This window comes from Cyprinus carpio, chromosome A7 (assembly GCF_018340385.1).
Source record: "Cyprinus carpio isolate SPL01 chromosome A7, ASM1834038v1, whole genome shotgun sequence".
NCBI classification, from domain to species: Eukaryota; Metazoa; Chordata; class Actinopteri; order Cypriniformes; family Cyprinidae; genus Cyprinus; species Cyprinus carpio.
Window position 1 is genome coordinate 34754910 of NC_056578.1, and position 519913 is coordinate 35274822.

General features: G+C 38.1%; 9 protein-coding genes and 3 long non-coding RNA genes across 17 annotated transcripts; 5 read left to right on the plus strand and 7 right to left on the minus strand.

Annotated features, from left to right (window-relative positions):
- Positions 1–49533: 49533 nt before the first annotated feature.
- Positions 49534–51015, plus strand: LOC122145681. The gene is made up of 4 exons (XR_006160503.1): positions 49534–49888; positions 49969–50086; positions 50433–50561; positions 50802–51015. It is a non-coding gene; the product is annotated as an uncharacterized LOC122145681 (long non-coding RNA).
- Positions 51016–52906: 1891 nt separating this feature from the next.
- Positions 52907–57605, plus strand: LOC122145794 (polycystic kidney disease protein 1-like 2). The gene is made up of 6 exons (XM_042761387.1): positions 52907–53002; positions 53125–53303; positions 54315–54449; positions 55059–55261; positions 57303–57516; positions 57596–57605. Exons 1-6 carry the CDS (start codon positions 52907–52909, stop codon positions 57603–57605), a joined length of 837 nt encoding a protein of 278 aa, XP_042617321.1.
- Positions 57606–62523, plus strand: LOC122145680 (polycystic kidney disease protein 1-like 2). The gene is made up of 5 exons (XM_042760933.1): positions 57606–57731; positions 59632–59827; positions 60134–60350; positions 61305–61389; positions 61499–62523. Exons 1-5 carry the CDS (start codon positions 57641–57643, stop codon positions 61543–61545), a joined length of 636 nt encoding a protein of 211 aa, XP_042616867.1. The 5' UTR covers positions 57606–57640; the 3' UTR covers positions 61546–62523.
- A 10048-nt stretch (positions 62524–72571) lies between these two features.
- On the minus strand, positions 72572–78704 carry LOC109093507 (IST1 homolog). Of its 2 annotated transcripts, none has more exons than XM_042760935.1 (10): positions 78575–78704; positions 77641–77737; positions 77362–77542; positions 77196–77283; positions 77023–77106; positions 75908–76018; positions 75646–75819; positions 75432–75542; positions 74096–74105; positions 72572–74005 (listed from the first exon to the last, which is right to left on the minus strand). In XM_042760935.1, exons 2-10 carry the CDS (start codon positions 77726–77728, stop codon positions 73839–73841), a joined length of 1014 nt encoding a protein of 337 aa, XP_042616869.1. In that variant the 5' UTR covers positions 77729–77737; positions 78575–78704; the 3' UTR covers positions 72572–73838. The 2 variants fall into 2 exon arrangements, with proteins under 2 accessions (XP_042616869.1, XP_042616868.1); XM_042760934.1 differs by having other exon boundaries at positions 74096–74144.
- A 4303-nt stretch (positions 78705–83007) lies between these two features.
- Positions 83008–107396, minus strand: LOC109092883 (putative solute carrier family 22 member 31). Its single transcript, XM_042760937.1, has 9 exons — positions 106881–107396; positions 105472–105575; positions 104954–105108; positions 101520–101688; positions 100992–101137; positions 93259–93367; positions 91602–91816; positions 85479–85590; positions 83008–84256 (listed from the first exon to the last, which is right to left on the minus strand). Exons 1-9 carry the CDS (start codon positions 107358–107360, stop codon positions 83824–83826), a joined length of 1923 nt encoding a protein of 640 aa, XP_042616871.1. The 5' UTR covers positions 107361–107396; the 3' UTR covers positions 83008–83823.
- Positions 107397–114911: 7515 nt separating this feature from the next.
- Positions 114912–116471, plus strand: LOC122145682. The gene is made up of 2 exons (XR_006160504.1): positions 114912–115232; positions 116291–116471. It is a non-coding gene; the product is annotated as an uncharacterized LOC122145682 (long non-coding RNA).
- A 530-nt stretch (positions 116472–117001) lies between these two features.
- On the minus strand, positions 117002–246579 carry LOC109092881 (ankyrin repeat domain-containing protein 11-like). Of its 3 annotated transcripts, none has more exons than XM_042760939.1 (13): positions 246184–246579; positions 204361–204432; positions 139089–139234; positions 137086–137224; positions 128807–128980; positions 127308–127508; positions 127017–127159; positions 126783–126930; positions 119660–126681; positions 119242–119340; positions 118725–118868; positions 118533–118625; positions 117002–118365 (listed from the first exon to the last, which is right to left on the minus strand). In XM_042760939.1, exons 3-13 carry the CDS (start codon positions 139173–139175, stop codon positions 118180–118182), a joined length of 8436 nt encoding a protein of 2811 aa, XP_042616873.1. In that variant the 5' UTR covers positions 139176–139234; positions 204361–204432; positions 246184–246579; the 3' UTR covers positions 117002–118179. The 3 variants fall into 3 exon arrangements, with proteins under 3 accessions (XP_042616873.1, XP_042616872.1, XP_042616874.1); XM_042760938.1 differs by having other exon boundaries at positions 119660–126684; XM_042760940.1 differs by lacking the exons at positions 137086–137224; positions 139089–139234; positions 204361–204432; positions 246184–246579 and adding an exon at positions 136790–137027 and having other exon boundaries at positions 119660–126684.
- A 68-nt stretch (positions 246580–246647) lies between these two features.
- On the plus strand, positions 246648–257438 carry LOC109092880 (paraplegin-like). 3 transcript variants are annotated; one of them, XM_042760942.1, is made up of 17 exons: positions 246648–246778; positions 248432–248531; positions 248663–248746; positions 249810–250051; positions 250155–250294; positions 250408–250510; positions 250609–250734; positions 251806–251968; positions 252060–252233; positions 252679–252803; positions 253552–253654; positions 253743–253853; positions 253970–254085; positions 254640–254796; positions 255261–255424; positions 255573–255650; positions 256599–257438. In XM_042760942.1, exons 4-17 carry the CDS (start codon positions 249842–249844, stop codon positions 256812–256814), a joined length of 1986 nt encoding a protein of 661 aa, XP_042616876.1. In that variant the 5' UTR covers positions 246648–246778; positions 248432–248531; positions 248663–248746; positions 249810–249841; the 3' UTR covers positions 256815–257438. The 3 variants fall into 3 exon arrangements, with proteins under 3 accessions (XP_042616876.1, XP_042616877.1, XP_042616875.1); XM_042760943.1 differs by having other exon boundaries at positions 246668–246806; XM_042760941.1 differs by lacking the exon at positions 246648–246778 and adding an exon at positions 247561–248201.
- A 1146-nt stretch (positions 257439–258584) lies between these two features.
- Positions 258585–276469, minus strand: LOC109093500 (cadherin-15-like). The gene is made up of 14 exons (XM_042760944.1): positions 276203–276469; positions 267102–267266; positions 266581–266736; positions 266059–266203; positions 265214–265395; positions 264978–265106; positions 264703–264882; positions 264334–264572; positions 262398–262540; positions 262024–262257; positions 261438–261677; positions 261162–261307; positions 259883–260077; positions 258585–259344 (listed from the first exon to the last, which is right to left on the minus strand). Exons 1-14 carry the CDS (start codon positions 276251–276253, stop codon positions 259144–259146), a joined length of 2406 nt encoding a protein of 801 aa, XP_042616878.1. The 5' UTR covers positions 276254–276469; the 3' UTR covers positions 258585–259143.
- A 193204-nt stretch (positions 276470–469673) lies between these two features.
- LOC122145795 lies at positions 469674–473634 on the minus strand. Its single transcript, XM_042761388.1, has 3 exons — positions 472611–473634; positions 469865–471942; positions 469674–469713 (listed from the first exon to the last, which is right to left on the minus strand). Exons 1-2 carry the CDS (start codon positions 473632–473634, stop codon positions 470201–470203), a joined length of 2766 nt encoding a protein of 921 aa, XP_042617322.1. The 3' UTR covers positions 469674–469713; positions 469865–470200.
- Positions 473635–475976: 2342 nt separating this feature from the next.
- Positions 475977–476215, minus strand: LOC122145476. Its single transcript, XR_006160360.1, has 2 exons — positions 476167–476215; positions 475977–476016 (listed from the first exon to the last, which is right to left on the minus strand). It is a non-coding gene; the product is annotated as an uncharacterized LOC122145476 (long non-coding RNA).
- Positions 476216–482888: 6673 nt separating this feature from the next.
- LOC122145683 lies at positions 482889–486611 on the minus strand (the record flags this gene model as incomplete). The annotated part of the gene is made up of 3 exons (XM_042760946.1): positions 486561–486611; positions 483630–484427; positions 482889–483551 (listed from the first exon to the last, which is right to left on the minus strand). Coding segments are annotated over exons 2-3 (1287 nt in total), but the record flags the coding sequence as incomplete, so codon positions are not given.
- Between the last annotated feature and the right edge of the window lie 33302 nt (positions 486612–519913).

Here is a 519913-nt window from a genome sequence, read left to right on the forward strand (position 1 = left end):
AATACTCCTCTGAGGTTTTCCACCCGTTCTCCACGAAACTCGGTGAACATGATCTCAAGACATTGCGGATGAAAAATTGCCAGGGGATTTTTGATATCTCGAACGGTTTGTCCGTGGCGAGGCGTTGAAAATAGGGCAAAAAATGAGAAACAGGAAATGTCTAATAAGATCCACATACATTTTCTGATTTAGATCAAACTTCATCGGATTGTTTGATGTATGATGCCGATCGCATAGATGTGACTATTAGGAGTCAAAGTTATAGTGCCACCAACTGGCAGCGGGAAGTGTGTCATTTTCAAAATGCTTTGAATTCAGCATCTTATTTTCACTCGATTTGTTTCAAACTTCATCAGAATAATGACAAAACACGGCCGATGTAAATCTGTTGTGGGGATATTGATATCTAATATAGTGTTGCCATGGCAACGTGTCAAATCTTGAATATTCTGTTCTAGTGATTTTGAGGCAGATAAAATGCTTAGAATTACATGAAACTCAAAAACACATATCAGTATTAATGATAGTTAGACAATGGCAAAAGCACATGAAAGGGTGTGGAGGAGGCACTCTATAGCGCCACCTTTTGTCAAAAGTGGGGGGGTTAGTTTTAGCTACAGACACCAAACTTGGTATATATATTGTTCTTATCAAGACGGACAACTTTCTAATTTACAGTCATTAGCTGTGACCTACAGGAAGTCGGCTATTTTGGTTTAAATGTTGATTTTTGGATAAATATGGCTGTGAATTAATGCATACACCGCAGAGGAGAATTACACTATAAACACCGAACTTTTTCTACATGAGGAACAAAACATTGAGGAAATTAAATTCGGAATGGATTTTGGATAGCTTGAATGGTTTTGTCGTGGTGATTTTTTGAAATAACAGTAAAAAGGGAAACTTTAATTGTCTTGTATTTTTAAATTGCAGCTTACAAACACTTCAAAACCATTTTTCATACAGAGAACATATCATTCTGAGGAAATATGCATAGTTTCACGATTTTACAACACTGTATGGAATAACAGAAAATTAAAAAACTGTCAGACATCTGATCTCACTCTGAGGCCACTCTCTCTGTGTGAGGGAGGGGAGGGGGAGGGGGGGTTAGCTGACAGAGAGAGAGAGAGAGAGAGACAGAGAGAGAGTTAACATCTCTTTTATCACCAGGAAAAAAAAAAAAAAAAACATTAATTGTGTGTTGTTGTTGTTGTTGTTGTTTTTTTCATTATTACAGCTTAAGAAATCTCTTAGGCCTTATCCTTTTCTGTCAGTTTTAGGGACCAAATAAAAACCTAGTACAATTTGTAGGGCTCAGACAGCATGATTTTATATTATTAGGTTAAAAATTATGTTAATTGCAACATAAAAAGATAAAAAAAACGTGGACTTTACAAATGCTTATAGATCAATAAAATCATTAAAAATGCTTTTTCGCCGAGTGCATAATAATTAGTCACGTTGATATTCTGGTGATATTTTTTTCCAAGCACATTTTACCAATTCCAAATCACATCAATCTTAATAAATACTATACATTTGTTATTTAATCATTTATGAGTGATATATAATTGTCCTTGAAGGCTGGAAGTGAAAAACTCCTTATATTCAGGAGTGCTGAATTATTAGGCATGTTTTCTTGTCATGCATTGTTCATAGAGCTCATTGTAGCGGTGCCTCAGTTGTTGAAATAGATTTGTTATACATTATACAGGTTTACACGTACTCCGTTTGCAGTGCGTATACAGTATGTGTATGCGGTGCAGAAGCAGCAGCGAGAGCGCGTTATTGTAACACGAAAGAACATTAAAATAATGCGCAAGCGCGAATCTATCCGCTCGCACGCAGATTTTCTTTGCTTTGTCACCAAACCAGACACGCGTGCTCAGATACATGCTCTAGCCTGGAGAAAATGCGCGCACTTAAAACGCGTCTCCTCTCGCTCAAACTGTGTCTTGTGAACTCACAACTCTCACTGTGCTCATGTGCTAGATATTCATTCTTTTCGCACCTTTTTATTTCTATCCTTTTCTGTTCACATCTTTTACCGTGTGCAGTTTGAAGGCTCTGATCCATTAACATGGGCTCGGAAAAAAATACGCGTCACAGACAGAGCTTGTAAACCTGGCCTTACGTAGGCATTTGCCCAGTCTGTCCTGTTCTCGCGCTCCATTTAGGCGCCCTTCATTCTGACTGGTTCAGATAGCAACACCAAACGTGCAGTGTGTAATACCAATCATGGCCACCACCAGATGGAGCTATAGGATTACTTTTAAATAATTTTTGTTGAAACGTGTCTAGAGCATTTAAATCATTTATAAAAATCTTTCAAAAAAATATGTATTCTTAAAAGCTAATGAATTTTACTGGTAATATAATTTTATATAATCATTTCACAAATGTTTATAGATCATTAAAAGGCTTTTAACAATGGTTATAGATCATGAAGTGTTGGCAACAATTTATAATAAGCTCTTTTTGGTTTACATTAGTTAATGCAATGACTAACATGAACTAACAATGAACAATCTGTTTTTCAGATCTTTTATTAATCTTTTTTTATGTTAGTTAATCCTATCATTAAAAATATTAATGTTCATGTTATTTCACAGTACATAAATTAATCTTAAAATAAAACTGTAAATAAAAATATTATTAGTAAATAATGTATTAAAATATTTTTAACTAAGCTTTAATTTAATTAATAAATATAATTTTATGTTAAATAATATAGTCTTTAACATTAGTACAAGCTAAGTATGAACAAAATATTTTTACTGCATTTGTTTGTGTTAGTAATTTTTAGTTAGTAAATTAATATGTTAAATCATGGTATAGTAACTGATGTACATTAACTATAAATTTTAATTAATAATGTAGTAATCCATTTTGAACATAATATTAACTAAGATCCATAAATGCTATATAAATGATGTACATGTTAACTTATATAATGTTAAAAACTAAATCCTTATTGAAAAGTGTTACAATAATAATAATAATAATAATTTATTTGTGTGTGTGTGTGTGTGTGTGTGTGTGTGTAAGTGAGTGAGTGTGTGAGAAAGACAGAGAGAGAGACTCACATTAATAAATGTCATACAGTTGTTGTTAATGTAATTTAATATAATTAATGTTAATAACTGAAACCTTATTGGAAGTGTTACTCAAGTTTTATATATTGTGTTGTGTGTGTCTCTTGATGGTTTGGATTAACCCTTTTATTGCTGTATCCCTTAAATCCAAACTGCTAAATTAAGTGTGCCCAATCTTGTTCCTGGTGATCGACTGTCCTGCAAAATTCAGCTCCAACTCTAATCAGTTACACCTACCTTTAATTTTCAAGCGATCCTGAAGACCTTAATTAGTTGTTTCAGGTGTGTTTGATTAGGGTTGGAGATAAACTTTGCAGGACAGTCGATCGCCATTTACAGGGTTGGACACCCCTGTGCTAGAGGGTTATTGTGTATGTCTCCACTGGGCACAGTTTTCCTGATGGCACCGGGGTGGCGTTTGCGCTGACGGCTCGGGCCCGCCAATCGCTGCTTGCAGCTATATTTCTTCTTATATTTGATAGGAGGAAAATTTCATAGTGCAGAATTTACGTACAGGTGAGAGGGACATTAAATGTTTATTAGCTTTAATGTTTTTGTTTGTGTGTTTGTTTGTTTGTTTGTTTGTTTTGTTTTTAATTGCATTTCAATGACTAATTGTAGCATACTTAAATGTCACATTGACAGCCAAAAAAACAACAACAAACAAACAAACAAAAAAATGTATGGGGATACAGAGCACAGTTCCTGTCTCAGATGGCAGTTGTTGTACTAAAAAGGTACAACCTTAAATGAATTTAACAGTCATTGCAATTCACATTTCCCTCTGGCATACACATTATTTCACATGGGAGATTAATATGGAAGATAAAGCATAAATTATAATAAATAACTTGTGCTCTATATTTCATGTCTTCCGAGGTCATATGATATATTTGTGCTATGAACAGATGGAAATTTAAGTCGTTATTTACTCAAACCTAATCTGGCCTGGTTCATTTCCTAATTATTTAACAACATACATTTAAGTATGAGTAATATTATTTAATAATATGTGTGTACTTTAGGGATAGGAATAGTGTTTTTTAGAACAGTCTAAACAGTCTTAGCAGTCTCAGAGAGAGAGAGAGAGAGAATCATTTAATAGTAACTGAGTCACCTAATATTTTGGCTGCTGTGAATATAAGAGTGCTGTTTACTCTTGTCACTAAGGTCACATGGTGACCCTGAAGTTCTGTAAAGCTGACAGGAACATGGTTTAGGCTCTTATGTGTGTGTTTACTCCCTCCCAACTACAAATATGTAAATCAGTTAATTGGAAACACTGCTGTTGGCAAGGAGACAGCGAAGGATGGTTTGAGATGCAGCCAGAAGTGTTTTAAAAAATAAATAAAAATAGAGCGTTTTCCCACTTGCTTTACCTTTTTTGGCCTAGATTACATGGAAATATATTATGTTAAAATAATAATGTACAAATCACCTGTGGCCTTGAAATGCCTTTCTATTTTTGGTGACAGTGGTAACGTCATACAGTAAAATTGCTCATGGGGTGAAAATCGCCCAGTCACACACATAGACTTTTTGTTGAGTCTTGTTCTTTTCAGTGGTACAAAAATAAACATCTTTAAAATAAAAAAGAGCTCGAGTCAGATTCCTTTATTCTGGAAACTAAGAGGGCAGGATTCAAAGTGTGTTATATTCATCAAAAATTCATTTTCAGGGAAAAGGGAGGTATAATTTTGTCTGCTGTGCTGCTATGTGAAGGATGGCTCAAGCTGGATCTAGGTGAATCACATTAATACATGTCTAGGTCATATTTGACCCAAACATCAAAAGCAAAGAACATGAGATAATAAAATCTGCCTTAATAAATCGCATTATATTTTAGGACCAATCTAATTATTTTTTTTTTTTTAATTATTTTTTTGCACTGTGATATAATTCTGACAAATAGATTAATAGCATATACTAAGTAAAAGATGAGCAGGGTTGAAAAATCTGCAGTTGTCCTACAAAATGGGGCTACTCTTAAACATTTAAAATAACAACAGAAAAAGTGATAATCACGATTATTTTGCTCGAAGTTTTAATCCCGATTAATAATCATGGTTATTCTTTTAGTTTATAACTTTTATTCACTTCTGTTTTTATTGCACTTTACAGCTATATATATATATATATATATATATATATATATATATATATATATATATATATATATATATATATATATATATATATATATAGCTGTAAACATAAACAGAAGATAAGTACTATAACGTACTGTATTGAGGCTTCTGACAATGTTTTTTTTTAAACTCTAAAAATAAAACTGCCTCTTTTAAATGGTAATAACAAATTTCAAATGGTAATAAAAAAATCTAATTAGAATAAAACAGCAAATGTGAAAAAACGGAAACTATTAATTTTTTTACTGCCCTATGATATGCCAACAAGTACGTATTTATGCATACATCTTACAGATTTTTGGCTAAAAACACAAGCCTGTCAACTTGATCTGGCTTAAGGGAAGATCGCAATCAAGTAACTACATTTCCGGCAGTACTAAAAGCCCTCTCTGAAGGAGAGCTTGTGGCTGGTATGCACAAGAAATTCTTTGCCACTTTTGAAAGCCTTGGATAGACCCTTTCATTTTCCTTCCACCATTTTAGTGGGTCCCCCTCACTATCCAGGTTGCATGACTGTAAGTAAGACTGCAGCTCACAGGCTACACTGGGCTCCTGGTTGTTAGTTGGCAAGGCTTGTTCAGCAGTTTTAAAGTAGCTTCCTAAACTCATCTTTTTCATTGGAGCGCTTCCAGCTTCAGCATCCTCAGGGTTTTCTTGTGCTGGTTCTGGGGGTGGCACCTAAACACAAAAAAAGACAATAAGAACTAATTGTAAGGAGTCACAAATCACTATATAAATCTCAGTGCAACTCTTTTTTAATTACCATCATTGCCACAGTCTGCATCTCAGCTTTCAGATTAGCTTGTATTGATGTTTTTTGTCTTCAGCGGTGTATCTCATCTTAAAACGTGGATCCACAGTAGATGCCATGTCCAACAGAGCCTGGATATGTGGGTCACTGTATTTTTCATTTAGGTACTCCAGGATTTTAGACTTCATTGCTCTTGACAGGTCAGTGTCATCATCCTTAACTTTCAAGATTGAGGAGTTGAAAAGATGAAGAACTGGCTTTACAAATGACATACTGACGTACTTTTTGCCAGACAGTGCATCTGTAAAGTTAACTAGAGGGTGCAGGGATTTGTTGATCGCCTCTAGTACATACATGTCCTGCCATGTTGGGATAAGATGCTGAGACATCTTGTCAGAAGACAGGACATGTGCAATGGCCTTTTGCTGCTCGATGACTCTCTCTATCATGGCCTGACGTGATCCCCACCTCGTTGGACACTCTGTTTTCAGTGAGTGCTCGGGAAGCTTCAGCTCCTTTTGTGCTGCTAAAAACTCCCTCTTACACTTCCAGCTGTAGGAGAAGGTGCTCACCAACCTCTTGCAAAGTCCCACAGCCTGGTCAATTCTTGGATCCTTCATGGCATTCTCTACAGAAAAAAACATTATCAGAATAAAATTATGAAGCCAAGGCATAAGAAGACTTTTTGTTTATTGTGGAACTTTTAATCAAAAATAAATCTTTGTTTTTTTTTTCATAATTATGTAGTACACATACATAAGACTATTATTAACTATTTATTAGTAAACACTGACTTATTCTAAATCTATGAGCGCTCATACACACATGCATGTACATACATTCACATTTAATGGTATTTGACCAGTCAAATATAGCTTGTTTTTCTTTAGCTTTTATAAATCTCTGTAATTTGATTATTTGTCAAAATAAATAAGATGGTTATACTTTATGACTCTAGGTGTCACTGTAATATCAGAAAAATTAATAAAGGCATTTTTAAAATTGTCAAATAGTTTTACTATATCAGGAAAAAAAAAAAAAAAATTAACAACTTACCGATGGATAAATGCAGTCTATGACCAAAGCAGTGTAGCCTCGTCCAGTTATTCACAGATGCTGCCCTAATTATATTAGCTGCGTTGTCAGTTGTAATGCATATGAGTTTCCTCCTAAAAAAACTCCATGCAGAAATCGCTTCTTTGAGGCCCGCTGCAACACACTCTGCCGTATGGTCTTGTGGAAAAAACGACGTCTGCAAAAGCTTGCTTTTCATCTCAAACTCGCTGTCAATGAAATGAACAGTCAAGCTCAAATAGGGTTCCGCTGTTGTACTTGACCATAAGTCGGTTGTGGCAGCAAAATATTCAATTCTGCAAATTTCTCTTTCTTTTTCCAGTCACCATTTCGCATACAGCAAGGGCAGCGCAACTTTAGAAAAATGGTTGCGTGAGGGGATGTTATATCTTTTGTCAAGTGTGGCAGTCATTTTTTTAAAACCCTCACTTCTCACGGTATTTATTGGACACATATCCTTGGCTAAATGATCGGCTTTGTTATTTCCTTGTGCCTTTGCGAGCAAGGCGAATATGGTATTGCATTGAACAATGTCCCTGATATTGTTGTCTGTGTCGTGGATGGCCGGGGATTTTTTGTGGTTGCGGCTTGTGTCTTCAGCCTTTGAAATTCCTGATATTGTACTTTGTGGTGGCTTTTAAGGTGGTTAATGAGGTTTGTTGTGTTAAACGTGGAATGTTTGGACGGAACAGGAGCACAGTTTGCACAAGACTCGTACCTGATCAACATCACATTCATCGAAACCGAAATAGTTCCAAACAATGGAGTATGACCCCTTTTTGGGAACTAACTAACGTACTTCTGCACCTTCCTGTTGCTGTTCTGGCATTGTTTGTTCAAGCCGAATGACTGTAAATCTCGTGATGTCAACTTCTACCATAAGAGAGAGCGCGCTTGCAATCTACACGTTGTCACGTCAGACTTGTGACACAGTCTATCATCCATTCCATACACTCCGCCCATAAGAATATCAAACAGTTTGTTTGATTTTAAACCGTTTGTTTTGTGCTTGGTCTTTACACATTAATATCACAACGATTTTTATCAATTGATTGTGAGGCACAAATATCGTTATCACAATAAAAATACGATTAATCGTGCAGCCCTACTAAAAGCAAACTTTAGAACCATAGTTGACCAAAGTATCCCTTTATAAGGGAAACAGGTCAATTTAGCTCAAAGGGAATCATTTAAGATTTTAAAGGGAATTTGAACAGAATCACTGTTTCACGGCTGATCACTGAAACGGCCAGCGATTCACTGAACAAGCCATTAAACATCAAATCTGCGCTGGATATTAATATCCAAAGTATAGTGAAAACACTATTAATTAGCACAGTAACAAGATCGGCAGTTTAAGACATTAACTTGTAAGCACAAAACACAAGATACTTCTCTTTTCAATATGAATAAGGCTTTATTAGATAAATCTAAGACATATAAACTAATCTAACACATAAGCACACGCACTCACACATTCACACAAGTTGCAGGAGGATAGAAAGTTAGGGAGGAATGAGTTTAAGAGAATGAAAATGTGGAATCCCAAGTTTACAGCAATATGTGAAATTGCATAGACATGAACAACCATTAATCACTTAATTAACCCTCGCATTGAGTTCCTCAATGAGGTTAAAATTATATTAGATTCACCAGTACAGATCAGAGTCTGGAGGTATGTTACTTGTGATGCCTGTGTAACGGGGTTCCCTTAGTTGTCGCTGAAAAGGGGGTTTTCCGAGGTTGCTGATTGGCTGGAAGTCTTGGGAAGCCCGTGGTTGGGTGTAGGCTGACGATGCGGAGTTGTGGGCTGGTTGAAGTTGAACGGGCACTCGAGGTCAGACTCGGAGACACGGCGTTACAAAACTTAACTCAGAACATGAAACTCTCAAACGGAAAAGAAAAGAAACTAAAATAAAAGAACAGAAGTAAAGTTTGACGAGACTAGGTGGTGTTTCTTCTCATCGGGGCTAAGTAGCAGCAGGCGTGCAGGCCGAAGCACGCTGGAACGGCGCTCGAAGAACGCTAAAAGTGATGACATAGCATGACTAAAAGCAAAAGCTAAAAAGCAGGCTAAAAGCCGGCATGACTGATAGCAAAAGCTAAACGCAAGCTAAAAGCTAAAAGCTAAAATGCAAAGGCTAAAAGCTAAAAGCTAAAAGCAAAATTTGATGGTGTCCTGAGTATTTAAACTCAAATTTAAACTCAAATGTTGTCTTGACCAATTAGATACTGTCTTTTCTCGGGGTGTTGCGATGTTTGTCCCACCCATTCATAAATCATACGTTATCTTATCAAGCATGTTGTCCGGATTTTCCCGCTCTTGCAGGGTATAATTTGGACATGATTCCTATAACAAGAATATGATACATTTGACAAATAACTGATGGTCAGAAACGTTTCAAGCAAGAAGATTCGAACACACACATACTAAACATGAATATGATCCCTTAGTATCTTATAGAGTTATTTAAAAAGACATACACAATAAGTGATTAGAAACATTATAATCAAATGTGTGGGTTACATGTATGATATGGAGTTAAGCAATGGACTGATATCCATTTTGAAGTCTTTTTTGAGTTCATTTTGGTGCATATATGCATTGGAGGGCATTATCTGTGCCATTCTGTGGTGTAAGGATATGTCCTGTGAAGACCAGAGAGGTTAACAGGTCTCCTTAGGAATTTCAGTCTGGTTTCCTTCGAGGTGGGGGAAGTCAATCCAAAGAGCTTGTGATCATGATTACTATCATGGGTTTACATGTGATGGTATCGCTGTGCATCTCTTTGATTACTTGCCCCAAATTTGACAATCTCTTCTTCGAATTGAAATTGTCAATAATTGTTCTAATGGTGTTAATGTTGAAAGCTGTTCTGTGAAAGAGCTGGTTGGTTATCTAGCTTCAGACTGTGGTGCTAGGAGTTGATTTACACCATCCTGTTGCCTTTCCGAGGAATTTGGCTTCTCTTGTTTCAACCATGCTCACGATCGAATCTTTAATTTGTCTGGTTCAGGCCTGATACGCTACACCTTACAAAAAAGTACTGGGATTAGTTTCACTATAAAATATAACTGCTATTAGATCTTGATTAGCTTCTTAAAGTCTGTTTTATTATGATTGAAACTGAAGTCAATCTAAACACAGACTTGACCCTCTTTGTATCATTTATGGGGTAGTTGTGTGTAAAATGAAAATTTGATGTTTATCTGCTTACTCCCAGGGCCTCCAAAATGTAGGTGACTTTGTTTCTTCAGTAGAACACAAACAGAGATTTTTAACTCAAACCGTTGCAGTCTGTCAATCATATAATGTAAGTGGATGGGAATCATGGCTTTGAGAGTAAAAAAAAAAAAACATACACAAACAAAACCAAATTAAACACTGCGGCTCGTGATGATACATTGATGTGTAAGGACACAAAATGATCGGTCTGTGCAAGAAACTGAACAGTATTTATTTACCTCTGGTTTTCACCGCAATGCTTGAACTAGTCCTGAGCACATTTGCGTCTTCTTCCTGCTTTACGGAGGATCACAGACTTATAAGTGCATTACCAGCACCTATCTCTCAAATGGACCATTGACACTCCTAATTGAGCTTGTAGATAGCGTGCAAATGATGTAAAAAATGGTCAGAGGAGAATTGGGTGTTTCTCCTTCCCCTCCCTTCCTTCCAGTTTCCTTGCTAAATAATTCCACCCTTGTAGCAGAGAAGACTGAACTGGTCTGAAGACTGAATTTTAAAAAGCTACAAGAATACTTTTTGTGTGTAAAGAAAACAAAAATAACGACGTTATTAAACAATTTCTTCTCTTCTGGTCAGTCTCTGGTCATATTTGCAACGTCTCTGGGCAGCTATTTCGTGCATCCAAAAAATAAGTTACTATGTAAATGAATGGAGGACTCCTGAAATCTAAAAAATTGCTTGATGAACACAATTAATTCACCGTATTTTTCGGACTATAAGTCGCTTCTAAGTATAAGTCGCATCAGTCCAAAAATATGTCATGACGAGGAAAACAACATTTATAAGTTGCACTGGACTATAAGTCGCATTTATTTAGAACCAAGAACCAAGAGAAAACATTACCGTCTACAGCTGCGAGAGGGCGATCTATGCTGCTCAGTGCTCCTGTAGCCTACCCCTGAAAACATTAACTGAAAACAACTGAAAACTGTTAACTGAAATATTAACTTAATTTATTTAACAAAATCCAAGACCAAGAACAGATATTGGTAATCTGGAAAGGCAAGTTATTCAGATAACGGTACACAATAATACACAGAACAACAGGCTGAATAGATGCCCGGTATGTTAACATAACACATTAACAGTTAACTACACAATAGCATAAAGAACATACCGGGAGGCTGAATAGGCTAAACTTAACATAACAAGCCAGCAAGACCAACAGTTTCTAGTAACGTTAAGCAAGTTCACCAAGCTCCCGCGATCTTATTCCACTTCACTGAATCCGTTGAATTCTTCATCCTCTGTGTCGCTTCTGAACTACTCTGCCAACTCCGGAGGAAGATGAAGCGCTGTCTCCTCTTCTGCGGGGCTGTCGTCAGACTCCGCATCAGTTCGAGTTATTCTGGCCTTTCTGAATTCCGACAGGATGGTTTTGGTTGTCAGTCTGTGCTGTGTCAATCTGAAGTCCATGCTGTGTCAATCCATCCAAGGACTTGCTGGAAAGTTGCATGGCGCATTCTCCCAGTTGCCGTGGAGCTGTGCTCTCCATCCACCATCCACTCCTACTACAGGCGATGCAAGACTGCCTTAAAGCTCTGGTTCACTGAGATGTCGAGTGGCTGGAGTACTTTGGTTAAGCCTCCAGGCATGATGACAGGTATGGAGTTGCAAGCTTTTATTTTATCTTTGAATTGTGGTGTTATGTGCGCTCACATACTGTCCATCACAAGCAGGGCTTTGCGTGTTTTAAAGAAGCCATCAGGACGCTTAGTGTAGCACTTTGTAAGACAAATGTTAATAATTTCTTGATTCATCCACCCTTTCTCATTCACGGCCACGACGGTGGGGGGAGATTCGTCTTTGGGCATGGTTTTCCGTTTGAAAATGACCATCGGTGGCAATTTCAATCCATCTCCACAACATGCCAGCACCACTGTAAAGTGTGATTTCTCATGACCAGTTGTCACTATATTCACACTTTTCTGCCCTTTCTCTGCAACACTTCGGCCCATGGGGCGATGGGAATGACCCCTACGCAAAAAAAATGACACGCTGTATTCAGTAACCTGCTTTTCAACGAACTCACGGAAACTGTCGACCTTAGCTTGGAAGTCTACTGGCAGATTCTGACACAACGTTGTCAATGCTCATGCTCATGAAGCCCCCAGCAAAATCATTTATATTCATCTCCTTGGCAACTACCAGGGCGTGGAGACATAAATGCACCGTTGACAAGCCTCTCCCGGCAGCGTGTTCAAGCACCCATCTGTGGACTCGTTCCTCCAGCTCTGGCCATCTTGCTTTCAGCCCACGATTAGCTTTTTTTGTTTTCTTCATTAGAGTTAGAGTAACCTCTGTTTTACGCCAGTCCCTCACAAGTTTCTCACTCACTCCAAACTTTCTTTCTGCTGCTCGATTACCGTTTTTGGCTGCATATTTTACTACCTGCAGTTTGTAATCTGCAGAATAGGATTTTCTTTTGGGGGGCATTTTGTTTGCATTCAGTCTTTCTCAGTTGTCTTTAAGTTAATATTTAAGTTAACAGTTTTCAGTTGTTTTCAGTTAATGTTTTCAGGGGTAGGCTACAGGAGCACTGAGCAGCATAGAGCACCCTCTCGCAGCTGTAGACAGTAATGTTTTCTCTTGGTTCATTTCTCTTGGTTCATGTCAAATTAATTTTGATAAATAAGTCGCACCTGACTATAAGTCGCAGGACCAGCCAAACTATGAAAAGAAGTGCGACTTATAGTCCGGAAAATACGGTACATCTTTCAAATCAGCAACAAAATCTGAAATGAACTGCCCCATAAAAACAGCAAGAATTAAATTTAATATGCCCTAGATCTGAAAGGAAAACCACACTTTGAAGCAGAATAAAACAGGAGAATTTGCTCCAGGCTCTCAGATCCCTATCCCCAGCTACCTCTGTCTCGCCATCCCAGAACCCAGATAAGGTTGCAAAAGGAGTTTGCGGAGATGTTGTCTACCTTTCCCAGTCACACCAACCACATACAACATACAATAGTTTTGATGCCTAAAACTGATGGCTCATTGCGGTTCTGTGTTTAAACAAACCAAATGTAGTGTCAACATTCTTTGTGTATCAATGCCCCTAGGATGACGTTTTGCTTGATTGTTTGGCTGCAGCTAGCTTTTACTTAAGACTGACACCAATATGTGATGCTTTCTTTTGTATATTTTCTAGCAGCTTTTGGACTGGATACTCCAACCACAAACTGCCACTGCCTATCTTGTTGGTATAGTCAATGCAGGGGTTGTGACTCTGGAAGTGTACAACCTGACAGGTGGAAGTTTGGTACCAGGGCTTCCACTTGGGTCACGGGTCGGTCCACAAATTGATAAGACTGCAGACATTTGCAGCTGGCAGTTTGACTAATCTCATTTAAAAATAGTGCACCGGACCTGGTCAATGATTCAATCCCCCTTTCACGAAGACGGTCACTTGCAACAGACACACCCTTCGTTCCTGAATGAATCAGCCATTCGAACGAATCAATTTAAATGAATGATTCAGTAAGAAAATCAATATACTGTACATTATTGTAGGTCCTCTATGCCCCGCCTCTCTCAAACACGTTGTTTTCTACAAAGTCCCTCCTTCGGACAAGCGCAGTCTGCTCTGATTGGCCAACTGCACACACACACACAACGCGCAAAACTCTGCATTTGAACAGTCAATAGCAAATTCTTTAATAACATAAAGTACTTACAGTAGCTGATACTGGTGGATGAAGGGCCCCACAAGAGGTAAAGCCCAGTGTTAATGCGGCCCTGTGTGTAAGTGCTACTGAGGAGGAAGAGGAGGAAGACTGGAGATTTACGGCTCAGTGTAGGAGAATTTATTTATTTATTTAAATGTTTTAAATTTTAATTAAATCTATTGACACAAAAATAGATAAAGTGCTATAAAAGAAACATTTAATAGTTTCTTTTGGATGTTTTCTTTCCACTAGTCCGAAAAAAAAAAAAAAAACACTATGAAAAACCAAAAAGTCCGAAATCTCAAACTTGACAGGTGCATGAGAAAATGTGTTTTTGTCTGCAGTGTCTACCCTTAAAAGTCTTAATAAATCATGATGGGGAGTTGTCTGAAACCTCAGGCTTCCATCTGGGAACCCTTTGACCCTCTCAGATCTGTTTGTGGACTCTGTGCAGGTCCATGTGAATCACACATTTCACCCATGAGAAAGCAGGCCTGCCGAGTGCCTCAGGCAAAGTATTGGCCAATAAATAACTCAGGACTCAGGCCTAGGTAACAGGTCCAGTCACTCTCATTTATTACTCTGAAGTTTAGTTGCAATTATCAAAGAACCTGACAGCATGATGAAGTGAAGTGAATTGAGCCTTTAATGCGAAATAACACCTCATATTTAAGGTAGTGTCTTTTTTTTTTTTTTTTGGTCCACTTGGTTCATTTTAAATATACTTACAGTATACTGACCTTGTGGAGCTCAATAGTTCAACTCTGTTTACACAACTGTACTTCAGATTCAAATCAATACCCATAAAGCCATGAGAGAGGAGTAGTGAATGGCAGTAAATCAATGCAACTGATGCAATAAATAATGTGACAAAGCTAACATGACACATGTACATCTTACTACACACATCCATTAAAGATATACTGTACTTTTTTAACAGTCGCAAGTACTCTCAGATGCAGTGAATGTTCCTAAATGGTCAACAGTAACCTCAGATTTTTTTTTTATCCACCTACAAATGGCACCTTTTCCTAAAAATATTTTTAATGTACCTGCTGAACTTTGAGAGGACAATGACAGAAATGAGGGTGGAGGTTTTTTCTGTTGTCCATTCTGAGAAAAAAAAAAAACATTTAACTGCATTCTTAAAAAAAGTCTAATATATATATATAACATATAGAATTACTTAGAGGTGTTGATATAACGTAATAAAGAGGGAACATCTCGGTTACGTATGGTAACCCTCGTTCCATGAAGGAGCGGAACGGAGACGTCACGTCAGTGACCGATGAATTGGGATATCGCTTCGATGCAACAGCGTGAGTATAATAAGGCAGAAGGTGCAATGCATACCAGGTTTTCGCTGAAGAGCCGAGCTGGTGACCCAGCAGCACAGCGGTGGTAAAGCAACCATGGTGACGGGACGTGACATCTCTGTTCCCTCCTTCAGGGAATGAGGGTTACCATATGTAACCGAGAAATTCCCTTTCAGTCAGTCACTCTCGACACCACGTTGGTGACTGACGAATTGGGATCCCTACCAAAGCGCCATGGGTGCTGCCCCTTCCAGTGCCCTGTGCGAGCCGCCTGCGCCCCATTTGGTGAGGGCCGGGGCTCGGCACAAGAAGTTCCACTCACCATTGTCAAAGCACCACCTCACTGGGTGAGATTGAATAACACTGGGGAAAACGTACCCATTCCACTAGGAACAGGGATTGGGAGCGAAAGCCCCATCCTTCCCGAAGGAATTTTCAGAAGCAAATACACATAAAGCTTCCTTTTAGGTGTATATGGAGAAATTGGAGATGATTGAAACCCTCTTGGGAAGGCAGAAGTCTGTCGGGGAAACACAGGCTCTAAGGCTATACCGTGGACTATACACATATGAGTACCGCTTAGGTCTCAATATGGAGCCCAGGCTTCCACTGTTCTCACGGATTCATCATGAAGGCCCAGCACCGGACATTCCGCCACGTCTGGCTGCCGAGGGTGATGGAGGATCTCAACAGGGTCTACAGTACGGACACTCTGGAGCAATTTTAGCAAGCCGACACTAACCGGGGCCTCTCGGTGCCACTACCCATTTGAGGTGAGAACAAAGGAGGATACCGGCTCTACACGAAGGCAATAGAATCTAGCGAACGTGATAGGGGTCGCCCAGCCCGCAGCTCTACAAATATCTGTCAGCGAGGTGCCACGAGCCAGTGCCCAGGAAGATGCAACACTCCTAGTTGAGTGAGCGCGCAACCTGAACGGGCAGGGCACACCCTGTGCCTGATAAGCCAGGGTGATGGCATCCACAATCCAGTGGGCCATCCTCTGCTTAGAGATGGCATTCCCCTTCTGCCGGCCTCTGTGACAGACAAAGAGCTGGTCTGAGGTCCTGAAGCTTTGTGTCTGGTCAACATAGCATCTCAGTGCTCGGACAGGACAGAGCAAACCCAGGGCTGGATCTGCCTCCTCCAGGGGCAGTGCTTGCAGGTTCACCACTTGGTCTTTAAGGGTGTAGTAGTGGTAACCTTGGGCACGTAGCCGGGCCGGGGCCTCAGGATTACCTGGGAGTCATCCAGCACCGGCCCAAACTCTAGGCACAAATCGTCAACCGAAAATGTGTGCAGGTCCCCTACCCTCTTGATGAAGGCCAGTACAAGCAGGAGCAGAGTTTTCAATGAAAGAAACTTTAGCTTAACTGAATGCAAAGGCTCGAATGGACCCTGCTATAGTGCTTTTAGCACTAGAGTCAGGTCCCAAGAGGGTATAGAGGGAGGGTGGGAAGGATTTAACCTCCTGGCCCCTCTAAGGAACCTGATGATGAGGTCATGCTTACCTCAAGATTTCCCATTCACTGGGTCATGGTACGCAGCAATAGCAGCAACCTGGACTTTGAGGGTGGAGGGAGACAGCCTTCGCTCCAGCCCTTGCTGCAGAAAGGCAAGCATGACCACAATCGGGCATCTTGAGGGGTCTTTTTTTTGCGAGAAGAACACCACTCGACGAACAGGTTTCCACTTCAATACGTAAGCGTGTCTCGTAGACAGTGCTCTCGCCAAAAGTGATGGTGTTCCTCGTCCTCCCGGACTTTGCACAGTGTCTGTTGTGTGAAGGCTCACGGGGGAAATGCATATTTGCTTGAAACAGCTCGTCGGCTGCAGGCCCGGAATGTGAACAGTTACAAAGTGACCTCAGAACATTCCCATTCCAACTACAAAGGAGGAGGGGTGGCAGGTGAGTTGCGACATGCGACGGGAGCACAGAGCACCTTGTCGTTGGTGAGGGTTTGGCGACAGGCCAATGTACACGGTGCCGCACTTCCACACCACACCTCGGACTCGGCCATAAACCCAGTGCTGGTGCGGTCTCATATGTAACAGGTCGAGTGGTGTAAGTGCCACTGTGGCTCCCATATGTCCCAGGAGTCTCTGATAAAAGTTTCAGTGTGTGAGACCGCTGTCCTGCCCTTTACCGTATTCACGCAGGCTATTGAGCAAGAGTACGGACCGCGCACGTTCCTCGTGAGGGCGTCTGCTCTCTGTTTCGGACCGAATCCAACTCCATACCAAGAAAAGAGGATCCGTCATCAGGGAGAGTTTGCTCAATTCTCAGTAACCTGAAGGCCCCAGACTGTCTGAGGTGCCGGATCACCAGGCCCCTGTGCTCGCACAACTGATCCTGAGACTGTGCAAGTGATTAAGCCAATCATCTAGATAGTTGAGGATGCGAACACCTAGCTCTCTGAGGGGAATGAGCGCTGCCTCCGCGACTTTCATGAAGACATGGGGAGACAGGGACAGCCTGAAGGGGAGGACCATGTACTGATATGCCTGTCCTTTCGAACGCAAACTGCAGAAAGGGTCTGTGGCTCGAAAGGGTAAACACATGAGAGTACACATCCTTCAGGTCAATCGCTGCAAACCAATCTCCCGGACGGGACACACCCAAAGATGCGTTTTTCTGCGTCAACATCCTTGAATGGTAGACGACGAAGGGAGGTTCAAAACTCACAGATCCAAGATTGGCCGTAACCCACCGCCTTTCTTGGGTACAATGAAGTAAGGGCTGTAAAACCCCGACCTCATATTGTCTGGAGGGACCGCAGGTCTATCGCGTCCTTCGCCAGGAGGACTGCAATCTCTGCCCGCAGAACAGGGGCATTGGCCGCTTTCACTGTAGTGAAGCGGATACGGGTGAACTGAATCGCATAGCCGAGGCTGATGGTCCACAGAAGCCAGTGAGACAGGCTGGGTAGTGCTAACCAGGTGCCTAGAAACTGTACAAGCTGGAACAGCGTAACCACAGCCATACCCGCAGTGGGGCAGCGAGGTGGAACACAGGGACCCAACTCTGGCAGTTTGTGAGCGGGCCTTAGAGGAGTGTGTTTGTGGGTTGCAAGGCTCAGCTGGTTCCACAGTGTTTGGCAGAGGATGCAGTGAGTAGGGCCTTTGTTGACCCTCTCGAACCACCTGCTGCTGCCATCTGGCAAAGGAGGAGGATGAGTGAGGTCCGGTGCTTGGCCCATCCACAACTCATCCATGTCCTCCTGGGACCCAGAGATAGAAAAAAACACTCTTTCGTTGAGATTTCCGCCAGATTCTCCACCTGAGGTGCCTTCACCATACCCCAAAAAGCAGCTACCTCTCTCTGGGTTGCCTGTCCTGGGGCCTCTTGCTCTTCCGCTCACCACCAGGTTAAAAGGGGGCCAGGACAGGTCTACGGCGCCACTTGATGGAGGCTGCTGAGGATTGTGGTGCAGGAGCAGGGGTGGATGCAGGGGGGCGCGCCCTCCGGTGACGAGCAGGCTGGGGCGCTGCGGCCAGTGACGGGTGGAGGGGGGGCAGCAGCTGCCTGCCAGGCAGGAGAAGGTCAGACCGCCTCAGTCTGATCCCGTGCAGCCGAGAACTGCTGGGCCAGGTTCTCGGCCGTAAGGTTGCGCGAAAGAGGCCGGTCTGGACATCTTTGTCAGCGTCCCTCATATCAACCAGACACAGCCAGAGATGGCGTTCCTTGGACCACTGCAGTCGTGTGAACGATATGATACCTCTTCATTCACTGCTACGAATTGATGGCGGTCATATAAGTACGATTGTAAACCATGCTAATGCACTTCCATTAATGCCAACAAAGTGTTCTAGTCTATGCAAAAGAATAGTGTGGTCAATAGTGTCGAACGCAGCACTAAGATCCAATAGCACTAATAGAGAAATACAACCACGATCAAATGATAAGAGCAGGTCATTTGTAACTAAGGAGAGCAGTCTCAGTACTACAACTGCTCAGTACTGGGGGCAGCTGTGGCCTAATGGTTAGAGATTTGGACTTGTAACCAGAAGGTTGCAGGTTTGAGTCTTGGTGCTGGCAGGAGTTGTAGGTGGGAGGGAGTGAATGAACAGCACTCTCTTCCACCCTCAATACCCATGGCTGAAGTGAACCCGCAGTTGCTCCCCAGGCGCTGGATATAGCTGCCCACTGCTCCGGGTGTGTGTTCACGGTGTGTTCACTTCTCACTGCTGTTTGTGTGCACTTGGATGGGTTAAATGCAGAGCACCAATTCCGAGTATGGGTTACCATACTTGGCAAATGTCACGACTTTCACTTTCACTATGATACGGTCTAAATCCTGACTGGAAATCCTCACAGATGCCATTTTTCTCTAAGAAGGAATATAATTGTGAGGATACTACCTTTTCTAGTATCTTGGACAGAAAAGGGAGATTCGAGATCGGTCTATAATTAACTAGTTCTTTGGGGTCAAGTGTTTGTTTTTTTGATGAGAGGCTTAAGAGAGCTTAACAGCCAGTTTGAAGGTTTTGGGGACATATCCTAATGAGGAATTAATAATAGTCAGAATAGGATCTATGACTTCTGGAAGCACCTCTTTTAGGAGCTTAGATGGAATAGGGTCTAACATACATGTTGTTGGTTTAGATGATTTAACAAGTTTATACAATTCTGCTGATGCTGATCCTAATGCATCTTTTTCATTATCAACATGGATATTAAAATCACCAACAATTAAAACTTTATCTGCAGCCAGCACTAACTCGGATGTAAAATCAGCAAACTCTTTAACCCTCTGAAGTTGATTAACGCGTATACGCGTTATGAGGCATTTTCTCCTGATAACCCCGAAAAGAACTTAAATTACACTTTCAGTTTTGATCGTACAGATAAGAGCAATACATCAATCGAATCTGTAAATGGTCTAATTTTTTTGGTATACAGACATAATAACAACAAAACTTTGTGCATTTATAAAATAAAGATAACAAACAAGGTGTGCTGTCTGCAGCCTTTGTCTGCGCTGATCTTCATTTACAAACGCGTCATTAAAATGAACTGTAACTCAATGAATACTCAACGAAGAGACATGGGAGACATATCTATAGAAAGTCTGACATGTCTACTTTTAAACTAAACAAGTGTTGCCTAAAACAAATATTCTGTGATAAAGTAATCCATATGAAAACAACGCGATGTCAGTTTTTCACGTCTCCCTTCATTATCTTCTAATGTGACCACGCCCACGCGCTGAACGCGCTATTCAGATTCTAATGTTTCACTGAAGCGCGCGGCTTGAATACGCCCACACAACAGAAGACAACGCAGCGAGATTGTTCTTCAAGTTTTTTTTTATATTACTGTTTGCTTCACGATGAGAGGAATAAGACATAATTCACCCCAAAAAGATGTGATGTGGTTGAGGATTTGAGATTTGGATTTTCTCAGAAAAAAAAGAATGAAGCACTTTATTCAGCAGACATCCTAAACATGAGTTAAGTCTCTTTTTATTCATTTATATACTTGTACTAGTTTTCACATAACGTGTAAACATTTTACTAGTTAGACTTTTTCCAAAGACTTTTTCCAAACTATAATTCCTGGCTAAATGTATAATCAAGTGAAATATTATGAAGTTTCAATAACAATTTACACTACTATACCATTCAAAGCTTGATGTAAATAATATAAATGTAACAAATAAATCTATCTGTAACAAATGTAACAAACAATGCTATTCTTTCAATTTATCCCCCCTAAAAAAACCCTAAAAAAACCCTAAAAAACCTGAAAAACCTGAAAAAAATATTCTCAGCTCTTTTCAACATTAATAATAATAATAATAATAATAATGATAATAATAACAATAAATGTTTTTTTGTAGAAAAAAGATTGTTAAAAGGATTTCTGAAGGATTGTGTGACTGGAGTAATGATGCAAATACTTCAGTTTGAAAGTCAGCTTTGATTGTTCCTAATAAACTGTTTAACTGCACTCACAAGTGAATATTAAATTATGTTGTGGGATAATTAAATATATTCTAAATAAACTACAAACATAAAATTATGTACATTTATTTTGTCCTCACATTCTTTCTTGTAACTCTTCCCCTCTCAGTCACACACCTGACTGAAAGGCTCATTATGCAGCTCATTATGCAGGCCTTTGTCTTCTCAGGTGTGAATCACAATGATATTCATGATAGTTGACGCCTACTCGCATATTCAATTCAATTCAATTCAAGTTTATTTGTATAGCGCTTTTTACGATACAGATCATTGCAAAGCAACTTTACAGAAAATTAAGTTTCTACAATATTTAGTAGTAGCTTATCAGTGGTGACTGTCAGTTTATTAACACTATTAACAGCAATTATGCAATCAAACTTAGAGCAAAATGTGGTAGTTCTGTATGTTGTCTCTGGGTTAGCATCATCTGAGGTCCTCTGAGGGGTTGGCATCATCTCTTCTCAGGTGTTCTGGATCCAGACTGGAGCTTGTGTAAATCCTAGTTACCAGAGCAAAACAGAGAAACAAATAGAGACATAATTAGCGTAGCTGCTGTTCCAGCCAAGTAAAATTAATTAGTTTAACCCAAGTTAAGGAATAATAATGCGCATTTGATCAGATATAACTGCAGTCCAAAATTATGAGATGCATTATTTGAATGCTTGGCCATATGACTTTTACCAACAAAAAGTGTCTTAGAAAATTTAAATCAATATATTGTTTTCTGTAAGTGAGCAAACAAGATGATTTTTACATAATTTAGAAAGAAAAATTCTAGGCTACAAGCTCCAGTTCTCACAATTCCCGGGAACCAATGTTCTGTATGTGTTTTATTGCCTTATTCAAGTGATTTAACATTTTTAGTTTTTCAATAACCACGCATAACATTTTTTTTTTCTCAAAAACACAATCATGTACATACATGCTGCTCACATATTATTATAGCCCAGTTTGTGCTGATTACAGTGAGATTACACTTTAGCCATTTAGATATTTAGAAGAAACTGAAAAAAGCACAAATGTCAGGGCATGACAAAACTTCTCCAGGCCCCAAAAATACCCTTAGACTCCAGAGGGTTAATAAAGTCTGTATGGTGCCCTGGTGGCCTGTATACAGTAGCCAGCACAAACATCACAGGGGATTTATCATTAGTGGTGTTTAGACCCACGACTATGCCGCCTCACAGTCACCAAGTTACCCTGATGCAAAGGCCCTGTTACCGGAACCGAACAATGTACAGGACTCCCTGAGCTAGACGCATCCAAAGCCATATCTAGAGCCCTCACATTCTTACTGTCCTCAATTAAAGTTTGGATGTGTGTCTCTAATTCTGAAATCTTCTCTGTCAGCCTAACTATTTCCCTGCATTTATCACATGTGAATCCCTCATCACCGACACAGATAGATAAACTATACATGTGGCAAGCAGTGCAAATAAAAATAGCAGGAGAAGCCATTACTCACCGTGCTTGATGAAAGATTCTTACCACAGTTGTTTGATGAACTTGTGAAAAACCAGAGAGAGAGAGAGTAGCGAGAGAGAGGAGATGAGGAAAGAAAACAGCGATGGGCACAAATGGAAATGCTAATGACAAGCTAACGAGTGCTAACACGATGCAGTTGCACTGCACTCACGGATTTAAAATAAAAGTGAACGATCAAATTAATCAGATTAGATTGATAGATAATATCAGAAATATGTTGGGAATTAAGTTATATTTTATCGCTTTAAACAACAGAGAGTGATAGTAATATAAAGATTCTACAGAAAAACAAAGCTACACGGAGCTACAATCACAAAACATCAGCAAGGCAAGCAGGAAGCAGGAATAGCACTGTCAAACAGCGACACCCACCGGGGGCTCGCCGAATACCCTTTCGCTGCCCCGCCGTCGAGAGTGGTGAGGGAGGAGGAGCCTACCGGATGGTTTCTGGCAGTAAAAGGTGCCATCCACGACCTGGTGGGTCATGCACTTCTGGGACGAAAGGCACCAGAAAGGCGAGCCCCCCTGAGAAACCAATCATCCAGCCTCGAGGGCTCGGGATGCGGTGGAGGTTTCCACTCGAGTCCTACCCTCTCGACGGCCTGGGAAAGCATAGCTGTCATTTCCGGATCCAATTCAGGCTTTGCCACCGTCCCAGAGGGTGGCAGCGTGGCCGAATTTTCATCAGACAGCTCTCCCTCCGATTCAACATCTGGTCGGGGGGAGGTTCACTGGATACCACTGGTACGCTCTTTAAAGAGGGCCCTGCGCTTTCGGTGGCTTGCTCTGCTGGATCAGAGATGCAAGAGGAGTGATGGTCCCCAGAGAATTGGTTCCCAGCGGGGTTTGCCACCACTGTAATCCTCAAACCACCCACACTACTGCTGGAAATGGTTCTCGTCTGTTGGCCGACGGAATGCGGTAACGGCAATGGGACTCCGCCCCCCTGAAGGTAGAGGAGTCTGGTTTGCAGCTCCGAGATGGTCATCTTCCTGCAGTGGGAACTTGACTCATCCACGAAGCCCACAATAATTTTAAAAACATTATTGACCCACTCCATTCATGAACTACTTCAGCTCAGTGACATTTGTAGGCTTTTGAGCATGAACTGCTCATTTCAGACCCTGCCACAGAATATTAGTCTGGATTTTAACTACACCATTCCAAAGCTTACATCTGTGGTAAACTACCTTGTATGCCTACATAATTTCCTTGATGTCATGAGTTTTGATATAGCTCCCTCTGTGTCAGTTCAAGGCCTCCAGGTCATGAGGCAGCAAAATATTCTCAAGAGAGTCATACTGTTTTTACAGAGTATATAAGAAATGGATGTTACTTGTAATTTCATGTATACAGCTTTGAAAATCTGAAAATAAAATACAAATTATAATTAAAGCTGCAGTCGGTAACTTTTGGGGCTCGTGTCTGGCAGAAGAACATTGTAGCCGGAGCTACTTCTCTCCAATATAAACAAAATCCACCACTCCTGGCTCTTCTGGTCCAATAAGCGCACGGCTGTGCCACAGTGTTGTTTTGTGTTGAAAATGTAAAAAATATATATAATGAGCAAGTACATCATTAATCCATTTTCCAAACCGTGTTTTTGTCTTATTCTGAATCACTACAGTACACCTATAATAAGTGTTTATATTCGGACTATTTTAGTCTGGTTGGTGTTGGCAATGCTGCAGAGTAACACAGTACCTGCGTGACTCGCCATAGATGTAAACAGAGATAAGTAGCTCCCGCTACAATGTTCTTCCGCCAGACGTGAGCCCCAAAAGTTACCGACTGCAGCTTTAAAAGTATTATGCCATTATAAACATAGCCATTTTTATTGCATTTTTTTATTTTTATCATCGTTTGGTCAATGTCACTTTTGTACCAAGACACCAGTTGTATCACTTTGTTTAAAGCGAATTGTAATGCCTTGTTCAATGGGCTACAAAGAGTATAGGATTTAGCTTGGTCTGCCTGATAGGCGTAGAACATATAAAAGTTTCAAAACAACATTTGCTTTAACTGGAAATATAAGCACCAGTACATTTTTATTTACACTGGCACTGCTTACTATGGTAGTCATCTTAACTTAGTTGCATGAATGTAGTATCTCGCAAAAACAGAATATCCACTGAAATTGACCAAGGCCATTTTCACTCAATTATGATCTATTAATTTCACAAACAAGAGTTTCAAACAAAAGAGGGACTGAGATAAAAATAGATAGTATTCTGATAGTCATGTGATTAGTCATTGGTGAGCCCCATGAGGTAATCCAATGTAAAAAAAAAAAAAAAGAAAGCAAGCAAGAAAAAAAAAGACGACTAATGATATGCTTTGAATCCTTGTCCCATATGAGTGTTTGAAAATTGAAAACATTTAAGTTACAGTTAAATTTAACTGTATGTCACAATGAGGTTGAGAGTTTCTGTCATGGTTTTAGAAAAGGCAAATCATAAAACTCATCTTTTGGAAATCATGTATATCAAAAGTTCAGAAATGTAATGAAATCAAATGCATTACCACTGTGATTAGTTTACATTTTATATATAAATCTTAAGCAGTGCACGTTTATTCAAATTCATATATTTCTTTAACTCTGATGCATAAAATATCAGATATTTAAGCCACTCGTGTTTGCAGCCTTTTTTCAAATTCATTTACGTCACCATAGCATGTCTTAAATGCAATACATTTTTATCGAAGGAGTTCCAGTCTTGTAAATGAATGATTCCAAAACGATGCTTAAATGAAAATGTGGAATGAGACCATTAACGTGCAACAGTAAATGCAGAAAGTTAAGCATTATGAGGGGCCAAACTCTCTTACAACACATCACATTTGAAGGGAGCCTTCCTTTTAGTTCTGTGGTTTTACAGTTTTCTCTGTTACTCTATGATCAGCACCTACCGCCTCTGCTACACTTGTAAAACCTTGTGCCCTAAAAAAGGAAACAAAACAAGAACAAAAGTATTTAATACCTTTATGTTTCTTAATACCTAGAAAAAACATTGGTATGCTCACTTTAAAAGAATATACAGTTCTATTTTGATCTTGTTGACTACAGGCAGGCCCTGGTATACTAAAGCAGTGTAGAGCTGCACCAGAGAGGCTCCTGCACGAATCTTATCCAGGGCATCCTGTCCGCTGGCCACTCCAACAAATCCAACAATGGGTAACTTCCCTACAAACTCAAATAAAAGCTTATTTTCTTATTAACCAAATTAATTTTGTATATTTCAATTGATCAGTCCAAATAACAAATACAAATGAAATGTGTAAAGATAAAAAGAAGGCTTTGGATTTCAACATTTAAGTGTACCTCGCGCCAATGTGCACATCTCTCATACTGTTTGAGTGGACAGCTCTTTCAGAGGCTGACCACTGAGACCCCCTATTTCATGTTTTTTTTAGCATCTTTTAGAGTGTCTGGCCTAAAAACAGTGGTGTTGGTAACCATTAAACCATCATCACAGAACTGAAAAAACACACACAAAAAGTAATTTCCAGTAACTTACCTTTCTTCTAAATGGATCAACCACAAAATTTCCACATAATATGTTTAACCTGTGAAGACTAACCTCCATGATGACCTCAGCAATGTCTTGCTTGTCCTGTGTAGAAAGATCTGGAGCAATCTTCACCAGCACAGGAGGTCGGTTCTCACTCCTCAAAGAATCCCACTCTTTAAGAACCTGAATAACCACCAACACCAAATGATGGAGTGAAAAAGAAAATATAAAGCTGATTAACTCTGAGGACATCAACTCATTCTTGTCAGGGACCAATCAAGCTCAGCCCCATCCACCACACAGAGATCACTCTCTCCAGAGTACTAATCACCTGCACCTGTTTTACATCAACTGGTTCATCAACCAACACATAAAATTCCCTCAGTAACTCCAGTTGTTGTCAAGCCTCCAACAGGAACTGACCTTAAACCGTTGTCTCCTGAGTCTCTGATTCCTCTGAGAAATCCTGATGTAACGTACTTACCTGAGTATCACTAAACTTTATGTAACTGTTCTGATGTCTCCAGATCTGTTTCCTGATGTCCGCGATCCCGTGTTCTCCTGAGCTCTCTAAGGTTCCGTCCAAGTCGATTGCTGCCGGTCACATCTGAGAGAGAGAGAAAGAGATTAAGAGATCTGAGACTGTGTGGTTGCAACATTCCTGACGTTATTGGGATTACCTGCTGTTAGTTCCGCACGGAGTGATCTTCCCAGCATCTACTCTTGAATTCACTGAATACTCACCTTGCAGTCTATTCATTTAGAAAAAATAAAGTTGTGTTTGAACTCACTTACCTTGATCTCCTTGCTTGTATCCTGACAGAAGGCTTGACCATAGAAAAGGAGGAGAAACTTCAGTGCTATGAATCCTACACCGCCCGCAACTGCAGCTGTGAATCCCTCGCCACCCACAGCCAGTGCTTCCACACTGGTTTGCTTCACTAACCCCACGTCACGAACAGCGCCATTCTCCGGCCGGGCAGAGGATTGCAACTGATTTCTGTTACAGTGTTCACTTGCCCTTGATAACAGAAAAATCTAAAGTTTCTTTCATTATCCAGCAGTTATCTGGTGCGGCATTAAGATGGGCTGAAACATTGTGGATGCAGGAAACTACAGTCACATCCTCAGTACAGGATTTTATAAGTCACTTCAAAGAAGTTTTTGGACGTCCTGTAGAAGATTCAACGGTTAGTGATAAACTGTTACAATTACGCCAAGGTAAAAGATCAGTATCAGAATATTCCCTGGAATTCCGAACCTTAGCGGCTGCAAGTGGGTGGGACGAAAAGGCTCTACTTTCTGTCTATCGACGTGGTTTAAATCCTGCACTTCGCCTCCAACTCGCAATTTATGATGATGCCATCGGACTTGAGAAATTTATACGACAAACCCTCCGTGTGCACCAAAGATCTCAAGGGTGTTATCAAGAGGTACAACAAACAGCTGTCGTACCTCATAAGAATTCATTTGAAGTCCCCTCAGAGACGACAATAGAGAAGATGCAAGTTGACACACATAGAATGTCTCAAGCTGAGCGGGTTCGACGTTGAGAATTAAAATTATGCCTATATTGTGGAGGGGATGGTCATTTTCTACGTTCATGCCCTCCGAGACCCCCCGGATGCTTGTGAGTTCTGTTCTCACATCCCGTTCAGTAACAGCTCCATTAACAATACCAGTGACCTTAAAGTCTATGAATTTCCATGTTTCTGTAACAGCCATCGTGGACTCCGGTTCAGCAGGGGATTTCATTTCTGGAGACCTCTGCAAGAAGCTCCAGCTCCAGAAATCCAACACCTCCAAGCCATACTCAATCCATGCCGTAACGGGGGAAATCATCAACAAGGGGTACGTGACTTCTCAGATTAAGCCAATCATATTATGTGCTGAAGACACCCACCATGAACCCTTTGACCCGTTTGTTCTTGAAAATAGTCAGGCTGATATTATCCTCGGTTGCCCATGGCTCATACGACATCAACCCTCCATTGATTGGAAGTCTGACAAGATACTGAAATGTGGTTGTCAATGCTCTTCGACTGACATTAAATTCCCAGTCCCGTTCAGTGCCAACCCACCAGAGTTGATTCCAGTGAGCTCGACATCCATTGAAAGCCCCACAGAAAACCTGTCAGTGTCAATCCCCTCTTGTTACTCGTTGTTCACTGACGTGTTCAATCCTGTAGCAGCCCCCAAGGTGCCTCCACATCGAGCTTGGGACTGTACAATTGACTTGATTCCAGGGGAATCCATCACAAAGGGTCGAATTTACTCCTTGTCCATTCCCGAACAAGAAGCCATGCAAAGATATGTCAAAGAAGCCCTACAACAGGGTTATATCCAATCCTCCACATCACCTGCTGCCGCCAGTTTCTTCTTCGTCCTTAAGAAAGATGGAGGTTTACGCCCATGTATAGATTACAGAGCACTGAATAAAATCACAGTCAAATTCAGTTATCCGCTCCCGTTGGTCCCATCTGCTCTTGAACAACTCCGAGAGGCCAAGATATTTACCAAGCTTGATCTAAGAAGTGCGTATAATCTCATTAGGATACGAGAAGGGGATGAGTGGAAGACAGCGTTCATCACCCCCGCAGGGCACTACGAATATCTCGTTATGCCGTATGGACTTGTCAATGCCCCTTCAGTATTCCAAAGCATTATGGGTGAAGTATTCCGAGACTTCCTGAATCACTTTGTAATAGTCTATATTGATGACATCCTAATCTTCTCAAGAGATCCAGTAGAACATCAACACCACGTCTCCCTAGTACTCCAACGACTCAGAGAATTCTCTTTGTTCCTGAAGGCAGAAAAGTGTACATTCCATCAAACTTCTGTTGAGTTTCTGGGGTATAATCTCAGTGAGAGGAGTTGAGATGGATGACCGTAAGACCAAAGCCATCACTTCCTGGCCCACTCCGCAATCTGTAAAGGAGTTACAACGATTCCTTGGGTTCGCCAATTTTTACCGGAGATTCATTAACCAGTATAGCATGCTAACCGATCCTCTGACCTCTCTCCTAAAAGGGAAAGCCAAAGACTCTTCTATGGAACTCTGATGCGGAACACGCCTTTCAGTCTCTTAATACACCATTCACCACAGCTCCTTTGTCGATTGCTACCGGTCACATCTGAGAGAGAGAAAAAGAGATTAAGAGATCTGAGACTGTGTGGTTGCAACATTCCTGACGTTATTGGGCTTACCTGCTGTTAGTTCCGCACCGAGTGATCTTCCCAGCATCTACTCTTGAATTCACTGAATACTCACCTTGCACTCTATTCACTTAGAAAAAATAAAGTTGTGTTTGAACTCACTTACCTCGATCTCCTTGCTTGTATCCTGACAGTTCTGGTCATTCATTTGTTTCAATGCAAGATTCAACCTGTATTTGGCAATACAGATTTCACTGGTTTTATTCTTATTGTAGTGCAGAGATATCATGAAAATGATATAGGAGTCATTGAACTGCTGTATATAAATATAATAAAAACTTTCAACAGCAATTGCTTTTATTTATTTATTTGCTTGGTTACTGCTATGACTTCATGTTCTGTGAACTTTGAGACCATGCCAAGGTTTGGCTGGTTAGCTATCACAGATACCCATCAACCTAACTAGTCTTCTACCACGCTACAACCCATCACGCTCCCTAAGGTCACAAAACGCTGGACTTTTGATAGTACCTAGGATAGCAAAGTCCACTAAAGGAGGTAGAGCTTTTTCGCATTTTGCTCCCAAACTCTGGAATAGCCTTCCTGATAATGTTCGGGGTTCAGACACACTTCCTCTGTTTAAATCTAGATTAAAAACACACCTCTTTGGCCAAGCATTCAAATGATGCATCTCATAATTTTGGACTGCAGTTATATCTGATCAAATGCGCATTATTATTCTTTAACTTGGGTTAAACTAATTAATTTTTGTTTGGCTGGAACAGCAGCTAGGCTAATTATGTCTCTATTTGTTTCTCTGTTTTGCCACGGGATTTACATCCCGTGGTAACTAGGATTTACACAAGCTCCAGTCTGGATCCAGAACACCTGAGAAGAGATGATGCCAACCCCTCAGATGACCTCAGATGATGCTAACCCAGAGACAACATACAGAACTACCACATTTTGCTATAAGTTTGATTGCATAATTGCTGTTAATAGTGTTAATCGTCTGTTTGTTTACGTCTTTTATTGATTTTTCTGAACATTTCTGCCGTATACACATAAACTGACAGTCACCACTGATAAGCTACTACTAAATATTGTAGAAACTTAATTTTCTGTAAAGTTGCTTTGCAATGATCTGTATCGTAAAAAGCGCTATACAAATAAACTTGAATTGAATTGAATTGAATTGAATTATTGGCATCTTTCTTTATTGATAACCATTCAGAAGTAGCCATGTATTTTCACAAAATAAAATTATTTTCAAGCACCATTTGAAAAGATTTCATGATATTATAGCAGATTACTTCATATACCATCATGGTATAATGTACGAAAGAGATTCTTTTGGTTACTTGACACATCTATGTAAACATTATACTGAGAGAAATGGACAGAATGGCAGAAAGTAAACGCAGTTTGGTGTGGTGCTACTTTTCACTTGTAGAAAAATATAAAGCAAGATGCAATGATATATGATACATAGTATTCTAGTTTATTTTATTCATATTTATGTTAAAATGTATTTTCACTATATTTCTGTAAAATAAAACATAATTTTTCACCTGTTGGTACCGAGATTTTTTATTTAATTGTGCCCATATTTGCTTTTGTGCTACATAATGTCCAGTAAGTGTCATGTAAATGTGGTCTGTCTTTAAATGTAATGATTTTTTTAAAAATTGAACATTATTTTGAATAATCACATACCCATTTAAGAAATAAATGGTAAGGTGTTGTTATAATTGTATCAAAACGTATCGGTATTGTATCTGTATAATTTTTATTTTTTTGGTATTGCCCATCCCAAGTAAAATATGCCTTCAGCACTGGAAAGATGAACTACCTTGTCCAGAAGTGGCGCAGTTCTTCCTTGCCCTGTAGGTCTCGAAGGCCAGGAGTGATGGGGCTGCTAACATTCAATACTAGGAAGTCAGCGAGAGGGCCCAGTGTCCGCACTCCCTCCACATAATCTAATACCGCATCTGTAGAAAGCTTGTTCTTCGCAAGATTGACGCCAAGAGGTTTACCTGCTGATATTGTATATTTATAATGTTACAGGGCAGTAGGACTTTTCCTGGCACAGCTGAACAGATGTATTCAAATAAGAAGGAAAAAGCACTGAATGTCTTTGTTATTTCCAAGGCATTAAGGTAAATTATGTTATGTAAAGATATGTTCACAATCTTGAGAAAAAAATTAAAATAAGTAATGGAAACTTATCCTCAGTTCCCCACATAAATCTGCTGCCTTCATGGTAAACGTGACAAAAAGGAGGACGTTTTGTGTCTACTATTTACCTTTTGTTAGTTCTGACTGCACATGCTTTCTGGCTTTCAACCTTTCTTGCACTGAAGTCAGGACACAACTATTGAACCCATATCTGAAATACATAAACCACACTACAGGTATAACATATTAATTATTAGTGAAATATTTACACTATAAAAAAGTATTTGACATTTACAAAAGAAGTACCATACTACTACCATGGTTTATGGACACAGCGGGATGGCAGATGGTATTTATTGCAGTATCATGTAAATACCATCATACTTAGGTTTGATAATCATGACAAAACCATGGCATTTCCATCTGACAACTTTACTGTGCCATGGTACTACTACAGTATTTATGTATCAACTATTAAATATCAGGTAAGTGAATTAGATGACCAAAGATAGATTATTACAATTTCTGAAGAGTCACTAAGGTTTTCTGGATGGTTGCCAAAGTTTTCAAGGCAGTTGAGTATTGATCCCTTTCAAATGGCAAGCAGGATTTGGCATTCAAAACCTGCAACATGGACAAACGCCACTCATTTACTTCATCCGGAGGTACTCCACCCTCGTTTGAATGCCTGTGAAGAACCTGTAAACAACACTGGCTGACGATATTGGTGTGTGACTGATATCAATTATATTTTTATTGTTTAATGTTAACGTCAGCTAATTCAACAGACCAAAGACATTCTTTTCGTTATTCACTTATAAAACAGAAAACTTTGTCCAGCCAGAAATTCAGATTAAGTTGAAGGAGTTTCATTGGACTGATAACAACTAAAGCTACACTGAAGCAAAGTGCATGACTGAATGCTTAACTGGAAACTTCCTTCCTGGCTCGTCTGCACCTCATTTGCATATTCTCGATGGTGAAAATAAACATTGTTTGTGTGACTGAGAGATGCTAATACAATCTAACTCAAAATTATGCAATCTTTCACCAACTTTTAATAGTTAAAATGTTTAGTTCCTTTTAAGAAGAAAAGAAAATAAAAGAAAAGAAAAAAGAAAAGAAAAGAAAAGAAAGTGCATGACTGAATGCTAAACTGGAAGCTTCCTTCCTGGCTCGTCTGCACCTAATTTGCATATTCTCCATGGTGAAAATAAACATTGTTTGTGTGACTGAGAGATGCTAATACCATCCAACTCAAAATTAAGCAATCTCTCACCAACTTTTAATAGATAAAATGTTTAGTTCCTTTTAAGAAAAGAAAAGAAAAGAAAAGAAAAGAAAAGAACAGAACAGAACAGAAAAGAAAAGAAAAGAAAAGAAAAGAAAAGAAAAGAAAAGAAAAGAAAAAGAAAAAAGAAAAGAACACCCCTCTGAACACCCCACTTTTTTTTTCTTAATGATCCCCAAGACAATACATGGAAAGATGGCAAAATTTAAATTTAATAAACCTATAATTAATAAAAACAGAGAAAATGTCATCAATATCAGAAAAAATTAGTAAATTAGCCAATATTTGTTTAAATAAAGGGTCAAAGAAAGTAGTACACCCTAAATTAAATTCAACAAACATGCCATATTCTAGTACTTAATCTTCCATAACTTTAAATTGTTATATATAAAGTATATATAGTAGCATACAGAGTATATTACCCTGACCCTTCCAAATTGTCACATCTGTCCTGTTTAACTCATGGAGGATGACTTTCTTAAATGCCCTGGTCTTTAAGTAAGGAACAATTATTTTGCTTATTCTACGGTTACCACACCTCAAGACATCTATCAGGTAATATATTTAAAAGGATACGTCCGGGTTTTGTACTTAAATCGCTATTGTGAGTAGGATTATTTCTTCTGCATCTCATGCAACGCTTCTTTTGCTGGTTCCAAAACGTAATTTTATGGCTGGCAATGGAGGCTTGAGCCATTGATAGAATTCTAATGCAGTTATTAATGAAGTTATTAGAAAGAGAGTGAGAGAGACACACAGAGAAAGAGAGAGAGAGGGAGAGAGAGAGAGAGGGAGAGTGAGAGAGAGAGAGAGAGAGAGAGAGAGAGAGAAATATTTAAATATTTAAAAATTTACAGAATTATTTAAAAATTTAAAAAACATTAAAATGTAAATCACATCACATTTATACAAAATGTGAAAAGTAAATTTCATTTTCCATAACAGAACACAATGCCCCTCTATGACACCATATATTTTCAAACACTTCTAAACAGTTTGTAGCTTTATAAATATAAAAATCAATTAGTAGTCTAGATTTAACCATAGCTGCAAACATCATAACAACATTATAATCATCTTTTTGTTCAATTTTTTTCTTTCTTTCTTTTTCTTTAAACAGATTTCTATAAAAAACAGGAAGCTTCGATGTAGGCCTGGGCGATATGGAGCAAAAAATATATCTTGATATATTTTGCTATCTCAATATACGATATATATCTCGATATCTTTACAGGAAAAATAACCCCCCCAAAAACTACTGCAAAAACAAATATGCCAAATATTACATGTTAAGGGGCCTATGAAACATTTTATTTTTTTCTTCACCATATGTTTTATTGTTACCTAATTCTGTGTTTAAGCAAGTGTAATTATTTAAATGCATAAAAACAACCTAATTTGTTAATTTTTTTTCTTAAAATAGCCTTATGTGAAATGTTTTTTCCCCTCTGAAATTCTGTGTATTCACATTTTTCTGGTTATCAAATGAAGGCATAAAACATTCATTTAATTTATCTTTTAATTATTGAAAATTAAGCAAACTTTATTTTTTGGTAAACAGAGGGGATTTACTATTAAAAATAATACATGGAAGAAATGTTGTGTGATTATTCCTTAAATAATGTTTGTTTCATTTTAATATTAGTAGTAGTAGTAGTAGGCTATGTACATGCTGCTGAACAATAGGCTAGTAATAGATTTCTGGCAAATACTTTTATTTTGACGGGTTTACCGTTACAGTTCTGTGTATGTGAGATGTGATATGACGCTAGTTTTACTGAAATCAAATGGTCAGATGCTCCTGAAGTGACTCTCAGTGCAGTTCTGGAGATGTTGTTCGTGTGTTTGCGTCCTCATTTAGTGAGAAGACAGACGCTGAAATCACCGCGAGCGTCACGCACGCTTCAGTCTGTGTAATAAAATGAAGAAGCGCTTCTGCGCCATTCATAAACACAGACACGCATAACATACAGGATTCATATTTTAATAGACTTTTCCGGCTTAATATTTACATATATTAGTCCATATCGTGATTTGATGTGAGTGCAATGACCTACTTTTGATTAATTCATTTAAAATTTGACAAATTCCGTGACATTCCACCTTAAACTGTATATTCCGTTTTTATGACTGGATTCCGCGATTCCGTCCGCGTTTTCTGCATCGCGGAAATCATAGGGCTCTACAGTAGACATCTGCCTGCTGTTCGCCCGACGCCTTAAAACCGAGGTATCTCCATATAATGGAGCCAGTTATCCTTTTTTATACTAGTTCTGCAGCCTCAGGCCTGGTTGCGGACGACGCCATATTCAACGCGAGGGGAGGGGGAACAAAATCAAGGAGGCGGGGGCGAGCACAGCACAGAGAAGACAAACAAGCAAAGTGGCGGAATCAGAATTAAATATAAACAATATATAGATATATACGATATGTCAAAATCCATATCGTGTTTAAAAAATATCTCGATATATTTTAAATATCGAGATATCGCCCACCCCTACTTCAATGTATTGATTCTTTTTGGATCCATCAAAAATAAATGTTTACCTAAACAGAGTTCATCAACGGATTTAAGTATAGCACAGGCCACTGACTTCCAAGCCAAGTTCTCTGAACTGGTAAACAATCGTTGTATGAATTGTAGTCGAAAAGCCGCAGTCCTGCTTTGCCATGTATAAGTCCTTGACCCCCTTATTCTTTTTTTAAATACAGAATGTTGTGTGGTATCCAGTGTAACTTGTCCCAAAAGAAGTCCAATAAAACAGACTGGATTTTTCCAAGTAAATAAGTGGGTGGATCAATGCAAGCCATCCAGTGCCACAAAGAGGAAGCCACCAAATTATTAATAACCAAAATACGTCCTCTGTATGATACATTTGGTACAATCCATTTGCATTTTTCAAGTCGGCTCTTAAGCTTTTCAACAGTTCCCATCCAATTCTTTTGAACTACCGTTTCATTACCTAAATATACTGTTATATACTGAGTATACTGTTGACAAAAAATCTTGATCTGAGTTTTGCCAAAATCCCACCAACTCTGCAGAGAAGAAAAAGAAAACTTTTCATTTCTAAAATTTTCCCCAAAAAATGCAAAAGTCTCTTTAAAAAAAGCATCATTCATCAGAGCAGTGTTAAAGTGCCAATACGCACTCCTTGGTGACACAGAATTAAGGAAAACACTGCACATCACTAAACTGTGGTCTGAAAAACCAACTGGATATATTTTACAACTCTTAAAAACACTTTGATGGTGTTTGAAACTACAAAATCTATCCAGTCTTGCTAAAGACAACAGATTTTCATGTGCATGAGGCCATGTATATTGCCTTAAATTTCCATTTAAACTTCTCCAGACATCAGATAGGTAATTTCTTTCAATTATTTCACAAAGCCGCTTGCGAGAAGGCATATGCGGTTCTATATGATTGCGATCAATATTTTGCTCAACACAATTAAAATCCCCACCAAGAAATAAATATTCTTCGCTATTACATTTATCTAGAGTTGAGCATAAAATATCTAAAAAAGCTGCTCTCTCTATTTGTAAAGTGGGGGCATATACACAAATAAACACCAGAACATATTTTTCAAAAAGGGCTTGAATTTTCAAAAGTCTGCCCTTCACTATTTCCTCCATTTTATAAGAGCATGGGGTAAAGTTATTTGCAAACAAGATGGCAACTCCTCCACTACGTGAAGTTTTATGACTTAGAAATATATGACCATTCCATTCTTTTATCCAATCTGTAACATTTTTATCATCACTGTGTGTTTCTTGTAAAAAAAGAACATCAAATTGTTTCCGTCTCATTGTTTCATACACTTGCATTCTCTTTACATCATCTCTAGCTCCGTTCACATTTAAAGATGCTATATGGATATCTGCCATGTGCAAAGAAAAAAGGAAACAAAAAAAATTAAACCATACAGAAACACACAGCTGCTCAAGATAAAAGAGTTAAGCCATTTTGTCATCATTATTATTTAACTGATTTTGTATTTTTGAAACAAATTTTTTCAGTCGATATACTTCTTTATCCAGAAAACAACCTTCACTCATTAGATTCTTAGTGCTTTCTGCAAACCGTTTCAAATCTGGGAAAAAGTCAGCAATCTGTACCCCTCTCTGATTTTTTGTCACTTTTAAAAACTTCTTAAATTTCTTCAGCACTGTAATCATTACATTTCCATTCACTTTGTGAGCAACTTGAAGCACCAGAATCAGGCAATTCACTTTCACTTTCAAAATTATCTGTATCATTCTTCTGCTCTTTTCTTGCTTGTTTCGATTCTTCTTCTCTGTTTTTCTTTTTCCTTTTTAGAGGAGTTTTGAAGACATCTTGATCCATGTCTACTTCACACAAATATACATTGTCAGATAAAGACTCAATATCAGATGAACAATTCAGTGAACTATTTTGTGTGCCCATCAATTCTATTCTTGCCCTTGACACTCAGTACTGAATTCACAGGTACTGGCACAGATGTTCCAGCAGCGTTTTCCGCGTCTTGCACCACCCTCTCATCTATCGTATCTTCCCTTGTACGTGTACCCCCATTTTCTGGACAGGCACGAGCCAAATGGCCAGTTTTTTCACATCCGAAACACTTCATTATATCAGTAGATACATAGACAGTATAGTCAAAATCATCAAATCTGAATTTCAGATTTAAATTCAGTTCTGTTCTGTTCTCACTCAAAATCATGTAAGTGAATCTTCTAAAAGACACCACATGTTTGATCAATTCAGATTTACTCCCGATCGCAATCTTTTTCACTGGAGCAACCAACTTTCCGAAACGCGATAATTCCTTAATCAAAGCTTCATCTTTAATAAAAGGGGGACGTTTGACAAAATAACTTTTCTTGCAGGAGTTGAAAGAGAAAGTACAGGTGTAAAAAGGCCACGAATTACAATTTCTCTTTCCACGACATTATTAGCATTATCTACAGTGTTCAAAAAACAAACAACTGCATTGCTCATCCTTGACGCTACTAGAATACTCTTGTGTCCAACAACCTCTCCGATTGCCAAGATACAATCTTCTACACTTGCAGCGGCCACCACTTTAACCCTGTGGCGCCGCGTTAATGAACCAACCGAGTCAACACCTTGGGCCGCCATGCCCTCGGTGATACATAAGCAATCAACGGTAAAAAAAAATGCTATTTTGTTTTATCAACTCAATGCAGATTAAAACACCAGAAATAGCGATATTCAACCAAGAAAAGAAAGCCACAGCGGGCAAAAAAAACTAAACTCACTCAAACTCACCACACGCTCTCCACACTCACTCAACCATCGCCCACGCATGTGCACGAAAGAGAGAGAGAGAGAGAGAGAGAGAGAGAGAGAGAGAGCTTGTGTGAATTAGGCTACCTCTGTCATGTTTGTTAGTCCTGTGTGCTGTATGGGTACTGTATGCTAATTTCCGTTATTACAGTTAACTATGCAAAGTGATATGGAACTGTAATGTGGTCAAGATAGCTGTCTGGAACTATTTTCGCGTGCGTTTCCCTGAAAATAATTGCACACCTCAGAACGTTTGTCAGCCAATCAGATTCAAGCATTCAATGGCCCTGTGGTATAATGAGGAGTGTTGCTCACCTGCCTCTACAAATTTCAGTTGGTTGAAATATTGTCCACAGTTTTTCACCATGGGAGGATATAGTCATTGTCAGGCTGAAAAAAATGGCAAACTATGCAGGGAATGAGAAGAGAATAATAATAATATTAATAAACTTTATTTTTTAAAGCGCCTTTAAGGCAACTTCATAAAGCGCTGTACACAACAAGCAATACAAAGCTCAAACAATAAAAGTAACATCAACAATCAAATGCTAATTTAAAAAAATAAGTCTTAAGTCTACCTTTAAAAATGTCGTAGCCCTGTGCATCCCTAAGATCAGGAGGCAGAGAATTCCAAAGAACAGGAGCATATGAAGAAAAGGCCCTGTCAACCATAGATCGTAAGCGTGTTTGAGGAACAACCAACAAGTTGGATTGTGAAGAACGCAGTCTCCGAGTTGGGGTATAGGAAGGCATCATAATTTTAAAATCTACTCTGAATCGGACTGGAAGCCAGTGTAAGGACTCCAAAACTGGAGTGATGTGATTGCATACCCTGGACACAGTCAATATCCTAGCGGCCGAGTTTTGTACATATTGTAGTTTGTTAAGTGTGGATTTAGAGACTCCGGCTAGAAGGGCGTTACAGTAATCTATCCTAGAGATGACAAAGGAATTATTAGCTTTTCAGCTACTGAGAGATTTAGCATAGGGCGTAATCTAGCTATATTTCTGAGGTGAAAAAAGGATGATTTAACTGTACTCTGGACAAAAGAATCAAATGAAAGCCTGGTATCAAAAATAACTCCAAGATTCCTCACTTTAGCTTGAGTAGCCAAAACAGAGCCATCAATAGTCAAGGATAAGGAACCAGGTTTTGAAATTTGATGACGGGAACCAATAAGCATAACTTCAGTTTTACCACTATTCAGACACAAAAAATTTGTACTCATCCATTCCTTTATCTCAGAAACACAGCCGGACAGAAAATCAACATCAAGATGTTCACCAGACTTTGAGTGTATATAAATCTGCGTATCATCAGCATAAAAGTGATAATGGAGGCCAAGCGATCGCAACAACTGTCCAAGTGGTGCCAGATAAATATTTTTTATGATCAACATTTTTATTCAGATTTATTCACTTTCAGAAACAAATCACAGTTCACGGTTCAGAAGAACTATGCACAAACAGATGCCATGAAGCAGTCCACTTGTACAGAAAAAGAGGAAGAAAAATAAAAGTGATGGTGATAAAAGTCAGAAAAGCATAGTAGGGATGTCAACTTTTCAGCCTTTCTAGCAACATCTCCCAGATAAATATTAAAAAGTAGAGGGCCCAGGACTGAGCCCTGAGGAACCCCAGTAAAAACAGGGCTAATCTCAGACCTGAAACCGCCCATGGAAACGAACTGTGAACAGTTACTAAAATAAGATTTAAACCACTTCAAAGCTGTCCCCGACACACCAAAATCTTGTTCAAGGCGGGCGAGTAATAGACTATGATCTACAGTATCAAAAGCTGCTCTTAAATCAAGAAGGATGAGAATGGAAATTACCCCAGAGTCAGAAGCCATCAACAAATCATTGGTAACTCTGACCAAAGCCATTTCAGTACTGTGGAATTTACGAAAACCTGATTGAAGAGGATCAAACAGGTTATTAATTGCAAGATGGTGACGTAGATGAAAGGCAACAACACGCTCAAGTATTTTTGCCATGAACGGAAGGTTGGAGATAGGTCGAAAATTATTAAAATCCTCCAGAGTTTTATTTTCTTTTTTTGGTACTGGGGTTACAGCAGCAATCTTTAATGCTGCTGGAACCTCCCCCATCTGCAATGAATTATTCATAATACTAAGGACAATAGGGCTCAAAACATCGAAGCAAGATTTAAATAAACTTGAGGGAATGGGATCAAGCAAGCAAGTGGTAGATTTCATGCTTGATACCTCCCTCTTGAGACCCTCAGAATCCAGATGTGGAAAATTAGTGAGAGGAAAACCAGTAAACCCAGACGAACAGAGAAGTGAGACAGTGGGAGCAGATGCAACAGAAATTTGATTGCGAACACTATCAATTTTAGATGTAAAAAATTTAAGAAAAGAATCACACTTGCCACACTTCCATGCCCACCTCAGGACTCGGCCATAAAGCCAGTGCTGGAGGTGTCACCGAGTGGTGTAAGTGCCGCTGCAGCTGCCATATGCCCCAGGAGCCTCTGAAAAAGTTTCAGTGGGACCACTGTCCTGCCCTTGAACGTATTTAAGCAGGCTAGCACCGACCGCGCACATTCCCCTGTATGGCGCGCTGCCTGTTTGACCGAATCCAACTCCATACTGAGAAAAGAGATCCTCTGTGCCGGGGAGAATTTGCTCTTTTCCCAGTCGACCCGAAGGCCCAACAGGCTGCGGTGCCGGAGCACCAGGTCCCTGTGCTCGCACAACCGATCCCAAGACTGTGCTAATATAAGCCAATCGTCTAGATAGTTGAGGATGCGAACACCCTGCTCTCTGAGGGGAACAAGAGCAGCCTCCGCGACTTTCATGAAGACACGGGGAGACAGGGACAGCCTGAAGGGCAGGACCTTGTACTGATATGCCTGCCTTCTTGAACGGTAGCCGATGAAGGGCCCGGTTCAAAACTCGCAGATCTGCCGTCCATCTTTGAAGGCTCGGGATGTGGTTGATTTTACCACTCGAGCCCTACCCTCTTGGCTGCCCGGGAAAGCATAGCTGTCACCTTTGGATCCGATTCATACATTGCCACCGTCCCGGAGGGCTGCAGCACAGCCGAATCTTCCTCAAAGAGCTCTCCCACCAATGCAGCGATCGACATCCAGTCGTTGGGAGGAGCAACAAAGGATACCGCTGGTATGCTCTATGAAGAGGGTCCAGCGCATACCTTTGGCCATTCAACTGGATCGGAGTGCTAGAGGAGCTGTGGGCCCTCAAGGGTTGGTTCCCTGAAGAGTTTGCCACTGCTATGATCCTCAGAACCACCCGTGCCACTGCCGGAAATAGTAGTGCCTGTCGGCCGCCAGAATAAGCATTAAATCACTGCAGTGGCAGCGACAACGGAGCAATACTACTTCAAATATGTTAGAAACATTATTTTTCTTTGAGATAGAAGCACAATGTTAAAAAATAAAAATTATTACAACAGCAAAAACATCATACTAACCTAACTAATGTAAATAAAAGTTCTCAAGCTTAGAAGGTAAGTAAACAGTCTAATTGCTAATTACAAGCGAATGGGCAAAATATGTTAATAAAAAAAAAAGACATAAACAGTAGTTGTTGTTATTGTTGTTGTTTTTTCCTCAGGTAGGTCTGTGAAGTATTGTACTGCACCTTTTTGAATCAATGCCACATAGAATTAAGGCAGTTCTGAAGGCGAAAGGGGGTCAAACACAGTATTAGTATGGTGTTCCTAAAAAACATCCAGTATGCAGCAGTCCTGTGGGCGAAAATGCCTTGTTGATGCTAGAGGTCAGAGAAGAATGAGCCGACTGATTCAAGCTGATAGAAGAGCAACTTTGACTGAAATAACCACTCGTTACAACCGAGGTATGCAGCAAAGCATTTGTGAAGCCACAACACGCACAACCTTGAGGCGGATGGGCTACAACAGCAGAAGACCCCACCGGGTACCACTCATCTCCACTACAAATAGGAAAAAGAGGCTACAATTTGCACGAGCTCACCAAAATTGGACAGTTGAAGACTGGAAAAATGTTGCCTGGTGTGATGAGTCTCGATTTCTGTTGAGACATTCAGATGGTAGAGTCAGAATTTGGCGTAAACGGAATGAGAACATGGATCCATCATGCCTTGTTACCACTGTGCAGGCCGGATGGTGTAATGGTGTGGGGGATGTTTTCTTGGCACACTTTAGGCCCCTTAGTGCCAATTGGGCATCGTTTAAATGCCACGGCCTACCTGAGCATTGTTTCTGACCATGTCCATCCCTTTATGACCACCATGTACCCATCCTCTGATGGCTACTTCCAGCAGGATAATTCACCATGTCACAAAGCTCGAATCATTTCAAATTGGTTTCTTGAACATGACAATGAGTTCACTGTACTAAAAATGGCCCCCACGGTCACCAGATCTCAACCCAATAGAGCATCTTTTGGATGTGGTGGAACGGGAGCTTCGTGTCCTGGATGTGCATCCCACAAATCTCCATCAACTGGAAGATGCTATCCTATCAATATGGGACAACATTTCTAAAGAATGCTTTCAGCACCTTGTTGAATCAATGCCACGTAGAATTAAGGCAGTTATGAAGGCGAAAGGGGGTCAAACACAGTATTAGTATGGTGTTCCTAATAATCCTTTTGGTGAGTGTATATATATATATATATATATATATATATATATATATATATATATATATATATATATATATATATATATAAATAATTTTTTTTTTTTTTTTTTTTTTTTATCATGTCTGTGAGGCATGTAGGCTATTCGCTGAGTTCTGTTTTGTGAAGCGCTCCTGTTCAAGATGAGATGACAGAAAGCACATCATGTTTGTTTTCTTTATTTTATAAAAGCGCCAATCTTTTTTTTTTTTTTTTTTTTTTTTAGTGCACACAAATAAAAGTAGACACTTTACAATTACAAATGATGCATTGCTCTTACCTTTATGAGCAAAAATGATGGCGTATCCACTGAAAAAAATGCAAGTGATCCCGCTGGCAACTCCATGTCCTGCAAAGCGCGCTTTAGCTTGCACTCTCTGCACAAACTATTAGATATAGCGCACATTTATCTAGGTTTAACATTTAAACATGCTTGAACTGTTTTAGATCTATAGATTTTATTTTAGGCAAGTCATGATGATTTGAGAAGGCTAAATTGATCAAACATAGGCTCACTGTCTGACACTGGCTGTTTGGTCATTACTTTAGAAAAGCAAAACTTATATTTAATGAACAAAAATGCTCCAAACGTCCTCTTAATTAACTTAAAAAAAAAAAAAAATATATATATATATATATATATATATATATATATATATATATATATATATATATATATATATATATATATATATATATATCACTTTGCCATTACCTACAAAACTGAACTATTTTAATAGCTGGAACAGTAGTATAAGCTGTTTAGGGAGAAGGGGAAAAAAGACGGGCTCAGGCCGGTAATTCTGATAAGCTGTCGGACAAAGGCCGGGCTAGGGCCTGAGCATCTCAGCTTTAAATTTAAGGCCCGTGCAGGGCTCTAGGCTGGTCTGCCTCCATGGTCCAACAGTGCTCGTCAATGTCAAAATGATCGAGATGGCCAATGAAATCAAAGAATGCTGGTCTTATTGTCACTGTCACAATGCAACTAGAGTTCGTGGAAAGATGTAGTACTGTATTAGAAAACTGTTGTACAATAGAAATGTTCAGCGACCGACAGTAATAGACTATTTAGTAATGCAAACTACTCAACTTTTTATGAAATTTCGCTGTTTTGAATTGAAAATATGCGATCATGATTCATATAGCCTAAATCATAAATTAATGTGGCAAGAGACGTTTGCATTTTCGACTATAGACATAGCCTACGAATAAGAGTGAATGTGTACATTTTAAAATAAAATATTATTTTCAGATAAAATTTTCAGATGTAAATTGATAACTACTTCATATGAAGAGTTCAGATGCAAAAGCCTCTGAGTGCCATTTGAAATTTTCTTCTTAAATTAGCATTTTTATCAGGCTCAGATTGCGTAGGTTCAGTAATTTCACTTTAATGGCAATGAATAGTTTATTTTCTTTCCCATTACAGTAAAATAACTGAACATAAACATAGGAGCCTGAGAAAATAATAATTTTGGAAGAAAATATTGGATGGCACTTAGAGGCTTTTGCATCTGAACTCTTCATATATAACTACAAACCTAGAACTTATTTTAGCATTCTTATTTACTTATTTAATTGCTTTATTATTATTATTATTATTTTTATTACTATTATTATTATTATTATTATTATTATTATTATTATTATTATTATTATTATTATTATTATTGTTAATGTTATTATAATCCAGTAGATCCTTATGAGCATGTCCGTGAGCACAGCATAACAATCGATCTGATGCGTGTTAAAGTTGTGTTCGTTACTATAGCAACCCCCCATCCCCCCCATCCTCACACACCCACACACACAAAAATGTAGAGGGCCTCGCACGTCAACTTCACGCACTTCGGAGGGACCTTCGTGCATTTCAGAGGCCTGGCCTTCGAAGTCTGTGGATTCCAAAGTGTGCACTCTCAGCTTTGGGAGACAGCTAGTGTGTGGATTTACTTATGGATTTATTAAACACTGAACCATCATCTTCCTTGTCATGCATGGTTTACAACCATTTGTGACAAGTATAGGCTCCCACAGAAATAGCCTACTACAGACATTTAATAAAGTAATACATGTAAAAATAAAACACTGCGCAATCTTCACTGTGCATTAAATATAAATGAGTTATTCAGTCAAGAGCAGTGAGTGATTTATTCTGTTGTTTAATTTAATGACCAACATAAAAAAAAAGTTTAATAAAATGTTTAATAAAAACATTGTAAGTTAGTAATTAAAGCTTTTGTTTCCACTATATTCAAAGCGCAAAAATTATATATAGAAAGAAAGCAAAGAACATTCACATTATCAAAGAACATTAGCCTATTACTGACTTCAGTCTATCTAACTTAATTCTGCATTCGCTCGCTCTTTCTGTGAGCACGCTTCGGGGGTGTGCTCACAGAAACCCATCTTGGACTTGGTTGCACTCAGAAACAATTTTTGAGCCTGCTTTCTCTTCTGTCTCTCCTGCTCTTTTTGCCCCATGTATTCAGCCATGTATAGTAATACAGACAAGAACAATGAACTCTTTTCTTTTTCCTGTTTTGAAGCTATCAATTTTGTCAAAGCTCTTAAAAAAGTTGTGCAGTTACAATTGATCCTGTTTTTAAATGCAGCTAACTTATAAGAACCTTTTCAATCTGGTTTCACTGCTTCTCATTGTACAGAGTCTGTCTTGCTTAAGTGTTCAATGACATTTTGCTTGCAGTTGATGCAAAAAAAATAAAAAATGCTCTATTTATACTATTTGATCTTACAGCTGCCTTTGATACTGTGGATCATAATGTTCTTTCTGGCATTTAGAACATTTGTTTGGTATCAGGAGAACAGCTTTACGATTGTTCAGGAGGTCCTTTTCTGTAGAGTTAGGTGAGTTCTCTTCATCATCTGCTCCTATTATCAGTGGAGTACCTCAGGGACCTATTCTGGGCCCGCTTCTTTTTAACTTCTATGCAGTATGCATCCTCTGGGGGATATTATAAGGAAGCACAATGTTTCATTTCATTTATAAGCTGATGATACACAGTTGTATATGCCACTAAAAGCTCGCAATTTCATTCAACAATTGTTGGAATGTATTTCAGATATTAAGAATTGGTTACCAAAAACTTTCTGGAACTTAATGAGGATAAATCTGAAATAATTGTTTTTAGTCCCCCAAAATTGAGGTCGGGTTTCATTAAGTAGCTGGGCAATCATTTTCCCTCAATTTCCTCCCAGGTTAGGAACCTTGGTGTTATCCTGGACTATGAATTATGTTTATCCAAACAAATCAATTCTGCTGTTAAGAACAAATTCTGTTTTTATCAACTGCGGGTCATTTCCAAACTTAAACCATTTTTGTCTTTTCAAGATCTGGAGAAGGTTATTCGTGCTTTTATTACCTCACATCTAGATTACTGTAATTCACTGTATTTGGGTCTTCCTCAGTCATTGCTTGCACGCCTCCAGAAGGTACAAAATGCAGCTGCAAGGCTGCTGACCAGGGCAAAGAAATATGACCATGTCCCAGTCCATTTTAGAATTCAGTTTAAGATTTTGTTTTTTGTTTTTAAAACTCTTAACGATTAAGCTCCATCTTATCTCAAAGACCTTCTTACCCCTCAGTCATCTGTCAGACTTTTAAGATCTTCTGACGGGGCTCTTTTATCTGTCCCTCATTCCTGCTTAAAAACTAAGGGTGACAGAGCCTTTTCTGTTACTGTCCCCATCTGTGGAACCAACTGCCTCTGGACATCCGCCTTGCATATTCTATTACCATTTTTAAATTAAGGTTGAAAATGTATCTATACACCTAAACATTTTAAACTCACTTTTACTTCTGTTTTATTGTTGTCTTGTTTGGTCTTACTCTGTTTTAACCTAGTTTTATATTGTTCTTTACTTTGGATAGCTTTGCTGCTCTATAAATAAAATTTACTTACTCTTTTCCATCATCACTGCACAAGATTTTGTGACAAAATATCTTAATTTCACAAAACTGTGATCATGGATAAGAATGTATTGGAGGCTTTTGGAATAGAGAGTTTTGTTTTAAAGTTAGACTTTGCATGTATTTGAGTGCCTGCTCCCATTTCCTTAATGAAGTTAGTTCACATTCACTGTTTTTACAAAGTGAGATTTCAGATTTGCCTAAGATATACGTAGGCACACTGTTTTTTAGTCTGCACAGACTTTCCTAGACTGAAAGTTGCTTTTGAGCTGTTATAAGTCATGGCTATCTCAAAGCAAGTGGTTGTTTATTGTTGGATTTCAGTCATTTTGATGCCGCTTACAACTTGTAAGGATAAATCAGAAGAAAGTGGACATCAGGAATATGATTATGGAAGGAGAATTCTGGAAATTCATGAGGGAAAAGCATATGAATTTGTTCAGGAACTCATGCCATGGGCTGAAGCCCAAGAGAGCTGTGAAAAACTTGGGGGACATCTTCTGAGGGACTTGAATTTTGATATTAAGGAGCTCCTACAAACCCAGTCCACAGAAACTGGACCGTGGTGGGTCAGTCAGGAATTGATGTATAAAAATTCATTCAGTGGTGAGTAAAGTTCACAGTTTACCACCTGTAGATACTCTGTACTTCTTTGCCCTTACTATATAACAAGGGAAGTCAAATCTGCGCCTAAAATAGAAAGTGCTGATAGATTTATAAGTTAAATATAACAAGCTACATCTTGTCTCATGATAACTTTTGTTTTAAATTTTGGGTAACATTTTAGGGACAATTTAGGGACCAATTCTCACTATTAAGTAGTTGCTTATTAGCATGCATATTACTAGGCTGTTTATTAGTTCTTATAAAGCACTTATTCTGCATGACCATATTTAACATCCCTTAATCCTAGCCCATACCTAAACTTAATAACTACCTTACTTAATATTTATAAGCAGCAAATTAGGGATTTATTGGGGCAAAAGTCATAGTTAATAGTTAGTTAACAGTGAGAACAAAGTGTTTATTAGGAAAACCTATTATGAAATCTCAAAAATATCTTTCATCTCCAAAGAACCATATAGTGATACAACTCAAGATCACTATACAAATGTCTTTGCTGATAAGGAGGTTTAAGGAACCATTGAAGAACCTTTATTTTTACCTTAAGATGGCAATGAAATAAATTACACTATATAATTCATAGAGATTTCATATATATATGTTTGGGTGTGTTTACAGGATTTGAACCTGTCTCTTATTCCCCTGTTAAAAATGATGGCAAAGATGTGAATAAAGATCACTTTGCTTGCACCTATATGGTCAAAGATCCATTTCAGCTGGTGACCACACCCAACTGCAGTATGAGCTTTAGCTCCCTCTGCACGCGAGGTAAAGAAACAAATCACCTCTCCTCAACACAAACATAACATAAAATAACATTGTTTGATGATGTGAATCAGAATAACTGGATAGCACAATAATAAGATACATATTTTCTTTGAAATAAACAGAATGTAATGTTATGCCATTACAGATTTAAATACACATCTGACATCAAGTGAAGCAAACAAAAGGAGCCGCAGAAGTTTAACTGACACATTGTCTTCAATGACAAACTATATAGGAAATACTTCTATGTTTTTGATGGTTGGTGAAGTTATTCAATTGTAAAAGAATTTGGGCCTATGTTTTATTTGAGTAAGGTGGCCATATCCAGATCTATTTTATGATAGCAGGCCTCAAAAAATAAAAGGGAAAAAGAAAAGTAAAAGAAAAAGCTTAGGATAAGGACATGAAAAAGGTAAAAGCAAAAAGAATCAATTTTATTGTAGAAATTAGTAAAATACAAAACCATCTGTAAACTTGCTTAAAATGGCTCATTACATACCACGATGAACTGATTTATGACTGTAAAGAAGTTAGCTGCTTGATAATTTTATAAGAGACTGGACCACAATCAAACACTGTGTAAATAATATCATTAAATTAAAAAATAATGGCATAAAAATGTCATATAACATTCACAAGAGTTGACATACAAAATAAATTACATTCTCAATAACAATTCATGGACTCATGAGATAATTTTAACCCTTCTTGTCAATCTTGCAGAAAGCCAAAACAATGTTGAAGGATTTGGAGACAACGGCAGAAGAACTATCAAAGGAAAATAAGGTTATTCATACATTATATTATAAAGCATAAATTATTGATACATTACATTATTGTATATAGTATTTAATAATCAGTCTAAAGTGTATCTTTTTTTTTTCTGTTGGTCCAGCATATCCGATTTGTATTAGCCTGTAAGATTTTGAGTAATAATAATACTATTTTTCATTAAACATTTCTTTCTTTCTTTCTTTCTTTCTTTCTTTCTTTCTAAAAATAAATACCATTTAAAAAATATAAAAAAAAATATTTACTAAGTTTTTAATTTGCAATATCCTCATTTGTGCAAGCCAGCAAGTCTGCCAGCCATTAATGCATGTACATTATCAAAGTAAATGTAGTGACAACCCAGCATTGGTCCAATAGGGCAAAGAAAAGTTGGCTTGGCTTAAAACAGTCTCACACAGGTCCCATGCAGGTCATCATACCATCCTTATTGTTGACCCCTGCGTAACACCAATAAAAATATTCTCATTGCTTCACAATCTTTAAACCACATATTCCATTTGTTTTGATCATAACACATTGATGAATCAATGTAAATTGTTTTCTTTCACTTTTTACTTGGATAGGTCAAATATTTGCAAAACATATATGATCACGTTCTAAAGAGCAGTGGTTTGATTGGAGGCCAGCTTGATGAAATTTTGAACAGCACTGCGGCCATACTTTTGTATTCACAAGAGTGTGAACCTGACAACATGGATGATGTAAGTCAAGTTATCATTGGATCAAATGATTTTGAGGCTGATTATGTCTCTCTAGACAGATGAATGTTTTACATTGTTATAGCTTTTCATCTGTGAATATTTATTTTATCTTTTTTTATCAAACAGCTTGAGGAACTCATCACTCTTGCTGGCCACATTTATGGGAGAGCACTAACTGTTGATGGTAACATTGTCAAGGAAATTCCAACAGGCACCATTTATGTCACCAGGTCATTATTAGCTGAATGATTGCTGGCCTATGTTATCATATGCAATGGATCATATCTGATATACAGCTGTGTCTCCATAGGCAAGATTCAAGCACCCTTGGTGGAAAAACTGTTGGCTCAAAGGATGGAGGATTTTGCCAACTTCCAACTCTTTCTGCAATGACAAATCAACTGCCCACTGGGAATATCAATGTCCAGGTTTGCTAATATGGCATTCACTGATGTATCAAAGTCCTAATTTTTAACCCAAGTCATAAAATCAGCTACATCATTCTTTTCAGAATATAAATCTTTATTTATACAGTAGTCAGTCTAAAAGTTAAATTAATCTAATTGACTTTCTTAATATAGTACATAGGTCTGGTCTTATTGTTCACTGATTCATCAGTGCACATTTTTCCAAAGAGAAGTCTGACTTGTGCAAGCAGTTTTATTATTTTTTAACCCCTCCCCTGTCATATATAGATAATTTGCAGTCATTTCAGACCATTTACAATCATTTCACAGTCATGGTTTGACGATGATAAAAATGTTATTATTACAGCTCTTCCAATTTATAGAGAATCCAGTGGAATTAAAGTCCAACGAAAGCATCACCGGAACAACTTTCAGCTTATCTTTGCAGAATGAAAACTCTTCAATCAAATTCAAAAATCTTGCAGAGAACATTGAGGTGAAATCATTTTGCAACATATTAGCTGGAGAACTATATTAAACTATCTTCATCAATTTTAAGTATGTGAACATTGAACAGTAAAGCATTTGACTTGGTCTATGAGATTTATAAGACATTAGTCTCTGTAAAGCTGCTTTGAAACAATATCTATTGTGATAAGTGATTAAAAAGTTTAATTGAATTAAGCAATTAAATTAAATTGCATTGCAAGTAGTAACGATGCTTCCCTCTGTACAGATATATCTACCTCGACCTGAAGCTTCTGAGCCTGAAGTTGTGGATATAGTCTGGAAACCAGGGTTTACTGTCACCTCATCATTCAACATCTCAGACGCAAATGTGACTGTGGTTGTTACAGCAATCCCAAATCAAAATACAACTCTGAGTTTTACTTTGCACCCACCAGAAGCGGCAAATACCACCTATTTGAATCAAAGCACTAATATTACCTACAAAGGTAAAGTTTGGAAAATAATTCAATAAAATGAATAGTTCACATGTATTATTAACATTAGTAAGAGATAAAGACTTAATCGTCATGAGATAAACCTTTCCCACGCATTATTTGTGCAACAGACAATTATCGCTGGCTGATCACCCCTGAAATGAGAAGGGGAGTTGAGGGGACCTGGAAGGTGGCAGTATTACCAGCTGGTCAATCCTCAAGTAAAACGATGACCTTTAAAGTGTCAGTTTTTGTAACCAAGTGCCTGTTTTGGGACACCGAACTTGAAGCCTGGAGTAGAGAGGGCTGCATGGTAATACTCTATAATGGTTGTTCATTTATTATGTACATTTAATATACAGTCTTTTCATAATGTTTATGATATCATGTCTTTCCAAAGGTTGGTCCCAATACAATGCCGAACCTAACTCACTGTTTGTGCAACCACACAACATTCTTTGGGAGCTCCTTCTTTGTGATGCCCAACCAAGTTGACTTGTCCCAGACAGCAGCTTTGTTTGCCACAGTAAAAGAGAACTATATAGTGGTGGTATTACTTAGCTGCTTCTTTGCTCTCTTCCTGGTGGTTATAATGTGGGCCTGGTATGCAGACCGCAAAGCTCTCAGAACGGTACAGTTTACTCACGTTTACTTTTTTACTTAACACACTCATGTGGCTTGTTGAGGAGAGAGGTGCTATGACCCAACCTACATTTTTTTTTTGCCTAATAAAACAGCTGACAAAATCCCAATTACATTCAAGGAGTGATGAAGCCATATTTGGAGATCAGGACCTGCATTTACAAAAAACTTTCTTAAACGTTAAGAAAGTCCTTAAGATAAAGATGTTCTTATTCTAGAAAATGTTAAGAAAATGGCAGTTAAGGAGAATAGAGAAGAATTCTGAAGAAAGTTTTGTAAATCTGGCCCAAGAATATGAAGATTTTTATTTTTTTCCTAATTGAGCTAACAAGTTAAATCACATTCACCTTTTATTTAAAACAGCCACTGAAGTGCATTTCCAAGTAAAATGTAATGGTCATTTGATCTTGTGAAGAGAAGTCTCTTCAGTCACAACAGCACATGGTCTTTAAAGGGATACTCCACCCCAAACTGAAAATTTTGTTATTAATCACTTACCCCTATGTCGTTCCAAACCTGTAAAAGCTTTATTCATCTTTGGAACACAATTTAAGATTTCTTAAGATCTACGGTTGAGCCATTGATGGCAGATGGACTATTCTGACGATGTCTTACAGTACATACTTTTCTGGACCTTGACAGTGTTATTTACTTGCCAGTTAATGGGGCAGTCACAAGCCTCCCGGTTTTCATCCAAAATATCTTAAATTGTGTTCCGAAGACGAACAAAGCTTTTACAGGTTTGGAACGGCATGTGGGTAAGTGATTAATGACAAAAATTTTATTTTGTGGTGGAGTATCCCTTTAACTTAAAACCATTATGCTTTATTAAAGTCATAATCATCCTTGAAGATGAACTAGACTTAATTAGACTAGATGGTAAAATCAGCTATAGGTTAAAGGTTTCAGGATATTGGTATCAGTTTAATGTGGTGTGTCCTAGAGCACTACATATTAGGACATTAATAAATATGTCATTAAATAGATTGCTTTGGTTTGTGCATCAAAATTATTAATGTTTGGTTATTGTGTCTTCATTTCATTAGTCAGTTTTAAAAGCTAAGAGAAAAACAACACTTTTAGATAAATGTCAATGCTTTTTTACTTTCACCAAAGTATGATTTTATCTAAAGATGTTGACACAACAGAATTTCAATGCTAAACTGATTCCACTGCATCCATTGCCATTGATACACCAAGATCCTTGATACACATGTGTTGTAATGTGGTAAAATACCTGTGTTCACAGCGTAAGATGACTCTGTTGGAGAACAACCATCCATGTGCCATGTACAACTACCTTGTGAATGTGCAAACAGGCCACAGAAGAGGGGCTGGCACCACTGCGAAGGTGATACGCCCTGCGTCTATGTGCTTGTCTTCACTGGCCTGTATTTCTCAACTTTAAATACTTTTCAGTGATACTCATTGATATGTTTAGAAGCTGCTTAATTCAAGTCTTTTCTTTGTCAGGTAATGGTGACCCTCCAATGCACAGAAGGGCAAAGCGAACCTTACAATTTGTCTGACCCTGAGAAGCCAGTGTTTGAGAGGGGAGGGGTGGATGTGTTCCTGCTCAGTATGCCCTTCTGTCTTGGAGAACTGCAGAACATTGACATATCACATGACAACTCAGGTGGAAGCCCTGACTGGTGGGTGTCTGCATGTCCCAGCTTTTGCATGCTTTTTCGTATTTTTGCATAGCAAGGCAGATACAGAGTACACTTAAAAATGAAGTGAGTATTTTGTGTTGCATACTATTCCTTTTGTATTTTATATAATCTTATTTAACTTCACAAGCAAACAAACACAAATGAAATACAATAAAACATATATTTAAATAAAAATAAAAACATTTAAACACAATAATACTTTGAATGAAATGCCAAACATCAGAGTTTGTGACGTGATAGCTCTTGAAAATCAGAGTTTGTGACATGAAAGTTATTCTTATTCTTTATCTCTAATGTAGCTGCTGATCAAAGAACCTTCTGGTTTCATCAAATTAGGTCCAAATGCTAATTTCACGTTCAAAATCCATCCTTAATCTATGGCAGAGGTGTCCATCCTGCTCCTCTAGGGCCACAGTCTGTCAGCTTAAAGCTCCAATTCTAATCAAATACAACTGGACCAACTAATAAAATTCTTTAAAATTACTGGATACATCTAGGCCAATGTCTGCTAGACTTTGTCCCTTCAGGAGCAGGATTGGACACCCCTTATCTGTGAAAGTGAAAGTGAAAGTGAAAGTGAAAGTGACGTGACATACAGCCAAGTATGGTGACCCATACTCAGAATTCGTGCTCTGCATTTAACCCATCCAAAGTGCACACACACAGCAGTGAACACACACACACACACACACACCGTGAACTCACACCCGGAGCAGTGGGCAGCCATTTATGCTGCAGCGCCCGGGGAGCAGTTGGGGGTTCAGTGCCTTGCTCAAGGGCACCTCAGTCATGGTATTGAAGGTGGTGAGAGCGCTGTGCATTCACTCCCCCCACCTACAATTCCTGCCGGTACAAGACTCAGACTCACAACCTTTGGATAGTGAGTCCAACCCTCTAACCATTAGGCCACTTCCCCAGTGATGCATAAAAGAAATATGCCTATGAATGAATTAGGTTGCACACGTCTCACATCACAAAATGTTCCATCAGGTACTTGGACAGAATCACGGTGCAGGATTTACAGACGCACGAGGTCACATACTTTCTGTGCTCCACCTGGCTGAGAGGTGAAACATGCAGGAGGAACTTCAACTCAGCCAAGACGAATGAAATTGCAAGCTTTGGGTAAAAACTTTAACTTACATATTCATAGATACTACATCTAATTATTAAACTTTCATATATTTAATTCTATATTATACTATTTTCCAGATTTCAGATTAAGGTCATAAAAATTATGAAATAGCATTAAGGGAAGAATGGGAATCATATAGCAATCATCAAATCAAATGAATCAAACTATTTTATATTTTAACTTCTTCAAAGCAACCACTCTTTGTCTAGATTATTACTCAGTGCACTCTAGACATTAAGTCCAGGACATTCTGGACATTAGTTCAAGAATAATTGTTGTATAATTGATATTATTGTTTGGCTTCATTAAGAAATATTTTCTTTGTTGGAAAAAATTAATTGGCCACATTTGGTTCTGAAATGTATTAAAGTATTAAATTCTTGTTTATTGAACTGTTGCATAAAAGCAATAACACACTTGCAATTGTGATATTGTAGTAAATAGCAGCACTGTATTTAGTACAACATTCTCTATAAGCCTTTAAGACAATGAGAAACAATCAGTCTTTAGAGTAGTAATGTACATTTTAAAGTATTGCAGTTTTAAAGTAAGTAATAATTTTGGATACATGTACCTTCCCTACCAAAACCCCATCCCAGCAATATCTTCCAGACCCGGACATCTTCTGGTTTTCGGGACGAGCACATCTGGGTGTCAGTTGTCGACCCTCCACGGCGCAGTCCTTTCACACGTGTTCAGAGAGTGTCATGCTGCATGTCTCTGCTGCTCTGCACCATGGCCATTAACATCATGTTCTGGAACCTTCCTGTTGATGAAGAGTCGCCTGTCCTTCTAAAGATAGGTTAGAAAACTTACCTGCAGCATTTTTCATTTTCGAAAGTTATGTAATGCACAAATGTGCACAAATGCCTCACTCTCAACACTACTCGGGTACTTTTATGCAGTGCATCCTGTTTGAGAATGTCATGCTTAGAGGAAGCATGACTTATTCAGTTGCTTATTAATTTATGTCCATTACACATACAGTCATGGCCAAAAATATCGGCACCCTTGGTAAATATGATCAAAGAATGCTGTGAAAATTAATCTGCATTGTTAATCCTTTTAAACTTTTATTTAAAAAAAAAATCACAAAAATCTAACCTTTCATTGGATAATAAGAATTTAAAATATCATTATGAAATTAATGTTTTTCTCAAAAACACGTTGGACACAATTATTGGCACCCCTAGAAATTCTTATGAGTAAAATATCTCAGAAGTATATTCCCATTCATATTCACAATTTTGAGCACTCCAGGGTGATTAAGAACATGAAATTATCCATCCAAGGCTTCCTGTTTCACAGAAATATGAATATGAGGGAAAACAAAGCCTAAATTCCCTTAATCATCCATCACAATGAGAAAAACCAAAGAATATATTTCTGATGTGCAGCAAAAGATAATTGAGCTTCACAAATTAGTGAAGTGGCTTTAAGAAAAGAGCTAGAGCAGTGAAAATTCCCATTTCCACCATCAGGGCAATAATTAAGAATTACCAATCAACAGAAAATGTTATAAATCTGCCTGGAAGAGGACGTGTGTCTATATCGTCCTAATGCACAGTGAGTAGGAGGGTTTGAGTGGCTAAAGACTCTCCAAGGACCACAGCTGGAGAATTGCAGAAAAAAGTTGAGTCTCAGGGTCAGAAAACCTTTAAAAAAAATTGTCAAACAACACCTACATCACCACATGTTGTTTGGGAGGGTTTCAGGAAAAATTCTACTAGCTCATCCAAAAACAAACTCCAGCATATTCAGTTATCAGACACGGCTGGAACTTCAAACGGGACTGGCTTCTATGGTCAGATGAAACTAAAAAATTTGCTTTTTAGCAGCAAACAATCAAGATGGGTTTTGGTGAACACAGGGATAAAAAGTACCCAATGTGTACAATGAAATATACTGCTGTATATATTGATGTTGTGGGCCTATATTTCTGCTGGAGGTCCTGGACATCTTGTTTAGACACATGGCATCATGGATTTTATCAAATACCAACAGATAAAAAAATCACTAAGTGACTGACTCTTATAATGGGCCATGTTTGGATCTTCCAACCGTACAATAATCCAAACACAAACCTCAAAAACAACACAAAAATGGGTCACTGAGCTCAAAACAAAGCTTCTGCTATGGCCATTCCAGTCCTCTGACCTGAACCCTATAGAAAATGAGTGTGGTGAACTGAAGAGGAGAAGCACCAACATGGAGCTGGGAATCTAAAGGGTCTGGAGTGATTCTGGATGAAGGAATGGTCTCTGATCTCTTGTCAGGTGATCTCTAACCTCATCAGGCATTATAGGAGAACATTTAGAGCTGTTTCAAAAAGTATTGAATAAAAGGGTGCCGTTAATTGTGGCCAATGTGTATTTGAGAAAAACATTTATTTCATATTTCCCACTATTTTTAATTCTTTTTATCCAATGAAAGGTTAGATTTTTGTGATTTTCTTTTAAATAAATGATCAAAAGGATTAACATTGCAGATTAATTTTCACAGCCTTCTTTGATCATATTTACAAAGGGTGCCGATATTTTTGGCCATGACTGTAAGCATTATATATTATATAAAAAATAATGCATTATAACATCAGTTAGTTAATTGATTCAACCAAGAATGGAAATTTTGTCACTATCACCCTAACATTGTTCCAGACCTGTACGAATTTCTTTCTTCTGTTGAACACAAAAGAAACAAATTTTTGAACAATGTAGGTGACTAAAGAGTTGTTGGTAGCCATTGACTTCCATAGTGACAGAATTCAAATTTTTGGGTGAACTGTCCCTTTAATAATAATTACTTTTATAAATGTACATAAAATATTTTCTTGGATATTACAGGCTCTTTTGAACTGAAATGGCAGGAGTTCATGGTAGCCATAGAGAGCGGCCTTTTCATGTTCCCCATCAACATCCTGATCATAACTATCTTCAGACACATCAAACCACGCATTCTCCCTAACAAAGACAAGGCTGGCACCTCCAAGAAAACAACATCAGCTGCTGCTGTGTCTATGAACACTATCATAAAGGTTCTTGCACAAGTAGTTCTGAAGCATAATAAATGCTTTCTCCAATAATACTTGGCATAATGGTATATTAATTATAAGTGAATGTTCTGTTCCTGCTCTTAGGAAACCATAGGACTGTTAAATCATCTGAGCAAAAGCCCGAAAAACATGCTAGCTGCCAAAGAGATAGGGCCTGAGACCAGTGAGGACCTCTTCTGGGCCCTGAATAAAGTGTATGACGTCCTTCAGATTATGCAAGGTTCCTTGATCAGTATTACATACATTTCATTTGTATGTGTTCTTAATATTTAGCATTCTGTCAACATTATTTACTGTTGATACATTACATAAATCAGTGTTATTTTCGTATCATCAAGATACTACAGAAGAGGATTAGGGCCAAGCAATAATAAAAAAATAAAACCATCTCGAGATTAAAGTCATTATATTGCGAGATTAAACTCGTTAAATTTCAAGAAAAAAAAGTCAAAATACAATCTTGAGAATGAACTCATTAAATTTCGAGAATAAAGTCGTTGTGTTTCGAGAAAAGACTCGTTAAATTTCGAGAAAAAAAGTCGAAATACAATCTTGAGAATAAACTCATTAAATTTAGAGAATAAAGTCGTTGTGTTTCGAGAAAAAAACTCGTTAAATTTCGAGAAAAATAGTCGAAATAATCGTGAGAATAAACTCATTTAATTTCGAGAATAAAGTCGTTGTGTTTCGAGAAAAAAAGTCGAAATGAAATGTAGAGAATAACGCATTCGATCAGTGTTCATTGCATAGCCTATAGAGGACATGGCAGAGTTGGATCACTTAGTCAAGCTATATTTTAGACTTTCTTTGAGTAACAAAGAAATACTATCAACTTTAGCTAATTATGACACAATAATAATTAGCACACGAACTTTAAAGAGAATTTGCAAGCGGCAAGGTCTTTTTAGAAGAAAAAATCAGTCCAATTTGCGCGATGTAGGCTACTCCCTTTTGTCCAACATGAAATGACAACCAGAGGACAAATGCAAGGTTATCGCTGGCTTCACCCAAATGCACTCTGGCACTTGGACAGCTATGATAAATTAAAACCTTACGGCATTGCCATTAATGGCGTGTAATGTAATGAGTTTATTCTCAAGATTGTATTTTGACTTTTTTTCTCGAAATTTAACGAGTTTTTTTCTCGAAACACAACGACTTTATTCTCGATATTTAATGAGTTTATTCTCAAGATTGTATTTCGACTTTTTTCTCGAAATTTAACGAGTTTAATCTCGAAACACAACGACTTTATTCTCGATATTTAATGAGTTTATTCTCAAGATTGTATTTCGACTTTTTTTTCTCGAAATTTAATGAGTTTAATCTCGCAATATAATGACTTTAATCTCGAGATGGTTTTATTTTTTTATTATTGCTTGGCCCTAATCCTCTTCCGTAAGATACCATTACAGTTTTAATTCATATTTTTAATTAGTTTTTATTTTATATTTTAAATTTTAATGTTTTAGTAATTTGGTTGTGTCCATTTTTATTAGTTTTTATTTTTTTAATTATAAAAAAATATAGTTTTTATATATTTTTATTTCCGTTTTAGTTTTAAATGAAAATAAGGACTAACTAAAATAAATCTATTTATTTTAATCTAAATCTAAATTTTTTCCCATTACATTTCAGTTAAAGTTTATTTTATTTCAAGTAATTTTGCAAAATCAAGGACCGCAATGAAAATAAGTTTCCCTCAATAAATTTTTTTCTTATGAATATTTAGTAAGGTAGTTGTTAAGTTTAGGTATTGGGTCTGGTTAAGGGATCTAGAATATGGTCATGCAGAATAAGATATTAATATGTTCCTCATAAGTACTAATAAACAGCCAATATGCTAGTAATATGCATGCTAATAAGTTAATAGTGAGAATTTGTCTTTAAAATAAAGTTTTAAGATATATTTATGTTAATAGGTTTATATTGAATTTGTGTTATGTTATGTATAGTTTAACCTTTTCACTCTTAATGTATGCAGCTCTGGAAAGACATATTATTCTGTAATATCATGTGACATAATGCTTAATATTAAGTCATCCTTCATCAGAAATATTTTAAAATGTTTTTTTATTGTACAAAGACTCATCATAGCTCTGTTGTGTGTTCTCTTTCAGTGGAAAATGTTGGTGATCCTCACTGGTCGTATTGCAGCCGCTTTGTGTTCTATTCACTGAGCCACATTTCTAACCTGCTGGAGCATGTGGAAGAAAAGGGCTTTTTCCTTGATGAGGATCTTCGGCAGGCACAGGGGACAGTCATTGTTCTGCTGAAGAAGGCTGAAATGGCGACTCTCCGGCACGCTTCCCAAAGGTCAGGACCGTCAGCTCTTCAGCTACTCTTGTAAATGTATTAAAAATGATTCCTTTTCACAGGAAACAAAAGGCCCATATTCTTTCTCTTTAATCTCACATTCTTTCTGATCGACTACTAGTCCATAATTCACTATCAGTATCAATTCAACACATGAACTGTTTAATTGCTTTTAACCTTAGAGCTGGTTCTTTAATAATAATAATAATAATAATAATAATAATAATAAGCAGATGTTCTTGTTAGCTGAAATGCAAGAATTCTGCTTCTACTATTAAAACAGATTTGTTGTTTTTGTTGGTCCAGCCCACCATCTGTGCAAGTAGAGAAGAAGAAACAGGGTTGGTGGTTGCCTTGGTGGTTTCTTTTTATTGGTTGGTTCCTACTTTTTGCCATGAGTGGTTTTTCCACCTTCTTTACCCTGCTTTATGGCTTCCAGTACGGAAGGGAGTCTTCCATACAGTGGGTCATCACTCTTACATTATCTCTTGTCCAAAGCATCTTCATCTTGCAGCCCCTTAAGGTAAGAACCAGTGGGATCTTCTGAGAAGCAGGAGACTTAAAGGAATAGCTCACCCAAAAATAACAAATGTCTGTCATTCTTTCCTACCAAAGCTTAAAAACGTATTATGTTAGGTTTGGCATCAAGCATTAAGCATTTATGGTCAACTAGAATATAATTCAGTGTTGCTGCTGTTGAAGCTTGTATGTCATGCATTTAAATATATTTGTATTAACACTTTACACATTATGTGTAGAATTTAGCACATTTAAAGTATATTGATCATCTTTAAATGGTGTAATGTTGAATAACACATTTCAGTTAAAAATTATAATCAAGCACTTTTCATATGCTTCAGTATGTTAGCAAAGTAAAAAAAGTGTACTTCTTTAAAACACACACACACACACACACACACAAAGAAAACATAATGCACTTTAAAGTAAAACTTTTGACAGTATTAAAAAAGTGCACTTTTTAATAGTATGTAAAGAAACAGTCATGAAAGTGTATCTCTCTTTACATACACCTAAGTGGCCTTTAATTTTATATAATAAAACGTATTATTCATTGTGATGAATATTATCTGCTAGTAAAATCTACTTTTAAGATTTGAAGTACACTATAAGTGCACATTCAATAGAATTAGGTGCACTTCTTTTTTAACAGGGGTCTGCTTTTATTGCTTGAAAAAGAGCAGCTTGAAAAATCTTCAGAATTTCTCATGTTTGTTTTCTCAGAAGAAAGGAAGTCATACAGGTGTAATATGACATGTAAGTTAGTAATGATTGCTAGTAAATAAATAACGTGTTCTATCTTAATTAATGAGAATGAATGAGACGATACGTTTTTATTTTTGGGTGAACTATTCAATTCTTGGACAACAGTTTTCTCTTTTTTTAATCTCACTGATATCTACGAGAAACAACTGATTTCTCATGTGTGATTTCTCTTCGTAACTGTTACGGATGACAGGTGATATTTGTGGCAATCTTTTTTGCCATGATCCTGAGGCCAGTAGCTGTGGAGAACAATGAGGAGGTTGAACTGCTCCTGCAGGGTGAGTACATGCACACTAAAAAACAAAATCACTTTTTTTCTGCCAATATCAGAACAGTGTTACCCAACATAAAAGGTTTTCTTATAAATGCTTTATTGCCATTGTACAGAGCAAAAGAAAAAATGTGAGGAATACGCTGGGAGGTCAATATCCTGATTACATCTCACCACAGACTCAAACTGTAACGGAAGATGCTTGATTTGAGAAGTCACCAAACTCACCCAATTTTATTCTAGATTTTGGTGTTGGGAACAGAGCATGTTATTTTCATGTCCATGTTCATGTCTCTTGCAGATTATAATATTATAATCTATCATTTTTGTAGGCAGACTTTATTTTTCATGTTAATATTGGAGTAACAATTCTTGTGTACAGAACTTTGTATAAAAATCTAGCAAAATATATTGTCTAAGTTGTTTAGTCTATACTGTCACAATAATAATGGTGTATTTAACACACACAAGTTTTCTTTACTTTTTGTTTTTCTGATCAAATCTAATAGATGATGCCAATAATGACACTTGAAAATAACATCTGTCAGCTGTCATACTGTGATTCACAAACGTACAAAACTTTTATTTGAAATTGAAATTATGGACTGACAATACATGAACATATCTACATTTTGTTGGACAGTATGATTTTAGGCTTGGCCATTTTTGCTTAAATTAGCTACTAAAGGAGCAGATTCTTATACCACTCAAATTTTGGTAATTGTTCGATAAATAGTAAGCCTGTGTGTCTGCTGTAATTGTTGGGCTTTGCTTACTGTCATCTCAATATGAGGGATAATAGCTCAGTGTCAATGTTGAAACGATATTACATTTTTAAAAGACATTGATTATTCACTATTATGTCTCATTTTAATCCATGTAATGTATAAATACTCTATAAAATGTATTTTAGTATACCTTCAATAAATAACTTATTTTCCAGTGCATTACAGTGTATCAGTCAAAATACATTTGATATTTGATGCAATTAAGATCAACATAGTAGTGCAGTTTTCAAATATACACTACTGTATATTGACTTGATGGTTTTGAGAGAAGTCTCTTATGCTCACTAGGGATGCATTTTTGTAAAATCAAAAAATACCTTGTGAATAACAGGAGTTATAGCTGACAATGCTTCCCCCACCTTCATGTCAGCACCGTAGACTGTATAAAAACAGGTCAGCACACTATTATTAGGAAGGTGTGTCATTGCCTTACTTGTGCATCCACTCATCTCAGCTGCAGCCATCACTGTGTTCTCTCATTGTGCCCTGCTTCAGGCCACATCTGTTAGCAGTCACATGCAGACGCTCTCTCACTATACCTGGCCCCTGAAATCTCCTCTGGGTCTGTATGTTTATACTTCACATAGGTGAGATCCTGAAGGAACGCTCACAGGCAGAGGGTTTGTGTCCCGTGTCGCTACCTCCGTACACCTCATCCACCCAAACCAGAATGAGAGAGCATGAACTGTCCAAACTGCTCAAAATCTAGCATGTGAATGAATTGCCAAAATGCTGACCTTTGTGCTAGATGAAAAAGTTTATGTGCCAAAACAACCCATGTCCCTCACAGTACCTCAGATGAGAATATTTAGTAAGGCTTGTGTGAATTGTTAAATAATGTTCTTGCAATATAATTCATATATAAAAACATTGCAATGTAATATCTAAAATGTACATCAAAGGATTAGTTCACCCAAAAATAAAAGTGTTGTACATTTGTTCATTACACGTTACACGTGTGTGTGTGTGTGTATATATGTATATATATATATATATATATATATATATATATATATATATATATATATATATTGGAGAGATTTCACAAATACACCTATGTATGTGTGTGTGTGTGTGTATATATATATATATATATATATTATGTAAAATGTGTATTTGTAAGATCTAATGTGGTAACACCCGAAATTTAAAATCATGGTTCAAAATCTAGACCAGCAAAATGATTTTTTACATTTTTTTTAAACATCATGTGAGCTGTACTGATCAAAACGGTTAGATGTTTTGTTTTCATTGTGACAGTCAACCCTGGAAATATTTCTAATATACAATTTTCTTTTTTGTTCTAAACTGGCAACTGACTGTCAGTTTTGTATTGCTTAATGCTATTGTGCAGCTTTTTCAACACCAGGTATAAGTTTATTGAGAAAAGTAAATTCCTTTTGCATGAATCTATGTTTAGAAGTTGTGAAGAGTTAGCTAGACAGTTTCACTGAGAATTAACTCACCAGTTATGAACAAGCCCTGTGCATTTAGTCATCTGCAATTTGTAGAAAATTGTACTTACACATTTGCACACACGGCAAAACAAGTACGATTTGCCTAAATTGATAAAAATCCAAATCTGGTGTGAACAATAAACTGTGTTTCTAGAGACCTTTTTGTTTCAAGGAACATTATTTTGTGTATTTGGAGTAACAGAATATGTTGACATGCTTTAATGTTCAAAAAACACATAATTTTTTCAAATACTGTACATTGTTGTTGGTCCTCTATGCCCCGCCTCTCTCCAACGCATCGATTTCTACAAAGTCCCGCCTTCGACAATCGCAGTCTGCTCTGATTGGCCAACTGACCCAGCAGTGTGATTGGCCGAACACCGCAAGCACTCGTCGGAAATGTAACGCTCCTTTCCATAATCGCAGCTTCATCTTTAAAAATAAACGTAAAGACAGTTAATAATGTCCTTAGTTTTACCATCAGTTCAAGTCCGAAAGTGTAACAGAGTCGAGTGACAGACGCAGTGATGAAGCTCGTATGTGTTTGCAGTCAGTTTTGGGGAGTAACTAGTTACATGTAACGGCGTTACGTAATTTAATTACAAAACAAATGTAACTGTAATCAGTTACAGTTACTAAGAAAAAAATGAGTAATTAAAATTACAGTTACTTATGAAAATTTTAACGATTTCAAAGGAGATAACATTTGATTATTTACACACATCCACTACAGATTTAATTGATTTCTTTCCCAAATTGCACTGAGACATAAGGCCCTATAATTTACACGGAAAACACAGACTGGTTCAGAATCCAGTCATAAAAACGGAATTCCTGTAGCCTAATAACGCGGACGGAATATCCCCACTGATCTATAATATAGAACATATTCATATATAGATCAGTGAATATGCCACATTTTGGACGAATACATCAAAAATAGGTCAGTACACTTGAATCAAAGCATGATATGGTCTAGTGTCTTTGAATATTAAGCCGCAAAAGACAATATATGAATACAGCACATTCTGCGTGTCTTTGGAAATCAGGGGCGGACTGGACATCGGGGAGAACCAGGACAATTCCCGGTGGCCTGGCAGCCGATTTGGCCCGCTATTTTAATATAATCATTCTATAATTGCATTCCGAATGTACTGAAGCGATTATTTCCGAATCCGCCATTCGATAATTAAATCTCTAATAAATCATGAATCGGTTAGTGGTGACTGGCAATGCTTGGGCTCGCGCACAATCCGCGCCTTTGCCAAACGGTTTGGATCAGACTCAGAGTAATCAATGCAAGGGAGAGAATGAGTGGACTGTGGAAGCGCACAGGTGGAGCAGATAAGCAAAACTACTGTTCAGGGTTTCAAGTGCATCTGTAAAGATGCTATTGTAGTTTTGTCTTTGTTTACTAAGTTAAGCAGCTGCAGCAACACATTGCTCATCAGTCATCACTCAAAATACTGTATAAAGGAAATCATTATCTATTCTAATTTTACAGTAGTAATTTAGCTGAAAAATAATCAGATTTTATTATAGGTTTAGGAGGAGCTACGACAGACAACAACACAACCCTTACGAAAATTAACGTTTTAATATTTTACTATAAATCCGGAGACAATGGTTATTATTGTTTAACCATGGTAACCACTAATTAAAGATTAATTTACAAAATAATTTATTTAAAAATAAATATAAATGGTAATCCATTTGCAAAAAAAAAAAAAAAAAAAAAACATGGTTAATGTACTTTTATATAATAAAAACATGGTTAATGTACTAACTAGTGATGTACTAATTTTGACATGTAGGCAATTTAGAAAGTATAGTTTTGTTAAATCTTGAGTATTAAAGTCATGAGAGAAATAGATATCAGGGAAAAATAAAGAGAATGAAAAAAAAATGGAAGTGAAGGTCCAGTTCAGGAGAGAACTTTTAATTATTTTGCATGTCCCCAAACTAAAGATTTAAACATTTTTTTATGTCAGGTTCATACAAAAAATAGTGTTGTCCATGAATTTGTTTGTATGAGTTTGAGATTTACTGGTCTGAATTTTTTTCCCTGTCCGCCCCGTTTGGAAATTAATTGCAAAGACATGCGGTTTCATTTACTACATATAGACCTACTGAAGCTAGCAGTGTTTTCAGCCTCTGCCGCCTCAATATATGAGTACATGAACACATAAACATAATCAGAGTCACTTCATGAGCATTTTATTTATTTTGAGAAAACTATCTTCATATCATATACAAAGAGACAGCAATGTTTCAAAACGACACCAATGTTTCAGGAGTTTAGTACACATGCTTATTAGATAACTGTATTTGAGTTGATGTATATGCTTTTATTTATTATTAATTAACTATTTTTTTCCCCAAACCATTGTTAGATGCAGTGTTTCCTATAATTATGCAAAGATTTGGTTTCAAAAACAGTATCAGTAAACTATTTCTTATGATTTTAAATCTGCACTGAACTTCAGATCAATCTCATTAAAGTAAAAGGCAGTACTAAAGTCTGACAGTGTTGAACACTACTGTAAGGTTAACCCTGCTTGGTGTAAATGTTTGAAGATGATTAACAGTTGTAAATAAACATTCATTAGAAATTTTGAAAAAGTAATCGAAAAGTAATCAAAAGTAATCAGTTACGTTACTTTAATAAAGTAACTGAAAAAGTTACACTACTATTACATTTTAAATAGGGTAACTTGCAGAGGTGGAAAGTAACGAATTACATTTACTCACGTTACTGTAATTGAGTAGCTTTTTTGTGTACTTCTACTTTTTAAAGTAATTTTTAAAATCTGTAATTTTACTTTTACTTAAATATATTTTGTTTGAAGTATTGTACTTCGCTACATTTTAAAACACATTAATTACTGAGTTAAAAAAAAAAAAATTGCTCCCTGGAAACTACTGCAGTAAATAATGGGCAGGAGGGAAACTGGCACTAAAAATCACAAGAAAGATGCAGACGGACAAAACAGGCGTTAGTGGTGCAGACACAGCTGAAAACGAAACCCCGTCATATTCTGAAGTTGAACTCGAAGGAAATGAAGTGAAGCCCTGGCCATATTTATGCTTTATTATGCAGTGTAAGCTGTGCTTACCTAGGGAGACCAAACTAGCAGCTTATAAAATCTTGACAAGACATCAACCCTTCGCAAGCATGTAGAGGTAAGCTAAATAATTGAATCATTGCATTGGTGGTTAAAATGAAGCTTTGACATTTTAGCAAGAGGTTTTGCACAAATTAGCCAAAAAGACACTGGTGCAGAGTGTGCGATATAAATTGTCTGCGATAATATCGTAATTGTTGTTTTAATGATGTGCACGCACATTTATAGTGCGTTCTTTCACTGTGTGATTCAGTCTTGTAAAATGCATTTAGAATGATCACAAAATTGAAGATATAATGGAAGGAAATTTACATATTTATATCATTTCATATAGTAAATCAAAATCACACAAAGAATGCCATCTTTTCCTCCAAAAATCATGATGATTATTATATATATTATATATATATATATATATATATATATATATATATATATATATATATATATATATATATATATATATATAGTGACGCGTGTCCCGAAGCCTCATCAGCGTCGCCCTGGAAACACACGAGGAACACCTGGAAACCTCGTCACAGGCTGATCGATCACGGCCGCCGACAATCAAGCAGCGGCTACATAAGCCGCTGCCACCTACACACAAGTGAGTGATCACTCCAGAAGACTGGATGCTAATGCGGTTTTCATTGTTCCCCTATAGAGAGCCTGTGACCGATCAGCACCCCACGCATGGACACGCCGCACTTGGAACACTGCCACTATCAGCGCACCAACCAGCGAGCACTCCCGCACTTCCTTCTTCCTGTCATCAGTTTATCAATAAAACCACCCTCCGGGGCCTTTCTTTTTGCACTCCTCGCTGTCGTGTGATTCTTCACCCCGTTACACTGGTGGAGAATGCGGGCAGAAGCGCGAGGAATCACCGACAGCCGCCCTTACCCTAATTTTTTTTTATTGTTTTTTTTTTCCTTCTCCCTCTCTTTGTGCAGGCGGACGCTCCTCCCCCTCATCATGGAGGGGAAAGAGGTCCAGCCAGGCCCCCACCCGGTCCCACACTTCATTGTCAGGAAAGGCCTGCTCTACTGTGTCGCACTGCGGAGGGGGGAGGAAAAAACCTTGCTAGTGGTGCCACGGACGAAGGCAGAGACGGTGATGGAACTGGCCCACTCACATCCCATGGCCGGCCACTTCGGAGCCCAGAACACCATCCAATGGATCCGTGACCGCTTCCACTGGCCCGGCCTGGACGCCGAGGTGAAGCGGTTCTGCCAGGCATGCCCGACCTGTCAACAAATGTTGCCACAGACACCTCCCCCGAGTCCGCTAATTCCGCTGCCCATCATTGAGGTGCGCTTTGAGCGGATCGTGATGGATCTAGTGGGCCCGCTGCCCGGGGACACGAGCACATCCTGGTGATCATCAATTATGCCACCCGGTACCCTGAGGCAATTCCCCTGCGTAAGGGCCACCGCCAAGGCCAGCTGTTCCTCCTCTGTAGCCGAGTCGGCATCCCAGCTGAGATTCTGACTGACCAGGGAACCCCCTTCATGTCCTGATGGCGGACCTCTGCCGGCTCCTCAAGGTGAAACAACTCCGGACCATGGTCTACCACCCCCAGACGGAAGGCTTGGTCGAACGTTTTAACCAGACCCTCAAACAAATGCTGAGACATGTGGCAGCTGAAGACAGACATGATTGGAACCAAATGCTGCCCTACATCCTCTTCGGCATCCGAGAGGTCCCGCAAGCTTCCACGGGTTTCACCCCCTTTGAGCTCCTGTTCGGGTGGCAGCCCCGGGGCCTCTTGGATGCTCCTGTTCGGGCGGCAGCCCCGAGGCCTCTTGGCCCAACAACGCCACTATAACCGGGGGGCCCAGCCACGGGAGTTCCAGCCGGGAGACCACGTCCTGGTCCCCAATCCGGCCTGCAAATTCTTGGCCACCTGGCAGGGGCTGTACACCGTGACCGAGAAGGTGGGCCCGGTCACCTACAGGGTGCGTCAACCTGGCCGAAGACGGGAAAGCCAACTATACCATATAAACTTGTTGAAAAAGTTGATTGGGTCCAGGGCCCAACTCTTCGCCCTCGCCGCCTCCTCTCCCGTGGTTGTTGACATTGAGCCCCAACTGTTGGCCGCCCAGAAGACGGAGCTGCAGCACCTGGTCGGTCAGTTCTCTGATGTGTTCTTCCCCCTTCCCGGGTGGACCAACGTCGTGCAACACGACATCCCAACACCACCAGGGCTCATCATAAGGCAGCGGCCCTATCGTGTCCCGGAGGCTCGGCGACACGCCATCGAGGAGGAAGTCAAGGAGAGGTTAGGGGTAATCGAACCATCCCGGAGCCCCTGGTCCAGCACCATCATCTTGGTTCCGAAGCCAGATGGCACCCTCCGGTTCTGCAATGACTACCGCCGCCTAAATGAGATCTCGGAGTTCGACGGCTATCCAATGCCCAGGGTGGACGAACTCCTCGACCGGCTCGGGAGGGCCCGGTATATTTCCACCCTCGACCTGACCAAGGGGTACTGGCAAGTCGGACTCACCTAGGAGGCCAAGCCCAAGACCACCTTCTCCACCCCAAGTGGCCACTGGCAATACCGGACCCTCCTGTTCAGCTTGCATGGGGCTCCCGCGATCCTTCAAGCTCATGATGGACATCCTCCTGCAGCCCCATCAAGCCTATGCCGCCTCCTACCTGGATGACATCGTCGTCCACTCCGAGCGGTGGGAGGACCATCTGGAATGTCTCCGGAGGGTGCTGGGAGAGCTTCGGAAGGCTGGACTGGATGCCAACCCCCGGAAGTGTCATCTCGCCCGTACCGAGGCCAAGTATCTGGGGTTTCAGGTGGGACGCGGCCTGATTAAACCCCAGGAGAAGGTGACGGCGATCCTCTCCGCGCCACGTCCCACCTCCAAGATTCAAGTTCGGGATTTTCTGGGGTTGGCAGGGTATTACCGCTGTTTTATCCCTAACTTCTCCTCCTTAGCAGCCCCCCTGACAGACTTGACCAGAAAGGGGCAGCCGGAGAAGCCACCCTGGGGCCCCGCAGAGGAGGAGGCGTTTTGACGGATCAAGGCCGCGCTCACGTCGGAGCCAGTCCTATGGGCATTTAACTGCCCCATCTGTTACAGACAGATGCCTCGGACACTGGATTGGAGGACGTCCTCTCCCAGGTACAGGACGGCGAGGAACATCCAGTGATCTACATCAGCCGAAAGCTGATCCCCGCGGAACAACGCTATGCCACTGTGGAGAGGGAGGCGTTGGCCGTCAAGTGGGCAGTCCTGGAGCTAAGGTATTATCTGCTGGGAAGAAAGTTTACCCTGATTACTGACCATGCCCCCCTACAGTGGATGGCCCGGGCGAAAGATAGCAATGCCTTGGTAACTCGGTGGTTCCTAGAACTCCAGGACTTCCACTTCAGCGTACAATATCGAGCTGGGACAGCCAACGCCAACGCCAACGCCGACGGGCTCTCCAGGATTTGGTCAGCTTTCGTTAGTCTGTCAGGGCACACTCCCCACGCACCCCCAATCTCCCCATTGTACAAGAGGACCAGGGCAACGCTTGGGGGGGGGCGGTGACGTGTGTCCCGAAACCTCATCACAGTTGCCCTGGAAACATACGAGGAACACCTGGAAACCTCATCACAGGCTGATCAGTCACGGCCGCCGACAATCAAGGATTGATTAGACCACATAAGCCGCCGCCACCTACACACAAGTGAGTGATCACTCCAGAAGACTGGATGCTAACCCTGTTTTCATTGTTCCCCTATAGAGAGCCCGTGACCGATCAGCACCCCACGCCGCACTTGGAACACTGCCACTATCAGCGCACCAGCCAGCGAGCACTCCCGCACTTCCTTCTTCCTGTCACCAGTTTATCAATAAAACCACCCTCCGGGGCCTTTCGTTTTGCACTCCTCGTTGTCGTGTGATTCTTCACCCCGTTACAATATATATTCTTTTTTTTTATGTCAGTAAACAAGTTAATTAAGAGACTTGCGTTTTAGACACCATATTGCCTGTTTTTGCTCTATTTCTACAACAAAAAATAATTCCAAACACAGTCACCAAAGCACAGTTTTGCGTCTCTAAGCAACATGACAGTGTTTCATTCCTGAATGAATCAACCGTTTAAATGATTCGGTTCAATCGCAATTTTTTAATAATTAATTTCTTATAATTTCAAATGAGTATTCAACATTTTATGTCTTGTATATCAAAACATTATTCATGCATTTGTAACTGCAGGTTAAATGCATTCTTGTCCTGCACTAAACAGTGTGTAAATACATCTAAATGCCACTTACGATGAAGCTTCTGCATTTCCTCTGCATTGAAAAGATGAGTTTGTTGAAACTGATTTGCCTGGTAACAACCCAAATGTCTTATTATTCTAAATAACTGATTCCTTTAATTAAAAACAACTAGTTTGAGTTTAATAGGCCTAACCCGGGGTGTCAAACTCAGTTCCTGGAGGGCCGTAGCCCTGCAGAGTTTAGTTCTAACCCTGCTCTAGCACACATATCATGTAGTTTTCAAATAAGCCTAAATGATTAGATTAGCTGGATCAGGTGTGTTTAATTAAGGTTATATCTAAACTGTGCAGGACTGTGGCCCTCCGTGGACTGGGTTTATGAGTTTTTGGCCTTTGGCATTTTTGGTTTTTGGTTTTAAATTTTATACTTTTTTATTTTTTAGTTTTTTAGATTTTTAGACTGGTACTTTTACTTGTACTTAAGTATTTTGTACATTACAAAATTTCATTAATGTAATGGTACTTTTACTAGACTTTACTTTTGTACTCTTTCCACCTCTGGTAACTTGTAATCTGTAACCTATTACATTTCCAAAGTAACCTTCATAACACTGTTTGCAGTACATAAAACACAGACGTTAAGACAGCTGATTCCACTGTGTGACCGTCCCGCGCTCTCTCTCTTTCAATTTCAATTTAGGTGTGCTTTATTGGCATGACAAAAACTGTACATTTGTATTGCCAAAGCAGTTGCAGCTGGGCTGCTTACAAACAGTGCACATATGTATTAACAAGCACTCCCTCTCTCACACACACATCGCACGTGCGCGCACGCACACACAGGATGCGCAAAACTCCGCATTTGAACAGTTAATAGCAAATACTTAAACTAATAACAAAACATACTTACAGTAGCTAATACAGAAGCACCATATTGTCTTAGCAAAGTCTGAATTACCTCCTCTCTTAGGTTCACAAAACGGTCGTCCAGTTGCTGTTGTGTTGTAAGTAATCTTAAAGCATCCTAAATGCATCTACTTTCGGAAGGCCAAATAAAGTGCATTTGCCTGGATACACACAGCATCTCCCTGACATGGCTGCTTCAAAGCTAACTGCGGTTACTGAAACCACACCTTTTTCTTTGCGTGAACATTTGGGCGGCATTACACAAATATTTCCACATATTGATGTAGATATGTGGGGGCGTGTTTGAATGAGCTGTTTTAGGGGGGCATTGCTGAGTCTTAACTTTGATAAAGAATATCTCTTTCGATTTGAGACTTTAGTCTTTGCAACTTTACAGATCTTCTTCATGCACCAAGAACTTGTAACACTCCACAGAGAAAGGAAAAATTGAAATCGCATCATATGACCCCTTTAACTGTATTACTTCACCCTCTAGAGGTTACAAAGTGTAAAAGCCGACAGAGCATCATTATATTCCGAGTACAGCCAAAACATAATAAAAATTGCTGTATTCATTAATGGAAAAACTTGTTACAGCAGTCTAACAAAACTCATGTTGTGGTATGAAAAAATCTTAAGATTACTTATTCAATGAATCATTATTTGGATGAGAAGTAAAAGGGTTATGAGCAAATAGACTTTATTACATGGCATCAGATATGTTTTGAAAGCAAGCTAAAATCAGTATCAAACCTACAGAACCTAAACATTGGCAGATTTGTATTTGGTTTAGTTGAGGGAGAAATCAAAAGTTAGTGTTATAAAGTCAAGTGGAAAGCAGCCAAACCAACGCTTTCAAAACTTGAAACAATGACACTTTAAACAGTCTATTCTTACAACAAATATGTAAATGATCTATGGTAAAAATCCCCTACCAAAGAAAAAAAAATAGCATGTAAATACTTATTCAAATGTGGAGTTCATGGTACAAGCTGTCAGGAAATTCACATTTCCCAAAGACAGGTTTGGAACAACAAGGCCACAGCTTGAGACGTGGAAACTAAGGCAATTTCAGTTCAGAAACACACAGACAAGATTAGAAACAGGAGTGTTATCAGCTGTAGACAAAATACAAAGGCTTTCCTTTTGAGTCAAATTAAGATGGCTGCTGGGTAAAACTATAATCTAGAAAGGAAATGCCTAACTTCAGGACAGAGAGACCGTTCATTAAATGTGAGGCTGAAATAAAGCAATCTCTTCAATTCGGCGCTCAGGTCACCAGAAACAAGCAACCTTTGGTGTTCATTTAAGGACACTAGAGCACCGTCTATATGCATTCTGTCAGTAACAAAAAGCTGAGTCACGTTGCACAAACATCATGATCCAATAACAACCCATGGCATCATACAGTCTTTTGCAGGTTCATAGCCATTCAAAAGAATTCATTGCACAACTCTGGGTGTAAATAATGGCGACAGGTTATACCTGCTTTTTCCTAAAGGAGTCGGAGAGGTTTCTGATCTGCTGGGGAAAAACTGAAGACACTGCTCTCTAAAAAGGGGGAAAGTTAACAACCATGACAGAATTATAATCTAATCTTTAATATAAATAATCAATAGATTTCTCATACACGTTGCAGAGATTACACTACAGATGATTAACTAGTTTTAGCTGTCAGCAAGGCCCTCTAAGCAAAGTGCTCATTCAAAGGGTAGGCGATTTGTCAACAGTCCATGTTATGTAAAAGTCTAAAATGAGTGTATAAATTTCTGCCACTGCCATTCACAAGTGTCTATACAGCATCTGATCCTTCATTGTGTTAAGTAACAAATGTTATAATACACCTCCACCAGAAGACCTGTGAGTATGTGAATATGGACAGGGTACATTGAATCATTCTTGTGTGGCAGCTGAGACAGATGTTCTGACTCCCAGATGTGCTTTTGGTAATTAGGTCTTCTTCTTGAGCTCTTCAAAGCGGCGTGACAGGTCGTCAAAGTCAATGTCGTCAGATGCGTTGGCGTTCCCGCCGAAGGAGGAGGCTGGGAGTGTGTCAGGAACAGATGGAAGTTCAGGAAGGGTAGAGTTGTCATAGATCTGACCAGACGGGGCTGGGCCTGGAGAGAAAACAGAGTTTTTAGAAAGAAAAATATCATAACGCAAGCGATTCAAAAAATAATTATATCATATTAGGACAGCGCACATACCTGGGATGACCTGGGAAGGATTAGAGGGTTTGACAGAAAACTCATCGATCTTAAAAAACACATGAAAACATGTTAACAGCTTCTCATAAATACATGGCAACTACTGCAAATAATCAATACTGCTATATTAATACGGTGAAGGATTAGAATTATGAGCCATGCACTGTGAGTTAGAACAGACCCCCGTAGTGAGTCAATGCAGTGAATATGTGGACACCTGGGGCCTCGTTTATAATGGCGTGGAAAGAACGATCCTAAACGTGAAAGTACAACCATTTCCAAAGACATCCATACACACAAAGAACTTTTGTGTGTTTTTAGACATTTGCTAAATGCATCACACTTTTTAAATCGCAGTTTACGTTAAATTCAAATGCAATATGAACAAGTACATCAACTCAATCTACAGAACACCCACAAATATCCCTATATGGTTCAGAAAGTTTTTTAAGGAAATTATATACAATAAATGAATTAACTGCAGTGACGCAATTGTCAAAAAGCAGCTGCTAATTTGCACATATAATATTATTAATGCATATTGTGATTGTCTATGTATCTTAACATTTTTAAACAATACTTGATTATCATTTACTGATACATATTTTATATATATATATATATACCTTTATAAATCAGAGTTCGCTTCTCAGTTTTGATATAGGATGAAATCAATGGAATTTAGGATTAAATCTGATCGTATTGTGCGTTTTATAAATGAGGCCCCTGTTTCCATGCACAGTAAAGGATTTGCTGGGGTAAATTCTTCAAGGTGAATGTCACAAAAAGCAAATTCAAAAGAAAATATATTGTATATTTGTATAAAGACAATGAAACTTTTTAGGTGATATTATTTTCATAACAATTAACATTTTCACCTCATTTTAACTACTTATAATATTAATTTCTTACTGGTCCAAACAAAAGGCTTTATTTTTTTTTTTAGGCAAAATACTTCGTTTTTTTTTTCATTTTGCCGGATGTTTTCTTGACAAACCACGTGAGATTCACCTTTTTAATATATCTTTATGTGTACATTCTTTTTTCATATGACTCAAATTCAGCATATGGCTACTTAAATACTTAAAAGAATTTCCCCCCAAAAATCCCCAAAAGACATACACATGATGCAAGAGAGATCAGAATGTAGTGTTTTCGATCCTTTGCAGTCTATAGCACATGCCTGTGGAGGCTCCCTATGTGAGATCAGAAGACTGACAACATAGCAGGACTAATACAGCATGTGAACTGGAATAAACTACTCTTCCCTGCAAGGTGGAAAGGTCGTCTCCGTCTGCCTGGAAGGGTTGGAGGGGTGGTGATCACTTGCACTTACAGATTCATAGGTGGGTGGGCAGCTGGGAAGCTGTGGGGGTTGCCCTCCTCTCACTGGAGGCTGGAAGTTGCTAAAGCCATCATAGGTGCCAACAGGACCATTAAAGGGCTCCTGTAGGGGGAAAAATTATTTTAAACGGATTTCACAGCTAGACAGACAATCAGACTTTTTAGATTGGTCAAATGCAAAGAGGTTAATTAGAGCTTGGTCTTACAGCTCCTTTGGGCGGTGGGTAGTTGAAAGCTGTGGGCATGGGCATTGGCATGGGCATAGGCATGCCTACAGCGGGAGCAGTAAACCCTCCTCCACCCCCTCCGCCAGCTCCTGGCTTCTTGAAGTCACTGTTTACATCAATCAGATCTGCCTCTTCACCCATAGATACCTCTGGCTGTGAATGATAAAGATTAGGAGAGTCTGAAACAAATGCTGCTTGTAGAGATGATGAAGTCGAAGAGGAAGAGAAAATGGATTCCTACCCGAACCATGGCATCAGGTTCATAGGGAACGTTGTAGTTTTTGGCAATCTCAATGAGGTAACGCTCCACCAAAATCTTGGGAGGGGCCTCCACGCTCAGTTTGTGCATAAGCTACAGAGACAAGGTTCAATATTGAACATGATATACGAATATGATATTTTGAATTTGGCTTGGCTCCTCAATCAATGTAAAGGACCGTTTACACCAGGGGCGTCAAACTCAATTCCTGGAGGGCCGGAGCCCAGCGGAGTTTTGTTCCAACCCTGCTCCAACACACATGTAGTTTTCAAATAAGCCTAAAGGTCTTGATTAATTAGATCAGGTGTGTTTAATTAAGGTTGAATCTAAACTCTTCAGGGCTCCGGACCTCCAGAAATTGAGTTTGACACCCCTGGTTTGAATACCAAGGATGGTAACTATAATTAATAATTTTTTCAAATACAAATTCTTCATGAATAAGAAAGTCCACACCACAAATATAACAATAACGACACAAAGGAAAGACAGTGTTGGAATCACTTAAAAGAACAATTTTATTTTCTAGCTAATGGATGATAAAAACACTGAAAGCCAATCAGAATCCACCTGCGCATTTAATGTGGTAGACGACACGTAAATTAACAGAACGTTATCATTCACTGGTGTGGACGCTAGTACAGTTAAAGTTATCGTTCTTGGTGCGAACAGGCCTTAAGGCTAGGGAATGTTATAAAAGTTGTATCTCTGAATGTTTAAGGCTTGGATAAACTACATGACTTTTAAAATCTAGGCATCATACACTTGCAGACTTTGTAAATGGTTAAAGAGAAAAACGAATGAGGATCACACACTACGAGTTTCAACTAGCGTTGACTCCTCTAAAAAGAGTGAATCAGTGCAAAAAAAAAAAACTTGCAAAAATCATGAAGTGTATTCCAGCCTTCAAAAAGTAACAGGACACCTCTCCTTATAAAGCAGTATGATGTGATGTAGATCAGGTGTGCTGTTACATGTCAGACAGGAGCTTTGAAAATGCCCTAATCCATGCATAAGCAATAGTTATTGCAATGTTTGCCCAAACACACATTACTACGAGTTCACTTTATGCCCACTACCTCTAACATGTTTCATCATACCCTATCATTCACTGTTCCGATCTGGTTTGTCCTACATAGCTTTCCATACTCTTTGCTGTATTTGGCACACAGCTGATCTGAAACCTGTTAAAGTGAGGAAAAAAAGACATGAATGATCCATACTAGAACAACACCCCAGAAACAGATTAAAGACAAACACATATGATACCCACAATCTTCAGTTCTGCCACTTCTGATTGCAGTCGAGGGGCAGCCCAGATGAGTGTGGATACTGCTTCTTGCAGGCCAGGGTCCAGTTCTCTGAAAAGAAGATTAAAAATTACATGAGCAAAAAATCCACTTTTTAAAAATAAGAATAAAAAAAAAATGGTTACTCACTTCATGGACTGTATTAAGCCAAAGCGGGTGAGCAGCAAATCACAATATAACTCCAGGATCTCCATGGCCTCCACCAAATAATCCTCCCTGATGATGTGCTCGACTCTGATTCTCGCACGCTCATCTTTGCCTGCTGACAAGTAGTCTGCGATCTCCTTACGAGCCTTCTGGGCTAATTCAGCTAAATCAGATCAAACGAGTTCAATTTAGTTAAATCAACGAAAGTTTAGAAAATCCAAAACTTTAAAATATGACAAACTTGTAGACAACCAAACTTACTTTTCTTCTTCTCAAGAAGTTTGAGGCGGTTTATGACCAGCCTGAGATTGACACGAAGTCTCTCGGATTTAAACCCTCCACCAAGCATGATGGAGCTCTGTGGAGAAATGTCAAGAGCCAAAGATCAGGTAAAAGGGGTGGAAAAGACTCAAAGTGGAGGTCAAAACAGTGTCCCGGGTATCTCACATGTTATTAAAGCTTCAGTGCAAGCATATACAGAGATCTGGATTTGAGATATGTCTCCTGTTTGGTGAGTGACGTCATTACCATATCATGACAACAGCACAATTCAGCTATTAGGAACCTAAGTTAACCACTTTAGGTAAGTTTAAAAACCAGGAACCAAAGAAAAACTGTGTAAATTATAACATGCGTCCCTTATGTCAGAAAAAGCAGTGGGAGTACTATGGTAACGTTATCTGATCAAAATACCGTGGTTCTGTTACACATACTAAGAACTACAAAAAATATCACAGTACATGTCCAGAAATATGGTAATAATCAGGCATATTTTTGTCGGTTACACTCTTATCTATTTAGAAATAGTGGTTTATTTGTTAATGCGATTTTCTTACATATGCTGCCTGCTGACTGTGTTAGTGTGAGTCACAACAGTTAGCCAAAACAAGAGTTAAAGACATAAAACAGAGAAATAGAGAATTAGCCTACAAGCAGTCACTGGTCATTACTTATATAGATCGATTCGATGCATCTATACTGATCTTTACTGAACGTACAAATTTTTCTTGAAACCGTTTTCGTATTGTCAGAAATCTGACTGTTCAAAGCAGGAAGAGACTCGATTAGCGGCTAGTGGAGCTAATTCACGAAAGTAAACAAAACCCTCAAGAACCTACAGATGTTGACAGATAGTCAAAACATCGTGGATATCTCCTAAATACAGTACAAAACTTAGAATAAATATCATATTTACATGTGAGTTCCTCTTCAGACGCTGGGAAAGAGTCGGTTTCGGTTAGAATTGTTGGGCGACTGCTGCTCAGTTAGCATTCACTTCCGCATTGGACGTGACTTCATTGATGACGCTACAAGTCACATGGTCGCCGGTGGAAAACTCGCTTTTGAGGGGAAACCCCCGTCACCAGGGCGGACAGATCACATGTTTTTAATGATGTCATGTTCGTGATATTACATGACAAGATCGTCTAGAATGGATAGCCAAGTTGGCAAGAAATGTCTGAGCTCACTAGTCATTACCTTTAAAATAGGACAAATAATTGGTCAGAATAGACTGAGGCTGTTGTGCTGAAAACAATAGTGAGACAATGCATTTTTATTTATGTTTGTATGTAAAATGAAGGGAACACTTAAATCACACATTGGATCTTGATGAATAAAATATTCAAGTTGAAAATCTCCTGTAATGTAAGTCCTTGATAATAAAATGAGGTGACAGTGGTCAATGGAAACCAAAATCATCAACCCAGAGAGGCCTGGAGTCAGTGTGTAGTGTGTGAATCTGCCGACACACTACCCACAGGTCACAGGACATTGTCCTGCACCAGCAGGAACCCAGGGCCCACTGCACCAGCAAAAGGTCTGACAATGGCTCTGAGGATTTCAGCAATAGCCTCCAAGAATATTCCTTCCCACACCATCACATCATTGAAAATATAAACATTTTTCTTTAGGCGTTATCTGACAACTTGCTATGATACTCATTAGACAAAATATCTACAGGTCCTTCTCAAAAAATTAGCATATTGTGATAAAAGTTCATTATTTTCCATAATGTAATGATAAAAATTAAACTTTCATATATTTTAGATTCATTGCACACCAACTGAGATATTTCAGGTCTTTTATTGTTTTAATACTGATAATTTTGGCATACAGCTCATGAAAACCCAAAATTCCTATCTCAAAAAATTAGCATATCATGAAAACGTTCTCTAAACGAGCTATTAACCTAATCATCTGAATCAACTAATTAACTCTAAACACCTTCAAAAGATTCCTGAGGCTTTTAAAAACTCCCAGCCTGGTTCATTACTCAAAACCGCAATCATGGGTAAGACTGCCGACCTGACTGCTGTCCAGAAGGCCATCATTGACACCCTCAAGCGAGAGGGTAAGACACAGAAAGAAATTTCTGAACGAATAGGTTGTTCCCAGAGTGCTGTATCAAGGCACCTCAGTGGGAAGTCTGTGGGAAGGAAAAAGTGTGGCAAAAAAACGCTGCACAACGAGAAGAGGTGACCGGATCCTGAGGAAGATTGTGGAGAAGGACCGATTCCAGACCTTGGGGGACCTGCGGAAGCAGTGGACTGAGTCTGGAGTAGAAAACATCCAGAGCCACCGTGCACAGGCGTGTGCTTTTGAACCAGAAACAGCGGCAGAAGCGCCTGACCTGGGCTACAGAGAAGCAGCACTGGACTGTTGCTCAGTGGTCCAAAGTACTTTTTTCGGATGGAAGCAAATTTTGCATGTCATTCGGAAATCAAGGTGCCAGAGTCTGGAGCAAGACTGGGGAGAAGGAAATGCCAAAATGCCTGAAGTCCAGTGTCAAGTACCCACAGTCAGTGATGGTCTGGGGTGCCATGTCAGCTGCTGGTGTTGGTCCACTGTGTTTTATCAAGGGCAGGGTCAATGGAGCTAGCTATCAGGAGATTTTGGAGCACTTCATGCTTCCATCTGCTGAAAAGCTTTATGGAGATGAAGATTTAGTTTTTTCAGCACGACCTGGCACCTGCTCACAGTGCCAAAACCACTGGTAAATGGTTTACTGACCATGGTATTACTGTGCTCAATTGGCCTGCCAACTCTCCTGACCTGAACCCCATAGAGAATCTGTGGGATATTGTGAAGAGAAAGTTGAGAGATGCAAGACCCAACACTCTGGATGAGCTTAAGGCAGCGAACGAAGCATCCTGGGCCTCCATAACACCTCAGCAGTGCCACAGGCTGATTGCCTCCATGCCACGCCGCATTGAAGCAGTCATTTCTGCAAAAGGATTCCCGGCCAAGTATTGAGTGCATAACTGAACATAATTATTTGAAGGTTGACTTTTTTTGTATTAAAAACACTTTTCTTTTATTGGTCGGATGAAATATGCTAATTTTTTGAGATAGGAATTTTGGGTTTTCATGAGCTGTATGCCAAAATCATCAGTATTAAAACAATAAAAGACCTGAAATATTTCAGTTGGTGTGCAATGAATCTAAAATATATGAAAGTTTAATTTTTATCATTACATTATGGAAAATTATGAACTTTTATCACAATATGCTAATTTTTTGAGAAGGACCTGTATTTAACCAGAGGAGAGGTGTAAACATGGACACATCTCACTGCTGCCACCATTTGGAGAAAGTGAGAACCAGCTGCCATTAAAAGACTTCAGATGGAAGAATCCAAATGTTATAGTGTGAATCTACTTAAATATTCCTAGTAGGTATTGGGATTTTTATTTAACTAAAATACTATGTGCATGTTTTGAAGTTAATGCAATAGCAATCTCATTAATATCAAAATAACAATTATTTTATATAGTATAGTACCATAATTTGTTGTTTTACTTAATGCAGCTTGGAGCCCGAAGACTGTATTAAAGAGGCTAGTTTTCTGTTTGTAGGCCATACAAGACAAGCAGCTAAGTGCTAACCCAGCCCCACAGCCATCGTCATTGGTCAACTTCATCACGCAGTCACCTGTCAAAGTTCAGACTTCTGAAAAATCTTGGATGTATCTGATGGCTCCAACCAGTATTGTTATCTATCAGCAGTGCTGGGTAGATTACCTACAAATTGTGGACTTCAGGAGAAACCCCCCTGCACTCCCCCCACTCACCATCATGAACAGCACTGTGGCTGTAGTGGAGTCATTCAGATTCCTGGGCACCACCATCTCTCAGGACCTGAAGTGGGACAATCACATTGACTCCATTGTTAAAAAGGCCCAACAAAGGTTGTACTTCCTTCGCCAGCTGAGGAAGTTTAACCTGCCACAGGAGCTGCTGAAACAGTTCTACTCAGCCGTCATTGAGTCTGTTCTGTGCACTTCAATAAGTGTCTGGTTCAGCTACAAAATCAGACATCAGAAGACTACAGAGAACGGTTCGGACTGCTGAAAGAATTATTGGTTCTCCCCTGCCCACCCTTCAAGAACTGTATACATCCAGAGTGAGGAAAAGGGCTCAGAAAATCACTCTGGATCCCTCACATCCAAGTTACCCCCTTTTTGAACTTTTGCCATCTGGCCGGCGCTTCAGAGCCGCAAATACCAGGACAGCCAGGCACAAGAACAGTTTCTTCCCCCCAGGCAATCTAACTCATGAACAGTTAAATGTTCCCCACTTATGCAAAAAATGTGCAATAACCTTCTATTTATTTGTTACCCCTCCATCCAAGTACATCTCTGCATCTTACTCTATTCTATTCCATTGTCATCTATAGCACAACTGTTCATACAATTTATTTATTTGCAATTTGTTTTTTGGTGTGTTGTTGTTGTCTCTGTGTACTGGAAGCTTATGTCACTAAAACAAGTTCCTTATGCGTAAGCATACTTGGCAATAAAGCTCTTTCTGATTCGGATTCTGAAATTGTACTACATTACTGATTGTAAAATTACATGATGAAAACTATTAACGTAATCGATTACACATTTTAGGTTATGTATTCTGACTACTTTTAGATTACTTTTAACTTATCTGAAATCTTGTTCATTAGACATAAACGGTATTATTTTGTAACAGATTGATATAAAATATCAAAAGAAAGAAAATAAATTCCATTCTTTATCAAAAGTTAATGTTATGTCCGGGTTTGAGAAGGAACTGTAGGGGGTTTGTGAGTTGATGAAATGCTAATAGGCTACTTAACTAAATAATAAAATTGTAAAACGAAAGAAAAAATATATATATTTTTATTTTTACTGGCATATTAATGTGACCATTACCTGACATCAGAGAAATGTGAACATCATTAAATTAATGGTGAAATTATTTAAATATAAACTCAGGGGGTACTTCAAATATTTAATATTAGACATCTAAGGGGTTTGTCTGACCTAAAAAACAAAAAAAAAAATGCAACACAGTGTAAACCCGATACACTATACTGCTAAAAAAAAAAATACCTAATAAAATATTGCACTGTGAGAGTTGTGCCAAATGAATTCCCACATCTCATGTGGTAAACAATACCACATGAGATGTTCACTTTGTCACATGAACAACACATGACAAAGATTTCACAACCCCACTGTCAGACTTTTCAATTCTATTATTAAAAAGCAAAGACAAAGTATGCAAATGCAGCAGCTCTCCAGAAACACCCAATGTCCAAATTTGCTCACTTGTTTTCATTCAAATATTAGCTCCAGAATCAAAAATACAAGGGGTATTGCTTCAACTTGGTACAATATACAGTTTATTTTAATTTCAAACATTCAATAGAAATAGGATGGAAAAAGCAAAAACAATGACAAAAACAGTTCCCTTGCTTTGCCAGGTTTGGTTCAGTTGTAGCTCTGACTGACATGGGAAAAACACGCACACATACACACACACACACACACACACACACACAACATGACATTTTAATAAAACAGTTGACAAATAGGAATGTGATGCGACAAAACTCTACACACGGAGGAAATGAGATGAGCTACCATTACACAGAAACAAATCACATTCCAACATTCTAAACAGTAGACTTTTCCCTAGTGATTCTGGCGTCATTGAGTGCTATTCAGTCCACTCTGAGGAAATACAACTATGATAGAGTGGATGTTTTAGCACCCCTCAGTGAATCACCAGTCAGTGATGTTAAGTAAGTTTTTATGTTTTAGTCACAAGACTACACTAATGAGAAGCATGAGATGCACCCACTAAGTGGACATGCATGGCTATTAGTCGGTATGGTACTAAACCTTAAACTTCATTCAAACATAAAGGAGTGACATGATGTTTAAGCATATAAACTATGGACAGAGTCTCCCAGCAACATCTGTGCATAGATTTGAAGTTCCCAAACAATACAAAATAAAAGTACAAAGTCACAAAAAAACTAAACACTTTACCATTCATCAACCAAATACTGAACATACTCCACATTTTAAGCACCAAGACGACATCTTCCCTGGGAAAAGACGCAGTGACCAAATTGCTCATGCTATGAGATGAGGTCCTGCGTGTCTAAAACAGCTTTGGTGAAATGCTAGGATGAGTCCTCATTGGCGTCTGGAACAGTGCCATTACTGGACAGTAGAGGTGCTTGTGGCGAAATGGAGATCTTGTAAGGCAGAGCATCTTTGGTGAGCATCTTCTTGGTGGCAGTGACGAGACGGGAGTAACTGTCCCGGTTGTACTCGGAGCTCTGCGGCTGCATGCGCAGTAAGGGTGGGTTGTCCTGGCTGATATGTGAGAGGAAGAGAGGAGGACGTCGTTGCCGCTCTCCATCTTTAAGCGAGTCTGGCAGAGGTTTGTGTTTGGTCTCTGGCAGCAGCATGATGCACAGGACAGAGAGAACGGCGAAGGAGGCAAAGATCACGTGATGGAGGAAATAACCGCCGTTATTCTGGAGCTCCATTAGAGAAGATGCAGCCATTCCCACACAGCCTGCAGCCATGATCAGACCCAGTGTACCACCACTGAGGGAGACACACAGTTAACAACACTCAAACTACAATCTGTTAATACAGTGCATGAATGGTAAACTCATGGTAGAATTATGTTTTTTTTTTTTTTTTTTGAAAGAAGTCATATCAAGGGTGGATTTATTTAAACAACAGTAATATGATAATAATAATAATAATAATAATAATAATAATAATAATAATAATAATAATAATAATAATAATGTAGTAATTATTAAAAAAAAAAAAATCAGGATTCTTTGAAAGGAATGTTTATTTGAAATAGAAACATTTTGTAACATAAATATAAATGTCTTTACTGTCACTTTTGATCAATTAAATGTGTCCTTGCAGAATACAGCTATTCATTTCTTTTTTTTCTTACTTGCACCCAAACCTTTGAATAGTAGTTTATCACGGTTTCCACAAAAAAAAAAAAAATTTTTTTTTTCAACAGTTTTTTGACCACCAAATCAGCATATTAGAATGATTGCTGAAGGATCCTGTGACACTGAAGACAGCAGTAATGCTGCTGTATATTTAGTTTTGCCAAAGGAATAAATTACATTTTTAAATCTTTTTTAAAATAGAATATTTTAAATTGTAATGGCATTTCACAATACACTAAATGCAGCCTTTGTGAACATAATATTTTCAAAAACATAAAAAAAAAAAAAAAAAAAACTTAATTATTCCAAACTTTTGACTGGCAGTGCAGGTTTTATAATTTTTTTTCTTTAATTGTAAAGCTTTAACATTTTATTTAAAACTGCTAAAAGAATCTACTCTCTACTCTCTGTATTTGTTTTGTACTATGTTTTTTGTGTTATTTACAACACTTATTTTTTATTTGGAGTTTACACACCAAAACCAGTTTTATAAAATGGATAATTCTGGTCCTTGATTATGATTGGCTGAGCTGCATTCGAGGTGTTGTAAAATACTCCTTATACCCATGACCTCATTACATTAGTTTTACTAGTCTGTGTTGCCGGTTTCAGTTGCTACCAAGCAAAGTCTGTGTTTAGTTTGAGCAAACTCTTATATATAAATAATATATTAATAATAAAGAACGTTTAAAAGTGAGTGTTGTGAACCCAATCTCAACTGGGTTGGTTTTGTTTGGTTTTGTGAACTCCAAACCTACTCTGAGACTCAAGAGTTCATTCAGCTAGCTTTGTGTAACAGGCCACAGATGTATGTAGTAACCATTTTATAGAGTGGAGATTGAGATTACCGGACAACAGTTGGCATGACTTCACTGCCAAAGAACACACTGAGCATGGCCAAAGCCTGAGACGAGAGGAGACCCACTACAGACAGAACCAGAACAAGCCCTCCGTGCAGGTCTGAAAGAAGATGGTTGAAACAGAGTCAGCTGTCATTCGGTAAAACAAAAACAAACCAAAAACCATAGCACAGATTAAATCGCAACTCTGCATATGATATGAAGGCTTTTAGAATTTTCACCCATTCTGGGATTGTCTATTCTTTAAAGCAGTCTACAGTAGGTGGACATCCAAAACGTCGTTTCTACCGCCGCTCGTACCGCCGCCGCGGCTTCTGCAAAGTGCATTTGCAGCTTTTGACCGCTGAGTGGCGCTTTAATCACAAGTTTTCAAACAAGCGCATGAAAGCACATTTTCGCAAATAGACGACAGCTTTGCCTCACCGAAGTGTTATATTTGATTGCAGTCGGGGGAAAATGAAAGAAAAAATATTTAATATTCACAGATGAAAGTTTAGTCCTTATGAAGATATGTGCGTTTCTTAGAACGAATTCAAGCAGGATAAATGTCAAGCCTATGAGCCTGTGCTTATTTTTTCTCTACACCATATTTTAGATTAGACACATTTAAATAGTGTGCAGTATTATTTATATAATATGAATTATGTGTTATATTATTAAAAAGAAAATGTGGTTTACTTTGCATCGGAGCATTAATAGTGGTAGCCTATTGTGAGCTAGGCTTGCGTGTTTTATAAATTATTTTCTTTATTTTAGTAAAACAAAAGGCACTGTATAATTTCGCTCCCATTATTTAGGCCTAATTAAAACAAGAAACGAATAAATTAAACCTGCACGATTTAACTAAATCATTGCAACTCTAAAGAATGGATGGATTAATAAAACGTCCTCACTTATCAACAAAGTGCACACGATGTAAAAAATAAAAAATAAAAAATAAAGAGCTTTACTAATTGACAACTTCAGTGATTTTAAATGGAGTCTTCTTTGCTTGCTTTCATATAATTTAAGTAAAGTAAAAATAAATAAATAAAATAAATAAATAAATTGCAGCCGCATTTAAATGCAGGTTTGTATAATATTCCGTAAAATATCAGTGCAAGATTTGCTCTGCATGATGCTGAGTGCACGCAGCATTTATTCTTATTTGTCTACATATTTTATCTTCATTACAAATCTTGTTTGGTTTTATTTTGGATAATTGCATGTAAAAAATTATTTACTTTGTAATGCATATGCAAAATGTGAATTATTATTTATATTCAAGTGTTTGTGCAAAAATTATTAATGCATGACAGGGAGGCGCCCTCTCGATCACGTAATTTTTTTTCCTAATAATGAAATAACTGAAAATTGTGGCGTCTCACATACATGAGAAATATATCTACAGAAAGCTTGAAATGTCTTTTAAACGAATCAATTCAAAACGAAAGCATTATGTAATCTGTGAAGGTTGTATTTCTGTTTAAAGGCGCGTCCATGTGGAGAGAGTCAGCACTGTGAATTTCATCTTGCAGCCGACAAGATAACACTTGTTTATTAATAAATAATTTAAAATGTCTCCTTTTTCATAATTATTAGGCTACTTCTGCCTGTGCTTTGTGACGAACTTAATGCATGTTCTTGAGCGTGGAATATATTAAGGCTGGATTATAGTTGTAAATTTAATATAAACTTGCGATTAGTTGAAATAATGACAAATGAACGACTAGTAAGTAGAAAAATCTTACGTGGGAAGCAGACCTATTAAATACCCTCTAGACATCTCTGTTAAAGTTTTTAAAGAATTTTATACGCGTTTGCATAAATTCTTCCTTCAGAACGGTCTGTAATGGAGAGATGCCTTAACACTGATTTTTCCTCTGAAACACAAAAACGAAAATTGAAATAAAATAAATATTTTGTTTTGAGAATGATTGGGCTCAAGCCTCCCCCGTGCGTTTGAGACACGCTGCCGAGCAGAGTAAGAGCGGAGCGGAGTGATTCTGACTGAAGAGGAGCGGATTTTTTAAAAGTCAGGAGCGTCGTGGTTTTCACTCGCTCCAGCACCGCTCCATCACGAATACAATTCATGCCAACAGCCCGTAACATATAACTGCATATTTAGCAAGAATTCACATGATATACATATTTAGCTATATCTTGATATAATCTCTCCGATCAGAAGACTATAATGACGGCAATAGTCGAGTGGGATGTTACAGGCTAGTTCTCAAGGAGTTTGTCTTTATTTTACTGATTATTTTCGGGTTAAAGCATGATTTAAACAGATACAGCACATTCACACATAATCGCTGTCGCAATAATGCATTCAAACAAATGTAATCTTACAGTAGGCTACTTCATCTGTATCTGATTTTGAATGAGCAGAAATCTGTAACAAATGCATCGATCTGTAGATAAAGTAACTGACGAAAATGTAAACTGTTATTTTCATCACAAACAAAATTTGCACAGCAGAAAGAAGCAGCAATTATACCTTTTAATGCTGACAATTTTATTAGTTTGGAGTTTGGTAGGACAAAAAGTTTGCACACAATAGCCTAATCCCCTTTGAAATTCTCCTGTAATTTTATTTATTTATTTATTTTTATTTTATTTTTTTAAGCTATTATGAACATAACATTTCAACTTTAGCCACGGAGTGAAGGCGGAGCAGTGTTTCTGGTATCAATGAACGCAGGAGCTTAGTGATTAGAGGGGAAATTGTTGCTGCTCCACTCCGCTCACATAGGCCTACTGTACTGCCGAGTGAGAGAGATGTTTTTGCCCTATATGAACAAGGCCGTCCGGTGTAGACACGGTTAGACAGTGTCTGCTATATTTACAAATAATTGATATAAGAAATAAAAATAAATACATAACCTAAACCAGCGGCATAACGAGATAAAAATATAGACTAGAAAACTGATTTAGGCCTACACTTGGTCTGTCCTCCGTCCATGACACTGACTCACTGCGGAGCTGGCAGTTTTAATCTGAACAGCTCTTAACGCCGAGTGGATGGCATGATGGGATAGTATTAAAAAAATAATATATTTTTATATTAAAACTTGTTTTGAACAATTTCTTTGTCATTTGAATATTGATTTTAAGTAGGGAGGGGAAAAAAAATCGATTTAAATTGTAAATCGGATTTTTTTTGTGAAAAAAATCGGGGATTTTTTTAGGCCATATGTCTATCGCCCAGCCCTAATGCAACAGTTTTTTTTTTTTTTTTTTAAGTTAAAGCAACTTCCTCTGAAATTAAGTTATAATAACTAATAAACTTTATTGCGCTATACAGTAGTCAACATTTGAAGTGATCAAACCTTTCTTTAAAGTTGTCCTAAAACCTGTTCTGCAAGTTTGAAACCCTCATAAGACTGTCCATATGAAAGAGCAAGATATTCACACCTTTATCTCGACCCCCACAAGCTATACAGAACTACCCCCAGCCCCCTCCAGCTGAACTGAATTCGGTCTGTTTGTTGGTTGTGAGAAACGCTGTGTTGTCATGTTACTGGGTTGAAACATGCCTGTACTCACAGCAGCCCTTCTCTTTTTATTCATTATTTTCCCGCAGCCTATATTATTATTTTCACTAGACCAAAATAATAACAAATTATCAATTGATAATTAATCATTATTTTTGCCAAAATCATTGTTATTTGTGAACGTAGGCGTTTGCGGAAGGCTTTAAGACCAGGCGGAATCCTCCGTAAGCTGCTCCCGCTTCACAGCGCGTGGGACTCGCGCAAACTGACCCAACATTTAGCAATGCAGGAAAACATTCAGTCTGCCTGAAGGAAGATGTATTTCATTGAGCTAATGCTGTTAAATAGAGAGTTAAAAAAAAAACAAGTGTAGGCTATCCTTAAACTTGGAGCTCATTATATTGAAGTACAAATCCAAACACCAGAAGCAACCTACACTCTCAGTGTTCTTTCACTGAAAAGTATGCATTTTATTTATTTATTCACAGGCTATATGGTTGAAATAGTAATATTTTAGTTGAAAAACTTTAAGTGCCATTGTTTAAAAAAATGCATCAAATGTTTCATAGACCTTCAGTTGTCATGCTTTAAAATCCCATGCCATTTGTAATTTCACTGTATTTTAACCTCCTAAATTACTACCCCAACTCTATAATGGTAAAATTTATTCAAACCGATGGCATTTTTAATGACATTATTTATTTTTATTTTTAGAATAGGCTAATTGTAACATAAATGGATGAATCAAAACAAATATAACTTTTTAACTGCAGGCAGATATAGGCCTATATTATTGTACATTACAAATATTTGGATCCCTTATTTTATTAAAGAATAAATACTTATTTTCTTCAAGAATAAACATTATAAATAAAATAATTAAAGAAAGAACCTCTATTAGCCCTTATTTGTAGGTTGTAGGAGATATGCGAGCGATTCATAGATTTAAAAAAGAAAAAAGTGGGTGCTTGGTTTCAGAAAACGAATACAGCTTGTAAAAAAATGCTATGATGAAAAAGTCATGCTAACTTATTAATTCATAGAAATAATTTAATTCAAAAAAATTTTTTTTTTTCGAGATTCAACTTGAATTTCAATACTATTAAACTGACTTTAAAATCTCAAGGAGTTTATAAGTTGAAACGGTAAAATGTCACAGTGCATGCTAGCCTAAATGAACTTGTATCTTGTATAGTATCCGAAGACTTGAGTGCATGTTAGCATAAAACTAACAATTTAATTTTATTTTTTTTTTTAAATAAACAATTCCTGTATAAAATGTGACAGCAACCTTTATATCAAACATTTTGAAATCGTCCACAGCTGAGCAACGCAGGAGGCAGATCTGAAGTTATGTTTGTTTGTTCACGAAGTGAATGTGATGCACAAAGTCATTTTTAGATGCAATGGAAAAATAAAGCTGGATAAAAACATTCACGAAAACCCGCTAAAAAATAAATTACATTTGTGAGAGTTGCATTTTATTACATTCAGAAATAATAACGGCAGGCCTAATAATGCTATAGGCTAATGTACCAACAGGATATTTTTAGTTCCCTTCACTTTACAACAAATCCTTTAAGTTAAAAAAAAAAAAATCAGAACAGAACAAGAATTACAAATATATAATTCTAATGGATAAATATAATTGCAGCAGGCTATATAATAATATAGGCTTATAAACAACAACAAAAATAATAATAATTAAAATAATATAAAGCTATACATTATGTTGGGCTTATCTCTCTCATTCGGGACAAATCCAAACATGTTGCCCATTTGAAGCTAAACTCTTATTCATTAGGTAAAATAGGCTTTGGATTTCACACGTGTTTCAGTATCGACGAAAAAAAAAAATCATAATTAGCAAAATTATGCCAAAGTGGCTCGCTGCTCGCGCCGCATGGCTCGGTGAACGACTGCTGTTTCCAATGAATATGTGCGCGTGAGGCACCAGCGCGATCAAAGTCACAATTCACAATTATTGGTCACACAGTAAAGGCATAATTCAAAAATGCAAAAGTGTTAGCAGTTTAAAAAATCAAGAATAATAACAGAGTTAATAAGAATTATTTGTAAATGCTGGACCGTTCTCATTTCGCTCTGCAAATGGAACCTGAAGATTATTATTATTATTATTATTATTTTTAAACCAAGAATGAACCGAAATGAAAACATTTTAATCCATATATACGGATTAAAATGTTTTCATTTTGGTTCATTCTTGGTATAAGTATATATATATAAAATGACTGTTTAAAAACAATAGCATGCATAAGAGCCTTTGTATAAAGTTTTTATTTTTATTTTTTTGATGAGTAGACTGTAGCCTAAGACTATCCTATTTTTAATGGCTTTTAAGGATGTTTATAATGTATATTATAATGTTATTGTTGTTTAACGTCTTCCTTTCATTTTACAATTACATTCAGTTCGCAACCCGTCCCTTTGCGCCACCTGGCGGTAGTTTTGCGAATGATTTTCACACGCGACTGAATTGCAGTTAACGCCGCGGCCCTGCGGCGGCGGTACGCGCGGCGGCATTACCCATTTTGGTTGTCTACCATCTGTAGTTTCACTACCTAACTTTTGGAACAGCACTTGGTCATTTTGTTAAGCTTGAAGAGGAGCTTACATTGTGTGAGAGCCAGCAGCAGCAGTGAAGACAGACCCGTGACAATAGCTGCCAGCAGCAGCATCCCTCTGCGGCCAAAGCGGTCCACAGACACACACAGGAAGACGCAGGCCAGAGCTCCAGTCAGCACACGCAGAAAATAGCTGAAGTAGAAGTGTGGAGAGTAGATATGCAGGTTTCGTGTGAAGCAGTACTGGATTCCTGTGCCAATGAAACTGAGGGACGGCAAGGAGAACATGTTACTTAAATCAAAATTAAATGATGACACTTTACACAGAGGTTCCATTACTTCACTTTAGTTAACTGACAATGAGCAATACATTTGTTACAGGATTCATTAATCTACGTTAACATTAGATAATAAAAACAACTGTTCACTGTTAGTTAATTTTAGCTCAGGTTCATTAAGTAATAATGAGTAATAATAATAAACAGATACAATTTTTTATTTGAATAATGTATTAGTAAATGCTGAAATTAAATTCAAACAAGTTTTATAAATGCTCTTTAAAAGATGAATAAAGATGAATAAATCACAGTATTTTGTTTATTTATTGTTAGAAGTATACCCACTTGCATAGTATTTTTATAAAATACAAGATAAGCAGGGTTTGCAAAATTTAATAATGCCCGGACAGGCATTCCTCAGATTTTGGTAGCCCAAAATTAATTTAACTAGCCCAAAAAAAAAAAAAACAACAAAAAAAAAACATACTGAACTTCACTGTGGACAAATCAGCATGATCAAAAACTTCAGTGATTGTATTTTTTTCTTCATATAACAAGTGAAGAGTGTAGGATCACAACGGATCACAAATCTCACGGTTTGGATCATATTACGGGTTTTGAGTCACAGATCGGATCATTTTTTTGCTGAGCAAAAAAATAAAATAAAATAATAATAATAATAATAATATATATATATATATATATATATATATATATATATATATATATATATATATATATATATATATATATATATATATATATATATATATATATATTTAAAGAACACTTTAAGTTCTTCTATTCCACAGCAAAAACTAGAAGTATAAATCATAAAGGTCAAACATTACTAAAGACAAGTGAACCATCAGTAATAAAATAAGGACAAAAACAAATTACAAGCATAGATAAAATATAACAAAGCTACAAATAACGTAAGGTCTAACATTTGTTTTCAGGAACAGAAATGTAATAATTAAGTGTAAAATAACAGTATAAATTAATATAGATTAATCTTTGTTAAAGTTGTGTTTTGTTCTTTATTTAGCATTAGTAACACAGACAGCAGCAGGCATTTAATTACTCAAGGAACAGATTTTATTTCACTATTGAAGACAGTTGTCAGGCGGGGTGGTGATGCATTTTGGAAGCTCAGCTGGAAAACACAATTGCCTCGCGACATTGGGCTAATGATTTTGCAAGCCTAGATTAGAGTTAGCATTTCCCAGATAGGTTTCTGAAAATGTGCTTGGATGATGCATTCAGAAGATTTTTGAGGAGTTGTGATGCTTTTTAGGCTAATACTCTACCCATAAAGGATGAGATTTCCAAAGTGGTTATTAATTTTGCAAACGTAAACTTGTAGTTTTTCTGCAAAAGTGTAGAAGTTTGTGACTGGCTTGCAGCAACATTTTCTACTGTAACTTACAGAGTAAAGCCCAAGATGAGGCAGTTCTTCCAGATGACTCTGGTGTGACGCAACTCTACAACATGATGATACTCTGGCTGGATGTCTTCAGGGAATACCTCATCTATCTCTACAGAAAGAGAGAGAGAGAGTGTAAAGTAAAGGGTTAAAGAGTGAAGAGTTGGTCGATTTCTGAGAGACTTTGCCAAGAACACCTGACCAGCACATTCCAACAAATATTCTCTAGGAGGGACAGGCTCAATTCCTTCAGTTTAAACACCCTAAATGGGTCTATTCACTATCCATGATGGGCCTTGATTTGCTGTAATGCAATTCAGTCAGTGAGCTGGGATTGCATTGCATAAAGAAAAAAAAAAATTCACAAGAAACAACAGCAGTCTTGTCATGGAACCAACGCTAACCTCATGTGCTAGATGCTTCCTTTCATTTGATCCTGTGAAAAGTATAATCACACCATGACGGCTCTACGGATTGATTAGACAGCATTTGATTAGCTAAGCCATAAATATCTCTGACCATTCTGCACACACAACTTTGGGTTTCTTTCAGTTTATTTTTTTTAAGTCATTATTTTTAATACTTTTTCATTCTAACGTAACTCATTTGGTCAGACAAATGCTTAAAAAAAGTGTGCATCTGTTTACCGAGTCTACTCTATGGGTCTGTCCCAATACCCACACTTGCAGTCTTGGCCACTTAAAAGAGCATGAATGTGACTGGAACTAAATGCACAAGACTGTTCCATGTCTGATAAATTCAAAAGCTCATTGCCCTCAATGCACACTAAATCCACATTACCTCTAATAGTGCTTCTGAGCAGTACTTGAGGTTAAGAGTTTGCCATTATTCATCATATTCAGAAACATGTCACTGTTATTTAGTATCATCGGTATACAATGGTATACATTTTGTTCTGACAATAATTTTAGTAAAAGGTTTAATAATTTTGTTGCGTTTTTGTCTTTTTTTATATTTCTATATACTGCAGTTTTTTTAGTTTTTTTTTTTTAGTTTATTAAGTATTAGTTATTTTGTTTAGCACAAGTTAAAATAAAAAAAGAAATGTTGCCTTTAGAACTCTCTGAAATAAAATAAGGTTTTTTTAGAGGTTTAAATGCGTAGTGCTGAAAGCCAAATTTATTGTTATTATTATTCCACCCTAAAACTGATTGTGCAGACCAAAGTGTTAGGCCTAGAGACTTGAAACTTTGCCAGATTGTAGATCTCAGTTTGGGGAGAGGTTGACAGAGTATGGCACAGATCGGCCAAACGGTGGTGTTACAGTGCTAAAAACAAAAAAAATTAAAATCTCATTTTTGGCCATAAATCCGGAACTATTTGGTGTAGACCAGCGATTCTCAATTCCAGTTCTCGCAACCCCCAGCTGTCCACATTTTGTACGTTTCTCCTATCACTTAAGACATTTGTTCTATTTGAACGTAAGTGCCCTGCAAAGTGGACATAACAGGATATTCCGCCATGATTCCAGTTCGAAAAAATTTTTTTTACTAATTGTCATTAGTTAAATATAATCGTAAAGATTTATGCTCGTATGTGACAGTATAATCGTAAAGATTTATGCTCGTATGTGACAGTATAATCGTAAAGATTTATGCTCGTATGTGACAGTATGTGACAGTATAATCGTAAAGATTTATGCTCGTATGTGACAGTATAATCGTAAAGATGTATGCTCGTATGTGACAGTATAATCTTAAAGATTTATGCTCGTATGTGACAGTATGTGACAGTATAATCGTAAAGATTTATGCTCGTATGTGACAGTATAATCGTAAAGATGTATGCTCGTATGTGACAGTATAATCTTAAAGATTTATGCTCGTATGTGACAGTATAATCGTAAAGATTTATGCTCGTACGTGACAGACAGATTACGTTTCAAATTGTTGCCATAATGGGCGTGCTAATGTTGTTTTCCTCGGAGAAACGGGCTCCTGTAATGCATTGCTAATGTTAGCATACGTCCATGTGAGCTAACGTTATGTTACTTTGCACAAACATGCATAACTTTGTTCGACTGTCATGAATATATGAAATGTCCATTGACATCAAGTACAAGTTAGCCAAGCATAGATGAATCTTACCTGTCCAGGAGAAAATTAGCAACGTTGGCGTCTGTGTTCAAATTCTTCTCCGTTTTCAGCCGTCTCCATCTTTCAAAAGCATCTCCAATACAAATTCTAGTTTTATTTCGGACTTTGTCACGACTAATTTCTGAATTATAACGAGGTCTTTTTGATTTAGTAACATTAGACATTTTTATCCGACTGGAGTTAGGGTAGGTTACAGCAAAGCTGGCAACACGGATCCCGAAACACTACTGACTTCGTGATTGGTAGATAGGTGGAGGGAGGCGCGTCAGGCCAAAACACAAAATGACAACATCAACATCAGTTGAGGGCTGCAAGTCCACTTTTTAAATGACAATATCCTGGCCGGACTACTGTTGTCAGTGATATAAGTATTTGAAATGAACATGATTTCTTAATGTCTAGTGACACATCAGGGCCATTTTATGATTAATTGAAATAGATTTCTTACATACAGCTCCTTTAAGAGATAATTAGCAAAAAATTCACATGCTCTGTCTTTCAATAAAATGTGCAACACTTTACGTTTTACAAATTATATTTATATAATATATATATATTAAGGTTCTATGCTTTTAGGCTCTAGGCCAACTGGAAATGAATGGCTGACACTAAAACACATCAATGATGGAGAATATACTCACAGACATGCACACACAAATGAAATGGTTAAAATATTAGATTAATAGTCATAAAGCATGCTTTCACACACATACTCATGCAAACACATTTTGTTGCAGATATAGATATTTGAAATACATGATAGGAAACAAAATGCTTACTGCAAGTCTTCTCGTTTTAACAATTTATATATAATTTTCAGGTTTCACTGTATTCATAATGTGGCATAATTGTAAAAACTGATATGTCTTTATAAATGAAGTTGGTAAACTTTGACTTAATGTGAGTTTAAATGTTATGATGATATTATAAAGTCTTAATGTAAATCCAAAATTAAAACCTTAGAAAATAACTATATTAGTGAGTAGAATGAGCCAATGAGTGGTCCTTTGCTGTCATCTAGTGGTCATAATTACAATTTCAGGGCTTTACCATATAACTATAGCATTTAAACTTTATAACTATTACGGTGTCATTTTTTTAAAATCCAGTCCCCATAAAATTGTGCATGCTTGTTTAGAATCATAAGATGCATGAGTTTACATAGTTTTGTGAAGTTTTGCATTTTCTTTGAGCATTTATAGGTTTTTAGGTACACTAGATTAATGCCATAGTATTAATGACCCTGTTATAGCTGTGCAAATGCAGAAAGTCAACATTTTTTGATGATTATTGACCTAGACAGTCCACAGAATTGTACTGCACTGATTTTATTGATTTGGAGTCAAAATCCTAGGACTACTACAAAAGTAGGTCCGATCTCCATGAAACTTTGCATGGATGTTTAGAATCATATGTCGCATGTGCTCACTGAGTTTCGTGAAGTATTGAGTTTTTATTTAGGATATCGGCTTTTGGGTATATCTGGCCACACTTCTTTTCTAAATGACCCTGTTATAGCTATCCAAAGGGAATAGTTCAACATTTAAAAAAAAAAAAAAAAAAATATTGATATAGAAAGGCCAGAAAATTGCACTGCAGTGGTTTTTTTTTCTTCTTTTTTTTTCTTTTTTTGAGTGAGTGAGTGAAAAACTTAGGACTAGTTCACAAAAGGAGGTTTTTCACACAATCATGAATATTTAATGAACGATTTGATTGACAGCAGTGGTCCTTAAGGCAAATTGGTTCATCATTAGGACAGATCTATCAAATTATATGAATATTGATTACAGATTCATAAAACTCAATAGCGCCAACTAGTGGTCCATTTCTTTCAAAAATCTTACATTTTTTGGGACATGAGTGGAACATGCCCACCGAGTTTCATTCCAATCAGCCTCCGTTAACTTTGTCTAATAGGTGCTCAAACTTCATTGGTTGATGGCGACCATGTTTTTCGAGGTATGTGAATGCCCTCAAAAGACCCTCCTGGCACTTTTGTCAAAGACTAACAGTTGCATAGTTAGAGCCATTTTCATGTTTTTACATTTTATAGCACCATCTAGTGGCCAATTACCACAGTTTTTACTGTGACCTCAGATTAAGCTTATACATATGTGTACCACGTTTGGTGAAAAAAAAAAAATAAAAAAATAAAAAAATATTTCGCAATTTGTCCTTGAGTTATAGCCATTTTTGTAAAAGTGGCTTCACCCCTTTGAACGTTTTGGCACCCCTTAGTGGCCTAGGCAAAAAAATAAAAAATAAAAAAAACTGCACTTGTTCGCAAAAGTAGGTTTTGGACAAATTTCGAAATGGTTGCATACCAGAAATGAAATCTGAGATAGACATTTTGTTTGGCTTGAGCGAAGGATTCCAATGATATAAAGTCTACTTGAGTCTACACCAGTGGTTCTCAATTCCAGTCCTCGCGACCCCCTGCACTGCAAATTTGTTGTCTCTCTTCGTTAACACACATGATTCAGATAATCAGCTTGTTAGAAGTGAGCTTCGTGCATGAATTGTGTTCCCATTGACATGGTCTCTACACATCATTCATTGCTCCCTACTCCCTGAGCAGGGGAAATCTGTTGAAGTTTACCTCACTTCGGAACATTCATTCACGGATTTGCGCTACGCAACGTCTTCATACACTGACAAGTGTGACATCATATACCTCTGTAAATAAATACAATTTAAATTCACGTCTCGCACACTTCAATGCACTTTGAATGGAACATACAGGTCCTTCTCAAAAAATTAGCATATTGTGAAAACATTATTTTCCATAATGTAATGATAAAAATTAAACTTTCATATATTTTAGATTCATTGCACACCAACTGAAATATTTCAGGTCTTTTATTGTTTTAATACTGATGATTTTGGCATACAGCTCATAAAAAACCCAAAATTCCTATCTCAAAAAATTAGCATATCATGAAAAGGTTCTCTAAACGAGCTATTAACCTAATCATCTGAATCAACTAATTAACTCTAAACACCTGCAAAAGATTCCTGAGGCTTTTAAAAACTCCCAGCCTGGTTCATTACTCAAAACCGCAATCATGGGTAAGACTGCCGACCTGACTGCTGTCCAGAAGGCCATCATTGACACCCTCAAGCGAGAGGGTAAGACACATAAAGAAATTTCTGAACGAATAGGCTGTTCCCAGAGAGCTGTATCAAGGCACCTCAGTGGGAAGTCTGTGGGAAGGAAAAAGTGTGGCAAAAAACGCTGCACAACGAGAAGAGGTGACCGGACCGTGAGGAAGATTGTGGAGAAGGACCGATTCCAGACCTTGGGGGACCTGCGGAAGCAGTGGACTGAGTCTGGAGTAGAAACATCCAGAGCCACCGTGCACAGGCGTGTGCTTTTGAACCAGAAACAGCGGCAGAAGCGCCTGACCTGGGCTACAGAGAAGCAGCACTGGACTGTTGCTCAGTGGTCCAAAGTACTTTTTTTTCGGATGAAAGCAAATTTTGCATGTCATTCGGAAATCAAGGTGCCAGAGTCTGGAGGAAGACTGGGGAGAAGGAAATGCCAAAATGCCTGAAGTCCAGTGTCAAGTACCCACAGTCAGTGATGGTCTGGGGTGCCATGTCAGCTGCTGGTGTTGGTCCACTGTGTTTTATCAAGGGCAGGGTCAATGCAGCTAGCTATCAGGAGATTTTAGAGCACTTCATGCTTCCATCTGCTGAAAAGCTTTATGGAGATGAAGATTTCGTTTTTCAGCACGACCTGGCACCTGCTCACAGTGCCAAAACCACTGGTAAATGGTTTACTGACCATGGTATTACTGTGCTCAATTGGCCTGCCAACTCTCCTGACCTGAACCCCATAGACAATCTGTGGGATATTGTGAAGAGAAAGTTGAGAGACGCAAGACCCAACACTCTGGATGAGCTTAAGGCCGCTATCGAAGCATCCTGGGCCTCCATAACACCTCAGCAGAGCCACAGGCTGATTGCCTCCATGCCACGCCGCATTGAAGCAGTCATTTTCTGCAAAAGGATTCCCGACCAAGTATTGAGTGCATAACTGAACATAATTATTTGAAGGTTGACTTTTTTTGTATTAAAAACACTTTTCTTTTATTGGTCGGATGTAATATGCTAATTTTTTGAGATAGGAATTTTGGGTTTTCATGAGCTGTATGCCAAAATCAGCAGTATTAAAACAATAAAAGACCTGAAATATTTCAGTTGGTGTGCAATAAATCTAAAATATATGAAAGTTTAATTTTTATTATTACATTATGGAAAATAATGAACTTTTTTCACAATATGCTAATTTTTTGAGAAGGACCTGTATTGTTTGGTGTTGAGGCCAAATAATTAAATTGTGAGTGAATTACCAAATACTGTGTTGTACCAAATACCTTCCACTTCTTAATAACAGACTTCTCTGTGCTTCTACGCATTTATAAAGCCTTTGAATTTTTTTTGTATCAATCTCCTCACTTGTGCCTGTTCACAACTTTATCCTGGAGATCTTTTGGCTGTGCCTTGCCACCCATAGTGGATTGTTTGCTTCGGTGGCACTACCAAGGACTGAAATGCTTCAGGAAAGCTCTTTTCATGCTGAGATAATCAAAATGACCACTGATCACAGTTGAAAGTGAAAGTCATGACATTTGCCAAGTATGGTAACCCATACTCGGAATTGGTGCTCTGCATTTAACCCATCCAAGTGTACACACACAGCAGTGAGAAGTGAACACACCGTGAACACACACCTGGAGCAGTGGGCAGCTATATATCCAGCGCCCGGGGAGCAACTGGGGGTGCAATGCCTTGCTCAAGGGCACTTCAGCCATGGGTATTGAGGGTGTAAGAGAGCGCTGTTCATTCACTCCCTCCCACCCACAACTCCTACCAGCACCGAGACTCGAACCTGCAACCTTCGGGTTACAAGTCCAATTCTCTAACCATTAGGCCACAGCTGCCCCTCTTTGAAAGTCAAATAGCTGTGTGTGCCTTTGAGAAGATGAGTAGCTACACCTGATTCAGTTCACAAATCATTTTTAGGAGGGGGGTGATCCTTTTTCCAACTCAGTGATACTGTTTTTAAATTTATTTATTTTTTCTGACATGTTAATGTTATATCTTTCACTTGGATGTTATAAGCTGCTCTGAGTAAATACAGCTGGATAAAACAAAAACGGTGTCCATCTTCATTTCAAATTGCAAAGCAACAAAATATAATAATTTTAAAGGGGGGTGATTCTTTTCTATTCCCACTGTAGGGACTACTGAACACAGATTGAGAAATTTATTTAAGTGCAAAGTATTGAAAGTCAAAAGGTGTAAATAAGTTTCTGTATAAACATAACTGTGTTGTAAGCGTGTCCCATTGGGTAATCAAAAGTTCTATACACACTTGCAGGCTTCAAGCCCACTTGGGCCAAATACAGGAATATAGAAAATCGTGTGGGTATTAGGACAGGCCAGCTGAATCTCGGGATATGTATATACAGTATACAAGAATATTTAAATTATATTTCTATTTAAAACCCACACAACATGAGAATATAAATTTTTTTGTAAATAATTAAAACTTCTACTGATTGAAGCTCTTTTTAGATTAGTAGCTGATGTGTGTAAGGCTGAGATTCTTACCTGACAGCAGTGTTTCGGCAGGGTAGAGCTCATCACTAACACACATGCCATTTCGTGCTGAAAAAGACTGGAGACACTTCTTTGCTTGAGAAATCTGAGATGTAGCTATGAGCCAACGAGGAGATTCTGGAAACACTGAAGCACAGCTGTTGGCACATTCGCAACACACACACACACACACACACACACACACACACGTTACATACAATCACATTATTAGAGGTACTTGGTCTTAAATAATTAATCTGTCTTAATGTTGGTAATCTTATGGGCCTGCAGTAAATACTATAATGGCTGTTTGTGTAAAATACACTAAATGTTCTGTAAAGGCTTACTCATATTTACATCTTAGATGTCATGATTCATGAGGGAAGAGTAATTTTATCATAGGGTGCACCTTACTCTGAAATTAGCAGCTATCCAGCGGATCTAATCCAAATTTTGTAGTTGATTGGATTGTGTGCAAAGGATTGTGGGTGACTGGAGAGCATGAAGGATACACTTGATGACAGCTTTTATCTCACTCACCACCAATAAGAAAGTAATAGCAGCAGGGGCAGTGTGGCAACAGCCTGAAGTACAGGCCAATCCCGACAAAGCACAGCAAGCCCTGGCAACAAAAGCTCTGCAAACACTGCAAAGAAGCCACTGACCATGGACACCATGAGTCTGTGAGGCGGGTCACACCATTCCAGTCCTGAACCATGTAGAGAAAAAAAAGAAAAATGAGGTTTTGTGACAAAATTGTGAAAGTTAATGTTTGAATTTAATTTCAATTAAGTAAAAAGTTTTGAGAGGTATGTCAAAGGAAGTATTAAAGATAATTATTGGTGAGAATAACCTTTACTCTGGAAAAAAGTCAGTCTCTTCCTACAAACTCCTACACAACAGGAAGTCCTTGTGTCCCCTGTCCAATTATTGTTCATAAAGTCTTGCAGCACAAAAGATCACTGAAACTACTCTTCACTCTTTCGAATCGTGGTCCATCTTTTGTCATCATTGTCCATCCTGGTTCAGTTTCCATAAAATAAAATATTTTAAAACTAATTTAGGAAGTAAATTACATTCACTCTCTCTCTCACTCTCACTCTCTCTCACACACGCACACACACACACACACACACACACACATTTTTTTTTCTTATGATCTTAAATCTTTTGAAATAACAATAAATATATCAATTGGGCATATATTCCCTACTGGAATAATTGAGATTTTTTTTTTATGTTGTTGAAGTATCTTATGCTCATCAAGGCTGCATTTATTTTATCAAAAATATGGTAGAAACAGTCATATTGTGAAATATTATTAATATTTAAAATAACCATTTAAAAATATAATTTATTTCTGGCAAAGCTGAATTTCCAGCAGCCATTACTCTAGTCTCACATCATCCTTTAGAAATCATTCTTATATGCTGATTTGGTGCTCACGGATTATCATTTATTACTGTTGCTGAGTTATTGATAATGTTTCTTAATATTATCAATGTTGAAAAGTGTTTTTGCTGCTAAATATTTTTGTAGAAACCATGCTACATTTTTAGGATTCTTGAGGTATAGAAAGTTTAATAAACAACATTTATTGGGAAAATAAATCTCTTGTAACATTATAGTTGTCTTTACTGTCACTTTTGATCAATTTAATGCATGCTTAATAAATAATTAGTATTCTGGTTAGTGTATCACAATTTCCACAAAAATATTAAGGAGCAAAATTGTTTTCAACATTCATAGTAATAAGACATGTTTCTTAAGAAGCAAATCAGCTTATTAGAATAATTTCTGAAGGCTCATGTTACACCGAAGACTTTCATAATGGCTGGTGAAAACTCAGCTTTGCATCACGGGAATAAATTACAATATAAAACATTAAATCAGAAAACTGCTCTTTTAAATTATTATATTATTTCACAATATTACAGTTTTTACTGTATTTTTGTTCAAATAAATGCTGGCTTGGTGAGCATTTTGGCTGGTAGTGTACACATTTCTTTATTAAAACTAAATAAAGTGAAGGAAAAGCATCAAGTGACCAGTACACATGGAAAGTCTTTCAACAATATGGACAATAGTTATAATAAAGAATGAGTAGGTGTGCCTTGACATTTCACTGGTAGAATATACAGTACAAGCAGAAAATGTTAAATACTTCGAGAGATAGATTGTGTGCCTGTGTTTACATCCAGCTTCCTCTGATTCCTCATTACACCCAGTACCACCCACACTCACCCCCGAGAGCACACTAAAGGGGCTTGCGTGTTGGAAAATATGCTCTGGCTAACCGTCAACACGCACATAAACCCTCACGTAACAATCAAAGGAAGTGCGTGACAAGAATGCGGACCTCTTCACAATGGAAAGAACAGAAGATCCTGTCCGTTCTTCAGAATACTTCATGCCAACCCTCTCACTTGTGCTATCACTAATAAGACAAAAACAAAGAAAAAAGGGACAGTAGACAAAATGCCCTGTGAACTTTCCTCAACTGATTACACAGAAAAGAGGGTTCTGAGGTTTTGAACAGCCCATTCGCGAGAAATAAATGGAATGCTGTGCACTGCTGTTCCTTGTCAATCGCTTCACCCCTTGTCAAATGTTCAACCCCATGGAACATTCCAGAAAGGCTCCTTTTGCTATTCGAAACATCAAGCAATATCTAAGACACTCCTTATCAAAATGCTCTTTTTTTAGCAAGTCTGAAGGGTGTATCTCACAAAAAAAACTTTCTGGAACATGATTATAAATAAACACTCTAGTCAAATGTTTACACAACGTCTTTGAAGTGCCCCTGTTTTGCAATTTTGAATATTGCCTTGCATGCAGTGTGTAACGTAGCAGTATGTGAACGCAAACAATCTGCAATGTTGTAAAGCTGAAAGTGCATGATAAATAAAGTTATTGTCTCCCAAAAGAAAGAATCGACTCTGAAAAGCCTAAATGAGTCTTTAGTAATTTGAATCCCACTTCCATGATGGCTACACATCACGGGGGAACACATTTGCATAATGGTCGTCCATGTTCTACGTCGGCCAGCGGCGAAAAACTTGACCTGCTCTCAAACACATCATTTTACTGACGACTGCTTCTCTAATCTCAGGGAGTTCAATGTGGGATTCACAAAACGCTTGCTCTTGAGAGATGGCTCAGTACAGTTTATTTGGACCAGCTGGCTCCACTGAATCACAACCTGTAAGTATGATTAATAATTGATGTTTATATTTTCTATCGAGCATTCCAAATACGGAACTATGGCACTGGGCGTATCGTTTCTGACATGTGCTGTACACGGTAGACCATAGGAGGGGTTTAGAGAGACCGAATCTTTGAACTGCTTCGAACGAATAATCTGAGAATCATTGGAAAATGGTTTTATTTTTTTTATTTTTCAAATAAATTACACTGTCAAGGTCCAGAAAAGTATGAAAAGCGAAGAAAACAAAAATAACAAGATCATACGCTGTCTGCGTTCAGCTCATATTCTCCAATATGGTGCTACGGTGATGCAGAGAGACACAGAGGAGAGGAATTGTTGAATAAAGTCATTATTTTTGTTTTCTTCATGTACAAAAAGTATTCTCGTCGCTTCATAACGTTATGGTTGAACCACTGATGCCAGATGGAGTATTCTGACGATGCTTTTCATACTTTTCTGGACCTTGACAGTGTAATTTACTTGGCAGTCTATGGGACAGTCACAAGCCTCCCGGTTTTCATCCAAAATATTTTAAATTGTGCTCTGAAGATGAACAAAGCTTTTACGGGTTTGGAACGACATGGGGGTATGTGATTAATAACAAAATTTTCATTTTGGGGTGGAGTATCCCTTAAAGATGGCTCAAAAACTTGTATAGGTTCTGGGTTCAGTAACTTGTATAACTACTTCTGTAATATTCCTTCAAAACCAGACAATTATATCAGTCATATACTTAAAAAGAGGTCAAATGATGGAGAGTACTTGCGTGCAATGTAAGATGACAAAAACACTCCAGCTAATGTTGAGCCTTGGCAGAGTCGAAGAAATGGGAATGTAGAAGGACTGTTAGAAAGACAAGCCATGATTCCCAACAGACCAGAAAGAACCACTGACAGCAGCAGAGCACACCGACGACCCAACCTGAGACAACGCACAAACACACAGAACATCAGCATTTCTGACATGCTCAAGCAAGAGCAGTTCATAACATTTATCTGAAATGATCAAGACAACAATTTGGGCAAGTTCTGTTTGTCAAACGTTAGTGGAAAGTTGTAGTTATTCTGCTGGGACACCTGTGAACTTGAGAAGAACTGACTTCATTCATTTGCTAACTATAACCCTAAAGTAGTTTAAAAGTAAATGAATTGCAAAAACCTTCTGAAAGATCTAGCATCATTGATTTGTTTAATACTTTGCATCTAATGCAAAGTAGATTGTACATTTTAAGTACATGTTTATCACATTTAGAAATCACACCACAGGGAATTTAGGAAAACTCACCAATCACACATAGTGCCAAGGAGTATATAGCCCAAAGTCCAGCCTGTCATAAAACAAATGTGCTGGAGTGGAATCTTCCAGTAGTTGGCACATACCAAGTCCCACTGTCAACAAACAGAGGAAAGAGACACACTATCATTAAGACTGCCTTATAAAAATAACACGGGGGGAACTCTGCGAACGGGCATGGTCTGTTTTTTTTGTTGTTGTTTTTTTTTTTTTTCACCATGGTAGTATGGTAAAGATGTTTTCGGAAAATTGTAGCTGGTTTGTAGCTAATTCAAGGTCGTTTTCCAGCCCAAGATACTCTACCAGGTCAAAGTCATCTATCAGTTCTACCAGGTCACTGACACTATCTAGTCTAGCATGGGCCAGCTAATGACTATAAACAACCACAACAAATAAATAAATAAATAAAAGCATGTAAAACCAGCTTTAAGATGTTTGAGTTGGATATTACAGTACAGTAATCTACAGTACACAGACTAAAAATATGTTTCAATCTTTCAGAGTGCATACCATCATGTATCACTATGCTGATGTTAATCAAATGTATTTGAAAACTGAAATCAATTTTCTTGCTAACACAAAATACCCATAAAATCTGAAGAGGGCTGATTATATGCAAATGCTGTTTTCTTCCCTATTATATAATCAACTCTTATTATTACATTACAGCTAATGTGAAGCCATGCTACTCTAGTTTTACAACCTTCTTCTGCCTTGTTCTGCTTATAGATGGATCTTCCTAAAAACAAATCCATTCAGATTTCACAGAACACAGATTTTTTTTATTTTTTTTTTATAAAAGGAAACATATGGCTAGTCAAGGCCAAGCTCCAGCTATGAACCTCCTGTGGAACAGGAACCCAACAAAGCAGTTCACAGCTGTTCCCTGTGCTTTTAATGATGGGATGGGGGTCTCAGCATTTTCTAATTCTTGTATAAATATTACATGCAGTTTTCTGATTGCATGACCTCATTGTAATGTAATCTTAATCACAAAATTCTTAACATATGGATAGTAGTCAAAGCTAATTTAGATGGATCAGCCTGACTTGTAGTTGGCTCATACAACGTACAATACATGTCATAATTATTTACATTTAGAACGGTTGATGAATGAAATGAAATATGCTGTGTATACAATAGTATATTAATCTTTTATCAGCTCTATCATAAACTGTCACTTTTGCGTACTTCCCTAAAATTAAAACTCAATAAATTAATAATCATACCAATTAAAGCATAAAACGTGCAAACTTCGTATAACGAAGAAAATTTAGCATTGGTAAAAGAAGACAAGATAAGTAATTCAACACTCGACTTATTTGAAACACATCAGCGATCTCAAACAAGTCGTGTCATATTTGAGTGAAATGTTTGCATTGCTGTGTTTGCATTCTAACCTCGGTCACTAAATTGTTCTGGAGTCCCGCGGGTTTGCCGTACTCCCATCCTCTAGTGCACGGCACCACGTCTCTCGGCACGCTCTCCGTGTAGTTGCTCATATTCAGCGGGTACTTGTAAAGTTCGCAGTGACTGAACCCAGAGCCCTTCAGCCACGGGACGGTGAGGTTGAGGGTCGCGTGCCTGGAGAGGTTTCCGAGAAGAGAAGACGGTGGTAGTAACGCCAGATCAGGTTTGCAGTGGTAAGACTCGGGAATGAGCGTGAAGAAAACATCGCTGAAGAGATTCAACGAAACCGCAAAGTTTGGAAACCAGCTGAAAAGCGTTATGATCCTGTTGTATCGCCCATATCCACCAATCTGAGGGTAGATTTTCGTTTCAAACTCCATAATTAGAGTCCTTATCGACGGAAACGGCTGTTTCTCACAGACATTGCACCTGAAGTGCTGGGAATTGAACTGACGGAGAGCTGTCCACATGCACGGACTGATTAGTCAAGTAGCACAGGGAAGTTCGAATCGTTTTAGCCAATCGGCTCATTCGGACGATTCATGTAAACGAAGTTGTTCATAGATCCGATTCACTGATTCTTTTGAGTTATCGCCCAAAAGTGTTCTTAGAAGAACCCCCTGCGCAATATTGTGTTTCCTTTATTAGGGAAATCTGTTTACAGGGTTTCTGCAGGATTTTAAAGCTCAAATTGAAGACTTTTTAAGACCTGCACAAATGAATACTATATAAGCAGGGAAGGACAGTATCTATGGTAATATTAAACTGTAAAATGATTGTAAAAAGCATGATTTACAGTTTAGATACAGGTCTTCACAAAAACAACACGTTTAATTATCATGACCTTCACATCTCAGGCTTTACACTATGGTATAGTTAAACAGTGGTAACCACAAATTAAACCTGGTTTTGCTACACTAACCAGGGCTGGAAATGGATGGGGGACGCAGGGGACGGAGTCCGGGAAGTGAATTTCGAGCTCCAGCTCCAACTGGTTAGATTTTTTGGGCAAATGAAAGGGATTTCTATGTTTTATTCATTCAATAGTCTACGTACATAAACATAGCGCAATATGTAATAATAATAATTTCTGAAATAATCTTTTTGAGCAGTCACTTCATTCCTGAATGAATCAGCTGTTTGAACGAATCGACTGAATGAATGATTCAGTGACAAAGACAGACTTGCTGCCACCTATTTAAATAATTTCATATTTCTATATTCAGAACTTATTTTAAAACGCTCATCACATAAAATTATGCATTTAAATGCTTTCATGCCACCTCTGAGCCTCATTTAACAGTCTGTAAATATGCATGCTACTTTTGTGTTCTTGTGTGGCAAAAAAAAAAAAAGATTTTCTTTTTTATATTGATTTAATTTGATTGGTAACTTCCTGACTGTGTCTTATTCGCTAATAGAATGTACTGGAATAATAATAATAATAATAATAATAAAAAGTTTATAAATATAGACAAGTTTATAAATATAATAACACAGGGTGCCTTTGATCTTGATGCCTAAAAAAACAAATGGTTTAAAGGAAACATTAAATAAGTTTAATGTTATACAAACCCGATTCCAAAAAAGTTGGGACACTGTACAAATTGTGAATAAAAACAGAATGCAATGATGTGGAAGTTTCAAATTTCAATATTTTCTTCAGAATACAACATAGATGACATATCTAATGTTTAAACTGAGAAAATGTATTATTTTAAGGGGAAAATAAGTTGATTTTAAATTTCATGACATCAACACATCTCAAAAAAGTTGGGACAAGGCCATGTTTACCACTGTGTGGCATCCCCTCTTCTTTTTATAACAGTCTGCAAACATCTGGGGACTGAGGAGACAAGTTGCTCAAGTTTAGGTATAGGAATGTTGTCCCATTCTTGTCTAATACAGGCTTCTAGTTGCTCAACTGTCTTAGGTCTTCTTTGTCGCATCTTCCTCTTTATGATGCGCCAAATGTTTTCTATGGGTGAATGATCTGGACTGCAGGCTGGCCATTTCAGTACCCGGATCCTTCTTCTACGCAACCATGATGTTGTAATTGATGCAGTATGTGGTCTGGCATTGTCATTTTGATACATGTAAAGTCTTCCCTGAAAGAGGCTACGTCTGGACGGGAGCATATGTTGGTCTAGAACTTGGATATACCTTTCAGCATTGATGGTGCCTTTCCAGATGTGTAAGCTGCCCATGCCACACGCAACCCCATACCATCAGAGCAATGGCGCGGGAAGGGGGGTGCTTTTATAAAAATAAAAAAATAAAAAACAGACATAACAATGTGTTTAATGTGGGATTAAGATATAGTGTATAAGATATAAACTAATGATTAATTATTTTAATATTTCGTTGATAAAAGACTAACCTAGCCTCCTCAGGAATGCTTCCGTCACCTCACACTTGTTTGGTCATGGCTAGCAATAAGCAGCAGAAACGTATTTCGGACTTTTTTTCGGGTAACACAGTTAAGAAAAGTAAAAATAGTGATGGGAATTCTTCTCAAACAAAGGATGTCAACAATAACGTCGATGAAACGGCGACTGAACCCTCGCCAAAGACTGACACTCTGTGTCGCTGCAAAGACGATGCGGACTCGCCATGAACGCCAGAGAGAAATGCACATTTCATATGGATTAGGCCTACATATTCAGAGAGTAGCCTATTTCTTTTCGTTTTGAATATTTTCGTTTAAAAGTAGACATTTTTAAGCTTTCTATAATAGATAGCCTATATTTCTCAAAACTGTCTGTGAGGCACAAGCTGAGTTTCTGCGCCCTCCAGTTTACGTGCAATACAAGTGATGTGCCGGCACCGTATTACATTGTCTGCTAATATATTTGCTTGTTTATTAAATACAGACAATGGGTTGATAAAATATTGATCAAAATTAAGATACAATTTATACAAAACGAAAATCTTTTTTTAAACAGAGTCTTTCTACAAAACAAAACTCTATAAAGTGGTCAAAATCATGTCTTACCCACTCTATGTCTCATAGGCTATTGCGCATGATGTATCATATCTTTCTCATGCTGCATGCTCACTTTCATAATGAACATTGATTAAATAAATAAAAAAATTACATTAGCCTATAATATTTAAACAAATATGAAACCAAATATGTTTTCTTTAATGGCTACAACATATAGCCTAAACAGTAGAGATATTTTTTTTTTAATTATTTTTTTATTTATTTATTTTTATTAAACATCAAAGTACAAGTACATCAAGTACAATTTTTGTGTATAAAACAGTAACAATCACGCCAGGGGATAAGACTAGTAGAGAAATTTAATGTCGTCAGTCACAACATAATGACGTCACATATTTTCCAACCCAGCCCTCAGCACCCAGGTCTCTTATTGCTACCTGTCCCAACTTTTTTGGAATGTGTAGCTCTCATGAAATCCAAAATGAGCCAATATTTGGCATGACATTTCAAAATGTCTCACTTTCAACATTTGATATGTTATCTATATTCTATTGTGAATAAAATATAACTTTATGAGATTTGTTATGAGATTCCTTTTTTACTCACGATTTGTACAGTGTCCCAACTTTTTTGGAATCGGGTTTGTAGATTATAACGGTAATATAATTAAATAAATCTGAAAGGTCGTCTAATTTTACTCCATCTTAGTATTCCTCCAGTGAATTTTGGCCTTTTCCACTACTTAGACTAACCATAGTTTAACCATTTTTTTTTTTTTTTTTTTTTTTTTAGTAAAACTATGGTTATACAAATCAATATGCTAAAAAATATTATGGTTACTACACTTTTACTATAGTAAAACCATGGTTAATTTTAGTAAGGAAAAGCTATCAGTTATGTAAACAACTATTATCAATCAACTATTAATTAAATATATTTTACTGTCTTAATTGTTTACATTTTTATAATGCCACCAGTTCAAACTTACATGTTTGCAGCATAAAAACAGGTAGATTTTCCCATTGGTCCGATCAAAAACAGCAGTTCTACCAGCAGGGGGCGCGTTTGAAGCAGCAGAAATACTGCGGTTTCCCCGGTTACAGCCGAACACAAAGCAAAGAAGCGCTGGACTTTGAAACTTGCAGGATCATGTTTATTTAATAAATTCATAGCCTTTTGAAATTTAATCATCACATCCAGCCATATCACAATTCTTGTCCCCAAATTTAAGACCTCTTGAAATCATAATTAAAGGTGCTGTATGTAAGATTTTGACTCTGCTAAAGCATAACATACCATAATATGTTTGCAGATATTTAAGAAACATGCTAAGTTAACATATCTGAAAAACAATGCTACAGTCAGTTATTCTCCTTTGAAAATGTGCGTTCCTGCCCGGAATGTTGGTGTTTGTTTTGGTTTGTAAAACCCGCCCACTGCCAGTTTACCCAATTGTATTTCGGGACCCCGGGTTGCCAGTTGGCGGAAAACACAGCATATTTCATTTCGTTCATCGTCAAGTGCGCTCGTTCCTGTTTGTGCCGTCAATCTGGCAACCTGCGGGTGCTTCAAGTCTGAGGAGGAGGGGCCAAGTGAAAAAACCCTGTCCAATATTTTGAATTTGGACTGCAATACCTAGTTCAACCACTCGGTGTCAATCCTACATACAGCACCTTTAAGGATTCTGGAGTTGTTGTTATATGAAAATTGTACTTACGCATCTGAAAATCGCCAAAACCGGAAGTGACTTCGCAATGACAGTTTGGACGCTGAGGGAATTGTAAATGTTTATTTATACTCGTATAACGGACCGCAGCCATACAATTATGAGCCTGCTATGCGGCCAAGAGAGCAGGGCCAGGATTATTCTAATAATAATTCATTAATTGTGCCATTGATCCTGGTGACCACGAACTCGAATACGAACAACTTTGCTAAAAGGCCTTTATGTCCGCGCAGAGATGCTATTCATTCCTTTCACTTCGCAATAATTTAAAAGAAAAACGACATCAACACAGAGAGAACATACAAACTCCACACAGATGTGTTTTATTCACAATAAGCTACAGGATATGTAGAAAACTGATACTAGGCTACAATGACTTTTAAAAGTCATTCTAAAATAGGAACCAAAGCAATTCTCTATTAGTCCTATAGATTCAGTTTTCTATGTATTCTGTAGCTTATTGTGAATAATAATAATAATAATAATAATAATAAAGCATCCGTGTGGAGTTTGTTCTCTTTGTGTTAATGTTGTTTTTCTTGTGAAAGGAATTATCATTGAATGAACAGCCTTTTTTGGCGCAAACACAAAGGCCCCTCAGTAAAGTTGTTGGTATTCGAGTTTGTGGTCACCAGGATCAATGGCACGGATAAACATGAATTATTATTAGAATAATGCTGGCCTGTCCCTGCTTTCTTGGCCGTAAAGCAGGCTCATAATTGTATGGCTGTGGTATGTTATAAGAGTATGAATAAACAATCACAATACCCTCAGCGTCCGAACTGTCATTGCGATCCATTGTTTAAATTGACCTCACACACTCCCGTTACGGCACTTCCGGTTTCGGTGATTTTTTTTTTTTTTTGAGATGCGGAAGTAAAATTTTTACACAAATGACTCCAGAAGCCTAAAGTAGCGCATTTAAAAGTATATTTTTAACAAAATCTAGTTCCTACATGGTTTTTCTTTATATTGACTCACTGAGTCTCTAACCTGCAATGTGCACTATTAGTTATGGATTATACCTTGCGGTTATCAAACATATTAACACTATTCATTATTAATAATGTTACAATGGACATGCATCAGCAATTTAAAACTTAAAATGTTTATGTTTCTAAATCCTGTCCTCCAAAATTATTAATATTTTAATAGCTGTTCAGTGAACATGGAAACACACACAGGCAGACATACATTGGGGGGCTGTATAAAAGGCCTACACTTGATTTGTTGCACATTGTACTTCTAATGTGATACAATTCATTATTTAATCAATTGCATTTACTAATTCACGAAATATCATTAATTTTGGTTTATCACTTTTTGTTTCTTTTTCCATTTTTGTATTTACTAATTTTATTTAATATTTTACAAAAAAACTAAAAAAAACTATCTTTTCAAATAAGCGTCAATAAAAAGGTTCCAAATGTGGCAACATACCTCATTTAATGAAATGAACACTCTCAGTGGAGTGCTGTGTTGAATAAAATGACATTTGGTATCATTTGTATGGCAAAAATAATCCTCAAGTGTCGTGACATTAAGCATCTTCATCCTACAAGAATGGCTGAATACAACTAAGCATTTGAGAAAAAAAATTGGTTCCCTCTTGTGGCAGATGGGTCATATTGAAGCTCACAAAAAGAAACAACAGAAGCCAAGTCATTTCAAAAATTTATTTACGAACATAATCTCTGAGGAACAACAGCAGTTCTCGCGCTCTCTGTACATGCAAGTGTAGAAAATAACAATTTTTATTTATTTTTTATTTTTATTTTCTCGATTTTTGAATTGCAGGATATCAACACAGCTAAAGGTGAAAGTACTGGATCTTTGACAGCACTGACGATAGCATCAACAAACCCCTCCCTCCCATAGCTGCTCCAACAATATGTACACAATTGAACTACATTGTACAAAAAAAAAAAAAAAAAAACCTTGTTACATCAGCGGCAGCGAGCGTGACGCGTCTCGTTGCTGTTAGAACCTCACATTCTACCCAAGTTTAGACTAGTACAAAGAGGAGGGTGCAAAACGTCCTGGAATATTATTTACAGTTATGTACAACGTCTCGTTTACGCATTACAAGAGGAAAATTTACACAGCGGAGACCTTCAACTCAAACATACCACAGGTGTCAGAAAGATAATAAATAGGTTTTTCCTCACTATTTATGAAGAGTTCAACATATTAGAGAAGTTCAGTTCCATTTCAAGAATCATCTGTTAGATTTGTGGATACTGAGAAAAACATTTTTTTAAAAAACAAGGCTTGAAATTGTGGCTCAACACCTAATCTATTCTATCTATAAATGGAATAATCAGTAATCGGTGTACTTAGTAGAGGTAATGTGTTGCAGACAGAGGTCAGTGAGTCAACAGGCAAGCATGTGTAAGATTTCTGTTGTCCAATCTCATGGTCAGTTAGTCCCAATACAGTATATTTAGAGTGAGTATTAAACACAAGTTTAATGTAAATTATGGCTTATGAGTGCTAAAAAAGTATAGCCCAAACAGAATTCAGGTTATACTTTCTATCAAATCACAATTTCAAGCCTTTTAAAATTGATTCAGTGGTGGGAACCCCAAAAAAGCTCTCACCAGGTCAAAGGACAGTGGAAATATTCACATATCATCTTGTAAACAGTATGTATACAGGGGCTTAGTCATGATACATAAACCATTTGATTAACAAATCACTATTTCGGTTCTGTGGGGGGAAAATTGCACCTAATAACACCAAAAGCATTTATCTGAAATCAAGGGTTTTTGTTAGAAACCACACACAAAAGAAAGCACTAAAAGTGAACATAATCTGAACAGAAAGCTATTCATATTGTGCTCTCAGAAGAATCTGTTTGTAGACATTTTGGTTTGCACTGCACAGTACTCACAAAATACCAGGACAAGAGTCATCCAAAACAATTACCTGTGGAACTAGTGACACCTGTTGCACCCAGACTCAATGCACACACACAGAAATGCTTCATGGGGGATTTTCACAGACTCTCAACCACACATGAAAGAAAGAAATGGGGGGGGGGGGGTAAATAAAAATCCTAGCCTGGATGGTTAAGCAAACATCACACAACCTCACACTGAAGTACAGGCAGGTAATGAGAAAGGGTAAAATATCAAAACATATTTCAAGTCCCAAAAAAAATCTAATTAGAAAAAAAAAACAAAAAACAAAATACTCACTAGTCCCCTCTGTATTTACTGACGAATTTAAACATCTAAATGTACTGTAAAGTTTATTCAGATGGTAACGGACAAAATAAAGTCAGAATAATTGATATTGGTGCATTAAAAAAAAAAATAATAATGTGAGAGGACATTCACAAGGAAGTTGAATATGGAAAAACAGTCAGAAAGCCCATGTATATGAATAGTAAACCCAAGAACGGAGGTGTGTGTATGTTTTGTTCTGCCATATTGATCTGTAAAAGTCCATATCAGTATGTTTCTAATAACAGAGGGTGCACACTTCCAAGTGTCACGCAATAAAAGTCACCTTTAGAAGACAAATTAAAAACTGTTTTGGGACTGAGTGAAGAAATGCAAAACATTTGTCTGATGCAATGATGCTTTTCTTTCTATTTGCAGATAAGAACATTAAAAAAACAGCAACAACAGAAAAGCAGGAATGAACCTACATATTTTTAAACAGGTAGATTCCTGCCAACCTTGGAAAAATTTTTTGAGTACCATCAGCGTGGGGGTGGGGGGGGTGGGGGGGTGGGTGTTTACAGTTTACTGTTTTTTACTGTTTACCTTAACTGTTTAGTTATTTTTTGCTATTTAGTGGTTTTTATGCCATTAAAAAAAAAGAGAAAAACTACAGCACACTTTAATTAAAACTTCAGTACACTTCTGTATAGGGCTGGGCGATATGAGCAAAAATTCATATCTCTGTATTTTTTGGCTGATCTGCGGTATACGGTAGCCTATATATCTCGGTATTTTGTATTTGGATTAAACAAATAAAGTGAATGTAAGCATGTAGGCATATAGCTATTATGTGCAAAAACGGGTTAAAATCACATTACACTGTAACATTGCAATCTAAAAACAACAACAACAAAAAATTTAAAGCAGAAGACTAAAATTCTACGTCATATTTAATGTCCAACTACAAATATTTCAGCAAAATGTATATTTTAGTCAAGAGTTATTGCGCTCCTATTTCATTGAGCTCTGTCTGATTGGCGTGCATGCGCGCTGCGGCGCTCGTTCTAAATGAAGTCTGTGGAGATTAGCGGAGAATCGCTAAAGCTGAAGCTCATGCACTTCTGACAGCAAAATGGAAATATTTCCATTGGTTTTTAACATTTACAGATGCAGAATATACCTGTGAAATGCAAGTTATGCATGAAGGAAAACAGCACATCTCAAACACATTAAACAGCGCGTCTCTGTCACCCTCACACAGCCTTTCTGTCAGAGCATCTGACGTGGCGCGCGCGAACCCCTTTGTACGGAAACCATAAACTATAGGCTTCTAGGAGAGAAATAAAAACTCAGGAATTATTTAAATGCAAAACAAACAAAAGACGCTATGATTGGTTTAACTCGTCATCATTTTCTGATGCTTGTTTTGAATACTGCGCGTGGACAGGGCCGTCACTAGATTTTTGTGTAGTTTAGGGCGACAAATCGTACCAGCATACTTTGAGGTCAAAATGCGTAGCCGCTACGCAAAATGCGTACAGGTTGGCAGGTCTGCAGGTGACGGGGCGATATTTTATTCTGATTTCCCAAACTCCTAACTGCTAAGATCTTTAAGAACGGTTGTATAGTGCTGAAGAGAGGCTATGTGTGGGGTATTAAAAGAAACTTGCAGTTTCGTGTCTTAAAAAAATAATGTAACATGATCAGAGGGCATGACACACACACACACACACACACACACACACACACACACACAAAACAAACTCCCATGATTATAATTGTACAATGTGTAATTGAAGTCAAATATGTACTACACCGTTCATGGTGTGGTTTAATATTTAGACAGACCCAATCCCAAATATCCTACCTATGACTTGTGCAGCTTTAGAAGAAATCAGAGACGTTAACTGTATAAAGGCATTTTCTTGGTTTATACTTTTTAAAGATATATACTTGTGTAATAAAATGATGAATAATATACCTCTACTATTCTTTAAATAAATCCATAATCACTCTGCTACATGTGAAAACTATGGTCCTGGCCCTGACAGAGTAATCAGGAGAATTGGGGTTTCCTAATGACGGTGGTGATGAAGATCTAGATTTACTTTGACTAGCCTTGGACAGAAACCTTGAGGACCGCTGCATGGAAGTCTTGAAAATACTGACGATGCGTACACCTTTTGGTGGGGGATGGTGTGTTTGTTTGGTGGGGGATGTTGGGATGAGGGGGAAGTGCTGCCCGAAAGTGAACTGTACATACAATGATAACTTTTATTCATTTATTTTTTTACACTTAACTGAGTGATGTTACAGTACATAAGTTATTTACAACTGTGCAGTAATGTGTGGCAAAATAAATTATCTAGAAGGCAGCGAGAATACATTGGTTAATGATTATAAAAACTGTACATCATTTACGGAATACTTTTTTTTTTTTTTCAGTTTTGTATTTTTTTCCATTAAACTAATGTTGGCTCTGTAGTGTTTCAAGTCACTTCCTCAGAAAGGGAACAATGAAATGCCCGAGTAAAGAAAGACATAAACCAAAAACAAACATTTAAAAAAAAAAAAAAAAAAAAGAAAAGAAAGGAAAGGAAAGGAAAAACTATTATCTTGTAAGTCCTTGTCTCGTGATTTGTGATAGCAACATTTGCTCTTTCTTTAGTCTTTTTCCTTATGCAGGCATGTCAGACCTGGCTTAGGGACCATCCATCCACGCATCTGATCCAACATTTGGGACCAAATGCACTGTTATCATCATGTGAGGGCACTCTAGGTCTCAGGCCCTGTGTGGATGCCCTAAAATTGAACGCAGTTTCTCCTTCCTGCTCTGTCACTGAGCTGATGCCTCCTGCATGCAGCTTCCTGCCCTGAATGTGGGGCTGCATGGGGTGCTGTACAGCAGGAAAGCCACTCTCTCCACTGCTGTAGGCATTATGGACTCAAACAGGTTGAGGGTTTGTTAGCACTCCTGTCGCACTCTCGTGTCTTTTTGACCATGTTCGCTGTTCTGTGTCCACCACTGTGCCGTCTGTCCCCTTGTTCTGGAGCACACAGGTGGACGAACCTGTCTCAAGCTCCATGTCTGTTGTTACTTAGTATGGGATGGGACAGAGAAAAATTCTGTCCCATATGCTCGCCCAAAGAACCCAAGACCGGAGGGACAAGGTTCAAAACAATTTTGCTTTTAAGATCCCAAACAAAACCATAAAAACTTGAGGATAAAAGTGCAAGTTGTGTTTTTTTCTCCCGTAAAAAGACGGTTCCCCCTCGGGCAGAAAAGCATGAGTTTTGTCATTTACCTTTTTTCTATATAATATATATTTTCTCTCCTCAAAGAAATCTCCTCAAACCAGCTAGCCCTTACCGAACTTTGTTTGATGTCTCTTTGATAGATGAATAATATTAGACCGAACTCTCAAGAGTCTCAATGTGTGTCTGTGTCACGCAGGCAACAGTACAAAGTCATCGTTGACGTCGACCATTGGCACATAGAAGGAGGGGACCTCGTTCACACACAGAGATTTGTGTCCAGCAGGGTCCAACTCCTGTACCTTGAGTTGCCACTCCATTCTCTGCACTGCATTCAGAGCGGCGGCCTCATGCTGCTGCCGCATTAGCAAACATGTCTGTCAGAAGATGATGATTAGAATTAGACTTTGGAAAATATTTACAGTACTTGCACATTTTAGGCTTAAAAGTCATTAATTTAACCAAAGGTAAAAATACATGGAACTTCTCTCAGGTCCATTAAACACATGTGGGTCTATGAGAGATGCAAAAGGAAACTCCTCACCTTCATGCGGTCGTACTTATCATCCACATCTTGAATCCAGGAGATAAACTGCCGAGCATTGAAGCGATCTCTCACAGACTTGTTTTCATCCCCCTGAAGAACAAGATTTGTTACAAATGTAATTAAATCTTCACTGAAAGGCTTTTTAACATCTTTGATGTATTAACAATAGTAGTTAAAATGAGTACTCACCTGGCTTTCTGATGGCATGTTGTAGACTTCTGAATCCAGCAGCATTGTGCAAGCACTGAAAGGAACGGCCTGATTTGCGATCGTTCTTGCTGCTCTACAATGAACTCGCAGCACTTCTTGCTCACAAGATACAATCAGCTTCTCCTGTAAGGAGGCATACAATCAGAGCGAGACTGGACATCCAACTGATCCAGTGGTATCTTATGAGCATTCATCTAATAACCAAGGGACAAAGCTGGTAAACAGTGTTAAAACGATCAAGGTCTTCAAGTCACAGTAAGAACATTAGAAGAAAATGAAATGGGGAGCCTGATCGTACTGCAATATGCTTGGTTAGTTGAAATGTATATTGCAGATAAGATGCTATTCTATTACACAAAGCCTTTGATGATTCATCAAAGGATTTTTGCCCTGTGATCACTGCATTCTAACAGGGTGACTTCTGAAATGATGCACAGAGGGGAGAAAACAGACAGAGAAAACAGAGAAAGACTAAAGCCAAAGAGTAAACGTTTACCCTCTCGATGCTGTGCTGCAGTCTTAATTTTCCTCTCACTGCCTCTTGTTGTCTGAACAGCTCCTTCAGGGGCTCCGACAAAGATGGGGGTGGAGCAATCTAAGAAAGTAGGGAAAATTTTCACGTCTTTTTCTGGAAAACTCTGAATTTGAATGACTAATGTTCAGCAGGACATCCCTGTAGCTTTATGAAAACACATTAATGGAGATAAAATACTGTGTCCTAACCAATAATGGCCAAAAATCTTGCTCCATATAATGCATTAAACATCAAATATGTTCTGATTGTGGCTGTATAGTGTTGTACACCATATTCACTTTGAGCATGGACAAAAAGTTAATTGTCAGTATAATCATACTCCTGGTTAGAACACAGTTAAGAGTCTTTATGCACAGAGTACATACACACAGAATCTTACCACAGGAATATGAAGCTTGCTCAAAGGCTTGCCATCAAGTAGATAGGAGCCTGTGTACGTAACATACTCGGCGTAACACTGGGGAGCTTGAGGTGTTATGTAACACAAAATCTTCCGCTTTTCCTCAATTTTCTTGCGGATCTGAAGGTACTCAAAATAGGGGTTGGAACGGTCACTGTGGTATGGCTCTATTTCATCCAATTTGATGGCATTCACAATGACTGCCAGTGTCTGCTGGATCATCTCCCGAGTCTGCTTCATGGCTGTGTTCACAAGCTGAACCTGCACTTGTTGCTGGCCTGATTTTGAAAATTTCCTCTTGCGTGGATGTTGGGACTGGTTGTCGTCATCCTCAACAGGCCTGCCTTTTGTTTTGGTGATTAGTGCAGGTGTGGACGTTTGAGCTGTGGTTGAGCTGATGGGCTCTTTCTCCTTTTCTACAGTGACACAAGAGGTGGTCACACTTGTGGTGACTGATGAGGAGGATACTGAACAGGTGATGCTTGATGAGCTTAGCGCTGCACTTTGCTTGTTCTGATTGGCCAGCATCTGAGCCTTTTTCCGGGTCATCCTCTGAGGTATTTCCTCAATTTTCTTGGGTGCATCAGACACTGGTATGGTCACTGACAACTTGGCGGTTGTTTCAAGAGCCTCTGATACTTGAGTGCTGCTAGGCACTGAGACAGTTGGAACCTGAACAGAAGGATGAGGGCTACATGAGGGACCCAAAGCTACCACAGGATTTTGTCCTAATAAAAGTGGTTTTGTGCTGGCTGGTAGATCCAAATGTTGCACCATAACTGATGGCATCATGGTATCTGGGGTTGCTTCTTTTTGCCTGTATTCAGGGTCCTTTTCATTTTCAGTAGAAAACAAGTTAACATTGTTTTCATTTACATCTTCAAATGTTCTGCTCTCTTCTGGAATTGTTTCTTCCATGGGAGGAACATCTGGGATGTTCTGAGGCTCTGGCTCCAACTCACACTGTGGTCTATAGCCATTGTCACTTATTGGAGGAACCAAATCCTGACCAGATTCAGTCGGAGGTACAACTACAGGAGAACAAGGAGCTTTGGACAAACTTGGCAGGTCAGCATCCATTATTTCATTTTCACTTGTCTCAATGACCGGAGGTCTTGTCTGAGAAGGTGGATGCTTACTCTCTGCAATCTCTGGGGCTGTTATATCAGGGTCCTGCATCTCCTTCTCTGGAAAAGGAAGGTCTGGTATAGAGAAGGGACCCATGTCATCCATTTCATCAGCTGCACTTGAGAATGGATCCACCCATGAAACAACTGGTTCTTGGCTGATTGGCGGAGCTACTGACAAGTTGTTCTCTGAAGCATAGGTGGGAGACTCTGGTCTATCGTCTTTCATCATACATGAGGGCTCTAGGTCCATCGGATCTTCGTCAGGATTTGGTTTGCAATCAGTGAAGAAAGTTTCTAGTCGAGATGATTCAGACTCCAATGCCTCTGTTACAGGTCTTTCTGGTGATTGAATGTCTTCCACTGTGTCTTTATGGACCTCATAATGAGAGTCAGATATTTGTGATGGACAGTATGCTGTAGAATAAGTAGTGTAAGGTGGTGTCACAGGCATTACACTTGGAATATGCTGCATATCACAATCTGAGTGTGAATAGGGACTGCTAATCTTTGAGACAGCTGCCTCAACCTCTCTGTAACTCTCATGAGGTGATTTCATGAGCTCTTCTGAATTCCACCCTAAGGACTGATCACATGAGTTGTCCATGTAGTTGTCTTGCAGATGGGCTGGTATTATGGGAAGTACATCAGGATCTCTTCTATCTGGACATTCAAGCCAAGCCTTTTTGTCCAATTCCTCAATCCCAAGTGAATAAGTGGGGTCGTTTCTGGACTGGATGGCCTCATCTGCAGCGTGAAGATCTTCTCTGGCATCCTCAACAAAATCATCATCTTCCTCCTCATCATCTTCTTGCTCTTCAACAACAGGAGGCAAGTAGTCACTCCCACTAACAGGGTGGGCTGGTGTTAGACCAGGTCCACTTTGGTGTGGCTCTGAAAGATCATCAATATCCATGGGAGGCAGGGCAGCAGGTGCTGGAGTTGGGGGAGCAGCTATATCCAGACAAGGCTCCTGGGGATCGGGTCTATGGACTGGAGTTGAGGGTGTCATAAGATAGCTGTTAAAGACACTTCCTGAGTGTTCACTGCCATCGTTGATGCAATTTACAGTAGATGCTTCATCTGGTGCGCTATCATGTTGCGATGGGTCAGGCATGGGAGACATCATGCCGATAGGTGATAAACAAAATGTAGAGGAAATGCAATTAAGTCTGTCAGCTGCCATCTTGTCCTCAGTAAGTTGTGAGGCTGAAGACTCAAATGCTGTGCCTTCTGGTATATGTTGCTGTCTTAACTTGTCTGCCTCTACTTTGAACTCAATTTCAAGTGGTCTTCTGACATCAGAGGTGACAGACGGACTCACAAGGGGTAACTGCATGTTCTTTGCTGGTGTTATGCATGCTTCCTCCTGGACGATACTTGAGTTAGAATATCTATCAAAGAACGAAGGAGAGCAGGCATTCATGGACATGGTTGTGGCCGAGGAATTCTGACACTCAAGATTCTCAAACATGATATCAGGATAGTCCTCAGCACTGCAGGATGGAGTGCGTGGCGTTTGCATGACTTCCTCATAGCTTGGACATGAGATTACAGATGTTGGGGTGGGGACACCTGTTGGTCTGTTCTGGTCAGGTCGTGGAGATGCAGGGAGACTTTCCTTCATTTGGTGGCCAGTGAGCCAGTCTTTCGAGTTCTGACTCTCAATAGGTTGTGGTTTTCTATCAGGGGACATCATTTGGGTTGAAAGGCCAATATCTTTTAGCTTTTTCTCTTTCAAAGCAGTTTCCACTGAAGCAGATTTTTTGGAGAGTTCACTGCGGTTCTTCTTCAGTTCTTCATTTGACTTAGTTTTATCTTTAAATTTTGGGTCGCCTGATCGATGCCTCAGTTTTTCCATCTGTTTCATTCTCTCTTTGTGTTTCTTATGGCGCTCTTCAATTTCCTGATCTTTTAAACTAAGCATTTTGCCAAAACTTGTTAGCCTAAAATCACCATCAACCAAAAGCTTTTCGCGAGGGCGGTTGTCCTTTCTAGCGGTCTCTTTTGACAGGCTGATTTTGTCGTTCTCATCTTTGACCTTTGCCTTGATATCTGCTCTATCTTTATCCATGATATCTTTAATTCTCTCCTTATTTTTCCCATCAAATTTGGAACTGTCTTCTTTAGATTTCTCTTTAAGACTTGTGACTTGAGTGTTTTCCTTCAATCCAGATTTTTGTTCCTCTTTTGAGTGCCTGAAGGAGCCAAAACCATCTGAATATTTATGTTTTTCTTCTTTCACTTTTTCCTTGTGTTTCTCTTTCTTCTTTTTGTCTTTTATCTTCTCACTGTTCATGACACAATTTGTCTTGTCCTTTTTGGACATCTCCTTCTCAAATTCCAGAGTTTTTTCCAAGTCATCCTCACCATCAGCTTTGGAACCATATGGAAAAGTGTAAGGGTCAGCTTCCAAAGGCATGGGCTCTTTGTCAAAGGGCAAGCTTTCTCTGCGGCCATAGGATTCTCTGATCTCCTCTGACTTATCTTTTTTCTCGCCCTTTTCTTTCTTGACTTTCTCCTTGTCTTTGTCATGACTCTTTTTGGATGATGAGGATGATGAATGTCTATGCCTCTCTCTCTCTCGGAACCTGTCCTGTGGATTAGAAATGGGTACTGACTCTCTTCTCTCCTCTGATATGTCAGGTATGCTGATGTTGGAGGAATCATAGAAGCTGCTTAGAACAGGCTCATGACCTCTGTCTGTGAAACTGTCTGATGAAATTTCACTATTTCTATCATTGGAATCTTCTTTATAATCATTCATAGCCTCCTCTTCAAGTTTCTCCAACAAGGATTTCTCATTTTCACATTTTGAAAATTTTCGTTCTTTTGAGTGCTCTGTCTTGTCTTTGTATTTATTTTTGCACTTTTCTTCACTGATGTCTCTCCTGTCAAGAAGTTTCTGCTTGCTTTTCTTGTCTTGATTTGAATCCACAGATGCTCTGTCCTTACGTTCCTTATGTTTTGTGTCTGTTGAATCTTTGTCCTTTTTATCTTTGTGTTTTTCCATGGAGGCTTTCCTCTCTTTTCCAGCATCAAATGCTGCCTTCTCTTTTTTCTTATCTTTATGTTCCTTCTCTTTTTGTTTTTCTGTGGAATGTGTTTTGCCCTCAGAGTATTTCTTATGTTTATCTGTTTGGAAATTATCTGTTTCATCTCTGTCAGGTGTGGAATCTTTCCTGTGTGAATCTGACAGTCCAAGAGAGTCACTTAATTTCGCAACACCCCCATTATAATTGTCATCTTCATCCTCACTCTCATCTGTAAAAATATCTGCAATTGTATACCATGTCTTCTCTCTCACCTTTTCAGGTTTTCGCTCTTCTTTTTTAAACTCCAAGAAATCTTTTTCTCTGTCAGCATGTTTGTCCTGGGATGTCTTTTCTTTTTTATCTTTATTCTGTTCAGATGACATCTTCCTTTCTTTTTCTTTGCTATGAGAATCTTTATGCTTTTCTTTAACCCCATCTCGCTTGTCTTTGGAGGCCCTTTCTGGATCTTTCTCTTTCATTGATCTATCAATTGAGTTTTTCTCAGGTTTGTCCTTTTCCTGGTCCAAATTTCTGTCCTTAGGCTTGTCCTTGTGTTTTTCTCCTTTGGACTTCTCTTTCTTTTCCACACTATCAGTTTTCTTCTCCCTTTCCTTTCCAGAGTGGTTCCTCTCCCTGGGGTCAGACTTGCAAGTGTTTTCATTTTCTGGTTTGTCTTTAAAGAAGGCCTCACTCCCACAGTCATCTCTCAAAGATTCTTGTTTTGTTTTGGAGTCTTTCCTTTCTTTAGTAAACTCATAGGAGTCTTTTCTGTCTCTGCTGCCATCCACAGAATCCTTCTCTTTCTTCTCTTTGACACCCTCTGCTGATTCTTTTCGTTTCTTCTCCTTTTCCAGTGACTGACCAGAATTTAACTTTTGTTTGTCGGTCCAGTCTTTTTTCTTTTCAGCATTCTTTTCAGAGGACTCCTTGTCTTTCTTCTTTGACACAGTTTCCTTTTCAGGACGTTTTTCTCCATGATCTTGCTTTTTATCTTTGACCTTATTTTCCTTTTTTCTGTCCCTGCTTTCTTCCTTGACTGTTTCTACGATTAACTTGACCGCATTATTTGCTTTGTATTCTTTTACAGGGGCATCCCAGCTATCATCTCCATAAAGTGAGCTGTCAGAAGACATGTCTGACTGCCACCGATCATGCGGGTCATCTGACGCACTCATCTTGGTGTCCTCTAGTAGGTGATTTTTTAAGTCATAATCTTCATAATCAGGTTCTTCTTTGATGTTTTTATCTCTCTTAGACTTTTCCTTTTCTTCTTTTATGCTTTTCTCAGATTTAAAATGTTTGTCATCTTTTTGGTCATTCTTTTTGTCAATTTTAAGAGACTTATCCTTAGACTTTTTCTTTTTGTCATCTTTATGGGGTTTCTGCTTCTCCTCTTTTGCCTTGTCTTTGTCTTTTATGCTTCTCTCCTTCTCAGACTTCAAAGGTTTGTCCCTCTCCTCTTTGCTCACCTTTTCCTTGCTGGACTCCTTTGTCTTTTTTGACCTCTCTTCCTTGATCACCCTTTGAGTTTCTTTCCCTGGCCAGTCCTTATCTTCTGGTTTACCTTTAGACAGTCTGTCCTCCTTCTTAAAATGATCTTTCTCATGTTTGGAAAGTTTGACCCTATTTTCAGAAGGTGACTCTGTCTCAACAATTAACGACTTCAGCCGCGTATCGTCAAAGTCAAAAGAAAAGCTCTTGACAAACTTTTCATTCATGTCTTGACTCAACACGACGCTTGGAGCCTTATCTTTTTCCTTACTTTTGTGTTTGTGTTTCGCTTTGTGTTTCTTTAACACTTTTCCATCTTTGTCTGTTTTAGAAATGGTCCCATCTGTGTTCGAGTTCTTGTAAAACTCAGAGTTCTTTTTGTCTACCACATTGGCATGTGTGTTGTTTTTCTTTCTGTTATCTTGCACTTTCTTTTTCACCTGTTTCACAGATTCAATGCTGGAGTCGGCAGAAGAGTAGTCTGACTCGCTGGAAAGCCTTGTTCTGACTGAGTCCGAGAGGGAACTGACATCAGACCACGTTGGAGAGGACACAGTCTTCCAGCCATCTGTCCTCCACTGCTTTGGGTGCTGCTCTGCCAGAGACTGTGTGAGTTTCTGAGAGCCCAGACTCCCATGCGTGGAGGATGAATTCGAGATAGACAGAGAACTAAAAACAGAGGGTTCTTTGAGGCTCAAGGTAGAAGAGTCCTTTACACAATTTGCACTCTGCATGGATCCTTTATCATCCTCGCTCTCCAAGTCCCCAATCTCAGAATCTGAAGTGCAAAACTTGTCGTTCACTTTACCAAAGCGCACCTCTTTACTAACATTATTTTTTGTCTCCTTCTTCCTCTTCTTCTTGACTTTACTTTTGTCTTTTTGCTGCTTGGAGCTCAGTGACGTCGAGTCCCGGCTCTTGACATTGGTCTGAGGTGCTGTTTGCCTTGGCGTGGTCGTGGGTGTGAAACACAACGTCCTGTCATCCTCGTCCGAGCTATTGCTGTCCGACAGGATCCTGCGCACAGCCTTCTTTGGTGTTAGCGAGTTGCTTTTGGAATAGGTTTTAACCTCCATCTTGGGTATGGAGATAAAGTTGTTTGTCTTGCTGATGGGATCCTTGCGGAACTCTTTCTTGAGCAGATGCTTGTCGTCCACAGGTGGGACACGCTCCTCCTCGTCATCCTCATCAAACTCGTACTCATCCTTGACAGGAGTGGTGGTGGATTTGGGTGGGTCCATGCCCTTCCCTTTTAATTTCAAGCCCTTCTCAAACTCTGAGTCTGTATTATTGCCATCAACAGAGCTGGATGGGGCAAATGATGGAGCATCTTCCTCTTCAGAAGAATCTGCTGAAACACACAAGAATTCTTAGCATTAACATAAGGTACACATTTCCTGTTAAGGCAATTTCTGGAATTATTCACACAAGAACTGCATGATAACACACCTGAGGAACTCTCCTCACTGGAGGTGTAAGTGCCTTTTCCCAGCAACAGATTAAGCATTGTTTGCGAATTTGCCACTTTTAATGGAGTCTCTCCTCTTCTGTTGCTTTGACAAGGATCTCCTCCATATCGTAACAGCAGCTTCACAACCTATAAAACCAGAATATGGTTGTCAATGCCAATTTTAAAATTTTAAAATAAACCTTAACTTGGAATGTCTGTTCTGAGGTACTTACTTTGAGATGGCCATTGTTAGACGCATCATGTAGAGGCGTGTCATCATCCAGGCCCTTGGTGTTAACCTCAGCCCCGGCTGCCAGCAGCTGCTTGGCCACATCATAATACCCTCTGTTACACGCCTCATGCAGTGCAGTCCAGCCTAAAATAAAGAGCATTTCACTTTTAAATGTTTGCTCATCACCATTTTATCCAGACTAAGATAGTAATCACTTAATTTCCCATTTAATATAAACAGAATGTTACAATACTAAGGTGGAAGTCAGGTGATTTGTGATGTCTGCCTTTACCTGCAAAGTCTTTTACATTCACATCAGCCCCCTCATTGATCAGCTCCTTTATCCGGCGTGCCTCCCCACGTATGGCTGCCCGGTGCAGCCGCGTCTCACCCCTCTCATTCCGCTTGTTAACTTTGTCTTTGGTTTTTGAGGCAGAGTTTGGTGTTCCCTTCTGACCCAGACTTGACTGCGACTGATGCTTTGGTGTGGTGTCTGAACAAAAATATCAGTATTAACAGCAATTAGTTATGGAAATGGTTCTCAACCAGGGGGCTAGGGCACTCTTCAGGGTCTCAGCGACATTCCAAGGTGGTCACAAGATAGCATGGTAACTTCTTGGTAATTTCTATAATAAAAATAATTATGCTTATTGTAAGTATAAATGGTTCTAAAAATCCTTATCCAGTAATCACGAACAACTAGAAAAAAATCAAGTCAATTTGTTGGTGAAAAAGAGTATGGTTCCTAAAACCCCTCAGTTCTTCAGTTCCAAGCTTTGTAATCATTATACCTGAAGTATAAGAGGAAACATATTAACCTACATGGGGTAGGGGGAGGGGCTTCAAATACCCTCTTCAACAATGGAGGGCCTTGGAGCCAAAAAGGTTGAGAACCCGCTGACTTAGTATGAGCAAATGACTGAGTCCTGTTTGCTCTGACCTCAAGGTGGCAGTCTTACACAACAAACATGGCAAATGACACCTCCTGCCTGCGTTACACCTTTTGATTAAATTACACAACTTTAACAGAATTTCACATCTTGGAATTGTATGATATTGTCAATAACAAAATTAAAGCCCACTGAATCAACAAACTATTTAGTTTGTAAACAAGGTCATTTATTATTGACCACAGGAAAGACAGAGCTACATATAGCTACATATAGACACTTACATTCAGAACAACCTAAAGAGTGTGCACAATAATAGCTGGCATAAAAAAGTGCTCTGCAGTGGTGGGGTTAGGGGCGTTTGCTGTAGTCTTTTGTTTTGGAAAATAAATCTGGTGAACTATTCGAAGAGAAAGAGCTAAATTTGAGTAATGTAATAGAGACATGCATACTTGAGAAGTAATAAACTTTATAGAAAAAAAACAAACAGTCTAGCTCAGAAAACAAACTGTCAATAGACCTTTGAAATAAATGTAACAATCCAAGGTTTTATTTTTCCCAAGCTCCAACATTAAAATGCAAAACCACCCGAGACAATTCAATCAAGTCTGAATCTGAACAATTCATATTGAAACAGTAGAACCAAGTGTCTTGATGCTCTATCAACAGTCCTGGAGGGCTGATGAACAACAGTGGATTTAGACTGCAGAGGTTCATTTCACTGAAGTAATGGGAATTGATGAGGGTTATCTTGTTTAATTGAATTCTAATTAAGTGCTGTGGTGTGTGTTTAAATGAAGAACAGCATGAAAGTGCAGCAGGGACCATGGAAGCTACTGAAACCACTGGGCCCCCTCCTGCTCACGGCCCCGGAGACGTGCTACCCATGACAAATATGCACCTGGACTGTTTACGGACTCCTCCGCTGTCATCTGCATGAGAAGAGCCACCTGCTGCCGCTCTGAGAGGGGGTACCCGGCCCGGATCCCTGGCATGCCCATCCCAAATGGCAGGCCTGACTTCCTGGTGTTAGTGGGCTCTTTTTTAATCCGCTTCCGCTCTGGACCTTGTTTTTCTGTGGAGGAGAAAATGGGCATATTAATCCACAAACCAGCCTTATACACACTTGCGAACAGACACAATATCCTCTAATACTCAGTTTCATGACCTTTGCATTCCACCTAAGTAAGCTATCACAAGGTATTATGCATTCCCATGTATGCAATCTTTAGTAGCCTGAAGGTCAAGTGAAACCTTGGGTGAATTCCCAGCCACTTGGCCCATGTGTAAGCCTGTTGGTGGCAGCAGCCATAGTGTGAGATTACCCAAAAGCCACATGGGGAGGGAGGGGTCCTTCGTTGCCATTCTAGCATGTGTATACGTGTGTGTTTCTTTAAGGCTATGACTTAGCAGCCTATCACAGATTACAAAATGGCCGGTGTTCACATTTCAGTGTGTCTGAAGCAAGGTCACTGCTGAGTTTGGACAAAAGCAGCTGCTCTTCACAGAAACACCCATCTATTATTCTCAGTATGTCAGTGTCAACATATCTGCCTTACAATACAGTCGTCTAGTTCTTTATAGTCGTCTCACCCGTGTTATCGACTTACAGTAGGAGAGCCATCTTTGTGTTTGCCAGTTTCCACTGTATGACCCACAAGCTTCCAACTGTACAAACATGCCTAAAATGTCACACACACATTCCTGTGCCATTAACACAAATAAAAAACCCAATGTACAACATCCTGTCACCTAGATTTTTGCTCTTGTTTAATCTATGGAAGATTTTCAAGCCAGCTTGTTGTTCCCAACATAGTGATTTGCTCAAGGCCACAAGCATAATTTATAGGGAGAGGAAGTCAGACACAAATGCTTCCAGTAACTAAGATCTTTCCAGGAATTATTCTTCACGGTTTTGGGGTGATGACTATTTGCTAACACCTGCAAACACTCATGTGTTATGTACCCCCAACCTCTTGAACACACACAGTTGCCATATAGTCACATTCCTGTGATTCAAACCTTGAAGAGCATGAACAGCAGCAGTCTAAACATGTTTACAACAGGGGCGGATGAAGGTAGCTAATGCAGTGCTTGCACTTTTTGTCTTCTAAAAGACAAATAGATTCAGCTGAGGTAATCACACTGCTACAGCATTACAGAAGTATTCGGATGGATTAATCTGTCCCAATTTGTTGTACTTTAATTAAATTGTATTTGTGTCTGCAAAATGTTTACTTATTATATGCAGTAATCATTTTCTATTTTTCAATCAAGTAACAACTTGAAAACCAAAAAATGCAAGATTCATAAATTTATTTTATGTGTGTTATAAGTGTTTTATATGTTGTTAATACACTGCAGATATAGTGAGGTTCAAACATATTTACCGTACATTTCTACTGTCACACAGTATATACTGTCATATAGCTTATGACAATGTTTAAAAAAAAAAAAAAAAAAGTGTATATATATATATATATATATATATATATGTATATATATATATATATATATATATATATATACACACACACACACTAGGGATGGGCGATATCTTATCGTTTGCGATATACCGGTAAAAATTTTCCCCACGATAAGAATTAGTCTTCCCGCGATAATAATGATAAAATCTAGTTGTTGACATATTTCTGTGTGTGACTGTGTGGAGTGGTGTGAAGGAAGGCGAGCATGAAATTGAGCAGCTCCTTCTACAATCTGGAACAGGTTTGGATAACACTGTACAGTGCGACAAAAATCGGTCTTAGCCTTGAATAAATGTACTACAGTAGCACGTGTGGAATACAGTTTTACATGTGTATGAGTCGTTTACAAACCTGTTGTCCAACAAAGATATTATTAATTGACGTGCTTTTTCTCCATATTAACTTCATAACATAGTCAAGTGTTTGAAATAAATTATTTTTGAGATCAGATGTGCTTTCGTATCAGAATAAGGCAGAAATTATACTAATTATAGCATTATATACAGTGATAAAGGCTATGTCGATTACCATTGCATTATAAATACACTTTACAAATACCCAAGATTGCTTGAAGAACACAGACCATGTATTTTGTGCAATCGCATGTTTATTGTATTCAGGTTTCCTCAGTAAAGATTTCTCTATCTGCATTTTATTCAGCTACAGCGATCACTGGATACCTCTGTTCATATTAGTGATTTCCTGGAGCATTACTTCTACTATGCATATGTGGAGTTTCTGCGCAAGGGCGGCCTCCGGCTTCCAGTACTGCTCACAACACCCTATTTTGGGTAAAAATAGGAAATATAATACTTTTCTTTAAAAAAAAAATAAAATAAAAATAAAACAGGATTCCCTAAATTATCATCATTGATATCGTTATCGCAATAAATATCAGAAATTATCATGATACATTTTAAAGCCCATATCGCCCATCCCTAATACACACACACACACAAACCCGATTCCAAAAAATTTGGGACACTGTACAAATTGTGAGTAAAAAAGGAATGGAATAATTTACAAATCTCATAAACGTATATTTTATTCACAATAGAATATAGATAACATATCAAATGTTGAAAGTGAGACATTTTGAAATGTCTTGCCAAATATTGTCTCATTTTGGATTTCATGAGAGCTACACATTCCAAAACATTCCAAGTTGCGACAAGTAGCAATAAGAGGCCGGAAAAGTTAAATGTACATATAAGGAACAGCTGGAGGACCAATTTACAACTTAGGTCAATTGGCAACATGATTGGGTATAAAAAGAGCCTCTCAGAGTGGCAGTGTCTCTCAGAAGTCAAGATGGGCAGAGGATCACCAATTCCCCCAATGCTGCGGCAAAAAATTGTGGAGCAGTATCAAAAAGGAGTTTCTCAGAGAAAAATTGCAAATAGTTTGAAGTTATCATCATCTACAATGCATAATATCATCCAAATATTCAGAGAATCTGGAACAATCTCTGTGCGTAAGGGTCAAGGCCGGAAAACCATACTGGATGCCCGTGATCTTCGGGCCCTTAGACGGCACTGCATCACATACAGGAATGCTTGTGTAATGGAAACCACAATATGGGCTCAGGAATACTTCCAGAAAACATTGCTGGTGAACACAATCCACCGTGCCATTCGCCGTTGCCGGCTAAAACTCTATAGGTCAAAAAAGAAGCCATATTTAAACATGATCCAGAAGCGCAGGCATTTTCTCTGGGCCAAGGCTCATTTAAAATGGACTGTGGCAAAGTGGAAAACTGTTCTGTGGTCAGACGAATCAAAATTTGAAGTTCTTTTTGGAAAACTGGGACGCCATGTCATCCGGACTTAAAGGGACAAGGACAACCCAAGTTGTTATCAGCGCTCAGTTCAGAAGCCTGCATCTCTGATGGTATGGGGTTGCATGAGTGCATGTGGCATGGGCAGCTTACACATCTGGAAAGGCACCATCAATGCTGAAAGGTATATCCAAGTTCTAGAACAACATATGCTCCCGTCCAGACGTAGCCTCTTTCAGGGAAGACCTTGCATGTATCAAAATGACAATGCCAGACCACATACTGCATCAATTACAACATCTTGGCTCCGTAGAAGAAGGATCCGTGTACTGAAATGGCCAGCCTGCAGTCCAGATCTTTCACCCATAGAAAACATTTGGCGCATTATAAAGAGGAAGATGCGAAAAAGAAGACCTAAGACAGTTGAGCAACTCGAAGCCTGTATTAGACAAGAATGGGACAACATTCCTATTCCTAAACTTGAGCAACTTGTCTCCTCGGTCCCTAGATGTTTGGAGACTGTTATAAAAAAAAGAGGGGATGCTACACAGTGGTAAACATGGCCTTGTCCCAACTTTTTTGAGATTGTGTTGATGCCATGAAATTTAAAATCAACTTATTTTTCCCTTAAAATTATACATTTTCTCAGTTTAAACATTTGATACGTCATCTGTGTTGTATTCTGAATAAAATATTGAAATTTGAAACTTCCACATCATTGCATTCTGTTTTTATTCACAATTTGTACAGTGTCCCAACTATATATATAGCCAGACTCACTAAATAAACAATATAAATAATGAAATAACATTTCACAACTGTTTACACAACAATTGTGTGACATCTGTCATTGAGAGTGATCGGTTGTTGTTGCACTGAATTATCAACACTGAGCGTTGCAATTAAAGCACTTGTGAAAAAATGCAGGTTTTAAAACAGGCCCCTTTAGAGAGCAGGGTGGGGGGAGTCTGTTGCTCCAAATCATTAGTTAGTATTTAAAAACACTTAGAAACAGTGTATTATCATACAACACAGAAGAGGTTAACAGACCAGTTTCACAGAGGCAGATACACTAAGAGCACAAATCACCAATATAAAACTTTTTTTTTTTTAATTAAAGTTGCCTTCTTTCTGTAAAGGAAGTTATAGTTATTCTTTTTTTTTATAAACAACCCAAACAAGAAGAGCTGGTTAGATGTGAGGTTTGTATGTCTTTAAAATGTTCAGAATGATCTAATCTTATCAGCTCAAAATGTGCAAATGACCAGAGCCCAGCAGTTCATACTGATCAGTCCTCAGTTTGACTAGTGTAGTTTTTCTTGTTATTATGTGAGTGAGCTGCTTACTGTGTGTCCTCTGAGACTTATGGCTGAAGGAAATCTAGGCCAGGGACTGAGGGTTACAGGGGCAACAGCCTAATAGACGAGGGAAATTTCCAGTGGTAAACGTGCAAGTATATGAAACATGTTGTTGACAGTGTGGTTTATTACTGACAAGTCAAGATTCAAGAGCCCTCTGACAAAATCAAATTACTTAGAAAAGAAAGTAAAACTAGCACATCTCTTTACTCATCTCTGTACATCATTCATCTCTGGAGCACACACAATGCAAGATGAGCTATGCACTGAAGTTTAAGACTTATAGTTAAGGTTTTGTACAAAATAGCAATATTAATAATGGCAATATTAACAGTGATGCCTGCCTTAGGAAGCACCCCTCATAAGATCCCAACATTACACATGGATCCCCAGTCAATCACCAAAACTATAAGGCAGAAACTCTCTGCGAGCTGCCCAGAGAAAACAGGAAATGAAGGCAGAAGAGACAGGAAGTGCCCGCAGGATGTTGTGTCAATACTTTATGCACAGCAGATGAAAGGACAGTATGGGGGAGGGGGGTTAAAAAGAGTGAGGGGATCGGTTTCATCAGCCACAATGATGAAGTCAGTCATCCACAGAGCACTTGAGGGTTCTTCTCAGAGAAAATGTAGAATGTTAATGCATCAGACTACTTTATCCGAGCTTCTCAAACACAGAACACAGAGGCAGTGTGAACGCAGTCCACGCTTCACCTCTTCAGAATGCAAGGGCAGCAGTACCAGTGGGAGATGTGTTAACAAAACCCAGGCAAAACAGACGCCGACAAAATTCAGGCACCACCAGATCTCATATATATATATATATGGTGAAATCACAATAGTGAATAATTCATAAGAGCGCTGCATGACAGAAAATGAAATACTACAAAAACATTCCTCCCTCCAGGAATATAAGTAATGCTCCATGGCTTGGTCTTATAAAGGCCAAAAACCATCACTAGTCCGATCTTTTAGACAGCAGCGAATCTCTTCTCTCTGCCTACAGGAAGCAGACATGTTCTAAATGTGAGTGTGTATTAGCCAGAGCCCAATTGTTTGTGCAAGTGTACCAGTGCACATGCCCGCCAGCGTTAGAAAGGCGTGGGCAGCAGTGGAGCAGCAAATATTACTGTCTCTTATCAGCCAACCCACTCCCTTCACCCTTATCCACAGCATTCTCCCTCCACAGCTCATGTCCACCGTCTGCTATAGCCCATGTTCCCAAAGTTCTCCAACCATTCAGTGTTTATCCCCAAAAAGCACCTCATAAGCTATTCAGTGTTTGTAATGTCCTCTGGAAATGCATTGTTATTATTTGCTAAATACATCGCTACAAGTGAAGGCTGTTCAAAGCAGTTGCACTACATAATGCAGCACTACGTAATGTCTGCGGCCTGAGAAAGCACAGCAGAGGCAATGAGCAAACACAGGAGATGGAGGCAGGAAGACAGTGAGATGGAGAGAAAGAACCGTGGAAGTATCCTGGAGTGCTCTTGGGCCTTGTGGGTTGCTCCTGCACTAGATCTAAGAGGCACAGACGATCTCTGCCATCTCCCTGAGTGCAGAATGCACCGAGATCCCATGAGAGAGATGCAGAGAGGGAGACATAAAAATATCAGCTAGATAAATGATGCATTTCAAATGGAATCTTCCAGAAAATGGAGGACAGGAAACACCCTCAGTGACACAATGAATCTGGCTCCATCTTACCTCGGCTTCAGCTTTGATACACAGTTACACGCAATATAAGCAATATAACTCTTTACTTGCCATGCCAGGAACATGATAACTGTTGGCTATTTTTAGCCACATTTTTGTGTCAACAATTTTACGACAAACAATACTGAGACATTAGTTTTTCCCCAATTCAAACACTTTTTTTTTTTGCATGCCAGGTGTTATGCATACATAGAATAAAATGATTAAAACAAACATTTTAGGTTTAAGTTTTCAATTAATGCAAATGAAAAACTAAGTTTTGTTGTTTTGAAAACAAACAAAACATCCTAGATTTATAATCATATCAGTTATTGGTCATAAAACAATTAACAGATTATTAGTATACTCATGCTATTCTTAGGTTTGCTTTCTGTGAGGAATCAACTCAAACTTATTACAGCCTAATAACCAACACTCTGTCTCCATCTGCACCATCATTTAAGGCTAGGCGATACTTCAAAATAGCGATTTTGTGACATCTTTTCTGACGATATATAATTATGGAATAATTGCAATACTGTTAAAAGTTGAGCTTAGAGACAGTAAGCCAATTTCATTCATGTTTCACACTGCTTTCAAACACCCCTTTACAGATGTACCCCCCCACACACCTACCCACATCAATTATCGCCAAAATTTGGAAATATATAAAGAACTTCCTATACAACTTCCTTTTCATTTCATCCCTGCCAAGACTGGGTTGATAATGGCTTCCATAGCAACTGCTAACGCTTCATAATTAAAAAGCTCCCATTGCAGTAAAACCTTAAAACGTGTGTCCAACTTTCAGTAGCAGCCGAAAGGGTGTTTGTGTGAGCTCGTTGTGGTAATGGAATGAAGATCTAACTTGTCCTGTACTGGAATCCTTCCAACTGGGGGAGGAGACCACGGAGAGAGCAGCTCAACTACATCAAAAAGTCCCAGTAAGGGTGCATGAGGTGGAGCACAGCCAATAGTTGGATGGATTCCATTAGGGACAGACAATGATGCAGCATAAAAACATGCAACAAAACCCTAACTACCTTCACAGAGACTGTAGCTGCCATTGTATGGGCCTAAAAGTGAGGATTTAAATCTCTGATGAAAAACTGAATTTCAAAATTGAAGAAATATTCAATGGATTAGTTATTAATAGATAAACCAATGCAAAAGCAGTACTTCAGTGTTTAGAGCAAAATAAGTGTTGGAAATGGACAGAGAAAGAGAGACCAACACAGAGACAGGCCAATCAAAGCATGAATGTGACCACACCCCCTATTAGCATTACAATGAGCACTTCAGGCATTGTCTGATGAGAGAGAAAATGGGCAAGATTTCACGCCTTACAGCCACGTCTCAAAAGAGAGGGGGGTTCTGCCAACGGCTTGCTAAAAGGTTACAGAGAGGCTTGCGCCTCGACTGCAAAAATATGCAGAAATTACAGCCATACAACAAACCACACAACTTGAAATACATTCAAACCACCAACCCTAACCCTACACAAGCTAAAAACACAACAACAAATGGGAAAAAATAGCCAAATTGCAACATAAATGTGCAGCTTACCGTAAACTCCCACATTCAGTTAGGATCAAATGAAGTACTTGAACAAAAATGATAATGATTCAGGCTGATCTACATCAAAATATCCCTATAAATAAAACAAAGTATGATATCTCACTCTTCTCAGCATGTCATATCCAACAAATTTCCAATTACTGGACAAATGGTTTCTCCTTCAGCATGTCTGTCATTGCAGGCCACATTACTGAAGAAAAACATCAACAGTAGCCTACACACAAACACTCACACACTTCCTGTTACCCAGAATTCTGTGCTATGAGCTGGCCCCACCCCCTTACCCGAGTCAGAATCTTTCTGATCCCCATTGGCTCCGACGGTGAAGGGCAGCTTCCTCTTAGGAGCTTTCTCTTTCATCTCTTTGACACCATCGCTGTGGTCCAATTTAGGAGTCTTGTTTGACGAGCCTTTGTCTTTATCCTAGGGGAACATGGGAAATAGTTTAAGTTTAGTAGGAAACAGCATAACAGAACCTCCAACGATTCAGCTCAGAGTAAGGGACAAATATTGCTGTCACAAAGAAATATAGAAGATACAACTGCATAAGCTTTATACATTATAGCGTACATCATTATTGAATATATATGGCTAATATGGACTTGTTTTCCAGGGGGACTGCAACATTTTTTGGGAGACTCCAAGAGATTGCAAAGTAAAGAGCATACTTAAAGGGCATTTTCATCCAAGTTGTTCATTATGAGACATTTCTGCATTTTAAAGTTGGACACTTACCATATAATAATTTATATGATTATTATTATCATCATTTATAATAATCATAATTTGAATATATAGATAATTGTATATTTATGGACATAATATTCTTTGCAGCACATTTAATTAACATCTAAAACAAGAAAAATGGCACAATTTAAGTGCTGGGACAAAGGAATATCACAATATGTGTCCATGAAAAATGTCCTGAAGTTACTTTAAGCAAAACATGAGATATTCTATGTAAAACATGTGTCCCCACAAAGGAAGAGAAATTGAGATTTTAACCTGATCTCTTCATAAAAACATAAATGGATGTAGAAATAATAGGACTCCATACATGCACATAAGTAAAAGGCTGACTGTTGGGAGAGGAAGTGGGACTGGAGCAGCTGGGGCTGTGTCTGCTACTGGCAATGCTAATGAAGGCTAATTAAAGAGCTCTTAGTGCCGTGATAAAGCTAAAGCTGAATGCAGCGTAGAGACGTTTCTACTGCGAGAGCCTCTCCACCCAGCCCGCCTCCCCCTCTGTCATGAGACTATGATGTCATCCACGTGCAAACACACACAAGCACAAGGACAATATCTGCCCCTAAGAACTGAGCTCAAAGAGATATGAAAACACAGTGAGCCAGAGACAACGATGAGAGCAGGATTTCTTATAGCACGTAGAGCAACCAAAGCTAAATCAAGTAAAAACTCTTTTGCTGCATTTCTCTAAAACCATCTGTGTGAGCAGCCCTGTTTACTTGCTGGTCTCCTAGCAATGCTTTCACTCTTCCTCGGACGCTCACGTGCTCGCTCCCTTCCACTCGCAGAGTCTGATGCAATACTGCACAGAATGATGTACATACACACACCATCTGGGTCATAAACTCTTCACTAACTCTGGCTTATCTTGCACCAAAACACTGACCCACAGATTCAAAAACGTATGAAGAGAAAACAGCATCAAATGCCTCTTTATTTATATATTGTTTTTCTACAGTTCCAGACTGAATTTCTACTGTGTTTTCACCCTTAACACAGCAGAAGACAGTCTTCTATGACCGTATATTTAGTGCTGTTTGATGGTTTTGCTTTTGCTGTTTTTGGATTTACAAATCCTAGGATCGAGGACAATGAATCTCATTAATTAGCATGTTTAAGTCAAGTCTCTTAACTAAAGATTGCCATATTCTCACAGCTTTGTGATCTTAGGGTATAAGGTGTTGTGTTTTAAGCACCTTGTTCATCTTACGAAAGAAAAAAAAAAAACAGTTACAAAAATGTTTTATGAAAACATCACATAGACATCAGAGTGATGTACTATTAGTATAGCATGATTAGTAAGGATCAACTATTGACTGTGATTCTTACTTAAATATTTAAATTGTACAAAAACAAATAAAATATTCCCATTCTTAATAATGTTGAAATAAGCAATGCAGTGTGCAATGATGTATGTAGCTCTAAAGAAAATATTTAGGATATAAACTATCCAATGGGTCATACTTAACAGCTGAGAAAGGCTACAGGCAGTTATATCAGCAGAGTGTGTGCACATTTATATAAAATCAGTTTTCCTCACCTTCTTCCCACCCTGCTTTTCCACCATGTCGGTGTTGGATGGGAAGTCCTCCAGCTGGGGGGTTTTAGAACCCCCACCCTTGGGCATCGTTCAGCTATTGCCACGACAAACCTCATTCACGCTTCCATCGCATCGTCATCGACCGTCTGTGAGACAGAGAGAGGGAAGGACACATTAGTACTTTACTGTCAATCTCCATTAAAACTTTTTACTTAGCAAACAAAATTCTATATTTTTTCCCCCCATTTTTGTTCAACTGGTCATTTTCAAAGTCCTTTAAAGCAACAGATCTTCAAAATCAAACAGCACATGCGTACTGATCTCCTCAGAACAAGAAGTTTGAGTTGCTTATAACGTGCATTTGAAAAAGTAACACACACCAAACATCTTCCCTTGTAATGACCTGTAACAAGAAGCGTTTCTAAACCTGCTGTCCAACAAGAGAGAACAAGTTTTATACCACAACATCAATGGAGTGTTAAAATATATATATTTTTTGTGATCTGATGTGACTTCTTACCACAGAATGAAAATATATTCTATACTGCAATAAAGGACATGTAGATTAGCAGTGGATCATAAATATACTTAATTATTATGAAAATACCCAAGATGGCTTAAAGAACACATAAACCATATATTGTTGCAGTCGAGTGTTTATTGTCTTCATGTTTCATCATTCAAGACATTTCTACCTTCTTTTTATTCAGTTACAGTGATAGCTGGATGCTTTTATCCATATTAGGGATTTCCTAGAACAAATGGAGTTCTATTACGAACAGTGATGACAGCATTCCCCAGATTTGGAATTAGGGCATGTAAAAAACATTTCCATTTACGTACAGAAACTCAATAGATCTTCTTGTTAAATTGATACAGGGATTTTAACATAAAAATGACACATGAAAGTGAATAAATTACAGCACAAATATTACTTAAGCTTAAACAAAATTTCATTTTATTGACAGCCCTACTGGCAAAAAAAAACTAAAATTTGTGAGCTAGACCTGTTCATCTGATAACTCTAATCTGCAATAACTAATAACTGTTAAGCAACCTAAATGACACATTCAATATAGGCTATGTTTTAAATGCAACACAGTTCAAGAATCTGGACCATTCCTCAGAATGCATTTGATCCAGTCAAGCAAGACAACAATTACAAACACCAGCAGAGATTTTAATGTTGTCTGGCTTTGATGGCATTTCCATAAACCCCAGGTATTTGTAAATTTAAGCAACTCTTTAAAATACCAACAGAATTCAGTATATTTATTAGAGATGCACCGATTGTCTGGCCAGTGATCAGAGTCGGACGATTTTTTGCATGACCGGCTTGGATCAGTGACAGGCCAGTCAGTCTCACATCTTGCCGATTCTGAGCTGATCCAGCGGTGCCGGCAATGAAGTCACAGCCATGCGCACACTCACAGTCACACGTAAACATGTTGTTTCGCATGAGAATCATTCAAATTTTAATTGCATTCAGTGTAAACAGTGACTGATAATGTATTTATGTCGTGCCAGATGAGGCTTGCACAGCCTGAGTGAGTGTGTGAGAGAGAGAGCACACACAAAGTAACTCTCAGAAATTTACAGATGCATACTGCAGTAGAAAGATATTTACAAAATATGATTTAGGTAAGCAACATTATATGGCAATGATATTTCCCCGAATATCAATATCAACACGATTGCAATGTGACACTGATTTTATTCAATAGTTTTTCAATAAACAAAGTTAAAATTAAGTGACTTAGATTTAAGACAAACTATTGACTGTTTTTGCTCAATTTCACTGATGAAAATAGACGAAAAATTCAGATCAAAGCCACAGCAGAACTGTTGTGTGTCTCTGAGCAACACACAGCAGTGTTTTGTTACTGAATGAATCCATGTTTTAGAACGAATCGAGTGAGTCAGAGATTCAGTGGCCCATTCATAAGGACAGTCACTTGCCTCATTTCTGAATGAATCAGCCATTTGAATAAATAGGGTGAATGAATGAATAAATAACTCACTCATTAAAACAGACATTTGCCACCACCTACTGGTGGTTTATTTTTTTCTACATTTATTTGTATGTTTAAAAAAATATGTAAAACATTAATTTTTTTATTGTTTTTGGATTTTGAATTTTGAATTCTTTTTTGGTTTATGGGATTTATGATTCTTTATGTGTAAATGCATCTAATACCACTTCAGATGCAGCTTCTGTTTCCTCAGCAGTGGAAAGATAGAGTTTGTTAATACTAATTTCATTTGAATGGTAAGAACTCTACAGTTTCTTATTTCTTAATGGAATTCATTAAAACAATGTAAGAATTTGATGTGAAAGATGACACAAGGTTAGGGGTAAAAAAGGCCATTTACAAACACAGCAGGAAATGACATCTGTTTTGTTACATACAGCAGCTCATTTCAAGTTAACCATTTTTTCCTCTTTCCAGTCACAGAGCACTTTATTTTGAGGGTTGTTTAAGTGAGAGAAAATCTGTAACTTAGTCCAGACTGGGGGAATTGTAATGTTTAATAATTTATTTTATTATGTAAATATTTTTTTCTTTGATTTTTTGTATTTTTGTTTGTACATTTTGTCAAGTTCAGTTTACAACTTTTCTATTGTTTACATCACACAATACAAAAATCTAGCTCTGCATGGTGATTCTGAAGCTAGAAAACAAAACAGCAACCTGTAGACTGTCACATATACAGAGATCAGAGCTACCAGCAAAATGATAAGATGAAGATATAAAAACATTACAGTGTCTTAGTGCGGAGTGTGCAAGTGCACTGCAATTCATTAGTACTGCAGGGTTGAGATGGCTGCTGCAAGAGATTAGAAGGGGAAAAAATCTATTCATTATAGTATCGCAAACTTACTGGACAGACAACCGATAGAGATACAATAAAAGATTTCACATCAAGACTTTGACAATGGTATGCTATTTAGAATAAATGTTTTGGGGTTTAATCTCTGTAAGAATGCAGAGTCATTTTTTCCCCTCATATGGGAGCCATTTTTATGCTGAACATTCCCACAGAACGACTGTAGATTCAAAACGCCCTGTCTCAATTTAAATAAAGTATGTGTGTTCACTTTGGAGACAAACTATATTATAAAATGCATGTCGTTCTTAAGTGACATCATATAAAAGCCTTTTGCACAGCAATCCGTTGTACTGCAGGTCTTACTAACCAAAATATGCATTGCATCACACCCAAATGTTATGAAAGTGCAAAAGACAAGTGACTTAATCACCCTCAACAGAGATCTAGTGAAATGTAACCAAGATTTGTACAGGAAACTCCACCCTTGAACAAATATTTGTGTATGCTGAACATCAAGGCTTAACGTGAGGGCAGTTGTACACTATAATCATCCCTCCATAATGCATGTTTTAGTTTTGTGTGACGTGCAAGGCTGCCCATTGCTTTCTCTTCCCCTGGAAAACTGGCACTCACCACAACTCTGGCGCCACAGCCATCTTTCTCCAGCCCTCCTATTCAAAGACAGCTATTTATATCTCTATCTAACCTAGTGCACGCGCATGCAGACAGACAGTAATACTGCTCTTCTGTTATTCAGGCATGTCTCCCACACCCCATCCTCACCGAAAGGTCAGGTTCTATTGTGGATAAACAAATGTGGTGTGGAACTGACACACAAACGCAGACATGCTTGTACCCTTAAAGTAGGTCGATGCATGTTCTAGAACAATACAGGCCCAAACAGGTCTGCTTTAAGATCAAAGCAACCACAGGCCATTCAACTATGTCTATATGTTAACTGTGAGATTCCACAATTCTACTGGCTGGAGGGAATAGGCAACAAATCTCCAAAAACAAAATTTAGTCAATAAAATCCACTCTGAATGCAAATAGAGAGCATACACATGAACAGAGCATAATATGGTGTAATGCATCTATTTGTGGAATGTGCATTTGTGTGCACCCTGCTTCTGAACTTGTGTGTGTTCCGCAAGCGTTACTGCAGGAAAGGAAATGCGCACACACACACATTCAGGAATGGCACCAAGAGAAGAAACACAATAACATCCATTCCAGAAACACGCCTCATTTCCTCTGCTTTCCACCCCAATCAAAAGCTGCTGCGCATCTGCCATCAGTGTGGGTGCTTGTGTCAGACAAAGCAGTTTTTTTTTTTTTTTTTTTCCTGCAGCCAGCTGTAATTCATCACATATGAGGTCTACTTTTAGCACTGTACTCTACTGTAGCTGGAGCAGACAGCACAAGGCCCAGGCTTACTGACATCTCCCTGCATCCGTTTCCTGCAGCACAACCAGACAACAGCAGTGAGTGCAAGTTTGTACATATTCCCTGCAGGGGTCTAGCACACTCCTGGTCCCTGGCAGACTGTGCAAGAACTTTCACCAAAGCAAATCTCCATTTTAGAGACTGTATAGTGTGGAAAAAGCTGACATCATGTCCTAACCATGCACGGCAACAAGCGGCATCTCTTACATGTGGATTAGACTATGTCTACTATATCTACTTATAACTGGGTTCCACATGACATTTTGTTGTATAGGTTCAACTGTGAAATTTCTTATATTAGACCTGCAAACATCTGCAAAGCTAATGGTAGTGTTGCTACTTTGTTTTTTTATTTTTCAATGAAACGCAGTCAAAGGTCTGGAATGTATTGTATGTAGGAATGCACAATATTATCAGAATCATCCGATAAAGGCTTCAAATGTAAACATCAGCCGATTTGAACAAATTTATGCCGATATGCCTTGCCGATAAGACAAATCGCTCACATGTGCTTAGGGTGTGCTAGCGATAAATCACATCAGCAGTGTGGTCACATTCTTGAAGCAAACTTTTGCCTGAAAAGTGATTACATCCACTGTTTTTGATCACCACATTTAATTTGAGAAAGTATGTACAGAATGACACATCCAGTGTGCCAGTGTGCGATAGAAAAAAACTGGAACAAGCGTGTGCAGCAGCAGCAACAACAGCCTCCCCCGGGGTTCTAATGACTGTCTGCTAAGGCCTTTTATTTATTTAGGGGGCGCTGTTGGCCTACTTGTAATAAAATGAAAAGTAAAAAACACAAATAACATTAAGATACTTGTGTTAGAATCTATAGCTTACATGAATGAAAAAAAAATACAAAAACAAACAGGACTCTTGTAAATTTAATAATTTACTACATAAAGATTTATTCATTAATATGTGATATATACGAAAAGATTTTTAGAATTTTTACAGCTCTTTTGCTTCAGACCAGGGGCGTCCAAACTCAGTCCTGGAGGGCCTCCAACTTGCCTCAGCAGACCTGCATGGAAGTTTCTAGCGTGCCTAGAACCTTGATTAGCTGGTTCAGGTGTGTTTAATTGGGGTTGGAGCTGAACTGTGCAGGACAGTGGCCCTCCAGGAACAGGATTGGACACCCCTGCTTTAGACCATCTATTAATGTTAAATCCACACATAAAATGTTAAGGTTTCCACTGCATCTTGTCTTTTTGCTCAAAACTAACCAAAATTAAAAATAATTTCTGCATAGGAGAGACTTGGTATCATTTCAGATCAAAAGGAAATGTATATCGGTATTGGAAATCTGCCAATATTTTGTATTGTGGATCCCTAATATATACTTTAGTACCAATCTGACAAAAACAATAACCAGTCTGCAGTGTCAGAAGTTGCAGTATCTGGCAGCTTTAAGCACACAATTGTGATTTACAAAGAATTGTGTTACTGAGTACTGAAATTATGCTATTAACAACAACTCCAGTCTTTATTGAGCGTGATCACAGGCTTCACATACAGGTTCAACCGGTTGCATTTTTCAGGCTAGCTGATGTTCAGATAGACAGGCCTTGTTAGTGGATGGCTGGCTCTGGGTCATGGGATTAATCTGGGAGGAATGTAGGCCTCTCAGTTTGCTGAGGCTGACCCAGGGTCAGCCGACTAGTGCTTAGACAGCTTCCTCCTGCCTGCTGACAGTGCAGTCCTGCCTTTGCTTAGCCAGGAACATAAAGCTCCCTCTAATCTCCCGCTTCCACCGGCCCCGATGGCCCCTGTCACAAGCACATGTGCATCCTACACAGATTTGGATAGGAAAACAGAATAGCATGACTGTTGTCTCAGGGAAAGCAAAATGATGGAAAAAAAATAATCTAATAAAATAAAGAAAAACAAGAATTGATTTGCTGCATGACACAAAAACAGTATCACCAGATCTAAAGGAGTTGCCAGGAAAAACTAAATGCAAAGCAGGTATGCTGTCCGTTTATACGTTTAAACAAGTCAGTATTCCTTCATGTGTAAGATGGGGCTTTGCTGTGTCATGTCAGACCTGCAGAGTATGTGAACCTGCTCTGATGTGCCACATTACTAGGGCTGGGTTGAAATGATTGATTTTAATCTATTCTCATTTTGATGAACCAAAATAGATTCTTAAAAAACAAATACCAGACAGTGAATTTATTTTAGTTTGAAAAAAACTTTGCTAAACATAATTTGGAATGCACCTTCCATCCAAGAAATTGCAATAAACATTTTGACATGAAACTAAGTCTAAGTCTAAATGGTCGATTTTATTACAAAACTCAAACAAATACAGTTTTGGCAAACTTTAAGACATAAAACAATTTATTGAAATGTATCAATCAGTTTTTCAACCATGGAACGGCATCAGTAAAACAGCTTGCAAACAATGTCATGTAACGTTACATTCATCTCAGAAAAGGCATTCAATGACCATAGCTCAATAGTCAGCTAGAAAATTTAACCAGAGAAGCATTTTACTAAATATAGACTATATTTTAATATTCATTTTATTTTTACTTAACCTGTTCTTAATTATACAATGTATGTTTGAATAAATCTGTCATGAAAACAAGTTATTACAGCCACCATTTTAAATGTTTATATTTTACCAATGAATTGGAGTAGGAAACAATTATATCATTACCAAGTTATTATTATAAAACCTGCCTTGCGTGCAATTTATGTTTGTGTACAAATCAGTTTTAATTTTATAGTAATAAACCAACTGAATGTGAGGCATCAGTGCATAGTTGAGATATTTTTTCCTTTAAGCAAAACGGATATGTACTTGATACATCCTAATGAACAGACATAGAATCAAATTAAATCAAGATTGGAAATGAAAAGAAATCCCAAGCTTGTGAAATGTGTTAATGCCCAGCCCTACACTTTCTAGGTATTTTATGTCAGCAGAGGTAATAGCATATGGTCAAAGTATATCCAGCCATTTCTTCTTGGCATAACCTATAAACTGTCAGCACAGTTGGTGAGACACCATGAATAAATGACTTTCAGCTCTCAACAAATATTTCTCCATTCATCAATCAATAGGACCTCTCCTCTCCCCTTCTTTGCTGTAGCAATCCTCTCTCTGCGGTCAAACCAGGGCCATCACAGTGTGTTGCCCCTGGAAGCCCTGAGTCCAGTTCTTCCTTATTTCTCATACAATCACTGCTGCACAGTATGACTATTATGGGCTGCTTTGGAAACTCTGCCTCCTGCTGAGATGAAAGGGCCCACAACCCCCTAGCTCGGCACCATGGTAGCATAGGGCGCAGTCATCACGTCCACTGGTATTTAGTGCAGCTGTCTCTCAGTGAAAAAGAACCATTGCATTGAGTCAACGTGGAAATGAGTGTGTGTTTTCATGTACATCACATCAGCTCAGGACTCTTTCACCACGTCTACAGTGGAGTCACAACAGCTTGAGGCTGTCCACACTCAAAGCGTCCTCATCTCAGAAATATTCACAAACCACAGACCAATCAGCTGTAAGCCTGACCTCAGCAAAAGTATACTGAAAATACAAGAATTAACAATAAAAATAATCTAGAAGTTTTGAAGCATATGATGTGCAAACGTGACTGATTTCATTCGACGGATATAATCTGGTTGCATCAGGAACATGGAGATGTGTGGGGTATAACGAGGGCCATGATGGAGGCTTGATGGTTCCCAGGTGTTGCTGAGAGCAGCTTAATGAACAGAGCTCCGATACGTGGCATGCTCGCTCTCTGCTGTGCTACTGTAACAGCCTATTTACATTTCATATAAGAGCGGCCGCGGCGGCGAGCCCTGTTTGGTGTGCAAATAGAACACTGGAGAGGCCAGCCGGGCCCACTGCCGTTTCCAGGCAACAGCGGGATGGGGTTGGCTGAGCAGCCCCTGACCCACACCAATTCATTTGATTAGAGGCTTTTGTGTTGAGAGGAAAGAAGACAAACAAGTGGAGGAGAGAGGCGGCAGGCCTTGCTTTTCTTCCTGCAGTCACCCATTATTATTCCACAGTGATGTTAGGAAGCCGTATATGTATGCATTCATGCTGAAGTTTTTCTGTAAAAAAAAAAAAAGCAGAGAGGGAGAGGAGAGAGAGAGAGAGAGAGAGAGAGAGAGAGAGAGAGAGAGAGACAGACAGACAGAGAGAGAGAGAGAGAGAGAGAGAGAGAGAGAGAGAGAGAGAGAGAGAGAGAGAGAGATGGCACTGCTGTATCGGGAGGAGTGCTGAAGGAATAGCAGTGATATTCTGGGAATGTTTAGTTGCTAATGAGTAGGCCCAAATGGAAGCTGTGCCTGCAGAAATGCAATGAACTTACAGCTCAGTAGATTTCCACAGAATTCAAAAACCTCTGCTCCTTGCATATAAATTTTTTTCTTATAATTGCATTTTGAACAAAATTTATAAATAAAAGGTTGTATTCACAAAGGCTAATTTGATAATGCTTCCTTTACCAATAATAGTAACTTAAGCACTGATTAACACATTTTACCACATTGCATATTAAAGAGTACATCATCCTTTTCATCATTAGCCCCCGCCCCCCAAAAAGCCATGCATCACGGCTGTAAACAATTATTTGTTACTTGCTATAACTAGTCAGAAATAATTGGTATTGGGATAAAGGATGTTCTCACAGACATGGACTAAAACCACAAAACTCCAATTTTGGTCTTCAAATGCATTTCAAAGAGTTGCACAGATTTTCCACCACAATCAGCATGGAAAATGTGAGAAAAGTGCATAGATTCCATGTGTGGTAAAATTGAGGCAACTTTGAATCACTACTACTCAAGCTTTGCTGCAATGAACGCCGCTCGCTCATTTTTGACAGCGAGGTGAAAGTGTAATCCGTTTTCAAAAAAAACAACAAAAAAAACAGCAACTCTGACTCATCACTCTCCCTCTTTCCGGACATGTTATTCTCTAACTAGAGACATGGCTTTATCTCTGTCTCTATCGCTTTACTCCTCCTCCTCTGTTTCACATGCAGAAATATATCCAACTATCTCAGAGAAAACCAGAGAAATGGGAAAGATCATAGCGTACCAGCTGACACACATATATACATGATATGCACACATGTCCTGTTGCCTAGCAACGCATGAACGGGGCACGTGTTTCTGAGAAAAGCGAGAGAAACAGGGAGGATGGTGTGGTGAGGAGGTGGACTGGAGTGCTAATGAACATGTGTGGACATATACGCACGTGCGGAAAACCATTCTTAACCTTTTGCAAGAACAAGCTTCCCAATAAATGTGCCATCTAAAATTCTGCTCACACCTGGTGTTCACAACATCAGTTATGTGATCCGAGAGAGAATGCAGATTACACCTGGTATTATGTGCCTCAAATGCATCCAGTGACTACTTGCGTACATAATTCATTCAAAGAAGGGTCAGAGTATTTTTATGACTAGTGTTACACAGTACTGATGGTACATTGTACCCAAGCCACAATACCCCTAATTATTATTTTTTTTTTAAATGGTATTATAATAAATAATGTCTTCACATAAACATAGTAGTATTTTTCCCCACCCAAAGTTTAAATATAAGTATTTAATAATACATTTAAATTGAATAATAACAATGACTCATCCTTGTAGTTCTCCTTTTGGTATTCTATTGAATTGAACGTTAGAGATTTTTGGGTTAACAAAATAAACCATTCGTACTAAGATTCTCAATAGTTTCATAAGAAATTACAGAAATGTTGACAACCATATTGGGGACGCTGTTATGTTTGAGAGCATTTGTTTGGAGGGCCATAGTGATGTGTTGGTAAATCAAGAAAACATCACAGCACGAGCTGATTGTTAGAGTTATAACATTCCTCCCCAATGATTTTCAAGGCAAATGCCTGTAGCGGCTTATGTAAGCATTTTGCACATTAACTAGTGATTTTTATATGCCTGCTTGTAGGTTAATCCTACAGTGACTCTACAGTCGCCATGTTGTGGAAAAACCTAGAAACCAATCATGAAGGCCCTCATCTCAGGAAATGAAAAAAAGAAAAAACAAACCTGAACACACACAGTCCACAGTTACGCTCAGCCAAACCACTTTCCCCTAAAGACTTATTGCAAAACATGAATGGTTTTTATCACTTAAGCCTGGCTGCAAAACCAAAACAACAAACAATGAGCATGTTTACAATGTCTGTCTAAATGCTTTTAAATGAGTGATGCGTCTATGAGAATTCTTATCCAATCAGAGAAGCTCTCAATTTGATTGATCAGTGTTATAGTCTGATGCTGAATTCTGTTGGGATTTCCCTCACCTACCAAATTTGCTAATCAAACAATGAGCAAAATCTTGCTATAGCAGTGGCGGAAGGGCCACAAGCAGTGATCAGAAAATGTAAAAACCTACATAATGAAAAATGTGAGCACTCTTTCCTCCAGTGAGAGAGCAGATGGAGAGATAAGAGAGGAAGAGGATGGAACTGAATGCATAATCTGGATCCTCATGTTGACAAGAAGGCTGCAGTAGGATTAAGATTCACACTAGCCCTCATGCGCACATAAAGAGACCTGTACAAGGCCAACAAGCCAGCTACAAAACGCTCAAGTTAATGAAGCCATTTGTTTACTTCCCTCCTGCCAGCATATATACTCAGGGTCTAAAATGATCTTTTCATCACACCTGCCAATGTTGAGAGAATTGAGAAAATGTCCATTAAGGTTGACACAATACCAAAGTTTCAGTCAATACCAATACACATAAAGTTTACAATTCTCTAAATAAGGTTACATTTTTATGCAATTAATAGTTCCATTGAAATCTCTAATGTAAAAAAAAAGGAAAAAAAGATTTTAATAATTAAAATTAAATGAAAACAAATTGCAAGTATTTTTATGCAAATAAGCTTACGCACAACCATATTAGCTATTATCTGTTTTTCTTTTTTGTTGCTAATATAGAAGTTTATATATAGGGGAAATAATGGGGAACAATTTAATGCAATTCCAACATAATGATTGAATTTGAGTGAAACAAGTGTAGAATTAGTTAACTTTCTCTAAACCTTGTAGACTTTTCTATTTCAGTTACCATGCACATACTTAGTGACTGGCAAGGCATGCTATTCCAGCAGGACACTTTTGTGTGCCCAAAAGCACAACACAACAGCGACAAAACAAATGCAAGCCCTGCCAGAGCAGCCATGCAGCACCACAGCCCCTGCCAAACCAAATCATGCCACAGTAGCTCTCAGGAGTATGTGAGGGTGGGCGGGACGGATTCAGCATGTTTCATTCAGAGTACTGCACTTAAGATTCTACAAAATCAGTCTAGATCTAAATATTTATTTTATTGCAAAAAAAATCTTTATTTCATTTCAACAGGAAAAATAACTATGGCCTATGCCATAGCACACAATAAAATTAATTCAAGTGAAGAAACACATATAAAGGTCAATGGCTATGTTCACACTGCAAGCCTTAGTGCAGGCGTTCTCAACCAGGAAGCCCACAGCAAACTTCCAAGGGAGATTCAATGATTTAAAATAATAATAATACTAATAATAATTAAAAAAAAAACAATTCCATATTAAGTTTCTAATTTTAATACTCACTTAACAACTGGATATATGAGGTGTCTAAGTGTAATTTTATATCTGGAAAAGTTGTCAGGGCTTAATGCTAACAATTATTATTTTCTTTTCTTTTTTTTACTGGCCTGATTGGGCCAGTTGTTCAAAATTTTACCTACCCTGTCAGCATTTTCACTGGCCCTGCCAAAATTGAAAATACATTTCAGTTAAAATCAGTTACATTTAACAATTCTCAATTTCACAGCAAACGCTACTAGTCTAACAAATATAAAATTCAAAGATTATTAAAGAAAAGTGAACACATGGTAAATGAGAGCAAATGAACAAATTACAAGCAATAGCACATAATAAATAAATAGAACAAAGAATGATGCTTTAGATTTTTTTTTAGCAGTGACATATCCGTCAACTGTCCCAAACATCTTTCATGCTGGCCCTGGGCCATCGGGCAGTCCTTATCGTCGAGCCCTGGTCATGTAAACTAATAAAATCTTTTGGACATTTTTATAGTTATGCCACTTTACAGGGTAGATATTATCTGAGCATTTCTAAAAATCCTTGTCCTTACTCCTCCAGTATATTTTTAAAAAATGTGAAAAGTCACGGGGCCTTAAAATTTTTGTTGTTGACAGTTGGGCCCTTGCAGTCAAATAGGTTGAGAACCACTGCCTTGGTGCTAAATTATGATGTATTACTAAGATTTTTTGCTTAATGATTGTTTGGGCTAACTTGGAAACACCATAGAAAGCTGATGCCCTTGGTTAACTGGGATGCTACTGCATTAACATGACTCAAAAGCTTATTAAGGACTACCAAAACCTTGACCTTGATTTGTCACATCTCCTGGTGGAAAAAAAGGAATGGAAACCAAAAGACGTCCAGGCGAGAGTTGTTCAACTGAAAGCTGCTAGATGGGATAACTGCAGGGCACATAAGAGAGGCAGCAGAGAGCCCACAGGTGTCAAGAGCGCCTTGTCATCTGTACCCTGAGGCTGGGCCCCAGGCACCACAGTCACACTTCAACACAAAGACTACCAAACAACCAATCACTTGAGCACTGCAGTCTAAACATACACACACATCCTTTATCTAACACTGCAGGCCCTCTGAATCGAAAGGTTGTAAGGAGGACTGCGTTGCCATGCACTTAAGCTAACAGTCACATGACTTCATGAGGAACAGATTGACTAGTCAAACAGCAGGGACAACTATTAAGCTACTTAGTGTGTTAACAATAGCAGCCAGACTGTCAGTATGCTAAAAGCCTTTTGGGGACTTTATAATTTCTAAAATTAACCCATTCAGAAAGCTGTTTTTAGTTTGCCTTCAACAACTTCTAGACCATTACTGAGAAAACTAAATAGGGTTGCAGGATTTGGCTCAACAACCCTCTACAATGCGACTAAATCACTCGCATTAGCCACTGACTAATACATTCTTAGATTTTACTCACCAGTGTGTGATTTGGAGGGTAAATATAAGTTTATCACTGATATATTTTAACTTGAACACTCCGAGCACTTCAGAATTTCACTCTCTGTCAAGCTATTTTTCAATTAATCTCAATGGATGCACAGTGCACCTATATTTGACTAGAGGTTGACCGATATTGGATTTTGCCGATACCGATAGCTAGGTTGGACCACATTTGCCGATAGTTTTTAAAATGGATACTGAAAAAAAAAGAAGAAGAAAAAAAAAAAAAAAAAAACTAAAATAGTGCTTTATTTACCAAAAAAAGTAGTAGTAATAATAATAATAACAGTAATAGTAATAGTAAATGTTGAAATATAATATAATAGGGCCCTATGAAAACTTAATTTTTTTCCTAAATTCCATTTTATTTTTTTCCAAATTCTGTTATTTAATTTTTCTGGATTCTGTTTTTTCCATTTTAATTTTACTCCACTCCACTCCAAGTCTAATTAAATAAAATCATGAAACTTACACATTTTCAAATCAGTTTAATAAAAGTTTAACATAAATTACATGATTAGGGCCCTATGAAATGTTTTAGTTTTTCTCACCATATTTTTTTATTGTTACCAAAGTCTGTTTTAACATGTCTAATTATTTGAACGCATAAAACTTTTATTTATTTTTTCTTAAAGAAGCCTAATGATTTTTCCCCTCAAAAATTCTGTGTATTTACATTTTTCAAGGCATGAAACAAATTTTATTTGTCTTTTAATTACTTAAAATTAAGCAAATTTTTAAACTTTTTTTTGGCAAACAAAGGGGATTTACTATTAAAATTAAAACATGGAAGAAATGTTGTGTGATTATTTCTTAAAAAATAATGCTTGTTTCATTTTAGTAGTAGTAGTAGTAGGCTATGTACATTCTACTGAACAATAGACTTCAAAACCGGACTTTTATTGTGACGGGTTGCAAAATAAAGGAATACCTTTACAATTCTGTGCATGTGATATGATGCTTTTACTCAAATCAACAAAAGGTCAAATGCTCATGAAGTGACTCTCAGAGCAGTTCTGGAGATGTTCTTCATGTGTTTTCGTCCTCATTTAGTGAGACAGCAGACGCTGAAATCACCGCGAGCGTCACGCGCGCTAAACAGTGAATTCAGTTTTTATGAATGGATTCCGCGAATCCGTCCGCATTATCTGCATCGCGGAAAACATAGGGCCCTGCAATTAAACCAGCACAATGTATACTCTCGCACTTTAACTGCTTCTATTATTGAGCACTTAATGATTGTCTAATCAAAATAATAGAGTATAGGAGAACTCACCGGTATCACACACATCCGGATGTGTCACGTTCAGCTCGAGCAGCGGTCTAAAACTGTTTATTTATTCACCAAACGGACACAAGTTTACTTCAAGAGTGAACAATGAGACATAGATAAGTTCAGTGTTTAAAAAACGGAGCAAACGGAAAGAGCGATCTATATTATAGCTCTATAAATGAAGCATACAGACTTTATTAGAGCCACAGAAAGACAAACGTTTCGGTGGGAATGCTCAATATACAATTCATTATGTACATTAACAACAATTCGGGGCGAATATAATGTAATTTATTGGGAATTTTTTGTGGATAGAGATATGAGGCGGTTTAGGATTTTCTGTCTGAAGTTTCTCGCTCTGTTCAGCATGCAGCGTCATGTGTCTAAACAAACAGCACGTGCTGTCAGTGATTTCAGCCACTAGAGGCCACTCTCACACTGTATAATGAAAACAGAGCTTTCTCAGCCGCTCCAGCAACGGACCCAACCCGGGAAACTATCAGCAGCTCCAGCAAGGGAAGAAATGCGGAAAACTATCGGCATGGATTTTTGCCGATAACCGATTGTTCCAGCAAACAACTATCAGTGCCGATTAATCGGCAAAACCGATAAATCGGTCGACCTCTATATTTGACGCACCATAAACTCTAATGTGAATGGGGCATGACCCGCCGTTGCTTTGCTGAGAGCACCGTTTCTCACACACATGCAAAGAAAGAGCGAGAGAGAGTGAGAGACTCTTACATACCATGCAGAACTGAAGTGCTACATTTAAACAATATTCTTTGTTGCATTTTCCTGTCAAAATGAAGTTCATTTGGAATTCTTCAGCTTTAAGAACAACCATAAGATATTGCCGATTTCTTTGTAAGTGGGTGGAGCTAATGCGCAAATGGCAATCTCATTGGCTGGCGCTCACCTATTGTCACCCGTTTCGATTTCAGCAAATCAGTTCGAGCAAATGCATGATTAATAATCATGAACCAAGCAGCTCATTAATCCTTAGTACATTTTATATTGTCATCAGTATAGGGCTGAACGATATATCGTTATTGTATCTATATCTAGATATGAACTTTCAAGATATTACTATCGAAAAAAGCAACGATATAGACGATATAGATTTCCCCTCTCCGCGCGCTCGCCCTGCATACAACTCTGGCAGTCACAACAAACATCAGTTTTACGAGCGCCCTTGAATGCACCGCTAAAGCCAGCGCGCACACCACACTACCAGGGACGTGGGAACTATATTGTGAGGGGGGGGGCGTTTCCATGGTGACGCGTCATTGCTTGTCACGTGACACTGCAGCAGCAACAGCGCTGAATGAATGATGAACTTTCTTTGTCATTTTTCCTTTTTTATTCAGAATATTCACAAATGTGTTAGCTATGGCATGAAATATCTGATATTCCGATTGTCAAATACATGCAAGTGGAAGTATATTGTTGTTTAAACACCTTTATAACGATCGCGTTAGTTGAGCTGTATGCGCGATGGGCGGCGCCGTGTTAGTTTGTGCTGCAGAAGACGCAGTTCAGAGAATCGGATCTGTTGGATTTACAACCTCTATGTTTACAACACGTGAATTCATCCACTTCTCCCGAAATACTTAAAAGTAAGTGGCTGGTGAACTGGGAATAGAATAGAGTAAACATTGAAGTTACTTACACAATGTGTATCTGATATGAATAAAACGTGTCAAATTATAATGGAAAGGATTATTATTACCTCTTCCATAGACATCAGTGTGTATTTTACAAACTCTAAATGTATTGTTTTTTTAGTACTTATGTGAATTTATATGTTTGTAACCTAAAACAAACAGTATGTGGTTGAAAACACTGAAAAGTTGTGATATATGACAGCTCTGAGCGCGCCTGTCTCTGGCTAAATTGAACATTTGAATTTAGCAGTTGATCATGTGATGCACTTTATCGTACGCTCCAGGGACCAGCCTAGACTGATTACACCTATGTGATCGTACGTGCAAAAGGCTTAAAAACAATACATTTTCTGACACAAAATTTTGAAATGTAGGCTTAAATCAAACACATTTTAATTCAGATTCTGTATATAGAGGGGGGCGGCCGTATTGTATCGATATCAAGATATCTGGCATGAAAATCGAGATATGAAATTTTGTCCATATCGTTCAGCCCTACATCAGTAGTAGAATTTTTTTTCTTTCTTTTTTTACAGAACACTGACTGACCTACAATATCTTAAGCACCACCAAAAGTCCTAAGTTCTAATTCAGTTATAATGAAAAATATGCATTCATACATGGTTACTAAGTTTTAATTCTAATTACTAAAGTTCTATCATTAAATAATGCGTGATTATCATATAATATTATAATGCCTGACTGACTGATGTTAAGAGTGTACTTTCAGATGTTTAAAAAGATTCATTGTCAAAAGACATTGTGTTCCGAAGATGAACGAAGCTTTTATGGGTTTGAAACGACATGGGGGGTAAGTGATTAATGACAAAATTTAAATTGTGGGGTGGAGTATCCCTTTAAGTTAAAATACTGTGTGTGAAATAAAATAATGTGTTAAATGTGTTTCCGCATTCAGGAAAAAGGTGGATATAGACCCAAAAAAAATCTATAACGGAACAACAATAATACCTGTAATAAACTCCTGATTCATTTTGGGGTCAGCAGTTGCTGGGTAAGTGCTGAAGTGTTTGTGGCCCCTAGCTAACAGAGGGCAGTTCGCGGAGATGCCAGAAAAGTAGGTATAAACAGTGGTTGGTTGGTGGGTGGAACCTCATCCCAGAGTGGGGAAAAAAATGCACATGCAGCGAAAATGGCAGAGCAAACACCACCCTTTATTCCAGAGCACCCCTGATGAAGTCTCTTTGGTAGGGGCACAGAATGGCAGGAATTACTGCACAGGGCGGGTGCTGATGGGTACGGTTCAGACATACTATGGAGTGGAAACTGGACCTGAGCAGTGGCATGAATTAAATATCAGGGAGGGGGATGTCAAAAAAATCTCACATTTAGTGGGGTGGGGTGGTTTCTATTGTAATGTTTTTGTTTTGTCATACCGAGATATGGAGCATTTGTGTGTGTGTGTGCTGAACTACACGAACAAGCCTGAAACACGTCAAAACATTCAGTCCAGTCATAACCTTCTTAAAGGGTATGTTAAGAATGACAAACAACTCTATAAATACCTGCACTATTGTTGTAAAACACAGAATGGATAGTGTATGCAGAATACACATTTTCTGACTGCACAGAATCCCTAGTATTTCAGATAGTGCTACATTTGCCAAAATTTGCACATTTACTTTTAAACAATTATTTAAGAAAAGTCAATATTAAATGAATTAAGAGGAGTTAACTTTTTTATTATCAATATTGTTTGAATAAATTTAACGAAATAAGGCGTGAATGCACAATATTGTTTGAAAGCAGCTGCCTATCAGTTAAACAGTAATGTCAGATACAAAATATGACAAGACTATATTAAAATGCCAAATGATCGTATTTGCAGACACCACAAGTTGAATCAAAATGGACATAGTACTGTTCTACAAACTAAAAAAAAAAAAAAAAAAAAAAAAAAAAAAATGTTGTGTGTGTCTATTGTGTGTGTGTTGTTATAGTGTTGTGAGAGGGGAATTTTGTGTGTTTTTAGAGCACTGTGTAAAGATGTGGAGATGTTCTTAATGCTAATCAATATTCTCATTAGGCAAAAGTAGAGCTGCACCAATTAGCGGTTTTGGATTTTGAATTCGTAACACCAGTATGTTTAATCAATGCATACCTGGCTAGAGATCTGGAGGGTAAAAAAACACAGAGGCTTTCGTAATACGATTACAACTTTTTCTGTTGTAGTTGTTCTGTCCTCAATAAAGCCAAAAATGATGCATGAAAAGAAAACTGTTTTTGCTATTTAATATACATGTGAAGGGGATCAAATCAGAGTGACTGCAGTGCTGTCTGTGGCTGGTTAGGACAACAATCAAGCTTTCCCTTTTATGTTAGGCCATGGACACATACTACATTATCAACTAGTTTATGAATTGTAGTAGGGGTGCAACGATACCATTTTTTCAGAACCGATCCGATACCGAAAATTCGGAGTATCTGCAGATACCGATTCAATCCTATACCAGTGCAGTTTTTTAAATCAATGTAGAATTTCTATACGTCTCTGTGTTGACCTGATCATCACTCTTTTGTGTTAAACACAATCTGCTACATATAGACAACCTAATTTTAATTAAAAAAAAATAACTGAAAAAAAAATATAAGCACAATCTATGACAAAAATACTAATATAAACTAGGTTAGTGGATCACGGGTGCACAATAATTTTATAAAATCTAGTGAAATTTTATTTACAAAAGTAAATACATTTATATAGAAATATAAAAGACGTTTCTTTTAAATGTATAGCACAGTAATAAAGGCAGCAACATGTGATAGATAGGACAGAACAAGAAAGGCTATTAATAATCTTTGATTGCGCAAAAAAGTATTAAAATACTAAAGGTGCCAATACAGAGCGGCAAAGAGCTCTTATGCCCATCCCGTGCTCAAAATGATGAGCTTGAAACAACACGGAGTCACAGTGTGCAGGCTGCACAGCCCTCCGAGTCTCCATGGAGAAGTTAGTACAAAACATAAGCTCTGCTTGTTTTCATCTTCAGTTCTCTCTTCACAACAGTTCAGTCAGTGTACTCTTTGAGTAAATGAATTACTCAAGGATATTGGTTTATTTCGACTCAGAGGGAGTGTCAGCCACGTTAAAAAAGTTTATAACTTTGCTTACTGGCTTACTTACGATTCAGTCCGATTTGGTGAGCTGGTTCAACCGGTTCACTAAGAAGAACCGGTTAAATCGAACGATTTGTTTGCGAACCGGACATCACTAGTACAAAGGGAAGAGATATTGATACGTAGTGTATTAAATCTGTGCGTTAGTTTATTGAGCCTTTTCTTTTAACAGTTTTAAACCTCAGTTACTGTGTGCTCTTGAAGAGGGTTTCATCGTTTTGACTGTAGTAACCGAACACGACACGTAGTTTGATTTCTGAATGTAGGATGACAGACAGCAGCACCGGAAAGAAAAGTTTGTGAACTTGAATTTAATGACTTAAATATTCATCTGTACATCACACTGAACTATGGAACAGCTTCAGAAGTACACTTGAAATATAGTGCACAAAAACTTTTTGGTGCTTTATCATGTTTTTGTGCCTTTCGTGGGGCTCAACAATAACACAGAATAGTATACGCACAATATCGGATTTGGATCGGTCTCGTCTGACCGATACCCGATCCGCAGAAAATGCCAGTATCGGAGTGGATACCGTTCCTGAGTATCGGATCGATGCATCCCTAAATTGTAGTAAACACATTCTGAAAACCCACTGGGTACAAATAAAGGCAGAGAGCAGTTGTTAAGATGACTTACGGTGAAGGATGAGGTGACCTGTTCTAATCCTTCAGCTTAGGTTCATGGGTACTTGTTTTTATCAGCTGGAACACATTTCCCAGGCAGCCAGAGTGCAGCATGGTGCAGAGATGAGCGTGACATGCTGTGGAGTAAACATCTCTAAATGGGGACAAGTGATGGCTGCTATAAAAGCCCTTTACTGGGCCTCTCTCTCCCTCTCGGCAAATGGCGACAGGCCTGAGTGCTTCCAAGAGGCTCCACTAAGACTTCGTCACCCTCTTTAATTTACAGCAAGAGTTTACAGAGTTTGTTGCTCTGCTGTTTAGCTTTGAATAAGCTCTGCTGAGGCCAAGAACATTTCCCAAGCTTCTGTGTGTGTGTTGTAGCATTACGTTGTTCATCCATGTCCAGAAGAGAAGTTTATCCAGGTTATGCACTAGTCTGCAATAGGGGTGGGACAAAATATTGATAGGGCAATATGTTGTTGTCCTTCTTAGTGCGATACGAGAATAGATATGCTAGCGCCAAATAATGATATTTGAATTAATAAAATAAGGCACTCTAAATAGATTTCCCTGCTCCCAGTGCTGCTACTTCATGGCTCCTCAAGGTGGCGCTCAACACATGAATGAGGGAAATGTGAACATAACATTCTGACAACGTCAATTCGTTAGAAGAAACCAATGCATTTCGTTCCTCTGAGCCACAGGAACGATTGTTGATGCTTAATCCAACCTCTTGTCCAGATTGGTTCAAACTGTCCCATATTCAACCAATAAACATAGGTTTTGGACTTTTGAACCACTATTTAGGATTTTTCATTGTAAATTTGAACAAATACAAAGTGAAAGTAAAGTCACGCGTGCATGAAAACAAACACAAAATAACATATTTGCATGAGAGAACTCTTTGAAAAAGCACAGACTACACATGACTGAGTACTCTGACATAAATCAAACCAAAAGGATGCATAGCAGTGCATAGCGGATAAAGCACTGGAATTTATGGAATTTATGTCTTTGCATTCGGGGTCGTAAGATTATCGTAGTGGTCGATTGTTTGTGGGGATGTTTATCGTTTTTGTTGTTATGGGTTTTTGTTGTTTTCGGAATCGGTTTTTTTATAAAACGATTTTATTTTGAAATGCGCAATCTGGCACTGATCCAGCCACCTCAGTCGGAGCGCACCGCTCTGTGGCCTAGACTAAGCCCCGCCCATCGTCCGTCTGATTTGTTGGGAGTCACGAGCCTGGCCAATCAATACGGCTGGCGCGGCTGGAAAATGTTCCGCTCTCACACAGAAAGCACAGGACAGGAGCTGCTTCAGTGATCATCATCACACATCAATAAGTTATCTCTCGAAGGTAAGAATGCAGTAAACGTTCCTGAAGTTGCAATAAATCACTACACTGAAGTTGCAAAACACCTAAATATAATCGATTTATGATGACAAGCCCCGTTCAGTTATTATACTGTGAATTCCCGATCAATGTCCGTCATTGCAGTGATATGCTTTAACGGATCATCACATCAGTGCTGAGATAGTGAAACTAAAACCTACTTCTCTCACCATTCGGCCAACTTAACATTGTATTGTGAATAGATTTTCGGCCAACTTGAATTATCTAAAGTATAGTGTTTTTTTTTTTTTTGTTGTTTTTTTTTTTTGTGTTGTTAGCGTAGGTTCCGTTGGGGATCTTAGTTTAAGTTAGGTGTGCATATTTGGAAAAATATTGCTTTATTCTAACATGATTGCAAAATAATTTATCATACAGATTCAGAATTACCATTATGCAATTTTGAAGAGCTGAAAGGGCATTAAGCGCGAGCTCTGACGCCCTGACGCGACGCGAGCTCCCTATTCCTGATTTAGTTATCTCCGCGGCCGCGCTCTCTCATTTCACTAATAACCAGGGTGCGGTTTGCCGGGGGGGATGGGGGGATTCCCCTTCTGGTCTATGCATCCCTGCCTCTGCTGAATAACTTTTATCCCCGGTGGGGATAAAAACATCATGCAAACCCGCTCTGACGTCCAGATCTGAATCAAATGATTCGCGATCCGCGATCCGATTGAAGCGCATCGAAACAGTGAATCATTTTGCGACGCAATGGTTTAACTGATTCGGAGTTTCAAAAAGCTCCGTTGTGTTCTTTGCTCGCTTTCTTGATGTAATTTGTTGTTTTGAATAACCGTGGACATTAAATCATTACAATTAATAGGCCTAACGTAGGCTTACAATGTTTTTATTAAACTGAGATCACACTAAATACAATTTCCGTCGTATTAAAAACATTTCAAAAATCTTTCAAAAGCATCCCCCCTCTGTTTATTTCACAAATCGCACCCTGCTAATAACCCTATGCTAATAACGTAAATTGTCAATAATCTCACATTGCACGTTTCTGGATGACGCTGTCCTGTATACTTCCTAGTTTGTATCGCCGTGATAAACAGTCTAAAAAAAAAAAAAACCCCTATTACAATATGGGTTGTGTGTGATTTTAATGCAATTCTGGGTTGCAAATAAAATGCTAAATATAACACAAACACACACACACACACACACACACATACATATATATATATATATATATATATATATATATATATATATATAGAGAGAGAGAGAGAGAGAGAGAGAGAGAGAGATTATATTTATTTTCCATTATTTGTTCATTTGTTGCTGTTTAAATTTGCTTTAAGTTTTACTTAGTTTACAGAATGCTGCTGATGGATGCTCCCAGCACTTTTTATGTTGTTATTATTAATATTAATGTTGTTATTATGAACAGTTCTCAGAATTAAAGATGTGTTAAAATAATTTAAAGAAAGTCTTTGTCAGAGGCCTTTTTATTCTTAATTTTGACATTAATTTGCATTTTTACACTAGACACATATCGGTTCAAAATATCGGTTATCGGTCTCCTTGATCTGTAATAATCGGTATCGGCATCGGCCCTGAAAAATGCATATCAGTCGATCCCTAATTTGCGTCGCTAGGCGATGTCCCGGTAAAATAGATTGACACACATTACAGATCATTTATATTATGTATATTATGTACATTTTTATATAGTTTGTAAAGATCATTTTCACATTTTTTTTGTTGCAGTCTTTATATTTATCTCTCATTTTGTGTGTAGTTTGTGAATCATTTGCATTGTTTGTATTTTTGTTGCAGAAGACAATTTGTGCAACTGTTTTCACTAAATAGCTGCACGCTTTATCTCTATCTCTCCTATCTCTCAAACAGACCATTGACACTTCCAATCGATAGCGTGTCAATGGTCCATTTGAGAGATAGGTGGCAGTAATGAACTTTTAAGTCTGCAAGAAGAAGAAGAAGATGATGACGCCTTCTGTGCAGGTTGCCTAGAGGAGGAGCTCAGTACAGTTCAGACAGTCAGGCATTGCAGTGCATCAAAAAAAATAATAATAATTAGTTATAAATACTGTTCAGTTTCTTGCACAGATCGATCATTTTGTGTCTTTACACATCAATGTATCTTCACGAGCCACAGGGTTTAATTTGGTTTTGTTTGGCTATGTTTTTTTTTTTTTTTTTTTTTTATTGTATGTTTTAGCCGTAATTCCCATCCACTCAGATTATAACAGTGATAGACTTCAACAGTTTGTGTAAAAAATCTCAGTTTGTGTTCTACTGAAGAAACAAAAGCCCCTTTCACACTGCACGTTCGACCCGGAAAATTGCAGGAACATTGCCAGATCAACTTCTGTGTGAACGCAAACACGTCCCAGGATTGATTCCTCGATCGATCCCGGGTTGGGGACCTAGTAACATTGCTGGGTTCAGTCCCGGAACGAGCTCCGTGTGAAGCCAGAACCAATGCCGTGTCGTAGTGATGACGCACGTTATTGTGCGACTCTTTTACCTGGTGTTTTGAAGGCAGATCAACGTTTACGACAAAAAAAATAGGTGCAAACTGTAATGAAGCAGAGATCAAGTAGCTCCTCACTATCCGCGCTGAAGCTGAGATCGTTCGCCAGCTTAAGGGAAAGTTAACGTGCCTAGCGTTTTTGACTCGTGCATTACACTTCACATCCTGATGTCACGTGTCTTCACGGCACCTTTACGGGTTGTGTGTGAACGCACACACATATTCCCAGGAAATCACTGGCAGTGTGAAAGGGGCAAAATCTAGTGACCCAGGAACAATTGTATTTTCCGGAATCGCAGTGTAAAAGGGCTAAAAGTCACCTACATCTTGGATGCCCTGGGGGAAAGCAGATAAACATCAAATTTTCATTTTTGGGTGAACTATCCCTTTAACATTTACACAGGCATTTTTTTTTTTCATAGTTAGACAGACATCCTGTTGTATTATTATAGGATTGTCTAGCAATATATTGATTATCGCAGAATTGCTGTATCATAATCATTATCGGTATTCTGAGCCATGTATCATGTCTCGTATCGTATCATGAGGTACCATGTGATTCCCACCCCTAGTCTGAACAAGTAATGTTAAAACAATCTGCTTATTATGTGACCACCCTTTCATAATTCAGTGCATTTCCCAGGCACCAATGTAATGACCTCTGGCAGAAACTGACCAAGAGCTCCAATTATTCAAGAAAACTGCTGAACACCACAAAACCTATAACTTGTCAAAAATTTTAAAGAAAGAAAGAAAGAAAGAAAGAAAGAAAGAAAGAAAGAAAGAAAGAAAGAAAGAAAGAAAGAAAGAAAGATGCAGTGTTTCTTGTTTTACCAGGTTTCTGGCAGATGGATGGAGTGTCATTTTCTTGTAACAATGACTACTTTGTCTTTAAGCCTGGTTATGTAGAGGCAAGCTAAGGCCTCCTAAGAAGAAGGGGTGACAGTTAATTGAAAAAGGCCAGGTGATGAAATCTTACTAGGGTAAGCCACCTATACTCAAAGTGCAGGGTTTCCCATACATTGACTTATTTGTTGTGGCCACCCACAATATCAACACTGACCGAAAAAAATAGATTTTCCAAAATGCTTTGACTTCGTAGAATAAACATGAGGTCTGCAGGGTTCAAAGTCAAAACGCAGCACAGCCGTTTTTATGTGAATGTAACTTTTTTGAAGGGAACTTATTGTCTTCAGAAAAGTTTTGATGTCATTTTAATTGAATCTTTCCTATAATGCCCAATAAAGCAGCGTTCATGAGCGCAACATTGTTTTGTGTACAGCCTTTACTAGGGCTGTGCGATATGGACAAAAAAAACCTATCACGATTTTTTGATAAATTTTGAGATTTTTAGATTTTAAATCACGATTTTGACACACACAGACATGCTTTACAGTCATAAATGCATTCAGTATAAATTTGAAACATATTTCCAACAGAAAACCAATGAGAGCTTTATCAAAAAGTTGTAACATGCCCCTAGAACAGACATAAGTCAAAATAATCACGAAGTAAAGATGTCAAACAAAATGTCTAGACTTATGGCAAAAAAATAAAAATAAATAAAATAACATAAAACCCGTGTCCAGGGCTTTTTTTTTTTGCCATGCATTGGTCATAGAGCTCATTGTAGCAGTGTCTCAGGTGCTGAAATATATTTATTGCCCAAGGCTCAAACGTACTCCGTCTGCAGTGTGTATACAGTATGTGTGTGCGGTTCAGAAGCAGCAGCGAGAGCGCATTATTGTAATGCGAAAGCACATTAAAATAATGCGCGAGCGCGAATCTCTCCGCTCGCACGCAGATTTCTTTGTTTTGACACAAAACCAGACACGCTTGCTCAGATACAGGCTGCTCACGCCCGGAGAGAGTGCGCGCACTTAAAACATGTCTCCTCTCACTCACTCACAACTCTCTCTATCCTCATGCGCTAGATATTCATTCTTTTCGCACCTTTCGATTTCTAACCTTTTCTGTTCACATCTTTTACCGCGTGCAGTGTGAAGCTCTGATCCATTAACATGGGCTCTGAAAAAATACGCATCACAGACAGAGTGTGTGAACCTGGAGTTAGGCATATGCCCAGTCTGTTCTGTTCTCGCGCTCCACTTAATGCGCTGCATTCTGATTGGATCGGACAGCATACTGCAGGAGGTCGGGACCACGGAAAATCGTGCTATAAAGCGATTTAGAAATCGCGCACGCTCAAATCGTGATTTTATTACGATTTCGATTAATTGCACAGCCCTAGCCGTTACCAGGCAAACCACAATTTCTGCCACTCATAAAGCGCCTCCTGCTGGCAGAGAATGAATTTGCACTTTCAATAAGCCTGTCTGCTGTTTTATATTTACATTATATACATATATATTTCCCCCAGGGGAAGTGCCGCCACACATACTGTAGATTGTGAGTCTGTGGGAAACACTGAAGTGATATGCAATAGGTTAATATTAAAACTTTAATCATAATAATCAAAACATACCAATTATTCAGAACATAACATGATCATCAAATTAAGTGCTTCAATACAGAGCTACACAGCAAACAAAAAAACATTGCACTGCTACTTAAATGACATGATGTACAATATAGCATCACAGTATAAATAAAATAAGCATGATGTGATTACCTGTGTAAGACATGCTGATATCCAAAATGTAGGGCTGGGCGATTTTCCCGATTTAATTGATTAATTAGAATTTAATGTTTTGTCGCAATTTTATTTTTTAGAAATTGTGGAATCGTGATTTTGAATAGAAATATTACCAAATGTTAGAATTAGACACTTTGACAATATGCCGGCGATAACAGTTAGGAGAAAAGAACGATCCAACCGCATGTTGGCACACGTGATTAACCGCTCATGTGTGATGTGCTCTGTGAAGGACCATAAATTTAGTGCTAGGCATCATTCACACAGCACTTTTGTTTTGACAAAGATGCGACGCAGGCAGTGAAACAGGTAAAACATGCAAGAAGATGGGAGTGAACTTTTAACTTGAGTGTAGTGTTTTTAGAATGCCGTTTCATGCATGATGCGTTTTTTTGATAATGAACTACCTTGACGGTTGAGATTTTCTATAATAATTTTCCTCGTAATATTCCTGAACACAATATGTATAAGACAGGTTTGTACAGTATGTAGTTGTAGTTTTTTGCATCTTTTCTGCATTAACATCATGTTGACAACTTCATGTGTGCTGCACTTGGAATATAATTTTAACTAGAGGGTTAATAAAGAAAAAGTAACCTGAACCATGTTGTAGGCTAGTTACATTTTCAAGTTGACTAGTTTAAAAAAAAAAAAAAAAAAAAAAAAAAAAAAAAAAAAAAAAAAAATCTGTGTTAATTTCAGGTAATTCCGTTTTAATGACTGAATTCAGCGATTCAAATCATGTCTTCCGCATTGCAGAACTGATGGTGCCCTACTAAAGTAAACACACAGTAGGTTTGCATAATGTCAACTAAACACAAACTATGACATTTAACTGAAAAGGGACAAGATTTGACATGTTAGCTGATCCTCAGCAACAACTGCTTTTTCAAAGACAATGCAGACACAGAGCAAACAACATGCGTCAGTTGTGAAGACTCATGTGCAACTGTTTTTTTACATTAAGCCAAGTAAATAAGAGCCAGGCATGGCTAAAGTGGGTTTGTTCTATAATGCGATCTCAGGGTGCATCAAAGCCATTCAACACCTTCAGACATTAGAATCAAGCAGATGCATGCAATTTAGGCAATTAAGGCCCCGACATACTTTAAGCAAAATCAAAGAACGTAGTTTGAACCGGAAAAGTTTGTTCTGGCTGCAAAACACCTTCGTACTACCATTGGTCTGTGATGGTGATGTCATTGTAGGTGTGCACATCTTTCATGCGGAACTCTTCTCTGGGTTAATTTCATCTGTTGAGTCCTTGGAGGAGAGATGTCCTAAGACAAAAACTTTAGCGCAGTGGAGAGCCGCTTTATAATAGCAAATTAAGTTTTGTATTTGATGAAATGAGACACTGACACTGTATTTCATGTTTAATACTGCTGCTTGCTTTTAAGCTATATATTGAATAAAGTGTCATGTAAATACACATGACGTGACTTTATGGGAGTGCTAATTTGCAGAGCTCGTGCAAGCACACCCATGTTGCTATGAACAGATGCTTTTTTATAAAAATGCTTGCTGTTCTCTTCATTTTTGTTGTGTTTATTTAGTGACTGAGAGGAAAGCACACAGCAAATATTTACATATTTAAACATCCCTTTCATCAGAGTGGGCAGCATTGGGATGTTCGGAGGTACAGTATACCACTGCTCATGTATTTCTAACTTTGTTTTACCCCTAAATGAAGAACGAAAAAGAACTTCATTTTGAGTATATCGTGGCTTTTAAGGCTTGTCCCATCCATCTAACCAACCCAGCCACATCACAACCGAGGCTAGCAGAGCTCCAGCTCAAATAAGCCTCTGTTCAGGGCTCCCTGACCAGCTCTCTAATCCATAAGCATTTTCCCCTGCTGGCAGCAAGACCACACTTTACACCAGGCAGAAAGCCTTACGCAGCAGTGCTTCCATGGCTCACACTGCTCCGTTCCAACATTCTCCTTCTCCCTCTCGGTTTGGAATTTCCTTTAGACAGCCCATTGCAAACAGCCCACACTTTGTGGAAAAACTTGCAGCTATAAAACATTTTAAGATGAAGTGGGAGCACAATATCCCCCCAGAAAAAAGGCAGGAGGGAGTTGTTGTTTCAGTAGCATGTGTACAGCATACAGGTTTCCAAAATTTCTGTTTGGTCCTGTGAGTGCTAGGACAGACTGGTATCAAATGCATGCAATATGATATCAACGAGCACTGAATTAGATGGGCAGCCCAGCATCACCATCAGGTAGGCCTGATGAGAGAATAATGGAGGAGCCAGAGGGACAGCCAAACAGTTTCTTTACCAGGCCAGATTGCATGCATTAGTGTACTTGTGAAAAGCCGGGTGGTGTAAAGAGAACCCTTGGTCTTACAGAAGGAACAGCAGGGACATGGAAGCAACAATAGACAGTGACTCTACTCATGAATACATGAAGTGCACTGAGCTTTGGGAGTGGAGAAAGATGACTGCGTATGTGTGCTAACTCCAGTTGCATGTTGTTCCATTTTGAGTCTCCCTGCAGATTGTCTTGCAAACGCTGCTATTTATTATTCTGGTTCAGTTGCACGATAACCTTACTCCCAAATGGATCCTTTCCATTCTGGAGAGAGGTTGTAATCTTGGGATATCTGTGGTGAAAGGGTAGCTGGGATATAAGTGTCTGTCTTCTAATTGCCCCGTGGCTGTGTGCTGAAGTGACTCATAAGAATCTCTCACACTGACAAACAAGCGGACTCTTTCTGTTGTACCCACACGTACCGACATGCTTGTAAACATTCTCCAAAGTAGGTCACAGTTTGCTGTTCTTAAACCGTCTCCCTAATTCCTGCCTCTGACAGCAGTCGCCCACTCCTCTTTCCCCAAAACCGGCCCCTCTGACCAGGGCCCCATCTCCCACACACAAGCACGCACACACATTCCCGCTACAGAGAGTAGGATTGCATAACAGAGAAAGGGCAGTGAGGGGCCCCACTGAGTTTTAGGGGACAATAGCAGAGTCAGGGCGCCTCTCTCCATGAGCAGAAGGTCTCTTTCACATGCAGATCCTCAGCCGTGTGTGGAGAATGAACTGAGCTGGCTTCCCACACTCGGACCAATCAGCCCTCCACATGCAACAAATAAGAGGAGTTTGGAATCAAAATAGTTACAAACAATTACAAAGCATTTTAAACAGTCCTACAGACAAAACAGGACTGACCCCCAGGTAGGCAATTATTGAGGACAATGTAAAATTGCTTGATATATTGACCTTATTGGTATTGGCCATCCATATTTTTAAAGCACTTCAGTCTGATTAAGTTGACACTGGAATGAGATCATTTAGTTTATGTAATTCAAAAAGTACAATTTCACTGGACACTAAACAGTTTTCCATCTGTTATTGTTTCACCTGAACATATGAAGTGGCAACAGTTTTTGTTTACAGGACAGAACAATATAGATATTCGCCATTATATTGGTCATAAAAATATAGGTATGCACAAATTCTGTTAGTCTGCATGGTAAAACTTATCAACTACCAATATCACTTTTTATGCTACAAAATAACAGATTATGAAAAAAATTGATTTTCATTTTGAGATTTAATAAATTGTATTGAACAGTGTTAAATCAAAAAAAGAAGTGTCAGGTGATAGCAGAGTTAACCTAAATGTAATGCACAATTATAAAACATCCCATATTAGCAAGATAAATATAACTAGATAAGTAAAATAAAAAAAGAATATGGACCAAAACAGATATGGAATTTGGATGTATTGTGCATCACCTTAATAATCATTAGTTATCAGGGTCAGTCCTGGCTTTACACAAATGCTCATTATGAAACTGCAGATGCCTCCCTGCAGCAACCAATATCCTAAGCTGCTGTTACACTATTTGGTAATAGTGTAACAGCAGCTTAGGATACATGTTTGTTTAGAAATGCACTTAGCAAACAGGAGTCTTAAAAAGTTGTAGCTTTGGGGAATCTAAAAGCAACACAAAGTCTTTTAATAACACAACATTCCTCATCAGGAACATCATGATATTAGTTTAAGTGAAAAAGAGTGAAAGTGACGTGACATGTAGCCAAGTATTGTGTTCCATACTCTTAATTTGTGCTCTGCATTTAACCCATCCAAGTGTACACACACAGCAGTGAGTAATGAACACACACCCGGAGCAGTGGGCCATCATTTTTGCAGCGGGGCCCAGGGAGCAGTTGGTGTGTTTGGTGCATTGCTCAAGGGTCTCATATCTCAGTCGTGGTATGAAGGTGGAAGAGAGCACTGTACATTCACTGATTCTTATCAGCCCAATTCTGCAAAACCAATATCCTCCATACCAACTCCACTCCTCAGAGAGCTAACGAAAGGTATTGGAAGGGTGACGTTATGTTTAAAGACTGTGAATGAGGTTTGGTTTTGATAGTGAGGTGATTAAGATGACGCATTGCCATTAAGCACTCTCTGTGAAATCAGTGCCAGGAGCTTTAGGTTTAGTTGCTCCAATTCCTCAATTGAACCACAGATGACTGGATCCCTCTTCAAAATTTCAAAGAGATGTGTGCCATATCATAAGAAGGCACTAAGAATGAGTCGTACCATATTAAATTTATAAAAACATCTCTGGGAGGACACAGGCTGTGGTATATCATATGAGCATGCTCTTTTTGTCTCCCATAAATTTGAGGAGCTGCTGAGTGCAGAAATCCGTGAGTATGTGAAGCGCAAAAAATGAGTCATGGTGACCTACATAGGCAATGTATGGAAGAGAGGCTGAAGCTTCTGCATATTTAATTATTTACCAAGTCAGATTCTGTACCTTTCTGAGAGGTGAAAAAACAAGCAAGAAAAGAGAGAGAGAGAACTAGCAAACAACATTTCAAGCCGTCAGGCAAAAGAAGTGTTTGCAGAGGCGGCCATTAAGGAGGCTTCTTAAATGACGGGGTCCTCGACTCACTTCAGCACAACAAATCAGCTAATCAGAGAATAAATATCTGTGACTTGAATACAGTGCTCTCATCTCTTCCCCATCACTGCTTTATTACTCTTCACCTTACATAAACTCCACAGAAAGCTCACACCAGTGCCTGCATCCACAAACATTGAGCACAATAGTAAGAAGACATACTTGCATACTCATGATGACCTACTGCATAAGACAAAATATGCAGTATACAACCCAACTACAGGAGATATGGCATCTAAGAAAAAAAAAGTACTTCAACAAGATTAGATTTTTGAATTTGAAACACATATTCATAGTTTTCCAAGAGATTCTTTGAACAGATATTCATATTTTTTTCTAATCAATTTCTAATATTGTATTTACTGCTAATGCCCTGTGTCTCAAAAAAGCATTATATTTCTTGGTTAACAGTTAGCTATACTGTAGTTCGTAACAAAGACACAATTTGCACCCATTTACAGGAGTAGTTCACTTCCAGAATAAAAAAATTCCTGATAATTTACTCACCCCAATGTCATCAGAGAGGTTCATGTCTTTCTGTCTTCAGTCGCAAAGAAATTAAGGTTTTTGAGGAAAACATTCCAGGATTTTTCTCCATATAATGGACTTCAATGGGAACCAACAGGCTGAAGGTCCAAATTGCAGTTTCAGAGCAGCTTCAAAGGGCTCTACACTGTACCAGATGAGGAATAAGTGTCTTATCTAGTGAAACGCTACCTTATTTATAAAAAAAAAAAAAAAAAAAAAAAAAAAAAAATTATATACTTTTTAACCACAAATGCACTAGCTCGACCTCCTGCATTACGCAGTCATGTTCGAAAGGTCACGAGTGACGTAGGCGGAAGCACCGACCCAGTGTTTACAAAGCGAACACGCAAAGAAAGTCAAACCCTCTTTAGAAAAAAAAGGTAAAACAAAGATGTCGGACGGATTTTGAAGTTGGAGGAGAAAATGAGATGGAGTTTTTCGCCCTACACTACCTTTCTGAACCGGAGTACACAGACGAACAACTAACCACATTTGACCTTTCCAAACGAGGTTACGTAATACAAGAAGACAATCATGGACAAGCAGAGCAAGAGCAAGAGCAAGAGCAAGATGAGCACTCGTGGTTACATTTTTTTTTTTAAGAAAAAGGCCAATGGTTTGGCTAGATAAGACCCTTATTCCTCGACTGGGACTGTGTAGAGCCCTTTGAAGCTGCACTGAAACTGCAATTATTTAAATGCAATTTTAAATCTGTTATTTAACAATGCTATTCTGCATCCTGTAAGTTATGTGCTGAGGAAAACATGTATCAAATGCTTTAAACAGCACTCTTATCTGTCAAGTAGACTACCTGACAGGACAAGCCGCCTTAAACTGTATGATTATTTATTAGTTAGAAGTGCTTAATACATATATTTTTCATATTACTTTTGCCATGCACTCTTCCCGCAATAGCTCACTGTGTGTCCTGGTTATACATATGCATTTTGTCCATAAAAATGCATTAGTCGCTATTGTAAAGTGACTTGACCAGCACAGCACACAAATGCGATTAACCTGGATAATCAAATCTGTTGTTATTTTCATTATCGACAAGAATCAATTTTATTGGTCAGTTGTTGAAGTCCAGATTACCATTAAATTCTACTACTACTAAATAATGATGGTTCTGCCTATTCATTATGGGGCATTTAAACAGAAAAATGACATAGTATCTTGGTAAAAAAAATAATAGCCAATCTCTGTTATAATATTGTATGCCATTCAAACACAGCAGTGTCAGTTTAAAATGTTTAAAACGCATGTTTTAAGTGGTATAAAGCAACACATTATGCAGCAGTGCCATTCAGCTCATGGCCCTTGTGTTCATTAGTGTGAGGCTAGCTTGCTGTCTAATGTACCTTCAAGGCTGGCTGTACTGAAGTGTTTCTCATGCAGAGCGAGGGCAACTACATTCCATCTTTAATCAATAAGCTCTGCAGAGGTCTTCAGCTCCCTTTGAAGCAGAGGCCTGGATCTGGTTTCCTAATCATCCCCACCCCTTTTCATTTCCAATACAATGAAGCTGTTTTTGCATACTACATATAAGAGCAGAGTAGCAGCTTACAGAGATACAACAGAGAATGCATTTTCAGGCAGAAGCCAAAGAGAAAGTGGCAGGCAGGGTTTCTATTCATTATCTCTCTAAATTACATCACATTAGAAAAAAACTGACACAAAACCTAGTCTTCAAATGTCTCACTTTGACACAGACCCTCTGCTAATGGCACTACGGCTTACTGTCAGTGCAGACCAAAGTTTTCCAATCACACAGCCAGAGGAGCATTACTGAGACCAGAAGGCACTTTATGGAAAGGCAAGAACAGGCTAGAGCAAGCTAAAATGTATTTAAATGTTTAACCTTGCTTTCTTTTTCTGGGAGAAGAAAGTATAGAAAACAGAAAAGCAGCACATTGATCAGGCAAGAGGTGAGCACTAAAAAAAACCCCATCATGAGCAACAACTCCTCACAGCACACATTGATGGTCTTACCACAGACAAACCTCCTCACAACCTGCTCGGCCTCAGGTGTGCTACAGACCAGAGTAATTAGCTTGATTTACATTACTCTCCATTCTGTCTGGATTAAAGTGTGCAAGCACACTCCGCATTTCTGATTTTGAGATAAGTCTTATTAAAGTAGAGTTTGCAAAGATTATTGTCAGTAAGCATTAGATAACAAAGGTTATCTAAAAATGTAAAAATGCATAAGATAAATGCATATACATTTGTTTTTTAATATGGATATATATCCAAAGTATTAAAAGTTTAAAACTCTCGTCCAATACCATTTGCTCAACTTACATGAAAGATAAAATGTGCAGGTTGTTTAGAGGGTGAATGGACAGGTGCACTCTTTTGACTTGGACCAGTAAGCAACCATGTAGAAGCCACATAGCAATGCACTTAAAACCACTCAGAACACCTAAAACAGATGTACCCAAACTTTTTATTATTAAGGGTAAATAAAAAATAAAAAGCCGAAAATAAATGCTGCATTATATCCAACTATACAATTTTTTCTTAAACATTTCTCTTAATTTGAATTCAAAAATAACTGACATGGTCCTGGTTTGGGCATAAATGACCTAAATAAAACACACAGAATGCACCTGCATAACAGCACCATTGGCCTGCACCACTATTTTCTTTTGAAAATCTAGAATTTGATTCACTGCATAGATTATTTGACAACTTTGTAGCAATCCACACTAAATTTACTGGTATAAAAAACAATAATGGTCAAAGTGGTCAAACTATATCATGTACATCATCAGCCTTATCAAAGGGTGTCAGCATCAGAGTTGAGGGTAATTCTGGCCAGTATTTTCTGAGCTTGTGGTTGGTAGTAATACGGCAATGCAGACAGCAAACTCAGTATGTCTGCTTTCAATCAGAGCTGCTCTTAAAGCAAACAACAGCAGACCAGAGAAGGCCATCTACTTCATCTCTGTCTGCGAGGCTACCTCCCGGAGGAACTCGACAAGACTCATTACGCTCAATCAGCAGTGCCCCCGCTTCATAAGAAGCTCTTACTATATGACCGCCTGAGTCCTCATTTAACCTACAAGACGAGACTCCATTCAACATGATCCGTATCGGGCTGATTCCAGCAAGGAGCAGTGGGCCATTCTGGATATGAAATTCAATATATAGTATAGATGACTGCTGAAGCGGCCCACTGTGACTGGACAGATAGAATAGTGCTTGTGTGTATGTTGCAGACATCGTGAATTATTGATGACAAATACAGCAGCCAGGGCTATGAAGCCCTAATGTACAGAACATCCATATAAAGTGAAGCATATAGCGTTACACATTACATCACTCAGCAACCTCCCGCCTCCACTCACTCACCCCATCTGCAGCACACATCCACTGGGATGCATTTTTAATCAAAGACTGGGCATCAAATAGGCCCAGTGATAAATGTCCATATGAATCCTGATCCCAAGATGGAAAACAAAATCTGATTAACACCGCTCTATAAATGCAGAATTCATAAAATTAATAAATAAATAAGAAACTTTTGCAAACTGTTTGTAACTGGCTGGTAATACTAACATGCATTTTTAAAAGTTGGACAAGAACAACCAGAAACTTCAACTTCTCTCAAATGACATATGCAGGAGTTCTGTCTGCCTAAAACCCGGGCCTCCACAATCAACTGCAAACCTGCATTTAATTTTGAGTACAACACCTACATCTAAATCCAATCAACAACTGTCGGACAAAACATTTTTTTTTATTTTTTTTTGATAATCCATTACACTTAGCTGTACATCAATATGGAAGACAGTAGAAGCTTCAAGACATTTCACTTAGAAAAGCGGCATATTTGCTGGATGCATTACGTGCCTTAGCATAATATTCAGTGTTTGGGGTTTTTGACTACAAGAGTGTGCATTACCTTCAAGAACCTCATAAACAGCTTGGACCATTTTGGATCTCTATGCCAGTACATACTTGATTAATGATACAGTGCAGGAAAGTATTTAAGTCAAACATGCACAAAGATCTTGCTTAATAAAGGTGCAGGTGTGCTATCAATTAAAAAAAAAATCCTTCCAAACAATAATATTTACATGCTTTCACAAGTTATTCTAAAATGCATACTTTATGTCCAACAAGTTTTTACAAAACATGTTAAGACTGTGCACAGAGAAATAAAATGCCTGGCTCATGTTTTTTTTTTTTTAGAAGAAAAGCCAGTAAGTTCATATAAGAAGAGAGAAAAGCAGTGAAAGAAAGCGTGCAGATCAAGAAATTGAATGGAATAGGATAGAAAAGGAGTGGGATGTCTTCTGTGCACGTCAGCGTTGAAGGCCACTGATTTCTATGAGCTTTTCAGCTATGTGATAAAACAGCTTCTCTATAGCAAATAAACACAACAACTGCAATGTTACAAAGATGAGCATAAGCACAAAGCTGCGTGTTTGTGAGGCCTAGCGTATTTCTCGCACACATGGTAAGAAAGTACATTCATGCTGCAAGTATTAAACCATGACCTTCACATGGACCTCAAATCAGTATATATATATATATATACACATAATGGTGCAATTTTTAAATAATGAAATTGAAATGGTATTACACAAAGATTTCTCTTTGCTTGAGATTAAGCATCTTAATCAGGGTTTTTAAACTGTTTGACTGAATAATCCATTATCTGGACATCACCAAACCTTTTGATGATATACATGCCCAACGTGCAGGATTCATGCACACGATAAGCTGCAGTTTGGGTTTTAGAGTATTCAGAGTGTGTTCAGTATCGTCACTGCTGCTGCCTGTGAAGCCTGTGCCACCAGTCCTCCCTCCCTCTCCTCCTCCCTCCCACCGCCAGCCTGCCGCTTCCCCTCCCCCTCACTGCGGCAGCGCAGATGGTAGCTCAGTGACCTCGTCATTCCTGCCTCCTTGTTTTGATCCTGCAGTCCTGATTGTTCAGGCTAATCCCACACTCCCTGAGTCCTTGGCTGAGCGCCAGCACTGTTATTAAGCACACAAAGGCTTTTCATTCCTGCTACCGTCACTGCCGCTGCTGTTTCTTTCTCTCTTTTTAGCCATTTCTCTTTCATTCTCTCCTGTTTGGTCTCCATGGCCAGGCCAGTTTTTACCTCTACAGCTGTGCCCAGATCCAGTTCAGGGGAGTGGCCTCCATCTCTCTCTGTGCTGTTAATTACTAGATTTTTGGTGAAAGGATATTCCCTTATGCTGATAGAACAAAAACAATCTCAGACTGGTGTCACTGTGCTGTAAACTCTATAAACAAGGGGTTTTCAACTGGTTTCACATCAAGTGGGTGACTCATTGCTGTAGAAGACTTTTTTAGAATTTGTTTACAAATGTAAACAAAAATTATACATGAAATGAATACTTTCATTAACTGCACAGGTCCAACAATATGCATAATTATTCAAATGAAAATTAACAATTATGAAAAAGCACAAACAGAAAGTGTTGAGAAGTGTCTGTGTGTGTCCTGCAGTTCTAGAAAACACTCCCCCAACAAGCTGCGCCTTCTACTAGAAGTTACGCCTCCGGCAAAGAAAAAGTAGTTTAGTGGATGAAAATCTTTGAGAACATTTGAGCCTATTTTGTTTTAAGTATGAAATGTACAAAACTAGGGAAATCAAACAGGATGGGTTCCACTATCTGTGATCTATGGAATATAATGGTTATCACTAGGTGGGCTAGCAAAGTGCAAAAAAAAAAAAAAAAAAAACCAGTGAAACAGAAGAAGAGCATTACTAACAACAACAACATCAGTGGTTCCTGTAGGAAGGGCTATAATGACATTCCCTAGTTGCCAGTTTCATTGTAGGGGGCAAAATTGCAGGGGCATGGTTTGTAGTACAATGCTGGATTCACTTGGATTTACCAGCCCAACACATAGAACTAATACTGGGCCAAACACTGTATTACTATTAGCCACACTGCTAATTGATAGATGAAGAGAGAGAGAGAGAGAGAGAGAGAGAGAGAGAGAGAGAGAGAGAGAGAGAGAGAGAGAGAGAGAGAGAGAGAGAGGAGAGAGAGAGCGTGAGTTAGAGAGAGAGTTATATTGATTGAGAGAAAAATTATAGTTTTGTTGGGATTTAGAGTTTTAGAGAGAGAGGGATGGTTTTTTATTTCATTTCAAAAGTTGGCAAGTCTTTTGCATGTGCAAACTCTTTGGGAGATACATTATTATTTCATTCAGCAGTATCCTTCCCCTCCTGTCCCAATCAGGGAAAAAAATAACTGTGACTAATATTTGGTCACAACTCCCCACTGCTATTAAACTCAAGGATGCAGTGACGGCAAAATTGAGCAATCTGATAAATATGTTATGATGAAGTGATCTTTAAACAGGCCAATTTAAGCTTACTTTTATTTATTTTATTTTTTTTACAGTTTTGCCTCTTTTTTTGTAGCATCTGTATCTGATAGGGGTGTAACGATATGCGTACCGTGTACCGAACGGTTCCCGGGCAAATTCCAAATGGAAGTGATCATCCCTGTCCCCTTGGAGTGGGGACTTTGGAGTGAGCAGGGCACGTTCATGCCATTATGTAGTCATTTGGAATGCACTTGGCAAAAGGAGCGATGTCATTTCCTCATTATCTTCAGCTGGGATGTTCCTGTGACAACGCTGCACGGTGTCCGTCAGCAGATGACGCTGTTTTAATGTCATAAATGACTTTTTATTGTTGTTAGCATAACTGTTGCAAATAAACATTTTTTTTTTATTTTAAAAAAGTTTTTCAAATATGCTATATAATATATAAAAAATTATATATATATATAATTTTTTTTTTTTTTTGATGGTGTCCATCAGCGAATCTGCTGACGGACGCCATGCATCGTTGTCACAGGAACATCCCAGCTGAAGATAATGAGGAAATGACATCGCTCCTTTTGCCAAGTGCATTCCAAATGACTACATAATGGCATGCACGTGCCCTGCTCACTCCAAAGTCCCCACTCCAAGGGGACAGGGATGATCACTTCCATTTGGAATTTGCCCGGGAACCGTTCGGTACACGGTACGCGTATCGTTACACCCTTAGTATCTGATGAACTAAATAAAATCAGACACCAAAACATTACAACATAAAACAGTATTTTTTTTTAAACAGAATATAATTGCCAAAAAAGGCCATGATTATCAACTTCCAAAATCAGCCAAATTACAGCATTATTACAGACATGATTGTGCATGTATCGACTCTGTAGAGCACCCTCACTCTTACTCATCCTTCATTTTAAGACAATTTGAAGATCTCTAAACCTGCGGACATTCAGGCATGTTGCTAAGCAACCTACTCACGCTACACTGCAGGGGAACATGTGATGGACGTAACAGCGGATCTGGCAGCACAAGTTCAAACCAGGGAAACTTGATATAGTATTCACATGATTTTCTTTTCATAGTTAAAGCTTTAAATTGACTAAGGGGAAGGTTCACAGGATAAAGCAGAATGTATTTTTAATTATTATAGCAGCTGGCCATCTACTTCCTGAGGTACAGGAAGGGCAAAGGACAATTAGCTGGTAAAGAGTGACATCAATTGCCATGGAGATGCTTCTCTGGTCAAAAACAGTCAGACTTCTTTTTTCCTTCTTGAGCCAAAAAATAAATAAAACAATAAAAAAACAAACAAAAAAAAAAACCTTACTACATATGGAAGTGTAAATGGTAATGGCAGTGTTTTGGAGCTGAATAAGAACATGAGAGAGACTGTGAGAACGGGATACAGTTGAGACATCAGAGGACTGACAGGAGATGAGGGGCAATGTGTTCTATTCATCACATGCCATAAAATCAACACGACCTCACACCTTTACAACACCAACACTCACTCACACAATCACCAAAGCCTTTGAATATATCTTGAACACTTTTGGCCTAGAAACAGTGCTTCCAAAGCATTAAACACCACCATATCTAATCTACTAACCTCTAACCAGTTTTAATACCTTGAATAATTCTGTAATAAACTGAGTCACAACCAACAATTCTTTAAAATAAACATGAACTGCTATTTTCAACCCATTTTAATTCTATGTCAGTTTTGAGTGTAACAGGAAAATGGGTGGGACTTTATTCATTCGGAATGGGTTGGTTTGTGAAAAACAGGAGTTCCACACCAGAATGTAACCAGAGCTGAATGCAAGTTTGTTAAGAGTTTTTTCTTTGAAACATCACACACTGCTGGTAGGTAAAAAACAGAATTTGAGAAGATTTTTCTTCACCTTGTGCTTGAGAGCTTCACTGCATTTCACATGTGACAATAAAAGCAAGTAAAAATGTCTTATTAGTAAAGCTTCAATTCAATCGCATACATTCACTGCAATGTCCACCTTTGTTCAAAAACCAAACATTACCATTTACTCTTTCTCCCTTTCATGCTCCATTCTAGCAAACATACACAGTTTCCCCTAACTCCCTTTCAAACACAAACAGTAACAACAGAAAGTTGCTGGTTACCAACACTTGCCAAATCTTTAAATAAACTTGTGGTTGAGGAATAGGGCATCAACTTTAAGAACTTGAGGTAAAAACTGGACTCGACTGTCAAGAAACTTTAGGAAGGCCAAAGATAGCACTAAACTCTTACAAAAGGACTGTGTGGCCTTAAAGTAGAGGATGGTGGAGTTGTAGGGGAAAACTCTCCAAAGAGTGCTCATGTGTGCGTGAAAGCTGAACTAGATGGGGCAGGACAGACCTCACACCTGCTCCAGTAACAGCTGCTCTCCATGTCTCTGACACTCCCTGTCCTTTGCTCTCGGCTCCACTTCCCTCAGCATTGCCCAACACCTGCAACCACCCAGCACCTCGTCGCCTGCCTGCTGTTGCCTTCTGCATAGGTGTCAGGGCACTGTACACACACACACTCACAAAGCCAGCAAACCACACAACATGACAAGCTCAAATATCTAAGCAGATAAATAATGTATAAATAAAATGGCTCAACCATGAAAATAGCTGTGGGTAAAGAATGGACAGAACTTTAAGTTGTTATTTGATGAAAATCTTTGCTGAAGTTCTCATATCTCTTTCATAGTCAATTAAAAAATGGAAACTTATTTCTCCATAATTGTTCTCAAGACATTGTGAAACCATTGCTGCTTGACGTCACCTCGCATAATGTATGAGATGCCACATTATATAGTGCACAAGTGAAAACAAGATTAGAGAGGTGATGGGATGGAGGAGTCTCACGGAATAACAATTTTTTTAAACTCCACCAAAAGCGCTCAAACTTCCAGCTAATTATGGGCCACCCTTCCACTAGACACACAAAACTGAGCTGAGAGTACTACTATCAGAGCAGCCAGAATGTTTAGTGATGAAGACACAAAGCCAGGGGAGAGTTTAACTTTGCAAATGACAGGCATTCAAACTGTTAACAGCTTTGCATGGGGCCAGATTCTGAGCATACCTAGTAATCTGCCTAGGCAAGAGCTGTCAGGTCAAAGTGATCCAAATGATGTATAGGTGTGAGCATAGTGAGCTTTAGACCCGGCCCCTGTGCTGGGTTACAGCACCTGTGTGCTCCCGTCCTTGACCTTGAGGAAGACGTGGGGCCTGTTATTGCATCAGTCTGGAGTTAACAACATGTTTGCTAGCTCTCCATAGTCCTTACAAATTGTTCAGAAAAGGCAGTGACATCCTCTTAAACACGTGCAAATTGCTTAATATTACAACATACAGCAAAAAGAGGTAGCACTATGTAAAATCCTGCCCAAAACATGCCTAGATTCTCAGCTTGTCCAAACATGCCAGGTTGAAGTTCAGCCATGGTTAGGAAACTGGTACTCTGAGAACAGATGTTGATTCATTTTGGGCATATATAATTGGCTACGTTCACACTGCAGGGCTTAATGCTCAATTCCGATTTTTTGAAAAAAAAAATAGATTTTTTTGCAAGGCCGTTCACATTTTCAATTAAATGTGACCTTTTGTGATCTCCTGTGTGAACGTGAAATGACCCAGAAGTGACCCGCATGCGCAGAAGAGTACTCAACGGCCAACGACGTCACTCGTTGTTTGCGGAAGTAGCTAACGTTTAAACATGGATGTCAACAACAGTGTAGGCAACAGCGGAGCTCTTTTTGCAATAGTAAAGTTATTTTCCCAACGGAGCCAGCACAATTACAATCTTCTCGTTTTAAGAAGAAAATTAAAAAGGAGGAGAGGAGAGCAAGGTTTTTGGCCATGACGTTTTGTGGAGCAGTGTTAGCAACGTCGGTACAGAGAAACGTGTGGGTGCGGAGTTGCAGCCAGGAGTGTTGGGATACTGATGTGAATGGCTTCTATCTTCTCGTTCCCGCCTACTTCAACGCAGAATTATGACGTTTGTAGCGTATCAATGACGTACGGGTCGGATAGATGTGGCCTGGCCGTTCAGATGGAGGTCGCATTTCAAAAGATCGGATACGTATCGGATTCAGGACCACATACCCAAGTGGCCTGGGTCACATTTGAAAAGATCGGATCTGTGTCGTTCAGACTGTCATGAAAAGATCAGATACAGGTCGCATAGAGGCAAAAAAATCGGAATTGGGTCGTTTCAGCCTGCAGTGTGAACGTAGCCGATTCATGTTGGGCATATATTATTCATGTTGGGCATATATTATTGTTGCTGATTCTACTTCTTTTGCACTGACTGATGACCATAACATAAAAAAGGGAAAAAACAAATTAAAATTCTCCTCAAAAATTTGGCCTGCAGATTTTGTCTATTTTGCCATAGCATCTGCATTGATTCTAGCTGACTAGACATCTTTTAACCTCTGTGGTTTTGCCGCCTCCTGTGTCCACACACTCTAAATTCCATCCTGGAGATTCAAGCAGCTCTCTACCTCTCTGCCAGACCATGACATCACTCCTCCAAAGCTGCTCTATATTTAGCTGCTCACCCCCCATTAAGCCTCACAACTCTAGGCTTGGCTCCCTCCTCCCACTCCTTACGTTCTCTTTCCCTCAGATGGCTCATCCCTCACCGAGAGATGAAGGGGAGGGGAAAAGATTTGGTGAGTTGAAAGAGGAGAAAAGGGGGAGGAAGTACAGAAGAAGATAGAGGGGAGGTGATTGAGACGGCATGAGCTATGGCACCATAAATAAAAGGCAACCACCATAAACTGGCTAGCCTCTGCAACGCTCCCAACCTCCCCTCTGTGCTCTCACGCAATTTCATCAGTCTGCCTAGCCACATGAATGCAGCTTGGCATTGCAACGCCTGCCCAATCATTGCCTTCCCAACCAAGGAACAAGATGTGGAGGGGTGGAGCAAAAATGTAAAACTGGCATTTGAAAATCCTCCTGGCACAGAATAACATCCTGGCCCGTGTAGCAATTTATTCACAATCACCTTGCTGCTGAAGTCAAAGCTTGGTGTGTGGAGGCGGCGGCACCAGAGACAGTTAGGCCAAAATTGCCACACTCGACGTCCGTGCACAGACAGGCTTTTTACATCCGTTCCTCCCTGTTCCAGCCAGATGAAGCAAGGTTTTGCAGGTCTAAGCAAAACATCTGGTGAAAGGTTTAGAAATGGTCGTTCTTCAAACTCTTGGAAAACTAGAGATGTAGACGCAAGCCCTGGACAAGAAATCTCCAGTCTCACCGGCAGCATTCAGTGTTTTGTCCTAGCAGTCTAGAGCACTGGCCAAATCAAACTTGTGAAGCACTGGGCATATACTTAGCAGTTGCTGATGGAAAGTCTGAAAGCCTTGCCAGAGGAAAGTGTGATGGTCTGGTCTGTTTTATAATGTAACATTGTTTGGGCCACAGACAGAGCTGTAGTTTTTGGGTTCATACAGAAATGTCAAAGGTTGATTATAGTGTCACCATATCCTGACCATCTTTTAGGTCACATCTACTATAACAACACATCAAAAAATATATGCATGTATGTATGTTTTATATATATATATATATAAATAAATAAAAGTCTCTGTAGGTTTTGTGTGGAAGGCACAAAACCAACTGAACAGCACTGTTTTGTTTGTCCAGTAGTTCTCTGAGGCCCCATGACGTGGCGTAATACGCAAGGCCTGAAGTGCTGTGCCTTTGCCATGGATTTGGCAGAGGCCGAAAAAGAGGAGGAGGGTGGCTGGGGTCTTACTAAAGGTCACAGAGCTGGAAAATCTCAACTGGACGTGTCTGTGGAGCTGGAAATCTAATATGGAGCAGACAGACGTGGCTTTTTATTTCCCCTGACCACAGCGCTCCAACGTACAGCAGCAGGAAAGACAGGAGCTTGTACAAGTAGCCACTTCAGCAGCACACTGATCATGGTGTCAGTGAAAGGACAGTAGAGATAGGCTATATGAAAGGATACAGTGTCTACTCAATTTCATCAAGACTTACCCCACACAACTAGCAAGACTAGGAATGTTTTTCAAATTTTCAGTTTAAAAGGTGCTTTTTTTGGTGTGACAAGTTTTTTTTAATTTGTATTAAAACAACAACAAAAAACACGCAATTAAAATTGAAAAATTAGAAAACTGCAAAACAAAGAGAAGTGATTAATTTACAAATTATTATTATAATAAAATATGGAAGAGCAATAATGAATTGTGCTGGAGACACATACTGTGCTGATAGAACCCAACTGTCTGCACATTCCCCTAGTCTTTCACAGAATGAAATCAAACTAATTCTAACCAGCATTCTAACCAGAATGTAATTCCATATTATTCCCTCTGTATTTCCATTTAATCATAAGCTTAAGAAGTGTTAGGGTGCTTTCACACCTGGCCCGTTGTTTCAGGAACCTGGCACGTTTCCCCCCTTGGCTCGGTTCATTTGTGCATATCGTCGCTGCCCGATGAAACTCACGTATGTCCAAAACAGTTACTTTTCAGGAAGTGAAAAAAAACACTGTATTTCAAAAGCAGTTGAATGTAGCGTTGTCATACTTGGTACGGCATCTTTACATGTAACCATATTCTTGCCAGTGTAATGATATAATCCACATTTGACCAAAATTGAGTTTAAATGGACATACGTGCATATTTTTACAGTAACGGTGGTCGATACGCGTTCTTCCGATCATTAATTAGAATGGCCAAGTCGCGTTTCATATTGACAGATGAATAAGCTCAGTTTATTAAATAGCCTACGTCTTAGTTTATTAAATATATAATAAACTTGAGAACAGTTGTCAAAAACAAACGTTTGCTGATACTTTACCTGACAGTGTTATTCGGCTATCCAGTGCTGCGCTTCGATGAAACGAGACCGGCGAGATGCTTCCACAGGGCGGGAGATACTCTGCGTGATTGACAGCTTTGACACCAAATGGATATACGTGAAAATCAGATGACATGATTTCACAACTTTTCATTGGCCATTTAGATATTTAAAGCATACTGTATACGGAAATGAACCTGGACATTCAATCCGTCGAAAAATCTCAAAATCGGCAAAATGGACATACGTGGTTTTCATCGGACAGCGACGATATGTGAACATGGCAACTGCACTCTGAAGAATAAAAAGCAACATTGTTATAATTTTAATCCCTCTTTCGGAACAATGCAATCGATCTACAGGTGTGAAAGCACCCTCAGGTTGCTATATTAGTTTGTGTTTGTCTCAGTACGGGCAGTTGAGCAGTATATCGGGCTCATCTCATTCCCAGTCACGTAATGTGCTGATGCTTACTTCTCTGCCCCCATGCAAATTGTGTAGTCCAACGGCCTGTTGTCAAGGCAACTGCAAGTGGCCAGCCCCATGGCATGTGAATGTACAAAACCCTTCGTATTTTCAAAATAGCTACTAGGGATGATTTCAAGTGTTCAACAGTAAACAAGTGTGTTGTTTCACCAACGATTAGACATGTGAAATGCTTAGCAGAATATCCTATTTCATATTTTGCTACACAGCCTAACTGCGGAATCTGAGCAATATAAATAGTCACAGTGAATAAATCATTTTTATTTTTGGGTAATGTATGCTGTCTCATCACTTAGGATACTTAATTTTGCAGGCAGATAACTGCAAAATTACCAGCACTGCCACTGATTAAAACCGGTACGATTCTTAGCAAATTTAAGCAAAATAAATTAGGCAATCTGTGAATATCCTTGCTCTTAGGTAGCACAAGATGCATTAGGAGCACAACACATCTGCTGAAAGCAGCAGTCACGGTTAAAACAGGCACACTGTAACCATGAAAAAATAGAAGTAGAAGCAGAAGCTAGCAAACTCAAGACCATGCTAACCAAGAATGAGGTTTGTTTACTTCACAACTGAGTCCTTTAAATATATTTTAGCAAAAAATACTAAGCCAAAAGCAACAGTATGCTGCCAAGGATTAGAAGAGGGGAAGCTAGTTTATGAAACAGAACAAACTCTGAGTGCAAAAGACCAACTATGTAAAAGATAATCAAGCTTACGTCTTTATAGAAATAGCTTGAACATGCTGACCTGCTCATAGCACATCAAAACTACTGAACCCACACTAAACAGACATCAGTCAAACTATTGGAATGAAGTCTGGTCAACTTTGCTGTTTGTTCTAGTAAAGAATTGCTCAAACAGAAGAAACTGTCTGATGAACACAAACACACAGTTTGGTCTCTTTTATGTGCATTTGTGATGTGGGTTAACAAATAGTTGATGCTGCAGTAAAAGACTGTGCCAGATTGGGAATAGCATTACAGAAAACAAATAACTGATTTATAAGATTGCACAGATAAAAATAAAGATCAAAGATTTGATGCGGTCTGCTGGTGATCACTAGGGATGCACTGATCCAACACCGGGATCAGTACCATCACCGATACAGACATTTTTTGCACCACTGTGTATTGGACAGAAGGGACAAATCCAAAAGCATTTCATAATAGGGCTCCAGACTGTGACTAAAACGGCCACATCTGCAAACAAAAATATTGATTTGCGAGTAATATTTTTGCTTAGATCACCACTGGCAACTAGGACAGCACAGTATATCAAAATTATCGAAATATCGCAAATATAAATATATGCGATATGCATATTGCTATGGCATGCGATATCTGAATTATTTTAATAGGCTACTTTAAAGCAATGTGAAAAGTCAAAGTTTTAGGTCAACATATAGCAGAGAATAGACTGGTTACCCAACTGTTACTTAAATGACTTGCTTGATGCTAAAAAGAGTTAAGTGCAATAAGTTGCAGAAAACAACTTGCTGTCTGGCACACACCTGTAACAAGGTGCGGAAAAAAAACTGAAGCGATCACGCTGTCCAAGAGGCAGCTTGGTGGTTTCTTCTGCACCTTATTACACTTGAACAGTCAAATACATACACAGTTATGTCAAAATGCCTGTCTTCTTGACAAGTATTCATGTAAACACAGTTGGTTTTGGTTATGTCTTAAGTAGGGCTACATAATTAATTGAAATCTAATTGAAATTATCATTAAATCATCTGGTTTACTACTGTCTTACTCTCTCTCTTCATCATACACCCTCTCCTTTGCATCGTGCCCTCTCACGCTAATAATATTATTGATCTTCTACCTATTCACATCACACCCAGCCTGTATTATATTCAAACCCTCCCATTTCAATTCCCCAGGCAGCTCCTCTAGAAGAGCAAGCAGCATTTTTAACCCATCAGACATGGCACGATGATGGAAGATGATCTGATAGATGCGTGTTGAAGGCCCAGTGCGGTTTAGAGTACGGTAGGAGGCAGGGGCTGCATGTTGGTGTGGGCAGGGTCAGCTCTCTCAATATGCAGCACGCGTTTCTGGCTGAGTGGAAATATTCATGATGCAAGCTCATGTCTTTCAGTCGACAGGCACTTTCAGCCTGATCAGCACTGTAGCTCTGAGAGCACAAGAAGCTCTGGCAATGCCAGAGACGCCCAGATTAGACTGCCATTTCACTTTAGCTGATATAGGTAAAGAGCAGTGAGAGGATGACAGGGGAAGAAAGACTGAAAGAGAGAGCAAAAGAGGAACATCAGCTTCAGGAAAGGAGGTACAAGGATAATATACAATGAAGTATAAGAGAAAACTGATGGATAAAAGAGTAAGGGACAGAGACAGTGACGGCAGAGGAATAAGAGGGCGAATTTATTTTCGACCGGCTCGCAGTTAATCATTACATCCCTAGTTTTTAGATGTTAAATTAAACTTTAAAACGGGAACAGAAAAGGGCTGGTGGGAAATGTCATTGTTGCATTAAGAACTGTTCACATCAACGACCATAACTATATTTATAAGAACACACCACAACTATAACATTAATACAGAAAAACAATCAGAATGACTGCGATTTGAAAGGAAGGTAAGTGACTTATTATGCAAATTGACGGCTGTGAATATGTATCCTGATCTACCTGGAAATCAGGATGACAGTACATAGACATGCTGATAAGGCAGAAGTGTCAAATTAGTCATGGTTTTAATCCATGGGCTTTAACATGCTTGGTTATTCACTGGATTTGCATTTTTGAATCTCAAGACCTTACTCCAGCTGACCAGAGACCGGAAAAGACATAATGGAAGGAGCGAGCGAGCGAGAGAGCGAGAGAGCGAGAGAGAGAGAGAGAGAGAGAGAGAGAGAGAGAGAGAAGAGAGAGAGAGAGAGAGAGAGAGAGAGAGAGAGAGAGAGAGAGAGAGAGAGAGAGAGAGAGAGAGAGAGAGAGAGTCAGTGGGGGTGAGAGAGAGAAAACCAAGTAATAAATCTGGCTGATGCAATCTAATGGAACATTATATTAGGACAGGCTCAGTGCTCAGTAAATAATGGAGTTCTTACAGTCAGAGAGATAATGTGCCCACCCTGGGGACAGAGAGAGAGAGACCGAGATGGAAAGGGGGAGACAAACAGAAAGAAACACTGTTAGGGATGATCACTGCCCTGTCATTGCATTGGTGATGGAGCCACGTCACTCTCGCTATACAGGTGACACGGGCCTAAAAGATGAGACTGGACTTTAGTGCTGAGAGGTCAGTCAAAACTTGGGCAAAGAGAAACAATGTACTGTATTGTGAACAGCTGAAAACTTGACAAGAGAATAACTTTTAACTCAAATGGCAACCACCTGCAATACTCTTGCATTGTTGCTGTGTTTTGCACTAACAATCATAATATAAATTAAAATTAATTGAAAAAAAAAAACAGCTAGACATAAATACATTATATGTTGTCATCACTGAATTATTGTAAACATTTACTGAGTGGTTTAAATAGAAAGTTAAAACTATCATGGCATACAGCTATGCAGTGATTACAGAAAGTGTAATTAGACAGGAAACCAAGATATCTCTTCTGGAATAAAGGAGAGAGTGAGGATGGAAGAGAGGAAGAGAGAATGAAAGAAATACGATGATCGCCATGCTATTTCAGTTCAGAAATAAGCTATAAGTGACATGGGTGCTGTGACTCACTCACAGAGTGCCTTGATGACAAAAACAGACGGATGTGGCACTCTCTGAACCTAGTTCATGGTGAAATGGCAGGAACAACACATTCTTTTCAGACCAAAAAGGCTGAGATCAAGAGCTTGACAGCAACAAACCATTTCTTCAACCCTGAAGATTATTTCAGAGTATAACTGAGTACCTAAAATCCACCCATTTAAAAATGAACTCAATTTGATCTAGTGTTCCACCAATGCCCTAGTATGACCAACAAATATACAAGACAGCACATAATGTAGTCAAAGCATTAAACAGCAATCCACTCAATGGGTATTATTGGTTGGGTTTTTCTGACTGCTCCTGGCACTGAGTCCATTTAAAACAAGAACTGGTCAAGGGTAGTAAACCCCTTCCAAGTCTGACACTGCAGGGGTCTGGCAAACTCTGCTATAGAATGGCAGACAATTTAATCTGTGAAGTAAACCATGTATAAGGAAAGCTTTCAATGTTAGTCCATTGCAAACAGGTTCAACAGTCACTGACCCTGCTTATTTTAACTTGATTTGTAGTCCAGTTCTTCAAAACTTCATCTGTCATAAAAACCAGCGAGACTCATCTATATTTTGCTTCTTACAGATTCTTTTTAGTGACCTAGTAACAAGAGTGTTATCACGTTTACACTATGGCAATTAAAAAAAAATTTTCCTAGCTAAACATCAGGTTCAACTGGGCTAATGTTGTTTGAAAATATTGTTTCAATGCATGCAACAGTCACTGACCATTTCTCTAAAACATTTTTGCATCTCTTTGATCTGGGGGGGGGGCATTGTAGGTCAACTGGCAATAAGCTCCATTTTATTTATAACCAAGCGATTCTTGCTTTCATTTGCTTGGGGTGTGTTCATTTTGTAGCCTGTTGGCAACTGCTCATTCAGTCCTGGGTGCAATTTGAGGCCAAGCAACAGCTGTTACTCTCACATCTGGGCCTGAAAAGACCCTTGGCAGTTTCTTCCTCTGGCCAGTAAACAATACAATAGGATTTAGGTAGGGTGTAAAGCTCCTTGTCTATCATTGAGAAGTCAGAGGACCCAGCGAGAGGTCATGGAAAAGGCCACTTGTGTTCTAAAAGGTTGCCTGAGTGAAATTACAACTAGAGCTGCACAAAAGCAGTACGGAGAGAGCTGCCATGCACTCCCAGCAGAGCAGTGAACAGAGCAGGAGGGGTGAGCAATGTGACATTGGCCAACCCCTGGATCTCCTTTCAGGACAAAGGTCAGGCCGCTGGGCCCATAATACACAGAGCTCCCTTTCATAGCCCAGCAGCGCACAAAGAAGAAAGCCTGAAAAGAGCCGAAACCCGTCTCTTTCTTGACACCCATCTAATTTAGTTATTTTTTCCAGGCTCTCTTCTACTCCTCTCAGTGATGTGACCAGGCTTCAGGGACGTCCCACGAGCAGAGGGGAAAACTGCCACGTACTGAGTCCAAACATAATCTTTACATAAATTTTTTAGATCTCTTCTGCACTGCTATGCAGCTGAATAAAAGTGCAGATTACCAACATGTTATAAAAAGATGTTCATACTAACAATACTTTTATCACTGGAGTCCTTCAAATTGCACTGTTGGTTGCTAGCAGGTATTTGAAATAGAAATGCAGTATTAAAATGTTTTAGGTAGTTTAATCACATGAACTTTACTTTCTGCACTCCGATTTGTATAGTATTGCATCACTGTATTTGCATGAACTCAAATGGCCCCACTGCCAACAGTGATTGTCATTTGCTGGTCAAACTCAACGCTCATTGACAACAAATAACTAACAGACCAATCAAGAGCAAGACACTTCACTGCTATACTGATGGCATTTCCTCTAATCAACTGATAAAATCAACTCATCAATAACAGAAAACTATGCACTTCCTTAAAGTCTGGCACTAGCGAAACAAGTTGACCCAGTTTAACCAAAAGGTGAGAATAAATATGAGCACCAACTTGCCAATACGGTTAGAACACACAAGAACATTTACGAAGGAATCTTGCTGAAATCAGAATGAGTCTCATTCAGTCATTGTTTAGGGGAAGGTTTAGACCCTCTGCTATCCAATACCCTGAGTCCATACATTGTCCCCTAAAATAGGAGATTTGCTCAGAAACATACAACAATTAAAAATGGTGCTGGTGAAATGACAATCAAAAAGTACAATTGTCTTTACAAGTCATGAATGGCTACAAAAACCATATCAACAGAACTAGTAGTAAAAGAAATCCTTTGAGTCAAACTGGAATATCATCTAATGCCACCCAACCTCTTAATTTTAACAGTGTTACACACAGATACACACAGGCTGTGCCAGTTTAAGTCATCTGACCAAGATGGCTGCCTGCCAAACAATATTCCAGGGTGTGGCACGTCTGCACACACAAAAACCAGACCAAAACAAGCCTCTACTGAAGTTTTCATGATATAAGGTGAGGGGAAAAGTGGGGAGGGAGCAAACAGACAAGGGGAGCGTTCTGGACTTCCTCTTTTGGAGGAGGCCATATGTCCTTCTGCCAGCCTGCCACCCATTAGAGATCTCAACAGTTCACGTGAACTACGGACAGGCTAGAAGGAAGCAGGGAGGCTGAGTAAGATGGTGGACTAAGCTTGCTAAGCTGGACAGATGGGGCATGCATGGCGTGAGAAGGGTTAAGTCTGAGGAGGCCCCATCTGCCGCCTCGTCTGTTGTGCAGGCTGGCCCCTGCTCGGCTCCAGCAGAGAGAATGGCCACAAAGTCGAACTGTGACTTCTTTCCATCTCTGAGCAGCTGATTACCCACAGATGCCCAGAATAAAAATTATTTTCTCTGACGGACATATATAAAGGGTGGGACGGTTCGAGAAAAAAAATTTAACCGTTCGGTTCTCCACACATGGTTTGGCACGCGCTAGGATCACGGTTTAAGTTAAATCTGACAACGCATTCTGTAATATTTCTTATAAATAAAATGAAAGAGAAAAAAAAAAAAAGCAGGGTTTGGCTAATGTATGTTTCTGTTGATGGATGCGCATTCTGGCTTCCCAGTACATTACAACAACAGCGATGAGAAAGAAAAAAAAAAAAAAAAAAAAACCTGTGGACAAACCATTCACTCTTGTTCAATGTGAATGCTATATGCTGGAATATGAGTAGTCATTTATTTTCTTTATCACCCGGGTGCACAGGAGAGAACAGCACACGTTGATTTCTGTGTTGACACTAAACTCATTTAAGTTTTACCAGTATAAACTTTTAAGAGCCAGAGGATGCGAGCTTGCGCGAGCAGTGAGAAGATTTGTGCATGCATTCATCAGAAAGACGCAAATGCGCAAATATTAAGCTCTCTCTGAAGTATTGTGTCTGAATGGACAAATTCACACAAAAGTTATGTCAAAATGTCCGTCTTGGTAAGTATCCTATAGCAGACATAGCCAGCGGGACATACTGGATCAGTGCACTGGATCAGTGCATTCTCTTAAAGTGACAGTCTTAATATTAATCGAACAGCAACAACAAATAAATCATTTACTGCATTTGATTGGATAGCTTTTGTGATTTGGATAAAGATTCATCTTTAATTCATAGTCAAATATGCAATGCTGTATTAAATTTGATTATTTTCATTCAATTTCTGTACCTAAAAACTAATGTTAGACCTACCTAAAAAAAGTATTTTATTTGTATCTTTACTCTTTGCATTTATTTGTGCTGCTGCTTGTAGTTAGATCAAATATTCATATTTTCTTTAGTTTTATTCGAAAGTATAGTTTTTCCATAAACACCGCAAATACGAACCATACCGAAACCGTGATTCTAAAACCGTGAAAAAGTTGAACCGTTCCACCCCTTATATATATATATATATACACACACACACACAGTGCTTCCCACAGGTTTGAAATCTGCTTGCCGTGGTTGCCGGGTGGAAAATCCTCCTATTACCCATGGCACAAAAATAGTCTACTACATGTGACAAATAATAAATAATGTGTAATTTTTTTTTAACAATATTTAAATTAATTTAAATTCATTTTAATTACATAGGCTTCTATTACATTTAATTACATACTAATATTATGCATTATATGCATTGTAAATTATGCAAAATTACAGCATTTAAATGTTAGAGTTCTCCTTAATTTGTCATATAGTGTCTCTCTCAGCGAATGGGACACAGATTTTACTAATACTAGTAAAATCTATATATTGAATAATATATGTCAAATAATGTTCTTAGTCTATCCTGTGGGGAAGCATCCCAGCCAGAAACTACAATAGTTTACTATGAATGAAATGGAAATTAAATTAAATACAATTAATTGTGTAACCAAAATACCAATAATGCCCAGAAAAAACAACCAACCAACCAAACCAACCAAAAACTTAACGTGTGACTTTTAATCATAAACAAGCCCGAAATACACTGGGACTCTTATTTTGAAATGTCTATGGTATTGAGGGCTGATCCTTCAGATGAGAGAGAAAATATGCATTCTTACAACCGTCTAAAACATATTATATAAAGGTCATAAAGTAGACACTGTCATAATTCATCAACTCGAGTTGATAAGCAATTGCTTGGCATAAATGTGGTGCTTTATAACATGTTTGTGATTTTGTGGGGCTTAACGATAACACAGAATAGTATAAGCACAATACCGGATTTGGATCCGATCAATCAGTCCACCTTTACATGTAAGTTCAACGAAATGTTTCTTTAAGAACGGCATTTCATACAAAGGCAAAGAAGGTGAAGTGGTAAGTCTGATCACATAAATAGGGTATTAAAAAGTGTAAAAAAATAAATAAAAAAAAAATTAAAAAAAATTATTTAATAAACACGTGCCATACCAGCATCACAAACACAGCAGTCGTCACCCAGAAATGATCAAATATAGCTTATTAAAGATTCTTTCTGGCAGCCGCCAAAATATTTTTAATGCAGGAAAATCCTTGAATTAGACATGTTCTGTTTGAAATTAAAGGACCAAAAAGTAAACACAATTACAGCAACATTCACTATGTTCCTTAAATTTTATATAGCTAGCCAAAAGTGGAAATTAGGAATGCAAAAATACAGTTAGCCCATAGTTCAATCTGGCCTCATTCTGTGATAAGAGGCCACATCAGATCTCAAAAGGAATTTTTTTTCAAACATTCGACTGATGTTCCAGAGTAAAAACATGTTATAATTAGGGATGTGACCGACAACTAATTTGACGATGTTTAAACGGAAGTTTTGTATCCGACTAGGCGACTAGCGGAATTCATTGAGGCACAAATCCCTCAATGAATTCCGCTAAAAATAGGTCACAATTATGCCGTACTCTTGCTTCGCGTTATAATCATTTAATTTTAGGCGGTTGTTAAAAAGGAAAAAAAAGAGAGAAAAAAATAGAAGAGAACACACTCAACGTCAGCCAATGCTTATTTATTAAAATCAGCTGAGGAAATGCAGAACAATGAAAAATCAATCAATAGCCTGGCAGAATTCTTCATCTTCATATAACGTTAGCCAACATATTAAAACACAAGACAAAAACAATAGGGAATTTTATCAAGGAATAGCATTAAAAGCTGTCTTTGGCTAGTCGCTAAGCTAGACGGCTACATGCCTGTAATGAATATGATTACGCATTGCTCCAGTAGAGTTATTGTAAGCCAATTTGACATTACACAGTTCACACAAAACTTTTCAGTTTCCTTCTAATTCAAAAAAATCCCACACCTTGCTCGTCTTTCGCGTGGTCACTTTTGAGCTCGCCACAACTGACACAAAGAAAACTCATGCGAGGAATGAGGTAAAAATGTAGTTTATGTCCCAAAACACTTAAAAATAATGTATTATTTTTCAAACGTTTTATTTTAACTTATTTAAAATGTTTTAAATGTAACAATGGGAATTTGATAGAAACATAAAATTATGGTAATTTTAATGATAATCAAGTTTTTTTTTTTCCTGTCATGTAATCGACTATGGTTTTCAGTGCCGACTAGTAGGAGCTGTACCGTTTAGTCGACTAGGCCCGCACATCCCTAGATATAATGTCCTCTTTTGTTGGACAACAGGTTTAGAAGCACTTCTCATTACAAGTCATTACAAGGGAAGATGTCTGGTGTGTGCTGCTTTTTCAAATGCACGTTATAAGTGAGGAGGCATTTCCTCATCTCAGCACATAGACTCATGTACACACAAGCAGCCAATTCGGAGAGAAATAAAATGCACAGAAAATTATTTAATACAAAAAATGAAAAAAAAAAAAAAAAACATTCAATACTATATTGAGAACTGTGGCATCCCTAGTGGAAATATTGTGAATATTCAACATAAATCACTGAGCCCTACTCAGTACAAGGGCTGCACATTTCAATGCAGACCAGGAAAGGAAAGAACTGAAAGCCACAATTGCAATTCCAAACATAAATTCTTCTCCACAAGTTCGGGCTCATTCTGTGCTGGTTCTGTCCATTCAGCTGGCAGGAATCAAAGTCAGACACTGGGAGGGGCACACACACAAACATGGCTGCTGTCACTGCAAGCCCTGTGATATGAAGAACACCTGGATCCGGAGGAGCTCGAACCTTCTCTAGAGTCAAAACATAAGCAAGCACAGTTCTTTCAGTCAGACTCAAGTGAGGTTATGAGCATACACACAAACATTCCCACCTGCTTTAAGAATGCTCTCAGCTTTAAAACAACCAATAGCATAATACATCTCATCTTCTCGATAAAGAAAACTTTACACTATACGGAGACCAAACAAAATGTAGATTAGATGAACAACAGGGCTTATTCACCAAATGCTTCCTTGACTTCTAACCTTTCATCTGCTGCAGTGGTGAAACACAACAGATTGTGTGAACGATTTGCAGTAACAAAGAAATCGGAAGTGATTCATTTTCAACAAAAGTTGGCAATTCGAGAGGACACTGACTACTGACAATGCACAAAGTTGAGGCAGTGACTAGGATTAGTAGTGCAGACAGGGAGCTCATGTGATCCACCCCAATTCAATAGGAAAACATACCAGCCAGCAACCAACCATACAGACAACGTTATGAGATTAAATAAGTCAGTGTGAAAATCTAATTTTGAATTATTCATCCGAAAACTAGCAAAATTCCACAACATTCAGCATTATATAGTAAAAATACATATATTTTTTCAGGACTGGATTCCACGATGTTTTTCACATCACAGAAATCAAAAGGCCATAATGTATGCAAAAACACAAACCAAAATGCATGTCCAACACATTGCACGTAGTCCTATTGTACATAAAGTTTTCCATGGAAAGAACGCATAACATCTGCTACAGCATCCTTTGTGGCAACGCAAAGTGTTTTTGTGTTGCTTTATGAATTGTGGTGTCAACAGACTGTTTAGCAAAGTGTTTGCGTTCATATTCTAGCACTGATTATGTTCCAGGCCAAGGCTAATGCCAGTTAGTGAGGACAATGGCATAGCTCTGGCCATGAGCTTTGATAGAACAGACGTGAAACTGAAAGCCATATGCAGATTCAAAAAAAATTGACAATATTTACACAACATGACACTGGACATTTGAAGAAACAAGCAGCTTCTCACACCCAATTTCTTGTTTTCACATGGAAATATCACAGTGAACAAAAAGGTCAACGCCTCTAATAAGAGAAGAGAAAAAAATGCATGCACACTGAGGGGTTGTGAACAAGGACACTCCATCTCAAGAGTGCTGTTGGCCTGAGACTAGATGAGGGACACATGACAGCAAGGTCACTGAGCACTGTGCTGAGAAAAAGGACTGCATGACCAGCCCTAGCAGACGGGGATGGATCCTGCTCCTGGTGCCATTACAAGCCAACTGAAAATAGCTATCAGCTCTTTCATTGGATTTCAGATATTTGTACAAAATGTTAACCACACTTCTTCCTCAAACCACAGCCTGTCTAACCTAAACAATGAAAAAACAAAGTCATTATGGTCAGATGCTGGAGAACAAGCCTTCATTTCTGGTCTGCATCCACGGAGCTGCTTCTAAAATAGGTGCTCTGCAATTACAGCTCTCAAATAAGGTGTGAGAAGTCACTGCCTGCCATTTAGAAAAACACCCAGTCTTACATTAAATACTACAAGTTAGTTTTAAGTTGGGAACAGTTATGCTTCCTTGGACCAAAGCGGGCCAGCTGGGGCTGGAGGAGTGGTTATGAACAAAGGCGGAGGTTCTCCGCGTCTGGAGAACATCAGCGCTGCTGATCTTTTCAGAAAGTTAACAGCAAACACCAGCATTAAAGACTTTTACAATAATTTTAGCTCAAAACTCACTTTCAGACAGCAGAGAGTGTTTGAAATAACTTCTGTTTGAGATCCGATGTGGATTATGATCACCATACAAGGCAGAAATATTTACAAGCATCACAGAAGACTATGCATGCTATCCATTAGTAAATATGGTAAATAGCCTACGACCGCTTGAAGAAATCAGACGTCAGCTTCTCATTCAGACTATCACAATCATGTATTTTATCATTTTATCTGTCTCATCTCGAGACTTTAGCTCATAAAAAATATCATAATAATTGTTTGTGTTCAGGAGCTCAGGTCATTTTTTTGATGGAAAGAATATAGAAATTATCATTCTTTCTAAACGTAATGTATATTGTGACTACACAAAAACAGAAACAGACTCGACTATGTGTCCCTCTCTTTTGTGAAATAACGGTTCATACCACTTTATTTCTGTGAGTAATTTTTAATTGTGATAAATTAATTCATTATGATCAATGTATCACTTTTTATTGTAAAAAGTCAATGCTTTTCGATTTAAATCTTTAACAAAACATACAAACAAATTGACACTTTTATCATGTTCGTTTTGTGATTGCGCTAGTTCCAGTGACTTACTTATTAGTTTTCTAATAACTTCTCTTTGTTGGTGAAATGATGGGGTTGCGTGACGTTGCTCCAGAGATCCGTGTAAAGGGCGGGTTTTAGTGAAGCGTTGCGGAGCTTCTGGTCCTATGGTGGAAACTCATAGTGATTTTGGGCTCAGCGCTACAGGTCCGAGGCTATTCAGGGCTCCAAACAAAAAAATCGAGTAAGGAGCCATTGGCTCCTATAAGAAAAAAACTTAGGAGCCAAATAATTTTTTAGGTGCCACAGAATAAACGTGTTTTATTTATTTTACGATTATTATTATTTATTTATTTACATTTCAATCATACTGTCATGTGTTTATGTCTCATCTTTTCTTGACTTTATCAGCATTTTAATCCATCTTGTAGATGACCTGGGAACTAAGGTTCACTTAAAGTGGGAACTAAATGTCTTTTCCAGCTTGAAATCTACAGTCACTGAGGCGCTAAAGCGACCGCGCCTGCCCCATTAAGGAGCGCCAAAACTGTATTGTTTGAATTTCGTTATGAATTCTGAATAATTTTAAAGCTGGTACTTTTTATTAAAAAGTGACAAAGCACAGAGCTTTTTGCGATTATTGGACGGCAGTTGCACTTCAAATAATGAAGTTCACGCATTAAAAGAACACAGACCAAGATCTTGTTTACAAGAAGCCATATTAGTAATTATTATAAACGAGAATTGTTAACGATGTTGCCAATATCCACACAGCTGACAGCTTTACCTGTTCTAGTTTGTTTAAGTTGTGCACGAAACAGACGCTGTATTTTCTGCACTTTCCCTTCTTACGTCTCCATCATTTCTCTCTCGCTGCACAGCGGAGCTGCGTTTATCAGACTGTGTGTGTCAGCACTGATGTGTGGCAGAGATGAGGACTTTTTGAAACTCTCTTTTTCCACTAAAACTTTGATGCGCATCATCTCAGTTTAATACGTGAACATAACAAAATATTTGATCGCAAAACAATTAGGAAAAAAGGCGTTACATTCAAATTTTTAAGTTATAACATGTAAATATATACCCATAGCAATAACACTCGTGCTGGTTCCGGCTGAATGCCTGAAGAGCCGCGCCGACTCTACAAAACACTTCTGGCTGACAAAACTTTTTTAGCAGTTAAATCCTGAGGAGCTTTCGGCGGGTAGTCGCCAGTGGTGACCTCAGCAAAAACATCACTCGCAAATTAATATTTATGGTCGCAAATGCGACTGTTTTAGTCGCAGTTTGGAGCCCTCCTATTAGGCCCACCCGGCCCATTTAAAGCACTGGCTCGCACTGGCCCAACAGTGGTAAAGCTGCTATTCACAAGAATTTGGTTATGATCCTGTTGCATAATTTTTTTTCCCCAAACCAGTCTCACTCTCAGAAATAAAGGTACAACAACTGTCACTGGGGCGGTACCTTTTCAAGAGGTACATATTTGTACCTAAAGGTTCCATTTTGGTAACTTAAGGGTACAATATTAGTACTTAAAGTAGACATACAGAAGTGTACCTTTTGAAAAGGTACCGCCCCAGTGACAGCTGCTTTACCTTTATTTCTGATTCTCCATGGATTCTAAAGATTTAACTGGTTATGTCAATCACAGCACTGATTGCTGACATAACTGTTAAACAAATACTAACCCCTAACAGTATAGATTCACTAGCACATCCTAACAGATAGCATGAATCTTCTGTAAACAAAACAAAAAAATTCAGACCTCATGGATTGAATTCATGGATTCATGGAAATCAGCAGAGGGGTGGGATCTGTGCTTAAGCGGTTAGGTGAAAAAAAATCATGCTATCCTGTTTGGAGTGTTAAACCTGTTAGTACAGAGGTGAAAGGCATCAAGCACATTCTATAAGCAAAATGACTGGTTGAAATATTCAGTGGATTTGACTGATCTCAACCATAGCAGACAACTAGTTTTGATGTCAATAAGTGTGTGAAGTGTGTGAAGAAATCCAGACTCTAATGCAGGTTATTCAAGCGCTGTCAATCATAAATGTGAGGGCAGTCATGAAATGGGGTTCACAACCTATATTACTCATGCAAACAGTGGATTTCAAATTGAAAACAATATTACATTGACAAGTAATGTTGGGCAGGACTTCATAAAAAAACTGGTTTGTAATCAGTTTCATACTACTACTACTACTACTACTACTACTACTACTACTACTAATAATAATAATAATAATAATAATAATAATAATAATAATAAAATAATAACAATGAGTGAGAAAATATCTGAACTTAGTCCAGATAAGGGGAATTGTAATATTTAGTAATTTCTTCTATTATGTAAACAAAAATTTTGCATTGAAAAAAAAGGACGATTTTTGTTTGTATATGATGTCTATTAGGCTACAGTTCTTAGAAAGAAAATCTAAATCGGCAGGTCACACTTACAAATAACTCAGCAATCCAAATCGGCCAAGAAAACTGCAATCGTTGCATTTCCAGCAACAACATTTTAACAGCACAGAGACCATGATTCAAGACTGAGGGGCATGGCATGTAGGGAGAGAAAAAGAAATACAAGGAAGCAGGGGGAAAACCAAAACGTCACTGAGGAATGAAAAGGAGGGGGTGTGGAGAGCACGAGTGCATATATACAAGCTCAGATTTATGCTTGCATGATTGTTCTTTTATTTTCTCTCAAGAAAAAAAATGACCTGCAATAGAAACACTGACATGCAAGCTTTTATTAACAGAGCAAATGTAACTTCAGCTGACCCAAGCAATTTTGATTTGTTATGACAAATGATTATTGGGAACAGTTCATTTAAAGGGACAGTTCACCCCAAATAAAAATACTGTCATCATTTACTAACCCTCAAGTTGTTTCCACCCTGTATAAGTTGTTTTCTTCTTCATAAAACAAAAAGAAGATATTTTGGAGAAAAAAAAAAAAATAGAATAAGAAAACAATATATGGTGCCCACTGACTGCTATAGCATTTTTTCCATACTATGGAAGTCAATGGGGACCACACATTCTTCAAAATATCTTATTTTATGTTCAACAGGAAAAAAAAGAAACTCATACTGGTTTGGAATGACCTGAGTGTGAGAAAATGAAGAGAGAATTTACATATTTGGGTGAACTATACCTTTAACTGCTATCTCTCTGGAAATACCACATGTGCAAAACTTAAAACCTCTGCTCCACAGTCAGCTTTGTGGAGACCCAGCAGCTGACATTTCATACACTTCCTATATTAGCAAAGAGACAGGGACTTCCTCCATTGTACTGACACAGTAAAGATAAAACACATTACATTAACAAAGAATCCAATTACTGCTCACAGATTGAGTTGAAAGGGCGTCTATGTAAAACAACGCAAAATCTCTGCAGTTCTCAGTGTTCTTTAATCACCGTGCCGGAGCCCCATACAGCTGAACCAGCATGCTAAAATCATGACTGCCCTGAGGCACCATGGGAGGGCTCTTTGGCTCAGATTAGAACATAAAACTCTAATTTGTTCCATTGGGTTTTGTAGTTCATTGGGCCTCTTGTCTGTCAAGTGGGCTTAGTATTTATTTGATGCTGTGTAAATGCATAACACAGCAACATGGTCTGATGCTCAAGACCTTTGGCGGCTCAACTAGGCCTGAGGGAAACACCTAAAATGTCATTTTCTTTTAAGGGCTGCACCACAAAAACAAGGTGTCTTGTGAAGACACAACTACGGAACTCAAATCCTAAGTCACAGAGTATCAACAAACCAGGTGTTTGCAAGAAAAAAAAATTAGGGAGCTTGAGACAAATGCCATCTAGTTTAGTTTTTTATCTTAAGATTAGACCAAGGACAAAAACATAGGCTAAGCAACTCTGTTTGACATACCAAAAATCACAACCTTCACTGTCCCAACCACAGCACTCAGATGATTTGTTCCTCATCTTAACTTCCCGAGAACCATGAGACACCCATCATCATGGGTCTCAGAGAGTTTCTGTTCTCCATCAGTGTGGGACACAAGCAGAAGGACAAACACTGGCTCTATAGTCTTGGCAGTACATCACTCTGGATACGAGTGTCTCTTCATTTACTAAATTGACATGTCTGTTCCTTTGCCAAAAGAGATGGGAGATGAGTGATGAGGCAAGTGAAGGTTTAGAAGAGAAGGGTTTAGAGCTGCACTTCCTTGCACATAAGTGCTACATGTAACCCGGAGGAAGTGGACCACACCTTCAACCACAAACAAACTAAAGCACTGAACTTAAGCTCTGAAATGTTCTCACTGTGTCTTGATTTAAACTGAGTGTATTACAGTGCTGAGGTGACAGTGAGAGACTGAAAATTAAATGAGCTGCACCATAACCAATCAGAAACCAGATCAATAGGCAGCAGCGCTCCAGACAAAAACACAAAAACAAAAAAAATTCTCTAAGAGCCCCTGGCTCCTATAACAACCAAAATTAGATGCCTTTTTTTTTTGTCCACAGAATGGAGTACTAACAAATAATTTTGAGATTAATGAGACTCATACTGCCACTTATAACTAAACCATAAAATACTTTCAAACTTTTCCACCTTAAAGGTGCAGTCACATTAGCAAAAATCTGTGTGCAAAATAGTCCAATTACAACGGTGCCGATATGCATGAAACATCACTTTCAAATCAAGCAGCTTTCAACTGGAGTGCAGTTGAACTGCAGTGAATTTGTGTGACCATCTTGAATATTAGTGCACACAAATCTCCTAATCACACAGATTCTTATTACATGTACAAACACTGTTAATGCTTAAATGTGTTGTTCTAAGCAAAATAAAAAGTCGCTACTTTCCCATCATTATGTGAATTGCATGTGTGTCAATACACCAAGCACAGCAACCAGCTGCATGTGTTACAGGCACACTTATACAGCAAGACTTCTCATTTCTGCTGTCCTGGCTCATTAGCACCATAATGGACGGGCTTGAAACAACTCAATCAGAAAAAGGACATTGCCCAACATTCAGAGAAAGCCCCACTGCCCCTGAAGCATAGTTTAAAAATCCCAGTCCCAACCCAAAGTTGTCTTTCACAGGAAGTGACTGATTGCTGCTCTAATCTCTGTGCTCACATCCGAGCATGATGCCATTGTGTACGTTAATGATGCAAGTTTTCTGCTCTCTCACCACAGAGCTTGGCCTGTTCGAAGCACACAGACTCTTTCAATACCACATTAACATGTGGGCCGCCGAGAGGGGAAGGAGTAACTTAGGAACAAAGCCTCTATAGTTGTCTCAAGCCTGGCTATGAGAGTTATGTAATTTGACTGGCAAGGCTGCATTTCCCCACTGGAGTACTGCAGACAAATCTCACCAAGGGATGGAGCTGCACTTGAAAGCAGCGAGAACAAGAAAAACACACTTGTAATGAGCAGAGGGCTTCCTTTCATCTGTGGCCTTGCCAAACACCGCCCCTCTTGCAGTCAGCAGATAATGCTGCAAATATGATCAGATCTTTGGTAGGTGGTGCGCAAGGTTCAAGTGGAATTGGAGGTAGAGAGGGCTAAAGCAAGTGCATTTGCTAACCATCAGCATGGCGGTGGATTTAGAGTGGTTAAAAATAAAATCTGATTCTGATTTACTGCTCGGTGTGCCTGGAAACCATGTGACTGGCATCACATGAGGAGAAGTGGAAGGGGTTTGGGGGGCAAGAAAACACACACAGTGCGCTGCCGGCATAATGAGCTTTGTGATCAGTCTCCTTGGTTTCCACTGACGGTAAGCAGATATAGTCTGATTTCAGAGGTAAACATCTAAAGACCTCTGAGCGCCAGAGCTCCACAGGGACAACAACAAAAAACTGGAGGAAATTATCAGCATTTCAGAGTGTAAAAAAAGGCACTTGACTGATATATATATATCTTTAGCACTCTGCTAGCCTGTATGCCGAGAGAAAACAGCATTCACAACTGTAGCAATATGATGCTAAATACAAAACTTCATGGAATAGTTAACTCAATAGTTAAAATCTGTTCTAAACCCTGCCTTTCTTTAGTGAAACACAAAAGGAGATAAACAGAATGTTTTGTAAGTCTTATGAAAACATCTGACAGAGAAAGTCTGAGGAAAAGAACAAGAATCAATGTTATTCATTAATGCTAAGTGAAAAGATGTCAGATCACCTTGTGATGAAATGTCCAATTTACCCCTTTAGAAAATAATTACTTAAATTTCAACAAAAAGTTATAATACTATCATTCACACTGTATGGAAAACAGCTGCCTAAAATCAAATTATGTGCCCCATGGAGGAAGGCCTTGATTTGAAAGGTGAGCAAGTGATAACAGAATTTAGATTTTTGGGTGAACTATTCTTAAGCATTTCTCAGTACATAACACCACATTATCTGTTCTACTAGTTTGGGTCTGCTTGTTTCCATAGGGGAAAGACTGTCATAGGCTGCCACTGCTTAATGTTGAAGAAGCATGGTCACATGAGCTGCGTGCTGGAGTGGGGCTCTAGATTAGAGAAAGCGAGTTCTCTGCAAGCAGTGATCCATTTTCACAACAGCCTTTATGCACACATATACACAGAGGAGGCAAAATCCACACTCAAAAACAAAAACCCTTAACAAAACAGGCAGCAGACAGGGCCCAGGCATGCAGTAAGCCTAGCTCTTAATGCACACATTCCAGAGCTGAGCCGTCCACCTGCCTGTTGGTACTAGTAGGGGTGCCAACAAACTCAATGGCATCACATTCACAAATAAAAGCTACATGTTCAAACATACATACTCTATTTAACACAAGCAAGAAACACAAGTGCCTAGTCACTATTATCAAACCGGCAAATAATTTACTATATCTAAAGAACACAAACATCCAGCTGCAGTCAGACAGACATTGCAGCCTCAGTTACGCTTCCTCAGTGTTTCAAAATCCAACCGTCGCACCAAAAACGAGGAACTAGCCGCTAACAGTCAAACATTCAGTACAAGCTGCAAAAGAAAGAAAGAAAGAAGGGATTTACCGATTCCATGGCCGTCTTCAGATGGGAAAGGTTAAAATCCAGCTAAAATGTGGCTGTGAAGTCCAAGGAATCCTGTGGAAACAAAATGAAAGACAGATTAATCTCCTGAATACTGATGTTTCACCTTTCAAACATGAACCGAGTCATTTCCTCAATGCAGATTCCTTTATTTCAGCACACAGAATGTGAAAGGCCAGACTAGACAAGAAAAAAAACACAAAGAGGATTCACCCATTGTGTTTTTTGGTCCATTTATTAGGAATGGGTTAATCTCAATTTCTGGGACAGCTGGTGTGCTGGGACACGATGGGCACATTCCTATGTTGCTGTCACGCTATACCACAAGCTCACTGCAACAGTTTCATGACAGCTGCAACAAGAGTGGTATTCAAGGCTTGACAGAAGGTCTGCACAATTAATCGAATTTCTAATCGCAATTACAATTATGGATGCCACAATTACGTAATCGTACAAAGCGGCAATAAATCGTTCAAAGTCAACTTCTGTTATTCTGCTCACTTAAGATATGTTTTTTTTTTCTACATATTATCTTAAGGGGTTTTCCATTGTTTTAGTTTCAGTATAACATTATAATACCATTCATATTTTCACTTTTTTTTTATATCTATAATTTAAAGAAACCAATCTGAGGCTTGAGGCTTGATAATATAGAAAAACACTAAAGGCTTTTCAGTTAGAGTGTTTTCAGCTTGTTTATTTTCATAAAAAAATACAGCATGCAGTTGCATCAAACCATGGTATAAACATCATTCAATGTAAATTGTGATAATCGTAATTAATAAATCGCAATTACAATTTCAAGGGAATAATCGATAATTATGATTTTTGTCAATCGTGCAGCCCTACTTAACAGCAATGTCTACTGTACTCTTACTAGGGCTGGGCGATATGGCAAAAAATGGTAAAAAAAAATTAAAAATAAAAAATAACATTTCATTTTGTTATGTTAATTTAATGATGAAATGAAAATAGAATAGAATTTGTTTTCATGTTTTTAAATTTTACTGCACTGTTTTCCATTGTTTTTTTTTTAAGTAAACATGCAATTAACTGACATCTTTGACCGTTGCACTCATGTCTTGCATCTTTTGCAGTTTCTCAAACGACACAGCATTCTGAAAACAGGGTGCTCAAGTTAAAAAAAATTAATAATATTGCTTCCCCCCTATTCCACAGCATCTCGTGTTTTTAAATGCAAAACGCATTCTGTGTAAATAGCCTCTTTCGGCTATCAATATGCTCTATGTTGTGGCCCTTCATAAAGCATGCTCACATGTGAGTGGTTAATCAGGTACACTATCATACGGAGCCCCTCTGGTCCCACTTTGTCAAAAAAAAAAAAAAAAAAACTTATCTTGTGGCCTCAAGATACTAACTCGTGGCCTCAAGATAAGTAACTCGTGGCCTCAAGATAAGTAACTCCTGGCCTCAAGATACTAACTCGTGGCCTCAAGCTAAGTAACTCGTGGCCTCAAGCTAAGTAACTCGTGGCCTCAAGCTAAGTAACTCGTGGCCTCAAGCTAAGTAACTCGTGGCCTCAAGCTAAGTAACTCGTGGCCTCAAGATAAGTAACTCGTGGCCTCAAGATAAGTAACTCGTGGCCTCAAGATACGTAACTCGTGGCCTCAAGATACTAACTCGTGGCCTCAAGATACTAACTCGTGGCCTCAAGATAAGTAACTCGTGGCCTCAAGATAAGTAACTCGTGCCTCAAGATAAGTAACTCGTGGCCTCAAGATACTAACTCGTGGTCTCAAGATACTAACTCGTAGCCTCAAGATAGTGAAGTGTCTGACACATGGACCCTTTGTTATTAAACTGGACCCTGTACTGTAGTGCAATGTAATACTTTACATTCTGTGCAATATTCTCTGTTTTAATATTCAGTGTAATATAGTTTGCTGCAGTTCTGCTTCTATTTATTTACTAGTACTGTTCATCACAATCAATTCAATTCTGTTAATACAGTAATGTAAATCTTGTAGGCTGCATATCCATAGTCCTTTATAATTCTTCTTCATATTTTATAGCATATATTTGGGTCAGTGACGTTTTAGAATTTCAAAACAGTAAAAAAATAAAAATGAAAAGACAAATTAAATCTAGCATTTTTTGTGTAAATCTATGTGTATATTTTTTTGTTTTTATAAGTGCCCTTTATAAAAAATAACAATATATGACATTTTAATGTGTTTCTTTGTATACATTCCTTGAAAATGTCATACGGTAAAACGAAGTGATTTTTAGAAATAAATTAATATTGATATTCATGACACGGTTAAATACAACCAAGAATGTAATAGTTGATCTGTAAGTATTCTATAACAAGTTGCAAAATATAAACACCTACACCACAAATACTACATATTTTGTTTTTTAACGACTACAGCATGTCATCTATGGACATTTGTTCTATTTTTTTGCTAGAAATTAGTCAAAAATGCCTTGAAGTTATGTATATATATATATCATACTAGCTCTCCTCCATTATTTTCATGAACCATGTAAACAAACAAAGTATTTATTTTTATTTCTTTTAAAATTCAATGTTTTACCATATGACATATTTTGTTTTACTGTATGACATAGTACAATTTCAATGTTTCATTGCATTTTTAATATGATAAATTGATGTAGGCCAATTCAGAATGAATGTTTCCTCTGCCGTTGCCTGCGTGTACACGTAAATTTATTGATATTTATTCATAAATGTACATACAAACAGTGTTGGGGGTAACGCATTACAAGTAACGTGAGTTACGTAATCAGATTACTTTTCTAAATTTATTTTTCAAGTTAAGTATTAATTTTTAGTTTTGATTTTTATTTTTGAGTTAATTTTTTGAGTTTGTTTTGCCAGTTACTTTGTTTCCCATGTATTGACTGACAGCTCTCGTGCTGCCATGTTGAGAGAAATCGTGCAGAGCGTTGTGTGTGAATATGAAGTTACTGTAGTTCTAGACTAAACATGAACATGCATTCACCTGCACAAAAACAGATTCAGTATTCCTCAAAATGAATAAAAACAGTCAAATGCAAACTCAGAATATTATACAAATCTGCAATAATTAAATATGTTAAATAAGACAAATATCATTTATGTATTTAATCCCATTTTATTAACCAATGTCTTTGTTACTGACTTTCGATGATCCAATTCAACCATACTAATTAGAAAAAATGACACATTTGTGTTTAATTTTTGTCATTGCTGAATAGTGTTGAAGTTTCTTTTCCTGCGTCATATTTTTCATGCAATTTGTTTGAGCATCGCCCTCTACTGTACAGATGTGAATTTACATTTCCTTCAGCCTGAGGCGTATTAATTTCACTTTTGGTGTGAAAGGGCTTTTACATTTATAAAAGAAGAACTTTTTATATTAAAAACGAACAAGCGAGCCCTGGCCAGATTTAAAAAGTAACTCAAAAGTAAAGGAACACATTACTTACCATACAAAGTAACTAAGTAACGTAATTAGTTGCTTTTTTAAGGAGTAACGCAATATCGTAATGTATTACTTTTAAAAAGTAACTTTCCCCAACACTGCATACAAATACACAAACATTCATTTATATATATATATATGTATATTTACACACACACACACGCATACACACACACACACACACACACACACACACACACACACACACACACACATGAATAATATATCTATATATATGAAAGCCACTTTCCAGAAACATTGTGATGCTGACTTCAACTCAGTTCTATAGATAAGATACTGCCTATACTGACAAAACTGGCACATCCTGACATTACTGACATCATATACTCTCACAGTTATACCTTTCCCTCCTCTTAGCTAGGTTCTCCTCTCTAGCTGCAGGATCTGCCCTTTGCTTTGCACGGAAACGTGCACCCCTCTACTTACTAGAAAGAGGCATCTGTAATAATGTGAAAAAATGCTTGAAATAGGCAGAAATATATTATATATGTTAATATTAATTCATAGTAGTTGTACAAAACTATATATGTGATAAAACAATTAAGACATAACTAAATAATTCAGTTAAATGCTCTGTGTCATATGGTATAACAACATGTCATACGGTAAAATCGTTTGTCCGTATGACATTTTTTGTTTGCCCTTATGACAGTTTCATGCTTTGTCATTTATAACAGGCAGTTGCTTGGCCACCTCTTTCCACCGTTACACTTTACCTTGACCTTTTAACTTTATATTTCACCTGTAAATCAATATTTTTTCAAATTTTAAATGTATTAAACCCTTTTTTGACGTTTGACCCTATGACACCCAAATCTGTGACACATGGTAACACACTTGGAAAAGGTGAAATTACCTGAAATTTGGGAGCAAAATCTTAAACTTACCTTCAACTTGGCTGGTCTTCAGGGGTCCTCTGAGTGATGTCAACACATGTCACATGACTTAAGTCATTAATATTCAGTTCCAAAATGGCTTCCAAACTTTGTTTTACCATATGACATAGGGAAAATGTGTCTTTGCGGAACAATTTGTTTTAGATACTAATGACATTTCTTAAAGGTCTGTCTTACTGATACTTTAATATGCTTATCTTAAGACTTGAAAAAATATGCCAAATGAAAAATTTTATCATTTTTAAATATTTTTAATCATTTTAAATGCAATTGTCTTAAATAACTTTAAGTGAATTCCGTTTGACCGTATGACGTTTGACCACATTAATAGTCTAAAAGTTACCTATTTTTGAATTTTTCACACAATTATGAACAGTGAGGAGGACAAATGATGTGAGATTAAAGCATATATATAATTTTAAACCTATTTTATATAAATATATAATATTTATTGCTCCTGGAAGTCCAAATCAGTGCGGCACGTCACTGACCCATTTATACTTTTTACATGTATATGGGCTACTTGTTTATTTACCAACTTCTATTATTATTTATATTCCTTTAAATGTCTTGATGTGCACATCAACTGTGACACAAGAATTGTCCCCCAAATTATCAATATCAATAAAGATCAATAAAGTATTTCTGATTTTGATTTTAAGTTAGCCTATAGTAGTGTGCAGACTGGTTCATTAATTATTGAAGTGTTTCACATTTTGGAAAAGCATGTCCGTGTAGCCTACTATAAAACGTCAGCAGAGGGCGTTCTAGGCTTAGGTCATGGTACCTCTGTTTGGCTGTATGTATTTATGTGTATTTCCCGGTATTTCCCAGCCAGTACTTATGACGTTACAGTACTTGCAAAGTATGAATTAATAGGATCTTGCCAGGACGTTTCCAGTTTTAATATATAAAAGTTGGTGTTTTGAGGTGTAAACAATCGTCGCCTGCATGGCAGATAGTTGTTGTGCGATTGGATGCACACTTGGATGCATTTTGTCAGCGTTTGTTGCCCGCCAGGGATCCATGGTAGTCACGTGACTGCAAAGTATGAAATTGCGTGGTTACATACGTAACCGAGACAAAATTGTCAGGCGTCTATGTCATCTGAGGAGATTTACGTTACAAAGATTAACCGAGTGTTGTATTATGTATCATTGCAATTACTTGGTTTTGTTTAACCTCAGAAACATATGCTATAAAATATGAAGAAGAATTATAAAAGGACTATGGATATGCAGCCTACAAGATTTACATTACTGTATTAACAGAATTGAATTGATTGTGATGAACAGTACTAGTAAATAAATCGAAGCAGAACTGCAGCAAACTATATTACACTGAATATTAAAACAGAGAATATTGCACAGAATGTGAAGTTTTACATTGCACTACAGTACAGGGTACTACAGTACAGGGAAACTTCACTATCTTGAGGCCACGAGTTACTTATCTTGAGGCCACGAGTTACTTATCTTGAGGCCACGAGTTAGTATCTTGAGGCTACGAGTTAGTATCTTGAGGCCACGAGTTAGTATCTTGAGGCCACGAGTTAGTATCTTGAGGCCACGAGTTACTTATCTTGAGGCCACGAGAGGCCACGAGTTAGTATCTTGAGGCCACGAGTTACTTATCTTGAGGCCACGAGTTAGTATCTTGAGGCCACGAGTTAGTATCTTGAGGCCACGAGTTAGTATCTTGAGGCCACAAGATAAGTTTTTTTTTTTTTTTGCCAAAGTGGGACCAGAGGGGCTCCGTACTATCATGTTGTATGCTCTAAAATAAAATATAAAAACATCTTAAGCTTGTGTTATCCACAGACCTCATTCCAGGCATTTCACCTATTGACTTTGAGACAATAAAACCATAAGTGCTAAAATGCTAACTCGTTCCAGTGCTTTGGCCTACAAATATACACCATCCCTGCAGCACTCTAACCCTCATTCTACCATTCTGCCAAAAATAAAACAACAAATAAAAACAGAAAAGATTTAGAACATCAACCATAATGTCATAAAATAAATCGTGAGAAAACTCATAAGACCTCCTTCAATGTAAGCTTACAGGGTTATTTTGCATATTTTATCAACTGGCAGGCAAAAAATTCAAGCTAGATCACTTCGAAAAACATCAGCACACCACTTTTCAACAATCTACACAATTAGAAGTACCATCATTTGTAGAACAAATATGCAAAACACGTTACGCATCTTCAAAAAGATACTAATGGCACTTTTCCACTGCACGGTACGGCTCGGCACTGCAGTTTAGTACCACTTTAAATTGGGTGGAATTACAGACATGTAGTTATAGTTGCGCCGCCTCTACTGCCGTGACCTCCTGAAAACCTTTTTTAAGTCCACATCGTCCGATCAAGCTCTCGCTGGATCCGCTCCTCGGCTATCAACGAGAGGAACGTCTGTACTTCCTCAACAGACCAAGAAACAGCCATTATTTTGTTGTTGCGCTCATTCAAAAGCGTTGCGTTCATTCAAAGGTGCGCTCATTCAAAAAAAGTTGCGTTCCATCCTCGCTGGCTTTGCCGAATTTAATCTAGAGGGTCTAGTGTTTCATGGTGCAAGTTCAATGACGCAGGTAGTGACCATTCTCTCCAGCCAATCAGTAGTCAGCAGGGTTTACACATCACATTTTGGTTATGGTACAGCTAGCTTGAAACCTCAGCTAAGGTGGTACTGAAAAAAGTACCAGGTACTGTAAACACTGGAAAACCCCCCAAAAGCAAGCCGTGCCGTGTCGTACCATACCATGCAGTGTAAAAGCGGCATAAATTTGATCAGCTGACTAGAGTATAGAACTGAGTGTCAAAGGCCCCCTCCGGTCACTCCATATTAAGGGCAGTCCTCACTCAGATGGGGTGTCTGGGAGGATCAGAACCCTGAGGATTCTCCCAGCAGGAATGTGCCAGATCGGATTAATCCTGAGTGGAGAGAACTCCCTCTTAATGGGGCTTCAAAATGAGACTGTAATCTTACCAAGAAAATCCTCAGAATAACGAGAACAAGAGTAGCTCAGCTGCCTGCTCATACACAAATCAACTAGCCATTGTTAAACCCACCATAAGCATCTGGCTTGAAAGACCACCAGGGTATAAGAAGATATGCTTAAGTCATTTAGAACATATAAAACCTTTGCAAAGAAATTGCAAAGAAAGAAGTCACTTAACTGAAGTGTTTGACAAAACCAGTTTGAGATCAGGTAGAACAGAAGTAGTCCTTTATATTTTAAGCTTCCCAGACCAGTTTACTGTGTTCATTAGATGGTAGTGGTGAGACTTTCTCTCTCTCTCTCTCTCTCTCTCTCTCTCTCTCAATCTCTCCTGTCCTGTTGTTCGAGTCATGCTCTGTTGACCCTAAAAGGAAACTCTAGGACTGAGGGAGGCTAAAGGCCTTTAAATCACCAGTCAAATGGGCTGTTTATTAGTGCAGGTGAAAGAGAATGCTTTCACAATTCTTTCTAGCAAAGGAAAGAAACGTTACAGCAGAGGATGGACCTGCCAAGCTTGCCACATCCTGACCATCAGGCTATGAACACTATATCAAAACAGGCAAAACAAGGAGACCCAGTTAAAGATCAACAGGTTTAACGCATACAGGAAAGAAATAATAAAATAAAATCAACCTAAGCTTTAAAATATGTTAAAGCAAGGCTCCAGACAAAAACAAATAAAATAAAAGTTGATTAAGGAGCCATTGGCTCCTACAACAAACAAAATTAGGCGCCAAATTATTTTTTAAGTGCCACAGAATAAACATTTCAGTCATGCTGTCATGTGTTTATGTCTCATCTTTTTTAGTCTTTATCAGAATTTTAATCCATCTTGTAGATGTCCAGGGAACTAAGGTTCACTTCAAATGGGAATTAAACATCTTTTCCAACTTGAGAATTATATTCAGTCAAAGAATTGTTTATTACACAGAATCTGTGCCGATATCACATACACTAATTATGTCGGCATCACTTGGCCCTTGAGTGTAGTTTGGGCTCCTCCGCAAAGCATCCTATAAATGTTGTCATGTGTCTTGCACACATACAGTCTGTTTTTCTTCATAAGTAAAATGCAATTATATAGGAGGTATTGAATATTTTTAGCTCCTTGCATTCTTATGTAGACAACAGGTTAAGTAAAAATATGAATATGCAATATAGTGTATCATTTCTTCTTTTTTTTTTCTAGCTGACTAAAGAGCTTATGGATGCTGAATGGTTATTCTGAGGTAAATGATTGTTATGTGCCATTGTTTACAAACATTAGGCTACTCGTTTTCCACAGTTTGAAATACTGAATGAGCAATTACGACACATTCCAGTAAATTGTACTGTAAGTTATCGTATAATATACCTTTTGATGTCCATGCATGTTTATTTCATACTACAGTAGTAAAGAGAAAGATAGGTTCACATGTCGCTTCAACTAAGGCACTAAAGCGATCGCTCATGCCGCTTTAAGGAGCCTGAAAACAGTATTGATTGTATGAATTTCATTATGAATTTGGCAGCATTGTAAAGCTGATGCTTTGCTTATTAAAAGGCAACAGAGCACAAAGCTTATTGTGATTACTGGACAGGAAGTGTGCTAGAAATAATATGAAATTCACACATGAACAAAACAGCATATAGACTAAAGACCTTGATAAGAAGCCATATTAATCGCAAAACAATCAGGAAAACAAGCATTAAATGCAAGTTTTTAAAATCATAATATGTAAATTTATGTAGTTGCCAGTGGCGATCTCACTTAACTCGCAAATTAATATTATTTATATCCTTTTTATCAATTTTAGGCATTAGGGCTGGGCAAAAAAAAATAGATTTTTCAATTAATCTTTTTTTTAAATGACGTCGATTCGATATCAATTCTCAAAAGCCGCGAATCGACTTTTACCGGTATTTATTTCAGGCAATTCGATCTGTGACAATGAACACGATATTACCTAATTGTCAGTGAACTACGGCTCTGTGTAGTAAATGCCGCTCCTTCTGAAAGCAAGTGATGAAGATTTACTACTATATACATATACATGCATGACAATCGCATGTGATTAATTGCACAGCCCTAATTCAGTCTGGATACATAATGCTATGAAATGGTCACTTTTCACAATTCAAACAACTCCAGAAGGGTAAAACCAAGTCACACTTAAAAAAAATAAATAAAAAAATAAATAAAATAAAATAAATATATTCATTTTTGAAAGACTTTTCGCTTGGTCATTTGCTCTTTAAATGGCACTTAAACACCTGAAGACAAAAAAATTAATAACATTTTGTCTTCAGGTGTTTAAGTGCCATTTAAAGAGCAAATGACCAAGCGAAAAGTCTTTTAAAAATGAAGTACTCTGATCAGTAAGGGCAAATCTACTGCATTACAAATAAATTACAAAGAATACCTTAATATGAAAAATAAAGAAATAAAAAATATGGGTTCAGATGAGATTTCCAAGCATCACTTCTTAGCCCGTCAACACACCCATCATCTCCTGCAAAACCAACCTCAATGAGCTTTAGAAAACTGATCTAAGCCTGTAAAGAGTAAGGCAAAGTCCATTCATTTTCAAACTGGATAATATTCATTCACATTACCTTAACAACCAAGTATGACCCTCACAACAACCAGTCATTTGACCAAATATCATGAAATATCAAAAAATAAATAAGTAAATTTATTAATAGCTCTATTTGTGTAATACAATAATTTTTAATGTATTAGAGCAAACAAACGTGAGATGATGTCATGAGAACTGGGGGGGGGGGGGGCTGCTGCAGAGAGAGAGGTGAGGGAAACCACTGTTCTGAGGTGCTCTAGTCCATTAGTAGTTCTGATGCAAATGGCTGGCAGAGGGCCTCAAAGCACACATCTGAACAGATAAACACATGGAAACATCAACAGCAATCAAACTCAAGATCACCAAAACCATTCCCACATGCTATGGAGTCAGTGGCTCTACAGAGAATGCATTTCCTGCACTCGAAGCCGCAATGCATGTCTGATGTACTTTGGAGATTAAATGTCCTCTGAGAAAAGGACAAAAATCGTCCCCACATCACGTTACATGAAAAGCACTTCAACCACAAGCATTTCATGCAAGGATAGTCAACAACTGAAGCTACACATAGGCACAGAACTAGGCAAGAAGGGAGCGGTTTTATATACGCCAATGCTAGAACAGCTGCATGGATGAAAGGAAAAAAAAGTTGCTTTGGTCCAGGTTGTTGTTGTGGGTCCGTGGCCGGGCCTGTGGCTTTTGTGAGCACGTAGACCTATATGGGGCAATGGGCATTGTGGAATTAAGGTGGAGACGAGTGCTTTAATGCAAGCCTGAGGGCACAGCCATCCTTTATCCCACCTCTCTTCTGTTTGCAGCCCGTTCTTTCTGTGCTGTTCCCCAGGGGATCGGATTACAGGAAGCGCCACCATTTCCACAATTCAGTCAGCTCCATTTATGTGGGAAATCAGGCCGCGGGAGCTCCCCTCCCCCGCCCTATGCCACAAAGTGCCTCTCTTATCTCACTACATGTCTGACTGCGGCCATGATGCCCTGTCTGAATACTGAAGACAAAGCAGAATGCTCACAATCGCTGGGGACCTGTGGACAGTAGTGGACACAGAAGTTATGAGGGAAAAAAATACACAAGCATGCTTTGCACACCCAGCTTATTCAAGGAAACTGGGAGCTAAAGATGTGCACAAGGCTTCTCTAGTGTCTCCCATCTGCGTTTGAAAGCAGACATTCATAACAATGGTTTGATGATACCGAAAGCAGAGTATGGTGTCAAATATCAGCAACAGCAGTTTATTGTAATATCTTAGCTAGGCAAATTAAATTCAGCTATCCTATCTGTCCCATGCACCTTCAGAGGAACCTGACACTATCTTCTTAGCAGCAAGAGGAAGAGCCAGAGACTGTGAAAAGCCATGTAATACAGTAGCAAAAGCTGATCTCTGCTCCTCTTCGAAGACATCTACATTATTGATAAGCTTAGCTTCTGTAGGAACCACTCCATGTCCCATCCAATGGCATTATCAGGCCAATGAAACTGAGACACCATTCCACCACAATACTAGCTCCATTAGTATAGTAGGATGTAGTAGGATGTTAAGCGGTCCTCCTGAGTCTGGCTAAAGGCAGCAACTTTTGAAAACTCATATGGCTATAAGCACAGAGAATCAAATTAGATTTTTTCTGGTCAAAGTTTCCACCTTGTGAAGGTATTGATGTAAACAGTTTGCTTGTCTGAAGTGAATGCAGGGGATAAATATGAAAACGTTAAGGATAATTAAAAAAAGTTTATCATGTTTTTAAGTCTTGTCAGTTTAAATGTACAACTGGTTTTAAACTTTAAGCACAATAAGATGTATACTACAATAAGAAAAGAAGTCCAAGGGGATTCACACATTGTCAGAAAGACGATTTCTGTACCTGCCAACCTTGGAAAGAATTGAGTACCATCAGTGCGAAGGGAAAGGACACAGTGTTTGTTTGTTTGTCTGTCTGTCTGTGTGTGTGGTGGGGGGGGGTACATATATTATATGGCTAATAGGGCTGGGTTGTGACAAATTTCACAATCCGATTCGATTATCCTTCACAAGCTTGCGATTTAATTCGATTCAGATTTCGATTCGATCTGATTCAACACTGATTATTTTGGATATATATTAGGTACAGCAAATGACAAATTTTCTCAAGGAAAAACTAAATCTCTCAACTAATGCTGTAAATTATACCTGAGAGTCAATAACATGGAAGTTAAAATTTGTTGATTTGTATACAAACACTTAAAATATACTCAAAGTTTTGGTAACATTAAAGTTATAATACTAACTTTAACTTTAAATTACATAATTATATTTCTACTCCAATTCGTTTTTTGAAATATAAACATTTAAATGGTGGTTGTCACAAATACTTGACGGATTTATTCAAACAAATTAAATATCAAAGAAGTTTCAAAGAGTTTTTTTTTAGCTGACTAATGAGTTCATGGTTACCGAATACGTTTTTCTGTGGTAAATATGACGTAATGTGGCAGATTGTTTACAAGCTATTGTCATATTTCTCCGTTTAAAACACTGATTGAGCGATTAGATGAGACAGGATAGAAATTTCAGTAAGTTGCAGGCTACTCTTTCTTTTAACATACCTTCGGATGTTCATTCATGTTTATTTCATGCTGTAACTGCTATTACAGCAAGGTTGTTTTTTGTTGTTGGACAACAGGTTTAGAAACGCTTCTTATTACAAGGGAAGATGTTCAGCACATGTTGCTTTCTCAAATATACGTAACAAGGCACGTTTTTCATCTCAGCACGCAGATTCATGGGCACATAAACAGAGTCAGTTTGGAGAGAAGTAAAATGCATGGAAATGATTTAAATGAAAAAAAAAAAAAACTAAATGACTACTCTACTGTCCTTGCTTAAGAAATCAGTTGGGCAGGTATGTCTTATTATCATGAAATATCATTCAATGTAATTATTCATAGTATCGTGAGATTTGGGTCATTACGATCATGTGTTTCTACATTTGCCTTAATTTTTATTTATTTATTTATTTATTTATTTTGTGGTGGGGCATATCATGAAATTTCACTGGTATCTTCTACAGAAATTGTTAGCACCTTATTTTGCCATTATTATACATTACATAACCTCTTATTGTCATAACAGTATGTTATGCATAATCACAAGCAACTAACCCTAAACCAAACCCTAACCATATAGTAAGTACCTGCTGTTAATTAATATACTCCGGAGTCAGCACTTAATTCTATAACTTCACTGTAATAAGGACACAAAATAAAGTGAAACCCAGGTATAATTTTGGTATAATGCAACTCTGACCTTGCAGCCAAATTAACAAATATCAGCATACAAACACAAGTGTTTCTGTATGGAAAAAAGACAAAAATGGTTTTTGACTTGGTCGAGCTCAGGGAGAGGGGGGATGGGGATGGCCCAACATGAGCAGATTAGTCCATCTGGCATATACATACAGCTCAGCTCTGCTCCAGCCTACACGGCTGCAAACGTGCCAAACTATGAGAAGAGAAATTACAAAACAAAAGACACTGAAGAGGCAAAGAATCAGTGATAATGAACCATGAAGAGTGTATGGATAAAATATAAAATGTGTGATATGACAAAACTGCAGAAGAGGCAGCTCAGTGAATTGAGAATCTGCACCATTCCTGACACAGTTTCCAGTGCCATTTCTACAGCACAGTGCTCAGCTGAAATACTTTCCTGTTGTCAAGGCAACAGTTTCTCTGGACCAGATAAAAAAATAAATAAATAAAAACTAGAAATTTAAATATTCAGCCTAATATTGTTATTTATCTTCGATGCCTAGAAAAAAAATATAAAAACTGGATTTCTGACTTCTTGTGTAACCTTAATTTAACAGTCAAGCATTTACTTTCCTGACAATAGCCCTAGTTTGGGTTTTGATTTACTGTCACCATGGTAATTGTGCACAATGACTGTACATTCTTCCTGTGGAAAGGCAATTCAAGGTCTGAAAGCTAACTTGTTAATGTGTCTGCAAGGTTTATCACTCTATGCATTCTATTGCAGCAGGCCAGAAAAAAAAGTGATAGACAGTAATGAACCAAGCAAAGCTCATCTCCAGTCAAGGTAAGCATCTAATAACCCAGCTCTTACAATGAAGTAAGGCAATGCCATCAAGGATAAATTTTATGTATACAAAACACTGTGGTCATGTACAAAGGCAGCTACTTTCCATAATCAAATTCAGCAATCCTACTTTTGATTGCAATGTATTAAAAGGGTTTCATTGAAGCAATGAGGCACAAAAAATTACACTGGAAGTATCTGAATCAGGGATGGAAATAAGCACCCGCCACCAGCCAAATGCGGGTGATTTTGTGTTGTGGCGGGTAAACTCGCTACACCTACCGGCCACCGTGGCGGGTAAATAAAAATAGCATACTGTTTCACCTGGCCGGTGGACGAAAAGGTAATTTCCATCCCTGGTGTGTGTACAATACGCAATAAAGTATAATATGATCCGAAGCAGCTCTGTGGAGAAAGGCGGTGTAAACTGGGCTCGAAACAGCGGCGTTGTTCCCAGTACAGTGTTTGCAGCTGAAGTTAGTGCCGCTGGCGGAGTGATATATTTGTTGGTTATTTACAGTACGTTTTATAGCACGCGCTCATGATATATAAGATTGCGTGAAGAGTTGAATTTGTTATCGCGCACAAATTTCCGCATACTGTCACGTTTCTGTCAAACCCCGGTAAGTTCATTCTCCTCCAGCATTCTGCAACATTTTAAATTATATGGACAGTTTGTGTTTATCTTATTGTTTTTAGCGGCATAATAAGCAAACTACACAAACAGTATTATCGGTGTCTAATAACTGCTGTCCGGGGGATGCATTTTATTTCCAGTCTTCAAGTACTTTTTCAGAAGTTAGCTCTGTGGCTAGTAAGTGGTTATGCTGTTCATTTTTGTTTGTAGAAACAACATTGTATCGCTACACATGTTTGACAGCTCTGGCGTGACGAGACGCGTAAAAACGATATATTAAAAACGTTGTGTGTTCGTTTGTCGACGACATAAAAGTTTGCGAGCCGAGATTTCTTTCAGTGATACAGTGTTGAACGGGACTTTTCCCCACATGTTCCCTTAACCACAAAAAAAAATAAAAATAAAATAAAAATACACTTATACTGGTGAATCCTTTCCTTTGGAATTAAATACAACATTATTAATGCGTATGAAAACTGTTTAAAATATCGCAAAAATGTTTCTGTGCATAAAAAAAGTTCAGTGCAGTGTATCATCCGGTTGGGCTACGGAGTTGAGAGAATGAGCTACTTCAGCAAGCGTCAGCTGTTTCAAAACCAAGTAAGCTGCCTAGATAGGCAGCATTTTTGAGCATCACAGAAAGAGAAAATGTCAGTATTTCATTAAGACTTGAGATTAAATAAACTGCTTAAGTATTGTAGATCTTGTAGTATTAATTTTCACATGCAGTTACACATTGTCGGTTAAAAACAAGAAAGTGGCTGGTAGATTTTGAAATCCACCAGCCACAGTGGCCGGTGGACAAAAAAGTTAATTTCCATCCCTGATCTGAATTATGAAGTAATATCCTAACTACTTCAGACCCAGCATCCATTAGAATTATTTTTTTTAAAACAAATAAAATGCTATGCAGGACTCCAGACTGCGACTAAAACGGTTGCATTTGCGAGTGATATTTTTGCTGAGATTGCCAATGGCAACTATATAAATTTTGACTTAAAACTTAGCTTGTAATGCATTTTTTGGCACTCTTTAATGTGGCATGAGCGATCGCTTTAGCGCCTCAGTAGGGCTGTGCGATATTGAAGAAAAATTTGATATCTTGTTAAATAATGCAATATTCGATATGCAATGCGATATTACTTTAAATATGTGAAATCTACTTAAATTGTATATTTATAAATTGTAAAAAATATTAAAAAACTAAAAATTATATAACCAATGTATATGTTTCACGTTCTTTCTTGGAAAAGAAAGCATCGATACAACTTCTGAAAGTGACCAGCAGCGTTTTAGCATTACATAAAAAGAAATGTCACAAATCTAAAAAAAACTAAAAAAAACAAAGATACAAATGAAATAAACAGTGCTTTAACTTTCAGGCAGGCTTAGATTAGATATATTTAACATTAGTGTTCAAGTAAGAAATACAGAAACTGAATTAAATGTAAAATTAAAACAATGCATAGTCTTATAAAGTTTTGGTCATATGGCCCCCCTCATAATCATGTTAAATAAACATGATTACAATATTGACCAAAATAACCGTCATTATGATTTTAGCCATAATCGAGCAGCCCAAGTACAACTTACTGAAATGTGTCATGTAATCACTCATTCAGTGTTTCAAACTGCAGAAAAAAAGCAAAGCTTGTAAACAATGCCACATAACAACACATTTACCACAGAATAACCATCCAGCATCCATAAGCTCTTTAGTCAGCTATAAAACTACAGAGAGGATAATTTTGCTAAATATACACACTATATTGCATATTCATATTTTTACTTAACTTGTCTACATAAGAGAAAATGCAAGGAGCTAAATAAAATTCAACATCCTATATTACTGCATGTTACTTATGAAGAAAATCAGACTGGATGTGTACAAGACATATGACAACATTTATAGGACGGATTGAGGAGCCAAACTACACTCAAGGGTAAAGCGATGCTGACTGATATTGGCACAGATTCTATGTAATAAACGATTTGTGACTGTATATAGTTGTCAAGTTGGAAAAGATGTTTAATTCCCACTTTAAGTGAACCTTAAAACCACAACAGTATGACTGAAATGTAAAGGTGTTTACAATAAATAAAATAAAAAAATGAAACATGTTTTATTCTGTGGCACTTTTGATGCCTATTTTTGTTTCTTATAGGAGCCAATGGCTCCTGAAGTGTGTTTGTTTTTTTAACAGGAAAAACAGGAGCCCTGTTATGTTTTTGATAATAGTAGTAATGTACCAATAAAATTCAACAGTGGGCAGAATTTTTGCTATGCAACATTGATTGGTTACTACCATTTAAGGTTAAGGCAATAATTTGTTTACATTCAAAATAAAAAAACCTTACAATATGCCTGGTTAGGACATAGAATAACAACATCCTTTAGCATGACAATATTCCCATTATCACAGCCTCTCATGCCACACTGCTATAACCAAACAGCGTAAAGCACATATCTGCCATTACAAGTCATCATACGTTATGAATTCTCTAGACATAGAGGAAGATGATTTTAAAATACAGGCCAAAATTACCTTGTGCTCACTCAGAGTCGACTACTTTAAATATAACAATGCTGCCTCTGCAAAGCACTCAATCCATGCATGTTACATAAGCAACAGATGCAAGGATGCTTGTTTGGAACAATAACAGCAAGAGCTGAAGAAATCCCTGAAACCTTACTGCCTCCAAAATATGTAAAGAAATAGAGATCTGAAGCGTGGACACACATCATGTTAAACAGCAGAGAGTGGGCTAGGGTTTGTGAAATTCCCCAGACTCTGAAGCTTCTGTCTAAATACACTTAAGATTCAGAGATGAACAGAACTGCAGTGGCACTGGGTGATGCAACAACGCAGGCACAGCATGCAGACCAGTGACAAAACAAAGAGAGGTAGTAACAGTGATATTGAGTAAACAAACTCAAAGTAGAAGCCCAGAGAACTATTCCACATTTAACCTTGCTAAGATTCACAACTTGTAAATAACAGGAGAGAGGAACAGCAGCTTCTGCAGACATAATCTTCTCACGTCAGCTCTCCTCTATCAACTGGGCCAAGTGATGGCTCACAGTAATTGGGTCAGAGAGGGGTTTCTGGTCCTATTGCAGATAGTGACGCAGAACTCGGGAGTCAGGGCCTCAAGGTAATGGAAGTTGATGATTGGGGCAAACGAAAGGTGTCAGGAGCATGTGGCCCGGCAGTCACATTTCAGAGAACCGTCTTTTGCGTGGCCCTTGTGTCACATCCCATCCCATCCCATCCAAAGCACCACCCACCCCCACACTCCACTATTCCCCCAGTTTCTCATTTTCTCTTCATCAGAAACCTGTCTCCCCAGAAAAGGTGGATATGCTTGAATTAAGGCTGGCCAGAATTACAGTCGAGTTAACGCAGGGGAAAATGAGTCTGGCAGCGGAAAGGAAGTTCCAAAAGTGTGTGTGCATATTTGAACCAAAGTCTCCCTGAAAGGAGCGACTGCTTCTCTCTACCACAAAGGCAGACCACTAAACAGGGACCGTTCTGGACTAAATGAATCTATGATTTCATACACGTGCATCACTGAGGAACAGAGAGTTCAAATCCAAGTATAGTATATGGTTAGACCTTTAGTCAAGGCATTTTAGGTCTTGACTGAACAGCACTACAGCAATGGAGAACAATTATGTTAATGCTTGGCTACACAAAAATATCTTTTTTTTTTTCTTTTTTTTTTTCAGTGCAACAAAAAAAGTGAAAATTTATTATTTTTTTATTTAGTTAGTTGGTTAGTTAGACAGTGGGATCCATGACTTAATGGTTACCACTCATTCCTTAAAGGGATAGTTCACCCAAAAATAATAATTACCCAATGATTTCCTCACCCTCAAGCCTGTATATGACTTTCTTCTTTCAGACAAATACAATCAGAGTTATATTAAAGAAAAAAAAAAATCCTGACTCTTCAAAGATTTATAATGGCAGTGAATAGGGTGACATTTTTGGGTGAACTATCCCTTTAACACTGAGCATTCACCGTGCTTTTACACTAGCACTTTTGGTGTGCACCCGGGTTTGATTGATGTCAGAGTTCAGTACATTTGGATGATGTGAACACTGTCTTCCGAACTCGGGTGCGCTCCCTCGAACTGTACCGCCAATATAGTGCAATATAGTGTCTAAACCGTAAGTCTCTTAATATCAATTTCTTGTTTATTGAACAGTCGTATAAAATTAATATAACAATTACGAAACCTGTAGATTCGGTGGCGAACACTGTTGCCTGCAAACTCCGTCCCACAGGCTTTACAGTGAATTCAGTGCACAGAACCATTTTCATAGCGTAGCCACTTGAAGACTTTCAACCACTCTCTCCAAAAACTGTACACCTTCTATTCGGCTGGTTGATCAACATTCACCACATGATCGCTGTCACCAGCACCATTATTTGTAACTTTAGGTGGTTCACAAAAGAAATCTGTCGGTGTTTCTTTTTTTATTTTCTCTCTTCTTCAGCCCTTTACATTCCCCGCGATAGTTAGCTCCCTGTCACCTGACAGCCGAAAGCATTGACTGGGTGATTGACAGCTAATATTAACTAATCTAAAATCTGCATTAAAGTTAAGAATGTAAAGATGAAGTTTAATTGGTTATGTAGCCTAAAATTTCATAGAACGGCAGACAGGTCACAGTATCAACACCAGTCTATGATCAACACTCAGAACTCTGACATTTTTAGAGAAAAGAAAACAGGTCGCACAACAACAATTATATGCACTCACACAAATGCTCCCAAATATATTTTGAGGTCACACAGATTAAATTTCGGGAGCATATGCGACCAAAATGGTCACAATTTTGAGCCTTGAAGTCCCACCTCAGACACATCAGGCAAACAGATAAATGTATTGGCTTATGCCGATATTTGAAAAATGCCAAATATCAGCCAATATATTGGCCATTGAGATATTGGTCTACCACTAGTTTACATGCACCAAAATAATCTGTTCAATATCACACTGATGACTCAATGAACAAGTAAATCTCAATCTGAATGATATTTTGATTGTAATGAAAGGTGTTGTGTAGACCTGAAATAACCCTTTCAATTGAATCAGACTGCAAAGTTCAGGGTTCATATAAACCAGGGGTGGCGAACTCCGGTCCTGGAGAGCCGCAGTCCTGCAGAGTTCAGCTCCAACCATAACAAAAACTCACCTGCCTGTAGCTTTCTAGTAACCCGTCAGTCCTTGATTGGCTTGTTCATGTGTGTTAGCTTAGGGTTGAAGCAAAACTCTGCGGCTCTCCAGGACCGATATTCGCCACCCCTGATATAAATGGAACTTTCAGAGATTGTAATACACAGGTCAGTCCGTAAGTCACATTTGAATGGGCTGTCAATGCATACAGACTCTTCATTATAATTTTCACCAAACCTCCTATTAGACAAAACAAAAACAGCATTGAGATAGCAAGCATCCTTTCATATTGGCAAGGGCCCCAAGACAAAAATGGAGGTCAAAAGCACATGCCGTCATGATATGTAAATTAACTTTACGCAGATAAAAATTATAACAGCAAGTTCAATTATTCACACAGTTCCTCTGACAAACAAACAGTATCAGCAAGACTGCAGTGGCACTATGCTGGAAAGCATTCTTAATAGGGCTGTGCAAAAAATCGAATACGATTTTCATGCGCATCTCATCAGTAAAGACGCTTCTGTAATTAGTAGTATATCTCCAGCACGTGCGTTCAGATCAGGGTTGCCAGGTTTTCACAACAAATCCTGCCCAGTTGATTCTCAAAACTAGTCCAAAACTATCCCAATCGCGTTTCCAGGAGGTTCCCCTATAAAAATTGCATCCCGGTGTTAAAATGTACGTTTTTCGGCAGGGTTCCCTTGGTAATATTCACATTTTATGGGCTAAGTATCACGTTATTGGTATTAGGGTCACTTCAACCCGCGGACATGAAAAACAACCGCAGACTTGGCAACTCTGGTTCAGGTGAAGCGGCATTTACTACACAGAGTCATAGTCCACCGACAAGCTACACAAAATCGCTTTCAAAATCGACAAAGAATCGCCTGCGATTTTAAAATCTATTTTGTGTAGACTGTCAGTGAATTACGGCTCTGTGTAGTAAATGCCAACCAGTGTTGCCAAGTCTGTGGTTGTTTTTCATCTTCGCGGGTTGAAGCGACCCCAATACCAATAAAGTGATATTTAGCCCCTAAAATGTGAATATTACCAAGGGAACCCTGCCGAAAAACGTACATTTTAACACCGGGATGCAATTTTTATTGGGGAACCTCCTGGAAACGCGATTGGGCTAGTTTTGGACTAGTTTTGAGAAGCAACTGGGCAGGATTTGTTGTGAAAACCTGGCAACCCTGATCTGAACGCACGTGCTGGAGATATACTACTAATTACAGGAGCGTCTTTACTGATGAGATGCGCATGAAAATCGTATTCGATTTTTTGCACAGCCCTAATTCTTAAACTAAAAATGTCCTAGAAAAATCCAAATTAAATAAAAAGTAGTACACTTCTCAGAGCGGACATCACACTGGCTGAAAATTCCACCCTGCAGAGGAAATGGTAATTTCTCCTGAATTCATGCATATGTAATCATCAATATGACCCTGGGGCACGTCAGCACCTCATACAGCCACTAAAATTCAAATGAAACAGGCTCAATTCAACAGAGGGCTTTAAAGAAGGAACACAGTGGAGGCATGAGAGAATGTTGTTGGAATTTTCTTTTCCATAATAACAGATTAACTGGGAATGTATCCTGAAATGAAGTGAAAGTGACGTGACATTCAGCCAAGTATGGTGACCCATACTCAGAATTCATGCTCTGCATTTAACCCATCCGAAGTGCACACACACAGAGCAGTGAACACACACACACACACACTGTGAACACACACCCGGAGCAGGGGGCAGCCATTTTATGCTGCAGCGCCCGGGGAGCAGTTGGGGGTTCGATGCCTTGCTCAAGGGCACCTAAGTCATGGTATTGAAGGTGGAGAGAGAACTGTACATGCACTCCCCCCCCACCCACAATTCCTGCCGGCCCGAGACTCGAACTCACAACCCTTTGATTGGGAGTCCGACTCTCTAACCATTAGGCCACGACTTCCCAAAGGCCACGACTTCCCATAGGCCACGACTTCCCAGCTGGCTAAGCCCCCAAATAATGTTGTCAAAAGTACCAATGTTGGTACTGAAATTGAAAAAATGTGAAAATGCCAGCATTTCCTGCTAGCATTTTTTGAGAACTATTGAGCAGATATTAGGGATCCGCTGATAGACGCAGCTTTCAAATGTTCCCATGTGTATCTGTGTGCTCGGTCAAGAGCATGAAGCGATGATCAATGCAGCCAATCACATAAGAGTGCTCCGATCAGGATTTTTTCACCGATTGTTGATCGCAGGAAGCAGTATTTGCCGATACGACCACTCATGCCGATCTTTTTGAAGCCTTCTTTTTATCATGTAGAATTATTTACAGTAATGCTCCAGTCAGGATTTTTACAGACATTTATTCAGGGCATGAATTTCATTTTTGAAAACTCCCTTCTTAGGTGATTCTTTGAGGGGTGGAGGGGGTAATTTTTTTTATTTATTTTTTTTCATTTCCCAAAAACATAATTATCTCACCTAAATGTTTTATCATGCAGTGCATTTTTGTTTTTACAATGGGGCAATTGTTGCACAATAGCTTACACATAGCACAAGTCTGATTTTGTGAGCTGTATGTGAGGCAGCCTCATGCTAGGTTCACACATACTCCATTTGCAGTGCATATGCAGTCCATGTGTACCGTAAGCAGTGCAGAAGCAGCACAGACTCAGTGTGCTTTTACACAAAGGTCCACTACTGATCCACAGCTGTTTGCCACATTTATCTTTTTTGATTTCAAATCCAAACGTTGTTATTGAAAATGCTTTTTGAGCATTGTGATTCTGTTTTTACGCAGTATAGTAATACAATCTTGCATAGACCTAAAGTTCCCCAAGCCATTTTCGTCCGAAAGCGATCAGTAGCCGATTAATCGGAGCACCCCTACAATCACAGACATATCTGTTGAGGGCCTGAACACAATGGCCAATCAGAGCTGTTTAAGAATCCACACAACAGTGCTCAATTCTAGTGGAAAATGCTGGTATCATCACATTTTTTAAATTTCAGTACAGACATCGGTACTTTTGACATCAATATTACCCCCTAAATATTATCAAAAAACAGAGTCATCATTAGGGCTGCAACAAAATTATTTTGATAATCGATTAATAGACTAACCGTCTATCAATTGGTAGGCTTTGATCAATTAGTTAAAATACTGAATGATACAGATTCTATTCTAACTGGACACTGGACAGCTGCTTTACAGCAGGACACTTCAGATGCAGATTTAAAACATCAACAACTAAACATGGTGTACACTAGGGATGCATGATAAAATCGAATGTGATTGTCAGTCATGTCACAAGCGATTCATCTGCGATTTTGAACACGATATTGCATAGCTTGCCAGTGAAATACACTCTGTGTAGTAAATTCCACTCCATCTGAAAGCATGTGAAGGAGATTTACTACTAATCACAGAACCGGCTTTACTGACGAGATGCGCATGACAATCGTATATGATTTATCATGCAGCCCTAGTGTACACATTATACTGTAGTGTACGTTTTCATATCATTACTAAGTAAATAATTTGTTGACTAGCGCTGCATTAGTGGAGAAAGGACAGCAGTATGTTTGCCAACAAGGCTGAGAGGACACGATCATTAGCAGCACCTCAAATGGTTAACCAATCTGACCAAAACACACGCAAGTCTGACCCAAACGTTCAATGTCATGACTGTTACCATCTATTTGCAATAGTTTATATCCAGCTGGTCACACTAATGCATATGTTAGGCAGCAAAGTTGCAAATTTAAAGCCGTGACGTGAGAAAGCAAACTGATATTTTCATACAGCCATAAGAAATCCTGACGCCCCACAGAGCACAGTTTTACATTAAATTACATTATATTTGTGCCTCGAATCGTTGTTACTGTACACAAAGACTTCAGCCTGGGCTGGAAGATTTTATATTGTGCATTTTTCAGTGAAACATTTGTTTCTCTGTGGCTCTAATAAAAGTATTTATTTTTCATATAGAGAGCTATAATATAGGCCTAGATCATGCTTTTTTTCAGTTTTGCTAGTTTTTTTTATTTTTTATTTCTTCAAACACTGAACTTCAAACTCATCTATGCTGCTTTTTTGATCATTTGTGAAGTAAACTTTTGCCCATATGGTGTTTAATTCAACTGTTTTAGACCGTTGCTTGAACAATTCCGCTTTGCGTCTTGTGTGTGTGATACCTGCGAGTTGTCCACGCAGCGCTGCCCTGCGCTTTTTGCCCGGTGTGTGACTGCCAGATTTAGTTTTTTTGACTAGATAAACATCAAGTGCTCTACAATAGAAACAATTAAAGTGTTAAAGTATACATACATTATCCATATGCATGTAATTTCAATGCTATGGCACTTTGTGTAGATAGTTAAAGATGGCCATCTAGTTGTATTAATTTCAACATCTAGCCTACTAATACATTTTTAAATTATGAAATTGCTTCTGTTAACATTAGTTAATAAGCTATAAAACTCTATAACTTTAATGAGCGATATATAATGAATATATATTATTAATATTTATATTCACTTACAAAGTATGGTTCAGTGCACACTTCAAGTACATTCAAGTTATTAAAATCAATCCAATGTATACAGAGCTGTGCAAAGAGTAAAAGTAGAGCTGGGCAATATGGTCAAAAGAATTATCACAATAAAAATTTTCATATCAGTTATTCATATTATAACAAAATAAATACCTTAATAGAAAAAAATTTGTTTGGTTTGTGTTGCATGACTTTGATGACAGCTGTCTTCAGCACATTTTGCAGTGCAGGCTGCAATATTAATAATATTACATTTTTTGTCTCTTAGAAATGCACATTTGACAGTAGCTTGAGTTGACAGTAGTAGCTTGAGTTAGGATGCAGATGTAAATTTATGTTCATTATCAAAAACAGTAACATGTGTAAAAATTGTAACCTCTTTTTTATAAGGTGAAATTCATTTATTCTGACTGAGTTTTATTAAAAATAACCATTGGTCTTCCATAGTAGCATACATTTATGTCATGACATCCACACATATAGCACCTCAATACCATGGTAAAAATGTAAATATATGGTTTCTAGGTTTTTGTTTGAAAAACAGTAGTCTAAATACATTTTAGCTGTGTCTGAAATCGCTCACTCATTCACTAATCCCATACAACTTGTTTTGTAATGCTAAATATGTTCATAATAATTAAATAATATTAAAATACTGGCATCAAAAATAAACATTATTTTTAGTGTCTTGAAACTCTCCCAAGCAGAGTTTTCTACTCAGATAAGATGACAGTGGTCACAGAGGACTGTGGGTAAAAAGTAGTGAAAAAATGTAGGGAATGAACTCATTCACTCAGATTTCGGACAGCACCACAAAATGGCCAACACCTGATATAGTGCACTATATAGGGGATAGGGAGCAGTTTCCGACACAGCTTGTGTTTAAATGCACAAATGCTATAACTTAAATCACAAAAATGGTTATATTCCACTACTCCTTTATTACATTTAATACATGTCTACATTAATAATGTTATAAAATTCTATATGAATATCCCACATTTCTGCCATAATACCATGGTGCAGCTAGTGTCACTACAGTAAATCCATGGTAATTAATGGCGATTTATAGATTAAGAAGCCTTCTGACTGTATTGTTGGGCACACCGTGTCTCCTGTTTGTCAGCATTTTTTCATCTGGCTTTAAGCTAGTTTAAAATCACAGTTATTGGTTATTACTTCACTGAATCAAGCGCTTCACACTGGATCCCACAGCGCTGTTTAGTGGTCACGTGACCGAGACTTATTAGTGAGTAAACGCATCTGCTCTAGTAATCTCATGCTGCGCTGCCATTTGAACTTTGAGTCAAATGGATAAATGGTCTGTATGGCGCACTTTAAATGAGTAGAGCGGTTTCGTTTCACTTTTAGTGCATAAACATTATATTGAACATTTATGCAACTCTTGTTATTTTACGGAGGAAAATTCTATCGCGATAACTATCATTATCATTTTATCGTCTAGCCTTAAGTAAAATAAATATATGATGTTTACATATCACAAGATACACTCTCTACTGTATATTAGTGGTCGACCAATATTATACTTTATGTTGCAATTATTATATATAATAACATTATATAACATAGTGGAGATAAGTTTAGAAAGCAAGAAGCTTGCTCTGTCAGAATGCCAAGTCTATCAGTCAAGTCTGAATCAATACGCAACCCCTAGCAACACGTGATAACAACAACATCTCAGATAGTCTGATGGTGAAAAAAAACTGATCCCACTGCACGATACTGACATAAAATAAGGATTGGGCTGAGGAGAGCCGATACCGATCGGTTAAAAAGTGCTTCATCGGCTAACGATCCCAATTCCTGAGATCAGCTTGGGACATCCCTATTAACTACTGAAATCTTAGTAACGTCATAACCCTGTGTCCTACATGAAATTATATTAATATGCAACTGCTGGAAGATTTCGTGACACAGCTAAAACCTGCTGTGCTGGGGAAAGTGAAAGCAAATGAACATGAGCCATTCTGAGCAGACCCTGTAGAGAAACCACTCTCCCCTCAAAAAAACATTCCCCTACGTACAACTCAATTATTCATCATGTAAAATATTCATCATGAAACAGTTGTTGCTTTAAATAGCTTTCAAATTTAGTCAAGCGACTCAAACAATCAGGTGAAAGTGCACTAAAAGTCCAAGATATGAAAGCCAAACAAGAGACATAGATAGAAAGTATTGGGGAAGCACCCAAACTATAATTATTCTGTCCTTGTCAGTGAACCGTGCAAACTGGGTTAAGTCCTATGGTGCACCATACATTGCATTTTTGTAATTGTCAGCACATAAACATCTGATATCTACATGAAAGGATCTTTTGCAACTCATACTTTGTACCTGCCACTGAAAACCACAAAAGCAGTTGAACTAAAATGAAGGCCCATGCACAGTGAAAACAATCTCTTCTTCACACACAGAAGACAAGTGTGCTTCTATTAAAAACTTCAGAGCAATGTGGGAGTTTGGCACTGGAAGAACACGTGGATGCTATTATAGGCAGTGCATTTGACGGTGGTAGCAGTACATAAATACTCTATAGGGCCTGCTGACAAAAACCTGCTTCTCCTGAAAAGAATGCCAGCTACAGCACTACAAAAGCTTCTGTAATCAGCACATAATAGATGGGGACAGGAAGAATTAGAATTCGCTTTATCAACTCATTCTATTCTCTTTCTGAAAAATGACCAGTGATTACTACAACACAACACAACTAACATATACATCTTCACTATTAAAAACATAAAAAGGGGGGTGTGGTATGCCAGGCTATATATTGTGTTAAGTTGTTCAAACAGAGAGGCTAATATCACTTTTCCTATTCATTAAATGCTTTGAAACTATATGACAGCTTTGTGCAAGAAAAAGGCCAAACACTTACTCAATGAAAACGCTGAAATCTCAGCCAATGCAAACAAGTGTGACAAATGCTGTTCATTGTCAGTGACTTCAAACCTGGAATGTTGTGTCTTGAGGTGTTTTTATGGCATTTGATTTTTACAATCTGAATGACTACCCAACACATGGTTTAAAAACAGCAGCATAGACATTCTACTAGATCGCTGCTTTAAGCCCCTTTCACACTGCGATTCTGGAAAATACATGGGTAATGTGTCCCGGCAATTGTTCCCGGATCGCTAGATTTTGCACTTTCACACTGCCAGTGATTACCAGGAATATGTGCGTGAGTTCACACACAACCCGTAAAGGTACCGTGAAGACACGTGATATCAGGGTGTGATGTGTAATGTACGAGTCGAAAACGCTAGGCACGTTAACTTACTCTTAAGCTGGAGAACGATCTCAGCGTCAGCACGGAAAGTGAGGAACTAACTGATCTCTGCTTCGTTACAGTTTGCACATATTTGTTTCGTCGCGAACGTTGATCTGCCTTCAAAACACGCAAAAAGAGTCGCGCGATAACGTGCGTCATCACTACGACACGCCATTAGTTCTGAATTTTGTTCACACAGCGCTCATTCCAGGACTGAACCCGGCAATGTTACTAGGTCCCCGACCCGGGATCAATCCCGGAATCAATCCCGGGACATAATTGCATTCACACAGAAGGCGACCCGGCAATGTTCCAGCAATTTTCCGGGTCCGACATGCAGTGTGAAAGGGGTTTTAGTCTCCCATAGGAAAAAAATAAAAAAATAACCAACACTCAAGGGTGAAAGTTCAATTTGGGTGAACTATTCCTTTAAATGTAAAATGCAGTGTAAATAGCAGCATCAGGCTGAAACTGAGTGCTCAAATCTGAAGCTCACCCAAAGGCTGTTAAGACAGCAGATGGGCACAGCAGCATGCTGCTATTGAAAAACACTCCCATGAAACCACAAACTGGTTTTGTGTGATGTTGCACCAGGAAGTCACAAGTATTTGGGTTCAAAACTATCTGTTTGCATTTTTGCAACCCAGCAGCCAAGAGGAGAGAATGGCCTTCAAGGTTTGGGATGACAACCTTACCAAACCTGTCCCAACATGGAGCAGTGGAAAAATCACTCACCCACTTACAGAACAGGAAAATTTTTTTATTAAAGGATGAGTTTACTTCCAGAATGAAAATTCTGTCATCATTTACTCACCCTCCACTTGTTCCAAACCTGTATCAGTTAATTTCTTCTGTTGAACACAAAAGAAGATATTTTAAAAGATTTTAGGATCCGGACAGTTGATGGGCACCATTGTCTTCCATAGTAGGAAAGAAAAAAATACAGTATGTTCGGATACCAACATTGTTTGGAGGATGACAATTATGACAATTTTCATTCTGGAAGCGAACTTATCCTTTAAGAATTCTTTCATATACAAGCTACATAGCATTTAACCCATGACAATTCAGCAAACATTTCAGAAACAAATCAAAGAAAAAATAAACAAATACTACTGTTCCAAATATTGGGTATGTTGCTCAAAAGCAAAATATATTGTGTTCAGTGGAAATTTTATTTCTTTTATTTTTGTACCCAGTCATTTAGAAATAACACATTTTAGAGCTGTAACAACAATACCGTGATACCGTGAAATTTTTGCTTAAGGTAATCATACAGTCAAAATCTAAATCATACTGGCCTTTGCCTAATTGCTGATAATTTCCATGAAACTAAATTTTTGCAGAATCCTCATGTAGTTTATAGTAACAATGGCTGGTTCCAAAAAGACTGAAAAACAACCATAGCCACATGATCACAAATTACATGCGCTATACTCCATGTCTCATGAAGCCATATAACCACTTTCAGTTTGGAACAGACCAAAATTTAGGTAGATATGGACTGATACTCTAGCCTTCTGCTGCAGTTCTCAAATATCATTCTCATCTATTCTAAGCAGCTCATCACATTACAACACATGGCAGCAATTGTGCCTTGCGATTATTGGTGTTGAACCTGGTGTTATCCATCTCTTTTAATTTCCTGTTTCATAGCTTTGTCAAAGGGAGAGATTTTTAGTGAATAATAATTCAATTTCAAAGAGTTCCTCACAAAAAGGTATAGAATAGCTTCAGAAGACATGGGAATTTGCCTAGTTTAGATTTTCACATTGTTCATGCCATTTTGTTCATTTTTACCTTGACATTTGTGGCTGCATAAAAATTCTTTAAAATTCTTCAAAGTTCTGCTTGGGAAAAACAACACCAGCATACAGGTTTGAAAAGACACACATATAAGAGAATGATTAATTTTTTGATAGAATTATAGGAAAGTTTTTTTCTTTAAAGGGGTCCTATTATGCTCTTTTACAAAGTCTTGATTTTATTTGGGGGGTGTACTAGAACAGGCTCTCATACTAACTTGTTCATAAAACACATTATTTTTCACACATTTTACATTATTACAACACCTCTCTCCCAGTCTGGCATGAACGGCTCGAATAGTTCCTCAATCAAATGAAGGCCCGCCTTCTGAAATACAAAATGTGCTGTGATTTGTTAGCTGGGCCAGTGTGTGTTGTGATTGGCTCCACTTGGCCCCTGGTCGGGAAATGTCATGCCCCTTACCACAGCTGCCTTTTTGAGCGTGATTTAAACCCGGATGATCGTAACCAATCTAAGTTCGTCCGCCTTGGGAAAGCTAGTGTTTCTCCGATATAGTGATAACACTTGTTGCCTTCTCTAGTGCAGCTTAACCAGGTCTCGTCCCATTCGTCAATCTTTATTATATCACAAATCCCAGAAAATATGCGTTGTAGTCCAAACGAGTCATTCATTGTTTTTGAAAAGTGATTTCTGTTAAATAGAATATTTCCTTTTGAATTGGACTCTGAGCTTTGTAATTTTGCAGATCTTTTTTATGCTCAAACAGCAACATTACAGACTAACTAAAGTTGAAAAAGTGAAAAAGCCTAATAGGACCCCTTTAATAGACATCTTTCAGTGACCATTTCAAAGGTGCCGACAGACAGACTACAGACAGTCTGCGTGAAAGAAATGTAAAAAGCGGAGTAGTGGAAATGAGCGCAGTGGTCAAAGTAGGGTGCTTAAAGCTTTTGTGCGATGCACTAGGCACCAGGGCTTCCAAAACAAAGAGGTGTCAGAGCCTCGCAGTGGACCTCCTTCTCTTTGGTCTTTGGTTAGGTAGGCTTTTCAGTCATGCACAGGCTTCGGCCCTCCCCCCTTCCTGTCCCTGCATTTCAATGTAAATAGACTGATTGAATGGCTGCAGCTGCCCCATCAAAAGGACAGTGCTGCTAAAGGGCCCAGTCATTGAGATTCAGCTGAGCCACACTTCCCCACCCCCATACATCACAAGAAGAGTCAAGCTGCAGACAGCAACCCACAGGAAGTGCTCTTCAATTTAGAAAATGCCCCCATGTAAACCTGAGCAAATGAGATCCTGAAAGCAGCGATAGTGAATTAAATTTGTGATTCTATCATATGTTCGAGGGATCATGCAAAAGGACACAAGGGTAGTGACTGATTCCAGAGAACTTAAAATGCAACTGAGAAAGCCAGTTATATATCAAAAAACACCAGAAACAAAACATTAAACAGAATAGATCTGATTCAACATCTCTGCAGCTGAAGACCAGTATCTGCTGGTGAACAGTAAGCAAACAACTGCCTGTGCCGCTCATACGGATAATGTATTACTCAGCCCATCAGCACATTCAATCAAAACAACCGCTGTCTTATTCTGCCCAACCCCCTCCCCAACCCTACTCAAATCTGCCCACACAAGTGAATTTTCTGCCTGCCCTGCCATCAGCATCCATATAAAGCTTATTTATAGCTGAATTTCACTTGATCAACAGGGTAAAAACTGAAATCAGCAGGAACCAAACAAGTTTCACCTCTTTCATGTCAATTACAACTTTAGTGTAAACAACATGAATTGAAGGTAGATAGACATGTACCAGTTAGGGATTTGCCGGTATCAAATTTTCCTGTTGCGATTAACCCTCTAGGCGCCACGGTCGAGTTTACTCGACAAGATGCGGCACTGAATAAAACGGCCGATTTAGTCAAATAGGATGTCAAATTTCGTTCGACCTCCCCTCCACTAGATAGCAGACATGTCATACTTCATCTCTGACTCAAAAAAACGTTGTGCTTCTATACAAAGTATATGCATTAGATTATTATTATTATTATTATTATTATTATTATTATTATTAGCTAAATGGCATCAATAAAACTTACCCGCAATGAAATGTTCGGACTATTCTATTCGCGGACCCTGATTCTGAAGGGGAATATCTTCCTTCAGAAGGTGACGGTGATTATGAAAGTGAAAGTAAAGCCCTAACGTTACACCAAGCACAAACGGTGAATCCTTTTCCCTAATGTAGATGGTCCTTTGCCCAATGTCAGTGGTGGGTAACAATGTTTCCCGGGGTCGGAGTGTTCATCGCGAAGTTAGCAGGCGTGTTAGTGTTGTGGGGAACGAGGCGGGAGATTTTTTGCCGCGCTAGCTTTGTCTTCTGACCGTGTGCCTCACCGAAATCGCGGCGACAGTCTCCGACAGACTAATGCCACTGGGTATGTTAGACGAGGTATTCATAAGATAGTTAGGGGACAACGTGGAGGTAGAGTGAGGAGTCGCAATGACAATGACAGTAGTCCGAGCTGTGCACACTCGGCGCGCGCTGTCTGTCTCTCGTCTTGTCTCGTCATCTCACGCATGATCTGTGCCTTGCGGTGGCGAGTGAGCTTTTGAACTAAACAGGTCTTGTCTACTTGTGTTTGTGTGTCATATGAATAATATATATGTGCCCCATACATGGAATCAGAGTGCCTACTGTATGTAGAAAATGGAAAATCTCTACAGCAAAAGGCCAACCGCTACATGCATTCGGTTTGTTTCTACCATTTATTAGTAATGATTTACACAGTTTGTTTACTACTTACTATTTACCTGAGCATTCAGTATCGTGCAATATAGCATAGAGAAGGTTAGGGACATTTCGGGGGGGAATAAGTGCTGCATTTTATCATTTAAACATGAGACTTTTCATGAAAAATCTATAATCCAAGATGTCCACCACCATGTGACGTCATAATATGCAAATTAGATGGGAAAATGTAATCCCTAAATAAACTTTGGGTCATCCTTAATATTTCTATAATTTACAGAAAGTCTCTATCTTTTATCACTTTTAAGATATAGCCTTTTGAAATTAAGATGTCAAAATCGAACGTTTTAGGAAAAAACCTCTGGCGCCTAAAGGGTTAATTGATGATGCGTTTGTCACGGTATACGGTATTATCACGGTATTGAAATTTAGTTTAAAAAAAGTGGTCATAGTACAGTATAACAGGTTAAATAACTTTTTTCTTATAACAAAAATAACTGAACATTTAAATACAATAAAGCAATACAGAAAAAAAAATATATAAAGTTAAAAGTTTTACACATTAAAGTGCACAAGAACTATAAAGACCAATAGGTATCACTTTACAATAAGACATCATTAGTTAACCTTAGTTAATGCATTAACATTCAAGGCAAGGCAAGTTTATTTATATAGCACATTTTGTACACAATGGTAATTCTTTAAAGTGCTTTACATAAAAGAAAGTAAAAAAAAAAAAAAACATGAAGAAAAATAACCACAAAAATAAAACAAGCAATTTAAGAACTGAGCAACAGTCCAGTGCTGCTTCTCTGTAGCCCATTTCCTGCACACGCCTGTGCACGGTGGCTCTGGATGTTTCTACTGCAGACTCAGTCCACTGCTTCCGCAGGTCCCCCAAGGTCTGGAATTGGTCCTTCTCCACAATCTTCCTCAGGGTCCGGTCACCTCTTCTCGTTGTGCAGCGTTTTTTGCAACACTTTTTCCTTCCCACAGACTTCCCACTGAGGTGCCTTGATACAGCACTCTGGGAACAGCCTATTCGTTCAGAAATTTCTTTCTGTGTCTTACCCTCTCGCTTGAGGGTGTCAATGATGGCCTTCTGGACAGCAGTCAGGTCGGCAGTCTTACCCATGATTGCGGTTTTGAGTAATGAACCAGGCTGGGAGTTTTTAAAAGCCTCAGGAATCTTTTTGCAGGTGTTTAGAGTTAATTAGTTGATTCAGATGATTAGGTTAATAGCTCGTTTAGAGAACCTTTTCATGATATGCTAATTTTTTGAGATAGGAATTTTGGTTTTCATGAGCTGTATGCCAAAATCATCAGTATTAAAACAACAATAAAAGACCTGAAATATTTCAGTTGGTGTGCAATGCATCTAAAATATATGAAAGTTTAATTTTTATCATTACATTATGGAAAATAATGAACTTTTTCACAATATGCTAATTTTTTGAGAAGGACCTGTATAACACAGTTGCAACTTTAAATTTTAACCATGTGTTATTAAATATTGGAATACCTAAGATTAATGAATGTTCAGAAAAAATTTTCATTGGCAGTTTGTTAACTAAAGAATCCCTAATGTAAAGTGTGAATGAACAATAAAGAATCAAAACACTTTCAAACAATATCTAGGGCATGTTGTAGTCCAGATTAAAAAAAAAAGTTTGAAAATAAATAGCCTATTAAGTCTAAATATTTAAGTATTTGGCTCTGTGATGAACACCATAGCAAATCCACTAATCTGAATGGCTATTTAAAATTACTTAAATATGGTTTAGAAAGTAGCAGCTGCTTTATTTATGGGGTTTACAGGGTAAGGGCTGCATTTTAGAGCCATCTGCTGTCAGAGTAAATGTGCTTTCATTCAGAGCGTCTCTCACGTGTTCCCCCATGTGCTTCTCTTACGTGCTTGTTTACATCAGAGCGCACACTTCTTTCAAGCAGCATACAGCAGTGTTGTGCATTTTGAGCAGTTGATGGGAAAAAATATCCTTAAAATGCATTCTAAATTCTTAATAATTTGTAATATATAATTATTCACGGTATTTAAAAGTGCCCACGATAACAATATCGTGCATATTCATTACCGTGATATACCGCATTACCGAATACCGGCACAAGTCTAGTTGTAGGCCTAATTACCAGTAGGACTGCACAATTAATTACAACCTGTAAACTGGGAATTTTCTGAAAGCTCGTACTTGTACCACATGACCACTGTACCTGACTGCTGCAGATTCATTTAGGTGTTGATAGTGTTGCCATTAGAAATTCCTAATTCCTGGTCCAAGGACATGAACAGCTCCACGTAGAACGTCATATGTTGTCATCTCAGAATTACATTAATTATGACATGGTGTGAACACAGCAAATGACCTTGAGTATTTGACAACAGCATTATCTAACTGACTTGATAATGTCTTTGTCGATCTGTTTCTTCCTCTGTTAGGATGCAGCTGACAAGACTTGACCCTCAGCGTTGGTCAAGAATAGGCATGAGCCGGTTATGAGATTTTGACGGTATGATAACCTTAAGCAAATATATCACGGTATCATGGTATTGTTGTTGTAAGCAGCAAACTTTGCAAAACACAAAATTTATGTCACTGCCAAAACTTTTGGCCATGAATGTATAAATAAAGAACTTGTACTATATATAACGTTTACAGTGAAGGAACTATTTTGTTGCATTATGAAGTCAAAATATGATACAACAGAACCATAGACTATGACCATACTATCACGCCTATACACAGGTCTAAGAATTAAGCCTCAGTTCATAAGAGCTGATTTGAAAGATCAAAAGAAACCACTGAGAGACAATATAAAGCAAGAAGATATGCGGCAAAGAAGAGAGCAGGGGAGAAAGAAGCATTTCCTTTGATCTATGAGAGTTGGGGAGAAATGTTATCAAACGCACTGCAGTGGAAGCACAACCTGTGCCCAAGAAAAGAGGCATCAGGCTGAGAAAATCTTCCAACCCCAAAATCAAGTGGCCCATCCCAGATGTTTGTGGGTGAATGCCATTCAGCATTGTGTGCATTTGCACATTTATGTGTTGCCATAGGGAGAGAGAGTTTCAAAGGGGTTTATATGGCATCTGGCTGTCCAAGGAGTATTGAGGGGCCTATAAAACATTTACACCGCAGGAGAGAAGTGAAACGTGAGAGGAGAGTGAGCGTTCCTGTTTACAGACACTAACGCTATGCAATGAGGAAGGGGAAGGCCAAAGGAAACCAGCACACAATAATGTCATGTGAGTACTGGCTCACACAGTACACTGACAGCATTTCCAACAGTGGGGAAATAAGATTGCATCAATACTCAGTAGGGCTGGGAAAAAAATATTTGTTTTTTTATTTTATATATATATATATATATATATATATATATATATATATATATATATATATATATATATATATATATATATATATATATATATAAATAAAACAAAATGAATATTTTGGCATAAACATTAATTGTGCTTCCTTTCTGTTGCACTCCAACTATTTGATGCACATGCGGGTCTCAGCACGCATTCAGTAAAGTTTGTGAAGTTTAACAGAGACTCACTTGCTGTCAGGATGAGTTTTCCTGCAGAATGAAAATTTTACCATTAACAGAAAAGAAAGAACTGTCAAATCTAAGTTTTGCCCTACGGGAAACATGTCTTAAATCCATTAAACTACAGGGCAAGCCACAAGAGTTTTAAGCTGCACTGTTATGTTTTGGGCCTCTTGAATTGTGCACTTTTCCCACAAAAGCTCACTCTGTGACCTTCACTCTTTTACAACTATGCTTTTCTCATAAAAATGTGTTATTCACAGCCGTAAAAGACATGATTTGAGGAGGTTTTCCGTGCACAGCCTGATTAAATGTATAAAGGAATTTGTTATTTTCATTATTATTATAAATAGGGGTGCTCCGATTGATCGGCTACTGATCATTATCTGCCGATAATCCACGTTGGGGTGATTGATCAGTGGTCTCCAAAAGGCCAATCTCAAACTGATGACACTGCCATGCAAAACATGCAGCGGCACCACCTCAGTCTCTGTCCGTCGCGGGTGGAATAATAATGCTGAAGGTGAGGTACTCACTTTATTTATCACTGCTTAGAATACTATGAAATATTGCGTGCCTTATTCTGTGTAAGAAGCCACATCACCTCAAAGAAGGATTTATTTCAAACACTTGGCTGACGTTATTAAGTGAGTTTGGAGTAAAAACATGTTATTAAATGTGGTATTTTCACGTGCTTTTAGATGGAGCAGCATTTACTACACAGAGCCGTAGTTCACCGAGAAGCTACGCAAACAGCTGTCATCATCACAAATGATTTCTTAGATTTCATAATTGTACGATTATAATATTTTTTTGCGGAACTTGTCAGTGAACTACAGCTTTGTGTAGTAAATGCTGCTCCATCTGAAAGCAGGTGATGAAGATTTACTACTGATTACAGAACCGTTTTTTCTGACAAATGCACATGATAATCGCATTCGATTAATCGTTCCCTAGCAAAATGTACACTTTTAAAGAATATAATGAATGCATGATTATAACACAGAACAAATGATCCCCCTCCCCAAATAAAAACACAGTTTTATGGGGCTAATCAACGTACATAATGATTTTAATAATAATAAAATTATTATTTATGCCATAATTATTATAATTAGGGCTGTGACGGTGGCAGATTTTTACCACCGCGGTGGTAATGGACCAAGTACCGCCGGTGGCGCGGTGTTGATATACATATACAATTAATATTGATTACATATATATATATATATAAAATATTTGAAACATAAGAATAAATAAGGCTCAAACATCTAACAAACGTGCGTGTTTATTTGAGCACTTCCGTCAGTGAATACGCAGCCTGCAAAACACCAAAATAAATATCAAAGAAATAATAGTTAAACAAGAAAGTAGCCTAAATAAGAACTGTCTACAGAACACAAGCTGCGTGGCGCAACACGACAAAATACTATAGAACTCATTATAATCAGTTGGTGATGCTACACTGTATGTGGCACGACACATGCCAGAGTTCAAATGTCCTGTGTAGACACTAGACAAACCTGTTGTGACGTGGTGGTGCGTCCGTTGTAGACATGGTTCACTGAAAACAGCCTAATCCATTTGGGAAGGGAGCCAGGCGAAAGTATAAATCCCACTTTAAGCGGGTGCATTAACTACTCGTCTGCACATGCTATCTTTGAAATAGGAATTGTTGCCACATTTCTTTTTAACATCTTTCATTTATCGCTGTCTCGTTTGTATTTGGCCAGTTTGGAGAAAGCATCAAACCTGACCAGCCAGGCGTTTGTGATCACGGGAACTTGAAGACATTTGTACAATACGGATAGACGTCTGTCTAATAATCAGATAGAATGGTTAAACAAAGGAATTAAAATGTATAGAGAAAAGTATTATAACAATTGCTTTTATATTGTTAGTAATAGAAAGGCAAACATTATAATACTTTCTCGTTTGGTGGTTGCAATCGATTTATTTTAACTACATTTAAATAAATTTAGCTGACTAACTTACAAAAAAATTATTATTAAATGTAGCTAAAATAAATTGTTTGCAACCACTTACCTTTAAAAAAATTTTTATAATTTTTTTCAGTGACATTAAATAAAATTATATCGGCTTTATATCGGCCACCCTGATTTCCAAGATATCAACATTGGCAGTTAAAAAAAACAATATCGGTCGACCACTAGTTCTACACAGTTCAAATTGCTCACAGTTTGGTTCAGTTCGGTTCACGGTCTTAGGGTCATGGTTCAGTATGTGCTATGTTCAGGATTTGACTATGGTCAAATAAAAAAGAAAAAAATAAATAATCAAACTATATACAACAGCAGAAATAAATACAATAGAGCTAAGATACAAATAATATAGTGTTTTTCAGGTGTTTAACAGTAATTTTCTGACGCGGTACGTCCCAAGAGTAACACGATACATATTGTGGGTGGTGTATCGCGTTTTTTTTTTTTTTTTTTTTTCAGTTCGGTTCGGTTTGAACACCATTACAGCCCTATTTGTTAGTGAAACCCAGTCCTAAATAAGATTTCCAGTAATATCCTAACAAATAACTAGGCTAAAGTATTTTACAAAAATAAAACTACGGAAATGTTACTTTTGATATTTTTTTCCAGGCCTGGAAATGACATTTTTTGCATTCCATGATAGTCTCTAGCATGGGAACCCTAAAACCTCCAAGTATCAGTGGAACATCATGGAGCCACTTGCTAGCAATAACCAAAGCACTAACCAACTGGCCAGGAAACATTCTATATGTCTACAAAAGACTTACAATCAGTTTAGTGGTAAAGCTTTGTTTACTTACTGTCCATAAAGAACTGATTATGTTTGCAAATAGAAAGGCTGAAAAAAAGCCCGCCAATGAGGAATGCTGGGTAAAAAAAAAAAAAAAAAAAAAAAAAAAAAGCCCAAATCGTGAATCCTTATAGGGGAAAACAACTAACGATCCTTACACCGTCTCTACACCGGATGCAAGCGGCGCGACGCGACAAAATACTTATAGAACCACTGATCTATAATAGAGATTCATTATAGATCAGTCAATAGAACTCCGTATAATCAGTGATGCTGTCTACACTGGATGCAGTGCGGCTTGACACCACAAATCCCTGACAGTAAATTGCTCCCACATTCTATTTATGACGTGCTGACACAAATTTCAAACGATCTTCACTGGTCGCCTTGTCGCGTCCAGAGTAGACAGTCTTTAGCTGATGTGGCGCAGCGCAACACAACAACTGTCACATCCAGTGTAGACACAGTGTAAGGAGAGATGACTGAGGATGATGGCGAATGATTTGCAGAACCTCAGTACCACTGACAAACACATAATCTTGTAAAATGTCTGGTAAGTACTGCCGATCCATAGTATAAATCAGCGGTTCTCATTTCCAGTCCTCACACCCCCCAGCTCTGCATATTTTGCACGTCTCTCTGTTAACCATCTTATTCAGATAATCAGTTCGTTAGACGTGAGCTCCATGCATGGACTGTGTTCACATTGACATGGTCCCTACAAAGTGTTCACTGCTCCAGAGCAGGGGAAATCTGTTGAAGTTTACCTCACTTCTGAACATTCATTCACGGATTTGCCAGCACAACATCATGATGCCTAACCCTACTCCGCAAACATAAATAAGGCATAATTCACATGGTGACCGAGCAAAGCATGGTTTCATTTCAAAACCACTAAAATGCTTTCAACACCATATATGCTGACATTTAAAACAGCAATGTCATACCTTAAATAACATTTAATCTCCAACCACAGGATTCTTGAAGGGGGGTACAATGATGTTTCATGCATTCAGAGTTGTTTACACTGTTAAAGAGTTGGATTCTCATGCTAAGCATGGACAAAATAAAATAAAAAAAAACTATTTGGACGTATAACTGAGTATTTCTGTGCTAAAAATCTTACTTCCAGGTTCGTACAAGTTTTGGAGAGGTTTTTTTTTTTTTTTTGATCATGTCTCTTCATGACGTAGACGAGGGTGGAACTCCTTATATGGGCATTTCTCCCAGAAGGGCAAACCCATGCACACATCAACCAAAGAGAGATCAAGAGCACGCCCATCACTTGGTTGAGTGCGCTCATGCCCACGTAGATCGGGAAGAGTGTGTGTATGGAGGTGTGTTTTTGTTTGTGAGGGAAAGATAACTGTTCAGCTTCCTAAAGAACCCAACATTATGTAAACAGTAGATGCAGTTTGTTTTTTCCGGAGCAGCAATGCAGTTTCACAAGCGTGTTTGTTGACGAACGTTTTATAAACAAGGCCCAGTTCGACACTGGATTAGCACATTGTTCGATACTGAAGGAGTTGTATCTTTCTTTTATAAATATGATAAATCTTAAGACTTTTTGGAGATATGAAGCATGCAGTACTACTCTATAGGTACTCAAGATTAACATGAGATTGGGTGAAACTGTGTGTGTTATGTCCCCTTTAAGGCACTCTATGAGTTCAGCTGGACAGAATTAGCTCTCAAAGGCTTGATTGATAGAGATAAAGCAATTAATTATGGTTGAGCATGACTGCCATAATCAAAGAAAGTAAATGCTTTCTGAAGCTCCCAATAAAAGCATTCCTAACCCCACAATTAAACCAAAAGTCCATTTCGCCTCTCTGCCAAACATTGAGCAGGACTCCCGAAACACAAGAACTGGGTAGACAAACAGGCCTGACAACCTGAGACACCTACGGATCACACTTCAGCTAAATCCTGATTAGTGCTCTACAAGTGCCATAAGTCAGCTGGGTTTTTTTATGGGGTGAAACAGGAAAGCGTATTTTGCAATGCTGCTGTGTTGAAGTTGTGCTCAGAAGAAATAAACAAAAGTGATGAAGGGAGAGATGTAAAGTGGAAGCAGAGAAAGTGAAGAGAGGGAGAGAGTGTGCTAACGCCCCAACACCGCCGCAGTGTTCTTCCACTGCACCAACACCAGCTCTGTCTACTTCATCACAAACTTTGATAGACTGGCTCTATCCATCAGATCACCCTTTAAAGAAGTACTGTAAGGTCTTGCTTCAATGCAGATCCTTGCTGAAGTAAACAATCACACCACACAATGCCTAAACAAGCACAGACGAATCACATCCACAAGCAACCTTCACAAAATGTCTTTTCACACCACGTAAGATGGTGAAGTTCAGGTCTTGCTGTTCTAAATCAAAAATAAAGAACATTTAGCCTAACATACAGAAAATGGTTAGCCACATTGAGAATACAGGTATACATCAAGAAAATCCTTAATTTGGTAAAATAGGATGAATGTAGCACTGAATCCTCCTTCGTGGATATTGCGTGAAATCTATTATGCAACTAAACCGTGTGTGTGTTTTCTTCATGCCAGAAACAAATCCCTGTTAAATATGAGAAATGAAAAACAAACCAAGCTGAATTCACGTTGCCATCATAATATGACCAATCTCATAAAAACACTAAGAAATGCGTGTGTTGCAGTGATCTAATATTTACAGTCTGAATGGTGCACTGATAACCCCACGCAAATTCTTATTACAGATCTTATTCTGGAATTTCACAATCCCTGCAGCTACTTCAGCACACATTATCAATGTGAAGTCAACAATATTTACTTCTCATATGTGCCCTTGAAACCTACATGTTGATGTATTAAGATGCCCATCCCAGTGGCTGACTTCTGCAGGGCAGCAGAGCCCGTCTGGCCATATCCGATTCCCAGAGAGAGAGAACCACAACATGACGAGGGTTATTTTCATTTCTCCAGCTTCATATGCTCACCTTCAGTCATTACCGAATATTAGTATTATAGATCAATACAACCCGTATGGATCAATAAATGCGCACAGTCTGACAAAATGTATAGATTTTGAGCAATACGCAAACATTTCCTCGACTTCGGGGTGGGGGAGGGAAACAAACTCCAGTTAGCAACGGGGCTAAAGCCGTTAGCGGTCTAACCGTGAAAGTCGACGCATGAGAGGACGCACAGATGTTTTTTCGTCACGAAATGCCTTTTAAAAGAGTAAAGAGCAGCTTAAAATGGCTTACCTTCTTCAAAACGTGAGCTACATCTACAAAATTATACTTGGTATTCCCTCCCGATGCTTGTTTTTCCCATTTGAGGCCTTCTGCTTCAGCGAGCTCCGATGCGGGAACATCCGAGGCGCGCGACGCTCATCTCAGTCCGCGCTCGCGCCAGCGTGCTAAGCTAATCAGTGATTACCTCCCGCAGAATGCGATGATTAAAATCTCTCAGGGCTCCAATAAACTGGTAAGAGAAGTGGTTATAAACTCTCCATCTGTCCCTTTAAACAGTCCACGGGTCTCCGTAACGTTACGTTTGCTGATTTGGCTTGATCAGAGGTGAAAAAATAAAAATCCGCTTCAAGTTAATCCTCTCCGTCCGACTCCTTCCGAACCGTTTCGATCGGCCTTTGACTCGCGCTGACGAAAAGCGGACGATAGGAGTTGATACGCGGATTGTGATAGGCTGACGCGTATGGGCGGTCACTGTTTGTTCCCCGTTGTAACTGTGAAACTGGCGCCATTGTGGTTCTTGCCAGGGAAGATTCTACGTTGTTTTCTTTGGCGACCTCGAGCCGGAATGGCGTAGACAGTGGCATGTTTTGCGAGCTCCATTTGGGTGAGAGGAAAATGGAGAACCTGTGTGGGTAAATGTAGTAAAATTGCGTTAATGTGTTTTTTTTGTGTGTGTGTGTGTGTGTGTGTGTGTGTGTGTGTGTGTGTGTGTGTGTGTGTGTGTGTGTGTGTGTGTGTGTGTGTATGTTTTCGTATTTTAAGACACGAGTGAACAGAGCTCCACCGAAATTGTTTATCCCTTCATTAATTCAGATTGATCTAAAAACAGCCGTTGATTGCTATCTTCAGCATACTTTATGAATATTACGAACTGTTTGCCGGTGACGGATTGCGAGCTCATCAGCCACAGCACGATTTGCTTTCATTTACTGTTGTCTGATAAATGTATGTTAGATGTATTGATTTTTGTTTTATTTTCGATTTGACGTCACAAGCCTCAACCGTGACACCGATTTCTTGCCGAGCAGAATAACGCAATGGCTCCCTCTGTTGAAAGGAGACTAGAGCTGTCTGTCTGAGATATATCCTCAATTCTTGACCAACTTGTCATAATTATACTCAATTGTTCTGTCCTCACTTCATATCCCAACATAAAATACATCTGAAACCACACAGGCTCATACCTGCCAGTACAAAGAAGGATATCAGACATGTGAAATCTTATTTTATATATATATATATATATATATATATATATATATATATATATATATATATATATATATATATATATATATATATAATGATATAATGATTTGTCTATATTTCTACCCTATAACTAGACTATATTTATTTTTGCGCTATAACTACATTTTTAACATCAAATTACAGTCGTTGTCTGCGCATGCCCAACTAGAACTGTTTGTAGTTTTTGGGGGTTTTATAAACGTGCAAGTAGAACTATATTTCCCATCAGCCCTTTCTCGAGCTCTTTCCGTCCTGATTGGCTGATCCCGAAGGTGAAAGTTGAATAGACATGTTTCTCAAGCCCGTACAGTAAACATCATTAGAGTTCACGGAGTTAGTAGTCAGCACACCATTGTAACGTCCTTGTAATTGTATAATTTAAGACAGTTTTTACCCGCCGCATTTTATTTGTTCGGTATGTTTCAGATATATTCGAGTAGAAGACGCGCTTGTTGTTTTACAGCAGCTATATTTGTCTGTGTTGGATAAGAATCACGATGACAGCTAAAGAATAGCAACTCTTAAAGAGGTCACATTAAAGACTGCTATTTATTTTGGAATAAGTTAGTATGTTCTGATCCAAGCGACGCGATAAACCAGCTTTTAATATGGCAGCGCTACTTTTGCAGCGCGGAAGCAAATGTTACGACAAACGGGTTTGGTCGTTATCGTCTCGTTTCTGCTGTTTTCAAGCCAGCAGAAAAGTGGAGAGCAATGTGACTTCAAACTTGCATTTATTGACTCCAAACAAACGAGGTCTAACATCAGGACACGTTCAGGTGGGTTATCTAAATTCCGAATAAGCATTGTGTAAACTATTTTGTTCATTTAAAATTCATTGTCATCTTGCGAAGTGACGTTAAGTATAGTGCTGATGTAATGCTGACTAATACAGTTTATACAGAATATACACTTTTCTTTGTGACTAAACGGAACAGATGAATCATAATAATAGCAAGTAATCTATGTGATTATGCATGACCTTGATTAACCAAGATCTGTTTTACAGAACATTTTGACGAAGCCATTAATCCCGAGGCTCGTAGGACTTGAATTCCATTGTCGCCACAAATTGTTCACAGATCCTGTGAAACTGTGGAAACTATTAGGTAAGTATTAAGTTTAAGTTATTTTTTTGGCTGGACAAAGTTGTGATGCAGAACTTTTGACTTCTTAATCTTAATTATTTTCCGAATTATGTTGCATTGCATAATTCAAATATTTTTTCCACATCTGTCAGGCACTACTCATTATTTCAGCACATCCAACAGAAGACATGAAAAGAAAGAAAGTGGAAAAGGGAAGACCCCAGAGGAGGATGAAGGTATGTTCGGAATTTTTTGAAACAGTAGATTACAAACTACTATTTTTTTTTAATGCATCTAATTGTGAATGATTAATTCGTGTATGTTTAATTAAAAAAGAAAATAATAATAATAATAATAAAATTAACCTCATAATTTCTTAACAAAATGCCCGCCTAAGACCACTTTTTCAGTGCTGTGTCCAAATCTCGAAATCCATTCAAAAACCGATAGATAGAATCAAGTTGTAAACATTTTTTCTTTTTCCAATAATTTGCTACACTTGAATGTGCTTCACAATATGGAGCAAACTGTCTGTCGCTACTTTGGTTTCCTCGTTTCTTTTTTCTTTTTTTGTCTTCAAAAAGGCATTTTTAAACCTTATTAAAAGTGTAATTTTTTTATGTCAAATTCTTACATTTTATCAATAAATCAAACTAGAATGATAAGACACTGACGTGTTAAAATTGTTTAAATATAATCTTATTTTAAAATATGAAACCATCAGTAAGTGGCAGCAAGTCCCTGTCTTAGTGAGTGAGTCACTGAATTATTCATTCATAAATTTGTTTCAAATGACTGATTCATTCAGAAATGAAGCAAGTTACCATGTTTATGAATTGGTTGTCGAATCATTCACTTAAACAATATATTCTACGAAATGCAGTAACAAAACACTGCTGTGTGTGTATTCGGATTAGAATATACTTCTGAAGGCTATACTTATAGGCTACATCATGCAGTGAAGGCATATTTTTGTTTTGTTTCTACAAAGTGAGCAACATACTCAATAATTTCATTGACAATTACAGTGTAATTGCAGACTATGTTTATCGCACACTCCTACATTGTCCTGCTTATTAGGTGGCTAAAGTTGATTTGAGTTGGAATTGTTTTATTTAGAGATCATGAAGTGATTTGACAAACATGGAATTGGCACAGCTATGTAGGACATCAGGTTGACTGGGACAACAGTCAATAATGCAATTTGGTGACCAATCAGACACATGTAATTCAGACAGGCAGATGTACTTTTCATTCCAGATTTTTCATTCTTTCTTTGCTTCATTGTTTATTCCCTAGAAGAGCAAAAGAGACGAGAGCAGGAGGACCAGATGTATAGGGAACGACTGCGCACACTTTTTATTATTGCTGTCATCATGAGCTTGCTCAACTCCATCAACACCAGTGGGGGGAACATATCCTGGCATGATTTCGTAAATGAAATGTTGGCCAAAGGGGAGGTGTCACGAGTACAGGTGGTACCAGAGAGTGACATTGTGGAGATCTACCTTCACCCTGGCGCAGTCATCTTCGGCAGACCTGTAAGTCCCTTCACATATAAGTGCCATACTTGATTTTTAAGTAATTGTTATCATTATGGTGCTATCAATTCAAGTTTCACTGATGTCCTGTTGTCTGTTGTAGAGACTTGCCCTGATGTACCGAATGCAGGTGGCCAACATTGACAAGTTTGAGGAGAAGCTTAGAGCAGCAGAGGAAGAGCTGAATATAGATACCAGAGACAGAATACCAGTGACCTATAAGCGCACAGGCTTCTTTGGGAAGTGAGTAATTTGGACCTTCCACAGAGCATGCAATCCTGGCAAGTTGAAAAAAAGATTAAAATCGACTGTTGGCATAACAAAGTATCACTGGATCAATTTCTTGTCCTTCACAGTGCTCTTTATGCCCTCGGTATGGCTGCCATTGGGGTTGCAATTCTCTGGTACATCTTCCGACTGGCAGGAATGGGTGGGAGAGATGGCGGCTTTAGCGCTTTTGTATGTCAAGATTCCTTCATTTACATTCGTTATAGAATTGTACATTTAATTATTATTAAAATGTTTTCTGATGTCAAATAATCTGCCTGCTCCACCAGAATCAATTAAAAAAGGCTAAATTCACTATTGTCGATGGGAAATCTGGGAAAGGTGTAAACTTCAAAGATGTTGCAGGAATGCATGAGGCCAAGATGGAAGTCAAAGAGTTTGTGGACTATCTAAAGGTAAGGGCATCTGAAAGTTAGGACCAGATCTTTATTTCTGTGAATGTGACAATCTTTAGTTAGTCATGCTCAGTTCAGCTTGGTGCTGCATTACAGAATGTATCAGAGCACAATTCATAATGCTGTGTGAGTACATGTTGCTTTTCATATTTTCTGTGTAATAGTCAGTTCACAGCAATAAAAAATAAACTTTTTTCATTAAGAGGCAACATTAGCATGAAAAGCAGCATTTAGATGTATTTACACAGCAGTTACTTTAGCATAAATAATACTATGAGATTAATGTTTAAAAAATACTTTATGAATATTGAGAAGATTAAAAAAAAATTATATTATCCTTTAAATGTCAAACTAAAATCAGTCTTAATGAACCACCACTGTTTGATGCTCCCTGAGACGCTCATCAATTCTGTTGTGGCTGTGTACTATTTCTTGGTGTAAACAGACAATATTGACATTATTGTGTCTAAAATGTAATTCACAATATTCTTGTTGTTTACTAAACATTTTTGCCTCCATATATATTGAACTGCATTTCTTTTTTTGCAAAGTGAGACATAATAATGTCAGCTTCCACATTTTTAAAACAACAATTACCATATTAGCGTAGAAACAACAATTACTATATTATCGTAGAAACAACAATTACCATATTATCGTAGAAAATACTTATCGCACACCCATAGAGCAAACTGACTTCTAGAACTTTATTTGTTTTAGTACTGACATTTCTTTGCATTTAAGTTATTATAGAGTTTTTCTAATAATCTACATGTCTTTATTTTTGGAGCTGCTTAAAAATATAAAGTTCTTTTTATTAGTACAATTATTGTTACAGTCAGTTTTCTCTTTCAGGTCAGCCGCTGTCATGGCAGAGCAAAAGATAAAACTGTCAACTTGTTTATAGCTAGCTGTCTTTATAATAACGCATTGTTTAATTGTACAGACATTTGTTGGTGGATTTATCGCACCCTTGAGTTCTTAGGTTGCTACTGCTAAAGTAATGCAAAAATGCACATTGTTGCAAAGAGGTCTCTGCATTTTATCTTTTTTGTGTTTTTGTTTTTTGAAAATCCGGGTCGATACCTTCAGCTTGGGGCCAAGGTACCTAAAGGCTCTCTGCTCCTGGGGCCCCCGGGCTGTGGTAAAACTCTGCTTGCTAAGGCAGTGGCAACAGAGGCTCAGGTGCCCTTCCTTGCTATGGCAGGATCAGAGTTTGTGGAGGTGATTGGAGGTAATTCAGTACAATAAATTCTGTATATTTAATAGTCCTAATGCATTTTCAGATCTTCATATTTAAATCTGAATGATATTTCCTCACCCAGGCCTTGGTGCAGCTAGAGTGCGAAGTCTATTCAAAGAGGCTCGTGCTCGAGCACCATGCATTGTCTACATCGATGAGATTGATGCTGTGGGAAAGAAACGGTCCACAAACATGTCTGGTTTCTCAAACACAGAGGAAGAGCAGACCCTTAACCAGCTACTTGTGGAGATGGATGGTAATAATTAGGGATGTGCAAGACTAGTCGACTAAAGTTTACAGTGGAAATACTATTTGTTTACAATAGTTTTTTTTTTTTTTTTTTCACATATTTTTTTTACAGAGGCTTCGTTCAATTATAGTCATGTTAATGTTACATTTAAAAGTAATTCTTTAATTTGAAATGTGTATATTTAAAGTGGAAAACAAAATCATTTACCTCAGATCTTTTATGAGTTTGTTTTTTCTCCTGGATGGCGTGGATGCACAAGCGTTTGCCATGGTAACGGGGTAACAGCAATACCTTGACCTCACTTTTACTTGAGGAATTATTTTTATAATAGACTATTGAGTTGGTGCTGCACTGCCTGTCTATTCAGTTAATTTTAATGTCTACATAGGCTGACATGATCAGCACATGACCTTCTGAGATTATCAACATATTTTCCTTCTCACTTTTAAAGGAATGGGTACCACAGATCATGTGATTGTCCTGGCCTCCACTAACCGGCCAGACATTCTGGACAGTGCACTCATGAGACCAGGCAGGCTTGATAGGCACATATTTATAGACCTGCCAACTCTTCAGGTAATTAATGTTCGAAGTAATTTTTTGGAGATATATAGCAGCTATAAAGACTGGCTCATTCTATTGTTGAGTTCTTGATTTTGATTGGTTATCAGATGTTCGAAGTGTGAATAATTTATGAAGTAGCTCCAGATTTGCTCGCTGGATTAAATTTGTATAATACTTCTCTGCGGTCTTTCTGGAGACTTCCTGTCTAATAATGGTGTATTGGGCTGTTTTTCTAAGCAAAATCTGATAAATGTCCTGATATAAACACATGTACGCTACAGGCCAAAATGTTTCTCAACAAGGCTTAATTTATATGATCACAAATACTGTAAAAACAGTGATATTGTGAAATATTATTACAATTTAAACAACAGTTAAACAATGTCAACTGTTTTCTGTTTGAATATATTTTAAAATGTTATTTATTCCTGTGATGGCATTTTTGGTGCTAATAATAATAATAATAATAATAATAATAATAATAATAATACTTTAATTCAGCAAGGGTGCATTAAATTGATCAAAAGTTAAAGTAAAGACATTTACTGTGTTACAAAAGATTTCAAATAAATACTGAACTTTCTATTCATCAAAGAATATTGAAAAAAAAAAAAAAAAAAACGCATCAGATATATCAGGCAGCACAACTGTTTTCAACATTGATGATAATAATAATAAGAAGAAGAACTGTTATTAATAAATAAGCACCAAATCCGGATATTAGAATGATTCCTGAATCATGTGATCATGTGTGTTCTAGGAGAGAAAGGAAATCTTTGAGCAACACCTAAAGATCCTGAAGCTTACTCAGCCGGCACACTTCTACTCCCAGCGTCTGGCGGAGTTGACACCAGGCTTCAGTGGTAAGTGTTGTTTTGACCATGTGACTATGTTATCTCTTCACACCATATCCTGCCACAATTGCCCTTTGTGCATTGTTCCTATTTTCAGGAGCTGACATTGCCAACATCTGCAATGAAGCTGCCCTTCATGCTGCCAGAGAGGGCTACAAGTCTATTGACACCTTTAACTTTGAATATGCTGTGGAGAGAGTCATCGCAGGTATTCGGCTCCTAGATACATTTGAGCTTAAAAAGTATACTCTGATATTGCATTACAGATTTCTACACAGTCAGCTCCCTTTGCTGGATCTGTTTGATGTTGTGTGTGACTTGTAGGGAGTGTGAAGAAGAGTAAAATCTTATCTAAAGAAGAGCAGAGGGTGGTGGCTTTTCATGAGTCTGGTCATGCATTAGTGGGATGGCTGCTAGAACACACAGAAGCTGTCATGAAGGTAAGCAGGATGCTAAGCTAAAAAGTACTATAAAAGTGTTTAGTGCAATTTGTGTGCTATATTCCTAAGTCTTAAAAAAAAAAAAAGATACAATACAGTATCTTAATGTGAGGGACAGACCAAACATATGGTTGTTAAAAATATTGGCATTTACATTTTTGTGTGAACTTTCCATATAGGCCTGTTCAGGTTTTTGCATCAGAAGAGTGATAAAGGAATCGGGAACACGTTGTAATGCCAGACCACATATCAAATTTGTCAAATTCACTGTAAAAATGGTTGAGAGTTGTGAATAAAGCAAAGATTACTGGATTAGGTTTTAAAAGAAGATGCTATTTCAGTCTGTCTACTTCCAAATTGTATGTTTAATTCAGTGTGTTACTTACTGTTTCTTTAAAATTATGATATTAACTAGCAATTTCGGAGTCAAAATCATTTCAAAGTAAGCCCTACCCTCTATAGTAATCACTGTGTGAATAATATTAACAATTTATTAATATACATGAATCCATTGAAATAGGGTTTGTTTTTTAATCCGTGGACTTGTTCTCCAGGTTTCAATTGCTCCCAGGACGAATGCTGCTTTGGGCTTTGCTCAAATCCTGCCAAAGGATCAGTATTTATTTACTAAAGAGCAGCTGTTTGAGAGGATGTGCATGGCTTTGGGTGGACGAGCCTCTGAAGCCATCACCTTCAATAAGGTCACTACAGGTATAACATCTACACACATCTAATCTGATAACACACCATCAAGGGGAGAGTTATGAATACATATTAGAGAAACAGAGCTAGCTGAAGGAATAGTAATTAGCATGAAACAGGAGCCGAAAATCAGATACAGACATAGTCTGTAATTGATCATGTACGGTTGTCCCAAATAACATTTTTATTTTAACGTTTGTATTTTTTATGTGATTGCAGAATAGGACGTTTAATCAATGATTTAATAAAAACTGCATTTAGTATGTTCGATAGACATACTATACATATCTCCAGTGTGGCAAAATATTTGATTGTAGCCTCCAGGTGCCCCCTGGAGGACAAATGCATATTGACTAGCAAGAAATGGTTATTTGCTAGGAACAGTTGTATACCCAGTGGTACAGATGCAGACCTGACCTCATGAATATTTATAGGTAGTATTAGACACCAGATAACTTAGAAACTCATCGTAGGTGCTCAGGATGACCTGAGGAAGGTGACCCGTGTGGCCTACTCCATGGTGAAGCAGTATGGCATGGTTGCCAGTTTGGGCCAGGTGTCCTTCCCTGACTCTGAGGATCAGCGGGGTATTGGACGGAGACCATTCAGCCAAGGACTCCAACAGCAGATGGACCATGTGAGTGAAAGAACATACTAACCTGCTTCTTGTTCTACTGGTGTGTCATGGGAGATGTGATGTTAAAGAGGCTTCTGTAGGTGTTAAATTTCGGTTGTCTTGAATATGTGTCTGAATATTTATTTGTGTTCCTTTCTCTCATGTTCAGGAAGCCAAGAAGCTTATAGCACAAGCCTACAGGCACACAGAGAAATTGATTTTGGACAACAGAGGCAAACTTATTTTGGTAAGATCTATCACAAACGTGTTAGCATAGCAGGATAATCAGGGGCCAAATTCATGAAAATCTTACTAAGAAAGTAGTTAAGAAATTTCTAAAGATAAATTCAAAGAGGTTCATAAGAATGTTCCTAATTGCAGTTCTTGAAAAATTCATCATAATATCATAAGTGCTGAATGCTGCCAAAAATGATGTCTCAGTTATACAATCAAAAATGAGAACTCTATTTGAATAATTTTTTGTAGAGTTGTAACTAAATTTCAAATTCAGCAAAAGTCACACATAATCATAACTGATCATTGTTTACATTAGTAGTGTCACTTCAGAGTAGTCATGTGCAGCCAATAATAGTGATGTATTATATGAAACTAGTGTTATGTACTTAATGGTTATTATTTGAAACCACAAAACATTCAGACAACCAAAAAAACAACAGACCATTTTTTTTTTTTTTTTTTTAGAAATTCTATTTCAAGTTTGTTTTTTCTTGTTTTTCTTTTTCTCTCTTCTCTTTAAGTGTTATAAAAAAGATAACATTTCAAATGTCTTAGGAAATACAAAATATTATATAAAAAATATTATATTAATACAATAATATATTTATGTTTCATGAATGTGGCTCCAGATCATTTAAGCTGATTCAGTAATTTCTAATTTTCTCATAGTTTTCATAATATACTTGTTGATGTCATGTTACAGCGTTTCAGCGTGAAAAAAGCTTTATAAGTTGTCACTGCAGCTTCTCTTTTTGTAATTTCTATTGTCTTATGTAAACATATATCGATGAAAAAGTGCCAAAATGAGCATTTTCTCTTTCACAGTCAGTTGTTGTTGGTTTTTTTTTTTTGTTTTGTTTTTTTGTAGCTTTCGGCAAGTTAGGTAGAAAATCCTCATAGCATAGCCTTTATTACTTCTTGGAGTTGTTGCATTGCTCTTGTTTGCTACGGTTTTCAGCTGGCTAATACCCTGCTGGAGAGAGAGGTGGTCAACTATGATGACATTGAAGCTTTGCTTGGACCTTCTCCGTTTGGACCCAAAAAAATGATTGCCCCTCAAAGCTGGATGGAGGCTGAAAGAGACAGGCAGGACACTGGTGAAGATGAGCCACGCAAACCCCAGAGACCCCTCCGCAAAGACAAAGATGATGACATCAACCTGAGCCTGGCGTGAGCTCTGCAACACGCAATCACAATCACGGTCTTTAATGGACACACTTAAAAGTCCAAGAGTGGAGCGGCTGCCTTTGAGGATCAGTCTGATTTTCAAAATTGTGCTTTTAAGGGGGAAAAATGCTTTTCTTACCCTTGATGTTTCAGTTAGACCCACTCTGATTGACTGGAAAAATAATGGCAACATACTTGGTTTACCTTCTATGCTGATCTTTGACCAGTAATTACATTTTAAATGTCTTAGGACATTTGATTAAAAAACATAAACAGCTTACAAGCATCAATCAAGTGTTGAAGAGTAATATCCAAAGTGTTTTTCTCAATAAGGTAGATCTCACTTAAAAAGTAGAAGATACCTCCTTTGAGAATTTGCACAAAATGTACTGGTTTTAAAACAGTAGTTGTGCTTTTTGAGCTTCTTTCCAGGCCATACAGATCAGCTGTTAGTTGCCTGAGAAGCTGGTTTTTTTAGACCAGGTGAGCATTGCCAGTGGTATGTCTGAAGTCATCTTGCGATGTCAGTGAATATTCTGCACCATATGCAATAAATTATTACAATTGTGTTGAATGTCAAAGAGTTTTTTTTTTACAAAACAGTAAATAATAAATGTTTTTGTCAGATGACTAAATGTTGTTGTTTTATTATTATTATTATTATTATTATTATTTAGTCTTTTTTTTATATATATAGAAATTGGCCAAAACTACCATTGCAAACTTTCAGTCTCTCTTTACTGAAAATACAGGCTGGAATTGTTCCAATCTTTTATTTATAACTAAAAGAAAAGATAATAACAGCATTTCACATCATTTTCTTATGAAATAAATATTAAAACAAAACTCTGTAGTTCAAAATTGAAAAACGCATAAACTAACAAATTAATTACAATAGGCTTTATGTAATTAGGAAAAACTTGTGCTCCTGAGGGCAAAGCTAAAAATATATACATCTGAAGCATAATTTTGGCAAACTGTGTTAATAAGCTGCACATGAAAAACTATAATTATTCCTAATATTAAGGCTCTGTAAATGTCTTGGATTAACTTACTAATGTTAACTGCAGACAAGCAAAAATTAGTATTACAAGCACATATATTACACAAGATACTATTCGTGTATAAAAAGAAAGAGATAAGAACAATTGATCAAAAGACCTCATTTTAAAAAAAAAATTGTTTTATCAGTCAATCTGTCTTAAAAGTAGATATTGAACAATCAATGCATTTTTAATGGAATATGACTTTCTTCCACTGAAACACAAAGATATATGAAGAAGAATTTCTGTGCTGCTGTTTTCCATACAACTAAAGGAAATAGTAAGCATGGGTCACCAAGCTCATGTTAAAAAGGAGAAATAAATGCACTGCATAAAAGTATTCTATATGACTTGTGCCCAGTAGTCTGTGATTATATATATATAATGTGTGTGTGTGTGTGTGTGTGTGTGTGTGTGTGTGTGTGTGTGTGTATTTATTTATTTATTTATATTTTGAGGAACAGACAAGAATGTGGCAGCTAGGGAAGACATGAGGGATATTTACATGACACACATTATTTTTTCACTTTCTCTTTATATCCATTGATTACCATACATTAGCATTCCAATCACCTATATTGACTTGAACATGCTTTTTAAAAATATCTCATTGGTGCTTTTAGTCTCATCGGTTATATGCTATTAACAGTGTCCTGTGGTTTTACTACTATCAAACCTGGCACTGTCCAACTTGATGCACCAGATCTGACAATATCTGTTTTTTTTTTTTTTAGAAAAAAGCAGCTTTGAAATTTACTAACATATAAAACATCCTTCTGTGTTCAATAGATTAAAGAAAGTCATATCTGCTCACAGTGACTGTTATAAGTAAATGAGTATTCATGAGTATCATTTTCTTTTTCTGGGTGAATTCTTCTTCTTCTACCCCACATCCTCAGCAAAACTCAGCGTCGGTCATCAGCTAAAATAATCCCGAAAGAACATGACACATGTTTTATGAATAAAGCATCTCTTGTACCATGTCTAATCAGTATGCACTAACACACGGTTCCTCCCTCCAGTTGGTGATTTCACAATAATCACCTGTCACTTCAGCATGTTGAAATAGTTCACTGATCCATGAAAGAAAGGAAAAAGACATAGCGTGTGCAGTCTCTTTGACACTGATGACCTTTAACCATATCACTAGGGAATAGACAGAGACCTCCATTTATCTACATTATCAATAACGTAAATCGCCCCTTTCGTCATCAGCACTCTCATATTGAAGATGGGACATTTGGTTTGCATGGAGTTTTGAAGGACATGCATGTATGAGAATCAGTCTGGTAGCTAACGTGGGTCGTACATGTTAGCCAGTTTTTTAAACCGTGGTCCCCAGTCATTGAGGTAGTCATAGTCCTGGTCACCATCTGAGCCCATGGAAGCAATAGAGCTAAGACTGCCTGCTACCGACCCATCGCCCTCATAATCATAGATCAGAGCTGTATCGTATGGTGGGACGTTCGGGTCATTGTCAGCAGCATCCAGGCCCTGTTGGGGTGAAGCAGAAAAAGTGAAAATTATCAAAAAGTGCATTTGATTTTCATTGATCATTGCAAAGGAAATTTAGTTTTTCATCAGAATTTCAGAGAATGTGTGTACATTCATCTTCATTCAGTTTTAATGGTCAAATAAAGTTTTATATTTCCAATTTCTATTTTCCCATTTCCAAGTAATTCAAAATACTAAAATTACTACTTGACTTAAATAACATCAGAATTTACTGCTTTAGCTATTCAATTTGTAAATATCAATTCCAAACTTAGACAGAGTTAAAATAGCACTTAATGAGGATTAGTAATCATAAATAACTAAAACTTTGCATTTATTATTACATATTTAGGACTGTGAATAGTAGTACTTGTGGTGGTTTCCCAAATGTCTAGAGTGGTAAAAGCCTTGGTACTTTAAGAAAATATTATTCCTTGAAAAATCAACCTTTTCTAAGTAAATGTTAAGGAAATTTACTGAAATTACCCACAAATATTCCAGAATGAATCTAATTTCTTATAAAAGAAACCTCACTTACAACATTGATGAAATCTTCGATGTCGGTCGGGTCTCCAGGGGGTTTGCGTGGATATGTAGGAGAAGGCAGGGTATAGGGTGCATCTTTCCTTAGAGGCTGTTTTCCTCTGGGCAGGCCGCAGTCTTGTGGGAAAAATGAGGCTGGGGCAGGGACCATGTCACTTGGGTTCCTCAGAAAATCAATATTAAAAGCATCCTATTGGACAGAAACAGCTTTAGGTATTTCAGGAAGTTTACCATTTGTGACCCTGGACCACAAACCAGTCAAAAGTAGCACAGGTATATTTGCAGCAATATCCAAAAACACATTGTATGGGTCAAAATGATCAATTTTTCTTTTATGCCAAAAATCATTAGGATATTAAGTAAAGATCATGTTCAAGGAAGATATTTTGTAAATGTATTACCTTATATATATTAAAAATGTATTATCATTAATAATATGTATTGCTAAGGACTTCATTTGGACAAATTTAAAGGCGATTTTCTCAAAAATAGATTTTTTTGCACCCTAAAATTCAAGATTTTCAATAGTTGTATCTCTGCCAAATATTGTCCTATCCTAACAAACAATACATCAATGGAAAGCTTATTTATTCAGCTTTCGGGTGATGTATAAATCTCAATTTCAAAAAAATTGACCCTTATGACTGCTTTTGTGGTCCAGGGTCACATTTTACATCAAAGCCGATATAAATTCAATAAACATCCATCATCCAAAATACGATGATTTTGCAAGCATTTAGTTTTGGACAGGAGGCCCTATACATCTGTCCAGTCTATCAGGCGGCTGTAGGATCCATGTGTCATATGAGGAAAATCCCCAGGATAAATCAAAGTCTGTGACTCAGACAGGAGCTATGTTCAATGCTCATCCCATGATGAATGGAATACCGCTGCTTACTGCATTTGTGCTCACCACACCATGTAGGCATATCATTTAGAGAGTAGTTTCAACTTATCTCAGAAAAAATAAATAAATAAATCCAGTGGTGTGTAAAATATCTTTGGTGTGTTGTATACTGCACATTTTGACAAATGTAGTAGGTCATATGAGTATTCTGCAGTGTATATACCATATTTGTGCATTCTGTGCAAAGTAAATGTACTGTATACTGCAGAAAATGTTCATCTTGCACTCTCCACACCTGCTATTATCTACGGTATTGCATGGTCTTTGCATAATATATATTTTAAATATTCACATTCTTAAAATTATTAGGTTAAAATACACTGCATCTACATGTAAAATCTATTAAATGTTGTGTTATTGTTCTTACTTCATCCTCTTCTCCTCCTCCCTGCTCATCATAGTGAAAGACATTGTCTCGGATGTCATCGTCAGATGCTCCGACCAGCAGACCTCTTCCTTTTCTAATGTTCTGCCTTGTGCAGCCCTTCACGGCCACAGCAAGAACAAGCAGTACTGAAAACACAAAATTTAAAGTATATGAATTTCAAGTATATCTACCACCAGCATACTACAGCTTCTGCATATGCACATAGATATAGCATAAAATAGTTAAATATAGTATATAGATATAGGGTTTACTTACACAACAGAAGAGCAATGCATCCCATAATAATCATAAGGGCAATGAAGCTTATTCCCATTTTGGTTCCAAAGATGGCTGCAGTGTAGCTCTTGCAGTCACCGAAACTGTCACAGGGACACACAGTCACGTTGACCAGAGCGTTAGAGGAAAGTGAAGGAGAGCCAGAGTCTGATACGACCACAGGAATAGAGAATTCCCCTTTCTCTATGTCCATCAGGGGCTGGAGAACCGCATGAGTCTCTGGTAACGTACATGTAAAGAGACAGAAGCAAAAACAAAGAGTCTTAGCAGAGGTAGCCAACCCTGCTCCTGAAGGTCTGCCTATCCTCCTGAAGACTTCACTTCCAATCTTGCTCCAACACACCTGCCTGTTATTTGCAAGTAATCCTGAACACCTTTATTAACTTTGGATATTTTTGATCATGGTTGAAGCTAAACTCTACAGGATGGTAGCCTTCAAGGAGCCGGGTTGGCTATACCCTTGCTCTAAAGCAGGTGTTCTTAACTCTGGTCATATTAATTTAAGATGGTTTTCAGCCGGGTACAAATATATAAAAATGAACGCATGTCTATGTTAATGTTTTACCATTAAGAGTTATGATGGTCCAGTTGGCAGCCACAATTTGATCAGCAATGTAAAAGGTGAAGGGGTCAGCTTGAGGGGACATGTCCTCATCCACAGCACTAAGCAGAAGGCCCAGTTTATCTCTGTCCCTGTCACTGCACACAGTCCCACTCAAGGGTATCAGCACTGGTGGGTAATCATTGGTCTCCCACAGATTGACCTCCAATGTAGCTGTTGCAGAGATTCCACCAGCATCTGTAAAATGAGTTATCATATGAATGATTACCAGTTTTATTCATACAAAGGCACACTGGTTAATTTGTGACAGTATAGTCACAGTATCAATTGTTTTATTCTGCTGTTATTATTTTGGTCTTTAGGTCTGAGGTGCTCACCCTGATCTATGACTTTCACAATTGCAGAGTAAATGTTGTTCCTGACGTGGGGAGACCGGATGTTGAAGGATCTCCTGGCTGTGATTTGTCCAGTTCCATGGTTAATAGCAAGCCAATTCTCAGGATCCTGAATGATTTCAAACCTGAACAAAAATTCACAATTCTAAGTAGGTCTTTACACACAAAGTTCAGAACATACAGTACATTAGAATTAATGTATGTAAGCTTTCCCTTATAAAAATGAAGAGCTTATTACAGAATCAATACACTTTAAAATATAAGAGTGATATGAATGGAATGCACTTTACAAAAATGTATTATTATTATTATTATTTTTTTTTTTTGGAGGCCAGGAGTGAAGTAACATAAAAATCTTTATATTTAAACCATACTTATGAAGCAGAGTTTGTGTACTAGAGTTGAACTGGTGTTTAAGATTTTGAAAAGAACACATACTGTAAGAATGAACAATGCAATAAGAATGTAGAAAAAAGGTAAGATTATATGAAGTCTTAAAAAAGCTTGTTTGATCCTTTTTGATGGTTGAAGTGGGTGAATCTGAGTATATCTGTAAATGTCTTTGAGTGTATGTGAAAGTGTTTGTGTACTTGCTGGTTGTTTTGATGAATAGATGATTGTGTGTGCATTATAGCATCAAGGCATCAGTGTGTGTGAAGGGGATGTGAGAGTGTGTGTTGCTGTGTATTCATTGATCTCATATCCACTATGGCTTTTCTTAGTAAACCCAATAAAAAATTGACAGTCACTTCGAAGACATAAATGAAATCATATTAATAATATTTCATTAATTAACATCAATGTTCATAAAACATTAATATTAAAATTTGTGACTCTGTATTTTAGCTTTGAAAAACTTCCACAAATAGTCCTGTCTGTCTTTGTGAAACCCGTAGCTCAGTCAGATTAAGTTAGGAGTCATATCTTCATTGTGACTGGTTGATCATAAAACATAAAATTTTATTGGTTTAAACAAAGATTCATGTGATGTCCATTACAATGGACACAGGGTCTGAAGGGGCTATATTAAATGGAATTAATTAAACTTAAGAGTACTTTTGGCCCACTAAAGCGGGACGAGCGATTTCTAATTTGAAAATTCGACACCAACTGTTTTTGTTAAATATACTTAAATGTGTTTTAAAATCCATTTAATGTATACTAAAATATACTTTAATGTAATTTTGGTTACACTTTATTTTAAGGTGTCTTTGTTACAGTGTAATTATACATTTAATTACTAATATTAATTACCTGCATGTACTTACTATATGGTTAGGGTTACTTGCATGTAATTATACATAATGAATTGTTATTACAATAGTAAGCACATGTAATGTGTAACAAGGACACCTTAAAATAAAGTGTTACCATAATTTCTATTGAAACTTGTCATGAATTCATTCTTAATTACATATATGTAATTAAAATGTATTTAAAATATATTAACTGTAAACGTAATAACAAATATCACACTACAGTTAAAATTATTTTACATGTGCTTTAGTTTGTTAGTCAACACATCAAATAATGTACATATTTAAAGCATGACAAAAGATTATTAAAACAAGGATTTAAAATATACTTTTAATTTGACATTATTACATAGTGCACTTGTTACACTTGTGTACACTTAAGTATATTGATTCATGTTCCTCAAATCAGTATCCTTATTATTATTCAACCAATCAAATGAGGTTTTGAGTTAATAACATTCTTATCAATCAATCAATCAATCAATTAGGATTTCATGGGTAAGTTACGGTCAAGGTTATGGTCAAGCTTTGGACAGCTTGATAAGAATGCTGTTCCAGGACTAACAAAGGATGTTGATCCAAGAACATCTCCTACATGGCTTCATTGTGCTGTCCAGTATACAAGAGTGTGAGGAATGATGGTACAGATAAGTGAGCCTCACCTTAGCTTGGCATTATCTGGATCATGAGCAATATCTGAGACCAGGACAGTACCGGGAACAATGGACTCTGCAACAGTCACTTTAATGGGGTTTTTATAGAAGACTGGGGCCTCGTTTTCATTCATCACTCTGACGGTGACTGTAGCACTGTGTATTTGTTCGTATGGTGCTTTAAGCCTGACTTCATTCTCTGCTTTGACAATGAGCCGGTACTCTGCCTGGGATTCATAGTCTAGTGGCTGCAAGAGAGTAGAGACGTTGTATTTGATATGTAGTGTACAAATAATAAGAAACACAATCACAAGCTTGGTTTGCCAGCTGAAAATGGCCTCAGTCTTTAATTTACCACATTTGTGGCAGTAATCTCACCTTAACCACAGAAATGATGCCTTGGTTGGAAACTGAGTCTGTGCGGATGGCAAAGTGCCCTGAAGGATTTACGATGGTGTACTTAATCCTCCAGTTATCTCCACCTTTCTGGTCCTTATCTGTCGCATTGACCCTGCCCAATTCCGCAATGTACTTGTTCTCCATTGCATTAATGTTGTACTGCAGTCACAGAATTGGATCAAGAGCTCAGAAAACAATGATCAAATAATCAAGTGAACATCAAAGTGCATGGTTTCAGTATTTTTTTTGCTTACCGTGGTAGGATGGAATTTCGGAGCATGGTTGTTAATATCAGAGATGTGAATGATGGCATGACCGGTGGAGGTTAGGCCCATTCCAGACATGTCAGCCACCTGCAGAGTCAGCTTGAAGGACTGCACCACCTGACAACACATCAAAGCATGTTACTGCTTTCTCTGTTCAGACTTTGAAATCAGTATTTTTATGTGTATGCTATTTATTTAAGACATTTTAGAGAGAAATAACCCACATCTCTGTCTAGTCCCACATCTCGAGTGTAGATGACTCCAGTTTTGTTATTAATGCCAAACATGGTCTTGTTAATGCTGTGGGGAGGGATACTCTCTTGTTCAACAATGAAGTAGCTCAGAGCTGCATTTTCTGTCATTGGATCATCAGAATCTATCGCTGTAACCTGCATCACTGAAGTTCCTGATGACAGAAAACCACACAACAAGTTCATGATACTTATGTTTATGTGTGTGTACGCTGACTGCTTGACTTAAAGAGATCACATTTCCTCCATACTCCCTCACATTTCTGTAGAATATGAAAGAAGATGTTTACAGAACTGTCATGCAATGAAAGTGGATGTTGATCCTGACTGCCAAGTTCCAAAAAGGGTAAAGGTAGTACCATAATGTACTATAAAAGTGATCTGTATGACTTAATATTCCAAGTCTTCTAAATCAGCATAGCTTTGTGAGGAACAGAACAAAATCTTGTTACATACAAAAAATATTAATGTCCTCCTGTTGAGATCATGATACATTTATGATATGCAAGAATGTCTTTGTTTGCTTACAACCAGATATTCAGTGCACTCGACACCAAATAACAAGACATTGTGCATAAAATTCATGTATTTTGAACATGCAATGTGGAACATAGAATAGAACAGCCTAGACATTCTGCTAAATAACTTAATTTGAAGGAAAAAAAAACAAACATGGTTCGAAGGAAATTAAGGCGATTATATAATTTTCATCTTTTGGATGAACTATTCATTGCATTGATGTGATGGTGTTTTCTTTTTTATATAAAATATTTATTTTATTTCTTAAAATAAGTTTTGAAATGCTGTTCATATCTTACCTGGAACAGAGAATTCAGGGATAGTGCCGATGAACTCCTTCTGGGTAAATTCAGGCCTGTGGTCATTCTGATCTAAAACGTAGATTTCAATGGTGGTGGGACTTTCCAGTCTCTCCCCACTTGGGGACAGTGCAAAAGCTTTGAGCTGAGGATATTACACATGTAAGTTATTCAGCAATATCACATAATTCATCAAGCTTCACGTTAGAGTCTCTTATCTGTGACCTCTACTGTGGGGCTCATAAATCAGTGACCTTGCTGTAAATCTGGAAACCAATTTAAATCTGGGGGAAATTAAATAGAAAATCAATAGAACGAAATTTCATGATGTAAATGAGTAAAAATATTTAAATATCAAATAATGGATATTAATATGCACTATTTCTTGGTCACAGTTATTTAATTTGAAAAAAAAAAAATAAAAAAAAAAAAATGCAAATAGAAGCTTTCCATTTTCACTGTGGTCTCAAGACTCTGTACATGACTTCATTATAAAAACACAGTTTCAACAAACATGTTTACCTTAAAACTCTTGTGTTTTTCCCTGTCCAGTGGCATTTTGCTCTTGATCCATCCTGTTTTTTCATCAATTTCAAAGAGGCCTTTGGGGTCCTGGTCAACCCCGGGTCCCTCCAGCATGTATATCACCTCCCCAGTGAAAACCTTGTCTGATTTGATCTGTGAGAGCGGACATGGAACATGTTACAGCTGTATGTTAAACAGCTTATATACTCAGAGAGTGTGAGGATATTTTTCATGTTTTACCAGATATTTACCATGTGTGTGTTACACAAGGGGCCTTGTTCTTTTATTATTTTACTTTGCTATATTGCATATATTTAAAAAATTGTTGTTCTTTGTGAGATTTTTGTAGTTGTTCTAAACCAGAATAATATGACTCTCATAGAAGTTCAAATTATATCATTGTATAGTTATATTCATAAAAAATGCCTCTAGCTTCAATTAGCATGATCTAGTGAAATGTCTTTTACACTTTCTTTTTCAGATCTATACGAGCAACTAATAGTGGGCTGTTTGTTTACCTGGACCAGATCTTCAGGGACCTGCTTGCTGTTTTCTGATACTCGGATTGGTGGAATGATCCAGTCTCTCTTGACCCTGACCTGTGGACCTGCACTCCTGTGTCTCCATGGGTGCAGCACAGCTGGGTTCAGATCGCTCTGTGTTACCTGACTGCTGCTGCTGACCTGCAACACAACACATGGAGCAGTACTGAATCTGGATGCTTTTCAGTGACAAGCACACAATCCACTGCAGTCTTTCTACATCCGAATAATTCATGTGCCACTAATGTCAATAAACTGCATTCTTTCTCCATTAAGGACTCAAAAGTACCTCTGCATTCTGACTTAAGTATTTTCAAGCCAGTGTTTTTTTTTTTTTTTTATACATTTATACATTAATCATTAAATGATGCATTTTAATTTTATTTAATCCAGCATTTAATCCAGAAGTGCTTAATTGTTTTGAATGTGCACTTCTAACCTATTTTAAATTTAATAAATGGAATATTTCCACAAAAAAGTACTTGCAGATAATATAATATTAATAAAATAAAAGGCCACTTAAGAGTACACTTTCATTTCACACGTACACTTAAGAAGTAGGCCTACACTTATTTTGATGTGTGGACATGTGAAATACTGTACTTTTAACTGTAGTTTATTAATTGATATTACACTCAAAATTAAAACCATGACATGATTGTCTCAGTAGAAATTATGAAATTACAGTACATATGCAGATGTACTTAAGTCTTACTTGAGTGGGTCAAAAAATTGCATTTTATGCAAATTTAAATGATAATACATTTTCATTTAATTGTAAATAACATGCAATCAAACATCGGAAAAGATTACATTCAGTTTGCACTTAAGTATATTCTTTTAAAGGAAACTATTTGCATACTTTTAAGAAAAAGTATGATAGAGTGCCACAAAGGTTGTCATTTTCACAATCTCACAAACCTGCACAAATCCATATGTTAATACTAGTTTGTCATTTTATTGTATGGCTGCAGTTCTGATTTGATTGATTCAAAGTGCATCTCCAAAATGCAATCCAAAGTGCTTTGAAGGCCTGTGGGGGTGGAGTGAACCTAACTTAAATTTCTTGTTACTGTCTCCCTTCTTTTTTTCATTGACAAACATATACAAGATCATATATTGAGGTCTAATGACTGCACTGATATGTTTATCCAAAATAAAGGGCTCATACAAAACTCCTCTCACACACACACACACACACACACACACACACACACACACACACACACACACACACACACACACACACACACACAAACTTGTTTGTTTTTGTGAATTGTGGGGACATTCCATAGGCATAATGGTTTTTATACTTTACAAACTGTATGTGCTATTGCCCTACACCAACCCTACACCTAACCCTAACCCTTACAGGAAACTTTGTGCATTTTTACTTTCTCAAAAAAAAAAAAAAAAAAAAAAACTGTTTATTTTTTTTTTTTAAGCGTTTGGAAAAATGGGGACAAAAATTATGTCCTCATAAGTCACCCTGTCCTTGGAATACCTGTGCCATACCCATGTCATTATACAAAGTTGTGTCCTGATATGTCACAAAAACATGCAACCCCCCCCCCCACACACACACACTCATGTAACTGTTTAGAAGGAAAACAGACTCAGTTTTCACCATCCAAGGCCTGTCACTCTGAAACAAACTCTTTTTTGCCTGCACCTGACTGAGGTCAGAGGTCATCTGCTAAACGTGCTTTAGTGACAAAATTCCACACATGGTGACAGAATTCTCACATACACTGACACGATGTGTGTCAAACAGTTAAAAATTCTCACTATGGATCAAGACTGATTTATGAAACTACAAGAACTATGTAACTGTAGTTGTTTGCCAAAGACAAATGTCGGGAGAAGTAACATTGTGTAAATGGCTTTGAGTAATAAATTGCTGTGCTATCAGGGACTAAAATGAACTGTTTGCCTCACCTGTCACTGGTCAGTAAATTGAAATTCACCAGCCATAAATACTTCTATTAATACTACATCTATGAAACTATATTTTGCTTTGCTTTATTGTAATACTGTATATAGGATACCCTTGAAGAAAAGAAGCTCGCTTAATTGTATTGAACGTGCACTTGTAGTAATGTAAAAAATGTCAATTAAAAGTTTTCAGAGCACATTATAAATCATGTTTAAATCTTTTGTTTTGATGTGTTGATGGCATGTGAAGTACTTGATAATTTGAACTTATTCATTATTACATTTAAGTTAATATATTTTAAAAAGTACTAAATTGCAACTTCATCATTACAGTTCTATGATTATAAATATAATAAAATATATGATATACATATTTTAAGTAGAAATTACATTAAAGTAAATTTTAGTTTCTAGTTTAACCATATTTCAAAGAAAATATAATTATGAAATTTAACAATTTACTTAAGATATAGTTAAGTGTGTCAAAAAAGCACTCTAAAGTTCAACTAACTGAATTTAAGTAAGGTAATAATAAAAATTATAATTAACCTCTCTTCTCTATCTCCCCCTGTGTGTGTGTGAGAGAGAAAGAGAAAGTGATGCGTGTTGGTTAGTGTGCATCAGTTAGAGCGGCGCATTAATATAGAACATTGATTAAACTGACTTGGAACTACCTGTGCATTAAGTAAGGAATAAATGACGACGGACCATTGAATTATTAGAAAATTAATGCAGACCCGAGGTGGTGATGCATGATGCGAAGCGGAGTGGCCGTTACTTGGGTGTGCATTTTTCTAATAATTCAACACCCGGAGTCAATTATTCCGCTTATACTACGGTTACCACATCTCAAGACATCGATCAGATGATATATTTAAAGGGATTTGTCTGTTTTTTGTACTTAAATCAAAATTGTGAGTAGGATTATTTCTTCCGTATCTCATCCAACGCCTCTTTTGCTGGTTCCAAGACATAATTTTAAAGCTGGTAATCGAGGCTTGAGTCGTTGATAGCATTCTAATGCAGTTATTAATGAAGTCATTAGAAAGAGAGCGAGAGAGACAGAGACACACAGAGAAAGAAAGGAAGAGAGAGAGGGAGCTTGTGTGAATTAGGCTGCAGCAGCGTCTCTAAACAGCGCTGTTATTACTTCGCTAGTGAGGAATGTCATGTGTATTTACTTTCGGAAAATCGTCTGTCATGTTGTTGTTTTTGTTAGTCCTGTAATTTCAGTTATTACAGCTTTACTATGCGAAGTGATATGGAACTGTAATGCGGTCAGGAGAGCTGCCTGGAACTACATTTGCTGTGGGTTTCCCAGAAAATAATTGCACACCTCAGAACGTTCGTCAGACAATCAGATTCAAGCATTCGGCCCCGTAGTATAAACGGTTTTACTGTATACCTGCCAAGCAATCAGAATCCAGTATTCAGACAGACCATAGAATAATATAAATTTAAACTATAATAAATTAAATTTAATTGCAATTAACGCTATTAAGTGTTTAAAAACATTACATTCAATTTTCACTTAAGTTCATTTTTTAAGTATATTATTCCCATAAGCAGTTTTTTTTTAAGTATGCTAAAGTTTACTTATTTTCACAAGGGCATTCTGTTTCAAATTATTTATTTAGCAGCAAATATGTCATTATGTAACTTTCAACATGGACATGTTGAAATGTTTATTTTCACAACAACAAAAAAAAAAGGAAAGAAAAGAAAAGAAAAGAAAGAAAGAAAAAAAATCACATTGTGGTTTTGTTCCTCAAATTTATTTGTTTGTTTGTTTATTTATCTTAATAAAAAACTATCGTTTTTACATTCTGATGTATTATGATGCAATTCCTTAAAAAAAAAAAAAAAACAACGTGTAAACTGGCCAGTCCCTGCTGAAGGTATTTATTTATTTATTTTAAATGTGCATTTGATGCTCTGTAAGTGTTAATTTTGGACCTTGTATGACAAATTACTAAGACGAAGACTAAAAACATCTCATTTAAGAATGCAACAATAATTCATAACCATATACAAATCTTAAATAGCAGCAATGGCTGTCATAGTTCTTTGATTTCCTCATGGGCGCAGCGGTGGAGCTGTTTCCTGACGGCACTCCTCTGAGCAGCCCAAGCAGAATGCTGGACATCACAGGCATGCACAGACCCTGTTAGAGCACACTAATCTTAGAGCAGCCTGAATTCTCTATTCTGCTAGTGTTGTACTACATTAGACTCAGTATAAGTTGTTTACTCTTGTATTTCAGAACTCAGTTTCCAAACAACCGTCACTTTTACATTTGACAGTTTTTACATTACAGTTGACTGGGTTGTTGGGATTCAGTCCTGTTGGTGGGAAGTCACTTTTCTGGGTGGCATTTATAGGAGGTCTCTTGATATCGTTAACAGAGCTGCACATTTGGTTACTTCTCTTATCAATTACCCATGCAGCTTTTATGTGGGTCTTCTAATGTACTTCCTCACCTCATTTAGGACATGCACAAGTGCTTTTTACTCTGTGCATTCTTATCTGAACTTCCTAGACTGTCCACCTGGAGAGATTTTACATTTGTTTCCCCTACATAGAGAAGCAATGAGATTCAATTAAATGGAGAGTAAACGGACACTGCTTTCTCCTAATCTCACATCTCTCTCTCAACAATGTTTAAAAAACTGTTCAGATTTGACCAAATACTGAAGGCTGCAAATCAAGTCTGATTTAATTTAATATGTACTCAAATTCCATTTTTTTTTCTTGTACAAAATTTTAAAATATGATTCTGAGAGAAATGCTTGAACAAGACTCAAATGAGGTCTCCATTATCTCTCCTGAGCAATGTGAGCTGTATGTGAAAACATTTGCTCAAGGGGAAGCACTAATCTGTCACAGGGCTGAAAATACCCTACTGTCTGAACCATATACTAACACCCCAGAGACGGCAGGTGCCATCTGCAGACTTTGTGGCAACCCCCAACCTCACATTCAGTTATCCAATAGCCTACACTTATTACATGATAGTCTTTTGAGGGGTGAGAGAAAGTGTAATCTTTTTGGGCCTTTTAGTACTCTGGAGGAAAAAAAATCACAGTTGTTGCTTTCTGTGTCACATTTAACCCAGTTTAGCTCTACTTTTACCAGAGTAAGACATTCCTAAAGCTCCACAAACATATGGCAGGGTCAGCTGGTCTAAACCATGGCACTGATGGTGCAGGCGTGACTAACAGAATGAGATATGCTACATTTCTGAGGAGGAGAAAGAACATAGTGAGTGTGGAACACATTAGGCCTACACATGTGTGTCCAACAGAGTTTTGAACTAGTTTTAGTTATTAATTTTCATGAAAATTAATTCATGTCTAAATAGTGGATTAGAATGCATTATGCAATTTAAGATAAATACATTCTAACAAAAACTATATATATATATATATATATATATATATTATATATATATATAGTAATTTTATTATATATATATATATATATATATATATATATATATATATATATATATATATATATAAAAAAAATAAATAAATAATAAAATTACTAGAGACTATAATTAGCTTAAAAGCCAGCATGTATATATTAACCTCATAATTCTAATAGCCAAATTTTGTTTATCTTGGGTAACTGGTGTGGGATTTGTGTGATCCTGTGTGTGTCTGAGAGACAGTAGCATGACAGAATGCAGAGCTGGATGAGAGGCTCGAGGGATCACACAGGTGGTCACGTTCTGTCATGTCATTTCTCACTAGATCTAGTAACTGCCTTGTATCCAAGGTCATCTCCTTCTTTCTTTCTAATCTAAAATATACTTTAATGTCATTTCTATGGAAACTTGTATGTCCTGTATTTAAATAATGTGTAATTACACATTTGTAATGATGATGTTGCAGTTTAATACACTTGAAACATATTCATTTTAAAGGTAATTTCAAATAACACACTACAGTTAAAATTAATATCAAGTACAAGTGCATGTGTTTTAGCATGTTAGTCAATACACCAAAATAAGTGTACTTCTTTAAAGCATGATACAAGATTATTAAAACAATTATTTGAAATGTACTTAAAAGTGAAACTTTTAATTTGACATCTTAAAAACTGCACTACTTAAAAGTGTACTTAAGTGTTCTAAGAAACTTAAATGGTATTTTATTTAATTTCATTCTATTATCTACAGTTTTTTTTTTAAAATATATACTTTTAAGATTTGAAGTACACTACAAGAGAAAATTCAATTTATTACTTGTCTTTCTTTCTTTCTTTTTTTCTTTCTTTCTTTCTTTCTTTCTTTCTTTCTTTCTTTCTTTCTTTCTTTCTTTCTTTGTTTCTTTCTTTCTTTCTGTTATTTAGGAACATGTCAGTAATGGAATCTTCATAACCAGGCCATGCTGTCATATCACGCTAATTTAAACAGGCAGTGACAATTATAATGTTTACTTATCACTGTCCCGTCTTGGTTTCCTTATCTAGGGTTAATGTTAACAGGGAACGCACAGCAGTAGACATAGATTTTCACTATTAACTGACATCAGAATGTCTGTGACTAAGAGAAACCCAAAGTTGCAACCTGTCCTCCAACTAATACGCTCGTATAGGTCGTTTGTCCAAATCCCTGAAATACGACCCATCAGAGCGTATACTACAATTGCGCCCCTATCGGCAAAAGGTCGTTTTCATATTAATGTTTTGTACTCTTTTATTTTCACTGTGATTTGTGTTTCGTGTAGCTCAGTTGGTATAGATTATTGCGTTATACCTTGATATGCAATCATGCTATCATGGGTTCAATCCCAGAGAACGGACGTGCACGTAAAATGTATATGCTCAATAAATCATAATTTAGCATGATTTCTGTGAGGGTTAGGTTTTGGGGGTGGGGTTAGGTGTGGTCATTCGAACGAATAAGCCACCTAGTAAAATATGTACGAATTACTGTGAGATCGGTGTAAAAAGTCCACACATTGCATTTAAATAAACGTGCATTTTGACTGGTAATGACGTTATACGTCATTTCATGACGACAGACGCAACGCTATACTGTCATTATTTTTACCCCCTCTAGAGGCCGCTTAACTTTAAAACGTAAATATAGGTCGTAATAAGGTGCTTGCACAAACGACCTATATGGTCGTTTTTTGTTGGAGGACAGGCTCCAAAGTTGCCAGTTAGACTGACAATCACCAGCTGGACTTGTGATTGAACTCAACTCTGGCAGCTTTATTAACACTTTTTTTTTTCTTTTTTCTTTTTTCACTCATTGCATGGCCAGGGAGTGTTGTCCTCCTATTTCCACAGCCAAGATTACCATGTGAGACAAATGGAGTTGAGTCTACATCTGGGAACAGCTGCACATAGTCATATCAAGACCACATCACCAGAGGCAAGTGTGAATCTCAATGCACCCCACTATACTCTCAGTGAGGCATAAGCCTCTCCTGGGATATGAGCTTTGGGAATTCCTAGCACGCCTTGTCTGATCACCAGAGAAGTTTAGCAGATTAAGTTATCTTCAAGGCATACATTAACTTTTACCGGTGGGTCCAGAGCCACAAAAAGCCATGAATCACCAGCACTGATGAAAAGAATGAAAGAAAACTATCAAGTTATAAGCAAGTCGAGACAATGATTTGGATGAACCTAATGACACCAGCATTAGCATGCACTGGCATTGCATGTGCTGATATTTTCTTTCCCCTAATGTATTGCACATTCTCTCTGTATTGTTACATCATTTGAGGAAAAGAAACACATTAAATGTACATATGGTAGGATTCTTTATCACAAAATTACACCAATAGAAAAAAAAAAAAACTTCCCCTTAGTGTAATATCCTAGTAAAGTTTCAGAAGAGGTCTTAATGTCTTAAAGTGTGGCAAGATTTCAAAAGATTTTAATATGAAAGACTAAATTATCTGAGATATGTAATCCACATTCATTTTATAGCTCTCTACTTGTCATGTATTGTCTGTGTATTTATATTTCTCCTAAAGAACTTTAGGCAAAATGTTTGAGACAAAGTTGAGCAATAAAAATTCAGTTTGCTTCTAATTTTTCTAATGCTAATTGCTAATGCTTTGGAAAAGGGGTTGGATTAAATCAAAAGGTCAAAGTACCTTCAAACGTGAAGCCTAAGTATCGTAGAAGCAATTGTTTTTGAATTACCCCATAAATAGCATGGCGGCCCCTAGCAACCTTTCTCCTGTTTATGTATAGCATGATGAAAGCTTGCCCATGAGTGCAACTACAGGACAAATCTCTCATTTAAGAATCTGTGTCCTATTGCAAATCTAAACAGTTCTGATCAGTGATTGTGGCGAATATTTACGGCAGTGTGACTTTGTTTGCATTCTCATTCGTTGTTTTGTCATGATTACACTAGTGACAGACCAAAGGGGGCCTTGAAACGTAATGTCAAATGAAGTTAAAACCAGCTGCATTTCTCTTCTTGTTTTTCATTATCTGTCATCGTTCAATTTATTTGAAATGACGCGTGTTTAGATCATTTATTTCCACCAACAATATAGTACAACGAACTGCTAGTAAGTTCAGCCAACAATCAATTACCAAACACTATACCACTAAAGATGATTTTAGCAGATGTGCCCCAAGGTCAAAACTGTAACCACTTCTAAAACACTGAATCTTTAGCCAACAAGATAAACTAACACTTATCAAATTACATAGCATTGCTAAAAAAATAAAGCACAATGCAATTCCACAACTGCTTTCCATTGCAATTCTCTATTATGTGTCAGGTTGCTTCTGTACAGCCTAATTAATTATGTATTACTGAATGATTATTATATTTAAATGTTAAAGTGTCATCATGCCTACACTGAAAAAAAAAAACTAAACATGACATTTTGAAGTAGAACAACTGAAATAGTATTTTCTTTTAAAACGCTGTCCAATTATTCTTGTTTTATTTTATTCGAAACTTCAAAAAGTATTTTTTTTACCCCTAAAACTGGGAAAAATAGCTCTTGAATAGTAACCTTACTGGGCTTATCGCTTGATTGTATCATATCTTTAAATATTATATTAACATATTGAGATATTTTACTGTGCAACTGAAAGTTCACTGAGTCTGGAGTTAAAATCCACAGCATTCACTTAATATGTAAAGCTTAACTCACCTGACACACAACGGCCAGCAGTGCACCCAGGACCGCCACCACCTTCATCATCTGGTTTTTGATCCTTACTGTTCACAATAAACCACAGCCAAACAATAAAACACTAGAGACTTAGACAACAGTGTCCAAGCAAAGTTTGCAACAAGACAGGAACACAGGCGTCTCCAGGCTACTAGAAGCTCTTGTTCCTTGTCTCTCAGTCTGGACTGTCTGTGCAGGGAGGTTGAGTGACAGCACATGTGTGCAAGGCCGCCTGAAGAGGCTGTGATCCCAGCCCCCACAACACTCTTCCATGGCATGGGCACACCCCACAACTTCCAGGTTAGAAAATCCATGACCCATTCAGTAAGAATTATATACCTCCGGTGATGAGAACATGAAAAATGAAACAAACACAAAGACAAACAGAACACTTAAGAAGGACACATAATATCCATCTGAAATAGTAAACAACATGAGGATCAGTGATCGAATTATTAACAATTTCCTGTAATTTTGTCTTACTATTATTATTTTTTTTTAAATGTGCATTTGTGTCAAGGCGACACATTATCTGCACCGAAGAAAGTGAAAAGTGACCATGTTATTTATTTAAAGTAGCTTTTTATATTCATCTAATTGAAATCATGATTTGTCTTTATAGTAAGAACAATAAATTAAACAGACTAACAAAATCTTAGGTGAAAATTGTAAATTGATATTTAGCTATGATATTAAGCAAGATATAATATTGACCACAGTACATATCATTTTCAAATACTTTTTGATGGTGACATAACTGAAACTGTAGTTCCCAGCATGCTTTGCATGGGACTTAATGGGGAGAATAACTTTAACTGTATTGCCATTGACTTCAATAAAATGGAGAAAAAATCATACTATGAAAGTCAGTGGCTACCACCAACAGTTTGGTTACCATCATTCTTCAAAATATCTTCTTGTGTGTTCAACAGTAGAAAGAAACTCGTACAGGTTTGGAACAAGTGGAGGGTGAGTGACAGAATTTTCATTTTTAGGTGAACTATCCCTTTAATTGTATGATAACATTACGTTCCATCCATACTTATCATTTTCAAGTAAATTATTTCTGTGTAAGAACTTTTTAAAAAAACTATGCAAAAGTGTACTTATTTTTCACAAGAATATGACACAGTGGTATTTTCACACCACCAGTGAAGTCTTTTAGTGGGAATTATAGATATGCAGTACTGCCGTGACCTTTCATTGGTTCTAGGTGTCAGTCTGCCCATCTGCAAACTGCTCCACTTAAACACCCATGAACACTGGACATGTCTACGTTTAACATCAAACTTAGCGACTGGTCATGTGATACCATAAAGATCTTCAGCCTGCATTCCACATGCATGTCCACATATGTTCCTCTTGCAGATGGAGAAGTTTGCAAGGCCCCTACACTCTCACTATAATCTCACTAAGATTCATATGACTCGGGTGTCTTAGCACTCAGTGTCGGCCATACAAACACACATGGTCAAAAACTTTTCCAGTATGAGCTCAGAGCATGCCAGCATGGCATTTCAGAGGTAACAACTCCAGCATTGTGTGCCATAAGATTTCACCTTGAAGCAGTTGAGACCAAGTGCAAATGTAATGAGGCAACTGTGACATACTAAAATGTTTCAAACAAACAATTTAGAGTGATACCTTAAACACTACGCAACAAAAATAGATCACTCCTGTTATAATCAAAAAAGCCGTCAACACTGCAAGTAGATCAAGTAGCTCTGTAGTTTAAACATTTCCTGTTTATTACTGTGAAGCTGCTTTTGAAACTTGACATCACATCTAAATATGCAATGAAAATGATTTGGAAACTGGTTCAAGACTGTTTTTGAAAAGTCAACATTAAATATTTTCAAATAACAATAATTTAGGCCCCACAGTGTTGCTTTAAATCACTGAGAAATATCAATAAATGCTAAAGCATTAATATTATTCCTGGCGGGATAGTTTCACCCCCCCCCCCCCACCCCCCCCCCCCCCCCCCCCCAAAAAAAAATAAATAAATACAATTCTGTCATCATTTATTTAATTATATTTGTTCTTTATATCTTTTTAGTCATTTAATTAACGTTATGTTGTTCAAGATTTGTTTTTTTTAATAATTTTGGCAACCAATCAGTTGATTAGTGGCCATTGATTTCCATGGGTTTTGATTTTTTATTTCTGATACTATGGCAGTCAATGGCTACCATTTGTTACCAACATTCTTCAAAATATATTTGTTTTGTGTTCAACAGAAGAAAGAAACTCATACAGGTTTGGAACAACTTGAGGGTGAGTAAATGATGACAGAATTTTGTTGGGTGAACTATCCCTTTAATATGATTATTAATGCTAATACTTTTGTTACAGTTGCCCAGGTAACAGGGACAATTGCATGATGTGGTATTGTCAGTGGCTGGATTATTATTTAAAAAAGCATGGGGCTGGTAAAACAAGAATTGGAAAAGTGTAATTGAATAGGTATTGTATTTTGTAGTATGATGTCTGGTTGTCCTGCTCATCTTACATGCACGTCACTTGTGCTAAGAGGTCTTTGATGCTGAAAGAGGGGGTAGATCTGTTCCTGTTTTGTTCGGACACTCAGGCTCTAGACCTCTGGTCCCCAGATTGTTTTTCTTCACTCTGGTTTTCCCGCTATGTGGCAATTGAAATATGACAGCTGGGGGTAGGCATGCAGTCCAGAATGTTTTTAAATTCTTTATGAATGCTTCAGAATTACAAACAGGGCAAGTAAATCAGTATTTTAAGAAGTCAAGTACAAACTGCACTTTTTACATAGTTTAGCATTAGATACTTATCACTTTTTTTTTTTTTGGTAACACTTTATTTTAAAGACCATTACTAGTTAATAGTGAGTATGTGTTCCTTAATATAAAGTGTTGCCATTTTTTATTTAGTTGTACTTAGTTTACTTAGTTGATATTCATTTGCTTTATGGGAGTGTATGTAAGTGGGTAAAAGTTATAATAGCTCTTGAATGTTAACAATTAATGAGTAAATTGTCTTTGCTGTGATATTGAGAATTATAAAATCTCACTGTAAAATATATATATATATATATATATATATATATATATATATATATATATATATATATATAATATATATATATATATATATATATATATATATATTACCTGTAACTTTTACCTAATATATATATTTTTACTTGATTTAACCCATACAAATTAGTTTTGCTGGAATAAACTGATCTGTACAAGTTGGTTCAGTGATGTTAATATTTTTGATATTTTTGATATTTTTTAATATTTTTGATATTTTAATGAAGGTTACAATTTTACCCAGTGATGTATGGTTTTAATTTCAATTTCTAAAGACAGTGGTAGCGGTGTTTTGAAAAACATAATTCAAGCCAGAATTACTATTATGTACCACTTCCATGATTAAAATGACACATTTCATGGTTTAAGATTTTCCTAATTTAATATTAATTTCCAAACAAAAAGAAACTACACATTATCCTACACCAATTTATTTTTAAAATCATGTACACTTATATGCAGTGAAGGTTCCTGTCAAATTAAAACCTAATAAAAGTTGTGAATAGTGCATCCTGTGAAGATTTTGTCCAAGAAGCCATATTAAGCATGGCAAATAAAAATGAGTGTATGGCAACCTTTGGTTACTGCATATAAGAAATAAGACAACTGAAAGAAAACTGATAAGACTGTCGTATTCTAGAAAAGGGTGGTTTGTCAACTAAGTGAGCAAATATGTGTGTCTGTTGAGGGGATGAATGTACAACACCTGTCCTCTGTCACACTAAGCAGCAGCTGGCAGGAGCCGGTCTGTTCCTTCATTCACACAAAACCACCCTTCATTTCAGCACTGTGAGAGAGAGACAGACACAGACAGACAGACACACACACACACACACACACACACACACACACACACACACACACACACACACACACACACACACACACACACACACACAGAGAGAGAGAGAGAGAGAGAGAGGTCTCTGCTGCCCATTGCTGACTCAACTGTCTCCAAAGCCTGGTTCCCACACTCTTTTTCTCTCTTCTAAAGATTGGTTCCACATATTTCTTGGACACTGCATCTTTTCTTATTAATCACCTTTTCCTCTTTATGGACTGCCCACAAATATCAGTGAATTTGCAATGTTGAATATATTTAGAAATTTGTGTAAAAAGCAGTGGCAGAGGCAGGATGTTTTCACAGGGGTGGCACAGAATCACATTTAAGAACGTCTCTCAAATCAGTGTACTAAAATATTCTGCAATTCGAGATCACAATATAAGGCACAAGCTATGTAATTTTTTATTTGTTATTTTATGCAAAAGTAAATGTGAGCACAGTGCACTTGTACTAGAAAATATGCTCAAATTTTTTGCATTAATTTGTACGAAAATTAAACCATTTTTAAATGCATAAAATAACAAATTTTACATTCTGCCATTTATGTCCTGTTGACTCCCCCCCCCCCCCCTTTTCACATTCTTTCTCATGGGGATTCAAAGAGAAGAGTTTATTTGGGGTGTTGAGAACCAAAACCAAGCTGGCTGAGCATTAACGCTAAAGTGAGCCCCTTTATTAAAATACCTGGAGGTGAGGAATAATACAAAAATGCTCATATTCACTCAGTATTACTCAGTACAAATTAATTGTATTCAGTTGTGTTTTAGGCACTAAAACAGTCCAGTACTTTAGTCGAACACATTTTTATATTGAAATATTGAAGATTTCTGTCAAAAGGTCAGTGACATTATTAATTAATGGGAACCAGCATCTATGGGGGATCGAAAACCCTTTTCTGTGAAATAATTATTAAATGTTTTGCATAAGCCTACAGATTATCTATAATATATATATATATATAATATATATATATATATATATATATAATACTATATATATATATATATATATATATATATCTGAACAGCATCTTTTTTTCCTCGTCATACTGCATGTAATGGCGCCCTCTGCAGGTGTTTTTCTATCTAGGCTTCCCTTTGTGTCATTGGGTACTTTGTATGAAAATTCATTCATGCTGTGTTGAATGTTACTTTCCAAGTATCAAATGAAAATATAACGAAAAACGATTGAAAACACATTGTATAACCATTTACACACTATGAAAATGAACAAATGTCCTCAAAAAGTCAAAACTTTGGATTGAATGTAAATAGTATCCTTCCTACACTAATCAGAATTTATGATTGCAATGCCAAAGTCTTGTATATAACTGCTTTTAAGATGAAGTTAATGAGTCTTGTTTCACCTGGAAGGAGTTTATTTTCTGATAATGGCCGGTTGATTACATTGTTACATGGACATGAAATGATGATTTGAGTTGAAATTATTTTAATATTTAATTTGTAGTAAGTAAAATATTACAATAATTCCAGGGTTCCATATACTGCTTTTTTCCATCTGGTTGTTATGACATCTATAATCATTCATGTTTTGGCTGATATATTAGGATGAATTCAGGTAAAGCTTGATTGTACTGTGCTCAATGGATTTACACATTCAGAGCATAACAATTGTCTTTAATTAAAGGAACATTATTTCTTTAAATGATACAATTTTGACTGGTGCAGTATGACCCTGGTGATTGTGGCTAAACCTCAAATTAAGACTTCCCTCATCATGAATGCCATTCTGATTTTAATTTCTAGGCTGCTCACTAAATGTGAAAAAAACAAATGTTATTGTGACAGTACTTGTATTATTTGTTACTGCAGATAACATGGATTAAAATGCAAAGAATATATTTTTGTATGGTGGTTAAATATTGCCAGTCCACTTTTGCTGATTGTACTGGATAAAGCGGACTCCCTTGAAAATTCACTATAACTACTCACATTTATTAAATATATTTGACAGTTGCTGATTATTTTGTTATTGACATTTTATTTATTTATTTATTTACTTATTTTTAGAAAACAGAGATGAGTGCAGCACTGCTCTATATAAATTAATTATTATTATGATTATTATGATTATTAATAGATATTTCTTTCTATTAATAGAATTTTTCAATGGCAGTTAATCTTAACCAATGAATTAACTAATGTTAACTAATGAAGCCCTAATGTAAAGTGTGAATGAACAATAAAGAATCAAATCAATAAAGAATTATTAATAGATAATTCTATTCAGGAAGAATATAGTAAAAAAAAAAAAAAAAAAAAAAAAAAAAAGGAATAAGAGATAGAGAGAGCAGAAAGGAAGGTGAGGCATGAAGTTGAACCTGGAGTGAAACAAGGCTGAAAAGAGCAAAATAGATGAGTATTTATGCTTTAAAATTGGGTCACAATTAAAGTTCATTTATAGTGTTTAGAGAAAACAGACAGAAAAAAAGTTACAATATTACAATTGTTATTATTATTATTTTTTACAATATTACATTATATTTTAATTGCTCAAGTTTTTTGTTAGCCCATTAGATATTGTATGTGTTATAGTCACATTTTAATATGTTGTAGAGTTCATGTTCATCAATATTCTGTTAGATTTAATCAAATTTAATATAAACACAACGTGTTCTGTCAGTTGTCTTCAATTTTTTTGTTTTGTTTTGTTTTTGCATGAATTGGGATATGCCTGTATCAAATGTTCATGTTGCGATTAACTGCTCATGCTTTTATCACGGTATATGGTATTATCCCAGTATTGGAATTTAGTTTAAAAAAGTGGTCATAATACAGTACAACAGGTATTCTTATAACAAAAATAACTGAACATTTAAATACTATAAAGCAATACAGAAAAATATATAAAGTTAAAAGTTTTACACAGATTAAAGTGCAAAAGAACTATAAAGACCCATAGGTATCACTTTGCAATAAGATTTAATTAGTTAACCTTAGTTAATGCACTAACATTCACAATGAGCAATAGCTACATTTGCTACAGAAGTTATTAATCTTTGTTAAAATATTACGTCTTAGTTCATGTTAGCTGATTAAATAACACAGATATGACTTTCGATTTTAACGTGTTATTAAATATTGGACTACCTAAGATTAATGAATGTTCAGAAGAATTTTTCAATGGCAGTTAATCTTAACCAATGAATTAACGAATGTTAAGTAATGAAGCCCTAATGTAAAGTGTGAATGAACAATAAAGAATCAAAACACTTTCAAACAATATCTAGGGCATGTTGTAGTCCAGATTAAAAAAAAAAAAAAAAAGAAAAAAAAAAGAAGTTTGAAAATAAATAGCCTATTAAGTCTAATCATTTAAGTATTTGGTGCTGTGATGAACACCATAGCGAATACACAAATCTGAATGGCTATTTAAAATTATTTAAATATGTTTTAGAAAGTAGGGCAGCTGCTTTATTTATGGGGTTTCCAGGGTAAGGGCTGCATTTTTTGCAGTTTAGCGCCATCTGCTGTCAGAGAGTGAATGTGCTTTCATTCAGCGCGTCTCTCACGTGTTCCCCCATGTGCTTCTCATGCGTGCTTGTTTACATAAGAGCGCACACGAGTCTTTCAAGCGGCATACACAGCGGGTGTTGGCATTGCATTGTGACCAGTTGATGGGAAAATTATTCTTAATGGGGTCATATGATGCGATTTAAATTTTTCCTTTCTCTTTGGAGTGTTACAAGCTCTTGGTGCATAAAGAAGGTCTGTAAAGTTGCAAAGACTTTAGTCTCAAATCCAAAGAGATATTCTTTATAAAAGTTTTATCTTGTCCACGCCCCTCTAAAACGGCTCGTTTAAACACGCCCCCACATCTCTGTGTCACTGTGTGGGAAGATTTGCAAAACACCGCCCAAATGTTCATGCAAAGAAAGAAGGCGTACCTTTTACTCTCGCCGTTGTCGCCGGCGCCATTTCATGGAGAAGCTGTGTGTATTATTGTGAAAGTGAAACTACTTAATTTGGCCTTCCAAAAGAGCATGATAACCGCTTCGTCATGTCTAGAGCTGATCTGTACTGGTCGCTGTGGATCGCTGGATCGGCTTTCACTGTAGACGAGGTGCAGTCCAGCCTGGGGTCGTCACATCTGGTTACCCACAACCCCCAGCCACTCCTTCGTCGAATCCGCTGGTGTCCTGACATTTTATCCTACCCGTCAGATTTTCCTACCAAGGGTTTACTGCGCATGCGCACATTAATATCGCATCCTTTTTCTCACGCTAAACAATGATTTTTAATGTATCCGCATTACTGTACGAGTAGGTTTAGGGTTGGGGTAGGTGTAGACTTTAATAAAAACACAATCTAATTGGTAGAAATTTTTTTTTGTCGGTTTCCTGTAGCTGTATCCCTTCTAGCTACAACCGCGAATATAACACATAATACTGTATTTGAATTACTGTAAAGGTAGGTTTAGGGTTGTGGTAGGTGTAGACGTTAATAAATCATAACTTTACTGTAGCATTTTTTGTTGTCGAATTGTACTACCCACTGTTTTAGTGGGAGGTAGGAAAATCTGACAGGGTAGGACAAATCGACAGAACACCGGCCGTTCCTCGTTATAGCCACGGGCCGTTCCTTACTCAAACCCCGGCTGTTCCTCACTCAAGCCGCTGGCCATTCCTCACTCTTTGCAAGGACAGTCTGGCGCTTCTGACTCAGGGTATGTAAGTAGGTTTACATATGTAAAGGATTTGCCACTGATGATTCAAACGCAAGTTTTGAGCAGTAGAGTAGGCTTGTTGTTTGTCGTTTCTCTGGTCACAAATGGACACATGGTTTAAAAGGCAATATAAGTCATTATAATCAGTAATTATGTCACCACTGGATGCAACAACTGCCTCGTTTGTAATAAGTTTTATTGTTTTTGTTTTGTCATGTCATTGTTGTGTTCTGGACGGGACATGACATTATATTTTGTTTTGTTGAGTGACATTTCCGTCAGATGCTTGTAACATTTGGCCGATCACAAAGCACTGGATAGCTGGCCAATCAGAGCATACCTCGCTTTTCAAACCGATGAGCTTTGTATAGAGGGCATAGAGGAGAAACAATAATGTACATTATGTGGAAAATAATGTGTTTTTTTTTTACCTTAAACCGCATAAACACATTTCATTACACCAAATACACAAAATAATGTTCTTTTTGAGTAACGTTATATGACCCCTTTAAGAAAAAGTGTCATACTTTACCTGAATTCACCCTATATTATTTGCTAAGATATTAAACATTATCTGCTAAAACAAATTTCAGCTCTAAAGTTACTAAAGCTAAACTCTAAAAACAAAAGTAAATCATCCTCATAGAGAGGCTTTGTTATATATGTATAATTTATTTTTCCATTAAGAAGGTAATTTAGAAATTGTGCAGGGAGATCTAAAGGTAAATTGCACAAAAAATACAAAATATTCGGCGGCCAGCTGATGGCAGTGTTGCACTGTCTGCCTCGCTAACCGACAGCTCTGGTTGCGGTTCCTCCCTTCCTCTGTCCTCCATAATCATTACTGCACTCAATACGTTCCATTCAAGCCATATGGATCAGCTATATAAACTGTTTTATAGAGTTTTATGAAATCCAAAAGCATGTTTCAAGATTGATAATGACACTTCTCAACTTCTTTCCTTTTTTCTCTCTCCTTTTCTTGTTTTGTGAAATGCATTTGTTAAATTTTGCTGGCTACATCCCCGAGCGAGCATTAACCAGTTTATAAACCACCCATCACAATTCAACATTTGATTGCTATTCAAATTTAATAAAACATTTCACAGAAATTAAATTTCAATTAAATAAAATTATATTTAAAATATGTGACATTCATATTCATTAAAATTTCAGGATCATCATTTTATTTTTAATTTTTAAATCACACCATGATGGTCATGAGGTCGTAAGAGGCTGCAAAAATAAAGCCCAGTATCAAATTCTGCTGCCATATTTTTTTTCTTCTTCATGATTTTGTGTTTTTAAAACAAACTCTTCCTCACAAACAGAGCTTGTGATTTATTTTAAGAATTTATTTGAATCTGAAAAAATAAAGACCAAATCCCTCCGCTCTCTTAAGTGTCAATCATTCATCTGACGTATCTGCTGTGTGTGATTTATTAGCTATTCACAAGACCTTTCCAGCATTTCTCTATTCCCTTTTGCCCACGTCTTTCTCTCTTTCATATTTTCTCTGTAGCAGTGCAGTGATGTGTGTGCAAACGCTCGTTTTGGCTGTGGGGCTTTGGGTGTTCACTACAAAACAACATGACTAATCACACATTCAGAGCGCGCGCACAAGAGCACATAGCTCTAAGAAACATCTTCTCACATTTAGTGCTTTTTATAAAAGAGTTACTTGACAGATTTGCCTTCTTTTGCCGTTTAATGAGCTCCCTGAACACAGTCCTAATACTGCCTCTCCGCACACAACCACAGCTGCCTGACACCTCCTGTGCTGCTGCTTATCTGGACAAGCAAGGTCAGATTACCCAGCCGTCCGCGTACCCTGCCAAAAAATAAACTTATTTCAAATAAGCCGACCCAAATGTGCCCAGACATAGTGCTTGAGGGTGAAAGAAAGGACATGGGTTGAATCAGAGGAGACGTTAACCGCACTGGCACGCTTTGCCAATTAAAGCAAACGTGGATGACACGCGGAGCGTCTTGCTTGGCTGCGGCTGTGAACCGTGGACTGGGATAATAGGGCTCAGTCTGTATCTCAATCGATGACACCCTTTCTGCACAAAATACATCCTACAGCCGCTGTCAGACCAGAAAATGTCAGCTGGTGTACACACACATAAAAACAAACGACTGAATTTTAACAAAGAAATATCCAGTTCCAAATACTGCGTAACTTTGTAAAGTAGTACAACGACACACACACGGACATTCATTCTATAAGAAGTTATCCATGGTACTCTGGCCACCAGCAGCTGTGCAGTAGGTAAACAAACCTAGTGCCTTAGCAGTCAGGACAGTGCCAACTATAACTCTTGTACAATTACACAAAAATCACAGGGATTGTTGCTCGGTACAATATCATATGTAAGCTATTACTAACAGTATTTGCAATGTCTTACCTGTTTCACTACAGGTTCAAACAGAACCTTCACTACTGAGACTTCCTCCCTGACACAACATGTGCATGCAAATAGTATCAGAGTAGACCAAGCCTTTGTATGTTACACCAAATATAAAAGCAGTTAAAAAGCAGGGATGTCCGATTCTGCTCTTGAAGGATCTTGTCCTTTAAATTTTAGTTCTAACACCAATTAAACACACCTGAACCAACTAATCAAGGTCTTCTGGGTTACTAATCTTCCAGCCAGGTATGGTACAGGACAAGACATTGGTTCTCCAGGACCAGGATTGGACACTACGCTATGCAGCCTACTGTATCATATTTGATAAATGCATTTCTAAGGCTTCTAAACCTGTTGTACATTATTTATTACATTCCTTCTGCCATCTTCTGCTGAACTGGACTGAAGCAACTCAGGTTCAATTGATTATAAATAACAACAGCAATATAAATAACAACTGTGCCAAATAATGTTTTTTTTTTCTTGTGAGCTCCATATTCTCAGTGTATCATAGCCTACTATATGGCCATACAAATTTGATGTATCTGTAACATGCTGCTTGGGAATGACACAGTGATATCAAAAACTACTATACTTTTATTAAACACTGAAGGGAGAACCAGGAGACAGAAATCGTAGCAACGATTTATTTGGTCTAAAGGTTCAATAAACTGTTACATTGAGTTCCAGCCATTTAAATAATAGATTTTGACCTATTTTTAATATGTCAAGCTTGGAGATGAACTATATGCGCACTAAGTTCAAAGTCATGCACTTTTCAGTGAATAACAGCTTAAACTATCCCTTTAAAGTGACCTGATGTTTGATGAGCATTATGACTATGAGCAGTAATCTGCTGAAACTTACTTTGATGAATTTAACTCATTAAAGTTGAGTGGATCTTTAAATAGTTTATTGCAAGTTGAACATTAATAAAAAAAATGTAATGGCATGGCGTTGAAACCTGTCTCAACTTCTTTTGTATTAAAATCCCACATTGAATTTCAATCCATGTCTCAGTTTATCTACTATTTTAATCCACTGTCTAATGTAAGAATTCACTTTTAACATATGTACACATTTACACTCTTTTTATCTGTGAAAAATGCACCAAAAATGACTCAACCTCAACCTCAGGGCCGTCTCATTAATAAAAGGCTACTCCCTATATTTATTTGTATTTCAACATTATCAGAACAGCAACCAACAGCAGTGGTATTTCCATCTGATACCATAAATGTACCATAGTACACCCACATCCACAAAATATGGCAGATTTTTTCATATATATTCATATATGTAGAGTCTTATTCCTGTGTGTGTGTGTGTGTGTGTGTGTGTGTGTGTGTGTGTCAGGGGTCATAATGGTGAAATGTGTGTGTAAGTGGCGCTGGGATGGTGGTGGTTGACAGTTACCAGTAAGGTTGAAGCTAATCTGTGCCATCAGCTGTCTGTTTTCTGGATGTCAGCACATGCACACACACACACACACACACACACACACACACACACACACACACACACACACTGATGCCTGCCTGGTGCCACACACTCCGCTGGCAATGTCAGCTTGTCAGCCCACATATGCTCGTCTGTATGGAAGGAGAGGCGAGGCGAGGACATGGGCAGCCTCCGTCTTTTTCCTGTCGTCCCCTACACTCGTCTCTCTGTGCCCTTATCCTCCCCTCCCTAACCTCATCTCCATCTTCCTTTTTTCCTTTTTCTCTAGCACCACAACAGAATCATAACATACCTCTCTATTTTCTGGAAACCTCTCAATTTTATTCATTCTCCTGTTTTCTAAAACCATATAGCTGTCCACATTTGTTCTGACTGCCACTGCCACTAATAATGTAACATTATTACTTTTAATAAATGCAACTATGTTTGCCAATCAGTACTGGGTAGATTAGTTACAAATTGAAGTCCATACTGAGTACAAACTATATGACAAAGTTAGTAACATAATCTATTTTATATATATATATATATATATATATATATATATATATATATATATATATATATATATATATATATATATATATATATATATATATATATACAGTGGAAACATTACTATTTTTAATGTTTTTGAAAGAAGTTTCTTCTGCTCATCAAGCCTGCATTTATTTGATCAAAAATACAGAATTTTTTTTTAATATTTGTGATATATTATTACAATTTAAAATAATTGTTTTTAAATTTATTATACTTTAAATTATCATTTATTTCTGTGATTTTTAGGCTCATTATCACATGATCCTTTAGAAATCATTCTAATATGATGATTCATTATCAAAGTTGGAAACAGTTCTGCTGCTTAATATTTTTTCAGAACATGTGATACTTTTTTAGGATACTTTGATGAATAAAAAGTAAAAAAAAAAGAAAAAAAAAAAGAAGCTATGTTTTTAAAATAGAAATATTTTGTAATAACAATATACACTACTGGTCAGTAATTTGGGGTCAGTAATTTTTTTTCCTTTCTTTTTTTAAAATAAAATCAAAACATTTATTCAGCAAGGATGTGTTAAATTGATAAAAAGTGATAGTATTAAAAATATATTATTTTAGAATATATATTATTAGAATTTTTTTTTATTTTGAATAAATGCAGTTCTTTTTAACCTTTTATTCATCAAAATATATTAGACAGCAGAACTGTTTCCAACACTCATAATGAATCAGAATATTAGAATGATTTCTAAATGATCATGTGATAGACTGGATGTTACATGTGACACTGAAGGCTGGAGTAATGATGCTGAAAATTCAGCTTTGCATCACAGGAATAAATTATTTTTTTTTTAAGTATATTCAAATAGAAAACTATTATTTTAAGTTGTAATAATATTTCACAATATTACTGTTTTTTCTGTATTTTTGATCAAATAAATGCAGGCTTGATGAGCAGAAGAGACTTCAAAAAAAATGTTTCAAAAACATTAAAAATAGTAATGTTTCCAAACTTTTGACCTGTACTGTGTGTATGTATATATATATATATATATATATATATATATATATATATATATATATATATGATACAAATTTATAATAAAATATATCATATACTTTATGGATACTTTTGATAATTTAATTTGACTAACTCGTTTATCACACTGATTTGAATAGGATGTATCAAATTAATAATAATAATAATAATAATAATAATAATAATAATAATAATAATAATAATAATAATAATAATAATAATAATAATAAATAAAATAATTCTAATAATTCTAATAAACAACATGAAGTGCACTAAACATTAAATTATAGAATTTCCCAAAATGGAGAGTGTGGAAACCCCCTGCAGATCTTCCACACACACACATTTTGGGAAATTCTATAAGAAATTCTATAAATTAAATCTTAAAAATTGTAAATAAAATAAAATAAACAATTCAAATAAACAATTTAAATAAGACACACACACAAAAACAAAACAAAAACAACAACAACAAAAATAATTTTTATTTATTTAACTGCATGTCATGTGACCATTAATCAACATCAGAGAACTGTGAACATGCAAATGTGTTGTTAAATTATTGACTTAATTATTAACTACTCCAAATGTCAGGGGGTACTTCAAATAAATATATTACATCACAGAAAAATAAAGAATCAAAAAAGTAAGAGAATTACTGCTTTAATTTACACTGAATTTGTGCGTTTTAATGTGTTTGAAAGACAAAAGCCTTCCAAAAAAAAACAGTAATACATGGTTAAATGAATCAATGAATGATTATTCAAATATTAAACATTACTCTCCAGCACTGCTAGCTGACATTCTTTGTACCTTTTTTTCTGAGTGTATTGATGTTTTTGCCTTTGATTGCATTTATGCAAATATTACAATATTGTAGCATGAATGTGATCTGACCACATTTAGCAGTTTAGTTTCACATTTCTTCACATATTATTTTTAAGCAGAACTAGGATATTGCATTCTTAATGTTCAGTATCCTTTGTCTAGAGTGTACAGCCCTGTGGCACATGAACTACAGCATGACTGACCCCTGCTGAGTAAAGCGCTTAGATATGGACATGCTTATATCCTGATATCCAATACACAATCACTGAACGCTTTGTTGCATGAAATGTGTATTGTCAAAAGAATCTGACTATTTTAAGAAAGTATTGTAGAGTGTATGATGACAGATTTTTTTTTTTTCCCAGTCTATTTTCAGGAAAAAATGACCTGGCATATGAATGGACACTGCTGGTGACTGAATTTTTTGGCTAGTGCATACTTTCACAGAATGGACAACTATGAATGAAGATATTCCAGCCTCTCTGTATGTATGTATACACAGTGAGGATCCAGAGGCTATTTTCTGTGTCTGGGTCTGCCTACAAGATATTGCCTTTTTTTCTGTTCCTATTGGCCAGACTGAGTTTTATCTCCCTCTGTGCAGTTTGAAAACAATAAAAGAAAAGCGATGTGTCTTGTTCAGTCACTAAATAGCTGTCTCGTTTGGCCCCCTGAGGTGGCTGCACATCACTGACTGCCCCATTCATCATCCCAACACTTCAGTCGACCCACAGTTCTCAAACTCCTCGAATAAAGATGATAAATACCTCAGCCTGTGAGGAAGATGAGGGCAAATAAGGAGAGGGAGGGAACAGAGTACAGAGGGTACACACAGAGAGAGATAGAGAGAGAGAGAGAGAGAGAGAGAATTTGAATTTTAACACACCTTTATTACAACTAACCTAAACTAATACATTCAGTTCCTACCTACAGGAGTACAAAAAAAACCCACACACATTCCATATATCAAATATACAAATAAATATCCATAAAAAAACTCATTTCAATATATATGCAAACTGTAAACTCTAATTATTTCACACAGAACCCCCTTATAACGCCAAATCAATTAAAAAGACATAAGATCTCCCATAGCCTTATAATAGAAAGTCAATTAAAATTCTGGATTTTACTAGGTTAAGAAACACAATTTGCAAATTAACACTTGAGTTGCGTTCAATTCTTATTTTTCTAGTGTCATATATCGCCTTCTTCGCTTGACCCAATAAAAAGTTCAGTAATTGGCAACAAAATCGACGTCTCCGGATGTATTTAAATCCACAGATAAACATTTCCAAAGAAAAAATCTCATCAAAACAACCAAATAAATTCTTTAAAACCTGAAACAATGGTACAAGCCTGATACAATACACAAAAGCATGAAAAATGTTCTCCTTCTGAAAACAAAAAGGGCATTCATCACTAATATCATGGTTTATGACTGAAACAAATGCGTTCACAGCAATTGCTCCATGAAGGATCCTCCATTGTAAGTCACCCACTTTTTTTGACACAGGTGACTTGTATAATGCTCGCCATTCTGGCTTGACACCCTCCCCTAGATGGAGGGCAGAACGCCAAGGCGTATCAACTCTTTTATGCAAAAACTTCTTATTCAGAGTTTTGACACAATTTTTGTACAAAATTTTTCCACACACTAGATTAGGACCCACTAACATCAACAAATTGTCTTGTAAGAAAACACCTTCACATTCTTCAAAATCAGTCAACAGATACAAATCAGGAAAAGGGTCATTACAATCTGGAGTAACTGACCCTTCAGTATAATCTTCCAGCAGTTTAACTTCTTCTGACGTAAGTGCTGACTTCCATTTTTCAAGTAATCTGGCTGTTATGCGTTTCGATTTTAACCCCAAATGTCTGACAACTGCATCAACATTCTCAAAGTCCAGTCCAGCCAGTTTAAATAATTGTCCAAGCGTTAAAACTCCAGCATTAAGAAGAAGATCACAAATTGCAGGGAGTATTTTTTCATTTGATATGTCCAAGCGCGATCCATAAACCAGCGGTTCTTGTAACAACCAATGCAGAGAGGTCATAGAGCTGGGTCTCTGCACCTTGAACAAAGACCAAACTTTAAATAAGTTCTGATAAAAAATTGGCAACTTAGACAAGTCCATCTTTTGCGGATTCAACCAGAACAAAGATCTCTCAAAATTTAAAATAACACAAGCAGCGTATTTCCAGTTTGAGTCCACTGGTCCAGTCAACAACCTTTGAGCAAACTGAAGTCTAAAGGCTGCTATTCTGCTCTGTATGTGCATTAAACCATGTCCTCCTTCTTCTTTGGGTAAATATAGAACAGATTTTGGCACCCAATGCATCCGGTCCCAAAAAAAATCAACTAAAATAGACTGTAATCTTGGCAGTAAATCTCGTGGAGGATCCACACAATTAAATCGATGCCATAGAGCAGATGCAATTAAATTGTTTATGATCAATACTCGACCTTTATATGACATTTTGGGGAGCAAAAATTTCCATTTATTAGGGCGACCTTTAAACTTCTCCACAATCCCTTCAAAATTCTTTTTCATATACATCTCATCCCCTAAAAACACTCCCAAATATTGTAAGCCTTCCTTGGTCCAGGATAAACCTTCTGGAAGTTTTGGTTCCCTATTGACTCAGCTTCCAACCAATATTGCTTTACTTTTGGACCAATTTACTTTTGTGGCAGAAATTTATTGAAAATTTCAGGATCTCCTACAGCACATTTACATCTCTCTGTCCATTAATTAAAATAACAACGTCATCAGCATATGCCGATAACTTAAAAACATTTTTACAACATGGGACATGTACTCCAGAGACTCCCGCTCTTAATTTATTTAAGAGGGGCTCTATAGCCAAAGTATACAGCATTCCAGACAACGCACAGCCTTGTCTGATACCTCTCAACACTTTAACCTGTTACCTGTCACCCCGTCCCGTATACGGGACGCCTACGTTTACTTCACTAAATCCTTATCAAATCATGACAAACTATATATCGTTGGAAAGGTCTAAGACTCCTCAAATAGATATTTTACCAATGTTTTTTGTTAAAATGATGTAGGAAAAGTAATAGATTAATTTATGACATGAGTGCACCCTCAAAAATCTACATCATAACAGGAGTTCTGACCTTGTCAAAAAAAAAGTCTTCTTCGTTGCCTTTTTCTCTGTCACACTTTAGAATAATCAGAAATGATATATCAACTGAAAACTTAAAATCTCAAAATTCATCCTTTAAAACCCATTTTAAAATCAGACATTGCATTACCACGAAAATGGTACATCAATATCATGTTATAAAAATGTTTTTGTTCATGAATTATAAAAATTTTAGTTTGGAAAGTACACTTTCAAGTCTATGTTCAAAAATGTGAGTGACAGTTAAGGGGTTAAAAGGGGCACACAAATTTCCATTTTCAACATCATTGTACAACACTTTTATCAAAGAAATAAAATCATTGCTAAAACCAAAAGCTGTTAAAACACTCCATAAGTACAAGTGTTCCACTCTGTCAAACGCTTTTTCTTGGTCGATAGACACAAGGCCAAAGTCCAGTTTTAGGTTTTTACCTATGTCTAAAATATCCCTAATAAAGGAAATATTATAAAAAATTTGTCTCCCTGGAACACAGTACGTCTGATCGGGATGAATAATTTGACTTATAACTTCACTTAATCTACTCGCCAGAACTTTGGAAATTATTTTTATAATCTGTACACAGCAAGCTTACAGGTCTCCAATTTTTTTTTCTCATTTATTTTAATCTTTTTTTTTTGGTAATGTTGTGATAATTCTTCTTCTACTTATTGGTGGTTGTTGTTTGTTGACCAAACTTTCATTTATTACGTGCAATAAATCTGGGCTCACCTCTGTCCAAAATGTCTTATAAAATTCAACTGGTAGCCCATCTATTCCAGGTACTTTACCACCTTCCATACTCTGAAGTGCCTTTTCTAATTCCTCTAAAGTGACAGCTTTACTAAGTTCAACATTTACTTCTTCAGATACTTGAGGCAAATTTTCAAAAAAACTCTCATCCTGCATTTCATCAAGTGTTAATTCACTCTCATATAATTTTCCATAAAAACTAACTGCCCTGTTTCTGATTTCAGTAGGATCTGACAACACATCTCCAGTCTCAGACCGTAAAGTGTGTATAAGCCTTTTTTGCCCATTTTTCTTTTCTAAATTAAAGAAGAATTTAGAAGGTGCATCCATCAACTCAATATTCTGAAATCTTGACCTGACGAGAGCTCCTTGTGCAGTTACATCTAACAAGTCATTTAAAACATTCTTTTTCTCTTTAAAACTCTTGATAGCAGTCAGCTCTCCGGTGACATCAGCAAGTTCTTGTAATTCTTTTAGTTCCTTTTCTAACATTTCAATTGCACCTTTTCTTTCTCGTGTGACATTACAAGTATAATGTTGGCATAACTGTCTAACTTGTGTTTTTGCAAAATCCCACCACTGTTGTACAGATTGAAAAAAAGATTTCTTTGTTCTAAAATCAATCCAGAAATCTTTAAAAATACCTTTAAAAAAAAGATCACATAACAGATTTTTATTCAAGTGCCAATAAGCACTTTTTGGCTTAATAGAGCCCACTGTCACATCACATTTTACTAGACTATGGTCGGAAAAACCAACTGGGATAATAGAACATCCCCTAAAAAGATTAAGTTGGTGCTTGTATCCATAGAACCTATCCAACCTCGCTAGAGATACCAGATTATCTCAAACATGTGTCCAAGTATACTGCTTTTGCGTAAAATTAAAATTTTTCCACACATCAACAATCTCATTAGACTTCATCAATTCAATGAGTCTCTTTCGTGATGGCATATGAGGCTCGACATGATTTCTGTCTGTTAATTTTTCCGTACAATTAAAATCCCCCCCCAAAATTAAAACATCCTCTGTGTTACAATTTGCTAATACATGACTCAATGTATCTAAAAAACACATTCTTTCGACTTCTCTGGTAGGAACATACACAGAAATAAATACAAAAAAACAATTCTCAAACTGGGCTCTGACTTTTAGCAGTCTACCCTTTAAAACCTCTTCTACTTGATATGAACAAGGAATAAAACTATTTGAAAATAAAATAGCAACACCTCCACTGGTGGAACTCAAGTGACTTAAAATAGCCAATCCATCAAACTCCCTTGCCCAATCACTCGCATTTATCTCATCACTATGAGTCTCTTGAGCAAATAAAACATGCACTTTTTTCTGTCTAATTGTTTCAAAAAGATGAAACCGCTTTTTCCCTTCTCTTGCCCCATTCATATTCAAAGAAGCAATACATATTTCTCCCATAAATGAGGAAAGGAAAAAGCAAATTAGACTCAACAAACACAAACCCCCAATAATGTGCTTTTCATTTTTCATTTTTCATTACAACCATTGGACTCTGGTTGGGCATTAAGCTTGGCAAGTATTTTCTTCAGACGATATATTTCTTGATTGCTAAAACACCCTTCACTCCTATATATTTTTGCTTTATCAATGAACTGCAGCACATCAAGAAAATGCTCTTCAATACAACTTTTCTCGCATTCTTGTTGCTTTCAAAAAATATTTAATGTCATCTGAACTATAACTCTTATTGGAAAAACCACTTAGCGGAATACTGCACTCCACACTACATTCCGAGAAATCACTTTCACTTCCTGTGTCCGTTTGACCTAAATCGCAAACCAACCCTTTTTTTGCTTGCTGATTTGAAGGACGCTGTTCTAGCCTTCGCTTCAGTGGCGTTTTAAAAGCACAATCGTCTAACTCAGTCTCCATCACACTTTCAAAATTAACAAGAGGTTTGTCTACTGTGTCCACAACACAGTCTGTATTCTCCACCTCATTATCTTCACCCACAGTAACCATCATCCCTTCATCTTCCTCAGAACTATCTGCCCGCTCCTCGTCCACCGTTACTGTAACAGCCGCCGTCGCCGCTGTCTGCACTGCACTCGGTCCAGGCACCTCACCGTCTGCGACTATCACAGCGACATTCCGATTTACATTTTCATTTACAATGTTCCTGTCCTTTAAAGGTTTCTCATTTGACTTATCCTGTCTACCTGGACATGCACGGACCATATGACCCATAATGCCGCAATTAAAACACTTCATGTTGTTTGTGGTGGCAAAAATTACGTAATTAAATTCCTCATGTTGAAAACTTAAGGACAAATCCAGTTCATCAATGTTATCTTGCAGGATCATATAAACATAACGCCTGAAAGACACTACATGTTTCAAGAGAGGAGACTTGGTGCCAATCGGGATCATCTTTATAGGTGAAACTGTTTTACCATAACGAGCAAGTAATCCGATCAACACTTCATTTGGGATAAATGGTGGCACATTTGATAACGTCACCTTTTTAGAAGGTGTAGACAAGGGAAGCACTGGTGTAAAAATACCGTTAATCACTATGCCTCTTTCTACTAACTGATTTGCTAAATCCACTGTTTTCACAAATACAACAACAGCGTTGTTCATACGGGACGCTGATACAATATTCTCGTGTCCGACCTCTTCACCTACCGCTAAACTACATTCCTCCACACCAGCGACTGAATCTATTTTTACACCATGATGCCTTGTCAGAGAATTGAAACTCCCGCCGCTGCCTGGGGTGGCCATGCTCCCAACACGTGGGAGCCGACTCCCCGTCCGACACAACACTCACTTCCCTCCTTCACAAATTAATTCTAAAAAATAGAAACAAATAAACAACTAACCAAAAACCAAACAAGAAAAAAAGAAAAAGATAGTGAAGTATAGACCACTCGTACCTCACACAGCAGCCAAACGCTCGCTCACAATCGCTCCGCCCACTGACCCGGCACATGCGCACAGAGAGAGAGAGAGAGAGAGAGAGAGAGAGAGAGAGAGAGAGAGAGAGAGAGAGAGAGAGAGAGAGAGAGAGAGAGAGAGAGAGAGAGAGAGAGAGAGAGAGAGAGAGAGAGAGAGAGAGAGAGAGAGAGAGAGAGAGTAGGAGATCTTTGAAAGGACACATGGATGGAAATAGAGTAAAATGTATGCAGAGAATCTCACATGCAACTTGTTACACATAATGACCTTCATTTCATTTTATTGGACAGTTATTGTGGAGACCAGCAGGAAATTACTGGTGAAAGACAGGTGAGTCAGATCAGGACATCAGAATCTGGGCTGGGACATGTGTCACCCACATGAGCACCACAACTCAGCTGACCCTGTTGACCATGAACTACTGCACCACAGTCCCGTCAAAAGCCATTGTAACAGTGTTGCAGTAGTTCATAGTCAACAGTGTTGTGGAAACTACTTGTTACTGGTGTCAATCTACACTTTTGAAAAGTACTGAGAAGTTATATAAAGTTTGGGATAATTAAGATTTGTTTTAATGTTTTAAATGAAAACTTGCCGTGGCAGCATTTATTTGGTTAAAAGAAAAAAACAGTAAATACAAAAATATTGTGAAAAATTATTACAATCTAAAACTAATTTTTAAATATATTTTAAAATATAATTTATTCCTGTGATTAAAAAAAGTTAAACTTTCATTAGCCACTACTCCAGTCTCAAGTGGTCCTGAAGAAATCATTCTAAAATGCTCATTTAGTGCTCCAAAAACATTTATTTTTTATTATTGATGTTGAAAACAGTTTGCTGCTTAATAATTTAGCAGAAACTCTTACACTACCATTAAAAAGTTTGGGGTTTACAAGATTTAATGAAAGAAAAGAAATATCAACAAGGACACATTAAATTGATAAAAAGTGACAGTAAAGCCATTTATAATGTTTCAAAACATTTTTATTTCAAATAAATGCTGTCCTTTTGAACTTTGTGTTCATCAGAGAATCCTGAAAAAAGTATCACAATTTCCACAAAAAAAATATTATGAAGCAAAAACTTTAAAAACATTATTAAGAATTAAGTATCATTAACAATTGATAATTAGACAAATAAAAAAAAGAAAGTAAAAATCTAAAATAATATTCAATAATATTCAAATATAAAAGTTATGTTTCATATATATTTCACAATATGATCGTTTTTACTTTGCAGCCTTGTTGAGCATGAGACTTCTTTTAAAACCATAAAAAAAATCTTGCTGTGCAGTAACTCAAAATAATTGGTGCATTGTTGTTTGTCTAAATAAACTGATTCATTAAAACAAATCTGTCCAAGAGTGGACATTTTAGTGTGGTTTTGTTTAAATAAAGCATTTTGATTTTGCATTTTGTCATTGCTACACTGATAAATGTTGGAAAAACTTGATACTGGAAAACTAAGCTATTATGGAAACATTTGATTTAAAGGTTGTGGCATCTTTAATTTTCCCCAAGACTGATACGAATGAACACACACACACACACACACACACACACACACACACACACACACACACACACACACACACACACACACACACACACACACACACACACACACACACACACAGGTTTCCATGTTTTATATGGACATTCTGTCCAAAAAATTACTGGTATTACTATCCTTGTGGGGACATTTAATATAATGCAGGGAATACCAGGTACACACACACTCGACCAGAGAGATGTGACTGAACTGACAAAAGCATCCTGATTGATATCTGTCCTGTATGGTAAGATAGACAGCATCTCAACTGAGCTGAAACAAATTAAACAGTCTAAAATGTGCAAGACTAAACAGGTCAAAAAGAACTGGTGTAATGGGTCTCTGGAGCAAACGCATTCCCTGACTAAAAGAATCTGGACCGGAACACTGTCAAGCCCTTTGATGCTTTTGACACCAAAACTCCCTCAACCATCCCCAATGCTCCAAGCCGAATTCACATCAGCCCAACCAGATGAAGAAGAGGGCAGACACACAGATACATTCCTGGTGTACCATTGTACCCTGCAGGCATGGGCCTATTGGCCAACCAGCCTGACTTTAATACTATGTGGCAAAGACATCATCTGACAGATGTTCCCTGACACCGCCATCCTACAGGAGCAAAGACCGATGCATGCACTTTTGACTTTGTGTTGTCATAATGACAGTGAGGGTTTTAGATGATGTGTGTGTGTTGTTGTGGTAGTAATGGATGAAGAAATAAATCAAATGAGATCTAGAGTCCTGCTGCAGTGTCATTAGGAATCGTGTCACGTGCCTACACCAAGCTTACGCCTCTGACGCAGAGCCACAGTGAGCCAGCTGGAGGAATCTGAATTCCCCCTGCGTGCTTTCAAGATGGACTGGAGTTTGATGGATTGGATGGAAGAGGTGCAATGATAGCCTGATCTGCATCTGGATAGCATTGGTATTTGTTATTCACCTCACACTCTCACACACACGTTCTCTCAGTTAAAGAGGTTCAGTAGATAAGGTCATCTTGGTGCACAATGTGTGTGTGTATGTGAGAAAGAGAGAGACAGGAGAAGAGAGGTTTGGTAATGACCCTAGACATGTTGTACAATGCTGCAGATTTTTCCTCCCAGCTGCCACTTTAACGAGCAGATAAAATGGCCTCAGCTGAATAATTAATACTCCGGCCCATTAACGAGGCATTAGAATGCTGGCTTCTTCTTATCGATTTTTCCTTCCCCACCCACCACTTTCTCTTTTTTTATTTTAACTTGATAGCGGTGTCTGAGCCAGGCAGTGATCAGGCCAGTTCAGGTCTTGATGGGCTCAAATTAGTGGCTGTTATAAGTTGTGTAATTATACAAGTAAACTGACTGATTTAAGTGAGACTTAATGGTCATTCATACTGACAATGTTTTGCTGCAACGAAACATTGGAAGATAATTAATTTTTAGTTTTAATTTTACATTTTTACATTTTCCAGGAAAATAATCACTACCTATGGAAGTTCTGCAGCAGTGGCAACAGGACCTTCACAAAATACAGAGAGTTCATAGACGGCCCTTTTGACCATAACAGTGGCATCAGGAAACAGGGAAAGTTCAAAAATAGTGTCCGTAGTGAGATCAGAAGTGACTGGGATCACAGAGAGCTCAGGGTAGAGTACCTCTGCTGTCTCGAGAGGAGCTGGACTAGACATTGCTGTCGTGGAAGTTTCTGCAATGGAAGTTGCCACCTTATGGAAAATTGGAATGGACTCAGGTACTGGAGCAGACTCTGGAGCAGGCTCGTAAATGGATTCTGGAACTAGAGCAGGTTCGGGGACCAGAGTGGACTCGGGAACAGATTTGGGGATTAGAGTGGGTGCCACCACCTCGGGAGGTCCTGCAGTGGAAGCTGCAACCTCTGGTGAAACTGTGGTGGTGTGTGGCCCAAATGCACAGAATGGCCGTAGCCATCACTGGTAGGACAGAGAATAGATTGTCTGTTTCAGAGGCTGGAGGTGCGGTGCCTTGGGAACTGGGGTGAGTATCAGCTGGCAGGCTTGAGAGCAATGAAACCGTGTCACTGGAGAGTGCTGAATGAGTATTGCTTGAGAGCATTGAAACTGTGTCACTTGAGAACACAGAGTCAGCGTGGCTGAAACAATGGTGACTTGACTCAGAAAGATCATCTGTGATGTGACTTGACTCAGGAAGATCAACTGTGACTTCACTTGACCCAGGAAGATCAACTGTGACTTGACTTAGGAAGATCCGGGGGACTTAACTCAGGAAGATCTGCAGTGACTTGACTTGACTCAGAAAGATCAGCTGTGACTTGATTTGACTCAGGAAGATCATCTGTGACGTGAATTGACTCAGGAAGATCAACTGTGAATTGATTTCACTCAGGAAGATCATCTGTGACTTGACTTGACTCAGGAAGATCTGCGGGGAAATGACATGACTCAGGAAGATCAGCTGTGACATAACGAGACTTAGGAGAGGTAACCCTGACAGTAGAAGGTGTGGCGGTCATATTGCGGTCCTCCTCTACCACACCCATGGTGAATGCAGAGCTGCTCAATTGAAGTCCTAGATTGATAAAATGCATTAATGACCGGTCCGGTTGCCACAATGGAATACATGAGCTGAGCGGCTTGGATAGTCCCCCACGAAAAAATAACATTAAACTCACCTCATCAAATGAGGTTAAGTGAGCAAGTTCAATAAAGTCTGACACATAATCTTCAATGGGCTACTCAACTTGACAGAGACACGTTACTTGTGCTGCTGGATTCATGGCTGGCCTGGATCATTGAATAAAGCCGCTTGATCCAGGTGTGGCTGATGATTCTGTAATCGGCGTGACGATGAAGTTGAGGATCCAAAAGCAAGGCTTTTATTATAGAGTGTAGTAAAACAAGCAGGGTCAAACACCAGCAAACAGTAATATCCAAGGCACAGGCAAAAGGGTAATCCACAAGATAGGCAAAGGTCAGGGCAGGCAGCAAACAATCAAAACCAGGTAAACAGTCCAAGATCAAAACACGAAGGCCAGGCAAGAAAACAATTAAGGAACTAGAAAATAACAGGAAAACACAGAAACTAGGAGTACGCTACAGGCTATAATCATCAGAGCCGTGTTTGTGTCTGATTGCATCTTTTATAGTCCTTCTTATGTGAGGCAGCTGAGAGGTTAGTGCTCCGCAATGTTCACATCAGTTTGGATACGAATAAAACATATCCAAAACGATGTGACTATCTTGTCTCTTTTAATTTAAATCTAGATTTATTCACACTGGCCCTTGAAAACGTCTACATGAACACAACTGCCCAAGAAAAAGTGCAGGGCAAGAGTTTAGGTTTTCTTAAAAGTCTGGGGAAAACGTCCCCATTGTATTCTCTTCCCATGCTACAGGGAACCACTGCGGAGGGGTGAAAGAGCTGTGGGTTGCCGACCCCTGCCTACACCAATCTCAAAATCTGAATTAAACCTTCCCAATTAAAAATTTTACTCAGAGTTTGCTCTTCCTAAGCTCAGGAGACTTAATTGTGATTCTCATATATCTCTCATTTTTCTATAAAAAGCATTTCAGATGTTTCTTCTAAAATCCATTAGGAGAAATAAAAGTAGACACAAATGAGACATGAAAAATGTTTGAGAGAAAATGAGTCAAAACTGAGAATGTGGTGAAAGAAACATATAATATCTCTTTCAAAACTCCATTATAGGAATATTTTATTGCTCAGACTTTGCTCATTCTAAGCTTCGTTGTGTTCTCATTTATCTCTCATTGTAGTATCAGCAGTGTTTCAGATATTTCTCCTAAAATTCCAAATAAATAAAGTAAACACAATTGAGACAATAAATATCTGAGTCAAAACTGAAAATGTGGTGGATCTCTTCTTTACTGTCTTGTTGTAATCTCTTTCAAGACACTATTCAAAAAATATTTTCTTCTCAGAGGTTGCTCTTTCTTTCTTTGGCTACATTTTTTTCCACCTTTAATGGTCAGGACAGTAGGAGGAGAGACAGGGAACAATGGGAAAAAATGAGAAGGGAACAGGAGCATGAAAGTACCTTTAGCTGAGATTGAACTCATGCAGTCATATGTGCAGTTGTGCCTTGACATCAGTTAGGTTACTTTAACATCTAATTGAGAGTTTTTGATTGAGTCTCCTGTTTCATCTAAGCACAGTGTGTGATGTTGTTGAGATCTCTTCTAAGACTTTAAAAGAGACAAATGTGAGAGATCCTGAAACTGTAGCTAAGGACAAAACAGTTAACTTTTCACAAGCTTTTTGGAACAGACCCAGGGGTTGAAATGGTAACTGACTCCGGCCTTCCTGGTAAGACCAAAGAGAAGTCAGATCCTCAGGTCACAGAGCCCTACACAAAATCAATTCATATCTAGACAGAAAGGAACAGAGGTCAATGTATTGATATCAGTACAACACACCATCTGACAGGGACTCCCCTCACCCTCCTCCTACCACTTACTACTTATGGACCCAGAAGAGGAAGAACAGGTATAAAATGCTGAGTAAGGGAGGATATAAAGTGTGTAAGAGAGATGAAGGAGATAAATATTACCAGTGCAGGTTGTTGAGCAGGGCAACTGGTCGATAACGAATGTGTCCCATTACAGAGCAGGAATAAGAGACTTCTGCTGACACCAGCATCTACCTCCAGATCTCCTGCGCATTTGATAATCTTACAATCAAATGTGCACACACAGCAGTCAACAGTCTTCACTAACATTTAATGTAAAGTGCAAGATGGATTCAAAGCATTTCCAAGTATCCCGCAGTTACCTTGTTCAAGAAGTCAATGATGGCTCATGGCTCAAACCAGCAACTTTAAACTTTTCATCCATGACTAATAGCAACTATGCCACACCAACCATAAAATTAATACTGAAACTGATGCAAGACCAGTATTTGTGATTTTCGCCAAGTAAGTCACACTCCAGAATTTACTGTCTTTGTTGGTCCTGGAACAGAATTTAGGTTTGGTTAAGAGATTGGGCTAACCATCATCTAGTTTTAAGAGTAGTTAGGGATAGGGTCTGGAGTTTTTCTTTAACAGGAATGTTGTTTCAGGACTAACATGCTGTTCATACCTGTGTTTTTATTGTCTGTTTTTATTTACAGCTCTTTGTTAATACAGTATCTCTGATTGTTTCTTGGTAAGAGACGTGGATTGGCAGCTTGCCTTGAGTGACGGCCAGGTGTTTTATAGTATCTGTGAGTCTGATCATCCATCAAAGCAATCGATCACAATCCCAACAGTTTTTATTAATGATCCTGTCAGCTAGTGCTCCACGGTGCCCATAGTTGTCCAGGATGATAGATCTTTAGCCAGCCAAACTGTTATTTATTCTCCCATGACCTTGTCTATATCTATTGTTGAGCACACTAAATTATGAGTGCTGGGACATGATAATTCAGTGTTCATCTTTCTGTTTTCAAAAATGTTGAGCTGGAGTGTCAGATCATTAATAAAACCAAATGCACAGTCGCTATTGCAATAAAGGCTATGGTCAGAATTATGTCCATCACAGGTTACCTTAAAATCAGCATGAAATTAAAATTGTAAACAATTTGTGCATGTTTATTTAATTTGTTTTGATTTCATAATGTGGTTGCACTTTATTTTACAGTTCTGTTCTGCATGTACATACTATGTACTTATTATAGTAATTGCAATAAATGTGTAATAATATAAAATAAAAAATTATCCAACACTGGTCAGATTTTGGTTCATTAAGAGTCACCCAGTACACCATGAGTGCATCACCAGCACAGTGCAGCTCTTTTTAACTCCATTGGAAACCATTTGAAATTGTTCATTACCATATTAATTAAATACTGAGAGGTACAGGGTAGAATTGGGGAAAATGCTTTTTTTGGCCAGACCACAATTTAGAATATAATGTGAAGCCTTCCAACAAGCAGCCTCTCATTGAGTATACTACATTATAGCAGATATAGTATAATATGTTCATTAATGGAAATTTGTACAATTTTCAGAATAAATTCCCTTTTGTCTTTCTAATATTTGACATAATTTGACAAATTTGCAGCTTTATTGGAAATGACGCATGATAAAAATATAGTGTTGTATAGTTTTCCTCATGCACCATGTCTCAGATTTGACTCAGATTTGTTATTTCCTTGATACACTAACATCTGATAAAACAGTAGTAGCAAAATTGTTGTTCATGGCAAATGACGCCATATCTGACAAAATCGACAATCATTTATTCGTAATAAACATTCAAAATGGAAATGATGCATTCTTACATTTTAAGATCAGTCAGGGTTATACATCATCTCAGCATGCCATCTTTAACCTTCTCTTTCCACTTGTGGCTTGCTTATGTCTCACGTTCACTTAAAACAGAGTATTTTTATGGCTTAAACAGGGCTTAAAAATGAATAGGCCCCATATGATTTCCGTTCACCATATTTTTTGGTGTAAAAATGCATTTTCAGTTATGTGTTGAATGCTGCTGAATGAGGTACCCAGTACGACCTTTTAAACAGATTGAATGTGTGTTCCTTGCATTTTCATTCATGAAATATATAGTATGGTATCTACTCTGAATAAGGTCCATACCTACTGAAAGTAGTGATTTGAGTGAAGTAGTATGAAGCTGTGTGAAGTAGAGATTTAAGAGAAAGAGAGAAACAAAAAATCCAAGGCAGACTCACCTTGAGTTCACTGCATGAAAAAAGAAAACAACATAAAAACCAAACTATTCTTTATTATTTGAGAACATCCGGATATCTTCGGAGGTCAATGTTTTAATGGAACATTTACAGATAATTTTTGAGGCACAGTTCACATCTGCCTCGATCATCTGAATAGTATTTTGCTGTTCTAGCAGAGTTAGCCAAATGTCAACTATTAGATGTTTAAAATGAAACAAACAATATATAAATACACAAGAAAGTGAGAAATAATTATGTAATTATGTTTTGTCGATACTAATACATTCAAAAAGCCCTTGAGCATTTTACTGTTCTGTGGTTTCCTTCTAAGCCTTTACATGACTTCTGTTTATGCGTATCTTTACTTCAAAATGTGCTAAATTGTAAACTTTAAACAAAAAAAATTAAATGAAATTGTGCTTTAATTTAGAATTAAAACTGTTTGGTTTATATTATATACACTAAAAATCAAAGTACTAAATAAAACAGATTATTGGAGTATGTTTTACAAGAAAATGTAATTCCTCTAAAGTTCATGATTAATTCAATGTGTTACTTGCCATTTCTTTATGATTTTTTTTATTTTTATTTATTTATTTATTTATTTTTTGAGAAATTTACTACCAATTTCTGAGTGAAAACTGTTTCAAAGTAAATTTCACACCAACTTCCCATTTTCCGCACCTGGCTGTGGTACTTGGCTGTTTATTTCTTTGCTCGTTGTGTGTGAAAGCTGGCGATAAAATAACTGCAGTAGTAACGAAGTAGAGTCCAGTCGAATGTTTCTCTTGACTTGTCTCTTGTGGCCCTCACAGGGCCCAGGGGCCCAATAAGCATCCATCTGCAGACAGCCCACTTCAACAACCTTGAGTGGACATCCATGCAAGCCAGGGTGTTTGTAAGTGTGTGTGTGTGTGTGTTTGTGCACTCTAGTATGTCTCACTGGAGCTGCAGACATTTTATCATTCCAGAGCCTTGGGGGAGCAACACCCCCTCCCCCTACGCAAATACACAAAAACAATCTTCACAACCCTGCTCTCATCAATGTTGTCACCACATCCAATTGTTCGTCTTTTCTTCTTTTTTGCCATGCCACCTTTATAGTCTCCTGTCAGCATGTCTCACAGCATCCACCAGTGCCACTGCAACCCACCCAGCACATCCATCCTTCTCAGCCAGGCCAGAGATCGATAGAGCTGCTCTCTTAATCAGCTCTCTGGTGACTGCAGGCGGAGAAGGGTTGGAGGGGGTGCTCTTTCCTTCTCTCTTTTTTCCCGCTTGGTTGCCTCTGTTCATTCAACATCTATTTTACCTCCGTATCTTCTCAAATCCCCACCCTGTGCTGGTGGGGCCGACTTATATTTCCAGAGCCCAGCCTGGAGGAGTCTGTCCGTCTCTGTCAGTCTTTCTCTCTCGATGGCTCGAGCCGTGTTGTGAGCTCTCTGGTTCAGTGCTGCTGACGCTCTGAGTAATTGTGGTGATTTATTATAGGGCAACTGCTGCACTGTAAGTTCATTTATACACAATAACTTCCAAAGTCACAAACACTTAGGAGGCGACACACTCTGGGAGAGTTTGAAACAGAAGAAAGCTGCCAAGTGAGTCAATAATAGTGTTTCAATAGTGCTGAATTTTTTCAATGTACTAAAATAAACTAAAATACCCTTAATTAAACACTAAAATGTATAAATATTAACATTAGGCATTTCCATAATAAATAGACTAAAGTGTAGGCCTACTTCTTTTTCACATGGGAATGTCTTCTGAATTTTGAAGGTTTCATGCCACTTTTAGTTGGCACAAACATATACAATATTGTTTTAGGCTTTTGAGGATAAGGGCATCTCACTGAACTGAAGTCTGTGTTGGAATCTGGCTAGCTGCTACAGTGACAGATTAATATAAATACCAAAATACTGTAGAGTTTGTTTGGAAGCACATCCTTTGACGTCAGAAACGAAAGCTATGGGAATCTGAAAACCCCTGTTTATTTTGATATCCTAATTATGTGTGATGATATGCTTAGTTGGATTTTTTTTGTTTTTATTCAGCATTGTTTCTCACTGTTGTATGTGACCTGTGACGATTCGTGTACCAGAGAGACACAGGGAGAGCGAGAGATCCAAATGCAGGTATTTATTCAATTAAGGGTAATCCAAAATCGTAGTCGAATACAGCCAAGGTCAAAACCAAAAAGACAGTCCAAACAAAACAAACCAATGAAAGGGACAGGAAAAGGGAACTCGGAATGCGAGATGACTCGGAGGACGAGCAGAGAGGAAGAAACTCGGGGACGAGAAAGCTGGACACACGAAGGGTAAGGACTCCATACAAACAACATGAAAAGACAGGAATATATAGGGAGGCTAATGACAATAGATTGCCTGCACCTGGTGCAATTAACAGGAGTGCAATTACTGTGAAGACAGGACCAGACTAGAGGAATTCTAGTACCTACGGTGAAGTGTCTAAGTGGAAGTGAGCCCACTAGTGGACACCCAGGGAAAACAGAGACTAGACAGCGTGACATTACCCCCTCCTCCACGGAGCAGCTGCCAGATGCTCCACCCGAACCCAAGGGAAAAACCAAAGACACAAAGAGACCAGGAGGGAGGTGGAGCGGCAGAGGACCAGGGGGAGGGACGGAGGGCCAGATAAAATGGTAAAACAGAGACAAGAGGACCAGGTAGAATGGGGAAACAGAGACAAGAGAAGTGCAACACAAAACAAGGAGTCCAGGAGGGTGGTGGACCGGCGGATGATCAGGGGGAGGGACGGAGGGCCAGGTCCTTAGAAGGAAACGGAACGAAAGACACAGACAAGAAACCCAGGAGGGAGGTGGACCGGCGGAGGATCAGGGGGAGGGATGGAGGGCCAGGTCCATAGGAGGAAACAGAAAGAAAGACAGACCAAAAAAAAAAACAAAAAATAAACTCAAAAACACAAGTCCAATAAGGACATCACGTGACGCCCACCAGGGCGGCGCAGAAGACCACCATAACCGTGTGGTCTGGACGGATGGCCCCCAGGGCGGAGCAGAAGACCACCACAACCATGTGGTCAGGGCGGAAGCCCCCCCAGGGTGGAGCAGAAGACCACCATGTCCGTGTGGATGAGATCGGAGTCCGCCAGGGCAGAGCAGAAGACCACCACAACCGTGTGGTCAGGACGGACGCCCCCCAGGGCGGAGCAGAAGACCACCACAACCGTGTTGTCGGACCAACAGGAGGACAAGTCTGGTTGGGCAAGTCTGAAACACAGAACATGAACGTTAAGGGTAGCCTCCGTGGCCTCAACAGGAACAGTCGGGTGCCCAGAGAGATCTACTGAGACATGACGAGTCTCTGGAAGTTCCGCAGAGGCGGGGAGAGACTCTGGTAGTTCAGCAGAGACGTGGAACGGTTCTGGTAGTTCATCCGAGACCTGGAGAGGCTCTGGTAGTTCCACAGAGGAGTGACGAGACTCTGGTAATCCCATGGTGTTTATACTGGATTCCAGAAGATCGATGCTGACTTGACTCTGCTCCTGAAGATCATTGGTGACTTGCCTTTGTTCATGAAGATCACTGGTGACTTGCCTTTGTTCATGAAGATCACTGGTGACTTGCCTTTGTTCATGAAGATCACTGGTGACTTGCCTTTGTTCATGAAGAACCCCGGTGACTTGACTCGGTCCTTGAAGATCACCGGTGACTTGACTTGACTCTGAAAGGTCAACGGTGACTAGCCCTGACTCTGGAAAGTCCATGGTGACTAGCCCTGACTCTGGAAGGTCACTGGTGACTAGCCCTGACTCTGGAGGGTCCATGAGCACCTGACTCGACTCTGGAGGGTCAACCGGAACCTGACTCGACTCTGGAGGGTCAACCGGAACCTGACTCGACTCTGGAGGGTCACCCGGGACCTGACTCGACTCTGGAGGGTCACCCGGGACCTGACTCGACTCTGGAAGGTCACCCGGGACCTGACTCGACTCTGGAAGGTCACCCGGGACCTGACTCGACTCTGGAAGGTCAACGGGAATCTCTAGGATCTTAGACAGCATGGAGAAATAATCCAAAAACGCCTCAGCGGCCATCTTGGGCGTTGGCGCTGAGCTGGCGGCCATCTTGCACCGTGGCGCTGGGCTGGTGACCACCTTGTGCTGTGGCACTGTGCTGGCGTCCATCTTGCCTCGTGGCGCTGGGCTGACGGCCATCTTGTGCAGTGTCGCTGGACCTGCGGCCATCATGGGCAGTGGTGCTGGGCCGGCGGCCATTCTGCGCAGTGGCTCTGGGCTGGCAGCCATCTTGTGCTGTGGCGCTGACCTGGCGTCCATCTTGCCTCGTGGCGCTGAGCTGGCGGCCATCTTGTGCTGTGGTGTTGGGCTGGCTTCCATCTTGCCTCGTGGTGTGGGATTGGCGGCCATCCTGTGCAATGGTGTTGGGTCGGCGGTCATTCTGCGCAGCGGCGCTGGGCTGGCGGCCATCTTGTGCGGCGGCACTGGACTGGCGGCCATCTTGTGCAGCAGCGCTGGCTCGGCAGACTTGCACCTCCTTTCCCCTCTCCGTCTACAATGGAGAGACGGCGGCTCCCCTCCGAACTCAAGGTCGACGGGGGGCCATATTGGAGAGTAATGCCGGACCTCCTCTCGACCACTCACTCCTGAGCGACCTCCCCTGGTCCCACGAAACACGACCAGGCGAGTACCCTCGAACCCATTCCTCACCCGCTCGGTGACTGGGGAGGAAATATGAATGGACATACCGCTGGATCTCTGTTTAGATGGAGTCCTTCTGTGACAATTCGTGTACCAGAGAGACACAGGGAGAGCGAGAGATCCAATTGCAGGTATTTATTCAATTAAGGGTATTCCAAAATCGTAGTCGAATACAGCCAAGGTCAAAACCAAAAAGACAGTCCAAACAAAACAAACAAATGAAAGGGACAGAAAAAGGGAACTCGGAATGCGAGATGACTCGGAGGACGAGCAGACAGGAAGAAACTCGGGGACGAGAAAGCTGGACACACGAAGGGTAAGGACTCCATACAAACAACATGAAAAGACAGGAATATATAGGGAGGATAATGACAATAGATTGCCTGCACCTGGTGCAATTAACAGGAGTGCAATTACTGTGAAGACAGGACCAGACTAGAGGAATTCTAGTGCCTACGGTGAAGTGTCTAAGGGGAAGTGAGCCCACTAGTGGACACCCAGGGAAACCGAGACTAGACAGCGTGACATGACCAGATCAGAAAAGATATGCAACGTTTTTCAATTCGTGGCCTTAATTGATGTTAAGGCACCTTAACATCACATTTGATGATACAGAACAAATTAAAGTGAGCTTTGCAGAAAAGCAAGTTAATATTTAAATTAATTGTAAGCAAGCCATTATGATGTAGATTTCCCTGAAAAATGAAAACTATGTGATGCTTTAAAAATATTGCATATCTGCAATCCAACATACCAGCTTCTTGTTTAACCAATGGTATACGGCACAGAAATGCACACTTACAGAGTCACCTGAGATTCACAGGATAAGACAGTAAGGGATTCCTAACAGTGATTCGTTAAGAAACCTATACACTTGTTCTCTCAGGGACCAATACAATGGCCTTATCTATAGATTCACTATCAGGGAAACAGAGGGGATGTGAGAAGAGAGGACCCATCTGTGCTGTAATCACTTCCTTCTCCACAAGCCCACACTATACCTTTTGACCTGACCGCACACCTGTGTACACACAGCTGCACACACACACATATGCACACAAACACTTATATCACATGAGGAAAACATCACTGATCAAAACAAATTGTTTTCAGAATTTCATTAACAACTATTTAATTGCTTTATTTTAAACAGACATGTTACTTTCTTGTGTACATGGTCAATTTTTCTTCAGTTTAGTCAAGTCAGATTATTACCATATTTTAAATACAGACTACATTGTCTTCTTTTAAATATAGCATACATTACAAAAAAAAAAAAAAAAAAACATAAAAACACATTTTTAAACTCCTTTCTATTACTTGGTAAATAAAGCAACAAAAAGAGAAGTATAAATAACAATGCAGTGCTTTGCACTGTGGATATGTCTAATTAATCACACTGCCATCTACTGTTCAGTGAGGAGATGTCACAATCTCTTTTCTTTCGAAGATCAGATCCAGACACAGTTCTTGAGACTGGTGTTAAGACTCCCATTCCTCTGAAGACTGATCTTGGATCAGACATATTTCAGCCAGAGCGAGTAGGGGAAAACTGCCGTAGAAGGTCCTTCTTATTCACCTTGCCCATCTGGTTTCTGGGCATTTCTTCCACCAGGATCAGCCCTGTGGGAATGGTGTATGTAGCCATGTGCTCTCTGAGAGAAGAAACCAAAAGAGAAGTCCAACTTAAAGACCCCATGAAATAAGAAATTGTGGATTTCAGCTGTCCTTTCACAATTGTTGTTTGTTAGATAGTCCCCAATGAGATCCGGGGTAAGCCCGCGGCAGATGGTGTGATATACATCCTAGCTAACAGCATTAGTGTCAGAAATAATTAGTCAAACAAGAATTTGAATTCTGTCAGAAGCTAAGATTCATCACAAATACGATGTCTGAATTATTTTATTGGTGATCGATGAGCCTGAGACCTTTTGAAACTGACCGTAGACAAAGCATTTTCTCTAATACCTGCCTAGAACCCCTGAAAATACAATATTTACTTGCATCATGTTATAATGAAACATGAAATCAAGCTTTCATAACTAGTAGCATTTGTACAAATGTACTTATGTAAACCATGCTTCGGATCTTTTTGAAGACTGAAGAACGAAATCTTAAGTTCTGTTAATTTTGTTGCAGATGGCAAAATCACGGGGAAAAAAATAAAATAAAATACAATTCAATTCTAGGAGTGGAAGGAAATAAAGGATGTGTCATAATTTAATGCTTCATGTTGTTTTATATGGAACATGTGGTGAAAATGTCTTCAGGCAAAGCAAACACTCTAATGACTTTGTGCAGATGTGAAATGTCACAAGTGAAATACACACATAAATACATAAAATGACAAAAAAAAAAAAAAGTCTTGCATATCTTTTAACATAGCTGCCATCCTCTATATTGGAACTTGTTTGTATAAAATGCTGCCAGATATGTGGAATTTTTATTAATTCCACAAACAATGAAATCAGCGTGAAATAAAGACAAATACTAAAAGGCAGAGTGGAGCGTTGAGCTAATTAAATGTTTTGCGTTCTTGCCTGAGTCTTGCGGTTGTCTACAGGCCTGGAGCCGTTTCTATCATCTTACATTTTTATTTTGTTTTGTGTGTGTGCGAAAATATTTTTTATTCTGTTTTCTTCTATATAAGTCCCTTCCAGCAAGGTGTTTCTCTGTTAATGCCTCGTCTTTTCTTTCCATCCTTCTCTTTTTTTTCTCTTCCCTGCAGTGGTTTGAAAATTCTGAACGACACTTCTCACTCCTGAATATTCTATTCTTTACTGTAGCCGCATTCTCTCTGTGTGTGTGTCTTGTGCAGTGTTTGTGTCACTTTCAGCTCATCATTTCCTGTCTTTCTACGCCTTATGACAAATATAGAGTGATGGTTACACAGAATGACAGCTGGAGTTACAGCACTGGGGAGTGAGCATCTCTCTCTTTCTCTGTGCATGTTGCTCTTTGCTGGGCTGTGCTGGAGGGGCTGGGACAGGTCAGAAGGGCCACCGCAAAATACACACGCAGCATCGCACCAGCAGGGCACAGCACTGCTGCCAACACCCCCACACCATATGGAGCTCAAACACACATAGAGAAATAAATGCCCTGGGCTACTTCCTGTAAAGGGACATGTGTCTTCTGACAGAACTTACATTCAGGCAAAAATGGTACATTTGAGCAACAAAAGTGACATTTAAAAAAAGTGAGAGAGAATGAGGAATAAAATAAACAGGCAATGCTAAACAGAACCCAGCAGACACTGTTTCTTTTCTTCTCAGTATCATCGGTTTCTTTCTTCACCCTTTCTCCCATAAAAAACACATCTGTTCTTGCAGCATGCTCCTAAATGAGTTCTTGTCCATGAGTTTGTGTCTACGTGTGTCTATTGTTATTTATACAGAGGCTTTTAAAAATCCTCTTGAGTCTAACTCATGTCCTGAGGGATTCCAACTCGATATCTGACTCAACATGCTACACGCATGCTGACGCAAGCCCAAAAATACTTCCAAACACACCGCTGTGCTCCACAATAAACTACTTGCAACAAGGCTGCTGGTGCATTTCAGCAACATTTCATCACCTGCCTATTTTTCTTTTTTGAGTAAGTTCAAGTGTGTCTTGCTAGATGCTAATTGACACTAGAAAATTCTGGTCTGGTCATATTGCATTCTGACCTCTAGGGGAGCTGTAGAAGGAGATCTCAGATGTTGAGCTGTTCTGTGAGTTTTACAAAAAAAAAAAAAACAACAAATAAAATAAACACACACACAATTTAGTGTTGAAAGAGCTACACATGCGCTGGTGATACATGGTAATCCTACAATGGCTAGCACTGGGCCGGGCGATATAGCCAAAAAAACTATCATGATACATTTTTTCATATCAGTCAATATCGATTGCGTTCAAGTTTTAAGGCAGATTTCTTCTGAGTTTCTTTTTTTTTTTTTGTCAGAACAAAAGTCATTTTTCAGTCATTTTTCCTTAGTAAAATATCTTAATAGGAAATAAATTTCTTAGTTTCTGCATATTCTAATGGGTGATGTTGTTTCAAATCATGAAACAGGTTTGTGCTCCCTGACTTTGATGGTATGATGCAGATGCAAATTTATGTTCATTAATAGAAACCGTTACATTTGTATAAACTTAAAAAAAAAAAAAAAAAACCTGTAATAACCTCATATCTATAGGGTCAAGTTTAAATATTCTTACTGTTTGCGTTAGGAATCTACTTTAAAAAAAATAAAAATAACCATAGGTCACCTGTAGTATCACACAATTAGATCATGCTAACCAAAGGTAAAACCACACATATTAGCACCTCACTACCATGGTGAAATGTGACTTTATGGTATGTGTATGAAAAACCTAATACTAAATGTAGCCTAAATAGATTTAGTATAATTACAAGTATAATGCTATAGCTTAATAACAACCATTACTCCTTTAATACATGTCTACATTAATAATACAATAAAATTCCATATTGTACATTTGTATCCCATATTTCTGCCACATTACCATGGTGAAGTTTAGTGTTGCTACAGTAAATCCATTGAAAAGCTTTCTAGCTGGATTGTTCATGGCACAATATTTCTCATGTTTGTCAGTACTGTTGAGAACGCCAGTGCTGTTTGACCTGGCTTTTAACTAAAAATCACCAAGACATTTGTGTTCTTTTCTGAATTCAAGCTCTTCTCGCTGGATCTCACAGCTCTGGTCGAAACCGATCAGCAAGTAAACGCATCTGCTTGTGCCGTGCTGCCATTTGAGCTGAGCTGATAATTGGTCTGTATGGTGCCATTATCACTGTTTTGTTCCATTTTTGGGACATAAATACTATATCCAACATTTATCAAACATGTGTTATCATTGTACCAAGGGAAAAATACATTGTGATAATTACCGTTATCATTTTATCCCACAGCCCTAGAAAGCACCTATTTAATAAATCTTGCATTTGAGAAAATCAGTCAGGACTGCTGGGATTGTCACGTTATTAATATTCATGAGGTAAGATCATTTTTATGCATCTCCCCTCATTTCAAAACTTTTACCAATCAGGCAAGACTGGGGTGTGGGGAAAGTATCGTAAAAATATCAGCAAATACCAATTTATAGTGGTTGTACCTTGACAGTACCTTTAAACATGGTGTTTGGATAGTTCTGTTTTATTGTGTTATTTCAAATGTTTTCGATGGTCCATGTCTCCACTGCCTTCTGCTCTGAACTTTTCTACTTTTTCTGAGCATGTCTAACATTTTAAATGCAAGAGTTTGTTCTCGGTGAACAGCCCCTTAGTGGGTTGAATAAACTGCAGTGTGGACCAAACTTTATTGTAAACTACAGTTTGGTTCAGTGAGGATATGAGTTACCTAGCCCAGGTCTTTAGCTGTGACATAGTCTTCCCCTTCTTCAGCTGTACAACTGCAGTAACCTTCTGACCCCATGTGGGGTCTGGAGCACTAATCACAGCCACATCTAAAAAAAGAAGAAACAGTGTATATTTATTCCCCTGTCCATATGTACATGTGTCTTAGCGTGAATTCTTGTGTACCTGTGATATCTGGGTGGGCTAGCAGATGTCTCTCCACATCTAGGGCACTGATCTTGTATCCTCCACTCTTGATTATATCCACTGATGTGTGGCCCATGATCCAGTACATGCCATGTCTGTAGAGTGCAGTGTCACCTGAAAGAGCACCCAGAGCGGTCAGAGAGCCCTTTGAGTTACACCTGCCTCCACACCACTCTCTTGTTTAAGAGGGGTCTGCGCCTCTACTAATCACTCAAGAGTCAAATATGAGGCTCAAACAGTGAGGCAAATGGTTGTATAGTCTACATCCTCCTATTACAGCTGTGAAAGGAGGAAATAATAAGAATATGAGGGTTGTGTGCATGTGGTTGCTGCATGTTGTCCTCTGCTGAGCTCTAATAATAGCCTGAAGTCAGGCTCAAGATCTTCTGCTTGCAATCTTAAAAACCAATTGCACAGAGCTGCTCAGCTGGAAACTGCCTAATTACCACTCCATAACACACACAAACACACTGCAGCCATCAGCATCAGGAGCAGTGTGGTACACCCTATCCAAACCAGGTGGAGGTTTCTGGCATCAAGTTTCTTTACTGAAAGTGAAACAGTGCTACAACGTGACAAAGCAAAGCCAATCAAAACTTATTTGATATTTGATGTACAGCTATTTGGAGTTGAAATCAGCTGAAATCAATGTGGACTTGAGGTTTTGTGGCCTTTGCTTGCATCTTTCTGCAAGAGTCCAAGAAACTTACAAACAGCCCATTTGTGGCCACAATGCACTTTTTTGCAAGACCCTTAATTGTGTGGCCTTGACAACAGGTTACTCGCAACAAATAAAGGATACGCCCCTAAGCTGTATCCAAAAGTACTTATTCAGATAATGCTGTACTTCACCATTTAACAGTTCTTCTCCCGTAGCTTAAAGAAACACAATACACAATCTTGGCAGACATACTGTAGTAGGTCATCTGGGTATTTTTTGCCAATTATTTCATGAATACTGCACATTTTGACTAATTGGCCATATTACTTTTTGTATACTACATATTAAGCAATTAGACGTATTAGTTTACAGGAAATTAAACCAAGCGACAAAGTTGTCCATGGCTTGTTGCAGTCACTGCTGATTGGGATAATCTCAGAATAACATCAAAAAGATGGAACCTTTAGCTTGTTGCTTTATCATGACGTGCCTGGATAGGACAAGGTGTTAGCCTCCACTTAAACACACACCTTGATGGAAGGCCAAAGTTTTCAGTCTGATTTTGAAAAGTACAAGTCATCACTAGTCAGAATCTCTTCCAATCTCCAATAGCAGAGTAGAGACAAAGAGACTACTCATCTACCCAAGTGTTGGGGCTCAGCTGTAGCAGGACCATGAAGCCGACAGGAAATAGGTCATAGCAGGTGAGTGACTGAGTGTGAAAGAAAAGGAGGAAAGAACATTGGGCAAAGGTGTTGGATGTCCAGTGTGGATCATTATTGAGTGCTAAGCCCCAGCTGTGGCGAAGGGGAGATGAGAAACGAGAGTGCATGGGTGTGAAGTGTGTGAAGGTTAAGGATGATAAGTCATGGGTTATAGTGTATGAGTGTGTGGGAGGGGTGGTTAAGTTGGCAGGGCAGGGGGAACTAGACATAGGCTGTGACTGGTTGGAGATGAAAACCAGTTGATGAGTGAGACAGGAATCACATCCACATGGTCAGTCCATATATCAGCACCCAACAACTGTTAAAAACTTTAGTAAGCTTTCATCCTTTATTGCTGCAATGCTTCCATTCCCTTCTTAAAGGAAACATCCCTATCATTATTACTTAAGAATATCATAGAGGCTTGTGGTTGGACTTTTTTGACCTGTTCCAATAAGTTACCTCCTAAAAACCATCCAAAACACCTTAGCAACTGCTTACCATAACTTTGGCAACACCCACCATACCTCAGCATTGTGTTAGGGAGTTTTAAACAGGCAAACACACATTTTTTTTAGTTTAAAGTCTAGTTTCATTCATACTCCCTTCAACTGATTAAACTGAGGTGTCCAAATGAACAGTGGGAGTTCAAACTTACTTTAAATGTTAATGCTGTGACACAATGGTTGGCTGTCAGCCAATATCAGGCCACGTGGTTCGTACTGTTTGCACTAATCTCACCCCCACTAGGGGCTTTTCGGCCAATTGGGCGTGTTGAATTGGTGGTGGAGTCCGTTGGTGGGAGAGATCACTCTGTCTGTCTGTTCAGCATAGCGACCAGTGCATGAGGAGAAAAACGAAATTGATGAATCAGAGCAAATGAAACTCAAATGAGAGTGGTGTGAAAGCAAGTACAATTTGTATATCCGCAGTCTTAGCACTTCTGCTTTCCCCTTTTTAATGACATACAGTATACAGACCACTGCCATCTGCTGGTTTGGAGAGTTATTTCCTTTCATGCAGGTGTAGAACATGCGTGCTATTTGGCTGACATTTTGGCCCAGAAAAATGCGACATGAGGTGGCTTTCATCACTGCTAATTATCTGATGTTGATTTGCTGTGTCTGGGCCTTTACATAGAGGGGTCACTCCATGGGGGCAGATATATTAAGATCACATGACTAAATTTAATTACTTCGAAAGCCGGCTGTTATTGGACATTGCTATTGCAATAAATGAGTCATGGTTGATGTGAACAGTGTCAGTCCAGTATGCTTGCCATATTAGTTAATTTTTTGTATACAAAGTGTACATAGAAAAACAACTGCCTTTTTTCCAATAAATTTTCAATAAAGCTCTAAAACATATAACATTTCATCGCTTTTTTGTTTTTTCTTTTCACCTCTCTCCCACCGTCCCTCTCTCTCTCTCCATCTCCAGCGAGGAGCACGGCATCAATAGAGGGCCCATCTGTTCCCATACATCAGGCTCTTCATTTCAGTTTATTAGCTGGGATAAATCATAAATATTTCATTATATATCACGGGCGGCTGTCGCAGGGACGGTGCAATTTATCAGCGCTGCCCTCTCTTGCCGCCCAGCACTGGAGCAATAAGCTTTCCAGTCTATTAAACAAGATTGATACAGTGTGTAAATTTAGATATTGGGAATTTCTTCACAGACCACTGCTCCACAGTGATAGGCTGGGGTGAGGTGAAGGAGAAGCGGGTGGGTGGAAGGAGACGAAGAGAGCGAGCAAGGGATGGGGGCGTTGGGGAAAAGTGGCTGGGTGTTAACAGCAATAAGAGTGTATTTACACTCGCCTCGTCCCTCTTTAAAATAACCCTATCTGAAAATGCATGGTGTAATTTGGTCACAGTGGCGTAGCTTCCTTCTCATGGAAATGAACCAGGAACATGTTTGACATGGGGACAGATAAGCTGTTGGTGTGTGAGGGGAGAGAATTTAGAGAGGTTTTTATCCTCTTTAAGAATCCATAATGCCCCTGGGGAGGGATCAAAGGTCAAAGAAAGTATTAAACCCTCATGTCAGTTTTTTTTTCTATGATTAAAAGCAAAAGAAGGTATATATGATCAGAAAAGAATCTCAACATCAGAGGACACCAGCAGATGCTTATCACTGTCTTCAATGTCAATAAATCTCTGTCAGTGTCAGACTATTTCACATTAACAAGTCTAGGTTAATTCAGATTGTAAAATATAATGTGGTATGATTCCCAAAAAACTGAATACACTACATTGAAGACAGTGATAAGCATCTGCTGGGGTCCTCTGATGTTGACATTCTTTTCTTATCATATCTGCAAACTCGCCGTCATTTCTGAGAATTCTTTGTACTGACATTGAAATATTCCATTCAGATGATTCATGCAAATCTGAGGATTTTTTTTTTTTTAAAGTTGTCTGTGTATGTATAATGCTTAATTCAGTGGTGTTTATAAGCACAGCACTGCTTCATGAACAGTGGTACCTGGGAAAATAATTGTATTTTTTCTTTTTTTGTAAGCACTCCCTACTGTGAGTTAACTGGCCATTTTCATTCCAACCTGGTCTCATAAAAATACGTACCTCTGTACTTTTTGTGCAACACCATTTTTTACGTACCTTACTGTACGTTTCATCGCAGTTTCAAAGATAAATGTCCACTGAGTGGCGCTAAAACTTGGGTTCAATACGTGAACCCTGGCACATTTTAATTACGTTGATATAGGTATGTATTGCTGTCTTTCTATGATGTTGTTTCTGGTACGTATTGTGGCGGTTCAGAATTCAAATATCCGGGGACTGTCACTAAAAGTTAATGCTATATCATGTTGGAAATATGCCCTACACCAAACCCAACCCAAAAACCTATTCCCGATAGTGTTAACAAATGCAAAACTGATATAAAAATGCATTTGTTGAGGATTTCAACTTCCTTATATGCAGATACTCCGTGAGCTACCGAACAAACCTACCCTACCATCTATGAAAACCCATAGATATGAAGATGGATTTGTGCGATGCTAACATTCAAAAGCATCAGTTTTCAACCCTCCCAGCATACTAATATTATTTTGAAGTCATAACATGTTATTCTTCAAGTAATTGTGCGAAAATTATGCTTTATTAATCAAATCTCTGTAAATTTGTGTGAAAAGGAATAAAAGGTTTCTGAGTTTTACTGCCTCTATTGTTCATTTATTTTGGAAACTGCAGTGATACAGTATGTACTTAATGGTACAGATGTCGCATCTCACTAAAAAGTTCCCCCAGGTACGTTTATGACATGAGACCAGGTAGTTTCATTCAGCCCATCTGCCATTTTTGTTCAGACCAATTATATATAAAATACATAATTTTGACTCATCCCTTTTCTTAGAAAATGGATTAAAGGCTAAAATGTGAGGTTTATAATTTCAAACCTTTCTGTTTTGTCAAAACTTGTAATATTTGAACTGTAAAGTTATGTAAATCTATTTATTTACTAACAGCTTGTTTTCTTAAAAAAGAGAAACTAACACTAGCTTCTCTAATCTTTTCCTATTCTATTTTTTTTTTATTTATTATATGATTTTAAAAATTTTGCTACGTGTACTGCATTAAGTTAACTGAGACTTGTTATAACACTTGCATATCATTGCTCTTTTATTGATTTTGATTGCTTCCATTGTCCTCATTTGTAAGTCACTTTGGATAAAAGCGTCTGCTAAATGACTAAATGTAAATGTAAATTTGGTGAATGGTGTCTTTTACAGCCATTTTACGGTTTAGGATGTTACCATAGACAGTGGCTAAACAACATGTAGATCTATACTAATATCAGATTTTTCTGAAATTATTTTAACTATGCTGATTTCAATACATTTTTAGAAGAATGTAAGAAGCAGGCTTATTAATCAGTATTATTTGTATTGTTAGAGCTGATCTCCCCACAACAATGCTCATCATAGAAGAGGTGTATCCAAGTGTATTTGTGTATATGTGAAATACATTTTTAAATACATTAATGCTGTCACGCCAAAACACCTGTAAACTGCCTTTAAATTAATCAAGTGTCTCCCAGAAGCTCACAAAAACTATAAGCAAATGAGACTTAATTACTGATTTTGCATTGTTTCTGAGAACACAAGCGTACATAGACATTCTCTTTAACAACACACCTAACATCAATACAAATTTTAACAGCAAAGACCTCTGATTCTGCACGCCATGTTGTGAGTCATTTACATGAGGTAAACAATGACCCGTCAACTACATGACGACTTTTCTGGACAACTAGTATAAATGAGTAATTGTGCGAACACTAATATGAACCGCTGCATGAACACAGTGGCAACAAAGGCATCAGTCTACTGAAGTCACTGCAGAAGTGCTACGGCCCAGCGGTTTTCCTAATTAAAATGATAAGAAGCTTTATTGCACTAGTTTTTTTTTTTTTGTTTTTTTCTTCTTAGTGTCTGGCTGAGGTGTTTAAGTGAACACAGCCATGCTGCATGCTAAACAAGTACAAACACATGATGCAATGAGGAGAAAGCATCCCACAGACAACTCATGCATTTAAAGCAAAGTCATCCTTCACAATATTTCCACATATAGTGTCATCTGAGCTGAGGTTTGGTGATGAAAGTGCACTGCTTTTACATAGGAAAACCGATATGCTTGTTTAGATTTTTTAACTCTTTAACAGGACAAAATGTGTCGTTTTTGCATACACACAAAATAATTACCTGAACATGCCAACAAACACACATGTGAAAGCTTCTGTCACATGCCAGCACTTAAACAAACATAAATAGGCTATTTTGCTGGAAGCTCATGGTGTAAACAAAAACAATACAGCACACACATATCATACACACACATACTTGCAAGAGAGACAGAAGGGGGGTCGACAACTCTGGAAAGGGCAGTGTGACAGAGGCCATGTTTCACGTCCAACACACTTACACATCAGTGAACAAACACAGCACTCTGACAAGCTGTGAGCTCCATTGCTCCTCCTCAACATGTGTGAATGACTCTATATTCCCTGACAGCCATGAAAGCAAAACTTAGAACATAGGCTCTGTATTCTTAAAAACACACTGCTTTAGACAATGAATGTCGACTGGTTTTGTGACACTTGAACCAAGCTTCCATTCAAGGGAGCTTCACCAAATTGCTTTTTTTTTCTCAGAATCAGTTACAGATGATTTCGGTTTCAACACAGATGCAATCAGACATAAACAATTTGGGTTTCAGCATAATAGCATTTTTTTTATTTTATTTTAGCATATTAAAGATTTGCTTGTAATCTGCAAGTGCTGCCATGCTCTTTAAGATAAAAAAGGAACAAAAAACAAATCAAAGATTAGATCAAATCAAGGATAATGTTGACAGTCAGCATGTATACTGCCGTCTTCCCCCAATATAAGCAATACTCAGAATTCAGAGTTGTAGATTAAGTGGGGCTTGATGGAAAGTGATCTCTGTTAAGTAACCAGATATACAGTAAACACTCACAACTACATGAATATTAATGCATGAATTCTAGAGCATTATAACACTTCCAGCTCCACAGAAAGGCTAATGAGGATGAATAACAGACAGGCACTGACAAAACACAAATGACATTTATCATCCTTAAGCTTTTTTTTTTTTTCATAAGTTGCATGTCAACTTGCATATTTCTACTATACACTTCCTTTATAAGAATCAAACTCATACCCCTTTAAGTGGACCAAAATGTGAATTAAGAGAAAAAGGATCAGGTTTTCTTTGCTTTCACACTGGCCTTGAAAGAGGACATATATTGGTCCCCGCTGTGATGGGGCCTTAGTTCATTTTCATTGTTTATTGTGGAACACAGCCAACTTAGATATTATTGCAATGTAATACTGATAATGATGATTGTGGGTAACATTAGCACTTAACTAGTATTGTAAGGATGGACTTTGAAAGTCCACCAGAAATAGTACATCATCCAAGCATTTTTGGCATCCTATTTGTAACACATTGTGACTCGGAATGCACTAATTCTAATCTTGCATACTATTTTGAAAAGACAGTATGCCAACTGGGACACAGCCATAGTCTTGATTTAGTAATTAATACCCGAGCGAGTGCTTTGCACTTGGGTGAGTGATCTTATTTGTCTAATATGATTCAGTGAGAGGGGGCGGAATTGCTTTATGTTAATGGCACTGATTGTGCAGCTTGCATCTGTTAACAGCTCAACTTTATAATATCATGGAGGTTTTCAATCTAAACTTTATTAAGCTGTAGCATTCTAAGGAGAAGTGTAAAAATTAGACTAGGTCAAGCAGTTGTTGAGGGCAGCCCCTCAGTGGGACGGGGTATGTATGAGGGAGGACATGTCTCCTGGAATACCTCAGAGCTGTTTAGCGGTGGCAAAATTTCATGCAAGATTCACATTTACCAAGAGTAAACTGCAAACTGGCCACTGATATAAGCACAAGGCAGACTTAGAACTTAGCTTCTAAGTGTGTGTGACAGAAGAATGATTTTCAGAAGAAATGCAGAGCTGTAGGTGCTACACACAGCCAGGAATAGGACAACCAACGTTTCTTGGACTCTCTCAAATTTTATTCCTATCGTTACTTCTTCTGGTGTGTTGCATTATTGTGAATGTATGATTAGTGCACATTATTTTGAAGCAAAAATATTTATCTTTGTAAAGACACTTCCTTAACAGACTTAATTTTACAGCAAGGGGAACCCATATACACAGACAGTGAATTTTCAGAGCAGCTTTATAAAACACAGAGCCTACTAAACTGTCCTCAAATAGCACATGGCTGTCTGAAGTCTGTGACAGCAACAATAAGGTCACTTTTCCCCTCACAATGTACAATCAGCAATGCTCTATCTGCCAACAAGGGCACTCTCACTCAAAAACAGGGTGATGGCACTGGGGACAGACATTCTTCTGCTCTTCAAAAAGAAGAAAGAGTGATTGTCCCTGTACTCAATATGTGGCCCATTTCAAAGGCTGACAAATGTTTCACAGAATCTTCTTAGCAGGTTACTTATTAGTACATGGTCCATGAGCAACAAGACGTGATAAATTTGAAAAATCTCAGTTATACTGTACAGAATATATGAATGTTAAAGGACGAGAGGAGAGATGAGGGGGGTTTAAAATATTGCCACAATTTACATCACAATACTGTATTGATTTTGTTCTGGCCAAAAGATTGTTTTTCTTTTATATAATATGTTTGTTCTAGAGATCTCTATCTGAGAAAGACATGTTGAAACAATGTACATTATACAATGTATATTATTGTTTATTAATTAATAATCAATGTGTTCCTCGCTTGAAATTCAGCACTCATCCAATGAACACTTTATCCAGTTTCACTAATGCAACAGAATCACTAATGCAAACCTATTGGCATAAATCCACAAGCAGAAGTTCCATGCAGGTCCACTCATGGCTCAGGAATGGCAAAGACAATTTGTAATGTTCTCATGTAAAGGATAAAAGTACAGATGTAATGGCTGCTACAATCACAGAAGAAATTCAGCTTTGCAATCACAGAAGAAATTCTAATAAAATAAATAAAATTTTATATATATATATATATATATTGTTTTTAAAATTTTTGCCCAATTAAACGCAACCTTGGTGAGTGTAAGAGACTTCTTTCAAAAACAATATCTATCTATCTATCTATCTATCTATCTATCTATCTATATGGAGAGGGGGATGAGTGAATGCTTCATGTGATCAAGCGATACCTGGGATCGTTTGAAAACAGGGCTGGGTGATGAATTAGCCACCCAGCAGACTGAAAACACTGATGCACAGAACAAAGCAAATAAAACATGCAAACTCTTCCATATATCATTAATAAACATCTACAATCTGATCTCCTAACAGCAATAATGGAGATAGAGAGTGAAACAGCTAGTTAACATTCTGCCCAGTGCTCCGGTGCTCGGGAGTCAAACCCGTTACCACCTCGCTCCTGTTATTTACGAGCAGCTGGGCTAATGTGCATTCCCTAACCAGTGCTTTCCCAGAGCGCACCCGACTTTTAGCATGCCTCCATTATTCATAACTATGTGTGCACAGCATTTGGAAAATTGCTAATGCTTCTCTGTGCACAGCCTTGTCTTATTTATTTATTTTTATTTATTGTTTCCCAGAGCGTAATTCATTCCAGGAAAGAGCTGTCCTGCTTGAGAAGAGGGCATCACCTCAACCCGCTTGTCTTCGTTCATTTCTTTTCAATTTTTCTTGCTTTTCCCTTGTTTCTTTTCCTACTGTTTATGTGTTAGAATAAATAAAATGGTTGTTTACAGCATGTTGAATGTTACTATAGCACCACTGGTAAAAATGACATACTGTATCATGTAACCAGAGACAGACAAGTCTGAAATTCAGTTGACATGGCCACAGAGTGTTCACGGACCATCTACATATTGCATACAAAAATGACAAGCATTTTCTCAAAACTACAATTATAATCTGAGTAAGGTAGTCAGAGCACACAGGTTTTTATCAGTTTGCTGGGAAACAAAGTTATGCTTCTAAGAGACACTTCCAAGAAGGAATACTTACTGAATTTGACAAAGTGTTTGATATTTGTGGTTTTTAATCTTTGCAAGAAGAAGCTCACAAAATTGGTGAGAAACACTGGAGTTAAATTTCACCACAAAATCAAAATAACAAATATTGAAATTATATTTTCTCAAAGAAAATCAAGTACTTTCATTCTTAATTCTTGTTATGATCATGTTAAAAAAAACCTCATTCTCATATAATAATAATAATAATAATATATAATAATAATAATACTTAACTATAGAGTATTTATACATGGTATTTGATAAGTTTTTTTTTTTTTTTTTTTTTTTTTTTTACACTGTGTATGAACAGCATGATTTTCATTACATTACTACTTGCCCGCAGACATATCACCGTGTAGCCCAAGACTGGTTGACTCTCTGTGGTCACTAAAAATCCCATGGCACTTCTTGTATAGAGTAAGGGTATATCCCTGGTGTCCTGGCCAAATTCCCTCCACTGGCCCTTGTCAATCATGGTCTCCTTATAATTCCCATCCACTTGATTGGCTCTATCTCTCTCTTCTCTCCTCCTGTAGCTGGTGTGTGGTGATCGCACTGGCACCGTTGTACTGTGGCTGCCGTCGCATCATCCAGGTGGATGCTTCACACTGGTGGTGGTTGAGAAGAGACCCCCCAACTTGATTGTAATGCACCTTTAGGTGTTCAGCAATACACAATAAAGCGCTATATAAATGCTTCATTTATTCACATAAATTGATATTTTGGGAGGTAGCGCATACCAAATAAGAAAGATTTTCAAAAAAGCTTTTCATATATATTGTGTGTGTGTGTGTGTGTGTGTGTGTGTGTGTGTGTGTGTATGTATATATATATATATATATATATATATATATATATATATATATATATATATTATGAGAACTCTCTGAAGATTTTAGCATTGTAATGGATATGACAATGTTAATGCATTTGGTCTTGGCGGAATAGATGGTGTTGCTATTGGTTACTGTTGCTATCGCTGTCGCTGCTGTTGATTATTGCTGTATTTGTAGTTTATTGCTGCTGCTGCTGCAAGCAAGCAAGTACAGGAACTTGCTACTGCCAATACAGATATGGTGCTGTGAGTATATAAGACATGCTGCTGCACAAATAGCATATAAAATAACCCGTAGCAGATCTATACAGGTGAGGCTGGGTAAGGTAGAGGGTTTCAGGGGAACTCTGAAAATGCGCTGCAATCCTCAGGCAAATGCTAATCAGCCATTAATTGTAAGGCAGCAAGCTCAATGGCTGCATATGCAACGGAACCAATCAGCTTGTGACAAGTCGTTTAGTACTAAGAATTTCATCAGTTACATTAAGGACCCATAGCCTGCGCCATCTAGAGTTTCATGACAGAACTTGGTATTTCTATCATGAGAACGTCTCTAGGTTATGTATGTAACCCTAGTTCCTCGAGGGAACGAGACGCTGCGTCGAACGCTTTGGGGAACGCGTCTAGCGTGAGCGACTCTGAATATCGTGTGTAATCAGTCCAATGAAAGAGCGTGACGTCACGGGCGGGGTGACGTAAGCGACCAGGAAGCTATAAAAAGCACATGCCGCGCAGCTGGCATCAGCTTCGAGTACCAGCAAGCGCCGGCAGGGGTGCCGGGGGTATGGCTCCGAGACGCAGCGTCTCGTTCCCTCGAGGAAACTAGGGTTACATACGTAACCTAGAGACATTCCTCTTCAGGAACTCGAGCTGCGTCGAACGCTTTGGGGAACGAGTACCAACGCTGCCAGACTACCAAACCCCTGCCTAGTGTGTATCCGCAGAGCACAGCTTAGGACGAGAGGACGGATGCGCCTGGAGTGACCGGCATGTCTAAGCCATAAAATCTTGCGAATGTAGAGGGCGTGGACCACCCTGCAGCGTTGCAGATGTCCAGCATGGATACACCTGCCAAAAAGGCCTTGGAGGCCGCCATACCCCGTGTGGAGTAAGCTTGGCTCCCAACAGCGGGGGACAACCAGAGGACTCATAGGTGGCGTTGATAGCCTCGACTATCCAACGACTAATAGACTGCTTAGAAGCAGGAGAACCCCTCTTGGGGGGACCATAGCATACAAGCAATTGGTCTGTTTTTCTCCACAGGGCAGCTCTGTGGACGTATGCGTCCAGTGCTCGAACTGGACACATACAATTTAGCTTCTCTTGGTCGGGCTCCCTAAAGGGAGGAGGACAGAAAGCCTGCAGCACTACCGGTTGTGGTGTGACAGAGGGGACCTTAGGAACATATCCCGCTTGAGGGTATATGAACTCTTTGGTCATGCCAGGTGCAAAGTCCAGATAGGTAGGGGCCACTGAGAGGGCCTGCAAGTCTCCTACTCTCCTCAGAGAGGTAATGGCCAACAGAAAGGCTGTTTTAAGCGTCAGATGTCTGTCTGAGATATCTTGAATAGGCTCAAATGGAGGTCTGCACAACGCCTCTAGCACCACAACCAAGTCCCACGGGGGAATACGGGACCGTACTGGAGGTCTCAGCCTCAGCACACCGCGGAGGAAACGTGTATCTAAGGGGTGTCTTCCCAAAGACTGACCATCGAGAAGGGCGTGGTAGGCCGCAATGGCCGCCACGTAGACCTTCAGCTTGGAGTGGGTCAACCCTGCAGAGAGCCTGGCCTGTAGGAACTCCAGAACTGTACCAACTGGGCAGTTAACTGGGTCTAGCTGGCGGTCTCTGCACCATGAGGTGAAGAGTTTCCACTTTAGGGCGTACAGTTTCCTCGTTGAGGGAGCTCTGGATTGGAGTAGGGTCTCAACAACCTCGGTTGAGAGACCGGATGCTATGAACTGCGCCCCCTCAGGGGCCACACCCACAGCTTCCACAGCTCCGGGTGAGGGTGAATTATCGTGCCCTGCGCCTGTGAGAGTAGGTCTGCCCTGATCGGTATCTCCCAAGGAGAGCCGTCGAGGAGCGAGACCAAATCTGCGAACCATACTCGGCCCGGCCAGAACGGGGCTACTAACAATAGATGGACCCCGTCCCGGCGTACTCTCGCCAGATCTCCCGGGAGCAGAGCAATAGGGGGAAATGTGTACAGACGAAGCCTCGGCCAGGTCTGTACCATAGCGTCCAGTCCCAGGGGAGCTGGATGAACTAGAGAGAACCAAAGGGGACATTGTGCTGTCTCCTGAGTTGCAAAGAGGTCTACTTGAGCTCTGCCAAAAACTCTCCATATCTGCTCCACCACCTCGGGGTGAAGCTTCCATTCCCCGGGCCTCTGCCCCTGCCTTGACAGTATGTCTGCTCCCACATTCAGTTTCCCAGGAATATACACTGCTCTGAGTGAGAGGAGTTTGTCCTGGGACCACACAAGGATCTGGTGCGCCAGCTTGTAAAAGGGGCGCGAAAGCAGACCTCCCTGGTGGTTGATGTAAGAGACCACCGATGTGTTGTCGGTGCGCACCAACACATGGTGATCCCTTAGGTCTGGGAGGAAGTGCTTCAGTGCACGATAAACTGCTAGCATTTCTAGACAATTGATATGCTATGTCAGATGGCGACCGCTCCACAGACCGCGGGCAGGGTGGCCACTCATGACCGCACCCCAGCCAGTGAGGGAAGCATCCGTCGCTAGTGTTACACGGTGACCAGGAGCTCCCAGCACTGGGCCCTGATTCAAGAACCAAGGTTTCTTCCACATGTCTAAGGCTACGTTCACACTGCAGGCTGAAACGACCCAATTCCGATTTTTTTGCCCCTATGCAACCTGTATCTGATCTTTTCATGACAGTCTGAACGACACAGATCCGATCTTTTCAAATGTGACCCAGGCCACTTGGGTATGTGGTCCTGAATCCGATACGTATCCGATCTTTTGAAATGCGACCTCCGTCTGAACGGCCAGGCCACATGTATCCGACGCGTACGTCATTGATATGCTACAAACGTCATAATTCTGCGTTGAAGTTGGCGGGAACGAGAAGAAAGAAGCCACTCACATCAGTATCTCACCACTCCTGGCTGCGACTCTGCACCCACACGTTTCTCTGTACCAACGTTGCTAACACTGCTCCACAAAACGCCATGGCCAAAAACCTTGCTCTCCTCCTTCTTTTTAATTTTCTTCTTAAAACGAGAAGATTGTAATTGTGCTGGCTCCGTTGGGAAAATAACTTTAATATTGCAAAAAGAGCTCCGCTGTTGCCTACACTGTTGTTGACATCCATGTTTAACGTTAGCTACTTCCGCAAACAAGGAGTGACGTCGTTGGCCGTTGAGCACTCTTCTGCGCATGCGGGTCACTTCTGGGTCATTTCACGTTCACACAGGAGATCACAAAAGGTCGCATTTAATTGAAAATGTGAACAGCCTTGCAAAAAAATCTAATTTTTTCAAAAAATCGGAATTGAGCATTAAGCCCTGCAGTGTGAACGTAGCCTAAGGCACGGAGGCAGCGCCGCGTGACCTTGATAGTTCGAAGTGGATTGCCCCTCAGGGAAAATCCCTTGGTCTTGAGCCACCACTGTAGGGGTCTCATGTACAGCAGGCCAAAAGGTATCACGTTGGACGCAGCTGCCATCAGACCCAACAATCTCTGAAATTGTTTGACAGTGAGTGACTGGCCTTCTTTGACTCTCTCGACTGAGATGAGGATCGACTCGATACGGGCAGGGTGACAATCGTGCCTGCATCGCGTTCGAATCCCATACTACGCCTAGATAGGTGGTTCTCTGAACTGGAGAAAGTACACTCTTCTTGGCGTTCAGTCTCAAACCCAGCTCCCCCATATGTGCGAGAACGACATCTCGATGCCGAGCCGCAATCTGCTCTGACTGAGCTAAAATCAACCAATCGTCGATATAGTTGAGAATGCGGATGCCCTGCATGCGCAGGGGGACCAGAGCCGCATCCACACACTTCGTAAACGTACGGGGTGAGAGTGCAAGGCCAAAGGGAAGTACCTGATATTGGTAAGCTTCACCCCTGAAAGCGAACCTCAGAAAATTCCTGTGTTGTGGAAGGATGGAGACATGGAAGTATGCATCTTTGAGATCTATTGTGACAAACCAGTCCTCGGACATGATCTGAGCTACAACATGCTTGATCGTGAGCATTTTGAACTTCAGTCTCATAACTGATCGATTTAAGACCCGCAGGTCTATGATCGGACGCAACCCCCCATCCTTCTTTGGAACTATGAAATACCGGCTGTAAAATCCGGATTCCCTGTCTTGAGGAGGGACCACCTCGATGGCCTCCTTCTCTAATAGGGCTTTCACTTCTTGTTCCATAACCAGACCCTGCTCGGGGCCGACTATCGTTGGAGTAACCCCATTGAACATCGGCGGTGCAGAGCCGAACTGAATACGGTAGCCTTTTTCTACGGTGTGCAGGACCCACTGAGATACATTTGGCAGTAGTTTCCACGCTGGCAAATAATCTACTAAGGGAATCAGTCTCTCGAGACTGACCTCTGGTGTAAGAGGCCCCCGCAGGGGCGGCGAGCGTCTCAGCCCCGCTACGCGCACGGGCGGAAGATACTGAGAGTGATGCTCGCTGGGGACCGCTGCGCCCTGGAACACCGGCAGGGTTGGCAGACCGGCCCCCAGAGGGCGCTGAGGCGAGACGGGCAACGTGTACTGCGGTGTGCACCGCTCTACCCCAGCAGAGGCTGCCCTCTGAAGCCCTGGCTCTTTGGCGTCAGGGCTTCTTGGCCGAGGCCTTCTTAGCATCGATAACCGCCCTTAAATCTTGTTTGGGCCTCGAAGACCTCGGCCGAGCTCTGTTTCTGTTTTTGAGCCTCTCGGTGTGAGGACATTCACACACAGAGCGCTTGCTGAAGACGCAAATTATTGCTGCTGCAAGAAAGTACAGGAACTTGCTACTTCCAATACATAAGCCGATATGGTGCTGTGAGTAGCCTATTTAAGACATACTGCTGATGTAAAAATAGCATGTAAAATAACCCCCCAATAAAGCTGGAACGAGAAGATAAACAACACCTAAAATGTGTATGCTGCTGACAGCATGAAAACATACTGATGATATACAATAATGTGCTTGAAAGCATATAAGGCAGGAGAGAGATGAAATGATAAAATCCCCCAAAAAAGCAGATCTATTGCCAAGACGTACTGCTGCTGCTCCAGAGAGCCATGAGACTGTGTGTTTGCTATCTATGTGAGCCTGGGCCTGCTTTGCAGAATGGCTTAACCTTTTCAGTGGTGAGTTTATAGTTTACTTACACTATGTGTATCTGATATGAATAAAAAACATCTGCAAATTAAATTTGAATGGATTATTATTGTTGCATCCATAGACATATGCGTGTATTTTTCAAACTCTAAATGTATTGTTTTACTAGTATTTATGTGTATTTAAATGTATGAAACCTAAAATACGCATTATGTGGTTAATAACACTGCATAATTGTGATAATATGACAAGAGCAGTGCATGTCTGTCTCTGGCTCAGCGCCAGCCAATGCGTGAAAACACAATTTGAATTTGGCAGTTATGCGACGTCACCGAACGTTTTAAATCCCATATGTGGGACCATACTCCCAGGGTCACGGAAATAAGAATCCCATATGTGGGACCGTACCGCTCAAAAGGTTAACACTAGTGGACTATAGCTGTGTGTACCTGATCAGTTGACCAGATAGCGTAAAACTAATGACTTGACTCAAATGTGTTTCTGGGCTAGTGAAGCCCAGAGAAATTAACTAGTGGTGCTGTACCCTTAGGTTTATTTAACGACCTAAAAAAACTGTGTGTGTCTGAGCCAATATAAATCAAACTTACCTACAGTAGGTAGAAACACGCACTATGTGTGTCATTACAAACAGGATCACACTGTAAGCTGATAGATGAAGTCCCTCCCAGCAACCACCTGACTAAATAGTTACATTTTGTCATTCAGTAGATATCATCATCATGTCCTCTTACCTTTATTATTATTTTGAGTATCTTTTTATATTAAACTGATTCATAATTATCTTTAACTATTACTAAATATAATTTTTCATAAACTCTTCACTATCACTGAACTAAATGTAACGAGTGAAAAAGATGTGGCTACTTTAAGAGTGAGCGCTCCCTTCTGAATTTTCTGCATCGATGAACTGTCTGATTTTTTGTTGGTCAAAGTAAGGCTGTTGACAGTAGGACATTTGTGGAAGACAGTTATATAGGTTCACCTTGAGTTAGGATGGAATAAAGCTGTGAAACACCAACTGCAAACCGATCTCACTTGGATCCCATCTGAAATCAACCTGTTTGCATACAATATATATATGAATGCCCATAGAAAACACTGACAGCATTGGAGGTTACGAGCAATAGATACTCCCCAACTTAATTTACTGTTCTAAAATCTGTGACGCTTTGACGTTATATTCTCACATACATAACTGCTGCTGCTGCTATACGATATGCTTAGTAATTACTCCTCTCTCAAATACCAGTGCATAGTTTTACGACATATGTTTGCAAGTTTAGAAATTTAAGGCTGATGAACACAGTAACGCACTGCAATGAGAAGAAAAGACAGTTCACTTATCTGGCTGTTGAGTTTCAGAGGAACACTGAAAGTGTGCTGCAATGCTCAAGCGAATGCTAATCAGCCATTTAAATGTAAAGCAGCAAGCTCACTGGCTGTGTATGCAACAGGAACCAATCAGCTTGTGACATGTCGTTTAGTGCTAAGAATATCATTGGTTACGTTAAGGACCCATAGCTTGAGATCTAGAGTTTCATGACAGAACTTGGTATATATTAAAGGCAGTGTTGGGGGTAATGCATTACAAGTAACGCGAGTTACGTAATCAGATTACTTTTTTCAAGTAACTATTAAAGTAACGCATTACTTTTTAATTTACAAGAAAATATCTGAGTTACTTTTTCAAAAAAGTAACGCCAGTTACTTTGTATTCCCATTTTTTGACTGACAAGCCTCCTGTTCCCATATTGGGAGAAATCGGAAGTATGGAGGCGTTGTGTGCGCTGTGTGAACATGATGTTACTGTAGTTCTAGACTAAATGTGAATGTGCATTAATTCATCCCACTCACAAAAAAACAAAAAACAAAACAGATTTAGTATTCATCAAAATGAATCAAAACAGTGAAATGCAAACTCAGAATATGACGCAAACCTGCAATAACTAAATATATTAATAACACAAATGTATCTATTCCCATTTTATTAACAGTGTCTTTGCTGCTGACCTTTAATGATCCAGTTCAACCATACTAATAATCAAAAATGACTTTAGATAAACTAACAATTGTGCTTCATTGTTTTTTTTTATTGCTGAAGAGTGTTGAACCTTCTTCTCCTGTGTTCTATTGTACAGACGTGAATTTACTTTTCCTTCAGCCTGAGGTTTATTCATTACACTTTTTGGTGTGAGAGGGCTTTTACATTTGCTATAAATGGAACTTCTTATATTAAAAACAATCTAGCCTTGCTCATATTTAAAAAGTAACGTGAAAGTAACGCAAAAGTAATGTAACACATTACTTTCCATAAAAAGTAACTAAGTAACGTATTTAGTTACTTTTTTAGGGAGTAACGCAATATTGTATGGCATTACTTTTAAAAGTAACTTTCCCCAACACTGATTAAAGGTTAAAACCTCCATTTATAAGTTGTTATATGTTATCATGTTGGTCAGGCATCCTCTCCCTGCCTAGGCTGGGCAGAATAAGCTGCATGTGGACCAGACTTTAAGCTGATAGTAAAACATCTGGCAAGACTAGTCAGCTGAGTCAGTTGACAAAAAAGATGAATAGCAGGTTACTAAGTTAATATTTCACTTACAGAAAGAGTAAAGCAAAAGTCAGGGCCAGCTAATCATCCCCGATATTTATTAGGAAATCCTAATGACCTTCAACCAGAGTTAATGAGGGTCTCTGTGTGTGTGTGGATTGCTGATGGAGTATCCAACAGTCTCAGATTCACAGCAACAACAGAAGAACATGAGAGATATGGAAGAAGAGAGAAGGAGAAGAGAGAGGCAATATAAAGGCACGCATGAAAATCAATGGGAAGAACGGAGCATGAGAATTGGCAGAAAGTGAGCACTGTAGAAAGGGTGACAGATGATCTATAGAGGTGCCAGTCACAGCCTGCAGCCACACTTACACTATTAGAGACACAGCCGGGCAGACATGGGCCGCATTGATCTCTCTCTCTCTCTGAGAGTGTGATGATGAAATGTGAGGGTGTGAACATCCAGCTCATGAAGAACGAGAAGAGCATTAATTTTTTTCATGTTGCAAGTGAAAAGGAAATGAGAAGGAAGTTTTTTATTAGGGATGGGCATGATGGTCGATTAATTGTTCGTCAACTGACTAAACGATTAGTGAGGTCGACAAGTTTTTTTTTTTTTTTTTTTGGGGGGGGGGGGGGGGGGGGGGGGGGTGGACTGTTACGCTACAATAAAATGCATTCACCACAATGGTAAAAGTGTTTTAGTGACAACCTTCAATAACTGCCCAAAATGATAGTTTTGTGCAATTCAAGTTAATAAAAATTTAGGGACAGATTTACTAATGGTTTATGCCAATGCAAAACCTCTTTTGGTGTAGGATTTACTAAAAATTAGAAAAGGTGTGCACATTGTTATTTTTTTCAGCTGACCCTATTGCATATATATTTGTAAGAGTATTTCAATAAATCATGCAAAGTGACTTACTAAGGTTTGCGGTAATCAATTTTCTTCCATTTGTGCCATTATGAAACAACCAAAATAAGCAGGTCTTAATCCATTTTGCACTTGATATGGCTGCGATAGTTGATAATTTGTGCTGCACTTGGTAGATTGCATGGTCATTATGGAAATGAGCTGTCTGCGTGTGTTCTTTAATTTGCTCATTGTCAGTAGATCATCTGCAAAACTTTCCACTCCCATCAGCGCTTTCATAGGATTGCGGTCTCATGCACATGTGTCATTCTTTCGTGAATGTGCGTCAGAGAGCTATGCAAAAGTGGAAAAACCAAGTCGTGGATTACTTTTATGACACCTTTATAATCTTTTTGGAGCTTGAAAGTTTTGGTTGAATCAACCTTCAATTGATGGACAGAAATACCTCAGGTGTCATTAAAATATATTAATTTGTGTTTTGAAGATGAACAAAAGTCGAATGTATTTGGAAAGTCATGGGGGTGAGTAACTGATGACAGAATATTTGTTATTGCATGAATTAAGTGGACTAAAAACAATAATCAGAAACCCTAGACAGCTCATTAATGTGGTGTCACTGATTTCAGATTCACCATCCCTTAAAAATCAATTGATTTGATTAATCGATTTGTCACTTTTTGTCATATTTAATCATCTATTCCTGGGTGGGGGGCTCTTTATGTACTTTATGTCAACAGACAAAATTTGGTAACAATATATTATTACTGATACTACTAAGTTAGTATGGGTATTAATACTAGTGAGAGTCTAAATATTAATAAATCATAAGCAGATATTCTGTTTCAGAAAATGTTTTGTCCATGAATGCATACCACTACAATGAAAGCATGCGCACACACACACACACACACACACACACACACACACACACACACACACACACACACACACACACACACACACACACACACACACACTCAGGCTGCAGACTGGTGTGCTTTGAGGTGATTGCGCTCTCTCTTATTATGGGATAGTTCTGTTTAATGGAGTGTGACAGAAGCGTAGAGCACTGCAACTCTGTCCTCGCTGTCTCCTGCACTCTCTCTCATCAAACCGCCCTCTTTTCCTCTACATTTTTATTTACCTTTTTAAAAAAAAATTATTAAAAGAATAGCTCTGTCATCTATAAATTTTCATCATTTATGGTCATGGTGTTATGTACAGTCAACTTACATTCCTAGAACACAAGTATATTTTAAACAGTCTTTCCTATACAATGAAAGCATGCAAGAATCAATAAAGATACAAAAGCGCCATTCATTTTATCATTTATTTTCCATAGTTTTCTGAAACCCAACAATAGCTCTCTGTAAGGAACAAACTTCTTTCTATGGTAAAATGGTGAAAGAGCAACTGGTAACAGAGCTTTTATGTTTTAAGCCCCAACAATAATGGAATAATTTACCTGCAGATATTCAATATATTACATCATTTATGATGTTTAAGCCAACTTTGTTATCATATATTGTTTTGGTTTGTACGTTATTACTGAAGACATTACAGATTCTTCATATATTTTTTTGTTTTATATTTGATTGAATCTATTGATCATATATATATATATATATATATATATATATATATATATATATATATATATATATATATATATTTGCTACTAGTTATTATTTAATTTTTTGTGTTGTTATTATTATTATTATTATTACTTTATTTTTGTTTGTGTGTGTTTTGTTGTTTGGTGTTGCTTATGGATGTATTATTAATTTGTATGTTTTTTTTTTTTTATTGTTTTGTTTTTGTTACTTTGCTGTGATTGTGTTACGTTGTATTTTGGGACCCCCTCGAAAACAAGATGGTACATCTCAAAGGGTAAATCCTAATAAATAAATTCAAGATAAATAATAGTACAATTTGTATTAATATTTTGAATTTGTTTTTATTTTTAATATTCACTTTAATTTGATAGTTTAAATAATTTTGATGTTTTTGTCATTTTAATAAGTTTATATATATATATATATATATATATATATATATATATATATATATGCCTATATAGTTTTCACATTTTAGTACATGAAGTTAAAAAAAATGAATAAACTGCCTTGGCAACTAGCTATAAACTAGTAATAAAATAATTCTACTTTATATGTATATTTTATTTTATTTAACAACTTTTTATTTTAAACTTTTATGTTTATGCATAAGAGCAGCATGACAATTTTGCATCTCATCTCATTTTCTATTCCATGAAACAAACAAAAAAAAAAGTCAATAATAAATAAAGAATTAGCATTTTTGGGTGAACAGTTTGTTTATGTCCTGCTGTTATGGTAGCAAACTGGACCATTGTGCCTTATCCTTTTATCTCTCTCTCATTCTCTTTTAGCTGGTTTCTTTAAATTGTCTTGCATTTTATTCAGACACACAGTCAAACCTTCATACCGTGCCACCTGAGCATGTCACATGTCACACACCTATGCACAGTGTGTAGACATGCTCCCCTATATTGTACATGTAGTACCATAACAGACAAGCATAATGTAAGTGTGAGAGCAGTACCGGTTTTGAACCATCCGTCCTCAGTGAAGGTGTCTGCTGTCTCCTGAGGTTTGTTCCAGTACTTCTTCTGTAAGACAGAAGAACCTCGAACCAACAGCTCGCCCTCCTTCCCCTTACCTGAGAGAGAGAGAAACACACACACACACACACACACACACACACACACACACACACACACACACACAGGTCTAGAGACTCAAAGTAGTACAAAGTCGGTAGGCCTTCTTCATTAATAACCGTGTACCTAAATACAAATTTGATCTTATATTTTAATACACATAAATGCATACTTACAGTTTAATCATGATTTTTGTGTGAAAACATTTGCACAGGTTTTATGCACAAGAATGTGTGTAACGTACACTTGAATGACTATCCAGCTTCTTCTGTACAAGTTTACTGCATTTTAAATTGTGGGTAGCACTTCCGGTTTGGAACTTCCACTTAAAATGATTGAAACAAATCATTTCAAATAATAGGGTTGCACTACAAATAATCCTTATCAGGCAATTTGACTGAATGAGCTGTACAGCTCTATTTTTATCCATTAGGAAAACAGTGTAACACTTGGAATTAATGTGACATTGATATCACGAGAATATCTGTGATAAAAGCTATTTCAGTTCACTGTTTTCTGTTTCTTCTGATTATTTTTTTATTTAGTTAGTATATCCCACTGTAAACTGCACAGCTGTGGTCTTCTCTCATGTTTTTTCTCTCTGAATACCACTCATTATTTTTTTTATTCTTACCATTTTTTTTGTCTCACAGGGTAGCTTTCTACCCTTTGTAATTCCTATCAGTGGTGTTTACTGGAATATTTCAAAGGTGGAAAATACAACATTTATGTGTCAAATGAGGGAAAGCACTTTGAAATATGCATCAATTTTCCAGTTAATGATGGAACATTTTTGATTAACGCAACATACACGTTACATAATATATATATATATATATATAAAATAAAAGTATATAAGTATATTGTTACGAAATACCCAGGAGGCTGAGGATAACAGAAAGACTTTATTCAGGCACAAGCAGAGGAGCGGGTAGTGCTGGGAAAAGTGATATGGAGACTGGCAGTGATGAATGGATCCGTAGTAGAGGGGTAGAGACGTTAAGGTAGGGAGGTGTACCACACGCACGCACGGAGATGGCTGGGAACTTCTGGAGATCGCTGGAGAGAGGTAAGTAGAGATAGAGTTAGTCCTTAGAGTTAGCATAAAGGTAAGACCTTGTTGCGAACGAGACCGGACGCTGACTGAGTGCGTGTGTGTGGTATTTATAGTGCAGAGGTGATTGACTGTTGATGAGGGTCAGGTGGAAGTGCTCAGTACTCAGGTGAGGGCGTGCTCTGTGATTGAATGGAGGTGGAACCTGTCTGTAACAGTCTGTAACTGTCTGTAACAGTACCCCCCTCTCCACGTGGTGGACGTCCTCTTCCTCTGGGAGCTGGCCTGTTAGGATGACTGGAGTGGAAGGTGTTTAGTAAGTTCGGATCCAGGATGTCGTTGCGTGGGACCCATGAACGTTCCTCTGGACCATATCCCTCCCAGTCCACTAGGTATTCAAGTTGTCCACCACGCCGCCGGGAGTCCAGGATGTCTCTTACTTCGTAGGCAGCACCGTCTTCAGGGAGGAGTGGAGGGGGGGCTTCGCCAGGTTCTGTGGAGGGAGAAACAGAGGGATGGTGAGGCTTAAGGAGAGACACATGGAAAGTGGGGTGAATCCGGTACTCAGGTGGTAATTGGAGTTTGTAAGTGACCGGATTGATCTGCTCAAGGATGGTGAATGGGCCAATGAATCTGGGACTTAGCTTGCGGCAGGGCAGGCACAGGTGGATGTCCCGGGTGGACAGCCAGACCTTCTGACCGGGTTGGTATGCCGGAGCCTCGGATCGGCGAAGGTCGGCTGTCATCCTGCGCCTGCGTAGGGCCCGTTGGAGTTGGTGGTGGGCCGCATCCCAGACCCTCTCGCTCTCCCAAAACCAGAAGTCGATGGCGGGGACATCCGAGGGTTCTCCTGACCAGGGGAAGAGTGGAGGTTGGTAGCCAAGCACGCACTGGAATGGAGTGAGTCCGGTGGTAGGTTGTCGCAGGGAGTTCTGTGCGTACTCGGCCCACCCTAGGAACTGGTTCCAGGAGTTCTGGTGGCCGTGACAGAAGGTACGGAGGAAGCGTCCAATCTCCTGAACCTTCCTCTCCGTCTGCCCATTAGATTGTGGATGGTATCCAGAGGACAGACTGATGGCCACACCTAGGAGCGAATGGAATGCTTTCCATACCCGGGAGATGAACTGCGGACCTCTGTCTGAGACGATGTCTTCTGGGATGCCGAAGTACCTGAAGACATGGTTAAATAGTAACTCGGCCGTTTCCATGGCCGTGGGCAGACCTTTCAGGGGGAGAAGACGACATGACTTAGAAAATCTGTCCACTATGACAAGAATACAGGTATTATTATCAGAGGGAGGAAGATCAGTAATAAAATCCACCCCTAGGTGTGACCACGGGCGATTAGGGACGGGCAGAGGATGGAGCTTGCCTGATGGTAGATGGTGTGGGCTTTTAGAGATGGCGCAGTCTGTACATCCGTTCACGTACCTTCTGATGTCAGAGGCCATGTTGGGCCACCAGAAGCGTTCCCTTAGCAACGAGAGGGTTTCATTGACCCCTGGGTGACCAGTGCCAAGAGATGTGTGAGCGGAGTGAATGAGTGGAGTGCGCCGTGTCCTGGAGATGTACTGGTGTCCCGGTGGGCAACCCAGCGGGGTGTTGGTAGCCGGATCGGATGGAGGAAGAGTCTCGGCAGACCAGGTAATGGGGCTGATGATGACTTTTTCTGGGAGTATGGTTTCCGGTTCTTCTAGGTTTTCTTCGGGGGCGTGACACCGGGACAGGGTGTCAGCCTTAACGTTCTTAGCCCCTGGGCGATACGAGATGGTAAAATGGAAGCGGGTGAAGAATAGTGCCTAGCAGGCCTGTCTTGGATTAAGCCTCTTGGCGACCCGAAGATACTCAAGGTTCTTGTGGTCAGTGAGAGGGGTGTTTGGCTCCCTCCAGCCAATGCCTCCATTCTTCCAGGGCTAACTTGATGGCCAACAGCTCACGGTTGCCGATGTCATAATTTACCTCCTCCGGGTTGAGCTTCCGGGAGAAAAAGGCGCATGGGTGGAGGAGACTGGGATTCCCCTGCTGCTGAGATAAGACTGCTCCCACTCCGGTAGTAGAGGCGTCGACTTCAATGATGAAGGGTCAGTTGGGGTCAGCATGGACCAGGAGTGGAGCGGTCGTAAATGCCTTCTTGAGGGAGTTGAAGGCCTCTGTGGCGGCTGGAGTCCAAGAGAGTGATTTTGGCTTATTCCGGAGGAGACTAGTGAGAGGGCTGGTGATGGCACTGTAGTTTTGGATGAAACGTCTGTAGAAATTGGCAAAGCCAAGGAATCGTTGGAGTTCCCTGATGGTGGTAGGTATGGGCCAATCCCTTACAGCATTTACCTTCTCCTCGTCCATCCGGATGCCACTGCTGTTGATGTTGTAACCAAGGAACTGCACTGAGGGCTGATGGAAGGAGCATTTCTCGGCCTTGAGGTAGAGCTGAAAGGCCCTCAGGCGTTGCAGGACCTCCTCAACGTGGCGACGATGTTCCGCTAGGCTCCGGGAGTAAATGAGGATATCATCAATGTAGATGAGGACGAACTTATGGAGGAACTCCCGGAGCACCTCATGGATGAAATCCTGGAAGACGGAGGGGGCGTTAACCAGTCCATACGGCATCACGCAGTACTCGTAGTGGCCATTAGGGGTGATGAAGGCTGTTTTCCACTCATCCCCCTCTCGTATCCGGATGAGGTTGTAGGCGCTGCGGAGGTCCAACTTGGTGAAGACAGTGGCACCACGGAGATGTTCCAGGGCAGCTGGGACGAGGGGAAGTGGGTATCGGAACTTGACAGTTATGTTGTTAAGAGCCCGATAATCGATACAAGGTCGTAAGCCTCCGTCCTTCTTTTCAACGAAGAAGAAACTCGAAGCAGCAGGGGAGGTAGATGGACGAATGTAACCCTGGGCCAGCGCCTCCTTGATGTACTCCTCCATGGCCTTCTCCTCCGGAATGGAAAGGGGGTAGATCCTTCCTTTAGGCACTGGTTCACCCGGAAGCAGATCGATGGCACAGTCCCACGGCCGGTGTGGAGGCAGCTTGGAAGCCCGTTTGGGACAGAATACGTCACTGAAGGGGGCGTAGCATGTTGGGATGGAGATGGATTGGTTCTCCACCGGGCTCTCAATTGAGGTAGTACAAACTGCAAGAGGTGGAGGGGTAGGTTTGGCTGGGACAGGACAACCGGTGATGCAGCTCTGGAAACAGGAGTCGCCCCACTTCAGGACTTCGCCTGTCTTCCGCGAGATGACAGGGTTATGCTGCTCCAACCATGGGCGCCCTAGGATGACGTCAGCGGTGGATTCCTCCAGAACCAGCAGGTGGATCTCCTCTTGGTGGAGTAGTCCGGTTAGGAGGGTAATGGGACCCACACTATGACGCACACATCTTCTACTCAACGGCCTTCCGGTTATTGTGTGAACCTGGTAGGCTGACGGCGTTGCCGTGGTAGCAAGTTTGAGGTGACGGCAGAGGGCGCCTGAGATAAAGTTGCCGGCTGACCCAGAATCGAGGAGGGCGGAAACTGGAAGAGAGATGTCAGCGGCAGTAAGTGTCACAACAGTGGTGAGTGGTTTCATTTGATACTTCGAAGGGAGAATGGCACTCACCATGGGACGAGGAGGACGGATGGGGCATACAGAGATGATATGCCCCGGGGATGCACAGTAGAGGCATAGATTCTGGGACAGCCGTCTTTGTCTTTCAGCTGCCGTGAGTCGATAGGAGTCGACTAGCATGGGTTCGTTGGCTGGTTCTGGGGAGCTGACGACCTCTGGACGGCAGAGTGGCGAGTTGGGATACGCCTGGCCCTGGTGCTCTTCTAGGCACGACTGCATATGGGTGGCGAAGCGGATGGAGAGTTGAATGAACCGTTCAAGCCCGATGGTATCCTCGTATGCAGCGAGATGCAACTGCACTCGAGGTTCCAATCTGTAATAATAAAATATTTATATTTATGTGAATGTGGAGGTGGGAACAGGTGGACACTCAAATAAAACTTTAATAATCAAATAAACATAAAACAGCGCGACAGCCCCTCACGGTCAACTGCCGTGCACAAACAAAAACCAAACACAAAATAAAATCCAGGCCTGGTCCTCTCTCGTGCTTCACTGTCGTCGCTCCTCTTTTGTATCCTCCCGATCTCCTCCGTGGGACTCGAGACCGGTGAGTGGAGCAGGTGTCGCTCATTTCCCAATCACTCCACCGGCCTCGCTCCGTTCCCACAGCTCTCGGCCCCGCCCCACTCGTCACACAATCCCTGACAGTAGGTAGTCAGCAAGGCCTGTTCTTTCCATCCACTGGTGGCCGCTAGAGTCCTGAATTGAAGAGCATATTTATTGACAGACATTTTTCCCTGTTTAAGGTTATACAGCTTCTCAACAATAGACGAGTCCCAAGCTGGTCTGCCAAAAACTTCTCGGAAATGGTCGATGAAGCTGGAATAAGACTGGATAACTGGGTTATTCTGAGTCCAAATTGAATCTGCACACAGAAGTGCTTTACCTTGCAGTTGAGAAATCACGAATGCTACCTTGGATCTCTCGGTTGGGTACAAGTGCGGTTGCATCTCCAGGACCAGCGAGCATTGAAGAAGAAAACCACTGCAATCCTCCGCCGAACCAGAGTAGGGCGCCGGCCGGGCCATGGAACTGGCGTGCACGGCAGGTGAGGGAGTGCTGGCATTGTTGGCGGAAGTGCTTGCTGGTGTCGGGGATGCGGGTAGAGTGGTGAGTGTCCGACGTAATGCGACGACCAGGTCTTGGAAGGGATCCGTGAGACTCATCCTTGTGCCGATCGGTGTTGGTCTGGTCTTCTGTTACGAAATACCCAGGAGGCTGAGGATAACAGAAAGACAATTTTATTCAGGCACAAACAGAGGAGCGGGTAGTGCTGGGAAAAGTGATATGGAGACTGGCAGTGATGAATGGATCCGTAGTAGAGGGGTAGAGACGTCAATGTAGGGAGGTGTACCACACACATGCACGGAGATGGCTGGGAACTTCTGGAGATCGCTGGAGAGAGGTAAGTAGAGATAGAGTTAGTCCTTAGAGTTAGCATAAAGGTAAGACCTTGTTGCGAAAGAGACCGGACACTGACTGAGTGCGTGTGTGTGGTATTTATAGTGCAGAGTTGATTGACTGTTGATGAGGGTCAGGTGGAAGTGCTCAGTACTCAGGTGAGGGCGTGCGCTGTGATTGAATGGAGGTGGAACCTGGCGTGTCTGTAACATATATATTATATAAAAAATATTATATATATATATATATATATATATATATATATATATATACACACACACATACATACAGTAATATTTAACATGTCCACAATTTTGCTGCTGAAAGACTCATCTGAGCTTTTGGGGTTATTCATGGTCTGCTGATAGTAAATTGTTAAAGTTTCCTTTTGATGTTTGATGGTTAAGGAGTGAGAAGAATTATGTCACCTCATTGTACCCAGTTTTTGTAAATGATTATTACTGCATTCACAGAGTGAATCCTAAACAAGTCGCTCATTGTTTACAGTTTTCCAGACCCATTACACCCATAATTCATGCAAATTGTCATGGGGCATAGGAAAAAAGACAGACAGAAATACTTATATACTATAGGAAAAAACAGGTTCCTTTGCTGTTGCCCTCAGCGATGATAGTTTTCACAGTGTTTGTCATCATGATACGCACTTCCATTCCTGGCAGAGGCACTCCAACAGCACCTTGAAAAACACACACAGGCATTTTCATTAAATACAACTTATTGTCTTATTATTATAAAGTATATATTATTTTGGTGGCTTATATGCAGTCAAACTATTGGTTTACCATGTTCTTATGGAGATGGAAAGGATGAATTATATAGCAATTCCTAAAAAATGTAATGGTAAACTTTTATTTAATTACTGAATTGATTTCTAATTGAATTTGGTGTTTGGAGAGGTATCATTTTGGATTCTGGGGGAAATCATATTCTTCTAGCAAAAACTTAGCTGTCAAAATTCAATGTTCCAGCATCTCAAACACACTAAAGTTTGGAGGAAAATGTCAGCCTACTGTAAAACTGAATCAATCTGACTAAATAATAAATTCTGTCTGCACTGTAAAGCTGTAGAACAGATATACAGAGCTGAAGAGAGGTCTTACTCCTGTATACACACGTATGTGGAATATGACCATTAGGGGCTTGAGTGTGACTATAAATGAAATTGGGGCTGATTTGAGGTCTATACACAGTGTCCACTGGGATATGATTGCGTGTAAGTATATACTGGAATGTGGTTGCCCCTGTAGCAGCATTCCTGTCACAAAATGAGAAAAGAACACAATAGCTCCCAGACTGCTTAAAGAAGCCATTAACAATCCTCCAGTCACTCTGCCAATCACAAGTCCTCATTAAAACAGTGAACACACACAGACATACCCACACACACACTCATGTTTTATTCAAAGCCTCTGCCACAGCAATCCACACTGTGCCACTATAGGGAGTGGCAGCACCCCCAGTACAACATGGCAAAAAAAAAAAAAGCACAATTAGATTTATTTTTCTGTAGTTCACCCTTCTGAATGGCTTATTTAACTAGATTTCTACATTTTCTTGAAAATGTCAGTGGTGTTTGCCTGTGTTAATTTCAATGCTATAGGGCGTCTTGGTGGTTCCAAGGGCACTGATGTATTCTTCATGTCTGTAGCACATCCAAAGTATGAAAAACAGAACAGTAGAATGTAATAAATGAATATACACTTTAAAACTGGCCACTAATAGTGCTACTTCCATAATTTATTATCACTTGTTAAATAGTTTAATTATTTCGGACAATTTAAATGTACTTCACTTTATGTTGCCCTACAGAGATGTACAGATATATATATATATACACATATATATATATATATATATATATATAATTAAAATAATAAATAATTAAAATAATAAAAATAATATAAAATAACTTGTTTACTCCAGTTGCACTATTTCTTCTCTATTTGACTTATTTTGCTATATTTTCATTGTATCCAGCTAAACTGCAAAAGCTTTACAAAAGCTGTACAAATGCAGTTTTTGTCATGCAAATAAAGCACACTAAAATTAAACTGAAAACAGATAGAAAGACAGTGCAGAAAGTGAGTCATGGTGAGAAAATAGAGATGGAAAATTTGGTGAGGAGCAGTTACAACAGACATTGATTAAGTGAAAGAGTAATGAAGGTATGAAAATATAAAAACAATACAATATAAATATTTATAAATAACATCTATTCACAAAACAAGTTATCTTGCTTGTGTTTGAAAAATGAAAGCCAAAAATAAAAATATAAAAACAGTTTTGTCTATTTGTACACCATGCCATATAATTCTTTAGTGCCTTTATGAAACAATTACCACAAAGATATTAAGAAGAAATTAAATTAATTATTAATTACATTTAATTAAGATGTGTTACTCTTGATAGAGGATATAGACCCTCACTAAGTTGAATAGCTGGGTCATGGGTTACAAAACTATCCATTTCTATAATTAACATTAGCAATTTAATTCATCCAGAGCAATGCCTAATCTAGTATATGAGTTTCTGAACTATTTTCAAAATTGGAAAAATCAAGAATTGCTTTATTTCATGAACTGACTGGAAAACAAACAAACACACAACAACAAAAAACAAACAAACAAACAAAAAAACCAGACAATTTCTTGACTTTTTAAATACTTTTTTTTAACTCAGTTTGGAGCTTTACAGCATCAATGTTCATTTACAACAAAGATTCAACTATGATTTGGAGTACTCATTAGACTCATCATAATTCATAGGCATCTCCTCTGGTGATCACAGTCAACTCTGAGACTGATACTGATTGACTTAAACCTACTTCTGAATTAGACAGCCATGCTGGTGTCTCAAGGGACTGAGCAGGAAATGTTAACAGTGCCAAACTCCTCTTAATCATCACCTCTGAGCATTAACTTCAGCCCTTTTTTTCTCAGAACTCTTCACTAATAAAATTACATGGCACACAAGCTGCCTCTGACAGCCGCGTTAGCACCTTCACTCACAAATGCGTGACAATCCTCAGATACCCAGAGCAATGCAAGAAACTGCAAGAAGAGCACTAAAAGAGCTTTGATACTGACACTAAAAGAAGACGCGTAAGTTGACGGGAGCAGTTTGATCAATGCTACATCACTCAGAAAGACCCATGGAGAGTTTCTCAGAAGATAATCACACGTAAACAACAAATCGCAGACTAAAGAAAGACAAACAAACTACTTCAGAATGGAGGTTGATCTGTGACAACTTGCCTTCATAAACTGTCTGAGAAAAATAAAATAATGATATAGATATGAAGCATTAGGGCTAAACATCAGTAAAAGAAAAAGTAACAAAACCAAGATGATTGTAAAGACTCAAACTACCCCTATTTCAGAGCCTGGCAGAAGTAAGTGGTATAGAATACAAAAAATAATTATTTAACATATTCACATTCATCCAAATGGCAGTTGATTGGTCAGCTTTTAATTCATTCATTATACACAGCAAAAATGTAACATGGAAACCATAGTTAACAATCAAAATACTATGGTTCTTGCTTGGGGTGTACTGAAGATAACCATGATATTTAAAATTTAAAATATTGATATCATATTAATACTTCTGGACTCCATTTCCCATAACTCCCTGCCTAGGAACTCATTATTGCAGGGAGTCAGGGACACTATAAAGGTTGCACACATCCGCACACACATTGCTGATTATTGCTTAACCTCTTACCCTGTCTAATTTCTGTCTTGCCTTGCCTTGTTTTCCCTACGTATTATTGGATTACTCTTTTTGCCTGCTCTTGGATTATACCTGTTTTAACCCATGCCTGTTTATGACCACGTTTTTGTCTATTAAGTGTAATACACTGCACGCACTGAAAGCCCCTCTCTCGACAGCAGGCGATCGCAAAAACAGATCTCTTTCGTGTTTTATTGTGCTTGAATTGTCAAATATGCACACAGTACTGTCACAATGCCCATCGTGTGGAGTAGTCGGTTATAAGTTAAATAAATGTAAAAAAGTTGGGTGAAAACCAGATGTGTTTCAGTTTATTGTCCTAAAGGGACAGCAGCCTTATTTACCTGCTGCTGTCTGTCATTATTAATGTCAATCATGTTTGATTGATACAGTGAAGACTATGCAGTGTTTTATTTATACACTTCAATCAATTTCTGTAATATTTCTTACTACTACTACATAATAAACCTAGCCTACTGTAGCTCAATAAATTAAAAGTTTATTTGATATTTAATTGTTCTGTTGTGCTTGTAATTTGCTTCTTTTTCTTAATTTTAATAACAAAAATAAAATAAAAATAGCTATAATGAGGTACATATCGTTATCATGAAATAAAATTTCTCATACAGTTAAATAAGATTTTGGTTATATCGCCCACCCCTAGGCAGGCCTAGTTCTTAAAATTACTTACTGTAAAGCCATAAAAGATTAAAATGGGAAATATACACTTGTTGTTTTTCTTCAAAAAGTCTTGTGTCGCCATTTGACCCTGCGGTAAAGTACACAGAAGCTTATGTGACTGAGTCAAATAAAGGTTTGAAGGCTTTGCTTTGATGTAGGTTTACTGAAGAAAAAAAAAAAAGAGAATTTTGTGGGAGATGCTCTGGCTGGTTGCATCTGAAGACAGAGGCAGTAAGTCAGGATTATAGATAAATTACTGTGGTGTTTTAAAAGAGAAAAAGAGAGGATGGTACCATATTCTCTCTTTGCACACAGCCCTGATGAAGTATTGGACTCAAGGTTGAGTAAAGTGTTGGTCATAATATTCAGTGAGTTTAGAGTAGATAGTGGGAACTGCCATAAATACATTCACCATGGTGGACTTTGAACCGAACAACTGCTCCCAAACCTGGAACACAGCAAAAACAAACAAATAAAGAATTAGCATTTCAACGCTGTTAACCAAATATGTACCTGGACAGTTTAATATAAATATAAAGGGAAATTTATCTAACTTGCAAATAATAATGCCAGCATGTTCTAATACTGTAAGTATGTACTGATATCTAAATGTTGGCCAATTCATTAACCAATAATTATTTTGAATTTAGCACTGCATGTTTTGTCATTGTAAAGTTTGGCTGGTTAGCATTAGCAGTTTTTAACTCTTTTTAACTCTTAAAAGACACTGACCACTATTATTATTTATATATATATATATATATATATATATATAATATATATATATATATATATATATATATATATATATATATATATACATATATATATATCAGATAAGTGTTAGATAGCTGATATGCACAGCTAATTTTGTACTATTTATGTGTTACAATAATAGCTAAATCAATAAGCTATAACAATTCGTTTATTACTATTATTTTTTGTTCATATTTGTCATCACATACTAAGGTGTAAATCTAAATAATCAAATGAGATAGATATGTATAGTTAAGAAATGCATTTCTCACAATGAATGATTATTAGTATAACTGATTAAGTGTAAATAAAAAAAAAAATATATATACTGTAGGTCAAAAAATAAAATAAATAAATAAATAAAGAGAAAAGATTGCATGAGGTTGCCAGCTGCTACTGAGATGAATGGGAATACTAAAAGACATTTTCCGCAGCCTTTACAGACCACTTAGTTCACAGTAGGTGAAATCAGACATCAAAACATTTAAATGTAGAGTACAAAAAATATACTTCTATAACCAGGCAAAAAAAAGTATAATGTTTGAACTGGATTAAAACAACAACAACAACCCTCATATTATTTACTTCCAGTATCAGCCTAATCAGACCATTACCGTTAATTACAAAAAAAAAAAAAAAACAAAAAAAAAAACACACACACTACAGATACTGATTAAGTCACTGATTGTGCGTCCCTAGTGTTATTTGTCTTGGTGACTGTATAAGCTTGGGAGGAAAGGTTGTCGACTGGAGGAATGTTGTTAAAAAAGGAAAAAGCGAGTATAGATTTGTAAAGGTCAGTGTGATTCACAGCAGAAGAGAAAGAGTTCAGATTCCCTGTAGAGCTACTATTGAGGTCAGAGTGAAGACTGCACTGTGCAGGACACACTGGGCTTTTACAGCGTTTCTCTGTTTTGATGAATGTGCTGTGTGAAGCATAGTGAAGGACGAAAGACCCAATCCCCACCACATATCCACACTCATCCCAGTCTATCAGATGGAAACAGATGCATGTAGACAGGCAGCATAACTGCCGATAAAAACACACTTCTCTTGCAGGCACACAAATCAATTACAGAGCATCTAACTTTCCTAACTCTTTTCAGTCACATAATTTCATTGTATGACATACAAACACATGAGAATGAAGGGCGGTACAATGGATGATCAAACATAAATGTGTATAATTCACACATAAAAGTTACAATATAAATTTTTTTTTTCATCTCATACACACACATACACACACAAACACAGTCTCTTTGCATGCCTGGCTGCACCTTTAGAACACAGTGGGAGAAACGTGTGAATTAATTGAAGGTGAACGACAGATTCTCCTTGGCTCTGTCCCCCCTGGGAGGCACACATCTCCCCCCGCCCTTTCTCTTTCTCTCTCTTTCTCCATTTCATTATTTCCTGCTTCAGTACCTCCATGCTCTTATCATTCCTGCTGTCTCGCACTCTCTCCATCAACCCCCCCACCACCCCCCAACACACACACACACACACACACACACACACACACACACACACACACACACACACACACACACACACACACACACACACACACACACACACACACACACACACACACACACACACACACACACACACACACACAGAGTGACACTTCTTTTATCATCAAATACCCATCTCTCATCACCACACCTCCTCTTCTCCACCCTAGTACCCAAGTTGCTCTGATTTCTCTTTTCATGTCATTAACCCCCCAACAAAGAATTGAATGAATTTGTTTGTACTTCCACATTGTTTATTTCAAAGAACAGTATGTACAGTATGTGTGTAAACTTGTTGTGCACAGACTGCTCATCAAATTCACAAAAAAATCTGCCACATTTTGTCAGGAGACATTCCTGACAAGCTATCAAAATAATTTTAACCTGACAAATTGTTTTGCAGACTTTAGCCAATTAATTTGCTGGTCTATAACAAAATATAACAAAATACCCAAAGTTCCTGAAACTTGGAACAAATGAAAAATTGAATATAGCTGCAAAACAAAACAAAACAAAAATTATAATCATAATAAAAAAAATAGGAGTGATACTTTCAGCTGTTCATTCGTCGCACTGAAAATGAAAGGTCAAGACATGGACTTTGCATTGTGGGACTGAAGGTCAAGCCAAGCTCATTGCACAGTGCATAGTCAGTGTAACAGCACATTTTGGCAGGTGTAGTAGGCTATTCTTTCAAATGTTCACAATTCTCTTGCTGATTGCTGCATACAGCAAAAGTTCAAATAAAATTTTATAAAATAATCAAACACAATTGTCTTTCCTGTGTTCATTAAATTCTTAAATGAGAAATAATATGGGGTAGGACATACATGAATGCACTTGACTTTTTATTACAGATATTAGTCTTTAGTTTACACATTAACCTGGCAAAACTATGATCACAGACTTGCTTAATGGCAAGTGAAATTAATGCAGAGGGACATTAAAGAGACAAGAAAGCATCAAAGGGATAAGCAAGCATTATATTGAGGTGGAATACACAAAAAAGCTCTGTGAGCAATGAGACAGATGACTCAGATAAGCCAATATTTTTCATCCATTTTCTAAAATGTTTGATTACTTTTTAAATCTGTCTGCTAAAAGGTTTTCGTTGTTAACATTTAAAAGTACACTAGCATAAAGATGTCTCAGAGCTAACAGATTGAAAGCTACAAAACTACAAAACACATTTTTTCTTTCAAAGCAAATGTATCTGTAAAACTGTACATGCTCAATCTCGCACAAACACACAATGAAATCTAATAATGAGTAACATACATATAGAAGACACCCGCCCTGCACCATCACATGATGGATGACCTTTAACATCCCATCATTGATAATAGTGGAGTCATTGCATTCATACCTCTATAAATTCATCTAAACGCATGTTTTGCTCCAACCAGAACTGAGATGAGCGCTCATCACTCAAACAACTCCAAGCCAAAGTAATGGTGGCTCAAATATCGATTTTTCTGCTTCATTAAAAATTACTGAACCGCATGTTGTAAATAATAAAACCTTTGTGGTGAAGAAAGCATTTGATCCCTCAAAGAAGGCGTTTGTTTTTTAACATGTGCGTTCAAGGTCATATCTGTGAAAAACAGAGAATGTAACTTTCTTGTTGGTCTTAATGTCTTTTTTTCCCTGTTGTGTCCTCTCCAGACCTTTCTTGTCAATCAGATCCTTGACTCCCATTAAATTCTCCTGGACCTTAAAACCCTTCCGGTTGCTCGCTTGCTGCTGTAAACCCCCTCCCTTTACAAAACACGGATCATTCCTCAATGTCAACCCATCCATTGATCTGCTTCTAAAGCCCTTACCGAGAGTTGGCGTGACCAGATACAAAGCTACACTGGGCAATCCATCACGCAAACTCTGCGCTCGCTATGACAATCCAGGCTGTCTTTTACACACACACATACACAGACAATGTTTGAGCCAGAGTCTGTCAGGTCCTGAGTCCTGGTATTGACACCTGCAGTGCTTGCACGCAGCAACATGGCCACAATTAGTGTATCCCTCTGACAAGTTACCCGATAAAGTTGATCAGCAGCCTCCTCCAACCTTCTACACACAACTTCATTGTGCAGTATTACTCGTGAGTTCCTCCCCAGGGGAGCCGGTCAGACGCCCCAATTCAATGACACTTGCATCATGATGTTTTGCAATGTTGCTATAAGAAAGATTCATTGTGAGTGCATAATGGAACAAAAAATTTTAAAATAAAATGGCTTTGTGGAGTAATCTTTGTGGAATTATTTACAACTTAATGTCTATGTGTGGCATGGTGTCAATCACAACTGACACTTTTTGAATCATTCCACTGTTTGCAAAAACAAATGGAAAACACATTTATAGTAATGTACAGTAATTGAATCCTACAAGGCAAGAAAGCTGAATGGTTTAAAAGCACAATTGTGAAGCTTGTCATTAAATTAAAGTAATGAAGTGAAATTTTTTTTGCAAAACTGTCTAAATCATTCTTTTATGATGAGATTGCTTTACTTGGTATTTTGGTCATGGGGGCCATATATGATAGCAAAGTTACCACTGCTCAACTAAGTCGGATATATTTTTAATATGATACGAAAATATGTGAAATGCTTGAGACAAAGTGTGAGGTCAAAGACCTCCGTGAAGTTTGCCCTCCACCCAACGCAAAACGTCAGCAAAGTAGTCTCAATCGTATGTGCTCCGTTTGTGCTGGTTTGTGCTGTACAAATTTTTGTTTATGCTGCTTTGGTTTCTTAGATATTAAAATAAAATTTATAGGTCATTCTGAGGTCACTCTGCCCCCCCCCCCCCCCATACTCCAAATTCACCCCAAATAGACTCCTTTGTTTGTGCTTTGTTTGTGCTCGTTTGTGCCGGTAAAAGTTTTGTTTGTGATGCTTTGGTTTTTAAAATATTAGATATTGAATTATAGCTGTTGACGTCACCAGCCCCCACACATACTCCAAATTCACCCAAAACAGGTTCAATCATTTGTGCTGGTTTGTGCTGGTAAAAGTTTAGTTTGTGCTGCTTCGGTTTTTAAAATATTAGACACCTCAAGGCTCAGTACTAGGGCCGTTACTCTTCACGCTTTACATGTTACCCTTGGTAAATATCATCAGGAAACACGGTGTTAGCTTTCACTGTTATGCTGATGATACTCAGCTCTATATTTCTTCACGGCCTGGCGAAACATACGAATTTGAAAAACTAATGGAATGCATAGTCGATATATTAAAAAACTGGATGACGAGTAATTGCTTACTGGTAAATTCTGAAAAAAAAGAGGTGTTTATTATAGGACCTAAAAGCTCTGCATGTAATGACCTAGAACGCTGTCTAAGATTTGATGGCTGCTCTGTCAATTCTTCGTCATCAGTTAGGAACCTAGGTATGCTATTTGATAGCAACCTTTCCTTAGAAAGCCACGTTTCTAGCATTTGTAAAACTGCATTTTTCCATCTCAAAAATATATCTAAATTACGGCCTATGCTCTCAATGTCAAATGCAGAAATGTTAATCCATGCGTTTATGACCTCAAGGTTAGATTATTGTAATGCTCTATTGGGTGGTTGTTCTGCACGCTTAGTAAACAAACTCCAGCTAGTCCAAAATGCAGCAGCTAGAGTTCTTACTAGAACCAGGAAGTATGATCATATTAACCCGGTCCTGTCAACACTGCACTGGCTCTCTATCAAACATAGTATAGATTTTAAAATCTTGCTTACTACTTATAAAGCCCTGAATGGTTTAGCACCTCAGTATTTGAATGAGCTCTTGTTACATTATAGTCCACGTCGGCTGCATTCTCAAAACTCTGGCAACTTGATAATACCTAGAATATCTAAGTCAACTGCGGGCGGCAGATCCTTCTCCTATTTAGCGCCCAAACTCTGGAATAACATACCTAACATTGTTCGGGAGGCAGACACACTCTTGCAGTTTAAATCTAGATTAAAGACCCATCTCTTTAACCTGGCTTACACATAACATACTAATACACTTCTAATATCCAAATCCATTAAAGGGTTTTTAGGCTGCATTAATTAGGTAAACCGGAACCGGGAACACTTCCCATAACACCCGATGTACTTGCTACATCGTTAGAAGAATGGCATCTACGCTTATATTAGTCTGTTTCTCTCTTATTCCGAGGTCACCGTAGCCACCAGATCCAGTCTGTATCCAAGTCAGAGGGTCACTGCAGTCACCCGGATCCAGTATGTATCCAGCCCAGATGGTGGATCAGCACCTAGAAAGGACCTTTACAGCCCTTAAAGACAGCGGAGACCAGGACAACTAGAGCCCCAGATACAGATCCCCTGTAAAGACCTTGTCTCAGACGACCACCGGGACAAGACCATAGGAAAAATATGATTCTTCTGCACAATCTGACTTTGCTGCAGCCTGGAATTGAACTGCTGGTTTCGTCTGGTCAGAGGATAACTGGCCCCCGGCTGAGCCTGGTTTCTCTTAAGGTTTTTTTCTCCATTCTGTCACCGATGGAGTTTTGGTTCCTTGCCGCTGTCGCCTCTGGCTTGCTTAGTTGGGGACACTTCATTTACAGCGATATTGTTGACTTAATTGCAAATTATTGCACAAATACTATTTAAACTGAACTGAGCTGCATGATGACATCACTGAATTCAATGATGAACTGCCTTTAACTGTCATTTTGCATTATTGACACACTGTTTTCCTAATTAATGTTGTTCAGTTGCTTTGACGAAATCTTTTTTGTTTAAAGCGCTATATAAAAAAGGTGACTTGACTTGACATTGAATTATAGGCGATGACTTCACTTAGCCCCCACATAGGCCCTGCTCCAAATTCACCCAACAATCTTCTTTGTTTTTGCTTCATTTGGGCTGGTTTGTGCCATAAAAATTTTCGTCTGTGCTGCTTCGGTTTTTTAGATAGCCTATTAAAATATTGTGTAGTGATCATTCTGAGGTCACTCAGCCTCAGTAGTTTCATTTGTTTGTGCTCCGTTTGTGCTGTTTTGGATGGTTTAATAGGTTATATTAATCAATTTAATATAAACATGGGACTAGTTGACTAGGAAAAAAAATCTTCAAACAAACGAGATTATTTGGGGTAAATCTGGAGCATGTGGGGGGCTGAGTGACCTCAGAATGGCCTATAAATATTATTTTAATATCTAAAAAACCAAAGCAGCACAAATGAAAAAATTACTGGCACAAACCAGCACAAATGAAGCACAAACGATTGAGCCTGTTTTGGGTGAATTTGGAGTATGTGGGGGGCCGAGTGACGTCAGAATGACCTATAAATATTATTTTAATATCTAAATAACCAAATCGGCAAAAACGAAAATTTTTACAGCACAAACCAGCACAAACGGAGCACAAATGATTGAGACTATTTTGCTGACGTTTTACCTCCCAGAACTGTCTTTCACAACTGCATTTCCAAGCAGCAGGCATCTGTCCACAAAAGCAAGAAAACATGACCACATGCTTCGTATGCATGCTCTGAGGTGTCAATAATTTATTATATACAAAACAAGACCCACAATAGCTTCTCCTACTGTAGCAAATTACCTTTATCTTAGTGATATTTGGTGTCAGTTTATCAGGAAGTGACAATTTTGTGCACTTCATCTCATTGGATGGAAAGAGTACTTATTTTATGCAATATTCCAAATTTGCTCAAAATTCGCAACTTTGGTTGGAAACATTGCACTTCATATTATATATTGCAGACTGTGCTAAAGTATCAAATTTTCATGAATGGATTTTTCTGACTATAAAGGTAAGAATGAAACACTTTCTTCTTTTTCTCTTCCCAGCATTTGAAATTTTTTTTCTCTCAAACGCTGAAACAACTGTTTATACAAGGCACTGTGTTTCAGCAACTGTCCAAAGCACATTAATAGAAGGTACATGATTGACTGTCTGTTGTTAAGCATGTAGCCGTAACATTCTAACACCACATTGTTTCACACTGTAAGGGAAAAAAGCAGTGCTAACCCCACTTTTAAATTACAAGTGTGAAATGTAACTTTACGCTGGCTTTAGAACAAAAATAAACCGGGGTTAATCGCAGCGTGAAAAGCCCTCAAGTGTACTGTATTACTATTAACTATTATAGTGCATTTATGTGTCCAAAAGTGTCCAAAAGAATGAGTCCAAATTGAGGGTTAATGCAATACATATAATTTAAGTAGTAAATGACCCAGATTTTTTCTTTACATGTCCTATCATTACTGGTGTCTCATCTGTTTTTTGTTTTTGTTTAGTTAATGTTTTCTCATAGTCATGGTTCCTGTTTGTGTTTCCTTTGCTCCTCTTGTGTCTTGCAAAGCCACTAGAAGACAAGCCCACAACCTTTAGCCAAAAAAGCGTAATGGCTAATGCTAATGCTGCCGCTTTGGCAGTATGCAGGGAAGGAGACCAGAGGCTGTGGTTAGTGGGAAAACTGGACCCTCTGAGCATTGAACTCTGGCAGCATGATGCAGGTAGCACCCACCCAGAGTGGGCACATTAGTTTGTTTACGATGCCATGCACATGGTGAAGGGGCAGCGTGTGCAGGATGACATCATCTCTATTCTATGCCCACTCTGAGACCAAACCCTGAACCTAAAAGACAAGAAAAAGTGATTTTGACCTACAGGTACTTGTGAGTGTTTTCATGGTCCACATGTTTGAAGCATGGGACAATCACACTGGGTACACAGAAACAGGCCAAAGCCATTGTTCTCAAAACCTTTAAATCGGGAAATAGAGAATTAATATTAACAGTTTGAGTTAAAATGGACTAAATGATGCTTTTACAAACAACTCTTCAGATCTCATTGTGCTGTGGCATGAACATGATTATTTACCACGTGCAGCTGGGCTGGTGTATGTGTGCACAATCACGCAGTCCTGAATAAGGTCGAAACATTTACACTCGACCACAATAATCCGTGGCTTTGGGCATTATTTGAGTTTGATTTAAATTCACCTGTCTATTACATGTATAGTTCCTTACAGGCATTACATTTAAATTCTTCTTCTGTTTTTTAAGATTGTGGTAAATCAAAAGATAATCTGACATGAAATGCTTATATGCCTCAGCAAAGTCCCTAATAATGATGACATTGGTTGAAACACCCAGCACAGTTTTAAAGACCTTAAGATTTAAAGACCTAATTATTATATTATATAAATTCTGAATTGAATTAGCTACAATGTATGCATTTTGAAAAAGTAAAAAAAATAAAAACTTAAAGAGTTTAAAAACTAGACTACTCACCACTGTTAGACACAGTGCTGAGCAGACTACTTTTTAAACTCTTTAGTGAGATAAAGTTGACCAGTGGCAGCTCTGTCCAGTCAGGCACTTGAGCTTAAGAGGCTCCCTTTTAATTGAGAGTGATTTTCCACCCTATTGGAAATGCAGGTCAATTTTTGCTAAAAAAAAAAAAAAAAAAAAAAAAAAAAAAAAAAAAAAAAAACAACTCTGCCTTGAGTGACCCATGAAATTAAACAATCAGAATGATTATTCAGAGAGACGAAGTGGAACAAAAGTAAAAGAACGCATTGTCATCAGGGGAGGGAGGTTTTCTCATTCCACAGCTACAGCTCTCATCAAACCTAATTTAGGATCTATCATTCATATCACACTAAAAGAGCTGTAAATAATCCTCATGTAACAATTCCTCTGAGTAAGTGAAACTCCTTATCCTCTCATTTGATTATATGTGTCATCAACAATTATATACAATGTTGTGCAGCATGGTTTCAGTTTAGAATTCTACTATTTGAAAAAAAAAAAAAAAAAAAACATTATAGGCTTAGCCTTACACTAATTTTAACATTATTATTTCACATTATTTAAAATTGTTATTTACTCACCCTCACTGTCATTCCAAACTTGTATGACTTACTTCTGTGGAACACAAAAGAAGATATTTTGAATAATGTTGATATGAAAAATATTGGCTTCCGATTGACTTCCATTGTTTTTCTTGCCCATAAAATATGAAATACAAGTTTGAGAGTGATAAAATGATGACAGAATTTTCTTTTTTTGTGTGCACTATCCCTTTAAGGGGTGTTTTATTGTAGGCATGCTTTGAAGCAGGGCATCTAATACACCTTTAACACTGGATAAAAATAAAAATAAAAAAATAAAAAAATTAGATAAATAAATATATTGTTAGAGTGATTTTTTTTTTTTTTTTTTTTTAATAATAGAGCCACATCAGGCATGTAACAGTAAAGCTTTTTTGGCCTTGATATGGCTATTTTATTGATGTTCTATTCCCTAGACATGGCTATGAGATTTTAGCAGTTGAAAACTTTATTTCCAATCAGCTTCAAATGTGGCTCATCCAATCTGATTTTGTATCTAAAAATAATTGAATAACCAAGTTTTTGCTCACAGAAGCATCCATGAAAAATTTAAGGTTGATACAATTTTCATGTAGCAACTTAAAAAGAAAAAAGTGCTATCTGTGAGAATTTATGCATATATACAACATAAATACTCATTCACTATGGCCTGCAGGCTGCTGTGGGTGTGAAGTACTCCTTTTGGTCTACCTGTGGTGCTGCTGGTGTAAATAAGCATGGCTGGCCTCTCTGCCCAGTCTGAGATGTTCTCCTCAGGCAGCATCTGTGTGTCCTCAGACTTTAGAGTATTTAGGCCAGACGTGGTGGGAAGCTGCAGGCAGGACAGCCCTAGTTTCTGGGCCAAGGGCTCAAGGCTATCCATGAAAGGTTGTCCAGCTACCAGCAGTGAGCTCTGGGAGTCTGAGATGACATATTCCAGCTCACCTGGAGGATGCTTCCTGTAGAGGGGCACAGCTATGCTGCCACACATCCAGGCCGCCCACTGCGCCACAGTGTAGGATGCATCAGTGGCACACAGGAATGAGATACGCTTGCCCTGCAGGTCTCCTGATTGACAGGTGAGTGCTTTAGTAATGAGTCCTGCCAGGCTTTTGCTGTTTTTGTAGAGGGAGCGGTAGGTGTGGCTCCCGCTGTGATCCATAATGGCCACATTCCCTCCATACGCAGAAGCTTTGGAGAAAACAGGTACAACTCTCCCTACAACTGCAGAGATTTTGAGGTTGGATGATGTGAATGTTCTCTGCTCTACATTTCCCCAAAGCCACTTCTGGGCTCTTCTACCGCCCCTACAGTGAGACCAACTTGAAGAGCAATTCCAGACGGACACAGTGTGTAAGGACAGCATCGTGTAGGATTGCACAGGAGCTGCCCAAACCCTTTGTCATCTGTCTAAACTTGGAAATTCAAAATGAAACAAAAATAAATATTAATATGAATATACAGCACATATAAATAAAAATAAGAATTAAAAATACTTCGTTTTTCAATAAGCTAATGAAAAGGCATTACCTACAACACAATACTCAACATTAAAGATGTTTATTTGTCATCACCATTTTCACTGGCCCTTACATAAACATGATAAATAGCTACCTTTTTATTTACCTAAGAACCCCCAATCCCATTTTTATTTATAAGTTTATTTTTATTATTATTTTCAAAGCTTTGCTGAATGTACATTTTTAGTCTGTTCTAACTGATGTTTTCAAAATACCACAAATCATTCTGCAATTTTGCGCACGTTCATGTCAAAGTCACTGTTTTCACTGTCTGTAGAAAAAAAAAAAAAAAAAAGTTTAAAAGTCCACAAACGAAATGTACATGAATATATACACAAATATTTGCATATACTTATTAATAGTATGCATTTATGGGGTCTCAGAGATCACAAGCCTCTTTTAATAGGACAAAAACAAATTTCTTGTAATTAATTGAGACTGATTTTAAAATGAAATTTCTTTTCCAAGCATTTTTTAACAGTACAAAATGTAAAATATTGTTTAAAATATTGTTTGATTTTCTTCTTGTCACATTACTTGATAAGTACGGTGGCCCAGTAGTGCACAACACAACGACATTAAAAAAGCAAACATAGGCTCACAACACAACGACATTAAGCTCACAACACAACGACATTAAGTCACAACACAACAACATTCTCACAACACAACGACATTCTCACAACACAACGACATTAAGCCACAACACAACGACATTAAGTCACAACACAATGACATTCTCACAACACAACTACATTAAGTCACAACACAACAACATTCTCACAACACAACTACATTAAGCTAGCCTGACTTCGTCATACTCATATTCTAGGCAGAATGTGAGTCTGATACTGCTCCATTGCACTTGAATTATGGGGCGTGTCTTAACTGAACCAGTAAAAAAAAAAACTCTGCACTCAATTGGATAGACCTACAACCAATCAGAGCAACGCAGTAAGTGACGTATGTTGAGCGACGCATAGTTGTTAACAGAGTTCAACTGCACTTACGCACGCTGGAACTGGAAGAAGTAGGAAAGTAATGAGTGTAAACGAATAACATTTTTGAGAGAAACACAAAAGGTGCATGTATATACGAACAAGTTCTCTGTTTAGGATTAGATCTCGACAATAATGAAAATAAATCTTATCGCATTTGTCGGCCCTGTCTCAACTTTATTACACGGTTGCAACGCGACTTGAATAACTTTAAAAAATGGAAAGACGACGAAAGAGACAAGGCTGAAGAAGCGTGTTCATCTGAGGCTTCAGAGAAAAGAGATCGTGAGCCTACCCCTTCCAAGACGCCCTATCTTACGTAACCGCAGATAGCCTGTCCATCATCAATTAAAGCCCGCCCTGGCAATTTGATTGGCTCGGCCTTCTGGGAGCCGAGCATAATTACTCCTCAATGGATCGAGTCCAGACCGAACTTCCCGTCCAAAAAATGTTGTGGGCGGGGTTCGGGCTGGCACACAGGCTAACATTAAGCCACAACACAACGACATTCTCACAACACAACGACATTCTCACAACACAACGACATTAAGCCACAACACAACGACATTAAGTCACAACACAATGACATTCTCACAACACAACTACATTAAGCCACAACACAACGACATTCTCACAACACAATGACATTCTCACAACACAACCACATTAAGCTCACAACACAATGACATTCTTACAACACAACCACATTAAGCCACAACACAACGACATTCTCACAACACAATGACATTCTCACAACACAACTACATTAAGTCACAACACAACGACATTCTCACAACACAACTACATTAAGTCACAACACAATGACATTCTCACAACACAACTACATTAAGCCACAACACAACAACATTCTCACAACACAACAACATTCTCACAACACAACGACATTAAGCCACAACACAACGACATTAAGTCACAACACAATGACATTCTCACAACAAAACTACATTAAGCCACAACACAATGACATTCTCACAACACAACAGAAATGCTCCCAACCACTAGGGGGCAGTTGGTCTGCAGAAACGGGCAATAGACTCTATGCATGCCACACAGCCTACGTATTTCCTGTGAAATCTCAGGGCTCATAAAGGTTCCGCTCTGTATTCTGCCGCGTGAGTGCATTCCCAGCCACAATCTTTTGTCAATAAACGATGATTATAAAATAATATTTATATATTTATTTTTTGTTATTGCTATAATATAACAAATTAAGTATACCACAGTAATATAATTATATAATGAAGAGTTCCATAAACATCCGTGAGTGAGGTTTACACAGCTATTTCTGTGTCCCGTTTTGTGAGGCTCCTCAAAGGTTTTTCACACTTCTCCCCTGGATGAAGAAAATCAAAATAAATGGATTCAGAGTAGTAATGTTAGATTAAGGATTTTAACATCACTTCTGATACTACAGTCTGCAGGCGCCACTTCAAGAATGACAACAGCATGCAAATCTACACTAGGTAAGATCTAAACCCTTATTACTATATTACAGAGCACAATGTAGGCCTATTGTGAATTTTTTTAATTATTATTATTTATTTATTTTTTGTCGCTGTGGTTGCCTGTTTAAAAACCCCTTCTGTGGGTCAACGCAATATGTGTTAACGGATTAATAGATGATTTACCCAAAAATAAAAATAAAGCTGTCATCATATACTCACCATTATGTCGTTGTAAACCCATATGGCTTGCTTTCTTCACTGGCATACAGAAGTGTTGTGAATAATGTTACTGTCAGTCAGCTATTTAGAAATTCATAACGGTTTAGGATGACACAAGGGAGAACAAGCTAAAATCTTTTTTTTTCTTTACTTGTATGTCAATACATTATACATTTTTAAAGTATCCTTCAAGTTCAGTATAGGCAAACTAACTTTTTACATTGTTTGGTGTGTATTTTCTGAAAACATGTCTCATCCAATCTAGATTTGAGAAGTAGAACCATTTAATGGCCTTTTGGAGAGTTATTGAACCTGCATTCCACATGGTTCGTGAGACCAGAGCACGGAGAGCTACAACGAGGAGAGAAGTTACAAGCAATGCAATAGTAAATATTGATATTGTATAGTTTTTGACAGAGAAAGAAAATGTTACATTTATTTTCATTTTTTGATGCACACGTTACATGCATGTGTCATAGTTATTTAAAATTTATTTTGACAGTGTCAGTCTCTACAGCCCTTCGATGAGTTCCTCCTCTTCATGGTCCACCTTTCAGTCGTTCTTCCAGGGGAAGTCGGGGCCTAGTGGTTAGAGAGTTTGACTCCTAACCCTAGGGTTGTGGGTTCGAGTCTCGGGCTGGCAATACCACGACTGAGGTGCCCTTGAGCAAGGCACCAAACCCCCAACTGCTCCCCGGGCGCCGCAGTATAAATGGCTGCCCACTGCTCCGTGTGTGTGTGTGTTCACTGCTTTGTGTGTGCACTTTGGATGGGTTAAATGCAGAGCACGAATTCTGAGTATGGGTCACCATACTTGGCTGTATGTCTTGTCACTTCACTTCACAGAGACACCTGGCCTTACACAAAACACTTGGGATGGATTAATTTGTTTTTTATTTGTACAGACTAGAATATAAAATGTAAATTAAATATTATGTAAATGCAAATATATATAACTTTATATAATACTTGCTCACCAGTGTAATGTAAACATGTAAATATCCACATGAAAATTTTAGAAACTTTGATACAGTGTAATAGTTATGTAAAATACAAATACTAATAACAGCGATAGTGTAATGGTGTAATATGTAGTGTAATATGTTATGTTACTATGTTTTTTTTTTAACACTTGACTGATAGGTAAGGCAGATCGCGGGTGACACCACTGTAATCATTCTCCTGAGATAAAAAAAAACAAAGGTATAGTGTAAATTGACCATTAAAAAAAAAAAAAAAAAAAAAAAAATTCCACCAGTCACTACATGTTGCATACATTATGAATGGAGCCATATTCAATATGATTGTGTTTTTGTCTTTTTTTCTGCTAGGGCTAATCAAATAGACATGCTATACATTATGAATTAAGCAAGATATGAAAAGATGATGTAACAATATTAGACACTCTACTCCTACCTTAACCACTTAGCGATTTTCCTATCTTGCAAACAGGACCACCATCCCACTGACAGGACCTGGCTTTACTCTCTAGGCATACCAATGGTACATGTTAATATTATTAATCAAAGTTTATTAATTATGTCATTCATTAAAGAATTTGATAATTCTCTTACTTACCATTGTTCTTGGTTTTTTTAATCTGTTTTTCATTCAATGCAGCTCTGTACAGGAGGAACTGCACTGATTCTCAGTTCTGAATAGTGTGCTGTCTGGTACACTGTTGCAACAGTATGGATGGGAGTCCTTTAAAACAATCTGTGAAGATAATAACATTGGGTTACATATTTAATTTATTTCAGATACATTTTGAATTACTTTCAGTTGCATTTTAAATTGTTACATTGTAAATTGAACTATATTTAAAATAAATTTTGAATAATAATTATTATTCTATATAATGTTACAGTATAAACATGCCAATAGACTGTAAAGAGATCAGTAATATTTCAAAGTGATATGAAATACAGCCAAGTATGGTGACCCATACTCAGAATTCGTGCTCTGCATTTAACCCATCCAAAGTGCACACACAACAGTGAACACACACACACTGTGAACACACATGTCCCTATCCCTGTTAACCATTTCTGATCTTGTTTGCTTTTTACTGAATAGCTTCATAATGTTTGTGTTAGGGATCCCTGGAAAACTGCTATATTAAATATTAACAATAAATTCAAGCTTTGAGTTACAGATTATAAAAATTGAAAATAATTAAAAATTGAAAATTGACAATAACTGCAAGAAACTGTCAGACTTAAGCCCCATTCATACAAAGAATAATAACTATTAAGATAACGATATTAGAGTCCACATCAGCGAACAATATGATCTGTTTATTCTAAGCTAACGCTCCTCCGCTGCTTTAAATTCTCGAGCTTGTTATAGGAGGATTCTGATTGGCTGTCAAAGTTTTTAATCGTTCATCAGCTGGACAAAAAAAAAAAAAAAAAAATCTGAAAGTGCCTTTATCATTATAGCTTGTGGTGTAGACTCTGCTATTTTTTTTTAATATTGAGAATGATTTTTAAAACTATATCTTTATCATTATCTTTATAGTTATGGTGTGAACGGGCCTTTAAGGTTTATTACAATGCATGGCAATCTAAAAATGGCAACAGTATTTTAAAATACTTTATATCAAGTGAAGAAGTTCCTGTCACAGCAAACACCTATCAGAGCCACCAATGCAAATAAACGCGGATTACCGGGAGCCCTGCTGTTATTTCTACTATCTCTTATGAGTTATAAAAACTGAGGTGGACGGAGTTTAAAGCTAAACTCTAACTTAGCCCTGCTATTTTACGTAGTGCTGATCAAATCAGTGCAGCAGCGTTATCCAGCCTTATTAGCTAGATTGGCTATAAGACCATAGAACAATACTCACCTTAAAGTTGTTGATGTAACTTGAAACGTTTAATACCCTTCTCCGTCGATGAAATTCATTTACAGTAATCCGGGGAAGTTCTTGTAAAATGAAAAACCATCTTCTCCTCTCGTTGCATTATGTTTGGGCATGGGATTATGGGGGTTGGCAAAAAAAGTAAAAAAAATAAAAAAAATAATAATAATTCAAATAAAATAAACAATAATATACTTTAAATTAACTTGTATTATTATCCACAAAATCCATACACAGAAAAAGTTGAAGCATATTCATAATTGATGGATGAGATCAACATTTAAATATGAAATGATTTGTAATTTTAAATTTTTAACTAGAATGTACTGTAAGAAAATATGAAAAATATGAAAAAATGCAAGTAAGAAGCAGCAATCAATCTGATCAATTATTTTATATATATAAAAAAGAATAATAATATAAAGAACAGACCAAATTATAGCAAAGGATTTAGACAGTTATATTGCATAATTACAAGACTGTACAATAAACAGTAATGTTTGCATTGTCTGCATGCACTCATTTTACTTTCCAACACAAAGATCAAAAAGTTTATGTTGTGATAAGCAATGTTTCCAGCCCAGAATCGAGTAAGCTATACTGTTTTGATCATCCTAAATATGTCTTAACAGGTTTGAGAGTGTTTGAATTGCATTATATTGCAAACAAGATTGGATATCAATTTATATAAACTGTTATGGTTCATGAATGGGTCATGGGTCAAATTAAAGTCATAACACTTTATTTTCATAGTCCCTTTTGAATATTCTATTGACAATATAATATTGCACTTACATGTCAACTAACTCTCATTACAGTATTAATAGACTGTCTGCTTAATTTCTAACTCTTAATTCTGATGGTCTCCTAAAATATGTTTTACTGACTACAAGTAACTTTGCAAGTACATCAACTTATTCTAACACTCTAATGAGAGCAGGTATGTACAGTCGTGGCCAAAAATATTGGCACCCTTGGTAAATATGATCAAAGAAGGCTGTGAAAATTCTTCTGCATTGTTAATCCTTTTGATCTTTTATTTAAAAAAAAAAAAAAATCACAAAAAATATATCCTATCATTGGATAATAAGAATTGAAAACGTTTTTTCTCAATTGCTCGTATTCCCATTCAAATTCACAATTTTGAGCACTCCAGCTTGATTATAAACATGAAATTATCCAGACATGGCTACCTGTTTCACAGAAATATAAAGAGGAGGGAAAACAAAGGCCAAATTACCTTAATCATTCATCACAATGAAAAAAAAAAAACAAAGAATGTATTTCTGATGTGCAGCAAAAGATAATTGAGCTTCACAAATTGGTGAAGTGGCTTTAAGAAAAGAGCTAGACCAGTGAAAATTCCCATTTCCACCATCAGGGCAATAATTAAGAATTTCCAATCAACATAAAATGTTACAAAACTGCCTGGAAGAGGACGTGTGTCTATATCATCCTAGTGTGCGGTGAGAAGGAGAGTTTGAGTAGCTAAAGACTCTTCAAGGGTCACACCTGGAGAATTGCAGAAAATAGCAGAGTCTCTGGTTCAGAAAACCTTTAAAAAAATTGTCAAACAGAACCTACATCAACACATGTTGTTTGGGAGGGTTACAAGAAAATTTCTCCTAGCTCATTCAAAAACAAACTAAAGCATATTCAGTTATCAGCCATGACTGGAACTTTAAATGGGAATGGCTTCTATGGTCAGATGAAACTAAAAAAATTAGCTTTTTAGCAGCAAACACTCAAGATGGGTTTGGTGAACACAGAGAGAAAAAAGTACCCCATGTGTACAATGAAATATACTGCTGTATTTTTTATTTTCTGGGCCTATATTTCTGCTGGAGGTCCAGGACATCTTGTTTAGATACATGGCATCATGGATTCTATCAAATACCAACAGATAAAAAATCAGTAAGTGACTGTAAGAAATCTTATAATGGTCCATGTTTGGATCTTTCAACCGTACAATAAAAGAGTGCCATTAATTGTGGCCAATGTGTATTTGAGAAAAAACATTTATTTCATAAAGATATTTCCCCCCGTTTTAAATTCTTATTATCCAATGAAAGGATACATTTTTGTGAATTTTTTTTAAATAAAAGATCAAAAGGATTAACAATGCAGATGAATTTTCACAGCCTTCTTTGATCATATTTACCAAGGGTGCTGATATTTTGGCCACGACTGTAGGTGCAACAACATAAATTTCAAAAGGGACCATCAAATAAAGTGAAACCACTTTATTAAATAATAATAAAAAAAACAATAAACTGATGTTATAATTTGACGTTGTTTGGATGTTATCATTATGACGTCTTGAAGACATTGGATTATGGTTGCCATACCTGACGACTAAATATCAGTATTTGATGTCAGTCTGACGTTGGCTTAAGAGGTTGACTCGACGTTGGATTTTGTTTAGTTAATGCCACAACCTAAAAACAAACTAAATATCAAAGTCAAATGATGTTATAACTTGACGTTGATTGGACGTTACCATAATGACGTCTACAAGATGTTGGATTTTGGTTGCCATACCTGATGACTAAATAGGCTTGTTTGAGATGCGCCTTGCCTCGCCTGAAATGTAGGCGAGAGTAGGCGGCTGCAGTAAGGGGAGGGGTCAAAAAAGACCTTTGAAGTCGGACACTTCCTGAATCTCGCTGTTTTGTCGCCTGCAAACGTCAGCAATGGAGGAGATCGCGTTCTCGTTTTTTAATCGCAGACGCAGTGGATGTCATCGAAATACCAAAGGAGGAAATTTAGAAGAATGTTTGCAAACAAGCAGGTTTCTGCCACCATTTCAAGTCCATAGTATTTTTCCATACTATGCAAGTCAAAGCTGTTTTGTAGCAAACATTCTTCAGAATTTCTTTCCTTGTTTTAAGCCAGACCCTGACACTTCTCGGATGAAACCACACAAAGATGAGGCATAATGGCTAAACAGTCCATTTAGGTATGTATGTGTGCATGTATATTTTTAATGGATTGATTTATTAATTCACACAAACATAGATCAGAATAAAGTGAAAATTACAAGGAAGAATTCTAATTAAGAGAAAAATAAAATAAACGCATGTCCTAATTCTTAACTTCACTAGGCGTGTTTTGTTTTTGTTTAGTTCGCATGTAAATATAAATCTAATTCTTAGAATAAAGAGAAAATGTATCAGTTGACATTCTCAGCCAATGAGCATGAAGCTGTGTCGTCAGTCAGTCGTTTCCCATCATGCTTTTGAAAAGCGCAGTCGGTGGAGAGCAACTGTGCTCGACTGCTCAATCCGACACAGCCACCTCGCCGTCGCGAGAGTTTTTTGACACACGTCAGCATGACATCAGAGCAAGGCGGACGTAACTCGGACACTTTTCTAACCGGCATGCATCTCGCTGTGATCACCGGTGATCGGTTCTGCGCAGATTTTGCTCATCTCAAACAAGCCTAATATCAGTATTTGATGTCAATGTGATGTTGGCTTGAGATGTTGTCTTGATGCTGGATTTTAGTTAGTTAATGCCACAACCTAAAACTAACTACAGATCAACATTAAATTATGTTTTAATTTGACGTTGTGTGGACGTTGCCATTATGACGTCTAGAAAACGTTGTATTATGGTTGCCATACCTGACGACTAAACATCAGTATTTGATGTCAATGTGACGTTGGCTTGAGATGTTGTCTTGATGCTGGATTTTGGTTAGTTAATGCCACAACCTAAAACTAACTACAGATCACCATCAAATTATGTTATAATTTGACATTGTGTGGACGTTGCCATTATGATGTCTAGAAAACGTTGGATTATGATTGCCATACTTGATGACTAAATATCAGTATTTGATGTCAATCTGACGTTGGCTCGACATTGGGTTTAGGTTAGTTAATGTCACAACCTAAAAACAAGCAAAAGATCAAAGTCAAATGACGTTATAATTTGACGTTGATTGGACATTACCATTATGACGTCTTGAAGACATTGGATTTTGGTTGCCATACCTGACGACTAAATATCAGTATTTGATGTCAATCTGACGTTGGCTTGAGATGTTGTCTTGATGTTGGATTTTGGTTAGTTAATGCCACAACCTAAAACTAACTACAGATCAACATCAAATTATGTTTTAATTTGACGTTGTTTGGACGTTGCCATTATGAAGTCTAGAAAACGTTGGATTTTGGTTGCCATACCTGACGACTAAATATCAGTATTTGATGTCAATCTGGTGTTGGCTTGAGACGTTGTCTTGATGTTGGATTTCGGTTAGTTAATGCCACAACCTAAAACTAACTACAGATCAACATCAAATTATGTTTTAATTAGACGTTGTGTGGACGTTGCCATTATGACGTCGAGAAAACGTTGGATTTTGGTTGCCATATCTGACGACTAAATATCAGTATTTGATGTCAATCTGGCATTGGCTTGAGACGTTGTCTTGATGTTGGATTTTGGTTAGTTAATGCCACAACCTAAAACTAACTACAGATCACCATCAAATTATGTTATAATTTGACGTTGTGTGGACATTACCATTATGACGTCTTGAAGACATTGGATTTTGGTTGCCATACCTGACGACTAAATATCAGTATTTTATGTCAATCTGACGTTGGCTTGAGACGTTGTCTTGATGTTGGATTTTGGTTAGTTAATGCCACAACCTAAAACTAACTACAGATCAACATCAAATGATGTTTTAATTTGACGTTGTGTGGATGTTGCCATTATGACATCTAGAAAACGTTGGATTATGGTTGCCATACCTGATGACAAAACATCAGTTTTTGATGTCAATGTGACATTGGCTTGAGATGTTGGCTCGACGTTGGATTTTGGTTAGTTAATGCCACAACCTAAAACTAACTACAGATCAACGTCAAATGATGTTTTAATTTGACGTTGTGTAGACGTTGCCATTATGATGTCTAGGAAACATTGGATTATGGTTGCCATACCTGACGACTAAATATCAGTATTTGATGTCAATGTGACGTTGGCTTGAGACGTTGTCTTAATGTTGGATTTTGGTTAGTTAATGCCACAACCTAAAACTAACTACAGATCAACATCAAATTATGTTTTGATTTGACGTTGTGTGGACATTGCCATTATGACGTCTAGAAAACGTTGGATTTTGGTTGCCATACCTGACGACTTGTCATTTTGAAAGCGCTACGGAAAGAGCAATGGCTGTGACTGTGCATAGAGTCCATGGTGTACAAGAGCAGAGCTAAACTGAATTGAATTGAAAATATTATTGATTTATTCTCTGCTCGATTCATGAATCGATACATTAAGATTATCAGGATTTTAAAATATTCAATAAAAACACGTAGTTCATTTAAAAATCGATTACACATATTAAGTTACACATATTAATCCTTTGAGAATTTCTAGTGGCATCGCGAGGAAATATTTCTCGAGGAAATATTGGTGTTTAACTGCCTAGTGGTTGGGAGCATTTCCGTTGTGTTGTGGCTTAATGTCATTGTGTTGTGAGCTTATGTGTGCTTTTTTAATGTCGTTGTGCACTACCAGGCCGCCGTAGATAAGGTCAGAAGAACACTTTACAGAATTATAAGGAAAAATAATAGGAAATTATGTTTTCCTTTATTATTTATTCATTCGTTCATTCACATTTTACAACCAACACTGGGGAACCCAACTTGGGAACATAACAAAAGTCAAACTCCATACATGTCATTTCACATTTCTTGCACTTCTGAAAACAGTCTGTTGTGGACAGTTTGAAAGGTTAGTCTTTATAATGTTTTCTGAGGTTGCTATGCAGAAAAAAAAAAATAAAATCTTAACACAACTATAAGACTTTTCTCAAACATGTAGAATAACGCGCTTCTTACCTAAAGTCATTCTGGGTGAATGCGGTGCGCCTTTTAAATTCATCCATGTGGAAATCGAAGCAAACCGGAACCTTTGTTTACCGCGCTCTTTACTTGGACTTTTTTTCTTGGGTGTTATCAAATAGCTTTGCATTTTGGAAGCCACAATAACATCTTTAGATTTTATTTTAGCTTTTAACTTAGGTGAAATTATAAACAATAGAAAATACATTGACTAAAACATATTTGTTTTCAAAATCTTGTTTTAATAGTATGTATGTCATCAAGTAGAAATGTTGGCCTTAGCTTTCATGTAACATTTAGATATATTAGGAATGATAACAATATACAAATATATACAATGCAATAACAACACATTTTTTACATTTCTGTGGAAAAAGTCAAATAACACACAAACATGAAAATAGGATGAGGCAGACAGACAGATGGACTGAAGTTGGTGAGTATTGGCATCTAAGTGTGTATTTTGCCATCACACTGTTCTCACCCTAGCTTTATCATGCCAACTTGGCATCAGCTCACAGCAGGGCACACTTAGCCACCAGCTGGCAGTCGTGGGCCTCAAATAAAAATTGTTTAGACATGGCACTCATTCAAAAAGTTCTCACTTCCCTAAACCCCTCCGTGGTAAATAGGGATGGCATGTTCCTGCAAACTGAATGCTTTGTCTGAGAATCTCCCCTCCAGTTTGAGAAGTAGTATCGTCAACGAACAATCCATTCACCACCACAGAAAGAGCTGGAAGTGAGAACACTCTCCTTAAGACTATAAATGCCTTTAATAGATCATTGATTCTTGATGCTTTGTATTGCACGTGATGTAGATGTTTTGATGGACGTCCTTCTTGTTTCATGAGGAATTCAATGATTTTCTTTTTGCCAGAATCAAGCTTGGATCCCAGCGTGCTCTTGCTATGAATTTTGAAATTCCAGCAGCTCTTCAAACATATCCGATTGGTTTGGAAAGAAGACCGAAGGGTGACTGGCGAGCAGAAGGCAACCCAGTGAGCATATATTTGACAAGTATCTACAATGGCTGTCCGCCAGCTCGGTATCTTCTCAGTCATGGTGTTAGCAGGTAACATGTCCGGCAGTGGGCGCCAGATCCCCATTTGGTTGGCCCAGGATTTGCTGGAAACTGTGGGAGAAGAGAGATGCCCCCTCCTTTCTAACAGATTCAGAGAGTGTGTGGGGAACAGAAATCAAGGGGTGTTCCAAAAACATGTGTCAGGTTGGCACCAGATGAGAATGCCTTGGCAAGCACCTCACTCTCCCCCTCTTGCCACTCTTAGAACACATGGCACGTTGACGGCGGCATCTGGCTGCGTTGACTCTCAGCAGCTGCGCTTTGTCTATGCCAGTTGGAATGCTTGGCACTGCCACTTCATCAACTACCTGTGGCTTCTCCTGGGCGCGGAGCAGGCAATGAATTATTTGGTGCTACAGCTGCAAACTTGACTTCTTTCCAAGAGATACAGTTGTGTAAACACATGCTAGAGTCATGGCACACAAACAAATGTTTTGGATACTTGGACAATTTGTACACAGGAGGACAACTCTGCATCTGGGCTTACTTTATTCAGTGCTGGGCATCTGGTCTCTGGAGGAAGTTCACAACATTATCACATGGAAACCTTTGTACTCTGTTATACAAGAATCTCCAGGAAATTTTTTATTTTTTTTGTCTATTCTTTGTGAAAATATCATGAAAAAGTGAGAAAATTTCTTGTATTATTTAACAAGCTTTAAAGAATTTGTTGACTATAATTTATAAAAGAAAAATCCTCTTTACTGGATTATTCCATATGAGTTCCCCATGGTTCTCTACTGGGCCCTATCATGTTCCATATTTATTCTGTAACATTGGTTGCATTGAATAAGAAATACAGAATTCACTGTGCCAAGCTTCCCTAATGCTGCTCTCCATCTGTGCCAAAATGTGTGGTTTAGACTGGACAGATACTTAAAACATGTACCATGAGGTCTTCCCATGTTTGATTTGATAGGATTTCCCTCATGACTGCGGTTCACCACATATCAGCACTCTAAAGCAGTTACAAGCTTTCCTCATTTGGAGAGCATCATTTGGTATCTCCAGGGGTAACTGTCATGTTCTTTAAATTTTGCAAAACCTCCAGAGGATCTCAGACATTGCAGCCTTTTAATAAAACAACGAACTCTGCTCTTTTAAAGAGGGGCAGGGAGGCTGTACTTACATCAGAGTGGAGCAGCTTAGGCAACAACAAGCAGCACTTTTGACAAAAACATGTAAGGTTTTGTTTTTAAAGTGAACTAGACATGTTATGTTCTAAGCCCTGACATCCATAGAGCCATGTAACCCAGATTGGATAGAATTTTCCTTACAGGTTTTTTTTTTTTTTTTTTAGGTAATTTTCAATGGAGACAGATTATATATGTCAAGATTAAAAGACAGCAGTTCTCTTTTTTGTTCAGCTTCTGGTGACCCACTGGGAGTTTGGCTCCATCTGTGTCAGACTGACCCAGTTTAGCCCACGGCCACGTCCAACTGTTCCATGTCCCAAGCATATGTGCAGCTGCAGGAGGATAAGCGATCCTCGCCACATGGGACAGGGAAAATGTGCTGCGGACATGACACTGGACCTGACTCTAGTCTACCCTCTTCCCAAAGCATATGTCAGGAACAGGGCTGACCTTCAGGACCCATACACTGGAGTTATTTTGCTTTGAAAACAGTGAAACTGTGCTGGCTTGGTTTGACATTTTGGTGTTTGCGATGTCTTAGCATGGATGGTGAATGTATTATTTGTGGATTACAAGTGAATGTTCATTTGAAAAAGAGAGAGGGATAAAGTAATGCTAACTATACATAACACGCATTCTACAGGGAAGTCCCTCAATGGAATCTCATTAGTCTGAAGTCTTGTACCCTAACTGTACGGTGAACATTAAATATATTCTGATTGGTTGCAATTGAGTCATCTTGTGAGGTACATTATATCAATACTCGTATTTTGTCAGGAGTGTGAATTAAAGGTAAAATTAAGCCCAACCCAGACCCTAAACATGGCCCTGTGATCTAATGTGTATTATATAGAATTATTAAATATTATTTTCATCAATCAAAAACCTGAAGTTATACATGAAAACTAACTTCAACCTGACACAAAACAGTTTGTCAGGTCCCGATGGGCTCGGGTCGTGTAGCAGACCTCTAACAATATCTGCATTAGCCAGCCCAGATGGAGAGGAAGGAGCAGGGCTTCCCCAATAGCCATGGCAATGGACGTGGAATCTGGCACTATTGCCAGCCAAGCAGATGTGTGGACAGTATCGGTGCCCAAAGCTTGTGCCCACTGGGAGCAGAGTGTGAGATGCCCATATGGGGCCCCATGCTGGTGTTCAGTTGATGCAGCAAGACAGAATTACAGAAAATTTCTCAATCAGACTGAGGCTCAAATCATTATTTGAAAACAGAAATTTCAATACTTTGAAACACATTTTCTAACCAAAATATGAGTGGTGCCAGCCTGTGCAAAACTGCTGCTACAATCTTGATGCAGTTGCAATGATTTTCTTCGGCCACCCCCCCAAAATATTGTGTTCTAATGATGTTTTCACAATTTGTCAGAATACTGGTTTGATTCCACCCTCCTTGTCCTGTCCCCTTTGTTTCTTTGCTCAGAGTACTTCTGGGTCTGAGTCCTGGTATATTTATATCATACTGTGAGTTCTAGCAGCATCTGTTTACCACTGTAACTAGTTAATGCCTCAGGATAAGATGTCAGATTCACTGTTTTATTCATGTTTTTGTCACTGTGACTTGTGTTTGTGTTTGTTGCGTAAGATTTATTGCAAGAAATGCAAAAGCAACTTGTTTGGATGTAATTATGAGAATAATAGTATATTAGTATAATAGGTATGACCAGGAACATGCAAAGATTCAAATTATTTGTCAACAACAGTTATTCACTTCTGTGCTTTAGAACAGATTATATTAATAGTAACTGTAATAAGTAACAGACTTCACATAAACTGGGGACTTGATACTTAAATGCACCTTAAAACTTTCCGGGTCCACACCAAAGTTCTAGTGTGAAAGTCTATAATGGTCCAATTGCTTAGAAACATTATAGCATTAGAGGAAAAAGTTATTTTCAATAAACCACATGATTTGAGGACTATTGTCTATATGACAAAATGGTGTGAGAGAAATCATGTTTTGTGCTGCAGTTTAATATGCTGGGTTAAGGATTTGACCTATGGAACCTCATACGGAACCACTGATCATATTCATCGCAAATGTCTATTTTTGCTTAGGACCAGTACTTGAAATACAGATTGGTCTGTTTGCTCTGCCCTGCAGTGGAATTTCTCAGTCAGTCTCTGCTGGCCATTACTGTCCTCATGGCACTCCAGTTTACTGATAGTCTCCCTCTAATGAGTTATTGATCCACTCTGTTTTCTCTTTGCTTTCTTTCAAGGCAACGGAAATGACTACACAGGAGAGACAATCAGGGCTTTCCCAATCCAACTTCCAGGTAGCATGTTCTCTTTAGACCTGCACTAGTTCTGCAGGTCACCATAAAAAAAAGCTGCTGGAGGTTTGTTTTAATATATTGTGCGGATAGTGTTTTTGTGGCTGTTTGTACACATCACATCAGATAATCAGATATTCGTACTTAATTGGCAAAACACAGACGGTTCTGATCCTGGGACCACACGCCAAGCTTGTGCATGAAAATCAATGAAAATTTGTTATGCACAATCACTGGTTTGTAGATTTGGCTAATATCTCTTCATGGCAACCATGTGTCATAGACGTGATCAGAGGTGATTTTGTTCACATCCAGTCAAATAGCATGTGGTCAAAGAACAAGGTGGAAGAGTACAGAGATTTTGACAAATTATATGGGTAAATAAATGCCTTTTTATTATGATATAATGCACAACAAGATCAGATACTTGTAAGAAAGTTTAATGCATACTACGGACAAAAAAAGCTTTCTAAAAATGAAAAGCTCCAGAATGTTTGGCTAGCTTTATCCAGCTTCTGCAAATCACAGGTTTAGTTAGTCTGCCAAGAATTAAAGTCATGTTTACAAGTTCCAAGAATGCTATAGTAAGTACTTTTATTAATGATCTATAATAGCCAATGGATTTATAAAGTAAAGTTCATAGAATCAAATCTTTGAAAAATCGTTGAGAGATTTGATTTCAGATCTTTTTGATAAAAAAAGTGAATTCAGTGTGATTCAGTGTTTCTATTGTTCATCAGCCGAAAAAAAAAAAAATGTTCTGAAAATGCTTCCAATTATGTTGTTCCTCTGTGTTGTTATCACTGTAGTTGTAGTGTGGACTTTCCTGGTCTTATTGAATTAGAGCTACAGTATTATTAAAACTTTATAGTTATCATTATCAATAGTTAGCACCCTTGGTGTGAATGGCAGTTTTTTTTTTTTTCCTGAATATTTTGCAGTATGGAACGGATTTTATGCCAATGGTCAAAAGTCTGGCCCTGTGATACTAAAGATGCATTAACTTCTATCAGGATGAAGTAGAGTGCTGGGATGTGGCCATGAGTTGAATGAATAAATCACCAAAGCCAAACTTCCTTTTACAGCAGTTTCTTATGTCACCTTCCCTTACCTCTCACAGCTAGGCACTTCTGTCTTTTCTTTCCTCTCATTCTGTCTCTCTCTCTTTGTGTGAGACTGTCACACTACTCTGTTGACAGACGGCACCATATGTTATCTAGCCTCTCTGGGAGGGTGGCCCAGCTTTGCTGTAGAGATGATGCTGTGACTGCATGTGGCTGAGGGCAAACTTTGAATAGGAGATAAGTTAGAAAGAATGAAAGAGAGCTCCACCTTTTTTCATCAGTGCTAGTATTTGCACAACAAAATGGTAAGCAAGCCAGCAATCCCTCAACATACTTTTTATAAAAAGGTAATTTACTGAACTTAAAACAAATCACAGACAGATCAAATCAAAAGCTATTTTTCAACTGACTAGCATAGTTTAGAAAAGAGACTATGGTGTTTGTTTTTCTCCATGTGTGAAAGTAAAGCGCTGAAAGTGTGCGTGTTCAGAATTCATTTTGGATATGTTTTCATTACCATTTTGCATCTTGAGCAGAGGGGTTCAGTCCTGCTCTAAATCACAGGATGGATTGTTAGGCACGCGTGTTATTAATTTTTTTTCAGGTCCCGTGGCGTCTGTATGAATCTTAATGCTGCTGACTGGGCTGCTTATGTTATCGACTTTCTTTAAAATATGAAGAGGTTTGCTGGAAGCGCCCAGGGTCATTAGCTGATGAGTGGGCTCAAATCCCTCTCCGAGGCTGTGTGGCTTCACCGTGTTAAATGTGCTCCTAAAATATTCATAATCATACTCACAAATACACACATAATACTCAAGCGTGGTGGCTGAGCAGAATCTGTGTGTGACAATCAATATTTAAATGCATTCCTGTTTTTGTGTGTGTGGTTAATTAGCTGCAGTTCTTAAGCCAAGAAGTTTGTGAGCAGATTAAGGGTAGTGTTGTCAGTGACAAGATAATTGCTATTTAATAAGTGTCTATGCTTATGACCTGGTTAAAAGCACAATCTGATGGTTGCAATGAATATGTGGGATACTGGGTTTTGGTCTTGCTTTGTGCATGGGTTTTAACTTATACTCAGCACCAAACAGTAGTGGATTCAGCTATTACATGGATTCATGACTCTAATAATGTTACAATATTTAGTAATACAGTCTACAGAACTCTTTTAGCCATGCTGATGTGGCCAACATGATGTTGTGAAATTTCAAATAAAACTAGAAATAAAAAAATAAAATTATTATTATTATTATTATTATTATTATTTAATGTATAGAAGTATATGAGTAGTGCTTGGCATGGCTGTTTTTAGCCTTTTATCATTCCAGAGGCACAGGCTCACCATGAAATCAAAAACCGTACCTTGATTTTTTTTTGTCTCTTTATCATTGACCAGTAAACAAATAATTAAATAGAAATGTTACTTTCTGCAAATTAGCAAAACTGCATGTGGGATGAATGTAATCCAGACATACTACATTCATCATTTGTTTCTGTCTTGTGACCTACAGTACCAGCGTCAGTTGTGTCACTTCACTGCCAAATCCTTTTCCGTGGCCTCATGGGATAGTAAGGTGTCCAATGAATGCATATTTATGAGTCTTGCCAGAAGTATCAAGTCATCCGTTGTTTATTTTTTTTATGAAAAAGTGTGAATTCATATTTACTATACTTATATACTGTTTTTCACATAATATATATTAAGTATGCATGTTGGATGCACAGTGTGTAGAGTTACATTTGAGGTTCAAAAGAAAATTAAAGAGAAGGGTGGAGGAGCCCTAAAGGATAAAGGCATCTCCTTACCTGTAGTGACAATTATTCTTCAAATCTTAAATGATTTATTGAAAGAGTTTATCAAATGCATTGATAGGATTTGGTGCATTGCTGCATATCAGTGAGTGACTCACCCTTTTCAGTCAAGAATTTATAAGTAAAATTTTACTGGGGCACAGCAGAGTCTTACTGGGCATTATTGTTAACGCTATTCAACCCATTTTTTTTTTCTTTGTGGCCAATTTTAAATGTATGCTAAATATATGATGTAAACTGTGAAGCTCAATTAAATATATTTTTGAATAAAAAACAAATAAATTTAGTTTCAACCTTATCTTATTCCAAAATATATTTTAAAATGTATTTCTGGGTCAAGAAAACACTTTTACTATTTACATTTTGGCTAAATGAAAATGTAGATAGTAGTAATCATCAATGTTCCCTCTAAACTGCATGCGTGAATATGCCACACACAGGACAGACGCAAAAATGAGTTGAAAAAGCCATTTGATTGAATTCTAGTACATGCAAAATATTTGCAATGTTCAGGCAAACTGCTATAGAGCTAGAACTGGTGAATGCAGTTTACAGGTTTCATAGACAGAGAATGATGTATAAATCAAATACTTTAATGGTTGCGGACGAAACAGCTCAACACGAAAGCCAACGCAATGACGTGTGAAATAAAACGTCAAAGAAGAGTGGCTTGATTAAGTGGTGGAAATAGTGGATGATTAGCATAGAATGGTAACAAAACTCTGACATTTACAGCCCTACACAGGTGTAGTAGTATGCAAACTCTACTACTCTAAACTCTACTTAAATAACTAAGAATTCACGTTCTCGTTTTATATATATATATATATATATATATATATATATATATATATATATATATATATAGCTGACAGATGTCAGTTTAAATGCTTCAGTTTGTTTTCTATTCTGTCAGTTTAAATGATTCAATTTGTTTTTATATTATATATTTTATTATAATTATATTGTAAACCTAATAATAATTTACCTCAAAAAAGGAATTCATGAGCAATATCTGCTTCATTTTTCATATTGCATTAGCATATATAATATAATATAATATAACATAATATAATATTATTATAAAGAATTAAACTGTTCTGCTTTACATTTTTTTTTTTAAACCAACCATCCAACCAACCAACCAACCAACCAGCCAGCCAACCAACCAGCCAGCCAACCAACCAACCAACCGTATCCCAAAATGTGGCTTGGGTGTTTGTAAGTTTTCCAGCTCTAAGTATGGGCATTTGGGCAATAGCAATAAGGATGCTTGTCATAGCAATCACAACTAAAATATTTAAATAAATAGTTTTTTTTTTCTATAAATATTCTAATACATTTAGAAACTAGTGTCTAAAATCCAACTTTTAGTTTATTTAATTTACTACAATTCACAACAATATTGTGTTTTGTTTTCATGTACAATTTATGAACTGTTATGTTGAATAGTGTTATAAAAACATGACATAATCCTTGATGCTTTAAAGTCTTTGATGTGGATGCTTGAAGCTCTTTGATGTCACTTTCACTTTTCCATGCCTTTTGCAACCTGATCACTCACCCACTGAAATTACCGTAAAATATTGAAGCACATCTTTTGCATATGTCCTTGTCTCTCATTGTTAATGTTGCATTTGAAAAGGCCCAGTGAAACAAGCTTAAATAGATATTTGATGGTGCCAGTTAATGAGGTCAGTGGTTTCATTGAAGCCCAGGGCACCCTGTTACACTTTAATGGCACTATTCATAGCACCCTGACATGTGGAAGAAGCTAGAGGTCAGAGGTCAACATTGAGGGCCTATATGTACTGCGGCTTACTGCAATAATTTTGACCTTGCATGTAAATGCACCTTGACAAGATTGTTATGACAAGATGTATGAATGGTAGTGCAATGTGTGCAGGTACATTTCCTTTTTTCTTTCTTTATAAAAGGTTTTGTCCTTGAATGTTTCTGTTTACGACAGGTTTATGATAAGTGTTTATATTTTATTATGCATTCATAAGTGGCATCCACATTTTTATTTGATAAATAATATGCCTATTTGAGACTTTTTTTTTTTTTTTTCAAGTGAAAATCTGAACTGGAAATACTTTGAAGTAGCAAATCAGTTTACTTGTTTGTAGTCTGATCAAACCCAATGCAAACCAAATTCAAATGTGGTTTCTAGATTTCTAGTTCTTCATGGAGTCAACACCATGGTGAGATGTCATGATGGGCATAAGCAAAGACAAGATTTCCAATTTTCCATCATCTTTTAGCATAGTAAGAGCTACTCTGAAACTGTGTCCTAACCAGATGCCTTGCTATAAGATTCCAGCGACAAGTAATTGGTCTGTCCATATCAGACATGACACGACTACGAGACATGACAAAATCAATCAAATATAACAGCCAATCAGAAGAGTTTGTGAGCAGAGTCTCTATGTAAGCACACTGCACTCACAATGATATGGATGAGCTACATAGTCTAATTCATAAACATTCATAAATATTACATTTTAACATTTTTAGAAATACATACCAAGTAAATAAAATGAAAGTGAATTGCGTCCTGTGCATTTGCGAATTGTGAAACATTTCTTGAGTCAAGAAGTGCCAACAATCCACAAATATATGGACTCCACCCACCGTCTAATCAAGCCAATCAGATAATAGCCACATTTCGCTGACCAATCATAGCATGATCTCGCTATAGCCAATCACGTTTTGCTTTACAATCAGGGCGGTCTCATCCTGAGATAACTTCATTCATCTGCATTGGCTCAAATAGGTAATATAAGGGCCATAAGTGGGTACAGTAAAAGATGTTTAAAACTCAATTTCATTAGACCATTAGACTGTGTATCATGCCAACCAACCCAAAGTATTTTATGTTACGTGCCTTTGAAAATGCCAGAGAAACAGAGCTTTAAATCACAGCTACCGGAACAACGCTATACTGGATTATGGAAGCGTCATGTTTTCAATATGGAAATAAAAGCATCGATAAGTAACTGACTAATAAATAACCGAACTCAACCTCATAATAAACATTTGTTTGTGTTATAGGTTAAACTGCCGTCACACAACAGCCAACAGCATTTCCCAGTTTTTCAGTCACGCTGATGTATTTGAGCTGCTATGTGGATCTAACAATGTATGAAGGTTTTGATATTCTATGGTGGTCAGTTCACAGCAGTGATAGAAATTAATCCATCAATAAGCTTAAATAGCTATATATATATATATATATATATATATATATATATATATATATATAGCTTATTATATATATATACCTTTTATAAGCATTTTTACATTTATAAAGCCATTTTTTCTTAAAGTGTGCATCATCTTTTTGAATCAAATTCTTGCATATAATTTGTCAATTAGAATAATGTTATATTTGAGTTGTTACCAAGCAAACGGTATAAATATCAACGAAATTAATCTTTGCAATGCAGAGGAAACACAGAAGCACATCTGAAGTGGCATTTAGATGTCACACTGTTTCATGCAGCAGAGGGACTTACATTTACATTTACATTTACATTTAGTCATTTAGCAGACGCTTTTATCCAGAGCGACTTACAAATGAGGACAATGGAAGCAATCAAAAACAACAAAAGAGCAATGATATATAAGTGCTATAACAAGTCTCAGTTAGCCTAAACACAGTATACGTAGCAAGGGCTTTTAAATAATATAATAAATAAAAAGAAAACAGATAGAATAGAAAAAGAATAGAGCAAGCTAGTGATAGAGGTCTTTTTTATAATTGTATAATGAATGAAAATAAAAATAGATAGGATACAAAAAAGATTAGAAAGGTAGTTAATTTTTTTTTTTTTTTTTTTTATAGAATTATAATAGTGAGGGAAAAAGTTAGAGGGTCAAATAAAGATGGAAGAGATGTGTTTTAAGCCGATTCTTGAAAATGGCTAAGGACTCAGCTGCTCGGATTGAGTTGGGTTGGTCATTCCACCAGGATGGAGCATTTAATTTTAAAAGTCCGTAAAAGTGACTTTGTGCTTCTTTGGGATGGCACAATCAAGCGACGTTCACTTGCAGAACGCAAGCTTCTAGAGGGCAAATAAGTCTGAAGTAATGAATTTAGGTAAAGGGGTGCAGAGCCAGTGGTGGTTTTGTATGCAAACATCAATGCCTTGAATTTTATGCGAGCAGCTATTGGTAGCCAGTGCAAATTGATAAATAGAGGTGTGACGTGTATTCTTTTCGGCTCATTAAAAATTAATCTTGCTGCCGCGTTTTTGGATTAATTGTAAAGGCTTGATAGAACTGGCTGGAAGACCTGCCAAGAGAGCGTTGCAATAGTCTAGCCTGGACAGAACAAGAGCTTGAACAAGGAGTTGTGCAGCATGTTCGGAAAGAAAGGGCCTGATCTTCTTAATGTTGAATAAAGCAAATCTGCAGGAACGGACAGTTTTTTAGCAATGTGGTCTGAGAAAGTTAGCTGATCATCAATCATAACTCCAAGGTTTCTGGCTGTTTTTGAAGGAGTTATGGTTGATGTGCCTAACTTGATGGTGAAATTGTGATGAAACGATGGGTTTGCTGGAACCACAAGCAGTTCTGTCTTGGCAAGGTTGAGTTGAAGGTGATGGTCCTTCATCCAGCAAGAAATGTCTGTTAGACAAGCTGAGATGCGGGCAGCTACCGGTGGATCATCAGGATGGAATGAGAGGTGGAGTTGAGTGTCATCAGCATAGCAATGGTATGAAAAGCCATGTTTCTGAATGACAGAACCTAATGATGCCATGTAGACAGAGAAGAGAAGTGGTCCAAGAACTGAGCCCTGAGGCACCCCAGTAGTTAGATGTTGCGACTTGGACACCTCACCTCTCCAAGATACTTTGAAGGACCTATCTGATAGGTGAGACTCAAACCACTGGAGTGTGGTTCCTGAGATGCCCTTTGTCAGTAGGGTTGACAGGAGGATCTGGTGATTAACCGTGTCAAAAGCAGCAGATAGATCAAGCAAGATAAGTATTGAAGATTTGGATTCCGCTCTTGCCAGTCTTGGGATGCTTTATCCTGCAGTTACAAATGCATTTGAAATCATGTTAATTGTTGGAGAAAAGAAACGACATTTTCGACATTTAGACATTTTCTGCTTTCTGCTTCAGAAATGTATCTTTTTATACATTTATAATTTATATGTATTTAATAAACTGAATCATGCAGTGAAAGAACGCACTGTAAATGCACACTAGTCTAACCTACTACACTTCATCTCGCACTGTTTCTCTGGCATTTTCAAAGGCACGTAACATAAAATACTGTGGCTTGGTTGGCATGATACACAGTCTAATGGTCTAACGAAATCCAGTTTTAAACATCTTTTACTGTACCCATTTATGGCCCTTATATTACCTATTTGAGCCAATGCAGATGAATGAAGTTATCTAAGGACAAGACCGCCCTGATTGTAACGTGATTGGCTACAGTGAGATCGTGCTATGATTGGTCAGCGAAATGTGGCTGTTATCTGATTGGCTTGAGTAGACGATGGGTGGAGTCCATGTATTTGTGGATTGTCAGCACTTCTTGATGCAAGAAATGTTTCACAATTCACAAATGCACAGGATGCGATTCACAAATAAATGCCAAGGTTGTGGTTGTGACAAAAATATATATTTGTGAATGTTTTTTTATTTGCATATCTCATTTTATTTATTTGTGAATTTAATTCATGTTTGTGAAACTTTAAGGTTTATTTGTGGATGTCATTCTATTTATTTGTCAATGTGTTAAATGTTTGTTAATCTCTTTACAATTATTTATGGATCATAATCTATTTATTTGGAATTAAGCAACAATTCTATCTCCATATGTTTGTTCACTCTGAGTTCGCAGTTTTAACAGTCATGTTTCCTTTATTTTCAAGATCTGAGATAAATCATTCTTTGTGGCTTCAACTATGGTCATGCAAAGGGATGTTCAAACTCACTTTAGACACTTTTAACATTAAATAAATCCCATAATTGGCACCTGAAATTATCATTGCAATAATTTGTATGTTCTTAATAGTAATAGAATTAAAAAAAAAAAAAAAAAAAAAAAAACAGAATCCCCTGACGCTTTTCACGTATTGCTGCCATGGCTGGTTAGTATGGAAAAGATACCTTTTATCGTGCGTTGCAGCAGCATGTCTAGTTAGGATATGGTGTAAACAAGCACCATCACTAATAACACCCTGACAAATATTTTATTAGTGGGTCCTCCTTATGTCTTATAAGTAGACTATTCCATCAAGGACTTGGGCCCACTTATTAGAGTCTGTTTGAATATTTGCTTCAGATTTTTCCTTTAAGTTTATTTTAAGTTTAAGTTTCATGAGTTTTCCCAGATTTTTGCCCCAATTTATAGTCTCAAGGAATAGTCTTGTCTCATAATAGTCTTGTTGCTGAACATTAGAGCCAGTCTACAGGCTGGAATTAACATTTCATAAAATCTCAGAATGTATGATGGGAATAGACTTTCTTTTGCTTCAGTAGGAGGAAATTAAACATATTTGATTTTTTGAGCCAATTTTAAATAATATTTTTTTATTTTTTATTTGTCATGTGTCTCCTATAAACTAGTTTGTTCATAACACCCTGAAAATCTGATTGTGTCGTTTTGTGTATGATGCACAGTTTTTCACTGTAACCAAATAATTGTGTGGTATTCTAGCCTTAATATATACTGTATATATACCATAGTGTATAGGCGCCCCAAGAAAATGTCCACCGCAAGTCAAACTCACACATTCTTTTTTCGTCAATGACTACTGACTCATTCATTCACCATATTTAGTATCAAAACCCTGTCTTAAGTGGCTGTCGGCCTTCTGGACGTGTGCACATTCACAAATACAGTATTTAACAATTAATGCCACAAGCTTTCTAACATTTCAGGAACAGTAAAACCCACTGATGCTATTTTTAGTGCAGTGTAATTGAAAAGGGGCTTGGTTACAGAGCCTTCAAAGTGATGGACGTGTGTGGCAGGTGCTATGACAGGCTACAGGCTTAAACTGTGGTGTTGCTGTAGAGAGTATAGCTTCCTAATTGAGCTCTGTTTGTGTGACACGGCATGGGACAATGGGCTCAGCCTCAGCAGATGCTGCGGGGGAAACCAGACGCAAGGGGGATCCGGGACAATAAAATAGCAGGACAAAAGGACAGGCTGGAGGCAGACATGTTACTCTATATGAGGGCATGTGTGTGCACATGCATGAAGAATTTTTCGAACCATCTGAGCAATATGAATCCTTTGTTTTCAGTGTTGTGACATAAAAATGACATTTCCATTGATGCTAGATGTCATCCTGCTGTGTAATTTGTGTCATGTAAAACTGTTTTGCTGTTTATATGCGTATGATCATTTTAGCTTTGATCAAGCAAGTCCAAGATGCTAGATACGACCCAAATTCTGTGCCTCACACTTTGTTATCTTGTGAGGTCACTGGAGCTATAGAAGCCATTTGATTTGAAAAGCAAAAAAAGATATATATATATACACACACACACACACACACACACACACACACACACACACACATATATATATATATATATATATATATATATATATATATATGGCAGCTCTGTTCCAGGACAATAAAATTGTTAAAGTGCTATAGGTACAATGTTGTACTTTGTGGTTAATTTGAAACAACTCTACCCCGAGTTACGTCTTCAGCCATTTTGGAGAGTACCCAAGAACCTATTGGACGTAACCAGCCTTGTTTACGTTCGGGGGCAAAGCACGTGCATGAACGTAATTTACGTAATAAGCATTGTTTACACTTAGGGGAAAGCGTGAATATGCATTGAAAAAGTATTTTCGTAGCATCGCAAAACTGAAGTTGAGCCACTGATGTCACATGGACTGTTTTACTGATGTATTTACTACGTTTCTGGACCTGGGAACAGTTGTGTTGCTGTCTATGGAAGGTCAGTTAGCTAACTTTTTAACTATTTTTTAAAATGCACCAACACTTTTTTTCCCACATAAAGCACAAATAATCAATTGAAAATTTTTAGCATTATTAGAAAAAATAACATTTAACAATTTTATAATGAATTTGAAGGGAAATTGTAAAACCATGAACATAACTTACATTCAATATGTCACATTAGTATCTTCATAGAACTTAATAGTCAAAAAACATACAGTACAAGTACAAACCCGATTCCTAAACATTCCAAAAAGTTGGGACAGGTAGCAATAAGAGGCCAGAAAAGTTAAATGTACCTATAAGGAACAGCTGGAGGACCAATTTGCAACTTATTAGGTCAATTGGCAACATGATTGGGTACAAAAGGAGCCTCTCAGAGTGGAAGTGTCTCTCAGAAGTCAAGATGGGCAGAGGATCACCAATTCCCCCAATGCTGCGGCGAAAAATAGTGGAGCAATATCAGAAAGAAGTTAGGAGCAGAGAAAAATTGCAAAGAGTTTGAAGTTATCATCATCTACAGTGCATAATATCATCCAAAGATTCAGAGAATCTGGAACAATCTCTGTGCGTAAGTGGCAATGCCGGAAAACTATACTGGATGCCTGTGATCTTCGGGCCCTTAGACGGCACTGCATCACATACAGGAATGCTACTGTAATGGAAATCACAACATGGGCTCAGGAATACTTCCAGAAAACATTGTCGGTGACACACAATCCACCGTGCCATTTGCCGTTGCCGGCTAAAACTCTATCGGTCAAAAAAGAAGCCATATCTAAACATGATCCAGAAGGGCAGGCGTTTTCTCTGGGCCAAGGCTCATTTAAAATGGACTGTGGCAAAGTGGAAAACTGTTCTGTGGTCAGACGAATCAAAATTTGAAGTTCTTTTTGGAAAACTGGGATGCCATGTCATCTGGACTAAAGAGGACAAGGACATCGCAAGTTGTTATCAGCGCTCAGTTCAGAAGCCTGCATCTCTGATGGTATGGGGTTGCATGAGTGCATGCGGCATGGGCAGCTTACACATCTGGAAAGGCACCATCAAACTGAAAGGTATATCCAAGTTCTAAAACAACATATGCTCCCATCCAGACATTGTATCTTTCAGGGAAGACCTTGCATTTTCCAACATGACAATGCCAGACCACATACTGCATCAATTACAACATCTTGACTGCGTAGAAGAAGGATGCCCAGCCTGCAGTCCAGATCTTTCACCCATAGAAAACATTTGCCGCATCATAAAGAGGAAGATGCGACAAAGAAGACCTAAGACAGTTGAGCAACTAGAAGCCTGTATTAGACAAGAATGGGACAACATTCCTATTCCTAAACTTGAGCAACTTGTCTCCTCAGTCCCCAGACGTTTGCAGATTGTTATAAAAAGATGAGGGGATGCCAAACAGTGGTAAACATAGCCTTGTCCCAACTTTTTTGAGATGTGTTGATGCCATGAAATTTAAAATCTACTTATTTTTCCCTTAAAATGATACATTTTCTCAGTTTAAACATTTGATATGTCATCTACAACCAGAAATGTACAGTATGTATACAGTACTACAAACTTGCAAACTTTACAAAAAGAATGTCTTCATCTGAATTTCTTCACTGATTTAAATGCATTGATTATTTTTGACAGCAACAAGAACAATATGTTGTTCCTCTAGCTCTCTCTCTCTCTCTCTCTCTCTCTCTCTCTCTCTCTATCTCTGTCTATCTCTGTATATATATATATATATATATATATATATATATATATATATATATATATATATATATATATATATATATATATATATATATATATATACACACACACAAAGAAGAAAAATAGAAAACTGGTGTTTTTTTTTTAAATAAAAAAGAAGAAAAAATAGATAAAGTAGAATAACAATAGAATAGAAAGTGCTATAGTTAGAGGGTCAAATAAAGATGGAACGGATGTGTTTTTAGTCATTTCTTGAAGTTGGCTAAGTACTTAGCTGCTCGGATTGAGTTGGGCAGGTAATTCCACCAGTAGGGAACAGTTAATGAAAAAGTCAGTGAAAGTGATTTTGTGCGCTGAGATGATTTTGTCGTTCACTTGCAAAACGCAACCTTCTAGAGGGCACGTAACTCTGAAGTAATGCATTTAGGTAAAGGGGTGCAGAGCCAGTGGTGGTTTTGTAGGCAAACATTTATGCCTTGAATTTTATGCGAGAAGCTAAAGGTAGCCATTGCAAATTGATGAACAGAGGTGTGACGTGCATTCTAGAGGTTTGCTAGAAGTGGCTGGATGACCTGACAAGAGAGCGCTGCAATAGTCCAGCCTGGATAGAACAAGAGCTTGAACAAGGAGTTGTGTTGCATGTTCTAAAAGAAAGGGCCTGATCTTCTAATGTTGTATAAAGCAAATCTGCAGGACTGGGCAATTTTAACAATGTGGTCTTAGAAATTCAGCTTATCATCAATCACAAATTCAAGGTTTCCAGCTGTTTTTGAAGGAATTATGGTTGATGAGCCTAACTGGATGGTGAAATTTTGATAAGGTGATAGGTTTGTTGAAACCACAAGAGGTTCTGTCTTAGCCAGGTTGAGTTGAAGGTGATGGTCCGTCATCCAATAAGAAATGTATGTTAGACATGCTGATATGCAAGCATGCGATCATCAGGATAAAATGAGAAGTAGAGTTGAGTGTCATCAGCATAGCAGTGATATGAAAAGCCATGTTTTTGAATTAACCTAGTGATGCCATGTAGACAGAGAAAAGCCCTGAGACACCCCAGTAGCTAGATGTAGCAACTTGGACACCTCACCTCTCCAAGATACATTGAAGGACCTATCCGAGAGGTAAGACTCAAGCCAATGGTGTGTGGTTCCTGAGATGCCATTTTCCAATAGTGTTAACAGGAGAATCTGGTGGTTCACCATATCAAAAGCAGCAGAGAGGTCCAGCAAGATAAGTATAGAAGTTTTGGAAGCCGTTCTTGCCAGTCTTAGGGCTTCAACAACAGAGAGCAAGGCAGTCTCAGTCAAATGTCCAGTTCTGAAGCCAGATTGGTTGCTGTCCAGGAGGTTGTTCTGCGTGAGAAAGGCAGAGACTTGGTTGAACACAACTCGTTTAAGTGTATTTGCAATGAAAGGTAGAAGGAAAACTGGTCTGTAGTTCTCTAAAAGAGTTGGGTTTCTTAAGAAGTGGGGTTATACGAGCCTGTTTAAATGTTGAGAGAAAACACCAGTGAAGGGATGTGTTAACGATATGAGTGAGTACAGGTACAATGGCAGAAGAAATGGGTTAAAGGAGATGAAATGGAATAGGATCAAGTGGACAAGTAGTAGGATGATTGGAAAGGATGAGTGTAGAGACTTAGAGCCTCAGAGAGTGGAGAGAAGGATGAAAATGAGTGTATGTTTGCTGGTAAGATGTGCTTGACAGTTTGTGGTGTGGCAAACTGTGCACTGAGGTTTGTAATTTTAATAATTTATTAATGAAGAATGTGGCAATGTTAGAGTTGATGAAGGAGGGGGAGGAGGAGGACAAAGGAGGGAGGAAAATGTTTTAAAGAGTATGCAAGAGTTAGGTGAATTGTTAATTTTGTTGCAATAGTATGTCCTTTAAGCAGTGGAGACATTAGCAGAGAATGAAGAAAGGGAGTGATCGATATACTTTAAGGTCAGTAGGATTTTGTGATTTGCGCCATACTCTTTCTGCAGCTCTGAGCTTAGAATGATGCTCATGGAGAACATCAGATAGCCAAGGGGCAGAAGAGGTGGTACGAGCTGGCCTGGAAGACAAGGGGCAGAGAATGTCTAAACAAGACGTAAGAGTGGAGCAGAAAGTATTAGTAGCACTGTTGACATCAAGAGATGATAATTTTTCAGGGGAAGGAAGCGAAGATGAAACCATAGCAGATAGCTAGGAGGGTGAGAGTAAGTGTAGGTTAAGTCGAAAAGTAGTCATCTTAGTCATAATAAAATAATTTTAAAAATATGTTTTATATGAATTAACACATTTTAATAAAATTTAATTTGAAAAAAGTTTTTTACTCAGTATGATTCTTTACAAACACTTTATAATAAAATATGTCACAATAGTTGATGCAATAACTAACATTAATGTAATGTTAATAAAATTGCTAACATGAACTAGTATGAACTAGTAGTAGTAGCTGACTATAGAGATGGAGGTTTAAAGCACTTTCTCTTTAGTTCTTAATGCAACCATTTTTGACCTCTGCATCCCTTGTGTTTTCTCCTCTTTCATCTAAATTTTGTTCAGAACAAAATATTGTCACAGTATTTGCTGCATACTGTGTTATACTGTAAATATGTACAATTAAAATACTGCATGAAATAGTATATAGTAAAACACATTACAAGTAGTATTGTATGCTGCATTGTTGTGATACTTACATGTATGCATTTTGCCCTTTGTTTTTTTAACACGACTTGCCTTTATGTTACATGTTTTTGTACTGGTTTATGTATTCTCTGAGAAATGAACCCAAGACCTTGATGGATTGTGTTTTTTTTTTTTTTTTTTTTTTTTTTGTCAACCTCAAAAAGCAATGCACATTGCATTGTTGGATACAGTATCCCATGCAGTGTGCTCTGTATGTATACTTAAATAACAATGAATGATACCTTTACTGCACTGACTGATTTTGGTTAATACAAATTAAATTAACAAATTAAACATTATTGTAAAGGGTTATATTTTTGTCTATAGAGTAAATTACTGATCATTCTGATGATGAGTTTTTGAGCATTCATTCAAAATGTGATGAGATTTGTGAACATATTTTTGCCAACTCTACTCTTCATAACACAGTTCTGGAGCTCCAACTGCAGTTAAACAGATTCCTTCCACCTACCCATCCTTTCTTTATGAAGCCCATTCCAGTGGAGTCCATTGGAGTGTCGGGCCCCCAGCAGTGTGATTACTGCACAGCAGCCCCTGAGCATCCGGACTCAATTTCAGCTTGACCGCACCTCACCACTCACCCTGAAATCTATCGATCGGGTCCACTTGTCAGGCCTCGTATTCCTGTCTGCACGCTTATCCATTAATGTAATATTATTGTTATGGCCATTCAACCTTAATGGTTGAAGGAGGCCACAAATTAACCTATATTTTAATTTACTATGTGGTCATGCTACCATAAGCTATAAATCGTGTGACAAAGATTAATGCTAGCTGCAGTTACAACTATTAAATGTCATAAATACAAAAGACTGAGGTTCGGAGGGAGTGCAGATTATTTTGTATTATAATTTTCTTCTGCTTGTGTTGTCAAGTATTCAAGTATTTTTCTAGCCTGTAGCCTATAGTGTTTTATTATTGTTATTATTGTGTAACTTAACAACTGAACAAACTGCACATTCACCCTCAGTTTGAATGGACATGACGTTTCTGTTTGTATATATATCTTATCGAGTGTGTGTCTTCCTAGAGGGCTTGGTAAAGTGAATGTATGTTTTGTTTGGCCCCTGTCCTCTCTTCTAGGGGACTGTGAAATCTTAAATTAAACGCTTCCCCATAGTGAAGCCATTGAGGCAGATAAGTCATCCTCTCTTGTAATTGTTTGTTTATCAGAACTCGTTTAAAAGCAATATGGCAGAGGGCTGTGCAAACCCCGCAAGCCAGACAGGGAAATGGAGGTCACGCTGTTTTAGACAGAATGTGTTCAGAAGAGCGAGTGCAAAAGAAAAATAGAGAAAAACAGGGATGAGTTCACATATTTAAACAACAAACAGGTACTTAGACAAATAGTTTTGGTCAACAGGAAGGCTGACCATTGAGTTGAAGTTCTTTTTAAGAAACTTTTTAGTTCATAATTCAACAAACAATTTTTGATCCTTTGATTCATGTCATCATTTACTCAGCCTGATGTTCTTCCAAATTTACATTCTTGCTTATGCAGAAAACACACACACACACACACACACACACACACACACACACACACACACACACACACACAAATATATTTTGATAAATGTTGGTAACCATATGGTTTTGGCTACCATTGTAAAAAACACTGTGCATTGTATTGTAGGACACAGTAGCCCATGCATTTTGCTCTGGGTGCATGCTTCACCTTTCTGCCAATCTATTAAATATGTAATGCATATAGAAAATTAACTAGACAACAATTATTATTGTTGTGCACAGTATAAATATAGTTTATAGCAATTAGTATAGTAGTATGTTTGGTTCTACCTCCTTAGCTCATGTCTTGTTGTATGTAACTTGATGCTTGAAAACAGTATTCTGAAGAATCATTACTGTAATTCTGTGAAGTGTGTGTTTGCGTGTGTGCGGATGTGTGTTCATAAGCTGCAGAGGGCAGTGGGGTCCTGGCACAGTGACATCCTCTACTTTCCCATGAAAGTCCACTGGCCACTCAGGGCTACGGTCTATTTTAAAACAAGCCTGTCTCCTCCCCCTATATACATACAAACACACTCCATATGCCATCTGTCAAAAGCCCCTCCTTATTCTACTCCACATAGTTTACTCAAACATATAATAAGACTCTTTACATGGTGGAGAGAGAAAGAAACCACCTTATTTTTCATGTAAAAGTTGGCCATTTGTCCAAGGCGTGTTGTGTAATCGGCTTACAGTTATTTTATTTTATTATCGTTATCATAAACATACTGGTTTGTAGCACAAAAAGTTTTACAGTTTACTGCACTTTGATATTCTTATATCAAATTTTTTTTGCTATTGAAGATTATTATTCTTGTTTCTTGCACATTCACGGAAAATAGCTTACTTCTATTTGAAAATCAAGTATAGTAATGTATTACCATAGTATTACCATGTATTTTTGGACACATAGCCTCATAATTGCTCATTTGCAAGTTACTTTGGATAAAAACATATTCTCTTAATGTACCTAGGGAGTAAATACCATGGTATGTTGAAAATAGCTTTACCATCTTTTTTGACAGTGCAATGATTGTATATAACCTTGGTATTCTTTTGAAGTACCTTGGCCATGAATATAATGGAATATGAATTTTACTATCCAGAACCATGGTGTATGAATAGCAAACTACCATGGTGTTAACCATGGTGTTTTAATTTATTTTTTTTTTTTTAGTTACTTTCAAGACTATCATGGTACTACATTAGGGCTGCCCCTTAATAGTAGACTAATTGTTAGTCGACCAGAAGAGGCTTGGTCGACCAAATTTTTTTTGTTGTTGTTTAGTCACATTTAAAAATATATAAATAAATAAATCCTCAGGCGAAGTCATGTACTGTAGTTTGTGACAGACAGATCGTTAATGGCTAGTCTATGCTAATACAGTAGCCTACATTAGGCAGGACATCCAAACGCTCGCCTATCATTCATCGACCTCAAATATGGCTTATCATCTGAAATATGTAAGTATTAGCAACTTTAAATGGTTGCTCAATCTAATGTTAACCTAGAGAAATGTGTGCTATTGTGTCTGTGTGGAAGCTGAACAGCAGGGCACGCTTACTGCAGGACAGATGGAGGCGCTGGTGCAGTTACGTGCTCTTAAAATAGGCTACTCCGTCATTTTTGGTCATTCAGATAAGAGTAATACATCTTTGAAATCTGTAAAGACTCAACATTTATTTGTATGCACTCACAATAACAACAAAAAGCGCTTTTTTAAAATAATGAAAGCAAACAGGATGCGCTTTCTGCCGTCTTGGTCTGTGAACTTGAGCGCAATACTCTGTGTATATCTTTACCTTACAGACATTGAAAATATATAGAGAGAGTGAAATGTCTACTTTCAAATGAACCAATCAAATGGAAAACAAATATTCTCAGATTATGTAATCCATGTGAAACAAGGTGCATCACTACTGTGGAGATAACAGCGAAGTGTCGCCGAGTTCATCTCTTAAACCGAGAACAAAGAAAGCACTAATTTATTGAATTATTAAAATGTTAATGCAGTCTCCTTACTGTTTTTCACTGACACATTACTTCTGCTGGTGGCTATGGCAAGCTTTATGCGTGTGCTTGAGTGTTTATGGCTATGTAGGCAATTAAAGGCTCATTATATTGATTTAAACAGTTTATTAATAAATGTGTGATTAATCGACTAATGCTTCAAATGAACGACTACTAGTTGACCAGAAAAATCCTTAGTCGAGGGCAGCCCTATACTACACTAGTAAAAACAGTATAGCAGGGTTCTTCAATAGGCGGCCAGCAGGCCACATCCGGCCTGCAAGAGAAAAATGTTTGGCCCATGCTAATTTAAGATAATGTGGCATGAAAATTCAAACACAGCATCAGAAAGCGACATTAACTTACATTGTGTCTACACTGGATGTGGCACAGGGCAGTGCTACAAATCCCAGACAGAAAACTACTGACTTGTTCTATTTATGACGTACTGACACAAAGTTCAAATGATTTGCAATGCTGTTGCCCCTAGTGTAGATATGATGCGACAGCAAAAACATGGCAAGTGTGAAGTAAAGAAAAGTGGACACTGAAAATAGATGATTCAAATGTGAATGGACTGAACTGTTTTGAGCGAGTAAGTGAGTGAGTGATACCATCTTTGTTATGGATGTTGGTTCGGAGTGAGTTCACAGTTTTAACGTAAGTTTGCTTTAGTCTAATTTATTTTCAAGATCTGTAAAATATCTATTGTTGCTTTCACTATGACTATAAAGATCACGTAAAATAATATTCAAACTCACATTAGACACTTAACATTGAATAAAGCACATAATCATTACCTGAGATTATCACTGTCATATTTTGTATGTTGTTCCTGCCGCAACTGTAAGGAAGAAGTAGACCTAATAGATTCCATATGCGGGTCTTTATTCAATGATCTGTGCTCCAAGTACTAATAACAATCATAGCTCCAAGTCAGGTCACTAGCTTGAGTCAAAATATTGAGAAAACTATCCAATTGCAGACAAATCCAAAACAGTAATCCAGAAACGGGAGTCAGGAGAACAAAAGCAATGGTCATAACAATAAACAATAGAAATGGCATAGAAGACCACTTAGTAAAGCAGAGGAACTGGCAATACTTTGCAAAATGGTAGTGGAAACACATGGCTTAAATACATGGTAACAGGAAACGACAAGACAGGAACTGATGTGGCAGAAACAGGAAGTGGACAGAGTTCAATATTCAGATGAGAGCTCCCTCTGAAGGATGGGAGCATGATCAGATGCTACAGTGACGATGCAGAAAATAAAAACCATTTCTAAAATAGAATTCTGTGTCACTTATTGTCACTTCACGAGTTCACACTTACATATAATTAGCTGAAGTATTATAATGCATATTTGGCGTGCTGTTCGGGGAAGGGCTCCGAGCTCAGGAATGGCCCGAACCTAGAGTACCCCCCCCCCACATAAAAGTGTAAAATGAACTCTAAGTGGAGGAGATGGGGTGGAGGGGGGATGCTGATAAACCATCAATGGACAGGGGTAAAACAGCTGTATTTATACTCTAGTGTTAATTATCTTAAGTGAGCTCCACCTGTGCTAATTAGGCTAAGTATCTGACATGCTCCTCCCAAACCTTGTTAATAAAACATCATGTGTTGCTGTCGTGGGTGGTTAGGACAAAAACTACATGGAAAAGTTACTTTTTATCACGTCACGTCTGGTTGGGACACACGGTGTTACAGTTTGACCCCCCCCCCCCCCGCCCAACAAAATCTAAGTATAAAAATATTAATGCTGACTGATATAATAATTGAATCTGCAATTATGGAAAGTGGAGAGAACAGATCCAGTCTGGAGATGAGCAGGAACAGTTGATTTGCATGGCAGACATCGATATCCAGATTTTTTGTTTATTCATTTGTTTTTAATATTCAACAGGTAAAGTTCTTCTGTATATAAATGCAAAAATGTTCATAATTGTTTGAATAAAACAGATGGTATTGTTGGCAGAATTTGGCCCTAGGCGAAAACTAATTGAGGAACCCTGCTGTATAGTAATATGGTGATCTTACTGTTCACTGGTACATAGGAAAGTACCGTTTTATTACCATGTTATTTGATACCATGGTATTACCGTGTTTTAGATGCTACCATGATGACAATAACATGGTATTCTTTAAAGTACCTTAGGGTATATTGTAAAGTAATTTCAATTCAAGTTTAGCACTTTTTTTTCATAATACATATCATTTCAAAGCAGCTTTACAGAAGATGCTTGCTTCAGTGTAAACGCCATGGTATAATATAAGTCACAATCATATAGTACTATGGTATAAAGTAAATTACCATAGTGTTACATCTGATATCATGTGCCATATCACTACCACAGTACTTTTTTGTAAAAGCAAAGGAAAGTGAACATAGCCAGAGGGAAAATGCAAATAGGGTTAAAATGAGAGATGAGTGAGAAGAGATGCATGCGGTGCTGATCATAATCTCACTCGGAGTCCCATTGTTCTTCTGTGGTGGGAGGTTCTGAGTGCTGATGACACCGTTGAATGACAGCTGTGTACTTGAGAGCAGGTGCTTGTTGAAGTTGAGGTGCATGTTGCCCAATTTAGCCAAAGACTCCCGGTGCTAACAAGGACACAGCGCGGCACACATCATCTGCCTGCTTGCTTACTAACCTCATACACTTGTAGAAGTGCTCAGCTGCCATTAACACACAGGGATGCATGTAATGAAGTGCCAATGAATTGATTGGAGTGTAATATCTCTGTTAAATTTTACTCATCACTGATGCTGAAATAGAAAGTCTTAAACCCTTAAATTGCATTTTTTTTTCAATACAGTGACATTATTATTATTATTATTTTCAGTGAAAATTTATTATTTTACTTTTGAACTTGACATATACAAGTTGTTGACAAATCTCTATCTAGTCTTCACAGTGAGTGAAAGTGAAGCTGTCTTTTTCCCAGGGCAATCAATACTACAAAGTTAGAAAAAGTACTATAGAATAAAATGCAAAATGATACTGAAATATTTGGTGATCACAAAACTTCACAGTGACCTTTGTGAAAAAGTCAATTTTATTGAGAGGTTGCTTTTTTAAAGCCCAGGAGTACAGTTCTCAGTCAACCCTTTCTTTGATTTTTTTCCCCCAAAAAGAGAATTAAAAATGTACATATTAGCATAACTGATGCTGGGAGAATAAAATGAGAAATAATTGATTTCCTATTGAAATGACCGATTTTCCTATTGATTGCAGACCGATATGTTTGCAAATCAATTAGCACTGATTGAGACATTGTTGAGACATCTTAGAGAAGACATTTGAAAATATATATTATTTCATTTTATTTTTAAAGTACAAAACTTTAAACAAATATCAATGTGAGGTATAAAAGAAATCTCAATTGTGTGTTTATCCCAACAGGTGAGCTGATGTGGGGGTGTTACTTGTGAGCCAGATAAAAAAGTCTTGTAGCTGAACATATGTCATGTTTCTGTTTTTAAAAGAAGTGAAGCTCTGTGCTGAATCAAGAATAGATGGATACATATTTAAATGTATGCATATATAATGATGAGGTGTGTGTGAAGGGCATGGAGTGCATGGACAACAGATGTCAGACCTCTCACCCTCCCCCACCTGACAGCACCTGTTGGAGCTTGGCCATCTGGAGGCTGAAGGCAGTGCTGTCCGGACTGGCCTCATACACTCATGAAAACTAGGGATGCAGGAAATATCAGTGACCATATCAGTATATCTGTCCATCTGTCTATTTTGATACTGTATAGTAGGCAAAATATCACTATGTGAAAAGAATTCTATGCCTGAATCTATGGTATGCATAAAACAGCACGTGGAAAAGAGTAAGTACAATTTTGTACATTTTGGATCATTTATGACATCAGTCATATCTTAACTTCTAAACATTCTTTCATTGTGTGAGCCACCATATGCAAAATGATCCACTCAGTTATCAAAATCTGTCAGACATTTCATGTAAATTCCATAAATATATGACATGGAATATTTTATTGTATTTATGTATCTATTTATTTATTTACTTATTGTACTACAGTATTGACTTGTTTCCAGTAAACTTTTACCTACTGTTGAAAGCTTTATCTAAAAAGCTCAGTGTGGTCCACAATAACATTCTGTAGATAAAGCTGGGAGTCAGTGCAACAACAACAAAAGATAAATAAAACTAAAATGAAACATGAACAATGAACCTGAAATAAATAAATATACAAAAAATAAAAAAATAAATACATACATACATACATATATAAATGGTGCAATTGGCCTACATAATAACTAGGTTTTGAAGCATTAATTAATTAATTATTAATTATGAATTAATGAATTACACTCTAAAAAATTATGGGTTGTTTCAACCCAACTCTGGGTCAAAAATGGACTAACACAACTTTTGGGTAAAAAATGTAACCCTACGGTTGGGTTAGTCCATATGTGACCCAAAATTTGGCTTGAAACAACCCAGCATTTTTTAGACTGAATGTTTTGGATAAATTATTTAATTTTTCAGAAATGTTGTAGACAGTTGTGCATATGATATCCATCCCTTAAAACAGCTGTGACAACTGCACTTACATTTTCTTTTAATGTCAGCTTCAAAAAAGAGCCAGAGCAAGTGAGAAAAACTGTACAAGCGATCATTGCTTTAGCTAGCAATCTGTAAGAGCAATTCTTGCTATTCAGTGATCAGTGTTAGTCAGTGCCTATATCGGAGCTTCTCTAAAATACCAAACTAATGACAATAAAAGTAAAAACACACAAACAAAGAAACAATCACTATTTCACTATGTTTAAATATGCTTATTCAAAGAATGTGGCATGTTCTTCTCTGCAGAGGTAGAGCAAGTCAGCCATGACACCTTGTGAGAGTGCAGCTGGAGTCTCCACTGCGATCACAACATCTCCTAACACCTCCACCTGCAGAAGAGAGGAGGTGTGGGTGTGCAGTGCTTCTGCTCCAGATGTGCTTCCCTGTGGAGATGGCAAAAACATTAAGCACTACAGATGGGTGAATAATATAGCTGAAAGAATAAGCACAATTAAGAGTGTATGGGGGTAGGTGTGTTGAGAGAAAGTGAGAGCAAGAGAGATAAAGAAACAGGAAGAAAAGAGTGTAGTATGATGTAACTATAACCTGTTTGAGAAAGAACTGCGTACTTCCTAAATAGGGCAATAGTGAGAACTAAAGGTGCACATCTTTATTCTGCATTCAAAAAATGTTCTGCAATAGGGTGGTTACTGAGATAAACTGAGTAGCATATCAGCTGGTCATAATGTATAATCACAGAATGGCTGCCACCATAATCCATAATCCACCCTTTGGATTAGAACTTTTCTATTTTTTTTCTAGGCCACCCCTTTTAAAAAAAGAAGGCCATTTTAAGACCCTTTTTAAAAGAGTATTTATTACAGACACTTAAGGATATACTTAACTGCAAATCAATAGAATGTTTTTGGACACTTAAACGCATGTTAATTGCAATTAAATGAAAATGTTTTATAGTTTAAATCTATATTAAATGCAGTTAGTTGACCTTAAAGGGATACTCCATCCCAAAATGAAAATTTTGTCATTATTCACTTACCCCCATGTCGTTCTAAACCCATAAAAGCTTTGTTCGTCTTCGGAACACAATTTAAGATATTTTGGATGAAAACAGGGAGGCTTGAGACTGTCCCATAGACTGCCAAATAAATAACAGTGTCAAGTTCCAGAAAAGTATGAAAAGTGTCATCAGAATAGTCCATCTGCCATCAGTGATTCAACCGTAACGTTATGAAGCCACAAGAATACTTTTTGTACACCAAGAAAACAAAAATAATGACTTAATTCAACAGTTCCTCTCCTCTGTGTCTCTCCAAATCAGCGTTGAGCCATTTTGACAAATCTGAGCAGTACGCAGGCGGCTTATGCTCTTTTGTATCAGCCGTGCATCAAGGATACATTTTTTTTACGTGTATTTACACTTTGGTTTGAAACCAACCATGCATCGGTGCAGCGCGGCTGACAGAAAAGAACGTACGCCATATGCGTACTGCTCAGAATTGGTAAGTGATTAATGACAAAATTTGGATTTTGCGGTGGAGTAACCCTTTAAGAGTGCTTTATTGACCCACTTATGTATGATTTAAGTACATCAAGATGTTATTTAATAAATACTTCTATTTTTTTAATAGGGTTAAAGTGTGCTGCTGATATACTGATAAGCACTTACAGTAAATTAAAATTTTAATGTATTGTCCACTTAAACTTGTATGTCATGTATTTCAATATGTTTGTATTTACACATTTGTAATGATGAGATTGGAATTTAGTATATTCGGAATACATATGTAGAATTCTATACAATATTTAAATCTCTAAATGTAATTTTGAATGGCACATTACAGTTATTAGTTACAGTTATTGCAGTTACAGATTTAGTATGTTAGCTCACACATCAAAACAAGTGTACTTCTTTAAAGAATATTGATTTAATATGTACTTTAAAGTAAACATTTGACATTATAGTACAAGCTGCACTTTTTAAAAGAAACAGTCATGAAAGTGTACTCTCACTTACATTATTTCAGTAATATTATATTATCTACAAGAGCAGATTTTTTTTTTTTTTTTTAATAAACTTTTAAGATTTAAAGTACACTAAGTGTACATTCAGTACAGTTAAGTGCAAATAAGCTTCTTTTTCACAAGAGACTAATATGACTGGGTGTTTCATCTTATTTGAGTGCTCATAAATTTAAACATATGTCAACATACCATTTATATCTCTAAGTGTACAGCTATGACTTTGCAAGCATTTGTACCATGTGTCTAAACATAAAATTAAGCTGTGGGCTGAGAGATGGGTTAATGTGTTTGAACATATAGCACATACAGCTCAGAGCATTGGCAGGTCCATTACACGATACAGACACACATACAGTATAAAAACATCTGCTTGTATTCTGGAAACCTCTATCAGAAGTGTTTTTTTCCCTCATGAAGATATAGAGCGGACTTGGAATTCTGTGAAGGTCACCACGTTTTCCCTTTTCTATGCATGTGGTCTGCATTGTGGTAAACTTCTTTTGTTGGTCTTTCTTTTTGTTTCTCACATGTGCGTGCGTGTGTGCGTGCGTGTGTGTGTGTGTGTGTGTGTGCATGCTCCAGGGGAACGTGGACAGATTTCTAATCTATTTCAGGGTCAGGATTTGATAAGCCCTTTGGTGACGGGATGGACTGACAGTTTGTAAGAAAGCGGGTCATGGGGGGCCTCTCCTGATGGCCACTGATGAGCATAATTAATCATTCATTATCATATAAGTTAATTACTGGACTGGCTGTTTTCTCTTCGGAAAAGGCCCTTCTGGATACCAGTTCCAATGAGGACAGCTTGATTCGTTTTTTGACCATTATTATTTTTGCCATCACGCCTCATCATTAGTGTGATGGCGAGACAATAGACACTGTGGTATAGTGACATCAGTATGCACCATCTGTGCTAAAGTTATGGAAGACAATGCACACCCACATATGGTGGTGGCTTCAAGACGACACACTTGTCTTCTCCATTTATAACCATTTCTGTCCTATCTCCGAAGAAGAGAGGATCATGGGATAGAGAGGGGAAATGATGATTTGAAGAGCATTTATGCTGTTTTTCACAGAGGTATACCATGCAGTACGATGCTACACTAAACGCGTGCCGGTATCACTTTTTTGAAGGGTTAAAGCACATTGATCTGTATGCATAAATGTTGTTAGATGATTTATATGGTCGTTAATGTTACTGCATCTGTTTGATATCATTTTGTACCCTCCCCCTATTAGATGTATATCCCCAATGACTGCTGGGCTTTTTTAGACATACCCATCTGCTGTCTCACACCTTCTAATCTTTGCCCTGCACACCCCCTTCAAGGCACACATGCATGCACACATATGCACACACCCCAACAGCAGATCTGTTACTCAAGATGGTGTGTACAATCCGGATATGCAAATATGCAGGCCTTAAGCATAAACATAAAATATCTTATATCCTATATCTATATATAAAGTATATTGCACTGCCTATATTTGCTTGATATTCATATAATCAATTATATGATATTACACATTCTTAATTATGGTGCACGTAAGGTGACATGGTCAGTTTGCTTAGTTTTGTCGTGGCCACGACCTAATAACTTGTGGGAATGTGATAATATGTTGTGACCACGAGATATTAATTTAAGGGAATGCCATATTAACTCGTGGGAACATGATGTATGTTTTGTCCACGAGATCATTTTGTCGAGGTAATGACATCCTTATGTCATGGCCTTGAGATGTTATGTTGAGGGAACGACATCCATTTCTCGTGGCCACGATCTTCTTATGTTGAGGGATCAACATATTTTTATTGTGGCCACGAGTTAAATGTAAACAAACCCGTGTGACCATAGCAACCTGGGATTATCAGAGATGTATTCATTAATATTTTATTTTTAATAAAAAAATTATTATATTATTTATTATAGAAATTATTACATTATTAAATTATTATATTAACCATATTCCTTGGCTATCTACGGAGCCCCTAAAGGTTCATTGTGGTGGAAAAAAATCAGAGTGAGTGAAAAAATTTGGGGTGGGAGGAAAACATTTATTTTTTATTTTTTTGCGTTCTCTCGCAAAACTTTTGCGTTCCCTCGATAAACTTTGCGTTCCGTCGCAAAACTTTTGCGTTCTCTCGCAAAGATATTTGCGTTCCCTCGCAAAACTTTTGCGTTCTCTCGCAAAATTATTTGCGTTCCCTCGCAAAACTTTTGAGTCTCTCTCGCAAAGATATTTGCGTTCCCCCCGCAAAACTTTTGCGTTCCTCTCGCAAAACCAGCTGAGTTCGGACAAACACTTCCTGTTTACTTTACAGCTTGTAGTGGTTTATACAGCTCCATAAGTTCACAATGGAGCGGTTCATAGAGTTTTGTTTTGAACTTGGAGAAATAGTCAGTGCATGCTTATTACGGCACGGTTTTGGGACATATAAAACGCTTAATGTAAAACACTGTGTGAGAGCCGTGGGAATGGAGCGAGGCCGGTGGAGCACCTGCGCCATTCACCGGTAACGAGTCCCGCGAAGGAGAACTGAAGGAGAGACTGATGACAGTGTTGGACGATAGAGGACCAGGCTCGGACTTTATTTTGTGTTTTGGTTCTGTTTGTGTTTTGTTTGAATGTTCGCCGGTATTTTGTTTCAGCGATTTGATCGCGCTAGCGCCTCATGCGCATATATTCATTGCAAGTGCGGCCTGTTCATTATTAAAATAAAGACTCACCAATACAGATATAACGTTACACAATCAATTTAAATAATCTGTATTATGTCTGTGCCGTATCGTGAGCCCCGGCCCAATCCAGTGCGGCACATTTTTGTTCATTATGATTTTTTTTCTTCAAATACATTGCGAATATGGAAACATTTGGATTTGTGATGAAAGAGAGCTGTACGTGAGCCCAGTTTCGCTTTACATTAGGTTTTGGCTTGTTTCTAGCTATTCTGGGCTTGTCTGCTTTCCTGTGCATAATAGGCTATATTTTTATTAATAAACTGTTTACCATATTTTGGTTTTAGCCTATATAGCCTACTGTCTTTGTCCAGCTTCCCTTAAGGATCCTTTCTATATCCTGACGGTTTTAAATGGGGGGAGAAACGTTGTATTATGGCTATTTGCTTTATTGATAGCTATTAATAAGGTTATTAATATTACAATTTTATTAGCATTAATAGTATTTATTAGGCCTTACCGAATTGGGCCTCCAATGCCACTGTTATAGTAGCTACATCCACATTAAGTGGTTTAGAATGTCCCAAAACCATGTCTTAAACTATAGGCAAAGCTGACTGTAGCCTATTTGAACTTGAGTCCAAGTTTAAAATAAAACTCTTTCTTTCTATGAGGGATAGCCTACGCTTAAAGTGCAGTTTACCAGGTTACGTTCATATTCTGGGCTATTCTGCTTGTCTGTCTACTTTAATAATATGGTGTGTAATCCGTGTACTGAATTTAGTCATCCAGTGTGTAACAAACATAGTCACGGGAAGAATGAGGCGGGAACCGGCGAACATTCAAACAAAACTTTAATAATAAAATATACCTAAAAGACCGCGACAGCTTTAAATAGTGTGTGTTTTTTGTGTGCAGTATGGTGAGAAACGGAAAATTAAGTTGGGGGCTGGTCCTCTATCGTCCAACACTGTCATCAGTCTCTCCTTCAGTTCTCCTTCGCGGGACTCGTTACCGGTGAATGGCGCAGGTGCTGCACCGGCCTCGCTCCGTTCCCACGGCTCTCACACAGTGTTTTACATTAAGCGTTTTATGTCCCAAAACCATGCCGTAATAAGCATGCACTGACTATTTCTCCAAGTTCAAAACAAAACTCTATGAACCGCTCCATTGTGAACTTATGGAGCTGTTTAAACCACTACAAGCTGTAAAGTAAACAGGAAGTGTTTGTTCGAACTCAGCTGGTTTTGCGAGAGAACGCAAAAGTTTTGCGAGGGAACGCAAATAATTTTGCGAGAGAACGCAAATGCATTGCGAGGGAACGCAAAGGTTTTGCGAGGGAACGCAAATATCTTTGCGAGAGAACCAAAAGTTTTGAGAGGGAATGCAAATATCTTTGCGAGAGAACGCAAAAGTTTTGCGAGAGAACGCAAAAAAATTTAAAATATATTTTTTCCTCCCCCCCCCAAATTTTTTCACTCACTCTGATTTTTTCCCACCACAATGACCCTTAAGGGGCTCCGTAGCTATCAGACTGTATTACATGCAATAGTGTTCAATTTTTTCATGAATAAATTTTACATAAAGTGCATAATATAAAATAGGCCAACAAGAAAACATTTTTATTCATCCTACAGTCTTGTAAGTCCATTAACTGATAGTCTTTTCCTCATAATATTTGAATATTATTATTATAAGCCTGTTGTTATTGGTTATATTTTTCTATTCATTTATATTCATTTTCCCCCTTCATTTCGATCTCTTTACTTAATGTTCTGAATACTTTTTTAAATAATAGCCTACTTTAAATGCTCAACATGCCAATAAAGCTTTGATTATGCTGACTGGAATTTTTGCTGGAATGCAGTTTATATTTCAATATATTTCAGCTAATTAATGGACCATAATTATAAATACTGTAGTATTTTGTTGAGAAATTAATCATTCACATAGTTTCATTTGTAAATGAAAACACAACACGCTCATTTATAATCACACATGGGCATAAATACAATCATAAAGTCAAAACTTTATTGTCATAATTGTCAGGCGTATATTTACAAAAGATATGTTAGGCTAGCAAATACAAACATAATTATATGAAATGTTAACTAGGTAAAGCAATACACAAATTGAAAGGGGAAATAAGCATATATAACAATGAATATAAAATTATAGCCCTACTAAGTTAATGTAATAATAATAATAATCTTGGCCACAAGAAAAATATGTTGTTCCCTCAACATAGCATCTCGAGGCCATGACATAAGGATGTCTTTACTTTGACAAAATTATCTTGTGGCCACAACATAATATCACGTTCCCATGAGTTAATATGACGTTCCCTCAAATTAATATCTTGTGGCCATGACATATTATCACGTTCCCACAAGTTATTATGTTGTGGCCACGACAAAACTAAGTGAACCAACCATGTCTCCTTATGGGCTCCGTACTTAATATATATAGCTCAAAAATGTCAAAAATGAGAATCCAAGAATGAACTGCAACAAGGCTAGTAATAAAATTTGTCCAAGATGGCATGTATTTTGAATCCATTTATAGCCATCCATTACTTAAAATTATTAAACCTAGTTAAGATTAAATTAATTTAATTCTTAATTCATTCCTAAAGTGTCTTGACAATAGACAACAAGGCAGCTCACTAGGTTTTATTTGGAACTAGCTAAATATTTATATTTGAGATTTAATCGTCAACATCTTTATGGGAAATTACTTTCGAACAACCTCGATATATCAACTCAACAAACAAAACAAGCTGTGGGAAACCTTGGATTTGGGAGGCAAGTTTTAGCAGTGAAATAGTAATATGCTAATTATTAAATTCTGTCTGCTATTATCTGGGGATATTCATCCGTGTCTCAGTCCTTCTCACACCAAAATGGAGCAGGACGATTCTATCATGGTGGATACAATACACACTTCAACTATGGTGGATACAATATAAACTTCAACTGTCTCACAGGTACGCACTTGTTGTAGCGAGTTATTGCGTGATTACACCCAACCAACTAACCTTCCTTGTTCTGGCTCGGCGGGCGCTGTCGTGTCTGCTTGGAGCGAGGGTGCTGGTGTGGGAGCCGCGGGGACCAGATGGCCTAGAAGCGGTCCGGCCTACTGTTGCCTGGGGATGTTTGTCCGCGGCCTAGTTCTGGTCATGTTGGGGCGGAGTGGGAGGATCATGTCCCAAATAGTGTGATGCATGCTACGGCTAATCTACAGGTACAAACTTTTTGTGGCGAGTTACAGTCTGATTATACTCAACCAACTAATCCTTGTTCTGGTTCGATGGGCGCTGCTGCGGATGTCGGGCCTGCCCGAGACGTCACTGCTGGTTTTGGGTTCATGAAATTCGATCGGCCTGTTGATAACCAAACTGTGTTTGGTGGCCCACAGTATGTGCTTCGGGGGCCGTCCAAGACAAAGTTGGGTTTGGGTGCTGGCGTGGAGATCTTGGGCTCGGCAGGGATGTCGGTGGGCTCGGTCGTGTCAACCGGTTGGAGGAGTGGAAGAGATGTTGGTCCATGGAGTACTTCTGATATTATTGACTTGAACTTAACATTAGATAATATACACGGAGTCGGGACAAAGATGAAAGGTGTAAATAAGAGAGTGGTTAATCCAGCAATTTTAAAAAATAGAAAATGGAAGATATTCATAGTTTAGGATCCTAAACCTAAAATGAAGGGTCTTTTAGGTAGTCACCTAAACATAAGAAGTATTAAGTGATCAAGTTCATCATCTCTTACTAAACTCAAATTAAGATTTCCTTTGTTTATCAGAGACTTGGCTTCATGGAAATGTTTCTACTGCAGTAGATCAGGTGCCTGGTTTTAATGTTTTTGGGATAGAGAAGGCTCCAAGGGAGGTGGAATAATATAAAAAGGATAATATTCAATGTAACGAAATCCTGTGGGTGAATCGCCAGGAATTGGAATGCATTGGTTTAAACATGGTCTTATCACCACAAATGTTGTTTACTCTGATTGTAATTTATCGTCCCCCATCTTTTAACTGTAGTTTCTATGAAAAATTTGAGACTTTATTGAAAGAATGTAATTTTAACAAGGAGGTAATTATCATGGGTGATTTTAAAATTAATTGGGAATATCAATCTACTAGGAAAAATCTTAAGCAGATAACTGATCGTTTGATCTTAAACAATTAATTAGTGGAGCTACTCGAAAAACTTCTAATATTTACTAATAGAGCTGAGCAAATTTTGAAATCCTGTAATTTGTTAACTGGTCTGTCTGACCATAATATGATTCTGGTAACTAACTAAGCAGAGGTTTAGCACATTTGTTAAGATATGTGAATCATTTGGCACACCAAAGAATAAACAAGAGAATTTTAAGGGTGTTATTCAGCAGATAGAATGGGATAATCTGTTATTGGGTATTGACTACGAGAAAGATAGTAAAATTATTACAAAAAGATTAGAAAATATTATTACTAATATTATCACAGAAAGAAAAATAATATGGTCCCATGGATAAATGTAGATATTCTGAATTTGATGAAAGAAAGGGATCATGCTGTAAAATTCTCACTTAAAACTAAACTGAGTAATGATAGACATCATTTTACTATGTTAAGGAACTCTGTGGTAAAGAAATTACAAAAGCTAAAGCAGATTTTTTTTTTTTCTCACTATGATAGAAAAAGCAAGAGGCAATCCTGGAATCATTTGGAATCAGTAAAAAAAAAAAAAATTAACAGGATAACAAAATTAAGATAAGAAAATTTGATTGTTGTCCGCCTGCGTATACTAATGTCTGTCCAGTTACAACAGTGGAGCCTGTTTTTAGAATAAGACCCATTAGTGATTCTGATGTTATGAGAACAATTAGATCTCTTAAATCATCTAGAGCAAAAGATAAATATCGCATGGATGATATTATGCTCAAATAGTCTAGTTCAACTCTAATTAAACCTATTACTAAAGTTATTAACCTTTCAGTTTCTCAGGGAAAATTCCCAAGTGTTTGGAAGTCTGCGATTGTTGTTCCAATATTCAAAAGTGGAGATGCCCTTTCTATTGATAATTATAGGCCAGTTAGTATTTTACTGACTGTTTCTAAGGTTACGGAGAAATTGGTTGCAAAACAGGGGTGTGTTTCCCAAAACCATAGTTGCTAACTAAGTTAGCAACTTTGTTGGTTGCAGTGCAATTTCCCATTGCCAACCAACTAAGTTGCTAACAGGTTAGCAGCTATGGTTTTGGGAAACGCACCCCTGTTTTGCAACCAATTTCTCCATAACCTTAGAAACAGTCAGTAAAATACTAACTGGCCTATAATTACCAATAGAAAGGGCATCTCCACTTTTGAATATTGGAACAACAATCGCAGACTTCCAAACACTTGGGAATTGGGAAACGCACCCCAGATTAGCAGTTACTTGAGTAATAGTTAATTTTCATCGCATCCAATGCAGTTTGGTTTTTAGAGCAAAATACTTAAAGAAAACCTCAAATTGTTTTCTTATAGAAAATATTAAAACGTTTTTAGATAAAGGTGGTGTAGTTGGAGCCATGTTCCTTGATTTAAAGAAAGCCTTTGGCACGGTTAATCATAAATCCTTATGTCTAAGTTATCTTGTTTTCATTTCTCATTACATACACTTAAATGGATAGAGTCATATATATCAGATAGATTTCAGTGTGTTAGAGTACAAAATCACCAATCCAATGATTTAGGTACACCAACTGGTGTTCCGCAAGGATCCACTGCTTTTTACTATATATATATATATATATATATATATATATATATATATATATATAAATTATTTTCATCTTGCATGTCCTGGCATTAATATACAAATATATGCAGATGATACAGTAATTTATATACATGGTAATAGTCTGACACATTTTGCAAATGAACTTACAAATTCTATGGTTAATCTGTCAGCATGGCTAAAAGAGAATTGCTTACAACTAAATGTGTCCAAGACCATATGTATATTTTTCTCTAAGTCTAACAGTATTATTAAAGAGCTGGATGTTTACGTGTCAGGGGTGAGGCTGCAGGTAATGCCTCAATATAAATATCTTGGAATACTGATTGATTCTAAACTTACATTTTAAGCTCAAGTTAAATAGGTTTGTAAGCAGGTTAAGTTTAATTATGTGTCATTAGAGGCAGCTAAAATGTATATGTATTCTATGGTTATTTCTCGCATGACTTACTGTTTCACCACCTGGTTTCATGCGAGTTCAGTGACTCTAAAACCATTAGAGTCCTTATACAAAAAGTCTTCGATAAGAAATCAGTACATTATCATCATTGTCTAATACTGGAAAAATATAATTTCTTAAACTGGGAAAACATGATTAAGTATGCAAATGTATGCTTGATGTATAAAATTATTTATGTTTTATCTTCTCCCCCTCTTGGTCAGTTAATTAGTACTAGAACAACTAATTATCGTTGATTATCAATTTTAGTCAGTCTGCTTTTTCTGTCAAAGCTGCACAAGAATGGAATACTATTCCGACAACTATAAGGGTTCTAGACACATATGCTTTATTTAGGATTCAATTAAAAAATTGGTTAATTAGTACTCAGATTTGTCAACATTAGAATTTTATATTTGCTAGCTATCCTATTATTGATTGTATCTTGTTTGTATTGTCTTTATTTGATCCTGTTGTTTTTTAATAGAATACTGTATGATTTGTACTATGTAATTATACAATTTTCTAGTATATATTTTTAATCAAATTTTCTTTTAGGGTTACTTGTAACATCCTGTTCAGGGACTACTGATGTGAAATAGCCTTTGGCTAATTCTGGTACATTTATCGGAATGTTTTAGTAATTTACAATTTCCCTGTCAAGCAAATAAAGTGAATTTTTTTTTTTTTTTTTTTTGATTTTCAAAAAAACTTCATTCTGTATGATTTAATCTACTGTAATTTCAGAGTTGTCTGGCCCCTAATCAATACTATCAGCTGTTTTATTTGTATTTATTTTTCTGCAATTTCATGATAAGCTGCTTGCAAAACTCAAATGAACTTTTCACTGTGTAAATATGATGGATTATATAACCACTCATATTATTTTTTTTGTTTAATGTTACAAATGTTAGTGTTAAAATAGTTACAAAATCGTTAGAATTGCCTTTTTTTGTCTGTCATTGTTATACATTGTATGATTTAAAATTGCAATATTTTGCAATTTCAACTGCAACACAATAAACATGTCTTTGTGCTGCTGTTTTATCATAAAAGGCAGAAAATCAGATTAGAAATAAAATAAGAGCCCTGCACCTTCACTTTGAAATATGCATTGCTTGAAGACTACATGTATTTATTTATTTATTTATTTATTTATTTATTTATCTCGCAGCCTTTTGCAATTTAGTTATCATACAAGGTCATAGCACAATTGTGATTTTAATTTGACTAATTGTGCAGCCCCAGTTTCTTTAGCTATGTCAGGCAAGGAGGGTAAATCAGTTTTTGTTTGACCTGGGCCGACCCCTCACCCTATGCATGTGTTTGTGTGCAGAGAAAAACCATAATCCTCAAAAAGCCAGGGGGTACGAGCTGTTCAACATGATTACAGAGAAAAAGAGCTAAAGAAGAGTAAGGGGAGAGCAGAGAAGGGGGGGCAGGAAACATAACAGAAGGAGTGCTTGCAAGACACAGGGGAGGGCGAGAGAAGGGGAAAAAAAGTGAATGAGGGGCATGGCATAGACAAGTACTGTAGACCACTGGGAGAAAGAAATCCAGAGAGCAGAGGAAGAGGCTGGGGGCTGTTTGAATTCCATGCTTATCTTTCTCTATCCTGCTCTTTCTCTGTATCTCCACGCTGTCATAGTCTCACATCTTTCCGTTTCACTAAATAATATCTGAAAATGAAGTGTGCCGCAGAGCGGGATTAATTGGCTTTCAGCATTCATAATTAAGATGATGCCTCAACATGCTGCCTGTGTATTGTCCTCCATTAATTTTCGATTGCTCTTGTCATTTGCACATTATGCCTTTGCAACAGCAAATGAAAGTGTGGCATACTCACCTTCCCTCCCTCACCGTGTTGCTACCTTTTTTGTGAGTGATGAGAGATTTATGCTCCACAGCTCTATGCTAAGGTGGTACGGCTAATTACTAGAGGAAACCAGTGAGAATTGAAGGGTTTTATTGATTTTTGGTGTCAATGGCAAACAAAACATGCACTGGGCAGGTTGGTGTTGAAAATGTTAACATACAGTTTGATAATCCCACAGAATTTTGTAGTTACTCCTAAGTCAGTTCATTGGATGGACTGCATTTTTACATGCGGTAGGTATTCAGTTGTTTACAGGACATGCCGAACAATAGACAGAATTATTGCCTCCCACTTTCCGCACACCCTCCCTGTTCCCTCTATTCCACAGGGCATTCCTGGGATGTCTTCAAGAGGTTGAACCTCTCCAACTTAAAAATCCCACCCCTTTGCTCCAGAGGGTCATCTTGGGCATTGCTGTCTGTGAATCACCCCCCATCCCCTAGGGTCCAGGCTGTAGATTGGGGCAACATGCGAAGTGAGACAGCTGGGAGCTTTCTGACCTCCAGACTTCACTGAGCTTGAGCCCAAAATCCTGTTGCCCCCACTGCTACTGGACCAAGCAAATGACCAATCATTTCACACAACACTGACTCAATGTTCACTTTCTTCTTTTCTTTAAATAATACAAACTTAATGTCTGTTTGACAAATGTGTGTGCTTGCACTTCAGCCATTGTCTCTCTTATCATATTGATCTGAAAGGTATAATAATTTGCCCCCTAAAATATCCCTGCTAGCTGCAAGACCCTGTCAGGCAGTGCTGGGCACGTATAATTTAATTTGAATTCATTATGCTCTTCTGTTAATATATTCATGACTTCCAATTCCCCACGCTGTCCCACCACCTGGAGTGTCCTCTGTGATCTGTGTCAGTTCAGCCCCTCTTTTCTGCTTGGGCCCTTGGGGGGCCATGAAGGGGGGTTAAGGCAGAGGTCATAGCGGCCCCTTAGTCCCCACTGTAATTAGGCTGCAGTGGAATGTGTTAACAGGACCAGCTGGGACCACGCTGGACCCTTTCAGAGGTGAAAAGGGGGAGGGTAGGGCACCTGCACCCCAGTCTGATAAGAGACAAATAGAGACAGGAGCAGGATGCAGGGGTTCCTGGGGATTTTCCTGGGAGACAAACACACAGTGATCAAAGAGAGGCTGTGGAGTTTGAAAGTTATCTGTACATGACTAGAGATTGTGAAAAAAAAAAAAGTATGAGGGGTGCTCTGAGACAGGATGGAGTCTATAGAGAAGCTAGCATCATGTTACCTTAAGGCTGGGACACACCAAGCCGTTTGGCTGGCAGTCAGCGAACATCTGCCGGGCTAGTTTTTGCAGCATGTTCCACACGTTGATGGCAGTTTGCACTTTCTCGAGCATTGCAATACACAAATATTTTCATAACATTAACCACTTAAAATTAATAAAGTTAGCACATAACTGAAGCGCAAACGCTGCTTTGTTTACATTTTCGTAAATCTGTGTAAATCCTGGTTTCAATTTTTCCATTGGAATGATGAATATAGACTATCAATACCTACTGATATAGACAGTTACTTGAAGTAAACTGTCCAACAAAGCCATTGAAAATGGAAAGTATTACCCTATTGTCATTTGTCGCATGAAAATGACTTGTTCCTTGGAACAAAATCTTCCATATGTGTGTCAGTTCTAAAGCTGTGTGTGTTTGTTTGGACAGTAGTAGGGTAATGGAAGGCTGTGGGGTGTGGTGTAGTCAGTAGGAGATATCACAGACCCCTGTAATGCAATAGAACAGTGGAGCGGTCCAACTGACAGCCCATAATTACCTTTCATTTACTGTCATTAACAGACAGAGAGGCTGCTCATACAGGGCAAGGGGTCGATTAATGATGCAGCCCCCATCATCTCTAAGACACACACACTTTTACACCCTTCAGAGATCAGACATACTGTATATCCAGATTGAAGCGTTATAAATGCTTTATTACTGATTTATAAACTGATTATAAACTGCGTAATGCTGCCTTAGCTGCTCAGTACTGTTGGTAGTTCTGATATTAATCCTAAACTCCCCAAAGGCTTTACCCTACAGCTACTGGAAATTTATACATCATATCCTGGGGCAATGGTTTCCTTCTCATCTGCAGGATGAATGTGTGTGTTTGAGGTGAGGTCAAGGTTTTGATGCTTTGCATTCTTCTTCATCTCACCTCTTCCTCCTACTTCTTGTTCTCTCCATTGTTGGTTCTCTGTACTCTCCCTCTCATTCTCTGAGGATGAATCTCATACTTGGTTCTATGATAAAATATTCAGAAGACAGGGTGTATATCATCTCAGAATGAGATAAAAACAAGAGGGGAAGTGTGATCAGTACAGAGACCAAGAGTTAGGCCAGAGAAAGATCCTTCTAGCAATACCAACTCGGTCAAGCTGTTTTTGGAAAATTTAAGCTGGTTTGTTTGCCAGCTTTAATCAGTTTTAGCTGACCTCAGCCCCACCTGTCTGTACTGTACAGTACAAAAAATCTATCATGTAGACTAGCTGGGACACACCTATATAACGCCCCATAAAACTAGCTACCAGCATAAACAACCTTTAGCTCTGTTTTTGTTGTTGTTGTTGTTGTTTTGTTTTTTCCCCAGGGTCTCCATTTCTTTTTACAATTCTCCACTTCTATATTTTCTATTTTGCACACATATCCTCCCTCTCATTTAAGCTGATCTTTATGCTGCAAACTATTTGTCAGTGTTGATGATGAATCTGTTTATGTGTAAAATGTACTGATTTCCCCCGAGTGTGATCTCTCTTTGTCTCGCTCTCCCTTCTTTCTTCTTCATATATCCATCTATCAATCTATCATTGCTATTGATCACAGAATGAAGTGTTCTGTTCTGAATGAAACATTTTTTTAATTTGTTTCCTCAATTTAGTAATATATATATATATATATATATATATATATATATATATATATATATATATATATATATATATATATTACTAAATTGAGGAAACAAATTAAAAATAAATGACCCCCCCCCCCTTCATTTTTATTGTTATTGATTGATTGATTGATTGATTGATTGATTGATCGATCGATCGATCGATCAAATGCCAGGAGCACGCTGCATGATTTGGCCATAGGGTGACCAGACGTCCCTAAATCTAAACTGTTGTCCCGAATCCCGAATCTGGCCCTAATTGTCCCGAAAATTATACTAAAGCAAAATCTTGAGTAGTTATTGTCTGATAAACATTAAAAACTGTGGGGAGGTTGAGTCGTCCTGCAACTAGCCCCCACTGGCTGCTCATTGGCTGCAGCATCTTTTTTCTAAGTTCTAAAAAAAAACGTAGGCGGCTAGGCGCGAATTTAGATATGCATTGATAAGCTAATTTTCATTCATTCCGTTGGCATGGCTGGTGTACCGGAACCCCAACACTCTGCTAAAAAGCAAAAACGATGAAGAGAGCGCAAGACAAAAAAATACTTCACTACACAATTATTTCGTTATTTTCGTTTAAGCTTGTTAGCGTTAGGCTATACAGAAAGGTCTGATTTACGCACTGTTACTTACAACAGTCATTGTTTTTTTTTTTCTTTTCACAATGACATTTGAGTTCATGATTTTAATGTTTATTTTTTTTGGTTTGCTAAAGACTAATGACAGACTGTTGATCTTTGAATAAAAATATGTTTGGTTCAGGTTTGAAATTCATTATCTTTTATTATAGACTACCCAGTCTAATATCATAGAATCCCCCATCCCGTCACACCATTTTTTCAAAACACTTTTGTCTCATACCTTTATTGAAATTGCCATGACAGACAGTAAGTTTATATTTATATATACAGCAGTACACAAATTTCCCTTTTTCTCAGCCAAGACTTCAAGTTTTTAATTATTTATTTATTTTAATTAATCGCTTATTTGCTTTTACTTCTACTCCAAGCCAAATTTCAGTACCATTGATGTAAATGCCCAGCCAATGCTGTCAATTGGTACATGGTAAGTCTAACATAAAATGCAACTGATATTGTATGCACAGTATGCCTTGGTTTTTAACTAAAATCATAAAAGACAGAAAATCTTTCACAGTCTGCCTAATGATTGAAACAATGGAAGAAAGTGGAAATCATAGAGAGCATGACATGACATGGGCTGGACATTTCCCCACATGAGTGCCACAGCTCAACATGCCTGGTACACATGTGCAAACAACAAGACCACAGCTTTAACAGCATTAGCAAATTATACTTTAAAGGTTGGGGCATGTTTTGTGGCTGATGTCTCCTGGCAGTTTGATTACGGACAAGCTGCTGAAATTCCGGCAGCATCTCCAGACCTCTGCTGGAGGTGGTGAAAGAGGCAGATATTATCAATTAATCTTGCCGTTCCTTCCTCTCTCTGAGACTTGGACCATATGGTCCTCTGTCAGACTCTGCTTTTAATTTACTCGTTGTGTCTGCTGTGAACACAGACCAAGTCTTTATCTGAATTGCTGATTTAATCAGGAGCGCCAGAAGCAGTGGAGAAGACGAACACTCTGCTCCACTCACTCAGACACATACACACACATAGTATGGAAATCAAAATCCTTCAATAAACCTTACAATATTATAATCCAACAATCAATAACAGCAGCAATAACAGCCTAGAAGGACTGGACATGAGTAAGAACATTAAGAACACTAGGGCTGCATATACAGACGGAGCTAATAGACTAACCAAGAAAATAAGAAACACCTGGGTGATAATCAAGGAACTAACAAAGAGACTTCAAAAATAACAGGAAACAGGAACAAAGCAAAAATACAAAACAAGAGTCCAAACAGACAGAAGGGATACGTAACACCCTGCAAGGCTGGCAAGAAATCAGCTTTTACTTTTGCATCTTCTCTTTCCTGTTTAAATTGGCAGTTCTTGGGCAGATTCCCAAGCTTTAAGCTGGTTTTACTGTGTTTAAAATAATAGTAGGAGACAGTGAGGATCCCAGAGTGCTTATTATGTCAAAGGTGATCCAAGAGGCAGAGTGGAGAAAATGTTCTAAATTGTGCACTATGGACAGTTTTGCCATCGTCTTCTGTCACACTGCATTCAGTGAGTAGTGATGCAAAGTCCGAGTCATTTCCACGAACCAGTTATTTTCGGACAGATCGGCTCATTGAACCGTTTCAAAAAGCCAATTCATCGGTTCCTGATGTCATCAAGCAATAACGATAATTTATTTTCTAACAACTCAGTGGAATGTGGTATCAATAAAAATTCAAATAAGTAATTTGTGTCAACGCATATTCAACAAAAAAAGTTATTTGTGTGAAAACATATTGCTGATTATTACCAAATAATTAACTTAAGTTAATGGTGTTTGTGGTCACAGTTTCATTCGTGGATCCTTTATGTCAGATACGACTGACTGACCAATACTGACTAGCCTACAACTTGGATAAGATTCCTAAAAGTTTCACACCTAAAACACACATTACAGACATTGATGCGCAAATGCGGATATGTTCTACATATCTACAGTATGAAAAATTAATAAACCTTTAGTCTTTAAACTAAAATGAGTCTTATAAACTCCTTGGTTTCACTTAAGCAGCTTTAAATTGTTTTTTTCCCCTTCAAATTTCAATTGTAATAATATTTCAGAATATTACTAATTTTGCTGTAATTTTAAACAAATAAATATAGCCTTGGTGAGCATAACAGACTTTCAAAAAAATTACAATCTTAATTATTCCAAACGTTTGACTCCTATTATTCATACATTACAGTCATTTCCAGCTGAAATTAACACTAGAAGAAGTAAAATGGCATCATCTCTTCCTTTTCCTAAATAACCTTGTACAATAATAGCACATTTTGACCGATTTTATGCTGGTAGCTAGTTTTATGGGACATATTTACTATAGTCCATGACTTGTAAATGTCTTCATTGTGATGTTTGCATCACATAATCAGCTCCACATGTCTGTATTTTCAAACTTGCTAGCTCACATGATATTTCAGGTTTTGCAGTTGTGAACAACAATTTCCAATGAGTCTGGGTTGTCTGTTTGATTGTTTTGCCTAGAAACAGTAGAAAATGAATTCAGGGTTTAATGTTCATTAGTTTGACAGAGGTTATCAGTGAAGTCATGCTGAGGCAAATATAAATGTACAATAAAACTTTCACTTACATGCTGAATCATATCTCGTTTTAATGCATTGTGTAAATGTGTAATAATAGACTCTGCAGGTATCGGTCTTGACTCTGACTGTATATTACAGCATGCTGACAGCAGTGAAAGCCACATTACCACAAGGTTTTTTTTTAGTATACTTGTTTATACTTGACATGAGATGTGATGTGTGAGCAAAAATATTTAATATTTGTGAAAAAGTGTGTGTTTTTATAAGTCATTAAATGTTTTAGATGGTTATAAGAGAATCTGAAATGGTTTGAATAAAATTTATTTTATCTTTTTTTCTTTTTTAGAAAGTCCAAAAGACCAAAAATGCCAATTGTTGAAGAGAGAAAAACTATACAACTTTATCACCCTGTTCAATTAATTACCTGTTGTCAATAGATTATACATTTTCAATATTTTAGTAAAGTAAATTAAAGTAAATAGAGTAAATATGATGTATTCTGTAAAATAAGTATTTGTCCTTTTCTGAATGAATAACTACTTTGTTACTGCATAACTGCTAACTATTAGTAACTAAACATTGCAAACCTATTGCATCTTTTATAACAATATCCTTTTTATGTCTTTAGTTATTTAAAATGTAATAATAATAATAATGATAATAATAATAAAGACATACAGTAACTATGTAAAGAACTGTCAAGAAATGTCAAAAATAACTTTGGTTGAATCTAAGGTATTTTTTTAAATATTTGTTTTGTGTTCTACATTAGACATTTAGATGGTTTAAAAAAAAGAAAAGAAAAAAAAAAACTCTTGATATTCTTCCTGATTGAACTGGCAGGATATAAAAATTGTTAGAATTTTATACAGGCAGCTGCCACTTTTATACATCAATGAGTCTGGCGAAGATACTGATGTCTTTTATTGCTCTTATACTCGCCTGTCTGAGCTGAGATGGTAATACTTCCAGATTGTCAGTAAGAATAAACATTAGCATCACAGTTTTGCTCTTAAGGATATTTATGATTCAGCTATATATCTTTTTTTTTCTTAAGTTTTTCAGTCCATTAGCAATAGCTTGCTACTGGCTGAAAACCACACATCTGGGCAGAAATAATTTACTAGTCATTTAACTAATCTCACCAGCAGGCATTTTTCATTTATTTGGCAAATGAAGAGGAGGAAGACATTCAAAGCAGCAGTGCAGATGGCGAATTAGACTCGATTTTGAAATTGTGTTTGAAATAGTGTTTGAGAGATATGTTGTGATGGCTAATATAATGTCATGTGGGCAGTTAGATTAGTCGGTAAGTAGTCCATAACATCCAAGTGTATTGTTATGAATCTACATTGACTAACAACAAGGACACTAAACACAACTGAAATCATGGTAACAATGTCCAACTTGTGAACAAATAACTTGTCTGAGCCTGATATTTTCAATAAACCATCTGAACTGCATTAATTTAGCATTCATATATATATATATATATATATATATATATATATATATATATATATATATTATATATATATATATATATATATATATAAAATGTACTTTTTTAATGACATTTAAATTTGATTAATGCCTGCAACAAACTAAATTGGGAAACATTAATTAATTTAAAAGAACAAACTGAACAAACTGTGCATACAACTTTATTGGCAGGTTTCAGAGCATGTAATATGACAAAATGCAAGAGGATGTAAAATGACAAGAGTTGTTTTCAAAAGGTTTCAAAAGTGGTCATTCAGCTGAGACTTCATTAATGTTAGTCACTGAAGCCTTGCAAATTGCAAAAGCTTAATCATGACTGTTCTCATTCTGCTGGATTTATCTGCCGCATTTGACACTAAATCATCAGATCCTCTTCTCCACCCTCTCATCACTGGGCATCACAGGGATTCCACTTTGCTGGTTTGAATCCTATCTCTCAGGTAAGTCTTTCTGGGTGGCCTGGGGAGGGGAGGTAACCAAAGCACATCAACTGGTCACTGAGGTTCCTCAAGGATCAGTTCTTGGATCCATCCTCTTCTCCATATACACTACATCACTGGGACCCATCATACAGGCACATGGTTTCTCCTACCATTGCTATTCTGATGACACACAGCTCTATATTTCATATCAACCAGATGATCCAACGGTCGCTGCACAGATCTCAGGCTGCCTGGCAGACATCTTGGTTTGGATGAAAAAACATCACCTACGGTTCAACCTGGCAAAGACTGAGCCTCTCATCTCCCCTGCCACTCCAACTCTACAGCATGATTTCACCATCCAGCTAGGTTCATCAACAATTACCCCATCAAGTTCGGTCAGAAATCTTGGTGTAATCTTCGATGGCCAGGTGACTTTCAAAGACCACTCTGCAAAAACTGCTCGATTATGCAGCTTTTCATTGCACAATATCAGAAAGAACAGGCCCTTCCTAACAGAGCATGCTGCACAACTTCTTGTCCAGGCCCTTGTCATTTCTAGGCTGGACTACTGCAGTGCTCTTCTGGCTGGACTTCCATCAAGCACAATCAAACCTTTAACAAATGATGCAGAATGCAGCAGCACAACTGGTCTTCAGCGAACCCAAACGGCCCACATCACATCTCTCCTTATCTCCCTGCACTGGCTAATGGTTGCAGCTCCCATCAAGTTCAAGACATTGATGCTTGCATATGGCACAGCCACACGCTCAGCACCCTCCTACTTCCATTCACTCTTACGAATCTACGTCCCCTCCAGAAGCCTGAGATCTATAAGTGAGCGACGCCTTGTGGGACAATCACTGAGAGGGACAAAATCACTTTTCAGAACATTTTCGTTCATCGTTCCCGGCTGGTGTAATGATCTTCCCACCCCAATTTGGAATGCTGAATCCCTGACAAGTTTCAAGCAATAGTTGAAAACTCATCTCTTTCATCAACACTAAACTGCATCCTTATATTAAAAAAAAAAAAAAAAAAAAATTGTTGCTCCTCTATTCTTAATCCCACTCTGTATAGCTTGTTCTAATCTGAACAATGATTGAAACTTTGTATTATAAGCACTTACTGTGTTTATTTTATTTTTTTTGTTGAATTGATTAGTTTGTACTAATCTGAACAATACCTGAGCACTTCCTGTTCTGCTAAATGAGTAAATGTAAATGTAAGAGGGAATGCAAAGCCCATATGGTGATGTAAAAGGTAAAACACAATTGGTTGTTGTTGTTGTTTTAACTGATGCTTTAAAATAAACTGTACATGGTGCATGGTGTAGTTTGCATCAGAAAAAAAGCACACCGATTGTAGTTATATGATAAAGCACAAAAACCACTGTTTCATGTAGGCAGTCTGGTCCACATTGCAGCTTATTTTGGCCTCCAACTTGCACAGGAAAATAATATTTCACAGACATAAATAAGATAACGTAATACAGTTCTGCTCATCTAGTTTACCTGCTACTAAGTGCTTCACTCAAAAACGTGATGTCAACCTGGTATACTTAAAATGCAAGAGAGTATTTACTTGTCATAAAAAAACATTTATGAAATAATACTTAAAATGTGCTCATATTCTGCTGTTATAAACATTAATAAAAATCAATGTGCTGGACTAGAATAGATCTGAAGTTATTTGAAGTGGACATGTTAAAAATTGCAAAACATATACAAAAGCACACCCATGCTTATCACGAGGGCAACAAAATGACAATAATACTTGTGGATAACTTTACTACCTACAAAAATAAAAATAAATCTAATTTCTAATTTACCTAGTTAGTCTGAATAACTAAACTTGCCCTTTGGTAACATTTCAAACCAACTGATGCAGTAAGAAACTTTTATCTAAATATTTTTTTACACCGAAATACTGCAGGAGTTCCACTAAGTACAAACAATTTATGCCTGAAAAAAAGAGGAATTCTAATTTAATTGGAAATATCGATAGAACAAGAGGAATTGAGCAGAAGAAAAAAGTGATGAGGGCTAGATAGAAAGAGAGGCAGCTGTGTGGTTCTCTTCTCCATGTTGCTGGTAAACAGAGGGTGGACACCGCATGCTGTGAAGTCTGATTAAAATCTGACCAGGGAACTCATTCACACCTGTGGGACACTGTCTCACTGCCTGCACCTGTGTATCGGCACACACACACAAAGAAATTTACACACCTAAGCATGCACACAAACACACGCACGTGATATCGAAGAAAGACATGGAAAACACAAATGAAGGAGGAGAAAGCAAATTAAGAGTATAGCGGAAGACAATGGAATCAGCTACAGAAAGTGTAGAGTATTAGAAACGATCAAAGCCACTCTCTCAGTGCAATTCTGATGTTGAGATTGGATTGCATGTGCTTTAGATATGATTGTATAAGACTTCAAGAAGTCCTTTTTGGATTTTAATCTAATCTGTTTGTTAAAGGAATTTTAGAGAGTAGTTTTATTCATCAGAGTCTTTATTGATTTAATCAAAAGGAAATCAATGTGGTTTCAATGAGAGCTCTTGTGTCTCTCTCAACAGCCTGATTGATTCATCAAAGAACAATATGAGCAAATTAGCCCTTTTTCTTCTTGTATATTCTTAATTCCATGTCTTCTGTCTCAGTACAGTTTTTAGGGATATGTAAGTTAAATTAAATAAAAGAAGTGAAGTTGAAAACTGAGATCATCTTTGAGACATCCAGCTTGTGTCCTGAAGAAAACTCATGATTGTGTTTAACAGATCATATTAGTGAAAGTTCAACAATTAATATTCTCAGTTACCTGAAGCAAGAAAAGAAGAAAGGCGGTGAATAAATAAAAAGCAATGAGATTGTTACAGTGAATTTATCTATGGAAGTAAAATAATGACAAATGTCTTTGAAACAAAAAAGCATGTTGAATTGTACTAACTGAAAAAAAATGCATTGCATTAACAGTGCTTGCATTTTCATGCCTTGTATTTTCAGGACTTGCATTTTTAGGGTCTGAAATTACAGTAGGTGGCCAACCAAAATGCCTGCTACCGCCGCCGCAGGGCCACAGTGTTAACTGCAAGTCAGTCACGTGTTGAAGTTGTTCACGGAATGGAGAACGCAAAGGGATGTTTGCAAACTGACTGAAATTGATATTTTGTCGAGTCAAGTCAAGTCACCTTTATTTATATAGCGCTTTATACAAAACAGATTGTGTCAAAGCAACTGAACAACATTAATTAGGAAAATAGTGTGTCAATAATGCAAAATGACAGTTAAAGCAGTTCATCATTGAATTCAGTGATGTCATCATTCAGGGCTGAGTTTCCCAAAAGCTTCATAAGCCTAAGAAGTTCGTAAAAACAATCGTACGGCTGATCTTAAGAAGTAATGTAGGAAATGCTTCAAAGACTGGGGGAAAAATTATGTCAATGACTTGCTGAAGTGCACGAAAACCAGCTATGTATTAGACCCGGAAATAACGTCTCTCTCTCTCTCTCTCTCTCTCTCTCTCTCTCTCTCTCTCTCTCTCTCTACTGTATATAAAGTACATTATATATTATTATGTAAAGTATAATATTATACACTATAATATAATACAATATTGTATTGCATTATAGTTATTATATCCAAGTTGTCTGTCTGGAACGCAGCATTAGGTTAACGTCAATAAACGATCATGTATTACAATTAAGAGCCATTCTATAAGGTGACATTTCAGCACTTGACAAATGGATAGCGACTCCTAAGTAGCACTTAAAGCACAGCTACGTGTGATTGCTTTACAGGCATTGTTGGGAAACACACGTGAAACAATAATGAACGATCATAAAATTACTCGTCGAAATTGCTCTTAAGCGCTAAGATCAATCGTTATCGGGAAACCCGGCCCAGCTCAGTTCAGTTTAAATAGTATCTGTGCAATCATTTGCAATCAAGTCAACAATATCACTGTAAATGAAGTGTCCACAACTAAGCAAGCCATAGGCGACAACAGCAAGGAACCAAAACTCCATTGGTGACAGAATGGAGAAAAAAACCTTGGGAGAAACCAGGCTCAGTCGGGGGGCCAGTTCTCCCCTGGCCAGACAAAACCAGCAGTTCAATTCCAGGCTGCAGCAAAGTCAGATTGTGCAGAAGAATCATCTGTTTCCTGTGGTCTTGTACCGGTGGTCGTCTGAGACAAGGTCTTTACAGGGGATCTGTCTCTGCGGCTCATCTAGTTGTCCTGGTCTTCACTGTCTTTCAGGGCTGTAAAGTTCCTTTCTAGGTGCTGATCCACCATCTGGGCTGGATACGTACTGGATCCGGGTGACTGCAGTGACCATCTGACCTGGAAACAGACTGGATCTGGTGGCTACGGTGACCTCGGAATAAGAGAGAATTTTGTTTTGTAAACGGAGATCAAATAATGAAATAAAACAACAATAACATTATAATATAACATTATAACATCCTTAAAAATCAGAAAATTAATTTAAAATTAATTTTCAGAAAGTTAATTTCAAAATGTGTGACAGTGGTAGGCTGCAGCCTAATGCATAAAACATAAAAAAAAAATGAAATTTATATAAAGGCTCTTAATGCATGTTATGGTTATTAAACAGTCATTATAAAATGATTAAAACTACACATTTTCCTTATATTATATCAAGGGGCTGTCGTTTCAGTCTAAGTTTTTGAATGAAAAATCGAAATGAGAAATCAATAGCTAAAACTGCTTCATGAAAAACGCCTAGAAATCATACAAAAAGTAGAATATTAACTTGGAATGTTTAGATTACATTTAAGGAGGTGTGCATTAGCCTATGCCATAAAAAATAAAACTATTGAAAATGTGGCTTATTGTTATAGGCTAGACCTTATTCTAACACATATTTTGGCACTCATATTAATGCCACAAATTATGAAAGGCTTGAAACTTACATTAAATAATTCGCTGATGTATTTCAGCGGGTCACACATACTTATTCGTTATCTGGCTTTTTTTAAACACATTTATTCCCGTATACAGAGTCCATGACATGCCGAAAATTATGTCCCTGAATTAAGAAATTGATAATTTTTTATCGTTCCTTTGTATTAATTAAAACGGCTCATAGACTTGACAGTTATCCTGCTTTAATTTGTTCTAAATGAGAAATGCACATAACTTACAAAATTTGCATATGTGAATATGAAATATTTTATCTAGGCCTACAGTTTTTTTTTTTTTTTTCATTTTCCTCGACTGCAGCTGTTAAATGTAACATCAGTGAGGCAAAACTGACCGCTATTTGTGAAATTAGTGGAATTTGTAAAGTGAAATAAAATGGACTGAAAATTGCCTGTCAAATGTTTTACATTGTATTTTTAAACAGACTGAATATTTCAGAAGTGAACTCTGGAAGTTGAATATGAATGATTCAATTTTTAATAAAATGTGTGTGAAATATACACAGCTTAAATAAACAACTATTTTACATTTCAGACCCTAAAAATGCAAACCCTGAAAATACAAGGCATAAAAATGCAAGCAGTTATTGCAATGCATTTTTTTTTTTTCAGTTAGCGCAATTCAACATACTTTTTTGTTTCAAAGACATTTGCCAATATTTTACTTCCGTACTTATCACAATTAATGGGGTTTAAGGCACTTTCGCTAAGAACACACCGCATTCCTGGTAAAAACACTATAATGCACATCCCCAGCACAGTTTATTGCTTTTATAAAATGTTGGCATCAGCAATATTGTAAAAACACCAATATTAATAAATAATTCATAATAAGAATAATAATCAAGCCTCATGTATATACTGAAGAACCGATGGCTATTTTACAATAGCTTCAAACCATGGCTCCAGCAGCCGGATTTTAGAGTTGGAAATTGGAACTACACATTTTATAAAATATTTTATATAAATGAATAATGTATTGCAAAATTTGTTACTTGTGTACAATTTTGTAGATGCTCCATCCTTCGATAACAGCCTCTTTGCAAAGTCTGCATTAAATCACAAAACAATAAACACAGACCGTTTTTTAGAAATAAACTTTAACTTCTTGTTTCTAACACTGGGATTATTCAGATGTACTATTTGAAGAGCAGCAGGTGCTACACAAATCCAGGAACTGCACAGATTTGGCTTTTGACTTTCTATACTTTTTTCTATTGTTAGCTGCTCACATCATCATTGTTACATCATTGTTATTCGGTGAGCCAAGTTTCTGATCAGCAACAGGGTCATTTTACATGTAAATGTGCAATCATATGGTAACATTGTGGCTTCCTGTCTAATGATTTCTACAGTTTTTCAATAAATCGACTTTTTGAACTAGGAAGGGCTTGTCATAATACACTTTTTTATTTCAAAACTTACTCATGATATGACTGCTTTTAAACTATAGATATCAGCCAATATTTGATTCTTTAATCCTTTTGTCACATTGCAGGTGATACAGGTATTTATTCATATGGCTTTTTTAATTACTTCTTTTACTTATGAGGCAACAAGACAAACATATACATGTCGACACAAACTTTCTCCTTATTTACACATTAGAAGATAATTGAAATGAAAGCAAGCATTTGGCCATGACCAGGCCATTTGCAGCTACAGTGAGTTCACCTTTCATTTAGACAGTTCAATGTTTTAAAATCATTTCACAGTTAAAAAGTCTTCCACTCTGACAGACTAAAACAAATAGATACATCTGAAAGGGTATCTCAGTGCAAATGTACTGGCTCTATCTCGAGCAGAGTGAATGGACAAGGCCACTGGTACTGTGCACCTGTAAGCTGTTTTCTCTGGCCTCCATTGTGCTCATTACAATCCCTTGCTCGCTCTCGTTCTCTATCACCGCCTTTGAGTCAAGGCTGTCCATCTCTCCCTGCATTGTTCTACCATTCACCATTTCCCTCTCACTTCCTCAATGGACATTGACAATAACCATTCAGCTGCAGGCACATATTTCTACCCCAGACTCATTAAACTCATTGAACACGGACAAATAAAGGTGCAAATGGTATTCAATAAACCATTAAATACTGAGTATAGGTCTATTGCTACTGCTGGTACAGCCAGATCCAAGTGTCTGATAACTCTACTTCTGGTTCAAAGTTCTATTGTACTGCATTTTGCTTATTGTGTGCTTCTTCTTGTGGAAAATCCTGTTAAAATCAACTTAAGTTCCATAGCTGTTTTACTTGGTTTCTAACTATTGCACGCTTATCATTTACTGTACATTTATAAGGTCGATCTAGTAGACTATCTTGGACAAGCTGGTTAGAGATGGAAGACTATCTTGGACCTGGTCAAAAAAAAAAAAAAAAAAAAAAAAAAAAAAAAAAAGCTTGCTTCGGACACATGATTTTAAATTAGTTCTGATCCAAATCCTGTAATTTATAGTCATTACCTGGTCTAGTCAAGTCAAGTTATGTCTTTATTTATATAGCACTTATAGAGTTTAGTCCAGAGAAGGCCCTTGTACCCAAAATTACCCCAGAGAGGGCCCATGTTCCCAAGTTAGGCCTAAAGAGGGCTTCATATTTCAAGTTTGGCCCAGAGAGGGTACCAGTCCCTGAGCAGAGTCCAGTGCAGGCTCCAGCCCCTGAGCAGAGTCCAGTGCAGGCTCAAGACCACAAGCTCAGTCTAGTACCTGCTCTCACCTCAGACCTCTGCCAGGACCCAGCTCTAGTCCATAAATCTGCTCCAGAATGCCCTCCTGTGTCTGTATCGCCAGAGCACCCTCCAGAGCCTGCTTCAGAGCGCCCTCCAGTGACCCCTCCTACAGAGCGTCTCTGAGTGTCCGCTCCTCCAGAGCGCACTCTAGTGTTCCCGACTCCTCTACCGGAGCGCAGCCTGTATCCGGCGTTCGTCACTGATTAAACCAGGAGTGCTGTCCAATTCCTACATCTGGTACAGTGCCTACCCCAGTCCCGGAATCCATTCCTAGGAATGCTATCCCAAAATCCATTCTTGAACATCATCCGTGTCCAGCTGTAATAACTTCTGCCTCCGAACACAGAACTGTGTCTGCTCTGATCCCAGAGCTAAGCCAAGATACCATTCTCTGTAAGGAATGTCCAGCCAGGACCAGGGAGGTCATCTGTGAACACGTTGCCTACCCCGCTGCAGTTTTAGTGGCTGTTGTTACAGTTACGCCTGCTCCTCCCTGGTGGACCATGGCTCCATTTGCTCTGCCCTGGTAGGCATCGGCTTCCTCCACTTCACCCTGCTGGGCTTCAGCTTCCTCTGCTCCTCCCTGGTGAGCATCAGTTCCACCCTGGTGGGCTTAGACTTCCTCTGCTCTGCCCTGGTGGGCGTCAGTTCTACCCTGGTGGGATTCGGCTTCATCTGCTCCGCCCTGGCTGGATTCCTGCTCTGCCTTCCTCCCCTGGATCTTTGTTGCATGGACCTGGCCCTCCACCCCCGATTCCACCTCTGCTCCACCTCTCTTTTGCACTATGTTTTTGTTGAACTGTCTGGAAGCCGCTTGGGGTGGGGCTTACTGTTACTGTCACCAATTGAGCCGCCTATGCACTGCGTTTCCCAGCATCCCTCTTGCCACTCACCTGCACTCCCTTGCCAATCACCCACACCTGAGATCTATCAGTGGATCCTCCTCACCTGTCGCCACCAATCAAGCTCCCTATGTCCTTGCACTGTCCCCGCTGTTGCATTGTCTGGTCTCACAGTTTGCTATGCATACTTACCTGATTCCTACCTGTTTCCAATCTTCACAAACAATCTGTTCCTTGGCTCCTACGCTCCTTCATTCCCTGTTCTCCGCTGTTCTCCTAGGATTCACTGGAAAAGGAAAAGAACTCATTACTCCACACAGATAAGAACCCTTGCCATTACCTGAAAACTCACCTGGATTCATTGCCTTGCTCTCATTCACCTGCCTGTGTTCAATAAACTCGCTGTTGTGTCCACTTACCACTGTGTTCTCCTGTGTATATGCTTTATCATAAGATTTATCATTTGTTTATCTGTATTATACCTCTTTTTTTTATTTGTGGAACATCAGTTAAAGTGTTACCCTTACATTTGTTTGAAGGTTTTTTTTTTTTTTTTTCCTGTATTTGCTAGCTCGGGGAACAGACACAGTCTCTGTAGTATGATATTTAGTTGAAAGCGCCTCTATGCGCTGAGAATCAACGGACTTCTGTGACATGAGGTGGCTAGCAAAGGGTTGGTTTATCCAGTCTGTCTGCTTCCTGACCTGGGCCCCAGTTAGTCAAGTACAAACTCTAAGACTATGTGCCATATTTCTAAAGAGAAGAGTGGCACCACCAGTGGAGGGATTCATCCAAATGTTATTCTGTGGGCACCACGTAGACATCCAGCCATTGAGTGACCACAGTTTATGTATCTTGTCACCACGGTAAGCAGGGAGGGGTCCAGAGCATTTTACAGTGTTAGACATCATACTTGCAAATTCACACACCCCTTTAATGTTATTGTTAGTGATCTCTGACTGGCGAAGTAGAACATCATTAGTGCTGATGTGCTCTGTCTCAAGTGCAAATTGCATGGCTTCTAGCTGGAACAAACCTCTTTTTTATCAGCTGGTCTAGATGGTTAATTAACTGTGCTACCAGCTTGTGGTCCTGGTGATCAACTTGGTAGAATTCCCTCTACCAGCAACAATCAAGCTACCATTTTGTAAGAACCACCCTGTCCACCTTAGGATGGTATGATCTGGTTTTTCAAGCATACAGTAGCCGCCAGTGTACACCTGACTGAAAAGAAAACTATAGGATTCATAATTAAATTATATTATATATTGCATGGTGCTTTGTGCATGCATCCTTTATCGTTCAGCATGTAGTACCTACCAGTGGCTTCTGGTGGCTTCTAATTAGCAAAACAAATAATCCAAATAATGCAGATATCTGCCTAAAAAGTCTTTCTTCTTCTTCAGAATTTTTTTTTTTTTTTTTTTTTTTGGAAGCTCCTGCTTTCTCGCCACAAAGGTCCCCATGGATGAAACCAGATGTTCCAGGCACTGCACTTCCCCACTCACTGCCCTAATGTAATATTCATGGCCAAGCAGGCAGACATTTATTTATTTATTTATTTCATCATCCTGCACAACAGCAGCCAGTGCACAAAGAACATCTTCCCTCTCCTGTTCTATTCTCTCTATCTCACTCACCTTTCTATTTCTCCTTTTCTCTTTTGTGTGGATCTCCCAACACCAGCCTCTAAACAATTGTTACTGTGGATAAATCCACCGACATGGTTCCTTAAAATTTGTAATTCACCTAATTTGTTGATCCACTTTAATTTTATCTTCTTTATTTTCTGTAACGCCTTATTTGTCTCGATTCTGAAGGTATGGTGCCCCTAAGAATCTAAACTCACAAATAGTAAATCTTCGGAAAATATTGTCTTCCGTTTTTGTTTGCTGGCACTTTGACAATACTGTATGTTATCTATCAATTTTCTGCACATTAAAACTTGTATTCATGAAAAGTAAGAGAACCTTACCTCTCCTCCTTTGTGAAGGCATCTAAACACTAGAATTTTCACTGTGTCAGCAAACAATGTGAATCAACTAATTCAGAGGGGATACTGTCTTAAAATGCTAAGTTTTGTTAAAACTGTACTCAGTCATGTAACTGAATCATGAGAAAAAAAAATACACTGGCACAATGCCAATCATCAAATTGACCAGGGGCCCAGGCCAGCCACACAGGACAGTTAACGAGCCACTGCTGCATATCGTCATGAAAGCTTATCCTTTGCACGTGTTTTTAAGCCTGGCCAATTTAAACTTTCAAAAGAGTTTAAAGCATTCAAGCACAAGACGCAGAAAAAGTACTCAACTGTAAACTGTGACATATTATACCAAAAAATTCTTCATAAAGTGGACTACCAGTAAAACTCATAAAAAAGTAAAAAAAAAAAAAAAAAAAAAAAAAAATTGGGACCAAAAATGATTAAGACACTTGGACCAGACCATGTTTTGCTTAAGTGTTTTTTCTCTAATTGCTAATGCGAACTTTTTACAATGCAGACTAAACAAAATTAAGCATTGCTTGGTAATTGGCCAACAAAGTATTGATAGTTGTGTAAATATTGTCATACTAACAGTTGTCTGAATTTTTGCTTGATTGTAATCCATTACAATTTCAAAAAGGGTCCACTGGTACAACCTGCACTGGGGCCCCACAAACCCCAGCTATGGCCCTGATCTATTGCATTCATATCTGTCAAATGCTCTGTCAGTGTTTCTCTGATGTGTACAGTCATGCTTAAATGGTGTCAAATGCTCTACACATTCAGCTGCAGAAATAAAGACATTTCTCACAAGTTAATGTATTTACTTACAAAACAACTGTTCCACAGAAAAAAAGAAAAGAAAAAAAAAAGTTTTTTTTTTTTTAATGACATGAGGTTGAGACTTCTCTTTAGATCAAACTATGATCTAAAGGGAATGGATCAGTTCCATCTCTCTCATCCTTGTTCTCAATGGTAAATTGGCCTGTTGGTTTATGAAGGGTTAGCGGAGCAGCTTGGACCTTATTTTTCCATCACAGATCCCAAAGAGGCTGGCTACAGTTTGGTATTGGCTGACAGGTTGAACTCTAACTCTTCCACTGGTGCTCATCCACATGGCCAGCCAAGCTCTATTCCTGCCACGGTCCAAACACTGGCCAGAAAGAGTGCAGGGGCCTGGCCCCTGTCTGAACTCAGTAGTGAAAGGTATAACAAGCTGTGTATGGCTGCAAGGCCATGTCTCCTGAGGACCACATGCCCAAATCTGCTTGGTGGTGGTGGAGAGGTGAAGTTCTAGGATGCACTCGAGGGAAAAGGTATAGGAAGCTGAAGAGAAGAGGGCTGGAAAAGGTCATTGTATCCAGATAAAGAAATCTAATGAAATAAGCTAGTTATTTAACACAATATCTGGCATTTGACTGTGGATACCTCTAATTTTTCACCATGCCCTCTAATTTTTAAACCTCTCCCCTCCAACCACCTGTCATATAAAGACTTTTTTCATGATTCAGTCAATTTGCAAACTTGTTTGCCTAATTTATGATGACTTTAATTGCAGGCTAAAGTTGATTTTGGGTCACAGTCTCTTAAAGAGTGCCACATGAACAACAGCACTTTTACCATGAGCGTGACCATGTGACAATTTTCTTTGGGCCAAAGCACAGTTTCCCACTGGAGAACAATATGTTGAGAGAGAGAAACATAGATAAAACATTGGAATGCAAGCAGAAACAAACAGCGCAGAAATGAAAGTCCACAGAGAGGGAGGCGATGATATTCTTGACTGTGGTCCAAGCCGACAGCTGACAGCAGCATCAGTGACATCGTGTACGAGCAGATGTGGCGGCAGCTTTCCAAGTGCCGCACCACGATTTCCCTCCCTCTGTTTCTCTCTCCCTCCTTTCGTTTGCATCACCTCTTTCCTTGCCCACCCCTCTCCCTCACTCCAGCTCCACCTGTGAGAGGGATCTCACCTGAGATGCACCTGACTACTCTCCAGTCCGCACACATTTCACCGCTGCAGGCCTCCTCCCTGCTGCATTAGCTTCTAATTACCAGCTAATAATTCATTACTCCTGCTATGCATGGGGGAATACTGGGGTCTATTCATCCTATTATTAATGCTGGCACTCACCCTACCACACCGTTCATCCACTTCTGGTGGGTACGTAGGATACATGTGCAAGCAGTTCACTGGGAAGGGGAACACACAAGAAAACCTTTATAATACAAATAATCAAAGAATTAATAAGAACTTAATAATTAGTGGTGCTTGTATGCATCACTGTTGTTATAACAGGCACTTAGGGATTTGGACATATATCCATTACTACTATTACTAAGAGATCAGATTTATTTTTGTCTGGTGGCCGAAAATAATTTACAGAATAATTACAGAGAACAAGAGATCTGAGCCTTATTCAGAGACCAGAATACAACATAGACTTCTGGGGTGGGTGTTGACTTGGACCAGTAAGCAACCACCTAGAATGCCCTTTTTATGTTAGTGCTTCCCTCTTACATAATACTCTGGGGTTCCCTCCTGCATTTATACATGTGAACGCTTCAAAAACTGTGCAAATTGATGGAATGTACTGTATGTTAGCTTGCTTATTGTTAGCTGTAATTTCAGCCACAAACGTTTTTGATGCTGTTGCATATGTTCATTGCAACTACGGTTTTGGGGAACACTGAATTGTTGATCTATGTTGGTAATGACGGAACTTGTGACCAAAGTTTGCCAAAGCTTGACATACCAAACCAAATTTTAAAAACTAGCAGCAATGAATGCTGACTGTGTTGTTGGCTCGCATCTGTACCAAAAATGTGCACTTCAACACTGCAAAGACTACAGTTAACTACCAGTTACACTCTGCAACTGCATGAGAAGAAATAACTACTATACCAGATGGTGGCAGTAGTCTACATTTGTCAATCAAACAAGGAACCCAAAACTAGGACTGCAGATAAACAACCTGTAAACAAAGCATTTTCTTAACATTTTGGAAATGAATAATGTTGATCAGTTGGTCTTCACTTTCTTCATTCCAGACGGCCATGTCATTATGAAAATATTTGCGTATTGGAAATTCTCTGGTAACTCATCTGTATGTGCCCTCTTGACTTTGCCGTTTGCTTGCTTTTGTCACTTTCTTTTTCCTTCTTGTGGACTGGTTTGCTAAGCTGCCTATCAGAGTGATCTCTCTCACCGACTGCCCAACACCAATTCAACATGCTCAATCAGCCATAAAGCCACTGATGGTGTCCGACTAGTGCCAATGATGTGTCACAAAAGCTGGACTGACGACGACCTGACTTTGGACAAAGGCTGACCGTTGTGTTGTTGATATGTCAAGGCCTTAACAATGCTTTTGGGAAACACATCACAGAACAGCCTAGCATCCACATATGGTAATGTACTAACAAAACACTCCAAAAGCACCTTAGAAACCAGCAGTGAGTTTTGTTTTGCATAGGCATGCACCAAACACAATAATGTACAAATCTAGTTTATAGACATATTGACCTCAGAATTCAAGAGTCTGCCAGTCATGGATGAAATATAAGGATGTTTCATGTACTCAGATCAGATTATGTATTGAGTTGCCACTTGTGTGGGTGAATACACATGCCTGAAATTTCACTTTAGTACTTAAAAATTTTATCAAACATGAATACACTCCTATTTAACCAAAAACAACTTAAAATAATAGGAAAACTACAGTGCCTTTCTGCATAACAGCGTGAGTGGACATCTTCTCATAATCTGAGTATTTCATTCCCACTACTGTTCTGTAATGTGATACGAATGTGTAGTATTTAGAAGAATCTATGCTCCACAGAGCAAATGCTGTTTGTTTACAGCGCATCTCTAAAGTTGTACATTAGAGAAAAGCCTTCCAGGGAGGAGGGGGAGTACAGGAGGGAGTGAAATGATGGCAGTGAGAGATACAGAGACCGAGAGAGAGAGAGAGAAGGCAGCAGCTGTGCTGGAATTAATTTCTGCATGCCAAATTAGAAACACCATGCATCTCAGTCAGAACAAAAAAAGAGGGGGGTGAAGGGAGGGGGGTGGACGTACAGACAGATTTCTGGCACATCTTGTGGGTGACAAGAACTCTTACCACTTACCACACGTAGAGCTAAAGAAAAACAACAAAGCAAACTCTGTAATGGGGTCACTGTATGCAAATCAAGTCATTGCTGTGTTATATTGGACATATTACCCTGCTCAGGAATTCCCAACATACTGGTTTGCATTTTAAGTGTTAAGTAGTGAGGTTTGATAAGGCAAGCATCTCTAGTGCTGTTGCTTATACAGTAATTGGGGAAGAGATTTAAACAAATGCTAAGAATTCAATGTAATTGCGTGAAAAAAAAAAAAAGAAAAAGAAAAAAAAATGTTACAGGCTTTCATTCATGGAGTGACCTGAGACATATCGAGATTATAGAGACTTGAAGGTGGCATTGCAACATGGTAAAAAAATACTCAAATCACCTTAACAATCACATAACAACGCCCTGCCAACAACCCAGAGGACCATAACAACTGCTTAACAATCAGAACACCTTGGTAACCACCCAGATTATACTTGCAACGTGCTACCATCCACCCAAAACACATTGTGCAACTGCATAGCAACACCTTGACAACCACTCACACTTTAGAAACCGCACTGCGTTGTGAGAACTTACCTGTTGGCTGGGATCCAAAACACCTCATAGCAACAAACCACACCTTAGCAACAACACTGTAATGCATGTAACCATTCATACCACTCAAGTGATAGCATTGCAACCACTCAAAACACATTAGCAATAACATAGCAACACCCTACCAACAAACCAGAACACCATAACAACTGCATAACAACAAAATCTCCTTGGTAACATCAAGTATTGTGGAAGTAAGGGCAAACATCTCTGCTATTTTCCTCATATATGTAAAAATTATGTTTTTGTGTGTGCTTTTCTCAGGTGTATATATTTATGCATGTTGGAGTATGTGTATACTGGCATTAGGTGTTTATTTGTATGTACCATGAATGTGGGCCAGTGGGATGCAGTGGCACAGTGATGGAAGAGTCCGAGTGTGGAAGTGTAGGGCCACCAGTCTGAGCACGACCCCTTGGGAGATGGCCCTGAATAACATTAGCAGCCACTGGATCAATAATGACTTTACAGGCTGTTTCTAATGATACCTGCAGGGCAGAGGGTTACACGCCTGAGGGCACAGACCACACTGCTCTGCAGCCATGAATACACAATAAGTTTGTGTGTGCACATGCACGAACCATATTCTGAGAATTGCAATGTATGTTTGCTCATTCCAGGTATAAGACTTTGTTTGTAACGGCTGTGTGTGTGTCATCAGAACATACAGCGCCGAATGGGCTTTTCTGCTTTACATCTAAATGGGAAAGTCTTTGTGTACTATCATTTTTTCAAAAAAAGCATACCTTATCTAAGGTGTGAGCGGTGTTTTATGGTGTATTGTGTATGTGAACACGTGTGTAAAGGTGTTAAAGGGAAGGTGAGGCAGATGTCGACTGAAGGACGCATATGAGCATATGTTGGGTTCGTTTGGTGTGTGTGTGTGTGTGTGTGTGTGTGTGTGTGTGTGTGTGTGTGTGTGTGTGTGTGTGTGTGTGTGTGAGGAAGCTGTCGTTAGGCAGGGTTCGATTAAATTTTTTTTAGGTAAAGTGAGACAGAGAGGCAAACTGTATCTATAGCATGCTCAGCGTAATACACATTACAGAACAATAGAAAAGAAACAATGTGAGAATCATGTGGTAGTCAAAATTAATGAGGAAGGTATACAATTAAAACAAACCCATTATGCTGAAGCGCTAGTCTCTATTTCCAGACGATAAGTCAGTGGCAGGTTTCTGAATGGTTTGTGTTGTGAATGAGGAGAGAATTTATACTTTTATGGGAAGGTGCAAGCAGCATTAATTATACATCACAATAGTGTTGAAATATTTTATCATGGGTGTCCTTTTGAGACCAAGTTCTGTGTCTAAGCCAGAGTTGAGCCAAAGGCCCAAAATTTATAGGTATGTGCAGAATGATTGTGAAATACTGATGTTTCTGAAATGGATATTTTATGGTAAAGAACAATCCTTGAATTATTTTTTATTTTAACTAGAGCTTCTATTATTTTTCCATTGTGGAAAATATTGCATATCATGAGCATTAGAGTTGAAAAAATGAACTGTGTGAACATATTTGTGTAGGATAAAAACAATTTAGCATTTTCCCTTCACTAACACATGCAAAACAGCTAAAAAAACATAAGCATTCTTTAATAAATTAACAAAAAACAACCAGCAGTTCGATCATTTTGTTTTTTTAATGTTAGTACGCTAATGATAGCTATACTGTAATGTTAATAAGAATAATCATTTGAGTGGTGTGATTGTTTGTGAGACATTGTTTTTATAAAATAAAAGGATTGACCTGATAGCTGTTCAGTACGACTTCCATATAAGTAAATAAATAAATAACCCTATTTTAAGTATTAACAAGTTATATACTGTAACTAAATACAGACTACAACTAGTGTACAATTTAGACAAATCAGACAAACATTGCGGTTCTTATTTTACTAAGAAACACAAGGAAACGTTCTGATTTAAAATATTCTTGGAATATTCTTGGAATTAGCTGACAGGAACTATTTTACCCACAACATTTTAACTACCCACTAGAAATACAGTAATATTACAACTATTTTTTTTTTACAAGTAATTGGTACTGAATCTAAAAGAATCATATTCACATATGTACATCCCACTTTGCCTCTAATGTAAAGTACAGCTTACATGAGGAATCAACATTACAAAGAAACCTGTTAATGCAGTTTTGACATCATCATTAAATCTTTTAGCTTTTGGCTAACATTTAATGGCAACTGTAACAAAATTTCCTGAATGAAACTGATGAAGCTGATGATGCACAGAGATGTGTAGCGCACGGCTAAGTACTACAAATTTGTCAAGAGAAAGTACTCAACAGCAAAATTGCTAACAGCCACAAGTGTACACATACACAATCATGTAAACAACAAAGCGTAGAGCTCTCAGCTACATAATTGCTAGCGGAGAGTACTACCTTTCAAACATTTGAACTGCCACCCATTAAAATCACCAGGGGTCGATGCTACACCCTTGCACTATTGATTATGTACACCGAGCCAACCTCACAGCGGGAAGGGTGGCCATTTTGGCACTTTCATTTGGGAGAGCGAAATGTGCCATTCTTTTTGTCCTTTGGTGAAACAAAGCCCTCTTATTTCTGTCCCGCAGTACCTCCCCACCCTCTCATTCCCCCCTCGTGTCTGACCGAACACCCCCCCATCACACATATGCACCCCACCCACCCTCGACACCCCCCAGGAGGTGACATCTGCCGGGCCGTGCTCGACTGGTTCCAGATGCAGCGAGCGCTAATTTCAATTCCATCATCCTCTTCCAATCAGCTCCTCTCTCCCCAGTGCAACATTAACGAGGCTCTTTCATTTGAATACGTAATTAGCTGCCCGAGCACTCTGCTTCACTAATTTCGAGACAAAGGATCGGGGGTGGGGGACAGACAGAGAACGGGGGAAGTGTGGCGGTGAAACCTGAAAAAAATAAAACATTTGCATGCCAATTTAGGAAAGGGGGATGTTTTTCCACCATGCGATAGGGTTGCGAGTATTTTTAGGTCCTCTTTTTTGTTTTCTTTGTTTTATTTTCCTTGTTCCTCTCGCAAACACTCTCTCTTGCTAATGGTGTAGCGGCTGTATGGAACCCTCAGGCCATCCATATAAATGCTGACAAAACAGTCAAGCTTACAAATAAGATGCATGCACACAACATGCATCTGCGAACTGGAAAATATGTACAATGAACATCCCACTGGTTCTTTCCAACAAAGGTCATGAGAGAAAACCATGAAATATGCAAATGTACACACAGAAATCACACCTGTGTGCAATGCCTTGCACGAAAAGCTGGCATTTTGGGATGTTGAAACGCCCTGAGGTAGTCCTCACACACCTGGAAGGTGCTAGAGTGCTGCTTTATTGCAGCTTTAGCTTTTTTGCCTAATAGAATATTACTCATGTGTGTATGTCTGAGCGATACACACACACACACACACACCTGTCTGTCTGTCTGGGCACAACACCTCTGTGAAAGTGTGGGTGTGTGAATGGTGATATCATTGCAGGTCATATGTATTGGTGTCACAGGCATGCACTTGTGTTGACGTGTGTGTGAGTGGTAGTATCATGGCACCATATGTGCGTATGTAACACTATCACCATTCTGAGGGTGCACACACATGGATGTTTGTGTATTATACAGTATCTCTCAACTGTATCGCTCTCACTCTCTCTCTCTGGTCTCCTGCCAGCCCAGTGCTGTTGTCAGTCAACTGGAAGCCAAATGGGCTCTTTGATCCTATTAGGGCCCATGCCAAATCAACACTCCCCTCATTAGAGCCAGCACGAGCCAGCTAACCACACACAGCCTGGCAGCGCCCACCTCTCTTCTGTCCCGCAGAGAGCAGGCATGCATTACCCTCTGTTTATCAATCGCCTTGGTGAAATTCGGCATATTGATTATCTCTGATAAATCACAGGGCGGATCGATCGTGGGGAGAATTTAACGATGAAATGGAGATTTAGTCCCAGTCTCAGAGCTAAACCATTAGTCACTGTCAGGCCACAGAAACTCTTCATTACTGCTCTTCACACAGGACTGTTGTCAATCACTAAGGTTGAAAACACTTTTCTATGCTAATACTCTAAACTTAAATATTGTCCTGACCAGACCGCAGTAAAGCATAGATAACACATTTAAGCTATAAAGTAGCATGATGACTGCCCTATACTCAAAATGTTAAAAGTTAAAAAAAAATGTTTTGGAGAATCAGTGTATAGCTACAGTCTAAAACTCCAAATAATTCAGATTATTGGGAACAAACAGTGGAATTTATGATGCATGTTTTAGAAACAGCATGTTACCACACTACTACACCAAAGTGGGAAAATAGATAGATAGATAGATAGATAGATAGATAGATAGATAGATAGATAGATAGATAGATAGATAGATAGATAGATAGATAGATAGATAGATAGATAGATAGATTTAGACATAAGCCAAAATGATCAGTATTTTTATACTCTATAACTTAATTTCACTGTAGACAAAAATTTTCAATGTTTAATTTAATTTGTGATGTAACTCCTTAAAGGGATAGTTCACCCAAAAAAATGAACATTTGATGTTTATCTGCTTACCCCCAGGGCATCCAAGATGTAGGTGACTACATTATGATTTTTAGCTTCAGCCGTTGCAGTCTCTCAGCCCTATAATGCATGGCAATGGTAACAAAATCTATGAGAGTAAAAAAAAAAACATGCACAGACAAATCCAAATTAAACCCTGCGGCTCGTGACAATACATTGAATTGATGTTTAAAGACACAAAATGATCGATCTGTGCAAGAAACTGAACAGTATTTATATTGTTTTTACCTCTGATTCACGCAATGTCCGAACTGTTAGAACTCTTGTGAACGCGCATTCACAGCAGCAGGCGCCTGAGGCTTCTTCTTCTTCTTCTTGCTTTATGGTGGATCGCAGACTTATAAGTGCATTATCACCACCTATCTATCAAATGGATCATTGACACTCTATCTACAATCTCAATTAGGAGTGTCTATGGTCCACTTTAGAGATAGGTGGCAGTAATGCACTTATAAGTCTGCGATCCACCATAAAGCAAGGAGATGAACTATCCCTTTGTTTATTGTGATGTCTTTTTAAAATATCCATTGCATGTTCTGTTATGTAAAATAAATACATAACAGAAATAATAATAATAAAAATAAATAAATAAATAAATAAATAAATAAATAAAAAATTAACACACTGGTTTCAAGTGAAAATACTGCTTTTTTTCTGATGAGTGTTATTTGCTTTAGATGAATTGCAGGATTCAACTGGAAACTATGCCTTTTGATTAGACCAATTTAATAATGCATTTTAAATTAATGAAAAAAGAAACTGAAGAGACAGAGAGGGAAATGGGAAATGAGTGTTCACCTTTCTCTCTTTTCAGTGGGCCCTAGATGTTATTGACTTGTCCAAATCAGCGGTGGTGACCCACATCTCATGCTTGATGACCTTTCTACAGAGAGGAGACTGACATCATTCTGTGCATTATTTACAGCAGTGGTCTGACCTCTCACAATGACCCGCAGGGCACACTGAGTACCTGCAAGAGAGTAAATGGGCCTGTCTGACCTCAGGCATGGCTTCACAACTCCTTAGCTGATTCCTTTCTTTTTTCTTGGTGCGCACATACATATAAACACATTCACACATACACTAGGGACATCTCATTGACATCTATTGTTTTTATATTAAGCTAATTTTATTTTTCTAAACACAAACCCTAGACTTTTTCTGAACCTTCCCACTTACAGAAACCTTTTGACATTAAAAAATTTCTTTAAAAAAAAAAAACAAAAAAAATAAATAAATATAACTCACTGTATGATGCTGTTTTCATTATTGTCCCCACAATGCAAATCTATCCCCATAATGCATAATTTCACAGGGATTAAAGATCTCTTGTTGCTACATCAGCAGATTTCCATCAATTGGATTGCACAGAGACCATGAAATGAATGAAATCATGGTCAGAAATTAATGGATACTTAATGTAAAAATGCCACCAAAAATGCAGTTATACTAAACATATTACAATTGTCACTTTTAAAGTGAAATGTGAAAAGTAATGAAAAGTGTTTATTGTATTACATTTGAATCTGATTATGTTGCATCAGTGATTTCTTTTTATGTGTTGGTTTATGCAGCATAGAGCATTACAACCAATTGTTTCTGTTGAGTGTATGAACACAATTTAGGTTAGTCATCACTGAAAAAACTACATTCTCGTGAATTTTATCATCATAAACAACAAAGTGCAGATAAGATACAAGTAAGAGATTCATTTTGTAGTGTAGACAGCATCAGTGATTATAACAGGAGTTTTTGAGAGTGTGCAGAACTCGTGCTGACTGAAGTCATTGACTGCTTTGGTGATGGGGAATTAATTCCTAAAGTTTCTATATGAAATTTTTTATGTGTTCTGTTGATCAACATTAATATAATATCAAGGGAAATAGCCAACAATAATGACTGAAAGCATTGCAAAAAGTATCAGTTTTATTTCATAGACTGAAAACAAATTGGCAATAGGAAAAATGGGGTATAAATGGCAAATTCATAAATCTGTTTAAGAGATGCAGATACACAAAGACCTGTGTAAAATGATTTTTGTGATTCTCTGAGCATCAGGAAAGAAAGAGTTAATCCAGCTCCGGCATGTTGTCTCTGCATCAGTGTACATTATATACTTTTCATTTGCATACTGCAGCGTGAGCTCAATTAAAATGAACTTTTAATTTCTTAAAAGTAAATTAGTTTTGCATGTGATGCGTGCAAATGTCGGGATAATGGGTGCTTTTTAATGAGCACCAAAGCTGAGCGCATCCGATAAACTTCAGGGGGGGGGGGGGGGGGGGTTGAGTCAGGGGATGCCACGCTCAGAAGGACTGCACCATCGCTCTCCCTCCCAGCATGCCTCTTTTCTCAGTGTGACCTCAGGACCAGAGGTGGCCTTTGTGCAGCAAGAGGAGCTGATGTCACAGGCTGAACAGGTGCACACGGAGAATGGGTTTCACTGTTGTTCTGCCATGGCTGCATAAACAAATGTGCACTCTTGCCCATCCACTTGCTTGCCATTGTCGTCCGCCTGAAAATGTTGTTGCGTACACTCACGCACACATGATAAAATACACACACTTGTTAAAACACATTGGCAGATTGTTTGTTGCTTTCTTGAAGGGATATTCATGAAGCTGACCCTGCAATACACACTAACACACATAGCAGTAGCAGCGTGTGTGATGCAAGCTCAGCTGCAGGTGTGCTCAGCATTGGTCTCCATGGTCCACAGATCCACAGAAAGAGCATCTGACTGAGCATGGCCTATTGGAAATTTCACATTTACCTTCACACAACGAAACTGCTAAGACTTTAAAATAAATAAAATAACTAATTAATTAAAAGAAAACAATATAAAAGAAAATATAAAAACACATTCCAAATATCAATACATATGTCAGTAAAACTAAAATAACACTGAATTGGGTGTTAAGATATAAAATAAAAACTTTTATTTTTCTAACAATATAAAATCTACATTGGCAGTCAAAAGTATGGGGTGGGGGGGGGCTGGGGTTGGATTCAGGGTCCCCTCTGCCTCGTTGAGCCTTGGAATTGTCCTCCTAACCTGTCCAACCCCTGTTTTTGTAAGCTCACAAAGGCTGTATATGATTAAAAATACAGTAACAGTAACTCTGTTAATAATAAGACATTTCTTGAGCAGAAGATCAGCATATTATAATTTTTTTAAGGGTAATGCGACACTGAAGGCTGGAGTAATTGTGTTGAACATTCAGATTAGCTGTCACAAAAATGAATTACATTTAAAATCTATATTCAAATAGAAAACAGTTATTTTGAATTATAAATATAATTAACAATATTGTTTTTGATCAAATAAATGCAGCCTTGGTGAATATAAGACACTTATTTTTTCTTTATTATTACACATTTTTGACCACTAATGTATATCTATAAAATAAAACCGTGCTTTACATACCCTTGAAATGCATCATTCACACTTTAATCTGTCAAACGCTCTGTCAGAGCTTTCTCTAGTGTGAAAGATTCCAAAAACAGATCCACATTCAAACTGTGTGTGCATGTTTATGTTTTTGTGTAAGAGGAAGATGTTATTTTGCAGACGTGCTGCATACTTGATACGTTCACAGCATGGTGTGGTGAAGGGTCTATCTATTGTTTCTGCTTAGAGACAGCCTCACACTCATTCATTGGTTCACCCACACAACACAGCTGCACAGACCCAGATGAGGGTGGTTGTACCTGAGAGGCAGTACTGGTGCGAGCTGCATGCTAAAACCTAATCAGCTAATGCTGATAAAGGAGGCGGGGTAGGGACATCTGTTCACACAACACAAACCTCATTTGAATCACAAGATGAAATGACTCACATCTGGTGAATTGGAAAATATTCTCCCGCTTCTCAGACTCCTCTTCTCTCCTCTCTTCTCCTCTTGACTTTTTTGCTCATGTCTTGCTTTCAGCTATGCCTGTTTTAATGATGCTGGAAACATTTAATATAAGACCATTCTGAGAGCCCTGCAGTCTTGTGCAGCTTGGTACACACAGAGTGCTGGTTCCTGAAGTAAAAAAAATCCAATTTATTTTCTTCATAGAGACATAGAATTAAAATGATAACAGACCCACAAGCTCCAGTGTTGTTAAGCAATGATATATGCTTCAGCTGAAGCCACAAGTGTTTTCAACTTGAAATAAAAAAAAAAAAAAAAGTTTAAATTAAAATTATGTTTCATTTTGGATCTGGCTGGTTTGTTTCAATAACTCAAAATTTGAAGTATGCATATACTGTATGGGCATGAGTCTAGTTTTTGGACAAAATATAATTACTGTGGGTGTTGCCAGTAAGTAAACAAATATTGTCACTCATCTGGTGTGAGGTAAAGATGTTGCTGACATATTTTCAGATGGTTGTCATAATATGCATTACACTGGTTAGCCATAGCATTAGAACCATTTAGGTCCCCCTTTGTGTTGCCAAAACAGCACTGATGCTTTGAAGCATGGACTCCACAAGACCTCTGAATGTGTCCTTTGGTATCTGACACCAAGACATTAGCAGCAGATCTCTTAAGTCTTACAAGAGCCAAAGTGGGACCTCCGTGGATGGGATTTGTTGGTCCAGCACTTCCTATAGATGCTAAGTCAGATTGAGATCTGGGGGATTTTAGGCCAATGCAACACCTTGAATTCTTTGTCATGTTCCTCAAATAATTCCTGAACAATTTTTTTTATTTATTATTTTTTTATTTTTATTTTTATTTTTTTTTATTTTGTGGCAGAGTGCATTATCCTGCAAAAGAGGCCACTGCCATCAAAGAACACCATTTCTATAGGGTTGTACATGGTACAACCCTATAGAACCCTCTTCCTCCTTTTTCCTGGACTGCGCCCAGCTGGTGGAATGACCTCCCGATCTCAATTCGAACAGCTGAGTCTTTACTCATTTTTAAAAAACATCTAAAGACTCATCTTTTTCACCTGCACTTAACCAACTAATACTAGTACTTACCTTTTCTTTTTCTTGTCTATCATATTCTTAAAAAAAAAAAACCCTGGCTACGTGTTCTGTACTAGACTAACTGAGACTTGTCATAGCACTTGTATACCGTTGTTGTTCTCTTGTTGATCTGATTGTTTCTACTGTTCTCATTTGTAAGTCGCTTTGGATAAAAGCGTCTGCTAAATGATTAAATGTAAATGTAAAATGTAAATGTCTACAACAATCTTTAGGTAGGTGGAAAGTCTCAAAGTAACACCCATATGAATGACAGGACCCAAGGTTCCCCAGCATAACATTTCCCAGAGCATAACACTACCTCTGTTGGCTTTTCTTTATATTGCATGAACCTGATGCTGCTTTACCGGATGTCCTTACTCGCACAATTTTTGGTTTGTACTAACCACTGCATACCAGAAACACCCCACTAAATTTGCCTTTTTGCAGATGCTCTGACAAAGTTGTCCAGCCAGCACTATTTGGCCCTTGTTTAAGTCACTCAGATGTTTTTCACTTGCCCATTTTCCTGCTTCTAATACATGAAATTCAAGAACTGACTGTTCACTTGCTGTCTAATACTGTATATCCCACCCCTTGACAGGTGCCATTGACCTCACCTGTCAGTGTTTTAAATGCTGTGGGTAATTAGTGTGTGTGCATAATCTGCATATGCATGAATGCTATATCCTGAATACAGACTTTCCAGACATATACTTGGATAAAGAAATGACAAGCTCCTGCCATTTTTGTGTGCAATATTCATCTGGCAGTCAGTGGGTCAGTTTTCATGCTGAAGGGAATTCTCATAGGTTTTATGACAATATGAAAGCACACCTGTGCTAATGGGACAATTTTCATTTGTGTTGAATACTAACTGATGCTGCTAATAAACAAATAAATGTTGATCACCAAAAGTGAACAGATTGGACTTACCCTTGGCATATGGGAAGGTTTTGTTTTAATCATTTCCACATTCTTAGTTGGGATACTTATAGTCCCAACAACATGACACATCTAGCTTGTGTGTATACTGTACTGTACATAAGCCAATGATTCAGTTTTATGGCCAAATGGAGGAGGGGAAAAAGTTGAAGATCCTTCAAGAAAGTGAGCAGAGTGGTGCAATCATTAGTTCCAATTTAGATTTTGCTATCTATTCTTGAGTAAAGATGGAAACATGATTACAGGGCTAGTTCACCAAAAAATGCCCATTGATTAACCAAACTTTAAACCAAACTATACAACAAAACCTGTCCCTAACCTAAAGTATTGCTGAATATGTACTCAACCTCAGGCCATACAAGATGTAGATAAGCTACGTACTTCATCAGATTTGATGGACATAGCATTATGTCACTTGCTCACCAATGGATCCTCTGCAGTGAATGGGTGCCGTCAGAATGAGAGTCTACACAGCTGATAAAAACATCACAATAATCCACAAGTAATCCACATGACTACTGTCCATAAAGTAATATCTTGTGAATTGTGTTGGTAAGAAACAAATCCATAATTTAAGGGTTATAACTGTAAACTGTTGCTTCTGGCCAAAATACCAGTCCATAATCCATAATAAGGCTTCCTCCATGGAAAAATCTTCTCATGTTGTCCTCTTTCATCAAATTCTAACAATATATTTATTTGGAACAGTCTGGTGCTGTTTTTACTTGTAAACAGTGCTTGACCTGTGCATATGTTTATCTTGATTCAGACTAGATTACTTTTTCACTGGAGAAAGCAATGTTTTGGATAGAGGACTTGTATTTTTGCAAGAAACATGTGGATTACTTGTGGATTATTTTGATGATTTTATCATCTGTTTGGACTCTAATTCTGACGGCATCCATTCACTGCAGAGGAATGGTGAGGAAGTGACGTAATGCTAAATGTTTCCAAATCAAAAGAAACAAACTCATCTATATCTTAGATGGCCTGAGGGTGATCATGGGTGAGTGTTTCATTTTGAGGTTAACTATTCATTTAACTGTATCACACCTCAATGTAATGCAACATTAACTAGTAAGTACACTGTACCTAACAATTCTGCTGTACAGCAAGAATATAGTAGTTAAAGAAAACCAATATGAAATTATTTACAAACCCGATTCCAAAAAAGTTGGGACACTATACAAATTGTGAGTAAAAAAGGAATGGAATAATTTACAAATCTCATAAACTTATATTTTATTCGCAATAGAATATAGATAACATATCAAATGTTGAAAGTGAGACATTTTGAAATGTCATGCCAAATATTGGCTCATTTTGGATTTCATGAGAGCTACACATTCCAAAAAAGTTGGGATAGGTAGCAATAAGAGGCCGGAAAAGTTAAATGTACATATAAGGAACAGCTGGAGGACCAAATTGCAACTTATTAGGTAAATTGACAACATGATTGGTTATAAAAAGAGCCTCTCATAGTGGCAGTGTCTCTCAGAAGTCAAGATGGGCAGAGGATCACCAATTCCCCCAATGCTGCGGTGAAAAATAGTGGAGCAATATCAGAAAGGAGTTTCTCAGAGAAAAATTGTGTATATTTTGAAGTTATCATCATCTACAGTGCATAATATCATCCAAAGATTCAGAGAATCTGGAACAATCTCTTTGCGTAAGGGTCAAGGCCGGAAAACTATACTGGATGCCCGTGATCTTCGGGCCCTTAGACGGCACTGCATCACATACAGGAATGCTACTGTAATGGAAATCACAACATGGGCTCAGGAATACTTCCAGAAAACATTGTCGGTGAACACAATCCACCGTGCCATTCGCCGTTGCCGGCTAAAACTCTATGGGTCAAAAAAGAAGCCATATCTAAACATGATCCAGAAGCGCAGGCGTTTTCTCTGGGCCAAGGCTCATTTAAAATGGACTGTGGCAAAGTGGTAAACTGTTCTGTGGTCAGACAAATCACAATTTGAAGTTCTTTTTGGAAAACTGGGACACCATGTCATCCGGACTAAAGAGGACAAGGACAACCCAAGTTGTTATCAGCGCTCAGTTCAGAAGCCTGCATCTCTGATGGTATGGGGTTGCATGAGTGCGTGTGGCATGGGCAGCTTACACATCTGGAAAGGCACCATCAATGCTGAAAGGTATATCCAAGTTCTAGAACAACATATGCTCCCATCCAGACGTTGTCTCTGTCAGGGAAGACCTTGCATTTTCCAACATGACATTGCCAGACCACATACTGCATCAATTACAACATCGTGGCTGCATAGAAGAAGGATCCGTGTACTGAAATGGCCAGCCTGCAGTCCAGATCTTTCACCCATAGAAAACATTTGGTGCATCATAAAGAGCAAAATGCGACAAAGAAGACCTAAGACAGTTGAGCAACTAGAAGCCTGTATTAGACAAGAATGGGACAACATTCCTATTCCTAAACTTGAGCAACTTGTCTCCTCAGTCCCCAGATGTTTGCAGACTGTTATAAAAAGAAGAGGGGATGCCACACAGTGGTAAACTTGGCCTTGTCCCAACTTTTTTGAGATTTGTTGATGCTATGAAATTTAAAATCAACTTAATTTTTGCTTAAAATGATACATTTTCTCAGTTTAAACATTTGATACGTCATCTATGTTGTATTCTGAATAAAATGTTGAAATTTGAAACTTCCAAATCATTGCATTCTGTTTTTATTGACAATTTGTACAGTGTCCCAACTATTTTGGAATCGGGTTTGTAATCTGTGCACAATATTACATACAATAGTTCTCAGAAACCATATGATAGTTTTGTGTGAGGAACAGATTGTAATTTGTGTCAGTATTAACTGCAAATATTTCCTCAAAAAATTCTTGCTTGAAATCTTCCTCAAATACCCCTTCATAATATGTAATATGGTGAGCAGGTTGATAATATTTTACCTGAAGAAAACACCAGTAAATCACAGTGACCCCATTTTTACAATGTGTATATTACACCATAATATATACTGTTATTTATGCAGTAATGATCTGACATGTTATTTAAACAATGTATCAAGTGTATATAATGATTTGACATTTTCCATAAACTATGGATGTTATTTAGGTTAAGTTTATACTGATGGTAATTTGTTTTACATAATAACATATCATCAATTCCATGGTTTTTAGGAGTGAACCGTATGCTGGTAAGTAACTTTTTTAGCTCTGATGTTATAGAATTATAATAGTTTATAATAATATTTAACTCCCTCCATGTTGGTAGTGTTACAGCTCTTCTGACTATTCTTCTACTCTTGGAAGCATTTTTAAGCAAGCTTGGGGTTCACTGTATGTAGTAAATGCAGACCGAATTGATAAATGGATAAGCTAAAAAGAGAGTCACAGCTGCAATGATCGTCATCCATATGGTACAACAGTGATTGCCATAGAGACAGTAATCATAACAACATATTTTATGGAACCAGTTTAAATAAATAAACTACAGACAAGAAAGGCAAAGCTAATATTTTTGCTAAAGCTTGTCTACATTAGTTGCCCAAATTGTCAGTTTTGGAGTGAGATTCCAGTTTTAGTTGACTAGTCACAATTCAATGTTTCTGTGTTTTTTCTTGTAAATTATCAACTGTCTTACACAAATGCTGTCAATTAGGTATTGAATATTATATTGAACCTGAAACATTTATTTATTTAAAAAAATACTTTGATACTTTTCAAAAGCCTTTTATGTATTTGATACATTTTTATATTTAACCTTTGTCCTAAACCCAGACTTTCAGATATGAAAAATGAAATATGAATTTTAAAAACTGTGATAGCCCAACAAAAACCTGAGTGAAATTAACATTAACATTAACGTTTATAAAACCAGAGCCAATCCTCCCTATACGCAAAGTATGCATGTTGCGTAGGGCCCCCTTGCTCTCAACGATTATTTAATTTTAGTTTATTTTTTGATTTTGGCCAGCAGTTATGAAAACATGAATGTCCCTTTTCTTTTTGCAGTGCACTGTTGCCCTTTATATGTAACATCCAAATTGGTCAAATTATGTAACGTGACTGTCATATACAGTCTACTGCCATTCTTGCTTGATAAAACAACAACAAAAAAAAATTAATTCCGAAGCGCTTTCTGTGTTCGCAATTTGAGACGGACTGAAACATGGACAAATATACGCTTTGCGCTTTGTATATGTTAAAATGTCCATCTTGGTGAGTTTTCACTTAACGCAGTAAGTTATGTCTTTAGTGAAAATAAACTCTAGGATCGGCTCTGAATAAAACCCACGATAATTTCTGAAATCAGTAAAGCTATCCAGTAGTTTTCTGCACGTCGACACTGGTGTCAAGCAAAAATTCTATTTAAACAAAATTGTTTCTTTTCATTTTTCCTTTGGGGGCTTTTATTTGCTTTTAGACAAACTGAACAAAACATGTTTATGTTTTGCATCACACTCTTGACAGTAAACACAGCGCTGTATTAACACACATTACCCACATCAAACAATGACAAACTAAGCTTAAATTAGTTTCTGTGAGAGACAGGTAGGTGCTTTAAAGGTTTTTCTGCTTTTCTTTTCCTTAGTATGAGTGGTGAATTATGAATGGCTTGGTCTCTCTCCCCAGGCAGTGAGCCCATCGTAATTGCATCCTGGACAGCTGGCGTGTGGTGGCTGTGTTTGGCTCCATCTGTGAGGGGACCGGGGACATGTGTGAGGATGCACCACTCATGAGAATAGAAGAATATGAGAGGAAACAAAGACACATTGCATGCATATACAAAAAAAAAAAAAAAAAAAGGTTTCTGACCGTAACGCATGCACATTAGAATTAGATCTATAGAATTTCATTAATGCACCTGTGCAAATTCATTATCTAGCGTTTGACTTGGTGGTCAAGATTCTCTTAATGTGTATATTTGTTTGTATCTGTGTGTATCTATGTTTGCATGTGTGGCGTTTGGGCGTGCACATTTTCTTTGTACATGAGTGGTGATTAGCACAGCTCTGCCAATCACTGAAATTTACATTAAACCTGAAATTAATTTCATACTTTTTTCTCTCTTTAATTATGCCGACATCTGCTGTGAAGCTGAGCTGCGCACATGAATTTTAATAACTCTCTCTTTGTGTGTGTGTGTGTGTGTGTGTGTGTGTGTGTGTGTGTGTGTGTGTGTTTCTCCAATTCCCTGTGAACTTTGGGGGAAATGGCTTTGTTTGTGATGTTTTACCCCTCCTAGAATACAAAGAACTGTTGGAGGAGAAAAGACATGATCAGTTTGTTTGTCTCCTGCCTCTAATTTACACTGCACTTTTATCATCAGAGCATCTTAAATGAATACATTACTCATATATACTCACTTTCCTTTGTTCATGACAAAAGATAAAGGGAAGCTTTTATGCATGTATCATGGTCATTCTATGATGTGTGCTTTTTACAATCTCATGCTAAACAGATATATTAATTGGGGCTGTCAGCATGATGTAATTTAAAGCGGCCCATAGTATCAAGAAAAAACGTGATATCAAATCAAAACATGACCACCGACTTTCATGCCATTAATTCAAGCAATTCATGCTTGAAATAACAGTGTCATCGTGTGACACATATTTAAACTTTAGTTTTCCCAATAAGAATATATTGGGTTTTGATTTAAATATGCCTTCAGAAAGGAAACAGACTTACAGTTCACAGCAGGGTTAGTATTTTTAACTAAATGTACATATATATATATATATATATATATATATATATATATATATATATATATATATATATATATATATAAATAACTAAAACCATTAAAAAGCATTTTCATTATTTTAAAGTAAGCATTAACTGAAAAGAAATAAAACCAAATAAAATAATTAAGTTGAAGTACTAAAATTTAATAAAATATTTAAAAATTCAAATTCAAATTCAAACACACACAACAAAATTACACTAAATTTAAAATGAAAACAGAACATTTAAAAATAACATTTCATTCAAAATATTAACAATAGATAATATAATATGTTAATTATAAAACTATAATAGCATATCAATGATACTAAAATAACACTGGATCAAGAATGTAATGCTAGTGTTTCTACAAATATCAAGTTTTTCGATTAAGTTATCATTTGTTTACTATAAAAAAAAATAAAAAAAAACATTGTAACAGGGTTGACAATTTAATAGCATGCCTTACTGACAAACATCAAAAAAGTGATAAAATTAAGATAAAAATCAGATGTATTAAAGTGATAAAAATAAGATATTTACTTCTTGAAAGGATGGTAATGTAATTTTGACAGAATTACTTTTTTATGATAAAATAAAGATAACAGGGTTGATGAAAACCTAGTGACACAACTATATATATATATATATATATATATATATATATATACACAACTATAAATATATATATATATTTACACACACACACACACACACACAGTTATCAGTTATTACATTATCAGTCATCAGTTATTACATTAAGTCATTGTTTATATGTTATGTAGGGACTCAAATGCACCAAATATCATCGGTTTGGTGTAATGACCCACCAGATGTTCCACTGAAGACCACATTCTTAGCGGTTTGACCTGTCCCTCTGCTGAGCACAGCCCATATAACATAGTCTGGCCTAAAGAATCACAGACTGTTATTCACTTGCTCCACTGGGTGCTCTGTGTTTAGTGGAGCTTCATCTGTCTTCATATCCATGTCATCTCCTAACAAGTGTTTAAACAGGGCACCTGCCCGCTGCTTCAACAAAGCCACCAGGCAGACAGCCTCATCTCTCCATGAGCCTGATTCCCCCTGCTGTGGATGGGCCATTCATCACACACACTACACACACACACAACAGACAATACTTACATGACAACAAGTCAACTGCTGGGTCACCCCACAGTGTTAACTGTAATAAAGCTGTGTTTTTTTGTTTGTTTTTTTATAAATGCTTATTATCCACATAACTGCTAAAGTTAATGTTTTTAAATGATTTTACACCTAACACCAAGTTTATGTTTAACACTATTGAACATAACACAAATAACAAATTTACTTAATCTGACATTACAAGTGTTTTATTTAGTACACCATTTGTCAGTAACGGCAGGATAAACTTAGTCAAAGTAAATCCTTCTTACGTAAAGGCATTTTTTTTTAGAAATTAAGCCAATGTGTGCAGTACTTCTGTGCAAAAGCCTGGGTCTAATTCACAAGTGTGTGTGTGTGTGTGTGTGTGTGTGTGTGTGTGTGTGTGTGTGTGTGTGTGTGTGTGTGTGTGTGTGTGTGTGTGTGTGTGTGTGTGTGTGTGTGTGTGTGTGTGTGTGTGTGAGAGAGAGAGAGAGAGAGAGATAGAGAGAGAGAGAAAGATAGATAGAGAGAGAGAGAGAGAGAGAGAGAGAGAGAGAGAGAGAGAGACAGAGAAAGAGAGAGATAGTGTTATGTGTCCAAACCATCACGATAATCCACAAGTAATCCACATTATTACATATAGAGAACTTATATTTAGCCAGAAGCAAAGGTTTGAATTTGAAAATGATGATAGATCTGTTTATTTTACAGATTTTCGCTTCACAAAACATTAATTGATGGACTGGAGTCATGTGGATTACTTGTGGATTATTGTGATGGTGTTATTTGAACTCTCATTCTGACTGCACCAATTAACTGCAGTGCTTTACAGTCTAATAAACTACACCAGATTGTTGTAATCTTCTGGGGGATGGGGAAAGCATGAATGTAAATAGAATACGTACCCAATCAGATCTGATTGTTCAAGGTGATTTTTTTTTTTTTTTATTTATTTTTTTTTTTGATGGAAGAGCATGGAAAGTGGTCTGCTCAAAAACTGCACAGAGGGTTAGAGGTCATAACCAAGTCATTGCAGCTTAAGGGGGTCAAGATGGTTTTTGAAATATGGTACTTTAAAATAATTGACCCTACCAGCTGGTCTAACTAATCAACCAAATAGGCCAGCTTGGACCAGGTAGAAACCATGAGAAACTATGGAATTTCCCAGCAGGGCATCCCTCCACTCTACATAATTCTTACAAAACAACAGTGTAAATAATTCAAGGAAAAAAACGACTGCCCAAAAATAGCAGCTCTTAGACATGCAAGTTCAATTCAACTATAAGCAGCTCTACAAAAGACAATAATGTCATTATTCAGCTCATGTTAGTTCAATGTTGATTCAATGTACTTCTATAATAGTGTCGATATCGCAAAGATAGTGTCATTATCCAGCATAATTCAGATCAAATTTTGTTCTTCTCTGATATAGTCAGTGCAGTTAAATCAACATCACTGAATGTTAATTGTTTTTAAACATTGTAAATGTACTGTACAGTATGTGTGGTAGGACCACACCTTACACATAAAAAAAAAAAAAACACACACATACAAATACTCATGATATCACATTGGATAAAGTGAGAGTAGTGCTCTGATGATGGCTGTGAGATGTGCGACTCTGCTCTGACAGCTCAATCACGTTCCAGTCACACAAAAGGTCTATTGATTAGCATGCTGAGAGATGAACGATTTCTATCTTCAACTCTCTCTGCCTCTCACGGTCAACCCAGATATTAATGAGGAGACCTGCGACTGTAGACTTACTGAGCCACTGAGTCTCTATACACTTCATCAGTCTCTCTTTTTCACTCACACTGAATGTGGTCAGAACAATGAGACCCTTCAGGCTGACTGTCTGGACAGACACCATCAACAATTGACAAATCCTGCTTCTTTGCCTGCAGTAGACCTGGGAAAATGACTGTGAGACTGTAGATAAAGTTGGGAAATAACTTTTTCAGCTTTTTCAAAGATTAATATTGATTCTGTTTTCAAGTATTAAAATAAAGTTGCTGTGTAATGGGCATATGATAGCTTTGTTTCCATTCATGTGGGTTTTGATTTATGTCAGTTTGTCTGCTATCTTTGACCATTCGGTGTACAGAACACATTTCTCCTTATGTAATTTATACAGTAATTTATACAGAACTGTAAAGAAAATCTTCAGGTATGCAGTTAACCCTCAAAGAAAGCTGGCACAATTTGCCACCTTAAACTCCACAAAAAAACTGGTGACGCCTGTTAAAGAATCAAAGAGTCACAGGCAATGAAATAAGAACCATGTTCTTTAAGTTATCAAAAGAAGCAAAAGAGCTCCTAGCTTTAGTGGTTGACGTGGTACTGTATTCTTTTACATGTGACCCGTATATCATCTTACATTATATGCCGTTGCTGATGAACATGATGTGGGAAAATGACAGTTATTTGCTAAATTCGAGATATGAGGGCAAAATGTCTATGTATAGGTTTTCGTCTTATTTTTATATAATGCATTATAGTTCAGCAATATCAGATGAGCAAGAGTGCTGTTTCTTTCCTGAATATCTGCATGACTACAAATGCGATATTGATTTTATACAACAGTTCAGTAAACAAGCAGTTAATACTGTCTTAAATTGTATAGACATTATTGTCTGTTTTGCTCAATATCATAAGAACTCTTGTGCATCTCCAAACAATGCACAGCGGTGTTATGTTATCTGCATTTTTTCCAGCAACTCAAGTGAGACAATGATTCAGTGACCCATTCATGAAGACTTAATTTGCTTCATTTTTTTAATTAAACAGTCATTTTAACGAATCGCTTGAATTAATTATTCACTCATTAAGACACCATCTACCGGAGGTTTTAAAGTTTCATATTCAGAGTATATATATATATTTTTTAAAAATCATTTCATATTTCAGTATATATTATATTATATTATATTATATTATATTATATTATATTATATTATATTATATTATATTATATTATATTATATTATATTGTCTATATTTTATTTTATTATATTTTATTTTATATTATTTTTTCTAATTTTCTTTTATTAAAGAATATTATTTTGTTTTATTATATAAATTTATATTTAAATTTATTTATAAAAATGTATACTTTCGGGGGGTAATTTCTCAGCCAAATCTGAAGTGTAATTATTTTGCGATTAATTCAATTAATTAATTGATACATAATATAATCATTTGGATTTTTTTTAAATCACTTGACAGCCATAATAAAAATACAAATATATTTTACAACTTGATTTATTATTATTATTTTTGTTGTTGTTGTTTTTGTTGTCATATTCAATGGGTTCAATAAGAACAGTGTGAATGATCATATTTGAGCTTTTCTAACAGCTATGTTTATTTATTTTTTTACCCAGCCTGTCCCAAGATTGTAGTACAGAAGATATAGGTCTAAAACGTTCAGTGAGAAATATAGTTTCAATAAAACATTAAATAGATATTGCTATTGCTGCTAATTCCAATCCTACCTTTTAATCTCTCTCTCTCTCTCTCTCTCTCTCTCTCTCTCTCTCTCTCTCTCTCTATATATATATATATATATATATATATATATATATAATATATCTATATATATATATATATATATATATATATATTAGTTGTTGTTGCTGCTTGATTGGTCATATTGAATGTGTTCAATAAAAACAGTTTGAATGTGGCACATGATCATATTTGAGAACAAACTTTACATTTCTGAGCCATTTTTGCAAAGACTTTTACCCAACTGGTCCCAATATGGTTTTTAGTAGATATATGACCACTAACAAGCTCATGCTAGCTAGCAAAACCATGGCCTGTTTGCTTAAATGTTCGAATACTTTCTGAGATAAAGACACTGCAGGGCTGACAGAAGAAAACAACTGCCTCTATTTCTTAGTTTCTTTCTTCCTCTCATTCATACAGCTAATATCCTGCATTATTGTCTTATGAGCCAACTAGGTTACTTAATCCTCAGGGTGTCAGCATTCCTACATACAATTTAACCCACTGCAGCTCACCACACATTATACACACTCACTCACACAGTGGGTCCTGCAGGTTCTTGCAGGGGCAGTTGCATTAAACCCTGTTTAGAGAGCAATGCGACCTTTTCCACTGCCCCAGCGGTCCAATCATCTCTACTTTTTCCCATCTGTCCATCACAGATACACATACACCTACTCGGAGGGTCCTAATGTGACTTTAAGACTTAAAATGTCTTGATTTCTTCACATTTTCTATTTCACTTTTTTTTTTCTTTTTTTTCTGAGGCAGAAAAGGGCTTTCATCCACTTGGTTGGCCTCTTCTAAATAAAATTTGAAAGAAGTAATATGAATATGAAAATATTTATCAACAGCAAAATTGTCTAATGTGGGCTGCCTGATACCGTGGGTATGAATCTATATAGTTTGGACAGGTATAAGTCTGACATTTGACTAAAACAAACTGTGTGGAAAACTATGTTTAAATGAGATTTAATTAAAATTGATTGTGTGGTTTTTAAGTTGCCATTATGCCATAGGTAAGACCTGCATAACATAACATAACATAACATAACATAACATAACATAACATAACATAACATAACATACATTTTACATTTTTCATAACTAATACAATGCTGTTTGCCCAATTTCTACCACACAACATCTACAGTACAAGGAATGCAGTATGTAATAGGTACACTCTGCACAATATTTTCTGTATGCATGAAAATAAAACATTTCAGAGACAGGAGAAAAAAACAACATAAACTGAAATATTAGTGGTAGCCTCCTCATGAGGACAATTCACAAAAGCAAACTGACTTTGAAGCGCATAATGTACTTGAAGTTTTGCAGACTTGGTCTAAAGATTATATATATGAGTGAATAGTTTCACTGAGTGGGTCTCAAGTACCACTTTTAGTGTCTTGATTCTCAAATATGTGTAAACAAATGCATTTTGCACCTTTATAGATCATGTTAATTGATTTATAACAGGCGATGGGCAAAGTAGCCTAAACCCATCTTTTTACTTATGTAGGCTACCAGATATGGGTGTCATGTCATAAAATATTTTTTAATACAACTGAAAAAATGATGAATGAACAATGAATGAATGGGCAGGACGCCTCTGTACCACACGACTGAAATCGCGTTCCGGGAGAAGTGGTATTTTGGCTGGGCCCCCCTCTGGTCTAGTGGTCTGCTCGGTAGGCCCGTGCGTTAATCCGTCCCTGTATTGTCCACACAATAAACATATATTTATTCTGTTTAATCTGTTTATTCTAAGCACATGCTCGTTTACCACTTTAAACTCTCAATCTCATTATAGCAAGATTGATTCTGATAGGGTAAGTGATTTTATCGATCATCATTTTAAAAAAAATCATTCTGAAAGCAATTCCAACAATATAATTTCTCTGGATGGGGGGATGGCATCCCCCTGGTGAAAAAAAAAACATCCCCCCTGTGTAACCACCATCCCCCCAACCATCCCCTTTAGATTGTGTATTATGTAAAATTTATTGTGCAAATTAAATGTTAAAATTCTCTACTTGATAAATCACGAACTAAATAATGGCAATTGGCCAATCAGAACTCGGTACTTTAACAAGCTGCCGCACAAGCTAAAGCAACTTTCCATCCTTTTTCATGCAAAATGGTTCAAGCGCAACTTTTGAAGTTCTTTAAAAAGAAGACAACAGAAGGTATGATTTTTTTCCTTGATCAGAATTTAAAGACATTCCCCTGACATAATGTCCTTGTGCTGATGATTGCAGAGCTGACTATGTCACCGACTTTGCAAAAACATACAAAAACACATCTTGAGAGTCCAGAAGCATTCACTGTGTGATGAAACCAATTAGAATGCAGTTTAAAATGCCCTTATAATTCAAGCAATGGAAGAAATTTCTATTCTACTATTATTTCATTCTTTCATTCATTCGTTCATTCAATGTACTTTTCTGAATATCAGCACATAAATATGCTAATAATTTTATACAATAGTGTAGAGCAACATGGTGTTTCATTCCTTGAATGAATCTGTTTTTGAACAAATCATGCTGAGCCAGTGATTCCACGGTCCATTCACTTGTTTAATTTCTAATTGAATCAGCCGTTTTGAACGAATTGTTTGATTTGAATGATTCAATAAATAATTTCTTAAAACAGGGATTTGCTGCCACCTACGGGCGGGTTTATTTTCATCTTTATTTATCCATGGCAGTCCTAAACCAGGCAAGCTGCCAGCACAAAAACACATTCAGCAAAATATTGTTTAATTAGCAGTATTGACTCAAATTCCTCCATTTCAGGCCCCAGAAGGACAAAAAAAAAAGCTTGGTGTGACCAGGCCTCAAAGATGATGCAACTTCAGTCATTAGACAATTTCTAAGAATCCGCTTTTCAAGAAATATTTATTAATTTATTAGAGGACCAAGCAGGCCCGGAAAGGCTATTGGAAGAATTGGCCTGGTGGCTGATTTGGCCCGCAGCCCTGTTTGTTTGTTTGTTTGTTTGTTTGTTTGTTTGTTTGTTTGTTTGTTTGTTTGTTTGTTTATTTATTTATTTATTTATTTATTATTATTATTATTATTATTATTATTATTATTATTATTATAATTATTATTATTATTATTATCAGTTTTTTGCCTTCCCAATGTACCAAAGTGATAATTTCCGATTTTGTTATTTGATAATAAATTGCTAATAAATCATGAATTAGTTAGTCCTGATTGGCAGTGCTGCGATACGAATCAGCTTGTCAGTTCCGCACTTATGTCAAACGGTTTTGAACAGAGTCGATATGCGAGTAGTCTCGCATAGCCAGACATTCAGACTGATGGCTGAAGGTCTGGAATCCATGGCAGCTTCATTGGCCAAGGCCCGCCCATGAGGCAGTTTGACCAACATGTCAAACAACCAATCACAGTTTGTTTCGTTTCAGTTTCACAATAACAGGCCAATGTGTAAAACTCTCGGATGTATTTTAAAGATTCTGTTCCGCAAACTTTAAATATTTCACATACTTGAACTGTTTTACAACAATTACACACACGAACATACACTCTTCCACACAGTCATGAGTCTAGACTTGGACACATCAGAAAGAAAATGTCATATGGAAATTATTGAATGGAATAGGGGGGATGAACATGTACAGCAAACATAATAAATTTGGGAAATAAACCCCTACAATTTAATACTAATAAACTCTGTACAGTCTCTATGCCTTCTGTTCCTGACAGAAGTGCTGTCTGCACCCAGTGTGTGTGTGTGTGTGTGTGTGTGTGATGAATAATGTATGAGTGTTCATTAAGATGAGTGTGTGTGTGTGTGTGTGTGTGTGTGTGTGTGTGTGTGTGTGTGTGTGTGTGTGTGCTCCTCCCCTTTGCTGTGCAGCATCTCCTGCCTTGTGGCTGCCATCTGGATCCATGCCATGACTGCCACCATTTAGAGAGAGTGCCTGAGGTATCTGAAAGCGTCTTAAACATAGAATAGATGTAAATTCATACATTTGAAAGATTCAGCTTTGGCTATTGGCCTGTAATTTCAATAAAAAGAAAACTTTCTACATTCCGTGGACACTTTTATTCAAAGCAACTCACAATGCATTCAAGTTGCAATCAGTTTGGTGTCCTTTGGGTATCAACCAATGACCTTGGCATTTATAATGGCATACTCCAGTGAACAAGTCAATCATTGTTAAAGTATCAAGCTACTTCACCTTTGACCCCTTTTGTCATTGATACTTCAAGAATAATGATCCCGTGCATATCTAGATACATTGAATTTGTACTGCATTTCTTGACTTTCAGAGAATACCCTTGTGGAAAAGAAGTGTGCCTAATTGTATTGAATGTGTACTTGCTGTGTACTTCAAATCATGAAAGCATATTTTTAAACACTGTACTTCAATTCAATTTGAGTTTGTTTGTATAGCGCTTTTCACAATACAAATCGTTGCAAAGCAGCTTTACATAAAATTACGTTTCTACAATATATTTAGTAGTAGCTTATCAGTGGAGACAATGTCAGTTAATGTACATATGGCAGAAATGTATGGAAAAATCAATCATAGACGTAATCAAACAGACGATGAACACTATTTACAGCAATTATTATATGTTGCAATCAAACTTGTAGCAAAATTTGGTAGTTCTGTATGTTGTTTCAAGGTTTGGCATCATCTGAGGTCCTCTAAGGGGTTGGCATCATCTCTTCTCAGGGGTTCTGGATCCAGACTGAAGCTTGTGTAAATCCTAGTTACATCCTGTGACATCCTCTGACATCCCATGGCAGAAATAGAGAAAAAAAAATAGAGACATAATTAGCGTAGCTGCTGTTCCAATCCAGCAAAATTGATTTGTTTAACCCAAGCTAAAGAATAATACTGCACATTTGATCAGATAATAACTTCAGCACAAGATTATGAGATACATTATTTGAATGCTTGGCCAAAGAGATGTGTTTTTAATCTAGATTTAAACAGAGAGAGCATGTCTGAACCCCGAACATTATCAGAGACTGGAGTTTGGGATCCAAATGACTTTGCTATCCTAGGTACTACCAAAAGTCCAGAGTTTTGTGACCTTAGGGAGTGTGATGGATTGTAGCGTGGTAGAAGACTAGTTAGGTATGCAGGAGCTAACCCATTAAGGGCCTTATAGGCAAGTAATAATATTTTGTAACTAATATGGAACTTAATAGGTAGCCAGTGCAGAGACTGTATTTTATTGCAATGCTAGGTTCAATGCACTGCTAGGTGGTTGTCGTGCTTCATCAATAAACAAGCTAGCTAAACCACCTAGCAGTGCATTACAATAGTCCTGTCTAGAGGTCATGAATGCATGAACGAGCTTTTCTGCATCAGAAACAGGTAATATGTTTCGTAGCTTGGCAATGCAGTGGTGGACAGTAACGGAGTAGCTTTACTTCGTTACTGTACTTAAAGGGTTAGTTCACCCAAATATTAAAATTATGTCATTAATGACTCACCCTCATGTCGTTCCAAACCCGTAAGACCTCCGTTCATCTTCGGAACACAGTTTAAGATATTTTAGATTTAGTCCGAGAGCTTTCAGTCCCTCCATTGAGAATGTATGTACGGTATACTGTCCACGTCCAAAAGGGTAATAAATACATCTTCAAAGTAGTCCATGTGACATCAGAGGGTCCGTTAGAATTTTTTGAAGCATCGAAAATACATTTTGGTCCAAAAATATCAAAAACTACGACTTTATTCAGCATTGACTTCTCTCCCGGGTCTGTTATGAGCGCGTTCACCTCAAATCCGGTTCGCGAACGAATCACTCGATGTAACCGGATCTTCTTGAACCAGTTCACCAAATCGAACTGAATCGTTTGAAACGGTTCGCGTCAACAATAAGCATTAATCCACCAATGACTTAAGCTGTTAACTTTTTTAACATGGCTGACACTCCCTCTGAGTTCAAATAAATCAATATCCCGGAGTAATTCATTTACTCAAACAGTACACTGACTGAACTGATGACCTAGCCAGATAACGAACGAAACATTGACTCGTTCTCGAGTCAAGGAACCGGTTGCATCGGTTTTCGGATCACCGCGGTAGTGATGGGAAGTTCTGTTCTTCTCCGCGAACCGGTTCTTTCGGACAGTTTGATTCAATAAACCGGTTGACGAAAACGGTTCACCAGTTCTTTTGCGCTCGACGTAATGACTTCATTGGCGATGATTGCCCTTGATTGAAGCCTTCGGTTTACCCGCGCTCATAACATTAGCACAGAATCGGTTCAGAATCAATCACCAAAAGAACCAGTTCAGTTCAGACGCGCTGTGTGTCAGTCTGAATCACCCATGCGCAGTATCATCAGCTCCTCGGTTCTCGAATCGGACGCATCCGACAGAAACGGTTCTTGACTCTATAACGAGTCAATGTTTCGTTCGTTATCTGGCTCGGTTCAGTCAGTGTACTGTTTGAGTATATGAATTACTCCGGGATATTGGTTTATTTGAACTCAGAGGGAGTGTCAGCCATGTTAAAAAAGTTAACAGCTTAAGTCATTTGTGGATTAATGCTTATTGTTGACGCGAACCGTTTCAAACGATTCAGTTCGATTTGGTGAACTGGTTCAAGAAGATCCGGTTACATCGAGTGATTCGTTCGCGAACCGGATGTGAGGTGAACGCGCTCATAACAGACCCGGGAGAGAAGTCAATGCTGAATAAAGTAGTAGTTTTTTGATATTCTTGGACCAAAATGTATTTTCGATGCTTCAAAAAATTCTAACGGACCCTCTGATGTCACATGGACTACTTTGAAGATGTTTTTATTACCTTTCTGGACGTGGACAGTATACCCTACATACATTCTCAATGGAGGGACAGAAAGCTCTCGGACTAAATCTAAAATATCTTATACTGTGTTCCGAAGATGAACGGAGGTCTTACGGGTTTGGAACGACATGAGGGTGAGTCATTAATGACATAATTTTAATATTTGGGTGAACTAACCCTTTAAGTACATTTTTCAAGTATCTATACTTTACTGGAGTAGTTTTATTTTTAGTAACTTTTACTTTTACTTCACTACATTCCAAAGCATAAGATCGTACTTTTTACTTAACTACATTTCATAAAACATATCGTTATAATAGGCTATATCACGTGCTCTGACACGCAGAAGCGGTGTCTGATTCAAGAACGAACTGATTCTTTTCAATTAAGCTTTTAAATCGGTTCGCAAATCGCACCAAAAGATTCATTCACGAATTAGAATGATTCGATTGCAGCTGTTCTAGAGTCAACAACTCACTGATTCAAATGAACCGTTTAGTGCGAGTCTCTAGTGAACTCAATTCACAACCGGGAGATCTTGTGAGCGCGCGTGCGACCGATGCTGCTAAAAGTAAGGTACTAATGTCGAATTTTAGGATTAATTATTGTAACTGAAAATGATATTTATGTCAAAACTGTCATTTATTTGGGAACTTAATCTGCTGTAAAGGGTGATCTATTTAAGCCCACTGAAATGCTTGAATGCAAACACATCAGCATCAGTGCCTCTTACGTCAAAAAACAAAACATTAAAATAACACAGATTAAATGAAAGAATTAATGCACGTTCAAATTCCCCGCTGCCAAAGCATTAACAGTTCTATTAAAATGCTAGGCATTTAGCCCTATGTGACGTCTGTTTTTATATTGTTTATCAACAGTATAAATGTTTATATTGTTTGAATTAACTAGCCGAGTAGACAGATATGAATGTTTATTCATAACCATACTGAAAATAAGTAAATATTGGTAGCTGATACTAACTGTCTAGCTAACAAGCTTGGTGCTAAGTTGAGGTAATTTTTAAAAATAAAGTCCAAATATTTTTATTCGGTCACCTATGTAATGATAGTTTGAGAATCTGTTAGGTTATATACGGTAATATATAGAGCAACGTATACCTGTTTGTGACATGCGTAGCTAATGAGAGATATACGTTATTGAGGCAACAGTGTTTCGTTCATGCCGCTTGATGTGACGCAGTTGTGAATAAAGAACCGAAACGGAGCAACGCTTCTATTGCCTCATTATACATGACATCCTAACATTACAACCTAGATAGATTACATCTGAGGGAAAAGAAAGGCTATGATGTTCAGAACATGGTAACTGCAGTAATTATCAAAGTGGGAAGTGATGTCCTCTGGGGGCATTTGGCCAGGGGTTTTTTTTTATATATATATACCACAGACAAGGTTTGAGAAGAAAAAAAAATCATTATTATTTTTTATTTTTTATCATCAAATATTATTTTTTCCTTAAAATGTTCTTCCTAACTTCAGGCCTCATGTCATGTATAATGGTGATGTTCTGCAAAACAACAAATTTTAAAACCCTTTTTTTCTTACTGGTGAAAATCTGATTGTCAGATGTGACCCTGGAGCACAAAACGAGTCTTAAGTCTCTGGGGTATATTTGTAGCAAAAGCCAAAAATACATTGTATGGGTCAAAATGATAAATTTTTCTTTTATGGCAAAAATTATTAGGAAATTAAGTAAAGATTATGTTCCATGAAGATATTTTGTAAATTTTCTACCGTAAATATATCAAAACTTAATTTTTGATTAGTAATATGCATTGCTAAGAACTTCATTTAGACAAATTTAAAAGTGATTTGCTCCCTCAGATTCCAGATTTTCAAATAGTTGTATCTCAGCCAAATATCATCCTTTCCTAGCAGCTTATTTATTCAGCTTTTGGATGATGCATAAATCTCAATTCGAAAAACTGACCCTTATGACTGGTTTTGTGGTCCAGGGTCACAAATCTGTTTTCTCTCAGGTACATCGCAGTGTATCGTCACAGTGAACATTACTACATCACTCTCATCAGCGTAGTCCATATCAACAACAAAAATATATTTTGAGAAAATTCCAGGTATTTTTAGCAGTAGGATTATAAAAAAAAATATGTGCTAATATAAAATTAAATTAAGTAGCCTATATAAAATTGCTAAATAAATCTATCTATCAGTACTTTTTTACTTAAGTACATAAAAAATCAAGTACTTTTGTACTTTCACTTGAGTTAAATTGAAAAAGGAGTACTTTTACTTTTACTGGAGTATTATTTTATTATATGTATCTGTACTTTTACTCAAGTACTTGATTTGTGTACTTCGTCCACCACTGTGGCAATGTTTCTAAGATGGAAGAATGCTGTTTTTGTAACATGGGAAATATGGTTTTCAAATGACAAGTTGCTGTCTAATATAATACCCAGATTTTTGACTGTAGAGGAAGTACAGTAGCAGTACATCTGTCTAGTTGCAAATTGTAAGCCAAGAAATTCTGTGTACTGTTTTTTGGTCCAATAAGTAATATCTCTGTCTTATCCAAATTTAATAGGAGAAAATTATTGGTCATGCAATCTTTTACATTTTTAACACACTCTGTTAACTTAGATAATTTAGAAGTTTCATCTGGTCTTGTTGAGATATACAGGTCCTTCTCAAATAAAATAGCATATTGTGATAAAAGTTCATTATTTTCCATAATGTAATGATAAAAATTAAACTTTCATATATTTTAGATTCATTGCACACCAACTGAAATATTTCAGGTCTTTTATTGTTTTAATACTGATGATTTTGGCATACAGCTCATGAAAACCCAAAATTCCTATCTGAAAAAATTAGCATACCATGAAAAGGTTCTCTAAACAAGCTATTAACCTAATCATCTGAATCAACTAATTAACTCTAAACACCTGCAAAAGATTCCTGGGGCTTTTTAAAAAACTCCCAGCCTGGTTCATTACTCAAAACCGCAATCATGGGTAAGACTGCCGACCTGACTGCTGTCCAGAAGGCCATCATTGACACCCTCAAGCGATAGGGTAAGACACAGAAAGAAATTTCTGAACGAATAGGCTGTTCCCAGAGTGCTGTATCAAGGCACCCTCAGTGGGAAGTCTGTGGGAAGGAAAAAGTGTGGCAAAAAAAACGCTGCACAACGAGAAGAGGTGAACCCGGACCCTGAGGAAGATTGTGGAGAAGACCGATTCCAGACCTTGGGGGACCTGCGGAAGCAGTGGACTGAGTCTGGAGTAGAAACATCCAGAGCCACCGTGCACAGGCGTGTGTGCAGGAAATGGGCTACAGAGAAGCAGCACTGGACTGTTGCTCAGTGGTCCAAAGTACTTTTTTTTCGGATGAAGGCAAATTTTGCATGTCATTCGGGAAATCAAGGTGCCAGAGTCTGGAGGAAGACTGGGAGAAGGAATTGCCTGAAGTCCAGTGTCAAGTACCCCACAGTCAGTGATGGTCTGGGGTGCCATGTCAGCTGCTGGTGTTGGGTCCACTGTGTTTTATCAAGGGCAGGGTCAATGCAGCTAGCTATCAGGAGATTTTGGAGCACTTCATGCTTCCATCTGCTGAAAAGCTTTACGGAGATGAAGATTTCGTTTTTTCAGCATGACCTGGCACCTGCTCACAGTGCCAAAAAACCACTGGTAAATGGTTTTACTGACCATGGTATTACTGTGCTCAATTGGCCTGCCAACTCTCCTGACCTGAACCCACAGAGAATCTGTGGGATATTGTGAAGAGAAAGTTGAGAGACGCAAGACCCAAAACTCTGGATGAGCTTAAGGCCGCTATCGAAGCATCCTGGGCCTCCATAACACCTCAGCAGTGCCACATCCTGATTGCCTCCATGCCACGCCACATTGAAGCAGTCATTTCTGCAAAAGGATTCCCGACCAAGTATTGAGTGCATAACTGAACATAATTATTTGAAGGTTTGACTTTTTTGTATTAAAAAACACTTTTCTTTTATTAGTCGGATGAAATATGCTAATTTTTTGAGATAGGAATTTTGGGTTTTCTTGAGCTGTATGCCAAAATCATCAGTATTAAAACAATAAAAGACCCTGAAATATTTCAGTTGGTGTGTGCAATGAATCTAAAATATATGAAAGTTTAATTTTTATCATTACATTATGGAAAATAATGAACTTTTATCACAATATGCTAATTTTTTGAGAAGGACCTGTATAGTTGAGTATCATGAGCATAACAGTGGAAACTAATCCCGTATTTTCTAATAATATTACCAAGAAGTAACATGTATATTGAAAATAGCAGAGGACCTAGGACAGATCCTTGTGGCACCCCATACTTTACTGGTGATGATTGAGATGACTCACCGTTTAAATAAATAAAGTGATAGCGATTGGACAGGTAGGATCTAAGCCATCTTAAAGCCTGCCCTTGAATACCTGTATAGTTTTGTAATCAATCTATGAGTATGTCATGATCTATGGTGTCGAATGCAGCACTAAGATCAAGTAAAACTAGCAATGAGATGCAGCCTTGGTCTGAAGCAAGAAGCAAGTCATTTGTCATGAATTTCTTCATTTCTGGTCAAATTTGGCACTAAAAAAATACTGTATCCCCATATGTAAAACAGTGTGCTAGTTTGTCATTAAGATGCTCTTTTAAAACTTCTATCATATATATTTGTAATATTTTTTTTTTTATAGTTTTTTTTATATTTTGTGTGCCTTTGGAAGAAAGCGTCCGTCTGCCAAATGATTACGTAAATATAAGGGGTGGAACAGTTCAACTTTTTCACGGTTCGGTTTGTTTCACGGTTTTAGAGTCACTGTTTCGGTACCGTTTTATGTGCTATGTTTATGGAAAAACTATACTTTCAAAAAATATACTGTATATTTTATCATATTATTTAGAATATTCTAGCTACAAGCAACAGCACAAATAAATACAATAGAGTAAAGATACAAATAAAATAAACTGACTTTCAGGTAGGTATAGCATTAGTTTTTATACAGAAATTTAATAAAGTAATCAAATGTAAAACAGCATTGCATTTTGGACTGTATAAATTAAAGATTATTCTTTATTAAAGTTACAAAAGCTTTTCAATCAAGAGCAGTGAGTGATTTCTTTGTTGTTGCTGTTCGATTAATATAAAGACTGTCACTTTAAAAGAATGCACTGATCCAGTGTTCGTATTCGTATTGAACAAGAGTGAATGGTTTGTCCACGATTTTTTATTTATTTATTTATTTATTTTTTCTCATCTCTGTTGTTGTAATGTCTGTGAAGCCAGAATGTACATCCATCAACAGAAACATATATTAACTGAACCCTGTTTGTTTTACGTGTTATTTATAGTAAACAGATGCTTTCTCAGATTTAAGTTGAACCGCGGTCCCAGCGCGTTCCGAACCGTGTGTGGAGAACCGAACAGTTCGATTTTTTTTCAGTGAACCGTCCCACCCCTAGTAAACATAATGTAAATGTAATTCTGACAGACCTGCTGCCTTACTGGCGAACATGGCTGGGATTTTGCATCAACTTGCTGCATCTGTTGCCAGGGCTTTTCTCCTTTTTATACGTTTCCTCTCTGCTCCTGATTTGCTTTTATGCTCCATTTTTTTGCACGGTTTTCTAAGATGAAGCCTGCCTCTGGATATAGCCAATTAGGCACTGCTTCGGTGATGTTGGGTCATTTTCACTCCGCGATCGCATGATTTGTAGATTCATAAGTCCGTAAATTAATTCGCAGTTGCATACCGTAACCAGCCTATTGCACGTCAGCCTGATCGACTGCACAGCGGCAGCCGGCAGGCCAGAATGACCATCAGGCCACCGGGAAATGTCCCGGTGCTCCCGATGGCCAGTCCGCCCCTGTCTTTCAGTAATTTAGTGGGAACAGGATCTGTTATGTTGCCAAATGAACACGTAGATAAACCACTGAAGAAGACCAGGACCACAAAGGACGTTTTTGCATTTTAATTTCTTCTCCAGATGGTGAAAACTGTAAGTATACACAACATGCTCTTAGAAAAACTGAGCTTTAGACAGACGAAAATAAAAGTCGTTCATCAACACTTTAAAATGCATTTCCCAACTAGACAATACAAAAAATACATTACTTAAGATCCTTATAAACACATATATAAACTTACGGCATTGCCTTGACAGTGCTTTAGTGAGAATGGCGACAGATTGCTGACCGTACCATGCTGGATTTCGCCTGCTCTGATTACCATGAAACCGAAACCGGAAGTTATCGCGGCCGAACCGGAAGTTAACGCGGCCGAGCGGAATCAAAATGTCCGCTAATATTTTTTAAATAAAACTTACAAATACACATGAAATACTTATAAGAAACTCTTAGAAATGCTTAATTTAAACATTTTAAACCATTTAACATATTTATTAAATTATTAACTGCCTTAAGGGCAACACATTCCCCGCCTGACCTCTGTGAGGTCACTATCAACAACAAAACTTAGCAGGAATCAGTCCTTTGGCAAAAGAAGAATGACTTCAGTAACTGGTCGCAAAAAGGTCTTTCGAGTGCTTTGGTCATTTACTGTGACCTCGACCTTCCTTACTCGATTGTCCTTCCCAGGGAAAGTTGCCGTGACTCTACTCATGAGCCAGCTGTTCCGTGGAACCTGCTTGTCCTTGAGCAAAACAATGTCACCAACTTGCAGGTTTCGACAAGATATAGTCCATTTCTGTCTCTTCTGCAATAAAGGCAGGTACTCTCGCCTCCAGCGTGTCCAGAACTGGTTTGCAAGAGCCTGAACTTGTCTCCACTGCTTGGTGTAAAGGTCCTTGTCCAAGAAATCTCCAGGAGGAGGTATAAGGCACGATTTCTGGGTTAGCAGCATAGAGGGTGAGAGAATGAAGGGATTGTCTGGATCAGACGAAACTGGAAGGAGTGGCCTGGCATTTATAATTGCAGACACTTCAGCCATAAGTGTGCACAATACGTCGTGAGTGAGTTGCACCTTACTTTGAAGCAGCATTGAATCCAATATTCTCCGTGCAATGCCGATCATGCGCTCCCAGGAGCCTCCCATGTGGGACGCATGAGGCGGGTTGAATTCCCAACTGCAACCTTGGTCATTCAGGTATAATTGCAGAGCTTTGTCCATTCCTAACTCCTTGGAAGCCCCAATGAAATTAGTGCCACGATCCGATATAAGTTTTTTGGCAGGGCCTCTCAGGGCAAAGAAGCGTCTCAGGGCATTTACACAACTGCTGGTGTCTAAGGACTCAATTACCTCAATGTGCACGGCTCTTGAGCTCATGCAGGTAAAAAGGATAGCCCAACGCTTACTTTGTGCATGTCCACCTCTGGTACGTCTGGTGGTTACTGTCCAAGGCCCGAAAACATCAAGGCCGACGTAGCTGAAGGAAGGACATGTTTTCAATCGTTCCGGGGGAAGATCTGCCATGAGTTGCTCTTCCTGCTTTCCCCGCAGTTTGCGACAGATAACACACTTGTGGATAACTGAATTAACTAGTCTCTTTCCACCGACTATCCACAGACCTCCAGCCCTTATCGCACCTTCTGTTAGGTGACGACCCTGGTGCTTGACCTGTTCATGGTAGTGGCGAGTGAGCAGGACAGAGACATGACTGTCTTTTGGGAGAATTATCGGTTTTTTTTCAGAGTTCTCGAGCTCTGAGTGTTTGAGTCGACCTCCAACTGAAATGATGCCGTTGTCCAGGACTGGGCTGAGCTTTTGCAAAGGACTTTGTTTGGCGATGGATTTGCCAACGTTAAGGGCAGACAGCTCCTTTGCGAAGGTGACCTGTTGCACTTGTTGGAGGATGACACGTTTTGCTTGATCCATTTCATCTGGTGTACGAGGAAGCTGACATATGTGCCACCCTTTGCATCCATGGTTTGAATTGGAGCCGTTGAAAGATTTTGCCATGTGAATGAGGAAGGCGACTGCACGGACCAAAGACTTGAAGGTGGAGAAGCGCTCAAAGCGCTTACAGGAGACTACTTGAAGGTGAGTGGCACAAGTTCTCACTTGTGGCCTGATTTCACAGTCTTTGTCAGACTCAACTAACTCAAACTTGTCGTTTTCATTTTTTGTCTCTGGGGTTGAACGACGGATGAAGGAGGGTCCGGTGAACCAAGTTGTTTTTGTAGTTGAGATGCTGTGAGCGAGCGTGATGCGTGATCCGCTGGGTTTTCCTCGGTGCGCACATAGTGCCACTGCTCCGGCTTTGAAGACTGGCGAATACGCTGCACTCTGTTGTGAACATATGTGTAGAATCTTTTTGATTCGTTGCAGATGTAGCCCAAGACCACCTTGCTGTCTGTGTGAAAGCGAACTGCGTCAAACTCTATGTCCAGCTCATTCCTGACAAGATCAGCTATCTCTACAGCCAAGACAGCGGCGCACAGTTCCAGTCTTGGTATTGTGGGCTCTGACTGAGGAGTTAGTTTTGCTTTACCCATGACAAACCCTACCTCAACTTTGTCATTTGGATACAGAGCTCTCATGTAGGCTACTGCACCTATTGCTTTGGTCGATGCGTCTGAAAAGACATAGAGTTCTTTGCGCTTTGCCTGACTGAGAGAGGTAGATGTGTATGTTCTTGGGACATGGAGTTCCCTTAAGTCCTGCAGCGAATCCCTCCAAGCTTCCCATTTGCTCTGCTTATCTTCTGGAAGTGGTGTGTCCCAATCAGAGTTTTCTGAGGTGAGTTCTCTGAGTAGAGCTCTTCCTTGAATGGTGACTGGTGCTAATAAGCCTAGTGGATCGAAGACACTATTAACTGATGACAAGACACCTCGACGAGTAAATGGCTTGTTTGTTGTGGCCACTGAAAACGTGAATGTGTCTGTCATGGTTTCCCAAATTAGGCCTAGACTGCGCTGTGATTGTGTTTCCTCACCACTCAGATCTAGATCTTTCAGGACTGCTGCGCAATCTTCAGGAGAGAAGGCTTGCATGACTACTGGGGAGTTAGAAGCAAACTTATGCAGGCGCAGATTGGACTCAGCAAGTGAAGCTTGCGTTCTTTGGAGCAAGTCGATCGCTTCGGCTGGAGAAGGCACAGAAATCAGTCCATCATCGACGTAGAAGTGTCTCTCCACAAACTTGACAGTGTCAGCCCCATAGTCTTTCGCTCCAGCTTCAATGGCCTTGCGCAGTCCGTAAACAGCCACAGCGGGAGATGGAGAGTTCCCAAACACATGGACCTTCATTCTATAGTCAATGACCTCCTTTTCAACGTCATTGTCCTTGTGCCACAGAAAGCGAAGATAGTTCCGGTGATCCTCACGCACCATGAAGCAGTGAAACATTTGCTGTATGTCGGCCATGACAGCAATGCTTTCTTTACGGAAGCGGAGGAGTACCCCAATGAGACTATTGTTTAAGTCGGGGCCAGTGAGGAGTACACTATTGAGTGAGACACCATCCTCTTGGGCACTAGAATCAAAAACTACCCTGATCTTGTTGGGTTTTTGAGGGTGGTAGACCCCAAACGTGGGGAGATACCAGCATTCTTCTCCTTCCTTAAGTGCGGGTGCTATCTCAGCGTGACCACTGGAGAAAATCCCTCCCATAAACTCCACGTATTGCTGCTGCATGTGGGGTTTCTTTTGCATGCTCCGCTTGAGAGACAAAAAACGTCTGACTGCTAGCTCTCTATTGTTAGGCATTTTCCGGCGAGGCTCTTTGAAAGGAAGTGGGGCGACCCAGCTATTGTCATCGTCTCTGTACATACTTTCGTCCATAATCTCTAAAAAGAGTGTGTCATCTATGGAGGGAGCTGGCTCATTGTCGTTTTTTGCTGCGGTTGAAAACTGATTGTCCCAGACTTTGCTCTGGAGCCTTAGTGTGCCTGTTAATGTGTGGTGTTTCCTTGAGCTGTCGGAAGTTATCACACTGTCCAAAAACTGTGGGGCGGCCATTTTCAAGAATAATTGTTTTGAATGAGTTGACTGTGGGCTTGTGGACCTTACCTACACACACCTCCCCGACTATGACCCACCCTAAATCTAGGCGCTGGGCGAAGGGCGCATGATGAGGGCCATTAACTTGTTCCCTTACTTTGTGTGCACGTAAAACGTCTCGCCCTAGCAGCAGAAGTATTTCTGCCTTATGGTCTAGCTCTGGAATGTACTTTGCTATGGACTGAAGGTGTGGCTGGTGCCGTGCAGCGTTTGGTGTTGGGATCTCGCTTCTTTCATTAGGAATGTCCTGACATTCAATGAGAAGGGAGTGGGATTACCACAGACCCATCTAAAGACTCAATGTGAAAGCCTTCAGCCATTTTCCCCCATGTTTCAACGAGGCCTGAACATGTTCTTAGATCATAACTGACTAATTTATGTTTAATGTTGAACAGATCAAAGAACTCTGGCCTGGCTAAGGATCGATTGCTCTGATCATCGAGTATGACGTAAGCCTTAACCGCACTGTCCTTGTGACCCTCTGGATACACCTTTGTGAGACATATTTTTGAACAAGAACGACCCCACTGACCTGGACCGCACACTTTGGTGCATGTTGTGGTTACTGCGATGCTGTCTGAGATGATGTCTTTTCCCCCCCCGCCATCCTCTTGTGCGGGAGCAGGAGCCTTGAAGGTTTGTGGTGGAGGCCAGGGGTGCATTACTGTTTCGTGGCTTGTACTTTCACATTCGGAGCACTTTACTGTGGATTTGCAGTCCTTAGCGAGATGAGTGTCCGAGGCACAGCACTTGAAACAGATTCCTTTCTCTTTGAGGAAGGCCTTTCTTTCATCGAGCAGTTTGTTCCTGAATGTCCTGCATTTATTGAGTGGGGGGGGCTTATTGTGCAGGGGGCAGTTGCTTTTAAAGTCCTTGCTGGGGGGTGTAATATTAGTTTTATTTACGGAGATGGGTTTGGCGGAGCTAAAGTTTCTCACGTTGGGTCTTTCTAATTTTAATTGCATTTGGCTGTACTGTTGGTTAAAGCTTGGATCGTTACGTCTCTTAGCTTCTTTGCATATGAACTTGCAAAAGTAACTGAAAGGTGGAAAGCAGTCATGATGATCCTCTTTATATTGTGAACCTAGTGACATCCACTTCTCCTGAATTCCATATGGGAGTTTGTCCACAATTGGCCTGATTCCGCGTGACGTGTCAAGATAGAGAAGACCAGGCAGATACCCATCCTCTTTTGCTCCTTGAATCTCCTGTAACAGATCCCCAAGTTCCCTCAGTTTCACATTATCCTTTGCTGTCATTTTAGGAAAACTTTCCAATCTCTGGAAGAGCGATTCGATGATTTCAGGAGCCGCATAACACTCATGGAGTCTGTCCCATGCTTTCTGTAAAGCTACTGCAGGGTTATTGACATACACAGAGCGAATGCGTTTAATTTGACTGCTTGACTCCTTTCCTAACCATTTTGTCATCAAATCGTGCTCTTGCGTTGGCGTGAGGTGAACGTCTGCTGTAGCCCCGGTAAATGAGGAGAGCCACGCTCTAAAATTCTCTGGTTTGTCATCATATTGGTATAGACCTGAAGTGATGAGGTCACGACGTGCCATATATTGTGCAAGTGGCTCTGCTTGGTGTGACGCGCTTGCAGGTGAGTTGTAGAGAGGCACGAAAGGGCTGGAGAATGGGTTGAGTGAATTCTTTGTTTGTTTACTTTTTGGTTTAGTCTCACATTTAGGAGAGGAAGATGTGGTTTGGATAGTCACGGATGTGTGTTGGTTGTGGAGCTTTGGCCTAGTGTTAACAGGTGCAGGTTCTGCATCTGAAACGTCATTTTCAGTCGGATTCCATGTGATGAATGTGCCCTGTGTTTCAACACTTTGGTCGCAGTTGGCTGAAGCTGAGCCAATTATGTTTATTCACATTAATTTGAGATTTCACATATTCACATGTTCTTTCTCTTTTAATTCTATCTGATTCTGATCTTCGGCTCTCATGCCCATCTCGTATTGCCTCTGCTTCTTCTAGCACCTCTGCCTCAGCTACTGCAGCATCTGCTTCTCTTTGTAATTCTAGCACCTGTAGCTCTGTGTCGATTTTCACTTTTTCCACTTTTAACTGTGCTTCCTTGCTTGCATATGAGGCTCTTACCCTAGCTGCTTCTGCTTTGGCTCGAGCACGAGCGGCACTGCTTGCAGATGAGACTGAAAGACTTGAAGTATTTGTAGCAGATCTGTTGCTAGCTGCCCTTTTGACCACGATGAAGCTCTGAATGCTGCCTTTTCACTGTTATGTTGCCAAATGAACACGTAGATAAACCACTGAAGAAGACCAGGACCACAAAGGACGTTTTTGCATTTTAATTTCTTCTCCAGATGGTGAAAACTGTAAGTATACACAACATGCTCTTAGAAAAACTGAGCTTTAGACAGACGAAAATAAAAGTCGTTCATCAACACTTTAAAATGCATTTCCCAACTAGACAATACAAAAATACATTACTTAAGATCCTTATAAACACATATATAAACTTACGGCATTGCCTTGACAGTGCTTTAGTGAGAATGGCGACAGATTGCTGACCTTACCATGCTGGATTTCGCCTGCTCTGATTACCATGAAACCGAAACGGAAGTTATCGCGGCCGAACCGGAAGTTAACGCGGCCGAGCGGAATCAAAATGTCCGCTAATTATTTTTTAAATAAAACTTACAAATACACATGAAATACTTATAAGAAACTCTTAGAAATGCTTAATTTAAACATTTTAAACCATTTAACATATTTATTAAATTATTAACTGCCTTAAGGGCAACACAGGATCTAATAAACATGTTGTTGGTTTAGATGCAGTTATAAGTTTATTTAGCTCTTCCTGTTATATAGTTGTGAAGCACTGCAGTTTTTTCTTTGGGGTAGAATCTACATTTGTTATTGTATTTCTGATGTTATCTATTTTATCAGTGAAGAAATTCATAAAGTCATTACTATAAACTGTAAGGGAATATTTAGATCGGTCGGCGTCTAGTTATTTGTTAATCTAGCCACTGTGCTGAATAAAAACCTTGGATTGTTTTGGTTATTTTCTATGAGTTTGAGTTGTACTCAGTCCTGGCAGCTTTTAGAGCCTGTCTATAGCTGGACATATTGTTTTCCCATGCAATTCTACAAACTTCCAAGTTAGTTTTTCTCCATTTGCACTCAAGATTACGAGTTTCTTTCTTGAGAATGGGTATTACTGTTGTACCATGGTGCAGTACGTTTTTCTCTAATCTTTTTCAATTTGATGGGGACAACAGCTTCTAATGTATTAGAGAAGATAGTGCCCATGTTGCTAGTCATTTCATCTAGTTCATGTATATTTATGGGTACACAGACCAGTTGAGATAAATCAGGCAGGTTATTTGTTACGATTTCCCACTGGAGTGCCCATGATCTCCACCAGAGAGCAATCCTTCCATGACATTTACTATTCACCCAGGACTCCATTTCCCATAATCCTTTGCCCAGACTCATCAGCACTCACCAATTGTTGTCACTTGTCTCTCATCACTTCATCAGTCAAACACTATAAGAATGACACACACACACTCTCATACTGCTGTCACGTCCAGGAGCACTGTTTCCTGTTCCAATGATTCCAGTTCCCTCATCATGGCCAGGAGTGCCGTTCCCTGTTTCAATGACTTCAGTTCCCTCATCATGGCCAGGAGTGCCGTTTCCTGTTCTAATGACTCTAGTAAGTCCAGCTTCTCCTGAGGTGGCGGCATCCACCTCCGTTGGTGGTGGAGGGGACACAAAGACTGCCTGTGAATTCACTCAGTGCCTTGTACCGGCCAAGGAGGCCTTTCCTGAACTCTCTGTTTGGCCTGCCCTGGCCAAGGTGGCCATTCTTGTGTTCTCTCTTTACCCTGCCAGGTCCAGTAAGGCCAATCCTGAGCCCTCTGTTTGTCCCATAATGACCACGAAGGTTGTTTCTGAACCCTTTGACTGTCCACTCAAGGCCACCTGTAAATCCTCAGTCATGCCTGTCATGGCTGGTGAGACTGTTCATGAATTCCCAGTCCTTCCTGTCATGATCACCGAGACCACCTCTGAATCCACTCAATGTCCTGTCTCAGTCAAGGAGGCTACCTGTGAACTCTCAGTTTGTCCTGTCACAGTCAAGGAGACCATTAATGAATTTCTAGCCTGCCCTGTCATACCCATGAGGGTCATCTGTGAACTTTGTGACTGTCTAGTCATGCCTAAGAAGGCCGGACCTGCACTCTCTGCCTGTCCGGTTACAGCCTTGAAGCCCGCATATGAACACTTTGCCTGTCCTGATATGGTCAAGGAGGAAGTTTATGAACTCTCAGCCTGTTCTGTCACAACCAAAGGGGTGGCCTTTGAACCCTCTGCCTATCCTGTCACTGCCAAAAGGACTGTCCCTGAATTCTCTGCTCACCCTGTTATGGACAAAAAGGCCGTTTCTGAACTCTCAGTCTGTCCCATTGTGGCTAAGAAGGCCATTTCTGAACTCTCAATCTGTCCTATTCCAACCAAGGACATCTATTCTGAACTCTGTGACTGTCCTGTCTTGGCCAGTAAGGCTGGCCCCAAACTCTCTGTTTGTCTTGTAATGTCCAAGGAGGTTGTTTCTGAGCTCTATGACTGTCCAGTCATGGCTATGGAGGCCGTATGTGATCTTTCTGCCTGCCCCGTCACGACCATGGAGGCCGCCTCTGAACTCACTGACTGTCCTGAACCGGTCAGGGATGCCACTAATGAACTGTTCACCTCTCTGTGCCTTTTGTTTCAGTCATGCCAGATCCGCTATGGCGTTCTTCTGCCCTGTTCTGGTGTTCTTCTGCTCTGCCCTTTTGGTCCTTTGATCTGCCTGCTCTGCTCTTGTGGTCTTCAATGCCATCAGCTCTGTCTGCTCCAACGTGGTGGTCTTCCGCTCCACTTTGGTGGCCTTCAGCTCTGCCTTCTACGCTCTGGTGGTCTTCAGCTCTGCCCTGGTGGTCCCCTGATCCACGTGCTCTACTGGCTCTGCCCTGGCACCCTGCTCTGTCGGTTCCACCTTGGTATCCTGCTCTGTTGGCGCCGCCTTAGCTCACTGCTCCACCTTGGTTTCCTACTCCAGAGGTCTTAACTCAGTCCCCTGTTCCTCCCCTTCCTCATGGACCTGGCCCTCCATCCCTCCCCCTGTTCTGCCTCCGCTCCATCTCCATCATGGAATCTGGTCTGTTAAGAGGCATCTTGATATGCCACACCTGTGAGGTGGATGGATTATCTCGGCAAAGGAGAAGTGCTCATTAACACAGATTTAGGTGGATTTTTTGTATAGGATAGGGAGATGTGCCTTTTGTGTACATAGAAAAAGTCTTAGATCTTTGAGTTCAGCTCATGAAAAATGGGGGCAAAAACAAAAGTGTTGCGTTTATAATTTTGTTCAGTGTATTGTTGCAACACTGCCGACACAACCTGTCTGATGGGGCTCATGCTAATAACTCAGCAGACTCATTTAGACCAATATAATCATTTGGTTTTAGCCAGGTTTAAACTATAATCTCTGATCATTTCATTTATAAAAACTGCTTTGGGTGCGAGTGATCTAATGTTAAGGAGCCCAAACTTTAAAAATAGTTTTTGTTCATTTATTTTGCAATTTTCTGGTTTAATCGTGATCAGATTTTTTCTAGATCCTGCATTGAATATTTTGAGCTCACTATTCGGGGAACAGACAGTTGTAAGGGAAACAGGTCAATTTAGCTCAAAGGGAATCATTTAAGATTTTAAAGGGAATTTGAACAGAATCACTGTTTCACGGCTGATCACTGAAACGGCCAGCGATTCACTGAACGAGCCGTATAACATCAAATCTGCGCTGGATATTGATATCCAAAGTATAGTGAAAACACTATTAATTAGCACAGTAACAAGATCGGCAGTTTAAGACATTAACTTGTGAGCACAAAACCACAAGATACTTCTCTTTTCAATATAAATAAGGCTTTATTAGATAAATCTAAGACATATAAAACTAATCTAACACATGAGCACACGCACTCACACATTCACACAAGTTGCAGGAGGATAGAACGTTAGGAAAGAGTGAGTTTAAGAGAATGAAAATGTGAAATCCCAAGTTTACAGCAATACGTGAAATTGCATATACATGAACAACCATTTAATCACCTTAATTAACCCTCGCACTGAGTTCCTCAATGAGGTTAAAATTATATTAGATAACACCAGTACAGATGTGAGTCTGGAGGTTACTTGAGTTGCCTGTTTAACGGGGTTCCCTTTGTTGTCGCTGAAAAGGGGGTTTCCCGAAGTTGCTGATTGGCTGGAAGTTCAGTAGTCGTTGAAGTGACGTCTTGGGAAGCCCGTGGTTGGGCGTTGGCTGAAGATGCAGAGTTGTGGGCTGGTTGAAGTTTCAGACGGGCACGCGAGGTCAGACTCGGAGACACGGCGTTACAAAACTTAACTCAGAACACGAAACTCTCAAACGGAAGAGAAAAGAAGTAAAGTTTGACGAGACTAGGTGGTGTTTCTTCTCATCGTGGCTAAGTAGCAGCAGGCGTGCAGGCCGAAGCACGCTGGAACGGCGCTCGAAGAACGCTAAAAATGATGACAAAGCATGACTAAAAGCTTAAGCTAAAAAGCAAAGGCTAAAAGCATAATTTGATGGTGTCCTAAGTATTTAAACTGGCCTTTTGGCCACACCTCAAATGTTGTCTTGACCAATTAGATATTGTCTTTTCTCTGTGTGTTGCGATGTTTGTCCCACCCATTCATAAATCATATGTTATCTTATCAAGCACATGGTCCGAAATTTTCCCGCTCTTGCAGAGTATAATTTGGACGTGATTCCTATAACAAGAATATGATACATTTGACAAATAACTGATGGTCAGAAACGTTTCAAGCAAGAATATTCGAACACACACATACTAAACATGAATATGATCCCTTAAGCTATTCAAGAGTTATTTAAAAAGACATACACAATAAATGATTAGAAACATTAAAATCAAATGTGGGGGTTACATGTATGATATGGAGTTGAGCAATGGACTGATATACATTTAGAAGTCTTTTTTGAGTTCATTTTGGTGCATATGCATTGGAAGGCATTATCTGTGCCATTCTGGGGAGTAAGGATATGTCCTGTGAAGACCAGAGGGGTTAACAGGTCTCCTTAGGAATTTCAGTCTGGTTTTGCTAGGTGGGGGGAAGTCAATCCAACGATCTTGTTTAATCTCATGGCTTTACATGTGAGGTTTAGACTGTCCATTTCTTCGATTACTTGCCCCAAATTAGACAAACTCTTCTACGAATTGAAATTGTCAATAATTTTTCCAATGGTGTTAATGTTGAAAGCTGTTCTCTGAAAGAGTTGGTTGGTTATCAGATTGTGGTGCTGGGAGTTGATTTACAACATCCTGCCTTTCTGTGGAATTCGGCTCATGTTTCAACCAGGCTCCCGATCGAATCTTTAATTTGTCTGGTTCACGCTACATATCCCCCCTTCGATCGGCGAGGTTTTTAGCTGAAGACATCGTCGATCGCTGGAGAAACAAAGGCAGAAGAAGCAGACAAACACAGCAAACAACAAGACAACACCTCCATGACAGTTACTGTACTGGTGCAGGCATCAGGTTATTTAGGTACACGTGGTTAAGTTCAATTAGTCAATGTAGTTTAGTACATTGAGGATAGTTTAGATCATTTTGGAAATCGTTGTTGTATTTTGATTCGCCAATCAAATTTGTGGATAACTTTGTTTGATTCTTCTAGGTTGTCTTAATTTAAACGTTTACCGTTAATTTTCTAGTAACATCATTTGCAATGAAATGAGTTGACCTATTGTGCATGGAGCTCTCTGGCTTCCATGCAGTTTAGAGTGGCTGGCGGATATTAGGTGTGGTGAGTCAATCCTAATATCAGACCTTCGACCCTTGCAGGGTGTCTAGGTGTTTCACCTACTCAGGAAAGAGGGGAAGGAGATTGATAGGTAAAAGAAGAACAAAACAAAACAAACCAAACAAAGCTGCTGTGGGTTTTCCTAGCATGGCTTACAACGGCTGTTGAGCTAGGATGTCATGTGCAGCTAGTGTGTCATGTACCTTAACTTAGTGTCAGATGTTATAACCTATTGTGAGGATGGCTGCATGTTTCTTCATGGAGGGTATATGTAACTTTGTTACACTAAAATTTGGACATTCTACCTGTGGGAAGAAGATGTTTGTTGGATGTGTTATCAGTAGATGTGGTTACCTCTGGGTGTAGGTAATGATGTGTGTGTTAAAGGTGTAGTGTATGTGTGGTCAGATCTGTTTCAGTCTGTGTTGTCTCCCCCCTTTGTTGGTATGTCACTGAAGACTGGCTCTCTGCATCCTTGGCTTGGATGAGGGCGTGTCCATGGTCTAATGGGGGTCAGTCCAACAAGGCAGGAAGTTCTTTAGCAGACAGTCGGAGGCAGTTCAGCAGGGCTGTGTGAAGCTGGGTTGCAAAACTTTGTCTCCTATGTTGCACTCTTCTTGTGATGCCTTCTGGCTGTGTCAGACTTTCTGACCTTCTGTGCTCTGGTGGTCGCTGTTGCACAGACAGGAATGTGGTTCTTGGAGTTGGAATTCATTTGACAGTTTGTTAGTGAGCATTGGGAGACTGAGGTGATGTTCTTTAGTACCTCAGATTTTTCATCAACGGTTGGCCGTGAAAGACTTGCTCGTTCTGGGTGGTTGTTGAACAGGTGTTTGTCATCTCTGATGTGGTGCACCAGGTGATCACCGGCCTTCCGTTCTGTCGCTGGTCACAGCGAGCATGACTCAACTTTGTGGTCATATGCGTGTAACTGGTCTTGAAGGAACTCTTTCAGTTGTCTCATGACTTGTTCCATTTCTTCTGATGGTAAGCTGTCATGTTCTTGTGAATACTCAGCACTGTGCATGTCTGAGTGGTGCTGAGGTGGGTTTTCGTTGTCGCTTACCCACATGAGTTGCTCTTGAATGAGTCAGGTGATTACCTTTGGATGTCTGGTTAGGTTTCCAGTTGTTCTTATACTTTTGGTTTCTTGAGAAGCGTGGCTGGTCCCATGGATTTTTCCAGCGGTTGGGCTGAAAGCGGTTGTGGACATGGGTGTCACATTCTCTGTGCTCTTGATGGAAGACTCTGGTGTTGTGATGCCACTGGGTGTCGTCCAGTGCATGGCTTGAGTCTTTGTTGACAGAGTTCAAGAGTGTGGAGGTTTTGTTACCTTTCTTTGAGGCCATCTTCTGCTTGTTATAGGCCTTCTGTGTTAGGTCCCGCAACTGTTGGATGGTCATGGAGTGTGAACAGGCCATGACGCCTAGATGGTGGCTGACTCCAGGGTGCAGATTCTTTAGGAAGAGGCTTTTGAAGTTCACATCCTCTTCAAGGTCAGGCTTGTTGTGTGCACCAAAGTAGGCTTGTCGGAGTCGGTTGTAGTAAGCTTGTGGAGTCTCTTGTCGACCTTGTTTGGTTTCCAAGGCAGTCAACAGTCCATGTTCAGACTCTGGGTCTGTAAACTCTTTAATCAGGACCTCACGAAGTCGCTGGTAGTTTGACTTTGTTTGACTGGGCTGTCGATCTAGGAAGTTTCGTACCTCTGGACTGGACGTGGCTCTGAGGATGTATAATCTGTCTCTGTCAGTCACATGAGGTCTCATTTCCAGATGAAATTCGATATCTTGCAGGTAAGCCTGGATGTCGTGGTCCTCTGTGGAGTTCGGGTTGAACCTGCTGATGTTTTCAGACAGCTTGTTGAGGTCTTTGATGGTCATCCCGTGTGCAGCTCTAAAGTCTTGGATGGGAGGTTTACTTTCGTTGGCAGGAAAGGGTTGTGTGGCGAAGGCAGGTGAGCTTTTAGGTTGTGGCCCTTCGCTCCTTTCGTCATATGCCAGTTCTTGGATGTGGGGCTCTGCTCTGCTCAGCAGTGATGAGGCTAAGAGATGTTTCTCTTTCCTTGGCCCTTGTTTCTGCTTGTAAGCATATTGGAGTTCTTTTCTGACCATGTAGAGCTCATCGTTGGTATCGTCTAGTTGTTGGGTCAGATTGTCCGTTTCAGTTCTGTACCTTTCAAGGTGGTCTTTCAAAGCACTGATTTCAGAATTCTTGTCTCTGATGTCATTCTTGGTTTTTTCTAGTAGCTGTTCGGCATACTGGAGTCTGTTTACCAGGTCTCTCTGGGCAGCTGTTGCATGTTGCTGGTCAAGCTGAGCTGCTGCCAGGGCTGCTTGGAGCTTCTTAACTTGTTCCGTTGTTTCCTGCTCCCTCTCGTTGGGTGCTTTGAGTTGATCTTGAACTTTCACTTCCAGTTTGTCTATGCGATGTTGAGCACGTGTCAGCTCCTCTTGAAGGTGGGTGATGTGCTTGTCGCTCAGTTTCATCTGGGTGGTGAAGGCATAGCTTAGGGAGCTGGTGATCTTGACTAGCTCCTCGTGGTTGTTGTTCTGGCTTGAATCTTGTGTCAGGAATCTTCTCAGGATTAGGATTATTATTAAAAATAATAACAGTTCAAATGTCTTGGGGGTGAGGCTGTCGGTCATGCCTCTCAGCCAAGTGTTCACATCTTCCCCATGGGTGATGGGGTCTGCAGTTTGCGGCATGTTTGCACGCTGGGGAGAAGAGAGACTGACACAGATCTGTGTGGAGTAAAAGCCTATGTGTGGTGGGACAACTAAGTGTTGTGTCAGTGATTGTGAACCACTAGTGAAGTGTGGTTATGACTGTGCTGGTCTCAGGGTGTCTAAGTAGACTAGAGATGCGAAGACTTTGTCACTCTAATGAGGAAGAGGAAAAGAGAGAAAGAGATGAAAAACAAATTCAATGACAAGCAACAATTTCCGTTTTTCAAATGAGGAAAATTAATTTTCCCAATTAAATGTTATCAAGAAGGTAAACAATATTATTAAATCTCTTGTTTTGGACAAAAGAATACAATAATAATGCTGATATCTCTTTTCTTAGTCTGACAGGATTGACACCATACACCTTACAGTTGGACCGCTCACCAGGGAGGCTGCGAAGGTGACAGTTGTTCAACACGTATCTCTATTAAATTGATCTCAGCGTTGGATGAGATGCTAAAACTTGAATTGCGTTTCCAAATGTAGGGAGGTTAGGAAGAACAAAGGAGGGGTTGATTACAATCAAATTCGTAAGGGTGATTTGTCTTTGACAAGATTGTGTATTTCATTCACTTAGAATTGATTGATGGTTCTTACATGTCCCTACAAATGTTAAAAGTGAAGAGGAAAGGAAAGGAGAGAGAGAGGACGGAGATGGTAAGTCTCAGTAGTGGTTATCTCAACTACGAGGAAAGCGTTGTTTTAGTTGCTGCACAACTAATCAAACAAAATAAACTTTAAGTGAAAGAGAGTTGTCTTTCTAATTTATTTGAACTCGTAGTGAGGGATAACAATGTCTCCTTTAAGGGCTCAGGTGTGTCGTTCCCAAGCTAGGATACACAGAAATTAAAAAGTAATAAATGGGGCAAAATAAGCAAAAATTAAATTAAATAAAGGAGAAAAATCTATAAATAAAACAATAGTGGCTAAGTGTATAACCAAAACAGGAAGAAAGAGGGGTAAACGCAATAAAATAAGTACAGGTCTGAATAGAATATATTCAGATAGGTAATAAATAAATTAGGTAGAATAAGTTTAAACTTTCAAAGTTCAAGTCTTATTCGTACCTAAAATAATTAGGCCCAAAAGAGAATACTAGAAGTAATGATCATATAAAATGATCTAAGGGGAAAATTTGAATGATTCCAAATAAATTTAATGTTTCAATTAAATTTGGATTTGACACAATTAATAATTGTGAGTTAGTAATTTCCTTTCTAGTAAAATGCCAATAGATGGTACCGTGAGAAAAGAGAGAAATAAAAGAGAGAAAGAGACCAACAAGTGTTAGTTGAGATGTTTAAAGGGTTAAATCACTTTAGCGTTGCACAAACAGACACTATTCAACCACTGGATGTTAATGCTAACGGCTAACCTTTGAGGCTAGTGGCTTTAGCATAGACTTCAATGTAAATACAGCTGTTTCGTTAGCTTAGCAACACCGTGGAGTTTGTTTACATTAGCGTCGATGCGCTGCGCGTGCGCAGTTCAAAGTTGCTCCGGAAGTAGGTTAAGACTTCCGTGTCACGGTCGTAAACTGTGGCAACCAAAACAAACTCTAGTGGACTAGCACATGAATCATTGCATTGCAAGTACAGTTAAGCATATTACATGAAATGTCGGCGCATTTCAACACTGTACAAATAACAGCACCGCGTTTAGTTGGTTTTGCGATGTGGCGCTTAAACTCTCAGTTCGTATAGAGTTAACTTTAACTTAATTCGAATAGCAGCTTCTTGCTGTAGTTAAGGGAAATGTGAGGGCGATCTCGGCGGATCTGATCCGTGCCAGTTTCTCTGGACACAGACACAAACACAACAGGTTTTCTTCGCTGTTGGTACAAACTTAATTTACTTGATCAAGCTTTTAAAACACTCCCATCACACTCGGACACACGCAGTGTTAAGCGAGATTGCATTCACTCTGTGAACAGGGAAACATTATTCTCTAATATTAACCCAGGGAGTCGAATAGCATTTGATTCGGCAGTGGAACACGCACTGGCAATCAAGCTATGGATAACGAGGCTTTGATAAATAGATTGAGGAACACGCTCAACACTATTCTTTATTCACCGATTTATTTCCCTTTGAATTAACGTTACAGCAGTTTAGCTCCGTTCAGCGAACGGTGACTGAGATTCCCTGCCGGGAGTATAGCTTTTGAGAGGCACTTGAACACGCAGTGAAATCAATTTAGCTATAAACAAGGCATTGCAAAAATGAGGAACACGCTCAATTTCTACCTTATTGTACGATCTCAAATGTTAACTTTAAGTTCACTTACTGCCGTTTAACAATGAAGAGGCGGACTTGAGTTACAGCCTCCTCTGCGTTCATTCTATTCAAGCGGTCGCGCGCTGCTTACGTCACGGGTCACACACACACACATACTCGACTCAGAAGCTTCTCATCTTTCATCCGCAGCAAAAGAAAAGATTAAATAACTTGGTTTATGCTCACAATTTAGATTAAACTGCTCGCAAAATTCTCCACCATTAATACTGTAAGGGAAACAGGTCAATTTAGCTCAAAGGGAATCATTTAAGATTTTAAAGGGAATTTGAACAGAATCACTGTTTCACGGCTGATCACTGAAACGGCCAGCGATTCACTGAACGAGCCGTATAACATCAAATCTGCGCTGGATATTAATATCCAAAGTATAGTGAAAACACTATTAATTAGCACAGTAACAAGATCGGCAGTTTAAGACATTAACTTGTGAGCACAAAACACAAGATACTTCTCTTTTCAATATAAATAAGGCTTTATTAGATAAATCTAAGACATATAAACTAATCTAACACATGAGCACACGCACTCACACATTCACACAAGTTGCAGGAGGATAGAACGTTAGGAAAGAGTGAGTTTAAGAGAATGAAAATGTGAAATCCCAAGTTTACAGCAATACGTGAAATTGCATAGACATGAACAACCATTTAATCACTTAATTAACTCTCGCACTGAGTTCCTCAATGAGGTTAAAATTATATTAGATAACACCAGTACAGATGTGAGTCTGGAGGTTACTTGCGTTGCCTGTTTAACGGGGTTCCCTTTGTTGTCGCTGAAAAGGGGGTTTCCCGAAGTTGCTGATTGGCTGGAAGTTCAGTAGTCGTTGAAGTGACGTCTTGGGAAGCCCGTGGTTGGGCGTTGGCTGAAGATGCAGAGTTGTGGGCTGGTTGAAGTTTCAGACGGGCACGCGAGGTCAGACTCGGAGACACGGCGTTACAAAACTTAACTCAGAACACGAAACTCTCAAACGGAAGAGAAAAGAAGTAAAGTTTGACGAGACTAGGTGGTGTTTCTTCTCATCGTGGCTAAGTAGCAGCAGGCGTGCAGGCCGAAGCACGCTGGAACGGCGCTCGAAGAACGCTAAAAATGATGACAAAGCATGACTAAAAGCTTAAGCTAAAAAGCAAAGGCTAAAAGCATAATTTGATGGTGTCCTGAGTATTTAAACTGGCCTTTTGGCCACACCTCAAATGTTGTCTTGACCAATTAGATATTGTCTTTTCTCTGTGTGTTGCGATGTTTGTCCCACCCATTCATAAATCATATGTTATCTTATCAAGCACATGGTCCGAATTTTCCCGCTCTTGCAGAGTATAATTTGGACATGATTCCTATAACAAGAATATGATACATTTGACAAATAACTGATGGTCAGAAACGTTTCAAGCAAGAATATTCGAACACACACATACTAAACATGAATATGATCCCTTAAGCTATTCAAGAGTTATTTAAAAAGACATAATAAATGATTAGAAACATTAAAATCAAATGTGGGGGTTACATGTATGATATGGAGTTGAGCAATGGACTGATATCCATTTAGAAGTCTTTTTTGAGTTCATTTTGGTGCATATGCATTGGAAGGCATTATCTGTGCCATTCTGGGGAGTAAGGATATGTCCTGTGAAGACCAGAGGGGTTAACAGGTCTCCTTAGGAATTTCAGTCTGGTTTTGCTAGGTGGGGGGGAAGTCAATCCAACGATCTTGTTTAATCTCATGGCTTTACATGTGAGGTTTAGACTGTCCATTTCTTCGATTACTTGCCCCAAATTAGACAAACTCTTCTACGAATTGAAATTGTCAATAATTGTTCCAATGGTGTTAATGTTGAAAGCTGTTCTCTGAAAGAGTTGGTTGGTTATCAGATTGTGGTGCTGGGAGTTGATTTACAACATCCTGCCTTTCTGTGGAATTCGGCTCATGTTTCAACCAGGCTCCCGATCGAATCTTTAATTTGTCTGGTTCACGCTACACAGTCTTTAAAGATTGCACAGCCAAAGTACTTATATGATTTAAGCAAATAGAACAAAAGCCATCATAGCAGTGTCACAACCGGCCCAAGTCATGACAAAAAGGAGGACGCAGTGAAAACCAAATTACTAATTAATATATATTTTTTTAAATGTGAATAATTAGACTGGGCTTTGATAGAAGGTTTTTGGCAGTTTTATCACAACAATGTATTTGAGAACATAAATGGAAAACAATACTTACAATATAAGAAAGAATCCAAACACAAAATAACCCCAAACCAAACCCAAGTGGAAATCCAAAAACATATTTCAATGTTTTTTCTTGTGAAAATAATTTTCTCATGCCTTAAAATAGTTCGAATGCAACTCTACACCCTTGCTTCATTTACTATATGTAGATCTATGAATATGCAAATTAGCCCCACCTCCACTCAGTCGCACACCAGCCAGCCATGAGCCAGCACCTCCTGATCCCCTAACTGAACTGTAGTAAACGTGATACAATGGCAATGGCAAGTGGAAATGTTGGTTTAATTAAGCCATATGTGTTTGAACCAGAAATAAGCTGGTATAAATAAGCTCAAAGAAAGCAAGGAGACTGATGGCTAACTTCGTGAGGTAACATTATCTGTTTGCGCTGGTGGATAATGACTGATAAAACTGTTTTTTTTTGTTTGTTTTTTTTCTAGCAGACAACTACAGTGGATACTATAACATTCATTAACTTTACTTACTTGACGATGTTGTGTCCTCAAAATGCATTGAAGACTCAAATACAACCAAGTTTGTGATTCCAAATCGCGTCCGCTATCATATGCATGTGAAGTGCGGATGTCAATGCAGGAGAGGTGCGTCCAACTCCGGGCTACTTTTACACTGCTGCCGCGGGGTTATTATTCAAGTTAGCAGTTCTAAATACAAATAAATAAGCACTAACAGCACATGACATCGTGAAAATAGGGGTAAATACTTACAGTTAGTGAAACATATACAGAAAAATATAACTGTTACTGGATTAACCAGGCTGCCTTCTCACTAGACCCTCTGCTTTGCAGCACAGTTAATGATATGCTAAGGATAGGATCCCCTTGACATGATTGGTTATTGAATTTTGTGACGTAGCAAAAAAAAAAAAAGTCTGTTTCAAACTGCGTTTCTGTGACTGCCTTTGGGAAACTACAGTTTTAAGGAGAAAATACTTAGCAATGGTGTTGATAAATGGATTGGTACATAGTTTGTCTTAAATCATATTAAAAACACCACATAGACAAATAAACAATATGAAAAACTTGATTTTCACCACAGGGGGACTTTAACCCCCGTGTGCAGCATGACCGCACCGATGCTTTCATTGCCCTTCAGGATCGCGGGTATCTGCGCAGAAACATCAAGAACACGAGCACCAGGGAAACAGTAAGTGTGCACATTACCTTCAGCTAACATAGCACGGACATGCCGGACGATGGAGTCTCCGATGATCACAGTGTTGTGTTCCGTCTCGTGGAGGGGAGCGAAGTGGTTCCGGGTGGAGATCGGGAAGACCGGAGTGGGAGAGGTCGTTGCCCAGGGCCTGACTTGCGTCTTCCGCTGCTGTTGCATGCAGGGTCCGCGGTGTCCCGGCACCGGAGTGAAGGACATCTGGCAAGATCGCATCCTGGGTGCATGGGGCCTGTGCAGAGAAACACAGGGAGTAGAGGTGGTGGGTGTGTTAGCAGCACGCTGTATACTTACCCAGGACTTGTGAGCCTCAGCTGTTTCCAGCGCAGCTCTCTGCTCCCTCAGCTGGGCCTGCTTCTCCACCAAATCGCGGATCTGCTTCTCCACAGCTTTCAGCTTGTGTCCTCACCTGCACTCAAAGGTAGACACACATCTGCCATTAACACAAGTAACAGTGAGTAAAACAATGGTAATGTGTGTGAATAGAGTATTAGCAATGTAAGTGAGATTAGTGGCAACCATGCTGGCAATGCTAACGGGCTATAAGCTAATATAGCGGACTCAGGAAATCAAAATAAAATTAGTGATAACAAGGCACTCTGATTTGTTGTAGGGGATATATTCACACGTTATAGAAATGAAAATTATGGTGTATAAAATTGATTTTAAGATAAAAAATAAAGACAATAAGACAATAAAGAATTAACTTGACAGAGCTCAAACTCAAAACACATGGTAGCAACAAACAGGAAGTGACCATAGTAACTTAAGGCAAGTTTTTGCATATAATATAATATTAATTAAATAAAACAACATTGTGGTGAAATTAAAGAACGTGCACTTTCATGACTATTTCTTAACACACTTAAGTACACCTTTAAAAAGTGCACTTGTAATACTGTAAAATTATTTAAAGTAATTTTTCGACAGTATACTTTAACTAAGACAACAGAAGCAATTATGAAATTACATATACCGATATAATTAAGTCCTATTTAAGTGGGTCAAAAAAGCACTCTAAAGTTCGACTAACTTAATTTAATATAAATTTAAACTGATACATTTTCATTTAACTGCAATTAACATGCAGTTAAGTGTCTTTTAAATATTATATTTAGCTCACACTTAATTATTTTAAAGTATATTGTTTCCATAATAAGTACTCTTTTTATAAGAACGCTAAAGTGTACTTCTTTTCCACAAGGGTATTCATCATATTATACACATTAGATATTCTATGCAAATGAATAAAATTAATCTAATAGCAAATTTAGCCATATGTCACCCTTAATGCTATGAGGGGGCCCCATAGAGGGTCTGGCCCCCCTGCATGAGTGCCCCGTATGTCAGTGCCCTGCATGTGAGCAATAGAGAAAACAAATGAAATTATTCACAATAACTTTAATTTTGTAGACAATCAAGTGTAAAGTCTCTCATAGTAAATAAGCTTTAGTAGGCTATTGGTCATCATTGAGTCACTGCTCATTTCCACACAGTTAAACTTTTATCAACATGCCCACATTCAACTCCAACTTTCACTAACAATTGCCAACTCTCACTGAAAAGGAATTCTGGTCACTTTGTCACTGCAAATCGCTGTGAGTGTGAACGCACTTTGCATTAACATACTGAACAATCAAAAAACTATTTGTCTTTTATTTTTTGTCTTATTCCATCCTCGACAGCCAAAGATGAGTGTCATAAGTTATTTGCCTTCTGTTCATTCCCACAGTGTCACTAGTGTCTCTGTTTGTTTGTGTCTGACTGTAGGTGACCCATAAATGCCAAACCCACAGTGGGTGTAAAAGCAGAGGGTAAGCACTGCCATAAACCACATCTACTGTATATCCCATCACATGTGGGCTGCCTGCTGTTTCAGCCACTTAAACACACCACAAAGTGTCCTATTGCACAGATCCAATGCTACTAGAGAGCATTTATGTATATATAAATGTGTGTGTGACTCTCTTCATGACCACGGTCACCAGACATTACATCACTGGCCTCAGAAGACTTAATAGCAAGTGTATTAAAAGAGGATTTGGTGCATTTGCAGTTTTTTCCTGGCACACTGCTTTTAAAGGGACGTCCAATGTGTTTTCAGTTTTGTCAGCAATTTTCCTCTGGGATCTCTGCTTTTAGGGCCTCTACAAAATGGTTTGTGCATCCTTTCAGACATTCTACAGCATACATGGATTGATGTGATATGACAACGTATATGGGATATGATTGTGTCACTTTGTACTTAATGTTATCTAGCTCAGGATATGCTGCACATATCTCAGGTAGTCAGACAGAAGATTGACTCTCATAAACACACAACCATACATACTCACCCAAACATACACACTACCAGCCAATGTCAAGTATACCTCACTGTGGAGAAAACTAATAGTTTACCTTAAAATAATAATAATAATAATAATAATAATAGTAATATTAACATTTAATTATTGCATAGCTTCAATGGACCCATTTAAAATATAGTACACAAATATATAACTGTACAGTATGCTGTCCCTTGTGAAAAGTCATAAGATTTGTACTAAATAATATACTTTAAAAGGATATACTTAAGTGCAAACTAAATGCAATTTTAGACAATTGTAAACTATCAAATGAAATTTGATAGTTTACATTTATTTTAAATAAATGTAGATGAAATTAGAGGTTAAGTAAGATATACCTACATCTTTATATGTAATTTCATAATTACTTCTATTGTCTCTGAAGTGTGCTGCCAAATGTACTGACAAGCATTTATGGTAAACCAAAATTTATTTAAATATATTTGTAATTACACATTTGTAATGATGTAATGAGCACAAGTTGCAATTTAGTACTGTACATTACTTCATTAATATTATCTACATGTACAGTTTCTTAAAAAATACATTTTTAAGATTTGAAGTAATACAATTAAGTTCACTTTTTTACAAGGGGTAATTGTATTGGAAAAAGCTTGTATTTCTGTGTACCCTCCTCTTCTGCTATTAGTATGTGTGCAGTGGATAGAGTGTACAAGGTCACAGTAATTTGCCACAGGTTGAGTTTGTGATAATGTTGTGTACAGTGACCAAGTGAACCCAGAAAATGGATAAACTTTAAATCTTTTTCTAGTGCGCGCATGCCAGCATCTACTGCACAAACAAACTAACTTACTACCTCCCTTAGCAGTATGGGGAGGAAGGTCAGGCCATGTTTACTGTAGAATATGGTATTGCTTTGTCTAAATAACTGCAATGCAAACTCTCAGTTACAGCTTTATTTCCCCTGATCCCTCTTCATATTGGGTGTTGCAGCCCCAGTCAATATTGCTGCATATACATTAAATTCTCTAATTCTCTCTCTCTCTCTCTCTCTCTCTCTCTCTCTCTCTCTCTCTCTCTCTCTCTCTCTCTCTCTCTCTCTCTCTCTCTCTCTCTGTGTGTGTGTGTGTGTGTGTGTGTGTGTGTGTATGTGTGTGCAGTGGGAAAAGGAGGGATGTATGATTAAATATGTTTAGAAAACCAAACTAGCACAAAACTCTTTTTTTACACTACAGTATACATACTATGCACAGAATGCAGTTAATTGATTGATTGATTGATTGATTTTGATTGAGAGTGCTAGGGCTGGGCTAAAGGGCCTGAAGCCCTGAATGTTTTTAGTAAAGCCCCAAATGTTTTGATTCATATGCCCTGCATGCATCATCATTCATGTGCAAAAGAATAATTTCTAGAATGGTAGATTTACTCTCTGCATGTCCAACAGTGTCTACTTATGCTGTCATTCACTCCTGACAAGAACCGCCTACTGAGGCTCGTACTTCCGACCAACATGTAAACTGGCCAACCATTGATCAGAAGTTACAGCAGCTGCTTCAGGCATCTGTTACTTAATCTATAACTTATCGATATAATAAATATCTTCCTATTTGTCATACTAGGTTATTTGTTACTGAGCACTGTCACTGTGAAGCAACAAATATTTAATCATAGAATTATACATGCATTTAGACCAATTATGCAACGCTTCGGTTAGCATGGACTGTGTTAGGGTTTTATTGGTGTCAGGGCAACAGTTCAATAAACAAGAAATAATTATTAAGTGTTCTAAATTGTAGAGACAATATTGCCCCCCAATATTGTGTATATATATATATATATATATTTTTATACACACACACACACTCACCAGCCACTTTATTAGGTACACCTATTCAATTACTTGGTAACACAAATTGCTAATCAGCCAATTACATGGCAGCAACTCAATGCATTTAGGCATCTAGATGTGGTGAAGAAAACTTGCTGAAGTTCAAACTGAGAATCAGAATGGGGATGAAAGGGGATTTAAGTGACTTTGAACGTGGAATGGTTGTTAGTGCCAGACGGGTTGGTCTGAGTATTTCAAAAACTGCTGATCTAATGGGATTTTCATGCTCAACTATCTCCAGGGTTTATAGAGAATGGTCTGAAAAAGAGAAAATATCCAGTGAGCGGCAGTTGTGGGGCCGAAAATGCCATGTTGATGTCAGATGATTGAACGGCAACAGTAACTCAAATAACCACTCGTTACAACCAAGGTATGCAGAATACCATCTCTGAATGCACAACACGTCGAACCCTGAAGCAGATGGGCTACAGCAGCAGAAGACCACACTGGGTGCTGCTCCTGTCAGCTAAGAACAGGAAATGGAGGCTACAATTCGCACAGGCTCACCAAAATTGGACAATAGATGACTGGAAAAACGTTGCCTGGTCTGATGAGTCTTGATTTCTGCTGCGACATTCAGATGGTAGGGTCAGAATTTGGCGTAAGAACATGAAAGCATGGATCCATCCTGCCTTGTCTCAATGGTTCAGGCTGCTGGTGGTGATTTAATGGTGTGGGGGATATTTTCTTGGCACACTTTGGGCCCCTTAGTACCAATTGAGCATCATTTAAATGCCACAGCCTACCTGAGTATTGTTGCTGATTATGTCCATCCCTTTATGACTACAGTGTACCCATCTTCTGATGGCTACTTCCAGCAGGATAAAGCACCATGTTACAAAGCTCAGATCATCTCAGACTGGTTTCTTGAACATGACAATGAGTTCACTTTACTCAAATGGCCTCCACAGTCACCAGATTTCAATCCAACAGAGCAGCTTTGGGATGTGGTGGAACTGGAGATTCACATCATGGATGTGCAGCTGACAAATCTGCAGCAACTGCGTGATGCTATCATGTCAATATGGACCAAAATCTCTGAGGAATATTTCAAATACCTTGTTGAATCTATGCCATGAAGAATTAAGGCAGTTCTGAAGGCAAAAGGGGGTCCAACCGGGATATATATATATATATATATATATATATATATATATATATATATATATTATATATATATATATATATATATATATATATATATATATATATATATATATGAATCAGCCCTGTGCAGTACATTGTGCAGTACATCCAGTGTCAGTCTTTCAGACCTTCCATAAGCTAGTACTTATTCTTTATTATTTGATCAGACTATGAATGTTTAGAATTTGTTTTACACAGAATTAAAAATACAAAATAACTTTCTTTTTGATAGTACTCAGTGAATTAAACATGCATGTACTGAGGTCATGAAACATATAACATACTATTGTTAATAACATATATAATTAAACACTGTGGTAATCACAGTAAATACCATACAGTATGCTAGTATTAAACCACAATGGGTGAAACATACTCATCTCTCATCATGTCTATTCTACTTACAAACCACCACAGAGCCATATTACTTTCCATTTGAATATGCATCATGTGTGTCTGAGAGAGAGAGAGAGAGAGAGAGAGAGAGAGAGAGAGAGAAGTGTGAATGGGTGTCAGGGCAGCAGTCAGACCTCCTGGCCATGGGCCAGAGTGAGATAGTAGGTCTCCCTGTGCCAGCTGGCAAGCCTCTCCTCCCATCTGTGGAGGTGCAGCGAGTGTGCAGTGATGTCAGCTAGTGCTCCACTCACCCTAAACCAGATTTACAAGGGGAACCTCCAGCTGGACCAGACAGATCTTAACATGCTACTGCAGGGCATGATGGTTAGCATTTATATAAGTAGCATTGGGAAATATTTGTTACATGTGTTACAACTAAAATGTGTAATGGAATCGGGTTACATTTTTGTAGTAAAAAGTAAAGTAACTTTTGGTCCTTTTGGAACTTACAAATTGACAAAATGACAAAATTCATCCAATTACAACCAACAAAGCTGTGGACACTGAATGTGGAGAAATAACAATCCAAGGGTCTTATGGCTATAATAAATAAATAAATAAATCTGCAAGCCAAGTGAAACACTACTGATCTAGTGTCCATTTCCTGAAAGCATTGTAAGCCAACTGTGGTCACAAATTCCATCTTTACATTTACATTTATGCATTTAGCAGACACCTTTATCCAAAGTGACTTACACTGCATTTAGGCTAACACTTATTACCTAACATGTGTTCCCTGGGAATCAAACCCACAACCTTTTGCGCTGCTAGCACAATGCACTACTACTGAGCCACTGGAACACTATACCAACACTATTCATATATACCAACATAGTTTAGCAATTCAACAATTCCTCACACCATAATTCTAGCAAATATTAGCAAACAGCATCGTAAAGCTGTGTTGTTGGAACTACAGCTCACAACTTGTAGTTATACATAGTGAATGTTAACATGATGTGGGAAGATTAATGGCTTTTATTGAATGTAACAAATTTTTTACATTCATAACAATAATAATGTAACATAATAAGTTACTTTTATTTAAAGAAATGTGTAACAATTAAATACTTATATTAAAAGTAACATGTTAGTATCCATTAAAAGTAATGTAACAATTAGTTGACTGATTATTTCACTAATGTACTAACAATTAGTAGTTTTTTTTTTTTTTCGGTGATTCTAAGGAACTTAGATTTTTATGTACATTTTTAATGTAATTATATGTTTACTTTCCCTAAAAGCAAATTATGTAACAAGCATATTAGGAGTAACACATTCATGTAATGCAAGGTTTCCAAAATGGGATTTTTATGATGAAACTGCAAGGGGTTCCTGAGTTGATGAAAAACTAATGATGTAAAATTTCAATGAATAAATGGGACTGCACGATAATTGCAATAGATCAGAAGTTGTTGACAGTAAATGCAGCAATCTACATCTCTGCTTGTGCTGCAAGTTTAATGTGCATTTGGGAACGCAACATGAACTAGGTGTCATGGAGTAACCAGCCACACCAGATCCTGCAGCTCCACCCACTCCTTCTTAGTCCCCGGAATTCTGATTCGCTGCACCTGCCCATACTTATCAAATCTCCCTTTAAAGCTGTCACTATGCACTCCACCGTCTTTCTGTCTCACTAACAGAAGACCAGACCAATGATGCAATGACAAACGGAACCATCAATGATCCCTAAACTGGATGCCCTTGCTGAATTCATGGAAACCATTTGTCAGACCCTAGTGCCTCTCAACTCTCTTGTACCATCTGCCTCCGCCAGTCCCATGGCCCGTCCAGTGACATACTCTGGTGAGGCGGAGGAATGCAGTGGCTTTCTACTTCAGTATTCTGTTTTTTTTTTTAATGCAGCCCCAATTATTTACCAGTGACCAAGCCAAAATTGCCAACATCATCTGGCTCCTGTCGGGACGCTCCCCTTCAATGTGCATGAGCCATATGGAATGCCAACAGCCCAGTAACTTCTTCTCTCATGGCATTTGTGAACCATTTCAAGGAGCTCTTCGGCCTGACAATTACTACTTTCTGTACAGGACCAACTTTCCAGCTATGCTAAGGTAGTTCCTCTGTGAGCAAATACACTCTCCAATTTTGCACTAGTGGCTGGAATGAGACCTCAGCCATAACTGCCTTCCAACAGGGGCTCAATCATAACACTCATCTTCAGATGGCCATTTATAATGATGTCATGGGGTTAGAGGACTTTATTCAACCAGCCATCCACATCTCATCACAGCGCATGTCGGCATGTGAACTGGATCAATCAGCTGCATTCCCACCTTTCACTGCTCCGTATGTCCCCCACCAGAACCAGAACCTATGCAAGTGGATACGTATTGCCTGTCCCATGTGCAGTGTCAGGATCGCCAATCAACTGTGTCTATACTGTGGAACTGTGTACCTGATATCCTCCTGTCCTCTCTGTCCACCATGCCCAGCAGTGAGTACAGTTCAAGTTCAACCTATGATCGCTCCATTAACTCCATTATGGTAACTACTGCCGAACACTCTGTTTCAGCGCGCACCCCTATTTGACTCTGGTTTTGCAGGGAACTTCATCTCCCTAAACCTTCTGCGAAAACTTCAACTCAAGAGAAAATCCTGTGCTCAACCCTTCCACATTCATATATTGAGGAGGCTCTCAAACAAAAATTCATATGCCCATCCACTTCTCCAGCTGCTTCCAGTTTCTTCTTCGTCTGCAGAAAGGATGGAGGTTTGCGGCCCTGCATTGATTTACCATGTGTTGAACTCTCAGACCATCAAATACCTCTACCCACTTCCTCTGCTCCCTGCAAGAGCCCATGCAACACCACAAAACTGGACAAAGATGAGAAGCCACCTACAGATCATAAAGCATTTACAGCCTGTTATTAGAACATAACCATCACAGAACAGGTGTGACTTTGTTGTATCAATGAGTTTACTGATACCACAATCATTTTTCAACCATATATACTTTGCCAGGTCGTACACATAAAACATTTTGAGTGTGTACAGAGAAAGGAAGCTTAAGGACACCAGCTGCAACTTGCCTGGGGTGCTGTGCATACTGAAATCTGTAAACACATCAACACACATGCGTACACAGTATTGTCTTTGGCAACCTTATCGGACTGTTTGTCAAGTCAAGTCAAGTCACCTTTATTTATATAGCACTTTAAACAAAAAAGATTGCGTCAAAGCAACTGAACAACATTAATTAGGAAAACAGTGTGTAAATAATGCAGAATGACAGTTAAAGGCAGTTCATCATTGAATTCAGTGATGTTATCATGCAGCTCAGTTCAGTTTAAATAGTATCTGTGCAATAATTTGCAATCAAGTCAACGATATCGCTGTAAATAAAGTGTGTCCAACTAAGCAAGCCAGAGGCGACAGCGGCAAGGAACCAAAACTCCATCGGTGACAGAATGGAGAAAAAAACCTTGGGAGAAACCAGGCTCAGTCGGGGGGCCAGTTAACCTCTGACCAGACGAAACCAGCCGGTCAATTCCAGGCTGCAGCAAAGTCAGATTGTGCAGAAGAATCATCTTTTTCCTATGGTCTTGTCCCGGTGGTCGTCTGAGACAAGGTCTTCGTCTGTCTCTGGGGCTCTAGTTGTCCTGGTCTCCGCTGTCTTTCAAGGCTGTAGAGGTCCTTTCTAGGTGCTGATCCACTATCTGGGCTGGATACATACTGGATCCGGATGACTGCAGTGACCCTCTGACTTGGATACAGACTGGATCTGGTGGCTAAGGTGACCTCGGAATAAGAGAGAAACAGACTAATATTAGCGTAGATGCCATTCTTCTAACGATGTAGCAAGTACATCGGGTGTTATGGGAAGTGTTACCGGTTCCGGTTTACCTAATTAATGCAGCCTAAAAATCATTTAACAGATTTGGATATTAGAAGTGTATTAGTATGTTACAGTAGGTAGACATCCAAAACGTCACTTCTACCGCCGCTCGTACCGCCGCCGCGGCGTCTGGAAAGTGCATTTGCAGCTTTTGACCGCTGAGTGGCGCTTTAATCACAAGTTTTCAAACAAGCGCATCAAAGCACATTTTCGCAAATAGACGTCAGTTTTGCCTCGCTGATGTGTTACATTTGACGGCTGCAGTCAGGGAAAATGAAAGAAAAACACTATAGTTAAAATATTTAATATTCACAGATGAAAGTTTGGTGATTATGAAGTTATGTGCATTTCTTAGAACGAATTCAAGCAGGATAAATGTCAAGCCTGTGCCTGTGCCTGTGCTTATATTTTCTCTAAGCTACACAGTATTACACCATATTTTAGATTTGACACATTTAATAGGTGTGCAGTGTTATTTATATAATATGAATTATGTGTTATATTATTCAAAAGAAATTGTGGTTTACTTTGCATCAGGGCATTAAAAGTGGCTATTTTAGTGAGCTAGGCTACATGGATCTATATGCAAAATGTCAATATTCTCATATATTAGGCCTATATTTTAATTTATATTTTAAAATTCCTTTAATAAAACAGCATGCATTTTTGTTATTCTTTACCTGTCCTTTATTTTGACAGACAACTTCTTGGGAAAACATATTTGTCTGTAAGAAATTGTTGCGTGTTTTATAAATTATTTTCTTTATTTTAGTAAAACGTGAGGCACTGTATAATTTCGTTCCCATTATTTAGGCCTAATTAAAACAAGAAACGAATAAATGAAACCTGCACGATTTAGCTAAATCATTGAAATTCTAAAGAATGGACGGATTAATAAAACTTCCTCACGATTAAACTCAAGTTCTCTCATTATAATCACCAAAGTGCAAATTATGTAAAAAAGAGCTTCATTAATAGACAACTTCAGCGACTTTAAAGGGAGCCGCCGTTACTTGCTTACATAGAATTTAAGTTAAAAAAAAAATAAAATTGCAGCGGCATTTAAATGCATGTATTTAAAATGTCTGCGTGCAAGAGTGATGCTGAGTGCATGCGCAGCATTTATTCTTATTTGTTTTATCTTCATTACAAATCTTGTTTGGTTTTATTTTGGATAATTGCATGTAAAAAATAATTTACGTTGTAATGCACATGCAAAATGTGAATAATTATAGTGTTTGTGCGAAAATTATTAATGCGCATGCAGGACAAGGAGGCGCCCTCTAGATCACTTGAATTTTTTCCTGATAATGAATTAACTTAAAATTGTGGTGTCTCACATACATGATAAATATATCTACAGAAATCTTGAAATGTATTTTTAAACAAATCAATTCAGAACGAAAGCATTATGTAATCTGTGAAGGTTGTATTTCTCTTTAAATGCGCGTTCATGTGGAGAGAGTCAGCACTGTGAATTTCATCTTGCAGCCGACAAGAAAACATTTGTTTATTAATAAATAATTAAAATGTCTCCTTTTTTTACAATTATTGGGCTACTTCTGCTAATGCATGTGCTTGAGCGCGAAATATATTAAGGCACATTATGGATTATAGATGTAAATGTAGTATAATCCTGCGATTAGTTGAATAATGACAAATGAACGACTAGTAACTAGAAAAATCTTACATGGGAGGCAGACCTATTAAATAGCCTCTAGACATCTCTGTTAAAGTTTTTAAAGCATTTTATACGCGTTTGCATAAATTCTTCTTTCAGAACGGTCTTTAATGGAGAGATGCTTTAACACTGATTTTTCCTCTGAAACACAAAAACGAAAATTGAAATAAAATTGATTCCTTCTCTGCAGATATTGTTGCCTCTGGTTTGTGCATTGTAAATAGGCTACAAAAATAAATAAATAAATAAATTAATTAATAATAATAATAATAATAATAATAATAATAATAATAATAATAATAATAATGTCTCCAAAAACTCCAAAATGTTTTTTTGTCATGTCTGTAACGCATGTGTATTCCCAAATCTAAAAAAGCCTATAAAACATCATAGACGGATCATACTGATGTCTGGACTCTGTTTGGGATTTAGAAAAACATAAAGAGATGGTTCAGTATATTGGTTATAGGCTACATTCTGTGAGAATTTATATTTCATAGTCTAAAAAAAGAATATTGTTTAGACGAAACAAAATAAAATTAACAGTTTGCGAATTTATTTATTTATTTTTTTGAGTTAAGGCAACTTCCTCTGAAGTTATAATAACTAATAAACTATATTGCGCTATACATTAGTCAACATTTGAAGTGGATCAAAACCTTTCTTCAAAGTTGCCCTAAAACCAAAATGACGAGTCCTATCTAAACCTGTTCTGCAAGTTTGATACCCTCATAAGACACTGTCCATATGAAAGAACAAGAGATTCACACCTTTATCTCGACCCCCACAAGCGATACAGAACTACCCCCAACCCCCTCCAGCTGAACTGAATTCGGTCTGTTTGTTGGCTGTGAGGAACGCTGTGTTCTCATGTTACTGGGTTGAAACATGCCTGCACTCACAGCAGCCCTACTCTTTTTATTCATTATTTTCCCGCAGCCCATATTATTGTTTTCACAAGACCATAATAATAACAAATTATCAATTGATAATTAATCATTATTTTACGAAAATCATTGTTATTTGTGAACGTAGCGTTTGCGGAAGGCTTTAAGACCAAGCGGAGTCCTCCATCAGCTGCTGCTCCCGCTTCACAGCGAGCGGGACTCGCGCTAACTGACCCAGCTTCAAAGTCCGAAAGTAGCAAGACAGGAAAAACATTCAGTCTACCTGGAGGAAGACGTATTTCATTGTAAATTAATGCTGTTAAATAGAGAGTTAAATAGAGAGAGAGAGAGAGAGAGAGAGAGCGAGAGAGAGCGAGAGAGAGAAAGAAAGAAAAAAAAACCCGTGTTGGCTATTCCTAAACTTGGAGCTCATTATTGAAGTACAAATCCAAACACCAGAAGCAAACTCTCAGTGTTCTTTCATTGAAAAGTCATTTTGTTTATTCACAGGCTATATGGTTGAAATAATATTTTAGTTCAAAACTTTAAGTGCCATTGTTTAAAAATAACATTGTTATAAAAATGCTTTATTGGCTAACGTTTCTAGACCTTCAGTTGTTATGCTTTAAAATCCCATAACATTTGTAATTTCACAGTATTTTTCACCTCCTAAATCACTAACCTTTAAAGTTACAATTCTATAACGGTCAAATTTACTCAGGCCGATGGCACTTTTTAATGACATTATTTTTTTTTTTACACTGTTTTTAGAATAATTGTAGCTTACATAAATAGGTGAAGCAAAACAAATATGAATAATATTTGGATCGTCCCTTATTTTTTCCCTTATTTTCTTAAAGAATAAACACTTATTTTCTACAAGAATAAACATGATAACATATTATTAATTCATAGAAATAATTTAAGCAATTAAAACCTGATAACATATTATTAATTCATAGAAATAATTTAAGCATTTAAAACCTTTTTTAAAAAACTTGAACTTCAATACTATTAAACTGACTTTAAAATCTCAAGGAGTTTATAAGTTTAAAAAGGGTAAAATGTCACAGTGCATGTTAAATAGCCTAAATGAACTTGTGTTAACAATATAATTAGAACTAACAATATAATTCGATTTTTTTTTTTTTTAATGAACAATTCCTGTATAAAATGGGACAGCAACCTTTATATCAAACATTTTTAAATCGTCCACAGCTGAGCAACGCGTGAGGCAGGTTGAGCGTGCGAAGTGAATGTGCTGCACAAAGTCATTTTCATATGCAATGAAAATTAAAAAAATTAAAAACACTGGATAGCCTAGATTAGGCCAGACTCTGTCTCTAAGTATATAATAATTATAATTACCCCACAGTAACAAATTTTAACTGATTAATCGCCTATTTTTCGTTTGCTGCATGTTATTTTATTTATTTATTTATTTATTTTTTAAAACAGGCTAAAAAATAAATTAAGTTTGTGAGAGGAAAAAAAATATATATAAGTCGTGTATAAGTTGCATTTTATTACATTCAGAAATAATAACGGCTGGGCCTAATGTGCCAACAGGATATTTTTAGTTCTCTTCACTTTACAACAAATCCTTTAAATGTTACAAATTTATCAGAACAGAACAATAATTACAAATATATAATTCTAATGGATAAATAAAATTGCAGTATATAATAATCTCGGCGCTTAACTATAAACAAACAAAACAAAAAATAAATGAATAATAATTTTAAGCGAACCATAAGGGTAAGGTTGGGCTCTCATTCGGGAGAAATCCAAACGTTTCCATATTCGTGATGTTGCCTATTTCAAGCTCAACTATTATTCATTAGGAAAAAATAGGCTTTGTAGTTCACGCGTGTTTCAGTATCGACGGAAAAAAAAATAAAAAATCGTAATTAACAAAAATATGCCAAAGTGGACCGCTGCTCGCGCTGGATGGCACGGTGAACGGCTACTGTTTCCAATGAATGTGCGCGAGGCACCAGCGCGATCAAACAGCTGAAACAGAAAATACAAAATTTTTGGTCACACAGTAAAGGCATAATTCAAAAAATGCAAAGTGTTAGCAGTTTGAAAAATTAAGAATAATAACAGAATTAATCATAATTATTGCTAAATGCTGGACCGTTCTCATTTCTATCTGCAAATGGAACCTGAAGGATTTTTTTTTTAAAGCAAGAATGAACCGAAATGAAAACATTTAGCCTTTTTATCCGTATATATAGGCCTTATATTTAATGACTGTTTAATAACAATAGCAAGCATAAGATCCTTTGTGTAAAGGTCTTCTTTTAATTTTTGATGAGTAGACTGTAGCCTAAGACTATCCTAAATTTTGAAATTAACTCACTGTACATTTTTTAATGTTTTTTTTTAAAGATGGTACAATGTTATATCATAATGTTATTGTTGTTTTTACCTCCTCCTTTTATCTCATTTTACAATTACATTCAGTTCGTAATCCGTCCCTTTGCGCCACCTGGCGGTAGTTTCGCGAATGAGTTTAACACACGACTGACTTGCAGTTAACGCCGCGGCCCTGCGGCGGCGGTACGCGCGGCGGCATTACTCATTTTGGTTGTCCACCATCTGTATGTGTAAGCCAGGTTAAAGAGATGGGTCTTTAATCTAGATTTAAACTGCAAGAGTGTGTCTGCCTCTCGAACAATGTTAGGTAGGTTATTCCAGAGTTTGGGCGCTAAATAGGAGAAGGATCTGCCGCCCGCAGTTGACTTAGATATTCTAGGTATTATCAAGTTGCCAGAGTTTTGAGAACGCAGCGGACGTGGAGGACTATAATGTAACAAGAGCTCGTTCAAATACTGAGGTGCTAAACCATTCAGGGCTTTATAAGTAATAAGCAAGATTTTAAAATCTATACGATGTTTGATAGGGAGCCAGTGCAGTGTTGACAGGACCGGGCTAATATGATCATACTTCCTGGTTCTAATTCTAGCTGCTGCATTTTGGACTAGCTGGAGTTTGTTTACTAAGCATGCAGAACAACCACCCAATAGAGCATTACAATAATCTAACCTTGAGGTCATAAACGCATGGATTAACATTTCTGCATTTGACATTGAGATTATAGGCCGTAATTTAGATATATTTTTGAGATGGAAAAATGCAGTTTTACAAATGCTAGAAACGTGGCTTTCGAAGGAAAGGTTGCTATCAAATAGCACACCTATGTTCCTAACTGATGATGAAGAATTGACAGAGCAGCCATCAAATCTTAGACAAATCTTTGTGTTTGTATGTGCATCTGCCCTTGCATGTAGATGGGATGCTTATGTGGGATGTGCCTCTATGTGTCTGCATATGTGTATGCGTGTGTGTGGCTGAGGTGTTTACTGCTCTTTAAAAGCGGCAGTGGGTGCAGGCAGATTAATAAACAGAAGGTAATGGCAGAAGGAGTCTATATTTATTTTTTATCTTAAATGGTGCTTGTTTGTCAGGCTGGATGAATATTGAATGTGAAATTGCGATCATGCCAGTGCTCAGCCTTATCTCTGCGCTGCAGGCGGACACAGCTGCCTTATCGGCTCTCTGCAGGAGCGCCACCTCTCTCGGGCGCTCTCCAAACCACTACATTCCCTTTGTATCAGCCTGGAGAAGCCTGTTTACCTTTCAGTGGCTTGATATTCCTATTAGAGCTGCTCCTATTTACTCGTTTCCTTTATGCTGTGTGCAGTCTCTCATCTTTTTCGTCTTTCTTTTTTTTTCTTTCTCACTCACTCCTTCTTGTTCTCCCGCTTCAACCTCCTAACACACCACTTGGTGGCTTGTTTTGTTTTGTCTCTCTGAAGGGACGCCAGTGCAGCTTCCATATTTCTTCTTGTCTGTCTGTCTGTCTGTCTCTTTGATGGATGAATACATTGCATTAAGATTTCAAGAACGTTGCTTTGTGTCAGCCTTTAATAATATTCACGCAAACCAAAATTGACAAATGTTCATTGTCTCTCATTGTTCAGCAGTATTGTTCCTCATTAAACTGTCAAGTTTAAGGAATCTCCGGCCACTGTGGCAGGCTGAGGGGAAACAGACACAATGGGTGTGGTTTCAGGCCTCAGAGAGACATTCATTTAATATAAAATGAACAGAAAATGTTAAAAAGGGAGAGATTGTTTCAGAAATGAAAGGGTGTGTGGTGTCCTCAATGTGATTGGAACAAATGTAAGAACAAATGTAAGAATGGGGATTTGCTACAGCCAAATGTACTTACATGTTTTAATTAAATTATATTTATTTATAATATAAACTGATTTTTGCTTTTAACTACTTATAAACAAAAGCAAAATTAGCAATAATATTAAAGGGAAGATTTTAGATAAAAACTGAAAAAAATATTTTACTTATAGTTTATTTTTTACTAGTTTACATAATGGCAACTTCATTAAAAAATGTGTGTGTTTATTTATTTCACATATTCAGTGGGGAGTATTATTTGCAATATAAAATTTGTACGTTTTTCAATACCTATTATCACCTTGTGTGTGTACAAAATACAGACAGATGCAAACAGTTTAACAGTTTAGTTCAGTTTTGTGTGTGTGTGTGTGTGTGTGTGTGTGTGTGTGTGTGTGTGTGTGTGTGTGTGTGTGTGTGTGTGTGTGTGTGTGTGTGTGTGTGTGGATGTATTATTGTATTGTAAGCACAAAGCACTTTAGTTTACCATTAAGATTTTAAAACATGCTTAATTTTCTTTATGTAAAATACTTTCTATTTTTTAAAAATAAATATTTAGAAATAAAGTGAAACTAAAGTGCTTTGTGCATTGCAGGTATCTAAGATGGGCTGATCAGAATTAACCTGGAAAACTAACAGCATGTCTAGAACTGCTAGTTTTGTTGATTAGTATAAATAACCCGTTATGAAAGTTCTAATTCAGGGGCAAAAATATGTCAAATATTTAGGGTGATGTATGTATATGAGAGTCAATAGAATATCTAAAGGCTGGCTTGTGTGATTTTAGGAGGAATGGTGACTCTGGTTGTCTGAGGTGCTCAGGAGGGCTTTGTTGTGTTTTTTTTTGTTTGTTTGTTTGTTTGTTTGTTTGTTTGTTTTTCATGTGTGTATCTGGGCTCTCTGGAGACTGAATAGGACATATGCTGCCCCAGGACCAGCAACACAAACCCTACTTGTACAGTCTCTCTGTGGCTGAGGATCACAGATTTCTGCAGGCCTTTGTACAAACAGAGAGGGAGACAGACCGAGAGGAAGTAAAGAGCCATGGAGAGGTTATGGGGAAAGGACTCAAGTAGCAATACAAAGAACAAGATTCAACTGCACATTCTATGGCTGCACATCAGTTGCATTCTGTATACGCTACCAGTCAAAAGTATGAATGAATAATTAAGATTTTTAATAATTTATGCTTTTGAAAGAAGTCTCCTACACTCAACAATTTTCTAATATATTTCAAATGTAATTTATTCCTGTAATGGCAAAGCTGAATTTTCAGTAGCCATTACTCTATTATTTACACTACCATTCAAAACTGTGAGATGAGTAATATTTAAAAATAAATAAATAATTAAATACATACATACAAAAAATGTCTATTAAACAAACATGCATTAATTAAATTGGTCAAAAGAGGAAGTAAAGACATTTAAAATGTTACAAAAGGTTTCTATTCCTAATAAAAGTTTTCTATTTATCAAATATCCTTTCAATTATATTATATTATTATGTTTATTTTAATAATAATAATAAAATTTGTTTATTATATTATTATTATATTATATTATATTATATTATATTATATTATATTATATTATATTATATTATATTATATTATATTATATTATATTATTATAGCATTATATTATAGCATTTCCGTTCATGTGAAGAACAGGAGAATTCATGCAAGGACTTGTGCAACATTCATGCTGCAAGTGTGTTGAGACAGTGATGGCATGTCAGCAGAGTGTGTGTGAGAACGCTGTGCCCTATCTCTTAGTGTGAAGGGTATTCAGATTCCTCTGGCACTGGGCCTGGTTGGCTGCAGTCTGACTGGCTGTTGTTTTTATCTGGCTTCTTCACACAAGGCCTGACTCAGGGCACACAGCCATGGATAAGTGAAACAAACACAGCCTGTGCTTAGCAACATTGAGCAGCATGGCTGGAAGGAGCCTGATAACCAAACAGACAGAAGAGTGGCCTTCGTGGACCCCACAGGGCAGGCACTCACACTGCCTCACAGACAGGGCCACGGGGAAGGAGGTGGTAAGCCCTGAAACACTGAGACATAAGAGGATATGTCTACACCTTTTGTACAGTACATGGCAAAATTCTCCAAGCAATCTCAAAACATGCTGCTTCAGACAATGTCTTCAGACAATCAAAACACCAGCAGAATATACAGAGGATTTGTTAACTAATCCTGAAAGAAGGTATTAAATTATGGTATTAAACAAATGAAGGTATATCTAAAAGTATCTAAATGTAAATTTGAAGCATTGCAATGATGCAATGTATAAATAAATCAATAAAAATAAAATAAAATAAAATAAAATAATTGCACTACCAGTCAAAAGTTTTGAATATTTACAATTTTATGTTCTTCAAGTCTCTCACACTTATCAAGGCTGCATTTATTTTACAAACAAATCCAGTAAAAACAGTAATAATGTGAAATATGTTTACAGTTTAAAATTCAGTTGACATTACTTCAGCCTTCAGTGTCACAGGATCCTTCAGAAATTATTTGAATATTCTGATTTGGTGCAATTATTGACAATTATTATTAGTGCTAAATTATTTTTATTTTATCAATGTTAAAAACAGTTCTGCTGCCTTACATTCTTGTAAAGGTTGCATTATATATTTTTTTCAGAATTCTTTGATGAATAGGAAGCTCAAAAGAACAGTGTTAATTTGATGTAGAAATCATTTGTAAAATGAAAGAAACATACAATTCTTTGTATAGGTCTTTACTGTCATATTTGACCAATATAGTGCAACCATGATGGATACAATTTATCTTAAAGTTTTAAAAAAAAAATCTTATTTCTATAATTGTACAGTTTCCACAAAAATATTAGACAATAATATTGATATTAATGTTTTCAACATGAACATGTTGAAATGTTTCTTGAGCACCAAGCATATTAGAATGATTTCTGAAGGTTCATGTGACACTGAAAACTGACTGAATTACATTTTAAAATACATTAAAACAGAAAACAGTTCTTTTAAAATGTAATAATATTTCACAATATACAGTAGCTGTTTTTACAGTAGTGTTGATCAAATAAAGGCAGCCTTGGTGAGACTTCTTTCTTCTTCTTAATAATTCCATTTTGATCAGTAGTGCACATACAATAAAAACATAAATATGAATGAATAAAAAAGTGACATGTGGCCAAGTATGGTTTCCCATACTTGGAACTTGTGCTCCGCATTAAACCCATCCAAGTTCACACACACACACCGAGTCCAGACACTTTAATGTGACCTTGGTCTTAATAAATAACATGTAAATATACATTAAATATGCAGAAACATTATTACTATTAATAAGTTATTATATTTTCTGTTAATTTTGCTTATCAGCTAACTTGTCCAGTTTAAAGGGTGGTGAAATATTTTACATATTATTTAAAAACCTTTATACAGTTATGTGTGGTGTCCCTGGGCATGTGCCCATGTGGTTAATTTGTCCTTAGTCATTCAGAGAACCCTTGTGGAATTTTTTGTCACCAGCAGGCATGACAAGAATAATTCATTAATTCAGTCATAAATTAATTTTTGTAACAACATAAAGGTTAGTTTCTGCTCCTGTACATTTCCTCTGAGAACCTTAGGCAGAATGCCACCTTTGTTAGATGACCTCACTGTTTAGTCTGTGTTGAAGGTATCTATACACCAGTGAAGAAAGATACTTATGCAAACATCTACTCGTGTGTCTACAATGCAATATTGAAAGCCCACTCACAAATCAATTTTTATAAAATAACTTTTGCTTTAATTTTCTTTTTCCATATTGATTGTAGTTATGAGACTGGATGCAAAGTCAAGCTAATTAAGGAAATATAATTGATTTTATTTCACCCATGGGCCGGAAGGAACCAGTTTAGGCAAACGAGATCGAACCAGAAGAGACTCCCTGACCTGAAAACCTTTTAATGAGGCCTTTTAACAATAAAAACATAGATACACCCACTCCATGCACATCATGCTGCTGAGCTCAAAAGTTTTGACACTTAATTAATCATAAGACCAAGGATAGTCATTAGTGCATATGAGAATATTTAAACATCTTGCAATTATTACAGTACTGGTTTAAAATTTTAATTCTTGTTCAAGATACCAATGTTGCTCCATTAATATACTGCAGGATTTGATGTACAGTCACAGTTGTGCATATAACAGCTATTTTACAATGGCTTTTAAGGCAACTTAAGCAGAATTTAAGTTTTATATTCATCGCCATTTTATATTGCTATTTCCTTGGGCTTAGCATTATACTGTATAATGGTATTTTTTTATTATTATTATTTATACTGCATTATGGATTTGACTGCATTGATGCCATCAGATGAGAACAAAACTTGAACTGACTTGAGCTAGATGATGACACTACTGCCTTCTGTACAGCTGCTTCATAGCTGAATCGACTTAGCTTCATAATTAATGGATTTTGCAACATCAGCACTGTTACTGAACTGAACTGATGCAACATTGTACTGACTTGAGCTGAATAATGACACTATTGTCTTCTAAAAAGCTGCTTCATAGCAGATTCTGAATTTGTCTCATATTTGATTAAATTTGCATCATTTATTCTGTAATTTCCTGTATATTGCTCTTTACCTGCTTTGTATAAAGTACTATACAAAAGTGATGTGACTATTTCAATAGAAAAAAAAAACTAAAAAGTCCTTTATGGAAGTATATACAGTATACTAAATACACACAAAGAACCACTTTAATGGAAATAAAGAGAGTATAAATAAAATGCAAAAAGAAAAAAATGAAAATTTTCATTGAAAATTTAAAATACATTGAAATACATTGAAATACGTTAAAAGTGCTCATTGAATCGCAGTTCAACTGCTCATATACTGTACTGTCAAGGAAAGCATTCTACATCTTTGTATGGTGACTAAAAAGAGTGACTCAACACTTTTCAAAGTTCTGTATGTCTGACTGGCTGACTAGGTGCAGTGAAAAGTATTCTAAAAAGTATAAAATAAATAAAAAGTATTCTCTCTCTCTCTCTCTCTCTCTCTCTCTCTCTCTCTCTCTCTCTCTCTCTCTCTCTCTCTCTCTCTCTCTCTCTCAGTCAACAGTTGTTTTGTTTGTATGCACACTTACAGAAGTTTTCAGACAAGGTTTTAATCCAAGGTTTTAAATGCTACAAACATTTAAAAAAATAAAAATTAAAAATTACCCATACATGCTAGTGGGCAACAGTGACTGGAACAACTTTCTTTCAGCTTTCATTCTTGGATCAACGTTTGTACTTGAAATAACTTTTCTAACAAGTCGTATAGCCTGTTCACTGTCAACAACAATAATTATGAAGGTAATTATGAGGATAACTATATCGATAGTCACTTTAACACACGATAACATTCTGTTTAATATAGTACAAACTGCATTTATGTCATCTGCTGCTTTAAATGCTCAAACTCTTTGAAGCAAGGATTCTAAATGGGTGTCAATGTTTTTTATCATTCCTCAGCTGGTAAAAAAAAAAATGTTCTGAAAGTAATATTTAAAACAATTATTAAAATAATTTCTTATTCATTATTGTTTTAGTTATGTCCTTGGTGGGAATGGGACTTTACCCCTAAACTAAGTATTAACATCATAGGGACTTATCAATCAGGCTTTGTTGGTTGATAAGAATGTGTACATAAAAAAAATAAAAAAAATAATAATAATAATAATAATTATGTAGTGTCAACAAATCAAATCTTAAATTTTCTTTTTAAAAGCCACTATCCTTCTAGGTTCCAGTTCTGCACACTCTGAATATTCACTCAACCAACTCATGAGGTGCATCCTTGGATGTTTTTAGATGTCAGAGGAGTTACCATGGATACCGCTCTTCCTTCATCCAAGAGATATAGTTCAACACTCAACCGACTCTTTAATTCATTCATAAATAAATAGTATTTTCACAATTTTCCACAAAATCAAAAAATTTAAAAACATCTAAGCAGTGTCACGTTAAGCTGCTGTGGGAAGAAAGTAGGAGACACAGAGTAGAATTCACAGTCTTTAATGATCCACAGTAGGAGCTGTGACTAATCAAACTAAACGAGGAGAGGAACATGACCAGGGGCAGAAACAGGGGCAAAACACAACACAGAACAGTCCAGAATCCTGACATTACACCCCCTCCTGGAAGGTGCGTCCTCGCACCATAGAAACAACAGAGGGTGGGATAGGTTGGAACTTGAGAGGAGACTCAGGAGGAGGACAGATATCCAGGAGGGGGCTGGCAGACAGAGTCCAGGGAGGAGACAGGAGGGGTTTGGAGCAGGAGGAGCCCAGCTGGACCCAGGCCATAGCGATAATGTCAACCTACTGTGGAACCGACGGAAGGAGGAGCCATGGAGAAGGAATGGCCGCCAACTTCACGGGGACAACCAATGGTGGCAGAGCAGGTGGCAGAGGAGTCTGAGGCAGAAACAGAGAGCCAACATGCCCGGGGGGTGACGAGGATCCGGGGGGCCAGGGTGGAGCCGAGGGCTCGGGCAACCAAGGCAGAGGCAAAGATCCACGGCAGACCCAGTGCTACTGAGGTCCAAGGTGGAGCTGGTGGGAGAAAGGAGCCCAACGGAACAGGTGGGACGGAGTGACAAGGTGCAGCTGGAGGAGCGGAGTCCTGAGGCAATGGCTGGTCGACAGCAGACCAAGGCGGAGCCGGAGGGACGAGGGAGCCCAGTGGAGCTGGTGGATCGACGGGTGACAGTGGAGGCAAGGGAGCTAGGAGCCGAGGTGGAGCTGCTGGGTCTACGGGCCGAGGAAGAGTCCGGGCCTCAGAGGCTGGAGGCAGAGGTGAGGTATTCTCCAGCCATAGACCACTGGAGCCCTCTCCTCTTAGGTATGGCACATTTGCTGCGCCATACTCAGCTCACCCTCAGCCGCGGTGCAGGGGGTGGGGCTCCTCTCTGCGCTCACACCATCCATGGCTTTCTTCCTTGTGATGGGCATTGTTGCTGGCTCTCACACCTGGTTTGACAGGCTCAGTCGTTCGGCTGATCACGATGGGAAATGGCTCTCCATCAACGGTGGGCTTGGGCTGATGCTCCGCATCGCGGGGAGATGGTGGGCTGGGCTCTAGGACGGAAGTGTTACTGTGAGATTCTCCTTGGAACTGACGGTGAGCGGGGATCTGTTTCTCGCCAGTATCTACTCCACAAAGGTTGTGAAATCTGCTCGAGGACCATCCTCGGACGACGGCGCTCTGCACATGATGCTTAGAATGATGTCGTAGTTTGCACAGAGTGTGTTGTCTAGGTGGCTGGTGGTGCTTTCTAGCAGCTGAAACAGTCTCGCATGGTCCTCGAGCGATCTCTCCCCGTGCTCCAGCAGGAGGAGGAGATATTCCAGGCGAAGGAGGGCATCCATAAGGGAACAACGGAGAAAAGAAAAAGACACTGGGTGAAACAAGAAAACAAATGGAGGGGAAAACACGGTGGTAACTGTCTTTTGGTTTGGTGTTCCGTCACTTTAAGCTGCTCCGGGAAGAATGTAGGAGACACAGAGTAGAATTCAAAGTCTTTAATGACGAAAACATGGGATAAGCCACAATAAGAGCTGGTCAAACACACGTAGAAACAAGTAGACCCGACAGAGACAGACTGCAAAGACTGTGACTTAAATACAGGGGATGATTGGGGAAACACAGGTGCATGGGGTGACTTATCAAACTAAATGAGGAAAGGAACATAACCAAATAAGGAAAAACAGTAACACAGAACAGTCCAGAATCCTGACAAGCAGAAGCTTTCGATTTAATATTTAAATACAGATAAACAGGCCAAATTAGCAAGAGGTCACAATCCCATAAAAGTGGCAACGGGACTGGAAAGTTCTGCAGGTGATCTACTGACAATGCACAAATTAAAGAACACAGATGCAGCCAGATCTTATCCATAATGATCAATACAATCTACCAAGAGCAGTTAAAAACTTACATACTGTAGGGTTGCAAACTTACTAATAACACAGGTGCAAAATGGGTAAAGACATCTTTTTTGGGACGTTAAATAATGGCGCAAATACTAGTAAATTGATTACTGCAAACCTTAGTAAATAATACAGTATTGCATGATTTATTTAAATACTGTCCTCCCATAAATTTTGCTTCTAAAAGGGAAACTACATAAATTCCTAAGCAATAAAGTTAGCTGCAAAAATAAAAATGTCCATCCTTTTCATCACTAATTTTTACTGTGTGTTTAGTAAATCCTGACAGTAGTTTTTTAACACCAAAAAGGTTTGTGCTGGTGCAAGCTATTAGTAAATCTGTCCATTAAAGTTTTTTAAGATCATTAAAAACATTTTTAGTTCAGTCAAGCGTGCTGTACTGTATATCTAAACGTCCAAATTTGTTATATATACCAGTTGGGTGCATACAACATTATAAGGGTTAATCCGTTTGTAAAAATTGCACCTACAGTAAGTGTCTTTCTCTCTCTTGGTGGGCTGTCATCATTCCATGGCACTATGGATGGCACACAGCTGTGAGAAACCTCTCAGCGGGGACACATCGTTTCCATCTGTCCCCTACCCAGGGTGGTGCATATCTAGAGCAGCACAGCGGCTGTGCATGCTCTGAGAAAGTAGGGGGTGAGTGTATAGAAGAACAGAAAGGAACCGCATTATGCACCTGTTCCAAATTTTCCAACTCTCACAATTTGTCATGGTCATTTTGTGCCGCTAAAGGAATTTTACTCACCTGCACCTGGTTTAAATGGAGTCGCTCTTAGGAGGGGACAGCAGCAGAATTTGCAATGAAAATCTCCCGCTGCTACATAGAAATATGAATGACACCTGTTAACTGCATTTTGGCTGGTGTACCTTGTAAGGGAATTCACATCCCGACATCTGCTTGACTATCGACAGATGAAATGATAGATGTTTTGCTACACACTCGCAGAAAATAGCGTATGGACATCATCCAAGACTATTATCAACACTGAGTGAAAGTGCGTGTTATGTGAATGGCTGTTTGGGAGTTTGTGTATGTCAGACGACGCACTCAATTTAGCAGGTGTGCTTCGACAGACTTGAATTTGCGCCAAGCCGGCGGTGAAAAAACACAGAGAACGAGGGAGAGCGACAGAGATAGAGAGGCTATGCATCTGTGTGAGGTGCTGACAGATGGGGACGGTTTAACTTCTAGAGTTCGGTTAAGATCCCAAGCTTCCTTGGGCTTGTCTGTGCCAAGCAGGTGCAAATAAAAATACCAGAGAGAAAGAAAACTTCAGCTGCTTTTTTCAGTGGTTGTTAAGGAGTCATTCATAAAAGCTACTTTCCATTTAAGGATCCTGCCAAGGCCAAGAGTTTTGGTATTCTTTAATGGACACTCCATTTCTTGACCATAAGAATGGCTATATACCTAAACAGAAGAACTTACACAAAGAGGGACCCTTTTATCAGGGCAACAAAGCCATTACCTTTATCTGCCATCTATCTTTATTTATCTGTTTCTGTAATAGCAAAGTTGTCTACTGACACATTGGATAAACAGCAGCTCATTGCTAGTCTTCTGTATCCAGACTTCTGACTATTTCCATCAAGTCTGGTCCACACTGCAATTTATTTACAGCAAGACCTGGCACTTGATTTTTACACGATATTTGTAAGCAGGTAAATTTGAAATTGGATACAATCCTGAGAGCAATGCAGAATTTATGTGTGTGCTCATGGTGCTCTTGTTTACTCAAACAAAACTCTTAATGGTTTTCTGTTTCAAAATGATGGATGCCATTTTAAAATGTAAAAATTAGCAGAAATAAGTTAACGCAAACTCTTATTTACATAGGTAAACATTTGACCCAGCTTTTTGTTCTACTATTAAAATGATTTGCTGTGCAAGTCCCAATTTATATAAATGTATATGATAAATATTTAATGGCTCATTTCAAAAGTTTACATGATCTTGATCTCTTTTTCTTTTCCTTCTTAACAGCTCCTACTTACCATAGTGGAGTGGTGAAGTAATATTATTTTTGAAAACAGTTTCCAACATTTCAGTAATGAAAATGTCCTTATTTAAAAATGCATGAACATTACGTGAAGCACAAGGCAGTTGTCAAAATTTTTACAAAATGACTTTTGGATTGATCCCTTCTTGTAAATTCAGCAGTTAAATTACAACTCAACCTTGCTGTTTTTCGTGAAACTGTACGTAATTTGGCAAGGAATTTTTATGTGGGTGGTGGAAGAAGAACTTTCTGTTTTGAGAAAGCTTCTTGATTTATATATATATATATATATATATATATATGTGTGTGTGTGTGTGTGTGTGTGTGTGTGTGTGTGTGTGTGTGTGTGTGTGTGTGTGTGTGTGTGGAGTTTGCATTAGACAATCTGTGAACTACGATGTCAGATACCCAGACAACCTTAGACAACCATTTCCAGAGATCCTTTCAGCTCCTTTACTTTCAGAAGTCTTAATGTATATAATAACAACATTATTAGACTGGTGGGTTTCCTTCCTGGAAAACTATAAACTTTGGTCATTTTTTTTGTTTTTTGTTTGTTTGTTTGTTTGTTTTTTCCTATAACATATAGCTGATCCATTGCTGGTCTACTAGCTCTGGCCAGCTTCACTAAGAGCGTCTACCAGGTCGACATCAGGTCTACAAGTTGGTAGTCTAGCAGATCAGCCATTTAGACCATTTTGTAACAGTGAATGGTCATGTAAAACCAGCTACTGTACCATCAGAAACTGGATTTACCTTTACTTTCTAGCAGGGAATATTTAGAGCCTTCTCTTTTTAAAATACGCTCACTTCCCGCTAGCTCAACATGTGTGCTTATGGAAAACTGTGTTATTTTGTCACTGACCTCAGTTGCTTGGTTAAAATCCTAATTAAGCTCTCCCCGTGCTCTTGCTTTATCTATTTGCTGAGGAGAGTCTGTATGCCGCTGATATGCGGATCTCTCTGACATGGCTAGTCTAGTCTGGTGCTACAGAGGGCTGGGAGCAGCAGCCGCTAGCTGAGATAAGGGCAAGCTAGCCGCTTGCATAACGTTCCCCTCTATCCTGACCTTATCACCGAGAGCAAAGCAGGTCTGGGTCACACCACAGCCGCCATCACACCAGTGCAGAGGAAGACAGGGCCACAGAGATTATAGAGAAATCATTATCTTCCTTTGTCCAAAAACTTATTTAATACCTGACAACATCTGAGGACCAAGGGATACACTCACACTTATAAGATAAACACACAACTGGACATATTTACTGTATCCGCATACTAATATATGCATTCCACTGAAAGTTAATTACTGGATATTCCTATTTGATATCTTCCGTAGCAATATGTTGTCTGATGTTCGGAAGATGATGTATGAAGGAACAAAATGCGCTACTGTTAGATTTGCAGGAGTCGATCATACCACATTTTATACTTCTGTCTCTGCTAACATTTGTTAAATAGGTTTTACGATTTCATTCATTTTATTTGCTGTGAAATCTATGTATCCATTTATCCAAGTACAACCATGTCCATGTAAAGAAACACTCAAATCTATGCTAAATTGAGATTGAAAATCTATGCTTGAGTTTCCAAGGTGGAAGCCAACTTTAAGTGCACTTTCATTTTCCAAGTACTGTGGAAGTATGGGGATTCCTGCTTAAGATATCAAGCTTTGAGGTACAGAAGAAAGTTGCATGCAGTTTTCTGTGAGTATATAAGGTGAGAGAAACAAACATACAACAGCACAGGTGCAAACACACATCTGGCCCATTCAGGTTCCACCAGAACAATAAACTGTTGTTGTGATGATTATAAATGACTCTACTGTATATTTAAGCCATAATGGTTCACGAGAGCATGACTGTACATTGAGCATATGTATCAGCCTTTATCTCGACAAAAAAAAAAAAAAGAAAAATCACAGATGAGACCTCAGATCTCAGATGTTTTTAGATGCCACTGACATTGTAAAAGCAAATGTACATTTTTGCTGAAATCTCTTAATTTTCTGTCAAAAACAGAAAAACTTTCAAGGGATCTCTAAAATGTCTCACACTAGGCTCAGATTTGAGACACTCAAAAGTCAGAAATCTCTACAATGTAATGCATTATCAGTGCTTTATTTGGTTCCAACTCTTATTTGACTCTTATTTTAATATTGTAGCAGGCTTTTAGTTTGTATTTTGTTCATGTGTGTCTGTATTTCCATTTCCTGTGGTTATTTTCCTGTTCATTATGGTTTCATGTCAACACATGTTTATCGCCTATTTAGTTCCTCATTTTCCCATGTCCATATATATAGCCTTCATTCTTCGGTTCTTACTCAGATCTTGTCTTATTGTGAGTCTGTTTTATCATTAGCAAATGAAGCTGTAACCCAGTAGTCTTTAGTTCTTTGATTACATTTTTCCTGGATTCCTGTACCTGCCGGGTGTTGGGTTTCTGTTATTAAAGCAGTGTTTTATTTCTCCAAGACAAAATATAATGGAAACATCTGAGACAACACTGATATGTAGATTCAATTGAAAGAGCAACCCCTGAGCATAACATTTTCCACTGTGTACACACAAGGAAAGTCCCTAAAATTTTTGTGGTTATGGGGGACAAAAATGTTATATACTTAGGGCTCTGTTACAAAACTTCCACCTGTAACACATGGCCAAACTCCCACACACACACGTACACTACTCTCATATCCACTCTGCTGGCCACCATCTGTGTGAGTTTGGCAATGACAGCCGGTGCATCTGTGTGCACATCCCCTTTCGCTTCTGTCCTCTGAGTAAGTGCGTGTGTGGAGGCCAGTGGGTCACAGCTGTACACAAGCTAATTTCTCAGTACCAGCATTACTGCAGGGCTGCTACTCTCCAGCCTTTAGAAGAACATATGTTAATTTTCTAAAATCTCTAATTTTCTCTTTCTCCATTATCTCTTCTAAAAAAGTTGTTTTAATTGTGTTGGCTAAGGCAAGCTGTATTACTAATGCTCATTCTTAGGGTTAGGGATATGAAACCAGTAAATCTATGTAATAAACACTGTTTAACAGACAGGAATGGCACCTTAAATCATGTGGGTTATTGAGAGGTGTGCTATTACTTTTCTATGTTTTTTAGATCATTTTCTAGAGACTAATTTATACAAGAGACTTGGGATAGGCTCATTTGCAATGGCAGTGTACTACCAACCTAATATCAACCTGCTAAAAACCACTCACAACACCTCAGAAACGGCTTATCAATACCAGGGCAACTATCAACAATGCCCTAGCCTCACATTTTCTTCACAAAATGCAAAATGCAAAAAAAAGAAAAATCAATAAATAATATATATATATATATATATATATATATATATATATATATATATATATATATATACACACACACACACACACATTTTTTTACACATAACTCTGCAGATGCCAACTGCATAACAATATTATAACATTAATATGTAAAGCATATGAGTCTGTGGACTTAACCAGAAGGACAACTCTGAATATTAAAAAACACCATGATGAAATGAGCAAAAAAAAACCCAGTCTACAGTATGTTGCAATATGCCTTC

What these genes read in the sequence shown, in the direction of transcription:
- LOC122145794 (XM_042761387.1), top strand. Translation starts at nt 52,907, where the DNA reads ATGACTCTGTTGGAGAACAACCATCCATGTGCCATGTACAACTACCTT. An exon ending in GGGCTGGCACCACTGCGAAG is followed by an intron (nt 53,003 to 53,124) that starts GTGATACGCCCT and finishes TTTCTTTGTCAG; the next exon opens with GTAATGGTGACCCTCCAATG. An exon ending in AATGAAATTGCAAGCTTTGG is followed by an intron (nt 54,450 to 55,058) that starts GTAAAAACTTTA and finishes ACCCCATCCCAG; the next exon opens with CAATATCTTCCAGACCCGGA.
- LOC122145680 (XM_042760933.1), top strand. Translation starts at nt 57,641, where the DNA reads ATGCTAGCTGCCAAAGAGATAGGGCCTGAGACCAGTGAGGACCTCTTC. An exon ending in CTCCGGCACGCTTCCCAAAG is followed by an intron (nt 59,828 to 60,133) that starts GTCAGGACCGTC and finishes TTGTTGGTCCAG; the next exon opens with CCCACCATCTGTGCAAGTAG. An exon ending in TCATCTTGCAGCCCCTTAAG is followed by an intron (nt 60,351 to 61,304) that starts GTAAGAACCAGT and finishes TACGGATGACAG; the next exon opens with GTGATATTTGTGGCAATCTT.
- LOC109093507 (XM_042760934.1), bottom strand. Translation starts at nt 77,728, where the DNA reads ATGCTTGGTGGAGGGTTTAAATCCGAGAGACTTCGTGTCAATCTCAGG. An exon ending in ACTTCTTGAGAAGAAGAAAA is followed by an intron (nt 77,543 to 77,640) that starts GTAAGTTTGGTT and finishes GATCTGATTTAG; the next exon opens with CTGAATTAGCCCAGAAGGCT. An exon ending in AACCTGATGCCATGGTTCGG is followed by an intron (nt 75,820 to 75,907) that starts GTAGGAATCCAT and finishes TATCATTCACAG; the next exon opens with CCAGAGGTATCTATGGGTGA.
- LOC109092883 (XM_042760937.1), bottom strand. Translation starts at nt 107,360, where the DNA reads ATGTGGACAGCTCTCCGTCAGTTCAATTCCCAGCACTTCAGGTGCAAT. An exon ending in CTCATCTTGGGCTTTACTCT is followed by an intron (nt 91,817 to 93,258) that starts GTAAGTTACAGT and finishes GCCGTCCCTCAG; the next exon opens with TTTCATTGGCACAGGAATCC. An exon ending in GCTGCTGGCTCTCACACAAT is followed by an intron (nt 85,591 to 91,601) that starts GTAAGCTCCTCT and finishes ATCTTCTTTCAG; the next exon opens with ACCTGCACGGAGGGCTTGTT.
- LOC109092881 (XM_042760938.1), bottom strand. Translation starts at nt 139,175, where the DNA reads ATGCCCAAGGGTGGGGGTTCTAAAACCCCCCAGCTGGAGGACTTCCCA. An exon ending in AAAAGCAGGGTGGGAAGAAG is followed by an intron (nt 137,225 to 139,088) that starts GTGAGGAAAACT and finishes ATGTTCCCCTAG; the next exon opens with GATAAAGACAAAGGCTCGTC. An exon ending in CTAACAATGGCCATCTCAAA is followed by an intron (nt 126,931 to 127,016) that starts GTAAGTACCTCA and finishes CTGGTTTTATAG; the next exon opens with GTTGTGAAGCTGCTGTTACG.
- LOC109092880 (XM_042760941.1), top strand. Translation starts at nt 248,031, where the DNA reads ATGGCAGCGCTACTTTTGCAGCGCGGAAGCAAATGTTACGACAAACGG. An exon ending in TAACATCAGGACACGTTCAG is followed by an intron (nt 248,202 to 248,431) that starts GTGGGTTATCTA and finishes TCTGTTTTACAG; the next exon opens with AACATTTTGACGAAGCCATT. An exon ending in CGCACAGGCTTCTTTGGGAA is followed by an intron (nt 250,295 to 250,407) that starts GTGAGTAATTTG and finishes TGTCCTTCACAG; the next exon opens with TGCTCTTTATGCCCTCGGTA.
- LOC109093500 (XM_042760944.1), bottom strand. Translation starts at nt 276,253, where the DNA reads ATGATGAAGGTGGTGGCGGTCCTGGGTGCACTGCTGGCCGTTGTGTGT. An exon ending in CCAGATAATGCCAAGCTAAG is followed by an intron (nt 262,541 to 264,333) that starts GTGAGGCTCACT and finishes ATTTTTGTTCAG; the next exon opens with GTTTGAAATCATTCAGGATC. An exon ending in TGTGAAAGTCATAGATCAGG is followed by an intron (nt 262,258 to 262,397) that starts GTGAGCACCTCA and finishes CTCATTTTACAG; the next exon opens with ATGCTGGTGGAATCTCTGCA.
- LOC122145795 (XM_042761388.1), bottom strand. Translation starts at nt 473,634, where the DNA reads ATGGCCGCCCCACAGTTTTTGGACAGTGTGATAACTTCCGACAGCTCA. An exon ending in GAAAGATCTAGATCTGAGTG is followed by an intron (nt 471,943 to 472,610) that starts GTGAGGAAACAC and finishes CGTATTCGCCAG; the next exon opens with TCTTCAAAGCCGGAGCAGTG.